This window comes from Lissotriton helveticus, chromosome 9 (genome assembly GCF_964261635.1).
Source record: "Lissotriton helveticus chromosome 9, aLisHel1.1, whole genome shotgun sequence".
Lineage (NCBI taxonomy): Eukaryota > Metazoa > Chordata > Amphibia > Caudata > Salamandridae > Lissotriton > Lissotriton helveticus.
The window spans coordinates 598,936,956-599,405,901 of NC_136070.1; the positions used below are offsets into that span (position 1 = coordinate 598,936,956).

Sequence of the window (468,946 nt, forward strand, 5' to 3'; positions counted from 1 at the left end):
AATCCTCCCAAAGTTGGCCAATTTCGAAGCCGATCCCGCAGCTGGTCCTGCCACAACCAGAGTTTCCACATCCGTCAGCCATGCAGCATCACATCGAAGAGCTCCACGCAGTCATACTCCAGCTCACTCTGATCCCTCTCAGCTCCCTCTGGGGTGCCTTTGGGTCCCAAGGAGCAGAGAGGCTTCCCACCTGGGCTACCGCTGGTGTGTTTATCCTCTATGCCAGCTGGGTCCTTAGAGTCTATCTTGCCTGTGGCTGTTTTTCTGACTCCGCTTCCGGTGTCAGACTCACTCTGGCCCAGGCACTTTAACGCTGACTTCACCACAGGATGAGCAGCCCCAATTGTTCTCTCTGATGCCGAATCATTGCCAGTCTGAGCTCGATCTCCATCATGTCTAAATCCGCTTGAGGCACTGCTTTCCCCATCTGAATAATCTTGAAGGTCGACAACATACCTGCTTTTACTTTTTGGGACTGATTCGGATAATGACTGTGACCCAGGTGATGAGTTCTCTCAACCCTACCAGGAACACAGCTGGTATGAGAATTTACAGGAGGCTAGTTGCCTCGATACCTCCCCAGAGACAGGCCTTTTTTTTCTTCTCCTAGACCAGCCATAGAGGAATCCGCTTTCTACGCCATGGCTATGCATAAGATGGCTGAAGTTCTTGACCTCCAGCTCCCCACCTTGGAGTTTAAAGCCAATGTCTTAATGGAAGTCCAGCAGGGGTAAACCTCCTCTGAGCTCCTTCTTTTTTAAAAAGCTATAGAGGGATGCCTTTTTGAGAGCTTGAACCAAACCTTATTCTGGCCATACAGTCAACCGACAAATTGCTAGGCGCCATCGCCCTTTTTATGGCTACCATGCTTTTCTTTTGAAAGGACTCTCCAGAAAGCCTAGTGGTGCAGGTTTCTACCACCTGCTCTAATCCCATATTTGAGAAGTAACAGCCTAGGCAATTAAACACAGTAAATTTCCACAAGATCAAAAGATATATAGCAATGGACTACAGCTGCTTGAAAAACACGGTTTTATTAGTTAATTAACACAAGTAAAAAAAGGGGGTTCATTATATAACATTAAAATAACAGTAAAAAAATCCCATAGGGTACAGTTGACAATCACAAATTAACAATTTATGGACATTAAAAATTATATAAGATGGGTGGCATGAAAATTCGATCTCTACGCGCGTTTCGGCGGCCAGCGCCTTCTTCCTGGAGCAGCCACACAATATTGAATGGTAATGTTAGCAGAAGGTTGTTTAAAAATAGATATTCAAATTCTTTCTTTTGGAATCCTTTCGATGTCGGTTATGATACAACTGATTATATATGTGTTTGAAGATCTAGGCCCGCCAGCCGGAACCCTTTAGCGTAGATAGGTGCTTTGTAAGGATCGATCCTTGATGATCTGGATTTAGGATCTATTGCCTTATATTCGTTTTTCTTAAGATGATGGGTTGAACTTGTTATTTCTAGATTTATCTTTTCCTTTTTGGTACAGTCATGAATCTTAAAACGATTGGTGCTTCTCTTTTCTATTTTCCGAAATGTAAACGGTTTCTTGGTCCTCTATGGTGCTGAGTTCAAGAGATTAAAAGATCTCCCTGCCTAGTAACGATCAGCAGGGCTCCCTATGTCCGGTGGCGGGCGGTACGTCTCGTCGGGTGATGAGCGCGGCAAGAAATGCCTTTTTGAGAGCTTGAACCAAACCTTATTCTGGCCATACAGTCAACCGACAAATTGCTAGGCGCCATCGCCCTTTTTATGGCTACCATGCTTTTCTTTTGAAAGGACTCTCCAGAAAGCCTAGTGGTGCAGGTTTCTGCCACCTGCTCTAATCCCAACACATTTCCCACTACTCTCCCTGATGGGGAATCTGTGCGAGTGGAAACATTTGACAAATTTGTCTTTTCTTCTACTAGCTCGGCCCTCTGCTCTGTCAATGGTATCTGTTAGTTGGGATGCCACTCACACCTTTTGGAATTCTTTGGTGCAAGTCCTCCCTGGTGTGCCCAACGACCTTCACCCTGTGGCATCTCAGGCAACTGAATATGGTTAGGATGCAGCTAAGTTCACAATTTGTTGTGACTGGGACACCAATTCCAATGGACAGCTCATAGGCACCAAAGTTTCCATTCAACTGCATTCGTAAATGCGATCGACTAAGTTCACCAGCGACGTTGAGTCCTCCCTGATGGACATGCCCTTTAATGGGACTCACCTGTTGGGGACAAAGCTGATTCCACTCCAAGTGTGTTAAGAAGAGCAGGTATACTGCTCGCTCTCCAGGCCTTTCCACCCCTCCTTACCAACCACAACAGTTCCGTTGCTCCTTTTGCAGCTTTGACCGGGATGATCCTTTCCCGGTCTGCCCAGCCCCGTCAGGGAACCTAGCAGTTTCAGAGTAGAGGCAGTGGCACCCACCGCCCCTGCAGCCAAGGCCAACGTGCCGCCCAGTCCACCTGCCAAACCCCTTTAGTGGTCCCTTGCAGGGACACAGCCATCTGTGGGAGGCAGAATTCACTGATTCTTAACAGGATGGCAAGCGATCTCAAATTTTTGGCTTGGTGTGGCAAATGCTAGTTTGAGCCCCTCCAAGCCAAGTTATCGGACATTCTGTTTGTTCTGTCTCATGCCCGGCAAAGCTTAGCATTTAGGCACAGTTATGGGTTAACTTTCAGCCTTCTTACGGTTTCCAAATCATCCCTCATTGTTTAATTCACCAGCTGTGATGAGATGTATTTTAAAGGGCTTCAAGAAATATTTCTCCCATCACCCTTTTTTATGCTGCAGTGGGACTATAATTTGGTCCTGACTTATCTGATGTGCGCTCAATCTGAGACTCTTCACAGCTGTCCTTTACTGCTCCTTAATATCAAGTCTGTGTCCTCATTACCATTACCTCGGTGAGTGACTAAGCCTTACACTTTTTGTCACTCCACCATACACTTCCTTCTTCCCAGACAAACTGGTTCTGCTGACTTGGGCATCCTTCCTGACAAAAGTTGAGAAGCAGTTTCACGTCAGTCAAACTATCACCCTTTTGACGTTCTACACTATGGTCAGCCATCCAAGAAAGATGCCTTCCTCCCTTGAACCCCAAGACAGCGCTGAGCTTCTATATCGATCGCACCACAGACCCAGTCGGATCAAAAAAAGGCAAGGACGTGCAGAAAAGAACCTTTTTTTGCTGGATAATACTCTGCATAGAGATCTGCTATGCATTGGTCAAAAAGCAGCCTTTAGGTCTCCATGCTCATTCTCCAGGGCCAAAGCTGCTACCACTGCGTTAGCATGCAGTGTTCCTATCATAAACATTTGCCAAGCGGCTATGTGGGCATACTTTCATTGGTTCGTGAAGCAATATTGCGTGCGTGGTCAGGTTTGCCTGGAAGGACATTTTGTCTGCATGCTCCTGCAGGACTTTCTGGTTTGAGTCCATTCACAGAAACTCCATCAAATAGGTATTGCTTTGGTATGTATTCAAACGGTGAGAAATCTGTGGCTACAAGTCTCTATCAGAAGAACAAGTAACTTCACTTCGGTAACGCTATTTCTAATAGAGTCTCTAGCCACAGGTTCATCGCCAAACCTCCCGTTCTCTGTTTAGATGCTAGCCATTAATAGGATCCCAACTCTAGTAATTGGCACACTGTCTACCAATTTGCTTATGGGACCCTTGCATCTGGGGGCACGGACCATCTCTAAAGTAGCTGATGTCAGTGCGCAGTAGTGGCACCTATATGGTCTATGCACTTCATTTTCATAGCAGAACAGTGCCAGTGCAGTGACATGCAGAGGTACTACTCAAAAGTTTCAATTTCCAGTCTGGTGGAACAGGAGATGTTGAGGCCATAATGAATTGTCAATTTGTCCACATCCTGACTATACTGTATAGCTCGCATGAGGACAGGAGGTAGGTCTTCCGTGACACCAGAGCATGGTTTTGACCAGGGTATCCGTGAGGGCCTCATTAAAGGGGTAGTGGTTTGCTCTGACTGGAGAACTTCAGTCAAGCAATAATTGGTTTTGAACTCTAAGGAAGGAAGCTGGCGGTTGAGAACTTTGGAATAGCCTGGAGTGGTGGTGTCAAGGCCACTGGTGTCTTCTAGGTCTTCATACTAGTTACCTTCATGGTAGGATTGGACAATTTCATCACCTGTGTCATAATTGTCAGAATCTGCCAAACAAGGAATGTAATGTGTGGGATCTTCCTTGTGGTGGTTGAAGGTCAAGCGGTGCAGGTTGTATTTTGACTCCAACCAAGAGCAGCCTTGGCCAATGTCAGAGTATACATTGGACACCACCAACATCGGCAATCCAGGAACCGGTGTGGGTTGTGAAGGTGGAGACTGTATGGCTGCTGTAAGTGGCTCAGTGACTGGCAAGGAGGGTTCAACTGGTGCAGAGGGTGAACCCGCCAGCAGTAACCCAGATGGAGGGCTTTGCAGCTCCATGGGGCCCAAAGGCACATCAGAGTAAGTCAAAAGGCCTACTGAAGAGTCCGAGAATGGCCATGCGGAACTCTTGGAACTGCCTCTGTCACAGACGACCACAGAAAGTGACATTTGGCTGACTCAGAGATCGAGAGGCATGGGACTGTCCATATGCCTCCTCAAGAGTTTGTGAGTGGCAGGAAGGGGCAAATGTTCATTTGGATTTTTTCTGCTACTTCTTCAACTTACCCGAAGATGTGGAGCATGAAGACCATCAACACCGGAATCGACTCCTAGATCGGAACTGAGACCGACCTTTGGACTTGGTTCTTTCACTAAGTAGGGTGTTGTCTTCCAAACATTGTAAGGTAGAGCTTCATCTTAGGTCCCATATGGCTTTTGAGTTCACTGACGCAAAGTCACTGCAGGCCATGGCTCGACCATAGGTACAACTGGTGAGGATCTGTCACAGACATTTGCTTCCGACAGTCCTTACTGTGATTGAAACCTGTAGTTTTGGGATGTGACATTTCCCTTACACACTGAAATAATTTTCTCAGACTTTTTCAAAGAAACAATAGGCAGCGCCGGATCTGTGTATGGTTGCACAGAAAGAAAGGTACAGACATCAGCATGTTTAAGTGGTGCCTATTTGAGCCGCATGTCAATTCTGAAGTACAACAGCGTTAACTCGGAGCCGCACTGAAGCACTTACTGATGCACAGATGTACTGCTCAAGAGTTTCCAGATCCGGTTTTATGCCTTGGTAATATTCTAATTACTGAATCATCCAGATAAATAAGCAAGCAAGTAAGCATCTTATTGGGTGTTTGGGGGTCCAAGACAATGTTATTTTAATGAAAACGGGTACCGTCCTACTGTGGTTTGAATATATTTGTGAGGGAAGAAGATGTTGGTGGTTCCAGGTTATCAGGCCCCTTTTACCTTCTCCTTACCCCGTCCGTTTCAGATATTGGTACATCCTAACTGTTTACACCTGCTTTATACCAAGACATGTCCCATCACTGCAAAACTCTAACCACTGCATTGCAAGCTAAATATAGGTTAATGTAAGAATAGTAATCTGTATATATATTTATAAAAAATAAATGACGCACTGGTGGGGTTTGGTGGGAGATAGAGTTTAGTTTATTCCATGTTTTATGTAAGAAATGGCAGGTTTATTGGTATAGTATAGGATTCTGTGCGTCTGCTTGAGTAATGAAGTCAATCTGATCACTTTTGGAAATCCCTGTTTTAGCAGGCACAAGAAGGAGAGCAAGGATAGTTTCTCAAACACGAAGTTTATCGCTTGCATTCCTATGGCTGGAGAGTGGAGAAACACTTAATGCATCGCAAAGTATATAACAGAAAGTTTGGTTGTCTAATCTATGAGAAGCGTTATTGCAGGTGGATGATATGAGTGTAGAATGCACTCAAACACATTATCTTGCACAAAAATATGAGCAGTTCTATTAGATAAATTTGCAATATGAATTAGCCTTGTGTGGGATATTCACAAACACTGTCCTGTGTTAGTATGGAAGAGAGAGAAGCTTACCAATGTAAAACACCTGCTGTGAGAGACACATATGAGATGCTCACAGAAGATAGGTAAAGTGAGATATGTAGAATTTGGCGTGTGGCAAAGCTCATATATTAGGTGTTAGTGATGAACACCATAAACATATTGTTTAAGTGTGAAGCTTACAAGTGATGGTCACAAATGAGCAGTGCGTGGAATTTGCTAAATAACAAAAACATTATATGGAGGGCTCACAAAAACTATAAAATGCTCAAAACTAGCAAATCTGCTTCGTGCTAGCATTATTCGAGCCAAGATATTAGGCATTTAATTGAAACAATGATTAAAGGCGTGGAGGCCTTGCTCAAGACTACGATGATGTATTTACAAGTGACATTTGGAGAGTTGTGTATTAACAGTGAAGTAATCTTTGGGTAATAGTTATTGCTACCAAGAAAAACAGTCAGATGGGCATGATAACTTGGATATGACTGTGATGCTCCAGAAGAGCCGGGGGTGTCTAACACCCATGATTCTGCCCCTGAGCATGTTCAGGAGGCGTTTGAAGACCCCTTACTTAAGAACTCTACTCCCCTAGGGAATAGTTCTAGTGACACAGAGGGAGAACCTAGAGGTAGGACCCCCTTTAGTCCTCCTGGGAGGATACAGAGGGTTCAGGGGAGGTCCAGGTCCTCCACAGTTGATTCAACCCCCTCTGCCACTTAAATAGGGACCTCCATCTCTAACAAGAGGGAGGATTCTTTAGAAAGGGAATACCACCTGCTAAACTTGAGAGAGCCAAGCTCAGAATCGAGAAGGAACAGTTGGCCATTGATAAGGAAACCCTAGAAGTCCAGAGGGCTAGGAAGAATGTCTGATTAGAATCCCATGGTGACAGCACTAGTGAACCTAAAGTTCAGGAACACTCCTTTGACACTAGGAATTTGAGCAGGAGGGTGATGCCCTCCATAAGTGGATTACTGCTTTAGAGAGGGACTGTAAAGTTCAGATGGGTCTTTAGGAACAGTGGGCAGCTATCCTGAACAAAGTTAGAGACACACTCTTTGAAGGAAGAAGATGCAGACAATTACAAAGTCTTGAAAAATACCTTAATAGATTAGGTTGGGTTAGCCACTGAGCAATACAGGTTTCAGTTAGGTACACACACTCAAGACTGGGTAGATTTGGAGATAGTTCTATTGAGGCTCTGGAAGGCTGACATCATGGAGGTAATGTGTATGATTATGAAGGACTGTACAATTTACTTGAAAGGAAGCACAAACTTAATCACTCAAAACAGCAACTGCACCAGTACCTGGTGGACTCAGATCTGACCTCTTCTCAAGAATTGGGAAAGAAGGCAGACAAGTGGGTCTGCACCAGGGTGAAACAAAAGTCTCATGGTGGTGGTGACCAGAAGAAGCAATATTCTTCTAAGCCTCAAGAGAAAGGTGGGGAGAAATCTAAAGAAAAGAGTCTTCTGAAGGTCCCCAGAAATCTTCCTCTGAGGATGGGTCCCAATCCTTTTCCTCCTCTAACAAGAAACCTTGGTGCAATTTGTATAAGGAAAACATCTATATGGAAAAGGTTGGCACTTCCTCCAAGTCTAGCACCAATACTGCTACTACTACTCCGAAACCTCCTAGTGCCCCTAGGCTGTTTTAGTCTGTGATGGTGGCACCGAGCCTGCCACCAAAATTGTAATCCCACTAACTTGGGCAAATACAGACACCAGTCTCTCTTACAGAGACACAGGTGACAGAGAAACTTGTGTATCCTGAGCAGATTCTACTTGGTCAGAATTACCAAGGGACCAATGCTTGCACTCTCAGAACAGATCATTCCATGGCAGTTGTCAATCTTAGCTGGGCAAGGGTAAAAGGCCTAAAGAGAATTGTGGTATCCTCAGACCTACCTGTTGATTGTCTGTTGGGCAATGATTTGGAAATGTCAGCTTGGTCTGAAGTGGAGTTCAGGACTCATGCAGAAATTATGGGAATTTCAGCCAGTGGCTCAGGCCAAGAAGTTATGCCCTGAGGGAGCTCTAAATCCTCAAAAAAAGAACCAGCCGTCTCCCTAGAGAAGGAGCAGAAAGGGTAGAGATTTATCCATCTCTTATTCCAATCCACTATATATTCCAGGACTAGATAACCATCTTCCTGCTCAAGCTTAAGATAACTTCGGAGAGTTTTATATTTCAAGTAGTGTGGTGGCTAGGAGTATGGAAATGTCTGATTGAAATGACATGGCTATGATTCAGGTTACTTCAGTATAATAGAAACATTATAGTTTAGAAATTTAGTTAGCATCTACACATGTATTTACACATGTATTTTTTTATTTGACGTTTACTTTTTATTTTGTTGTCCTTTATGCTTTTGTTAATTATAAGCTTAATATCGTTGTTTAGGGTGCTTACGTTAATTTGGTGCCTGGGGGTTCATACGGGGCGGACCGTCTTTATGTGCTGGTCATTTGAAATGGGCGGATTGCCTGTATAATTATGAGCAAGTCGAAGGGGTTCAGTACGTAGGTGATTAATAGCAGTTCTGGGCTATGGATTTGAATTGTGGTGTTAATTTTCCCTTGGTTGAGTTTTTCATCCCGTGTTTTACCATGCGGCCCAGCACGCGCAAGAAGGTAGCGGATGATAAGCGGTTTTGCTTTCGATTTAAAATAACACATGCGTGGATCGTGAGATGCGCACTGTTTTAAGTAGATTAGATTCCGGGAGAAGCGCCTGCAGGGTTATGGGCACATGTTACATTGGGACGGGTGTATTGCGCAGCGGTGAGCATCATACCTTGCATTCTTGAAGCCTCGCGCTGAAAAGTGACCGCAAAAGACTTTATGAATGGACTCCTCGACGGTGTTGTAGGCTTATTATTAACGCTGTGGCCATTTTGAATTGGGCAATGTGCGGATCTCAGCTTTAGTAATATGGCGGACATATTTTGGGCAGAAAGAATGTTTTTTTTCTTTCTGTCAACTACATCGCATTACTGAGTGAGGAGAAGGCGGGGTATGGTTCTATTTCAGGTTCCCTCAGGTAATGTTACAGAATTATGTTGGGTTTTGTGGTATTTGGGCTGCTTTCTGAGAAGGATTTGTTAAGGCAGTTTCTCAATAATAAAACAAATTAAATTCAGTATGGAAGGATATTTACCTGTTGAGCATAGTTTGGAGGACAAGGTAAAGAAAGGAGTGTGTGAATAAGGCTGTTTCTTCTTTGGTAAGACAGTCGAGTAAAAAATTGGATGCCTGTTCAGAGCAATTATAGAGAAGAAGATGAAAATAAAATGAGGAAGAACAGTTTTGGTCAGGTGAAGAAGTTGCTGGTAGGGTTTGTGATTCTAAATAATGTCGTACGGTGTCTCTAAAGGGAAAACATTTATAGTGACAAAGGGAAAATAACACTATTTGGGAAAGACGTTATGATCCTCAGGATAAGAAGAATGGGGCATTGGGAATACTTAAAGGCCTTAAAAAGGAGTCACAGGGCAGTTGCATGTGATGAGTCATAGGGAAGTGGGGACTTCTTGTTCATCATATATGGATGATACAGATGATGAGGTGGAAAGGAAAAAGTATAAGAAAGAGGTGGTAAACGATGAACAAAGTAAAAATGTGAAAGACCTGCTTGGAGAGTATATGTTTGATCCTCACTCAATTCAGCACCCTTTGTTCCCCCAGTGGGTACCTTCAGATCACGTGCAGAGTATGCGAGTTACTGGATTAGGTGTGAGATGCCTATGGAGGTGAGGAATACATTTCACTCAGGGTGTTCCAGGTCATCATTATATAAGAAGGTGGCAGTTGGACTCAAAATGTTGGCTTTCCTGAACAAGTCAGGACTTGACCCTAGAAGAGGTCTAGATTAAGGTTTGAAGGGCTGTCCAAACAGGTTGCTTCATGTTTTTGGGACCTTAATGAAAATATTCGACATGTGCGAGGAGGCTTATTTACAGGAGACAACTGTGTATGTGCAAGAGCTGCATCAGTAGGTGAAACAGGCTGTATGTTGGGAAATTCCAACTTCAGCCTTATGTGTGGAACAAAGGAAAAGTATCTCAATGAAGATAGACCCTAAGTTGGCAGAACTTGCGACACAGGAGTCAGGGCAAGAGGCCAATGGTTTACTCCTTGGGGAAGAGTTTGTGAAGAAGATGGTAAAATGCGTTAGAGCTTTTAACTCCATTCAAAAGGTTCAGAAGGATATGATGAAGGTTTGTGGTTGGGCCGGCAGAATGTGGCGTCGATTTCCCGACTGAGGATTGGGGATCATGTGAGCATCTTTTCCGTGAGGATATAGATCCTATGGATACCAGTCTCCAGGATTCTGCCCTCAGAGACAAAGGGGATGAGAGGACAACAAGGTGTGTTCGGTAAAACACCCTTAGTGTCCCCCAATAAAGCTGGCAGCAGACTCGCACATTATTTGAAGAGATGGAAAGAGATGGTGGCAGATCATTGGGCAGATCAGACAGCTCTAGCTGTTCGAATATTGGAGGAACTTGGATTTGTGGTGAACAGTTTTGTGTTTGGTGAGGAGGTTTGTCAGGGACAAAGCAAATTGCTGTGTGTTACTAAAGATGGAAAAGCTCGAGGAGCGATCTGGGTGGGACGATGGGATGAGAAGCAAGTCCTTCCTGGATTATAACAAACCCCTCACTCACCAACCTGGTTGGTGACATGCTTCATCATCGGGGTCCACCCTGAAAGCCGAATGCCGTCAGGGTGTGCTTCGACACCTGAATTACAGTGGAGCAGGTTATTGTGTGTGAAGGTGCAAAAAGAGAGTTAAAAAATGTCCTGGTATGACTATAGTGAATAAAGTTTATTTCTAGACTACTGGACAATATTAAAATGTGTGAGCGATACAGTTATAGTTTGTTATGACCATGTGTATCTATGTGTTGAAGGTCTACATGTTTCAACCCGCTAACGGAAGTTGCCGGGTTTTCTTCAGGACCAAGGAAAATGGGTGGTCAGAGTACACTAACGCTCTGCCAGTCCTAAATTCCTTTTGAACTACTGGCAAAGTATGCATTAGAACAGTCTCTCAAAAAAGTGGATGAGAGACAATAAAAACACCTGCGAAAGAAGAATGGAACAATAGTTACAAGCCTGTAACGTCGTGCAGTGCTATCTCTCATGTGTCTTTTTTACTGTGCCGAACCCATTCAGGTATCACAACGAGCTAGATGTGCACAAAGGTGAAACATATTACCAGTGGCGTTGGTGAGCTCGAATCATGCCGGCCCACCTGTCAGGTAGTGGGGTGCAGAGTGATCAATATAGTATTATTGCCTCGTACGTTCCACAGATAGTAGGTGCGTGACTCGACTATGTTCACTTATACACCTATTGGACATTATACGTGCATCTGTCTGGGAGTAGTGTGCACGGTGATAGGGATATCTTGATAGACTTGAGTCTATCACACTCAGCCTTAATAGGTGCGTGACTCAACCGGATCCATTTGCACACCTATCAATAAGTGGTGTGCACAGTGGTTGGTATATCGTTATACATATAGGTCTCATGCACTCTGTAGATTCATTTGTGCGTGACTCAATTGTGCTCACTTGCAGTATAGTGAGCGAATAACGACGTGAAAACAAATGTCCTTTTAAACATCACTAACAGACAGGATTCACAAACAAAAACACACAGGAAGAGACCTAAGGGTGGTCAAACTCACTCTTGTTATTAGGGTCTCTAGGCTTCACGGGGTGGGGTGGGAGTGGGCCTCTGGTAGGGTCATATTCTGTATTTTGAAAAAGGGGAAAGATCGTGAGATGCCCTTGCAGCGCCTTCGCGCTGAAAAATGACCCAAGAGAAAGCGTCATTCGTATTTCTTAGCAGTAAAGTACTTACAGTATGCCAGGAAAGAACGTAGCTGATTACCTACATGCCTCTCATGTAGCCGCCCCGCGTTGACACTGCGGGCGCCGGGGCTATTTCAAAAGAGGTACGGCATTTCCGGGTGGGCGGGGTCACGTTGCTGAGACAGGGCGTGAGCCATACTACGGAACGTGTCCGGGTCCAAGTACAGGGGTTGCTAAGCAACTAGTCAAACAGTTTTACCAAATTGCATAGGTTCGAATCCCGGGGCCGGAGGTAAAATCAGGGAACAAAGGACTTTGTTAGTTCCTTCAGGAGGCCTTAGGGAATTACAAAACTTAAATTGTTAAATGCAAATGAAAGGATATAAGGACTGGCTTAGTGCCTAAGGACAAGGAGACTGGGAAATTCTAGTCGAGTGAATGTTAGGCATAAGAACTCAGTAGGAGGCGACACTCATTATGTGTCTAGCACATAGAGGTGACGTGATTATTGGTTCTTAAATACAGAGGTCAATGGACTCCTATCCGGTGATCATAAGTGCATTAAGCACAGGAACTAAAATTGGCAGTTTTCAGAGGACAGTAGCCCATGGGATGTTATCGTTAAGCCCTACAACATGGGTGGACAGTCTGTAGACCCATCTTTGTTCCTTCTCGTACAATCGTTTTTGTACGTTGGGTCCTGATGTCACTTGTTCAATAATTGTGCATACCATATCATTAGGTGTATGGTTTTTTTCAATGAAATGATCGGTCAACTTGGTTGCATTTCTCTTGCACCTGATAGTGCTGCGATGCTCGCTGATTCGCTGTTTTATTTTCCTAGTGGTCATTCCGATATATTGTTTTCTGCAGATACATTCAATCAGGTAGACCACATTGCAGCTGTTACAGTTCGTGTGGGACATCTGTCTCCACACTTTTCCTGGTTCAAGATCTAGTGTCTTTGTGTTTCTTGTGAGGTGATAGACGCTACAGTTGCCGCAACGATAGTGTCCTGTTACTTTTGGCATACCCCATGCCTCTGAAATAGTCATATTGACATCAGCTTTTTTTGCTCTTGGTCTGGTGTTAACCAGGCTGTCTTTTAGGCTATGCTGTTTTTTGAACGAAAATAATGGTTTTTCCCAGTGCAGATTACCCGTGTTTAGGATTGACCAATGTTTATTAATGCTCCTTGTGACTTGATTTGAGACAGCATTGTATGTGGTGACGCAGGTCAAAGGTATGCTTTCCTCAGAAATGGGTTTCTTTTCCAGTAAGGCCTCTCTTGGTTGATTCCTGGCACACTTTTGACATTTATTGATGATCCTGGTGGGATATCCGCGAGTTACTAATTTGTTAGTAAGATCGGAAGTTTGTTCCTTGTAATCCGATAATTTGCTACAGTTGCGGCGTAGTCTTAAGAATTGCCCATACGGGAGGTTTTCCCTGAGTGGGCGAGGATGAAAACTCTCGAACCTTAGTAGATTATTCTTCGCAGTGGGTTTATAATGCGTTCGAGTTTCCAGATGATCATTTTCCTTGGTGATTACGACATCCAGGAATACTAGTTCCTGGCTATCAAAGCAGTGGGTGAACTTGAGATTTTGGTCACAGGTGTTTATCCAAGTGATAAATTCTTGGAGCTTCTCTGCAGGACCTTCCAATATTGCGAGGACGTCGTCAATATAGTGTCGCCAAAATTTTATATTTTCTGCAAATGGGTTTTGGGGGTCTAGGATGAATTTCCGTTCAAAGTTGTAAACGTATAGCCCTGCCACGCTGGGAGCAAAAACACTTCCCATGGAGGTGCCCCCCACTTGTAGGCAGAGGGCACCCTCGAACTCAAAGAAGTTCCGTTTCAATGCTAGTTTCGCACACTCCAGAATGAATACCCTGGGTGTACTGAATGACCAGGTGGTGTTATTCAATGTATCCTCCAGGACTGTTATTGTATCGTCCTGTGGTATACTTGTGTAAAGGCTTTCTATGTCAAAGCTCAATAGAAGTGTATTCTCATTAACAGTTATGTCCTGCAGTAGAATTAGCAGACTTTTTGTGTCCTGTAGGTAAGTCGATGTGTTCTGGACAATAGTCTGTAGAAAAAAGTCACAGAATCTAGACAGCGGCTCGAGTAAGGAACCAATGCCTGACATGATCGGACGTCCAGGTGGCGGTAATCTACCTTTATGCATCTTCGGCAGTATGTAGAAATATGGTATTCTATTGTCAGTAGTGCATAGGTAATCCGCTTCCTGTTTGGATATTCTCCCAGAAGCCTCTGCACTTTCAACCAGTTGCAAGATTTCTGATTTCAATTCATCTGTAGGGTCTACAGCCAGACTCTGATAATTCTTTGTGTCACTTAGCAGGCGTATGCACTCCTCCCGGTAGGTGTCAATGTCCATTACCACTAAGCCACCGCCTTTATCGGCGGGTTTGATGATGATATTTTCACATGTCCGCAAGTTCGATATTGCTGTGAGCTCAGCATTACTCATATTTCTGAACTGTGATGTGGCTTCCATCCTTTCAACATCGTTGTAAAATGCTTGTTCAAAAGTGATCAGCTCAACAGGGACAGTGTGGGTTGGCGGGGTAAATGAGGATTTAGTTCTCAGTCCACTCTCATTAGGTATTTCAGGTCCTTCTGAATTTCCTTGTTTTTCAAAAAAGGCCTTAAGTCTTAATTTTCGAAAAAAAAACGGCAAGTTCACAGTGCAGTTGGAATTTATCCAAACGTGCTGTGGGGACGAAACCTAAGCCTTTGTTAAGAACACTTTCTTCAATTTTTGACAAAGGTCTGGTTGAGAGGTTTGTTACTAGGGTCTCGTGTTGCTTGTCCCTGCTTTGCTCCTGGTTTGTCCGCTCACTGGGTCTTCCTCCTCCCAGTGTACTTGATTTTGTTGTCTTCTTCTTCCCTTTCCCCGCCTGCCCCTGGCTAAAAAAGGAGGCCGAAATGGATTTTGTTGATAAGGTGGTGGTTGGAAGTGCGGTTGGAAAGGTGGTTGCCATCCATACATTGGGAAGTGAGGTGGAGGTTGGTTGTAGTGGCCTTGAAACATGGCTGGATCGAATTGTGGCCATTGGTTTTGGGTTCTATAGCCGCCCCTGGATTTTTGTTTGGCACTGTTTGTACTTGATCCACTGCTATTATTGGATGAGTTGCTAGAAGCATCCGAGTCGGGTGTTGTCTTAGCTTGGCTCACAAAATCTGGATCAGAGTATGGGTAAGTCTTGACGAAGGAGAAACGTTTTAGATCTTTCTGAAACTTTGTCACCTTTTGCTGCGTCAAATTTTCTCTATACTCGTTTATTTCTTTATTAATTTCTTCAAGTTTTTTCTTGTACCATGTGATGCTTGTTTTTATATGAGTCTCCGTTTTTTGGATTTCAATTAGTATTGCTTCAGACAGTCTCAAGGCGGTCTTCAGGATCAGCATGATCCAGTCGTGTGTGCAGTGCCATGCAATTAACGCCCAGTCTTTCCTGAAGGTGGCATCATCAAGAAAAATGCGCGGTGCATTAGTGACCAAAAGCCCCTTAGGGGCCATGTTGTTCGTCACGTATTCCTTTAGGATAGTTCCGTGCAGTATAGTCCTTATTCTGTTCCTCTTCATTTCAGACAATTTATCCCAGTCACTTGTCTGTGAGATGGTCTGTGATATGTTTGCATCGGCGAAGCCAGAGATTTCGCCTAAGATGGCATCAATTTCCTCAGTGGAATATGTAAGGCCTTGGTTTTCTCCCATTGTGAAAAAAATGTGTGAATCAGTTATGTGGGTATAGTCAAGGATGACGAAGGACTGCTCTCGCAGCTGTGCGCTGCCAAGATACAAATAAACACAAAAGAGAGTAAGGGAGTCTGTTCACAGCAAGTGTGAACGGGGAGTACTCCTAGTCCCCAAAACTAACTATCAATAAACATAAGAGGAGTATCACCTGGAAAAGCTCGAGGAGCGATCTGGGTGGGACGATGGGATGAGAAGCAAGTCCTTCCTGGATTATAATATACCCCTCACTCACCAACCTGGTTGGTGACATGCTTCATCATCGGGGTCCACCCTGAAAGCCGAATGCCGTCAGGGTGTGCTTCGACACCTGAATTACAGTGGAGCAGGTTATTGTGTGTGAAGGTGCAAAAATAGAGTTAAAAATTGTCCTGGTATGACTATAGTGAATAAAGTTTATTTCTAGACTACTGGACAATATTAAAATGTGTGAGCGATACAGTTATAGTTTGTTATGACCATGTGTATCTATGTGTTGAAGGTCTACATGTTTCAACCCGCTAACGGAAGTTGCCGGGTTTTCTTCAGGACCAAGGAAAATGGGTGGTCAGAGTACACTAACGCTCTGCCAGTCCTAAATTCCTTTTGAACTACTGGCAAAGTATGCAGTAGAACAGTCTCTCAAAAAAGTGGGTGAGAGACAATAAAAAGACCTGCGAAAGAAGAATGGAACAATAGTTACAAGCCTGTAACGTCGTGCAGTGCTATCTCTCATGTGTCTTTTTTACTGTGCCGAACCCATTCAGATATCACAACGAGCTAGATGTGCACAAAGGTGAAACATATTACCAGTGGCGTTGGTGAGCTCGAATCATGCCGGCCCACCTGTCAGGTAGTGGGGTGCAGAGTGATCAATATAGTATTATTGCCTCGTACGTTCAACAGATAGTAGGTGCGTGACTCAACTATGTTCACTTATACACCCATTGGACATTATACGTGCATCTGTCTGGGAGTAGTGTGCACCGTGATAGGGATATCTTGATAGACTTGAGTCTATCACACTCAGCCTTAATAGGTGCGTGACTTAACCGGATCCATTTGCACACCTATCAATAAGTGGTGTGCACAGTGGTTGGTATATCGTTATACATATAGGTCTCATGCACTCTGTAGATTCATTTGTGCGTGACTCAATTGTGCTCACTTGCAGTATAGTGAGCGAATAACGACGTGAAAACAAATGTCCTTTTAAACATCACTAACAGACAGGACTCACAAACATAAAAACACACAGGAAGAGACCTAAGGGTGGTCAAACTCACTCTTGTTATTAGGGTCTCTAGGCTTCACGGGGTGGGGTGGGAGTGGGCCTCTGGTAGGGACATATTCTGTATTTTGAAAAAGGGAAAAGATCGTGAGATGCCCTTGCAGCGCCTTCGCGCTGAAAAATGACCCAAGAGAAAGCGTCATTCGTATTTCTTAGCAGTAAAGTACTTACAGTATGCCAGGAAAGAACGTAGCTGATTACCTACATGCCTCTCATGTAGCCGCCCCGCGTTGACACTGCGGGCGCCGGGGCTATTTCAAAAGAGGTACGGCATTTCCGGGTGGGCGGGGTCACGTTGCTGAGACAGGGCGTGAGCCATACTACGGAACGTGTCCGGGTCCAAGTACAGGGGTTGCTAAGCAACTAGTCAAACAGTTTTACCAAATTGCATAGGTTCGAATCCCGGGGCCGGAGGTAAAATCAGGGAACGAAGGACTTTGTTAGTTCCTTCAGGAGGCCTTAGGGAATTACAAAACTTAAATTGTTAAATGCAAATGAAAGGATATAAGGACTGGCTTAGTGCCTAAGGACAAGGAGACTGGGAAATTCTAGTCGAGTGAATGTTAGGCATAAGAACTCAGTAGGAGTCGACACTCATTATGTGTCTAGCACATAGAGGTGACGTGATTATTGGTTCTTAAATACAGAGGTCAATGGACTCCTATCCGGTGATCATAAGTGCATTAAGCACAGGAACTAAAATTGGCAGTTTTCAGAGGACTGTAGCCCATGGGATGTTATCGTTAAGCCCTACAACATGGGTGGACAGTCTGTAGACCCATCTTTGTTCCTTCTCGTACAATCGTTTTTGTACATTGGGTCCTGATGTCACTTGTTCAATAATTGTGCATACCATATCATTAGGTGTATGTTTTTTTTCAATGAAATGATCGGTCAACTTGGTTGCATTTCTCTTGCACCTGATAGTGCTGCGATGCTCGCTGATTCGCTGTTTTATTTTCCTAGTGGTCCTTCCGATATATTGTTTTCTGCAGATACATTCAATCAGGTAGACCACATTGCAGCTGTTACAGTTCGTGTGGGACATCTGTCTCCACACTTTTCCTGGTTCAAGATCTAGTGTCTTTGTGTTTCTTGTGAGGTGACAGACGCTACAGTTGCCGCAACGATAGTGTCCTGTTACTTTTGGCATACCCCATGCCTCTGAAATATTCATATTGACATCAGCTTTTTTTGCTCTTGGTCTGGTGTTTACCAGGCTGTCTTTTAGGCTATGCTGTTTTTTGAACGAAAATAATGGTTTCTCCCAGTGCAGATTACCCGTGTTTAGGATTGACCAATGTTTATTAATGCTCCTTGTGACTTGATTTGAGACAGCATTGTATGTGGTGACGCAGGTCAAAGGTATGCTTTCCTCAGAAATGGGTTTCTTTTCCAGTAGGGCCTCTCTTGGTTGATTCCTGGCACGCTTTTGACATTTATTGATGATCCTGGTGGGATATCCGCGAGTTACTAATTTGTTAGTAAGATCGGAAGCTTGTTCCTTGTATTCCGATAATTTGCTACAGTTGCGGCGTAGTCTTAAGAATTGCCCATACGGGAAGTTTTCCCTGAGTGGGCGAGGATGAAAACTCTCGAACCTTAGTAGATTATTCTTCGCAGTGGGTTTATAATGCGTTCGAGTTTCCAGATGATCATTTTCCTTGGTGATTACGACATCCAGGAATACTAGTTCCTGGCTATCAAAGCAGTGGGTGAACTTGAGATTTTGGTCACAGGTGTTTATCCAAGTGATAAATTCTTGGAGCTTCTCTGCAGGACCTTCCCATATTGCGAGGACGTCGTCAATATAGCGTCGCCAAAATTTTATATTTTCTGCAAATGGGTTTTGGGAGTCTAGGATGAATTTCCGTTCAAAGTTGTAAACGTATAGCCCTGCCACGCTGGGAGCAAAAACACTTCCCATGGAGGTGCCCCCCACTTGTAGGTAGAGGGCACCCTCGAACTCAAAGAAGTTCCGTTTCAATGCTAGTTTCGCACACTCCAGAATGAATACCCTGGGTGTACTGAATGACCAGGTGGTGCTATTCAATGTATCCTCCAGGACTGTTATTGTATCGTCCTGTGGTATACTTGTGTAAAGGCTTTCTATGTCAAAGCTCAATAGAAGTGTATTCTCATTAACAGTTATGTCCTGCAGTAGATTTAGCAGACTTTTTGTGTCCTGTAGGTAAGGCGATGTGTTCTGGACAATAGTCTTTAGAAAAAAGTCACAGAATCTAGACAGCGGCTCGAGTAAGGAACCAATGCCTGACACGATCGGACGTCCAGGTGGCGGTAATCTACCTTTATGCATCTTCGGCAGTATGTAGAAATATGGTATTCTATTGTCAGTGGTGCATAGGTAATCCGCTTCCTGTTTGGATATTCTCCCAGAAGCCTCTGCACTTTCAACCAGTTGCAAGATTTCTGATTTCAATTCATCTGTAGGGTCTACAGCCAGACTCTGATAATTCTTTGTGTCACTTAGCAGGCGTATGCACTCCTCCCGGTAGGTGTCAATGTCCATTACCACTAAGCCATCGCCTTTGTCGGCGGGTTTGATGATGATATTTTCACATGTCCGCAAGTTCGATATTGCTGTGAGCTCAGCATTACTCATATTTCTGAACTGTGATGTGGCTTCCATCCTTTCAACATCGTTGTAAATTGCTTGTTCAAAAGTGATCAGCTCAACAGGGACAGTGTGGGTTGGCGGGGTAAATGAGGATTTAGTTCTCAGTCCACTCTCATTAGGTATTTCAGGTCCTTCTGAATTTCCTTGCTTTTCAAAAAAGGCCTTAAGTCTTAATTTTCTAAAAAAAACGGCAAATTCCAACTGCACTGTGAACTTGCCGACACTTTTTAGCGTACCTTGCTGCCAGACGGAGGAGCGTTTTGCACAAGCTGCCCAGCGGACCTGCTTTCACCCCCACGACTCGCCGGACCCGCTTCGCGGGTCCCGCAGCGCGTCGTCGCTTGGCTAAGGACTGCCCAGAGGAGCTAAGGAGGAACGCGGGGGTAGGTAAGAGAACCAGCGGGGCTGCGAGCTAAGCAGGGGACTCCAGTGACCAGGAGCCCCTGCGCGCCCAACTAGCAACACCTGGGCTGCTCTCCCCGCTGGCCACGCCCCCCCGCCAACGGAGCCAAAAGCTGCTGCTGCCCCTGTGCTCGTGGGACACTTTTTAGCGTACCTTGCTGCCAGACGGAGGAGCGTTTTGCACAAGCTGCCCAGCGGACCTGCTTTCACCCCCACGACTCGCCGGACCCGCTTCGCGGGTCCCGCAGCGCGTCGTCGCTTGGCTAAGGACTGCCCAGAGGAGCTAAGGAGGAACGCGGGGGTAGGTAAGAGAACCAGCGGGGCTGCGAGCTAAGCAGGGGACTCCAGTGACCAGGAGCCCCTGCGCGCCCAACTAGCAACACCTGGGCTGCTCTCCCCGCTGGCCACGCCCCCCCCCGCCTATCACATAGCTGCAGCCTCTTAAGGAGTGCAGGATCACCGCTTCGCGGGAGCGAGCGGGAGAAGCCCGGGACAAGGGCGGGACCATCTTAGGCCATCAGGGGCCAGAAGAGGCCGGGCCGGGCCACATCTCTTGGCTCCGGAAAGTGGACACGAAACTAACGGGAAAATGGCTTCAGGTACCCGTTCTAGCAAGATTAAGAAACCTGCGGGAGACGTTGTCACAGGTACTATGGACCAATTTATAACCCGAGCAGTTACATTAGTAGAAAAGGAGATAACCCTAGCTGAACAAAGATTGTCATGGGATTCAGTGGGTACGCCCGACAAGCGTTCATCTTTAGGTGCTATTGCCCTGGCTCCTAGCCCCGTGCATGCTACTCCAACCTCATTGGTGATCATTGATTCCTCATTCATTGATGAGAGATTAAGTCGAATTAGGGCAAGTTTAGAAAGGGTGACCACTACCGCACCAAGCATAGTTCTTGACCCCACACTTCATATTTCATCTGCCACCACTGACCTCTCGCTGGGGGAACAATCTTTGGATTCCAACTCCGTAACCCTCATAGCCCCTAGTCCACCTAAATTGCCTAGCGAGGCTAGTGAGGCCCCAAACACACCATCTTTAGTTGTACACACTGTAGCTAGCACTCCCAGAGTAGTGGTTCAGCAAAATACACTTGTAGGGAAGGCAGTTTTAGGACCATTCCAACAAAAAAAGAGAAAGCGCCTTGCAAGCCCCAGCAGGGGGGGCTCCCAAAAACCACGCAGGAAAGCTATGAGGCACACCATGCCTAAAGGGGGTATCGGTACATATCAAGTCCCACAGCAAAAATCAATAACGAGCTTTATCAGAGCTTCCGCTGTGGAGGACACTCCTGGCCCGTTGGCCTCAATAGATACCAGCATTCTTCCTCAGGTTGAGCGCTTAATCAAGTCTGTGGTGCTGCCCCTTGTTGAAAAGATTGATAGTCTCACACGTAAACTAGCTACATTTGAACAGTCAATGCTGGACAACTTTTATGCTGTGAAATCCTTAGTTAAATTTCACGCCGAGGCCCAGGTTGAAGAAAATGGAGGGTTAACAAGTGGTGCTGTCTCTATAGCTCCCCCTGTTTCTAGGGCCCATCCAGAGTCTTTACCTTGTCAAAAGACGCCTATTCCAGTTACGGTTTCTCAACCCAAGCATTCTAAGAGTGGAACCTTACATGGACAACCAACTCTAAACCCTGTGCCTAGTTTGGCCCGTGCAAGGAACAAATCTAGCACCCAAGCCCCTAAGGCTCTTAAGGTCAACCCTGTTTCAAACACCAAGTCCTTAGTCCCAACTGCCACGGCAGCAGGAAATATATCGACCACAACAAAGGGTGATATAACACCATCCCCTCCCACTCCTGCTAATAAGGTTGTATCCAACCCTCCAGCAAAAATTGTAGTAAAATCCCCTGTTAAGGATAGGGCAAAAAGGCAAACCCCTAATGCTAGCCTCCCCCCTGGTTGTAAGCCCTATGTGGTGATTTTAACGGGGGTTCCTGAGCTTGAAGAAGGTTCTAGTGAGTTATATTCTGACCTTAAACATAAAACGCTCTCCTGGCTCAAAGCAAATAGACCCCTCCCAGGGCACATTGATGGTAGAATAGCTTTTGTCCGACGTGTGGGTTGGATTGGTAATAGACGTAAAAACCTAATGGGGGACTGCGTGCTGATTAATTTTAATGATCCTAGAGCAGCAGGCATGATTTGCAGTCAGCAGTCGCAGCATAATTTCTGCGACATCCAAACCAGGGATTTGGGGTACTTCTATCACCCCCCTCCCCTAATGGGGTATAAGAAATTCTCGCAAGATGGGGGTAGAGGTGGATGGCTCCCACATAACCCAACCCTGGATGCCAGAGCAAGGGCGTGGACACCCACCCAAGCAGCCCCATTCCAGGGTTGGGGTTGGTGACTTGGTGATATAGTAGCTTCTAACACCCCCCTGCTTAGGGTTAATACACCACACATAGCCGAGCGGGTAAACTTGTTTAATGTTCCTGTACCCCAACCCTCGCTTAACCCAATTGTGCCTTCCTTCTCAGGCGATTGGTCTGAGACTATTGAGTTAGCGGATGGAGCACAATCTCTGACTATACAGGGTAGGGTAGAAGGTTGTGTGGAATCTTTGCATCATTCAATCTTGAAAGTTATTAGCTGGAATGTGGCAGGCCTAAATAACAAATTGGATACCCCGGACTGGGTGGCGCTTATTGAGCCCCACTCAGTCTGTGCATTTCAAGAGACGTGGTGCGTGGAACCAAGGCACAGAGTGGGTTATGCCACTTTTTTTGTCCCGGCAGGCATCCCAGCATCGGGAAGAGGTCGCCCTTATGGAGGTCTCTTAATTTGGGTAAATATTTCCTTAGGATGGAGAGTATACCATCATCCCCAAAAATCCCCAGATTTGATGCGCTTGACTATAACATGCCCAGGGAAAGCCGAAAAACTGGAGATTATTAATATCTATACACGCGGGGCCTCTGGGAGAGCATTGTCACCAACTCTTTCTGCTTTAGAGATAACTCTAGGTGAGTGCAGTGGAGACTCGTTAATTATGGTCATGGGAGACTTCAATTGCACTTTTGAGCCTCTGTTGCCAGATGAATCTCTGGATTTGTATGATGAAGACTCAAGGAGAGGCGTCCCGTCATTAGACCTTCCAATAATAAATAGATGGACGCCCAGAATTATTCAGCTAAACTCCCTTACACTTGAGTATGGCCTGAGAGCAGCCAATGGGAGAACACGCTCAGACCTAGCAGGGGAACATACATACAATAGGGTTGGGCACTCATCCAGGATAGATTACATCCTTCTAAATTTCTCTTTTTGGGCCCACATGATGGACATGATAGTTTTACCCTCCCTGGACAGTGACCATAATGCACTTTCTCTATCTCTAACACACTGGTGGCGGGAGAGTCATTTGGTCAGTGGAGACCGTGATGCACCTGAGCCAATGCCTTTGGGAGGGGTGGTCCCCTCAAACTGCCTAAGACGACTAAAGTGGGATAAAGTGGCAATCGATGAAGAAAAACTTTCCTGCATTCGTGCTGTTGCCTCTGCGGCCTGTGCAATTTTGGAAAATGAGCCTGTCAGTCCAAACCATATTACAGCAATGTTTAGTGAGGTTTCGACGTCAATTGGGGGCCTATTTAAAGCTAAGATAAAAAGGGGAATTAATAACCCTGATAAGCGGCATGGGAATTTTGGCTGGTACTCAAAAGAGTGTCGTGCTAGAAAGAAAGCACTAATATTGGCTGTAAAAAGTGGAGATGCTACCCTAATAGCCACCGAACGTAAGAGTTACAAAGCAGAGCTAAAGTTGGCAAGGAGAGACTGGGAAGACGCATTTTGGCAGGAACTTCGTGTTGCCAGTGGTGGAAAAAATGCAAGAGGCTTTTGGGACCTAATACGCAAGAAAAACAGACCCCTAGACACTGTCATCACTTGTAACATAACTGAGGATCGATGGTATTTACATTTCTCAAAATTGTATACAGCTCCTGTAGCAGAGGTAATGGACTTCGCTCTACCTCAGATCTCTCGAGGTGATGGGAGTTTCGAGGAAAGCCTGTTTACTAGGAAAGAAACAGAAGGTGCAATAAAATCTCTTGTTCCGCGCAAAGCGGCTGGTCCCGATGGCCTTCCTGGTGACCTGCTTCGTATAGACTTGGGCAATTGGAGTATGTTAATTGCATCAGTTTTAAATGCTGCTATGGCGGGTGCACCCCTGCCCGCCTCATGGATGGCTGCGGAGGTGGTCCCTCTGCATAAGAAAGGCTCAAGAGAAGACCCAGCGAACTACAGGCCGATTAGCCTGATCGATTGTTCGCAGAAAGTAGCAGGCAAGGTCCTTTTAGCCAGAGTCCAGCAGTGGGCAGAGGAAAACAAGATTCTTTCAGATTTCCAGGCTGGGTTCCGAGCTGGCACGGGAACAATTGAACAAACATTAAGGCTACTTATGATTTATTGGAAGGTGGTCGTGATTGGGAAGGGTACCCTATATCTGGCCTTCATCGACCTCCGCACAGCCTTCGATTTGGTCCCTAGAAATAATTTATGGAAGGTTTTGTGTGACCTTGGCATGCCATCTTACCTGCTCCACCTGATTATGAGGTTCCACGAAAAAAACTATGCCCAAATTCGCTGGGGGCCGAATGGTGAAAAGACCTTAAGAATAGATGTGAACAGAGGTGTAAGACAGGGGTGCGTACTTGCACCAACACTCTTCTCGCTCTACGTGAATGGGGTGGTGGACTGTCTGACCAGGATACCAGCTGATGCACCCCGTCTGGCAGGTCGCTTAATTCCTACCCTGCTTTTTGCGGACGATACTTTACTTCTGTCAAAATCCCCGATGGGACTTCAGCAGCTTCTCTTTGGTTTTGATGCCTTTTGCAAGCAAAGAGGACTCTGTATTAACACAGACAAAACAAAGTATCTTATCCTGAATCCCCCGCAAAAACTTGGCCCCCCACCAACATTGGGGTCTGTTGCACTGGAAAGGACCAAGACGTTTGGTTACTTGGGTATCCGGCTGGTGGACTCGATGAAATGGGACCATCATTTGACCAAAATGTTGCTAAGTTTGAAAAGAGTAACTGGGGCTCTGTTGAAAGAGCAAAGAGCAGCCTCTACGAAACCCATAGCAGCAGTAATGGATATTTATTCGGCCAGAGGAGTAAGTGCCGCTCTTTATGGGGCGGAACTCTGGGGAACGTCAAACATGAAAGATCTTACTCGAGCTGAGAACACCTTCTTGAGAAGTTTGATGTCCCTCGGTCCCTCTGTCCCTATCCTGCCGTTGCAATTAGACATGGGCTGTCGGGCGATTGAGGACCAAGCCAAGTTACGCCCTTTGCTTCTGTGGACCCGCATCTGGAGAGTCCCTGAGCTGTCAAGTTATGCGGATGGCCTGCGTGAGATCATTAAATCCACTGGCTGGACAAAAATAAAATGGTTAAGGGACATCAAAGCATTACTTGCCAATCTGGGCCTAGAAGAAGCATGGCATCAACAGACGGCTCCGCCCAAACTAATGTTAAAACAACTCTATTGGAAATGGGTGGCAAATAAAAGAAACTCTTCTGTAACGATTTGTAAATCGTCTAGAAATTTTATGGAGTTTAAAGATGTCCCCCTCAGAGAACTGTATTTGGACATTATTTCAGCCCCATGGGAAAGATCCTTGTATTTCAAATTTAGAATAGGTCTTCTTCCCTTAATGGAACTCACAAGCCATTGGAAAATTCCCTACCAGACTGCCCCGTGGTGCCCTTTCTGCCCACAGCGTTATGAATCTGTCCCTCATTTTTTATTCGAGTGTCCTGTCTATAAAGTTCCACGGACGAAATGGCTAAAACCCATGTGCCTTACACTGGGAACAAGACATTGTAATATGGCACTAAGGATACTACTTTCAGACACTCGTTTATTTTATGCATGCGCCACCTCGAAGTATCTTGGGTGGGCATGGCGGATTCGGTCAAAAAGACTTAGACAAATAGTTTAATCATGTTTTTATTTGCTGATTTCTATCATGCAAGGAGTCTTTTTTATATGTCTTATTCTTATTGTTTAAAATGAATTTTAATTGTATGTACGCTTTTTAAGATATTTTTTATTTCGAAATAAAGCCTTTTTTGACTTGACTTGACTTGAATATATCGGAATGACCACTAGGAAAATAAAACAGCGAATCAGCGAGCATCGCAGCACTATCAGGTGCAAGAGAAATGCAACCAAGTTGACCGATCATTTCATTGAAAAAAACCATACACCTAATGATATGGTATGGACAATTATTGAACAAGTGACATCAGGACCCAACGTACAAAAACGATTGTACGAGAAGGAACAAAGATGGGTCTACAGACTGTCCACACATGTTGTAGGGCTTAACGATAACATCCCATGGGCTACAGTCCTCTGAAAACTGCCAATTTTAGTTCCTGTGCTTAATGCACTTATGATCACCGGATAGGAGTCCATTGACCTCTGTATTTAAGAACCAATAATCACGTCACCTCTATGTGCTAGACACATAATGAGTGTCGCCTCCTACTGAGTTCTTATGCCTAACATTCACTCGACTAGAATTTCCCAGTCTCCTTGTCCTTAGGCACTAAGCCAGTCCTTATATCCTTTCATTTGCATTTAACAATTTAAGTTTTGTAATTCCCTAAGGCCTCCTGAAGGAACTAACAAAGTCCTTCGTTCCCTGATTTTACCTCCGGCCCCGGGATTCGAACCTATGCAATTTGGTAAAACTGTTTGACTAGTTGCTTAGCAACCCCTGTACTTGGACCCGGACACGTTCCGTAGTATGGCTCACGCCCTGTCTCAGCAACGTGACCCCGCCCACCCGGAAATGCCGTACCTCTTTTGAAATAGCCCCAGCGCCCGCAGTGTCAACGCGGGGCGGCTACATGAGAGGCATGTAGGTAATCAGCTACGTTCTTTCCTGGCATACTGTAAGTACTTTACTGCTAAGAAATACGAATGACGCTTTCTCTTGGGTCATTTTTCAGCGCGAAGGCGCTGCAAGGGCATCTCACGATCTTTTCCCTTTTTCAAAATACAGAATATGTCCCTACCAGAGGCCCACTCCCACCCCACCCCGTGAAGCCTAGAGACCCTAATAACAAGAGTGAGTTTGACCACCCTTAGGTCTCTTCCTGTGTGTTTTTATGTTTGTGAGTCCTGTCTGTTAGTGATGTTTAAAAGGACATTTGTTTTCACGTCGTTATTCGCTCACTATACTGCAAGTGAGCACAATTGAGTCACGCACAAATGAATCTACAGAGTGCATGAGACCTATATGTATAACGATATACCAACCACTGTGCACACCACTTATTGATAGGTGTGCAAATGGATCCGGTTGAGTCACGCACCTATTAAGGCTGAGTGTGATAGACTCAAGTCTATCAAGATATCCCTATCACCGTGCACACTACTCCAAGACAGATGCACGTATAATGTCCAATAGGTGTATAAGTGAACATAGTCGAGTCACGCACCTACTATCTGTGGAACGTACGAGGCAATAATACTATATTGATCACTCTGCACCCCACTACCTGACAGGTGGGCCGGCATGATTCGAGCTCACCAACGCCACTGGTAATATGTTTCACCTTTGTGCACATCTAGCTCGTTGTGATATCTGAATGGGTTCGGCACAGTAAAAAAGACACATGAGAGATAGCACTGCACGACGTTACAGGCTTGTAACTATTGTTCCATTCTTCTTTCGCAGGTCTTTTTATTGTCTCTCACCCACTTTTTTGAGAGACTGTTCTACTGCATACTTTGCCAGTAGTTCAAAAGGAATTTTGGACTGGCAGAGCGTTAGTGTACTCTGACCACCCATTTTCCTTGGTCCTGAAGAAAACCCGGCAACTTCCGTTAGCGGGTTGAAACATGTAGACCTTCAACACATAGATACACATGGTCATAACAAACTATAACTGTATCGCTCACACATTTTAATATTGTCCAGTAGTCTAGAAATAAACTTTATTCACTATAGTCATACCAGGACAATTTTTAACTCTCTTTTTGCACCTTCACACACAATAACCTGCTCCACTGTAATTCAGGTGTCGAAGCACACCCTGACGGCATTCGGCTTTCAGGGTGGACCCCGATGATGAAGCATGTCACCAACCAGGTTGGTGAGTGAGGGGTTTATTATAATCCAGGAAGGACTTGCTTCTCATCCCATCGTCCCACCCAGATCGCTCCTCGAGCTTTTCCAGGTGATACTCCTCTTATGTTTATTGATAGTTAGTTTTGGGGACTAGGAGTACTCCCCGTTCACACTTGCTGTGAACAGACTCCCTTACTCTCTTTTGTGTTTATTTGTATCTTGGCAGCGCACAGCTGCGAGAGCAGTCCTTCGTCATCCTTGACTATACCCACATAACTGATTCACACATTTTTTTCACAATGGGAGAAAACCAAGGCCTTACATATTCCACTAAGGAAACTGATGCCATCTTAGGCGAAATCTCTGGCTTCGCCGATGCAAACATATCACAGACCATCTCACAGACAAGTGACTGGGATAAATTGTCTGAAATGAAGAGGAACAGAATAAGGACTATACTGCACGGAACTATCCTAAAGGAATACGTGACGAACAACATGGCCCCTAAGGGGCTTTTGGTCACTAATGCACCGCGCATTTTTCTTGATGATGCCACCTTCAGGAAAGACTGGGCATTAATTGCATGGCACTGCACACACGACTGGATCATGCTGATCCTGAAGACCGCCTTGAGACTGTCTGAAGCAATACTAATTGAAATCCAAAAAACGGAGACTCATATAAAAACAAGCATCACAGGGTACAAGAAAAAACTTGAAGAAATTAATAAAGAAATAAACGAGTATAGAGAAAATTTGACACAGCAAAAGGTGACAAAGTTTCAGAAATATCTAAAACGTTTCTCCTTCGTCAAGACTTACCCATACTCTGATCCAGATTTTGTGAGCCAAGCTAAGACAACACCCGACTCGGATGCTTCTAGCAACTCATCCAATAATAGCAGTGGATCAAGTACAAACAGTGCCAAACAAAAATCCAGGGGCGGCTATAGAACCCAAAACCAATGGCCACAATTCGATCCAGCCATGTTTCAAGGCCACTACAACCAACCGCCACCTCACTTCCCAATGTATGGATGGCAACCACCTTTCCAACCGCACTTCCAACCACCATCTTATCAACAAAATCCATTTCGGCCTACTTTTTTAGCCAGGGGCAGGCGGGGAAAGGGAAGAAGAAGACAACAAAATCAAGTACACTGGGAGGAGGAAGACCCAGTGAGCGGACAAACCAGGAGCAAAGCAGGGACAAGCAACACGAGACCCTAGTAACAAACTTCTCAACCAGACCTTTGTCAAAAATTGAAGAAAGTGTTCTTAACAAAGGCTTAGGTTTCGTCCCCACAGCACGTTTGGATAAATTCCAACTGCACTGTGAACGTGCCGTTTTTTTTTTAGAAAATTAAGACTTAAGGCCTTTTTTGAAAAACAAGGAAATTCAGAAGGACCTGAAATACCTAATGAGAGTGGACTGAGAACTAAATCCTCATTTACCCCGCCAACCCACACTGTCCCTGTTGAGCTGATCACTTTTGAACAAGCAATTTACAACGATGTTGAAAGGATGGAAGCCACATCACAGTTCAGAAATATGAGTAATGCTGAGCTCACAGCAATATCGAACTTGCGGACATGTGAAAATATCATCATCAAACCCGCCGACAAAGGCGGTGGCTTAGTGGTAATGGACATTGACACCTACCGGGAGGAGTGCATACGCCTGCTAAGTGACACAAAGAATGATCAGAGTCTGGCTGTAGACCCTACAGATGAATTGAAATCAGAAATCTTGCAACTGGTTGAAAGTGCAGAGGCTTCTGGGAGAATATCCAAACAGGAAGCGGATTACCTATGCACTACTGACAATAGAATACCATATTTCTACATACTGCCGAAGATGCATAAAGGTAGATTACCGCCACCTGGACGTCCGATCGTGTCAGGCATTGGTTCCTTACTCGAGCCGCTGTCTAGATTCTGTGACTTTTTTCTAAAGACTATTGTCCAGAACACATCGCCTTACCTACAGGACACAAAAAGTCTGCTAAATCTACTGCAGGACATAACTGTTAATGAGAATACACTTCTATTGAGCTTTGACATAGAAAGCCTTTACACAAGTATACCACAGGACGATACAATAACAGTCCTGGAGGATACATTGAATAACACCACCTGGTCATTCAGTCCACCCAGGGTATTCATTCTGGAGTGTGCGAAACTAGCATTGAAACGGAACTTCTTTGAGTTCGAGGGTGCCCTCTACCTACAAGTGGGGGGCACCTCCATGGGAAGTGTTTTTGCTCCCAGCGTGGCAGGGCTATACGTTTACAACTTTGAACGGAAATTCATCCTAGACCCCCAAAACCCATTTGCAGAAAATATAAAATTTTGGCGACGCTATATTGACGACGTCCTCGCAATATGGGAAGGTCCTGCAGAGAAGCTCCAAGAATTTATCACTTGGATAAACACCTGTGACCAAAATCTCAAGTTCACCCACTGCTTTGATAGCCAGGAACTAGTATTCCTGGATGTCGTAATCACCAAGGAAAATGATCATCTGGAAACTCGAACACATTATAAACCCACTGCGAAGAATAATCTACTAAGGTTCGAGAGTTTTCATCCTCGCCCACTCAGGGAAAACCTCCCGTATGGGCAATTCTTAAGACCACGCCGCAACTGTAGCAAATTATCGGAATACAAGGAACAAGCTTCCGATCTTACTAACAAATTAGTAACTCGCGGATATCCCACCAGGATCATCAATAAATGTCAAAAGCGTGCCAGGAATCAACCAAGAGAGGCCTTACTGGAAAAGAAACCCATTTCTGAGGAAAGCATACCTTTGACCTGCGTCACCACATACAATGCTGTCTCAAATCAAGTCACAAGGAGCATTAATAAACATTGGTCAATCCTAAACACGGGTAATCTGCACTGGGAAAAACCATTATTTTCGTTCAAAAAACAGCATAGCCTAAAAGACAGCCTGGTAAACACCAGACCAAGAGCAAAAAAAGCTGATGTCAATATGACTATTTCAGAGGCATGGGGTATGCCAAAAGTAACAGGACACTATTGTTGCGGCAACTGTAGCGTCTGTCACCTCACAAGAAACACAAAGACACTAGATCTTGAACCAGGAAAAGTGTGGAGACAGATGTCCCACACGAACTGTAACAGCTGCAATGTGGTCTACCTGATTGAATGTATCTGCAGAAAACAATATATCGGAATGACCACTAGGAAAATAAAACAGCGAATCAGCGAGCATCGCAGCACTATCAGGTGCAAGAGAAATGCAACCAAGTTGACCGATCATTTCATTGAAAAAAACCATACACCTAATGATATGGTATGGACAATTATTGAACAAGTGACATCAGGACCCAACATACAAAAACGATTGTACGAGAAGGAACAAAGATGGGTCTACAGACTGTCCACCCATGTTGTAGGGCTTAACGATAACATCCCATGGGCTACAGTCCTCTGAAAACTGCCAATTTTAGTTCCTGTGCTTAATGCACTTATGATCACCGGATAGGAGTCCATTGACCTCTGTATTTAAGAACCAATAATCACGTCACCTCTATGTGCTAGACGCATAATGAGTGTCGCCTCCTACTGAGTTCTTATGCCTAACATTCACTCGACTAGAATTTCCCAGTCTCCTTGTCCTTAGGCACTAAGCCAGTCCTTATATCCTTTCATTTGCATTTAACAATTTAAGTTTTGTAATTCCCTAAGGCCTCCTGAAGGAACTAACAAAGTCCTTCGTTCCCTGATTTTACCTCCGGCCCCGGGATTCGAACCTATGCAATTTGGTAAAACTGTTTGACTAGTTGCTTAGCAACCCCTGTACTTGGACCCGGACACGTTCCGTAGTATGGCTCACGCCCTGTCTCAGCAACGTGACCCCGCCCACCCGGAAATGCCGTACCTCTTTTGAAATAGCCCCGGCGCCCGCAGTGTCAACGCGGGGCGGCTACATGAGAGGCATGTAGGTAATCAGCTACGTTCTTTCCTGGCATACTGTAAGTACTTTACTGCTAAGAAATACGAATGACGCTTTCTCTTGGGTCATTTTTCAGCGCGAAGGCGCTGCAAGGGCATCTCACGATCTTTTCCCTTTTTCAAAATACAGAATATGTCCCTACCAGAGGCCCACTCCCACCCCACCCCGTGAAGCCTAGAGACCCTAATAACAAGAGTGAGTTTGACCACCCTTAGGTCTCTTCCTGTGTGTTTTTATGTTTGTGAGTCCTGTCTGTTAGTGATGTTTAAAAGGACATTTGTTTTCACGTCGTTATTCGCTCACTATACTGCAAGTGAGCACAATTGAGTCACGCACAAATGAATCTACAGAGTGCATGAGACCTATATGTATAACGATATACCAACCACTGTGCACACCACTTATTGATAGGTGTGCAAATGGATCCAGTTGAGTCACGCACCTATTAAGGCTGAGTGTGATAGACTCAAGTCTATCAAGATATCCCTATCACCGTGCACACTACTCCCAGACAGATGCACGTATAATGTCCAATAGGTGTATAAGTGAACATAGTCGAGTCACGCACCTACTATCTGTGGAACGTACGAGGCAATAATACTATATTGATCACTCTGCACCCCACTACCTGACAGGTGGGCCGGCATGATTCGAGCTCACCAACGCCACTGGTAATATGTTTCACCTTTGTGCACATCTAGCTCGTTGTGATATTTGAATGGGTTCGGCACAGTAAAAAAGACACATGAGAGATAGCACTGCACGACGTTACAGGCTTGTAACTATTGTTCCATTCTTCTTTCGCAGGTCTTTTTATTGTCTCTCACCCACTTTTTTGAGAGACTGTTCTACTGCATACTTTGCCAGTAGTTCAAAAGGAATTTAGGACTGGCAGAGCGTTAGTGTACTCTGACCACCCATTTTCCTTGGTCCTGAAGAAAACCCGGCAACTTCCGTTAGCGGGTTGAAACATGTAGACCTTCAACACATAGATACACATGGTCATAACAAACTATAACTGTATCGCTCACACATTTTAATATTGTCCAGTAGTCTAGAAATAAACTTTATTCACTATAGTCATACCAGGACAATTTTTAACTCTCTTTTTGCACCTTCACACACAATAACCTGCTCCACTGTAATTCAGGTGTCGAAGCACACCCTGACGGCATTCGGCTTTCAGGGTGGACCCCGATGATGAAGCATGTCACCAACCAGGTTGGTGAGTGAGGGGTTTATTATAATCCAGGAAGGACTTGCTTCTCATCCCATCGTCCCACCCAGATCGCTCCTCGAGCTTTTCCAGGTGATACTCCTCTTATGTTTATTGATAGTTAGTTTTGGGGACTAGGAGTACTCCCCGTTCACACTTGCTGTGAACAGACTCCCTTACTCTCTTTTGTGTTTATTTGTTACTAAAGATGGACAACGTGTCTGCATTTCTGACAACACAAACTGGGAATCCAACAAATTGCATTCCAATCTTGGCTCTCTAACTCATTCCTTCCTTGTACTAAAGGACGATTTTGCACAGGACGTTTTCCTGGATAGGATAGAATCCACAGCTGCTAGGATAATTATTGAGCAATTCCACTATGGAACACTGCTACTTGCCTCTTTTACTGCAAAATGGGTACGTGATCCTAAGGTGGTAGATTGGCAATGTAAAGAGACTAAAGAAACAGTTGAGCATGCCATATTTTTCTACCCAGGTTAAATGACCAACAGGAAGAAATGGATACTACAGATAAGCCATCATTTGGGTATTAGGGAGCACAGAGAGGAACTAGAGGGCCTCATTTATGAGAAGTGACGCATCACTGCGTGAAAGCAGCAATGCGTCACTTCTCAGTGCACCCTCCTTGCGATATATTGGATGCATCATATTTACAGTATGATGCATCATGTCGCAAGGAGTTATAGATAGGTCAGTATTTCTGACGTATCTGTAGGAGAAAAAGTAACCCATTGCTGGAGTGTGTCACAAAAGTGAATCAACTCCAGCAATGTGTCCTTTCACATGGAGCCAGTCCCATGTGAAAAGACCTGCACCAGTCTTACGCCTGCTGTGAGCCAGGCGTAAGATATTGACGCATTTGCACCCTAGAAGTGGCGCAGTGAAATCTTGTAGATTTCACTGCGTCACTTCTACGAGGCTTACTTGCGTCAAAATGCTTACCCTGCGTACAATATACCTGACGCAGGTATAATGTAGCGCAGGGATTTACAAAGGGATGCATCTGCTTAGATGCTTCACTTTGTAAATAGGGCGCAACAGGAGGCATGTGTTATGCCGCAGTGTCACAAAAAGTGACACAATGGAAGCGCAAATCTGTTGCAAGGCCTCATAAATAAGGCCCTAAGACTATTGAAAGCAGACACAAGGCATTTTAGTGTATTCGCAGTTTCTCGTTTTCTGATTTCCATGTAGAGAGTGAGGCAGAAATTGGCTATTCCTCTAGAAAAACAAGGTAGTGATGTATAGTTAACATTGCAACTTATACTTTACTAATGGGATTGTTTCTAATTGATCAATGAGGGAAGGTACAAAAGATAATTCTTATTGGACTGGCCTGAATTGCCCCTTTTTAGCCTACATTTTATATCTACTTTTAATGAAATGGAAATGTTAATAGATTAACTTGATGGACTTTTATCTATATATATTGATTGTGTGTGTTTTTTTTTATATGGATGTGATGTTTTATATGTACCTTTATGGGTATATAGCCAAAATGAAGATTTGAATGGAAAACTGTCCAGAGTAACCTTTCTGAAATACTCTCCCACTATCCAACAGTGCTCTTTAGTGGTTGCACAGTGACATCTGTACAGCTCCCTAATAAATAACAATTGTTGGCAAGCTTTGTCAAACCACTGCATTTGGGATACCTAAAGCTGCTTCCTTTGTGCTTGACCCACATTGTTAAAAAATCATCTGCATTTCTGATGATTCTTATAGGACTCCTTTATCTGAAAACAAAGCTTTGGGATAACCCTTTCATAAGAAAGCCAAAACACTATAGTTATCAAGTTGATGCATAAATCTAAACGCTCTCCACATAGATTACTGATCAATCAGAACAATGGTGAACCTGCATTCTTGCTGCAAGCTGTTAAAAAAAGTCATAAAATAAATTCCGAGTTTCTCTGAAGTCTAATTGGGAAAATCCATTGCAAACATGGGAGGAGTGCTACACTTAAATCCTTTCTCACAAATCCTACAGTCGGCACAATGAACATCTACATGCTCTGCATCTCCGTTCATACAAGGCCGCTAGCATTGCTCATGCAGTTTCCTTTTAAGAAGATGAGCAGGCTTTAAAAGTCTGGGTCGCTGAGGGTGTCGAACAAAATGAAAGCACCTAACCAGGGCTTCAAAAGTGAGGAATCCCAGAAGGTAGCGAAACAAAATAGTCAAGCTGTCCGGTGTGTGTCAAAGTCGACGAATGACTGATGCTTCAATGGAGAGGCTTGTTGTCTAGCGTAGAACATCTCTCAGCCAGCATGTCAGCACAGGACCAAAAAACAAATTACTTACCTTGGTAACAAACTTTCAGGTGGGTACTCTACCCTTCAGATTCCTCAACTTCTTAATATTCACCAGGTGTCAGACTGCATCCGGAAACTTTGAAATCAGTACACCTGTGCGTGAACAAGTGACATCGTACAGATCCACACCAAAGTCGTTGTGCTCCAAAAGTGAGAAGCGGAGCCACATATGTGTTATTCATGTGTGCAAGAAGAGATTGGAAAAAGCATAAGCAAGAATTTCACCTATCCCAGAGAAATCGACTCTGTACAAAGGAACTCGATTGGAGCCCTTCCTACCTATTTTTCTTAGGACGGGGACAGGTCGGCTACACCTATGGACTTTGGTACCTTTAGACAATGGTGTCTGAGATGGACAACACCAGCTTGATTCAAATCAGACTATCACACAAAACCCAGAGTGCACAGCACAGTTCTGATGTTGACAAAAACCAAAACAAAATGGCGCACCTCCATTGAGCTTGCATAATTGTCAAGCTCACTGGAGGAAAAACATCAAATAAGAGAGCAGGAAGTTAGGGGTCAGGCAGCACAGATTTTCTAAACTCTCCAGCTGATTTTCCTGAGTGATACAATGACTTCAAACGCTATGTCATCTTCAATTATTATCACATCAAAAAAGAATTGTGGTGACGTAGTCAAAATATTCTTGACTGGGGTATCCGGTTTAAGTAAGATTGTGGCAAGTAAAAATAAAAGCATTTGTATGAGAGTAGGTGGAATTGCCAGATTTATTGCACTAGAACTACTCCATAAACAGAATAGAAAAGAATATCTCAATACAGTCCCTTCAACTGTGAACTACATAGAAAAAAAACAATCTTCTTCTCCGGCACCGGACAACACACAAACACAGTACTTCCTTTATACCTGATATTTTTTTTACTCCATAATCACTTCATATAATGAATGTCAATATATCTGAGAAATGTTGATCATGTTCTCCTCCTACAAGTAGTAGTCAAGGTCTCATGTTTTTTAATTGATCTATTTTGAATTCAAATTTGGAGAATAAGCATTGTTATTCTAAAATCGTATATGCTACTTCAAAATGGTATTGTAGTATTTATTTAATAACACCCATCAAACATAAAGAAGCAATACACATACACAAAAGAGCAGTGTCTCCAGCAAATCATTGAATTTTATTGGCTAGATTTGAATCATTTTATTGTCAAACTGTTCACTTGAAGAATGTAAGTAGCTGGTTTCCCAGCATCTGCTACATTAAAATCTTTTATTATGGAAAAATATAATAATTTAATAATAGTAGTGATGTTTCTTATTGGAAATTATAATCACCCAGATTTAACTGGTGCTCTGGACTTCCTGCTTCTGTTCAGGTCTCACCTCTGTATCGCACTGTAAAAGTGATTTAATACCAGTATATTTATCGTGTAACTGTTGGGTGAGATTTTTAAGTTTCTCCTCTCTCTTCTGAATTTTTCTCACCAATTCCTTTATGGCTTCCAGTGTCTCCTGATCACGCTCCGCAAAGTCCTGAAAGATAAAAATTCAATATGTTAGAAAATTCTCAAATATATGCATCTATACATCCATGCAAAAACAGATGCAGTGTTAGCTGATGCTTTCAATGTCTGCATTATACAATGTGAGTCATTGGCTGAGGCCTTCAAGATACAAATGCTCAGATTAGATAAAGGAGGCAACAGGTACCACCAGGTTCTAATTACTGTCATTATGTAAGAAAGGTGGAAATGACTGGTGTGCTCTGCCAGCATCATCATTTTGCTAGGGGCATACATCATGCATATGTGGACAGCTCGTTCCCATCCAGCACTGGTGAGAAAACCTCTGCATACCTCACCTTATTGTTAGTGCTTCATTGGTGAGGTGCCTCCCAAGACCCTCTATGTATTGAGGATCTCACCTACCTCGCATGAACCAGCGCTGAGATTTTAAAAATGTATTCCATTGGAGTGTTGAATGGAAGAGACGCACTCATGAGTTGAACACGCCTGATGTCTCCTCGTGGGTGTTATTGTGTGGTGGACAGAAATACTGCCAGCCCTACCAGGATCAAGAAGTCTGATAGTTCTGTAGAGTCATCAAGTGGTGCAAGTTGGTTCATTAAGGATAGCCAAAGATGAGAACTGCAACTACAGGTATAGCATGAAAACTGTAAAATGTGAACTATCAATCATAGCACCGTCCTTTGATTCTTTGATGTAAACCTTCGTATGGTTTGTTGGGATGTTATAGATGTACGGGGATATTTTTGTCATCACAGTCAATGTTTTTCCTGTTCTTGCCTAAAATCCTCATTGGCTGTGTGTTGAAATTCCTTACTCTCAAACTATGTCAACGAAAATCCCAGTTTTGAACCCAAAAGAGACCAAAAGCCTTTGAGACAGTAACATATTTAAAATATATCATTAGTCTTGTAAGAAATTGGTTTATTAGTTGTGAAGGATGCGTGTCTGGCACAAGTAATAGGTCCACAATTGTCTTGTAACTGGGAACCAAGTACCCCATTGTAGCACTTGACTGTCTCAAGGTAGTGAAACAGAGCAGTCAACGGCCTACACAGGACGGGTTGTATGGGCTAGCAATCACAATTCACTAATATGCAATAACAACACTCAAATGCATTATTGTCCAGTCAGTGCTTTTTGATTTAAAACAAAAAAGTACTTTTATTACAGGCACACACACACTACTAAATATGAAGTGATTTACAAAAATGTAAATCAGGTAGATGAAAAAACCCTTGGTCAGCCACGGCCCGTGCAGGAAAGAGCAGTGGGCTGGGGTAGTGGGGGAGGGGATTTTGACAGACGACGAGGAGGGAAAATTATTTATCTAATTTCCCTCGTGGTCGTCTGTCGAATCCCCCAACCTGGCCCCACCGCTCTTACAAATGTGGATTATTATTATTATTACCTGCAAGGGCCACGGCTGCCCTTGGTGACACCCTCCTGTCACATTACACGCCTATGGCAGATGCCATTTACTGCTTTCATCACAAAGGTTTGTTCCATAAATATGACAATGTTTTTGATGGAGAGACAGCTAATTTGGTGGCAATAAAGAGTGGGATTATGCCCTGGTAGACTGTACAAAGTTCATAAAACTTTATGTTTTAAGTTTTGTATAAGCAATACCCAAACAATGACAGACTTACAGCATTATACACAACATAGCGAGCATCAACTGTAGAGCATACACTTTCCAGTTTCCATTATGCCTATCCTTTGCCTCACCTGTATTTTTTTTAACATATTTCTATGGCGGTGCTCCCTCTCACCGTCCCTTGTACAATGTAATACAGTCAGCCATTATAATTCTTTGACATTATTATGTTAATTTGTTAGCACGCTAAGATTCCAGCAGGCGAAGCGTAGACAGGATGAGCGAGCGCTAGAGTCGGCGCAGGCTTGGGAAACGATAGTGCAGGCCCTGCGCGACCATAACATTCATACTGACACAGACAGCATAGAGGGGGACGGCCTGGATCCCACTGACGCGACATAATAGCATAGCACGACGCCACCAAGGCAGACTCACGGCCTATTTATCATGTGATGAACATACACAAGTTGATCCACCGATGACGAGCGGGGTGATGGGTGGGGGATAGAGGAAGTGGAGTGATTTTGATCCTATAAAGCACCGGGACAATGAATAGCGATGACCACCACCATCTTCCTCTGGGGGGTAGGATAAGAGGAGGGAGGGAGGAGGATAGGTCTGAGACACTTGGATAAAAAGCAGATGGGACTTACTATATTGCCTGTGAGATACTATATGTATGGAGAGGAACACGCTACAAGAACTTGGCATACGCCGCCCGACCCCCGGGTTGTGGGCTGAATGGCCGTGTATAGAGGATATGTGGTTCCCACCCACACTAGATTGCGTAACGATGCAGGCGCCAACGTTGTACTTAATTTCACTTCCTGCAATAAAAATATATTTACCAAAAAAAAAAAAATTATATGTTAATTTGTTTAGCTTATGACTGTTGCCTTCCATGATCCATTATAGCCTTAAAGCCCGACATAGCGTGCTCTACAGGGCATTAAAGGCCCGCTCCAGCGTTAAAGGCCCAAGCCGAAGTCGAGGGCCTTTAACAAGGGAGCGGACCTTTAATGGCTGGTAGAGCCTGCTATGGAGGGCTGTAAGGCTATAAGAAAATTCCGCCCCTAGAGGCGTTTTTTGTTTTTTAGTCTAATGTATCTGTCACTGCGCAAAAAAAACCTAATCCCTTTTTTAAAAAAAAATTCTGTAATTTTTTATTGTGTATAAAAATATATATTTACATGGAGCATGGAATATACATGAGTGGAGGAAGAGGGAAGAGAAAGAGGAAAAAGAAAGAAAAAAGGCGCCGGGGGGGGGTTGGGGGTCCGTGGGACAAGATACCAACCAAACATCGAGAAGGGGGGCAGCAGGAAACAACGACAAGCAGGACTTGGAAACTGACATCCGAACTATTCGAACTATCGAAAAACCTAATCCCTTTATTGAAGAATATGAATGCCACCTTCATTAGGTTGCTCTTTGAATTTGCAAAACTGACATGGCAATGGCAGAACACTTGATTTTTTAGTTTATCTGGATATTTATTCCAAGAAGACGTACACCCTTTTAATTATAAAGACAATATGGAAAGAGCAGATGATATAGATCCATGTTTGCACAGGAATGAAACAAAAGGGTGATTTTAAATTGTGTAAATATTTGAACATAGGTTCTCTTTAGAAGTCTGCATTTTTGCATATTTTCTAATCTATGCAATGACACTGTGTTGCATTATACGTTACATGTTTTTTTATCCCAGTGTCCTTTTTTATGCAAGACTTTTTATGTTTATAAATTGGTATTCATCCGAAATTATTATTTATTGCTAATACTTGTTAAGTATAATGAGTTTTGTCTTACCGATGAGTGAGTTTTTTTTAAATGCGTTCATTACAGAATTTCCAGACACTCAACCACAAACATGGCAAAGGCAGACAAACTCATAAAGGGGATAGTAGAAGAAAACCAATAAAAAATTCGGCTTTGGGGTCATTTATCAAACAAATCTACCTCCAAATGAACATACTACGGACAGGTTACAGGCTGTTATTTATGCTTCAAGGAAACAATGGCCATTGGGCCATATTTTTAAAACTATCTAATTTACTTCTTGACATTAAAACAACGATGAACTAATCAGTTCAACAAAAAGTGACCATCTACACAAATTGCATAACGAACACGCATTTGCCACCAATCATTATTTTTGTCACATGCATAAGATACATAAAAGCATTTGAAAATATTTTGTAGTGCATTTCAGGAAAGAGTGCTCGTTGGTGCAAGTAAGTGTGATAATGTGCGTCACCTGTCTGGTTATAAACATCCCATAGCCATTGGGTGATAAATCTTCCAGTCGCACAATGCCTGAAAGACAGTGGAGAACGCAAAATAATGTCTCCCCCCTGCAGAATGCGAAGCGGGGCTCCTGAGTCTCCCATACCTCACAGCTGTTCAAATGCCCCACCCTGCAAGGATTGAGGGGCCAATGAAGAGGTGTCGGAGATTTTTTGCATGCATGACTAAGCATTTTAGTGCGGTGATGCAGACACCAGCACTAGAATGCGTTAGCCTAACACCTGATGCGTGGTACTTGGCAGGGCTGAGGGTTGGGGTGCCCTGAAGAGTCAGGGTCCCTCTGTGCGGCACGGGCTTGCATTGCGCCCCTGCTAAATGACTAGTTTGAACGTTAAAGTGGTATATATTTGATTGCGCATATTTTATGTGAACATGGGGCTTTAACAAAACTATTCAACTGTAAGCAAATACGTGAAATACGGGATGAGACCGTGGCCAGAACCAATTAATTTTTCTTATTGCCCCATTTCCTTTTTCATGTATTCATTTTATTTAATGTGCACAAAACAGCATTCCGCCTTACAGCCACACTCGCGCAATTTTGGAGATAGGACAACAACAGATGGCGCGAGATTTAAAGTGGTATGAAAAAACAATAAGTGCGATTAACACATTTTCAAATATGCAGTACCTTTCGGGTTGAGGTTTCCCGAGCCCATCCCTTCATAAGAAGATCTAAAACAAATTCAACAGAAACATACCAGTTATGCAACGATAATAATTGTTTTTAAAAATTGCATTTATGTCTCATTTTAAGTCAGAGAAGAACAAGTTACTTACCTTCGGTAACGATATATCTGTAAGAAACAGTAGTTAGTATTAGATTCCTTACCTTAGAATAGCCCCAGGCGTCAGTCTGGATCCGGAAACTTTTGCGTAGCAGTACCCCTGCGCGTCGGTAGGCGTCGTCTGCAGGCGTCTCCTGCGGCTCCGCGTCCGTCGTCGGCGTCCTGCGCCGTCGCTGGAGTATATAGACGCCGCCTCTGCGCGCTGACGTCAGTTCTTTGTACACAGCTTTTCCGCGCCAGAACACGCAGAGTCATGTGAGAACCAACACTGGTGCCATTTAAAACTAGGGCCCTGAAAGGGATGTCCTTAACCCTAGGTATCAGTTCGCAGAACGGGGAGGATGGGCGGGGCGGTAAGGAATCTAATACTAACTACTGTTTCTTACAGATATATCTTTACCGAAGGTAAGTAACTTGTTCATCTGAAAGAAACAGGTTAGTATTAGATTCCTTACCTTAGAATAGATACCCCAGCAATACCAACCCCGGTGGTGGGTCTGCGAACCAATACAGCTTACACCAGAAAGTCCTGGAGGACAGAACGGCCAAAGAAGCCATCCCTCCGGACTTGACTGTCCAGGCAGTAGTGCCTTGCAAACGTGTGCAGCGAGGCCCACGTAGCCGCCTGACAAATGTCCTGCAAGGGGACTCCCCGGCCCAGGGCAGTAGTAGCCGCCGTGGCCCGAGTGGAATGGGCCCTCAACCCAACAGGAGGCTCCTTCCGAGCCAAAGAGTAGCACGCTTTGATGCACAGGACGACCCACCGAGAGATGGTCCGTTTATGCACCGCCCGTCCCTTCTTCGCACCCACGTAGCCAACAAACAGTTGGTCATCCATCCGGAACTGGCGAGTGCGATCCATATAAAATGAAAGCGCACGTTTTGGGTCCAGACGATGGAGTCGCTCTCCATCCTTTGAAGGATGCGGAGGCGGGAAGAAGGAGGGTAAGGTGATGGACTGCCCGATGTGAAAAGCAGAGACTACTTTGGGCAGGAAAGAAGGTCTAGTTCTCAGAACCACCTTGTCTGGATGAATGGACATGAAAGGAGGTTTGACAGAAAGAGCCTGGAGCTCACTCACTCTCCTGGCAGAGGTGATGGCAACCAGGAAGGCCGTCTTTAAAGTCAGGAGACGGAGAGGACAGGAATGAAGTGGCTCAAAGGGAGCACACATCAAGAAGGTCAGAACCAGGTTCAAGTCCCACTGAGGCATCACAAACGGAACAGGTGGATACATGTGCGTGATGCCTTTCAAGAATCTCGTTACAATAGGGGACTTGAACAAAGAAGGTTGATCAGGCAGCCTTAGAAAGGCCGAAAGGGCAGAAAGGTAGCCCTTGATAGTACCCAGAGCAGAGCCCTGCTGGGCAAGAGAGAGAAGAAAGAGGAGAACCTCGGAGAGAGGGGCAGAAAGAGGGTCCACAGCCTTTGCTGTGCACCATGCCACAAATCTGTTCCACCGGCAGGCGTATACCGACTTAGTGGAGGGACGCCTGGCTGCCAGAATCACATCACAAACTTCAGGAGGCAAGTCAAATGGCCTCAACTGTCGCCGCTCAATCTCCACGCATGGAGGTGGAGACTGGACAGGTTCGGGTGGAGGACCGTCCCCTGCTGCTGCGACAGAAGGTCCTCCCGAAGGGGCAGGCGGATCGAGGGACCGACTGACATGCTGAGTAGCTCGGGATACCAGTACCTTCGAGCCCAGTCCGGAGCCACAAGGATAACTTGGGCCCGGTCGCGCCTGATCTTCTTCAGCACTCTGGGCAGAAGTGGTATAGGCGGAAAGGCGTACAATAGACCGCAACTCCACGCGTGCCGAAAGGCGTCGCCGTGCGAGTGCAGTCTTGGAAACTCCAACGCGCAGAACTGATGACAGTGCGCGTTCTCTTCTGTGGCGAATAGATCTAACCAAGGCTCTCCCCATTGCAGAAAGAGGCCTTTCGCCACGTCCGAGTTCAGACGCCATTCGTGATCCACCGAGCACCGACGGCTGAGTTCGTCCGCCCTGGCGTTCAGAGAACCTGCCAGGTGTTGAACCGTCCGTCACGCTCTGACGTTCCAGCCATTGCCAGAGACGCAGAGCCTCCTGGCAAAGGGTCCACGACCCCACTCCGCCCTGCTTGTTGCAGTACCACATGGCGGTGGTGTTGTCCGTGAACACCTGCACCACACTCCCGTTGACAAAGGGGAGGAATGCCTTCAGTGCTAGGCGGATCGCCCGCAGCTCCAACAGGTTTATATGGAGCCGGGACTCCGCCGGAGACCAGATGCCTCTGATCTCCGCCTCTCCCAAGTGGCCTCCCCAGCCCTGGAGGGACGCGTCCGTCACAACTACGTGCTCCGGTTGGGGAAGGGAGAGGGATCTGCCTCTGACCCAATCGCGGTCTGTAAGCCACCACTGCAGTTGTCTCGCAGTGCCCTCCGAGATCAAGACATGGTCGGACAAGTTGCCCTGATGCTGGGCCCACTGAAACTTCAGGTCCCACTGCAGAGCCCGCATCCGCCACCGGGCGTGATGCACCAGAAGGATGCAGGAAGCCATCAGCCCCAGCAGCCGCAGCGTCAACCTGACCGAAACCCGGGATAACGGCTGAAAGATGGGAATCAAAGCCTGTATATCCCGGACTCGCCGTTCCAGAGGATAAACCCGAAACTGCGCCGAGTCGAGAACCGCTCCGATGAAAAGGAGCTTTTGAGAGGGACACAGGTGTGATTTCGGCACATTGATGGAAAACCCCAGCTCGTGCAGGAGGTCTGCCGTCATCTGAAGGTGGTGGACGACTGTCTGGGGCGAGCCCGCCTTCAACAACCAGTCGTCCAGGTAGGGGAAGACTGAAACCCCCAACCGGCGCAGATGGGCTTCGACCACCGCCATCACCTTTGTGAACACCCGTGGGGCGCTGGTAAGGTCGAATGGGAGCACGATAAACTGAAAGTGCTCGTGGCCTACCATGAACCGCAAGTAACGCCGGTGGGCCGGCAGGACGGGGATGTGAAAATACGCATCCTGCAAGTCCAACGCTACCATCCAGTCTAGCGGGTCTAGAGCAGCCAAGACCTGAGCCAAAGTCAACATCTTGAACTTCTCCTTCCGGAGGAAGCCATTGACGTTCCGTAGATCCAAGATAGGACGTAGGCCCCCTTTGTCCTTCTTGGGTACCAGAAAGTAGTGGGAATAGCAACCACATCCTACTTCTGGCCCAGGAACGCGCTCGATGGCCCCCTTGGCCAAGAGGGCCGTAAGTTCCTCCTGCAGAAGTGTCAAGTGGTCCCCCGACACACGGTGGTTCTGCGGTGGCATGGCTGGAGGAGTGGTCTCGAAGGGGAGGGAGTAGCCCCTTCGGACGAGCTGCAGCACCCACCTGTCCGATGTTATTGTGCGCCAGTGGGAGAGGTGATGGCGAACCCTGCCGCCCACCGGCGTCACATGGGCCTGAAAGCATGGACTAGGAGGATTTAGAGGCGGATGCTGCGGGGGGAGGTGTGGTCTGACCTCGCCGCTGTCCCCGACCGCCACCACGGCGGTTCCCACGGCCGCCGCCGCGTTGAGAAGTCTGTTGCGGCGCGTGGCTGGCAGCACGTGTGGGACCGCCCCTTCCGTGGCCACGAAAGGAGCGAAACGAACCCGTTTGCTGGCGCTGGGTCGAGAGACCCAAGGACTTGGCCGTGACCCTGGAGTCCTTGAAGCGTTCCAGCGCGTGGTCCGCTTTGTCGCCAAACAGGCGACTGCCATCAAACGGCATGTCCATCAATGCAGTCTGGACATCTGCTGAGAAATTGGCGGATCTCAGCCAGGCGTGGCGACGAATCGCCACCGTCGTGGACATCGCCCTGCCCAGTGAGTCGGTCGTATCAAGACCACACCTTATGGAGTATCGTGCTGCGTCTCGGCCTTCAATCATAGCCTTGCCGAGCTTAGCCCGTACCTCCGGCGGGCATTCAGGCAGCAGTTCCGCGACCGTATCCCACAGAGAGTGGGTGTAGCGGCCCAAGAGGCACGCGGTGTTGCAAGACCGCAGTCCCAGACTCAGGGACGAAAATACCTTCTTACCATACTGGTCGTACCTCTTAGATTCCCGGTCGGGCGGGGCCGACGGGAATGCGGTCTGGGAAGTCGAGGCCTGGATCACCAGGCTCTCAGGGGTGGGATGGGTGGACAAGAACTTTGGGTCATCCGTACACGGACGGTGGCGTCTGGCCACGTTCCTATCAACAGGCGAACCTGAAGCGGGCCTGGACCACGTGCCCAAAAGAACGTCAGTTAAGGCCTCATTGAACGGCAGCAGTGGCTCCTGTGGGCATGACTGCGGTTTGAGTACCTCAGTGAGGATGTTAGTCCTCACGGCCGCGACGGGGAGCTCAAGGTGTAAGGCCTTGGCAGCCCTCATCAACACCACTGAATAAGCTGCCCCCTCCTCCGTAGCCACGGTAGGAGGCGAGACAAAGCCAGGGTTGGGGGAGTCATCCAGACCACTGGCGTCATCCAAGTCACCTGTCCAGTCCACATCGTACTGACACTCGCGGGTCAGAGGGTCCTCAGACCCCTCCCACTCCTCTCCGCAATCTACATCCTCACCATATTCGGAGTCAACAATGTAGACCGGCTCCCCGGGGTCAACAGGCCCCATCGGCATCGGACTCGGCGTCGGGCGATGCCGGTTCGACTCCGCGGCCGGAGTCGGAGAGGGAATGGGGGCGGCGCCGCCCGGAGCCGGCGCCGGAGACCCGGCGCCACGCGGGGGCGGCGCCGTGGGTTGCCCCGATGGAATCGGCGCCGGAGAGGCCGGTTGACCAGACGGCGTCGACCCTGAAGGTCCCTGCGGCGCCGGGGCCGGAGCCGTCGGCGACGTCGGGGCCGGAGCACCCGACGGCGTCGAGGCTGGAGCACCCGAACCGCTAGGGCCCCCGGACGGGACCACCGGGCCCGCAGGCGCCGTAGGCCCCGTCGGAGGAGACAGTGCCCTCATGGCCATGAGGAACGCCGCTATCTCCTCAGGTGACGCGCCCTGCCCAGGGACCGCAGGGTATGGAGCAGGCCGCGTCGGCGACTCACGCGGAGCCGCGGGGGTGGGGCCACCCGAACCCCCGGCCGCATTGCGCGAGTGTCGGGGGGAGTCGGGGGTACGATGACGACGCCCCGACTTCTTGTGCTTCCAACCTGAGGAACCAGAGGAATGGTGACGACTCCCGGAGCGCTCGTGACGGCTCCGCGATCGCTCCCTCGAATGCTCCCTAGACCTCCGTCCGGACCGGGACCGCTCTCGACGCGGGGCCGACACCCGGAGCTCGAGTAGCTTGCGGGACGGCTCTCCGTCACAATTTTTAAAACCGGGCATCCTACCGGCACCTTAAGAGTAACAGGAAAGATTCAAAAACTTTGGTCAAAGACCGGAGTACTGCTCTTCGGATCTGCGCTAACTGGCGCGGAAAAAAGAAGAACTGACGTCAGCGCGCGGAGGCGGCGTCTATATACTCCAGCGACGTCATCACGGCGCACGACGCCGACGACGGACGCGGAGCCGCAGGAGACGCCTGCAGACGACGCCTACCGACGCGCAGGGGTACTGCTACGCAAAAGTTTCCGGATCCAGACTGACGCCTGGGGATATTCTTAGGTAAGGAATCTAATACTAACCTGTTTCTTTCAGATTTGATTAAATATATACACAATTTGCAACATATTTCTCTGAAATAGGAAAGCCATCATGACATTATTCCAATAAAATAATTGTATATTTTTCTAAGTTGTCCAATACATTGATAAATTCCCCATTTTCAATTATTATGATCCTATGACGTCACTGGACAAGGAGGTGGCATTTGCATTTGTACTGGCAGTGGCGTTTTTTAAACTCTGACTGGGGCAATGAATCAAAGTCCACATGGACACTTATTGGCTAAAAACGTATTGAATATGGTGCAAACCATTCACAGATATCACAGCAGCGTCTCATGGGGGCTATGACGCGCTAAATAAATGCAAGTGCAAATAATTATGTTAGATAGGCTTAAAATATACACATGGAAAAACTAAACTGATGTTCTATCTCCGCTGAAATGAACAGAACTACTGTAGTAAACACTATATCGAGAAATCGATTTAACCTCAAAGGTAGAAAATGCCCAGGTAAGCATAAAAAAGAGAGGGTGCCACAAAGTTTCATCAAATTGCTAATATTTAACCATTCCCTTCATTAATATTTAAGGGTGTTTGAGGTTCCCAAAATAAATCTGTCAAAACCTTACTAATGAGAGACTGTGTGAGTCACAGTACTAAGTGCCTGATTTAGATCTTGGCGGACAGGTTACTCCGTCACAACGGTGGCGGATATCCTGTCCGCCAAAATATACATCCCATTATATCCTATGGGATTCATATTTCCGCATACCGGATAGCACATCCGCCGTGATCTGAATCAGGCCCTTAGTCTTAATCTGCCATGTAAGTAAGAAAGAAAGCCTTATACTTCAGTCTGGCAGCATAAGGAAGCCAATCACCTTGAGATATGTTCTTCATAACCACCCAAAGGGATTGGATCCGAAAGTTAAAAGAAGAAACACTTAGGCTGAAGAATTCTGCACCACAAATATCAAGAACGAAAGCCACAGAGACTAGACTTGCCCAATCAACCAATACAGAACCTAAAAGATAGATTGTATAGGAATATCAAGCTCTGCCCCTCATCCATTTGACCGTATTGGTATTGTTTCATAGTGGACAGCGCTATAAGTTAGTGATGTAAGCTATACCTACGATCCGCTCATCAGGAAACACCATATCTTTCTAAAATATTATTCTCTAGACCGAAGATAGGGACTAACATCACCAAGAAACTCTCAAATCAACCTTTGATGTTGGCAGCTCAGTCTGGGTCCCCCACAACACAGACATCATGCATGTCAAAAGTTAGGGTCAAGGAAACCCGGCGTCTGGCACACAAGAAGAGGAATCTCCTCATTACCAATGTGCTGAAAACTTCAAAAAGGGGACCCCAGGACACCTTGTGGAACAGAAATCCATCAAAGCTTATCAGCAGTGTTGGCAGAACTTAAAGTATGTCATGAGGATATTTCCTGCACGATTGGGAACTTACATCTGACCCCATTATAATAGGAAATGGCCACAGTAAACACCAACTTCTTGAGAAGAGGACCAAGTCTCATGAATATCAAATCAGATCCGAATCTACTTATATGATAAACATCAGACTTTAGTCCACAAGCATTTTGTCCGCATACCTTTACTCTGTGTATTTTACTCCTCAAGTCATTGCTCCAAAGCTACAATGAAAACAATAACTGGCTTTAAAATGTGAGTCTTGACTCCTCAAATATATCTTTTAAAATTGACTGATTCACCACATAGACTTAACTGAAGTAAATATAACTTGTGCACTTGTCATGCAGTGATGTCATTAATGATGTTATTAGTAATTTTATGAATGATATCATAGGACATGTCATGAGTGAAGTAGAATGTGAGGTCATAAAAGCAGTGCAAGGCGGGGGCACAAGTTATAGTTACTTTAGTTAACTATACCTGGTGAACGTACGTTTTTTTTGTTTAAAATTGTATTTTTAACTGACATTTTGACCTATCACGTCACTTTGACCTTTTTTTTAAGTGAATTTCTAAGGTTTTAAAAAAATGTAAAGGAGGTATTATCAAGCTTAACTATGACCTCAGTTTAACCTTTGTTTTTCTCAGTGACTATCTAGCGTTTTGAAGCGAGATTTTACTACCATACCAACTATCGCTCACGCAGTACATGACCTATCAGAGTGCGTCATTTGTCTTATTTTCCCTCAGTACTCAGTACTCGGTACTCCCTCTGTAGTACATTGCTGCTAGATACATTTTGTAGCTTAAAAAACGGGTAAATGAATTTTCACCAAATCACAAAAAAGAAAGCTTTCCTGGTAAAAATCTAGCTTTCAATCAAAAGTGGTGTAATTCCATTCAGCGGTTTGGGCTGTAGCAGTGTCTAAAGTTCCTATGGGAAAAACGTGTTTTGGGATCCCCTTTTACTGCTTGACGGATCACCCCAAAACCTTTAGGGAAGGAACTGATGAAGATGAACCTTTTTTGTGCAAAGTTTTAATATGGGTGAAATGATGCCAAAGTTATTAGCACAACAAAAAATAAATTTCCTATGGAAACTTATCCCTAACTATAACTACACAGTGGTAATGCCACTGTGCGATATATACATTGATATATTTAGATGTACATATATATTTTTGGGGGGCTACCACTCGAAATCCCCCTTTTATTAGTTTATTGGGGGGGTAACTCCCTGACACTATCAATTTTATTATTTTTTTTTTAAACCTTACCTTCCGTTACCTCTACTCAACCCTGAACCTCAACACATACTTTTCCTTTTACCTCTAACCACCCCATAACCCTAAAATCCCCCTTTACATTCCTTGACCTCTACCCACATTACCCTAAAATAATCTGTACCCAACACTCATTAACCCTAAAATCACCCTTACCGCCACTTCCTCTACCTGACCCTAAAACCTAAAATCACCCTTACCTCCCTTTACCTCTACCCACCAATTAACCCTAAAAAACACTTACCTGCGGAGCAAAGACTGAGGAGTAAAGGCATGCATTGGGTTACTTGTATTCCGGTTACGGCAGGACCTTTTCTGGCAGTTGACCCTGGACTGTTCCTATTGGAGCAGGGTCAAGACTGAATTTGATATTGCTCGGTCCAAACTGAGGTGGGATGGTGGGCAAAAGAACCAAGGGTTGGAATTCTACCCCGAGGGGATGCGTTTAGACATATTGCAAGCATTCCTCTCGTCACCTTTTGTGTGTTCCATACAGAGTATAGGCACATATAGAGTAAAGTCTGAGGAGTAAAGTCTAAGGAGTAAAGTCTAAGCAAACTAAAAACAATGGTGTAAAGATTACGTACCTAAATCATATCTATCAGAAACAAGAACAAACCCAACTGCCACACCACCAGGGACCCAAGACCACAGATGGACAAAATATCATGCACAAATTGTAATGGAATCAATGTATTAGAAAAATGGCCAGCCTGAGAAAAGCCTTATGCCTCAAGACTGCTCTCTTTGTTACCCATTCACAAGCTAAGTGAAATTGGGGACTATTCCTTTACAAACAGTACTTTTGGTAAGTTTCTAACCAATAAATACCATTGTAAAAACCACCAGAATTTTGTGCCATCTGCTCTTTCCTGGAGTTAGCTTATTACTTGAATCCCCTTTTAGGAGTGTCCTTTAAGGGCACGTTCCACCTGAAAGGGGCTGCCTTCCAAGGGACATAGGCAGAAGGAGCCAGAAAGAACTATCATCAAATGGTGGCCAGTATATCAACATAACAATCTGTTAATTACCCTATAAAAACCTTCTCATTTAATTGTTTTCCCTTTTCCTTTTCTTCTGACATATCATTGCCGTTTTTGTAAACAAAGAAAATTAATTGGTTGAATGCCAATACAATGTGAGTGAATCAGAGATAATAGGACACACTAACTTAACTATTGCATTAGAGCACTGATCTTTGCATAGCAGGGACAACTAAATGAAAGCACAGGATTCTGATATATTTATTATTCACAATGCAATTTAATAGAAAAATTATTTTATTTTGTATTTTAATATGTCAATGAACAAGATACAACTCACCATATAGCAATATCAAATGATTATCCATATCTACAGCGGCATCCCTCTGCTTTTCAGCTTGATGAATAGCTTTACGAATTTCATGTATTTTCTGTTCATTATTCTGTCAAGTAATTGAAACAATGAATGTGAGTAAGAGAGATGAATTCAAGGAGATTCGTTAATTCAAAAAGGATTCACTACTTCAAAAAAAAAATCATTATTTATTTGTAATTCTTAATTTCTGAGCTTGGAAATTCAGCTACCTTTCTCTTTCGTATTTGTGAATTCCATGTCCTGTGGATAAGATACCAGAATAAAATCTTTGACGCCAGTCCTAAACTGATATTGGAGCCTTGAGAAAGGAGTATATTCTTGGTACTGTATCCTCCAGATATTGTTCAAAGTTATCGTTGTACAGATAAATGTACCGCAGCAAAGAGTTGGGGAACCAATTAATTGACTAAAAAATGAGTTTTGCATGACCCCATATAAACTGTACTCTTGCACGTTCAAATAAGGTAATAGCAATACTCAGATAGATCAAACTTCTAAAATTCTAAAATCTCCAGGCCTCAGCCTACAAATAGGTCGATCTAGATAGTGGATGAAGAACAGTGGGCCAATAAATAACAGGGAATTAAAATGCATTGCATTTTATACGCAGAATCAGTTCTGAGAAAAAACGTTTAGTAGGCCACTTGGCTATGAACTATCAAAAATAATGGCTCTAAATGTCTATAATTGTTCTGATCACCTTCAACAGAAATAAAAAGTTAAAAAAGAAAGAAAGAAAGAGAAGACAATAGGAAAACACTCTGTTGAGGAAGCAATGGATAGATTCAAAGCAGCAAAAGATTTCAGAGTCTCAAAGCCACTAAAGTGATACCTGGGCCTCCGTAAACCTTTCCGCTCTGTGGAACAATGATCCCTGGTCAAAATTTATCCTTCAAGATCACTTTTGAAGAGTTATCTTTTTTCCTTTACTAAATGTCTTCTGGGGCTGGCATGTTTAAAATCTGTTTGATAACAACCTCAAATTGCTCCAAGTTCCAGCATATGCAAAGCTTGAAGAGGTGTATGATCCTTCCCCAACCTGGCCTCCAAACTGTGGAATGCATTGCCGCTCAGTTTGCTTTGCAGTCCCCCTTGGAATCGGTGTTTAGACTTAATTTCAGAACCCTACTCTTCGACACCTTTCTAATGGGTGTAAAGACAAATAGTTCCTTCCCATATGTTAGCTTCCCCCTACCACCGGGACACCTCCCAGGAGGTAGCTGTGCGCTCAACAAATGTCATGAATTTAATTGAACTGTTGCCTACGATTTAACAAACACGCCTTCTTTGGTGGCGAAGAAATGAAATGAAGAAAACATTAGGCTGTGAATTGTTTATCTTTCTGAAAATCACACTGTAACTGAGTAGGCATTCTGTCAGTAAATGTCATAATGTGGCTGATAGTGATGAAGGGTGTACACTTGTAAGTCAATTGCGGCTCACACTATGTTGAAAATCACTTCAGATCTCCTCTGAAAAGAGTGCCTCTCTCTCCACTTCCCTGAATGGCTCAGTGTTGCACCCTACTTAACTCTTGGGAATCTTCTCCGGCAACCTTTGTGGTCACTCAAGGAAAGCGCCATTGCCATACCAGGGTCTTAGGATCATTACGCTGATGACCTTGCAAGTGAAGTGCTCATCAATGGGGCATCTTTTGCCAGGAAGGTCTTCCTCGACGTTCAGGACTTCAATGTTGAGGCACGTCGCTCCAAGATCATTGATTTTGAGATCTTCACTCTCAATGTTAAAAGTCCTGTTGTCAAGGCATTCAACATATTTAGCGCTTTAAACAATATGCCTACAATTGAAGGAGGTTGCCTAGCCCCAGCTGTTCTGCCTGGCTCTTTTGCTGAGTGGCGCTCTGCCCCCCCGCATACCTGACTCAGTCCTCTGACCAAGACTTTATGGCTCTTGCGGATCTGAAACATTTTTTGTCTGCACCCCACCCGGGTTCCCTCTTTTCTGCCTCAATTGCCTCTCTTTGTTCGTGTCTCTTTTACTTTACTGTTCCTCTATTAGTGCCACTGTTGCCTATTAATGTCTCTCTTTTTGTGCTGCTCTCGCCACTCTCGCTCTCTTTTGTGTCTTTTTTGCTTTACTGACCCTCTTTTTGTGCCACTCTTGCTCTCTACTGTTTCTCTCTGTGCCCCTTAATGTCTCTCTTTATGTGCTTCCCTGTCTCTTTTGCTCGCTTTTGCTTTGTCACCCCTTGTGTGCCGGGCTCCACTTTTCTGCCCTCTTCAACCCATTCATGCACCTCATGAGCACTGCTAGACCCATCCACCACCCCAAGCCCTTCTTAATGACAGCTACAGCGCAGCTGCAAAGTAGATGTGCCGCTAGTGTGTCAAAGGTGCACCAAAGGAAAGCTAGTCTGCGCTCAACCATGCCTAGCTCCAAAACCCCCGGCCCACCAGCCACCCACGACAGACTCAGGCACTACTCTGCAGAAACCCTCCACGATCTCAACCATGGACGCCCAATCCTGTACTGCGGCAAGACCACCCTACCTGCTGCTTCTCTTGACCAACCCTAAAGACAGCTGCCAACTCTGACCACAGAACATACAACCACACAAACCTCTCCACCGCCTTGCGTAATGCACCTTTCACCCTCAACTGCTTGCTCCTCAAAACATGCTGCCTTGCCAAGACTGCCATAGATGTCTGGGATCTCCTGCATGACCACTTTCCAGACCTGCTAATACTCACTGAAACATGGCTCAACCCAGCATAGACATAGCAGTGGCCACCATTCCTTGGTACAAATTCACAGGACTGGACAGAACCAACAAACCCTGGAGGACTTACCATCATCTACAGCTAGGAAATCATCTGCTATGTCACCTCGGCTGACACCAGCAACTGGCTGGAATACATGGCTTTTAAAACCATCATCTTGCTTACCCTAACCTTAGGAGGAGATCTACTCCCCATCTCCCTGGGCCCAGATAAACGTCAGCTCCGCACTCGCAGATCTCATAAACCCTCTGGTCCTCACATCTAACTCCTTCACACTGTTCAGCAACATCAACTTCCACCAAGAGGACCAGACCGACACTAATTCCACCACCGTACTGGACGACCTCAGCCTCTAGGAACTCACCCAGCAGGTGAAAAACCCTACCCATGTGGCTGGACACCTCTTCCACCCCATCTTCACCAACTTCTCCAACATCACGGAAAACAAACCCCCCACTCCCACGTGGATGGACAACTCCCTCCTCTGCATGTACTGGCCCAACCATCCCAGAAACAACAACACACAGACACCACTAGAACAAAATCCCTAAGGACATTTGGATCTCCAATTTTGAACCTCCCGCCTCCCCATGAGGCCAACCTGAAAGAACCTGAACATGTGAATCACCTCCTGCACAGATTTCCTGGGTCCCCTGAAAACCTCCCCCACACCTCACGCCAAGCCAGATGCCAGCTGGTAGACTGAGAAGCTCTGACTCATGAAGCATCTCTACAAGCAGCTGGAGCAACAATGGCACTACTCCCACAATAACACAAAAACTCCTTCAAATCGGCCACCTGGATCTTTCACAAGCTCCTAGCATTCACAGAGCAGATTCACAACAGCTCCAAATGCACCAAAGAAATCTTCACCATAATGAAATAATTCACGTTCCCACTTGCCAGCTTCACAATCGTCACACCCTCCCAGGAACTCTGCAATCTATCCACCTACTTCTCAGAAACAAATTGAAAACTTCTACAACTTCACCTCCCAATTGGGTATCTCCACTCTCAATGTCCTCCACTTCAAAGACAGAAGCACCCTGAAAACCACCATGAGCTGCTGACCAGTCATCACCACCACATAAACTGCTAACATCATCCACTTAGGAGCCCCCTCAGACCTGCGCCCACACTACGTCTTTACCAAAGGTCTCTACCCCATCTGCACACCTCTCACACCGATGCTCAACCTATCTACCTTCACTGCCACCTACCTGGACTCCTGGAAACACACCACCATTCTACTACTCCTCAAAAAACCTTCGGCAGATCCCCTGACCATGGCCAAATATAGGTATATCTCCCTTCTCCAGACAATGTCCTGGAGAAGGTGATCAACCACCGCAATACAAACCACTGTCAAGAACCTTCACAATCTAGCTTCAGACAAAATCACAGCACCAAGCTGACCCTCATCATAGCCATTGGCACCATCACTCTCATCATGGACAAAGGTAACACAGCAGTCCTCACTCTACTAGACCTCTTTAAAGCATTCAACACCTTTTCCCAATCCATCCATATCCAACATCTCCACAAGGCTGGAATTTATGGCCCAGCACTACGATGGATCAGCACCTTCCTCTCTGGATGCACCCATTCGATCAGCCTAGTCCCTTACCTGTCCAACAGGTATCCATAATCCATAATCCAACCAATCAGATCTTTGGCATCCCCCAAGGCTCCTCCCTGAGCCCCACCCTACTAAACATCTACAAGGCACCCCCTTGCCAAAACAATCTGCTCCCACAGATTCAGCAATGTCCCCAACAATGATGGCGCACCGCTCTTTCTCTCCCTATCCGGAAACAGTCTCCTCCCCCAAACAAACTTTGTCAGTTGCATGTCTTCAGTAGCAGACTGGATAAGCACCTACTGCCTCAAACTCAACAGTTACAAAACCAGCAAAGACCCCTCTCACTCGTGCATGCGTGGAAACACCACATCAACATGAAATTATTTTCTGCTGCCCAATTCATTGCCACTGCATTGATGAGGCTTTTGTTTGGGGCATACAGTCGTCTCTTTGTTCGTGAGTACAATCCCCAAAACATTGACCATCTCGCAGCCATTTTGTGGCTTTGGTGTCCATTTTAATTGAGCCATTTAAACAGCAATCCACCTGTTCTGTCTATTCTAATATCCAGCATGGCTCCTGAGCGAATCAGAGAATATCAATTCAGTGAGACAGAATTACAAGTAGTTGCAGAGGAGATGGCCTATGAGGAAACATGGCTAATGGGGCATTTGGTATTCAAACCGCATAAAAATTATGGCAACACATCACTGATAAAGTCAGTGATGTATCTGCTTACTCTAGGAGCGGGGATGAATACAAAACATGCTTTAAAGATCTCAGTTAAGTTTATGATCTGCTTAACAAGCACAGATGGAACTGAACTCAAAAGAACTCCTTGAGATGAATGTGTGTACAGAATAATTAAAATTACCAGCAATGGGGGAATTGAAGGACCAGCAGAAGTTGAACATATGGAGGAACCTCAGGTGAGTGGAAAAAACACAATATCATATAGGGTATACACATCAATATAAAGCATAGTCCTAAAAGTCATACTGAACTGTAAATATTGATGTTTGCATGCTTTTCTTATAAAACAAAATATATGAATGTCTTACCAAAGAAATATAATATTCTGATATGAAGCCTATGGGACTGATCCTGGTTTGTGGTGTTTCATCCAGAGTGTCAACTCCGGGAGAAGTAACTCAATTCAGAAGTACAAATCTCTTTGGACATAGAACTCTCTGGTCCTCAAGCCTGATGAATGCAGGCCCAGAGACCCTGGGCCTGTCTCAAATGCTTCAGGGGCAGGGATTGTGGACAACATCACAATGTGCCCTACACTCAACCCCTGCAGTATCCTGGAGGGAAAACAATGCCTGCTCTGCACTCATGATCACCACTGAACCCACCCTCTCGCTCGACACGGGCCCTTATGCAGACACTTTCCAAACATTCAACATTGGCTAAAAATGTACGTGTTTTTCCCTAGAATTTTAAGCGTATGCACTGTAAATAACCCACTATTTATGGTACCTCACAGTTAATAAAGCAATCTACAAAAAAATTCACATAATATTTTTAGAGGTAAAAAACCGGTTGAGAATCAGAGACTCGGGCCTCCAGTATGAACCCCCCCCCCCCCCGCCCCCACACACACACTAAAAACAGCGACAATGATAATTGGGTTTTAAATATTTTTGTAATTTACATTTATTGAGATTGCCTTTGAGAAAATACTAAAGATGATTTTCATGATTTCTTTGAAGAACACACATCAGAGAAAGACACAGATCAGCCCTCTTCAAGTTATGCTCCACCCCCATCGACTACAAGCACCCAATAACAAAGTCTGTGACAGCGGCAGGTTTCACCAATGGAACAACAGCGCAGACACTGAAAATTCATCAAGCAACAACAACCTCATTTGCATCATCTATCACTGTGACCACGAGGAACAATCACACCAAGGCAGCATGTATGACGTTACAACGCATACATTTACAACGCATGCACTTACAACGCAGTTTTTACATCGCAACATCCGCTACAACGCATTCCATTACATCACATGACACTACATCTCATATTAAAAAACTACCTTTGGAACACATTCCATTACATCGCATGCTATCTTTACAACGAATACCATTACAACGCATACCGTTACATTGCATTTAAGGTAAGTATTGGATAGTATAGGGGTAAAAATTAATATTCAACTCCAGGGGGTGCAACAGTAGGGTAAGTGTTGGATATTATAGGGGTAAAAATTACTATTCTACCTCCAGGGGGTGCAACAGTAGGGTAAGCATTGGATAGTGTAGGGGTAAAAATTACTATTCTAACTCCAGGGGGAGCAACAGTAGGGTAAGCATTGAATAGTGTAGGGGTACTATGTGTTGTAATGGTATTCGTCATAGTGGTATGCGTTGTAATGCCTGCATTGTAGTGACATGCGATGTAGTGTCATCCGTTGTAATGGCATGCGTTGTAATGCCTGCGTTGTAGTGACATGCGTTGTAAGGGATGTTGCGATGTAATGGCTGTGTTGTAAGTGCAGTGCGATGTAATGAATGCGTTGTGAAGGTTGTTTCCCCCCAAGGCAGCATGCTTGAGGAATTGTGACCATTGAACAAACTCCTTCTGAGAGAAGTACAACTTCCCCACGCTCTTTTATCTCAGTACCTTTTTCAGCACCAGTTCCCCAAAGTGTGATATATATGCCTACGGCTGAGTGGGAAGCGGAAGGAGAATATGAGAGGCTGCGTGAGGCACATGAAGGGACAGAAATGAGAGTGGAGCCTGTCTGCCAAGCAAGACACTTAGGGCCCGATGTAGGTGGCCATTTACCGACCGGTAAATGGGTATTTGTTATGTAGGGGCCCTATTTTACCGACTCGGTAAAATTACCGAATCTGTAAATTAACCGAATCGGTAAAATACTGATTCGGTATTTTTACCGATTCGGTAATTTCCTGATGTAGGTGGGACTCTTCTGAGTCCCAAAGGCCTTACAGATTCGGTATTTTACCACCCAATCCAATTGGGTGGTAAAATACCGAATCCAGGTGTGCGTGCACATGTGTGCATGCACACCTATGCCATGTGACAGACAGACATGCCCTTAGGGCATGTCTGTGTGCCACGTGGCACACATGCCTGTATTTGGGGTGCTAGAGGGTGTCAAAGTGACACCCCCTGCACCATTGCTGAAATCGGTATTTACCGAATCGGTAAATACCGATTCGGTATTGCCCATTGATTCCTATGGGCTTCAAGGCCCATAGAAATTAATGGGCAATACCGAATCGGTAATTACCGATTCGGTAAATACCGATTTTTACATATTCGGTAATTCAATTACCGAATCTTCCTACATCTCCCTCCTTCATAATTACCGATTCATAAATACCGAATCGGTAAAATTCGGTATTTAAGAATCGGTAATTAAGATTTTCCTACATCTGGCCCCTAGGCTTTTACCTGCTGAAGTTCCACAACCAGTGACCACAAGCTCTGTTGTAGACATATTGGCCCAGATATCACTGAAAATTGCTGTCATGGAAGAAGCAAACTTTACAACACGATTCACCTGACTCCACAAATGCATTTACTGCAATGAGCAACAGGATGGAGACTCTGTGAGACAAGGAGTCAAATGATGAGCCTGCAGCAACAGCAAAACAGAGCAACTACACGTCATCATGTACAGTTGGGACGCAGCATAAAGTCAGCTCAAGGAGAAAGATTGTGGACCTTTCAGACAGACACAAGCACATTCTTGTACATCACATTTTCTGAAAAACAAATGTGGGCTATTTTCTCAATTCCCTTTGGCGGAAACAACAAACCCATTGGTACCGTTAGAATCCCCAACATGTGGGTAAAAAAAAGGATGCAAATTTGGCTTGGGGATCTAGTAAGGGGAAAAGTTATGAGGGCTTATGCACTAATTTCCCCAATATCAAAAACCCCTCAACTCTTCAAAGGGCTTCAGCAGCCAGTTACTTACAAAGCTTGTTTTAATGTCGATCTGGTTACACATTTAAAAATGAAGAACATGTTTGTGTTCATTGCAACTGCCGCCTCGATGGAGGTGGCAGAGCTGTTCTGATTTAATTAGACCTCTCTTCTGCCTTCGATACGGTGCCCCATGGGCTTCTCCTTGCCAGGCTGTCTGCTATTGGCATCACCGGAACTGCTCTGGATTGGCTGACGTCATTTCTTGATGACAGGACGCCACAAGTGTGGCTGCCACCGTATGCCTCTCCCCCTAGAAAACTCACAACTGGAGTCCCGCAGGGGTCTACACTTAGTCCCCTTCTTTTTAATGTTTATTTGACTCCGTTGATCTACCTGGCTGAACATTTGGGGGCTAAAATTATGGCCTACGCCGATGACACCCAACTTTTGTTCACCTGGCCGAGGGACAATTTGGACACATCGGCTGTTCAGCACTGCCTTTCATCTGTCTTTTGGTGGTTAGCGCTTGCCCAACTAAAGTGTAACGAAGATAAGTCCGAGGTCCTTTTCTATAGTTTTTTCCCCGATAACTTTAAAAATCTTTTGTGGCCTCCTGACATTCCCTGCCCCAAATCTATGGGAGGTCCTGCTAAGAACCTGGGGGTTTGGTTTGGAAATGATCTGAAGTTCGAAGATCATATTAAAAGACTTACTGGGGCCTGCTTTGGAACTCTGAAAGCTTTACGCAGATTTTTTCCTCTTCTGCCAAGAGAGGCCAAAGAGACTGTGGTGCACGCCCTCATTCTCTCCAGGCTGGATTATGCAAATGCCCTGTTCTGTGGCCTTCCTTCCTATCTGATCAAACGGCTCCAGGTGATTCAGAACGCGGCTGTAAGACTCCTGTTTAATCTGCCTAGGAGATCCAGCACTCGCCCTCACCTGCGCAGCCTACATTGGCTTCCGGTGGCACAGCGTATTACCTTTAAAGCTTTGGTCCTCTCCTTTCGAGCGATCCATCAGCTTGGACCACTTTACTTGAGAAAACGCTTCTCTCTTTATGTCCCCAATCGCTGCCTTCGATCAGCTAATCAATGCAGGATGGCTGTGCCCAGATTTAAGTTCACCAGGCTGGGAGGCCAGTCTATCTCGGTGATAGTTGCGAGAGTCTGGAATGCTCTCCCTCTCCACCTGCGGGCAGCCCAGACCATCTCATGCTTTAAGAAAGGTTTAAAAACTCACCTGTTTACTATTACTGATTAAATTATCCATTAGTCCCCCTTTCTGCTCACCGCACTTCATTCCACGCTCCGCGCCAGGATACTCGTGAGTAATAGAGCGCGTTATAAAACAATTAATAACATAACATAACATTAATAACATAACTGTGATCCTTGCAACTTTTTAGGAAAGACATATTTTGTTGTATGAATATTTTCGGGGATTCCACATATATGAATAAATAGTGTTTAGATAAAATCTGTTAAACAAATAATGGATAGATAGTGTAGTGTTCCCGTACCTTTTTAATCAAGGGGCTGATCTCATATTCAAATTACAGAGTGACTCTTCATCCCAGGAACACCTCTCCTGCTTAAGATTAAAAAACCCTCCCGGCCCGCCCCCTCCTCGACTCAGCCATCTTCTCCTACGGTACATCCTCCTCCTCACAAACAGCAGCGGCGGCGCACCAGATCATAAAGGAGGCACAATCGCCGAGGAGGGCTCTCGCAATCGCCTACCCTCAGGCCTACGCATTAGCAACCCACTGGATCTTCCCTGCCCCCAGGTGACGCGCACCCGTGCCAGCTCACTGGAACTGCTGGACCGGCAGTCAAACTTCGTCCGCCTCTTCCCGCCCTCTTGGATCGGACTCAGACCTCTCCAGAAGCCCTCGGATGCCAAGCTCGGTAGAGAGGGTTGGAACGGGACTTACGAGCTCCGACGGAGCCACTGCTGCCTTGGCCATGTCCAGGACTCCTAAACTTCTAACGCACTGATGACATTAGATTATACCTCGAAACAGAAGGGTCCACCCATGCCACTCATTACCCCGCTAAACGTTTTAGCTTAGCTACTGTTACTGTCTATTTGGAGTTGTTTTTCTTTTTGTTCCTTCCTTAGGGCGGCAGATGCTTCAGTTTCAGAAGTGTAGGGTGGGGGGAGTTGGGAAGGGTTGGGTAGGAGATGGAGCACCCGCTCCACAACCGGTTCAGCTAATAGTTCCACGTGAGCTACAGTTCTACGTTCTTACACAGCGTCTTATCAAAGTTCTACGAATCCACCAGCAACAGCTTCAACAACATCCAGCATGGGTCCCACCCCTGATCCGGCATGGCAACAATGCCCATTGGAGGGCACACACCTTCCTTTGTACACCCCCCCCTATGCTCCACACATGATCTAAATGGCTAACACCAACAGATTGCTACACGTTCTGTCTTGGAACGTGAATGGCATGCTAGATCGTATCAAGTGCACCACCGTTTTCAAATACGCCCAGCGCCATCTGTTTGATATGCTCTTACTCCAAGAGACTCATCTCCTAGGTAGCCAATGCCCCTTCCTAGCCCGATATGGCTTTGATAAGGTGTGGCATTCTGGCCTCAGTTGAGGCGCCCGAATGGGGTGGCCATAATAACTCGGAGAGGTCTACCCTTTACTCCCATACAGATCAGAACTGACTCCCAGGGACGGTACGTGACCGTCTCCGGAACTCTTGAGGGCCACACCATCAATTTTGCCTAAGTCTATGTCCCCCCCGCCACCTTTTCCCCTACCCTCACTCCCTCACTGAGATTATTTCAGCCTTACCACAGGGACAGGTCATCATTGCGGGTGACTTTAATGCAGTCTTACAACTGCGACTTGACTCGACTGGTTCCCATCCACGGCGCGACTGTCCCATGCCACCAAACTCTCGGACTGGACCAGAGCCCTCAGGCTCTGTGATGCCTGGCGGATCTGGAACCCCCGAGAAAAACAATTTACCCACACTTCTGTGGCCCACCACACTCACTCTCGCATCAACCTGTTTCTCCTTTGTGCACTTGATTGCCACCTCGTCTCTCATATCTCAATTCTCCCTCGTGGACTGTCAGATCACTCGCCCCTATCCTTACGCCTTGGGGAACCATGGACAGACGCGCGACCAATATGGCGATTAAATGCCTGGTTTCTTCAGGCGAGCAGTTCAGGGAGGCGCTTGGGTTGGAGCTCCAACAATACTTCCAGGTCAATCATGGGTCGGTCCCCTCCCCAGGCACGTTATGGGAGGCCGGCAATGCAACTCTCAGTGGGGTGGCTAGGGGATTGGTGCACTCGAAGCGGGCTGAGCAGACTGCCCGCTTGGCTCAGCTGGAAGCGCAAGCCTTGCGGCTGGAAATGGCTTCTGCGGATACATCTGATGTTCGCTCTTCTAGGCAGCTGGCTGCCCTCAGAGATGAAATCTGTCACATCTCTCTGGAGTCAGTCAAAATGTTGTGGCGCTCTTCCATAGCATGCGTCTATGGTTGGGGGGGATAAAAATGGAAAGCTGCTCCACAACTTGGTCTCCTACCCCAGAGCCCACAGAATCATATCTGAAGTTCAGGACTCTGCCTGTACCCTTCACCGCACATCATGAGCCATCACCCAAATGTTTGCTAATTACTATTCCCACCTTTACTCCGCTCAGGTCCCTGAAACCTCCCTGTCGGCTGTGCTGGAGAGAGCAGACGTCCATCTTCCCTGCCTTACCCAGGCGGAGTCAACAGAACTAGACCTTCCCCTTACCCCAGATAAGATACACAGCTCAATCTCATGACTGAACTCTGGGAAGACGCCAGGCCCGACGGTTTCCCACTGGAATATTATGCTGCCTTTAGAGACTCCTAAGTCCCTCATCTAACTGAGGATCCGATATGTGGCGAGAAGGGCTCCTTCCCCCGAAACTGACTTAGCCACCATTGTCGTCATCCTGAAGATCCAGCCACCCTCACCTTCCTGCATGGATTACCGCCCAATCTCCCTCATAAATACTGAAATAAACTTTTTGCAACAGCGTTGGCCCAGCGTCTTCGCCCCTTCCTCCACAAACTAATCCACCCGGACCAATACGGCTTTATGCCGTCGCGAGGTACTTGGCACTGCATACGGCGTCTGCACCTTGCTCTGGCCCACTGCCAACACCTGTCCCTGTACCTTGTACTATTGCTCCTGGACTTTGAAAAAGCCTTTGACACGGTCGATTGGTCTTACTTGGCGGAGGTTCTCCAACTGATGGACATTGGTCCCCTGTTCCTACGCGCCGTTCGCGTTCTTTACTCTAGTCCGCAGGCTAGGGTCCTTATCAACGGGGCCCTTCTCTGATGTGTTCCCGATCAGGAGAGGCACGCGTCAAGGGTGTCGGCTCTCACCCTTGCTATTGCACTGGCAATGGAACCTCTGGCCTGTCTCATCCGCTCTGATGTGGTGGTCCCAGGCTAGTGCTGGGACCCCCATCACGTGGATAACATCGCTCTGTATGAGGACAATGTCTTTCTTTTCATGGCCGATCCAGAGCATTCCGGCCCCCACTGCCTAGAGATACTTTGAGGTTTTGAGAGTGTTTCCGGACTCCTACTTAACCCCTCCAAATCCACCCTTGTCCCTCTCCACATATCGAGAGCCTGCTTCGAGTGGCAATCCACCATTCCCATCAAGAGACAGTCCTTTAAATATCTGGGGATTTGATAGCCTTCCTACCGGAGTTGGAATGGGCTCTGAATATCACCCCCCTGATCTCCAAAGCCAAAACTGATCTTAAATGCTGGCCGGCTCTGCCACTTAATCCCCTTGGCCGTAGTGCCCTTTTTAAAATGATGATTCTCCCCCGCTTCCTTTATATTCTCCAAAACATTACCCTTCACCTTCCGGGGAGTTGGTTTCGAGACTTCGACGGAGCCCATACCAGATTGCTATGGGGGCACGGGAGATCGCGCATTGCCCTGGCTCAATGCCGGATCCCGCCATTTGACTGCGGTACGGGAGTGACACATTTACACCTTTATTACCTTGCAACCAGACTCCTCGTAGTCCATGATTGGTATATGAGAGGCTGGTCTGACCCGGCTTATCGAACTGAGCTTCGGTACATGGACTTCCCACAGCTGCATGTCTATCTCTACGGCGCATGTATACCGCTAACACTCCCCTGATCACTAGATCAGTCCTGGTGGCTTGGCGATCCGCCCTCCAGCACACCCGCTGGGATAGAAAACGTACTCAACACACACCCCTTTGGCAGGGCACATGGCTCCGAGAGACGTTCTCCCTCATGGGCTTCCGGTCCTGGGACCACATTGGAATCTCTCTCCTCTGGGATATTTGGGTGGGTGACCACGTTCGGACCTTTGCTGAGCTACAAAAGCGCCACTCCCTCCACACCTCCCAATTCTATTGATACCTCCAACTCCGCCACAAACTCAAGGCACATATCTCCCCCGGTACATCGATACCCAAATTCAGCCCACTAAAGGTGCAGGTACTTATGGGAAACCTGGGGTGGGGAGGGGTACCAGGATATATTGTTCTCTAATTAACAACACCCCTACCAACCTGGACACACTCCGAGCCCGCTGGGCGGGATGGTTGGGCCCACTGGAGGAAGCGGATTGGCGTGACGCCCACATGGCCCCCAAAACCCTTACGACCTCCTCCAACATCCAACTTTACTACCTACACACAGCCTACCTCATCCCGGTGCGTCTACACAGGGCGCGATTGCGCCCCTCCCCTGACTGTGCCTGCTGTGGTCAAGCCCCTGCAGATTTCTTTCATATGGTGTGGACCTGCCCAGCTCTCGCCACGTTATGGTCCAGTATAGAGTCTGAGCTTACCCAGACCCTAGGCTGGCAGGTCCCCCACGACCCCATGCACCTGCTCCTTGGCGTCTTCGACAGCTTGGACGGCTCTAGAGCCGACAAGCTCTTTTTGGGCACAGCCCTCGCAGTTGCCAAACATGACATAGCGACGGAAATGGCAACGTGGGGTGGATTGTTGTGCCATCCAAGAAGCACCTCTGTCGAGGCCTGGGGATGTCCGTGGAAGTTCCAGAAGATATGGGGCAAGTGGTTGAATTTGCTGCCTTCTTAATATTCATGTTGCCCTCCAAATGTAAAAGTACATGTTGCCCTTTGTATGGCCATAAAAAGCTATTCTATCATTCCCTAGAGCCGAATTACGCTGTTTGTTGTACTTGGCTAATGTGTATTCATGCTGATATGCGCTGGTTTTTGTTCTGTTTCTCATATAAAATGCTAATAAAATTTGATTATCAAAAAAAAAAGATTAAAAAAACCTGAATTGGCCTTGAAAACAAAAGAAGGATGTCTACCAAGAACCCCATGCCTGAAGTAGCTTACTGTTTGATACAAGTAATGGCAGTCAGGGAAGTAGTTTCCACGAAACGAGGCCGAAATTCCTGGATCAACAGATTCCAAAGTCCATGCTTGAGGTACCAATGTACCTAAGTGCAATCCCATGGAGGGAGTTTAGACCCTGCAAGGTTGACCCAATGTGACATAGACCACCTATGTGCTAAACCCAGGGATACAAATTGAGTACATTTACCTTCTACTGACTTCTTACTGAGTCCTTCTTATGAAATCCTGAGGCAAGGTAGTAGCTATCTTTAGAGCAGCAGGTGCAGTAGTAGAGGGGCCATGGGACTTCAGGGGTCTGCTGCACCCCAATTATTCTAAATAAGTTTCAGAGCACCCTTTTATTGTGTGTTGTGTTTTGGGGGATTAGGAAACAAAATCAGGAGCAACAGGAAAACGGTCAAAAAAGAGTGATCTGATGGTACGTGAGTGCCATAAAATTCTGTGATTCAGTGACGCATGCCAACATATTTGTTTACTAGTGAATAATTATGAAAGTTACAAACTTTGCAATGTCATGAAGTTTGTCATATTCAAAGAGTTTCTCATCGGCAAAATACCTCAGCAAAAACATCCTGTAAATTTATCTAGCAAATTTCTTTTGGGGGGGGGGACTTTGGCAGCAAACAAATAACTCATTTTTATTAGTTTTGTTGTTATTACTGAGGTTTTACTTATTAAGTAGTCAATTCCTGGGGTATCTTCATACTGTATTTTCATTTTATAATGGCACGTGATACACAAAAAATTGTTTTAATGGAGACAGACTTTAAATTCTACAGGGCTTCTGCCTTCACTAAAGGGCCGATTACGATGTTGTTAGGAAAGGCTCTGGATGGGATTCAGTATTGCAGAATCCGATTCGGAATCCTTGTTGCCTACCGAATCGCACAGATTTCCCAACGACTGATTACTATGCCCAGAAACCGCTCAAGCAGACCGAATCGGTTATGAAAGGCATCCGGAAAGCCCGAGTCTCTCAGAGGCGATTCGTACAGCTTTATGGATATGGTTTCCAGACGAGCGATTACCATAACCGATTCGTACAGCTGTACCGATTCGGTTTGCCTGAGAGGAAACAGCTGCCGTAATCTGTCTTTGGGGGCCCATTGCGGGCCCCCCTTTAGACTGAAACGTACAAATGTAGCACGTGCGTGTACCCAAGGGACCCGTGTTCCCAACCATATCCAATGTGGCAGGCACCGTGGGGTGCCCACCACAGGTTTCCAAGTTTTCCGCAACCACCCCTTTTTTCAATGGGAGCCTGTGTTCTCGTTCGGAACACAGGCTCCCATTGAAGTCAATGCGAGTATGACCGAACGATGTTGGGAAGCATCATAATCGTTCGTTCGGACTCACAGGACCCGATTCGTTTGGAAACTATTCTGGAACCGATTTGTTCGGGACAGTTTCCTAACGACATCGTAATCGGGCCCTAAGTGTCAAATGAGATCCAATTAATAACAAGTATAAAGTAGGCCATCTGTTAAAATGTAGACTATGCAAAACAAGAATTAATTTTCTACTTACTAGTTTTAGTCTGCAGTTTTCCATGCTAACAAGCTCCAGTTTTCTGTTAGTCTCGTAGATATCCTTTTCTACCAATTTTACGTCCTCTTTGTGACTTTTTAGTTGCTGAACCACGGCTTCGCGATTTTGTTTCAGAGTACATCTGTGTTTTTCCTGTAAAAAAAAACCAAGCATTATCTTATTTACGTTCACAGAGATTGAAATCAGTCTTTTAATTAAAACATATTTAAATAAATATCTTCAGTTGTCTTTAATTTGAAAAGTAAATACATTTAGCATTGACAGCCTACTTTCCTAGAGTGCTGTAGCACTCCTGGCGTCAATACGATAATGTGCATCTTATTCCTGACAATATCTAGAGCTATCTGTGCGATCTTTAACGTCGAGGTCATTGAAAGAAACTTCAAACATAGGGGAGCTCATTTACGATGACAGGGAAAGGGCAGGAATGCGCCGTATTTAAGTAATTATGGTGCCCGTCTGTCCTTTCCCTTGCACCCTTTTGGCAGTCTATGGTGCAAGGGTGCCCGTGGTGCATACAGGATTGATTTGTGCAGGAAGGGGGACCTTCCTGCACTTAAACAATCCTGGGAGGCATATTTGTCTTTCTATGTGTGCTGCAGAATGCAGTACAGATAGAGAGAGGAAGAAATTAGGAGAACTAGGAATATTATTCCTCATTACGCCTCCCCTGGGAAGGTGTAAGATTTTAGCGCATTCCCAGGTTTACAAGTTCTTCTACATCTGGGATACCTAAACATTCATGGGAGATGTGTCGGAACACCCACGCCCCTCCCAAGAAATGCCTACCCAGGGCAGAGTAACGCAATTCTGCTATTTGCACTACGTTGCATTACTCCAGATTTTGAAGCCACTCAGACCTGTGCAAAGTGGCTTTGCGTGGCTTCAAAAATCGGAATTAGAGTTTTGTATCTTGCATGTAACACATTGCGTGGTACAAACGTGATGCAACCCTCTCATAAATAAGCACCAAAGCATCAGATAACAGGGAAAGGAAGACAAACTTTACCCAATCCAAATAAATACACTGTAGGAGCATGCTCTAAATTTGAGAGCAGTCGCATTCGAGGGTGTTCATTCACCAAAATGTAAGAAATTAATTAATCAATCACTTTCCTGGGCATTTATGTAACAACATTTCTGGAGTCAGTTAATAGCAGTCACTGTCACTTTCACAGGCCTTTATTACCAAAATGTCTGGAACATGGAAAGCTATATCATACAGTCTTGGACCACTGATGAAATTACAAGGTTGACACCCTTGTCCCTACTTTTGCCTTATTTGCTATTGAAGAGCTAGAAGAATGGGCGGGAAGTGACAACTGCAGAAAGTAAATTTCTCCTGGCCCCCTATTTACGATCTGTTCCTGACACTGCCATCAATGTTCTGAGACTAATGGCCAGTATGCAAAAGAGGAAGCCGACGATAGCATTCTGACCCTGATGACCCACAACTCATGTTCAGCACTTAATTTGTAAAACAGATAGGTGCCAGGGCTCCCGTCAGGAGGCTACCCCAGCTTGAACCACCAATTGCCCCTGCCAGTGCATCTAACCCCAGTATCAACACAGCTACTAACCATCACACTGCTGGAAGGGAGACAATTCAGACTGTTCGAGGCCCTACAAAGCTATAAGAATGGCTTGGGAGGTAAGTATCAGCTGTTTTAATTTCTATTTAATTAATACACAACTCTTGTTTTCCTCATCTTTATATTATAAAAACAGTGCCACCATGTGGCAGCTGTCATAAGTGCTGGTGGTGACAATTAAGTGCTGGTGCTGAGCACCGTAAACCACCGGCTCAAATTAAGCACTGCTCATGTTCCATGTAGAAGGAACTTCATGTGCCACAATTTCTCTAAGTAGAGATTGGTGGACAAACTGTGCCCTGTGTGCATTCCCTATTGTCACATTACAATTATAGGAACCACCCTTATTATTTTTCCTGTACATTGCAAGGTCTACAGCTGAATGAGGAAGAGGCTTTTTCAAATGTGCAAATGTAGCTAAGCGACTCTCACTATACAGCTTCACAGCGACATATGCCCATAACTCACAAGGGATGGCACCCTGTTAGTGTTAGGGCAGGGACTGAAACTGATGGCATGTCCCAGGCACTAGTGACATGCGTAGCCTGTCTCTGATCTATCTACGTTCATTCAGGGAGTGCCCCCAACACTGCTTTAAGACTCTGTCGCACTTCGACTCATTACAGGCATGAGGAGAGTCGCACACCCCTGAGTGGCAAGCTGCAACCAACACAAATGGAGACTTTGTTTCCCACAGAGATCCAGAGTTGCACCCTGAATACCTTGTCGAGGAGAAGAAAGGTATGGAAGAGGCTGCAGACGGGATCCATCAAAACACAGCACCCGGATCACCTTGTCAAGGAGAAGAAAGGTACCGAAGAGCCTACAGACCGGATCCATCAAAGCACACCTACACCACTGCCATCCACAGAATGGCTGACACACATGCGAGAAGACTCTCAGTCCTACAGACAGGACTGGAACTCTGAGTGGCCCAAGACGGGAGAAGATGCACAGTTCAATGAGCGCAAAGGAGTTCACAGAAGGTTTCAGTTAGGAGAACTGACAAAACGTGGCCTTACGCCACCTCGCACAAGGTGAAGAGAACACGTGTGATGCGTGGCAGGATGCCACGTCACAAGCAAGAATCGAGGAAGAGAAAGAAGTGAGTGACCAGACCTGTCACACTGAAACACCAGAAGGCCACAGCCAACCAAGAGCACTGATCACAGGGTGAACAGGATTTGTGCCACTATCTGAGAGTGTCCCTAAGGACACAAGCCAGCCACCGGGGTGCAGTAACGTCACTGGAGACAGCCCGGTGGGAGTACTGAATGTAAGCTGCCTGGTGGCACGAACCACGTTCCTGCACCGTAGTGGGGGCTACGACTCCCCAAGGGAAGGACCAGTGGCGGCTTGTATTATTTCTCTTTTTCACTTTATCACATTTTTAGAGTGACTGAAAATATAGGTCCTGACGAATGCCTGTTGGCAGAAACCTGTTGACCTTACGAACTAGGGTATATCTGTTGAATCCCTAAACTCTTGCTTTTTAATCATGTCACTGTCACCACCAAATAAACTTTCAGTGGACTCGGGTAGACATATTTTAACCAAACTCTATCACTCTATATACACTCTGCCCCTCATTCATCTGTACGCTAATGCTCATCTTCTGAGAAAACTCCTCTGGTCCTCCCCTTGGGGAGTCATAGCCCACACTACAGTGTGAGGAGGGAACCCATATGATGAAGCATGTCACCTAACGTGAGTGAGGGTTCTTGTCCTGAGGGAACTCTCCCCCCTCTTCTTCTACATAGTACTCACTCTTCATTCATTCATCTTTTCTTCTCTTTAACTAACACATAGCCAGACGTAGTTCTATGTGAATAGTACTCTCTTGCGGGATCAGTACCTTCTGACTTCCTTAGATCCCCCAAATAGATCCCAAATGCGTATATAACTACACCACAGTGCCATGGGCATCACCACTAAAGGAACATCTCACTGACAAAATAGAGACTCACCTCTGCAAACCATAAAGGCACCCAAGAAGGTGCTCCTGACACCATGAAAAAACAGAGACTATCTGCTGGCCAAGGGGCACCTGGTTCCTGTAGGTAAGCACCCTTACCATATGTCATCCACCCTGTGGTTTGCACAAACGACTCAGCCGTGGCTCAGTTGGAGGTCCTACAGCAGCCCTGATGCAGCCCACATGCAGCCCAGCACCATCCACACAGTTCAGTGGCAACCTAGCGAGAAGGGCCTCAAGGACATTCATGCACAAAGCAGTGGCGTAACAAAGGCCCCTGGGATGGGGCGGGGGTGACCTCCAGAGGCCCCCATAGCACAGTACAGCGGCGTGAGAGCTCCTGGGTGGGGTCGGATGGGGGGCCCTCCATGTACCTTGCAGTAAGGCCCACTCAAGTTTCGTTACGCCACTGGCACACAGCACAGCAAGAGCATGCCAGACTAATCCCTTCACATAGGCGACTGCCACCCAACTGACGTGAGGCAGAAGGATCCGGAATTCGTCAGAACAGTGTTCTTGTCCAAAAGTGTTCTAGTTAAATTATGGATATGTAATGAGATGACCAGTGTTCCCGGCTGCACCTGTCCACAGCTGTCCTGTGGACTGCCTTTCAAGACTGTGAGACTAATTGTTGTTTTAGTTGTTTTCATTCTTTCCCACAGGTTGGACTTGTTTTTGTTTTTAATAAAGTTTGGGAGGAATGAAGTATCTTGCTGGACACGTTCTAGTGTCTCGGCATGAACTCGTTTGCCAGCCACTTCTCGAGCGCAGCCTTTACACCCACCCCACACCCATCCATTACAAGCGTCATCTGTCAGGTGACCTTGCCAATAAAAGCACCCAAGTGCACATGCTTGTGGCCAGTTTTAATACCATATACTGTGGCTCTGTGCTCCTTATTTTTTAGCATAGGGATCTAAGGCCCAAAAACCTAAAACATCCACAGTCCCACACACCCACAACTCCTTCCCTGTCAATTTGTTCTCACTTTGCTGTGGCGCGGACCTACAAATGACAGCAGAAGCTTACACGGTCTCAATGACAAGCACACTGGGTCACACCATTCACACTGCTGGCATCTGGACAGTCGTAGGGGTGACTCCATGTCAAATACCTCAGCATATTCCGCAAGACCTTCAAATGGATCCCCCCGAATCCAGAAAGACCGTCACTCACGTACTCATAACCACCAGACTGGACTACAGGTACACCTGCAAGGCCCGAATCCACAAATCTCTGCTCCGCAAACTCCAGACAATCCAGAATGCCGCAGCCAGACTTGTTCTCAGCATCCCATGACAAGACCACATCACCCAGCACCTACGAGACCTCCACTGGCTCCCCGTCGAAAAGAGAGTGACTTTCAAGATGCTCACTCACATCTACAAATCCCTCCACAACACCGGACCCCAATACCTCAACAAAAGAATCTCCTTCTACTCCCCGAAGAGAAACCTGCGCTCCGCCGAACTTGCCCTGGCCAAAATCCCTTGCATGCGCATAGCTAGAACGGGAGGAAGAGCCGCCTCCTACATTGCGACCAAGACCTGGAACTAACTCCCTCTCAGCATCAGGCGAACACCCACACTATAAGCATTCAGTAAGAGCCTCAAGACCTAGCTCTTCTGCTGAATCGGAGCTGCCCAAATTCCCCCCTCCCCCAGTGCCTTGAAACCCTCACGGATGAGTAGTGCATTTTACAAATCCCCGATTGATTTAGATACCCAGACCCAAGCTTAGGCAAACACTATGAGGCTGCATTGCTTGCTTTTTAAATCCGTTTTTTGCAGCATATGTGCAGGAATTACTTGTTGCTAGAAAACTGCAGTAGGGTGTTAGATTTAAATCCATAAGAGGTAACAGTGCAGCAAAGGCAGTAGCATACCGCCTAAATCAGTAAGGTTGGCTAGTGTGCGTAACTTATGCATGTGAACTGGACAGTTAGTTTTGGCTGAATTAAAATGGACAACTTAAACAAACGGCACCACATGGAGCCAAGCATTTCACGCTCGCCAAATCAGAGAATGTTCTCTAGGAAAGAAGGTGCATTTGCTCCATCACCACACAAATATCTATGCAGCCCCTTGGTCTCTCTGTATCAAATTTGACAAAAAACACAATAGAGTGTACTGGCTTTTTAATCTAAAATGTTTGGGACACACTGGTGAAGTATCACAGATATAAGAATGGAAAAAGGACTTTTATATAGCACTAACATCTCACCACACAAGCGCAAATATTATCCCAGTAATATATAAACGTATTAAAACCAGTGTGTGTGTGCACAAGTTTGTGTGTGTGTATGTGGTGTGTGTGTGTGTGCTATACCAAATTCTGATAGATATTTGAAGTAGTCAAAATATTATTAATTTAAAATAGTATTCTGTTACCTTAACCTTTGAAAGCACTTCTAGTTCTGACTTCTTCCCCTTAATGGTGTCTTCCAATCCTTTCTTTCTATTCTTGAGAACTACAAAAAAATGCAATACAGTCAGAATACACTTACTTACTTTAAGATGAGTGGGGGAATGTATGAGTGAAAATGCACGCTACAGAGCAGAAAGAGAAATATAAATGCCTCTGGGAGTGTGTTTATTTGAAATCCTACTGTCCCGCTTCTCTGGAACCTAGTGGCGATAGCCTCTCTGTGTCTCCCCAGGTTTATAGTCAGGCCCATTGGAATTTTGGGATTTTAAGCATCATTTTGGATTTGCCGATTTTGCCACATAATCCATTAGCTCCGGTGTAATCTGCAGATTTACCCCCAAAAGTTATTTTGAGCTCAAACTGATCAAAAGTTTTTATAAACATGGCAACACACGTTCCTGTGCACTGGACGGCCCTTTGCAAAGATTGACTGGTTATCTTTCAGTTGCATTGCTGTATTTGGGTACTAACCTGATACCAATAGGTTTACTTTGCCCAAGCAGAGTTAGAGCCTTATAATGAGTTTGGTAGTCCGATGGACCACCAAACCCGCAGTGGTGATGCGGCTACCACCACATCGGTGGTCCGACCGCCCAATTACAAGTAGGGCGGTTGGACAGCCGTGGGACTGCTGCTGCCGCCAAGGAAACTTGATCCCTGGCGGTCTTGCTGTGGTCAGAAGCCCCTAATATGCTGGTGGTGTCGCTGTGGTACCGCCAACATATTAGGAGTTTCCTCACCGCCACAGTTACCATGGGGGTGAGCCTTTCATGAAAAGTGTGGTGGTGAGGAAACAAAGGGGGTCATACAGGCCCCCCTGTTGGCTTGTGCCAGGGGAAGCACACAGGGGGGAACATGGCGTGCACCCCCAGTTCCTGCAGGGCATGGACTTGACAGTCCGTTCTCTGCAGGAACATGCAAAGGCGTTCCCATTGGCGTGCCTTACTAAGGCTCACGTATGAGCCTTAGCACTTCACCGCCACGGGCCAGACGCCGCAGGACCACCTAGCCTAGATTACAGTTGGAATCCGGCAGGCGGTCTCAGTATGGCTTTGGCTGTGTGGCAGTGGGGTGCTGGCATGACGCCCGCTGCCACACTGCCAACGTAATACTATCACAAAATGTGCTGCACCACACTGCATTATTCGATGGTGAAGAACCAGACCTGAGTCTGGGGGTGGCTCAGGTGAATGCCGCATTGGGCACAAGACAGTTGCATCCAAATCTTGAACTTAAGCGACTGAACACGGTATATGCTTACACTGCCTTCACCAGCCCTTTATGTATTTATTTATGTACAGGCATTTATAAAGTGCTGCAATATCACCTAGTGGTCACTTTGTTTGTTGGAACAACATAGTCAATAGAGCTGGAACACCATAATTAGCAGAAGCTGAGTAATGATGTTTATACTTTAATTCGATTTAAAAAAGGGGGTTCTTCAGCCATTATTCTTCAGTCTCTATCCTTTTATGAAAGTTAGTTAAATGCACTGCCGCTCTTTCTTATCGACAATACCACAAGTTCAAAGGAAGGGTAAGTGTGGACAACAAAGCATCATCAATGGGGGGAACTCTATGGCCCAGATAAACCAACAGCCACCTATTTGTCCACCAAAGGCTATTTGGGTGGGTAACCAGGAATGGAGGGGGTTATCAATGTACCAGGAAATAATAAAATGGAGTTTAACTTATCAGATGTTACTCATACAGTTGTAACGTCCTGCAACACAAACAACATACAAGAGAGGAAAGGAAATATGCCTCCAAATATGAAACTCCCTGATATTTTTCAGAGGGGGGATAAAAGAAGTGGGTGATATGAGAGCAATTTAAAAACAACAAGAAAGGTAAATAACACCTCAATGGCAGCCCCTGAGGGTGAAGCACGACCCACTAACCCACAAAGGGAAGGAAAATATTTTTTTGTATCTCTAATTCATCCCTTGTCTTTGAGTTTTTCTCATCTACTTTTTTCTTTTCTACTTCTCTCTGAGCATACAAAGAAAACAGATATATATTTTTTGTCTATTTACACCTGATGGCGCTCGTCTACACTCTCATGTTGGAGAAGTGCACGAGTTGGGTAATTACAACAATTGGTATTAGACACCACCATGATTCATAATAATGGTTTATGATGATGTTTTGTCAGAATTACTCGACTACAACCTCCTGCGAGAGAGTTGCTCGAGGTGGGCCATATTTTAGAGTTTTGGTATTTTATTATTATTTTTTAAATTTCTAATCTTTAGTTATTGTTCTGGTATTCTTAAATTCAAAATCAGGGTCTTCACTAAATTTTCTAATCGGGCCGAACATTTATGTGTTGAGCTATAGCACATGAGTATAGTGCTAGGCGGGCAGGAGCGGTTTAGTAACTTTTCTATGTCTACTGAGCGAGTATAGGATTGACCCCACCCCTAAACTCCGCGTAGCAGTCTGACGGGGTTGGTGCAAACGAGCGTTTGACTGTAGCGGCTCCTTGAAAAACCGGTAACTAACAGCGCCTCCCTTTCATAAATTTTTCTGTACAAAAGACTCTAGCTTGGCCTCCCTGACGGGTCCTTTTCTCCCGCAGGATGAATCAAGTCAAGGGATGTCATCTCTGAAATTCACTACGGGAAGCAGCGTGGTGGCCAGCGCCATCACGCCGGTTGATGCAGTAATTGTCCAACCCATCCCTCGGTCGATTGTCAGACTGAGTGTTTTGAATAAGGATGTGATCTATACAAACATCCAGAGACACATTTAGAGGTATGTTATAATCCTCCTTGGCTATTATTAATTAGGCAAATTATTCGATCTGTTACTGACAAGGCCCTTATTATCTTTACAGTGGCGACATCACAATATACTTGTCACCTGCCTTGACTCTCGGTACCCATCCTTGTTGAGTCTTATGTAAGTTACAATTTATAATTAATCGGCTCCATAATCATGTCATATTATGTTGGTAGGGCCAGGTGACCGTTTACAGCTGGGTCTTTAACTTATCTTTATAGTATAAGTGACGCTGCCCAATCAAATCAGAATTCATGTCCCAGGTGTCAAGACCGTCATCGCCTTCTTTGGTTGTCGAAATTAGAAGACCTTCAGTGCCTTCCTTTGGGTCTAATGTAAGTGACCGGATGATTTACATACCATTTTCTTGGTCCTGTATTAAGAATGTTATGTCACCCAATGAGTCTCATTACTCTCTCTTTGTAACCCAGAATTTGTGTACTTAGATGACACCTTGTCCTGTTTGGATCACGGCAACTAGTAATTCCATACCATCATCACTTTTTTGACTATGTGTCAAAATCTGATGCAAGTTTATCCTTGAGGTACAATATTGTTTGAAATACTGGCTTAACTCTCCTCTGTTGTTGATATTGATTATTATTAAGTTTGACCATGACCATGGGCCTGGTTTTACTCATTCCCTTGATCTGGAGCCCCTTTTGGGCCCGGACGCCATGGTAACGGTAGTTTTTTGCATTTTATTAATATTAAATTAAACGACACTCATTAGGTCGCACGAATAAAACTAGTCTGACCTTCAGTTTTAATTTACAGATTCAACTGCCCCACCCTACTCCCTTCCTGCACTTGTCCTGATGAAGACCCCGTTAAAGGATCCAACGTAACCTACAGCTAGGGGTCGAAACGTCGGCGGCTCTTCCTTCTTTTTTAGACCTCCGGCACATGCCCTTGATTATTCTAAACAATGTATGTGGTCGTGGAAGGTCGTTAGCTTAACAGTTTTCAAAGAATGCCTTAACTGTTTAGGCTTTATTTGAGTTATTTTGATTTTTGATGTAATATTGTAATTCATTTACCTTGCTTTTGACTGTATTTATCCCTATTTCTGTGACTTTACCCCGCCCTGAGCACACCCCTCTCCCTTTTCTACCTAACTGGGGCTCATTATCAAATGTAAAAATGATTTTTCTTTCATAAGTGAAATCTGGTATTGTGAAATAAAGGACAATACCTTTCATAAATACTTTTGACTGATGCTTTTCGTTTGAGTTTAATTTGATTACAAACTGTATCAGTGTGTGTTGTACACAACACTGTCTCCTTGCGGGGACCCCCCCTTTTTCGTATACCACATAGCGCCCAGGTCCCCGCGACTGCATGGGTTCAACCCCCCTTTTTGTAACGTCTTCTGAGCAGGTGCTGACCTGCGAGGTTCCTTGCTTCTTAATTTATTTTAAGTAAACCATGGTGGAATCTGAGATACTGTCCTATACAGAGGAGTACATTAACCAGTTGACCAAGGATCTGTCTACTACCTTTCTGTCCACATCAGTACCCACGATTGATATCACTTTAAATGACAAAATATCTCGTTTAGAGAGATTAGAGAAAAAACTCATTAGAACACGACTACATGGGCATTTATTCACAAGATATCTTCAAGAAAATATAATCCCGGTGGGATTACAGATAAAAATTGAGCCAGCCATATTTGTAGACGTCCCCAAATTTAAAGAAGGGTTCAGCTACGTGGCGAACAATTGCTCCCGGCACTGGATGGTGCTGGGGGTTGAGACGGGCGCGGAACAAGTTGTCACGCTAAGTAAGGAGATTGCTGACCTAAAAGCCGAAATTCTGGGCGATAGTACACTTACAAAGGCAAAGGAAGCTCTTGATAATTTGGAAGTCTCAATCAAAGATTTTGATTTAACAGCACAGACTAAAAAATTAGAGAAATTAGCCAGAGATTTAAGAGTATTTGACAAGAAGACTGTTTATCCTTATTTGCAACCAGATTATTATAAGCAAGACACTCAAGGACGCTTTTCTAACCACGGCCGGGGTGGCTATAGAGGAAGGCGGAATTTTACAACCTTCTCTGACTCCTCTTACAGCTCGGGAAGCGACAGTGAAGTGGGTTCAAGCATTTCCTATAATTACCCTCCCCCAGATACAAACTACCAACAGTTCCCTCCGCAATTTCAACCTCATTTTTTAGATCAGGGTCGTGGACAATGGCGCACCCCACGAGGACGTGGCAACAATTGGGCGAGAGGTCAGGCGAGAGGACAACAATGGAATGGCAACAGGGGCAATCAGCAGAAACAGGTACAATTTCGTCCCGAGGTGCCTGGGGAGATCTCGACCAGGAGGAAAACATACCGGTGGTGAATTGTGCATCTACCTCTGGTTTAAATACATCTGGTACCAGCAAGCCTATCCCTAATCCTGTGATTAATATCTCTAAGTATGAACTACAGGATGAAGAGATTAAGGTTTTAAGTAAAGGTCTCTCCTATGTTCCAACTGCCTCAGCAAATAAATTTCTGCTTAAAACTGAATTATATCGTTTTTTCAGAAAAATTAGACTGAGGTATTATTTTCGCAACCAAACCACTAGGCAACAATGTTCCATCACCGGTCTGAGGGAACCTTCCATTTTTTTCCCGCCAACTTATGCCATGAGCCACAAGATCTTGGCCTTTGAAGAAATTGTGACCTCTTCGGTAGACCAAGTACTTGATCAAAAAAAGTTTGTTAGACCAAACCTTAGCAAGAATGAGAAAAAGGCACTCACTGATCTGAGCAATATTAAGGAGTTGGTCATCAAACCCGCCGACAAAGGCGTTGCCATTGTCGTGCAAGATCTTTCTAAATATAAGGAAGAAATTTATAGACAATTATCAGATGGTGTTAGTTACCAACTATTATCCAGCGACCCTTCAAGAGACTTGGCTCTTTTGATCTTGACTATCACACAAAAAGGTTTGGATGATGGTTACTTGACGGAGCAAGAATTCAAATTTTTAAATCAGAAATTCCCAAGATTGGCTACAATTTATACCTTGCCAAAGGTCCATAAAAACCTGGACAGTCCACCTGGGCATCCGATCGTGTCAGGTTGTGGGTCCATGTTAGAGCCACTTTGTAAATACATTGATTTTTTCCTAAAGCCCATCACTCTTAACACTCAGACTTATCTTCGTGATACTACACAAACTATTAACCTGATAGATGAGAGACCTTTTGACCCAGCAAAGTCCCTTTTGGTGACGTGCGACATTGTATCGCTTTACACCAGCATCCCTCAACAGGATGCTTTGGATGTGATGCGAGAAGCTTTAGAGAAAAGACCAGCCCCTGTCCAAGTCCCAACCGACTTTATAATTGAGTTGCTTAATATCGCCATGAAACAAAATTTCTTTATTTTTCAAGATGAATTCTATGTGCAGACCAAGGGAGTAGCGATGGGGGCCACCTTTGCCCCAAATCTAGCTATTATCTTTATGGACCATTACGAACAACAGCACATTTTTTCGCCAGATAATCCTTTTCAGACTCAACTGACCCTATGGGTCAGATATATTGACGACGTACTTTGTATCTGGGAGGGCAATAAACAACAATTGCAAGAATTTCATGACTGGCTCAATCTAAGAAATCCCCATATTCAATTCACTATGGAATCAAGTAATGAGACTATACCATTCTTAGATATTTCAATTTATGTTAATGGGGACCATTTACAGACTACATTGTTTAGAAAACCCACAGAGCGTAATTCCCTGCTGCAATATGAGAGCCATCACCCCAGGGGCCTCAAGGACAACTTGCCTGTGGGGCAATTTCTTAGAATTAGGCGTAATTGCTCCACCCGAGCGAATTACATCAAGGAATCAGAGATCCTAAATGACCGTCTCATCTCTCGGGGATATCCAGTCCGAATGGTGAAACGCGCGAGGAAACGGGCCTGGTATAACCCACGTGAGAGTCTGCTGAACCCTGAAACTAATAATCAGACAGAATTAGAACGTATGATCTGTGTCACTACCTTCTCTACACGAAGCAATGAGATAAAACAAATCATCAACAAGAATTGGCCCCTGGTGGCAGATGAGATTAAACAACCACTTCTCCCCCTTCATTCCTTCAAAAGGGCCAAAAATATTTGAGATACGGTTGTTCGCTCTTACCTGGAACCAGAGCGTCAACCAAGCATAACCACCTTATGGAACCTGCCGCCTGTGTTTGGACATTATAGATGCGGCACCTGTACTGCGTGTGACACCACCATTCAGACCAAGTCATTCGCCCATGGTGGACGGGTTTATACCCTAAAGCATCATACAAACTGTAACTCGACTAGTGTGATCTATATGATAAAATGTCCATGCAATCACATATATGTTGGGCAAACCCAACAGAAAATAAAATCTCGTATTTCTTCTCACTGTAGCAGACTACGTTGTAAAGTGCTAGGTGCCCCCCTGGTAGATCATTGGCAAAAGACAGGACATATGGTGTCTGACCTTAAATGGTTGGTCATTGAAAAAGTCTCCCTGGGGAGAAGAGGAGGTAATCTGCGGACAGCTCTTAACACACGTGAATCCAAATGGATGTCCCTTTTGCACACAATCAAAAATGGGCTCAATGAACATGATAGAAGCCTGGCCCAATTGGCAGCCCTGGGTTGAAGCACTTGAATATTGTCAATGGATCGTGTGTAGCCTTTCTGAGTATTCCCGTTTACATTCCCTGAGTATTGAATATACAGACCGAGATAGTATGTTACCCAAGTAACGTTAACTGGCTGTACTTTGCCCTTGAGTTTTTCTCATCTACTTTTTTCTTTTCTACTTCTCTCTGAGCATACAAAGAAAACAGATATATATTTTTTGTCTATTTACACCTGATGGCGCTCGTCTACACTCTCATGTTGGAGAAGTGCACGAGTTGGGTAATTACAACAATTGGTATTAGACACCACCATGATTCATAATAATGGTTTATGATGATGTTTTGTCAGAATTACTCGACTACAACCTCCTGCGAGAGAGTTGCTCGAGGTGGGCCATATTTTAGAGTTTTGTTATTTTATTATTATTTTTTAAATTTCTAATCTTTAGTTATTGTTCTGGTATTCTTAAATTTAAAATCAGGGTCTTCACTAAATTTTCTAATCGGGCCGAACATTTATGTGTTGAGCTATAGCACATGAGTATAGTGCTAGGCGGGCAGGAGCGGTTTAGTAACTTTTCTATGTCTACTGAGCGAGTATAGGATTGACCCCGCCCCTAAACTCCGCGTAGCAGTCTGACGGAGTTGGTGCAAACGAGCGTTTGACTGTAGCGGCTTCTTGAAAAACCGGTAACTAACAGCGCCTCCCTTTCATAAATTTTTCTGTACAAAAGACTCTAGCTTGGCCTCCCTGATGGGTCCTTTTCTCCCGCAGGATGAATCAAGTCAAGGGGTGTCATCTCTGAAATTCACTACGGGAAGCAGTGTGGTGGCCAGCGCCATCACGCCGGTTGATGCAGTAATTGTCCAACCCATCCCTCGGTCGATTGTCAGACTGAGTGTTTTGAATAAGGATGTGATCTATACAAACATCCAGAGACACATTTAGAGGTATGTTAAAATCCTCCTTGGCTAATATTAATTAGGCAAATTATTCGATCTGTTACTGACAAGGCCCTTATTATCTTTACAGTGGCGACATCACAATATACTTGTCACCTGCCTTGACTCTCGGTACCCATCCTTGTTGAGTCTTATGTAAGTTACAATTTATAATTAATCGGCTCCATAATCATGTCATATTATGTTGGTAGGGCCAGGTGACCGTTTACAGCTGGGTCTTTAACTTATCTTTATAGTAAAAGTGACGCTGCCCAATCAAATCAGAATTCATGTCCCAGGTGTCAAGACCGTCATCGCCTTCTTTGGTTGTCGAAATTAGAAGACCTTCAGTGCCTTCCTTTGGGTCTAATGTAAGTGACCGGATGATTTACATACCATTTTCTTGGTCCTGTATTAAGAATGTTATGTCACCCAATGAGTCTCATTACTCTCTCTTTGTAACCCAGAATTTGTGTACTTAGATGACACCTTGTCCTGTTTGGATCACGGCAACTAGTAATTCCATACCATCATCACTTTTTTGACTACGTGTCAAAATCTGATGCAAGTTTATCCTTGAGGTACAATATTGTTTGAAATACTGGCTTAACTCTCCTCTGTTGTTGATATTGATTATCATTAAGTTTGACCATGACCATGGGCCTGGTTTTACTCATTCCCTTGATCTGGAGCCCCTTTTGGGCCCGGACGCCATGGTAACGGTAGTTTTTTGCATTTTATTAATATTAAATTAAACGACACTCATTAGGTCGCACGAATAAAACTAGTCTGACCTTCAGTTTTAATTTACAGATTCAACTGCCCCACCCTACTCCCTTCCTGCACTTGTCCTGATGAAGACCCCGTTAAAGGATCCAATGTAACCTACAGCTAGGGGTCGAAACGTCGACGGCTCTTACTTCTTTTTTAGACCTCCGGCACATGCCCTTGATTATTCTAAACAATGTATGTGGTCGTGGAAGGTCGTTAGCTTAACAGTTTTCAAAGAATGCCTTAACTGTTTAGGCTTTATTTGAGTTATTTTGATTTTTGATGTAATATTGTAATTCATTTACCTTCCTTTTGACTGTATTTATCCCTATTTCTGTGACTTTACACCGCCCTGAGCACACCCCTCTCCCTTTTCTACCTAACTGGGGCTCATTATCAAATGTAAAAATGATTTTTCTTTCATAAGTGAAATCTGGTATTGTGAAATAAAGGACAATACCTTTCATAAATACTTTTGACTGATGCTTTTCGTTTGAGTTTAATTTGATTACAAACTGTATCAGTGTGTGTTGTACACAACACTGTCTCCTTGCGGGGACCCCCCCTTTTTCGTATACCCCTTGTCTTTGGGTAAGACTTCAGAAATCCATCTATGGAAACTATACGATAATTTGTCATTAAAATATCGGAGTGGGAAGTGGAGGAGAGATTAGAAGTGTATTTTAGATATATTTACATCTTTTAGGTGTCAGCCTAAAGGTTAGCTGAAAACACATAGAATATTAAAATGAATATTCCAGAGGTGAAGTGTGATAGCTTTCACGGTCACTGATTGGATCTCGTTCATGGAAAACCCCATGGAAGGTAGTCTGAATAAGACAATGTTGGACTTTTTTTTTTTTATCTTGAGTGTTTTTCTAAAGGAAATATGTAGTAATTTCAAGGAAATTATAGATTTTAAACTATAGTCAAAAAATTGAAGTTTCTGGAGTCAATGGAGGTCTGTATGGCTGCCACATTAATATCTTATCAGGCTTCAGCCTTGGCTAGACAAATACAAGCAAGGGTCAGGTAAGTATTTGTTTTACTAAGGAGTTGACAATAAAACATGTTATCTAGTGCTTTATACCTTACTTTTGCCGTTTTTAACAGCTGTGCACAACAGATGTGACTATTACCCAATTTAATCATATTAAATGTATCACTCTCGAAAGATGGTAGTTCTGGGAATTGGCCCAGTGACCTGTAGATCACAGCAGACATCAGCGATAAGTCCTCTCGCTATCAATGATGAAAGCAGTATCATTCTAGGAAATGTAACTGGATGTTCTGCAAAGCTTTAATTGCTCTGTGGTTCTCATGATGGTGATTGGCTACCTGAAGCGGTAAAAATTAAGGAGAAAATTCATTAAGCTTTTACGCAGCCCAACGCAGCAAGTCACCGTGCTGCATTGCGTGAAAGGTCAAGAATGCCCTAGGTTTAATATTATAAGACGCATTCCTGTCCTTTACTTGCGCTGGCGCACAGTATGCTGCCTAGCAACTAACGTGTTAAGTCTGAATGTGTGGCCTAGGCAGAAAGGCGCTGCACGCTTCATTAAATACATGGACACCAGTTCTGCTGCATAGGAATGACCACAAGCTCATACCATTTGGCTCATACGTGACTGGGTTGCCCCACAAAACTCCCCTCTCTCTGGGGACTATGTGGGATGCTCCACGTCCCCAACATAACATTCCTCCTTTACCCAAACTAAACAAAAACAAAATAAAACCAACTGGGGATGCTCTGTCTCGCACCCAAACAACATCATTATACACCCAACTTCCTACGAGTGACTTAGCCATCAGCACGCAAAGTAACTAGGAAAAACATGATCCAATACAGCATCATTGTTTGATATCAATGTTACATTTTACACCAACACAAAATCTTTCACCTTCTGGGAGGCCACGAGTATAGGATGCAGGTCATATATCTCAATCCCTTGCCAACTGAGACCACACACCGTTGCCTTCCACCACAACATGAGATGGAGGAAACACCAGACAAGGATCTGCAGCACTAGGACTTCTCCCACCACACCCTTGGGACTCATAAGAATCTTTCGGACTGTGGTGACGGTTGAGCTCCAGCTCTGATGGCAGACGAAATGAGGGAACATCACTATGCAGAAGTCCTACATCACCATCCTCTCCTACAAGTTCAACAGTGGGAGACGCGCAGTGAAGACTACCTGGGCCAAAGTCTGGCTGCCTGTACAGTTTGAAATGGGACACATTCTTCATGACGTTTTCGCCTTGTTTCCGGGCCGTGACCATTGTTCTTTTCACAGCACTCACTCTCCATTGCTTGATCTCAAATGACAACAGAAACTTACTTCCCGGATGTCAGTTCTTGACAAGCACCATGCCCCTGACTTGAAACGGCAGCAGCTTGGCTCATCTTCTCCTTGATATACTGTTGTTCTGCACATGACGCCACTGTAATGTTTCTGTAACTTTATTTTGGAGTGCAGAAGGTTCCCAACGTGAGGAATGGTGTATCCCACCATCAGATTCCTGGACAGAGCACTGGGGGACACTCTAGTTGTGACATGCGACTGAGACGATACTCACGAAGGAAGGTACACAGCGAGCATTCCATGGTCTGGCCGTTGGTGAGCGCTATTATCAGGACTATTTAAAGTTGGCATGAAGTGTTCTGCTTCCCCATTGGCTTGCGGGCATCAGGGAGTTATCTTCCAGTGGAGCATGCGTCGTGAGGTGAGATACTCAGCAAATTCTTGGCCCGAAAAAGGAGGACTGTTATCAGTCCTAAGTTCATTGAACAAACCATGAGTTGTCATTACCTTCTCCAGCTGAGGTATGGTCTGACCAGCAGTCATTGACTCCAGTATTTCAACCTTTCGGATACTTTGAAAAAGAATCTATTATTACTAAACTATGTTGTCCATCAGGTTGACTTTCAAAATCAGCACTCGCTCTGTACCAAGGAACAGAGGGAATAGATTCAGAAATGAGGTGCACTGGCGGCTCAGCCAGGCCAGCGACTTGACAAATAGAACACTGTTTCACAGTGTGTTCCACCCGGTCATCCAAACCAGGGAACCACACCTTACATCGGAGTCTGGACTTCATCTTCACTACTCCTTGATGGTCAGAGTGAGGAAGGTCGACCACCTGTTTTTGCAATGATGCTGGGATTACCAAGTAAGGACCTATTATTAGACAACCTTCCGAGGAAACAGCAAGTTCATGCCTGACATGATATAATGATGACAACATCAGACATGCGCCATCCGTACGTCAAGAGGCATTTTCGGTTGCCCAGTTTCCAGAGGCCACAGCTGAGATAGCTAACTGATGACAGTCATCTGTCTGGGTAGTGGTTACAATATCCTCCAGGGAGATGTGCAGAGGTCTTTACCGCTCTACTACCAGTTGCAAGTACCCCTCCACATCCTCAGCATCTGTTTCTTATATGACAGTGGTGGGCAGGGTATGCCTAGAGAGATAGTCTGCTGGATTTTGTGATCCTGGTCGGTATGCCACTGTGAAACTGTAGTCTTGTAAATGAAGGATCCACTACTCAATTCTAGAAGGTGGCTTTGATGAGGACCCGGTGAACAAAGGTATCAGTGGTTTATGGGTCGTGTGCACTACTAACAGATGGCCATAAAGATGAAAATGGCGACATCCCTAATGGACCGCAATGGCTTTTTTCTCAATGTGAGAATATCACTGCTCGGGATCTGTACGAGCGCGACTGGCGTAAGCCACAGGAGCCCATTCACCATTCTCCTGTTTTTGGGAGAGTACTGTCCCAGGCCAGAAGGACTAGCATCGACAGACAACTTGGACTCATGGTAAAGCTCAAAGTAGGCCAATGTGGTTTGTGCCGATAAAGCTTGTTTAGTCACTTAAAAAGTATCCTCCTGGGCAAGCCCCCATTCCCAGACTGCTTGTGTTATGGTCAGTTCTCAAAGTGGAGCTATCAGAGTGGTAAACTTTTGAATAAATCGGCCACAATACGTGACCATCCCCAAGAAAGTGCGGACTACTGTAACACTAGTCAGTGCTGGTGCTGATTGATTGTCTCAAACTTTTGCGGGATCCGGCATGACACTATTTAAAAAAAAACCAATATCTTGGAGAAAGGCACCCTTCTAATGGTGAAGAGTGAGATCATTGCCCTGCAATCGCTTGAACGTCGTCCTCAGCCTGTCAAGATGTTGTTCAATGGTCGGGGAATGCACCACAATATCATCCCTGATGAGCCAACATGCACCTGATGGTATCTTGAAAAACTTCAGCAGTGCTTGACACGCCGAAGCTCAGACGTTTATATCACCTGAGGCACACATGGGTGGAGGCCTTGCACCATCTCAATGATGTCTGCCTTTTCGAATTTTTGTAATTCCTCCTCCACCTTCGGGAGCAGATGGAAAGCCACCCGGCAATGTCGCAGAGCGACTAGCTGTATTTACTCATCAATGTGGAGGTAAATGAGACGGTTCTTTAGACACCCAATGCCATGGAATAGTGGTGAGAATTCAGCCACCAGATCATTCACGCTTCCTAAGTGTATGCTAAAGGCAAATGAGACTAACTGAAGTTGTTCCACCATCCAGCTGCTCAGCAACATCCCTGAACCATTTTTGGTGATGTACACCATAGCAGGCGTTGAACAGGAGTCATGCGCGATATCTGTCATAAAACCCCCACCAGTGGAAGTGGTGTTGATGGCCCATAGGCAAACATTTGTGTGGCTGTGGAATGCGGGACAGGCTGCATTGGGAGAGTTTTCAGGACGGAGTGAGCAGCCATCCCACGAATTCGCAGAACCAACACCGGAGGAAGATCCTTCTCCTACCTGGCAGCCAAAACATGGAACTCCCTCCCCGCGCACCTACGACTGACCCAGGACCATCTCACCTTCAGAAAACACCTCAAGACCTGGCTATTCGAGCAGTAGCAACACCCCCCCCTCCCTTCAGCGCCTTGAGACCCTCACGGGTGAGTAGCGCGCTCTATAAATGTATTGATTGATTGATTGATTGATTGAATAATGTTCATGGATGCTCCCGTGTCAATGAGGGCTGGGATTTGGTGGCCCGACAAGAGGACTGTGCACTTTGGGATGCGCCATCTGGGACATTCTCTATGCAGCATAGCATGTATGACATGTATTGCCCTTTCCACATCATCATCATACATGTCCTCTTCATCATCTTGGGTCGCAGGGGTTCGCATGACATTTACTGACTAAGGTTTTTGTGTGTTTGGTGGTGCAGAGGAACGGCATACTTTGTCAAAATTGTTTAGTTTGTTTCAGGCAGCATATTGTTTCCCCTGGGCAGGGCAGGACCCCTAATGAGGATAGGGACCCCACATGTGTAACACTCTGGTGCTCATAGCAGGCTTGGGACAGGTCTTTTTATTTTCAGCCCCCAAAGCTGCCACCGCGCTGACAAGCTCTGTCTTTACTTGTCACTGTAGAGCCTATTCCATGTGCATGGCGCACACCTTCAACAGTTCCTTCAATCGCCCCATCGTGAGCATAACCGCCATGGACATACCTAGGACCTGGAGAATATTTCCCCTCAGTTTGACGGCGATGTAGCCCTATATGAGCTGGGCACAAATCTCATTGTCTGCATCAGGCAATGTGCAGTAACTTGCAACTTCTTTTAGTCGAGCATAGAAAGTGTCCACTGACTCTTCAGGAAACTGGCCTGACGTAGGAGGAACCACTCATAGTCAGGATTTGCAAGCGGTTCAAAATATGTGGTGAAGGCTATATAAATAGTGAGCCATCCTCCACTACTGACTTTGCCAGTTTGTGAATTGTAGCGTTGCCTAAATGCAGGAGAATGGGGTGAGGTCTGTTGTTGTCTAAACCAACTGCAGCAAAATAGTTCTCAAGTCTCTCCACCTAGTCTTTCCAGCGTGCCGCCGGCGCAGACTGGGGTCTCTCCACAATAAAATGTTCAAGTGCTGGTATTGAAGCCATCACTGATTCCACAAGTAGCCAATGAACAAGGAGAAAACAGAAAGAGACCTCACCAGCCTGGTTAAACTGTGACAGCAAGGCGAAACACCCAAGTCAAAGAGATCGCACATTTAGTGGTGGGTGTGGTCCAGCGCACGGATACTAGGGGCCAACACGTTACGCCTCCTTCAAAGAAGATGGGTGGTGCAGCCAACTACAGGAAAATCTTCGCCCACCTCAAGGAGCAGGCAGCAGAGGGCTCACAACAGAGCAGGCAACATCCTGGGCATCACAGGGTCACATGCAGTGTGACAGTCATGACCAACAGAGTGCCGTGCATGCCCTTGAAAATGCAGCAGGTGGGGTACCATGAACGAAACAGCAGAAGAAATAGCCACCTCCGCTGACCCCTCAGCACGGAGTACTCTGTGAGCACCGTAGATGCTGGTACCAGGCTAACAGGAATGTAAAAACAACAGTTGATGGACAGAATGTAGAACAATGTCATTCATTCACCCCACTACAGAGATCTGGGCCTAAATCCATTGTTTTTTTGCTCACCACACCACCCCAGTTCAGACATGACCATATGCAAATCAGCCTTGACCCTGTGCCTCATGGGAACAGTCCAGCCCGAACTGCCAAGACATGTCTTCCCTGGACCGGAATCAAGCATCCTAGGACCGGTTTCTGGCTATCAGCCGTCATCAGTCAAGATAGCTTGACTCCAGTGGCATGGAGAGCACGGGACTCACCTCTGAGAATACCCGTCCCACTCGGGTGACAAATGCAAAAACAACAGTTGATGGAGAGAATGCAGAACAATGTCATACATTCACCCCAGTACAGAGATCTGGGCCTAAAGCCATCGTTTTTTTGCTCACCAAACCATCCCAGTTCAGACATGGCCATAGGCATGGTGTTTCCATGTGTGCTGCGTTGTGCAGCACACATGGAAACAGAAAAACGCCAATGATTGTTTATGTGCAGGAAGGTGTTGCTTCCTGCACGTAAACAACCATTCAAACAAATGACGTTTTACAACTTCTATGTGTGCTGCATTAAGCAGCTCACATAGAAGTTACAAAACGCCATTTAGAGATTGTTCATGTGCAGGAAGGGACATCTTTCTGCACATAAACAATCTTCCCCTGCAACGCAGACATCCTTGCACTATAGTGCAAGGGTGCCAGCGTTGGCGCTAGTCGGCTAAATTTAGCAGCAGCGCAGGGGGGAACGCAGGGCTGTACCATATTGTTGAAAAAATGGTGCAGCCCTGCTTTTCAGAAGGGGCGGACCATGGCGTTAAGCCAAGAAGGCTAGCACTGCGCTCTGTCACTTCTTTAGTAAATATGCCCTAAGTGTTTACTGGCCTTATCGCCCAGGGAGGAGACTGGTGGAATATCATCAGCGTTTTGCTGTCCGTTGTCGAAACGCCTCTTGTGGACCATATAAAAAATTTACAGTGGGCGGAGGGCCAGTCCATTTTTGACTATTGTGACTTTCTTGTCAGTTTCATTTGTTTGCTTCTTATTCAGTGACTTGTCCTCTTCTTCATCTTGTGTTTGTCCCTCCCACAGAGAACAGCTCTTGTGTCTTTCCTCCGCTCACTTTCAGGGTCTTACTGTTTAGTTTTTTCTTATAGCAGTCAATGAGAGCTTCCCTCATGTCACTTTTTTTTTTTGCTTTCTATTTTTCAATTCTTACCGTTTCAATCACCTCTGTTCACCCAGTCTACTCCCAGTTACTCTTCCGGTCCCATTTCCCCCCCCCCCACATACTCATCTTCTGCTGCCCACCACTTCCATAGCAGCCCTTTAAAAAATGTTTTCTTCAATTATTTCAAGCTCCTCGAAGATGCCATTTGCTGCCAGGCCATCCTTTAAAAAAAGCACATTTGCATGTTTTCCAAGTTACATCTTTTCAATACTGTTCCAAAGGGCATCTATCATCTTGAACTGGTAAATAAATAATAAACAAAATGGCAGCCGCTTCATGCCCAATGCGTGCGCATGCTTGGTGACTCGTGTGCGCGCATATGTCATCACTCTGGGCCACTACAGAGCCATGACGTGTACAAGCAAGAGTATGCCTCATCGGGCTCTTTGTCATTTTTTTTTACTGATGCCGCACAGCATCAGCAAAAAGTGTTGGCAAAGTCAACAAGCCTAAAAGGAATGACCTATAATTGACACTTTATCACCCAAGGAGATCTAATTAAATCTAAATTTCAGTAAAATCTATGCACAAGAGACATCAGTTCACCTTTAGATAGAATTGTATGTCATCATTTTGTACAAGCATACAGCCCAGCTGTAATCTTTTTATTTTAAAAAAATGTTGCAGAACAAGCTAGAAACTTTGATTTTTGGTATGCTTTTTTAAGTGACAATTTAAGGCGCTGCTTGATTGGCACGATAATACCTCTTTATTATTTATGGCCTGCTGATGAAGGCAATAAGAATATACAATTCCAAAGGTGTAAGTGTTTTCATTGTACCTAGCAAGTTCTCACCAAATTACTTTTTTCAGTGAATTTTCGGGAATCCTGAATAATTGATAAAAGTATCAAATTATTTAGCAGTAGGCATGACAGATAATACCCATCAAGCCCAGTTCAAGATGAATCATTTCGATAGAACTAGTGGAACAGACAACACGGTAACGCCAGCAAAGAACAGATTCAATATTAGGGATAGAAATAAATGAAGAAAGCAACCTTGCTTCTATTCCATATTAAGCAACAGGAATCTCACTAACAATATACACCTTTAACAGTAAATAAACGTTCATCCTCCCTTGTGCATTAAAAGACTGTCAAAGGCTAATTCCTGTAGACTTTGATTTTGCAGCCTGAAAGGCATTTTGTGGGACCCAAGACAAATTATTTGTGCTGGTTACACCTAAATATGTATATTATTTTACCACCTCCAATTTTCTCCATTAAAAAACTTCATCTAGGAGACTTAAACTCTCTGGTGCCCATTATCATGACTTTAGTTTTCCTGTCATTTACAGTGAAATAAAGTGAAAAAGAAGCTAAAATGGGTGATTGTTTCTGTAATCCAACAGGTCTAAGAGACAATAATACTAAACCATCCACATATAACAGGATAGAAACTTCCCTTGATCCAACCATAGGAGGATCAGTAACTCCTTCTTTAATATAGGGGGGAAATCAGACAAATATAAGTAAAAAATAACAAAGGAGTTAAAATGCATCCTGGTGTCAACTGGTATTTTACCTGAACATTCATTTCCTGTGCCCAGGAGGACTCTCAACCAATTTGCAGCATGAAGGGATATTGAAGGAGACAATAATTCGGAAGGTATACAGAATCTCTCAAGTTTATGCCAAAGAATGAAAAAATGAATGATCAACAGGATCGAAATCAACAATTGCCATGTAAACTTTAATTTTATGCAGCCTCACATACATTTTGCCAGTCATGTATAAGCACAAAATATTATTCATGGTAAAGCACCCTTTCTGAAAGCCTGACTGCTCAATAGGCAATGAGACCATGATTATAGATGATTTAAAAAACACTTGGCGATATTCTTCCCAGTCACATCTAACAGTGCGATGTGGTGATAGTTTATATGGAAGTTGCAATACACTTTTTTTTTATAAAGGGGAATGATGTTACTACCTAGCCAAGACTAGGACACTGTTTCTGTCTTTAGACAAAGATCAAACAACGGCTTCAGGATAACAGCCCATACAAAGGAGGCTGTCTTAAAGCAGGTGGGAATATTATCTGGTCCCAGAGCATGACTATTATCTAAGTAAGAAATAGCTTGGACAATTTCATCAAAAGAAAATCCAAACAAACCAGTGCTAGTTTTAGAATATCGAAGTCGCAAATCCGAGGTGTGGGAAGTAGAAGAAAAAGCCCAAAAATTAGAACTCAAATGATCTTCGTCTAATGGCGTAGGAATTTTCCTGTGATCTCTACTCAAACTTCTGGCTATTACCAGTCAGAATTTACGCATACCATGAGTAGAAACTACAGACTGAAGATCGAACCAAACCTCTGCAACTTTTGTTGATTTATTAGTTTTCCTTTCTAACTTACAGAGTTGAATAACTCTTGACCTCTGAGGGATATCCAGATGCCTAGGAGCCCTGATGTGAGTTTTTATTTTTGCTGCAAAGGTATCCCGTAGCAAGTACAAAAATGACATCCAAAGACAAGGAAAGCACCTTAAATACCTCGCTCAACCAAGGCAATAACACATCTTGTGACACATATTTCCAAACATATACATGGGCAGAATGAGATATTAATTCAAAACTATGGACCTTTGCGCCCCACCTTACAACCGGGTGAAGATCTAGTGTAACAATAAGCTGGTAGTGATCACTCCAAGAGTGGGAACAAATTTCGAAATTAGTAACACTAAAAGCCCAGCATTGAATACAAATATAATCAATAAGCGACCGGAACTAAACCTCTTTGTCAAAAGAAATTATCTATGCAAGAGGGATTAAACTGACGATTCATTTAAAAAAAAAAAAATCTTTATTGCAGTTGAGCATTGTTACAGTCATATAACATCAGTCTCTCCACTTAACAAATCATTTTGCAGTAAGTCTGACTGCACAGTTAGAAGCATATGTAATATTTCACTTTTTATAAAAATGTCCCTTCATATGCAACTCCCCCCCTCCCGGGTCCCTACAGCACTACACATTCTGCACATGATGTGATCCATAGGGCAAATCAAAACATTTTAAAACATCTGCGTATCGTACAGCACATAACGATCCACTCTCTGCATACTCTGCTGACGTGGTGACTCGCACATTAGCGCTTACTGCTGATTGATTCTCTGTATTACTTCCCCCTCCATGCCCCACATTTACAGGTTCAGAACAGATTAATCCCTTATTCACAGTGAGCAGGCCAGTGCCTTGAGGCATTAATCACGAAACGAGTCAGCACATAACTCAAAGTCTGTCATCATTGTATTCCACTCTAGCGAGATGTATATTTTCCTCAGGCCTCGTCTTTCCTCCCTCTGTATTTCAGTACCTTCCGCCTTACCCCATCGCATCACCTCCTTATGCCATTCGTCGAAAATCTGGAGGTCTCGACGACTTCCAGCGCATCATTATTAAGCGTTTCCCCATCAAAAGTGCCAGGTCAACAAAGCGGGTAGCTGCGCTCTTTTTCTTTTCTCTATGGCCTACCCCCAGCAGGCTGTACAGTGGTGATTCGTACGGTCTACCCGGGGCAATCGTCTCCAAGGTTTTGTGAATTGTTGCCCAGTAATAGCCGAGCCTCGGGCAAGTCCATAACATATGTAGCAGTCTGGCGTCTACCGCTGCGCACCTAGGGCGTGTTCGCTGCGCCAGGGAACATGGTATGTAATTTGTGTGGAGTGAGATATGCTCTGTGTATGATCATCAGTTGGATGAATTTGAATTTCGGGTTACGTGAGACCTTCTTCGGAAACCTAAGGATCCGCTCCCAGTCCTTATCCCCAATTACTTGACCAACATCAACCTCCCATCTGTCTCGTGTGGGCTGTAATGTGATCGCTCTACCAGTACGGATGCCGGTTGATAGCCATTTCGTTAGGTGGCTGCCCGTACCCATTAAATATTGCATTGTAAGAAGCGGGTTCACAGGTGGTTCCGTCCCATTTCGTGCCCATGTCGAAGCTATGTATTGCTTAATCTGCGCATGCAGCAGAAAGAATGTGTTCGGGGTATTATGTAGCCGTGTGAAATCCGCGTGGGACATGAGAGTGTTCTCCGCAAAGAAATCACCCACCTGTATAACACCCGCCTGCTGCCAAGTCCGGAGTTTCCATTCCGACAACACACCGCTGCCCAGGGGGAGTCCCAGTAGCGGTATTGTGGGGGCATAGGATGACGCAGCAGTGGTATATCGGACCGCCTTTTTCCAGCACCTGATAGCCAGCCGCAGGAGGTACGGCGCGTCTACCAGTACTTTAGCGTTTGGAAGTAGCAACCTGTGAATATCGCCCCTAGTTCTGTCGACCTCCGTCATGCCTAGTTCATGTAAGTTGCGCCCCGATAGCCAGTAGGCCAACCACTGGAGCTGGCAAGCATAACCGTACGCAATCATATCTGGTGCTCCCATGCCGCCCCTGTCCGTAGGTAGCTGCAATTTAGCCATACTGATGCGTCGTCTACCCGTGCCCCAGTACAATTCGGTGAGTAACGTGTTCATAGTCTTGTAAAAACTCATCGGTATTAAAAGGGGCAGATTTGTAAAGACGCAACCTAGGCAGCACCACCATTTTTGCGATTGCCACCTTCCCAGCTGTCGACAGTGGTAGCGTATTCCAAAACTGTATTTGCGTTTTGAGTGTAGTAATCGCCTTACCCAGGTTACCATCCAGCAAATCACGGGCGTTCCGGTACACCTGTATTCCCCAAATACTTAAAAGACGTTGTTGCCACTTGAAAGCTGTGGGGCTCAAACTCTACGTGCGTGTTGTCCGAAGGGGTGTTAAAACAGAAGCCATAAGATTTGGAGGCATTTATCCCTAACCCTGATACGTCACGGAAAGTATTAAAGATCATGGGAAGCGGAGCCATATCTGCTTACATGTCATTAATGTATAAAATGATGTCATCGGCGTAGGCCGATATGACATGAGGCACTGCATTCCTCCATATCCCTTTGGCACCCGCCAGCGCGCAGACTTTAATTAGTAAAGGCTCCAGAGCGAGTATAAATAACAGTGGTGAGAGTGGGCATCCCTGCCTCGTACCCTTCTTGATTTCAATTTGTTCCGAGATACATTTGTTAGTTCGAACTCTCGCAGTGGGTCGAAGATACAACAGCGTCACCCAGTCTATGTATTTCTGTGGAATACCAAATTTGCCCAGAATCGCTACCATGTAATCCCACCTCAGGGAGTCGAAGGCCTGCCTCAAGTCTAGAGAGATGCACCCTTCTCTGTTGTGTCCCGTGCCTTCCAGCCCCAGCCATTTGCTTAGTCTCCGAAGGTTCAGAGCCGTGCTCCAGCCAGGCACAAAGCCGCATTGATCAGAGTGTATCAGTGTAGGGATGTATTGGGATATGCGAGTCGCCAAAATCTTGCTAAGTATCTTGTAATCTGTATTCAGCAGCGATAGGGGTCTATAATTCTCAGGCTGTAATGCATTCCTGCCAGGTTTCAGAAGGGAGACTATTAGTGCCTGCAAAGTAGTGGGAGGCAGAGTGCGGGCGTCCATCGATATGTTATACAGTGTGTGTAAGTGCGGGGACAAAATATCAATGTATGTGAGGTAAAACTCGGCCGGTAGACCGTCCGTCCCAGGAGTCTTGTTTCGCGGCAGCGCCTTAATGGCTTGTCTAATTTCAGCCACAGTTATGTTATGCCCTAGAGCTTCCCGCTGCGCTGCCGTGAGTTCCGGAATGTTGACGTCCGTTAGGAACGACTCCAGTGCCACGGTCGTCAGTGGTGGATGCGGGCCATATAAACCTGTGTAATAGTCTTGAAATGCCTTGTTAATTTCTAGCTGTGTCTGTACTATCATCCCTGCTCCGTCCCTCACTTCCACTATTGGGGTAACCGGCGGACTATCTCGTACTATTCGAGCCAGTAATGGACCTGATCTGTCCGCCTGTGTATGTTGTCTGTGCGTGTATTCCTTGTAGTCTATTACGCGGAGTTCCTCCAGCAACTCTGCATGTTGTATATGTGCTTCTTGAAGCTGCGTGAGGCCGCCCTGCGCACCCGCAGCTTCATTTTCTAACATAGCCATGGGCACCCTCCACTTCCTTTAGCCTTCGTAATATTAAAGATTTAATGCCCACTTTTGTGCTCATTGCTACGCCACGTATGGTCACCTTAAAGGCGTCCCATTCAATTTGGCGGGACCCAGCTGTGTTAGCGTTTTCTTCAAAATATTTCGTAATGGCGTCCGACACTGCCGCCCTGAATACCTGATCCTCCAACAGTGTGGGGGATAATCTCCAGGTCGGTATCGGAGTAGGCAGTCTCCCCCATTTCAACACCAGTTCTACCGGGTTATGTTCCAACAAAGTTTTGCCCATATGCATAACTGAATCAATGGAACCTATCAATGTAGTAGAACAAAGGAATCGGTCTATCTTCGTGTGTAGCTTATGTGGTGGGGAGTAAAACGTGTATTCTTTGTGAGTTGCATATTTGGTACGCCATGCGTCCGCCAAATCCCACCCAACCGCCCAGCGTGATAGTGCTTCTGCCTGTTTCCTACTCTCTGTTGCATGTAAGGGAGGATGGGACCTATCTAGAGACAGGTCTAGTACCGCATTACAGTCTCCGCCCAAAACCCAAACGTGTTCTGACGATTCTGACAGTAGTCTGCTGATAGTATCGAATTATTTGGACTGCTCCGTGTTAGGAGCATAGAGGCTACCTAATACCACCAGTGAGCCATCCAGCAACCCCTTCACAAACACATAGCGCCCTTCTCTATCCACACGGTGGTCCAACGCCTTAAAGGGGACCGTGTGTTTTATCCAAATAGCCGCCCCCCTGGAGAACGCCGAATAATCAGTAGCATATAACTGTCCCTTCCACTTCTTAGCCATCTTAGAACCCTCTGCACTATTCAAATGGGTCTCTTGTAAGCATGCTATTTCAACATTGCGTCTGTGCATCTGGGCCAGTACCCTGTGCCTCTTGTGCACTGACCCTAAACCTCGTACGTTCCACGTGCAGAGTTTGTAGGTGTTAGTTGTTGACATGGTTATGTGCGCAACTATCGTGTGGTCCCGTCCTGTCCTGTATTCCATGTGGTGAAGTATAATGGGTATTGTGCGTGGTCATAGTGCTTAACTTCCCAACTTTGAGGTCCTGTCTTCCTAACTGACCAGAACCAAACCTCAGTACCCAACAGGGGTAAACATACAAAACCATTTTGCCTACGCTAGGGGGGGATGCGCTCCTGCCGCCCGACTCAGAGGTTGTTAACAAGAGTCTCAGTACATTGTGCCCTGTGAGCTACATGCGTCCCTTGCTGTGTAACCCCATTGCAAACATTCTTTCAGGCATGCATATACATTACCACCCCGCCGTTAGACCAGTCCATGTTTCAGAATTCGTTCGCCATCTGGGGCGTGATGCGCGGGAACAATTGCAAGCTAGTGTCTGAATCAGAGGCCAGCGTATGCGAGCTGGCCTTGCTGGCCGTTCCGGTTCTGGTCTGGGCATCATGAGCCGCCAAAGCGTCCATCATCAGCAGTGACGTTCCCTGGGTCTTCCTCTCACCCTTTCTTGCAGGAGCTCCGCCTGCGCCAGAGTCCTTGTCTGCTGCATCCTGCGAGTCCTGTCGTGGATCAGAAACGCTAGCCGCAGCATCTCCCGGCATATTGTCCAAAGGGTCTTGCGTTAATCCCGTCGAGAGTGCCACTTCGATCCATTCCGATGCCTCCTCCGGCGTGTCGAAGAAGTAGGTTTTGTGATTATGGATAACCTTCAGGTGCGCCGGAAAGAACAGGGCATATTTTAGATTGTGTTCTCTCAAAGTGCGTTTCACTCCCAGAAAGGAGGACCTGGCCTTCTGTACAGCAGGGATGAAGTCCGGGTAAATTGACACCGTTTTGTCTTCGTAGCGCAATGGGGCCTTCTCCCGTGCACTCTTGAGGATTGCATCTCTGTCTTTGTAATGGAGAATCCGGGCTATTAGCGGGCGTGGAGGCGCTCCCGGCTTCGGCGGACGCGGGGGCATTCTGTGGTGCGCGCTCCACACTAAACAGCGGGGTGATGTCCTCGGGTGCAACAATCATTTTAAGCCAGTCTTCTACAAACTGCGTCGGGTTGGTCCCTTCGCTGCGTTCCGGCACGCCAAGGAGGCGTACATTATTGCGGCGTGCTCGCCCCTCCGCATCGCCAACTATGTCCCGCAGCCCCTTTAGTTGTCGCTCAAGGGCCTCAATTTTCGTAGAGTGTTCCGTTGACTGCGGGATTAAGTCATCAAGAGCCAGCTTATGTTTTGTGACTTTTTCTGCCAACTTACTGTGATCGGCCTTCAAAAGGGACAGACCCGTACACATATTGTCCATTCGAGATTCCAGAGATTCCCTAGAAGCCCTAATTTCAGGATCAGGTCCAGTTTAGCTTCCTGTGAGTTCATACCTGTTGGCGGTATTACTTCATTGTTGGAGGACGCCAGGGGGTCCTCAGAGGCGGCACAGCGCAGCGTAGCATGCACCGCAGGGTCTAGGCGTCCGCCCTTGTTACGGACCATGTCGTGGCCTGTGTTGGGACCCGGGTAGGGCCCTCGTCGACACGCGTAGTCTTCTCTGCTCCACCGGCCGTCCGAAGGCTTCCGTCTCCCCCTGTATTATGAGCAGCCACTGAAGAACAGGAGGTAGAGTGCAGCAAACAGTTCAGCAGTCCTCCGCATGTGCTTAATATTGAGGCAGCACTCCCAAGGGCCCTCGACAGATCAACAACGGCCAGAAGGAGAAGTCACTGAGCAGGCCCGCGGGGCATCGCCGCTCCCCCCACTCCCAACGCTGTGCAGCCCCGGGCCTCAGAGGAACCCACCTCCGCGATCAGCGTGTCGCCCACAATATGGCGGCCGTGCGCTATCCAGCGCCAGACCACAGAGGAGAGGAGCACCCCTGCAGGTCTCAGGGCGCTTCAGCTGCACTGCACGGTAGGGGACAGGGTGCCGTCAGCACACCCCTCGCTAGGCCCGGGGACTCAATCAGTGGCCGCTATCAGTGGCGGGTACTCGACCTCTGGCTCCACTCCCCGACTGCGTCGCAACTCGCTGCGGCGAAAAAATACACGGGCAGACCTCCTCAGCCCCGGGTACAGTGGGCGGCGTGTGTCTCAGCGTCGGTACACCGCTCACGGTCCGCTCCGCCGTGAATGCGTTCAGCCGATCCCCTCCGGTTCCAGACGGTCGCCGGAAGTCGCCCACAGCCGGCCGGAAGTGCACCGTGCTCGACCAGGTCCGTCACTGTGTGCCGCGGTCTTCAATGTGTCTGCCGAGCCAGTAGGCCTCTCGCTACAGGATGCCTGCAGTCCGCAATCCTTGCAGCCGGAGCCCCAAAAGAAGTCCGCTTCGCATCCGGACCTTCTGCGCCTCACGGGGGTGAAATGCTGGGGTACTAGCAGCAGGATTCACAGGATAAATTAGCCAATTTACAGGGCTTGAGGATGGAGTCGAGCTAGCTCACATCCACCTCGGTCGGCCGGTAGCCACGGCCCAAACTGACGATTAATAACAGCCTGATTCAACTCAAAAGCCCATGATAATAAAGTGGATGAATGAGCACAACATTGCTTATTGGGAAAGCAAGGAAGAAGAGAGGCTCCAATAACCATCTAATTCTGGAAAAAAACATGATCCTATACTTAGATGCTGTTATTCTTGTATTAAAATCACCTAAACTAATAAAATAGATATTGGATACTTAGCTAATAAACTTAAAAGAGGATTGTTAAGCGTAGGCAGAAGTAGAGAAAAATTAGCAGTAGGGCCTAAATAAATACTACATTAGCTGTAGGGATTACGAAATCCCTTTTCGCCTGTCTTTTTGCGGCCGCATAAAGACAGGCGGAGGCTGGATTCGGGGGCCTGTTGCGGGCCCCCTCTGTGGGGGGTGCACTGGGATGGGTATCCCCTGCATTTCCATGCACCAAGTGGCAGGCACAGCGTGGTGCCTGCCATGTAGTGCAGGGAAATGTAGTGCAAGCACTTTTAACATTGAGTACCGTACTGCAGCCAGCAGCACCGTCCGCAATGTTAAAAGCCCAGGATGCCCCCAAGTATGGGGGGCCCACCCTAGTATGTGTGGTGGGACGCCACACGTCTAGAGGGTGGTCTCAGCACCGCAACGGTGGCGTAATGAGCCCCTTAGTTTCTTGAAAACAGATAATTAATGCATAATTTAAAAAGAGAATCAAAATTAGACAAGGACAAAAGAGCTTGAAATCCAGCCACATTCCAGCAACAAAGATTCTTTGAGGAGCTAGGGAGAAGATTACAAGAGAGAACATTCAGAAGCCAAGACCAATTGTTATCCTTCAAATCGTAATCAACAGCTTCCGACCCCATTTTCTCCTTATCTACACTAAGGCCATTTGAATTAGTAACAGTCAAGTTGGCTGCAAAATACTTTAACAGTGTGGGAGACATAGTTTGAGCAGTACAACTATATGCATGTAATGTGTGAGAATTAGAGAAAGTAGTGCATTGAGCAGTCCTACCAACCAAGCCAATCACTGGTAGAACATCAATGCCCATTTTTTTTAAAAGGGACTCATTATGTTTCAATATTAAGGATGCTGCAGAGTCGGAAAAACAGTGTACAACTGACTCATAGGCCTCTTGATCCCCATTAGCATAAGTCTTCAATTTCGGTTCATGCAAGACACTCGTGTAAGGGTGGAGGCAAGATGGCGGACGTATAGTTGCGGCCGTTAGCAGTAGGTCACAATGAGGAGGCGTTTGTAACCCCAGGGCAATGGATGTTTGCCGAGATTACAGCAACCTGTGGCCAGGACATTATGAGCCAAACTACTGAGGACAAATTATGTTTACCGTAATTGTGTGCTCCGGCTCAGGTTCAGGGAAATTCGTGCTCCGGGCTCTGGCGAAGGCTGCTGCGGAGCTCACTCTCTGCTGCCAGCGTTCTGCGAGCATCGGTGGGCGGGGTTTGCGAGCAAGACAGCAGAGCAGTGCGGAGTCCTGTGCGGAGACAAAGCACAGGAGCGGAGTCAGGAGCCACGATTTGGACGTGGGTGGCGGCAATATCCGGAACCCGACGCGCCTGTCATACCTGAGAAAGATTAGGGGAGGAGGCTGCTCACTGTGCTTAGGAGCTATGGCCCCCAAACCAGTAAACTCCAAAGCGGCAATATCTAAGAGGAAAGGTGGTGCAGAAGGGGGAACGGCAACACTGGCTGCGCCGGATGAAGGAGACCACTGGCACAAACTGCAATCACCCACCGCAAAGAAACATCAGCAGCTGGCAGTTAAGACACGTCAGGCAACTGCCACAATTGCAGAAATGTTCTCCAAAAACAGTAAGTTAAAAGGAGTAAGCGAGACCCCACTCCAGGCAGTGGAGGGGGCAGCGCAGGATATCAGAGGACAGGATGCATTACCCGTCAGTCTAATTGGCACAGAAGAAGGTACGGCTGCCCAGCAAGCATTAGATGAAGCCCCTTGTGGTGAGAGTGTGCAAGTGGCTGAATCCGCCACAGAGTCCGACATAAGTGGGCACTCTGCAGTGGGATAGGCCGTATTGGACCGAGGGACCCTGGGTAATATTGCAGGCACCTCTCCCAAGGCAGGCCAACATACCAGCAGTGCTCCCTCCCAGGTGGTGGCACCCCCGGATCCCCGCGATCTCAACCCACTATCTTTTGAATCTAACATTGAGGCCACCCCAGGTGGAGCATCGGGTGGTCTGGTGGAGAAAGTCCCAAGCGAGTGCTTTTTTTCGGTGTCTGAAAATGCAGAATGGTCAGACGAGGACGAGCACAGCTCCTACCTGGAAGGTAGTAATCAGGACTCAGGAAGCGATCCGGAGCAAGAACCTCCCACTACAGCGGTCAGGCGAGGGGCGACATCTAAGGGGCAAGAACATTATGAGCTAAGCTGGGATCATTCATCGACCATGCCACTACAAGGTAGTCCAAATACGGAGGCATCCCAGATGTCGCTCCTGGAACTAATTCACCAGGACATTTTTGCCCATCGCGAGGAGACTCGCCAAGACAGTAAGAAATCACAGGCCGCAGTGAGGAAGATGCAGGGGGTGGTGAGGAAACTGTCTAAAGCTTGTACGAATCTGGGGGATAGAGTCTCAAATTTGGAGGAGCGAGTCGTCTCAACGGAGGCCGAGACAGCAGCTGCCGTAACTAAAGTGGATGCCCACTGTGCACAAGTGGTGGACATCCAATGGAAACTCGAGGACATGGAAAATAGAATGAGGCGTAACAACCTTAGGGTCCTCGGGATTCCAGAAGGGGTCGAAGGGTCAGACATCAGAGTGTACACCATCAAATTATTTGAACAAGCTTTTCCGGAGCTCTCCAGCTGGATGGCCCTCCGAAATTCAGAGGGTACATCGCACCCCCTTCAAAGTTCAGAAAAACGCAAGGGAAGGGGACAAGCCTAAGGCCATTTTAATCTTCCTCGGCAACTTTGTACTGAGGCAATTAATCGCTGAGAAGGCAAGACCAGATGCGAGGAGGTCTAGTGATGGTGTCTCATTCTTCGTTCGGCCGGATTTCTGCCATGTGACGGTGGAAAGAAGATGGAGGTTGCGGCAGCTCATTAAACCATTTCAGGAAAAAAAACTACAGGTCTTTTTGATAAACCCTGCCCAGCTAAAGGTTATTAACGAAGGGAGGACCCATTACTTTGCCTCCGAGATAAAGGCAAAAGAATGCCTTGACTCTTTGTGTAACTAGGTTCTAGCCGAAAAGTGCATGAGTTGGGCTCTGTGTTTGTTAAGGGTAACTTTCAGGTGGCCGCACTCTCCTTTTATTTTTCCTGGTTCTCAGGTTGTGTACTGGACCTCACAGCGATTAGGTGTGTTTATTTTTCCTGGGGTGGGGTGTTAGGGTGAAATTATTTTGTAATCTTTATCTATTCCTCATTGTGACCACTGCTTTACATCACACGCACAGACAAGGTCTGAGCGCCTCGACTGAGAGAGTGCAGGGGGGGGGGCTGGGACAGGAGGGTTGGTGGGGGGGGGCAGAGGGTGGGGCAGGGGGTTGGGGGGACTGAGGGGGGTGTGGGGAGGGGCCACGGGGTGATGGGTGAAAAGGGAAAAAATGAGATATTTTGGTGTTGTGTTGAGATTGGTATCTACGAGTCCGGCTCTTTAAGTGACATTACTGAGTTGGCTGAAATATTGTTATTGAATATGTGGAGAAAAATAGAGCAGACAGTGGTAAGGATGGTCATGGTAAGGATGGTCAGCAACTAACTAATGCAGGGCATTAGAATTTGCACAGTCAACGTCAGTGGCCTGAATGACTGGAAGAAACGGCAAAAGCTGGATTATTTTGTTAAATATAATGGAATAGACATACTTTGTCTGCAAGAGACTCACCTCCCTTGGGCCAAACGGAATTTAATATACATTAAGGGCTTCGACCTGATAGCCTGCATCTCACAGACATCAACAACTAGGGGGGGTCGCGATTTTAGGTAGATCATGTCTTGGGGGGGGCGAAGCGGGTTAAATGTGATAACCAGGGAAGGTGGGTCATTGCGGAGTTATGCCTAGGGTATACAATCTGTTCAATCTACGGGCCAAACTGCGATGATCCTGATGTATTCGATTTTCTGGAAGAGGAGTTAGTTGATTGGCCAATCCCAATGATAGTTTGCGGGGATTTAAACATATCCACAGACTGGCATAAAGCGACTTAGTACTCAGGGCGAAAACCCAGGGTGTTCCGGGCTATATCCTCTTTAATGAGCTCACACGGGCTAAAAGATGTTTGGGGGGAAAAGGAGCCCCTGAATTCTGGGTTTACTTATTTTTCTCACCCCTCTCAAAAATATTCAAAATTAGACTACTTCTTTATTTCATCTCCTGAATTGAATAGAGTTAATATCAGGAAAATACCCAGAATAATCTCGGATCATAATCTGCTGATTTTAACCTGCGAAGTAATTAAAACTGAAAAACGGCACTCCAGATGGACCTTTGAAAGGAGGTTATTATCGGATCAAAGATTCGTAGAACATATTAAAAAATGGACAGAGGAGTTCTTTGACGCAAACAGGTATAGTACATCTAGGAATGGCGTCTGGGATGCGTTTAAGGCGGCTCTTAGGGGGGAAACCATCAGCTGCTCGGCGAGACTTAGGAAAGCGGATAGGGGAGAGCTAGATAGACTTTTGGGTGAACTAGCGAAAGCGGAAGAACTGCATATTTGTGATATAGGCAGGGGTGTAGACGGGACGGAGAGTCAAAGAGGCCTGGCAATTATCAAAGCGGAACTTCAAAAATTGGTTACGCAGAAGGCTGTAGGAGATTATCAGGCATCTAGGGCAAAGAGGTATGAGACGGGGGAACAGGCAGGCAGGGTACTGGCGCTCCGTATCAGACAGGACAGAACCAGGAATGTTATAGAGAGCATACAAGAGGATGGTAAGAACTATTCGGAGTCAAAGGAAATTTTAAGGGTCTTTAAAATTTTTCATCAAAAACTATACGATGAAGAGATCTGTCAAGAACAGCAAGTGTACGAGAATGGGGACAGGGGCCCAATGCTGGATGTACCATCTAGAGAGGAGCTGGAAAGGGACATAACTAGAAGTGAGATTCAGGCTGCCCTAAGGGATCTTGCTGCCGGAAAAGCAGCGGGTCCGGGCGGAATTCCCCTGGAGGTATATAAAAACATTGAATCTGAGACGGTCCCAATTTTACAAGATCTTTTCAATGGGATACTGTGTACAGGGGACATTCCCGATACTTGGAAAGAGACTAATATCATCATCTTTCACAAGAAGGGCAAACCTAAGGAGAACCCGGGCTCCTACCGCCCCATCTCGCTTATTAACGCGGATACCAAGCTATACTCGAAAATCTGGCCCAAAAGGTTGGGGAGGATCATTGGTGGTCTCGTCTCTCCCTGGCAGCATGGGTTGGTGCCGGGTCGAGGCACGACAGACCATATTCGACGAGCTATAACTTTTTTTGACGCCCATGCAGCGAGGGGGGGAGTGATGGCCATGATCCTCCTCGACGCGGAGAAAGCATTCGACCGCGTGGTCTGGGAGTACTTGTGGGGGATCCTTGAAGGTAGGGGTTTTGGCCCTACGACCATCAGGGCTCTTAGAGCAATGTATAAAGATCCGGTGGCAAGGGTGTCAGTAATGGGAGAGAGCTCGGATAAAATTGTTATCAAGAGAGGAACTCGCCAGGGATGCCCCTGCTCCCCGATCCTCGTCTCACTATATATAGACCCCCTGATCCAAAAAATCTTGGGATGCTCACAGATTAATCCTGTGTTGCTGAATGGGTTCACAAATAAACTGCTAGCATATGCTGACGATCTGGCGGTCTTCACCACCGATCCACAGCAGGCGATGGAGGTACTTGTAGAGCTGGCGAAGGATTTTGGAAGTATGTCTGGGTATCTTCTAAACGAGGGGAAAACGCAGATTATTTGCACCCAGAATATCCCTAAATCAGACAGTAGATACACAAATTCGGCAGTTTATTTGGGGGTAAGAATTAATGCCTCAGTGGACAAGATCCAATACCAAGACAGGGTCTGGGCTCACTGGCAATAAGGACAAGCCTCACAATTAATATCTACAAACCAACACGAGCACCAATATTGCCTAACTATTTCCACAATGGATCAAGACAATGATCTCTCGAATTACCGAAGCAAAACAGTAACTCTCAGGGATAGTATTTCTCCGGATTTAATCCAATACTTTTTTATTATTTTTGCATCAAAAGAGCCATATAAATGAGCAATTTTTCATGTTAAACGTACAAACTGTTTAAACTCCACATCACATAAAAATAGACAATTTCTTACAATCTACCAACTTTCATACAGACACTCATACACGACACAACATTAATATATAAACACACACAAAGTCTCTGGAACTATACAAAATTATTTACAATTTCCTGATATTTGAAAACATAGCATTGGAAAAAACAAATGAAAAATTCTGGTATTTTGGTAATCAAATGTGGTATTCCTAATGCTGGATAGGGGGGTCTACGCGTTTCGATAACCCCTTCGTATGGGGAAATCTCATCAGGACCGGGAGCCTGTAAATGAAGGACAAAACACAAATCAGCCTATGGAGAGCCATACCTCTGGCACTACAGTGAGAGGGGGAGGGGGACCTAATCCTACCTCTTAGGTGCTCGGTTTTCTTTAGGTGAAACTGTAATAAAAACGAAACCTCTTTTAAATTCTATTCACCAAGAGATTTGAACTTTTAAAGGTAACAGACTCATACGTGCAATACTCACATAGGTTAACCCATATTGCGGATTGGCAGGAAGGGTGGAGTTGGAAATCTGTGAAAATAGAGCGTGTTGTCAGAGCTTTGCGGGGTTTTATTTGCAGGCTCTTTCGTTATTTTACGAGGGACATTGTTGGTTGGGGTCCACTTACTTAATTAGGGCGAGTGTGGCAGCCGGACTTCGGTTCCGGGTCTGGTTAGCGTGTTTATGCTTGAAATCACTGAAAAGGAAGAGGGGTGGAGACTCGCGTCAGGTCTAGGTCCTCACCTAATGTTTGCTCCGTTTTTACATAATTGTGCTTGTATTTTACCTTTTGTAATTGCTCGCGCTGGATTAATCTGGAGTCCACACTATTCGGCAGCCGTCATTCTGTGCCGAAGCTCTCACCAACTAGTCGGTCTCGATCCTCTCGCGTCTATTGCTTTTGAAACACTTCCTGGTTGATGGAATTCTGGGGGTTGTGGTTTTAGTTGTCAATTGTCATGGCAACGAAATGCTTTACGTGGTGAAACGAAAGCGGGATAGCATTGAATCGGACTTTGTGCAGACGACCTCTAGGTCTGGCACGGAGGCGGCAGACAGTGCGTGGGGCAAGTGGTGTTTGCAGTATCACTATGAATAGCGTCTCAAGTATTTACAAGCGGTAGATCTCTGAGAATTCATTTAAACCGCTTGTTGCCGTATTAAACTTCACGATTAGCAGAGCTTCCTGGCGTGATAGTTTTTCTTCTATATCACCGCCTCTGGATTCCCTTTCAATCTTAGCAATCACGGTCCATTTTAAATCGTCTAGCGAGTGGCCGTGTTTTGTCCAATGATTTACCAATGGCGCCGTCGTCACAATCTTTTTAATCCGTGATTTATGTTGTGTGATGCGACACCTGACCTCCTGGCTCGTTTTTCCGATGTATAATTTTTCACATGGACATGTAATACCATATATTACATATCTCGACTTGCAATTTGTGAATTTGTCATGTCTCCAAAATTGCTGTTTGTGTTCAAAAAGATTCCCTTCTTCCGTGCTTGCGCAGCAAATGCACGAGCCGCATTTGTGATGGCCTAGAATTGGGGGCAGTCCTAACATTGTGCCAAGTGTTGGTGTTTTCTTTTTTATGGCTGCTCGGACCAAGTGATTGGCTATACTTTGGTCTTTCTTGAAGGCAAAAAGTGGTTTTTCTTTTAGTGCCTCATCAATGTTCTCTACCAGGTGCCAATTTTGCAGGATGGTTTTCTTAAACAGATTAGAGTTTTGACAAAATGTGGACACACAGACGATCCTGTTAAGGGTTGGTTTTTCTTTTTTAACTAGAAGCGTGTCACGTGGGATCCACCAGACTCTCTTCATTGTTCTTTTTAGTAGTTTTTTTGGGTACCCTCTTTGCGCTAGATTGTCTGTCAGGTTGTTAGCGTGAAAAATATATTCATCTTTAAAATGGCAGTTTCTTTTAATCTGGAGGTACTGGCCGAACGGGAGGTTCTCTCTTAAATTACGCGGATGATTGCTTTTGAAATGTAAGGCCTTATTTCTGTCTGTCGGTTTTTTGAACAGTGTGGTGACCAAACCTTCATCGGTGGGATACACCTCGACATCGAGAAACGGCATCTTTATTTTCGAGAAACTCATACTGAATTTTATTTCCTCTGTTCTAGAGTTGAGCCATTCGTGAAATTTCTTTAGGTCTTCCTCATTCCCTTTCCAAGTCAGGAAAATGTCGTCGATATATCGACTCCAGCTGGTAATTTGTTCTGAGAATGGGTTAGAATGGTACACAAATTTCTCTTCATATAATGACATAAAGAGTACGGCCATTTCGGGAGCGAATGGACAACCCATTGCTACTCCGCTCGTCTGGAAGAAGAACTCTCCATTGAAATTGAAGTAATTCTTCTTCAAAGCCAGTGACGCTAACTGCATTATAAATTCTGATGGAACTCTGGTGGGTCTAGGTCTTTGATCCAAGTAATGTTGGATGGCATCTAGGCCATCACTCTGGGGGATCTGTGTATACAGTGAACACACATCCATGGTCACTAGGATGTCTTTGTTCTGCTCAAAAGGAATTGTCTGGAGTTTATTAATAAAATCAGTAGTGTCCCGGAGGAATGATTTTACTTCGGTCATAAAAGGTTTCAAAAAGTAGTCGACATACTTTGATACTGATTCGAATAGTGACTCACAGCCGGAAATGATCGGTCTTCCGGGTGGGGCGTTTATGTCCTTATGGATTTTGGGTAGGACATAAAAAAGGGGTATTCGTGGACTATTACATTTCAGGTACTCAAACTCCTTCTTTCCAATGATTCCATCGGTAAGGCCTTTCTCCAGAATAGGGTTTAGTTGTTGTTGTAGTTCTGTAGTAGGGTCCTTCTGTACTTTTCTGTAGCACCTAGGGTTATTGAGCTGACTCATCACTTCTGTTATGTATTTGTCAGTGTCCCATACGACAATTGAGCCGCCTTTGTCCGCCTGTTTTATTATAACTGTCGTGTCCTTTTTTAGATTTTCTAAGGCGCCTCTTTCTGCTTGTGAGATGTTAAACTTGGTCCAGTTCCGTTTACCTTCCATTTTTGTTATAGCCGATAGGATGGTTTTTTCGAAGGTTAGGATTTCTTTTGCAACTTTATTTCCTGGTGGGCAAAATGATGACTTTTTTCTCAGTCCCGTCACTTCTATTGATGGATTAAACGTTGTTTGTGAAAAGAAGGATTTCAATTTGATTTTACGACAGAATTCCAGTGCCTCCATTTTAAGTTTCACAAAATTGGTAGGTCGTGTAGGAACAAAGGTGAGCCCTTTCTCCAAAATACTAATTTCTGCTGGAGTAAGAATTTTATTTGACAAATTGAAGACCGGAGACACTACCAATTCTTGTAGTTCTGCCTCCGAGTCGACATCTCCCATGGCTGATTGTACCGTGAGGTGTCTGAGAAGGAAATTCTTTTTATCTTTTTGAAACTGATTTTCCTATTAACCAAAAGGAAAATCAGTTTCAAAAAGATAAAAAGAATTTCAATCTGGAAAAAACTTATCCATACTTGCAAACGGATTTCTATTCCAGACCGGACTCAAGGAAATATCTAGGGGAATACCAAGGACGATCTAACAACAAATTCATTTCCTTCTCAGACACCTCATCTGCATCAAGCAGTAGTGAGGGTGAGAGTGACAGTCAAAGAAGAGGCGCTAATAAAAGAGGAGCACAACAGCCAGGCCCATCATCGGCACTTTTTTTAGGAAGAGGCCAACCACAAAACAGAGCCCGCCCACGCCTACGTAGTACGCGAGTAAAGACGGAGATGGAAGCAGCAGAAATGCAGATTGGATACTGAGAGAAACCCACGTGCTACAAGAATACCATTCCTGATACGAAGAGAAGTAATAGAGCGGACGAATTAAGAAGATAAAGAGGGAAAAGGGCAACCTACATATAATAATGAGTACTGAATAATGATACCGAGTTACAACTATTGAAGTCGAAGTGAACCTGATAAGCGTCAAAGCTAGACTGAACTGGTGGATAGATTTCATTAAGATAACTGATATTGGAACTGCCCTGAAGAAGTCTCTTGTCCAAGACGGACTAAAGACGAAACACGTGTAGGCTGGCTGTTGTTGGAATTTATTGAAGAAGAAATAAAGACAAAGACTGAAGAAAAGGAAAATACTATTTGTGGACTGAATTGATCTAAGAGTGCTCGGTGGTTTATTTGTGGTATTACATGTCCATGTGAAAAATTATACATCGGAAAAACGAGCCAGGAGGTCATGTGTCGCATCACACAACATAAATCATGGATTAAAAAGATTGTGACGACGGCGCCATTGGTAAATCATTGGACAAAACACGGCCACTCGCTAGACGATTTAAAATGGACCGTGATTGCTAAGATTGAAAGGGAATCCAGAGGCGGTGATATAGAAGAAAAACTATCACGCCAGGAAGCTCTGCTAATCGTGAAGTTTAATACGGCAACAAGCGGTTTAAATGAATTCTCAGAGATCTACCGCTTGTAAATACTTGAGACGCTATTCATAGTGATACTGCAAACACCACTTGCCCCACGCACTGTCTGCCGCCTCCGTGCCAGACCTAGAGGTCGTCTGCACAAAGTCCGATTCAATGCTATCCCGCTTTTGTTTCACCACGTAAAGCATTTCGTTGCCATGACAATTGACAACTAAAACCACAACCCCCAGAATTCCATCAACCAGGAAGTGTTTCAAAAGCAATAGACGCGAGAGGATCGAGACCGACTAGTTGGTGAGAGCTTCGGCACAGAATGACGGCTGCCGAATAGTGTGGACTCCAGATTAATCCAGCGCGAGCAATTACAAAAGGTAAAATACAAGCACAATTATGTAAAAACGGAGCAAACATTAGGTGAGGACCTAGACCTGACGCGAGTCTCCACCCCTCTTCCTTTTCAGTGATTTCAAGCATAAACACGCTAACCAGACCCGGAACCGAAGTCCGGCTGCCACACTCGCCCTAATTAAGTAAGTGGACCCCAACCAACAATGTCCCTCGTAAAATAACGAAAGAGCCTGCAAATAAAACCCCGCAAAGCTCTGACAACACGCTCTATTTTCACAGATTTCCAACTCCACCCTTCCTGCCAATCCGCAATATGGGTTAACCTATGTGAGTATTGCACGTATGAGTCTGTTACCTTTAAAAGTTCAAATCTCTTGGTGAATAGAATTTAAAAGAGGTTTCGTTTTTATTACAGTTTCACCTAAAGAAAACCGAGCACCTAAGAGGTAGGATTAGGTCCCCCTCCCCCTCTCACTGTAGTGCCAGAGGTATGGCTCTCCATAGGCTGATTTGTGTTTTGTCCTTCATTTACAGGCTCCCGGTCCTGATGAGATTTCCCCATACGAAGGGGTTATCGAAACGTGTAGACCCCCCTATCCAGCATTAGGAATACCACATTTGATTACCAAAATACCAGAATTTTTCATTTCTTTTTTCCAATGCTATGTTTTCAAATATCAGGAAATTGTAAATAATTTTGTATAGTTCCAGAGACTTTGTGTGTGTTTATATATTAATGTTGTGTCGTGTATGAGTGTCTGTATGAAAGTTGGTAGATTGTAAGAAATTGTCTATTTTTATGTGATGTGGAGTTTAAACAGTTTGTACGTTTAACATGAAAAATTGCTCATTTATATGGCTCTTTTGATGCAAAAATAATAAAAAAGTATTGGATTAAATCCGGAGAAATACTATCCCTGAGAGTTACTGTTTTGCTTCGGTAATTCGAGAGATCATTGTCTTGATCCATTGTGGAAATAGTTAGGCAATATTGGTGCTCGTGTTGGTTTGTAGATATCAGTGGACAAGATCATCACTGATAACTACTGCCCCCTCATGGGATCGATTGAAACAGAATTAAAAAGGCTGGATGTATTACATCTCTCTTTGGTAGGGAGGGTTAATGTCCTTAAAATGTCAATATTCCCCAAGGTCTTATACCTGTTTCGAGCCATCCCATTTTTGCTGGATGAAAAACTAACAAAAAATCTGGAATCAATTTTCAACAAGTTTATCTGGCAATATGGGAAGACCAGGCGCTCCATGAAGCTTATGTCGCTCCTGTTCGAAAGGGGGGGGTATGGCCCTACCAAATCTTCGTTTATACCATCTGTCCTGCCTTTTGGCTCACATGTCTATACTGTTTCAATCAGTCCCAAGCCCTCAAGAGGTTCGGGGAGATAGGCAGGATCCCCCATCCATTTTTGAGCTTTTACTAGGGAAGAAGGCTATTGGTTTACTAGTGAGTGAGGTAGATCGAAGATACTATAAGAAGGCCCGGTATAAGATTCTGGATGGGGTTTGGGGGACATGGAAAGCTATCCAAAAAATGCTGGAAATCCCTAAGATCAATGCTCATCATCTCCTCTGGAACTCAAGTGTGTTCCCCTTTCTGGGTACGGATAGGAACTGCCTGTTTTGGAAAGAACATGGAATAAGGACCTTAGGGGACATTATGGCTGGAGGGGAGGTACTTAGGTTTGAAGCGATTCAGCAAAAGTTTGGGATCCCCTCTAATCATTGGTTTCTCTATAGACAATTGGTTCAAACAGTGACGGCATTTAGGCCGAGGATCTCAATAATGAATCGTATCCCCCTAATGGATTATTTATGGAATGGGGGCAATAAAATCAAACTAGTTTATAACCATTTAATGGTGGGCATCCAGGACGATTTGGAAAAAACGGAATCTGCAATTGCGGTGAAGCTAGGCGATCCAGATGCGGATTTAGATCTAGCACTTGCACTAGATAAGAGACTTTTTCGATCTTCTAACCTACGGGCTCAGCACTACAAAACGCTGTTTAATTTGTATCATACTCCGGCGAAGCTGCATGCCTGGGGTCTGGTGGAGAACAATAAGTGCCCTAGATGCGATAAGGGCCCAGCTGACTTAATTCATATGTTCCATGGGTGTGACCAGCTGTCTTTGATATTAAGGGAAATTGGAAATTTCTTGGAGGGGCTGCTAGAATGTAGGATTGTTCTATCCCCTTCACTAATGCTATTAGGGGTAGATAAGAAACTGCAGTTAGGAAGTACTGCTGAAGCTTTGGTTTTTATATCTACTGCTGTACTTGGTATTCTTATTTCAGCAGGGTGGAAAGATTCCTCCTCCCCACCTTTCAAATGTGGATAGCAAGGCTGCTAGGTATGCATAATATCGAATCTTGCCTGTATGAGCTAAAAGGCAAAAAATATAGGGAATTAGGTCGAAATATCTGGGCACCACTTGCTAGGTGGAGAAGTCTGAATGGCTGAGCACGGCTTTTTTAATATGTATCTTGATTTGCACTGTTTATTGAACTACGGTCGGAATATTTAATAGCACAGTTTTAGATAACATATATTTATTTATTACTGAATTGTTATTAATCTGTACTATGAATTTCTTCTTAATGTTTAATTGGAATAAGGATGTAATGAATTTGTATTTACTTCTCTTATGTATGACATCAAATATCTCAATAAGAAAAAAAAAAGCATAAGTCTTCAATTCCACCAGCGTAATCACCTATTAAGAAATGAGCCTAAGATCATAAATGTTAGAAAATAATACTTAACATTGCTGGCCGATTCAAAGGGGAGTTAGTATCAGGAGAACAAAACAAATCACTAAACTTTAAAACACGGGTAGAATTCTCAAGAATTGGGTGTTGTTGTACAGGTAACCTTTTAACAGACCTGAAAGCTGACTTAGATCTGAGAAAAAATCCTAATAGCATTAGGATTGAGTAAATAACTTTTAGTTGAACAAACAACAGACACTCCTTGGCAACACTCAGTACTAACATTCCTCTTATTGTCACACTCTAAATTTGCAAGGTGAGAACACAATACATTATTTCAAAAAATATTACTAATTTCAGCTGGATTTCCTTTTGGGTTGGAATTGTGGGGAAGACGGAGGCCCCCATGGAAACAGAAATTTCCTCTGATTTTACTAGCTCAGGTGATTTAGCAAATCTAATTTGTCTCCACAATTTCTACTTAATTCTACAAACTTTACGTTGTGCATTCTTCCTCAGATCTTTAGCTATGACCAACTTGGAAAGGTTTTCAATTAAAACATCAGACAAACTAGAAACTTCCCGAGGAACATTCACTGTCAGTATTTATACAACATTTTATTTTTGTTGTCCCAAATAAGGCGGGTCTATCCACAGTATTTAGTTCACACACACCGTATGACTTTGGTGGACCACTCAGAGATGAGTAAACATTCAAAAGAAATTGTCCTGAAAGCTAGAGTCTTCGATCATGATGGTATCCAAGTCAGTATTCGTTGCTGATGTTTTTGTAAAGTATTTACCCACCGCGGAGGAACAAGTATCATCTGGGCAACGAGACCTTTCAAATCAAATCAAATAAGTCTTTATTTCGACAATTAGTCATAAAAGACAACACAATAAAAACAATAAAAGTCAACATTTCATACTTGTTACATCCAATATTCACAGTTTACAGGGAAAATTCATTAGTTAATCTATCCAATCGATACTATGTACAAGGTGTTCCAACACAACCATTTAAGAAAATAAATACTGTGTGAATATAAAATCCATTAAAATTTAGTATCATTTTTGCTTACCATGCTTTTTTCGGTTTTGGGGCCAGATTAAAATAGCGCAGACTACAGTAATTTCAATTTATCTCTGCGTATTGACCACATCCATTTTAGAAATTTTGCAAGTGCAATTACCATGCTATCAGTGCAATCTGTTTTGACAATTCTTAGTGCCGCAGTACCACTTTGGATGCCTTTCTGTATACAAATTGGTCTAATCCATTTATGTCACGGGGCTTTATATGCTGGACATATAAACAAAACATGAGCTAGACTTTCAGATTGGGCTATACAGAATGGACACAGTTGGTGATCTTTATTACCTGACCATTTGCTGGTAAATGTATTGATAGGAAGGGTTCCCACCCTATATTGATGGAAAAGTTTCCTATCATTTGGGATGGTAATGAGGTCCCAGTCTCGCTCGTAAGCAAGAGTGTGTTTTTGTTCCAGAAAGGCCCTAGTGAGAGATGGGTCAGTATATTTCTGAAACTCCCTCTGGGTTATGTACGCCCAGTACAACTCTTTTAAGGTCTTTTGAGAAGGGAAGATATTTTCTAAAGGATTTTCCCATAGTTCCATCATTCCTAATGTTTTAAGAAGTGACTTGACCTGTCTGAACCATAGTATTTTACCCCCCAAATCCATATTTCTGGTTTCCATAAGCGCTAAAGCATAATGGGAAAGTTCGGGTGTAACCCATAGCCTCCTCCAATATGCGATAGGTCTAAAGCTGGATATGTCCTGTATTTTCCGACATCCCAGATCCATGTACAAAGGTACCAGTGGTGTAGATTGCGGGAGCCTTGTTAGGCATCGCAAGAATTTGTTTTGTGCGTTAGTCAGGGCTGTGACGTCGGAAACCCCCCACAATTCAGCCCCATACAACATTGAGGCCCTAACTTTGGTGTCATATATTTTAAGGGCTGGGGCTATTGGTTGTGTGGCAGAGGATTTTAACTCTCTCAGTAGGACACCAGCCAACTGTGCATGTTTAGTGGTTAAATAAGTCATGTGTGGCTTCCACTCTAACCGAGACCCCAATGTAATACCCAAATAACTGAAACTATCTGTTTGTTCTAAAAGCTCGCCATTCATATAAACTGTGCCCCTTACTTTCTTGTGTCTGTGCATTACCATAAATTTTGTTTTCGACACATTAATGATTAGGCCATGATCATTACAGAACATCTCAAAGCAGCCAATTGCTTTCTGAAGCCCTTCTTGCGTTTTAGAGATTATGAGAGTGTCGTCTGCAAACATTAATAGGGGAACTGGAATACCATTTTGTTTGGGTGCATCTGTATGTACTTCCCTATAATATTCAATGACCCTGTTTATGTATAGCGTAAACAGTGTTGGTGCCTGACGCACCCTTGTCTGACTCCCCTTTCTGTTACAAATTTATCAGTAACCTGGCCCTGGTTTCCCCACCTAACCTGAGCATAGTTGTTTTCATGAAATTTGATCAGGAAGGCAAGGAGTTCATGTGGCATACCTTGCTCATGAAGCACACGCCACAGCCTAGTGCGTGGCACAAGATCAAAAGCCGATTTCAGATCGACAAAGGCTGCATAGAGAGTGCCCCCTCCAAGGATAACCCATTTCCAATATATAGCAGAAAATCTAAAAACTTGGTCCACTGTACTCGTATATGGGCGAAAGCCTGCCTGAAGCGTGGACATGACCCCTGAGTCGTCTATCCAGTTCTGAATTCTAAGGAGCACGAGCCTGGCCACCACCTTCTGAATACATGCAATTAGGCTAATTGGCCTATAATTCGCAGGATCAGCACGATCCCCTTTTTTAAAAATTGGAATTATTTAGGCTCCTCTCCAAACTTCTGGTAACGGCGAGCCCCTGGAGATGGCATTCGCCAGCAGCTCTATATACGGTACCCAGACCTCTTTACTATGAAGAAAAAGGTCTGCCGGAATCATGTCCGGACCCGGGGCTCTTCCTCTCGGTATTGTGTTCAGAGCTTGTTCAATATCTCTCCGGCTAAACACCAGCGCAGTAGTAGCTGTATAGTTTATAATAGGATCCAGACTTTCTACGCTTACCCCGTCGGGGCGTGCAAACTGTAATTTAAAGTGCGATACCCAGCGTTCAGGAGGGACAACATTTTCTGGCTGGGGCCTACCGTTCCCTTTGCCCCATCTCACTAGATTCCAGAAGCCTATCATATTTCTGGACTTGCTTGCCTCATATAATTCTTCCCAGTATTTGTTGTCCCAGGATTTTTTTGCTTCCTGCTGGGTCAATTTGTAATGACACCTAGCATCGCGTATTAAAAGCCTATCCATTGATCGCACTGCTAATACTAGAGATTTGTAGGCAGTTCTACAGCTTTTGCCATACCAGGAGTCTGGCTTCCTTCTACCTTTACGGAGTGGATCATTTCTTGCCTTAATAAAAGATTTACTGAGATTTAAAAAAAGGGTTGTGTGAATTGGTACCACCCTGGTCACATAATCATCAACGGTAGAACAGCCCTGTAACTCAGAGATTGCACCCGATACCAATGCATCCATTTCTGTGATGCAGTGGCGATTACCTAAACATTCAGCCCATTTTAGTCGCCTTGTGTCGTTAGCAAGAACGATATCGTTTGTTGAATCCCTGGCAGCTTCTCCCTTGCCCTTAAGAAGCTGAATCTCTAAACTAAGGGGATTATGGGTACTCTCAGTTCTTTTGATAACGTTCATGTCCCGGATAGCTGACCATAATTCCAAGTTAACTAGAATATAATCTATCCTACTTGAGCTGTTACCATTGTTAAATGTAGGACTTCCGTGCTTATCCTCATTTGTTCTTCCATTTGCTGCTCTAAGTCCACACTCAGGATTTAAGGTTTTGAGTTGGAGAGCTGCTTGGGTCCACCTCTTTATTGGGGGTATGTTTAGTTGGGGAATTTGCCAGCTATCGTCTTCTGCCTCTGTAAGATCGATATCAAATTGGTCCAGGGGCTCAAAGGAGCAATTAAAATCACCACATATCAATACATTTGCATTACCCCTAAGCGTTTTTACAAGGTGACCAAATTGGTCAACTGTCTCGGACGATTTTCCCCCCGGTTTCCCCCTTGCGTACACATTGAAGACTATTAGATCTCCAACCATGGGGGAGTTTAGTTTTACAATTAGAATATCCTTGGAGTTGGAGTCTAATTACACAGTTGTATACCTGTCATCCTGCTTAACCCAGGTGGTCAAGCCCCCCATTGGCCTTCCCCTTTTTGTATGGGTTGCTGGTAGCGAAAAAGTTAGGTAGCCCGGCCTATGCTGGGATTCCACTGCCCAGGTTTCCTGCATGATGATTACGATATATTTATCAATAAAATTTAACCAATCCCTGGAAACCATCTTATTCCTAAGACCAGCTACATTCCATGACACTAAAAACTGTCCAACCTGGTCTTTACTTAGTTCTCTTGGGGCCTGGTCATACTGTAGCTGCACATCCCTCATACAGATTGTAAGTCCGGGGGTGTCGTTGGGCTCAGCGGACCCATGACTCTGCAAACTATCATTGGGTCCTATAACATCTACTTCTGTTGTTCCTGTAGCCCTCCTAGTTAATTTGTGAGACACTAAACCATGATTAGTTATATCTTTCACTGTTCCCCCCCTGCTATCTGTCTGAGGGTATGTTCTAATCATGGCATGTGGTCCCACTGAAGCTTCTTCCATAGCCAGGAGTTTTTGGGCCTTTTGTGTGCTGGAAATTTTAGTAAGCGATGATTCCGCGTGAGTATCACCCTCAAAGTAGGGTGAAAATACACTACTGTGTTTTCCCCGATTATAATTGGCCACATTAATTCACCCCAGGGGCTGATGTAACACAAGGTGTGAAGTATTAGTCATGGAAAACCCATAATCTTTGACTACTGGGCTGTTAGTATGTGTTCAACCACCCATTCCCCATGTATACTGTAGTCTTCAGTCGCAATCATCCATGCCAGAAAATACATCAAATCTGTTTGCTGTCTCCAGGGGTGTAAAGGGTCTCAAGTGATCCATCCTCCTATTAGCATTTGTATTGAACCTAGGAGGTACAATATTCCACCCAAAGAGATCAGCAACGGGTACTGGGTATCGTGCATATAATTGGTGCCTAGTGTTATATGTAGTTGGAAAATAAGTATTGGAAGATAGTTGACCGCTAGCATAAGTTGGAGGGTACACTGGGGATCTAGGGTAAAAGTACGTCAAGGCACGGGGGATGATGCAGTTATTGCCATTGCCTGGGGGCCAATTTAATATAAAATTGACCGCACGCGGGTCTCTAAAATTAACTACAACTACATCTCCCTCAATGTGTTTACCTCTACCACCCAGCCACTGAAGTCGGCGAACATGTACTATTTCGCCATTGATGTTGTTTGCAATAGGTCTGTGTATACTGAGCCAATGCATAATTTTATTCTTTAGCTGGGCGAACCCTTCCCTCTTGTTTTCTGCCAGTTCAGGGACCCCTGTGAAAACAACCACAAAAGGCACGGCTTCCGGAGGAAGTTCTACTGGTGGACCCCGATTCATTGGAACCCCTGCATGCCTAGTGCCTCCCCCCTCCTATCGTGATTTCCCCATGTGCACCTTCTCCAATCCACTTGTGGGTTTACTAACAGCGATTGCAGCTAAGCTGTTTGTCTGCTTTGGGGGAGGCGACTTATGTTGGTTGGTATTTGTTATTTTGGGAGGTTTTGGTATGGCTATAGTCGGTTGGAATGAAACATTAGTGGCAGATGTTGTGGGTAATGTAGCCAAGGTTGGAAGTTGCACAGCCACATTCACCGGTGCCTTAATTTAGCCATCCTTGCTCCTTATTCCCAGCTCTATTTTTTTGAGTCGTTCCTCCACCCTGTTTAACCTCTCAATAATTGGTAGGGTATAAGACCTGATTAGTTGTTCAATACTATCTAGTGTAACAGTAGAATGTACTGGTTGCAACAAAAGTTCAACAGGACCTACAAGTGATACACTGGTATTGGCGTCCTTTTCGATTTGAGAAGAGATTAGGGGAACTATCACATTTGGCAATTTATCAGGTGCGACTGTTACAAGCTAGTCAGTAATGTTAGTAGGCCTAGAAGACTTACCGAAGTCAGAGTGACTGATCTTTGATTTTTGCCATTCCACCCCCTTACGTCTTCTTTTACAGGGTGGTGGACCATGGACCATGGATCATCAGTGCACATCCAGTCCAGCTGCAACGTTCGCGCGTTCGAGTGCGCAGATACCGGATACATCAAACTACACGGAAGATCTGACCGCCTCGGACACCTTAAATTTTATCCGAAGCCGAAATCCGGTTCACCAGCAACATTACGGCGAATTATATAGCCGCTGAAAATATCCTACAGCACTCCGAGTAATTAGGCTAATTTTTCATGCTACCTCCAGGCGCGACGCTTAAGAAATTCACCTGTCAAGCACGACTTATTTCCATGAGTGCTAACCAAACCGCACGTCCGTAACTCGACATATATTATCAACACGGATTTTTATCACTTTTACCACACGTTGTGAACATCGACCTGTGTCAGAACCAGATAAGACGCATCTATGTCCAGAGACATCACTCTGCAGATATAAACTGGTCTAAAGATTTATAAACTCTTGAGCATTGACCGAGCAAATCCCTGGTCTCTGTTAAATTGTCCTTGTGGCTCCTGAAGAAGGCGTTAAGTCGCCGAAACGCGCGTCGAGTACTGTATTACTGTGTGTTGGACACCCTTGATTGGTGTTCTTGTTTATAAATTGATATGGTCATTGTTTTTAATGTAACTTTTTACTGTGATATTTTTTTAGCATTCAGCTGTTTAATTTTAATCGTTATCGCACATTGTATGTGTTGTTCAATGAACTGTAATTGTGTTTCTATTAAAACATAGCGAGTTTTTATCACCCATATACCTTTTCAATTGTCCCTGATTTGGTTTCCCACTTGTTTAGTTTAATTGTAATTCCTTGACTGCCTAGGAATTTTTGCACACAGGTTGTTTACCCTGCCCTAGGAGTCTTATAGAGTATTACCCAGGGGGTCCTTGTTAATCACGACGGACCATGGACCTTGAGCAGCATTAGCTTCTTTGTCTTACTTCGAACAGAATTACCATGAATAGGAGTTGGAATGGTCATATTCTCAGCTATACTAGTTATGCTTGTAGGACTGGGGGGGGGGGAATGTGGCTCAAAGACTGTTTGGTGGAAACACAAGGTGTAAGTGTACAATCTCTGAGTAAAAGTGGCACACTCTCCAGGGATGTAAAATCATCATTACCACCAAGGCTACCTTCATTTAGGGAGTGGGCATGGAACATAAGATCTGACGGTGTCTTTCTCTTCATGCTTTCAACCGAACGACGGCGCTCTGCCCTTCGCTCTTCAAGTGTTATTTCCTTATCTAGATCAGTGACAACTTTTGTGAAATATCCATCAAGAGTGCCATTAAGTGACTCCCCTGGTTTTTCTGCAGTGGCTGTTTCAGGGCTCGGAACCATGATAGACATTTCACAGATAAATACAAATGCTAGGTACCTGACAATGAAAGGGGGTGAGCCCTGCCTGGCCTCACTCGGCCTCTGAGGGCCTAAGAGGGCCCGCCCTTTGCGCGGGCTTCGCCCGGCGTCCCGCGAGACGTTAGGCGAGCCGTTGAAATAGAGGGCATTGCAGGCAGGGGGCGTGGCTACCAGGGGGCGCGGCCGCGATGTTCCTGGCTGTGCAGGGACTCCTGGTCAACGGAGTCCGTGCTGCGCACCACCCCTGAGGCTGCTGCTTGCTCCCGGTCTCCCCAGAGTCCGCAGTCACAGCTTCCAAGTTCTGCCCTCTGACCTCGAGCACGAAGCTGCACCCGCGAAGCGGGTGCGGCGAGATGTAGCGCCAACTCCAGAGACCCACACAGGAAAACAATCAAGAGGGCCCAAGGTCAGTATCCTTGTTCCGTTGTATGGCAGTAAAGTGAGCGTCCCACAGGCTCACAGGGAATGCCGTTCTTTATGCACCTGGTCAGGCAGGGGGCATGGCTACCAGGGGGCGCGGCCGCGATGTTCCTGGCTGTGCAGGGACTCCTGGTCAACGGAGTCCGTGCTGCGCACCACCCCTGAGGCTGCTGCTTGCTCCCCATCTCCCCAGAGTCCGCAGTCACAGCTTCCAAGTTCTGCCCTCTGACCTCAAGCACGAAGCGGGTGCGGCGAGATGTAGCGCCAACTCTAGAGACCCACACAGGAAAACAATCAAGAGGGTCCAAGGTCAGTATCCTTGTTCCGTTGTATGGCAGTAAAGTGAGCGTCCCACAGGCTCACAGGGAATGCCGTTCTTTATGCACCTGGTCAGGCAGGGGGCGTGGCTACCAGGGGGCGTGGCCGCGATGTTCCTGGCTGTGCAGAGACTCCTGGTCAACGGAGTCCGTGCTGCGCACCACCCCTGAGGCTGCTGCTTGCTCCCCGTCTCCCCAGAGTCCGCAGTCACAACTTCCAAGTTCTGCCCTCTGACCTCGAGCACGAAGCGGCACCCGCGAAGCGGGTGCGGCGAGATGTAGCGCCAACTCCAGAGACCCACACAGGAAAACAATCAAGAGGGTCCAAGGTCAGTATCCTTGTTCCGTTGTATGGCAGTAAAGTGAGCGTCCCACAGGCTCACAGGGAATGCCGTTCTTTATGCATCTGGTCAGGCAGGGGGCGTGGCTACCAGGGGGCGCGGCCGCGATGTTCCTGGCTGTGCAGGGACTCCTGGTCAACGGAGTCCGTGCTGCGCACCACCCCTGAGGCTGCTGCTTGCTCCCCGTTCTCCCCAGAGTCCGCAGTCACAGCTTCCAAGTTCTGCCCTCTGACCTCGAGAATGAAGCGGCACCCGCGAAGCGGGTGCGGCGAGATGTAGCGCCAACTCCAGAGACCCACACAGGAAAACAATCAAGAGGGTCCAAGGTCAGTATCCTTGTTCCGTTGTATGGCAGTAAAGTGAGCGACCTTTCAATACTATACATGTGGACAATATAACTTTTTTCAATGAAGCAGGGCAGCCCACGGAGCCTTAATACTATCTGTCAATGCAGACCAGAATTGCTATACAATCTTTGTCTTTGACAAGCAGCTTAGAGGAAATGACACAGGTACAGTGACAAAGTTCCATGTCATGGTCATCATACAAGCTGCATACTGATTGCAGGGGGAAAAGAAGAGCATCTCAAGCAAGCCACACATGGTGACAGTGATTTGTGACATCAGGGTCTTGAACAGTTCCCTAAAACTCCTGGTGGCAAGTGTATGTGGGAATGTCTCCTCTCGAGCCAGGCTAAACAGCAGCGTGGTCTCAGTAGCACTGCACACTTCAGGTACACAAACAGCTAGATCTCAGACTGAAAAGGCGGTGTCAAAACATGCATGCCCATCTACCTCCTTCTTTTCTCCAGTACTTAGTAATACAATCTTCACAGTAGTCCTTTCAGTTTAGTTCAAATTTACAACAGGAGGTTAGACACTCTTCCTTTCCTGGTGCAATCCTTCTTTGGCAGTGTACATAGCATCTGCTGGAAATCAAGGTGATCAGATTTCCTGGATTAGAGTGCTTGCTTAAATCCTCATCAAGGGGCAGCATGGGGAGAAAACCACCTTCTAAGAATTAATATAGCAGTTGATCCCATCAGATTCAAGTGCATCTTACTTAAAGTTGAGTCCAGTTTTGAATATCCCATATTGTTCAGGTCCCATGGGGGTGGCAGACATTCCACATTATCACCATGGTTTAGGAGTTCAACTAAGACATGTGACATGTGAAGCGTGGAGAAGTGTGGCTCAATGGTTAGAGCGGCAGACCCTGATGCAGATATAGCCCGGGACCAGGGTTCAATTCCCCGCCTCGGCGGGTCTTGGGCTCACAAATTCCACGGACCTGATAATTCTCGCCTCGGTGCCTATTCCAATCATGGAGTCCCACTCTGCAACTCTGAGCAATAGCTTGCTTAATCTCCACAACGGCCCCCACAACGCTAAGGATGCCTGGCCTCCACCTTGGGGGTGCCCAGGAGTGGACACCTCACAGGGAAAGCCAGGATGGGTTCCACAGCGGTATTCGTACAAGCGCCTTGAGACCCTTGCGGGTGAGTAGTGCGCTATACAAGTATCAATTTACATTTACATTTACATTTACATCTTTCAGCCAATCAGGTAATTGTTGCTGGGTTTCAGTCTGCTTCTGCCACGCTGACCCAAAGGCGCGGGGATGTTCATTCACATATTTTGTTTGTTCAGATGCAAATATTCTGATTTTCTGAAATCAACATCAGTCTATCATCTACCTCATCTCTTCATCTTACTGAATTACATATCATTCTTACAATAAAATCCTTTCGTAAATTTTGATCATACATATAATAATTCATCTCTTTATTTTAAATAAAACAGAAACAACATGTGTCATATCTGTTAAATACATCACTGCAAGACACCATACCTCCATTTCTAGAAATGTTGCTTTGTTCCAAATATTTATGATAAACTTTCAATCAATGGTCATAATATAATAGTAAACAAACCTAGGCTTTTTCTATGCTCTGCATAGTGCATCCCAACATAATTAATTCAGTATTGATTTGCAATTTCTCCTGGATTAGTTCATTATACTTCTTAAAAACCTTAATCTAAAACTACTTAATAGTGGTATACAACACTGCTGTGATGGCCAATGTGCCAGAGTTCAATAATTTCAAGCATGTGTGAAAGTTTTCTTTCTTCTGCTTTACAGTCTGTTTTCACAGGACATTCAAACCCATTGCTGCTAAAATATTTAACTTCTTTCAACATGTTGGAAACATCTATTTATATTAGCTCAAATATTAAAAGAGAAAAATAAGAGAAAATATGTGGCTTAGTAGAAATTACGTCATGAGTCTTAAAATAAGAGGAGCATATATTTATACCTATCAGTATATATCTCAGGAAAATTGTCATTAGTAACTAGAGAAAATAATTAACTTCTGGGAGATTGTGGACAAATTGTAAATGTTTTGACTGCTACTAATGGGTCACCATCCATATGGTTTCCTAATCAGTGTATTTACAACAGTGAGCTTTCTTTAATGTGTAGTTCTATAAACCTATCTAGCAGATTTGGATAAACCCATGAATATGTAATTATTTATTACTTTATTCTCATGGAGGACAGTCCATCCCTCTTTCTTTCATGACTCAACCCGTTAACCAGGTTATAAGTAGTATTTTGTTAATTCCCAATGTAAAGCTCATTACTTTGCCCTATAGTAAAAAAAGAGACTTTAGCAAAACAATAACCAGAATTTTTTTGTGAAATATAATGTACACATCATTTAGCAAAGATATTGTGTCTGATTTTCTTTAGCTCTAAAATTTGCTATGATGTACCAGAGTTCACTTTTTCCTGAGAGGAACATGCATGCTGAATACCTGGGTAAGAATAGATACAACTAAAAGTTATAATATAACAACAAAATCAAATTGCCTGATTAAATAACAACTGCGTTCTCTTCTCTTGAATTTGTCAGCTACTGTCATAACTTAGTGAACAGGTGTCTGATCGGTGTTCATTCACATAATAGTAATAAATATTGTGTGTTTCAACATAGCGTATTTTTCTGAACAGCCATCTTTGGGGGGTAAGCTGTGTGTTTATTATTCTAAGTTGATTCTGGAAGCCATTTTTTGTGAGGACACAAAAACATTATTTTGCCCTATGTTTACAGCAAATAGAGCATTTTGTCACAGGCTATAATGCAGAATGTACTAATGATGATGAGTACTATATTACGGAGCTGAACATTTTGAAGCACTCCCAGTGTTATCATTGAGAAAGGACAACACCTTATCAGTAGAAGGACAAACAATACTGACCAAAGACACATCATCTATGGGAATGCCTGCCAATAAAATAGCATTCTGGAACATAGTAAAAACTTAAAACTACAAATTACTAGATGAATACAGCACAAAAGGGGCTTGGGTAGCACAAGGTTACTTCTCTCAACTACAAAAGTATACATTTATACAAACAGATCACACAAACAGTTTGAAACCTGAATGCAACTAACATGAGGGAGACAAGTTAAAATGGACTTTTACCTTCCGCAATGCTGTATTGTCAGTACTAACTTAACAGCTTGTTAGTAGGACCATGACTAATAAGATACACAAACGTGGCAAATAAAGAACTGAAATAATAGTTCCATCTCTATTCTTGTCTCTGCAACAGGTCCTGTTTATGTACCTTTTTAAATACACAGAGATCGCTGGCGCTGTTGTTCATTTGTTCAAATGACAAATTAATATGGATACAGAAGTTTGTGAATTACATACCGCCAACTTGCTGTTTTATATCTTCATATTTTCTGGTATGCTTATCATACTTATTTTGTGCTCCTTGTAGAATAGGAATCTTCATTTGCAACTCTTTCCCACCCTTATCCAGATTTTCCTTTAGACCTTTTGACTCATTCTAGAATGAAGACATAACAAATAATGCACTCTTACTGTAATCCATCTGTTTTAATAATTGTATTATAGATTCTGTATCATTGGCAACTGGCTACTCTGCTTAATACTTCTGATTCAAGTGAAAATTAGACGAGCTTTGAAAATCTAGCATTTGGAAACTCTGAAGGGGTTTGGAGCTCTAAGATGAAGTTCAGGTCACTGAAGGGGTGGATTCTCAACTTACGGTCTATGGCTATTTCAATGTAATTTTGCTGAATATGTATACTGTTGTTTTAGCATGGTCTACTTACTGAAAGTTCAGAGCATGATGTCATGCAATAATTGAAGCTTGTGACAATAGGAAAGATCCATTACTGGAGAAGCTTATAGTTCAGAAATTACTGAGGAAGAAAAAGAAGTGTATCCATTTCTCTAGCCTGATTTTATATGATATCCTTCATTTTCAATTTGTAAATCTAGAAAATGTGTTAATGTGTTAAAAACTATAATGAATGTCCATACATTTTTAGAAGTAAATTAAAAAGGTTTCTAAAATTTAGGAAATCTCAGAAGATATTCTGGAACTCTTACGTAATACCACTGGAAGCATTATCAGACTGGATAAAACAGTCTATAATAGAGAACTACAAAATAAAAGCAATAATTCTCCACTTTAAATGACATCACAAAGCAGCTTATGAACTAACATTGGGCCTATAAGTGCAGTTTTTTTCTAAACTTGAGATACTAGCACCAAAGTCATTCTTAGTTTGTGGCATTTTAAGTCAAAATCAAGCCACTTATTTCAGGAAATGTAAACTTTAAATGACAAATTTAGTTAAAAAAAACTACAGGATTTGAGTCAATAACATGTAACACTAATCCAGTGATTTGAAATAGGCGAAAGATGACACTTGCGATTATAAAACTGTTAAATAAATAATTAAATAAACTTTCATTAATACTATTGAGCAATCTCTTTAGGTGAGTTTCATGCATCTAACACTGATCATGACTAAAAGGACTGAATCTTGTCACTGTGTGAGGAAAATTCCCCAAAAAGCTGAAATAGAAACATGGCCGGTCTAGTAACTTTAGTTACTCAAAATGTAGGTATAGTGGTGATCTTTTGATTTTACAGGACCTGCAATATATTCCCTTAGCCTAACATCACAACCCGCAACAACTCATCAGTCAATAGACTGGCAGCTACCCTCATGGAATGAGAGAAACAACACAGTTCCAATACTGATATCACTAATGCATAAGACACACATAAAAAAAGTCACTGAAAACTCTAACACAGTATGGCCACTCAGGGATCTTTCACTAAACTGATATGCTCATTGTGTCACGAACTGGACAAAATTGGACTGCTGTCCCTCACCATGCAGACACACCCCTAGCTACCAACAGTGCTACAAGACTATACAAATGGCCAGAATATGCTATCATCATCAGAACTTGGAATTTAAATCAAGCAAGAGACTATAAGGCAAACAATGAATGCTGTACAAATGCAGATAAAGTAACAGGTTTCTACAATACACAATTTCAAACATGACAATAAGATTTCTAGGCTAAGACATTTATATCACCATCTGCTGTTCCTCAAGGGAATGTCTAATGTACATATTAACGTTTTAGTTGTTTTAGCGTTGTTTTTGTTTCTTTGTTTAACCCTTAGCTTACCTTAATATATTGCATTTTGTGTTTCTCTCACTTCTGTTTTCCACTGAAGCCATAGAAAAATGGTAATGAGTCCTAGGCAGAGCCCTACTGGAAACCAAAATCAACTCTGGCAAAAATGGTTAAACAGCTCCAAAGTGCAAGAGGCTCGATAAAAATTAGGCCATGCAGGTTTGGATAGGTGATGGCAGCCCTTCCTTATCTTAAGTGGGAAACAGTCTTTGCCACACGATCTTTACATCGCAGTGCCTTTACCATGAATTTGTTACCCCGCATTTGTTTAGCACATATAGGTCTTTACCACGCATGCCTTTACCATGCATTTAAGGTAAGTATGGGGGGTCGGGGAAGTCTCCCCCCAAAAAGAAAAAAAATACATTTCTATCTATCTATCTATCTATCTATCTATCTATCTATCTATCTATCTATCTATTTTTCAACTCCTAACAAACAAGTTACTTACCTTTGGTAACACTTTTTCTGGTGTATACAGTATCTGCCTGTGGACAACTATGAGAGATTTAATCAAAGAGGGTCGGTCTAATAAGCAAAGAAGGGCCGACAAGGCAGACAAGTAGCTTTGACCATTGCTACTGCATAACCTTGGTGTGCCAAGGAAAGAGAGAAACTGAGAATATCAGACAAATGAGCTTGTAAAGTATCAATTGATCTCTCTCCACACCATTTTACAAACTTGGCCAACCTAGCGGAGTAAACAGATTTGGTGGAGTGTCTTCTGGCCAATAAAATAACATAAACCACATCTGGCGGGAGAGAGAAAGAGCTCAGGTTTCCCCCTTCAATCACCAGGCATGAAGGTGAAGGCTCTGGAGGTAGGAGTATAGAACCTGCCCCTGCGACTGCGAGAGAAGGTCTGCCCTAAGAGGGAGATGGAGTGGAGGGTCTGATGAGAGGTAAAGGAGGTCTGTGTACCACACCCTTCTTGACCAGTCCAGAGTGATCAATATGACTTGGGCCCGGTCTTGGAAAATCCTCCTGTGAACTTGAGGAATCAAGGGTATGGGAGGAAACGTGTAAAGAAGCTGAGCCCCAGTCTAGCTGAAACGCACCCCCCACCGCTCCCCGCATCGGGTACTGGAGACTGCAGAACAACAGGCAGTGTTCGTTCTCCTGAGTGGCAAACAGGTCCCACCGAGGAAACCCCCACATCCTGAAAATATGATGGACCATCTCCGGATGATGACGCCACTCATGATTGGCGGAGTACTGCCGTATGAGACTGTCCATACGCAAATGCAACTCTCCGGCCAGACGATTTGTAATCACGCAAATCTGATCACCCCTGAGCCCAGGACCAGAGCCACAAAGCCTCTCTGCAGAGAAAATAGGACCCTACTCCTCCCTGTTTCTTTATGTACCACATCACAGTAGTGTAGTCCATCAGGACCTGAACTGAGACAAGAAAGCCTTCAGAGCTAAACGCATTGCCCGCAATTCTAGAAGATTGATGTGAAGCAATCTATCCTCCGCAGACCAAAGTCTCTTGACCTCCAGATCCCCCAGATGAGCTCCCCACCCTAGAGTGAAGGCATCCGTTATCACTGTGGACACAGGAGACGAAGGTTGAAATGGCTTCCCTTGAGAGAGGTTGTCCAAAACACTCCACCATAACAGATTTGCTGCAGTGTCCCTGGAGATTCTGACTACTTCCCTGAGATCCCCGTTGTGTTGAAACCACTGCCTGTGGAGGCACCACTGTAGTGCCCTCATGTGCCAGCGTGCATGGTTGACCCACAGAATGCAGGAAGCGAACAGACCAAGCAGGCATAAAACCTTCAAGACTGGAAGAGCTGCTCCATCTTGAAAAGTAGGAATCAAAGCCTGGATGTCTAGAATACTCTGAGGAGGCGGGAAAGCACGACACACAGTAGTGTCCAGTACTGCCCCCATGAACAAATTGCACTAATACGGCACTAGGTGAGATTTGGGTACATTTATCGAAAAACCCAAGTCAAACAACAGTCGCGTTGTTACCTGCAGGTGATGCAGCACTATCTCTGGTGACTTTGCCTTGAGCAGCCAGTCGTCCAGATAGGGGAAAACAGGAATCCCCAATCTTCTGAGATGTGCTGCTATCACCGCCATCACCTTTGTGAAGACCCGTGGAGTGGATGTAAGACCGAAAGGAAGGACCTCAAACTGGTAGTGTTGAGATCCCACAGTAAAACAGAGATAATTCCGATGTGACTTCAGGATGGGAATGTGAAAATACGCACCCTGTAAATCAATCAACACCATTCAGTCTTCCTGCTGCAGCGCCAGAAGAATCTGAGCTAGGGTCAACATCTTGAATTTCTCCTGTTTGAGGTAAAAATTCAAGATCCTGAGGTAAAGGATCGGTCTCAACCTCCCGTCCTTTTTGGGAATCAGGAAATACCGGGAGTAGCATCCCAGACTCCTTTAATGCTCTGGAAATATCTCTATCGCACCTTACTGTAGTAAAGACAGAACCTCTTGTTGCAGGAGCAACAGATGTTTCTCCGAGAACCAGCCCTGGTAAGGGGGGAAAAGGAGGGGGAAACTCCCAGAAAGGAAGGGCATATCCATTTTCTACGAATTCCAAAACACAGAGAACTGATGTAACAGATCCCCAATTTCATAGAAAATGAGACACCTGACCTCCCACGGGACCAACATGCTCTAAGATGGGGGATCTAGAGCTGCTTCCCTGCTGTACTAGTTGGGGAAACGGGAGACGAGGAGGTGACTCGTTGATGAGATGAGCCTTGCAGGAGACATTGAATCTGTACAACCTATACAAAGGATTCACCTGTTGCTGCTGCCAGGCCCGAAAGGAAGGGGGAGTCCCGCCAAACTAGCATTCAAAAGGCAATTCCAAAAGGGTGGCCAGCACATCTGAAGATAGACCAAACCCCCTTAACCAGGCGTGCTACCTGGTTGCCACTGAAGAACCCATCAGCCTAGCAACAGAGTTGGCTGTATCAAGACCAGATTGTATGACTTAATATGCCGCAGCTTCTGTGTCCGACAGAACCTGTGCAAAATGGCTCTGAACGTTCTCCGGAAGCTTGGGGATCACTTGCTTTGCAGAATCCATCAGAGCGTGAATGTAGTGATCCAGCAGACGCGTCGCATATTTGCATTTTATGGCCATACTAGCTTTTGAGCTGACTACTCCATCGTCTTAGATTCCCGATCTCCAGGCGTAGATGGGAAATAGCCTGTAGAATGCTTAGTAGAGAATGATGCCTAAACTACTAAGCTCTCAGGGGAAGGGTGTGCAGATAAAAAGCTGGATCCCCAGGTGCTACTTTGTACCTTCTTGTAACCAATCTGGACACAGCAGGGGCAGTCATAGGCTTCTGCCAAACCTCTAAAATGGGCTCTGTCAAAGCCTCATTAAAGAGAAGCAGACGTTGTGTAACAGATGAAGGAGAGTGAAGAACTTCCATCAGGATGTTAGACTTATGTTTCGTGGTAGGCAACTGCAAGTCCAGCAGATCAGCTGCTTTCCTTATAATGGAGTGGTAAGAAGAGACCTCCTGTGATAGAAGGCCTTTCGGAGAAAAGAGTTGCCACTACAGAGATGTATCCATCTGCAGTACCTCAAATTCTTGCATAGGATCAATGATCTCCCCTTCTTCAGCCTCTTCCTACTGCTCCTGGTATTATTCCTCATCCAGCTAGCCTCTGTGCCTTCCTTCTAGATCTCATCCTGGGTATCGGTGTTGGTGGTGCCAGTAAGTTCAAGACTAGCATCAATGGAGGACCACAGGGATAACCTAAGGCGCCAGGTGAGGCCGCTAGTCCGGAGCCAGAGGGCGCCGGAGAATACTCCACTCTTCCCTCGAGAGATTACACCGGCGTTGAGTATCTCGGCGTCAGGAGAGACCAACTTCCCGGGTTCATGGCATGGCATGAACAGAATGAATGGTGCCTGTGCAAAATGAGGTGGCAAGCCTCCAAGGTTGTATGACAGTGGTCCCATGGGGCCAACAGGAGCACCAGTAGGGTTAGCCGCCCAGGCAACATGCCGAATGTCGCATTCAAGAAATGCAAAGGATCCGTACCTGGAGCTGGAAAGGGTGGGTACGGACCCAGTACCGCCTGTTCAGGGACAGCTCGAGAAGGCTATAGGACAGGCACCAGTTGCGTCACCGGTGACACTGGATCCAAAGGTGGAGTGACCGGAGGCAAAGGGGTTGCTTCCTTGGGCGCTGGAGAACCTTTTGAAGTCAGAGAATGTGCCGGAGTCACCTGAAGTGAAGGGGAAGGTGATACTTCATCCTTTCTGTGATGTCAGAGTATGGGGGACCCTGACTTTGGTGACTTATCTTTAGACAAATGACATCTGGAACCATGACTTTGCTTCTTCTTGTGTTTTCTCGATGACTTTGAGGTGTAAGGAGTCGGCGACTTAGACCTCGATCTCGTCCTCTTCCAGCCCCTCTTCTGTTTGTTCGCCCTAGCCATGAACAACTTGGCCTCCCTCTCTTTGAAGGCCTCTGGATTCATGCATCGACACTTCGAACACCCCTCAATGTTGTGGTCCGACGAGAGGCACCAAAGACAATCTTCATGGGGTCAGTGATAGACATATGACACTTACATTCCCTACAAGGCTTGAAACTGGACTTCTTCTGAGCAGCTATGTCATTGCTACAATTTCAGGAAGAACCTGCAACACTGAAACTCTCAGAAATAGAGAGCATTAGAGAAAAGCGTTACGCATCGATGACGCAGAAAAAAGGGAACTTATGTCAGCACGGCGACAAAGTTTTCTTATGACTTCTATGACGTCGCGCAGGGTCACGAGCAGAGCCGTTCCATTCTGACATCCTCGTCGACGTGGAAGAGCTATGGAGAAAGGTTTTAGTGGAATGCTGCGCAAGGGGTAATTCAAAAGGTGAGGAATCCACAGGCAGATGTATCCATCAGAATGCATGAATATGACCAGAATTCTGAGAAAGCTGGCTCTGACTGTGCTGTATAAAACAATGAAATAAATAGAATCTATAACATTTTTAACTATATTATTGTAATAATTATTAGGATAATGTATACTCATAAAATAACGAATACCCTAATTGTATCTATTGTAGTGTGAACATAGCAATAGCATCAATATCGCTGCTATTACTAATATTATTTTTATAAGTATTACTACTTTCAATAAATTATTAGTAATCCAGATGGAAAAGCCTTTAAAAGCAAGTAACGCAGTTCTACAATGCAACATCTAAAAGATAAAAATTTTAAAAAACTATAGCAGAGTTCTGAAATATTGCTATAAATAGGAAGAGTTATAAGTCGTTATCCCAAAAACTTCATGTTCTCCTCTATGACTAATATACATTTCTTAATCACCTCCTTTGCTGCAAAGCAACTATCAAAAGCTAAATTGTCAGAGGGAAAGGCATGTAAAATCAGAAAAAATATGTGATACAAACAGGTACTCGAACAATATTAGTATAATATTGTAATGTTTAATCTGTAAAATGCAATAAAATTGTAATGCTTGAAACAACCCTTACAAATAGGAATTAAAATGGAAATAAGTCACCTCAAGCTTTTCAATGTCCTCAAGATAACATTCTTTTATGGTTTTGTTCTTGTTCTCTGCTTCAATTTGTTCTTTGGTGAGGCGTTTGATCTCTGAATCTCTTTGCATAATATCTTTCTTAAGACTTATGCCCTGATGAAAGAGGACAACAATATCAGCGTAAACACAAGCAGATGCAAAGATGTTTTTCACTACTAAAATTTTACATGTAGCACATTTGTAGCAGAGGGATTTCAGTATAAAAAAATCCACGTGTAAACATTTTTACTGTCACTTTTTACCAACTTTTCTTTTTTAAATGAAATGGAAAGGCGCTTTTCAAATCATTTTAGAGACAACTATATTGCATAGTATTTCCATCCTTTCAATGAGGTTTTGCCAACTTCAGCTAAGTAGCATCCTGTCATCTACCAAGCAAGGTTCTAAGAACTATATTGAGTGCATAAGAATGGTGGTGGTAAAATAGACACAGATAAGAATGCAAGGCATGAATTAATTCCCAGTCAATAGCAATCACTTACTGGTGCATCTGAAACACACTGCACACCATTTTGTCACATAGCATTACCAGGGGTCCGGGGAATTCCAATGGTGGGGAAATTACAGGGGTTGTCAGATTATGGGGAATAACAAGAAGTAATTGGTGTTTCCGTACTGAATCACACGTATTTCCCCAGTGTTTCATACTAGATTGCGTCTTCTTTCAGCAGCTAAAATCTCTGTGTGAAGCACAAACAACTTACAATACATCCATCGGAATAAGTGGTCCACTTATATTGAGAGTATACATCTTTAAAGGTTTTTTTAGATGTTATGGTCACTGAAGAAGGTATACACTTGTAATATGACTTTAATATTACGTTGTGGAAGGAATACATTCCACAATATGGCAATACATTTTAATTTACATAAGGACCTCATTACAATTTCAGTGCTACATTCTTATCCCTGTGCAAATGCTTGTTTGTGCAGGGGTCAGAATTACAAGTTGTATGATAATTATCAAATTCAGCTTTCACCCAAGAGATTGTGCCAGGTCAAATCAGGCAAAGGTTATGGCGAGAAAAGGCATGCTAAAAATGCAAGTCATGCGGAACTCAGTAAATTAAATACCGACTCCACATGTTATGCCACATTTGCAAACTGAAAAATTGGAACAACAGATATTCACCATTCATACCTCCGCCTCAGGATGGCCTAAATGAGGGCCTAAATGTTGACCTTACCATTTATTACATCTTTCATCTCTGCTCAAAGCCTATGCAGTTTATCTTTGCTACATTGGCAACAAAATGTGTCAGACTGTTCCCCCACTTGGCAATGTTTATACTGCAAGCATAACAATCTAACAGGAAGGTATGGAGACAAGTCTTACCAAATTTAATGGACTAAGGGGATGAAACAACATCCAGTAATTGTATGTGCAAGAAGAAAATTAATGGCAGGTTACGATTACATTTATAAGGAAAGAAAAAATACTCGGTGATATTCACAACCCCCCAAGAAGGCCTGCAAGGGAAATTCATAACATTGACAAATATAAACACTTTAAAGACAAATATAGGCCAATGTTCTCATGGATTTGTAATATGTCGCAGTGACCCTTACTGACTATGTTGATTGTTTTCAAACCAACAGTCCAGCAAGTAATAGGACCCCTTTTCTATAACTTGCGTTAAATGTAAACAGTGAAACCAATTCACCAAAACCAATTCACCAAATTTGCAGAGGTGGCAATTGTGACATCAAATGACTTTTGACTAAGTGACATCATGATCTTTGAAGCAACAATAACATAAAAACTATAATTGCTGAGGGTAATTAAAAAATCGACAATTACGTTACAGAAAAATCACTGTTAGTTACCCAAAAAATACATAAAAATCACATACCACGATACAGCCTTAAATGCCCAATCCATATAACCCGATACTGCACTATATTCTGAAGTACAGCCTCACAGCTTGGGTACAACTCATATGCCTAGGTATAACCTCATTTACTTCTCATCCCCTGGCACTCACATACATTAAAAGACATTTTCACTATTCTGCAAGAGCCTAGGGCAGACAGCACGGATGCCATATCTGGCCCCTTCAGCCGGCTATGAGAAGGATAACTATCTCTTGCCAGGGCCTCAACCTGTGATAGAAGATAGGAGATAGGAGATTTTGACGAGAAGCAGAACTGTGGTACATTGGTAGCCTCCCTGTGCGGCCAGGTATACATCTTTCTGCCACACTAAAACCAGCACTTTCAGTTGATGGGGTATTAAAGGAAAAGGAGTTATTTGTTTATCGAATGGATCCACAAGCACACTTAAGGGCTTCAGGGGGTTGTTGGTAAAGACCAGTGATGGGTCTGCAGATATTAAGCTTGGCTCTTCAAGAACCAAGTTTGCTTTATGTTCTTAGTTCTTTCCATCTGATCCTAGAATTCCAGAAGCAATATGGAAATACCAGGAGAAACAAAATATTCCACAGAGGTTGTAGTAGCAATCTCTGGTGGAACTTAAATGACGCTCTGGGCCTGATTACGAGTTTGGCGGAAGGACTGCCAGTCCGCCATGGCGGCGGTGAGGAACACGCCACCAATCCAGTGGCATTCCGACCTCCGCATTACAACATCACTGCGGGGCTGGCGGTGTGTCGGCCGCTCAGCCAGGGCGGTGGCATGCTGCAGCTCTCGGAGAGGGAATGAATCCAATGCCGGCCGCACTGTGCTTGGCAAACTGTGCGTGCACCGACAGTGCTGGCATAGGGGGGCACAACATGGGCCCCCGCCACAATCCACATGGGGTTATTTGCTCTGGGGCCATTTTGTGGCCCTTACCTTCATTTCTGCCGACCTTTTCATGGCAGTGTCCCGCCATTTAAAGCTCGGCGAAAAGGCAGGTCATAATTCCCAAGGCGCGCCTATGCCAGCCCTCCCGAGGATTGACTGCTGCTGTCCCCACTGCCGCCGCTGTGGGAGCTTGGATCTTGGCGGTTGGGGCAATCTGAAGGTGGTCTGGAGGACGTATCCATGCTTGCATTGTAATACGGCAGTTGGACCGCCAGGTATGCTGGCTGTCAGACTGCCAAAAAGCAACGGCTGCTCCTGAACCTCCAGGGTTGTAATCAGGCCCCCTGCGTGCAAAGCAGGCTTTGTGCCCACTTTGGGTCTTAGCATTCTTTTGGTAATACAAAGGGCTTTAAAGTGATTTCTGCAATAGTAATATTCCAGATGCCAATTTCTGGTGATGTATTTGTGTTTAAGGGAGTCATAATTTAAATCGGGCATACTTCCCTGAAATGAGGACCTGCTCCAGATGACTAACAGATTTGAAATCAGACTAACTCAATGGCGGGAATAAAACTTTATGGAAGAAGTACAGTGTTAGACACCCATAGAGCAGCTTAAGTACTGGGATCTACCATGGGTGTATGAACAAGTGGATTGAAAGACAGATCAGTAATACAGGATGAGAGCACTCAGATCAACACAAAACTCTACTGCCTAAATGTGGTAAGCAAGTGCCAGTGCCTGGGGGTGCACAAATGGAGACCCAGGTGTGGTTCAGTTGCACCAAAAAAAGTAGATTATACTGCCCTTGCACAATTTTGAACCAAACATATCTTCTTGGGTTTACACCAGGCACCAAATAGTATAAGGTGCTAATAACATTATAGATCCTAAAGGTTTGTGGCAAAATTGAAATTAAGTATGAAATGAAGACATTTTTACTTGAATAGATAGTCTTCAATATCTTGTATATATTATACTTATTTTAATATGACTTGCTTCACTTACTTCCTCAGTTAAATCAGCAGACCTTTTTTTACCAGCCTCCATTCTTTGAGTCATGTCATTCACATATCTATCTTCATCGTGCTTCCACAGCTCTGCTTGCTTTGTTACTTCATCGTGTTTAACTTGAAGTGTCATTCTAGTGAGAAACAAATTGTTATACTTTTTTTATTTTATTTTTTTATAAATCTTTATTAGGACATCAGACACAGATACAAATCACACAAAAAAGATAAAAGCATACAATAAACCACTATGCCTTAGGTCCTCTTTTTCATGATTATACCCCCGCCCCCCACCCCGGTGGATCCCCACAGGGTATCGAGGACAAATACCAACATATACCAGTCATTCAGACATTCAGACTGGGCATTATTATTCCTGATTCAACCAATTAGTAAAAGATCCCCAGATCTGTTCTCCCTCTTCTCCTATATACAGAAATTTCCCAGTTATACACACATAGAAATGTGCTAAACCATACATGTAGCGTTAGAGGGACCGGTTCCAGCCATACCATGGCTAAACAAAGCCGCAACACAGCCATTGCTATGAACAGCATCTTCCGCTCTGGTTCAGCCATATTTTGATCGGAAACACCTAACATAATAACTTGAGATGTCAATGATACCGTGTATCCCAGAACTTGCCCTAAGCGCTGTTCTATTTTGTTAGGTGGCAAACATATGTATACTGTCTGCAGCAAGTTCCCCACATCGAGAACAATTTGTCCCAGAGGTCCCCCCCCCATTTGTAAATTCGGGCAGGAGTTATATACAGATTGAACCAAGTCTTAAAACATTGTACCTGAAGATTTGCAGAAATACAGGCTGTTTGGCTATACATAAGAGAGTCTTCACATTCACCTTGTCCTGCTTGTAAAGCCACTTGCCACCTGTCAAAATGCTTAGTTAAATCATCGCTTCTTTTCTCATTTATTATTTTATATATAGACGATATAGTCGCTTGGCTCCCATTAATCAATTCAGCTAGCGGAATATGTATCCAGGTGTCAGTTCTTTTACAAAGAAAATCTCTAATCTGTAAAAATGTAAAGAATTGTTTATTCCCAATCCCATATTTCTGTTTTATAATCTTGAAGGTCATAATACTAGTATCAGAAATTAAATCCCCTATACAATTGACCCCTTGAACTGTCCACTCTTTGAAATAAGCATCACGGAAAATTTCTGCGAAAAGAATATTCCCTGCGAAAGGAGAATATATGTGAAACCATCCAATTTCAAACATTTTACGGACCGCCGTCCAGACTTTAAAGGCGCTAAGCAAGACCTTAAACCTCACCCTTTTAAAATACACAAAATCTATATGACGAAACAGAAGTCCCCTAGCCTCTACCCCATAAACTAAATGATATATCGAAGTATCCAGACAATACGAAATTCCTCCGTCCAATAAGTCCCCTATTTGTTTCAGTGTTATGGACCAGTAGTAGATTTGAAGGTTAGGTACTGTCCACCCTCCCCTGTCTCTGGGCAAAGTCATAAATTTAAGAGCCCTTCTTGGGCGTTTCCCAGCCCATAAAAACCATAAAACGATCCGATCTAACTTTTTAAACCAAGTTTGGTCTATCAACAAAGGAATAGCTCTAAAGCAATATATAATTTGAGAGAGGAATATCATTTTGATAATGTTACATCTGCCCATCAGCATCAGCTGCAAGTTATTCATTCGTCGGGCATCCACTTCTAATTTATGTATAAGGGGTTTTAAATTAATCTCCACTATTTCATCGGGTTTTGAACTAATTTCAATCCCTAAATATTTGGCCTTACCTACTGTGCAGGATCCACTAAAATAACTCTATCATTACAGGTTATTTGAGTTTTTCGTTCATTTAAATGGTAGCCTGAGATCTTGCCAAACTGCGATGTTAAAATTTTAATTTCTTGTAGAGCCACCTGCGGGGAACCAGTCAGAATCGCTAAATCGTCAGCGTAGTCTAAAATGTTTGTGTCCCCACCCTTAGCCTGCAAGGGTTGGATTATTGGATCATTCAATATCTTCTTAATTAAAGGATCAATATAGATGGCGAACAACAGGGGGGAACAAGGGCACCCCTGCCTTGTTCCTCACAGTATATTTATTGCTGCAGATTGGGCCCCCATCACCGATACTTGGGCCGTTGGTTGTTCATACATGCTCCGAATAGCTAGAATATATTTCTCCTCTAATCCATAATGTGGCCCATAAAAAAAGGCCAAGAGACCCTATCAAAAGGTTTTTCCGCATCTAGCAGAACTAAAGCCATAGGGTCTCCTGTAACCTTGGTGTAATCAAACAGTGTGATAGTTCAGCGTATGTGATCAATAGTTTCTCGCCCTGGTACAAAGCCGTGTTGTTGCGGAGAAACCATTTTTTTGATGACCCCTGCCAGTCGGTTATCAAGAATCTTTGAATAGATTTTGATATCACTATTAATCAACCTAATTGGCCTGTAAGAACCAGTATCTGTCACTATCTTTCCTTTCTTTAGAAATGTTACTATCCTAGCCATCCGCCAAGATTCGGGGGGCTTATCCCCACTCTGAACCACTCTGAACATCTCTAACATGATAGGAGCAAGCTGGAGTTGAAAAATCTTTTTAAATTCTCCAGGTAAAAAATCTGGCCCCACAGCCTTGCCGGATGGAAGAGAATCCATCCGGCAAGGCTGGAAGAGAATCAATAGCTAAAGATAACTCTTCTGAGTTAATCGAAGCATGGAGCATTTCATGATCGTCAGATGACAATGAGCATATCTCGATCTCACTAAGATACCTTTGTATTGCCACCTGTATCTCGTAGTTATCTCTAAGATCTTCAGAATACAGTTTTTGATAAAATTTCTTGAAAGCCAGTAAAATTGCCCCTTCCTCAGTGACCAACCCGACATCTGGGTCCATTATACTGTCTATCCGTGAAACAGACGTTTTTTCTCTAGTCCTTATTGCTAGCATGTGACCCGCTCTTTCGCTGTTTTCATACAGTTTAGATCGCCAGGCTAAATATTTGCTTGTGGATTTTGCTAAAGAAATTTCAGTTATGGCAGATTTTGCAATTATTTTCCTTGTTTGTGCTGTTTCAGCCTCCCCACCCCCAATATAACCCTAGCAAGATTAATCTCTGCATCTTCCAATACTCTATACAGCTCCTGTACTTTCTCCTTCTCCTTTTTCTGGCTCTCCCATCCATACTGAGTGGTCTCGCCCCTAATCCCCGCCTTAAGTGTGTCCCACACATTCTGTATATTTGTGCTACCAATATTTTCATTTAAAAACCTAGTTATCCACATTGCCATGCATTCAATACAGGCATTGTCTCTCATCAAACCCCGATTAAAAGTCCATCTATCTTATCTTTTTCCCCTAGACTGTATGTTGACCTCTAGTACTAATGGGTTGTGATCGGACATTACTCTGGGGTATCTAGTTATTCTAGCTCCCTGTATCAGGCTTTGAGAGATAAAGAAATAATCCAACCTAGAGTAAATTTTATGTGGTGCTGAGAAGTAGGTAAACCCAGGGTCATTTCTCCTAACAAAAGCCCACATATCAATCAAACCATGTAATTCTTTCATTTGAGCCAAAGACCTGAAAGCTTTAGGTTTTCGCCCAAAATACCCTATATCTGGGTGATTGGCCACTTCACTAGTTATATTGATGCTAAAATCACCGCATAATATGATCGGAGCTGGCCAACCAACCAGCTCTAGATTAAGCCAATTATAGAGTTCCGGGTCATCCAATACCGGACCATAGATAGAGCACAATATGAATACTTTATTATAGATATTACCATGTATAATGACCCACCTACCATACTCTTCGGCAGAAGAACGAACTATATTAACCAAACCCCGACGTGCCAATATCGCAACCCCTTTAGTTTTTGCTTCCAACTTTGTCCAAGAAATTAATAGAAATCCCTCAAATTCCAGGAGTTTATTACGACTGGCTTCGATATGCGAATATCTGCCTTCAAGAACCGGATATCTTCTCTCACCCTACACCGTTTTACTGGATTGTTTAGCCCACAAATATTGATAGAGGCTATCCTAATGCATGCCATTTTGTATAAACATGAATTCCTTACAAACCATAAAAGAAGAGACCCCTCCTGTCCAAACTGTCCTCTTACCCAAAAAATGCCCAGTTGTTAAATCAAGCCTCTCCTTTCCCTGCAATGGATCCACCAACCACACCTCAACCCCCCCCCCCAACCCCCACACCCTCCATTAAGGCAAAAAAGGTCCTCAGACCCTTGCGATGCCTCCCGTGTTCCTGAGTGTCGCCCTGTCACTCCCCGACCCCCCAAAAAAAAGAAAAACCAGAAGAGGAAAAAGGGAGAAGATATAAGAAACCTTTAGGAAAACAAAATCCAACCCTATTAGGATCACGAAAAACTTCCAATGAAGAACCCCACCGAAAAGACCCCCAGTCCATCATGTCCCACCTTCTCTTCCGACATTCTTAAAATCCAAACATCACTACAACGGGAGCCAAAAAAGAGAAACAACAAGCCCCCCAAACAGGCTACAAATAAGTCCAACATGGCATAAACAAAGCATATCCGGCTGTATCTATAAGCCAGCTGTTAGTTCCTTCAGATAACTTTCTGCTTGAATTTCAGAGGTAAACACCCGAATCCTCCCTTGGTGTATAACCTTCAGCCACGCAGGGTTCATCAAATATACCTCCCATCCAGTTTTTTGGAAGGGGCTGATCAGCTGGCGGAGCCGTCATCTCCTTTCCTCTGTTGCGTGGCAAAAATCAAGCCGTACAAAGAAAGTTTGACCCTCTACTGATTTTCTAGCGTCTGGCCGTGCTTTTTCAAATATGACCTGTCTCAGCAAAAAACGTACAAAAAACAATTAAAATCGCTCGGGGCTTAGAATCAGAACCTGGATTTTTTTTTATTATTAGGGGGAATCGGTGAACTCTCTGAATCTCGGTTTCCCAGCACCAGTGTGCTAGTTCTGGAAATGCAGATTTAAACAATCTCAGTACAAACCCTCTTACATCATGCCCCTCAGCTTTTTCTTCAATCCCTAATAGGCGTAGATTATTCCTGCGCTGCCTATTTTCGGAGTCTTCAAGCTTCCACATTATATCCGCCAGCCTTTCGTCATTTGCAGTTGTCTTTAGTTCGGCGTTTTTTAGCCCAGCCTCCAAGCCAACTATTCGCTCCTCAAGGGCAGTGGTTCTAGCGATGACCTCTCAACAAACTTTGGTATTTTTACGGATCGCCCCTTGAATCTTCTTGGTTGCCAGCTGTGCTCTTTTATGCTCTTGACGTGCTTCTATTTGCATAGTTTTAAACGTGCATATATCAGGCTGATTGAGGGAGGTATATTTGCTTTGTTATCGGGGGCCCCTTGATCGTCTTCCTGCGTTCCCGGCCCACCTGACCCTGCTAGACTAGTTGTGGAATAATCCCACTGAAGGTTGCCGCTAGCTTCAGAGCAGGTACTTTCACGTCGTCCTGGACTAACGGGGGGTTTCTTTCTGGATTTGCTATGACGATGAGTAGCCTTTTTTTAGAGTATCCACAGTAGTTGGGGGGCTCCCACTATCCTCCCCGGTCTTATCATCATCAGTGTTATCCATATCTGTCCATATTGGATTCCTCTGCAAGTGAGCAAAAGCTCTCTCCATCCTGGGTGTCTAACATCCCACTATCCGTACCCAGTGTGCCCCCGGCCAGAACCTGATAAGAAAGGACAGTATCAGGCTCCACCTCCGTTTCTTGTACTCGTTTTTCAATGTCTTCCTCGAGCTCTCTTACAACAATATTTGGAGAATTCACAATCTCAGAGTTCCTCACAGTTACAGCCATGTCAGTGATATCTGTCTCTGGGGTATTCATTTCATTGTTGCCAGTCTTGTTCCCTTTAATACCCTGAATTAGTTCGGACACATTGTTTGTATTGGCTACATTTGTTGCATTAGGAGGGGATTTTACCACCGGTTTTAAGCTGGTGGGCTTACCAACAAACATCCCAGGCACAGTCAGCCCTTTTCCTCGCCCTCTGCTATCAGTTGACTGCAGAGTGCTGCCCAGCAATCCATTTTTCCGGCCTGCAGTCTCGTTGCTCACTAAAAAGAGGGGTGAGTGCTGCTTCAGAGTACTTTGCCTTGCTCGCTGTGTTTTTCTTCAGGTTCGCCGCTGCCGCTTTCAAGCCGTACTTGTCCGCAGCTTTCTCGAATTTCTCCTCGCCGGGGGGCGGCTTACTCTCCACCTCCTTGCCCGACGGCATTTTCTTCGTTGCTCCTGCCACCACCGCCACCGCTGCTTTAGTGCTAGGAGCGGCTGGATTCACATTCGTCCGAGGCAGCATATCGAGTTTCAGCCTGAGATTCGAGTCCTGCACTGCTTTCCCCCGCAGACCACGCCCGCCAAATCCACAGGTGAGTGCGGCTTCGGAGATCGGTTAATGCGAGCTGTACTGCTCGGAGCCACGTTTTTCAGTTTTCCAGCTCTCCAAACATTTAAATCCACTTTTTTCCTTTCCCCTGATCCCCGGTTGATCTCAGTGATCTATTCGTAGCCCATCGTGGTGAGTTTTCCCGCAATTCATCTCCCGTATTCACTCCTAAGAAACGCAGCAGTCGGGGAGTGACACCCGCTCAGGTCACACAGCCGCCATCTTGCCTGTTATACTTTTTAATGTAATTTTTTTGTTAATAAGTGACCTTTGTGAAGTATACACATGCCTTTATTTATGTTTTAGATTTTTTCTTGGATTATTTTGACCAAATTCACATACTGAATGTTTCTATTCCTAATCAATTTCATGTTGGGCTGACCGTAAATAACAAACAATCTCAATGAAAAAATAGCACCGTTAGTAACAAACAACCTCAATGAAAAAATAGCAATTAGGAAATAAATCCTGAATTCATCACCCCATTTGTACGAGTCGAGTTTGGTGGTCTTGGAACGGGGTGCTGGTGTGGCGGCCCGCTCCAAAACTGGCAAACTCATAATCAGGCCCTTAATCTAAACATTATTAATTAATTATTAATTAGCATTTAAAACTATATATATACGTATTAAAAAATGAAAAAAATTAGATATAAAACTAAAAAAAAAGGAAAAAAATCTAATTACATAAATAAATTCAACTACCAAAAAGAAGCTAAAAAGTTAGTAATAGATTTAATTCCAATGAATACATAAAAATAGATTAAAATAACAAAAACCATAGCACAATCAAACTTTCACAAACACTTACCATAAAATAAATTAACATTTTACCAAATAATAAATTGTAAAAATATAAATAATTAATTTTCAATAATAAATTACAAATACATATCAATTATTATAAAATATACATATATTTATTCCCGCACGGGGGGCACCAGGGGGCCCTGTGTGGCCCCCTTACTTTCCTCACCACCACACTTTTTATAGCGGGCTCACCGCCATGAAAAGTGTGGAGGTCTGTATAGTCGAAATAAGCTTGGCGGTGCTGCTGCGGCACCGCCAGCATATTGCTGCCCCAGACCGCTACGTCTAAAACGAGGGATCATGGATCCCAAGATCGCCGCATTACGAGTGCAGCAGTCCTATGGCGGTGAGACTGCTGTACTCGTAATGCGGCGGTCAGACCGCCAGTGCATCAGTTCCCGCCACGCCACCGCGAGTTTGGCAGTTCAATGGATCGCTAAACTCATAATCAGGCCCTGAGTGTTTAATATGTTTTCTATATTAATATAGATATTTATATATGTAATGTGTGTGAAATTAAGTGCTTTCCCTAATGTTACTTTGACCAGAGTAGGAATAGTAAATCTAACCCCACTGAAGACCAACACGTCATTCCCTATGATTGCACTGACTGGAATAGGAGTAGTAAATCTAACTTGTCTGAAGTGCAACACTTTCCTTACTATTACGCTGTTTGGAGAGGGAACAGTAAATGTAACCGCTTCGAAGTCCAACACAGTCCCTGTTATTGCACAGTATCGAGTGGGAATAGTAAATGTAACCCCTCCGAAGTTTAACGCTTTAATAGGTGGCATGTCACTTCCCTGAGCACCTGCAGCAACAGTGCAAAGTTGTCATCAGCTCCACACCTGAAGGCATGAGGGAGATATCGGTTAACCCATACAGAGACGCCTACTGGTTGCCCATCACCAGCTATATGCCCCTGCACTAGTTGAGACAATGGCCATGGACTAGCATCCCACCAATGTGACTGGGAGGTTTACATAAAATATATCGTGCCCATCTGGGATTCCTGTGGCTCCTCCACTGATCATTGCAGCTCAGAAGGACAAAAGGTCTACAACAGTGTATCTTAAACACCTGAAAGACACTTCAAGAACAGTATGATATATGCACCGAAAGCATGCCATTGGGCACAAGTTGCAGTTGGCTATGTAGGTGAAATTACTATTGTGATTGTAAGCCTGCTTTCTCTGAATGCATCCTCCTTTCCATCACATTACAAGGCACAGACACATTAACACGGAACTGAACAGCTCAGTCCCTACAACTTTACACTCTCAGGCATTTCCCCATCATTAACAAGCAAAAAAACCTCTCAATCCCATAGATCAAAACAACCAATGCCTTAACCCGCTAGTCCACTTTCCTTGGATCTCATAAACTGATTTGGCAAATAAATATCCACCAACTCTAAAAAAATATTGAAACAAATGGCACATTCGTCAAACTTCAATGCAGGTATAGGCCAAAAAAACAGAACTGAAATCACACTGGTTAATGCGTGGGATGAGCTACTGAAAATTATAGATGTTGGGTCACTTAGCATGCCAATGCTACTTGACCTTTTGCCTACTTTTGAAACAATAGACCATTCCACCGTACCCCAAAGGTTACCTAAAGTGAATGATACCAGTACAAGGCTACCGGATAATTCATATCCTTCTTAGAAGGATGCTTTCAAAGCCTGAGGTAAGTCAATGCATCTTCATCAAACACAAGGTCAGATGTGGAGTACTTCAGGGATCACCACTATCCTCCCTTCAATCTATACACCAAAGCACTTATGGACCTGCTTTACTCTCACCACCTCCACTCGAAGTAAAGGCTACTCAAACAATTTTGAAATAACATAACTGTCTCGCCTGCATCAAAATATGGATTGGAGATAACAACCTAACACTTGATGGCTCAAAAACAGAAATTGTAGTGTAAATATCAGAATACTTGCTCAGAAACAATTACACTAGGTACCCACAGTCCATCTTCTTTAGAGAATGTGTACTTGTCAAAACAAAAGAGTGAAACCTAAGAGTGATTATAGCATGCTTATCCAAACCTGATTTCACATGAGGGTAAATTTCTCAAAGCTTCCATCCTCCAAAACAACTTGGTTCATCCCCATCTAATACCATCCCATAATAGTTGGAGCCCAAGTCAACTCAAGACTTGACCACAGTAAAGCATTGATATTCTAATTACCATCACACCAAATCCAAACGCTTTGGGAGACTTATCTTTGGCCATAAAAAGCATGAACCAGGGAAGCACATTCCAAATGCTGACAGTGGCTTCCAGTTAAAGAAAGAACCACAATCAAGATTCTCTGCTTTACTTAAATATGCCATTAAAAGTATTGTCCCTAAATGCTTGTGGGAGTAAATTAGCCTTATGTCAAAAATGCATCTTCTTCTCAGGAGGTAAATCCTCTTCTACTCATCTCCAAAACCACAAGCAAAAGACAGAGTGATTGATATTTCTCTGCGCCAGTCCCTTGCCTCGGGAACAACTTGCCCAAGCAAATAGGTCAGGCCCAATCACTGAAGAAGTTTAGATCATGACTCAAGACCCATCTAACCATTTTGCAAGTATGTCCTCTACTTCCCTTTCTACCTCCATGTATCACTATGCCATGCCTTTGTTGTTCGTATTGTATGCCTGCCATGTTAATATCTCACTAGCAACATATGCATCTACTGTTGCAGTGTTGTCCATCTTTGCCTCTATTCAATTTACTTCTTCAGAAAGCACATTACGAGCCACATTAACATAAAGGCCCCCATTTATGGGGATTTGGCGTACCACAGCACAGAAAGTCACCTTGCAGCACTGTCCTATGTCAAATTTAAAGGGCAGGAATACACCATATTTATCCAATATGGTGCATTCCTGTCCTTTCCCCCTGCACTGACGCCATTCCCGCAGACTGATGCCAATGCAGGCACAATTGCACCACGGTGCAAGTGTTCCTATGTTGTCAGCAAGATTGTTTTGTGCAGGAAGGGACACCTTACTACACTAAAACAATCCATAGAGGCGTTTTCCTGCTTCTATGTGTGCGGCATTCTGCAGCAGACATAGAAAGAGGAAAATAGAGGTGAAATAAAGATATTTATCCTCATTATGCCTGCCCTGGAGAGGGGTAAGACTTTGATGCATTCTCAAGTTTCCAAGTCCTTATACATCTGGGAATGTGTCCAAAACCATGGGAGTTGCATGGGAAAACCCACCACTACTCCCATGGAACGCCTCCCTTGCACAGAGTAAGGTGACACAGCAATTTGTGCTGCGTTGCCGTACTCAAGATTAATGAGGCCACTCAAAGCCACACAATGTGGCTTTGCATGGCTTCATAAATCTGACTCAGAGCCTTGCGTCACACATGTACCACTTTACGTGGTGCAAACGTGATGCGAGGTTCTCATAAATATGCCCCAAAGAGTGTAGTGGGATCATGCAAAGCACAAAGTATGCACCACAGAACATCTTAAAGTATCTGAACACATTGAATTAATAATTAATAGAAGTCTTACATCTTTACTACAAAAAGAATAAAACTTTTCAGGCATTTTGTTTATTGCCCAATAATAGTGTTCTGTCTGAACTTAGCCATTCTGCACTACACTGCCATCAAAGAGTAAGCCTTCAATGCTCTCAAGATTTAACGCTTTCCAAGAAGCCACAGTGCTCTCTGAAGGCCTGCAGGACAGGAAATAAGAAAGGTGCCATGTGCCACCCACTGCAGGAATGTAATAATATTTTGTAAAGCTAAGTTTTTTGAGAGAATCAAAATCCACTTCAAGACTGATGAGGGGATTCAAGCCGAAGCAGATCCACACGTGTTTATGAGTGACCACCAATCTCACTAAGAAATGCATAAGAATTCATGAGTCGGTTCCTGAGACATCTACCCGAACCCACTGCAGATTTAAGAAAACATTTTCCTTGGAGACTTTTTTTCGGCGCTGGTTAAGGGTGAGAGTAAACAAGCAGTCATTGAGACAGATCTGATTCCTAAGGAAACACGGAACTTCTGAGGACAAGAAGTTCTAGAGGACATAGGGAAACTTAACTGATAGAACAAAGAAACAAGCCCTTTCTTCAATACTATTGAACACAATAGCTTAATCCAATAGAGTTCTTGTGTTGGTAACCCTTTAAATTTTATGGCAAGACCGGAGGCTAATATTATGCAATCCTCTTTATTGCGCCACCCACAGCAGCATCTCCAAAGAACATAGAACACAATAAAAGTTCTTAGAACACTAACAATGAGCCAGAACCTCCATGACTCTTCCTTCTTTTTTGCTGCTGCCCATAAGATAAGTCGTGTTTTAAATTCTCTTAAACTTTTCAGTTTGTATGAGTCTTGAATGTTGTTGGAAAGAGATGGGGAGTGAATGTTTTCACAAGATAATGCTATTAATAGAAGTGAGATCGTTTTATTCTAAAATTCTAGTGAAGTTCTATTTTTCTAAGCTCAAGTTAAGTTATCCTATGATTTAAGTTTGGGCTGACTCGGTGAGGTTAATTTATTTCTGCGTGATGAGTTCGACAGAAAGTTAAAAAAAACGGGCTCTAAAGATTATTTCAGTCTGTGTTCTGTGCGAAGACCGTGATTAATAGGCTCATTAAAAAGTCATTAATGTCCGAATAGGGAAAGATTTATGTTTTGAAAGAACATAATGTGTGCTAATAGATTTATGAGGAACAGAGTTTGAGAAGGTAGTATGTTTTAGATTTCATTTTTTGGTTTACGATTTTACAGGTTAAGTTGGGTATTTATAAAAGGCTATGCATGTAAAGTTTTGTTTTTAAAGACTGGTCTAGTAAATAAGATTTCGTTTTGATGCTGTGTTAAAGGTCTAGATGATTGATTCAGCATTTTAAATTTGTAACTGAAGCCTACCGTTGTATAATTACGTAGGAGGATTCCATTCAGAGCAGCCTTGGCAGGAGCATTCTAGGTGTGTGCATGTTGTCGAACGCATGCGCAGAGGTCAACGTCGTCGTGCGTGCTTCGGTAATGACGTATGCGTTGAGTTTCTGTTTCTGACTGAAACTGACTAGAGGGTTTCAGGCGAGGAGAGTCGGAAGAGTCTGGAGTACTAGAAAGTTGTATTTATAGCAAAGAAATCGGTGATATTAGGAGCGTTTATATATATATATATATTTTTTTTTAAGTGTTTGCTGTTGAAATGAATAGTTTTAAAATGAAGAAAGCGCAGATTTAAAGGTCGGACATTATATTACGTTGAATACAAGTTTTTTATAATTAATTTATTGAGTTTTAGGTGTTAGAGTAGTCTGAATAGAGAGCTTGTAAATTAGAGTATTTCAGTATGTCAGAAGTTAATGCTTTGACACAAGCAAATTTAAGTATGGAGGAGAGAATTACTCTTATGTTAAATAAGTTTGCGAGTGATTTGGATTCAAGAATTGATAAAAAATTTGAAGAATTTAAGAAGGGTAGTGGTTTTAATACCCAGGAGGACCATTTTTGGTCAGCGGGTGAAGCTCCGGTGTTGGAGAGGAAAGGTGGAAAAGTGAATAGGAAGAGAAAGAACGTGGATTCAGAAGGTTTGAGATGTAAAAAAGCAAAAGCTGCATACCAAGACTCAGGTATTTTGCGGAAACGTGCAAAACAGGCAGGTGTTGAGGACACACATGGTGACCTAGAAAGAGGTCATGGTAGTAAAAGACATACTACCGTAATATGTGATGAGTCTTCGGGTAGTGCGGAAATAGAGTTAAGTTGTTCTTCAGATTTTGATTCAGATGTTGAAATGGTGGATACGGATAAGGATAAAAACATTGAGTCTAAAACAAAAGAGAGACATGAAGAGAATGCTGGGGTAATAGATCCTTTCGGGGAGTCTATGTTTGATCCTATGATGATAAAGCACCCGTTATCACCTGAATGGAGCCCGGCTCCACATGTTGCAGAGTATGTCCAGATGTGGCTCAGAAAACAGATACCAAAGGACGTGAGGTTGAGACTTCGTTCAGAGTGTCCTAGACCAAGTTTAGCGAATAAGATTGCTTTGACACCTGAGCTTGATGCAAAGATTATTGCTTTTGTAGCAAAAGGTGGTAGGGATCCCAAGAAGGGATTGGATAAAGGGTTGAAGATGTGTCAGGACAGATTGCTTGACCTAACAGGTCCTTTAACAAAAATATTCGATATGGCTGAGGAGGCCTATGTTGATAAGAAAGATCTGGACATAGAAGAACTAAGAGAGTGGATTCAGAGAGCGGTGTGTTTGTTGAGTAACGCGAACACCGAAATTTCAGTTGAAAGAAGGAAGAGCATTCTTTTAAAAATTGATCCAAAGTTGGTGGAATTGGCCAACAATGAGGGTGGATCCGATGCGAATGGAAGCTTTTTGGAGAAGCTTTTATTAAAGAGATGAGCGAATACGTGGGTGCTTTCAGTTCTTTGGAGAAATCTCAGAGAGATATTACGAAGGTTTTTGACCGTCTGGTTTTTGGAAGGGCCGGGAGAAGTCGAGGTCGATTTCCCGGCCGTGGTCAAGGAATCACAAGGGCCTTGTTTGCCAGAGGATTTAGAAATTACAACTATAATTGCCAACAACAGAATGGATATCAACCTGGAGGATTCTATCCTCAGAAGGAGAGAGGAAGTTCTAGGGGAAATAGAAGGCCGAGAAGGGCAGGTAAGACAAGACCCTTTTGTTACCCATGTAAGGTTGGGCGGCAGACTTGCCCAATTTTACAAGAATTGGTGCATATTAACAAGGGATCCTTGGGTGTTGCAGACGGTTGTGGGTTATCGAATAGACTTCATAGAAGAGCCGGTACAGTTTCACTGTCCACCAATGATAAAGTTCAGCTCGGAGCTGTCAGAGTTGGTAGAAAAAGAAGTAAAAGAGTTGTTAATGAAAGGAGCGATTGTAGAAGAATTCGAAACGTGTGCGGGGTTCATAAGCAACATTTTCTTAGTAGAAAAGAAAGGGAAAGGTATGAGACCGGTGATAAATTTGAAGAGTTTGAACGATTGGGTGGAGTACCATCATTTCAAGATGGAGGGTTTGCATATGTTGAGAGATGTACTTCAGTCAGGGGATTGGATGACTCGACTGGATTTGAAGGACGCATATCTAATAATTCCGATATGGTTAGAGCATCAGAAATTTCTGAGGTTCAGATGGGGAGGAAAGTTATGGAAGTTTGTTTGTCTCCCTTTTGGACTTTCGTCAGCCCCTTGGTGTTTTACAAAGATGCTTCGTCCTGTTGTTGCGTTCTTGAGAGAAAGGGGAATTCGTGTGATAATTTATTTAGACGACATTCTGATTATGGATCAGGAGAAGAGGAGAGTGGAAGTATACACAAAGTTGGCTGTGAATCTTTTGGAGAATCTAGGATTTATTGTAAACAGAGAAAAGTCATGTTTAATTCCAAGTCAGGAAACTCAGTTTTTAGGTTTCATGATAGACACTATTCGAGGTCAATTGAGGTTACCTTTAGACAAAATGAAGAAAATAAGGAAGGAAATTCGAAGGGTATTGGCTATGAATGTTATATCTTTGAGGATGTTGGCAAGGATTGTAGGTCTTTTATCTTCAAAGATACAAGCTATTTTTCCAGGACCTTTGAACTATTGTGCTCTTCAGAGATTGAAGGGCAGTCATTTAAGACATGGTATGAAATATTCTCAGGAAATTACTCTTTCTGGAGAGGCAAGATCAGAACTAAATTGGTGGCTAAAGAATATGGAGGCATGGAATGGGAAAGCAATTTTCGGAGTAAATCCAGAATTGATAATAGAGTCGGATGCAAGTTTAACTGGTTGGGGGCACGTTGTGGTGCGAATTCGACAGGAGGAATGTGGACTGTAGAGGAGAGTCAGATGCACATAAATTGTTTGGAACTGTTAGCAGGTACATTTGCAATCAAAAGTTTTACGAAAGACAAGGCCAAATGTTCAGTTTTGTTGAGGATGTACAATGTGTCAGTAGTGAGATATGTGAACAAATTGGGGGGTCCGAAATCCAGAGACCTAGCCGATCTGGCGAGAGTTTTTTGGGATTATTGTCTGGACCAGAACATTTCAGTTCAGGCAGAGTATTTGCCAGGTCAGAAAAATGTGCAAGCGGATTGGTATTCCAGAAATCAAACAGATTCCAGCGATTGGATGTTAGACAGGTCAGTGTTTTGGAGGTTAATGGAGTTCTGGGGTCCTTGCCATGTGGATCTATTTGCAAACAGATGGAACACTCAGTTGGAGAAGTTTTTCAGTTGGCGTCCGGATCCAGATTCGATTGGGATAGACGCTTTCAGGCAGGATTGCAGGGGTCTTCGACCGTATGCTTTTCCTCCATTTGTGTTGATAACCAGGGTAACTTTGATGGTTCGCAAGTGGAGGGAAACGGTGGTGTTAATAACTCCGAATTGGAAATCTCAAGTTTGGTATCCCATTCTCCTGGAGATGTTGTTAGATTGTCCAAACCTTCTAACATCTTTTCAGGGTATTCTGCAAGGAGCTTTAGGAGAGTTCCACCAGTTGGTAAATTCAGGTCAGCTGAGTCTGATGGCATGGAGAATTTCAGGAGAGTCTGGGAAATGCCAGGACTTTCGATTGAGGCTTCTCAACTTATTAGAGAATCCTGGGCTCAGGGAACTAGGAAGATGTATAGATTGGCATGGAAGAAATGGTTATGCTGGTGTGTGGAGAGGGATTACAATCCCATTTCAGTGGATGTAGTTTATGTGGTAAATTATTTGACATCTTTGTTTGCTTCAGGTTTAGCTTACAGTACTATTAATTTGCATAGATCAGCTATTGCAGCAGGTCATGAATTGATTAATGGTATTTCGGTGGGGCAGAGTCATCTGGTAAGAAGAATGATGAAGAGTGTGAGAGTTTTAAGACCCCCTGTGGAGAGGTATTCTTCAGTGTGGGATGTTTCAAAGGTTTTAGAGTACTTGGAAAGTTTGGAAAGTAACAGTGTTTTAGATTTGAGAGTTTTAAGTGGAAAATTGACCATGTTATTGTGCTTATTGTCTTTTAGAAGGGTGTCTGATGTAAGAGCATTGGATGTGGGAGCTAGGATTTTGAATCCAGAAGGTGTTTGTTTTTATCTCTGTAGGAGAACTAAGACAAATTCAGATAGCATCTTTTATCCTTATTTTGATGGTCATGAGCATTTGTGTGTTGTTCGTTGTTTAAAGGAATATGAGATTAGAACTTTAGGTATTCGTCCTGCAAATGAGTGTCAATTGTTGATTTCTTATAGGAAGCCTCATAAACCTGTTTCGAATCCAACTTTAGCAAGATGGGTGAAGGAGGTGATGAAGAAAGCAGGTGTGGATGTGAGTAGATTTGGTACACATTCTGTGAGGGGTGCTTCGGCTTCAAAAGCTTTTATGCTAGGTGGTGCTTTGCATGATATTTTAAGGTGTGCAGATTGGTCAAATGATTCTATTTTCAGGAAGTTCTATTTTAAGCCTGTGATTAATGCAAGTTCGTTGTTGGTAGAGGGGCTTTGAACTTGCATAATATTAGCCTCCGGTCTTGCCATAAAATGTAGAATTTCATCAACCCTGATGGACAGAAAATCTGGATTTTATTAAAGACACAGAGGCTAATATTATCCCTCCTCTCCCTACCCTTGTTGGTAACAATTGTTTGCTTCTTTTTCAGCTCGTGGACAGCAATGAAAAAGGAAGGAAGAGTTTATTCTATTACGGATTATTTGTTTACTGGTTTTAATATGGACTTTTAGAGACTTTAATGCAGCACAAAATGAAGGAAGAGTCATGGAGGTTCTGGCTCATTGTTAGTGTTCTAAGAACTTTTATTGTGTTCTATGTTCTTTGGAGATGCTGCTGTAGGTGGCGCAATAAAGAGGATTGCATAATATTAGCCTCCGTTTCTTTAATAAAATCCAGATTTTCTGTCCATCAGGGCTGATGAAAATCTACATTCTCCCACATGTTCCTTGTTTGACATACATTGTAGTAAATACTTTTTTAAAAATAAGATACCTTTAGTTTTCTTATCTTTTGAATTCACAATTCCATAAATAAATGCTTCTGGTGTCAAATGGCTAGGTTAGGCCCAAAAGCAACACAGTCATTTTACATGCACACGTTCTTTAAGTTGCATTCTTTTCTACACAATGACTTTTGAAACACATTTGCTTGTGCGACAGTGCAGGATAAGTTTCTCTGAAACCACACTGCTTACAAATTCCACTTCGTAAGTACACTATCGTGACTCCTTGAACATTTGGGACAAGGCCTGAAAACATATTTTGCAAATTTTGTTTGTTTGTTATTCGCTCATGAGGTGACATGGCCATCACAAGTGAATAAAGAATGTCAGCCTGGCTAAAGCTTCAACATAAAGCATGGATATTGTTATTATAGTCACATGCATTTCACAGTTCAAATCAGAGGAACACTCTGCTCTTATTGCGAGGTTGCTGTTGTCGGAGTCTCAGCCCAACTGATTTCTGTTTACTCTTTGCGAGGAAGGAGGTGTAACTTGTGACCAAAACAGGGACCTGCACACACTTACCTTCAGGTAATGGGGAGGTAGATCATCCAGTAGGGGATTCTTGTCAGAACACCTGCACTAGGCTAATAGGTTAGAGAGCAGATAGTAGGAGTACACTATACACTACTTATATGCCTACATTTATCAACTGCTTCAGCACAATGGTGGAATTGTTTGTTCTTTTCACTGTCCTCATTTTGTTTAATCACTTTCATTTGCTTCTGTCTATTAATCATTGCAGCGCATATATTCAATACAAGAATCACAATGGATCAATAAATATTCAAAACACCGCTTTGTGTACTTCTTGTGTAGTCACCTGAGTATGCACGAGTGACGGTACAAAAAGGTTCTAGATCTGTTACGATTCCATGGGGAGTCAGGGTTGTCTGTTCTGAGGTTGCCCAAACCATTACTTATATGACTAGGTATAGGGGTACGCAAGAGGGCACTGTGAGCTAGCAGGACTATCGGCCAACATATACCAAGGGCGTTCATGAAATTAGTCTGGCACCAACATTTATGTTGTCCGAACAAACTTAAGGTACCTACTGAGAAAGTGGCAACAGTATGAAACTGGCAATATTATATTACCTTTTCTGCCTTTCCAAGTTAAGACTTGACCGGCTTTCTTCGAGTTGAGCTCCGTATATATTAGTGGCAAGCCTAAGATATAAAAACAAATTAAATTTTTTTGCAAAATGTGGACACCAGAAGAAGAAAAAAATATATATTCTGAACCGAATATCTTAAGAACACATACTGGCTGCTTTCTTGAATCTTCTCAATTTCTTTTTCCATGTCTCTTATTTCTATCCTCATGTTTCCTAAGTGGTCAAGCTTTTCTTGTAGTGCAGATGACGATTTGTGCAACCTAACAAAAAAGGTAAATTCAGTGGGTGAAATTAAACCTGGATCTACTCTTATTCCAGACCACAATAATCAGAATACAGAACACAAACAAACATTTATGTAAAAAATGCTACATTAAAAATAATGGATAACATAAGAGTGATAATTTATTGTTATTAGTTAGTAAAAACCATAAACATACAAAATACAAGCAAGGTAAAAATAATCCTCCTTACATATTCACATTAGTTAACAAATCTAAATGATTAAAATCAATTAATCTCTGCGTCAACCTGAATAAACACTAGTAAATCATGCAGAGAGAAAATTGTATGGACGTCAAAGGCGCACTATACAGAGGAGCGTAGATTGTTAACCAGACTGTATCAACCTGGCAAGGAACAAGACAATCTTTCAATATTGGATAACATAATATTTTAGACTTGGCCAACACAGAGTACAACTGATTTGGTACATCTATTGCTCACAAAATAATGAATATGTTAAACAAACAAATATAGTTCAATTTGTCATAAAGAATAGTACAGTTGATTACATTTATTTTATTTTTATTTTGAAAGTTTTATAGAGCGCGAACAAGATCCTCACAGATATCAGAGCGCTTTACACACATATGGGATACAAAGACAAAGAATAATTAACAAGGCGTTTTGTGCAAAGAAGAGCAGACGGTTATCAACAGAGAACAATGCCACGGTGTCACGATTCGCTCTCTGTGCTCTTGTGCCCATCACCAGGGGGCCGAATTGTGGGGCGCTCCAGTGTTCTAATATGCTTCCTGACACTCCCCTGCATGCATATCTTGACTTCCAGGCATTTGGACACTATTTGGGAATTGACATCCATTCCTAATCCATGCCGGGTTTTGTGAAAGCCAGCCTGCTTAGACTTAAAGCCAGCCTCCTCATGCCTGAAACTCCATTACCCAGAATTCCCTGATCACTGCTTTGTCTCCACCCCTCCAGGCCAAGGATGGGTGGAGGAATTCAGCTCACCTGTGGCTGGCTGCTGCTAGCCTGCTCACACCAGCTGCATGTGATTACTGTGAGCTCTTTTAAGCCCCAGTACCCTTCAGGCAAAGGTTGGTCATTGTAGCTGTTTACCGGTGAGACCAATCCTTGGTTCCAGAGTTCCCTGAGTTTTAATGTTGCTTCATATTTAGTTTCATCCTTCTCTTCTGGCAAATTAGCCTAGATTTGTTTAGCATGTTCATTATTATGCAAGCAACCGTGTGTCAGGGACTGTCCGGGACTATGTGGGGAACACAGTCAGGGACTTGGACAAGGACTGGGAACTGGGTAGAAGACGTACACAGAAAGAAGGAGTACAGTGCTGCCCAGGATCATACAGAGAGTCAGAGGAGAAAAAGGGATCCAAAGGGGAAGCCTGTACAAGTGAACAAGATGGGTAAGACTCATAAAGAAAGGGCACTCACAAGGCAATTTAGCATTCAGACTAACTACACCCAGGACGGACGTGCAAGACATATATATAATACAACATTAACAATAAAGGGGGGTGTGGGGTAAAGCACTCAGGAGCTCCACACGGGAAGACTGCAGCTCAGTAAGTTTCTTACCCACAATTGCTGTTACAGATACTGACTGCAAATACCCACATGTAGGATATGGATACAAAGGCAGGGTCTGTGGAGCTTATACCTATGGTGATGTTATACATGTAACTCAAAGACAATACTCACAGTGAACAAGAAACACCACCTAGGTAGTCAGCTGTGCCCACGGATCCTGGCGATCAAACAGGAACGCGCAAGGCAGTAACAGGAAAGGGGTAGAACTAAACACAAGCACAATAGACAAGGAGCTAGCAAGGAGGAGTGCTTAACAGGAAAGGAAGGAAATGACCGGGCACACTTGGCAGAAAGCAGGTAACAAACATACAAGGTAACAGAAGTAAGACAGCAGAATAGAAAGACAGCAAACTAGAACTGGAACCAAGGAAATGGGAAGTAAGGCCGGGACTGGAAACGGATATACAGAAGGGGAGGCTACAAGGGTATACTAGAATAGTGCAGGTTAAGGAATCAAGAAAACAAAGAAGCATAGAAGGCAGTATTGGGTCAGGAACAAGAAGTGAGGTAAGGCTCAGGAGTCAAGGAAGCACTGCAGGCAGTGCTAGTTCAGGAACAGGGAAATTACTAGAGCTCAGGAGTCAAGGTAGCACTGCAGGCAGTACTGGTTCAAGGAAACAGGACAAAGTTACAGTTCAGGAAACAAGAAGTCAAGAGAGCACTGCAAGCAGTGCAAATCAGGAACAAGAAATAGCTAAGCCCAGGAACAAAGAATAACTATAGCTCAGGAACTCAGGAAACAAGGTAGCACTGCAGGTAGTGCTAATTCAGGTACGGGGAATAGCTATAGCTCAGGAACTCAGGATACAAGGTAGCACTGCAAGCAGTGCTAATTCAGGAGAAGGGAAACTGCTGCATTTCAGGTACAAGGAATACTAAGGCTATGGGGTCAGGGTAGCACTGCAGGCAGTGTTAATTCAGGAACAGGGAAAACCGCAGCAGGTCAGGAACAAGGCATAATTGAAGGCAACAAGTTGAACTAGCACTATAACAACTTGCTGTATTGCTACTGTGAAAAACAGTGTTGAATATGCCTACTAACCTCATTATAAATAGTACTTTGGTAAATTTTGCTTCAGAAGGAGCCAAAGATTGGTTGCTGCAGAATAATTTGAGAATTGTATCAGTTAAACTCTTTGAGCGCACTGTAGGACATTTTCTCCACCAAAGCAATAGCATGGTGGTTTCTCTCCTGGATTTAGCACGTTCTCCACTAACCAGAGGTTCTCCCTTGCCACACAACTACAAAGCTGGTGATAAGAGCGTGCTCGATGTTCAATGCCTTTTGTGTCTGTGCTCTTCAAGTTATAGACCATTATTTGCTTACATTTAGATTTGCCATTTCATCTAAGGGTTTTAATCTTTCAAGTCAACAGAAGTTCGAAGAGGTTCAACAAATCAACCAGGATCAGATCTTGGAGCTGGGGCATGGGGGTGGGTGCATTGAGGTATGGGGTATGACACTATAATTCTGCCATCTGCAGATTTAGTGCAATGATGGAAGAGAAGAGATGGATGAGTCATTATCTCTCAGGAAAGCTGGAACATTTGAGACAAATAGTGATGCACTGTCACGCGGCACGCCAAGAGAAGCTTGCACCTCAAAGTCTGTTGTGAGTTGGATACTTATGCAGTCAGTTCATTGTTTCACAAATAACAATCTCTCACAAAAGTGGTACAAGATATTGACCTCTCACCACTTTGAATCGACACTTGGTATTTGAAAGAGGAGAAAGCGTGGGTACAAGTCTGTTTAAAATGGAGTCTTATTTTGAAACCAGTGTGATTCCTCATCCTGTTCTATCATCATGGTCAAAGAAAAGCACTGTTGTAGCAGGGAAAATAATAGAGACAAGAGGTAAACCTTAGAACTATTAGGCTGAGTTTATCTAGGAGAGGCCCCCGGGGCCCAGATCCAAGGCTGATATTCAAGATATCCAGAAAACATAAAATTTAATATTTTGAATCAAAATGGTACTCATTTATATAGACACTAGCAGCCCGTCCCGACCTTGTCCGGGAGCAATCAGGCTTCCCCGACCCCCGCCCGCCCCGACATTGTGCAGCAGCCGGCCCCCCGCCCGCCCCGACATTGTCAAGCAGCCCGGGCCCCCGCCCGCCCCGTCCCCCGCCTGCCCAGACACCCGCCTGCCCCGACCCCCGCCTGCCCGGAGCCTTACCTCAGCCGCCGCTCCTCCCCTGCGCTCCTCATTTCACCGCACATTGTGCAGCAGCCCGGCCCCCCACCCGCCCCGACATTGTCAAGCAGCCCGGGGCCCTGCCCGCCCTGTCCCCTGCCTGCCCAGACACCCACCTGCCCCGACCCCCGCCTGCCCGGAGCCTTACCTCAGCCGCCGCTCCTCCCATGCGCTCCTCATTTCACCGCACATTGTGCAGCAGCCCGGCCCCCCGCCCGCCCCGACATTGTCAAGCAGCCCGTGGCCCTGCCCGCCCCATCCCCTGCCTGCCCCGACCCCCGCCTGCCCGGAGCCTTACCTCAGCCCCCGCACCTCCCCCGAGCTCCTCATTTCACCGCTCCGCCGCTCCTCGCCGCTTACCGCTCCTCCCGCCTGTCCGCCGGTCCTCACTGCCATTCCGCCGTTCATCCCTGCTCCTCCCGCGCGCCATGTCCGCCGCTCCTCCTCGCGTTCCTGGACGCCGCTCCTCCCCGCGCTCCTGACGTCAGCACGCAGGTCGCGGCCGGCGCTACTTCGAAGGGACTACTTTTTTTTTTAATGTTAACTTTTTTAAATAACGCATATTTTTATACTTTATATAGCCTATGTCCATCTGCACACCCTGACGATTACAATGATGTATCGGGTGTGTGGATTGGCGCTCTGGTTCCCGAGTTTACCCGCCTCAAAGGTGCAAAGTAGTATAGATTAGTTATCTGGAACTTATAGCATCGGTACGGCACTCCTGCCTGTACTTTAGGCACCACTATATTAAGCAAAACAAACTAAAAGTGATCACAATACATTTTATAAACAACATATATATTTTGTATCTCATCTTTAGACAAAATTTAAAAAAGAAAAGAGATAAATGACACAAAATCCAGACAAACTAGATACCAGTTCTTTCCAAACAAAACGTTCCCCCGTCATCAGGAATTTATATTCACTAGTAGTGTGTACGTATTAGCAATATTATTACGTGTGTGATCAATAGACAATTTCAGTCTGGAGAAATAACATATGCATATCAGAGGCAGGATGCCTCCATCACAATTGTGATATCACAAAAGCAAACATCATACCAGAGCAAGTGTTTATCACATGTTCAGAAAAATATGCTATCAGACAATTATACCCAGGTCCTGATTTAGTGCTGGGTGCTAATGAAAAATCCTCTGATCTAGAGATGAATTCAGAAACACAATGAGAACCGCCAGTGGAATTTGTTCCCCATATTATCCCAAAGATGCTGGAAATTCCACTAGGGTATTCTTGCTTGGATTGTTGTTTGTTCAGAAATCAGAGGATTTTCTGATACAATCCAACTCTAAACCAAATTTATGGATACTATTGCAAGACTCAGGGTTCCTATTATTTTTCACTGTCTATTATCAGCTGCTCAGCTGCCACTAAATATACTTTAAGACTGCAACTATGGGGAGCGTGGCCAAGATGGTGGAAGGAGAGGTGAGAACCCTTGCGAGAACACTCTAACATAGAGGTCCTCCACTGCCGGACTGGGGCGAGGACCACCTAGTGATGTGCCCTCCACAAAGTGAGCAACTCCAGTGCACCAACCAGCCCAAGCTGTCTCTGTGAGGAAGGAGACTCAGGCAGTGACCCCGCTCAGGGTGAGCTGTGGCAAAGCACCAGCATAGATAACAGTGCCTCTCCACCCAGCTGTCTGCGGCCCTCTCCCACAGTCATGCAAGAGGCACACACATGACCCAGAGGCTACACACTCAAAGCAGCGATGACGCTAGTACACAACTGAGCTGACAGCGCCTCCTGGTCCCCATCCAGCTTGCCCTGGTGAATCACTCAGCCCAGGAAAGTCCTACCCAGAGTTATACACGGGCTACAATGCTCTGAGAGCGCCAGTGTGGACACACACACACACCTCTTAGAGATGCAGCACCCTGCTGCAGACCTAGGCCCATCTCAAGAGCCCCAAGAGCCTCTCCAGCACCTGAACCGGGCCCAGGGCTTGCACGGACAGCACCCATGCCTTATCTGCCCTGCTACAACAGAGGGTAAGGCAACCTTGGGAGTACGGGGGTCTAGGAGATGGCAAAAGCACAAGGAAAGAAGAGCACAACCTAAAGAATATGCTAACCTGCACTGCAAGAACATTCGTTGAGGACGGGCAGCAGGCCCAACGAGGCCCCACTTCTGTGCTGTACAATGAAGATGAGCAGTACAAAAGGGGGTGGTGATGGACGGAGCATCTGAACCAATCAAACACTCACACCCAGTCAAAAGATCTGGGTTTAATCCATCACCGTTCTTTAGCCCACTCTGCCACCCCAGTTCAGTCTGACCCTGTGCCTCATGGGAACAGTCCAGCCCGAACTGCCAAGCCATGCAGTACCGCTTTGTTCGCCATAAGTTGGTAGGGTATGCTCAGACGTGAGTCCCTTGCTCACTTTGCCACTGGATTCAAGCAAGCCTGGCTGAAGACGGCTGAAATGCCAGAAACCGGTCCTAGGAAGCTTGATTCCGGTCCAGGGAAGGCATGGCTTGGCATCTAGTGTTGGGTTGGGATGTTTGCAAGTTGTTTTTCTTCAAAGAAGTGTTTACTAGTCACGCGGTAAGGTGATAGTGATAGTACGCATGGTCATCGACTCCATTGTTAGATTGTTTTCCCGCAAGAGGGTGAGAATGGAGTGAGTAAGTGTAGTATGGAGATGTCCATGTCTACCCGGGGAGGCAGTTGGGCGCATGTGAATCTTCAGCTCTACATGCCAAGAACAGATGCTTCCTGGGTAAATAACATTATCCGTTTGAGGCATGTGTGCTGTAGATACACAAGCTTTGCATAGACTATAAAGCAGTATACTCCCAAAGCAGTGGCTAACCTGTAGATGTTGCAGTTGTTTGGAACAGTGTTTAAAGTACTGTTTGGCCTATATTAGCCTGTTGTCTTGCTAATACATCTACACAATAGTGTTTGGTATATGTGTGTGGTGTTTCCCATGTAGCTGCTTTACATGTATCAGCTAGAGGGATGTTACCTAAAAAGGCCACAGAAGCCCCAATTTTGCGAGTGGTATGCGCTCTACGGGGTATAGTTAAAGTCCTTTTGGCTTTAGCATAGCATGTTTGAATGCATTTGACAATACATCTCGCAATACCAGATTTAGAGATAGGATTGCCTTTATGAGGTGGAGAAAATGCTACAAGCAGTTGTTTTGGGGAAGTCCTTTGTCCTATCTATGTAGTACAATAAAGCTCTTTTAACGTCAAGCATGTGAAGTGCGCGTTCTGCCAAGGAATCAGGTTGAGGAAAGAAAACTGGTAACTCAACCGATTGGTTTATATGAAAAGCAGAAACTACTTTGGGAAGTAATTTGGGGTTGGTACGGAGAACTATCCCGTCTTTGTGTAGCTGAAAGAAAGGTTCTTCTAGAGTTAATGCCTGTAGTTCACCAACTCTCCTCAGTGATGTGATAGCAATGAGGCAAGGTACTTTCCATGAGAGGAATTGTAAAGGCCATTTGTGTAATGGTTCAAAAGGTGGACCCATGAGCCTTGTGAGGACAATGTTGAGATTCCACACTGGAGCAGGAGGAACCTTGGTGGTATTACCCTTTTTAAACCTTCCATAAAGGCCTTGATTACTGGAACTCTGAATAGTGACAGATGTTGCCTATTTTGTATGTATGCAGCTACAGTTGCAAGGTGCAAACGAATGGATGTGTAAGCCAGTCCTTTTTGTTGTAAATGGAACAAATAACAAATAATGTTTTGTATAGAAGCATCTAAAGGATTGATTTTGCTGTTATTGCAATATACAGCAAATCTTTACCATTTTGCAGCATAGCAAGCTCTGGTCGTAGGCTTTCTTGCTTCTTTTAGAATATTCATACAGTCTTGTGGTAAATTTAACCCCTTCGGGGCTGATGACGAGCTGGGCTCGTCATGGCGCACACCAGTCGTGCGCGGATGACAAGGCCAGCTCGTCATGAGCCCCACCCTCGGGGGAAGCGCCGACCCCCGAGGGTCTCCGATCGCACTCGTTTTGCTGGGGGCGGCAGCGGAAGAGTTTCCGCTACCGCCCCCGCCCCTCCCCATGGGAATCCATGATGACGTCAGCGCGCACAGCGCGCGCTGACATCATCAGGGATTCCCAGCGCTCGGGAAGCCATTTGCTTCCTGCGCGTCTTTGAAAAAGGTAGGTTTTGGGACTCCGGCGGGGGTTTGGGGCCGCAAAGAGGCATCAGGGGAGAGGAAAGAGATTTTCCTCTCCCCTGATGTCTCTTTGCAGGGCATTTCTGCCTCACGATCGCGCACAGCGTCGCGATCGTGCGGCGGAAATGCCCCCACTAGCACCAGGGATTCAAATTTAGTTTATAGGAAGCGACCCCTTGGGCAAGGGTCGCTTCCAGGCGGGGAGTGATTATGTTTTTGTTTTTCTGCCCCCCCCTGGGGGCAAATCGGCCCGTTTTTTCGGCCATTTTGCCCCCAGGGGGGGGGGGGTAGAAATTCACCACTAGCACCAGCGTTGTTTTTTGGTGGCAATATGGCGGCCATGTTCAATGTTTACATTTTCCTGTCCTCCCTGGGGGCAAATCAGCCCCTTTTTTTGCCGTTTTGCCCCAGGGGAGGCAGAAAATGCCCACTAGCACCAGGGATTTTGTTTTTAGCTTTTAGGAAGCGACCCCTTGGGCAAGGGTCACTTCCAGGTGGCCTCACATGAACTTTTTCTTTTTCTGCCCCCCCTGGGGGCAAATCGGCCCGTTTTTCGGCCGTTTTGCCCCCAGGGGGGGCAGAAATTTTCCACTAGCACCAGGGATTTTTGTTGGGGCAATGTGTTTGTTTTGGGAAGCGACCCCTTGGGTAAGGGTCGCTTCCAGGTGGCCATTATTGTGTTTTTGTTTTTCTGTCCACCCTGGGGGCAAATCGGCCCGTTTTTTTTGCCGTTTTGCCCCCAGGGGGGGCAGAAAATGCCCACTAGCACCAGGGAATTTAAATTTAGTTTTTAGGAAGCGACCCCTTGGGCAAGGGTCGCTTCCTGGTGGCAAGTAATTATGTTTTTGAATTTCTGCCCCCCCTTGGGGCAAATCGGCCCTTTTTTTGATGTTTTGCCTCCTGTTTTTTGGCCCACTAGGCCCTAGGATTTGAGTTTTGTTCCAATGGTCGTTATAATTTTGGTTGTTTTTTACTGTCCACCTCCCTTGGTGCCAGTTGGTCTTTTTTTGTCCTTACTGCCTTGGCTGGCGGTGTGTGTGGAGTGGTGCTTGGCTGGCGGTGTGTGTGGAGTGGTGCTTGGCTGGTGGTGTGCGTGGAGTGGTACTTGGCTGTCTGTGCACGGAGTGGTGCTTGGCTGGCGGTGTGTGTAGAGTGGCGCTTGGCTTGCGGTGTGCGTGGAGTGGTGCTTGGCTGGCGGTGTGTGTGGAGTTGCGCTTGGCTGGATGGTGTGCCTGCAGTGGTACTTGGCTGTCTGTACACGGAGTGCTGCTTGGCTGGCGGTGTGTGTGGAGTGGCGCTTGGCTGGATGGTGTGCATGGAGTGGTACTTGGTTGTCTGTGCACGAAGTGGTGTTTGGCTGGTGGTGTGTGTGGAGTGGTGTTTGGCTGGCAGTGTGTGTGGAGTGGTAATTGGCTGGATGGTGTGCGTGGAGCGGTGCTTGGCTGGCGGCTAGTGGCGCTTGGCTTGCTGTGTGTGTGGAGTGGTGCTTGGCTGGCGGTGTGTGTGGAGTGGTACTTGGCTGTCGGTGTGCGCTGAGTGGTGTTTGGCTGGCGGTGTGCATGGTCTGGTGCTTGGATGGTGGTGTGGGTGGACTGGCGCTCGGCTGGCGGTGTGTGAGTAGTTACTTTCTGTTGGTCACTACACACACTGCTAGTTGAGTGACACTCTATGCAGTCCATCATTTTCTGTAGTTGCTGTGTCAGATATGTGGGCGTGTGAAAGTGATGGGCCCTTGAATGGCGCTGGCGGCTGGCGGTGTGAATGTTTTGTATGTGTCACACGTACGAAAGTTGTATAAATGTCCTTACTGCCCCTGTGTGATGGGGGTACTGGTAGGAGCAAAAGACCGACTGGCACCAAAGGGGTCAGGCAGTAAAAAAAAAAATAATAATTAACCACTATCTTGATGTTAAGCCTCATCTAATCCCAATTGGTCTAAGCCCTATTTGATGGCCCATCTGGGCGAATGTAAATTTTGGGGGCAAATTTGTGTGTTGTTTTTTTAATTGTTATATTGTTTGTGAAATGTGGTAGTAATTTTTTTTTCTTCTCTATTTTTGTCTTGTTCCAGTATTATGCTGTTTGGATGGTTGTGGGTCTGTTTGCAGCTTGTGTAGTTGCTTGGTTGCTTGTGCTTGGTAAGTGAATGTATTTTGTACTACTTTCCCTTGATGTTTGTCTTTTTGAAAAAGGTTGTACTTATAGCAGTTTGTGTGGCTCTGTGTTTTTTTTCTTTTCGTTTTCAGCATTAGTGTTTGATGTGCACTTTGTTTTCTAATCTGTCATTTCTTTTTTTCTTTCTAGCGGGATATCATTTCTTTTTGCTGTGTCTCAGCAGAGTAGGTGCTGGTGAGTGTAGCTATATTTGTTAAGAGTGAAATTGTTTTGGATTGTATTGTTTTTTTTGTGAAAGCCTTACCTTGTTTACTTCTTACTTTGCACAGTGTAGGTTGTTGTTCACTTGTGTGTGCAGTCTTCTTGCTTTATAAGGATAATGGCTAGTCGCAGGATTACTGCTCAGCAGGTTCTTGGTTTGCTTTTTGAGTCTTCCTCTGACCATGGTTCAGAGACTGAGTCCGATTCGGACCCAGAGGTAGGGGCAAAAGATTCAGGCAGTGAGTTTTCTCTTCGCATGGAATCATCATCATCGGATGATGAATCTTCTTCTAGTGCTGATGAAGGGCCTATGGTAGAGGAGGACATTGATGTGCAGGTAGTGGGCCAAGAGGCATCTGTGCTGCTGCCTAGGGCCGCAAGGTTTCCTTTCTTTTTACGTCGGCAAGAGGCATGTGGGCTGCAGCCTGCGCCCAAAAGGCTTCACATATCTGTGGTGCGCCAAGAGGCATCTGGTGCTGTTCGTCTTCCTGTTGGTGTAGTGCAGCAAGAGGCATCTGGGGCTGTTAGGCTTCCCATTGGTGTAGAGTGGCAAGAGGCATCTGGGCCTGCTTGGTTTCCCGGTGGTGTAGTGCAGCAAGAAGCATCTCAGGCTGCTAGGCTTCCCGTTGGTGTAGTGCAGGAAGAGCACTCTGGGGATGCTATGTCTTCTGTTGGTGTTGTGCAGCCAGAAGTATCTGTGGCTGTTAGGCTTCCCATTGGTGAACAGCAGCAAGAGGCTTCTGGGCTGCAGGCTGGGGTGGCTGCTCCCCCCGTTGATAGGGATGGCCTCTGGGTTCCCCCTGGCATGGTGCAGCCGGCATTGCCAGAGTTCACTGGTGTTCCTGGGTGTAGAGTGAATACTGAGAATTTTCAGCCAATACATTTTTTTCAGTTGTTTTTTGACGATGTGTTTTTGCAAGAGATTGTTGATCAAACTAATTTGTATGCAGAACAGTTTTTGAGGGACAACAGTGCCAGCCTTAAGCCCCATTCTAGAGCAACCCGGTGGACTCCCACAAATGTTGAAGAGATGAAGAAGTTTTTGGGGTTAACTTTTTTGATGGGCTTGCTGAGGAAGCCATCAATGACTTCATATTGGTCCACTAGTCTCTTGATGGCAACAGCTATATTTCCAGCAGTCATACGTCGTGATCGGTATATGCTTCTTCTTCGGATGATGCATTTTGTTGATAATGGTTTAGCGTTGCCACGCGATCACCCTGATTGTGACCGTTTGTTTAAAATTCGGCCTGTCCTTGATCACTTTGTTGATCGTTTTTCTGAGATTTTTGCCCCTGGTAAAGAAATTGCAGTGGATGAGTCTTTGCTATTGTTCAAGGGCCGCTTGGTTTTTAGGCAATACATTCCTAGTAAGAGGGCACGCTATGGAATCAAACTGTATATGCTGTGTGACAGTGAGACTGGATATGTCTACAATTTCAGGGTGTACACTGGTAAGGAGTCCAGCATTAACCCTCCTGGTTGTCCTTCTACTTTTGGAGTGACTGAGAAAATTGTGTGGGAACTAGGTAGAGGATTATTTAACAAAGGCCATCATTTATATGTAGATAACTTCTACACTGGTGTGCGGTTGTTCCAGGAGTTGGCCAAAGTGGGCACTGTTGCTTGTGGCACAATGCGCAGTAACCGTAAAGGTTTCCCAAAGGAACTTGTTTGCAAAAGGCTTGGGCGGGGACAGTCTACTGCATTGCGATGTGGGGAGCTTCTAGCTGTGAAGTTTTCAGACTAGAGAGATGTGTACATGCTGACTACTATCCACGATGAAAGTACTGTACCTGTGCCTGTTTTGAGTCAGGGTCCTGAAGTGCGCAAACCTGTGTGCGTTTTAGCTTACAATAAGTTCATGGGTGGTGTTGACAGAGTAGATCAGAGGTTGGAACCTTATGCTGCTCTTCGAAAGGCTTACGTTTGGTACAAGAAGTTGGCTATCCATCTGTTCCACTTGGCATCCTTTAATGCTTTTGTTGTGTACCAGAAGTCTTGTCCTGAGACGAAGATGCCTTTTGTTAAGTTTCAGGAGTCTATAATAGGCAGCCTTGTACTTGTGGAGCAGGCAAGTGTTCCTAGATTTGGAGTGGTGGAGGATTTGGCTAGATTGAAAGATCGCCACTTTCCTGAGTACATTCCTCCCACTACCGCAAGAGACTTTCCGACTAGAAGATGCAGAGTCTAGTGGCGAAGAGGCGTGCGGAAGGAGTATCGTATGTATTGTCCTGACTGTCCTTCTATGCCTGGATTGTGTCTGACAGCTTGTTTTAAATCGTACCACACACAAAAGAAGTTTTGGGAGTTTTAATGAGCTGTAAAGTGAATTGCCTGGTCTGCATTCTGTAAAGTTTTTTAGTTTGTTTCAAGGATTGGCATTAGTGCAAAGTGTTTAGTTTTAGAATTTGTGTTAGCTGATTTGTAGGTATTTCCATTTGTTTACTGTTATTTTGAAAAAAAGAATTCTAAATGTGTTTGTGGTGTGTGCAGGCTGGTGCTTGGCTGGCGGTGTGTGTGGAGTTGCGCTTTGCTGGATGTTGTGTGTGGAGTGGTACTTGGCTGTCTGTGCACGGAGTGGTGCTTGGCTGGCGGTGTGTGTGGAGTGGCGCTTGGCTGGTGGTGTGTGTGGAGTGGTACTTGGCTGTCTGTGCACGGAGTGGTGCTTGGCTGGCGGTGTGTGTGGAGTGGCGCTTGGCTGGTGGTGTGCATGGAGTGCTACTTTGCTGTCTGTGCATGGAGTGGTGCTTGGCTGGCGGTGTGTGTGGAGTGGCGCTTGGCTGGTGGTGTGCGTGGAGTGGTACTTGGCTGTCTGTGCACGGAGTGGTGCTTGGCTGGCGGTGTGTGTGGAGTGGCGCTTGGCTGGTGGTGTGTGTGGAGTGGTACTTGGCTGTCTGTTCACGGAGTTGTGCTTGGCTGGTGGTGTCCGTGGAGTGGTACTTGGCTGTCTGTGCACGGAGTGGTGTTTGGCTGGCGGTGTGTGTGGAGTGGCGCTTGGCTGGTGGTGTGTGGAGTGGTACTTGGCTGTCTGTACACGGAGTTGTGCTTGGCTGGTGGTGTGTGTGGAGTGGTACTTGGCTGTCTGTGCAAGGAGTGGTGCTTGGCTGGCGGTGTGTGTGGAGTGGCGCTTGGCTGGTGGTGTGTGTGGAGTGGTACTTGGCTGTCTGTGCACGGAGTGGTGCTTGGCTGGCGGTGTGTGTGGAGTGGCGCTTGGCTGGTGGTGTGCATGGAGTGCTACTTTGCTGTCTGTGCACGGAGTGGTGCTTGGCTGGCGGTGTGTGTGGAGTGGCGCTTGGCTGGTGGTGTGCGTGGAGTGGTACTTGGCTGTCTGTGCACGGAGTGGTGCTTGGCTGGCGGTGTGTGTAGAGTGGCGCTTGGCTGGTGGTGTGTGTGGAGTGGTACTTGGCTGTCTGTTCACGGAGTTGTGCTTGGCTGGTGGTGTCCGTGGAGTGGTACTTGGCTGTCTGTGCACGGAGTGGTGTTTGGCTGGCGGTGTGTGTGGAGTGGCGCTTGGCTGGTGGTGTGTGGAGTGGTACTTGGCTGTCTGTACACGGAGTTGTGCTTGGCTGGTGGTGTGTGTGGAGTGGTACTTGGCTGTCTGTGCAAGGAGTTGTGCTTGGCTGTCGGTGTGCGCTGAGTGGTGTTTGGCTAGCTGTGTGCATGGTCTGGTGCTTGGATTGTGGTGTGGGTGGACTGGCGCTCGGCTGGCGGTGTGTGAGTAGTTATTTTCTGTTGGTCACTACACACACTGCTAGTTGAGTGACACTCCACGCAGTCCATCATTTTGTGTAGTTGCAGTGTCAGAAATGTGGACGTGTGAAAGTGATGGGCCCTTGAATGGCGCTGTTTGCTGGTGTGAGTGTTGAAATGTGATGGGTCAGCGGCTGGCGGTGTGAATGTTTTGTATGTGTCACACGTACGAAAGGTGTATGAATGGCCTGTAAAGAGGTTGGTGCCTTGACATGGCTTTACAGCTCACGAGCTGTGAGTCAGTGGTTCAGTTAATCATACTTTCAATTATACGCAGTGTATTTCATTTTTTGTGAAATTACTTGCGAATACAATTGTATGTACTGAATCATCACTCACCCTCGTGCCGAATCCAACCAGTATGTGAGTGTGCTTGCGGATTAGATGGCTGTGTAGTAATATTTGTTTTTTTTCTCTTTCTGCAGTAGGGTGTACCTTGTCCCTTATTGTGATTGTTGTAATGTGTTGCTTTTCCTTCCAGATGGTGTCAGTGGTCTGGTTTGTATCAGGTGTGAAAGGTGCGTGAATGGCCTGTAAAACGGTTGGTGCCTTGTCGTGGCTTTACAGCTCACAAGTTGCGAGTCACTGGTTCGGTTTTTATGCATTTATTTATTGACAGAGCATTTCATTTTTTTGAAATATCATGTTAATAACATTTTATGTACTGAACCATCACTCGCCCTCGTGCCAAATCCAACCTGTATGTGTGTGTCTTTGAGGAATAGATAGCCGTGCTTGAATCTTTGACTTTTGAGTAACTCAGTTATGGTGTATATTATAGCTATAAATAACTTTCTAAATTTAGATATTATTATTAAATCATGGTTGTATATGGTCATGTCTTTCTGGTGAATTCTATTGTTGTTTTTTGTCCACAATCTCTTGCAAACTTGAAATTGTCTGTCACAATTTTCATGCGATATTGTCCCCTGAATCGCACATTCTCCAATTGAAAACTTAATTCATTCAAAACAATTTGGTTTTGCAAGGGGGTTCCCATGAGTTTTTGGCCCGGGGCTTGGCGGGCATCTTTGGAAACTACCAAACCCAAACAGTTCTGAAAATGAGACACCCGGGGGAGTCCAGGGAGGTATGGCATGCGTGGGTCCCCCAATGTTTTCCTAAACAGAAATCCCTTCAAACCTTAAATTTAGGTTGAAAAAAACACTTTTTCATACATTTTTGGGTGGGATCTCCCTGCCGGCACAAATGTACTACCACACAGCGTTCCCCTTGATCTCCCGAGTAAAATGATACCTCACTTGTGTGGGTGGGCCAAAGCCCTGTGACTAAGTTTGGGGTGCTTAATTTGTCAACCCTATATACTAGATTTTTTTAAAATTCATTTTTAGCCTGTTCTGCTTTGGGGCACCCACACAAGTGAGGTATCATTTTACTCTTGAGAACAAGGGGAACGCTGGGTGGTAGGACATTTTGCTGGCACGGAGTTCCCACACAAAAAAGATTGGAAAAGTGTTTTTTTTACCTAATGTTAAGGTTTGCAAGGAATTCTGGGTAGGAATACATTGGGGGACCCACGCATGCCATACCTCCCTGGACTCCCCGGGTGTCTAGTTTTCAGAACTGTTTGGGTTTGGTAGTTTCCAAAGATGGCCGCCGAGCCCCGGGCCAAAAACTCAGGTGCCCCCCCCCAAAAATCAAGGTAGTTTTGCTATAGGGTACGATTTGGATCTTTTCCTGTTGCAGCCACTATGCCTAACCACGCAAGTGAGGTACCAATTTTTATCGGGAGACCTTGGGGAACGCTGGGTGGGTGGAAATTTGTTGATCCACGCAGATTCCAGAACTTTCCACCACAGAAATGTGAGGAAAATGTGTTTTTTTTGTCAAATTCATAGCTTTGCAAGGGATTCTGGGTAACAAAACCTGGTGGTAGGCAGTCGAGTCACCCCATCCTGAATTTCCCTGGGTGTCTAGTTTTCAAACATGTATAGGGTCTCTAGGTTTCCCTAGGTGCTGGCAGAACTAGGGCTCAAAAACAAAAGGTAGTCTCTTTGTCCAAAAATGGCAAGATTTCACTGGGAAATTGAGGTGCTACCACGTTGCGTTTTGCGCTGTTTCATGTCGCAGCCACTATGCCTACCCACGCAAGTGAGGTACCATTTTTTGTGGGAGACCTGGGGGAACGCTGGGTGGGTGGAAATTTGTTGATCCACGCAGATTCCAGCACTTTCCACCACAGAAATGTGAGGAAAATGTGTTTTTTTGTCAAATTCGTAGCTTTGCAAGGGATTCTGGGTAACAAAACTTGGTGGTAGGCAGTCGAGTCACCCCATCCTGAATTCCCCTGGGTGTCTAGTTTTCAAAAATGTATAGGTTTGCTAGGTTTCCCTAGGTGCTGGCAGAGCTAGGGCTCAAAAACAAAAGGTAGTCTCTTTGTCCAAAAATGGCAAGATTTCACTGGGAAATTGAGGTGCGACCACGTTGCGTTTTGCGCTGTTTCATGTCGCAGCCACTATGCCTACCCACGCAAGTGAGGTACCATTTTTTTCGGGAGACCTTGGGAAACGCTGGGTGGGTGGAAATTTGTTGATCCACGCAGATTCCAGAACTTTCCATGTGGTTCTGAAATTCTGAATTCATGTAATCGTTCTGGACTCGAGAATAAAAACTTCGTCGAAACATGACGAATTTGGTATCAAAAGACCGAGAATGACGGGCACATCATGTACATATATTTTCAGCATGTTCGAGTGACGATTTCACCTTGAAATCGTCATTTTTGTTCTAAACCCTTGGCTCCCATTTATGTGTTGCCCTTTACATAGGCCTTAATCCAGCTGAATTCAATTCAGCAAGGACACATACTCCTTAATCGACTTTTCCATGACCTATGCAAGTTGGAACCATTGCCCCAGGCCGAACTCGTTAGGTCAGTTCCCCTCCCAGTGGCCGAGCAAGATAGCATCAAGGCTCAACAAGCCATAAAACCATTTCAGCGCGCACACCTGCCGTATCTTGCTCACATCTGTCTCTACTCTTTTGCTTCACTTACTTTATGATGGGGAGGTGCCTGTTTTATTGGGGGTCCACCGATATCTGATGAAATATTGGGCCTTGCCGGGTGATTTGTTATGGGCAGCACGACGTGAAATATGTACATGTCATCATGACTCTGCTTTTCTTTTGTAACCAGTAACTGAAAATGACTATTCTGTATAAAGAGAGAAGCCTGACTTTGTAAATTCGAGCAGTCTCCTGAGAATATACTTCCCCGTGTGTTGTATTCTAGGACACTTGTTACCTTGGTTGCAGCCAATAAAATCGATCCTTGACTTCACCTAGAAGACTCTGAGTTTCTGTGGTCTAAATCAGGAAGAACTCGAGGTCTCTGGGTGTACCCTGACACCGCTGGGTTACCGGTTCTGTGCCGGTTCTTAAAAACCCAGTACCTCAGCTGGCGCCCAACGTTTGGGGCGATTCCAGTGGTACCAGCCCAGCCAGAGGTTCGTGAGGAGCTTCGTGTGAAAATTCCAGAGGACGGCCAACCACCTCATCGACCCCTGCATGTCGACGTGGTCCGAAGGTCTTTGCTGCGAGGTTCCCCGCTTCCCAACGGCTACAGAGGACTGCTGCCCTGGCTATCGCCCTGATTTGGACCCTTGAAGTTTGGTAGAGCGAAACACTAAGATGAGTCTTCTGGTGACGTCATCGATATCTCAGTTAAGTATAAGTGGAGCGTCTCCCAGTCCTTAGTTGGTCTTAGTCTTGGGTATCCTTTGGGATAATTTGTTGGTACTTGCAAGCACCAAAACCGAAGGACTCGTGTATTCACGAGAAATATCGTAATCGATAATCCTTTGAAGTTTGGAACTAGACTAGAGAGCGAAGATGCCTAGTCTTAGACTTGGAAATTTGTTTTGTCTTGGTTATAATAATAGGGACTCCCGATTGGAGGACTCAGGTCCGGTTCCTCCGGTTGGAACTCCAACTTACGAGCTATATGTGAAACATGGCGTAGGCCCCATCACCTACAACGAAGTGTGGATTAAATACACCAGGAAAGATGGTGTTTTAAAATGGCCCCAATATGGTAGCTTTGATACCGAAATCCTAGATAACCTTGAAGTTAAACTCTTTAAAAAGAAAGCCCGGCCGGCGATGTTTGACTCTTTCCGCTTATGGCGTAAAGAAGCCAAACAAAAAGAAATCAAATTAGCTAAGAAAAATAAAAGAGAAGAGGGACTTTCAGTAATGCAAGCTGCTATGCAGTTTAAAGACAATGTAGAAGAGCAGATGAGTGAACAGTTGCACAGGCAACGTAAAATGGCAATGGACAAATGCTATCCAGTTTTGCCGTCTCTTCAGCAAGAGGCAGCAAAAGAGCGTGAAAAAGACCCATTAATGTCACATTTACTAAACTCGCCACCCCCCTATGCACAAAATGCCACGGCACCCCCGCAACCTTTAGTTGCGCAAACTACGCCTCCTGTTACTCCACAGCACCCACCAGCTGTTCTTCAGCTGGCTCCTACTCCTTCGGTGCAGCCTTCTCCAGGCTCACCAACCACCTCTGCTTTACCTGTGCTTTCTACGATTTCGCCTAATGTACCTTCTACTTCTTCTAATCCTCCCTCTACGATTTTGCCTAGTGCTCCTTCTATTTCCCCTGATGCCTCTTCTGCTATTATCTCTGCCCCTGCCTTATCTCACCCCGTTTTTCCACCCGTTCTTCCTTCAGTTTCACCTTCCAGTCGGCAGAAAATGGCCAGCACTGTTACTAACCTTCTTTTACCTCTTTTCGGGTCGCCCACTACGACCCCTAACATGGGACGAAGACAGTTGCGAAGTCGACTGCCTGACTATCAAGAGAGAGACTCACTGAATAGTTTAGCACGGAAATGGGTCATGGACACTGCAAAATATGATGTAGAGTCTGTCATGGAAGTCTTCCATCAATGGGAAGCACCGACACAAAGATATGTTTTCGAACAGATGTGTGTTTTTCTTTGTGAGGATTTGAAAGACAATGATCTGGAAAGCAACCCGCAAGAGTTGTGTCGTGTACGGTTTAAATTTGGAGAAGGCATGATTGTAGGTGCTGATGTAGAGAAAGCGGTTGAAATATTGTTATCATATCTGAGTAAGGGGAGCAGTTCTGGGTCACAATCTGAGCCTGGTACATCTAGTAGGAAAAAGGCGCGACAATACCCTATGAGAGAAGTTCCCCCACAATGGAGAGAGGGTGACACGACTGCTGTCCCACCTATTCTGCCACATTTTCAGCGTGTATGGGTACATGTCCCATGGAAGCGAGCTGAAGTTTTAGCACTCAAACAGACATTACCTGATCCGCTTAAAAATCCTGCAGGGTATTACAAAGAGTTGTCGCAAACTGCTGGGTCATGTATAATGAATTTAGCCGATATCGATATGCTATTTGGGAATGTTGTTCCACAGCCTTTATGGGGTAAAATTCGTCATATAGATCATGATCAGGAATTAGGTGACTCATGGGCTAATATTGCCGCTGCAGACGCCCGGCAAGTTGGTGGTGCTAAGCCTGAGCCTTTGATAGCAGAACTCCCTGGTAAAATAGTAGATTACATGAAAACGATAATGCCTGCAATACGTGTAAATTGGGATAAGTTGTCTGCATGCAAGCAAAAGAAAGAAGAAACTGTGTCAGATTTCTTCACCAGGTTCGAAGAAACATTTGTCGACCACAGCGGTCAAGATATGGCCACAGAAGGTGGTCAGAGATTGTTTGTCGATAAATTCGTGCACAATCTGCTTCCAGAATTGTGTAAAAAGTTAAAGGATTCAGAAAGTTCTTGGGCAGTCTCATCTTCAGCCCAGATACTGGCTACTGCACAATATTACGAAAATAGAGACAAGGATGAGAAAGATAGAGTAGAAAAGAAAACTAAAGAACTGAAAACAAAGGTTTTGCTACAGCAAGCCTATCCGCCACGTGGTGGTGGTAATCAGAATAATGGTAGCCAGAATCACTACCAGAATAATTTCCAGCAGCCTCAACAGTATCAGAGGAACTCGCAAAGAGTCGAGTACACTCAGCCACGTGTCTCTGTAGGCCCCAACCAGTGTTCATATTGCAAAGAAGAGGGTCATTTCAAGTATAGTTGTCCTATTTTATTACAGCGTGCAAATGGTGCTTCTGGTGTAAGAGGTCGTGGTGTTCAGCAAGCGCCTAGAGGTAGAGGACGTGGAAACGTCCCCCAGAACGCACGTCCCCTTCCACCACAAAATTCTATGAATAGGTTCGATCAACAGAACAATGCATCGAATAGGACAGCTCAATACTATGTTGATGACTACTATACAGGAGATGAGTATTTGGAGGGTAATCATTGCTAGGACAGCCATAGGCAAAGAGAGGGAGTTGTTTCAGTTCCAGTAGATCAGAGTGGACCATACGTTGAGGTGATTACATCAGGTGTGTCAGAACCTTTTCTGTTGGATACTGGTGCTACAAAGAGTTCTATTATGCAGCCAAACTCCCTGGCGCACCTTTGTCTGGCGAAATGAACGTTTCTGTAGGTTTTTCTGGCGCCCCAGTTAGAAATCCAATTTCTGACCCTTTGTCCCTTTCTGTTGGTCCTTGTGAATTAGAAGCACCCCTCATTCTGACAACAGGTTGTGGTGAAAACTTGCTAGGATTGGATTTATTAAAAAGATTGTATGCGACTTTGTACTGTTCTCCTTCAGGAGTACAACTTACTTTAGGTAAGAAAGTGGTTTCTCCCATGTATTTGTCGAGGGATAAAATTCCAGCAGAATTGTCGCTTCTTCCAGATATTCTTTGGGCTACTGGTCCTAATGATGTGGGCCTTTTAGAAATGAATAAAATATGGAAAAAAGCCGCTGCACTCCAAGGTAAACACTTTAAGCGAGGTATTGAAGGTCCTCAGTTATATAGGTGCACAGGAAGTCACCTTCTAGGCCCAAAAGGTGCATACAAATATCCAAACAAAACGAGCCTTACAGGGGGTAAGGACTAATCCTGGGCACTCTGGTGGGCACCTAGGTGCGTTGTTGTGATTAATAATGTTCCAAACTCAATTGTCATACATGAAGATTTAGAGTTTATTTGAACAAGTCTTTCTCCATAATGGTGATTAGATTTAGCAGTTCAATACTTCCATAGTCATATTGCCGTCATATGACATATAATATAGATTTCAAAATTTTTGTACAGCAGTGCAATCAAATACTCCCCGATGCATTTCGTGCACAGATGCACTTCTTCAGGGGGAATCTAGAAAGTAAAAGGAAATCTATGTAGGACGCTACTACAGGGGCCTTTTAGAAATACCACCATATGTTGTAACATTGAAAGCCAATGTTCAAATGCCACGAATTCCACAATATAAGATATCTAGTGAGGGTGAAAAAGCTTTGCTAGCGATCGTTTACGAATTGATTAAAAAGGATGTGATTGAAGAAACACGAGGCAATGTTTGCAATAGTCCTGTTCTGCCTGTTTTAAAAAGAACTGACCCTTCTCAGCCACCTGTGTACAGATTCGTGATTGACCTTAGAGAGGTGAATAAGATAGTTGTGCCACAATTCCCAGTTGTCCCCGACATTACCACATTGTTAACTATGATTCCAGCCTCTGCCTACTGGTTTTCGGTGATTGACCTGAAGAATGCTTTCTTCAGTATCCCGATTGCTGAGGAGAGCAGGGACATTTTTTCCTTCAGTTTAGGAGGTCGCAGCTTCCGCTTTAAACGCGCTCCTCAGGGCTACTGTGAAAGTCCATCAATATACAGTCAAGCTCTAAAAACACAGCTTGATACGATTGTTTTACCTAAAGGTGCTACTCTTGTACAGTATGTGGATGATTTGCTCATTGCTGCAGATACTGAGGAAATTTGTAAAAAGGCCACGTTGTCATTATTGCGTCATCTATGTGATTTACATCACAAGGTGTCACTTTCCAAACTGCAATATTGCCGACAAGAAGTGACCTACCTAGGTCACCTCTTATCGAAGGAGGGAAGGAAACTGACGCCAGAAAGAATTCAGGCAATAGCGAAATTGAGTGTGCCAAGAACACAGAGAGAAGTACGTGCTTTTCTGGGCATTACTTCGTACTGTAGACAGTGGATTCCAAATTTTTCGTTATTGGCCAAACCCTTGGTGGCATTAACGTGTAAAAGTACACCCAATCCCATTCCTTGGTCTGAAGAATGTCAGAAAAGTTTTCTCGAATTGCGCACAGCATTATGTTCGGCTCCTGTGTTAGGTACCCCCAACTACAGTAAGCCTTTCACATTGTATGTCCACGAGAAAGAGGGCTGTGCATTGTCTGTGTTGACTCAGTTATTTGGAGGTAGGCAGCGCCCATGCGCCTATTTTTCGTCGACTTTGGATCTGGTAGCTAAAGCATTGCCAAGTTGTTTAAGAGCCACAGCAGCAGCAGCTGTTTCTATTCGACAGTCTGCTGGACTAGTAATGAATAATACACTAACCGTCATGGTCCCACATGCAGTAGACACGTTGTTAAATAGAACTAAGACACAGCACTTAACTAGTGCTCGGTTGTCAAGCTACGAATTAACGCTGTTAGCAAGTCATGTGCACATAAAAAGGTGCAGTACCTTAAATCTAGCTACGTTGTTGCCAATTGCAGAGGAATCAGATGCTTCAGAACAGCACAATTGTTTTCTCAGAACAGAGGAAGAGATAAAAGGGAGAGTAGATTTATCTGACACTCCTCTTGCTGAATGTGATGGTACATTATGGGTGGATGGTTCATGCTTCAAGCTCCCAAGTGGTAACGTGACTGCAGCATACGCTGTCACGACTTTGCACACAGTTGTTGAAACTGCACGAGTGCCACATGGTTCAGCCCAAGCAGCAGAACTAATTGCACTCACGAGAGCATGTGTGTTGTCTAAAGGAATGAAAGTGACTGTCTACACTGATAGTCAGTATGCGTTCGGAGTGGCTCACAGTTTTGGACGATTGTGGAGAGAACGTGGGTTCCTGACTTCGCATGGAGCTAAGATTCAGCATGGTCAGTTGGTGAATGAGCTTCTTGAATCACTGACCTTGCCTCTGCAAATGGCGATTGTGAAATGTAGTGCTCACAAGAAGGTGACTGATGATATTGGTCGTGGAAATGCATTTGCTGATGAGGTCGCGAAAGAGACGGCAAAGAATGTAATGAGCCGAATGTATGTTGCAGGCCCTGAAAGATGGACTGGTGATGTTGGAATATGTGAGGACACGATAGAGAGTGTGAAGTCCATCCAAGCTGAGGCCTCAGAGAAAGAGTGGAGCACGTGGAGAGAGAGTACAGGTAGAATGGATGCAAATGGTTGTTAGATTGAATTGACAGAGCATCAGAGATGGTTGTTACCCGATGCATATGTGCTTGCAGTGGTTACAATGGCTCATGGAATGGCTCATATCAGCGTGAAAGGGATTTGCGAGTTGTTGGCCCCAGTGTGGAAGAATTCAGGGATTCCCAAGTGTGCAGAGAATGTTGTCAAGAATTGCATGGTATGTCTGAAGCACAACCCTGGTAGGGGAACCCCAACTCCAGCTGGTCATTTTGCGCCTCCTACGTATCCGTTCGAGGTTTTGCAGCTAGATTTCATACACATGGAGAGGTGCAACAACTTAAAATACGTGCTCGTTGTTGTTTGTGCTTTCTCAAGATGGGTAGAAGCCTATCCCCTAAAAGACAATACTGCCTTGTCCACAGCAAAAGCCCTTGTAAAAGAGTACTTCCCCAGGTTTGGAATGCCTAGAATGATCTGGAGTGATAACGGGAGTGAATTTGTGGGACGAGTGATGAAGAATGTATGCGAAGGGCTAGGCATTAGGCAAAAGTTTCACGCTGCAAATCACCCCCAATCAGCTGGATTAGTAGAATGTTACAATGGCACGCTTAAACTTAAATTGGCCAAAATCCAAGCGAGCACAGGTCTTAAATGGCCTGACGCTCTACCCTTAGCTCTCCTATCCACCAGAATGACTGTGAATTCGCGAGTGAAACTCAGCCCTTATGAGATTGTCTTTGGCCGGCCAGCCAACATATGGGGAGTGCCTAGACCCACTAAGTTCAGCGAGCTAGAACACCCTATTTTGCTTGATTACCTGTATGAATTGACGGCTAAATTGCGTGTTTTGCATCAACAGGTACATGACTCCCTGCCTCCGGCCTCTGATACTCCAGGACACCCCATAAACCCTGGATCCTGGGTGTTGATAAAGAATTTCCAAAGGACTAAAAATGACCAGCCCAGGTGGACAGGACCATACCTCGTCCTTCTCTCTACCAGATCGGCAGTTCGAGTGGAAGGGAAGAAGGCCTGGATCCACGGGGTCCACTGTAAAAGGGTACCCTTACCTCTGCCCTATGACCAGTGGGTCCAGGAGGGTGTAGCTGACCCAGAACCTGATGCCGTGCCAAATACCGTCCCTTTTAATGATTTGCATGTAAAAGGAACTGACTCTGAACAAGAAAACGAAAACATTTTGCACAAGGCTGTGCCACCATCCAAGCGAGTGAACATTACAGAGCCTGACCTTTTGTTCCCGGATCAGACAATACCTGGGAAGCGACGGTATAATTTGAGACCGAGAAAAACGAACTAATAAATTCATTTCTTTTGCAATCCGAGACTAAGATCCATGGACAAATAAAAAGATATTTCTTTTTCCCCCCAACTACTATTTTTGAAAGTGCAGTTCTCCCATCTAAGAAACTTGCTTATTTTTGTTTTTCGAACCGCCATCCGGGTTCCGCTGCTAGGGCCGCGGTTGATAAAAGTCTTTGGGGTGCAGCTGACGACGTTAGGTCGGTAGTTCTGGTTGGTCCAAGGGAGTTGCCCTAGACTGACGGAAGCATCCCTTAGCAGAGGCAACCTCCCACCGCGGGCAGCACTTTAGAGAGGATGGAGTTTCCCGATGTGGAGAGACCTGCCAAACAAATGAACTTTAAGCACAGACTGTGTAACACGATGACAAAGAAAAGTTTTATAATATTGTGTATTTTTATGCTATTCAGCGTAATGATCTGTTTGATAAGTTATGTTTTATTCTCTTTTCGTGTAACATTTGCACCCACTGCATCACCCGTACCTCCTCCTACTGTTTCCTCTCATTCTTTCCACCCTCTGCCTGACCATGAATCCAATAGGAGATTGGAGTTCGTTAATAACTCCTTTGTTCAGTTATTACACCAGCACCAACTTGTAATGAACACGACTAACTGTTGGGTGTGCGGTCTTATGCCTCACACAACGGATAAGGGTATCCCTTATCTGGTCCTGCCATTTAGTCACAATGGTTCTGTATGGGCATATAGGACAATGTTCATATATGCACACAAAATCTACCCCCTACGTTCTGTAACAGACAATCCTAGGAAAAGTGCTCTAGTCAAGGGTATAGTCGACATGATTAAGGAAGGTATTTCTTATGAGACTATCCCTAGAGATGAGACACTAGTCTACATGGGATGGAACATGACTGGATATGGAGCTACTCTGAGTGAGAAACAGCAAGCTAAGAGATCGTCCCCGATTTGGATTGTACCCCATCAGGGCCATCTGTGTCTGCAAGGTAATGGCACGAATCCCAGGGCTCAGTTAGGGAAGAGTGTCTGTACTGAAATGTATATGTTTGGATCTCAGACTTCCCCTGCGTTTTTAGCAGCTAAGGGTACCTATTTCATCTGCCATGATAGAGCCTATACATGGTTTCCCTGACTTTTCGGGCTCCTGTTTTGTTTCCTTCCTGTTGCCCCCCACCTACACAGCAGCGGCAGACTACCACAGGACAAGGATAGTTAGAGGTGTCTTGAGTGAAGAGGACACTGCAGGTCAAGAATTTGGTGACTTTGCAATAGGTTTTCTGCCGTTCTGGGGATCCATGGCTAACAGCAGGAACATAAGGCAATTGACAAGGGTAGTTGAGTCCACCATGATTGAAACTGCTGGTGCCCTTAGTAACTTGACTGCTGAGCTCCAGTCGGATCGACTGATGACCCTTCAGAACAGGGCCGCTTTAGATGTCATACTTGCAGACCGAGGTGGGGTATGCAGATTGATCCAATCTAGTTGCTGTATTTTCATCCCTGATAACGCTCCAACAGTGTACCAGGCCATCTCCAAACTGCATAAGATTTCCGAATCTATTCATGTGGATAAAGGAGATTGGTCGCTAATGGGATGGTTCTGGGAACTGATATACGCCTGGGGATGGAAAATTCTAATGGTCATTGGGATGGTCTTAGCCATTCTTTTCCTGTTCTGTCTATGCATACAGTGTGCTCCTGCAATATGTGGCCTCTGTGTTACATCATGTGTAAGGAAGCCTGTGTCAAGAGATGAACTAAGTACTAGAATGATGTTACAGCAACATCTCAATGACTTTAGAAATATAGATCTGGACTCAGACTAACTTGAGGATAGATTAATTGCCTATGTAAGGGCAAAAGGAGGGTTTGTGGTTCTGAAATTCTGAATTCATGTAATCGTTCTGGACTCGAGAATAAGAACTTCGTCGAAACATGACGAATTTGGTATCAAAAGACCGAGAATGACGGGCACATCATGTAAATATATTTTCAGCATGTTCGAGTGACGATTTCACCTCGAAATCGTCATTTTTGTTCTAAACCCTTGGCTCCCATTTATGTGTTGCCCTTTACATAGGCCTTAATCCAGCTGAATTCAATTCAGCAAGGACACATACTCCTTAATCGACTTTTCCATGACCTATGCAAGTTGGAACCATTGCCCCAGGCCGAACTCGTTAGGTCAGTTCCCCTCCCAGTGGCCGAGCAAGATAGCATCAAGGCTCAACAAGCCATAAAACCATTTCAGCGCGCACACCTGCCGTATCTTGCTCACATCTGTCTCTACTCTTTTGCTTCACTTACTTTATGATGGGGAGGTGCCTGTTTTATTGGGGGTCCACCGATATCTGATGAAATGTTGGGCCTTGCCGGGTGATTTGTTATGGGCAGCATGACGTGAAATATGTACATGTCATCATGACTCTGCTTTTCTTTTGTAACCAGTAACTGAAAATGACATACTACGAATTCGAAGAATGTTTGTCTGAAGCTGAATATTCTGTATAAAGAGAGAAGCCTGACTTTGTAAATTCGAGCAGTCTCCTGAGAATATACTTCCCCGTGTGTTGTATTCTAGGACACTTGTTACCTTGGTTGCAGCCAATAAAATCGATCCTTGACTTCACCTAGAAGACTCTGAGTTTCTGTGGTCTAAATCAGGAAGAACTCGAGGTCTCTGGGTGTACCCTGACACCGCTGGGTTACCGGTTCTGTGCCGGTTCTTAAAAACCCAGTACCTCAGCCACCACAGAAATGTGAGGAAAATGTGTTTTTTTCGTCAAATTCATAGCTTTGCAAGGGATTCTGGGTAACAAAACCTGGTGGTAGGCAGTCAAGTCACCCCATCTTGAATTCCCCTGGGTGTCTAGTTTTCAAAAATGTATAGGTTCGCTAGGTTTCCCTAGGTGCTGGCAGAACTAGGGCTCCAAAACAAAAGGTAGTCTCTTTGTCCAAAAATGGCAAGATTTCACTGGGAAATGGAGGTGCGACCACGTTGCGTTTTGCGCTGTTTCATGTCGCAGCCACTATGCCTACCCACGCAAGTGAGGTACCATTTTTTTCGGGAGACCTGGGGGAACGCTGGGTGGGTGGAAATTTGTTGATCCACGCAGATTCCAGAACTTTCCACCACGGAAATGTGAGGAAAATTAGTTTTTTTTGGCATATTCTTAGCTTTGCAAGGGATTCTGGGTAACAAAACCTGGTGGTAGGCAGTCGAGCCACCCCATGCTGAATTCCCCTGGGTGTCTAGTTTTCAAAAATGTATAGGTTTGCTAGGTTTCCCTTGGTGCTGGCAGAGCTAGGGCTCAAAAACAAAAGGTAGTCTCTTTGTCCAAAAATGGCAAGATTTCACTGGGAAATTGAGGTGCGACCACGTTGCGTTCTGCGCTGTTTCATGTCGCAGCCACTATGCCTACCCACGCAAGTGAGGTACCATTTTTTCGGGAGACCTGGGGGAACGCTGGGTGGGTGGAAATTTGTTGATCCACGCAGATTCCAGAACTTTCCACCACAGAAATGTGAGAACATTTTGTTTTTTTTGGCATATTCTTAGCTTTGCAAGGGATTCTGGGTAACAAAACCTGGTGGTAGGCAGTCAAGTCACCCCATCCTGAATTCCCCTGGGTGTCTAGTTTTCAAAAATGTATAGGTTTGCTATGTTTCCCTAGGTGCCGGCAGAGCTAGGGTGCAAAAACTACAGGTAGGCACTTTGCCATAAAAGGGTCAATTTTTAACTGCAAAATTGAGGTGTGACCATGTTGCATTTTGCGCCGTTTCCTGTCGCAGGCACAAGGCCGACCCACACAAGTGAGGTACCGTTTTTATCAGGAGACTTAGGGTAATTCAGATTTGTAAATCAACTGTTATTATCAATTGAGTTTTCATGCATTTCTCCCTTCCCAATGAAAGACATTGTGTAAAAAAAAAATCTTTTAAAAAAATGACCAATAATTCTCATGCTAGTATGAGTATTCCCAATTTTGAAAATGTGCAATTATATACTGTTTCTAGACTCTATAATTTGTACCCAATATCAGAAATACATAGGTGTCTTCCATACCGATTTTTCCACATATACATTTTCCAAGATTAAGTGCTCTATTCCCAGTAAATAAAAAAAAATCATTGCAAGTTGCTGCTCGGTTTTTGGATCTGGGTTCGTCGGGTTCTTGGAGAAACTACAAGTCCTATATATCCCCACAACCAGGAAGATCTAACAAATGTAATGGTACATTGCTTTCCAAGAGCTGTCAAAATTACAAGAAGTTATAGGTGAAAACGTTGAGACAAAAGGCTGTTTTTTTCCAACAAATGTTCAATTATTCCAATATTTAACTGTTAGTTTATATAAAGAAACCTTAATGGATTTAGACAAATGACCCCTTTTTGAATTCAGAATTTTGTCTACTTTTCATAGCTTTCCAGGATCCCTTATTGCTTTCATACTCATTTCTACCATTAACTGGAAGGTGGTGAAAAGCTCTAAAAATAGCAAAAATAGGCTATGTCCCAGAAAAATGCCAAAACTGTGTGAAAAATGTCGGTTCTCTGACAAAAGACTGTCATTCCCTAAAAGCTGAGAAAATGGAGATTTCAGCCCCACAAACCCTTTTTTGATACCATTTGCAGGGAAAAACCCAGAGGCTTTCATTTGCAGCCCATTTTTCCCATTTTTGTGAAAAAAACAAAACTTTCACTATATTTTGGTTAATTTCTGGGACCCCCCCAAGGGAATCCACAAACCCTGGGTACCTTTAGAATCCACATGATGTTGGAAGACAAGGACGCAAAATTGGCGTGGATACCTTATGTGGTCAAAAAGTTACAGGGGCCTAAGCGCGCACTAACCCAAATCGCCAAAAAAAGGCTTAGCACAGGAGGGGAAAAGGCCTAGCAGCGAAGGGGTTAAGTAACTAAACTCTATGACTTCAGGAGCCAGATCGCTAAATTCAGTTCTTTGGGATTTGGATGTCTGATTTCTCCATGGTTCTGTGTGAGGAGACTGGAATTACGGTGTCGTTTTTGATGTGGAACTAGTGACAGCTCCAATAAGGTGGTGCACCATGGCTGGCGATCGTATGTGGGAGCTACCAGAATTAGTGTGAAAGATATTTGCCTGAGCTTCCAAACCACCCATGGAATGAGAGGGAGAGGCGGAAAAGTGTAGGCAAATATCCCTGAACATTTTATCCATAGTCCAATGTCCTTTGATTGCGGGTGTGGGTACCTGGAGCCGAAGGTTGGGCATTTAGCGTTTTTGGCTGTGGCGAATAGGTCTTTTTGTGGGAATCCCCACTGTTGGAGTATGGAAGGAGAACTTGGGGGTGAAGTTCCCACTCATAAATTTGTTGCCTTCTCCAGCTGAGGAGATTGGCAATTTGATTGCTTACTTTTGGGAGATGTTCTGCCAGAAGATAAACCCTGTGATGGATCGCCCAATTCCAATTGGCTTGAGAGAGCCGTGACAGTTGGAGAGATTCTTACCACCCCCCCCGTTTTTGTACATAGTACATTGCTGTCATGTTGTCCTTTCGGACTAGGGCAGTTTTGGCTATGAGATGAGTTTGAAAAGCTATTAGTGCTAGGAAGACAGTTATGAGTTCTAGATGGTTGATGTGGAGAGTTTTCTGCTTGAAGCTCCATATGCCTTGTATTGTGTAATCTTTTAGGTGAGGCCCTAACCTGTTAGAGATGCGTCTGCTATGAGCACGATCTGTGGAACAGAGTCGATGAAAGGCTGCCCTGCTGATAAGTTGTGTGGGTTCCACCCCTGCAGAGAGCGATGTGTACAGCCGTCTATCAACACTAGATTGGTTAACAGACTCTGTGATTGATTCCACTGACGTGCTAAGCACTCTTGTAGGGGGTGCATTTGAAGCCATGTGTGGGGTACAATTGCTATGCAAGACGCCATCATTCCCAGAAGTTGCTCTCTGGCGGACAATGGTTGGTTGGGCTGAAACAGTTGAATGGCAGCCTTAATATTGTGTATTCTGGCTACATTGGGAGAGGCTAGAGCCTTGACGTGTCTAGAGTGGCTCCTAGATAAGACTGCATCTGTGAGGGGTGCAGGTGAAACATTTGTGCATTGATGGTGAAGTCCAGTAGATGAAGTAGATCTATTGTGATCTGTGTGTGCTGCAGACAGTTTTGGTGAGTGCTGGCTTTGATGAGCGAGTCATCTAGGTAGGAGAAGATGAGAATTTGTTGTCTTCTGAGATGAGCAGCGACTACTGCCAGACATTTGGCAAAAACTCTGGGCGCTGTAGTTACTCTGAAGGGAAGTACCTTGAACTGGTAGTGCTTGCCTGTTATCACCAATCTCAGGTATTTGCTATGAGCTGGATGAATTGGAACCTGAAAATATGCATCTTTCAAATCTAGACAAGATATAAAGTCTGCTGTTTGTAAAAATGGGAGTACTTGTTGCAGTGTCACCATGTAAAAATGCTCTGACAGTATGTAATGGTTTAGCTCTATCTGATCTAGTACAGGTCTTAAGGAACCATCCTTTTTGTGGATGAGAAAGTACAGAGAGTAAACCCCTGAGCACTGGTACTGTTTTAGAACTGGCTCTATTGCTCCTTTTAGTAAAGGGGACTGGACCTCTTGTTTTAACAAGTGTATGTGTTCTGGAGATAACTTGTGATAGCGAGGTGAAATGTTTGGGGGATTGCTGGTAAGCTCCAGGCAATTGCCATGTTGGATAATTCCAAGCACCCATCTGTCTGATGTTATACACTGCCAAATGGGGAGGAATTGCCGAAGTCTTCCTCCGACAGGTGTGGTTTAACTGGGGGAAGCGTGGGCAAGTCACTGTTTGTTGGGGGAAGGAGAGTTACGGGTGTGTTACCCTTACTCCTACCCTTGAGATTGTTGCCTCTATAACCTCCTCAGAAAAAACCTCTGGAAGGAGAGGTCTGGTTGTTAACTTTGAAAGCTGAGGTATTTTGATCTGGGGATATGGTTTTTGACCCTCCTCTGTAGAAGGAGCGCTGAAAGGAACCTCTGTTGTATACCGTCTCTAGTGCTCCCATAGATATAGCGACTTCAGTGTCCTTTTTCATCTTTTCTAACGCCTGGTCAACTTTAGGTCCAAATAGGTGTTCTTTATCAAATGGTGTTGTAAGGATGGATTGTTGGACCTCAGGTTTAAAATCTGAAATTCTTAACCAAGCATGTTTCCTGAGCAGGATCCTGGTGTTAATCTCTCTAGCTGCGGTGCCTCCGGCATCTAGAGCACAACAAATAGAGTAATTAGAAATGAGCTTACCCTCATTCACTAAGACCTGAGCTTTAGCCTTATGCTCATCTGGGAGATATTGGAGCAATTGTTCCTTTTCATCCCAGTGAGCTCAGTCATATCTAGCTAAAAGTCCTTGGGTATTCGCAATGCGCCATTGATTTGCTGCCTGAGCGGCTACACGCTTGCCAGAAGTGTCAGTTAGTTTGGACTCTTTGTCTGGCAGCGGAGCATCCCCCGATGTTTGAGAATTTTCTCTTTTATGATACGACTAGGGAATCTAATGGCACTTCCCTTTGATAAAAATGGGGTCTGTAGGAGAGGCCTTATATTTTTTTGTCCACTCTAGGTGTTAAGATGCAGGCTCTGACTGGATCTTGAAAAATCTCATCAGCATGTTGCATCACGCCCTTAAGCATTGGAAGTGATTGTGATGACCTGTGTGTAGTTGCCAATGTCTCAAACAAAAAATCTTCTTCTAGTGATTCTTTGTGGAGCTCCATCCATGGTAATTTACAGCCCTGGCAAGGAGTTCCTGGTGTGATGCATTGTCGTCTGGAGGAGATAGTTTGGCTGGGTAAAGGTCTGGATCTGTATCACCTGGGGTATCAAGTGTGTAATCTGTCCATGGGTCTGTTGGAATATTCATCCCCCCATCATCTGCATCATCATTGGTATGATGAGATTGAGGAGAATCTTGAGGTGTAAATTGCAAAGGATTCTGAGGTGGTGACGGAGGTGCTGGAGGTGGAGGGGATGGTATATGAAAGGGACTTGTAGCTACAGACTCTTTCTTCAAGGGGATTTTGTAAGTGTCCTCTTCTTGAAGCATGTGTTTTTGAGGTGGCTTTATGTGAATATGGCCAGTGTCAGGGTTAATATGCAACTACTTTTGCTTCGGATCGGGTGGAGTAGTAACCATTTTCGGATCCGAATGGGTCTTTTTGTGTTTCAGCGACCAAGTTTTCAGTACCGACGTAGGCTGGCCTTTCGGCACAGAAGATTTCGTCTCTGACGGCTGCTTGGTTTTCGGAGCAGAAGATTTCGTCCCAAGCCGGACTTGTGCTTGGAACCAGAGGCATTTGGCTCCAAGGAGGACTTTTGGCGACTCAGTGCCGAGCCGGAAGGCTTGAGTGGTAGTTTCGGTGCTGAGCCGGAAGACGGGGCGTCGGAAATGTCATCTCGGTGCCGACCTTGGCCAGGGGACAGAGGTGGTGCCAAAGCCTTGTGTTTTTTGGCAGTTTGTAGGGGCAAGGGTCTTCGGTACTCATGTCACCTTGTCCCTGCGGCAGTTCTACCACGTCGAGGTCTATCTCGAACTCAGAGTCTGAGTCTTGTTTGGAAAAGGCTTCCTCTTTCTCTGCCGCTGGTGCCTCGATATCTTCTTGGCCACAGTTTTCACCAAACATGTCCGGCCTGTCTTCGATGCTTTGACGCTGCATCTCACGACGTCGAGCCCGACGATCGCAAAGAGTCTTTTACGATCGGAACGATCTGCAAGCGTCGCAGTCTTCTTCCTTGTGCTCCAGAGACAAGCACAAATTGCACACCTTGTGTGAGTCAGTGCGCAGATACTTTGCGCGACACTGAGGACAGAATTTAAACGGAGTCTGATCCATCGATGGAGAGCTGACCGGGAGCGGTTAGACCTCGAAGGCCGTCCAGGAAGTTTTTCGATCGAAAGTTGAATCTGATGTAGAAACGATACGCAGAGAAGTGGGAAATGCGTACGGAAACAATACCGTCAAGGGTAGAGAGGTTTGTGCGTCGATGGGAACCTGAAGAACGGTTTCGAACAGGAGTGCAGCAATACACGTCCGAACCCGATGACGTAAAAAAAACAATGGAGTCAATGACCATGCACACTATCACCGAAATGAGGGGTTACCTTACCCCGTGACTATGAAAGACTTCTTCGAAGAAAAAAACTTGCAACACTAGATGGCAGGAGTATGCAAAGCATGTGCATCTACAGCACACATGCCATGAACACATTATTTCAAAATGTTAAAAGTGCAATTTATTGCTCTTAGAATGTAATTCTTCATCTTCTTCACAAGGAATAAATATCAAATGTTAATACTGTGTTCTTCAAAAGCTGGAGCTTTTGTTAATAGTTCCGAGTAACTTACCGCAGCATCGTTTCTTGCTTTTTTTCGATTTCTGCATCTTCTTCTTCTCGCACTGCTAGAAACTGTTTGTTTAGTTCTTTGCTTTCACTTGCGAGCTTCTCATTCAAAAAATCCGCTTTCTCTATGTTTACCTTCACCTAAACAGGAAAAACATTGTGTTTAATCTACTAATCTGTCACCATATAATTGTGCTTTGGGGGACGGGCATTAGCAGTCTTGGGAGCTACAGCATGCACTCAATGGGCCAGATTTAACAAGGCCGGTGTAGTGTTTTAAAAAGTGAAACAAACCGGTGCAAAGTCTTGAATTGGTATTTACTTTTCAGTGCAAATCTTGAGTTGGCCTAACAATTTGCCCTAAAGTGACATAAAGTAGCATTTTGCGCTACTTTGCTTTAAAGGGGCTGACCAACAAGTTATATACGAGTCTTTCCATGCAACCACCTATGAAATTTTATGCAAAGCCCTACTTACTAAAAAGGTAGGAAGGACTTACCGGCAAAATGTTATTTTCGCAAAGCTTTTCTAACTTTGCATGTGTGCTGTAATATGCAAGGGTGTGGGTGGCGTAAGGCAGCCTAAAGCACGCAGAGGTTCACAGCAGCACCACCATATCTTTGTAATTATAGTGCTGTGCTGTTGTCTTGCTTTCGCACAATACAATGCAGCAACTTTAGTGGCCCGGCTATGTTTGATCAGTTTATATTTACGATCACGGTTACAATGTAGTAGGCACGGCATGTAATTTATACAACAAAATGTGTTGATTCTTTTTGTAACATCTGCTAGCATCTTAGACAGACAAACAGTAAGCAATATAAGAATATTGAAAATATCACGATTGATAACTATATAGGCTGAGAGTGTCCAACTAGATGTGTTCAGCGGTGTCCAGATATCTCTAGGCCTAAAACGGGCTGGCATAAACATGCTGAAATTGTCAGATATAGTATTGCAATATATTAAGTCTTTAATCCAGTTGGCAATAGTAGGCACAGTGCCTCTTCCTCATAGCATTGCGGCTCATCATTTAGCCAGTATTAAGGCCATTGCTGTGTATGTGCATGTTGAGGCTAGAGTATCTTATACGAATCCAAGTAATGCAACACAAAAGGATAATGAACAGAATGTTGAACATTGTCAAACACTTCGCCCCAGTCACAGATCTGGGTTTAATCCATCGTTATTTTGCTTGCCACGCCATTCCAGTTTGACCCAGCCATATGCGAATCAGCCCTGACCCTGTTCCCCATGGCAACAGTCCAGCCCAAACTGCCAAGCCAGGTCCTCCCAGGACCAGAAAAGAAGCAAAGAAATCGCAAAATCTGCACTTTTGTAAAAATCCTGCAAGTTTTAAAAAAGTGGCCGCAAAATATATTAAAAATAAAAAACTGTTGTACACCCTACCCTCTCTTTGCCGGCTCTCTGCTGCTACTGAGCCAGTAAAGGGAGGGCAAGCAACAGGCCAGCAGGCAGCAGAGGTGTTAAATTCCTCTGTCACCTGCCTTTGAAATGCAGATCACCCTTCTGTGCGATTAGCTGTAGCCTGCCTCACACATTTGTGTGCCCCCCGTGGACTCTGCAGGCCCATGCTGCCCTGCACGCACAGTTTATCTGATGCCAAAAAGAGTAGGTTTCATATTGCAATCTTCTCTCTTTTGGCATCACACACCCTCAGGTTCCAGGCGCCGTGCTACTGGATACTCTGCAACATTACAAACTGTGATACAGCACAGTTTCCAGAAGTGACAGAGCACAGGCCTTCAGTATTTTTGTGACTGGCGCATTTTTGCCCACTGCAAAAATACAGCAAATTTTGAGGTTTTGGACCACAATGTTTGCTTTTTGGGGGTTTGGGTGGGGAAATTTGCCACCAAAGCTGCAAAATCCTGGGGGGTCTGCACAGTTTTGAGTGGAGTGGAGGAAGCATTGTAAAATTTCTTTCAAGCATCATCCATCTTCTTGCTTTCTCTGTCTGGAGGATCTGAGGTCTTTTTGCTGCGTCTTGCTTTTTCCAGACAGCTGATAAAATAACCAAATCTGGGTTCGGCTCAAGGTGCAAAGAGGCTGGATTTTATTTAGGGAGCTTGTATTTTTGAAATAGATAAATGGTTGCTGATTTAGCCATAGCCAGAGTGAGAAACATCTCACCCGAAGAAGAAGTGGTCTAGGCATTGCTCTGGATTAAAACAGCTCCATGATGATGGATATGGCAGTAGGCAGAGCCTCCAAGAGTATATTTAACTTCGATTATCCTTTTGCCAAGACTTCTTGGAAGGTAATAAAGCCAATCAGCAGTGACACTAAACGAAGATTCCATTATTGAAGTAGTAGTGTACGAGGAACTAGAATCGCAACCATCGAAAGATCTGCGAGGCCAAGGGGAAGAAGTCTTCTTCTGACAACACTTCCAGAGGAGGAGGGTGAGGCATCTCTTCTGGCCTGTGCTCTCTCTGAGCCCCTGACTAAGGCCTTTTTCTAATGGGAGGCATATCGAGGCCTGGAAACCATGTCCTTTGATGGAACTAGAGATGTAAGGTTGATTGGTCTCAAAGCTGTCTGAATAGAATCCTCTGCTGGAATTGTGCAGGAAAGGTAGCAGATAGCCCATAGGAGATGGTGAAAACTGCAACATTTTCTTGGGAGATATGTCCTCCACTGAAGAATGCCTGTTCATCTAGAATTATAACATCAATCTCCATGACGCTCTAAAGCTAAACGTCTCAAGGCAGATTACCTCAAACTCAATGAATGCTGCTTCGATGTGAGTTGAATGTGATGGAAGTATCTGGGTTACTATTTCAACACTGGTGATCTTCCCAAGGCTAAGTGGCAATGTGTTGCCATCCATGTCAATCCTTCATCTGACAGTGATCAGGTTGGGCTCACTCCTTTTGCTGACATCCAAATTTCAACCTAAAGTGGAGGCAGGCTTGTCAGGAGTGGCACAACCAGTGATGCCGCCTCTTTTCTCACTTCTCTCCTTGGATCTCCCTCATTGAGAGTCCTTTGGAGTCACTGGATCTTGTCCTTCACCAATATGTCTTCTAGTTTTCCTCCTAGTTTAATCCTCTTTCTGTCTTTGAGGGTACTCTCTGAAATTTTGGTACATAATTGAAAGCCCTCAGTAGAATAAGAGACTGGGAAAGCACCAAACAGATCTGACCAGGGCCAGAGAAGGCATTCTTCTTACCATTGGAAAAACACCTAACAAATAAGAAAAGCCTTCTGACTGAAAACTGTATTTGAAGCAGCCAAAGCTAGCTTGCATTTGCTCTGTAGCATCAAGAGAAGCACGAACCAGAAGAATTGCGAGAGAATAACTGCCCACAATGGGCTGTAATGTACCCCCTTATTTCCTAAAGTACCACTCTCAAGAGCCAGAAAGAAAACTGTCTCTGAGAGGCAACTTCCAGTACAAGGCATCATGGAATTAGAAGTTAATAAATTCTCTTAAAGGCAGAGGGTGCATAGTAAATCTTTTAATACTAAGCCTATCGGGTCTTCTTTTTTCTTTCGTTGCAGACCGGTTTAGGTAAAAATGTTGGTTAAGATAATGAAGTGTAGTCTTGTAAGGAGGTTATTTTGGAATATTTATAATTCTAGGAACAAATGAGGCCATTGATACCCTTTGGAAGGTGCTTTCTAACACTTGTTACACTGATTTTTACAAATGTTTTTGAATACAAGTGTATGTTTTAAGCGTTATGGGGTCCCCATACGCAGTGAGGTAATTATTCTAATGTGTATGACTAATAATAAAGATCCTACGAAGCAGAGTAAAGGAAACACAGAAATGAACTGCATTGTCACATTTTACCTCAGCCAGTTTATCTTTTAGAATTTCTGCTTGCTTGATACAATCATCTTCCATGCTGGTCAGCTGTGTTTCAAGATAACTCCTAAAAAATAAGAAATCAGATGGATTAAGCCTAACATTGTTTAGAGAACTGTTTGAACATTTTAAAGATATGAATTCAGAGGATATTCAACACACTTGAACAAAGATCAACTTATTGGACACTAACCAACCACTTAAAAAAAACACAACTCTAAATTTTTCAATTCCTTCGAAGGTTGATGCAATCAAGAAATTAGTTAAGCTGTTCCCTTCTTCAAAAGTGCTCTACAAACTGTAAATCACACCATAGGATGTAAGAAGTAGGTGGTAACAGAGTAGCGTGGCATTAAAGTTAGAGGATAAAGTTCAGATGCCTCCGGTCATTCGTTTACACTTTACAAATAATATAGGATGTAGCCTTACGGCTAGAGCGGTCGACTTCGAAGCTGGGGGACCAGATTCGAATCTTGGCAAAGACAGCTTAACATCCTGTGATTCTGGGCAAATCACTTAATCTCCCCGCGCCTAACAAAAATGAATGTGTCCATCTGTAACGAAATTGGTGCTCATGTAAAGCACTCTGATACCCGAAGTCTCGGGTCTAGTTTGTGCTATATAAAACTCCCAAAAAATCAAATCAGATGTACTAGATCTTTCAGTGGTCACAATCTCTCCACTTCACATAATCAGAAGGTCTATGATTGCTAAAAAAAAAATTTTGCATGTCCTAAACACATTTTAAGAGTGAGTAAAGTTTACCCACTCCTATATTGGGTTTAGAAATGGATACCAGATTACAATGATTATCCCAAACAACTGTTAAGTATCTGACAGAAGTCGGTGGTAACTCATTCGCAAAAGGGAAGGGGTCCGCTTGGATTCACTTCCTCTTTGGGAAGTCCACTTCAGGTGGAGTAGGTGGTGGCCCAAGGAACGATCGCCAACTCTCAATCGAGTTTCTCAAAACTGAAACTTTGCTTTTTTTAAAGCAGGCCTGTTCCCATTAAGTAATATGGCTGCTTAAAACGTTCTCAGTTTTGAAATGCATAGACTGTTGGCCTGCTGTAAACTGCAGTACAACAACCATTTCTGCAGCCAAGTGAAGAGAGTCACAATTTGCAACCTGCCTAATGAATGTTTTAGTACATAGGCCCTTAATACCTTGTATAGGCTAACAAAACGTTGTGTGTATATCTTTAATACTGTCATGTACTTTATCACATCCCAAACAATAAAAGTGTGAACATCTTTTAACACCAGGCTTAATCCATAAGTAATGAAAGGGTTTCCCAGCAATACAAATTATGAAGACATCCACTATGGGACATGGTGTCATTGTGGGTATTTCTAAAGTACATACCTTGCAAAAAGGGCAGCAGATCGCTGTACATTGCAATTGGATACCCAGCTAACAAGTGAGAATATAAGCACTTACAGTTGCTTTACCAATGAGAACTGAGAAGAGGGGAGGTAAGGCATACAGTGTAGAGTGCTAGGAAGATTGTAAATAAGTGGATTTTGTGTACTGTGTTTTCAACAAGACAGCAAATGGGGGAAAGATATGGCGGGGAATGGTACATTCCAAGTATCACATGGTTAAGGGAGTAAATTACACGGGTCTAGTCTCTCAAATAATATATTAATCACTACAATAACTTAGGGGCTGATTAGGATGGCGGTCTCCCTGCCATCCTAAGCAGCTTTTCCACTTGCCAGATTCTGATGGCGGGCGGTGTGCAGGCGGGCGGAAAGTCCTACCGCCATGCATCCAACGAGCTCCTTGAGCCCTCTGGTGCGGCGGAGGGCCTCCCAATCCCGAAAATGGTGGCAGTGCCTACCAGGCACTGCCGTAAGGGCTTAGGATGCTCCCTCCCTGCCAGCCTTTCCCTTTCGGTTCACCCACCATGAAAAGGCTAGCATGTATGGACATTGGAGCCCCATAGCGGGCCCCTCTTCCATCCTGGCCCTTTTCTTTGGGTGTTATGGGGTACCTATTGTGCCCCCCTACATATCCCTGTACAAAGTGACAGGCTCCGCATGGGGCACACACTTAGTACAGGGATATGTAAAACATCCCTTTTTAACATTGCGGCAGAAGCTGCAGCCAGAAGCACCCGCCACAATGTTGAAGGTGGGTGATGCGACCACCACATTGCGGGGTCACATCTTAATTCCTACTGTGGGACTGCCGCCTTGTTGGCGGGCGTACCCAAATACGAGACGATGGTGGACGGACTAAAGTCCGTCCGCCATCGTAATCAGCCCCTTAGCTCAGTATGATTTACAATTCTGGAAAGCTTCTCTCCTGAGTAAATCCAACTATCTACACAATTGAAACATATCGTTGAGGAATTTATAGTAAAAACGAATGAAATTGGCCATGTTAGTCCTGTCTTAAAGGGATTAAAGGTTTTGTATGGCATCAAACATATGATCATTTAATAACATGCGGCGAACGTTTCTCCTTAAATTGCAGGATAAAAAAAGGAAACAAACATGGAGGGGGGTCATGAATTGATGGCACACTAAATGAGGGTATTTCTAGGGGGGTGATAGTGTGCCTTCGCATATTCCAGATGTTCAAACAGTTGCCACAATTTCACATGTGCATTCGGGTCTTGCACTCCTATGGCCCAGGCTTTTGTGCACTGAAGGTTTGCATGGGTGGGTAGAGTTAAGGAGGTAGGGGGCTGGTAAGGGAACTTTGGGGAGTAGGGCAGTTGGTGGAAAATCACCCTCTCTAAAAGCCATGCCATGCTGGTATCCCGATTATAGTAGTGGAAACAGGCTAGAGACCACAACACAACATTCGTACAAAGTGCACATCGTCGACCAACCGGGCAATAAACAACAATATTAAGTCAACTCTGAATCCCAAAAGACAATATCCTCTGATGCTACAAATAATATATGATACATGAATCCTTGTCCTACCCTTTCGTAAACCTAGTCCACATAGGAAGGCAACCATAAATAAACCTTATGTGCTTTGAGGCCATACGAATGGCTGATGTGTGCTGTAAAAGAAAAAGGTAACATACATTGACATGATATCAACATGAGATTTATACACCAATGTGTGGATAAACACATTCTTTTACTTGAAAATATGTTTAGTGATCAGTTCAAAAAATGCCAATGGGTTTCCTAGCAATGATTTCCTTGACATATTGTTATCTTCTGGCTACGATATTAGTGAAGGAGGAGACTCTAGATCTGAATATGCAACTTCAACTGATGACCAAATCCATAGACAAGGGGAAATAAATGTGCATGTGTCCCAGAAAGTCAGAGTGCTACACAGAGGTGGTTAGTCTGCCTGCTAAATGCATTGTAAGCCTGGCCATCCCCCAGTGGAGCAGTCAGTTCAATTGCAAAGAGCAACACAGCTACCTCTGTTGATGGAAAATGATTGTAAGTTTAGATGGTCTTTGTTAGGGTGAAGAGAGGTCCCCTGCAATTCTCTGGTCAGATTGAGCTCCTGTATCGAGATCATCATAGAAAGTTTTAGCGTTTCTACCCCCACCTCAGCACAAACAATGATCATGTATGTGAGCTTGAGATAGATTTGTGACATGGATTGAGACCTGAGAAGGGCCTCTGTAGTCTGGAAGGGCACACCATGTGCACCCTCCTTTTACCGACGGCGACTCTTGGCTCGCTAGGCTGTGGAGGACTGACACTGCTATTAGCAATACTGCTTACAATGGCAAGGCATGCCTTTTGACATGACTGTGCCCTGCAAAGGTGGCTACTCGCCTCTTCTAACATTTTTGTAAATTGGTCTGCGATTTCCCAGGAACTGGGTTCCTTGCCGATGTATGTGGGACATGTATGTTATATTGTGTGCCCATTTCCAGGTGTCCAGAGAATGCTTGTATGGAGCATATGTGATACATGGTATGAGTTCAACATAGCAAGCTTTAGCTGTTTCACCCCCACCTCAGCATACACAACGATCATGTGTGTGCGCTAGAGGTAGGTTTGTGAGATCCAGAGTATGTCTCTGTGGTCTAAAGACTCACTAGACTGTAAAGGACTGACACTGGTGAAGGCGATACCATTTATAATGACAAGACATGCCTTCTTACACCGCTGGGCCTGGCAGAGTTGGCAACTCAGCTCTCCTACCATTTTTAAAATTGGTCTGCTAGTCCCCTGGAACCGGGCTCTTTGTCCTATACTTGTGGGACATACATGTTGTATGTGCGCGTCTGTCTGGGGGTATATAGGATGCATACATGGTGCCTATGTGATACATGTGGCCATAATCACTGAAATCCAATTTGTCTTGGCTACTCCTGAGGGTATTCGTCGCGCTTTAGAAATGCCAAAAATAAAATAAATAAAATAAATAAGTGGTTCCTAACATGGAGGGGTGGAGAGAGCCCTAGCAGCAGAAGTGGATTGCAGGGCTCTTCCAGTTGATTCAAAGGATTCATTTACAGTGGGTCAGATACTTTTGAGTGTGGAGGACAGAAGAGAGAATGCCCCTTTGAAGCTAGGGAGTTTCATCCTGGCCGCAGATGGGACACTATTCTCCCCCACAGGTTAACAGGTAGTAAAGTGGGACAGCTATATTGCTGTGTACACTTGTTTTTTGTGTCTCCTGCCAGGTGACTGGCAGCACACCCCTACCTTCGTGTGCGCACCTTGAAACAAAGACCCTTGCTGTATCAGCCTGTGTGGAATAAGGAAAAGGGCGGAACTACCCAGTGCAGGTCTCGCAGTTTACTGCTGAAATACACAACTATGGTTTGCAACTTTACTATAAAGATGGTGCGGAAACCTCCCACCAGTGTGCTAAGATTTCTATACACGAATCTGGCATCTCCACACTAGTGATGACTGAGAAATTCTTGTACTCTGGGGTTGGGGTATCCTGTCAATTCTCCCTGCCAGGTTCAGGACAATACCTAGGAAACTTTAACAACCGTTCCAGAAGGGGCTTCCTAGACCCTTCTTCGAGGGACAGAGCTGACTGCTCATGCAGGGCACAGGAGCTGCCTTTGCACAAAAATGCTCCCCAGAAGAAGAGGGTTGTGAAGGAGCCATGGTAGGATCAGTCAAAGATGCCTACTGCCATAGTAGTACGCAAACAAATGATGGACGGAATGCTGAATGAATCACACATTCACCCCAGTCAAAAGATCTGGCTTAAATCCATTTTTCTTTTGCTCACCATGCCACCCCGGTTTAGAGCCAGCCATATGCAAATCAGTCTTGACCCTGTGCCTCATGAGAACAGTCCAGACCGAACTGCCAAGCCAAGTCCTCCCTGGACCAGAAACAAGCATCCTGGGACCGGTTTCAGGGTATGTCACCCTTCATCAGCCAGGCTAGCTTGGCTACTCCCATAGTAGGGAAAGACATGCACTGCCCTGAGAGGGTGAGCGTAAGGTATTCTAAAGTAACCCATCAGGGTAAGCAGGACCATATTCCCCTGTTAACGGAGAATTATGTGGAACTCGTGGTGAACTGAGTTTGGTTTCAAAACTAAGTTCCAAAAAGTCACGTGTAGCAAAATATACTGGAACATTGTCCGCAATCCCAAAATAGAAGAAGCAAGGCTACCTAAGGAGAACCACATCAACTGATAAGATTGCAGCCAGATCTAAGCACCAAGTCACCAAGATTACAGGGGCTAGACTAGCTTGCTTTGGGTCGTAGGGTTTTCTGTTTGGGCCTGAGGAAAACCGCAAGACGCACCAAGCTGCGACTCCACTGCAACCTCCTCAACAGGTGCTAGCACTGTCTCCGTCACCCTGAACTGGTGCAAAGACATGGCTTGTGCACCGATCAGCAATTATTGGACAGGATCATTGCTTCTCTCATTTTTGTGGGCCATGCAGTGCACACCACATCGAGCAGTGAGCCTCATCATTGGAATGCAAGAGCGGCCTCTACTGCCAATAGACTAAGACCACAGAAAAGGTATTGTGCATGCCTGGGAAATCCATGGTGGGGAAGCTTGATCTCCACCAATTGGGGATGTGGGACTGGGGGGGGGTGGGGGACCTCATTAGAGAGAGATACCATGGTTCTCATTTCGTTATGCAATATTACTTTGAACCCTAAGTGACCAGTGTAGTAACAAGCTCCCAATCACTATCAATGTACCCTCGACAAAAACGTCTCAGAAAACAGATTGTAAAATTGTGAACTAAATACATGAAGCTTAATGGGAAACCAATCTTACTCATATATGAATGGACTCTTTGCTGTACATGACAACATTATTAAACAATATTGAATAAAAAAAGTGTGATCCATATGACAAAAGAGTAAAATATAAAGCAAGGAGAGTGGGCTTAAGGGCACCCTAACCTAGTTTAGTGTGATCATCAATAATTAACGGATGTATGATGTTACAACGCACACTTTTACAACGCATACCTTTACAACGCATTTTTTACAACACAACATCTATTACAACGCATTCCATTACAACGCATGCCATTACAACGAAATTTTAAAAACTACATTTACAACGCATTCCTTACAACGCATAATACCTTTACAACGCATACCATTACAACGCATTACATTACATTGCATGTTTGGTAAGTATTGGATAGTGTAGGGGTACAATTTACTATTCTAACTCCAGGGGGTGCAACATTAGGGTAAGTGTTGGATAGTGTAGGGGTAAAAATTACTATTCTAACTCCAGGGGGTGCAACAGTAGGGTAAGTGTTGGATAGTGTAGGGGTAAAAATTACTATTCTAACTCCAGGGGGTGCAACAGTAGGGTAAGTGTTGGATGGTAATGTTATGCGTTGTAATGGTATGCGTTGTAATGACTGAGTTGTAATGGGAGGCGTTGTAGTGGTGTGCGTTGTAGTGTCATGCGTTGTAATGGTTGCCTTGTAAATGCATGCGTTGTAATGGATGTTGCATTGTAAAAGTTTCGTTGTAATGGTAGTGCGTTGTAAAAGTTGCGTTGTAAAGGTTGTTTCCCATAATTAACTGTACAATTTAGCTGATCAGGTAGCTCAGTGAGAGTATTCTGATGACATGTGATGCGACCTGCACTCACAAGGTCAAACTTAGATGAGGCTGACTCAGACCTTCATCCTGCAAAGGTTGATAAAGAGTACCACTGAGTTTTAAAATGAGAATACCTGGCATTAATAGTGCCAAAAAACTGTGGTTGCAAGGCTATATGAATAACAAACTTTCACTCTGCTCTTAGCTACCGATATTACCAAAGCTTCTTTCTCCAGCACTCTGAAGAAACCCTAGACAAGCATATAGTGATGTATAATTCTATGACACTCAACATTTTCTTTTAGTGAAATTTGAGTTCATAAACCATGCATAGGTCCTTCTGGTTATGCTTCTTTTTTAGAAAGAAGCATTTTCATAAATGGTACAATTTCAAGCAATAAATCAAGAAATCATTATATTGTTCCTTACTTCTTATTGGTGAGTTCCACACTTTGCATTTTCCGTTGATCTAACTGTTTTGTCAGTAGTGTACTTGAGTTTTTCAATAGTAATATCTGGTGGCTGGTTTTAGAAACAACCTGGGGAAATATATTGTGATGGTTTTTAGTATCTTGTATTTTTGACCCAGGAAGAGAACTACAGTTGCAAATCGTTTATTTTATTAGGTGCTTTTAACGAATGTCTGCAAACTTACCTTTTGCCTTTGTTAACCTACCCAACCTGTTTCTGTTTCAATAAGGAGTATATTTTGGAACTGATTCATACTTCCAAATTTTTCAACGTTTAAAAAAAATGGATGCCATATCATCTTAGCTTAAAAACAGGATGAGCTAAATGACAAATGTTTTTTTGTATGTAGTTGTTTTAATTTATAAGTATGCATGATAACGGCTGGATTACTTACCAGTAATCTTCATTACTCCAAGTCTACCTCACCTGTTGCAGTACTTACTACTATGAGTAATGTGCAACAAAACAAAAAGGTTGCTATGCTATTTGCTTGCACATCAATATAAAACCGCCGGGAGTACTGGTCATAAATGTATACACATAGGCGATTACAAGTGTATATGATAAAGAAAAAAACCAGCATTCCATTTGGTGATGCTCACATGGTGGAGGCACCCAGACACCTAGGGTGAGAAGTAAGTACCATACTGTGTGGACAGTCCGGACAAATTGCTGAAAAAGCACCAAATCACACACTCTATTGACCAAATTAAATCCTTGCTAAAACAATGCATGTAGTCGATGTTCAGTTGAGTATTGTAATTGTATTGTAATTGCATTTATATAGCGCTTACTACCCCTGACGAGGTGTCGAAGCGCTTTTTCGGCGGGTAGCACGCTGCTCCAGGACCCACAGAGGATTAGTGTTGAATTAGTATAGTGAAACATGCACTTACATTTTAAGTGGTGGATAGGTTAATCAGTACAGTCTCTCCATTTAGTTTCCACACAATATGTCTCAGTGGGTGACATGAGCCATTATGTGTAAACAGCCAGTGAGCTCTCGCTCCTATTGTATAGTAATTTTTGTAGCTGCTGGTACTATTGCCACAGAGGAACCGGATTGACTTATCATGCTGGAGGCTTCCCCTCGGATGGACCCCGATTTTCCTACCTTGGGAAATCTCCTCCATGAACTTCCTGCTTTGTGCAGTTGTTGCTTTCTCCAGTGCTATTAAACTTGTGACTTGACCAACTAAAACATTGTCCGATTCAATATTGCCTGCCTACGCAGCAAACAGTTGTACAACGGTGCTGAAGGAAGCTTGGTGGAAGAAGCTTCCATACCCAGAAACGTGCCTGAATTTCTCGCTCTTGCCATCCGTTTGCTCTAGATAGTGGTCGGGTGTTAGGTGGAATGATGGAAGGAGCGCTGAAACTTTCAAACACTCACCCCCAGTCACTATTAGATCTGGGTTAAATCCATCATCGTTATTTAGCTCACTTTGCCACCCAGTTTAGACCCAGCCATATGCAAATCAGTCTTGACCCTGTTCATCATGGGAACAGTCCAGCCCGAACTGAGAAACAAGGTCTTCCCTGTACCAGAAACAAGCATCCTAGGACTGGTTTCGGGGTAACACCCCTCATCAGCCAGGCTAGCTTGAATCCAGTGGCAAAGTGAGCAAGGGACCCAGAGCTGAGCATTACCCTGCCAACTTAAGGCAAACAAAGCAAACACAATAAGATGATGGATGGAGAGCTGAAACTTTTCAGACACTCAACCCCAATCACTGGGGTGGCATGGTGAGCAAAAGAAAGATACATCTAACCCAGATCTCTTGACTGGGGGTGAATGCATGATTTATTCAGAATTCCATCCATCATTTTCTTTGTGTAGCACTTTTTGCCCTAGGTGGGATGGGTATGACCAGACATGGGTGCTTTGCTTACTGTGCCACTGGATTCAAGCTAGCCTGGCTGATGAGAGGCAATACCCCGAAACTGGTCCCAGGATTTTGGATTCCGGACGAGGGAGGACCTGGCTTGGCAGATTAGGCTGGACTGTTCCCATGAGGAATAGGGTCAAGACTGATTTGCACATGCCTGTGTCTAAACTGGGGTGGCATGGTGAGCAAAAGAACGATGGATTTAACCCAGACCTCTTGACTGGGGGTGAATGCATAATTTATTCAGCGGTACGTCCATCATTTGTTTGCGTAGCACAGTTTAGGCTTACAGTACCCACGTATTGGTTCCATCATTTAAAGTCTGACAGTTACCAATGTACAGCATTACTTCTTTAGCTTGGTTATCCTTACATGGTATAACCTCTCAGTCATGAAGTGAGGATCTATCACTTTTGCAATGTTTTTTGCTGTTTACTGATGCCAAAGAACAACGTACAAAACTCATGAGACCTCAAAGTATAATGAAATAGTGAAGGAAATGGCAAAATCTTAGTACTCTTTTTGTAGAAAGGAGAGACTAGTAATATATCTGAGGTCCAGAAACACAATAAGAATGGTTCACTTGGCAAGCTATCGAAGACTTTCAAAATGGTAAAATACCAGAACAAAAAAAAGTAACTTTTTTCTTCAGCATGGTATCATCTATAGAGGAAAATGCCAAAAAAGGGACCCTATATCCACACGAACATGGAAAGTTTGAAAACATATCTAAATTCATAACAGTCCAAGTAGAATTTAAACAAGTTATAGGTGGTTGAATAATCAGTCAAACTATGTATCACAGTTTACACGGGTTACATTTACAGTCTGATATACTTTTTGTCAATATATCTATATTTCCTGCAGTCTATTCTGTTAAAGAAACAGCATGATCTCATAACGTGGTAAAACAAATTATGTAATGAAAAGGTGTTAATAAGCTAGCAGTGACTAACCTCACACATCTCAGAAACTGTCAAAAAAGAATAAACATGGCCGGTGAAATGCTGGGATGAACATAATTCAGACATTCTATAGTAAATAAATAAGGTTTTCTAAACTGTCAAAGATAGTTGGTGTAACAGTTTCGTTGTCTGTGTATACACATGGTTGTTAAAGATCAGCAAGTAAAGAATCCTTGTGGGATGGGGGATATCCTGGAATAAAGCTGGTTCTCTCCGCTCCTGCCACTACCTCGCTGCCACCGTGCACACCCTCAACTCCCTATGCTGCTGCCTCACCGCAACACATGACCCGAGGGAGTATTCTCCTGTGCTTTAAGCATGTTGTCATGCACTTATCCACACCCAACACTAATCAAACCCGCACCAATAGCACCCAACACCCCACTCTCTCACACTTACACAGTCCTGCAACCACTCACACAACACTCCGCTGTCACATGCATGCTCCCCAACACCAGCTCACCCACCCAACACGCCACAGATATCTGGGACCTGCTGTATGACAATGCCCCGAACCTACTTTTCCTCACGGAAACCTGACTGAACCCCCATTGGCACCTGACATCGCCACAATGACTCCGTCCCCCTCCCCCAATATACAAGATGGCAAGGCAGGAAAAAACTTGCCAAAATAAACCCCATGCAAGGCCCACTATTCCCTTTTTATCACATAGGCCCTAAAATACCTATTGGGCAGTGTGCATTTTATTTAACAAGTTGAACATGTACTTTTACATGTTCTAGTACTGAAAAACTCACACATTTGTTTTTCACTACTGTGAGGCCTACCTTTTCCATTGGGATAATATTGGGTTGCCTAATTACATTTAATGAATTGGTAACTTTAGTTTGGGAGTAGATAGAAATATCATGTTTGGTGTCTAAGAATTTGTACTTTAAAATTCACTTTTATAGTAAAGTAGGATTTTAAGTCACAATTCTGAAAATGCCACTTTTAGAAAGTTGCCATTTTCTTGTTCTAACCATTTGATGATTAGAGCCTGTTTACTGAGTCACATGACTAGGTGTAGTTGACAGTTGACCTTTGTGTATTTTTCCCAGGCATTCGCACAATAGAGGGGCTGGGTGTTGGCAGGACGGGCCATTCAAGCAGGATGGGGGCAGAACTGTGCACAGCTCTGCTTGCACTTTAAAGAACCTGCCTCAGCTCACACACAAAGAACGTCATTGAGGGAACTATTGTCCCTCAAGATAGACTGGGACCAGGGTAGGGAGGCTGGAAATTCCGACACTTCTGTGGGGGGAAAACTCTGGAAGTTTCTTCCACTTAAATGCTGGTACCAGGTATAAAAATAGGATCCTCAGACCCACTCTTCACATTGGGACCAGGATTCTGAGAGGGCTGAAGTACACAGCAGGCCACAGGCAGCAGGACAGAGGACTTTCCTGCTGCACCAAGAGGACTGCCCTGCTGAGTGAGACCTGTTTTCCTGCTTCAACCCAAGACTTCCAGAGTGACTTGAAGGGCTAGTTGGGAGGTCTCCTGATCAGAACATCAGGGACAGAGAACGCTCCCACCCTCTTAATTCCGCACCTGGAGCCAGCCTGAGTGAGTCCTGACCCTCCAAATGGTGCCCTTCAAGTCCCCGACCATTGGTAGTGCTGCTAAAGGTCCCCATATAGTCCAAATCCAAAACTTAGCACTTCAAAAAAGTTCTGTCAAAAATTGTCGGAGACCAGGGCCTACCTGCATCGCCGGTCTGCCTTATTTTGCAGCAGCTCCAGCTACATTTGTCTCTGCAGCAACAATCCCTATTCAGCGACTCCTCACAGAAGAGGCATCTGGCCTCATGGAGCCCTCGTCGGCAACAGTCTGCAGCTTTGTCCTGCTGGAGATTTTTGACTTCCATATAAGAGATTAGGTCTGAATATAAAAATCTTCTCAGCAACTTCGTCTAATGGCTTACTGATGACGATGCTTCCTACTCAAACACCGCCGCCTGCCTTGCCTAGCTGAACTTTACCTTTTCAGAGTATTTTCTTTAAAAATTCTTTTAAGCCCAAAGGTAAGCGGACACTAGGTGTCTCCGAACCGCGCTCTATCGCAGTTGGCTATAACATTTGATGTTGCCCAGGTTTTGCATTACTAAATGTCCGCGGCTGGTGCTTTGATCTTTTAGGTGCTATTTTTCACTTTAAACTTTAAAAATTCATAACTTCGGTTCTACTGATTGATTTTTTGTTGTATTAAAAATAATTTATTAAAAGTTACTTTATTTTTCTAAATTGGTGTGGGATTTTTCTTAAGTTGTGTTTACACCTTATTACTGTTTATGTGCTGCATAAATACGTTACACATTGCCTCTAAGTTAAGCCTGACTGCTTTTGTGCCAATCTACAAGAGTATTAAGCATAGGTTAATTAAGATACTTTTTGTGGTCCACCATGACAAGCATTGGGGCTATTGCTTGAGAAGGGCTTACATCCACTAAACCAGCAACCCAATTTCTCACAGTCATCGGCCATAAGAACACCATCAGCTAGACCACCTCCACCGACACATCATCCGCCAATTTCAAACACCTGTCGCTCAAGCTGCAGGTCACAGCCAACTTCACCTTAAGTGGAACTCTCATCTAAAGACTGCACGGACCGCATACCAATTTCACCGTCACCATCTAGAACTTCGTCGCATCAATTGCACTCAACACTAGCGATTATAACCTACTTGGAGACCTGAACTTCCACCTGGAAGACCATCCCGACCCCAAGTAAAAAAACACTCAAAGACCGTGGAAGCCTATACTTCACCAAATGAGAAAGGGACCTACCCACGTCTCCAGACATCTCCAGGACCATATTTTCAGCAACATCTGAACCATACCAGTCTCATTGACAGACCATGCCCTCATCAAGTTCAGCATCCCTAACCCTGTCCAATGCACACGCACCAGACAAGCCGCCAAAACTGGAGCAGCATCACTGACAAAAAACTAGTACAGTGCTCCTAACAACCACTGGCTCAAACACAGCAAAAGCCTTCTCAAAGCCATCAAGAATTTCAACAACTGGATCACCTCCTTCTCCGACTCCCTCAGCAAACCGTTCAAAGCTCAGCAACTACAGACCGATCTCCCTGCTGCCATTCCCGGCCAAGGTGTTGGAGGAAATCATCACCAGATGCCTCACTGAATATCTAAATGACCACCACCGCCTCAGTCTGGTTTCAGACCCAACCACAGCACATTAACTACACTCTTAGCTGCCACGCAACAAATATCACCCTTTTGGAGTTAATAATAGAAAATCTACACTCAACTGGAGGGTATTTATTCTAGATTTAGGACCCAATATTTATATGAGACAACATTTCCGCATACAACACTGCCATATAACGCTAGCAAATGGCATCCAGTGTCACCAGAAGGCCCTTTCTTTTGCATGAACGCCACTTTGGCACAAGAATAAGAAACAATAGAAGCATTTAGCAACTGGATGCCTTCTGTAAGATGGCTGCCATGTGAAAGTGATGGCATGTTTGGCATCTCAGATGAGGAAATTTTCTCAATCAACTGCCTGTTGGCCGCCAGCTTACCTGCGGAGCTAAGGGTGGCAGAGACGTTTTAAGGCAGGGACAAAGTGGGCAATTGCCCAAGACCCCCACCTTCCATGGAGCGGCTGCCAAAACAAAGTTTACCTCTAGATCACTTCTGTGTATTTTCCATCTTCACCTTTAACATATAATAAAATTTTGTTAGGCAACACAGGCTTCAATTAGCAAAATATAGGTGATAAAATGCAAAGTTGTTCCAAACAGGACCCTCAAAATATTTCTTGCCCAGGCCTCAAAAATCCTTGAGGTGACACTGAAGTGTTAGCCTGAGCACAGAGGTTGCTTCAACACATATGCCTATAAAGTTCTTGTGGAAGCAATTAGATTAAGATCACAGGGTGATATCAAACAGGCTAGAGCAAATTAAAAAGCTGCACAGAGTAGAGCTAAGAGAGAGTGGGATGAGGAAAGATGGAAGGATATTTTACAGGCATGCGATGGGAGGAATATGACCCAATTTTGGCATTTAGTTAAGTGGGGTAACAGTCCGCAGTCACAGTTTCCGAGTAACCATGTGGTCCCAGAACTATGGGTGATGTATTTTGAAGCCCAGTTTAAGTCATCTCATAGAAGTGAGGAGATCGCCCAGCCTATTTTATAAAACGAACCATTGAATTTTACATGTAGAGAGGTGGAGTCTGTGCTTAAACTAGTTTCGAGTGGCAGGGCCCCGGGGCCCGATTGCAATCCATCAGACTTGTGTAGAAAAGATAAAGATCTATGGGTCCCATATATAAAATTATTAGCAAAGTAAGTGGGGCCCCGCTCCCGGAATCCTGGTTTGGGGCAGAGATCTTACCGATCTATAAGAAGAGGGATCGTTCTGAACCAGCGAATTACCGCCCCATCAGTCTTATTGACGCTGTTCAGAAGATTGTAGCCAGATTAGTGCTTGGGCGGATTCAGGGCTGGATGACCGAACCCAACATTTTAACCCCTCTACAGGCAGGATTTCGGTCACATACAGGCACTCTCGATTAGGCCTTTAGGTTCGTTTTAATATACTGGAAGGAGGTGGTTTTAGGTGGGGGTATGCTCTTTGTGGCTTTTGTGGACTTAAAATCCGCCTTCGATTTTGTTCCTCGGACGAAACTGTGGAAGGCATTACTGCTAATGGGGATGCCCCCATGTTTGGTTGCTATTTTGGTTAGATTTCATGAACGTACTTATGCGCAGGTTCATTCGGGCAAACCGGGTGAGACCACAGAAAGGTTTAGGGTCGCTAAAGGGGTACGACAGGGGTGTGTGCTGGCCCCTACCTTGTTTTATTTATTTATAAATGGGGTAGTACAGTACTTTGTAAATCACCCAACTGATGCGCCATGTTAGCTGGCATGAAAGTACCACTGCTCATGTTCGCGGACGGCACCCTGCTGATTTCTAAAACGAGACAGGGGCTGCAGGCGGCACTGTCTCGTTTCGAGGTGTTTTGCCGCGAACATGAGCTAGTGGTCAATGTAGGGAAGACAAAGTTTATGGTGCTCCATAAGACCAAGCCCATTAAAGCCAATGTATATATGGACGGGGCACCATTGGAGCAAACAGACATGTTTATCTACCTGGGTGTCACATTTAATGATAAACTAAGTTGGAAGCCCCAAGTCGAAATACTGGCTTTAAAGCATGCTCAGTTGGCCGGCTCCCTGATTAAGGAACATAGGTTGTCCCAAACTAAACCTATTGCACCGATTATAAAGATATATACAACTAAAATTAGGCCAGCCATCTTATATGGGGCTGAAATCTGGGGTTTTTGTAATCTATCACCACTTTCCATAGCTCAACAACAGTTTATGAGATCTATAGGTGGTCTACCACAAACGTCACCTTTATTACCCTTGCTCCTTGATTTGGGCTGTCACGCTTTTAAAGATGTAGCTCGTTATAGACCACTGGCATTTTGGATGCGCCTCTGTATTACCCCAGAAATCTCCTTGTATGCTAAGGCCTTACTGGAAGTGAGGAGGTTGAGTGGATCTTATAAGATCCTATGGCTGACATTAATTAAAACCACGCTGACTGAAATGGGGATGAGTAATCTATGGGAACATCCAGAGGCTGCGGATTTTCCATCAAAGAAGACCTATAACGCATCATATTGGGAGCTGGTTAAACTCAAGAAATTCTCCTCCCACATAAGTCATTCATTATCGAGGGACTTCTTAGACATCAAGGATGAAGCCATTTTGGAAAACTATTGGCATCCTATTTCAAAGCCTCATGACCGTAAGCTTTATCATCAGTTTAGAATTGGACGCTACCTCTACGAAGCTTCATATGCAAATGCCAGCCTACCAACAGCCAACGAGAAACTGGCTCAAGCCAGTATGTTTGCTTATGAACTCCAGATCGGCGAATGTTGGAAGGAGAATTTTAAAAACAGACACCTCCAACTTCATTGTAATTGGTGTGTCAAAGTTTTTGAGCTGGGCATGGGCGATACGCAACAAAAATGGGGAGGGGGGGGATAGCAGTTGTATAAAGATTAAATTGGGCCGAATTCAAGAAGGGGCTTGAGTTGGGTATTGTGGTACCAAGGTATGGCTTTTAAGTTGACTCGCCCTTTGGTAAAATTAATTGATGCAGAATTAAGTCTCTATGCTGGTTTATATATTTTATACTAAAAAAAAAAATCTGTTTTAATATGCTCATGTATATTTATTCGTATATGTTTTAATCTATGATGGTGTGGTATCAAGTTTTATATTTTTGATAATTGTGGTGTATTTTATGTGAATGATTTTTTATTTGCGTGTAACAAGAGGGAGAGAGAGGACTAGATAGCTAGTCCGAGTCCCCGAGGGTTTATATGTGATTAATCAAAGAGGACTAGCTTAAGTTGACCAAAGTGTTGCAGTACTCTAATTAGTTCTGTCACGGGCACCTTGTTGGTGTATTCATGAAGCCCTCACCCACCAACCTAGTTGGTGGCATGCTTCATCATCGGGCCCACCCAGTGACACCTAGTATGTCCTGGGTGTGCTACGACGCCTGATTACAGCGGAGCTGGTATATTGCTGAGAGTGCAGTGAGTGAGGTTGAGTGAGTTGGGGTTTAAAACGGCTTGGTGGTGGTCCCAGTACCCCCGGGCCATTATTACCAAAACCAAGAAAAGAGCCAGGAACCAAAATAGGGAGGCCCTTCTGGAAACTGTACCCAAGGACAAGAGTGACCAACCCATCACGTGTGTCACCACATTCAACACAGCCTCCAATGAGGTGGCGAAGCTCATACGCAGAAACTGGAAAATCCTAAACTCTGGACAACGACAATGGGAAACCCCTAGGTTTGCCTACAAAAGGTGCAACAACCTGAAAGACCAACTCGTGAGCACCCGCCCCAGACCCCTGACCAATAGAGAACCCAACACTATCCTGAATGCGTGGAGCCCCAAGCATAAACAACATATAACCAGAACTGCATGATGCCCTGCAGGCAGCATGTCTAAAAGTGCATTTGGCCGAACCTAAACTGCAAATGAGTCCTTGACAGATAGTTAACAAAAGAACTAGTAAAGCTGTGCTAAAAAATAAACAAAACATTGGTAAAGCAAATAGATCTCTGCTGTACAACATGACATAAAAAAAAATTGACAACACCAAAAATTAGAGCCAAAAACTAGAGTAGGGCGGGGCGATGGAGGAAGAGCAGATGCTGAACGGGATAAGAGGCGGGAAAACATGTCAAGCAGAAACACAGGAAGGGAAGGGTGACAGGGCAAGTAACACGGACAGGGCAACAACAAGGGGGAGGGAGGAGGTGGACCAAGCAAGCAATGACTGGCAGCAAGGAGGGAAGGGGGAGAAACAACATGGGAAGGGGGAAATGATCAAGGTACAAGGTGGAAGGAGGAAGAGTGACGGGGTAGGCAAAGATGGACAACAATGTGGAAGAGGAGGTTATAGGAGAAGCAACGATGTGGAGGGGGTTGGGGGAGGGAAACTTAGACAGCTTGCAAACGCATGCATTCTTAGTGAGTGCTGCAAGTAGAAGAAAAGAGGAGTAAAAGCGGGAAAGTGCAATCAGCAGAAGATCATTCACAAAGAAAGGGAGCTACACTTGGGCCATGCTCCAGGGTAAGGAGAAAACATCAAGAGAAAGTAAAGCCACAACGTGCTGACCAAAGAGAAGCCAGTAAATAAGAGCGATGATAAAGCCAAACAATGGTAAGCAATGAGCGGGCTGTAAGCCCCCTTTAAGCTAACATAATGTTTCTCAGGCAAGACCTAATGGGAAGCAAGAAAATGAGAGTGACAATACATGCACATGAACAGTAAGCAATGGGCGTGCTTTAAGCCCACTGCAGATTTTTGGTATTGTCCACAGGAGGTCTTATGCTAACAGATAGCTTAAAGTTAACTATTTTTCTGCTTTTTCGGAGTCTAATTTTTTTTTTCTGATGTCACTGGTTTACAAAAAGAACTGAAATTTTATATGAAAACATGCATGATATGGTATGGTATGGGATGCTATAGTATAGCCTGTCAATGTATATAATGGTATGACTAGGTTATGGCCTGTCATTGTAAAGTATGGTATGATATAGTATGGTGCGGTATGGTATGGCCTGTCATTGTACAGTATGGTATGGTATGTCATTATATGGTATGGAATGGACTGTCATGAACAGTACTGTATTTTATGGTATGGTATAGTACGGCATGTCATTGTGTAGTATGGTATGGTATGGTGCGGAATGGTATGGCTTGTCATTGTATAGTATGTTATGGCCTGTCATTGTATGGTTTGGTGTGGTACGGAATGGCCAGTAATTGTATAGTATGGTATGGCCTCTCATTGTACCTTGTTGTTATGGTGCACCAAAGGGTAAAAGAGAAAAGAGGAAAAGGAAACAAACACAGGAAATGAGTGGGGCAAAACCAGGAGGAAGAATATCTACAAATATGCTGCTTAATATTCCTCCGCCTGAGAAAAGCCACTTACGTCTCTGTAAATTAAAATGCGTATATTTTCGCAGGAATAAAGAATCACATCTTTGTTACGATGAACACATTAAGCTATGGAAGAAAGCACAATGGGAGTAGCTAAAGGAGCAAACAATTACTTTATAGTGTGTTTTTCTGCACGCTAGAATGTTCTGTCCAACCCGTAATCCTGCAATCAAAAATAAATTTGAAACAACCAGTGTTTTTTGCCTAAATCATTTTAATCAAGCCTAAGGCATCCTATAAATCAGGAAACCCAAACCACAAAAACACTTTGCTACAAAGTAAACAAGTGATTCCTTGAAAACGATAGCGTGAAGCAATTAATGTATTTTAAAATCATTAATACAAGTGGTATTAAAAAATCTGTGGCCAGATGGTGTCACAACATGTAACAGGACCTTTTTTGAAAGACTCAAATTGTATTTTACCAATTACTTTGTAAATGATGCTCCTTTACATTTGGCTTTGTAGCAAAAGCAATGTGCTGCCAAAATACACCCATATAAAATTGAGGAGACGCAACAAACCTTCAGCAGGAGGTTTATTACAATTTAGTTGCTATGCTACACCAAAGGGTATTTAAGGGGGTGAATAAAGGAAAAAAGAAACCGTCACAAACACGGGAAACGAGTGGGTGAAAGCAACAGCTTGGAGCAAAACAAGGAGGAAGGCAGTCTAAAAAACATACACCCTTCTGAACTGCTGGAAGTAGAAGAAAACAAGCATTTGCAATGCAATAGGTCTCGCATTAGGAAAGTTTGAGCTATTGGTATTGTAAATGACAGATTTTTTATTTATGTGTTGGTTTTGAAAATAGCAAAATGTATAGCTTTGTCATTTACAATGCCAATAGTTTTAACTTTCGCAAATGTGACACCTTTAGCATTTGTAATGCATTATGTTGTATTTACGTGACTTAGATGTATTGATATTACAAATAACAATGGCTTATAATTTTTTTAAGTAATTAATACTTAAATAAAAGTTATTGTAATTTATAATGGCAATAGCTTAAACTTTTGTAAATAACTTTTGCGAAGATTATATTGTGTATTTTATTGTGACAAATCCAAGAACAGAAGTGAAATATTAACATTTTTTGTGATATTTGTAATAAAGCTTGAAACATTGAGAGAACATATTTGAACCAGTTGTTGTTGAATGGTTGCACAGATTGATGCTGTGGTGGCGCTGAGTGATGTTGTGGTGGCGATGAGTGATGCTGTGGCGTTCAGTGATGCTGTGGTAGCGCATAGTGATGTTGTGGTGCCCCTGAGTGATGCTGTGGTGGTGCTGGGTGATGCTGTGGTGATGCGATAGATAGATAGAGTGAGTGCGATAGATAGAGTGAGGGCGATAGATAGAGTGAGGTAGGGCGATAAAGGAAGGGTAATAGATAGAGTGAGGGCGATCGATAGATAGAGTGAGGGCGATAGATAGAGTGAGGGAGATAGATAGATAGATAGAGTGAGGGCAATCGATAGATAGATAGATAGATAGATAGACAGATAGAGTGAGGGCGATAGACAGATAGAGTGAGGGCGCTAGATAGAGTGAGTGCGATAGATAGATAGATAGAGTGAGGGTGATAGATAGATAGATAGATAGATAGATAGATAGATAGATAGATAGATAGATAGATAGATAGATAGAGTGAGGGCGATAGATAGATAGAGTGAGGGTGATAGATAGATAGAGTGTGGGCGATACATAGAGAGATAGATAGATAGATAGATAGATAGATAGAGTGAGGGCGATAGATAGAGTGAGGGCAATAGATAGAGAGAGAGCGATAGATAGAGTGAGGGTGATAGATAGAGTGAGGGTGATAGATAGAGTGAGGGCGATAGATTGATAGATAGATAGATAGATAGATAGAGTGAGGGCGCTAGATAGATAGAGTGAGGGCGATAGATAGATAGATAGAGTGGGAGCGATAGATAGATAGAGTGAGGGCGATAGATAGATAGAGGGCGATAGATAGATAGATAGATAGATAGATAGATAGATAGATAGATAGATAGATAGAGTGAGGGCGATAAATAGTTTGAGGGCGATAGATAGAGTGAGGGTGATAGATGGCGTGATATGCTGCACCTGTTTTACAAAGTGAGAAAAATGTCCAGAGCACCATATGCACCTAGCGGTCACTGCATTGGGCACCATGTGCTCCAAGCGGTCACTGCATTGGGCACTGTATTCACCTAGCGGTCACTGCATTGGGCACTGTATGCACCTAGCAGTCACTGCATTGGGCACCGTATGCACCCAGCGGTCACTGCAATGGGCACCGTATGCACCCAACGGTCACTGCATTGGGCACCGTATGCACCCAGCGGTCACTGCATTGGGCACCATATGCACCCGGCGGTCACTGCATTGGGCACCATATGCACCCAGCGGTGACTGCATTGGGCACCGTATGCACCCAGCGGTCACTGCATTGGGCACCGTATGCACCCGGCGGTCAGTGCATTGGGTACCGTATGCACCTAGCGGTCAGTGCATTGGGCACCATATACACCCAGCGGTCAGTGCATTGTGCACCGTATGCACCCAGCGGTCAGTGCATTGGGCACCGTATCCACCCAGCGGTCACTGAATTGTGCACCGTATGCACCGAGCAGTCAGGGAATTGGACAATGTATGCACCCAGCGGTCACTGCATTGGGCACCGTATGCACACAGCAGTCACTGCATTGGGCACTGTATGCTTCTCACATGCCTAGCTAACAGCCACACCCTGGCAGCCGGGCACAGAGGCCAGTCCCTGGCACTCGGCAAGGGTTGCAAGACAGCACAACATGGAACAATATGCTGGGTTGTGGCCAAGCAATCCCCAAGTGTGCGTGGTGTGCCAACTCTGCAAGAGAAAACACTTGCTACTGGTTCACGCTGTGACATTCCAAACAGAGCCAGTCGCAGATATATGATTTTACACTACAATTTTCAATAATACGTTACTTGTTATTGTAAAATAAGATAGATTCTGCCAGTTTTGGCTGAAAGTGCGATAAACTTGGAAATAGCTATGAAACAAATAAAGACGTTAAAAGACCAGACCATTGCCTTTCTCCAGCTCCTCACCACCGCCAGACTAGCATAGCCAGTAGAAGCACTACAATATAGCCCATATTAACTTACGACCAAAACCCAAGGAAAGCGCCAAGAAGCCAAACACTGCGCTTTACAAATGCTAAAGTAACAAAACATAACACCGCAAGACTGCTTGTGAATTTGCAAAGAATGTAGGTCTATTCCTTGGAAGCACCAAGTTGAAGGTGGGCGCATGTCAGCAGTCTGTGCCTGGGCTGTCATAGCGCACTGAAGGCTATGTGGGGGTGGGAAGGAGGGCTTGAGAGCCGCCAGGGGCTGTGTGGGCTGAAGACGAGTTAAGTGCACTATAAAGTAAAACAAAGGTTTGTTCTGACCCTTCCCTTTGGTCAAATGGCATTTTTGGTACATAAGCATGTGCTTCATTGGCAAAAACTTATAAGAATTAAATTATTCTGAAAGGATGAGGGGAGAACATCCTCGCGCCTGCCCTCAGCTACAGTCACACTTTGATGCCGGGGTGAAGACTTCCATCAAGACAGAGGTACAAGAGGTTCTTGTTATAGGAAAACAAAGGTCGATTAATTTACAGAAGTTTAAGACTTGTAGGCCCCAGTTATGGAAGGCTGTGTTATTTCCATGACACGTGCAATACCTCCAGTTATGGTACACATCGAATAACGACAATGTGTGCAGTAAGAACCCCATTTCCCACAGTAACCCCAGTAAACATCGGCAGGCCAGGCCTTCGGAACTTTAGCAGGGAAGAACATAACCTGCAAATGTAAGCCCTACGGTTTTGGGTGTGGAAAGCACCGTACTATGCATGTTATGCCTCATTTTGGGTTACAAAAGTATTCGGCGCTATTTTTTGCACCTGATAAATTCATGTTTCTGTATCAAGGCGACACATATGGCGGCCGCCTCTGTGGCGACTGGAATCCGTCGATAGCAGCAGATAGCGGACAGAAGCGGGGCCTCGACATGCAAGCGAGCCCGCTAGAACTGCAAGGGCTCAATGCCTTGAAAGTGCGGGCATCTGGGCGCAGCTCTGAAGCGACAGTGACACAACAGCCCCAGGACATGCACGCGTGTGACACAGCCCGCGTGCCGTGGTGCCCGCAGAATACACAAGCACTCAGTGCCTCTAACACAACCGTTGATCTCACGGTCCGTGCAAGGCTGACTCACCCTTTCATCCTTCCGGGACCAGTAAAGCGATCACCATTAAAACTGGGAGACATAAACACCTGAACTTTGAAACGGCAGACTGATGCGCTAGGAAGTTATTACAGCGCTTCGTACCTGTTCTCCCACCCGGACCTCCATGCAACCCCCTCCCCGCACCCCGTGTTCCCACCACTAATAACATAGCCTTATTACCTGTCCCACCGCACTCAGCACTGCAGCCCCATGTCATCACACGCAACTCAGCCGGGAGTTGGTTGTGTGCGCACGCGCGCAAAAAAAAAAAAAAGCCGGAAGAGGCCGGTGTGAGCTGTGTCGCAGGGCTCCCATGCTTGGCGGAGAGCCCCGCGGTGGCGGCCAAATGGAGGAGAGCCCCAGTTTCCAAGAGGGGGCCAGGTGAATGAAGGAAGGCGGCCGAAGCCTCCAACGGCAGTGCGGGGCTCCCAGGAGTCCAGGGAAGCCCCGCAGGAGAAGTGCTGCCGTCACAGAGGGAGTCCCCCGGAGAGCAGCCTGGTAAGGTCAGAAGGGCTGGGGGGCTCCATAGGCACTGCCGATTGCCGGCAAGAAAGTAATTAACATGTACTATAGCCTAGCACGTCTTCGGAAGCGCGCCCACAGCTATTGCCTCTAGCAGAGCGACGGCGATGAGCAGCAGCTGTACACGTCATGCAAGCCCACCTGCAGAAGCGCGTACACCTGCTGGAATCGCCGAGGGCTCTGCGCATGCCCATCTCCTGTCCCACTTCCAGAGCAAGTCGATAACAATAGAGGCTTCGCTGGACAGCGGCGCTTCGCGCTGCTTACACCAGCTCGACCTAAAAATATGCCAGAGAACTTAGTCCGTGGTCTAAACAAAGGAGAAATACATGAACAGAAGGTGAAGCCAGCACTGGCTGGCCAAACAGGAGCTAGCAAATAAGAGTGACAAGGAAGCCAAGGAATGGTAAGCAATGGGAGGGCTCAAAGCTTCAGTGAAGCTATCACATTTTCTCACAAGCGACAGTGCAAGTGCTGTCTAAGGCAAGATCTAGAAAAATATATCTTGGAAAGATAGGAGCCACTTATTTCAAACTGAAATTTGAAAAACTGCAAAGCAGAAAGTAAAGGCAGCCTTTTTTGTTACAAGTCTGTTTGATTTTGAAACAACACCCCTAGGAGTGTCACAAAGACACAGCGTTAAGCCTACAACCTCTATCCGAGGCCGGCCGCGATGAAGGCGCAACAGATGTTGCTCAATGGAGGTAGGTAACACAGCGCCTTGCCAACAACCCCAAAGGGCCGGCCGCGTGGCTTAGGAGAAGCTGTTGAAGTCGCTCAGCGTTAAAAGAAAGGCAGCCTTTTTACTTACAAGCATTTTTGTCAGTGTAGACCGACTGGCTCAGCAAATGTTTTTTGCCTATGCTGTTCAGCAAACAAAACAAGCATTGGCAGAGCCAATACATTTTGCTTTGAATGGCCGAGCTGTTGACAATGCCAGAAAGTCAAAACACATGGGCATACATGTCTGGCAATCTTGGAATGGGTTTGCTGTTAAAGAAAACTCATTCCAAGAAGGAAGTTACAGCACATTATGAGACATTTTCACATGTGCGTTATGATGCATGCGCATGCCTGGATAATGGCCCTCACGTGCACATGCATCATTACGTGACTAGCAGTTTGTATGTTTTTATTAGTTTATCATAACAAGATGGCGTATCTCTATCTTGAAACAGTAAATGCAAAAAATTAAAATAACAATGTGTGTGAAACTGAATTTGGAGAAAACACCAGCCTCTACAAAACATACAAAATGAAAAAAAAAGACACAAGAAGGGCAGGGGCACGATAGACTGGGCAATGTTCATGGGGCTGTAAAATGCGACTCAGACAATAACGTGTTGCCGAACGTTTTAGCTATATGGTGAAGCACCAAAGGCGATTTGAGGGCAGGTGATTGGGGAGGAGGCAGCAGCACATCAGAGAAAGGGCAAGAAAACACATGCACTCACATGAACTCTACAGTGGCTCTTTGCATGATGACACAAGTATTTCACACATGCACACCCTTGGCTGTGTTATAAAACGAGGGCTTTTTTTGTTGCAAATCTTGTTTCACAAGTATTTACCAAATCATATTCCAATTATGTTTAGATTCTTAATATCATCAGTATTCATTTTCTATTCAATTAAATACCAATAAGGCAATTGGACTTACAAAAACCTCAAACACCTTGATCTAAATCCCTGTCATGCAGTCACAAGAAATCTAAACTTGGTGGCAACAACGAATATGCTACCACGTTTCTTTCCTGCTAAGAGTTTTGTTGTCCGCACATTTCAATTAAAAGGCCCCTCTTTTGAGATTCGTGGTTGCAGACGGCGTTAAAAAGTCACATTTTTGTACACTGCTGAGGAGAGAATGTGGCCTAACGGCTAGGGCGGACAACCTCGGAGCTGGGGAACCGGGTTCGAGCCTCGGAAGGGCCACTCAACATTCTGTGATTCTGGGCAAATCACTTAATCTCCCTGTGCCTAACAAAATGAATGCCTCTGTAAGTAACGTAACTGGTGCTCATGTAAATCTAGTTAGGCTATTTAAAACTCCCCCCCCCCCCCCCAAAAGAATTCTAGAAAATAAGTACTAAAAAATGCACATATTTTGTAGCTCTGAATCAAGAACCTGTTTCTGTTTATGAGTACCTATAAAGCCATAAATCTGCTCCAGGCATATCTATTTTGGTGGGCCAACTCAACTCACTGTGAAAACGAGGAGGGGGAACAAGTCAGGCATTTGCACGAATGCTTATATGTTTTACCCTAACCCTGATTATAAATATATTCTTTTGATCATAGAATTTATTTCCTAACATCTGAAAGAGTTCTAAGGGTATCCCTATTACCCTCGGCAGCGGGCTATAATTCTTTCTTAACGCTATGAAGCAAACATTAGCGCTATATATATTTTGTTTGCCAACGTTGAGGCGATATTTTCTCGCATGCATAAGGAGATCGCGCTATGTCGCCATCATATTCATTCTAAAGAGGTTTACTGTTATTATTATTGGTATTGCTATTATGACTATTACTAATACAATAAAGATATATTTATAAAGCATCTTGAACGTTATTACAGCTCTTTGAAGCAGAATGTATTCTCTGAGCTACTTTCTAAAAAAAGATTAACAAATATTATCACTGCTATTCACATTAAATTAATACTAATTTTATATATATATATATATATATATATATATATATATATATATATATATATATATATATATATATATATATATATATATATATATATATATATATATATATATATAATCAGAGCTTGGAAGTAAATTGGGCTGCCAGAACCGCCGCTGAGAGGCTCTGTCGATCAATGGAGGTTGCGGCTTATACAAAGCCAGGTATGCCCACCTACACGATGGACACCCACAGTAAACCTCTGTTTATATCCAGCGGCAGGCAAGAGGTGTTTTGGGCGTGGTGAGAGATGGATGGCAGGATTGACGTGGGTGTGAGCATCGTGGCATTAATAAATGTCATTGGATATTTTTTATAATGAAGTAGCGCAACCCACAATTAATCGCATGGAGGATCACGGCGCTCCACTACCAGTTCCTGGAAGAATATATATATATATATATTACCCACTGGCGGTCGCCAGTAGGTAGTTATAATTAGGACCTATTATCCATAGGAAAACTGCAACATTCTATTTGGAATAACTTTGGGGTTGATTGATGAATCTTATTGAAATTTTCCAAACTTTTTGCCACCTCAGTTCTGCTCCTTCTTTAAAAGTTTGGGGGTGATTGGTGAAGGGGGGGGCCGAGAAAAAAGGGGGGCCCCAAAATGTGTTTTCCCCATGCAATTTCCCATAGGATCTTTAGCCACGGCTACAGCCCGAACGGATGAACGGAATTACACCAAATTTGGCAGAGAGGTAGTCCTCAGTTCAGACTTGTGCCTTTCGCTTATCTGGTGTCAATCTGTTCAGTAGTTTCTTTGAAAATTACGGTTAAAGTCATTCATATATCTATGGGCGCGGAGGATCCGCAGATTGTGCGAGGATTGGCCTCGTAGGATAAGCGCATCGTCCCGATCACACGCTCAATTCTAATTGGCTGTCAAGTGGTTGTAAACATTCGAAACTAGATAGATAGTTGAAGTGGGTACGGGCACGTGTGGTCGACTCCATTTTATTACGTTGTTGTTGGTAAGAAGTAGAATAGTAACCATTATATCATATGCAGATATTTAATCATAAACGGTTTATGACTTCTGTTGTACAAAGGTAGGAGCATTGTATGTGAAATAATACACAGACGATTCTATCGTAAAGAGTTCATGAGTTGTGGTGGACTGACATAGGGGCGGTTTGTGTGGAGCCTGCGATGATGCGTGGTTCAGGCAGACCGCACTGGTAAAAATGTGTTTTGACTATTGTATTTTGCCTTAACAAGGGCACGTGGCGATTATTTACGGTGTACTGAGGTAGTGGTACGTCTGGTGTTTATCGTGTGCTCACCCTGAGATGATGCGTGGTCTGAACGGGCTGCACTGAAATCATTCACTGTTGCATACTGGAGTATTTGAACTTTGAGGGGGGAAAAAAAACCTAGCATCGATGGTTATCAATTGCTGTGAAAACTAGGTGTACTGATTGCTCCTCATAACAAATGACACAATTCCTCTTTACGCAGTGCATTGTAACTTTCACAAATTGGGGACATATGTCTGGTGGCGACGTTGAGGGTGATACCCCAGAGGTACTTGGTATTGCTGGTGGTGGAGGTACATTTTGGCGCAAACTTGTACATTGTTTGTTATCATAGTTCACATGATGCAGCTATTGAAGGTGCTTGCACATACTAGCAGTGCAAGAGCGCTATTTGTTTCTCTGCTTTAAATAAATCGAGGCTGAATTTAATGCTGTCTGTAGTGCTTATGCGGCACTGATATCAAGCGGTAAACTCTTTTGATCGCAGTGTACATTTGAAAACAGAACTCACTACAGTCAATGAGGAATGTTTTTTGTGGCATCCTTTAAGAAAATAATCTTTGCCTTACATAAATCAAGGATATCTTGAATGCTGTCCGTAGTGTAGATGGAAAGCTGAATGCAAGTTGTGAACCCTGTTGTACGCAGTGTAGATTGAAGGCAGTAGTCGACACAAAGATCGAAGCATGCTATTTTGTCACAGAATCTGAGGACACAGTACAATAGTGTCTGCCTTAAATAAAGCAAGGCTGGATTCAATTCTGTCTGTAGTGTTGATGAAAAGCAGAATTGAAGTTGAGAACCCTGTTGTACGCAGTGTAGATTGAAGGCAGTAGTCGACACAAAGATCGATGAATGCTATTTTGCACAGTTAACAAAATCTGAGGACACAGTACAATTGTCTCTGCCTTAAATAAAGCAAGGCTGGATTCAATGCTGTCCTTAGTGTTGATGCAAAGCTGAATTCAACTGGTATCAAGTTGTCAACTCTACTGACCGCAGAATAAATTGTAGGCACTTCTCAGCACAGATACTGAAGACAAATTTAGATCAAAAGTTGAATTCAAGTTATGAACCCTACTGTCCGCAGTGTCGATGGAAACCACTAGTCAATACAGAAATAAGACTGCGCTGCTGTGGTGCTGAGTTTGCAATCGACCTGTATCGAGGAGGCACGTGGTCATGGCGTCAGCCACGTGGCAGGGTGGGGACCTTCGCTGCGCCGCAGTCTCTTCCCTTTGCAGAAGTGAACCACGCCCAAGGCGTAGCCTAATTATTTATAGTCGTACGTTGACGTTGTTTACGTTGCACTAGCCCACTCCGCTTCTGTTTCAAAGGAGGGCGGTGAACACAGCTACATGACCGAAATATTCCCTAGTGTCTGAGATAATATGGTTGCGTCCACTATTCAGTACACTACACGTATCAATGGTATATGTACACACTGAAATGTTTTTGATTTCTATAGTGAATTGTGTATAGTATTTCACCGGTAGTCTTAGAGTTGTGTACATTATTGTTGATGTTCGAGTTTTTTCACGTATACATACTTGGTTGCCACATCTTTGTAGATTAAGCTAGTGTGCTGTTGAGGGGATATATTATTTTGGAAAGGTCCGTTGTCCTGTTTTGCGTTGCCTCTGAGGTAGTAGAGGGGAGGGGTCCGTGGGGATGGTTGTAGTGATAGTGGCACTGAGTATTGTGATTTTGTTGGGTGTCGGAAGTGTATAAGTGGCACTGAGTATTGTGATTTTGTTGGGTGTCGGAAGTGTATAATTACAATCTCTAAGGCATATTGCTCTTTAAACATGGGTGTGAGTTTGATGTAATTCACGTAGTACATATTAGACATTCTTACAGTAGTTAAATGCTGATGTTAATTTGTTAGTAGGAAGTGGAACTATTGCCTGATTTTTTTACGTAGCATTGCAGAGTTTGTTTGTGGTTGAAAATATGGGGAAGTGGTCAACATAATAAGTAGAAATTGTCATTTTAAAAACCTTTGAAATTCACTGAAAAAAACATAGGTTTCAAGCAGGTTATAGTTAGGAATTATCATTTAAAAAACCTTTGAAATTCACTGAAAAAACCATAGGTTTCAGGCAGGTTATAGTTAGGAATTAGCATTTAAAAAAACCTTAGAAATTCACTGAAAAAACCATAGGTTTTAGGAATGTTATAGTTAACTGGACATTTCACTCATACAAAACCATTGAAATTCCTCTGTTATAGTTGATTGTACTAACTGTAACTCTCGCGCCCGCAATCCACTGTTGATGATGTCGCATATTACATCATTCATGACATGGTCAGTGACAACACTGATGACATCTCAAATTACATCACTGATGACATCACTGATAACATCATCCATGTGACAATCAGATACACCTCCTCATACTCTACTATAATTTTTTATCACTCACTATAAAATATAGAGTACCATTCTGCCTGTTCTGAAAATATATGAAGCAAAAATAGCCTCAGCTACTCTGTACAGGGCCGAACTGTGGGGCTTCAGTAATCTTGTACATCTTACTAGGGCCCAAAATAAGTTATTCCGTGGGATCACGGGCCTACCGGCTTCAACCCCGTTGATTCCTCTCTTCTATGACCTGGGCTCCCAGCGTTTGGAGGACAAGGCTCGCTATAGACCGGTGGCATACTGGAGGAGATTGTGGGTAACTCCGGAACTCTCTCAGTATGCCGGGGCCTTCCTTGATGTTGTAAACGCTGATAGAGCACACCAAATCCATTGGTTTCAGGAGGTTTAAACTATTTATTTAGCCATGGGTCTGGTTAGCTTGTGGGAGGATCCTATGGGTAGTATTTTTCCACCTAGAAAAACCTTAAAAGATCTCTATTGGAGACTGCTCTTATCGAAGAGATTTGGTTCGACTATTGGTCCCTCATTGTCTGCAGACTTTTTGGAACTTAAACATCTTCCTGTCTATGAGGGTTATTGGGACTATATCACCGTACCGGAGGCAAGAAAGAGATACCACCAATTAAGGGTAGGTACCTTACCAACTAATTCCTTCGTCTCTAGTTGGCAAGAAGGATTAGCTCCCACCTGTCCTTTCTGCCCCTCCCAAAATGAGAACATTGGGCACATTTTCTTTATTTGTCCCGAATATAAAGTTCCCAGAAGGATCTGGCTGAAACCCCTTTGTGTCCAGCTCAATCTTCCAACAGGTTGTGAGGCGCTAAGGATCCTCAGAAGTGATACTAACCAGCTGGTGGTTATTGCTGTTGCTAAGTTTTCATATTGGGCATGGAGTTTACGTATGAAGAAAGTATGCCCAAGCTGATTATTTCAGATTCCCACTGTATATACAGTCTATTTAACGAATAGTATTAATTTATTTTCTTAACCTGTGTTAAGGATAATAGTCTGTCGCATAATCCTGGTATGTATAACATCAATTGAAATATGTACCAATTGTCTGTATGGCCTGACATGGGACTTCTTACCCCCTGATATTTTACTGTTTGTGTCTTTTATGATTATTTTGTATTGTATTGTATGTTAGATTTCTATAGCGCCTTATCACCCAGGGGTCTCTAAGCGCTTTGCAGAGAGTGAGCACCATACTAGAGGGGAGAGAGTTAGGCATTACCCCAGGCCTCCTGAAACAGCACAGTTTTTAGCTTTTTTCTGAAAGATAAGAGGTTTGTTTCTTTGCGCAGGCTCTCTGGCAGTTTGTTCCATGCACTGGGAATTGTATGGGAAAACGTGCGCCCTCCAAAGGAGGATAGCTTAAAACGCGGACAAATCAGTAGAGCAGCGTCTGCTGATCGTAAATTCCTGCTTGGGGGGTATGGAACTAAACGTTTCTTGATATATTTTGGGGCTTGTCCGTACAGTGCTTTATGCGTTATGCATAGGCCCTTGAATTTGGCCCGTTGTTTCACCGGCAGCCAATGGAGTTTATGGAGGAGGGGAGTAGCCTGAGTCCTTCTAGGTTTGTTGAAGATCAGTCTGGCGGCGTCGTTCATGACTATCTGCAGTCTGCTCGACAATTTTTGAGGGATATTGTCATACAGAACGTTGCCGTAATCCAGGCGTGCCAGGATCAGTGCTGATACTGCTCTTCTAAGCGTGTCTACCGTCAGGATAGGGGATAGTTTGCGCAATTGCCTCATTAGCCCCACACAAGTACCCACTACAGCTGAGACTTGGGCAGACATGGTGAGGTTTGCATCGATAATCAGGCCCAAGCTTTTTACTGCTTCAGCTGGTATTGGGGATGGCCCTAATTCGGTAGGCCAGAGGAGGTCGTTCCAGGGGCTCGATGCCGTAGTGATCGCCAACACCTCGGTCTTATCGGGATTTATTTTTAATGAGTTGGTCGTCATCCAGTTCACGGTGAATTTTAGAATGTTCTGCATTCTCTGGTATGCCATTGGACAGCTGTCGATTTGAATAATAATCTGCGTATCGTCGGCATAGTTGTATATACTGCAGTCCATCTGATTTAATGTTGAGATGAGAGGTTGCAGGTAGGCATTGAACAATAAAGGTGATAATGCCGAGCCCTGAGGGACTCCGCATGTGATACCTACTGCCTCCGATACCAGGTTAGCCAATTGCACTCTCTGGACCCGTGACTCCAGGAAGGATGTCAGCCAGGCATGGGCGGTGCCCTGAATACCAAGGTCCCACATCCGCGACAACAATAGGTCATGCTTGACCGTATCGAATGCCGCGGAGAGGTCTAGCAGAACCAGGGCACATGGGTTTTTCCTGTCCGCTTTAAGTCTCAGGTCGTCCAGCACGGAAAGCATGACCAATTCCGTGCTATGGTGGGCCCTGAAACCAGCCTGGTTGGGCTCTAGTATAGAGTTATTTTCTAGATGTTGAGAGAGAGTGGGCAATACGTGTTGTTCCAGGATTTTTGCTAGGAACGGTAACTGTGAAATGGGCCTGTAATTTTTCAGGATCTTGGTATCAGCCCCTGCCTTTTTCAGGAGGGGAATCAGACGAGCCTCCTTGAAGTTGGATGGAACCTGTCCAGTTATGAGCGAGCTATTCAGGAGTGATAGTATGTCGTCCTCTAGCCCTAACCATGCTTGTTTAAAGACCCTTGGGGGACACGGGTCCGCCGGTGAACCTGATTTAACTCGGCCCATCACTGTTCTAATAGTTTCCTTAGTGAGTAAGGGTATTGAGGTAAGGGTCTGGGTGACTGTTTGGGTCGTTTTGGTCGGAGTATCGGGACAGTCCAATCTGGGGGTCATCTTAATTTCGGACAGAAGATCAACAATCTTAGTTGTAAAGAAAGACTGAAATTTTTGGCAGTCTTCTTGTGAGAAGGAGGGGGGCTGTTCCTTCTTTTTCCTCAATTCAGACAGAACCGTAAAGATTTCTTTCTGGGGATTAGGAGAGGTTGCAATTCTGTCTTCATAAAATTCAGCTTTCCTAGCCCTAATAGCTTGTTTATATGTACTTAACTCTTTGGCATATAAGGTTTGACTGTCAGAATCATACCCCTTGCGCCAGGCTCTCTCTGACCGACGCAGAGAGCGTTTCAATTGCCTTAGTGCCTCATTGAACCATGGTGCACTTTTCTCCTTATCTCCAATTTTAACCCTTCGTGCAGGAGCCACCACCTCAGTGACACTTTCCAGTTTTCGTGATAGTTTGAGACTGGCTGTCTCAGTGTCATCCTCTGGTTGTCTATTAAGGTGAGGTGGTAGTCTCTCTAGAGTGGAGATAAGTGTGTCAGTGTTGATTGTGTTCCACCTTCTCACGACCTGCCACTCAGCGGTGTGCGGTGCGCTTTGTCCTGGAAATACTATTCTACCCTGCAGCAGGTGATGATCCGACCATATGCAGGGAGATATAGTAATGGGGCCTAACATCGGGACTGACGTCCAGATCAGGTCTAGAGTATGACCTTTCTCATGAGTAGGACCAGTCACCCTCTGGATTAGGTCTAACGAAGTCAATGCTTCATCTAGCTGTTTCGACATAGTGTCTTTGGGGGATTCTTCCCAATGGAGGTTGAAGTCTCCCATAATCATGAGACCCTCATACCTAGTTCGTAGGTCATGAACCAGACCCAGAAAAGGTTCCATGAAAGCTGGGGAAGTCCTTGGGGGGCGGTAAACGAGGAGTATCACCAAGCAGTTGGTGGTGGAGCAGAGCTTGACTCCCAGAATATCCGCACCTTCCAGACTTTCTGCACAGATGATCTCGGATTTAAAATATTTTTTATATAGAAGGGCGACTCCCCCCCCCTTTCTACCATCTTTCCTGTTGTGAATAGTGGCACTGAAGTTGGGGGGTAGTGCTGCTACCAAGTCGGGCATGGACGAGTCTTCTAACCAGGTTTCCGTAACCCCCAAGACATCTAAGTTGTCTTCTTGGAGCAGAGAGAACACTTCCAGATTATGTTTTTGGAGGGAACGTGTATTAAGTAGAGCAATGCTCTGTGAGGTTACTTTACCAAGTTCCCTCTTCAAATTAGTCTTGTTAGTAAGTGGCTTAGCTATATATTTCAGCAATCTTTCCTGTTTCAATGTATTCAATATGTGCGGGCATAAGAGACTGGAGTTAGTATTTAGTGCAAGTAAGGTTTCTCTGGAATACTGAGGACCTGGGCCAGGGATTATGGCCCCTGGACCCGGCCGGACGTGGACGGGCGTAGACGGGCCTGACTCTGGTGCGACTCCGGCGCGGGTCAGGCGCGTCCGCTGTGCGCGTTCGCTGCGCGAAGGCATGACCATCCCCTTTTATGTGCAACTAGAGCGCACTCGATCCTACCCCACACCCAAGATGGCCGCCGCTAATTTAATGCTCGGGACCGACTCCACAGCGTCAATACTCGGCTGGGAGTGGTCCTGGGCTGCTGTAAGGAGGGGGAGCAGGTAGTCGACTAATGCTTATCAAATCAAGCTATTTTGCTACCATTACTGTGCAATAAGTAAAAACGCCGATTTTGGCTGCAAATACAATTTAAAAAACGAGATTAAAAGTTACACAGTGCTAAATGTACAATCTCATGCAACAGCCTCCCGGCTTCCGCCTCAGGAGGTGCTCAACAATCAGGCAATCAATTGCTAGGTGTTCTGGGACCCCTTTTAAGCGCGACTAGAGCGCACTCGATCCTACCCCACACCCAAGATGGCCGCCGCTAATTTAATGCTCGGGACCGACTCCACAGCGTCAATACTCGGCTGGGAGTGGTCCTGGGCTGCTGTAAGGAGGGGGAGCAGGTAGTCGACTAATGCTTATCAAATCAAGCTATTTTGCTACCATTACTGTGCAATAAGTAAAAACGCCGATTTTGGCTGCAAATACACTTTAAAAAACGAGATTAAAAGTTACACAGTGCTAAATGTACAATCTCATGCAACAGCCTCCCGGCTTCCGCCTCAGGAGGTGCTCAACAATCAGGCAATCAATTGCTAGGTGTTCTGGGACCCCTTTTAAGCGCGACTAGAGCGCACTCGATCCTACCCCACACCCAAGATGGCCGCCGCTAATTTAATGCTCGGGACCGACTCCACAGCGTCAATACTCGGCTGGGAGTGGTCCTGGGCTGCTGTAAGGAGGGGGAGCAGGTAGTCGACTAATGCTTATCAAATCAAGCTATTTTGCTACCATTACTGTGCAATAAGTAAAAACGCCGATTTTGGCTGCAAATACACTTTAAAAAACGAGATTAAAAGTTACACAGTGCTAAATGTACAATCTCATGCAACAGCCTCCCGGCTTCCGCCTCAGGAGGTGCTCAACAATCAGGCAATCAATTGCTAGGTGTTCTGGGACCCCTTTTAAGCGCGACTAGAGCGCACTCGATCCTACCCCACACCCAAGATGGCCGCCGCTAATTTAATGCTCGGGACCGACTCCACAGCGTCAATACTCGGCTGGGAGTGGTCCTGGGCTGCTGTAAGGAGGGGGAGCAGGTAGTCGACTAATGCTTATCAAATCAAGCTATTTTGCTACCATTACTGTGCAATAAGTAAAAACGCCGATTTTGGCTGCAAATACACTTTAAAAAACGAGATTAAAAGTTACACAGTGCTAAATGTACAATCTCATGCAACAGCCTCCCGGCTTCCGCCTCAGGAGGTGCTCAACAATCAGGCAATCAATTGCTAGGTGTTCTGGGACCCCTTTTAAGCGCGACTAGAGCGCACTCGATCCTACCCCACACCCAAGATGGCCGCCGCTAATTTAATGCTCGGGACCGACTCCACAGCGTCAATACTCGGCTGGGAGTGGTCCTGGGCTGCTGTAAGGAGGGGGAGCAGGTAGTCGACTAATGCTTATCAAATCAAGCTATTTTGCTACCATTACTGTGCAATAAGTAAAAACGCCGATTTTGGCTGCAAATACACTTTAAAAAACGAGATTAAAAGTTACACAGTGCTAAATGTACAATCTCATGCAACAGCCTCCCGGCTTCCGCCTCAGGAGGTGCTCAACAATCAGGCATTTTATCGAAATAAAGACTTTTTGAATTTGAATACCATATTTGAGCCCATTAACACACTAATACAAGTATCTAAAATCCCCTTCAGTCATTCTTAGATGTACAAAAAAATGTAATCAATTATCTATAGATTCATTCATACATGCGATCAATGATCAATAGAACACCTTGAAATATACTTATACACCTATATTGAAATTACTCACCAGCACACATCTTATTTACAGATGCAGCCATTCTGCTCACTTATGCAAACAATGGATTATACTTATATTTACTGAGCTACACACTTATACAAACACCACTTTATTTAATGATATCGATAGTACCTCATACTTCTATACAGTCACTCATGCAATCACTGAGTCTTATGTATACTTATTTATATACAACATATGCCATATACACTGCCTTTTATTATTCTAGTTTTTTGGACATGTACCATTAAGAGATATATTTGCACATCAGGACATCCATATACATATTCACTCACCCAAATAAGTATTATAAAATGTAGTCTTAACATCATATATCTATTGAATCAACTATTAACACATCTTTGGGCAGTCACAAACACCCCACCGAACTACACACAGATTAACTCTACCATACAAATAATCAGTTAATTAACCAATAACTAATATAGATTTTCACGTAGCTAGTAACTAACTGGTGCAGCAGTTTACACAAAAATTGAGAAAGTAATACAGATACTCACACAGTTTAGTCACTATCCAATATATTTAGTGAGACACTATAAATTAGTCAAGTAAATAGTCAATCGCACTGCTACTAAATTGTCCTTCTATACACTTATGCATCCACTCATTCTTCAATGCAGATTGCAATATATATAATACATATTTAAATATGGATCCGAACCACATTAACTGGATGATGTCATCAGTGATGTCACTGACCATGTTATGAATGATGTAATATGTGACATCATCACCAGTGGATTGCGGGCGCAAGAGTTACAGTTAGTACAACTAACTATAACAGAGGAATTTCAATGGTTTTGTATGAGTGAAATGTCCAGTTAACTATAACATTCCTAAAACCTATGGGTTTTTCAGTGAATTTTCTAAGGTTTTTTAAATGCTAATTCCTAACTATAACCTGCCTGAAACCTATGGTTTTTTACAGTGAATATATATATATATATATATATATATATTCTTTTTTTCAATTATCACTCTGTGGTGCTTTCCGGCACCGAACGAGATACGGCCAAACTTCAAATGCCCTGATTCTGCTTGATTCAGAAATTCATTTATTTTTCAAGTTTTGAAAAGGTGCAACAGCGGTCAGACGCACTTCGGCCAACGCAGTGGCCTTGATCACATGAGCGCATGACGGGCTAGTGTAACAGATATAGCTGACCCACATACCACATGATAGTGAGTCAGCTGAAACAATGGACATGGAAAAAGTCCTATGAATGAATGAAGTTTGTGATCGGACCAAAGTGCACCGGTAAACCTAATTACCTTAATATAGAAACATTGCGAAATACATGAATAAATACAGGGAAATGATGAAATGATGAAAAACATGTTCTAGGGGCAGAATAAGTATTAACAAAACATACATTCTAATGAAAATTCATAGATGTTGAGTCTGAATACGACCTGCCATGCATAACATAACATATAGGGGCAGATGTATCAACATCCATGTTTGCGATTCTCAAATAGCGATTTTTTGAGAATCGCTATTTGAGAATTGCAAAATGCGATGTATGTAAAAAATCGCAATTTTTTAGCAATTTCTTAATATTCCTTAATTGCGATTAGCAAATTGCGAATCGCAATTAAGGAATATTTTCCCATTCATTTCTATGGGCCAGGAGCTCCATAGGAAGGAATGGGAAGTTATTCTCAATTTGCTAATCGCAAATTGAGAATAATTTCAAGGGTGCAAGGGGGTCTTAAGGACACCCTGCAGCACCCCTGAAAATTACATGTGTGCGCATATGGCGCACATACATGCATGTATGAGCGCCACATGGCAGCTTTACAGATGCCAAAAAGTGCATTTCTAAAAGAAATCGCAATTGACCACCAACTACAAGTTGGTGGTAATTTGCGATTTCTTAATGTGAAATCGCAAAACTTGATTGCTTTTTACATAGCATTTAAGGAATCGCTTTTTGCGATTCCTTAAATGCTTGCGCAAAATTAAGGAATCGCTAATTTTGCGATTCCTTAATTTGCGATGCGATTTTCTTCATACATCGCATTTGCCGATTTTTTGGCGCAAACGCTGCTTTTTTTGCGAATCGCAGCGTTTGCGACAAAAAAATGGATGATACATCTGCCCCTTAAAGTGCACAAATGCAGTTATAGATTATGTAAACATTAAGGACATGATAAGTGTGAGTAGGAATTTAAAAGCAGGTGATGTTTAAAAATTCTCATATTTCTCAGTAATGATGTTGAGTATAAAAGTGCACATTTTAAAGTACAAATACTGGTATGGAAATAAGATCGAATAAACTTCTTTTTAAGATAGAGACAGACAGACACACACACACACAAAAAATGGTATGGCTATAAAAGTTGAAATAATAGATATTCTTACACAATTAAATAGTAAGCACGTTATTGCTTGTAAAGTTTTGAAAGTTAATGTCAGGCCTTTGAAATTTAAACCAGAGACTGTAGAGCATGCACAGATCTCAGGAGTGACTGCCTAAAAGCACTGTCAAAGTGTTCAGTTCTGGATTTCTTATGCTAATTCAATCAAACAAATGTATTTTGTTTGCATGCATTGGCACATGAAATCGAGGTCCAATGAGAGTCCGTTTTGCTCTTTCTTTGGACCCTACCTGCCGCCACCACTGCCAGTATCCTCTCATTGCAAGTCACAGCTGGTTTCACGAAGATCGTCTGCACCATGGCCACGCCGCGGACGCCGCCATCATCTTGCTGCACCTTTCTGGACTACACTGCCCAGCAGCCCTTACGGCGGTAAAGCCGCAATAGCGCGAGAGTGCGCCTGGAGGCGCATTAAGCGGGGGAGGGCTCCCACCGCGCGGGCGCTGCCCCAGCCAAGGGCGGGCCCATCTGCACCAGTCGCCGCCAGGAGGAGGCAGGGCTGGGCCATCCCCCTTTCATCGGACTTCACACATCTTTTAAGGACCTGGTTAGTGGCATTATCTTCTGCATTGAATATTGAACTATATTTTAAGTGGTTAGGCTTGGCTATTCCTAGCATACGCGTGCAGGCACAAGTGGGGGACTAGTCTTGTATTATTTTATTCTGGATTTTGTTGTCTAGAGCAATTACATTGAACTTTTAAAATAATGGCCACTAAACTTAAATATACAGGGCAGAGCGGAGGGGGAGTTGTAGGCACATTGGACGCATTCTTAAACAGGGCTGAATCACTTCTCCAACATGAAATACAGCTCACGGAAAAAAGATTGTCTCTGGGGACTTATGTGGCACAGAAAAGATCATCCCTGGGGGCTATTAGTATGGCTAAATCCCCAGTGGTTGCCCCTCAATCCATGTCCCAGTTGAATACAGAGTCTACCCCATTGGCAATGGTTAGTGTGGTTGGTATGGACTCTACTTCTGTGCTAGGGACAGGTGATGAGGCACTACTGAGAACCACGGAATGTATCAACCCCCCTAGAACAAGCTCTGAAGGGGCCTCTGCGTGCTCTAACCACTTGCCGAATTCAGATCACCCTACCGCCCTAGTAACATTTCAAGCCCAAATCCACTCCCTTAGTACACCGCAGCCAGCCCAAGGCGAGATAGTTACCAGATCCAAAATATCCGGCAAAGATAGCGAAGGGGTGGCTAATGTATCTACAGTGGGATTGGACTCTAACCAGGAGGGAGGAACCACCAGCAAAATGTACTAGGGGTGGAGCAGTATTGAGGGGTAAAGCTAGAGATAAACTTAAAAACCGAAAAGGGAAGTCGTCCCCCAAATCTGATACCGGCTTGCCCTTAAATACTAATACTAAAACGAGCAAGCAGGGAGAACCTGGAGATAATCAGGCATAATGGAAGCGCATGGAGACTTTAATCACCACCCTCCTCACCCCCTTTTGGAACAAATTAGGGGCGATTGAAGATAAGTTAAACTCCCTCTCCACAAACGCTGAAGCGAGGGCCAGCACAGAGGTAGCTGGGCCTGTAAGGGGGGCATGGAATATGTGGCACTAGCAGGGGTGCGGAATAGTGGACACAGGGAGGATCAAAACAGGGACATTGCCCAAGGGGTGGTAAATAAACATAATGGAGATTTGCTTACAGCAAGACCACAAGTCCCTCATGTTTCATCAGGTCTAGGTGGGTCTTTCCCCCAAGAGAGCCCAGCACTTCAAGGGGTGGGTGGGCAGGCAACCGTGTCTAGTTTAGGTATTCAGAACTCGGATATGCCGGAGGGCCCATTTAGGACTTTAACTGCTCGTCCTGACCTTGTTAGAGGTGGTTCAAGTATTACAAATCATGTGATTGTCAAGCCAGAGGGAGACATTCTGGATCTCCAGCCTGCGGCTTGTCCCCTTGTTGTGGTCCTAGCCGGTGTCCCCCGGTTAAGTCTAATCAAATGGAACCTTGGAGCCAATTGAGAAATAAAACTGTTGATTGGCTAGCCAGGCATAAGCGTTTCAGGGTGGCCATGAGTAATAACATTTTGATGGTGCGTAGAGTTGCATGGGTGGGGCAGATGCAAAAGAACATTGGGGGGACTGTGTTGTTGTCCATTTCCGAAGCCCCGGAGATGCCACATGATTCTCAATGCCCATGATCAGTACCCGCTCTCTGCCACCTCTATTTGGGCCCTACCACTTGGTTACTTCTATAAGCCCCCATCAAGTATCCAGAAGGAGATAGCTTCCTATATCCCGGTTTCAAACAGGTTTGAGGCTTTGTCTGGCTTAGATGCCCAAGGCTTACTACCTGGTTCCAATTTATTTATAGAGGATTTACAAAACTCCGGCGAAATGGTAGTGGAAAACAGATCTCTCCTAATGACCAGCCCCACAATTTTTAACATTAAGCTAAGTACTGGTCCCCTTATGCAGATGTTGACTCAGGTACACCCCGAGGTAACAGAGGCTGTACTTACCACCCCAGTGGGGATCCACATTGAGCAAGTAGCTTACAATGTCATCTTGTGGAATATTGCAGGGCTAGCGGGGAAGTTCCAGGACCCAAGGTGGGTGCTGTTCATCAGGCAATTCCCCATGATCTGCCTACAAGAGACCTGGATGGTGGACAACATCTTATTTTTAGAGGGTTATAAAGCCTTCTTTATTCCGGCATTCCCATCTACTAGTGGCAGAGCGAAGGGTGGATTGGTCATTTATATAGCATTAGCCCTGAACTGTAGGATTAAGGCTCTTCCTCTTATTTATTCTGATCTCCTCGGTGTTACTTTAAAGCGTGGAAATGTGAGCCTATGCCAGATTAATTTTTATAATGCAGTGAACACCTTTGGGGCCTGTAAGATTGCCCAGCTGGGGAATTTTATTAGACAGCATTGCGGCCTTGTTGCCCATGGTCTTATGATAGCAGGTGATTTTAATGTGCACCCGTGTGGGGATCCTGTGACAACTACTTTGGGAGAAATGGGCTGTGCCAGGATGCGGGGACTGCACTTCGAGCACACGGCCCAGGGCGATGCACTTAATAACTTACTTGATGAATTTGATTTGATTTCTTCTATGTCTTTTGCAGCTGATTCTAGCACACAGTCTGTTCCATCATTTAAAGGACGCAATGGTGGGTCTTTTATAGATCACGTTTTGATCTCGGCTAGCTTCCAAACTATCCTCTTGGGATTTGCAATTCTAGAAAGTATTTTTAGTGCCCATAATCCCGTATGCGTAAATTTGGGTGGTGGTCTGCTGTTAACGCAGGCAAAGACGGTAACACCTGGTGCGCTGCGCCTCACGGATGAGAAACGTCGCCTTAAGTGGTCTCAGGTGAATCCGGATCTATTCTATGATAATGTACATGGACTATGTGCCCCAGAATTAACATCATGTGTGTCACCAGATTCCCTCCCCACGAATGTCCTTAAAGCTTTCGAGGGGATTGTTTCAAAGGTGGGGGCACTATTAACAGTCCCTATATCAAGCTCCTCGTTCAGGAATCCTAAATGGTTTGACCCAGCCTGCTCTAAAGCAGCAAGAGAGTTAAAGGTAGCGCTGAAAGCCAGGCCAAGACAGTACTTGCGGATCTGGCCCCTTCGACTTAATTATAAAAAGGCTTTAGCAAAACGCAAAGCCGAATTAAAGGATGCAACCTGGAGAGAGCTCCTAGACCCAAGTACATTCGGTAATAGCGCAAGATTCTGGGGATTAATCAACAGACCACTGTTTGAGAGGGAGGGGGTGGACGATATTGGCACCAACATCACTGAAGATGGGTGTCACACTTCGGTTCCATATTCAAGAGTACTATATTTCAGACATCCCTCAAAGCGGGTGGACAATACGAAACCCTGGTACCATTTACGTTTAGAGAGGTAGAGAAAGGCATCTCAGGGCTGACGTGCAATAAGGCACCAGGCCCGGACGGTATGCCTCCAGACCTTTTTAAATCAAGCCCATCTCTCTGGGCCCCGGTTGTTACAGCCGTGCTTAATGCAGCGGCAGTATCTGGATGCCCAGAGTCATGGGGCATCTCTACTATTGTCCCAGTATTCAAGAAGAGAGATCGCAATAGTACCACCTGTTATAGACCGATTTCCCTTATTGATTCCGTAGTTAAGGTTGTGGGTGGTGTAGTGCTGAACAGATTGACAGCCTGGGCAGACCGTAACAGGATTATTTCTGATATCCAATATGGATTTCGCCCAGGTCATTCCACCATAGCACAATGCCTTAACCTGTACATGATCCTTGGGAAGTACACCATTTCACGGCAGGGCACAATTTACATGGCGTTCATGGATCTTTCCTCCGCTTTTGACTGAGTCAACCGGGGGAAATTATGGCAGTGCATGAACGCCATTGGGTGGAGACCCCTTTGGTTAACTTCCTGAGGGTTCTGCTCAGGGATACAAAAGCAAACGTAAGATTTTCCCAGGTTCTCAGGGTTTCAAGGAACTTTAATGTTGAAAGGGGAGTAAGGCAGGGGTGCATTTTAGCCCCGTTTCTTTTTATTCTGTACATTAATGAATTGGATAAGACTTTGGTCGAAACTGGGGCCAGTTTCCCCAATGTTAGGCGTAGGAGTTTGCCCGTCCAGCTCTATGCGGACGACGCGGTCCTCTTGGCGAGAAATGCAAGAGGACTACAAACCCTACCAAAACCTTTCTGCGGTTTTATGGCTGATCGCGATCTAGCCATAAACAACACTAAATCTTATATAATGCAGGTCGGGCAGCGCCCTAAGAGGCAGTACCCTTTTATGGTGAAACATTAAAAAGTGCCCTTAGCGACAACCTTCTCCTACTTAGGCGTCCTTTTTGATGACCGTTTAAATTGGGGCGCCCTAGTCCAGAAAAAAAATGGGGAAATTACCAGAGCGAATGCTGCCATATTCAACTTTGTGGCAAAAATGGGTAAGCGCCCAGTTGCCTCAATGTTGAAGATATATCAGGCGAAAAGTACTGCAATTGGCAGCTATGGCAGCGAGCTATGGGGCTATGTAGCATCAGAAGGCATCCGGGTAGCAGAGAATAACTTTTTAAAACAGCTCCTGGGAGTACCGAAAGGAACCTTGAACTTAGTAGTACACGAAGAAACTGGGCTACCCTTTATTAATGATATTTTAGCTATGCGTCCCCTGCTTTACTGGCTCAAGTGCTGGTTAAATAAAGACTTAGATCTTAATCATCAGCTTTTACAAGAAGCTACAAGAAGCCCTGAGCCTGGACTGTATGCGTAACATCCCATGGTTAAAATACTTAAAAGGCTGTTTTTTGGAGCTGGGGCGTTTGGACCTTTTTTAAAACCTGATTCGATTACTGCCGCAGACGTGGACTTTGTAAAAAAGACCTTTATCCAACTCAAAAAATTGAACAGAGATGGGGTAGATTTGGCTAAACCCAGCGTCAACAAATTCGTGATGCTTAAAACCACCCCATTATTGGAGCCATACCTAATGTGGCCCATGTCGGCCCACGAGCGGTTTTTATTAACCAGGTTCCGGATGGATTATTTCCATTTTTTACTTGCCGTCCCGAAGGGTAGCCATAGAGACCAGGTGCTACCATCCTGTGGCTGCGACGGTACGTCTCCTCAGGATTTGGTGCACTTTATGTTTTTTTGTCGCCTCTATGATGCTCCCCGGAGGTTCTTTTTAAAGCCACTTTTAAAAAAGCTGAACTTTACTCAGGTCCGACCAGCTCTTTGCTTCTTGCAAATGTTAAAACCAGAATGCACTTTATTTGTGACTGGGTATCGGAAATCCGCACTGAAGATCAGAAATCAAATGGAGAAACATTAGATCCCTAAACTTGTGATTTTACTAGTCTCCCCTCTAGAATGTATATGTATTTTACGGGTGATTGTTTTATCCTACACTCGTTTATTTATTTTTATAGGTATGAATTTCCTATTCATTGTGATTGTGGATAATTTATATCTTTAAAAATAATGTTTTATCAAATTTTTAATGGATGTAATGTTGCTTTTATGGTTTTTCGGTTTGTAAAAACCGAATAAAGTATTTGAATTGAATTGAAATTGACTGTCATTGACATTTTTACCTTATCCTGTCCTTCTGAATCTCACATTTTCTCTAACCCTGACCATCAAGGGGCCAATTACGATGTCGGTCGGAAAGTCTCCAACCGCTAGTCGGCAGCTTTCCGACTGCAGTCAGAGGCTTTCTGACTGACACAGTTGGTGTGCGGTCCGATAGCCAAATTACGATGTCGGCGGTCGGAGCATGAACTGGTCGGTCATACCGACACGGTTCCGACCAGCTCTCGGAGTCTTCTGGCTGGTCGGAACCGCACCGTAATCGCCTATGGGCGGCGTTTCTGCTGTAGGGATTACGATGACGATTTCCCACAGGCTTTCCATGCTGGCCTTTCTGACCTTCGCGGCATACGGCTGGTGGCCGAGGGGATACTGTAGGAAACTGGCTCTAAATATACTACACCAAAATGAGGTATAGTGTGTATAGAATCCAGGTGACCCCAGAGGTAGACAGAGGTTAAAGTTAAAGTTAGATAGAACCGGACTCTCTATTTGTGGTAGAGTGGTCGAGCAGTAAGGCAGTATCAAAGGACATTGTTAAGCATTTGATGTACACACTCAGTCAGCAAATGAATTCACACACTCAAGAACTCTTTTGTATAAAAAATATACTGTTGTTTTATTTTTAGAACCAGGCAACACTGTCACAAGTAAGTATTTAATACTTTACAGTAATTACGCAGGTTTCTGGGGTGGCAGGTCCCTCACAATCCCATACACCTTCTTCTGGGTGTTTTTGATGGCTTAGATAGCTCCAGAGCCAACAAACGCTTTTTGGGCACGGCGGTGGCGGTGGCCAAGCGAGACATTGCGGCGGCCTGGGCCCAAGCCAAACCGCCTACTGTGAGAAAGTGGCAAGGGGGCGTGGATTGGTGCACGGCACAAGAGAGGTTCTTCATGTGCCGCGCACCAATCCACTACCCGTTAAATGTAGTTATTTCTATCTATATTTATCAATGGCTTTTGAACAAAATAGCAAGCTTAAACCATTGAAAAGTTACAGACCCCCAATTTCGGGTGGTAACCCATTCACAAAAGGAAAGAGGTCTCCTGGGAACCCCTTCCCATTTGTGAGTGTAAAAAAACAATATTTGTTTGGGAGTGGGCAGCGGTCCATGGGACCACTGCCAATTCTCAAACAAACAAAAAAGTAAACTTTTCATTTTAAACCCAGCCCTGTTTCTTTTAAGTTTACTTTGCTGAAAGGCAATCACAGACATTGTGGTCTGTTGATGCCAGCAGGCCGCCTTCCCTTTGATGGCCTCCAATAAAAGTGAGTAGCAAATTCCAACCTCCCTCATGAATATTAACGGGAAGCACCCAGTTCGATTTACCTCTGCTGCCCTACATTGGCAGAAGACCTGCTAACTTGAAATAAGGTTTACCTCATGAGAGGAGATGTGTGTTTTAAAGAGGATTGAGTCCAGAGTGTAGATGGGGCTTTGATCCCCTTAATACTTGGCCAACCATTGAGGAGGGTAGAGGCTGAAAAGAGGGGTTGGGGCTCAGAGCCCAGAACTGACTCAGCAGACCCTCACTTTCTCCCCCCAAAAACATATTACAAAAGCTTCTGAGGATGCTGCAGGCGTCCTGGGGAGATTGTAAAACCCCTGATTGAATTCAGCTCTGCAGAGTCTCCACAGAACGAGCGGGAAACCTTCATGCAAGAGTTTCCAGCTCACTGTGTTCACACTGTGAGCAATCAGTTCTGCACCAGGTGACTGTGTGACAGAAGTTGATATCATATGACACAGGGTGGTGCCCTAAAGTTCTGCAGCAGGCACTCATTAGACAATGCACACATAAAAAACACTCAGACTATCTCACAATGCACTCAATGGGCAGTTGTGGGCCGGAGCCGGATCAACAGGGCCCTCGCCCAGTGGAGCTTTGATGGAACTTTCAATGGACCTTTGAAAATGCCCCCTGGGTGAATACCAAAACGGTTTGTACTTACCTCGGTGCACGACCAACCTTGGTCGATGCCCGGTGGAGCTGTCATATGCAGCTATAGAGGAGTCTGGCCCTGGTTTCACCCCCTTGGCTGTCACCTACCAAGCCGGTCATCTAACATTGTTTTCCATGTTTCCCCGTTGTGTTTCCTCCCCCTCCTCCTCCCTCCATGATTCCTTGATTTAATTGATGTAACTATGTAACCTGTAACTCGCTGATCCAGTTATAAAGCGCTCTGATACCTCCGGGTCTAGCCATCGCTATATAAAACTTTTCAAATAAATAAATAAATGGCAAACAATAAGCAGTGGGTCCTGGCCCAGACAACAGGGAGTAGGCAAGGGCTGCTACTTTACTTGTAAAGTGAGCTACGGGCCAAAGTCTAAGAAGTGATCTGTGATCTGCGGACATAGTGCAGCAACCAGAGGTAGTGCAGCACATGATGTCTCAGCCTGTCTTACCTGTGCCCTGACCTCTGCTCGTCCCTGTGCAGGCAAGGGTAGCAAAAATTAAATACAATGCATTTTACATTTGGAATGCAATCAGTTCATTTGCATATTTACAGTCACCTGGTTTGCTGTGTCAGGACTCCTTTTGCAACTGAATTCCTTGCATTTCAACACTAAAATGTATGAATTTATTGTAGTGCCCTTGTTAGTGGATACCAGGCCGGGGGCACACCTGGAGCAGCAGATTAAGGGCCTTATTTAGAGCTTGGCGGACGGTATACTCCATCACAAATGTGGCAGATGTCTCTGCCACCGTACTGCAAGTGCATTATAGCCTGTGGCACTTGTAATACCACGGTCAGATTTTTACAGAATAGCCCTTTCGTCAAACTCTAAATAAGAGCATACATCAGTGAGAATGGGTACACCATTGGCACCCTCCATTACTTGAGTCGGCTAATGATAGGAAACATAATTTAAAAGCAGAGACTGATCTGTGAAAAATTAGAAAAATGGAGATTGCAGAGTTCTTTGTGCCTTTTGTCCTAAGCACACTGGGCCTCGTTTACAGTTTGGTAGAAGAGTACACGGCACCTTGACCACGAACCCCTGGGACCGCCTGCTTTATTTTGAATGAGGCAACCCATCAGTTTTCTATTTAGAGCAGATGGTCTGATGTCCTTTTTTTCTGTCTGTCGCCAGGTAAAAACGGATGGTCACAAACAAAAACAAATGACCGCCCACCTCCTGGGAGAAAACTCTCAGGATGTGGGGGCCATTAGTATATTGTTTCTTAGAAACACACTTCTGCTTTGGGAGTTTGTTTCTAAAAAAACAAAAAAGTTTGGTGAACTGCTGTTTAAAATACAGAGTTGCCGCAACAAACCTTTACAACCTTCTAGAGCTGCCATGGTGGCAGCTGGTGTAAATGCACAGAGGTCACCACTGGACTGGCAGAGAGCTCAGAATATGACGTCTTCTGTCGTCAGGGTGGAGTATGTAATGTCCTCCTCCACCCTGACGGTATGAGTAAAGACTGTCAAGGGCTAAAACACCTCATAATCAAATTAAATATAATGCACCAAATAAACAATGAAATTTTTTTTCTGATCAAAGGAATAAGATGACACATTGAGATAAGCTTTCGCCAGTTGACATTTGTGTGTGTCCCACAGGTGAGACGTTGGAATTTTAGCAAAGCCAACTCCAAATTTCATCCATAAAATGTTGATAAATTGAGTAGTGTAACACAGCAGTCCTTACCTGTTTTACATTGCTGACTTGTTCCTCCTTTTCAGAGAGCTTTTCTACTATCATTGCGTGGCATTCCTCTTTTTCTACGTTTCGTTTCTTCTTTACTTCTAACTTCGCGTTCATCTTTGCGATCTGCAAAAAAATAACATTCCTTTGAAGCCTGGGCCTTGTGAAAATGTTAAAGAGCATTCCACTATAGCACACTTTAGTTTCCTTCGATAATGAACAGGATATCATAGTTACATATACTATAATGATGGGAGCATTTACAAACGCCTCCTACTGACATGGGCAATGAAAGAAAGACTCATCAAAACTGTTGGGAAGCCTCAGAATATTCTTGTGAATCACAAAAACTAGTTTTTATTAGCTGAAAATATCAATCAGAAAGACACAGTGTTGTTGAATCGTTGTCCTTTATATTTACTTGTAGCCTTATAACTCGTACACCATGCCCATCAGGAGGACTGAGCGCTGTAGAAAACCAATAACACAGGCGTGCAACAAGTGAGAAAAGCGTAATTTAAGAAGGAAGTAGCCACATTTTTGGGTTATTGGTTGACTGGGGTGTGAGCCCTGGTCAAGCAGCAACCACATTTCTAGTCAGGGTAAGGCACAAGCAAACTCCAAATTAACCTGTGCTCAACCCCCTGGTAGCTTGTCACAGAGCAGACAGGTTTAACTTAGAGGCAATGTGTAAAGTATGTGTGCAACACTTCAAAAAGTAAAACAGTGAAAACACCAAACACAAAGTATCCCACACCAGGTTAGAATAATAAAGCAAAATGTAATAAATATAGCAAGACAAAAATGACAAAAATCTAATTAGTAGACCCAGAGCTCTGTTTTTTCAAAGAATTAACTGTAAAATAGCACATAAAAGCATGGAGTGGCAACCAGGGATTTCTGGTCACACTGGACCAGGTCTAAGTCCAATGTTCAAGCCGACCTTGAAAGAGTGCAGGACAGATACAGTCCCAGATTTGTCCAGCTAAAGGTTTACAATCTCAAGTTTTGTGCCAAGTATCCTGCTCGCATGGAAGAAGGTCTCCAGGAGGAAGAAGAGTGTCAATGGCGGTCGTCTCAGGCCGGAGGCACTAGAAGACCGGGTGTTCCACCAAGAGATCAAAGAGCAAATCACCACATACTTTACAGACAATGCAAACTCCACAGACTCCAGGTTGACTGAATGGGAGACCTTTAAGGCAGTGATTAGGGGGCTCTGCATGGCATTATCCATAGGGGTACGACATACACTACTGACTGACGTAGAACAGGCAGACCGAGCGCTGAGGGAGGTGGAAAGCAGATGCCCTTCCAATCCAGACCTCCGTCAAGAACTGCTCGAGGCAAAGGAGGAGGTGGCCGTACAGGAGGAGAGATTGAGGTGCTTTGGCTACTGGGCATACTTTGGCTACAGAACGCACGTGGAGTGAGACAAGGCGGGTACACTGCTGGCGTGGCTCGCTAACCCCACCCGCAGGGAGAACACAATCTTAGAACTGACAGGGCCGGAGGGGCGACATATATACCAGCAGGACGACATAAATGACAGTTTCCGCTGTTACAACGAGAGACTTTATAGGAGCGCTGGGCCCAACGGGGAGGGGGACATAGAGGAATACCTGGCAGACCACCCGATACAAGCCCTGACAGACGAAGACGCAGAACTCCTAGGAGCCAAAATCTCTGAACGTGAAATTCGGGTAGTTATTAAGGCACTGGCGAGAGGGAAAACACCAGGCACGGACGGGCTCCCCAAGGAGTTCTATGTGGCATACGCAGATGAACTGACCCCCAGGTTTGTCGAGATGTACGCAGAGGCAAAAGAGAAGGGCCACTTGCCGGGTACAACTCGGGAAGTGGTGGTAATAACGCTGTTGAAGCCGGACAATCACCTTTGGAGTGTGAAGCATACAGGCCATTGTCGATGCTCAACCTCGACTTTAAAATCCTAAGTAAAATACTGGCAACGCGCCTACTCCCCTACATGATATCTCTGGTGCATCAGGACCAGGCAGGCTTTATCCCTCACCGGACTACAACCCTAAATATCCATCGACTACTGTCCATTATCGAACTAGGGACGACGGCGGAGCAGAGAGGGGCAGTGTTCGCCATTGACATGGAAAAGGCATTTGATAGCCTTGAATGGGGGTCCTTGTATGCAGTACTAAACAAAATGGCATAGGGCTGGGATTTACACGCTGGGTGCAGCTACTATATACTGACCCGGTGGCGAGGGTCCGCACTAGACGCACAATTTCGGAACAGTATCAGGTGGAGAGGGGGACGCGCTAGGGTTGTCAACTCTCCCCACTACTGTTTGCCTTGGAAGTGGAGTCATTAGCCTGCATAGCGAGATCTGGAGGGGCGTATCGGGGAATTCCGGTGGGGGAACTACAGCACCAAATAGCGCTGTATGAGGATGACCTCCTTCTATTCTTACACGATGCAGAGGAAGATCTGCCGGGAGCAAAGGCTATGATGGAGCGCTTTGGCTCCTTGTCGGGGCTAGGAGTGAACTGGCTGAAGTCCAAACTATTCCCCTTGGTGAGGGATGGGAGGCCCCCCTGAACTTGGGGAACCTGAGGTGGGAACCACGCTGCTTCCGCTATTTGGGAGTCCACATATTCCACTCTATGGAGGATGTTAAGGAAGGCAATCTAGGGAGGGCGCTCCTCTCGCTTAAAGACACTATGGCTTTCTGGGGGAGACTTCCCATCTCGGTGATGGGTCGCATCTCTCTACTTAAAATGATGGCGCTTCCTCTAATGCTTTACTTCTTTGTAACACTCCCGATTTGGATATCAGTGGCCTGGCTCCGAGAGCTGGACTCCTGCTGGTCGGCCTTCATAATGGGGGCAGGACGCAGACGGGTAGCCCTTAATACGTTAAAGCAGCCCAGATTGGGGGGAGGCATGGCAATGCCTGACATGGAGGCCTACTACTTAGCAGGACAACTGCAGAGGTTCACACAGTGGGTGGCGAGAAGCAGGAAACTGGACAGGGACGTGCCTTCTTTCGCTCCGGACAGGACTGCTGTGTTCCGAACCCTGCTAAGGACGGTCAGGCCTCAACAGATCTGCAGCAATGAACATAGAGTGATAAACCATTGCCGGGGCAGATGCCTGCAGAAAACCAGAACAAGGCACCCATATTCTCCAGGAATGGCGCTGCCGCTGTTGGAAGCCCTTCCCCATGGAGGACAGTGGCGGGGCCTGGATGATTGGGTTGAAGCAGGAGTGACAAAGGTTGGGGATCTTTTCCGAGTCGGGGAGCTTCTCTCCTTTGAGGACGTCAGCGCTGACTGGGACATACCACAGGGGCATTTTCTACTATACAGGGCAGTCACAGGAGCGATGAGATGACATTGGGGAGCGGGGACGACAGAACCGCCGCAACACATCACATGCAAATACATAAGCTTGGCTGGTGGAACCATCAAGCTGTGGCTTGCCTCTATAGAGCCATAGGGCGAGACTCCATACAACCGTTGGACAGACTAAGACACAAATGGGGGGACGACATTGACAGGCCACTAGACGACAAGGACTGGGACAATATCTTAGAACGAACTGCCAAAGTATCTCGAAACGCCTGGTTTAGCCTAATAAGTTTTTATATATCCATCAAGCTTATCTAACTCCAGAACGTATTAACCGCTACTTTGATGGTGCAGACGCTCGATGCCCGAGGTGTCATGAGCAGAGGGCAACTTTTGTGCATGTGGTGTGGAGCTGTGCCTGCTTAACGCAGTACTGGCAGGAAGTGACACAGGTGACAGCGAGGGTGATGGAGAGGGTGGTCCCCGGCACACCTGCCCACGTACCGCTCCATTTGTTTCCACACACTGCCAAAACTAAAACCACAGCTAGGTTCCAGGACCTGGCATTTATCCTGGCGAAACGAGAAGTTACCAGCTGCTGGAAGAAACCAGAGGACCTCAACGTGCACAGATGGAAACAAGAGCTGGTGAAATGGGCGGGTTGTGAGGCCAGGGTCCTACTTAGGAATGCACAGCGTGGAGTGGGCAAGCCGGAACAAGCCCAGGCATGGGAGGGGCTGATGGCGGACTTAACAAGGGATGGCAGGGAATCGGAGGCTTTCACTCCAGGAATCTCTGACAAAATATAGATTACAAAAATATCGATATGCTATCTCTAACAAGGTAAGTACAAAAATATAGGAAAAAAATATCGATGTCAAAAATATCGTTATTAAAAAAATATCGTTTTTATTAAAAAAAATTAATATAAATAAAATAATACTTATAAATGTAATAAATATAGTTAAAAATATGTTATACTATTTAAAATTAATAAATAATACATACTTTTTTTAAATGTAATAATATAAATATATCACATAGTATATACTTCCTTGATACTAACTTTTAAAAATAATTTTAATAACATAAATAAATAAAAATATTATAAATTACAAATAAATGTATACATATATATACATAGAAATATTAATACAAATAAAAATTAATAAAAATGTAAAACAAATTAAAAAATGTAAGTAAATGTTGGATAGCGTAGGGGTAAAAATTACTATTCCCACTCTAGAGAGTGCAACAGTAGGGAAAGTGTTGGATAGCGTAGGGGTAAAAATTACTATTCCCACTCCAGAGAGTGCAACAGTAGGGAAAGTATTGGATAGCGTAGGGGTAAAAATTACTATTCTCACTCCAGAGACTGCAACAGTAGGGAAAGTGTTGGCTAGCGTAGGGGTAAAAATTACTATTCCAACTCCAGAGAGTGCAACAGTAGGGAAAGTGTTGGATAGCGTAGAGGTAAAAATTACTATTCCCAATCCAGAGAGTGCAACAGTAGGAAAAGTATTGGATAGCGTAGAAGGTAAAAATAACATACTTAAAAATAAATGAATAATTTAAAATAATAAAAAAATTAATTTTTAAATAAATATAAACTATTTACAAATACCAATACATAATTATTAAAAACATGATTAGCAATAAATAATTAAGTAAAAATAAATGAATAATAAATACCAATTAATAATAATAAATTACAAATTAATAATTAACACTAATATAATTAACAAAACAATGAATTAAAATAAATTATTACTTAATTACATTTAAATTACTTCCCACCCTATTCCCCTATAAACCCATAACCCGCTACAGAACATGATTATCAATTAATCAATTAATTAAAGTTAATTACCAATTAATAAAAATTAATTACCAATTAATTACAATTAATTTATAATTCCTAATAATTAATAATTAACTAATTTATTATAATTAAATTACTTCTCACCCTAGTCCCCTATAAACCCAGAACCCGCTACAGTACTAAAATACAAAATTTCCTTAAATTATTTAAATTACATAAATACAAATTAAATACATAATAATATACATAAAAATCATAACAAAATCGATATTAGTAACATCGATATTACTAACATCGATATTAGTAACATCGATATTAGTAACATAGATATTACTAACATCGATATTAAACATATTGGTATAACTTACCTTCTATATTATGTCCCTTCGATATTTAAACATTATTGTATGTCGATATTTAAAACTCGATATTTTGTCTGCCTATCCACCCCAGAGAGACCCCCACATCTAGAGAACCCACAGGGACCAGATTAGGACAGAACAACTCAGTAGAGTCAGAGGACTGGGAGGGTTCCACGGCATTGACACACACACAGGAGAGGAAGGGGGTTGAGATGGAAGATCCCGGCACAGCACCATTACCCACACCTCGAGCGCAAGAGAGTCTACTAACTGAGCTAAATAGTAGTCGAGGGGAGACAGCAGTGCAGGGAGGAAGGAGGAGGGGGAGGTTTAGTTATTGTTGGGGGAGAGGGGAGGGGGGAATTTCTTGTATATGTGCTGTACTGATATTAGATAGCAATGTGACTGTTATAACCAAACATTTGCGAATGGGACAAAATAAGGGTAACGACAAATGCAGTTGCTCAGTTGTGTTTCTTTTTTCTTTTCTATTGCACATTGACACCCTGGAAAGGGTTATGCTGTACAACATGTAAAAGGCAATAGAATTTGTTTACAAAAAAAGAGTGTCACTGGCGGTCAGTGGGGCGCAAAGAGCAGGCCAGGCTTCGCAAACAGGCTTGCTGGAGCTTCACAGTGGCCGTCCACGAGGGCGAATAGTGCTTGCTGTGGGAAGAGACAGGCTTGAGGCAGCTAGTACTGATTTTCAGTGCAAGCGGCGCGGTTCAGGTGCAAACGGGTCCATTTGTGGTTGAAAAGAATCCAAAAGTATGGATTTGGAGCCAGCTCAGCCACACCAAATATACATTGTGAGAGGCACTTCGTGTGAGTCAGGAACTCATTGAAGAAGGGTCCAGGAGCTGTGGGGAGCTGTTATGTCCCCGAGGCTCAGATCAGGAAGCCAGCAAACTAGCTCTTTGAGACACTCAGGAGTCCTGGATTCAAGATGGGTTGCAGGCCCAGTTGTACTTCCCCAGGCAAGAGAGCAGCAGGCAGCAGGTAAGCATAGCAAGGCAGAAGCTCCTTCAGAGTAACAGTCCAGCCTACAAGTGTGCTGAAGAGGTGGTGTCTGAGGTGCTTCTTTTATTCACTGGTGCCCTGGTTCTGGAAGGTGGGTGAAGCTTTGAAGTTCATGGAATTCCCTGTCTCCCCTGCCCTGGCTCCAAGCTGGCACGGTGTAGAGTTGGTAAGCCCTTTGTGTGGAGGCAGGACACAGTCAATTCAGGTGTAAGTGAGGCTGGACCCAAGGGTTCCCTCTCACCCCACCAGTGATGGCCCATCCAGTCACACCTAGGCTCCCATTGTGTGTGGCTGTCTAGGAGGAACACACAAAGCCCATCTGTTAACTAAACTCAGTCATGTGGCCAGAGACAGACAGCAGGCACGAAATGGCTAAAGCAAGAAAATGTCAACTTTTTCGCTGATCCTCTTATAAAGCACTCTGATACCTCCGGGTCTAGCCAGCGCTATATAAAACTTTTCAAATAAATAAATAAAAGTCAGTGTGAATTGGGGGGTTTGGCCCTTACTTACAACCCCTTGTGCCTTAGACAATTGTATAAACAAAACAAAATCAGGCGTTTGTGAGATTTAAACACATCTTTACTTATGCATGAGGTACATTTTACTCAATAATCATGACCTCAAATTTGTTGTAGTAATGAATGAACACAAAAGTTTTTAAACTTTCAGTTTTTGATTATCAACAAAGTCACGCAACGCATCACAGTCCCCTGCGAGGCTGCGCTGTGTTGCGTGACATGCAAACACAACAATGATGGACAGAATGTGGATCAATGTCACACATTCACCCCAGTCCAAAGATCTGGGCCCAAATCCATCGTTTTTCCACTCCACAGTGTTGCGTGACATGACGGGAGCAGCAGAGCACCATATTTTCATCAATATGGATATCTCCTCCCCTTTCCCATGCGCGGATTACAACTGCCGTGCGCCATGCACACACCTTAGCGCTGCAGCGCTAGGGTGTGTGCATGAATCCAGCATAAGTTTTGGAGAGCAAGGGTAGCCTTCCAGTACAAAATACTATGCTCGACATAAGGGAAAGATTTTCCAACTTTGTAGGCGTGCTGCACAGTGCAGCACGCATGCAAAGTCGGAAAAGGAAGGAGAAATGAAAGCATTTCTCCTTCCTTGCGCCTAGTTGAAAAGGGTGCAGTTTTCTCGCGCCAAACCCAATCTACTGTTTTAGTAAATTGAGTTAAGCGTGAGAAACCGTTAGTGGTTGCATGGGATCGCCCATGCTCCACCCTTGGTACACCCCCATGGCGCAAAGTAACGCGAAGCAGCGCAAAGCGCTGCTTCACATTACTTTTACGCTATTTCCAGCGCTAAACAAGTTTAGTGCTGGAAAGTAAATTACAAAAAAAGATTTTGTGTCGTTTTACGTCACTTTTGTGACGCAAACACAGCGCAAAAGTTTAGTAAATCTCCCCCTTGGTGTGATAAAAGAAAGGACAATCCACATTCAACTCGATGATATACAGTGAAAAATATTTGAAAAACATGTATGAAATATGGAAAAATAAGTCAAATATACATTGTGATAATGCAAACTTTTTACATGAACTAGGCTTAAAATTGCATCTTCACCAATTCAAGATTTTACAAGACTAGAGCATTAAATTAACAGAAAGTACTATTAGTACTGTAACGTATAAAGGGTCCAGCAGTATCTAATTTGTTTATTTATTTGAAAAGTTTTATATAACGCTAGCTAGACCCGGAGGTATCAGAGCGCTTTACAAGAGGATTAGCGAGTTACACGTTACATAGTTACATCAGTTAAATCAAAGAATCACCGAGGGAGGAGCAGGGGGAGGGAAGGAAACGCAACGGGGGGATGAGGAAAACAATGGCAGGTGACCGGCTGGGTAGGTGACAGCCGAGGGGGTGAAACCAGGGCCAGACTCCTCTATAGCTGCATATGACTGCTCCACCGGGCATCAGCCAGGGTTGCTGGTGCCCCAAGGTAAGTACAGTTTTGGTATCAGCCCAGGGGATATTGTCAAAAGTCCATCAAAAGTTCCATCAAAGTTCCACCGGGCATGGGCCCTGTTGATTAGGCTCCATGGTGTGTACAATGCTCAAGGTTTCAATCGGGGGGCATCGTCGTAGATCAAATTGGTAGCACCCATCCCGGAGTTACTGGGAGGCCTTAGACTTAGTGTAGGGTTGATTTGCACTCGAAAGCAATGCTTCCAGAGGGCAGGCCAGTACAGCCATCTTAAGGTCAGGCATTTGAGTGTGTAGGACCGGGGTTGTAGGGCACTCAGCTGTTGCCCCAAGCAATTCTCTTGGTATGAGCATCCTGGGACCGGTTTCCGAGCATCACCTCTCATTAGTCAGGCTAGCTTGGATCCAGTGGTGCAAAGCATGGGACCCACGTCTGGGCATATCCTTCCCACGCAGACTGGTCAGCAGAGGGTAAACAGCTTCTCAAAGCATCCTAGACCAAAGAAAACCCATATGAGAGTGAAAGATGCGAGTGGGTGTGTCTGTAAGAGAGTGTGTGCAAAGACCCTTAGAAAGAAAGAAATATCAACAGTTCATAGAATCAACATAATTTATTACAGAGATACGGAGTGAAAGAAGGGGTGGAAGATGGTTCAAGGAAAAAGAAAGTGGGACTGAGTCTTATAAAAAGGGAAAAAAGCAAGATGACAATTAGAGATCACAGAAAGAGATACTGTAAAATAAACCTGGAGGAGGGAAAAAGTGACAAAAAATAAATATGACTAGAAGACTGATCAGATGAAAGAAAAATAGTAAGACAGACCCACAGGAAGAGAGGATGAAAGAGTGTCTTGTTGAAAAAGAAATTTTAAATATAGCCCAGGAGATGGATCGAGTTTGAAATAGATTCTCAACATAAAAAGAGAAGGCAGAAGAGGAACCCACAGACTCATGGAAAGAAAGTGTAAATAAATGACCAAATAAAGGGAAAATAAAAGAGACTGACTGCAAAAGGGTAAAAGAAAGACTTGAAGAAAGGTAAAACAATGATTCACAGCAAGCAAAACGCAGTGCAAGGATGAAAGTTAAAGAAGTAGGGACATATACAAATTCAAAAGACCATTGATTTCGAAACCGCAAAAGTGTCTCTCAAAAGACAGATAGGTGGGACACACACACAGAAAAGGTAACTACATAGAGAAATGGTAAAAGAAAGACCATCAGAAAAAGAAAGAGTAACAGAGAGACTCCCAGAGAGAGACTCTCACAAAGAGCAATGGTAAAAATGAGAGCACCACAAAGAAAAAAGGTGGTAAAAGATAGCTACACAAATAAAAAGGGAACACATGGACCTGCAGAAAAAAAGATGTGCCATAACAAAGACCACAGAAAGAAAAAGGATGAACGAGATACCCTAAGAAAAGGAAAGGGTAAACTAGAGACCACAGAGGAAGACAGGGAAAAAGAGAGAACACTGGAAAATAAAAGAGTAAAAGAGACAAAGTAAATAAATAAAATCTCATGCTATGCATGCTTCTAACACCATTTCTCAAGCGTGGATTGTACAAATGAAGTATAAAATAGCAATTGGTATGATAATGTTGATATGGCTTTTGGCTACAGTTAAGTTTCATGTCCTGTTTTGTTTCTTGTTTTCTCTCTGCAGCAGTTTTGAAAAAGGTCCTAGGGCAGAGTGTAGTGAAATACATGTAGACAAAAAAAAGAAGCTTTCAAATGAAATTGTGATAAGGATTAAGAACCAAGGCAAATTATAATAAGTCTCTCTGTGTTGGAACTGTTGGGTCAAGGCACACTACAAGAAAGGGTTTTGTTAAATGAAATGTCTACAAGTTATAGTCTTATGATTAGAAATAACAAGAACAGAAACGGTAACAGGCATAATTTGATTTTATGAACAAAATCCAGACAACACGACTAGAATAGTTTGTCATGCATTCTTTTGGTAGACGATTGAACATGCTAATATGAAACAAAATGGGAATATAAAATACAATTTGAGAAAAAAAACATACAATGATCTAACCTTTGTGATGATTCATCCAGAATTGACACAATATTAAAGTAACTAGGAGGAAAGCCACTTTGATGGGGACCACTAGCACCTCCAATAAGTAATCTCTTATAACAACTTCATATAACGCTTCATGTGACTGCAATAGGCTTGGGTATGGATTTTCCAACCAGCAGTATAAAAAGAGACAACCTATTAACTTCTTCAACTGAGTTATATAAAACGAAAAGTAACTAGGAGCCCATGTGACCCTATACCTGTGAAACATTGTACTGTTTAGTGAATGTTATTCTTTCCAGAAAAGGTTTACTAAGTACAATGAGACAACAGGAACAATTCCAAATGTAAGGCCTAAAATTTGCAAAGCATGTATGTAATTCTTCTTTAGTTCTCATTTAGAAGCTGGTAGATGGCTGGCAATCACGATAAGGACAATTTTTAGCTTGCAGTATTAAATCAACAATAGTCATTACACCACAGTCTTACACTGTTAATGCCACTATATACCACCAGCTAAATGTTGCTGTTAGAAGGATGGGAAATAGCAGGCAGTAAACTCAAATACACCAGGTTATCACCAACTTTCCACAAAACCACTAAACACACCAGTAATTAATAATACCACTAGTTATCAGCATATTATGAATGTATTTTTTTGGGGGGGGGGCGTGGCTTCATCACAGCTGTGAGCTATTTTTCATCACATACCTACAATTTTGTCATCAGACTGCTGCTTTTAATCTCCACATGTAGCAGAATACTTTTGGAACACAACCACATTCATAGGTGACAGCTTAATGCCCTCTTTAAAGCTCCAGCAGTGCCTGCCATCGTATCTCCTCACATGCTTTGTGCTAATGGCATAACTGTTACAACCTGTTGGTTCGTTCCGCCCACCCCTGCTCCCTGACCCCTGTTGGGTTTGCCCGCTGTGAAGCTTGTTGTAGAATGTTGGGAATGTTCTCCAGTGAGGAGAGTGGATGGCCAATAAATGAGTTGTACTATATCCAGCTGCGTCCTGTTTCTTCAGTACTTCTCAACTTCCAACACTGGCGACGGAACTGTGCAGGGGGCAGTTGTGGTCATCTCCCCTTTGTGTGCTCTCTCCACACAGCAGCGTACAAGGTCCTTGAAGTAAGGGATTTGGCATTGAAAGAACGAGATTTATTGTACTGAGTTCGTTATGGAGCGGTGAATGAACTTGACTTTTTATGTGCTTACGGAGAGAGAAGTGAGCCGGAAGACATTGAAGTGGGTCTCTCGAGAAGCCGTTTTAGGTGTGGAGCGTGTGGAATTTCTGACGTATAAGCTTTCTCAAACCCCTTACCTTGATGTTGAAGACAGCTGGCGTGAGCAGATTGACAGCAGGCTGAGGAAGTTTTCTGGCTGCGACCGTTTCAGTTTGTTGGCGGTAGTCCACCTGCGTTGTCCATGTCCCATATGCAGTCTATCCTGTGGCGTCTGCTGAGAAAATCCCTGCTCCACTGAACAGTGCTTGGGCATAGCGGTGCTGCGGAAGCTGAATCAAGTGACTCGTATTCCCTGAGTCCGTTTTCGGATAAGCGTTATTGTGGAAACTTGTGTGCCTAAGGAGCTTTGTCCGGGTATAGCAACGCCTTGGAGCTTCCAGCCCGCCCACCCCTGTCAGGCGTCAGGAGGCCGCCTTCATCCGGGGTTTATCGGTGTCTTACAACGGCGCCTGCGTAGTTGTCAGTTTCCCTTCCAAGGAAGAAATTGTGTCAGGGTGCCCTGTTTCTGTCAGGGAAGCATTGCCGGCGCACCAGGTGCAAAGGGCCGGTTTTCCTCAAGTCGACCCTGGGTTAGCGTGAACTTCCGGGTGCCAGTTTCTGCCTGAGAACTCAGAGAAGAATTTCAACTGACGCGCTGTTCAAGCACAACGAGGATCTCCTCAGAAGCCAGTTTATTGTGAAGTTACGAGCAAGTGGACATTAGTAAGAGCTGCGCAGCGCAGGAAAATTTGTCTGACTGTGGGTGTTCGCCTCATTTTAAAATAAAACGCCTGGCTGAAGGTCTATAGCGGATTGACCCACACATAACTTTCCTATATCCTTTTATCCAGTGACTTACTGTTCATGTTTTGGTCATATCTATAAGGGGGCTGTGTGCATTTCCTAGGGTGTATTTAAATCTTTGGTGCTAGTGTATTGTGGTTAACTGTACTAGCCCACCATGGCAGCAGCAAGCATGAATCAACCCCCGCCTTTCCTAAATGACATAGGGGAACCCGAGATAAGCTGGAAGGAATGGGTGAAGCTTTTTGAGTCTTACCTTATAGCAATTGGGGGTCAGAGGTTCAACTCTATAAGGAAACAACATATACTACTCCACAATCTGGGTGTGCAAGGGCGTAAAGTATATGAAAATTTACCTGTACCAGAGCAGGATGCAAATGCAGTGGGGGAAGTGGATGTGTTTGTGCAGACCATGGAAAAATTAGAGAAACATTTTGGGGATAGAATCAATGTAGTCTTGGAGCGCCATAAATTCTTTAAAAGAAGTCAAGGGAAACAGGAGTCAGTACAGAATTATATTGCAGTTCTGTGGGGACTGACTCAACTATGTGAATTTGGGGATCTCACCGACTCCCTAATAAGAGATCAATTGGTGAGGTGTACCAATAATCCACGTATCCAGGAGAAGTTGTTGGCTAAGAATCCAGGGCTCAAGGAAGCTGTTGAAATAGCAAAGTCAGTGGAGCATACAGCAAGGTGTGTCAAAGAGATGAGGCCAGAAGGGGAGGTAGTGGCTACCATAAGTGATTCTGAGGAGAGATTAGATGTGTACAAAATGAAGTTTAAAGAAAATGCCAGTACCAAGGTAGAGCACAGAGAGAAGAGCCCTAAGTGTTACCGGTGTGGCAGTAACAACCATTTTGCTACCTATTTCCAATGCCCTGCCAGGTATGTCACTTGCAAGAAATGTAATAGAAGGGGGCATTTTGCCAGGGTGTGCCGCGATGGCGAGTTACACTCAAGAGAAAACGAAAGAGGTACTGAAAGGGGTGCTAATAGAGAAGTAAAATGTATTGAACAAAAAATGGAAAAGTTTATTTTGCAGGTAAAAGACATTGATGACACTGTGAATTCCATTTATCCTAAATGTGATGTATTAGTTAATGATGAACACATTGAAATGTTCGCTGATTCCTGTTCTCCTTTCACTTTGATTAATAAGGATGACTATGTTTCCATGGGGGAGAATAAGATTAGTGATTTAAAGAACCCTGATATTTATCCTTCAGGTTATAATAAGGGCAATATACCCCTGCTGAGAATGAAGGATGTGCAGATCCAATTCAAAGATAGGAAAACTTATGGGACAATATATGTAGTCAAGTATGATTCAAACCTTTTGGGATGGGTTCACCAAAAGGAGTTGGGAATCATATTGGACCCCAATAGTCCAGAACAAGTTTTGCTTACTGAAAATTTTCCGGGCAGTGAAACGATCTGTGATGAATTCTACCCACTTTTCAAAGAGGAGCTAAGATGCCTGCACAACTTCCAACATAGGATTAAGCTAAAGCTAAATGCCAAACCCGTGGTGCATGGCCTGCGCACTGTGCCCCTCAAACTGAAAGAGCCCCTAGAAAAGGAACTGCGCAAATTGTGTGACTTGGACATTATTCAACCAGTTGGCTGTTCTGAGTGGTTGGCCCCTATTGTTCAAGAGTATGTGTATCTGTCACAAAGCAGTCCACGGACAGGCGCCAGCCTATGTAAAAGAAAGGCTCAAGCTATACGAACCAAAGCGTGCCCTGCGATCGTCCGGATCTTTCCTGTTATCCTGTCCACGCTTCAAGTTAACAACTAAAGGAGGCAGATCTTTCTCAGTTCAGGCACCAACCATCTGGAACAAGTTACCGGAGGCGTTGCGCTTGGAACCTAACCTCCTTCACTTTAGAAAGTCCCTGAAAACCTTACTCTTCAGGGACGCTTTTCCATCCCAATAATCGGCTATAAGATCAGACACCCCCGTATTTTTTTATTCCATCTTTGTTGCTGTACTTGGTCAGTAGCGCTTTGAGACCTGTCGGTGAGTTGGCGCGATACAAAACACAGTTACAAATTACAAATTACAAATTACAAATTGTTCTTGCAGCCAAATCCAATGGGGAAGGAATCCGCCTCTGTGTGGATTTGCGCAGTTTACATGACTGTATCTGGGTGGAGAGACACCCTTTGCCAGTCATAAATGAGATGCTAAGCACCATGGGCCCTGCAAGATATTTCAGTGTAATAGATTTTTCCATGGCGTACCACCAGATTGAATTGCATCAAGGCCACTCACGGCGTTTATTACACCGTTTGGAGCTTTTATGTTTAAAAGAATGCCGTTTGGCCTTGCGTCAGCGGCAGCCATTTTCCAAAGAGTCATGCAGAAGATCCTCGAAGGAGTAGAACACACCATGTGTTTTCAAGATGACATTTTGGTTTATGGTAAAGACTCAGAAGAACACGATAATGTTCTAAGGCAGGTTTTCAGAAAACTCATGGATGCAGGACTTACTGTCAAAAAGGATAAGTGCAGGATTAAGGTGAAACAAGTCGAATATCTGGGCCATTCCATCACAGAACAAGGTTTCAGACCTAAAGGAAGTTTAATTCGTGCAGTGAAGGAGGCTCCGAGTCCACGTAACAAAGAAGAACTCAAATCCTTTTTGGGGCTCATGGAGTACATGTCTAAATATGTGGACAATTTTGCAACAAAGTGTGAGCCAATGAGAGAGATGCTAAAAAAAGACAAGGACTTTGTGTGGAGTGAGGAGCAAGAGGCTGTAGCTATCGCTCTAAAGGAGGATCTAATCAACTCCCCAGCGCTTGGTACGTTTGATCCAACCAAAAAAACCATGGTAGTGAAGAAAAGGTGATTGCCTATGCGTCCAGGAGCCTTTCTCCCCCGGAGAAAAACTACTCTGTAATTGAACGAGAAGCCCTGGCGTGTTTTTGGGCGGTCAGACATTTCAAGTTTTTTTTGTGGGGGTGAGGTTCACGATACGGACGGATCACAAGCCCCTCATATATGTATTTTCGGTGAAAGGCCTGGAAAATTGTACCCCACGGATCAGCAGGTGGATTCTGGGATTAGAACATTATAATTTCAAAGTCGAACATGTGCCAGGCAAAGAAAATACAATTGCAGATTTCCTCTCGAGATCACCGCTACCAGAGGAGGAAGAACCTGAGGAGGCTCTAGACAGCCCAATAATGATGATGAATTTTCCTGCCATCACAGAGAAAGAGTGGGAAGACAGTATGAGGAAAGACAAAGAACTCAAGGTGCTAATGGAGCAGGTCAAGGAAGGATGGCCCAACAAGAAAAGGGACGTGGATGCAGAGCTAGAAGAGTTCTGGGAAGTACGGAATGAATTGAGTGCCATCGGAGGGAAAGTGTACCGGAATAACAGAGTAATTCCGCCCAGAGAATTACGGAAAAGAGTCATAGACTTGGCGCACGAAGGCCATCTTGGGCGTAGTGCCACAAAAGCTAGAGTGAGAACGAATTTCTGGTTTCCCAAAATGGACAACATGACGGAGGAAGCTGTAAAGGAATGTGGAGCATGCGCCAAGAGTGACAAGTCTAAAACAATACACAAGTCTCCACTTTCTCCGGTAGGTGTTCCAACCAAGCCATGGAGGAAGTTGGCTTTAGACATCATTGGACCCATGCAAATGCTAGGTGTGCAAAAAAAGTTCATGTTGGTTCTGATTGACTACACCTCTCACTGGGTGAAGCAAAAATTTGTGCACAACATCAACACCAGAGCAGTAATCCAATTTCTGAAAGAGGTGTTTTGTGAAGAAGGTATACCCTCCACATTAGTTACCGACAATGGGGTACAATTCACCTCCGAGGAAATGCAGAGTTTTCTGGAGATTTCAGGCGTCAGACATGAGACCACAGCTCTCTACTGCCCCAAAGCTAATGGTATGGTGGAGAGAGCAAATAGGGTCATCAAGGAGAATATCCAGCTGGCCACTGTTAATGGGCAAGATGTTGAGAATTGTTTGAGAGAATGTCTGTGGGCTTACCACACGGCGCCCAATAAAATAACTGGGGTCTCTCCTTTTGTGTCTTTACGTGGCAGGGAGCCCAGTACCAAGTTTAACCCCTGTTGGTTAAATGGGGGCGATGTCAGGGATGTTGATTGGGAGGAGGCAGGAGAGAAGATGAAACAACATCAAACTAAGTACAAACAGTGGTACGATAAGAAACATGGTGCGAAGTTTCAAAGGTGGGAAGTGGGGGACATGGCGCAAGCCAGAAGGAACACCAAATTGGGAACTGACATCAGCAAATTCTACTCCCCCAGTAGGATTGTCAAAGTGTTACAAAATGTTGTACAATTTGAAAATGGTCAATGGTGGAGTTTTGACCACATTGTAAAAATGCAGTCATAACTTTTTCTTCGCAGGAACAATTTGTTGTCTCCTTCTGGGAGCACATCTAGGTGGGTGAACCTTTCCTTTTTGTACGCCCCATGGGTACTTATTATAAGGAAGGGAGATGTGTTACAACCTGTTGGTTCGTTCCGCCCACCCCTGCTCCCTGACCCCTGTTGGGTTTGCCCGCTGTGAAGCTTGTTGTAGAATGTTGGGAATGTTCTCCAGTGAGGAGAGTGGATGGCCAATAAATGAGCTGTACTATATCCAGCTGCGTCCTGTTTCTTCAGTACTTCTCAACTTCCAACAATAACCTTTTTCCCTAAATCCCTCATAAATCTCTCTGCTATTCTGTGTGCTGGGAAGTTTCATTTTCAACAATTTATCTCTATAAGTTTGCATTTCTATTTTCTGAAGCACTGCAATAGACTGCAGTTGGAAGTTTCATTTTCAACAATTTATCTATTCAAGTCGCATTTCTATTTTCTGAAGCATTGCAATAGACTGTGGTGTGAGACTGTTTAACCAAATTTTAACTGCAGCTCATCTGGAAATAATTCCCTTTATTTCATAATTTATATTTATGTATGGGGAAAACTAGGAATTAAAAATGACACACCTCTGGCATGGCACACTCTCCTAAAAACTATTTTCTTTACTGGAATACAATATGGAACATCAGAATATCTTATCTCAAGATTCTCATTCATCGACCTCCTGCGTCTCTGCAATTTCTTCTAAGCAACCCTCTAAAATGCCAACCACAGCTCCACTAACAGCAAACAAAAGGCCAGATAAAGATCCCCTATCACATTTTAAACCCATTTCCTCAGTCTATATTGAGCTCCTTTTAGATTTTATCTGAGCCATGAAACCCTATATGGGGGAAACTAATACAAAACGTCAGTGGCTGGACGACAAATGGTCCTTGATGGAAAATAGAGATGCGAACATAGAACATCAGATGCTTCCTATTCAAGATACTGCTCAAGATGTTACTCACCTCAAAGCGGAAGTGTCATAGCTTAAGAAAGTTACTGAAGATTAAGAAAATCGCAATAGGTGCAATAATCTTCACGTTTATAGTCTTGCGGAGGAAACAGAGGGTTCTCAACCTATTTCCTTTTTCCAAAATTTTCTCCCAAAAGTTTTGAACATGTCTGAATTCACTAAGCTTAACATACAACATGCCAATAGACTTGGTCATCGATGTGCCTCCTCATCACACGAACCTTGGGGTGTCAGAATATTTTTTCTGGAATATAAGGATCTTCTCACAGTTTTCAAAGCAGCAAAAACAAAAGGACATATTACTTGGTCAGAAAATCCAATATATTTTGTTCAAGATCTGGCTAAAGCTACAGCAGACAGATGGAAATAGATTTCTAGTTACGTTCCCTTGGAGCCAGATTCAAACTTTTCCATCCATGCTTCTTTAAAGTAACTTACAATAACAAATAATAACGTACGAAGATCCCTGCATGCTGCAGAAATGTATTGACAACTGTAAAATAGAAACAATGGACACTTCTAAATACCCCTTCACTTGAAGGCTCCATATAACTTTCTTTTTTATGTTTCACCTTGTTGTTGCTGTATTTTTTAATATCTAGGTTAACCTACTATTTAACTTCATATTTGTTTAGTCTTTCAAAGCTATATATTTGTATAAGATAATAATGTATATATTTTTCTTCACTTCTTAGGTACCCTCTTTTTGTGTAGTGTCCAGCAAATCCTCCTATTTTTATACCCAGATCTGTGGTTTCGATGTCTCCCCCTTCGGCTGACTTTAGAACCCGGTTGTTGTCATCTTTCCTTTTGTGGTTGCAGCACTTCCCATTTGTTTGTCCTGGTATTTGGTATGTCTTTTGTCTTATTTTGTTTCTGTCAACATCCTTATTTCTTTGATCCTTTTCATGTTTTCTTTTCTCTATCGGCATTTCCTTTTCTTTCCTTCTATTTTCATACTGTCTTCTAGGTTTTCTCGCTTCTATATTTCATATTCTTCATCTTGCTCCTTCTCTTTCAATGTGTTATTTTCTGTTATGTTTCTCTCTCTGCTAAGAAATGCATTGTTTCATTTTTTACTCTATTAAACAATTTATGTTATCGTTATTCTTCACTTATATAGTATGCTAATTTAACTGCAATTTTTTACTTATAACTTTACGCATTATTACTTGGAATGTAAAAGGGCTAGCTTCACCTATTAAACGACAAAGAGTTAGTACTCATTTAGCCAAATTAAATGCTGATATTGCTTTGTTACAGGGTATTCATGTTACTTAATTGGAGACCAAAAACCTTGCTAGACATTGGGTGGAATATGCAGTTGGAGTTGTAATTCTGTGTAGAAAATCCTTGGATGTTACCTTGCTATCACAAGAATCAGATAAAGAAGGCCAGTGGCTTGCCGTAAGATTACAAGTAAAATAATTACCAATATCTGTTTTTAATATTTATGAACCCACACATCCTGATAAAATATTTTGGCCCTCAATTACACACAAACTGATGTCCATTTCTGACGACTACTTCATTTTTGGTGGGGATTGTAATCTTGTAATGGATCCTTTTCTATATCCCTCCTCCAAGTCTTCTTTCGTCCCTTCTTACATGAACAAACAATTCAACCCAGCCATCAAACAAAGATCCCTTATTGATTCTGGAGAATTTGCAACCCCTTTTTACAAGGATATTCTTTTTTCTCGCCTGAACATTTCTCTCAAAATAGGATTGATCGCCTTTTTGTTTCGAAGCCCTTATCTCAACACATTTTACGAGTGAGATATGCATCATTTTAATTTCTGATAATGCACCTGTAATTCTAGATCTAGACCTCCTGCCCCCCAAAGTTAGACTTTGGTCCTTCAATACTTCTCTTTTATTGGATATCTCTTTCACACAATGTTTTGATACTTTTATAACATAATTTCTTTACTTTGCATGAATCTCCTGACTTATCATTTCCAAATATTTGTTATACATTCAAAGCTACTTCTAGAAATGTTATCTTTACTTATGTTTCCACCAAAAAGAGCATCAGATTTAAATAAACATAATAAATCCTTAGAACGGTCCTACTTCATACTTCATATCCAAAACTAAGACTTGTTTAGATAATTTAAATAAGGAAAAATTTGATGTCAATAAACTCTCCACAGAAGAGGCTAATTCTTATCTCCTTAAATCTAGTTCCAGATACGATGGTGGTCAAATTAAAGCAGGTAAACTCTTAGCAAATTATCTTAAAATTAAAAAATTAGCTAACTAAAATGGAAACTACTTTAAGAGAGGATTCCATGACTCTTTTAAGAGACAATGGTGTCCTCAATGAATTGACTAAATTCTATCAAAATCTTTATTCGTCTGAATTAGATATTCTACAATCTGATATTAACTCATATCTTTCTGCTATCTCTAAGGAATTCGATGTAACTTCTGATTTTTCTTCCCTTGATTCTTATATCACAACTTCTGATATTCGTACTGCCATTAACTCTATTAAAAAAGGTAAAGCTCCTGGGCCTGGTGGTTTTCCTATTGAATTCTACCTTCATTTCTCCAAACAGTTGATCTCTAAATTACATCGATTATTTACTTTCTTTACTTCTTCCAATTCTGCTACTGAGACATTTTAAGAAGTCATATTTGCCTTATACCAAACGATAATAATGATTATAAGTCATTCAAAAATTATAGACCTATTTCCTTAGTTAATTCTGATTATAAGAGTTTTGCCAAGATTCTGGCTTTACCCCTTGATCCTCTCCTTGCCAATTTAATTGGTCATGAACAAGCTGGTTTTGTTAAAGCTAGACAACTTTCTGATAATACCAGGCATTTCTTAGATGTTCTGAGTAAATCTAAAGCTTATAAATACTCTTTAGCAGCCATTTCCTCAGATGCTGAGAAAGCCTTTGATTGGATACACTTGACATTTTTATTCTCTTTACTTTCATAGCTTGGTTTTTTGGGAAAAGTTCGTAAACATATTCTCTCTTTATATTCTTCTCCATCCGCATTTATATTTGTCAATGGGCTAATTTCCTCTCCTTTTCTTTTACACAGAGGTGTATGAAAAGGATGACCCCTACCGCCATTTCTTTTTATTCTGACTCTTGAACCTTTTCTACCTAAAATTCGACAAAATAGTGCCATACAAGGATTCAAATATGAAGATAAACAAATTAAATTTTCAGTCTACACTAACGATATTCTTGTATATATGGCCTCTCCTGATTCGTCTCTACAAGCCTTCTTAAATGCAGTTTCCAATTTTGCCTCACTTTCATGTTATAAACTTTATTCTGACAAATGTAAAATCCTCCCACTTAACAAATGGTGTATCAAACATGATTTTCTCCCTTCAGGATTTTTTTGTAGCTCGACAAAAATAAATATTTGGGCCTCTGGTCTACTACTTCTATAAAATACACTATATAACTCAACACTACTACTTTACGGTCTATTTTATTTACCATACTTCACAATCGAATCAGCTATTTCTCTCCTGGAGGGGTAGGTTAGATTCTATTTAGATGATGTTAGTCCACATCCTTCTTTTCTATCTTTATGCAATTCTAATTGACTTTCCCAGTTCTAATTTAAAAAAAATTGGACAAAGATATACAAAGGCAAAAGCAGCAAGGATTTACTGAATTTCAGTCTTATCAAAAGCTTTCTTTTTAAAACAGTCGATACATTTTCAAGATGGCCCAACCACAATTCCATCTCCCTTATGGTCACAATTGGAGTTAACTTTTATTCAACCATTCTCCTTTGCAGAATTTATGTCCTGTACTCAACACCCTTCTTCCATGCCTCTTCCTATTCTCAAAAATGCTTGCAGAATATTACGTCCTTTTTATATTTCTTCTCTTTCACCTCTAGATCAATCCCTTCAATCCTTGATCTGAAATAATACATACATTAAACTTCATAATAAAACTATCTTTTGTAAAGTCTGGAGAAATAAAGGTCTATTATGGACTCATCAATTGATACATAACCACTCACCTATCTCTTTTTTGCAGGATCAATCCATCTTTCATTTCCCTCTTTCATATCAACACAAATTTCAGTCACTGACCTCTTCTAATTCTACCACATACCTTTCACTTTATTCACTACCCATTTCCCCTCTTCCTATTTCACCTATACCAACATTACTGCTAACTGCCCCTACTGCTTCTCATATGTATACCAACTTTACCTCCCCCAGTTGATAGACAAAAATCAACCCTAGAATTACAATTGGAAGCAGATCTTCACACCTCTTTCCTATTACCGTGTGGAACAAACTATGGCTTCAAATTCACAAGACATCACGTGCTGCCAGCACAACTCAAACACTCTTTTTTATTTATAACCACCTTCTAATCACTCCTGCTTCTTTTCACAAACTTGATAGCACCACTCCATCGTCTTGTTGGTCCTGTACGCATCAATTTCAGATAATAAACATATTTATTTGAATGTCCCACCAATTTTGGTTACAAGTATGGAAACAAATTAACTCTATTTTTCATACACATATATCATTTTCCTGTACTAATTTATTTTAGGTAGTCTTTCTGATGATTGGCATTGTTGTACTTTTAATATACAGATTGTAGACTTAATAATTGCAGTTGCATTTCAACAGATTACTAATAAGTGGAAGAATGCTCTACATATCTCTTTTCAAGCATGGTGGTATGAAGTTTGTTATAATCATAAACTAGATACAGCATATACTGTCCCAATGTCTCTAAATTTTAAACAAACGTCTCTCTGGTCTTCAGTAACCATTTTTATAGATACTTCCGTTTTAAAGACTTTTAACAATCAACCCTTAAATCATGAAGCATCTAAACCTCCTTGAATATATTATTGTTCTTATAAGAGCTTCCATTCTAATAGAAATATGTTTTGCTTTTTTGTTTCCCTGATAATGTGTACCCTTTAGTTTTTTGTAAATCCACTACTGTTTAAAATTATGCTAATTTCATTACATGAGAAGTGCTTTTAATTTTGCCCTATTTTCTTTTTTCCTCCCCCTTATCATGTTTTCTACATATAATTGCAAATATTTTCCTGTTCTATCTTATTATTATTCAAGCGTTTTCAGTATATTGTTATTATATAATATTGTGAACCTGCTTTTTGTTATTTCTCTTTTTCCTACTTAATAAACTTTACTTTTAAAACTTCAAAAATAAAAACACTACAGAATGTCATGATGTCACTTAGGCCCTCATTAGACACCTCTTTAACCTGCGTACATTTCTCCAGGTAAGAGCTGTAGAAATTTGTGGCAAAACCTGTGGGACTCCACTAATAAAGATTGAAACTATTTTAATAAATTTCAGAGGTGTGGAATTTAATAAAATATCTACTTGTCCATGGGGCAGGTTACTTCATAAATCTACTTGTCCTGTAACAAAATCCACTTGTCCCTTTGGTGCCATGCAGTGCGGCAACAAATTATGGCAGCAATCTCATTATATAATATCTCGGATATAGCCTCTCTGATTATGACAAGGTTCATACCATGGTAGTGTTCGAATACTTGCAATCCTCTTATGTTTCCACATTTCTGCAGATCTACATTCTGAGGCTAAAGGTAGTGGTAAGCAATGGTTCCAGGGTTAGAATGCCCTCTTGAGTCTGTGCAAACCTACTAACTTGCATGTTTTAAGGGTTTTAACAACTCTTCTCTAATCTTTTCCCATACTGAGAAATGTTGGAAATGTACTCCTGACAATGGCAGACGTAGACCTTCTTCCTGAGTTAGGAATAAAGTGGTTGGAGGGAAAGTGAACTTGCAAAGACTCAGATTTTCGCATGAGCAAATCCACACATGCATATTTGCTCATGCAGTTCACAAATATTTTCTAGGAGTACTATTTCTTGTACGACCGAAATTCTTGAAAATTCACGAAAGCCGCTTAGCTGCACTTAATGCAAGGACCTATACCATAGGTGCAGTTTTGATAATTTCTTTTATAATTTGGCCCCTAATTTGGTCTGGCGTCGACCATGACCTTTTGTGTTTATTAAAATTTTCGCTCTCTTTCTCTCTGTATTTGCTGGCTTCACTGTGAGTGACAGCATTCTGCTCTGTCACAAGGAGCATATCGGCACCCAAAGTAGTTTTGTTCAGTGCCGGTAACTACTGTGGTGGTGTGTGCTTTTTTAGACAACATTCTTTTGCTTTTACCAATGTTTGTTATAATAGTGAGGGCACAGCAGCTCCCACACCAATAAGGTTTTACAAAGAGCATGCCAAAACAATTCACACATTGACAAAACTAAAAAGCTGATCACCAATTTCAGACCTACTGGCTTTGCCGATGATTGTTTATTTTCGTTTCCCATAACCCTATTGAAACTGGTTACACTGATTTTCAATATGAATATTTTTGGGAAATAGTAGTGATGAAGCAAGTTTTCGCATATTACGCGACTTGCTCAAATCAAGAACCTCGAATAATTTATAATCCTGTAATACAACTCGTATGTTTTACTAATTTCCTTTATTTTGGATATGCATGTATCTTAGTGATGCTTGCCTATGTGTTTTACTAATACGAATAACCCTTGTCTTAATATGGCCGCCGCTTGGGAATTTTCTACTGCGCATGCGTTAGTCACACTCACGTGACGTGACGTAGTTGCAGTTCTGGTGGGAAAATGTGCGCCTGCGTATTCGCCTCTAAAATGGCTGTCGGAAAACTCACATGGTGAAGCTTGCGCAATTGCTCTCGTGTTATTGTCTGTTGCACTAACTATAATGCAATAGTATATTTTTCTGATTTGAGAAGTATAAAGTAGCTTTTCATGGTATATGGTGAATTCATTTATTTCTATGTTTTAATTTGTTTTCGCTTACTTTTCATGTACCGCGGTATTGAGGGTCTGAGGAGAGGCTCAAGACTCCATATTAAGAGGATAGTCTGCGCATGTCCAAACTCTAGCTGTGGCATTGACAAGATGCCAACTGAAGGTCCCTGCCAAGATGTGCCTGGGAAGATGCACCTTCACCCAGCCGGAGAAACAGAATTTGTACTGCATTCGCAACAATTGTATACTCTGCTATTGTATTCTGTAGAATAGGTCATGGGAACCCCAAATTCACTAGGCGGTTCCATAACATGCAAATACGAGCTTGTAGAAGTTTGTTCTGATTGGTGTGTTGACCTTTCCTACCTGGGGACCAATCGAAATTGGGGATTCTGACACTTTCAACATTTGGGGGGTGGTACACTGACCCGAAAACAGTATAACTAGCCTAGGTTTAGCTAGAGAATTTGTCCGACTTGTCTGAATAGCTGACCTGTCACTGACCCAATGCACTCCATAGGTGACTGAATACAGAGCGCTGCGGAGTACTCTGTCCGAATTTGACCATAGACTCTAAAGGTTTTACTAAACCTTAAGTGCTGGCGGAGCACTTTGCTGGGGAGTTCGCTAACCCAATCGGGGTTCTGACTGATAGCTGCAGAGAGGGTGGAGCGCAGGCGTTGCTTCCGAACTGCGGGTGCTGGTCGTGCCTTGGTGGTCCTGTCCTGATCCTAATCTGGTTTTCCTGTCCTGTCCTGGGGTGTCCAATCTGCACCTGCTGACCCATAGATGACTGTCCTTCTTTGGGGTATTTCCTGTCCTTGACTGATCCGTGGCCAGGGTTGGTCTTCACACCTTTCTAGGTAAATATAGTGCGAAAACTCTATACTGCACCTTCTATTTTTCTGTCTTTGCTTTAATAAAGACATTTCTTTGCATATGTAAATTTTCCATGCTTTCCGCAACCTATTATAAAAGTCCTACAGTATATTTTCCTTAGCATGTTCTTATGTTTCCCTACCTTTTAGAACACATTCTCTCCATACTGTTTATGAAACATAACTGGGGTATATAAATTTCTCCTGAAATCTGATTTTACGTAAAGTTGCTAGGACTATAGCGTGTTCCAATTTTTTCCCTCCTATAGATGTATAGAATTTCTAATCCTTACCTTGCAGTATTTTTCTCAAAACAGTAAAGTCTAGTTCGTGATCCAAATTTCTAAAATCCATTTAGTAGATCGCATTGTTACAACTTTCTTATAGACTCATAAATGGTTGCCCTGACACTGTTTCTCTATGGTTATGTTCTCTTCGTTATCTTGATTATTGATTGCCTTCTAACTGTAAACTTGATGATTTCCGAATCTGATTTCTAGATAAACTTTTAAACCTTCTCAGTTGTCTGTGATCATTTAATGCAGAAATTGAAATAAGTTGGGTTTTGTATTTTGCCTGCCTTTCTTTTACAGCTTGCTCCCTGATCCATTGTGGATCATAGGTACCCGTAACAGTGGATTGGTAAGTCGGGTACAATAGAAATAAGTAAGAAGGAACCAGGGTTGCTGGTAGTAGAGTTGTTAGGTCACCCGAATAATGTATATGATAAATTGGAAAATTATGGGCCTGGTACGTGTATGGTGAAAATTGTTGGCCGGGTGACCTGCGATCTCTATCAGTAATTTTCTGGGAGCAGAGGGATGGTTAGGGACTAGTTAAAGTTAGGTAGGTCTAGTTAAGCTAGATAGGTTGGATGCTGCTAACATTTTATGATAACATTTTATTGCTGCTACGAGGGTAAACAGTTTGTGTGAATTGATCACTCACGTGAAATGTTTGCTTTGAAAATTTATGAAATGTTTTAAATTGTTTTTCTTATTATTGTACTGATATATGTATTAATCCACTCGTTAGTAAAGTGTTTATATGTTTGCTTGGAATCCCCGGGGAATTGAATAGCGAGTGGTGAAGAGAATCCACTTCGCGTTGAGGTCACTGGTCTAAGGAAAGTTAGTGCAGGTTAGGCAGAACTGGAAGCACTAACTAGGGTTTTCTGAATGTATGTTTGAATAAATGATAGCGACAAGATCACTGGCAAAACTTCTATTGTGAGAAAAACCTAGTAAGGGTCACATCGGAAGGAGTAGCAGGTTCATCGGAGCTTGGGTGATAGCAAAGGGGTTCGCTGGTGAAACTTTAGACTTAGTATATATCCCGGAAAGAAGTGGATAAGTCAAAAGAATTAGCAGGTTCCCTAATGCTTGCGTGAAGGGTAGGCAGAAGAGATCTATCCGTAGTGAGTGAAAAGTAAATGGAAGTAGTTTACTTGCAGTGAAACAAATCTTTGCTGTCTAGACACTTGGGTACAGTGGCGAATGTGTATTCGTTTGTAAAATAACAAAGCACTTGCACTTTTAGAGAGAAATTAAGTTTCCGTTACCTTGTGAGGGAGGGAGTCAGTTGCGGAGCTGCTCTGACGTCACTCTGTGCCACGCTGGGATTGGTAGACGCAGCGAGTGTGTAGCGGAGCTCGAATTGTAAAGGAGGGGTGAGCGCCGAAGCGTGAGAACCTGTCTCGCGAAAGGCCGCGCACCCATTGGTCGAGATTATTTGAAACCGTGCACTTCATTGGTTGCACGAAAAATAAAAAACGCACTTGGATTGGAAGTAATTTGTAAACAGAGTCATTAGCAGAAATCGTATGTGGCACTCGTATAGACCGCATACTAGACCTGATCCACGATATTTAGGGCTTGAGAACGATCAGTGGAAAGGGCATAAAACCGACATTATGTACGGAAATAAGAGAAAACTATCCCTTGTAAATAAGGTGAAGAATTATTTCAAAAAGGACAAGCCGATTAAAAAGAGAGAAGGTGTTGTCATTCCGCCACCTAATACTCCCGCATCTTTCATGATGTTTGATAAAGGGTACCACTCGTGTGTACGGTTGGAAAACTGGGCGGAATACACCAAGGATGACGGAATTTTGGCTTTTCCGTTAGAGGGTACATTCAATGGCAGAATTCTATTTAATTTGAGAACCCGAATGAATGACTTACATCCCAGACCTAGATTAACGCAGTACGAAGCTTTAGAGGAATGGGAGATCGAAGCTTTTGAGAGAGACAAGCCCCGAATGGATAAAGGGTTAACAAAATTTTATCCAAAACTAAAACAAGAGACCCGTGATAAAAAGATGAAACAACGGAGACAGAATATGATTGTAGAAGGGCTATTTCCCATGATGCCAATGGGTGGTCCTCCTGCAGGAGAGAAGAGAACAGAAAAATGCAAACATTGGGTGCCCATGGGGGAGTCGGATGATGAATTATTAGATGACATGTTTATGAGAAGTCCGCCTCCTTATAATGAAGGACACCGACCCTCTAGTGAAGGGGATAATTCACGGAGACCTCCTCCCCAGGAAGAGGCCAGATCAGTAAGTGTAGGAGAGAGTCGTCAAATACCTCCGTATAATGAGGGTTTGGGACCTCTAGGTGCTAGAGATAGCTGTCAAAGAGCACCATTTTGTGGGGAGTCAAGATATTCGAGAGAAAGAGACTTCTGCTCTAGACCTCCCTACGAGGGTGAGGCAAGGCCTTCCACGTCAGGAATTCCGTTCTCAAGACCCCCGTCTGAGGAAGAACCAAGATCCCTAGGCACAGGAAGTCTGTTCCCAAAACCTAATTATGGTGAAGGACCAAGTGAGACACATCCCACTGCCCCGAGTTATGCCCCAACTTTGACCCTGCAGGTATTACATGATAATTCTTTAGACAGGATACTGGAGGACAGGGAACGAGAGGCTTTAGCTAAGCAGAGAGCCGAGATAATTCAGAAAATCTCCCAGTTAAATACAAGTCCTGAAGCCTTGACAATCCCGGTAACTATTGGACCAGTGGTTCCGCTGTATGTGGATAGACAGGGAAGTCCGAAGACTCCAGTTATTACTCCAGTTGTAGCACAGCCAAGACCAGAGCCCTTAATTGTGAATGACCAGACCAGTGAATGTGAGTCCGCGGTCTCACTAATGGACCTGCCCATTAGAGGTGCAGGGAAAAGGTTACGGAAGAGACACAATCCTTTTAACACGAGGGAGATTCAAATGGAATCGACTTCGGGTACCAAGAGTGTCACCCTGGTGACTCTTGAAGAAATTGAAAGGTGGAGTCGAGAGTTAGAAAAACAAACTCCTCAGTCGAAACCTTTAGATATTTTCAAGCTTAGAATGGAAATGGAAGAGCTAATGGCAGGAAATGTAGGGTTAGACAGATTAAATACCTATTCTGAAGAAGAGTTGTTGTTTATTGGCAAAAGTTTTACCCGAAACACCAGAGTGCTCCATGAAAAATTACCAGACACTGCAGCTAGTATGGGAATCGATATTTCAAAATCAAAGCCACTGCAGAAACCCTATAGAGCTGATTTTTCAGACAAAGATCTGGAAAATATGAATGTGTCAGGGAAAAAGGCGCAGGTTAAAGAATTATTGACAGTGTTGCAAAAATGGGGAGACGTAGAAAAGTGGACAGCCAGGTGGGCAAAGAAGAAAGATGAGGCCAGATTTAAACAAACGACTTCCAAGTTCGTTCTAAAGGAAGCTGACAAACCTGAGCAGTTATACCCTATGCGTGAAGTGCCAGGTGGAAAATACGTGCACGTTCCATGGTCCAGACAGGATATTGTGTCCTTTGCCAATGACTTTCCAAAATTACGAGAAAAGCCTGTGGACTGGTACAGGCAGGTGGAGAGGTTTGTAAAGGCGCAAAAGTGCTTGTGGAAAGACCTGGATGGGTTTTTCCACATTGTGGTTCCTGTGGATTTATGGACCGAATGCAAGGATGCCATTGATTGGCCCAACAAAGAGTATGATAGGGACCCTGTAACAGGTGCTCCCTCTGATGAGGTAATGCGAAAATATGACCAGGTCATGTTACATCTGAAAATGAAGGTGCCTGCAAAGGAAACTGATTGGACTAAAATAGATAGAACTACGCAGGAGAGGGATGAGTCTGTGCACTCCTTTTATGAGAGACTGTTACAGGTGTTCAAAACTTACAGTGGAATAGATAACATCGAGATGAAGGACATGACCCACTTCATTTACAGGTTTGTAAACGGTTTAAGACCCGAAATTTGCCAGTGGATCAAAGACAATAAGATTTGTTGGCAGTCTAAGAAAATGGATGAGGTCCTACGGTATGCAAAGTACTGTGAGGACGAGATGGCAGATAAGAAAAAGGCACTCAAGGAGAAGGTCATGTGGGCACAAGTGAAGCTAGCAGAACAACAGGAAAAGCAGTTGAATAAGATGAATAAGAATACCCAAAATCAAGGCTCTGGGGGTGGAGGGAAGCCCAAGGTAAAAATGAGCAGAGAAGAAGCTAAAAAGAAATTTCCCTGCCACCAGTGCGGAGAAATCGGGCACTGGAGAGACGAGTGTCCATATTTACAGCATGATAATACCCAAACCCCTGATTTAACTCCACAGACGCAGAATGAAAAACCAAGAAAGACTCAGCATCAGGTAAAGGCAAGTCAATTGCCCCGACCGCCAAAGCCAAATTATAAGGGAAAATCACCACAGGGTGATGACATAGAGATCTGGGGAGGCAATGAGAATAAAAATGCAGCAACTTCGCAGTTTTTGTTGAATGATAACTTTTTCTGTGACGACCAATACTGACGGGGCCTGAGAGGGGAGGACAAGGAGTGTGTTCTTGGCGCCTCCTTGCCGGTAGACCAGTCAGGGCCATACATTGAAGGAAAGGTTGATGGAAATGATGTCACCTTTCTATTGGACACTGGTGCTACCCGTTCTACTGTAAGAACAGCGGACGTTCCAAACCTGCCCCTCTCGGGAGAAGCAATCCAAGTAGTGGGTGTATCTAACAAATTGATTAGTACCCCAGTTACCGAGCCCATGGAGATCACAATAGGGAATTTCAAAGAAATGCATAGATTTGTAGTTTGTGATACCAGTCGAGTAAACTTACTGGGACGTGATTTGTTGTGCAAAATGAACTGCACCATCTTTTGCACACCAAAAGGCGTCGAAATTCAAACCCCAGACGAGGATGGCATCTACAAATTAATGTTAATTAGGCCAGACTCAGAAATTAAACAAATGACTATACAGGACTTACCTGAAGAACTCCAAAAGACAGTGAAACAAGAAGTATGGGAAAGGATGTAGGATTAATGGCAAATGTAGACCCCATACAAATAGCCATGAAAGAAAATGCAGTTTATCCTAATACCAAGCCATACAAAATGAGTGCAGAAGTGAGAGCAGGAGTTGCCATTGAAATAAAAAGACTGCTAGAAGCGAACATCATACAAGAAGTGATGAGTAGCCCATGTAACTCACCTATAATTGGAATTAAGAAACCTAGTGGCAAGTACAGGGTAGTGCAGGACCTGAGAAAGGTAAACAAAATAGTGGTTCCTTGTTGTCCTATTGTTCCAAACCCAGCAGTGATCCTATATCAGATTCCCTGGAATTCTGAGTGGTTTACCGTGATAGACCTATGTCATGCATTCTTTTCGATCCCATTGCATCCAGATAGCAAATTTATTTTCTCATTTGCTTTCGACAGTCACGTGTACGTTTGGAATCGGGTCCCCCAAGGGTACACCGAAAGTCCCTCTATTTTTAATCAGATTTTGAAAAAGTGCCTTGAATCTTTAGTGTTACCTGGAAATTCTGTCTTGGTGCAATATATAGACGACCTTTTAGTGGCATCTAAAAGTCATAGAGATTGTGTTGTTGACACCATTGCCTTACTGAATCACCTAGGTGAAAAAGGACATAAAGTGTCCCCTGACAAATTGCAGTTCTGTACAAAATCAGTGAAATATCTGGGGCACCAGATAGAAAAAGGCATCAGAAAAGTCACTTCTGAGAGAGTCAGAATAATTCGAAACATGCAGTTACCCCGTACTCAGAAAGAAATCAGAATGTTCCTTGGAGTGGTAGGTTACTGCAGGCAATGGATTGTGGGATTTGCAGTCCTGGCAAAACCTTTGATAAAAATGACAAAGAAAGGAGCAAAGGACCCAGTGGAATGGGATGATGAGGGCATGACAGCATTCACTAAATTACGAGAATGTCTGTGTACAGCACCTGCTTTAGGGATGCCTGACTATTCTAAAGAATTTGCCCTATTTTGTGACACACAAGATAATTGTACACTGTCAGTCCTAACTCAGGAGCATGGGTTGACTAGACGTCCAGTGGCCTATTTTTCTGCCACTTTGGATCCAGTGGCTGCTGGATTACCCGGATGTCTGAAAGCAGTAGCTGCAACTTGCACGAATCTAGAACAGAGTGAATCTATTGTCATGGGACATCCTGTAACTGTGTATGTTCCACATGCAGTTGTAATTTTACTGACCCTAACTAAGACCCAGTATCTCAACCCTAGTCGGCTGACTAAATACGAGAGGATTCTCGTGGGTGCTGCAAATGTGGTCATTACTCGGTGTAATATCCTGAACCCAGCTACCCTGCTCCCTGACTCAATGATTATGGAAGCCGAGGGAGAGGATGAACATGACTGCATAGATCTGACAGAATTCAGTACTAAACCACGCCCAGACATTAAAGAAGTACCTTTGCCTGTAGAAGATGAGGAGCTGTTCGTGGATGGCTCATGTATGAGACACGAACTTGTAGGCCTAAGCGCTGCTTATGCTGTAGTCACTCTAGACGCCATTAAAGAAGCTTCCTGTTTATATGGAGTAAAGTCTGCACAAGTAGCCAAATTGATTGCATTGATAAGAGCCTGTAAAATTGGGAAAAACAAAAGAATAACAGTATATACTGACAGTCAGTACTGTTACGGAGTTGTGCATGACTTCGGCCAATTGTGGCTAAGGAGGGAGTTTCTGACTTCTTCAGGTACTCCCATCAGAAATGGGAAAGTTGTACAAGATTTACTGGAAGCAATCCAATTACCAAAAGAATTGGCAGTGGTCAAATGCGCTGCTCATAAATCTGGCATTGACCATGTAACTTTGGGAAATAACTTTGCTGATGAATTGGCCAAACATTGTGCCAGAAATCGCATGTCTGTAAATATTAAACTGGGGGGACCTGGAAACAGCTGCCAACTTATGGTGTTTGAAGAGGTGCCTACCTGGGAAGAGTTGAGAGATTGGCAGCATGCGGTGCCAGAAAAAGAGAAAGAAAAATGGAAGAAACTTGGTTGTCGACCGAGAAGTGAGGATGGTGTCATTGTGGGCCCAAATGGTATGCCTGTGTTGCCTAGACATCTGCTTGCTTCTATGGCCAGACTGATACATGGAGATTCACACACTGGTAGGGACGCCATGGTTCTGGTTTTCCAACAAACATGGTACAATCCGAAGTTCAGGAAGGTAGCAGAGTCACTCTGCCAGAGGTGCTTAACATGTCAGGAGTTTAACGCTGGGAAAAGGACAGTAGTCGAATTGGGAAAAATTGGAAAATCAGGAGGTCCCTTTGTAAGAGTACAGATTGATTTCATCACCATGCCTCGCTGTGAGGGAATGAGATATGTCCTTGTCATTGTCTGCCTGTTTTCAAAGTGGGTGGAAGCCTACCCTGCTAAAAAGAGTGACGCCATAACTGTAGCTAAATTATTACTACGTGAATTAATACCTAGGTTCGGGGTTCCAGTCACAATTGAATCAGATAGAGGAAAACATTTTCAGAATGAGGTAATCGATCAGCTCTGTAAGGCATTTAAGATCTCACAAAAGCTGCACTGTGCATATCGTCCAGAGGCTTCTGGAGTGGTGGAGCAAATAAATGGCACTATAAAATCAAGGTTAGGAAAAATGTGTGACTTTACGGGCATGAACTGGATAAATGCTTTACCTCGTGTTCTGATGGGACTCAGTATTCCAGACCGAAAAACAGGCCTGAGCCCTCATGAGATCCTGATGGGAAGAGTGATGAGACAAGCATGGGTACCAGGACATAAACTGCTAAACATTTCTGATGATTTGGTACTTGAGTACTGCAAGCAACTGGGTGACCAAGTGCGTTCTATCTCTCGCCAGATTGGGGAAGACGCCGTCGCCAATCCAACAACTCCAGTCCACAAATTGGTTCCTGGCGACTGGGTTAGAATCAAGAAACATACTCGTTCGAGTTGCCTTGCACCGAGGTGGGGAAAACAACGCCAAATAATACTGGTGACCACGACAGCGGTGAAGTGTGCCGGCGTTCCAAAGTGGATCCATGCCAGCCATACACAGAAGGTGATTTCAGACAAGAAAACTGACGCTGAAGGTTGTCCAGCTGAGGGGTCTGCAGAAGTTGGTCCTGAAGTAGCTGATGACGAACAACCGAGCACCAGTCAAGATGATTGGATACCCATAATCGACCTGACTAATGACCCAATCCGAACAAGAAGTCAAACCTATGCAGACAGAGAGTGGGATAGAGAGGAAGAGATAGGCACAGGCGAAGATCCTCAGATTATTGAGATTCACGTCAAGTCTGAGGAGGAAGAAGGACAGACAGGGACAGAACAAGTGATCGACACACCTCCACAAACTCCTGAAATCGAAAAGGGATAGACCAGAATTAGTGAAAAGGTTCAAGCAGAAGAAAATCAAGGGATCGAAGTGCTTGAACAGGATCAGATAGAACTAGAAGAACGTGTTCAGGACACAGAAACAGAGACGCTCGAAAGTCAAAATCAGAATACACCTGAACAAGGCCAGCTTAGTAACCAGGCAGAAGAAATAGAAGAAAGACCTGGAACTAGTCAGACAGGAAGGGAAGAATCAGAAGTGCCACAAACAAATGAAAATAAAAGAGCATTAGAAGAAAGCCAAATCACAGTGCCAACTAAAAGACTCAAGAAGAAGAAACATATCGAACCAAGATATATTAAGAGACTGAGACTGAGAATAAAAACAGTAGAGGAAAAACTTGCAGAAAGAAGGAAAAGTCCTCGTATTGCAGAGCAAGTTGGAGAAAGTTCACAAAGAAAGAGTGACCGAACAAAAAGACTGAACGAAAAATACCAAGATCCTGAATGGACATATTTAGTGTTGGAGGAATTTGAAGATCTTGATATAACTGACGAAAGTGACGAAGAACAGACAGCTGATTATTCTGCCAAGGAAGACGAACTAACCTGAAGTTGTGCAGGGTAAGCTACCTGTGCAAAGTTACAAAGAGGGGTTGAGAAATCTTCTTCTGAACGAAAATGTCTGATTCAAATGTGAATGGAAGGCCTAGACGCAGTTGTTGCAAAACATGCTGCAGAGTATGTATATGTAGCATAGCAATAGTGTTAATAATTTGGATAGGACTAACAGTTTTCATTCCTTATATTGTGAGCAAAAATACTAATATTGACCCTACTCAGACTATGACCACTGATACTGAAGAACTGACAACACGAAGTGTAGAAAGACGTGAAAAAACACTCAGACAAACCAAACGAGACTTAGAAGCATCAGATGAGGAAGGACTACACTATCATGGAGTTAAAAACCAGACACAGTTAAATGTTTTCGCTAATCTTTTAGTGCACTATGTAGAAACTATGGAAATAGAAGACTGTTATGTCTGCATGAAGCTACCTACTTCTGTAGCTGAAGGCGTGACGTATCATCACCTACCTTTGACCTATGGAATTTCCTGTAGCATTTTAGCTAGTTTATTTTACAAAAGAGGACCGTTACAGTACTATTACTCTTACTCTGACGTGATATTTTCTGAACTTCCCATACGTGGAAATCTGAATCCTGTACATACTAAAAGTGACGTTACACGTTATATGGGAGAATACTTCCTGACTATAGGTACCATAGACTTAAATGAAGCACCCAGAGATAACTTGACCTGTTCATTACATGAACAAGAAAAAATGTTTTTAAACATGGCAGAGAAAAGAAGGGAGAGTTTCCCAAGAAAGGCAAATGATAAAAGGCAAAGAACTCCTAAATGGGCTGAAAACATGGAAAGCACCTCAAATGGTGGGAGTGGTCCTGCTTTGTTGCTGGATTTCGAAAGAAAAGGGAAACTCTGTCTTCACCGCGATAAGACTAGTTATTATAATAAAATTTTCATTGGTTCCAGTCAATGTGAGCACAATTACAAGGTAATTGGAGGTTGGGATTTCAAAAATGGGTCAGAACCTGTGTTTCCCGGATTTTATTATATATGTGGAAACAAGGCTTATTTCAAATTGCCGGATCACTGGTATGGAAGCTGCTACTTTGGCATTGTCTTCCCGAAAATATACCATGTGAAGGAAATTGCTGGAAGCAATGAAAACACTAATGGCTTAGTGCGTAGTAAAAGAGAAAGCGTAGGTGAAATAATGGGTAGTATTTTTAGTGCACTGATACCTGGAGTGGGAGTGGTTCTGAACACACACAGAATTTGCAAATTATCCACAATAGTGGATGTGTTGTCTACTGACACAGCTCATGGATTCCTGCTGGTCAATACCGAAATGGTTGCGATCAGATCAATGGTTTTGCAGAACAGACTTGCGCTGGACACTTTATTAGCAAAAGAGGGCGGAGTCTGCCGGATGTTGAAAGCGCAACATTGTTGCACTTACATACCGGACAAAAGTGTACAAATCAAAAAGTACGTAAAGAACATTACTAAATTGGAAAAGGAACTCAAACCACTAGAGGTTGATAGTGCCTGGAAGAGACTTACTGATGGTCTCTCCGCTGTAGGTCATTGGTTTGCTAATTTAGGTAAAAGTTTATTGTTCAAGGTACTGATGCCAATTGGAGTGATAGGTTTCATCATCTTTCTCATATTTGTCTATTGCAAATGCCGCAAACACACAAAGAAATACGCTGTGAATAAGAGAGGTGTGAAACGGAGCGTGGATGAACTTGAATTAGAAGACTTGAATAATCAGATTTACAAAAGGGTGAAAAATTCTCACCCTGATAAAGATGTGAAAGAGAAATTGAATAGGATGTTGGAAGAAATAGAAATGCACAAAGTGTGAGAAAAGTTGGCATCTGGTTCCAATAGTTGTGATGATAGTAAATATCATCAAAGAGGGGATTGATGAAGCAAGTTTTCGCATATTACGCGACTTGCTCAAATCAAGAACCTCGAATAATTTATAATCCTGTAATACAACTCGTATGTTTTACTAATTTCCTTTATTTTGGATATGCATGTATCTTAGTGATGCTTGCCTATGTGTTATACTAATACGAATAACCCTTGTCTTAATATGGCCGCCGCTTGGGAATTTTCTACTGCGCATGCGTTAGTCACACTCACGTGACGTGACGTAGTTGCAGTTCTGGTGGGAAAATGTGCGCCTGCGTATTCGCCTCTAAAATGGCTGTCTGAAAACTCACATGGTGAAGCATGCGCAATTGCTCTTGTGTTATTGTCTGTTGCACTAACTGTAATGCAATAGTATATTTTTCTGATTTGAGAAGTATAAAGTAGCTTTTCATGGTATATGGTGAATTCATTTATTTCTATGTTTTAATTTGTTTTCGCTTACTTTTCATGTACCGCGGTATTGAGGGTCTGATGCGAGGCTCAAGACTCCATATTAAGAGGATAGTCTGCGCATGTCCAAACTCTAGCTGTGGCATTGACAAGATGCCAACTCAAGGTCCCTGCCAAGATGTGCCTGGGAAGATGCACCTTCACCCAGCCGGAGAAACAGAATTTGTACTGCATTCGCAACAATTGTATACTCTGCTATTGTATTCTGTAGAATAGGTCATGGGAACCCCAAATTCACTAGGCGGTTCCATAACATGCAAATACGAGCTTGTAGAAGTTTGTTCTGATTGGTGTGTTGACCTTTCCTACCTGGGGACCAATCGAAATTGGGGATTCTGACACTTGAAACATTTGGGGGGTGGTACACTGACCCGAAAACAGTATAACTAGCCTAGGTTTAGCTAGAGAATTTGTCCGACTTGTCTGAATAGCTGACCTGTCACTGACCCAACGCACTCAATAGGTGACTGAATACAGAGCGCTGCGGAGCACTCTGTCCGAATTTGACCATAGACTCTAAAGGTTTTACTAAACCTTAAGTGCTGGCGGAGCACTTTGCTGGGGAGTTCGCTAACCCAATCGGGGTTCTGACTGATAGCTGCAGAGAGGGTGGAGCGCAGGTGTTGCTTCCGAACTGCGGGTGCTGGTCGTGCCTTGGTGGTCCTGTCCTGATCCTAATCTGGTTTTCCTGTCCTGTCCTGGGGTGTCCAATCTGCACCTGCTGTCCCATAGATGACTGTCCTTCTTTGGGGTATTTCCTGTCCTTGACTGATCCGTGGCCAGGGTTGGTCTGCACACCTTTCTAGGTAAATATAGTGTGAAAACTCTATACTGCACCTTCTATTTTTCTGTCTTTGCTTTAATAAAGACATTTCTTTGCATATGTAAATGTTCCATGCTTTCCGCAACCTATTATAAAAGTCCTACAGTATATTTTCCTTAGCATGTTCCTATGTTTCCCTACCTTTTAGAACACATTCTCTCCATACTGTTTATGAAACATAACTGGGGTATATAAATTTCTCCTGAAATCTGATTTTACGTAAAGTTGCTAGGACTATAGCGTGTTCCAATTTTTCCCCTCCTATAGATGTATAGAATTTCTAATCCTTACCTTGCAGTATTTTTCTCAAAACAGTAAAGTCTAGTTCGTGATCCAAATTTCTAAAATCCATTTAGTAGATCGCATTGTTATAACTTTCTTATAGACTCATAAATGGTTGCCCTGACACTGTTTCTCTGTGGTTATGTTCTCTTCGTTATCTTGATTATTGATTGCCTTCTAACTGTTAACTTGATGATTTCCGAATCTGATTTCTAGATAAACTTTTAAACCTTCTCAGTTGTCTGTGATCATTTAATGCAGAAATAGAAATAAGTTGGGTTTTGTATTTTGCCTGCCTTTCTTTTACAGCTAGCTCCCTGATCCATTGTGGATCATAGGTACCCGTAACAGTGGATTGGTAAGTCGGGTACAATAGAAATAAGTAAGAAGGAACCAGGGTTGCTGGTAGTAGAGTTGTTAGGTCACCCAATTAATGTATATGATAAATTGGAAAATTATGGGCCTGGTACGTGTATGGTGAAAATTGTTGGCCGGGTGACCTGCGATCTCTATCAGTAGCATGCATTAACACATGTTACTAAATGATGCTGCAAAGAAACGGTACCTGAAATTTTACAATAGTTTAGCAAAATGTTTTTTTTCCTGCTTTCATTTTTTATGAACCTTTTTATTTTGAAAGCAATGAATCCAATCTTGCTTTCATGCTTCTGCAAATATTTGCATCAAATCAGAGAGCATTCTGGGAGCATTATACATAGCCTCATACTGCTAAACTTTGAAAACGAGTGTACACATTTTTATGCTGGAACCACTGTCAGTAGTGCAATCGGAGCTTACAACATTTACTTAGAGCCTCACCCTAATAACAAAGGCTTTCAATTAACAAACCACAAATACAAGTTTGAACAGCATTAACATATGGACAAAAATGTAACTTTAACTGAAGACAGTGCCCTTCCCTGATCCAAAATGTGGTACTGAAAACTGTCAGCCAAAGGGTTTGTGCTGCAGGGGGTTGGGCCTACTTGTCCTAAGGACAAAATGCACATGAAAACTTGTAGCCCTTGACCCCAAACAATTTGTCCCGGGCGTTGGGCTAAAGGAATTCAACATCCCTGATAAATGTATATTTTGCCTTTATTACAGTCAATGCCTTAACAGTGGAAATTGCTCACTTTGCCACTGGATTCATGCAAGCCTGGCTGAAGACGGCTGTAATGCCAGAAACCGGTCCTAGGAAGCTTGTTTCCGGTCCAGGGAAGGCATGGCTTGGCAGTTCGGGCTGGACTGTTCCCATGAGGCACTGGGTCAGACTCATTTGCATATGGCCATGTCTGAACTGGGGTGGCAGAGTGGGCTAAAGAACGGTGATGGATTAAACCCAGATCTGTTGATTGGGTGTGAGTGTTTGATTGGTTCAGATGCTCCGTCCATCACCACCTACTTTTGTACCGCTTAACAGTGGAAAAGGCACCTATCATTTGGACAGGAATGAAGAAGGAATAAGTACCACTCACATTGTCCTTATATTTGTCATTCCTCCCTTTCTGAAATATGTTCTCTTAGAGTCCCATTTAAATTCACATGCATTCACGCATGCACCTATGAACGTACATGCTAATTAACAGGAGTGTGAAGGCATAAGCTTACAAACAGTACATAACACACACACCACAATCTCAATGATACATATTTCTCTACAACAGTATAGGTTATGCCTGATAAAATCATGCATTACAGATTAGTGTTAAGTGCTGTACCCCTTTACCTCTTTATTAAGTATCTCTATTTCTTTGGCGTGCTGCTTCTTTTCCAGAGCCAAGTCTTCTTCCAAGTCATGAAGGCACAATGCCAAGTCACTGACTGCCATTTTGGCATCTCTTGATTTGCTGTAGGTCTCATTCAAATCAATATTCTTATCAGCTTTATTTGCCATATGAACATTCAGTTGCTGCACAACTTCTTCGTGTCGTTCCCACATCTTTTTCACACGGTCGCTGGTAGACAAAAAACATAAACTTGTAGGAATTATTCATGAATATGGTTCTAAGAATAAGTACAATACTATGGAGATAGCAGCAAAAATAATTGGGAAAATCCATGAAAAGAAGTGGAAACGAAATGGGGTTAGTAGACCACAAAAACACATGATGGGCTATATGTGAGAATACTATTGACAGAAACATTGGTATATATATATATATATATATATATATATATATATATATATATATATATATATATATATATATATATATATATATATATATATATATATATGTCAAACACAATGCCCAAAAGCATTTGAGAAGGCACTCTAGTGCGCCCTCACCATTCGGCATTTCAATGCAGCGCACGTCAAAGCTCCAAAGTTTATAATTAGTGCCAATGCGTTTAAAGGCTCAGCGCCTCTTCTTTATGGGCAGCTCCTCAAACGTAACACTGAAGACTCACTTCTTGTTGTTTACAGCAATTTTATTTCCAACATGGCCCCCAGTGGGCATTGCTCAGTGCAAAATATTTTAATGCCTTATGGGAATTGTGGTCCCAATTGCAAGTACTGTATTTCTTTTAGTAAGTTAAAGTGCACGTTTGAAAAATAAAAGCATTTCTCTTGTCCTTTAGTAGGATTCGGTGCTTTGTGAGGAGCCATTTTCGCATCTGGGGCGCTGCTCTTTCCGGAGTCGATTTATTCGGCTCTAAAGCCTCTCTTCGTTCGAGATGGTGCCCTCTCCATGGAAGGACGGCCGTTCTCAAAATATTGTCAAACAAGATGCCCAAAATCATTTGAGAAGGAACTCGTGTGCACCCTCACCATTCGGCATTTCAATGCAGCGCACCTCAAAGCTCCAACTTTTATAATTAGTGTCAACACGTTTCTAGGCTCAGCGCCTCTTCTTTATGGGCAGCTCATGAAATGTAACACTGAAGACTCACTTTCTTGTTGTTTCCGGCAATTTTATTTCCAACATGGCCTCCAGTGGGCGTTGCTCAGTGCAAAATATGTTAATGCCTTATGGCACTAATCGTGAACTTTGGAGCTTTGAGGTGCGCTGCATTGAAATGACGAATGGTGAGGGCGCAGTCGAGTGCCTTCTCAAATGCTTTTGGGCATCTTGTTGGACAATATTTTAGGTTTAAACCTATAATAACTGATAAAACCCCACCAGAAGGGAAATAGCCCTCACCAGTGTAAACATATAAACACTGAAATAAAACCTGCACAACCACAAACTAAATGCCATTCAAAGAAAGGGAAAGGAGAGTTAAACAGTCATTTTTATTTCTTCCTTAAGGGTTCAATACAATGTAACTTTGTTATAAAAGGTAGCAGTAAGAAAGACTGTGCTAACATTATTCTGCTTGAGTTTTGTTGTTTAGGGATATCACTAAACTAATGTTTCTTATTCCTTTTTTCAGTTTTGTGGTCTTTGGTCTAAAGATACAGGGATTAGAAGCATATTTTAGGTGTTGTTTATTTATTTTATAAACTTTAGAGAATCAGGAAATATCAAAATCATATTTGAATTATTAGCTACATTTGAGTCTTTCACTGATAGGAATAATTTAGGTTTCATACGAATCTTTCCCAATATGTAACATTACATTTACCCACAGAGAGTGGGTAAATACCCATGATAGATCAGCCCCCTTTTCTAGTGCGTCAGTATTGATAGTAGGTGAATTGCCAAACACCACAGACTTTAAACATTCAATGCAAGTTATAGTGACAGGTATATGTGAAAAGAGTGCAGTCACAAAGCATCTGGGATACTGGTGAAAACATTACACCAGACGTTTGGAAAACATGGCAAGCAGTGTCACTTGGAAAGCTGCTGCAAAAAGTTCTTACCAAGTTCAACAAAGATTGGAGTGATTTTGTTTGTATTTGCAGTGATTCAACTACGTTTATGAAAAAGTTTGGTTTGACACTCAAAATCGATACCTGAGCTGAAGTGCTTCCCTGTAAGAGATTCTTGCCACTTGGTAGATGGTATGCTGAAAGCATCTTTGCAATCTTCAGAGTTAATGAAGAATACTATTGACTTTTTAGTCCATTCTGGTGCACTGTTTTGTTATGCACAGAAACTAAAACGCACATTTTGTGCTTTGTGTGGCATCAAAGAAAGAGTCATCCCAATTGTGTCACTTAGCTGGTGGTTCAGAGTCCTAGAGGCCATGAATGCTATATTATCCATGATGCAACCGTTTACAAAACTTCTGCTGAGTGATGATGCCAAAGGCAAGAAATGTGAGGTTCTTTGGTCACATATTGACAGTGATTTAAAAAAAAGTACACTCTACTGCATTCTTAGATTTTTACAGGAAAGCATGACTGCTGTAGTAGACATGATAAACAAAACTAGAGTCGGAAAACACCCTTGTCTATCAAGCGTTCGGCATAATTGGTGTAGATGTGAAGCATCTCCTTGAGAGTAGACTGGGTGACACTTTTAGTGACTTTGGCACTGCAACATATTCCATGTTAGTGTGCTTGCAACTTGGTAAGCATAGAAATGTTGAGGAGCAATTCAGGAACTTTTAATTTACAATGTATGAGAAATAGCAATTCACCAACCATGGCATTTGAAGTCAATGAAGCCTCACTGTGGTACTCTGTAAAAGTTATAGATCCTTTCCATAAAGGAACATTTTCTCAGGAGTTTCAAAAGTGCTGCCTCATTTTTGACCGCTTCAATAACTCTGAGAGCATATGCGCCCAGTTCAACGCATTTGTTGCAAAACCTGTCGCAGAGAACTATAATCTTCAGGGGCACCAGTATTGGCATGAATAGCTATGTCCGTGGTTAGACTATTTTGGTGTTGCCTGTCTCAAGTTCCATAAACACCGGAAAAACACTGTTTCTGTTGTTTATAATGGCACGAAAATGTGTAACCACTGATAACCACTGTTTTTTTAAGGTATTGAATTCACTTGAAAACACAGAAAAAAAACAACAGAATAGAATGTTGTAAAAATAGAAACTGAAAACAGTAAAGCATATATATATAGTCTATTCTCCATTTCCATGTATTGTAACGATCAGTGATTGGTAGAAGTGTGATTTAAACTAAGGAGGGTGTGAGCACTAGTTTACCAGCGAGCAAGGCGACCGGGATTGCCGAAACGCGTTTGGTAGAGGGCACAGCAAAGCACTGTATAAATGATTAAAAAATAAAATTACCAGCGGCTGCTGCTGATTTGAAGAGTCCGTCTCTCTCGTCTTCTTTGGCGTGGGGATTACTGCGCAGAGAGTGGAAACTGGATATATATACATATATATATATATATATATATATATTCATAACTGCACAGGAACCCTTTCGACAAACAGCCACTGGAAGTTTCTTTAAGCATGGTTTAATGGCAGCATGCTGGCAGCTTACACTGAACAGAAAGCACCTTCATTAAAATCCTACGCCAGACGCGTTTCAAGAGCCACACGCTCTCTTCTTCAGTGGCGTGCAGGTTATAACGTGGATTGAAGCGCCCGCTCTGGCTCACAGTTAATATTCTCCACCTGCCTCAGTGGGCGTGGCCGACAGCATGGCCTTCTGGATGGTGTAGTCAGAGCCTGTATTTCCCCAGTGGGAGTGCGATGACAGCCCGCCGCTGCAGCGGATCCTGATCAGGCCCCTGCTGGGTGTCTTTTCTAACAGGAGGGAAGATGGACTGGTGTCATTGCAGGGTGACACTCGTTCTCAGCACTATGGCAACAAAAAAGCAAGACAGTGAGACTGACTGTTTGGCGATTTCGATCCACTTGGAAAGATATACGGTTTTATATGTGAATATGAAGCACTCCCACTGGGGAAATACAGGCTCTGACTACACCATCCAGAAGGCCATGCTGTCGGCCACGCCCACTGAGGCAGGTGGAGAATATTAACTGTGAGCCAGAGCGGGCGCTTCAATCCACGTTATAACCTGCACGCCACTGAAGAAGAGAGCGTGTGGCTCTTGAAACGCGTCTGGCGTAGGATTTTAATGAAGTTGCTTTCTGTTCAGTGTAAGCTGCCAGCATGCTGCCATTAAACCGTGCTTAAAGAAACTTCCAGTGGCTGTTTGTCGAAAGGGTTCCTGTGCAGTTATGAATTTAAAAGCGGCTGTTTCCCGGTCGCGATGACAGCCCGCCGCTGCAGCGGATCCTGATCAGGCCCCTGCTGGGTGTCTTTTCTAACAGGAGGGAAGATGGACTGGTGTCATTGCAGGGTGACACTCGTTCTCAGCACTATGGCAACAAAAAAGCAAGACAGTGAGACTGACTGTTTGGCGATTTCGATCCACTTGGAAAGATATACGGTTTTATTTGTGAATATGAAGCACTCCCACTGGGGAAATACAGGCTCTGACTACACCATCCAGAAGGCCATGCTGTCGGCGACGCCCACTGAGGCAGGTGGAGAATATTAACTGTGAGCCAGAGCGGGCGCTTCAATCCACGTTATAACCTGCACGCCACTGAAGAAGAGAGCGTGTGGCTCTTGAAACGCGTCTGGCGTAGGATTTTAATGAAGTTGCTTTCTGTTCAGTGTAAGCTGCCAGCATGCTGCCATTAAACCGTGCTTAAAGAAACTTCCAGTGGCTGTTTGTCGAAAGGGTTCCTGTGCAGTTATGAATTTAAAAGCGGCTGTTTCCCGGTCGCGATGACAGCCCGCAGCTGCAGCGGATCCTGATCAGGCCCCTGCTGGGTGTCTTTTCTAACAGGAGGGAAGATGGACTGGTGTCATTGCAGGGTGACACTCGTTCTCAGCACTATGGCAACAAAAAAGCAAGACAGTGAGACTGACTGTTTGGCGATTTCGATCCACTTGGAAAGATATACGGTTTTATTTGTGAATATGAAGCACTCCCACTGGGGAAATACAGGCTCTGACTACACCATCCAGAAGGCCATGCTGTCGGCCACGCCCACTGAGGCAGGTGGAGAATATTAACTGTGAGCCAGAGCGGGCGCTTCAATCCACGTTATAACCTGCACGCCACTGAAGAAGAGAGCGTGTGGCTCTTGAAACGCGTCTGGTGTAGGATTTTAATGAAGTTGCTTTCTGTTCAGTGTAAGCTGCCAGCATGCTGCCATTAAACCGTGCTTAAAGAAACTTCCAGTGGCTGTTTGTCGAAAGGGTTCCTGTGCAGTTATGAATATATATATATATATATATTACCTACTGGCGGTCGCCAGTAGGTATATATAGTTAGGATTTTTTCTCTATGGGTTTTTTGAAAATTCTATGTCTAATAACTTTGGCGTTTGTGGACGGAATTGGCTGAAATTTTCAGGAAAATGGCACATTTTGTTTCTGAGCAGCCCTTGAAAATTTGGGGGGGGTTCGTCAAGGGGGGGCCGAGAAAAAAGGGGGGTCCCAAAACGTGTTTTTAACATTGAGTTTTAAATAGGGCGGTTGGCCTCACTTTTAGCCCGAACGGCTGAATGGATTTGCACGAAACTTGGCAAAATTGTAGGGACTGGTAGCCCGATGTGCCTTTTGTAGGTCTCAATATATGTGCTCCAGTGGATTTTGAGAAATTAACGTTTAAAAAAAGATATATATCTGTAACAGCGGACCGGGCAGCGCACTGGTTCGCGGACTTTTCGCGCAACGGAGCTTTGTGAAGCGAAGCTGATTGGTTCTCCGGCGTCTGTCAACATTCCAAACAGTCCGTAGCGGCCGCCATCTTGTCTCTCGGTAGGATCGAGAGACAAGAGGAGGCCGAAGCGAAGGGGCAAATGACCATAAGGGGGCATAGTACATTGTCGCTCACCCCCTAGGTTTGATGTGGAGGTTTTAAAAGGGCCCCGCGGGGCAAAAAAAAATAAAAATAATAATAATCGAACAGGTGAATGGATTTGCACGAAACTTGGCAAAATTGTAGGGACTGGTAGCCCGATGTGCCTTTGCTAGATCTCAATATATGTGCTCCAGTGGATTTTGAGAAATTAACGTTCAAAAAAAGGTATATATCTGTAACAGCGCACCGCTTCGCGTACTTTTCGCGTTACGGAGCTTTGCGAAGCGAAGCTGATTGGCTCTCCGGTGTCTGTAAACATTCCAAACAGTCCGTAGCGGCCGCCATCTTGTCTCTCGGTAGGATCGAACAGCTGAATGGATTTGCACGAAACTTGGCAAAATTGTAGGGACTGGTAGCCCGATGTGCCTTTGCTAGGTCTCAATATATGTGCTTCAGTGCATTTTGAGAAATTAACGTTCAGAAACAAGATATATATCTGTAACAGCGCTCCGCTTCGCGGAGATAAAATTATATGTGTATTACCTAGCTGTTGCTAACACCAGTTAGCGACGGCTAGTAGAAGATAGCGACCATCTTGGGCCCCACTTTGCATGTGAGTGATATTTATCACTAATGACATGCAAAGTGGGCATGCCAAGATGTTAGCGACTGGAAACAGTCGCTAACATCGCTATCTCCTATTATCAACTTTTGGAAATATTCGAGATAAGGGCGAATATCTCTAAAAGCTACCACCTGCCCTGAGCAGTTCTTAGCCATGTTATCCAATGGGAGGTGGATAACATGGCTAAGAGCATTAGCTCGGTAATGCATGAATATCGCTGAGTTTTCAGCGATATTAATGCATTGCGGTCGTTTTTTATCGTATTTCCGATAAACCTTGATAATAGCAAGGTTTATCTGCGATAATTTCTGACGGTAAAAAAATCGTTGCTAAGCATCGTTAGGGATAAATATCGCTTAACTTTGGTAATATGCCCCAACGTCTGTTAACGTTCGATTCGAAGGAAATCAGGAAGTGTTGAAAAACATTGTCTGCGCCATCTTGTCTTTTTTCAAATGCCACACTTTTGTCGTGCACGGCAGCCATTTTAGATGCCTTGACCAGACCCACTCTGTGCACGCTGTCGATCCTTAGCATGGCTCCCCACCCTCGCAAACATCTCCCCCAGGCAGTGGTCACCCCCGCTCTCTGTCTTATGCATGGGTAATAAACCTCCCCCATCTGCGCTGCTGTTCCCTGAGAATCACACCCTGTGCCCGCCCGACACCTCCCTTTCGCCCTATTCACTACCGCACCCTCTGACACTCCTTTTCCTCTGTGTCCGATTGTCCAGGCTGGTCCTAGGGTATCAGCTAGCCCTGCAGATGTAGTTTATGGCCACAGCTGTAAAGAATCACCCCTCTTCAAAGGAGTTATAGTAGATGAAGGCCCACACTCGATGAGATTCGTCACAGCAGAAGCGTTGCTATTATCTGAAAACCATCCTGTATTGTGATTGGGGAGGGGACCGAGCCTGAAGCGGAAGATTCCAGGGATGACTGTTTGTACATCAAAGTTTTTACAATTATGTGTCACATTAAAAATATATAGCACTCCGACAAAGTAGTAAGATTATAAAACTTTAATAATTTATAAATATATACAAGAAAACAAAAATAGTAATAACATATAAACATTTTTAGGGAAAAACAACGAAGTAGCGGTCGGCTGTGCGAATAGTCCCAACGCAGCACAACGTCCAGATTTCCGGCGTGGGGCGTCGCGGGGGGTGGGTCATCAGTAGCAAACTGTTGTGCGAATAGTTCCAAGGCAGCAGAACGCGTTGAAATCTAGATGACACGAAAGTGATGTCTAGTAAGTTGCCACCCAGCAAATAACGGCATGGGGCGTCGCGGGGGGTGGGTCATCAGTAGCAAACTGTTGCGCGAATAGTTCCAAGGCAGCAGAACGATGGCACCAAGGTGATGTCCAGTAAGTTGCCGCACTGGTTTTGGTATCCTACAATGCTGCTCCGAATAACGGCGTGGAGCGCCCCGGGGGAGGCGGCGTGAATGGGCCTCTCCAGGTGGAGTGTCATCTGTTGTAGTGGGGCGCCCCTTTACCGTTTCAGTTGCCATTCCGTCCGTTTTTGGTCCACTGTGTCAAAAGCCGCAATTCAGCTGAGTTGCGCCCACTCTTGCGGTGCAGCGATAGGCGGCTGTCACAGGACTCTCAAAATGGCGGCAGGCTGTTTCCTTTTTGGGCCTGGTCCACTGAAATGGCCCTGGGACACCTTGGAAATCGGACGCTTGTCTGCTAGGTCTTGGACCTCATTCTCGAAAGCGTCCCCTCCGCCTTGAGAATTCATCAAAAGTTTTGGGGGCTCCGACTCCTGCAGGCTTCTGGTGGGGAGCGGCTGCCATGATTGCTCGCGGAATGACCACGACTGAGCTACGAGATGGTGGTGCTTTCATGCTGACGCCAGCTTCAGTCTGAAACATCCAGAAACAAGGTGGGGCTTTCATCGTTTGGGGAAAAAAAAAAGTTTTCATCCTATGAAAAGTGTTGTTTTTAGGTCACATGATCAAGCCTTCCATCATTAGGAAACCAAAAGTAAAATGAACCAATGAAAAGTTTTATAAACAAGTCACATGACCTGTTATGCGGCATAGGGTGTAAAATTAGGAGAAAATACGTTGGCACGTGAGGCGGCGTCAGTAGCGGACCGATGTGCAAATAGGCCGAAGGCAACACAACGCGCCAAGATCTGGATGGCACCGAGGTGGTGTCCAGCAAGTTGCAGCACTGGTGTGGCCATCCTACAATGCTGAAAGTCGGCGTGGGGCGCCCCGTTGGCCTGTGAGTTTGCGTCAGTAGCGGACCGATGTGCGAATAGGCCGAAGGCAGCACAACGCGCCAAGATCCGGATGGCACCGAGGTGGTGTCTAGTAAGTTGTCGCACTGGTGTGGCCATCCAACAATGCTGAAAGTCGGCGTGGGGCGCCCCGTTGGCCTGTGAGTTTGCGTCAGTAGCGGACCGATGTGCGAATAGGCCGAAGGCAGCACAACGCGCCAAGATCCGGATGGCACCGAGGTGGTGTCTAGTAAGTTGCCGCACTGGTGTGGCCATCCTACAATGCTGAAAGTCGGCGTGGGGCGCCCCGTTGGCCTGTGAGATGGTGTCAGTAGCGGACTGATGTGTGAATGGGGCCAAAGGAAGCGCAATAATATTTTCTACTATATTTTCAGAGTAGAAGACACCACAAGGCGCTGAGATGCCAAGATCCGGATGGCACCGAGGTGATGTGTAAGTTGCGGACGGATGTGCGAATGGGGCCAAAGGCAGCTCAACAATATTTTCTGAAGAGAATACACCACAAGGCGCTGAGATGCCAAGATCCGGATGGCACCGAGGTGATGTCTAAGTTGCGGACCGATGTGCGAATGGGGCCAAAGGTAGCGTAACAAGATTTTCTGTATGGAAGATACCACTAGGCGTTGAGATGCCAAGATTCGGATGGCACCGAGGTGATGTCTAGGAAGTTGTGCCACTGGTGTGGCCATCGTACAATGGTAAAAGTCGGCGTGGGGCGCCCTATTGGCCTGTGAGATGGTGTCAGTAGCGGACTGATGTGCGAATGGGGCCAAAGGCAGCGCAACAATATTTTCTGACTGACACCACAAGGCGCTGAGATGCCAAGATCCGGATGGCATCGAGGTGATGTCTAAGTTGCGGACTGATGTGCGAATGGGGCCAAAGGCAGCGTAACAATATTTTCTGTATGGAAGATACCACTAGGCGTTGAGATGCCAAGATTCGGATGGCACCGAGGTGATGTCTAGCAAGTTGTTGTGGTCATCCTACAATGCTGAAACTCGGCGTGGGTCACCCCATTAGCCTGTGAGATGGCGTCAGTAGCGGACCGATGTGCGAATAGGCCGAAGGCAGCACAACGCGCCAAGATCCGGATGTCACCGTGGTGGTTTCATAGTTGAGAGGCACTTCATCTGCAGTGGGGCGCCGAGATCCGGATGGCACCGAGGTGATGTCTAGCAAGTTGCTGTACTTGTGTGGTCATCCTACAATGCTGAAACTCGGCGTGGGTCGCCCCATTAGCCTGTGAGATAGCTGTTCTTTGGATTTGGGCCTGGTCCACTAAAATGGCCCTGGGACACCTAAGAACTCGAACGCTCGATTTTTTTTCCCTTTCCTGTACATGCAAAAAAAGGTAAATGCCCGGTATGTTACACGCTTCATCTGCCACGATGAACTCTCCAGAGGAACCGAAAAAATATATAGTTGTGGTAACTATACCATGCATCGTCATATGGAGAGGTGGCACCAATTAATTATAGTGCTGCATAAAAGAGAGATTTGGAGGAGAACCCCTGACCTGCTAGTACATTCATCAAAGAAGTGGCACTGAGAGCTTCAGAGGCAAGGGAAACGGTCCCAAATATTTAGAAGAACTTTGGAAAGATTAAAATGACATGTTTAGATTGTGGTAAATTAATTTCATGTGGGCAGATGAGTGTTACTCTAATAAATACAGCATATGAACATCATCATAGTCGATGGTTGGTAGAGACATTTTGACTATATCCTGGACCTGCCCGTCCTCGCCCAAAATGGCGCCGGAATAAATGGGACTCGTAACTCCTTGTTGTGTACTGGTTGCAGAACCTTGAAATCACGAGATACGTATGCAGTTTTGAAGCACATGGCGGGCGGGGACGAGAATTGATTGAATATTTCGACATCCCTATTGATATTAAGTTCTGATGTGTTATTGATTACTGTACTGTTGAAAATTCGAATTAACGTCACCCATGGTACTTGCCCGCAAATGTATATCTAGATAATTTTATTGTAACTGGCCCTGTCGTATTTTAATTATAAAATGTACGTCCACCGATTCCGTAACTGTTAGACACCTTAGTTTTTGCAACCTAATGGGCCGCCCGTTACGTTCCTCTACAGTGTAAATGTCTATTCATCATATACGATTACAGTTTGCTCTGTGGCAGGCCCACGTGGTTATAGGCTCGTATTTGTATAATGAAATTTTCACAATAAAGGTTTTTAAAAGAAAACATGGTAGTAGTGTATACATTGGTAAAGTTTTTAATAATAGTCACTGTTTTAGAATCATTAAAAGGCAAGTGAAATAAAGCAGACCAATTACATGAAGGGTAAAAGGTATAATACGAAGGAACGCAGTAAAGATAAATGGTCAAGGGCTGTTGTGTTTTCTATTCCTGCAACATAAAGTGATCGATAAGAATCTCATATTCAGGCGTATCGGCGACTAAGACAGCAGGTCGACCCTGTTTTGCTCAACGGCTCCGTCATAGAACGAAGAAACGCTCTTTTTCTCGAAAAAAGAATATATTTTACTTGCAGGACAGTTGTAAAATTTCCGGGAAAGTACATTAGCCTGGAACATTATAACATATATTTAAGAGAAAATAATGTTCGGAAGTAATTAAAAGCGTAATTTTTAGGTGATATGACCAAGGCTTTCATCATTAGAATAAGAAAAGTAAAATGAACCAATGAAAAGTTTTATTAACAAGTCACATGACTTGTTATGCTTACGTTACGCGCTGCGCGCCCCGGATGACTTCCGGATGCGCTAACGCGGCGCGTCATATGACGCATTACGCGACAACGCAGGTCCAGAATATAGTCAAAATGTCTCCACCAACCAGCGGTCGAAACACAACCCCTTTCAGCAGGCTAAATAGTTCTGTTAAATGACAACAGAAAGGACAGGCAACAAGAACCATCAGTCAAAGAGGGGAGGGCTAGTTCTTCTCTACCGGGTTACATTGGGGCGCTACCGGAACTGATCGAATTGGTAGTCTACAGTGTTTCTGGATGTTTCAGACCGAAGCTGGGGTTAGCATGAGAGCAGCACCATTTCGTAGCTCCGTTGTGGCCATTCCGCAACCAATCATGGCAGCCGCTCTTTATCGTTATTTTGGGCGGGGTGGGTGGCGGAGCCGAGCTGTTTTGCAGCCATCATTGTGTGGAGTTCAGTTCATCTCACTAGTTTTGTATTTGTCATGAGGGGTTGTTCCTAATGTTTCTATTTTAGCGAGGTCAAAAAGAGATCCCATTAGTGGCCTACTGATTTTGCTCGATTCCTTTTCTTTTTTTTTACACGATTTTTCGTTATCTGCAAAGACTAAACAGAGTATTGCGACTCTGTGTTTGTTTGTAAATAGAGAATGAACCAAAGAGAACTAATTCTAAAACAGTAAATACTTGGATAACAATCAATCAAATGGAGAGAGAAGCAGGCACGACGGATTACAACGGGGGCAAAGGCCTGCGTTAACTACCTTTCACTATCTGCAAAGAGAGAGTACTCCTAATAGAAATGAGGGGGGGGGGGGCACCATTCAAAGCAGATCAGTGTGCATAAACACGAAAATGTTTTCACTTACCACGTACTTGACATTCGACAGCTTATGATATTTGCTATTAAAAAACCATTGAAATTCACTGAAAAAACCATAGGTTATAGACCATATATAGTTAGGAATTAGCATTTACAAAACCTTGAAAATTCACTGAAAAAACCATAGGTTATACACCATATATAGTTAGGAATTAGCATTTAAAAAACCTTATTTTACTCACACAAAACCATTGAAATTCCATATATAGTTAGTTGCACTAACTATATATCGCGCACCCGCAATCCACTGCTGATCATGTCACATATTACATCATTCATGACATGGTCAGTGACATCACTGATGACATCACTGATGACATCTCAAATGACATCACTGATGAGATCACTGATGACATCTCATTTGACATCAATGACCACATCACTGATGATATCATTCATGTGACAATACAATGCATCTCCTCACGTTTTAATATAACCTCTGTTTCACCCAGTGTTAAATACAGAGTATAATTTTTGAAACCATTGACACACCAATACTAGTTACTACATACGTACTCACTGATTCCTACGTCTACACACACATTCACTCATTCACCCATACAATCATTCATACATACAATCACTCATCTTTACAACACTATCATATGCACTCATACACCTATACAGACACTTACACTCTGCCACTCATCCATGGAGTTACTCACACACCTAGTCAGTCCTGTAAAGAATCAATCACACTTCCATTTTCTTGTCTATACAGTTAAACATAGAGCACCTTACATTTTCAAACATATACTAACACATACTTACTTTCTTATACAATCATTGATACAAGTACACATTGATCTGCACAGAGTCACACACCTCCCAGCCAGCCACACACACACTCAGTCTCCTATACAAATACTTGGACAATCAATCAATAACCCATATAGTTAATCATATAGCTACTGATCAACACATGCAGCAGTTTACAGAACAACAGACATAATGATGCACAAATTAAGACAGTTTACTCACTAACCCATGCACTCAGTGAGACACATTTAATCACTCACTCATACATTCAGTCATGCACCTACTAAATCCTTCGTCCAGACACTTATACATCTACTCATTCTTCAATATGTAAAACATATTTAAACTTTACAGAAACACACAGTCACTGGATGATGTCATCAGTGATCTCATCAGTGATGTCATTTGAGATGTCATCAGTGATGTCATCAGTGATGTCACTGACCATGTCATGAATGATGTAATATGTGACATGATCAGCAGTGGATTGCGGGTGCGCGATATATAGTTAGTGCAACTAACTATATATGGAATTTCAATGGTTTTGTGTGAGTAAAATAAGGTTTTTTAAATGCTAATTCCTAACTATATATGGTGTATAACCTATGGTTTTTTCAGTGAATATATATATATATATATATATATATATATATATTCACTGAAAAAACCATAGGTTATAGACCATATATAGTTAGGAATTAGCATTTACAAAACCTTGAAAATTCACTGAAAAAACCATAGGTTATAGACCATATATAGTTAGGAATTAGCATTTAGAAAACCTTATTTTACTCACACAAAACCATTGAAATTCCATATATAGTTAGTTGCACTAACTATATATCGTGCACCCGCAATCCACTGCTGACGATGTCACATATTACATCATTCATGACATGGTCAGTGACATCACTGATGACATCACTGATGACATCATCTAGTGTCTGTGTGTTTTTGTAAAGTTTAAATACGTTTTACATATTGAAGAATGACTGGATGTATGGAAGACTGAGTGTGTGTGTGGCTGGCTGGGAGGTGTGTGACTCTGTGCATATCAATGTGTACTTGTATCAGTGATTGTATAAGAGAGTAAGTATGTGTTAGTATATGTGTGAAAAGTATGGTGTTCTGTGTTTAACTATAGATGAGGAAATCGAAGTGTGATTGATTCTTCACAGGACTGACTAGGTGTATGAGTGCATATGATAGTGTTCTAATAATAACTGACTGTATGTATGAGTAATTGTATGGGTGAATGAGTGAATGTGTGTGTAGACGTACGAATCAGTGAGTGCGTATGTAGTAACTGGTATTGGTGTGTCATGATGTCATCAGTGATGTCATTTGAGATGTCATCAGTGATGTCATTTCAGATGTCATTAGTGATGTCATCAGTGATGTCACTGAAGTATGGTGTTCTGTGTTTAACTGTATAGATGAAGAAATGGAAGTGTGATTGATTCTTTACAGGACTGACTTGGTGTGTGAGTAACTCCATGGATGAGTGGCAGTGTGTGACTGTCTGCATAGGTGTATGAGTGCATATGATAGTGTTGTAATAATAAGTGACTGTATGTATGAGTTATTGTATGGGTGAATGAGTGAATGTGTGTGTAGACGTAGGAATCAGTGAGTGCGTATGTAATAACTGGTATTGGTGTGTCATGATGTCATCAGTGATGTCATTTGAGATGTCATCAGTGATGTCATCAGTGATGTCATTTGAGATGTCATCAGTGATGTCATCAGTGATGTCACTGACCATGTCATGAATGATGTAATATGTGACATCATCAGCAGTGGATTGCGGGTGCACGATATATAGTTAGTGCAACTAACTATATATGGAATTTCAATGGTTTTGTGTGAGTAAAATAAGGTTTTCTAAATGCTAATTCCTAACTATATATGGTCTATAACCTATGGTTTTTTCAGTGAATTTTCAAGGTTTTGTAAATGCTAATTCCTAACTATATATGGTCTATAACCTATGGTTTTTTCAGTAAATTTCATTGGTTTTTTAACAGCTAATATCTGTAGCTGTAAAATGTATTCTTCTTTAAATCCAAAAATATATTTTATATGTTTATGAATATTTTTTTTTTTAAATATTTTTTTTTCTTCGTTCCCGCTTCGCGAATCAGGAAGCTTCCCGTTAGCTGACCTTGATGCCGCGAAATAGACCGCGAGCCGGTAAACGTTTCTTTACCGCAAGTGCCGCGTTAGAAAACAACATCGTGACGCCTCCCGTCCGCATGACGTTTCACGTTGTCGCGTGATACGTCATATGACGTGCTACGTTAGCGAACTGGTACGCGAAGCGAGTCGCAAAGCGCAGGTTTCTGGAAGCAAACCGGGAGGCCCTGCAAAGCGCTTAACGTAAACACAGCAAGTCATGTGACTTGGTAATAACACTTTTCATTGGTTCATTTCACTTTTGGTTTCCTAATGATGTAAGACTAGGTCATATAATCTAAAATGAACACTTTTGATTGGTTGAGAACTCTTGTTTTTCCCAAATGATGAAAATCCCTCCTTCTTTCCTCACTCTGACTTTCATCATTGTGAGAGAAAGACCCTTTGTGATCACTGAGCAATGGCTTCTTTAGTAGCTTCAGCTGGTGCTTCCCCACCACCTCCACCACATCCAAGGAAGAGTGGACCACCTGCTCAAGTTATAATTCAGCAAGAAGAGGAAGAAGAGGAAGACGAGGAAGAGCAGGAAGAGAGGCAGTTTTTGCCTGAGGAACCCAGGACGTCTCACCGGAAAGAAAACTTCATTTGGCAATTTTTTAAAATTCCCAAAGGTCAGAAAAAAGTAAATGCAAGATACGTAACTTGCCTTATATGTCAAGATAGACTGTCCAGAGGAACCGAGAAAAAATACAGTTTCGGAAACTACACAATGCATCGCCATATGACTAGGTGGCATCCTAACAACTACAGTGCTGCACAGTTTCGGAACGACCTAGATAATCTCCCTATTATGGCCAGAAGATCTGTTGTACCGGAAGTAACGGGACCAGAGGGCAGGGAGATGGTGCCAAATATACAAATGAGATTTGGTGAAGTAAAACACATCTGCGTATTTTGCGATGGATTCATTTGCTACGGAGAAAGAAGCATCACTCTGATCAACAGAGCTATTGACTAGCATATGCAAGTTTGTACGAAACGCCCAAAATAATAAATACTTTTTTTTTGTTTTGTTGCTCCTGTTGAGCCCTTTACAATGAATCGTTTTCATTGCCCCCTCCAAGAAAAACCCCCAAAAATATAAAACTGTTCAGAAAAATTCAAAAAAAGTAAAAAAATGTTCTGAAAAATAATAAAAAAAATATAAAACAACAAAAACAATAAAAAAAAAGTTCTTTTCAGAACTACCTCCCCGTTATTAAAAAATTGGTACAATATTTGGAACTGTGCCAACCTCTATTTCTCTTAGTTCGCTTCCCAGTTCGCTCGCCGGTACGCGAACCGGAAGCGAACCAAAAACAGTAAGTATAAGGGAAGGAAACAGACACTTATGTTAAAAGAAAGACAGCTATAGGGGAGTAAACTAGAGATACTATTACCCGTAATCCACTGCTGATGATGTCACATATTACATCATTCATGACATGCTCAGTGACATCATCAGCAGAGGATTGCGGGTTTTTTGGCAACGTGCCTTATCCACGGTTTAATAACGCTGCCTTTTGCTTTATATAAGTTTTCAAATTGTATGAAATATATACCAATAGGTCGTTATGAACCTTTAGGTAGTGCTTTTCTTCATGAGGTCTGGTCGCTTCCATACACATACAGATGTTTCAAAGATGATCAAGAAGTTTATCTGAATGGAGAGGAATGCACTGAGACGCCAGATCATTCACTAATGTGTAGGCACATACAGTTACACGGTTCATGCAACAAACACCGACCAAATATGGCTTGCGTGTTGCAAGGCACGCCAGTTCCTGCTATCATCCCCACGTTCAAGTTGTTGGAAAATTGTAGTTATTTGATGCTCAATAATGAAGATTGTTCTGAGTTAATTAAAAGTATTCCTTTTATCGTAACAGTAAGTGAACGGGTTATTTGCTGCAGAAATGTTCTATTTTCTCCCACACATGAACATAGGGAGTTTTCAATCTGGCCACAAATACCAACCTTGGGAGAGATTTCAACGGCATGGCAAGAATAAGAGCTCTTTTGTCTCAGAGAGAGGTGGCCTTGAGTTCGGCCCGTGAAACTTTCGTGCTTCACATAGCGAACACCCGTACAGAGGTGCAGACCCTTTTCAATTCAGATTTGCCTTTCAATTTCAGCAAGATGGTTCGGACTATCTTTAACGCATCCTCCACAAAGGCCCTGGCGCACTTTTTTAAAGTTGTTACCAGTGGTCTCGTGACTTCATTTGAGAAAATCTTTGGAGTCATCCCTGCTTTCTTTCATTCTATTTTCTCCACTCTGCTTCGTGGATTGGCATTTTTACTTGCATTACCAGCGGACGCTCTTGTGCTTTTTTACATTTTTAAATATGGATGTCCCTCCTATGCAACCTCCCACCCTGCAGCTGCTGACACTGTTCCGCAATCGCATGCTAGAATATTATGGCACAATGCCGTTGGCGATATTAAGCACGGCATATGGATTATCTTTTCGATTCTCCTACTTCACCTGTGTCCAGCCTGTATTTCACTGCCTGACCTGTGATTTCGATTGGGCCATTGATTTGTGTCTCTGCGGACCGGTTTCTCCTGACGTCGACTTTAATCAGCTGATGACTCCTATCATTACTCACGAGTTGGTTTGTCCTGGCGAAAGGATTATGGCTGTGGCATTGATGCATGGACTAATTGGTCCCTGGAATTTATTGGCGGCAGCACAGTCTTTCTTGGAACAGAGCTTTCTTGAAAACCCACCGAGCTGTCCTCTGATGGTGATAGAGGATCCGGTGCTGGGAGAGCACGTATGTTCTTTTCCGCTTTTAAATTGGATGGCTGAACTGTTTTCGGATGAAGACGGTGACTTCCTATTGGAGGCTGTTGCAGCTTATTTTGCATACACAGTTATGTCATAGACCTTTTTCATGTTTGATATGCTGAGTAGTAGCATTTCATTGACAATTCATTGACTTATTTGTCAAGTTTTTATTATTTACCTTGCCTATTGGCTTAAGACTCGATAAAGTACTTGGCTGTTTTATTTTTCTTTAGCATTAAATTTTCCTAGTTTTTAATGCTTTACCTTGCGGACCGTCCACATATAAACTTGCAATCTGCTCTCATGAGATGGCACTTCTATTATCTTATTCAGTTCGTTTCCGGATCATGGGGAGGTGTCATCTAGGTCCTGGATATCTTTACACCGTGTTAAGTTAGCATGGGCTCATTACCGGTTTAAACGCCATTTTTCCTTTTTTGCAACTTCTGCACACGACACTTAGTTGTTGCTTTAGCTTTCCACCTAGTAGTTCATCGTGGTTTACATGAGAATAATATGTTATTGCTCTACTATCTGCTTTGCTTGTTAAACTATATCTGTACAGCGAGTGCTAAAGTTTCAAGAACAACACGATACAGAATTGTTATGAGGTCTGATCTCCACGACTTCATACTCATAACATAAGTGCAACTTCTGCCAATTCTGGGCATGAGGCGGGTTTTATATTGCTTTGCCGAACACACATACACAACAGTTGATGCGGTTCACATGAAGAGAGAGCTGGTGTATGCTGATGTGATTCCTTCAAATCTAAGACACTAAAGTATGGGCACGCCCTAAACCAACACAAAGAGACCTTCTTAGCAAATAATATAATATGTGTATTAGGGAGGGTGAGATATAAGCAGCCGCGGGCCGTGGAGGGAGTTACGGTGAGGCAGGGAGGCGGGGAGGGGGAGAAGCAGGGTGGAGCCCTCTCTACCCTGCCCCTCCCCCTCCCCGCCTCCCTGCCCCACCGTAACTCCCTCCACGGCCCGCGGCTGCTTATAAGTGTTGCTAACTCTTATTCATTTACAGCATGTTAACATACTGTCACCATTCGCTTTTTATGTACTAGTAACTATGCTGGTAATTTTGCTACTGATAATATGTGTACTTGTATTCTCCACCCTGCTTCTCCCCCTCCCCGCCTCCCTGCCTCACCGTAACTCCCTCCACGGCCCGCGGCTGCTTATAAGTGTTGCTAACTCTTATTCATTTACAGCATGTTAACATACTATCACCATTCGCTTTTTATGTACTAGTAACTATGCTGGTAATTTTGCTACTGATAATATGTGTACTTGTATTATCTAAGATACTACGCCTGAGAAGACGGCATTAGTAAATAAACATTTCAAATACACATGTGTTCTTCTTAACTCCATGTTCTGGTTTCTAAGAAATATATAACGACCGAGTGTTCATGAGTTCCACGTATCCCGAGGTACTATAAGTTCATATTCTGGATTGTCTAAACATTGAGAGTTTGTTATATCCAATGTGACACTGTACCTAGCTTGCTAAGGAGTTTTTGATTACTAACGTGAGTTTTGGGACACCCTAATTCGCCGAGGTTCCAATCCTCTGTCCACAGTTCTGTGTGAGAACAGAAACCCTGCGACAGGGGCACCCCCGACCCTTGCTGGAGCTTCATCACACTTGCGATACAACTCCAGCAATGCGCCACCTTTACGGCACAGATACATCACGCATCTGTGCTGTTTTTGCCCCATGATGCGCCGCATTGTAAATGCAGCACACCATAGGTGACGGAACAGCGGCACAGAATGACTAACACATCCCTGGTGATGCGCCAGTCATCATAAATGTATCCCTATGCTTCTTATCTTGTTAGAGATGAACCGCCATATGTATCATCAAAGTTTTTTGCATTTCCTAAATAGCGAACTTTAAGGAATAAATAGCGATTCTTTACCATTCCTAGTTTGCGATTAGCTATTTGCTAATTACAAATTACCCATTCATTTCCTTCATTTCCATAGGGCGGTTGGACTCACTTTTAGCTCGAACGGCTGAATGGATTTCCATGAAACTTGGCAAAATTGTAGGGACTGGTAGCCCGATGTGCCTTTGCTATGTCTCAAGATATATGCTCCAGTGGTTTTTACGAAAATTAACTTTGAAAAATATATATTGGGCTACATTGGCCTATATATATGTTGGAGCCCAAATGTAGCCCAATGTAGCCCAATGAAGCCCAATGTAGCCCAATGTAGCCCAAAGATGGCCGCCAGACACACAAAAAAACAAATGTAGCCCAAATATCAGCCAGATGTAGCCCAACTATAGCCCAGTGACAGAATGACCAATCAGCTTCGCAAACCTCCGTTACGCGAAGCGGAGCGCTGTTACAGATATATATCTTTTTTTGAACGTTAATTTCTCAAAATCCACTGGAGCACATATATTGAGTCCTAGCAAAGGCACATCGGGCTACCAGTCCCTAATATTTTGCCAAGTTTCGTGCAAATCCATTCAGCCGTTCGATTATTATTATTATTATTTTTTTTGCCCCGCGGGGCCCTTTTAAAACCTCCACATCAAACCTAGGGAGTCAGCGAGGATCTACTATGCCCCCTTATGGTTATTTCCCCCTTTGTTTTGGCCTCCTCTTGTCTCTCGATCCTACCGAGAGACAAGATGGCGGCCGCTACGGACTTTTTGGAATGTTGACAGACGCCAGAGAACCAATCAGCTTCGCTTCACAAAGCTCCGTTGCGCGAAAAGTACGCGTCCTGGGACGCTGCCCGGTCCGCTGTTACAGATATATATCTTTTTTTAAACGTTAATTTCTCAAAATCCACTGGAGCACATATATTGAGACCTACAAAAGGCACATCGGGCTACCAGTCCCTACAATTTTGCCAAGTTTCGTGCAAATCCATTCAGCCGTTCGGGCTAAAAGTGAGGCCAACCGCCCTATGGAAAACTCAATGTTAAAAACACGTTTTGGGACCCCCCTTTTTTCTCGGCCCCCCCTTGACGAACCCCCCCCAAATTTTCAAGGGCTGCTCAGAAACAAAATGTGCCATTTTCCTGAAAATTTCAGCCAATTCCGTCCACAAACGCCAAAGTTATTAGACATAGAATTTTCAAAAATCCCATAGAGAAAAAATCCTAACTATATATACCTACTGGCGACCGCCAGTAGGTAATATATATATATATATATATATATATATATATATATATATATATTCATTCAATGAAAAAAAGCATAGGTTTCAGGGGCGTTATAGTTTGTTGGACATTTCACTCGTACAAAACCATAGAAAATCCCCCGTTATAGTTAGTTGAGCTAACTATAACTTGCGAGCCCGCAATGCACTGCTGATGACGTCACATATTACATCACTCATAACATAGTCAGTGACATCACTCATGACATCACTGATAACATCTCAAATGACATCACTGATGACATCATCCAGTGAATGTGTGTTTTTCTGAAAATTAAATATGTTTTATATATGTATATCTCAGGGGCAATGGAAGAATAAATGGGTATATAAGTGTCTAAATGGATGATACTTTTTTTGTAAAATTGATTGTATAACTGACCGATTAAGTGTATCTTAGTGAATACATGGGTTAGTGAGTAGTGTTTAAATATGTAAATATCCGTATCAATCTCTCACTTTGTGTAAAAGTGGCTGCATGGGTTGGGGAGTACCTACATGAGTGTCAATATGGATTATTAGTTGTTTTTTTGAGTATCAGTATGAGTGTCTGAGTGCCTGTATGGTTCGGTGGGGGGTATTACTTAGTGCATAGATGCATGAATGAGTGACTCACTGTATGTATGTGTTGAAGACAGCATGTGTGCAGGCCTGTATGGATGAGTGTGTGTATGGGTGTGTTAGTGAGTGAATGACTGTCTCAATAGTGTCTTTATGAGTAACTACATATGTTTTAAACTAGTATCTGTGAGTATTGGTGTAGATCAGTGAGTATATGTGAGAGCGAAAGACTGGAAGACTGGAAGAGTTCCTGTATAAATAAGTATGTGTTTCTATAAGTGATTGTTTAAGAGAGTAAGTATGTGTAAGTTTCTGTAGAAGTAAGTGTGGTGGTGTGTGTATAACTGTATATGAAAGTAAATGGATGTTTGATACTTTGTTTCATGTGTGACTATGTGTGTGAGTAACTCTATGGATGAGTGGCGGTGTGTAACAGGATGTATAGGTGTATGAGTACATATGATGAGTGAGTACATGTATGAGTGACTGTATAGGACTGTTGGTGAATTAGAGGATGTGTGTGTAGATCTTGGAATTACTGAATAGGTGTATTGTGACTGATATTGGTATGTCAATTGTTTTGAAAATGTTAGTTTCTATTTTTGAGTGTGTGTATCAAAGGTTACATTAGGGTGAGAGGAGGTCTGCCACTCTATCACAAGGATGATGTCATCAGTGATGTCATCAATGAAGTAATTTGAGATGTCATCAGTGATGTCATGAGTGATGTCACTGACCATGTCATGAGTGATGTAATATGTGACGTCTTCCGCAGTGCATTGCGGGCCCGCAAGTTATAGTTAGCTGAATTAACTATAACGGGGGAATTTCTATGGTTTTGTACAAGTGAAATGTCCAACTAACTATAACGCCCCTGAAACCTATGTTTTTTTCAGTGAATTTCTAAGGTTTTTTAAATGCTAATTTCTAACTATAATGTGCCTGAAACCTATGTTTTTTTCAGTGAATTTCAAAGGTTTTTTAAATGCTAATTTCGAACTATAACGTGCCTGAAACTTATGGTTTTTTAAGTGAATTTCTAAGGTTTTTTAAATGCTAGTTTCTAACTATGCCTAACTATGTCTATGTCTAACACGGGGAGCTGACATGCAGCTCCCCTTGTGGAAAAGCAATCTGGTTTGGCAGATTTCCTGCTCTTTCTTCCAAAACCCAAACCAAGTTTGCTATGACAGGCTCCTGCCCTGCCATAGCAACTTGCAGTGTCCCGGGGGTGGCGGTCCCCAGGGCCATCACTGGCTCCAGGAGGGGGGCCGCCGGTCCCCCTCTCGTTACATGTAGAGCCCCGGGGAGGTGGTGGTCCCCGGGGCTGGGGGTCTGCACGGACCCCCAAATTAGCGGTCCCGGTGTGTGTGGGGGGCTTGAGCCCCCCACACAGGTTTTTTTTGTTTAAAGCCCCGGGGGTGGCGGTCCCCAGGGAAACTGGTTGGTTTGAAGTGTTGACAGCCAATTAGAATACAGCTCGTGATCGGCAGGCTCTGTGCCTCTATATATCGAAACTTTTATTTTTTGATTTTCTCAGCAACTACTAAACGGATTTGCACCATTTCAAAGGTTTTTTAAATGCTAATTTCTAACTATAACGTGCCTGAAACCTATGGTTTTTCACTGAATTTCAAAAGTTTTTTAAATGCTAATTTCGAACTATAACATGCTTGAACCTATGGTGTTTTAAGTGTATTTCTACGGTTTTTGAAATGCTAGTTTCTAACTAGCCTACAGAGGTAAGACGTGAAGAAAGAAGAAAAAATGCAGAGAAAAAAGCAAACGAAATGCAGAAAGAAGCAACAGAAGTCCTCAAAGACAAAGAAAAGTGCAGGAAGAAGCAAGACGTGCAGAAAGAACAAACAGAGCAGCAGAAAGAGGCCTTGTTGCAAAATCATCCTGTGCCCTCACCTTTTTTAGATCGGCACTGGTGGTAACTGACTCTGACTAACCAGGCCTAGATCCAGTGCTATGCTAAAAGACACTTAGAACACAGTGAACACACCTACATACACTACAGAACACTATGTGTTGGGGTACCCCTGTGATTAGCATGACATCCTCTGTAAGGCCCTAGTACATATTAGGGCAGGGGGATTAAAACTACCTCTAAGTCAGAGGTGCAGAAAGGCCCTGTCCCCTCCCTTCACCACTGTGCAAACGCGCCTCATGGTGCTTTTTAAGTAGGGGGATTAAGTCCCCTTGAATCCTGAGGGTCCCTGGGATCCAACTAGCCCACCAGGTACCTCCAGTAAGCGCAACAGAGCTGCGTTGCAGAGAGGTGTAAAAAGGTGCATGGCCAGGACCACCTCTCTGCAACGCAGGCCTCTGGAAGTTACAGGAGGTACCTGGTCGGCTAGTTGGCCCCCAGGGTCCCTCAGAACTGAAGGGGCAATAATTCCCCAACTTAAAACGCGCCACAGGGCGTGTTTGGACACATGTTACCTCAGGCTCCACCCCCTCCCTTTACCACTGTGCAAACGCGCCCCGTGGCACGGTGTAAGTTGGGGGATTTGGTCCCTTTGAATCCTGAGGGTCCCTGGGGTCCAAATAACCCACCAGGTACGTCCAGTGAGCGCCACAGAGCTGCATTGCAGAGAGGTGTAAAAAGGGGAGTGGCCTGGACCACCTCTGCAACGCAGGCCTCTGGCGCTTTTTGGAGGTACCTGTTGGGCTAGTTGGACCACCAGGGGCCCTCAGGATTGAAAGGGAATTAATTCCTCAACTTAAAACGCGCCACAGGACGTGTTTGCACACATATCACCTGAGATCCCGCCTTTTCCCTTCACCACTGTGCAAACGCGCCCCATAGGACATTTAAGTTGGGGGATTAAGTCCCCTTGAATCCTGAGGTTCCCTGGAGTCCAACTAGCCCACCAGGTACCTCCAGTAAGGGCCACAGGGCTGCATTGCAGAGCAGTGTAAAAAGGGGCGTGGCCTGGACCACCTCTCTGCAACGCAGGCCTCTGGCGCTTTTTGGAGGTGCCTGATGGGCTAGTTGGCCCTCAGGGGCCCTCAGGATTGAAGGGGAATTAATTCCCCAACTTAAAACGCGTCACAGGGCGTTTGCATACATATCATCTCAGGTCCCGCCCCCTCCCTTCACCACTGTGCAAACGCACCCCGTGGCACATTTTAAGTTGGGGGATTAAGTCCCCTTAAATCCTGAGGGTCCCTGGGGTCCAACTAGCCCACCAGGTACCTCAGTAAGCACCACTGAGCTGCGTTGCAGAGAGGTGTAAAAAGGGGCACGGCATCTGAACACCTCTCCACAATGCAGCTCCCTGGCGCCTACTGGAGGAACCTGGTGGGCTAGTTGGCCCCCAGGGACTCCCAGTTTTCAAGGGGAATTACTTCTCCATCTTACAATGCACCAGGGGGCGAGTTTGCAGAGTGCTGCTGGGAGGGGGCGGTGCCTCCGGCACGAACCCGAGATTTTTTTATTTATCTTTTTTTGGAAGGGTGGCTGTGTGGCCCCCCCTTCTTTTTATTTTTTTGGGGCCCTGGGGATCCCATTCCCCAGGGCCTTCCCCCCATTTAAAATATATATATTAGCGGGAAGGGGCCCGCGTTGGCCCCCCTCCCATGGCCGATTCCGGGCCCCGTGGACCCCATCCCTTGGGGCATGGCCAATGTTTGTAAAAATTATCATGGAGGGGGGCTGCGTGGCCCCCCTCCTCAGGCCATTTATGGCCCTGGGGACCCCATCCCCGGCCGGCCTTTCCGTGATTTGTTTTTTATTATTATTGGGGATGGGGGTCGCGTGGCCCCCGTCCCTGGCCACTTCTGGCCCCAGGGACCCCATCCCCCGGGGCCTGGCCACCTCGTTGGGGACCATGGGAGAATCCCCAATTCCCCCGCGATCCCTGCCGGCTCCCTGCGTCCGGCGGGAGCCAGCATTGCTTTTCCACACGGGGAGCTGCTGACATGCAGCTCCCCTTGTGGAAAAGCAATCTTGTTTGGATTTTGGAAGAGAGAGCAGATTTCCTGCTCTCTCTTTCAAAACCCAAACCAAGTTTGCTATGACAGGGTGGGAGCAGCACGGCTCCTGCCCTGCCATAGCAAATTGCAGTGTCCCGGGGGTGGCGGTCCCCAGGGCCATCACTGGCTCCAGGAGTGGGGCCGCCGGTCCCCCTCTCATTACATGCAGAGCGCCGAGGAGGTGGTGGTCCCGGGTCTGGGGGTCTGCCACGGACCCCCAAATTAGCATATTAGTGCCTCGGAGAGGTGGCGGTGTTTTGTGTTTTTTTTTTAAGGCCCGGAGGTGGCGGTCCCCAGGGCAGTGGGGGGCCGTGTGCCCCACACAAGTGAAACCATTAAAGCTCCAGGTGTGGCGGTCCCCGGGGCTTGGTGGGTCTTTGAGACCTCCCACACATTATAAAATTAGCCCTGGGGATGGCGGTCCCAGGGTCTTGGGGAGGCAGCGTGCCCCCCCAACAATGTAATCAAGCCTCGTGGAGGTGGCAGTTCCCGGGGCCATGTGGGGGGAATTGAGGCCCCCCACACCTTTTTTTTCACTGCCCCCGGGACCTGGCCCACCCGGGTGCTAAATATTAAGGAAGCGCGGGAGTCTGCGCTTCGTTTTTTAATTTTCTCGGCCTGATATGCGGATTTTGACTATTTTAAAAAAAACTGCTTTTTTTGGCCCTAGGGGTTCTTCTGAGAACCCCTGAGCAGGCCTATGGGGTCAGGGTGTTTCTACTCTGCCCCCTTTTATTATTTTGCGCGTTTCTTTTTCTATTTTCTTGTGCCTCGGTTCTACCGAGGCACAAGATGGCTGCCAACACTCCTGGTTTGAAGTGTTGACAGCCAATTAGAATACAGCTCGTGATCGGCAGGGTGCGTGGATCCTCCATGCCTCTATATATCAAAACTTTAATTTTTTTATTTTCTCAGCAACTACTAAACGGATTTACACCATTTAAGAAAAAGAGTTCTTTTTGAGACAAGGGCTACCTTTATGCCAAATTTGGTGTAATCCCTTTAAGCAGTTTGAGCTGTAGCCGTGTCTAAACTTTCCTATGGGAAATGCATTTTTCGACCTTTATTTTTTGAATTTCTCAGGAACTACTGACGTGATTTACACCATTTAACAAAAAGAGTTCTTTCTGAAACAAGGGCTAACTTTTTGCCAAATTTGGTGCAATTCCATTCAGCAGTTCGGGCTGGAGCCGTGTCAAAAGTTTCTCCAGTAGGTAATATATATATATATATTTTATTTTTTTCAACAAAGTTCCCAAGGCAATGAGAGAGAACACGACAATGCTCTACCATCCGGCAATTAAAATTCAGCTTGCTTCCTGCTCCAACTTAATCACATGTGCCAACGTATTTCACGGTCTTACGCCGCTTCTTCCTGGGCTGCTGAAATCACACAAAGAGGCACGCATTCCTTTCATTTCCGTTTGATTTATTAACATGCTGGCCCCCAATGGGCATGCGCTGTCAGGTATTCTCTTATAATGCATGATGGGACATAGAGTTCCCGAATACGAGCAACAGTCCCCTTTCAGTAAGTTCAATGTGCGTTTCAATTTATGAGCAATTTATCAACCTGTAGTAGGCGTCGGGGCATTGATACAAACTTAATTAGCATATCGAGCACTGTGCTTACATCATCTCGATGAGTTCAATTTCAAAGCCTCAGTCAGCTGGCTGCAATTTCTTTCCAACTGACGATGGTTCTCTCTCCACGGCAGGGATGCCGTGCAATAAGTTTTCCAACAAAGTTCCCAAAGCAATGAGAGAGAACACGACAATGCTCTACCATCCGGCAATTAAAATGCAGCTTGCTTCCTGCTCCAACTTAATCACATGTGCCAACGCGTTTCACGGTCTTATGCCGCTTCTTCCTGGGCTGCTGAAATCACACAAAGAGGCACGCATTCCTTTCATTTCCGTTTGATTTATTAACATGCTGGCCCCCAATGGGCATGAGCTGTCAGGTATTCTCTTATAATGCATGATGGGACATAGAGTTCCCGAATGCGAGCAACAGTCCCCTTTCAGTAAGTTCAATGTGCGTTTCAATTTATGAACAATTTATCAACCTGTAGCAGGCGTCGGGGCATTGATGCAAACTTGATTAGCATATCGAGCACTGTGCTTACATGATCTCAATGAGTTCGATTTCAAAGCCTCAGTCAGCTGGCTGCAATTTCTTTCCAAATGACGATGGTTCTCTCTCCACGACAGGGATGCCGTGCAATAAGTTTTCCAACAAAGTTCCCAAAGCAATGAGAGAGAACACGACAATGCTCTACCATCCGGCAATTAAAATGCAGCTTGCTTCCTGCTCCAACTTAATCACATGTGCCAACGCATTTCACGGTCTTACGCCGCTTCTTCCTGGGCTGCTGAAATCACACAAAAAGGCACGCATTCCTTTCATTTCCGTTTAGATTTATTAACATGCTGGCCCAAATGGGCATGCGCTGTTAGGTATTCTCTTATAAGGCATGATGGGACATAGAGTTCCCGAATGCGAGCAACAGTCCCCTTTCAGTAAGTTCGCCATGGAGAGAGAACCATCGTCAGTTGGAAAAAAAATGCAGCCAGCTGACTGAGGCTTTAAATCAAAATCATTGAGATCATGTAAGCACAGTGCTCGATATGCTAATCAAGTTTGCATCAATGCCCCGACGCCTACTACAGGTTAATAAATTGCTCATAAATTGAAACGCACCTTGAACTTACTGAAAGTAGTATACTTGTAAAGCGCACAGCTGCCCCAGTATACTACTTTCAGTAAGTTCAAGGGGACTATTGCTCACATTCGGGAACTCTATGTCCCATCATGCATTATAAGAGAATACCTGACAGCGCATGCCCATTGGGGGCCAGCATGTTAATAAATCAAACGGAAATGAACGCCTACTATAGGTTGATAAATTGCTCATACATTGAAACGCACATTGAACTTACTGAAAGGGGACTGTTGCTCGCATTCGGGAACTCTATGTCCCATAAAGCATTATAAGAGAATACCTGACCGCGCATGCCCATTGGGGGCCAGCATGTTAATAAATCTAAACGGAAATGAAAGGAATGCGTGCCTCTTTGTGTGATTTCAGCAGCCCAGGAAGCAAGCTGCATAAGACCGTGAAACGCTTTGGCACATGTGGTTAAATTGGAGCAGGAAGCAAGCTGCATTTTAATTGCCGGATGGTAGAGCATTGTCCTGTTCTCTCTCATTGCTTTGGGAACTTTGTTGGAATATATAATATATATATATTTATTACCTACTGGCGGTCGCCAGTAAGTATATATAGTTAGGATTTTTTCTCTATGGGATTTTTGAAAATTCTATGTCTAATAACTTTGGCGTTTGTGGACGGAATTGGCTGAAATTGTCAGGAAAATGGAACATTTTGTTTCTGAGCAGCCCCTGAAAATTTGGGGGGGTTTCGTCAAGTGGGGGCCGAGAAAAAAGGGGGGTCCCAAAACGTGTTTTTAACATTGAGTTTTCCATAGGGCGGTTGGCCTCACTTTTAGCCCGAACGGCTGAGTGGATTTGCACGAAACTTGGCAAAATTGTAGGGACTGGTAGCCCGATGTGCCTTTGCTAGGTCTCAATATATGTGCTCCAGTGGATTTTGAGAAATTAACGTTCAAAAAAAGATATATATCTGTAACAGCGGACCGGGCAGCGGTCCAGTTCGCGTACTTTTCGCGTTACGGAGCTTTGTGAAGCGAAGCTGATTGGTTTTCCGGCGTCTGTAAACATTCCAAACAGTCCGTAGCGGCCGCCATCTTGTCTCTCGGTAGGATCGAGAGACAAGAGGAGGCCAAAGCGAAGGGGAAAATGACCATAAGGGGGCATAGTAGATCCTCCCTGACCCCCTAGGTTTGATGTGGAGGTTTTAAAAGGGCCCCGCGGGGCAAAAAATAAATAAATAATAATAATCGAACGGCTGAATGGATTTGCACGAAACTTGGCAAAATTGTAGGGACTGGTAGCCCGATGTGCCTTTGCTAGGTCTCAATATATGTGCTCCAGTGGATTTTGAGAAATTAACGTTCAAAAAAAGATATATATCTGTAACAGCGCTCCGGGCAGCGCTCCACTTCGCGTACTTTTCGCGTTACGGAGCTTTGTGAAGCGAAGCTGATTGGTTCTCCGGCGTCTGTAAACATTCCAAACAGTCCGTAGCGGCCGCCATGTTGTCTCTCGGTAGGATCGAGAGACAAGAGGAGGCCAAAGCGAAGGGGCAAATGACCATAAGGGGGCATAGTAGATCCTCCCTGACCCCATAGGTTTGATGTGGAGGCTTTAAAAGGGCTCCGCGGGGCAAAAAAAAAAAAAAACGTTTTTTTGGTGGGGTGCGCCCGGTTAGCGTAACGGGAAGCGGACTGGGGAGCGTACTACAAGGAATGAAGAATGATTAACTTTTAACTTATTGTATGTTTATAGACTTTTTATAAACTTTTTTTTCTGCTGAGTGACGTCTCGGCCTATCTTCACGGGATGCAGTCCCTACCATCTCGGCGTTTAAGCCCAGGGGGACCGGTAGTGTGGGAGAGATAACGGGGCATATTATCAAGGGGGTTTATCTCCGCTTTTTTGGCTTTAAAAGCCAAGAAAGCGGAGATAAAACTATCTCCGTATTACCTAGCTGTCGCTAACACCAGTTAGCGACCGCTAGTAGGAGATAGCGACCATCTTGGGCCCCACTTTGCATGTCAGTGATATTTATCACTAATGACATGCAAAGTGGGCATGCCAAGATGTTAGCGACTGGAAACAGTCGCTAACATCGCTATCTCCTATTACCAACTTTTGGAGATATTCGCGCTAAGCGCGAATATCTCCAAAAAGTAACACCTGCCCTGAGCAGTTCTTAGCCATGTTATCCAATGGGAGGTGGATAACATGGCTAAGAGCATTAGCTCGGTAATGCATGAATATCGCTGACTTTTCAGCGATATTAATGCATTGCGGCCGTTTTTTATCGCATATGCGATAAACCTTGAAGGTTTATCTGCGATAATTTCTGACGATGCTTAGCGGTAAAAAATGTGTTGCTAAGCATCGTTAGGGATAAATATCGCTTAACTTTGGTAATATGCCCCAACGTCTGTTAACGTTCGATTCGAAGGAAATCAGGAAGTGTTGAAAAACATTGTCTGCGCCATCTTGCCTTTTTTCAAATGCCACACTTTTGTCGTGCACGGCAGCCATTTTAGATGACTTGACCAGACCCACTCTCTGCACGCTGTCGATCCTTAGCATGGCTCCCCACCCTCGCAAGCATCTCCCCCAGGCACTGGTCACCCCCGCTCTCTGTCTTATGCATGGGCAATAAACCTCCCCCCATCTGCGCTGCTCTTCCCTGAGAATCACACCCTGTGCCCGCCCGACACCTCCCTTTCGCCCTATTCACTACCGCACCCTCTGACACTCCTCTTCCTCTTCCTCTGTGTCCGATTGTCCAGGCCGGTCCCAGGCTATCAGCTAGCCTTGCAGATGTAGTTTATGGCCCCAGCTGTAAAGAATCACCCCTCTTCAAAGGAGTTATAGTAGATCAAGGCCCACACCCGATGAGATCCGTCACACCACACGCGTTCCTACTATCTGAAAACCATCCTGTATTGTGATTGGGGAGGGGACCGAGCCTGAAGCGGAAGATTCCAGGGATGACTCTTTGTACATCAAAGTTTTTACAATTATGTGTCACATTAAAAATATATAGCACTCCAACAAAGTAGTAGGATTATAAAACTTTAATAACTTATAAATATATACAACAAAACAAAAACAGTAAAAACATTTAAACATTTTTAGGGAAAAAGAAGGAACAATGGTCAGTAGCGGTCGGTTGTGCGAATAGTCCCAAGGCAGTACAACGTCCAGATTTCTGGACGGCACCCAGGTGATGTTGCCTGGGTGCCGCACTGATTTGGGTATCCGGCGTGGGGCGTCCCGGGGGGTGGGTCGTCAGTAGCGGTCTGTTGTGCGAATAGTTCCAAGGCAGCAGAACGCGCTGAAATGTGGATGGCACCAAGGTGATGTCCAGTAAGTTGCCGCCCTCCGAATAACGGCGTGGGGCGCCCCGGGGGGGGGGGGGAGGCGGCGTGAACGGGCCTCCCCAGGTGGAGCCTCGTCTGCTGTAGTGGGGCGCCCCTTTACCGTTTCAGTTGCCATTCCGTCCGCTTTTGGTCCACTGTGTCAAAATCCGCAATTCAGCTGAGTTGCGCCCACTCTTGCGGTGCAGCGATAGGCGGCTGTCACAGGACTCTCAAAATGGCGGCAGGCTCTTTCCTTTTTGGGCCTGGTCCACTGAAATGGCCCTGGGACACCTTGGAAATCGGACGCTTGTCTGCTAGGTCTTGGACCCCATTCTCGAAAGCGTCCCCTCCGCCTTGAGGATTCTACAAAAGTCTTGGGGGCCCCCGACTCCTGCAGGCTTCCGGTGGGGAGCGGCTGCCATGATTGCTCGCGGAATGACCACGACGGAGCCACGAGATGGTGGTGCTTTCATGCTGACGCCAGCTTCAGTCTGAAACATCCAGAAACAAGGTGGGGCTTTCATCGTTTGGGAAAAAAAAAAGTTTTCATCCAATGAAAAGTGTTATTTTTAGGTCATATGATCAAGCCTTCCATCATTAGGAAACCAAAAGTAAAATGAACCAATGAAAAGTTTTATAAACAAGTCACATGACCTGTTATGCGGCATAGAGTATAAAAAGCGTAGAAAATCCGTTGGCACGTGAGGCGGCGTCAGTAGCGGACCGATGTGCGAATAGGCCGAAGGCAGCACAACGCGCCAAGATCCGGATGGCACCGAGGTGGTGTCCAGCAAGTTGTCGCACTGGTGTGGCCATCCTACAATGCTGAAAGTCGGCGTGGGGCGCCCCGTTGGCCTGTGAGATGGCGGCAGTAGCGGACCGATGTGCGAATGGGGCCAAAGGCAGCGCAACAATATTTTCTGAATAGAAGACACCACAAGGCGCTGAGATGCCAAGATCCGGATGGCACCGAGGTGGTGTCTAGCAAGTTGACGCACTGGTGTGGCCATCCTACAATGCTGAAAGTCGGCGTGGGGCGCCCCGTTGGCCTGTGAGATGGCGGCAGTAGCGGACTGATGTGCGAATGGGGCCAAAGGCAGCGCAACAATATTTTCTGAATAGAAGACACCACAAGGCGCTGAGATGCCAAGATCCGGATGGCACCGAGGTGGTGTCTAGCAAGTTGCCGCACTGGTGTGGCCATCCTACAATGCTGAAAGTCGGCGTGGGGCGCCCCGTTGGCCTGTGAGATGGCGTCAGTAGCGGACCGATGTGCGAATGGAGCCAAAGGCAGCGCAACAATATTTTCGGAATAGAAGACACCACAAGGCGCTGAGATTCGGTTAGCACCGAGGTGGTGTCTAGCAAGCTATGCAGCTGAGTTGCGTGCGCACTTGCGGCGAATAGGTCGAAGGCAGCACAACAATGTTTTCTGAATAGAAGACACCACAAGGCGCTGAGATTCGGTAGGCACCGAGGTGGTGTCTAGCAAGTTGCCGTACTGGTGTGGCCATCCTACAATCCTGCTCCGAATAACGGCGTGGGGTGCCCAAAGGGGGGAGGGGGGGGGAGGCGGCGTGAACGGGCCTTCCTAGGTGGAGGCTCGTCTGCTGTAGTGGGGCGCCCCTTTACCGTTGCAGTTGCCATTCAGCTGAGTTTCGGCCGCTCTTGATGCTACAGCGACAGGCGGCTGCAACAGGACTCTCAAAATGGCGGCCTGTTCTTTGGATTTGGGCCTGGTCCACTAAAATGGCCCTGGGACACCTTAGAACTCGGACGCTCGAATTTTTTTTCCTTTCCTCTACATGCAAAAAAAGGTAAATGCCCGGTACGTTACACGCTTCATCTGCCACGATGTACTCTCCAGAGGAACCGAAAAAAAATATAGTTATGGTAACTATACCATGCATCGTCATATGGAGAGGTGGCACCGATTAATTATAGTGCTGCATAAAAGAGAGATTTGGAGGAGAACCCCCGACCTGCCAGTACATTCATCAAAGAAGTGGCACTGGCAGCATCAGAGGCAAGGGAAACGGTCCCAAATATTTAGAAGAACTTTGGAAAGATTAAAATGACATGTTTAGATTGTGGCAAATTAATTTCATGTGGACAGATGAGTGTTACTCTAATAAATACAGCATATGAACATCATCATAGTCGATGGTTGGTAGAGACATTTTGACTATATCCTGGACCTGCCCGTCCTCGCCCAAAATGGCGCCGGAATAAATGGGACTCGTAACTCCTTGTTGTGTACTGGTTGCACAACCTTGATATCACGAGATACGTATGCAGTTTTGAAGCACATGGCGGGCGGGGACGAGAATAGATTGAATATTTCGATATCCCTATTGATATTAAGTTCTGATGTGTTATTGATTACTGTACTATTGAAAGTTCGAATTAACGTCACCCATGGTACTTGCCCGCAAATGTATATCTAGATAATTTTATTGTAACTGGCCCTGTCGTATTTTAATTATAAAATGTACGTCCACCGATTCCGCAACTGTTAGACACTTTAGTTCTTGCAACCTAATGGCCCGCCCGTTACGTTCCTCTACAGTGTAAATGTCTACTCATCATATACGATTATAGTTTGCTCCGTGGCCGGCCCACGTGGTTATAGGCCCGTATTTGTATAATGACATTTTCACAATAAAGGTTTTTAAAAGAAAACATGGTAGTAGTATATACATTGGTAAAGTTTTTAATAATAGTCACTGTTTTAGAATCAGTAAAAGGCAAGTGAAATAAAGCAGACCAATTACATGAAGGGTAAAAGGTATAATACGCAGGAACGCAGTAAAGATAAATGGTCAAGGGCTGTTGTGTTTTCTACTCCTGCAACATAAAGTGATCGATAAGAATCTCATATTCAGGCGTATCGGCGACTAAGACAGCAGGCCGACCCTCTTTTGCTCAACGGCTCCGTCATGGGACGAAGAAACGCCCTTTTTCTCGAAAAAGGAATATATTTTACTTGCAGGACAGTTATAAATTTTCGGCGAAAGTACATTAGCCTGGAACATTATAACATATATTTAAGAAAAAATAATGTTCGAAAGTAATAAAAAGCGTAATTTTTAGGTCATATGACCAAGCCTTTCATCATTAGAATAAGAAAAGTAAAATGAACCAATGAAAAGTTTTATTAACAAGTCACATGACCTGTTATGCTTACGTTACGCGCTGCGCGTCGCGCCCCGGATCACTTCCGGAGACGCATTACGCGACAACGCAGGTCCAGAATATAGTCAAAATGTCTCCACCAACCAGCGGTCGGAACACAACCCCTTTCAGCAGGCTAAATAGTTCTGTTAAATGACAACAGAAGGGACAGGCAACAAGAACCATCAGTTAAAGAGGGGAGGGCTAGTTCTTCTCTACCGGGTCACGTTGGGGCGCTACCGGAACTGATCGAATTGGTAGTCTACAGTGTTTCTGGATGTTTCAGACTGAAGCTGGCGTTAGCATGAGAGCACCACCATTTCGTAGCTCCGTCGTGGCCATTCCACGAGCAATAATGCTAGCCGCTCCCCACCAGAAGCCTGCGGGAGTCGGGGGCCCCCAAGACTTTTGTAGAATCTTCAAGGCTGAGGGGACGCTTTCGAGAATGGAGCCCAATCTCTAGCAGACAAGCGTCCGAGTTCCAAGGTGTCGCAGGGCAATTTTAGTGGACCACGCCCAAATCTGAAGAGCCAGCCGCCATTTTGAGAGTACTGTGGCAGCCGGCTATCGCTGCACCGCAAGAGCGGGAGCAACTCAACTACATGGTGAGCGAGACGCTGTAGTCGAAAGAGCGGGCGGTAAACAGCTGAATAGCGGAAGAGGCACAGTGTAGCAAAAGCGGGCGGAATGGCAACTGAAATGGTAAAGGGGCGCCCCACTACAGCGTGTCTTTAGGTGAAACGGATTGTGGGACAAGGTCAAGAATGGAAGAGTTACCAAAAGGCAAAAAGTTCCGCTTGATCCCGGGAGCCGGCCACCTATGTCGGGGGCGATCTCAGGCCACACCAGGAGAACACGACTTGGGGAGGGAGCCGGAGCCAAGCGCCCCCTCCGAGTCCGCGCCGTCACACCGTCCCTCGGGGCCTCCGTCAAGCGGTTCAGGGTGGCACCGCATTACATTGTTCACAAATGCAGTCACGTCCTCAAACAGCCCCCACTTTACTTTGAGAATAGTGAAGCTGAAGCAAGTGCAAATAGGCTTCAGACAGTGTTACAAGCACTCCTCAAAACTTTGAACCATCAGAGTGCATGAGTTTCATGCTCGATCGATTGAGCTAGCCGGATCGGGCAACAAAAAGTATAAAATAGTTATGTAAATAGTTGTTTAATAAAATGTTTTACCCTGTTACTTTGCTGGTGTGTTGTATATATTTGTAATATTTGCATAGAGTTTATCGTTATTTTGGGCGGGGTGGGTGGCGGAGCCGAGCTGTATTGCAGCCATCATGGTGTGGAGTTCAGTTCATCTCAATAGTTTCGTGTTTGTCATGAGGGGTTGTTCCTAATGTTTCTATTTTAGCGAGGTCAAAAAGAGATCCCATTAGTGGCCTACTGATTTTGCTCGATTCCTTTTGTTTTTTTACACGATTTTTCGCTATCTGCAAAGACTAAACAGAGTATTGCGACTCTGTGCTTGTTTGTAAATAGAGAATGAACCAAAGAGAACCAATTCTAAAACAGTAAATGCTTGGATAACAATCAATCAAATGGAGAGAGAAGCAGGCACGACGGATTACAACGGGGGCAAAGGCCTGCGTTAACTACCCTTCACTATCTGCAAAGAGAGAGTACTCCTAATAGAAATGAGGGGGAGGGGGGGCAGCATTCAAAGCAGATCAGTGTGCATAAACACGGAAATGTTTTTACTTACCACGTACTTGACATTCGACAGCTTATGATATTTGCTATTAAAAAACCATTGAAATTCACTGAAAAAACCATAGGTTAGAGACCATATATAGTTAGGAATTAGCATTTAAAAAACCTTGAAAATTCACTGAAAAAACCATAGGTTATAGACCATATATAGTTAGGGATTAGCATTTAAAAAACCTTATTTTACTCACACAAAACCATTGAAATTCCATATATAGTTAGTTGCACTAACTATATATCGCGCACCCGCAATCCACTGCTGATGATGTCACATATTACATCATTCATGACATGGTCAGTGACATCACTGATGACATCACTGATGACATCTCAAATGACATCACTGATGACATCACTGATGACATCTCAAATGACATCACTGATAACATCTCAAATGACATCACTGATGACATCTCAAATGACATCACTGATGACATCACTGATGACATCTCATTTGACATCAATGACCACATCACTGATGATATCATTCATGTGACAATACAATGCATCTCCTCACACTTTAATATAACCTCTGTTACACCCAGTGTTAAATACAGAGTATAATTTTTGAAACCATTGACACACCAATACTAGTTACTACATACGCACTCAGTGATTCCTATGTTTACACACACATTTACTCATTTACCCATACAATCATTCATACATACAATCACTCATCTTTACAACACTATCATATGCACTCATACACCTATACAGACTCTCACACTCTGTCACTCATCCATGGAGTTACTCACACACCTAGTCAGTCCTGTAAATAATCAATCACACTTCCATTTTCTAATCTATACAGTTAAACATAGAGCACCTTACATTTTGAAACATATACTAACACATACTTACTCTCTTATACAATCATTGATACAAGTACACATTGATCTGCACAGAGTCACACACCTCCCAGCCAGCCACACACACACTCAGTCTCCCATACAAATACTTGGGCAATCAATCAATAACCCATATAGTTACTCATATAGCTACTGACCAACACATGCAGCAGTTTACAGAACAACAGACATAATGATGCACAAATTAAGACAGTTTAGTCACTAACCCATGCACTCAGTGAGACACATTTAATCACTCACTCATACAGTCAGTCACGCACCTACTAAATCCTTCATCCAGACACTTCTACATCTACTCATTCTTCAATATGTAAAACATATTTAAACTTTACAGAAACACACAGTCACTGGATGATGTCATCAGTGATGTCATTTGAGATGTCATCAGTGATGTCATCAGTGATGTCACTGACCATGTCATGAATGATGTAATATGTGACATCATCAGCAGTGGATTGCGGGTGCGCGATATATAGTTAGTGCAACTAACTATATATGGAATTTCAATGGTTTTGTGTGAGTAAAATAAGGTTTTTTAAATGCTAATCCCTAACTATATATGGTCTATAACCTATGTTTTTTTCAGTGAATATATATATATATATATATATATATATATATATATATTCCAGCACCCTTGGTTCCTTCTTCCCGGGTTCTGCAGCGCTCTGTCGGTGCGATCTCCTGCGGCTGAACCACGCCGCTTTATATTCAAACGCTTCTCCTCCTCCTCGAAAGGAAAAAATGGGCCGCACTCCCGAAGTGAAGTATATATATATATATTTATTCATATATATATATATATATATATATATATATATATATATATATATATATATATATTTCCACCAAGTACGGGTCCTTCCAGGATCAGTCCCGTAGTCGGGTGGTGCATCTTCCGGCAGGAGCCCCAAGCCGGTTAATCCAATTATCCAAAAGTGAAGGTGAAGGGTCCCTTCCTTTCCTCACCTTCACTTTTGGACACAACTCGGGTTCCCTACCCTTTTCTTCGGCAAGAGAATATCTGCACTTCCTCTAAGATAAGAGACAACAATTTTGTAACATAGGAGCACTTTAGTTTTTTAAGTACAACAAAGGTTTTGTGAATGACTCAATTTTTTAGTTTCTATTGAACTCAGGATGAGGTCTCCCTTACAGCCACTTGGCTTACAATTTTTCTTCCCCTCTTACGTTTTTTTCTTGTTTTTTAACAAGCACAAACGGGCACTAGTCCGCTAGAATAGTAGATCGCATGATCTACTTCATGTTGCTATCTTTTAGGTCAGAAGATCCCTGCAGAAAATAATGCATAGTTTTTTGGTTCCTGTAATTGAAATCACGCAACTTCACTGTACATAGTGCACATTCTAACAGCAAATCTCCACATGGAGATGAAAGGCAGTTTGGGGTAAGACTACTCGCTATTTGACTCGCGTGTAGAGCACAATCAGGCACTAGTCCGCTGGAATATAGATCTTATGATCTATTTTATGCTGCCATATGTCATGGCAGTAGATCACTGCAGAAAATAAGACACAGTTTTTTTCTTCTTTCAATTGGAATCTTGCAACTTTATTGTACACAGCGCATATGCTGAGAACGAGTGTCCACATTGAGATGAAAGGCAGGTTGAGTCATTAATGCTTGGTATCTGTCTTGCTAGTACAAATAAGCAAAGCTTACATGCAGCACATGCAGATTAAGCAATGTCATAGTTATGTTTAGCGCAGAAACTTGGGGGACCCTGACAAAATGTAAACACTTGTACGATGCAAATAGAACTTTGCAAACATATGGAAATGTTACAAAACTGTACCGTTCTAAGATGGCGGCTGTTAATGACATCAGATTTGGGAGGCGAAACAAAGACCTCATCTATGTTTGTTTATTTATTTAAGCACGGACGTTTTTGCTGTATGACTTGTGTGATCAAGACACTCTTAGTGTCGAAACGCGTAGCGGTTTACAGTAATACATTTTGGTGGCAAACAACTTCTGAGTGTGCATCGTGACTCAGTGAATTTGGATATATATATATATATATATATATATATATATATATATATATATATATATATATATATATATATATATATATATATATATATATATATATAGGGATGTTACAGGTGTACAGTTAGAAATTAGCATTTAAAAAAAACTCAGAAATTCACTGAAAAAAACACCATTTTCAGGGACTTTATAGTTAGTTGGACATTTCACTCGTATAAAACCAGAGAAATTTGGGTGTTATAGTTAGTTGAGCTAACCATAACTCGCGGGCCCGCTAGGCACTGCTGATGACGTCACATATTACATCATTCGTGACATGGTCAGTGACCACTGATGACATCTCAAATTAAGAAAGAGGGAAGAAGGGTGGAGAAAGAGGCAAGAGTAGTACAGAAAGAAGCAACAGACATGCAGCAAGGGGAAGAGGGGTGGAGAAAGAGGGAAGAAGGATGTAAAAAGAAGCAAGAGATGTACAGCAAGAAGCAACAGACATTGAGAAAGGGGGAAGAGGGGTGTAGAAAGAGGGAACAAGGGTGCAGAAAGAGGGAAGAAGGGTGCAGAAAGAGGCAAGAGGGGTTCAGAAAGCGGCAAGAAAGGTGCAGAAAGAGGGAAGAAGGGTGCAGAAAGAGGCAAGAGGGATGCAGAAGAGGGGTATGAAAGAGGCACTAAGTAATGACAACTACGCGACCACCAGTGCGCCCTCCATGTACCATTGCGGGGACATCGGGAATATCATGACGTCATCGTGAATATTGGTGGAAATATATAAAAAAATATATATTTGTACACACTCGCAGGTCACTGTCACAGACTCATGTACACACTCACAAACTCACTAAGAAACTTATACACCCATTCACATACCCGCTCACACTTATATATCCAGTCACATACCCAGTTAGATATTCATGCACCCACTCAGATACCATTCAGGTACTCATGCACCCATTTAGAGATTCACTTTGAGAGTGACGCACCTATATACAGACCCACTGAGAGACTTGCACACCTACTTAGAGACCCACTCATAGACTTATGCGCAATCTCATAACCACTTAGAGTCTCTTAAATCGACTCACAGACTCACCCGGGCACTCTTGCACCCACTCACAAGCCCACTTAGATTCTCATACACTGACTTACAGACTCACTTGGAGAGTTGCACACCAATTTACAGACCCACTCAGAGACTCATCCCCCATTTACAGACCCACTAACATATGTACTCACATACCCATTGAGACACTCATACACTCACTGACAGACCCAGTGATACACTCATACACCCAGTCACAAGCCCATAGTCACTCACACACTCAGTGACAGACCCTCTTAGAGACTAATGCACTCAATCACTCACTCATACACTCAGAGACTTACACATTCACTCACAGACTCACTCAGATATGCACGCACCCAGTCACTCACCCAATTATAGACTCGTGCATCAACTCATAGACCCATCCAGACACTCGCCCTGCCAGTCAGAAACCCACTCATACACTCATGCATACACCCATTCACTCACCCACTGAGAGACTTATACTCTCACTCACATGAAACCCATTGAGACTCACATACACCCACTCACAGTCCCACACAGACACTCACACACCCATACAGTCACTCACACACCCACTCAGAGACTGCACCCAGTAACTCATAGACTCAGACTCACGCACCCACTCACAGTCTCACTCAGAAACCAATGCACCCACTCACAGAACCATTCAGACACTCATACTCCCATAGACCCACTGAGAGACTCATGCACTCACTCACAGACCCACTCAGACAGTAATTGCACCCAGTCACTCACCCTCTCAGACACCCACTGAGACACTCATTTATCGACTCACAGATTCAGACAATCATATACTTACCTTCAAATGCACTACTCACAGTTCGACTGAGAAACTATAGCAACCAATCACCGCTCTATTGAGAAACTGATGCACCCAGTCATAGATGCACTGAGTTTGTTATAGAACCATTGATAGATTGATGCACCGTCTCACAGATCTACTCAAATTCATATATAGTGAATGAGAGACTTACTGATACTTCGATGCATTTCAGTCACAGATTCCACTGAAAGAGTTATACACTGTGTTATAGAGATACTAGCAGCCCGTCCCGATGATGTCCGGGTATGAAATAGAATGTGTGTAATGTGTGTTTTTGGCAAGGGCAATTTATTTTAAAATCTCGCGGTAGACACATTTTTTGTTTTATTAGAATAGGGACGGAGAAGGGCCAGCTGCAGCCCTGGTTGATGTTAGCAGGTGCGTGTAATGTCGTTGAACGAGAGAGTTATCAGCCGCGGGTAAATCCGTTTAATGAGAGAGTTCAGTGACAGCGAGCAGGAGAGGCTGCAGTAATTGTCCCCGCAGACACGCTCATTTGCGTGTTCCCCCGCTTGAGGCCCAGATGCAGGCCTGTTTGATGTTAGCAGGCGCGTGTTCCCCCGCTTGAGGCCCAGCTGCAGCCCTGGTTGATGTTATCAGGCGCGTGTAATTAGTGTACTGATCCGTCGCCTGAGCCTAGCTAGAGCCCTGGTTGATGGTAGCAGGCGCATCTAATTTCGTTGAATGAGAGAGTTCAGTAACAGCGCGCAGGAGAGGCTGCAGTAATGTTACTTACCAGGCCTCCAGCTGAACGCGTTTGTCATGCCCCCAGCACACGGCCACAGCAGACGATCTTCTGATTAATGTACGACCCACATGGCATGAAGGGTGGAACGTAGCACACGCCCCCAGCGTTTCTCATGCCCCCAGCGTGCTCCTTGATGTGGCGCAATTGCGTTCACATTGCATGAAGGCCGGACACACGCCCCCAGCGTTACTCACGCCCCCAGCGTGTCACGCCCCCAGCGTGCCCCTTGATGCTGCGCAGCAACGTAATTGGCGCTTGTATGTACGACTCACATGGCATGAAGGGCAGACACACGCCCCCAGCGTTTGTCACGCCCCCAGCACACGCCCACAGCCTACAGCCCACGATGTGATGGCCGTACCACATGCCCCCAGCGTTAGTCAAGCCCCCAGCCCACGGCCACAGCACAACGCAGACACGCCCACAAGGGACTACTTTGCTGGCACGGTTCTTTTACCTTTTAAATGTATATGGTGTCCTATGTATTGTATGTCTTGGACTGTATGATTGTGATGAACACCACTGTTTCTTGAAAAGTTAATAAAAACAATTAAAAAAAAATGTATATGGTGGCCGTCTGCATAGCCTATGTCCGTCTGCTGCAACTGCCCTTTCCAGCGCTGTATTGGGTGTTGTGATTGGTGCTGTGGTTACTGAGATTACCCGCCTCAAAGGTTTGGGCTCTCTCTTTATAATATTAGTATGGATTAAGGGAGTTTTACATGCTATTATAGAGTTATTTAGATAGTAATGCCTTTAGTGTATTGCTTATAATTCATTTTGCAGTTATAAATTTTCAATGTGGCGGGGGGCGTGGCTAAGCGCGCAACGGGAATGGCCGCCTTGGGGTAGAGCTCCGCTCTGAGCTCCCCTTCCCGGCGAAATTATCCGAGGAATTGCCGAACACAGCCGGCCGATAACCACCGGCGCAGCAGTGGGACGCCACAACTAAGCGCCCCACCAATTTTGGGGGCTCGCGGTGCACCCGAGCCGCACCGAGGATCCCACGGTGAACCAGCCGCGCAAGTCGCCTCTGACCTCGGCGCGCGCCCAGGACAGACCGAGGCTTCGGCGGGCGCGACAGGCCCGAACCTGCGGCCTGCTCACAACACCAGCGCACCGCACTGGAGTGCGAGGACAATATCCGTGACCCTGCCTGGCCCAGCTGGGGGATCCGTTCCCTGCGCGCTGCCTGCCTTGACGACTGCCCGGCTGAGTGGCGGCGGGCAGCCGCGTGACAACGACAGGGACGCCGCGGGCCGGAGGCGGGAAGAAAGGAGACGATCCACAGTGCGCGGGAACCTGTAACTGCCCATCAAGACGGCCCGAGGCCTTACCCCAGGGCCGGGAAAATTGCAACGCTGGCGCTGCGCGGCAACCAGAGGTGAGCGAGGGAGGACTGGACAACAGGAGCTGCCAGGACCGACGGCGCGGTCAGTGAGCAGGCTCGGGCACATCCACCCGGAGACAGACCACCCACCCACCGGTGGAAAGCGGTAAAGACACACAGGCGCCCGTCACTGAGAGGGGGTCGGGCAGACCGGGAGAAAGCACAGGGGACACGCAGCGCCCCCAACACTAACTGTACCACGTGGACGGCGCAGAGGCCTACACGACCCGCCACCACACCCGAAATACCCCCTGGGGAGCAAACTCTGACTCAGTGCCACACGCGAACGAGGACACAGCGGCCTAGCTGCCGCCAAGCGTCACGGGCCGCCAGCATGAAGTTAGAGGAACAAGCAACTACCCACCTACAGGCCACGAGCGCAAAGAGACTGACCAAAGCCCCGAAGTGCGGCGGAACCGCGCTCTAATCGGCCCTCTGGGGGTGGATCGCGCTGCTGAAGCGAAGGCAGCGCCACGGTACTAATGTCTAATGGGCCTAGAACCCAAACTGGGACCGGCGGCACGAACTCAAAGGGCAAGATGGACAAGCCCGGGAAGAGCGGCGACCCGGACCACACAACGGCGAAGCTGGACACCATGCTGGCAGCAATGGAAAGATTGGAAGAATCCATTCAGCTAACTCGCACCTCCCTAGCTACCAAAATCGATAGCGTGGTCATAGACCTGACGTACCTGAGAGCAGACCATAAAAAATTGGCGGAGCGCACCACGACCCTGGAAAGCGACGTACAGATACTTCAACCTCAAGCCAGCCAATCGCACAAACAAATACAGGATCTGTTGAACAGGGTGGAATTTTTGGAAGACAGAGCCGAGGATGCTGAAGGTAGGGCACGAAGGAACAACGTGTGCCTAGTCGGGGTCCCGGAGAAATGGGAAGGGAGGAGCCCGGAGGAGCACATGGAACGGTGGCTAAAGGACATACTACCGGAGGGATCGCTCTCGCCACACTTCATGATAGAACGTGCACACAGAGTCCCCACCAGACCTCTAACGACAGGCTCCAACCCGAGGCCCATGCTGCTCCGTATACTGAACTATAGAGACAGGGACTCCATCCTGCGCGAAACTCGCAAGCTTCAAGAGGTACGGATTGAAAACGCGTCAGTGATGTTCTTTCCGGACTACACTGTACAGGTACAGAGACAGAGACACTCCTTCCAAGCTGTGAAAAAGCGACTGAGGCAGTTAGGCCTGCAATACTCTCTGCTGTTTCCTGCGAAATTGAGAGTGGTGGCTGGTGAGCGAACCCACTTCTTCACTGACCCAACAGACGTGGAAACATGGCTAGACAGCGGCATAGACACAGAACCCAGTGCAGCTACAGGTCCTACACCTCGGCGACAATCCGGTGGCAGCAGGAGAAGACGCAGACCCCGCCAAAGATCACAGACCGGCGTGCGGGGAGCGACAAGGATTCCCCCCCAGCAGATACCGCGCAGCAGGAGAAGCAGGAGAAGCAGGACGCCCTCCGCCTAGTGATGGAACTCAGCAGGTCCCCAGCACAGAGCGACGTGGCGAGCAACGGCGTGCAGGACCCCCCCAGCGACGATGAAGCCATCTATGGCATAACGGACTCCCAAGCATCGGAAGACAGACCCCAAACGGCGGACTACATAAACGGACTGCACCATAAGATTAGTTCTCTCTGAGACACTTGCCAAGGGATGCCACAGCAGACTAGATGAAGTGAGCCGACAGGGCCACGTCGCTGCGAATCCAGGGGGCGCACATAACAGCGTATAACTCCCCTGACCATGGACGTCAGACACGGGGCAGGCACATGCCCGACGCCTCTTCAGTGGACACGAGACTCAGGAGCGACCCTGGGTGCCCGCACTTGGCCGGCGCACAGACCCGGAGACAATTCGCCTGGCAGCAGACCGATTAGGACACGTAAAGTATAGTGTTTCATACATGTACAATTGGGGTTCCCTGTATGCAAGGGTGGTTTAGACTGACGCTTTCCTCCCGGGAAGGCAGAGGGCCTTCATGCAATGACTCTGTCGATTTGAAACCACTGTTAAAGTGCGCATAGCACAACAGCCCCCTTAGATTTAGACTTTGTTGCTCTCTTAGAGAGTATGGACAGGAGCACGTTTCGCATCCGACCTTTTGGTATTTTGTGTGTTCATAATGTTCAATGGCTTGTTGTTCCGTTAGCCAGGTTTCTTTCCCCCCCTCCGGTCTCATTGAAGTGGTGTGAAGTCATTGATATCTACTTGATTGCAGGGAACCTTTGCTCGATGGCAGTTGTGGGGTTCGCGAGGAGATGGTGGGAGGCCTGGGAGGAGGGTACTGTTAAAGAACTGTGATGTCTGTTATTAAGATATGTACGTGGAATGTGAGGGGCATACATACACCATCCCGACGCTACCAGATCTACTCATACCTCAAGCGTCACCACCTACAAATCGCCCTCCTACAAGAGACACACCTTAGCGTCGCTGAAACCTCCACACTACGCCGCAGATGGCGCGGGCAACTATATGCCACGGGCTACTCGTCTTATGCTAAGGGGACGCTGGTGTGGGTCAGGCCGGGCACTCCATGGACAACATTAGACACGTATATAGATCCCGGGGGGAGGTACGTCGTGGTCCACGGCAGGCTGGATCGGAACCCACTGGTACTAGCCTCAGTGTACGCGCCCAACACAGGATTGACGGACTTCCTTGCTCAGTTGTCAAACACATTGGCCCCCTAGCATGGTATCCCTTGGGTGTTGGGTGGGGACTACAACAGCACATTAGATTTAGCCCTGGACAGATCCCACCCTCCGCCACCCAACTCACAGGCACAGATTGCTATGAACACACTCCAGGCGTGGTCCACACAATGAGACTTGCATGATGCGTGGCGCAACCGCAACCCACACACCAGAGTCTACTCGTACTATTCAGGGGCGCACGCCCTACATGTGCGCCTTGACAGGTACATGGTAACCAGTGAGCTCCTACCAAATGTCACGGACACCTGCTATATGGGCCGCACACACTCTGATCACAACCCACACCTAATGGATCTGACATGGGAGCACCCACGGCCCCCGATACCCACCTGGAGGTTGCAGCCTGACCTACTACTAGACGGCCCATTTCGAAGCTCCATAAGCACACAAACGGCACAATATTTTGAGGACAACACTGGCACGGCGTCGACACCGCAGATTGAATGGGACGGATTCAAAGTTGTCCTCAGGGGACAATGTCTTGGCACCCAGGCCCACTCCCGAAGGCAATTAGAAGCAGACCTCAGACGCCTAGGGTCAGACTTGCTGCAAGTGGAACAGGGAGCGGCTACAGGCACAGACACTAGATTATTGGAGGCACGGGCGGAACATGACAGACTGATTGATAGGTTGAAGCATGTTAATTACGCAGCCCACTCAGCCCGCACACACCACACTGGGGATAAACCTGGCAAATTGTTAGTTTGGCTGATACAGCGCGAAGAGTGAACATCACCCGTGACGGCGATACATCCAACCACCGGCCCAATGGTATATACCCAGGCGAAAATTCACGAGGCCTTTGTGGCACACTACAGTGCGCTATATGAGTCCCGTCTACAGACCCCACAACCAAACATCGCTGCTTACCTAGACGAGATCACACTACCTGCCCTGGCGGATAACCAACGGGACGACCTTGGGTCGCCGATAACGCCGGAAGAGCTACGTGAAGCCATCTTCGCCCTCTCAAATGGTAAAGCCCCCGGCCCAGATGGGCTACCGGCGGAATACTATAAAGCCTGCTCCGATATCCTGATCCCGAAGCTCCTCAGGGTATACTCAGCGGCACTAGAAGACTCGACCTTGTCCCAGTCGATGAACGAGACGACGCTGGTGTCTCTTCTTAAACCTGGTCGAGATGGCATGCTCCTAGGATCGTATAGACCTCTAGCGCTGTTAAACACAGATTACAAGATCCTGGCGTCGACCCTAGCCCGACGACTGGCAGCCCTGGTGCCCGCCTTGGTACACAGTGACCAGAACGGCTTTGTGCCCACCAGATGCACCTCCCAGAACATACGGAGGCTGTTCCGAGTACAGGAATACGCAGTGCAGGGATGGCCGAGATCAGGTTGCTTAGTTTTAGACCTCGAGAAGGCGTTCGACTCGGTCGAATGGCCCTATTTGTTGTCAGTATTACGCAAATTCGACCTAGGAGACGAATATATTGAACTGGTCGGATTGCTGTACAGACACCCCGTGGTGCGAGTCCGCACAGGTAAGCTGATGTCCAACGCCATTAGGGTCCGACGTGGCACCAGACAAGGCTGTCCGCTGTCCCTGCTGCTCTTCTCGTTGGCAATAGAACCCCTCGCTGAGATACTACGCAGCAGAGGCGCACACTGGGGTATCCCACTGGCAGACGGCACACACGTTGTCTCGCTATACGCGGACGACCTACTCCTGTATATCAGGGACCTCACCCAATTACCACCGGACCTGTCAGAAATCTTTCGGTCCTTCGAGACCATGTCGGGCCTCAAAGTGAACTGGGCCAAATCAGGGGCGTACTCGTTCGCTCCCGACACTCCGGATCCCGAAATTAGAATCAATGGCGAACCACTGCCGTGGCACCACACCACTTTCAGGTACCTGGGAATATACATATACAGAACACCCCCGGATATCCTGGATGGCAACCTGATGCGCGCCATCGCGTCCATAAGATCCCAGATTGCCTTTTGGAAAACTCTCCCACTTAATGTACCGAGCAGAGTGACGTTGACGAAAATGATCGTTCTGGCCAGACTCTTATATTACTTCGCCAACATCCCAGTATACGTCCAGGTCCGCACTTTCAAAGAACTGGAAACCATGATCAGAGATCTGATATGGAACGCTGGGAGACCCAGAGTGGCACTGAAAAAAGTATATACACCAATTGGAGACGGCGGCCTCGCAGTACCAAACCTAGAGCTTTACTATCTGGCTGCACAACTGCAGTGGGTAGCTGCCTGGCTTGCTGGAAAACACCTAGAGGACACAGCCACGGCAGCGGACGCACTGTCCCACTCACAGATACATTCCCTATTCCACCCCCTAGCACGCACGAGGAAAACATCACAACTACATGTAGATGTAGCCGTAAAGTGCTACGCCAGAAGTTTGAGACTCACGCACAACACTAAACCATACGCCCCAGCGCTCCCGCTCCTAGGCACCCCTAAGACCACAGCCGTTGTCACGGAAGCAGCACTGGAACATTGGACACGCACGGGAGTGGACACCATGGCGGACCTTTACGCCGATGGCACCCTGATACCTTTCGCGACACTGGCTAACGACACGGGACTCCCAGCGGGACAGTTCTTACAGCACGCCTCCATAGTTATGGCGTACACGCAACAGTGGGGAACTATCACTGAGGAACTACCCACACGTCAATTGATACAATACCTACACGTCATAGGGGACGGTACACATGTGGTACATTGGCTGACTCAAGCACTGCTGTCGCACACACAACACACTTTGCAACCTCTGCGTGACAAATGGGCGGTTGACAATGGGCGGTTGACAGGAGGAGGGACTGGACGGATAAGGAGTGGACGATGGTGCTAGCGGGCCCCAAGAACATCCCCCGCAACGCACGCTTCAAACTGATCCAGTTTTATATATGCACCGAGCGTACCTCACACCTGACAAAATTAACCAGTACTTCCTGGGCGCCGCAGCTAGCTGCCCAAGATGCGTACTGGAGGGAGCAGACCTGCTACATATGCTGTGGCAATGCCCACGGATCCAAGCATACAGGCGGTCAGTGCTATCGATACTAGAGCGATGCACTGCCATGCTGATGCCGCACACGTGGGAGGCATGCCTGCTAGGCCTATACAAGCGGACCAAACACAATAAAGTCCCCTCTCGTTTCTGGGACCTTGGCCTTCTCATGGCCAAAAGGCTGATCACCAAACACTGGAAACGAGCAGTCCCACCCCTGACGGAACATTGGCGCACCTCTCTGGACACCTGGGCGAGGGCAGAAAGCGTCACCCTCCATCACGAGGAAACAGCGGGACTGAGACAATTCCCAATCGCGACATTATGGGATGAGACGCTCAACTCCTTCCATAGAGAATGCCAAACACTGTGGGACACCTCGAATAACTCCTCTCCTAGAGGTGACCGGGAGGCAACGGATGGAGCAGAAGCTATGGGCCATAACCCTAACACCCCCGACAGGGGAGTACGCGAACCCCCAGACATTACCATCAATGCAACTGTCGACGGCACCCCACTCTGACTGACATGACGCCCCCCCCACATTCTGCCCACGCTATACACCTCCCGCCAACAACACACCGCCCTCCCGCCAACAACACACCGCCCTCCCGCACTAGACAAATATCCATAGACGCTATTCAATGTCACCTGCGAGCCCCCAATGCATCGACGCACTCCCATCACCACACGCGCACCACACCTCCAAGTTAGATGATCATGACCCCCCCTTTTCCCTTTCATTGTTTTCCTCTTTATTATAATGTCATTACCTTCACTGTGCCAACGCGGATGGGACGATTGTACTGAGTTTTTGTTATGAAACATAAAGTGATATGCTACAATATTGTGCGATACGCCTCGCAACCATGGCATACGACCTTGAGATGTAGAAATGTGTAAGATGTACTATTCACATTTTCTTTCCTCCTGTGAACTCAATAAAAGATATATTTAAACACAAAAAAAAATACGTTTTCAATGTGGTGGTGGCTAAAATTCACTTAAAAACAAAGGTTACATGAATGTTATAGTTAGGAATTTGCATTTAAAAAAACTTAGAAATTTACCCAAAAAACAAATGTAACAGGGACATTACAGTTAGGAAAAAAACATAGAAATTCACTGCAAAAACCAAGGACATTAGATATAGAGGTATATGCTGTATGAGAGTTATATGGTGGTATGACTGGGTGCATCAGAGATTTTGTGTATGATGTCATCAGTGATGTTATCAATGATGTCATTTGAGATGTCACAAGTGATGTCATTGACGATGTCATGAGTGATGTAATATGTGAGGTCATAAGCAGTGCCATGCGGGGCGTGAGTTACAGTTAGCCCACCTAACTATAACTGCTGAATTTCTCTGGTTTTGTACAAGTGAGATGTCAGCCTAACTGTAATGTCCCTGTAACCTTTGTTTTTTTTCAGTGAACTTCTAAGGTTTTTTAATGCCATTTCCTAACTATTATGTCCCTGTAACCTTTGTTTATTTTAGTGAATACATATATATAGTGTTCTAAAGATCGTTTCAAAATATCATTCCATTGGGCGACATTTAAGACAATATGCTGACATTGATACTATGATTCCATATCCACAGGACGCCCACTTATATGTTGGGGTGGGAAAATAACAGAATTCAGAGCCCATGTGCTTCTGTGTATCATAAGCGCAGAAAACCACATGCAGGGGCATATTTATGTAGCTTTCACGCAGTGCAAGGCAGTAAGCCACCTTGCTGCGCTGAGTGAAAGGGCAGGAATGTGCTGTATTTAACATAATATGATACATTCTTGTCCCTTCCTTGCACTAACACCCTTTTGGCTGTCTAGCACCAACGTAGGCACCCTTGGAGGCATCCATGGTGCAAAGGTGCCTGCGTAGCAGCCAGGATTGTTTTTGCGCATGAAGGGTCACCCTTCTGCAAACAAACAATCCTCTAAGACTTTTTCCTCTTTCTATGTGTGCTGCATGAAAGAGGCACACATGAGGAGAAATAAACATATTTCTCCTTGTTATTTGCATTCCCAGGTTTACTAGTGTTGGTAAATCTGGTAATGCACCAAATTCCATGGGTCGATGCATAGGAACACCCATGCTCCACCCCTGGAAAGCCTCCCCGGGGCAGACTAATGCAACACAGCGATTTATGCTGTGTTACTCTGGATTTTTCAAACCATGCAGGGCCATGCAAGGTGGCTTGATAAATCAGACTTAGGTTTTGCATTGAACTTGCAGTCCCTTGTGTGCCGCAAGGGCGAAGCACAACCTTCATAAATATGCCCCTTAACTTCCACAGTGGGCTATTGCCAGATGTCCACTATGCCAGTGGACATCTAGCAATGTTACAGCATCATGGATGTCCTATGACACAGTTATAATATTTAACGTAGAATATGTAGCAGCCTTTAGGTCAGGCTTATCTTATGCAGCCGAAATTCCTGTACCACACCACCAATCTCTGATTCACTTTTCACCACAATATTAGAACTCCCTAATTCAAGCAAATTTCACACTTCCGACAACAAGCTAATGCCTTACTTTTACTTCTACAGTCTTTTTATTATTATTTATCAGGTTTAAGCCATAAATCCTTTCTAGGTTCATAAATATAGACTAATTTCCTAATGGAATGCTGTAAGCAGTTTATATATCTGCCACAATCTCTAGATAGCTAACAAAAATATCTAAAACTTTTTATCTCAAAACAGACTGTCTGGCTCAATCTGATTTTCAGAAAATTACGCCTTGAATCTAGGGTTCTAAGGGCCACATGTACAAACATTAGTAATACCAATTTCTTAATTCTGATTCTCTCAGAATCACAATTAGGAAATCGGTATTCCTACTGTATGAAACTCTTTGAGTTTCATTAGCGAATTCTAGTGGGTTGCAGGTAGGAGGTAGGTTGCAATTTGCGAACCATTAGGAATCGCAGCCATCACAGGCCTGGTGGCCTGCTGAGGTCAGCAGACCACCATGTCAGTGATCACTTTTTAATAAAGCAATCTTTTTTTGTTTTTTAAATACAGCCTGTTTTCCTCAAAGGAAACAGTATGCATTTAAAAATAAAAAATAAAACTTAGCAGGTTCATTTTTTAAAAGTAGGCAGAAGTCTGCGTGCTCTTTAAAAATATGTTTTAACATTCTCAAAGAGGAAGGAGTCCCTAAGGAACCCATTCCCCTTTGTGAATGGGTTACCACCAGTTTTAAACTGGTGGTAAAGTATTACTGTTTTGCAACCAGAAGAACAAGTTACTTACCTTCGGTAACGCTTTTTCTGGTAGATACAATATCTGCCTGTGGATTCCTCACTTTGTGAATATCCCCTTGCGTCAGCAACATTCGGAAATTCTTTTCGTAGCCTCGCGCCGACGTGGAATTGGACGTCATAGAGACACGACATCGCTCGCGACTCCGCTGACGTCACCCACGCCTATAATAGGCCCACGCCGGCGTGATGACATCAGTTCCGCCCTTTTTTCCGTGCCTTCGAGGCACACGGACGGACCAATGACAGTAGACATATACACAGTATACGCAGTACAAATCTCAAGGTAACACACACAGTGTGAATCAAATGCAATAAAACATTTGAAATAAACAACTCCTTGACAATAAAATAAACACATTACATAAACTCTGGTATAGAAGATTGGACAACGGGGAGGCGGGTGGGTCAGTGAGGAATCCACAGGCAGATATTGTATCTACCAGAAAAAGCGTTACCGAAAGTAAGTAACTTGTTCTTCGGATAGATACATCTGCCGTGTGGATTCCTCACCTTGTGAATAGAGTCCCACAGCAGTCCCCACTCCCGGAGGAGGGTGTCCACTCTTCTAAACCAGGAAATCCTGGAGGACAGAGCGTGCAAAGTGACCGTCCCTCCTCACCTCGGAATCCAAGCAGTAATGCTTCGCGAAAGTGTGGAGGGAAGACCAAGTCGCCGCTCTACAAATATCCTCTACAGGAACACCTCTAGCCAATGCAGTGGTTGAAGACTTAGCTCTTGTAGAATGAGCTCTTATACCCTCTGGTGGTTCCTTACCGGCCAAAGAGTAGCAGATCTTTATACAAAGGACAATCCATCTTGATAAGGTTCTTTTATGGACCGCTCTTCCTTTCTTGCAGCCAGCAAACCCAATGAAGAGCTGGTCATCCAAACGAAAGTCTTTAGATCTGTCCACGTAAAAGGACACCGCCCTTTTGGGGTCCAGACGGTGCAACCTCTCCTCATCCTTAGAAGGGTGTGGGGGAGGATAAAAGGTAGGGAGGGTAATGGATTGACCAAGGTGGAAAGGAGTAACCACCTTTGGAAGAAAAGCAGCCCTGGTCCTAAGAACCATTCGATCAGCATGAATGGTCAAGAAAGGGGGCTTGGAACTAAGAGCTTGAAGCTCACTTACCCTCCTTGCCGAGGTTATTGCAACGAGGAAGACTGTCTTAAGAGTCAAAAGCCTCAAAGGACATTTGTGAAGAGGCTCAAAAGGAGCACCCATCAAAAAGGTCAAGACAAGATTTAAGTCCCACTGAGGCACAATAAAAGGAGTAGGAGGGAACTTATTTGTGAGGCCCTTCAAAAACCTTAAAACTACAGGAGACTTAAAAAGAGATGGCTGGTCAGGCAAGCAGAGAAATGCCGACAGCGCTGAAAGATAGCCCTTAACTGTGGCAACAGCAAGCCCTTGCTGCGCCAGAGAGAGGGCAAGCTTGAGAACTTCAGACAAATGGGCTCTCAAAGGGTCAATAGATTTATCCGCACACCACGTGACAAATTTTGACCATCTATAGGAATAGATGGACTTAGTGGAGTCACGCCTGGCTGACAAGATGACATCCACAACGTCAGGCGGGAGGGAAAAGGAATTCAGGTTGCCCCGTTCAATCTCCAGGCATGAAGGTGTAATGTCTATAGGTGGGGTGTAGAACCTGCCCCTCCATCTGAGAGAGGAGGTCTGCCCGAGAGGGAGACGGAGCGGCGGGTGAGAGAGGTGGAGAAGATCTGTATACCACACCCTTCTTGGCCAGTCCGGGGCGACCAATATGACTTGGGCCCGGTCTTGGCGAATCTTCCTCAGAACCCGAGGAATCAAAGGTATGGGAGGAAACGCGTAAAGGAGTTGATTTCCCCAACTCAACTGAAATGCGTCCCCCAAGGCTCCTTGCATCGGATACTGGAGACTGCAGAAAAACAGGCAGTGAGCATTCTCGCGAGTGGCGAACAGGTCCACCCGAGGAGTCCCCCACATCTGAAAGATGTCGTGAACCACCTCCGGGTGAAGCCTCCACTCGTGGTCGGCAGAGAACTGCCGACTGAGACTGTCTGCACGAACGTTCAGAACTCCGGCCAGATGATTCGCCATCAGACAAATCTGATGGTCCAGGACCAGAGACGCAGAGCCTCTCTGCAGAGACACTGCGACCCCACTCCTCCCTGTTTGTTGATGTACCACATCGCGGTCGTGTTGTCCATCAGGACCTGGACCGAACGACCGCGAAGGGAAGGGAGGAAGGCCTTGAGCGCCAAACGTATCGCCCGCAATTCTAGAAGGTTTATTTGAAGCAACCTTTCCTCTGGAGACCAAAGACCCTTGATCTCCAGATCCCCCAGATGAGCACCCCACCCTAGAGTGGATGCATCCGTTATCACTGTGGCCACCGGATGAGGCAACTGAAAAGGCTTCCCCTGAGACAGGATGCCTTCCACGCCCCACCAAGACAGATCCGCCGCAGCTTCTCTGGAGATCCTCACTGACTCCCTGAGATCTCCGTTGTGCTGATACCACTGCCTGCGGAGGCACCACTGGAGCGCCCTCATGTGCCAGCGTGCATGGTTGTCCAACAGAATGCATGAAGCCATCAGACCGAGCAGGCGAAGGACCTTCAGGACTGGAACGACCGCCCCATTGTAAAATAAAGGAATTATTTCCTGTATGTCGCGAATCCTTTGAGGAGGAGGGAATGCACGACATACATACAGCACCTATGAACAGGTTGCGCTGGGAAGGCACCAGGTGAGATTTGGGCACATTTATAAAAAAAAACAACCTGTACAACAACTGGGTTGTCTCTTGCAGATGATGGAGCACTCTCTCTGACGACTCTGCTTTGATCAGCCAGTTGTCCAAATAAGGGAACAAAGGAATCCCCGACCTTCTGAGATGTGCCGCCACCACTGCCATCACCTTGGTGAAGACTCGAGGCGCAGTAGTAAGCCCAAACGGAAGGACGGCAAACTGATAGTGCTGCGATCCCACCGTAAAACGGAGATACTTCCTGTGCGACTTCAGGATGGGGATGTAAAAGTACGCATCCTGCAAGTCGAGCGACACCATCCAGTCTTCTTCCAGCAGTGCCTGAAGAACCTGAGCAAGGGTGAACATCTCGAATTTCTCTTGCTTCAGATAAAAATTCAAGATCCTGAGATCCAGGATTGGACGAAGTCTGCCATCCTTTTTGGGAATCAGGAAATACCGGGAGTAGCATCCCTGACCCCTTTCCTGCTCTGGGACCACCTCTATCGCACCCTTTCTTAAAAGAGTCTGCACTTCTTCCTGCAGAAGTTACAGATGCTCCTCGGTGCAAAAACTTTGGCAAGGCGGGTAATTGGGAGGGAATTCCCGAAAGGGAAGGGCATACCCATTCTCTACAAGATTGAGAACCCAAAGATCTGATGTAACCGATTCCCAATCTTGTAGAAAATGGGTAAGTCGACCCCCCCACAGGACCCACATGATCCTGAATGGCGGATCTAGGACTGCTTTTCTGAGGCAGGGGGATTAGAGGAAGTGGAAGAGGAAGAGGCCTGATGTCCACGAGGACGCGATCTTTGCTTTCCTCTGTACGACCTGTACATGTAATTTTGCTGCTGCTGCTGCTTTTGTTGTTGTTGCTGTTGACCTTGTCGGTAATTCCGAAAGGAAGAGCGACCAAAACCCCTGAAACTCTTGTTGGTTGAAGAGCTCCTTATTTGAAGACCCAAAGATTTAGCAGTTGCTCTACTATCTTTAAATCTCTCAAGAGCTGTATCAGCCTTCTTCCCAAAGAGTCCAGACCCATCAAAAGGAAGATCCAATAAGGTCGCCTGAACATCCGCTGAAAAGTCTGAGGATTTCAACCAAGCAGCTCTTCTAGTGGCGACAGCAGTACCCATGATACGTGCCACAGAGTCTGCAGAGTCCAGACCACTTTGTATAACTTGGCGAGCTGCTGCTTGCGCATCTGAGATCACTTCCTCAAATTCTTTTCTGCTGGCATCAGGAACTTTAGGAGTTAGAACACGCAAAGAATCCATATGGGCATGTACATATCTCCCCATCAGACAAGTGGCATTAGTTGACTTCAAAGCCATGCTTGCAGAGGAGAAGGTCTTTTTAGCCACCTGATCTTGTTTCTTTGTCTCCTTTTCATAAGGAACCTGGGGAAAGGCACTTACATTCTTTTTAGAGCAAGCAGCTTGAATGACTAAGCTCTCTGGTAAAGGATGAGAAGTCAAAAAAGCAGGGGCCTCAGGTGCTACCCTGTATCTCCTTGCCACACTCTTGGAAACCGCAGGATTTGACAGTGGCTTCTTCCACACTTCCAAAATTGGCTCTGTCAAGGCGTCATTAAATGGAAGTAACGGTTCTATTACAGAACTAGGAGAATGTAAAACCTCAGTCAGAAGATTGGTCTTAAACTCCACTGTAGGTAAAGTTAATTTAAGAAGATCTGCCGCCTTCCTCATAACCATATGGTAAGGTTGGACATCCTTAGAAGGTGCATCAGAGCTTGAAGGTAATTCCCACTCTGGGGAGAAATCAAGACTACTAGCATCAGCTAGCTCATCAAAACTATCGTCATCCCATTCACCTTCTTCTATATCAGGATGAGATTCTATATATCTTCTTTCCTCCAAAAGGCGTTGTACTTCCCTTCTGGATCTCTCCTTCAGACGTCTTGCAGCCGGATCCACCAACGGCTCCGACGGAGTCGGGATCGACGTCGGTATCGAATCGGAAGGTTTAGTCGGATGTTCTCGAGGTCGCTCTGGAGCGGGTGACGTCGGAATCGGCGTCGACGGCCTCGGTGGAGCCGGAAATTGCCAAGGCGGCGTCGGGGCTGGCATAAAAGGTGCAGGAGGATAGGAGTGAGGGACTCCTAGATTGAAAGCCAGCGGACCCATGGGACCAGAAGGTGCACCAGAGGGGTATCATGCCCTTGAAAAGACACCATAGATAGCATTAAGAAATGCAGATGGATCTTGTCCTGGAGTTGGAAATGGAGGTTGGAAACCCTCAGGCTGGTCTTGTGGAGGAATCGGATTCGGCTCTTCGGTAGGCGCGGAATCCACATCCACTTGAACCTCTTCTTCGTCACAGGCCGAGGACGGCGCCGGAGACGATTCAGAGCCGGAGTCGTCGGTGATTGAACACGCGACTCCGAAGGTGAGGCCTCACCTTCCGGTTCAGAGACATCCAGAGTAACCACCTTAGAACGTACCTTCTTCGGTGACTTCGATCTCGAATCAGACTCCTTACCGGAACGACGTCGGGATTCATGTCTCCTTTTCTTATGTTTCTTCTTCGACTTCGAAGTATGATCCAAAGCCGACCTCGAAGACGACTCCTCTCGAGATCTAGACCTCGACTTTGACCTCGATCTTTCTCTTCGAGAACGAGACCTCGATGTTCTTCCTTTACCAGCTTTTAATTTTGCCACCAGGAGTTTGGCCTCTCTTTCCCTCAAAGCTTTCGGGTTCATCTTTCGACAAGAGGAACAACTATCGACGTCGTGGTCGGAGCTCAAGCACCAGATGCAGTCATTGTGCGGGTCGGTAATTGACATCATTTTGCCGCATTCTCTGCAGGGCTTGAAGCCGGTCTTCTTTGTTGACATTCTCGAAGAGACAGGATACAAAGAAGCAGAAAATAGAAACAAAAAAGGCAACAAAGTACCAGTTGGCTACAGAGATTCCCGATAACCGTTAGCGTCGATGACGCGGAAAAAAGGGAACTGATGTCATCACGCCGGCGTGGGCCTATTATAGGCGTGGGTGACGTCAGCAGAGTCGCGAGCGATGTCGTGTCTCTATGACGTCCAATTCCACGTCGGCGCGAGGCTACGAAAAGAATTTCCGAATGAGGCTGACGCAAGGGGTCTGTTCACAAGGTGAGGAATCCACACGGCAGATGTATCTATCAGAATTTGCCCGCAAAACATTAAAACATACCATTCTGATTTGGTATTTGGAAGGGACGCTCCTTCCAAATGCCAAATAGGTATTTGGTAGCAAGTGCAAATTGTGATTCGGTACAAGTTACCGAATCATAATTTGCCTTTTGTACATTGTAAAAACCTATTTTACAGTCGCAAACGGCCTGATTCTACAAATCGGGCCCATTGCGACCGCAAAAAAGCTTTGAACATCAGGCCCTAAGTTCTTTTAAGTACTTTTTCCATCATGAGGAGATGAAATAAAACTATTGCACATTATACAAAACAATGAGTAGATATACAATAGCAAAATATAAGAATTAATTCAATCACACTAAAATATGTAAACAATTGAAAAAGAAAAATACAACTAATAAAAATAAGACAATTAAAGCAAAAATCAACTGACAAAGGTAGATGAATGCAAGCTGAATAAAAATGTAATAAGCTGTGCGATTACTAGACCAGTTCTGTGACACCTATGTGACTTGAGAACAGCTTGGCAACTCTTGTGATAAGTGTTTCCTATCGCTTCTGGATTAAGGGGAGCCAGATACCCCTGCAAGCTCACTGACTTGCCATGTAGGTAGAGCAGTCAAGGCTTACTCTTTGGGGGTGGTGTGTGGTAGGATCACAGGTGCAGTTATTAATCAAATACATTTAGATAGTTAGGTGTCTAGTCAGTATTATATCTTTTTTTTAAATATATGACTTTTATTCTTCCGAAGATTAGCAACAGATAAACTTTTTTTAAACATACAGCATTTATGTGTTATCAAAACAGTGTAGCACAAGCACTAGTAGCACTCTCCAGGTTTTCTTATGTACATAAAGTGAGACAGCAGTTAGAGCATAAGAAATAGGAGGAGCCGAAGCAGTGTCTAATATGTGTGACACGAAAAGGTCTTTCATCACAATTTCAGCAGAATCTTAGTGAGTTCATTATGAGTCCATTAGTGTCTTTCAACTAGGCATCACACAGGAGGGGGGTGCATGCAAGCATGGAGAGGAAGACACTCAGGGCCCAATTTAAAAAGGGCCTCCACACTTGTGGACGAGGCCCAGCAGTCGTGGTGGGAGGCCGCATTCATGGAGGGACCTCTGAACTGCAGTTTCTCATTGTGGGGGTCAAGCCACAAGTGACGACCCCCCGCGAGCACTGCGGGCCACCGCCATGAGTGCAGAGGCCCTTTGTGAATCGGGCCCCATGTGTGGTTGAGATCAAAGCTCTGGATGCCACAAAGGAGTTTATTGCATAAACAGAAGGGACCATACTTGTACAGCACAAGAGCAGGGAAAGCCCCTGTACAAGAAGTAGAAGGGCACAACTGGCAGGCTGCCTTGGTTTCTTGTAATTTTTAAATACTTACCTGTCGGCAAGATGGAATATTGACTGCTGACTTCTCGTAGGGAAGGGAAGGAGAAGTCAAGAACAGCTCTTCTCTCGCAATGGATGATTCTGTTTTTGTGTTGTGCAGTGGTAACAGGTCTCTGATCTTTGCAACTTTTTGCCATTAGAAACCTTCCCAGTTAACCAGTCACAGCTGGGTCTGTAGTCTGGTTTGAGAAAGGTAAATAGTCAACATACAAGGCATGCTACTCAAATCTTCTCTTAAGCATTACAAAAAGATGGCTCTTATCCCTGCCAAGGAGTATGTTTTCTACTCTTTTAGTGAAACCAGCCAAGTTTTCTGACTTTGATCCAGTAATTTCTTTTGAGTTGGTGTATGGAGCTCCATGCAGTAGAAAGGGGACTGTGAATATGTGGCTTACAGGTCACCTTATATACAAAACAATAGTGACAATTAGGTCCAAGCCAACTGTCTATTTAAAGATATTGGAAAAGGTTTGGAGTTGACAAGCCATCATAACTTCCATCTTGCTGTTTTGCTCCTCTCCAAGGACACCATTTTCCATAAATGTGAACCACCACTCTAATCTTCCCATATTGTCCACATGATATGTGTATTATGCCCAGGCAGCCTCTAGTGAATCGAGGTGCTGATGCCGGGCTCCTGCTCTTTGGGCAGAGAATGGAGGGCATGGCAGACAGTCCATCTATTTTGTGAAGGCATTTTGCAGATGCCATTATCTAGATTATGGTCCTTTGTTCCTGTGTCCATATCGCCAAGCCACAGCTGACCTCCTAGATTGATCAAGGAATTGTGAACACATTCCCACACCATTTAATGGGAAGTGATTGCAAACCAGAAAGGGAGAAAGAGAGATTAAGAGAGAGGAGGGTGAGATAACAGGAAAGAGAGAAAGAGAGAGCAAGAGACAGAGACATGTATCACATCCTGAAAAGGAGTGTCTGCTCAATATCGTATTACTTCTTATCCGAGGAAGCTTGCATCTGCATACATTCATGGGGATCCCCCAAACTGGAGTACCCCACCCTTACGTATCTAAGCACTACACATACACTAATTATTTGGTGGGCAGAGCTTTCAGTGAAAAACCATTGATGCTGTTATTAAAGGCCCAACAGATTTTCTCAAACGGTCCCCAAAGTTTGTCAAACCTAGACCACAAGGATATTCAAAAGGCACTAAAACAAGTATCAAGGCTTCTAGGGATTGGCTTTCTTTCAAAGGGTAACTAGTGAGAGCTTTGCATCACATTACCCAAAAATGGAGGTCTCAGACATAGTATGACTCCAAAATTTGGGGATTGGGTAGCTCAAGATTTTTTATGGCACTGGGCATTTCCTTCCAAACTATAGACAGTTTAGGGTTCCGCCATCATTGTAGAGCATAACCTTGGATCCCACAGCTCTTCCAACACTCCAGGTCAACATGAAGGTCCATGCAGTGTAGTTTAGCAGGAGTATAATATACATTGTCGGAGGGTTTAGAGTGTACCTCTTTATTATTTGTTGTCTCTAGTACTTTTAGATATATCCACCCACAAAAGTTACATTTTTCATCACCTGTTTCACTTCCTATGTTGCGTATGTGCCCATTTGGGAGAGGACCCAGATAACATTCCTACTGCATTTATGTGTGACATTTTATCCTTTGTTCTCGGTCAGTTCACTGACACAATATCGATGTAATAAATATCGATGTAAAAAATATTGAGTAAAAAATATAGACAACAAAATATCGACTCCTTTACTTAAACAGGTAAATGCAAAAATATTGACCAAAAATATTGATTTAAAATATATAGATGTATAAAGTATAAAATAAAACTATACATATATTAAATATTATATTTGATTTTTAAAAATGAAATAAATTTATTATATACATTTTAATAACATGTAATAAATACACTTAATAAAAAAAGATAAACACAAACAATTATTTATAGATATATATTTACTTTAAAACAATTAATAAACTATTATTTTTAATTGATGTTAAAAGTTTAAATTTATATATATATATATAAAATTAAAATATATATCAATGATTGAAAATATACAAAAAATCTATAATAAATTACAACATTAAACTATAAAAAATATTTAAACTTAAATTTCACAATACAGTTAGTGCAACAATAGGGGCAGTGTTGGATATCCGAGGGGTAAAAATAACTATTCCCACTCCAGTGAGTGCAGTAGGGAAAGTGTTGGATAGAGGAGGGGCAAAAAATACTATTCCCGCTCCAAAGAGTGCAACAGTAGGAAATGTGGTGGATAGCGGAAGAGTAAAAATAACTATTCCCACTCCAAAGAGTGCGACAGTAGGGAAAGTGTTGGATAGCGGAGGGGTAAACATGACTATTTCCACTCCACTGAGTGCAACAGTAGGATAAGTGTTGGATAGCGGAGGGTTACATTTACTATTCCCACTCCGGTGAGTGCAACAGTAGGGTAAGTGTTGGATAGCGGAGGGGTAAAATGTACTATTCCCACTCCAGTGAGTGCGCAACAGTAGGGAAAGTGTTTGATAACGGAGGGGTAACATTTTCTGATCCCTCTCCAGTGAGTGAAACAGTAGGGAAAGTGTTGGATAGCGTAGGGGTAAAAATTAGTAGTCCCACTCCAAAGAGTGCAACAGTAAGGAAAGTTTTGGTTAGCGGAGAGGCAAAAAAAAATACTATTCACACTCCAACATTAAAAAAATATATATATTCAATTTATTTTAAAAAACATATAAATACGTTTTTTTCTGTAAATCAAATATATTAAATATATAAAAACAAAACATATTAGAATAATTACATATCAAAAATACCTACAAATATTATATAAAATAAAATATAAATACATTAAAAGAAATCTTTTAAACTAGATAATATTTACAAACAATGCGGACGTGGAGGATTACCTGGCGGAGATTCGGTTTCCGCAATTAGAGGACGAGGACGCTAAGCCCCTGGGTGCCGTGATTACGCTGGCTGAGGTTCGGGGAGCAATTAAGACGATGGCGAGGAAAAAAACTTCTGGGGTGGATGGCTTCCCGGTAGAGTTCTATGCTGAATACGTTGATACCTTGGCACCCCGGTTGGTGGTTGTCTACAATGAAGCGCTACAACAAGGCTGCCTACCCAGTTCTATGCGGGAGGCTCTAGTGGTGCCCCTGCTGAAGCCAGGGAGAGACAGTGCGGATGTGACATCATACAGGCCGCTGTCTATGTTGACGGTGGATTATAAAATCTTGAGCCGCATCCTGGCCACCAGACTACTACCATATATGACGACATTGATTCACGAAGACCAAGCTGGTTTTATCCCCACACGGAACACTTCGGTAAATGTCCGCCGCTTGGTGCGGGTCCTGGGGAGTGAACTAGAACCGGATGAATGGCCAGCAGTGCTGTCTATTGATGTGGAAAAAGCATTCGATAGCCTGGAGTGGGCTTACTTGGACAAAGTGCTAGAGAGGTTTGGCATGGGAACCGGGTTCCGGCGCTGGACGAGCGTGTTGTACTCCTCGGCCACCGCCAGGGTGCGACTGGGCTCAGTGATTTCACCTGCATACCCGGTACAACGGGATACACGACAGGGGTGTTCCTTATCGCCTCTGTTGTTCGCGCTGGCGATCGAACCCTTGGCGATTCGCGCTAGGACGGGGGCAGTCTATAGGGGGATCGTCAGTCGAGGTGAGCGCCACTATATCTCGCTGTATGCGGACGATCTCTTGCTGTTCCTGGAGAACACGGAGGGGGCGTTGGAGACAGCGGTGGCAATGCTTGATACCTTTGGTGCTCTGTCAGGTCTCGGAGTAAATTGGCGTAAGACTTGTGTATTCCCGCTGAGGGCGGGTACACCCCAGCCGCCGCTACCTTTGGATGTGGTTTGGGAAGGTTCTTGCTTTACCTACTTGGGAGTGAGGATCTACCATAGAGCTGAAGACTTATTGGAGGGCAACATTGGACGCTGCATTAGAGCCCCGAGGGGTTCGATCGCGTTTTGGGCCACACTCCCGTTATCGGTGGTTGGTAGAGTGGCGCTACTCAAGATGGTGGCCTTGCCGCGCCTCCTGTATTATTTCAGGAGGTTGCCGCTGTGGATCCCGCCTCGGTTCTTTAAGGATCTACGGACCCTTACTATCGAGTTCCTATGGGGCAGCGGAAGGAGAAGGGTGGCGTTGGACACACTGCGTCGGCCAAAATCGGAAGGAGGAATGGCGGTGCCGGATTTCGAATTATATTACTTGGCGGCACAGCTGCAGATCCTTATGCAACACGTAGCCAGGGAGTTTAGGGGCCCTGAACTGCACCGGGGGACAGCGATACAGAGACATGTATTGTCCTATATTGTACTGCAACAACACCTTGATGTGGGTGGCCTGATGCTTGAGGAAAAAGTGTTGCGGCTGTGCTGGAATAGGAGTCAAAAACGGGCAGGAGTGATCCACCCGTATGCCCCGGAAATACCTCTGGGCATGCTGACGGCATTACCGCATGGGGGGACTGGTCCCCCCTTCAGGAATGGGAAGAGTTGGGGCTCCACATGGTGGGCGACCTCTACGCCGATGGTGAGTTACTCCCCTTCCGCGCGGTACAGGACCTATTTGGAATCCCGGCTGGGAGTTTTCTGTTATATATGGCCGTAACAGCGGCCATAAAGAAACATTGGAAGGTGGGGCAATCAGAGCCTATGACCACGATGGCGTGCCAATATGTGGTGATGTCGGCAGGGACGATCAAAGCGATTACGTTTTTGCATTCTCGAATGCTTCTTGAGAGTCTGACGCCTCTTGCGACGTTGAAACTCAAATGGGAGGACAGTGTGGGGAATCCTATCCCAGATGCAACCTGGGGTCAAATCCTGTGGAGGGCATGGAAAGGATGCAGAAATGCCCGTTTCCAACAAGTACATTTCTTTGTGCTGCATAGGGCCTACTTAACGCCAGGCAAGATACAACGGCATTTCCATGCGCAGGGGGCGGCTTGCCCTAGGTGCTTCTTCCCAGGGGCTGAGCTGGACCACATGATGTGGGATTGCCCGAAGCTGGGCTTGTATTGGAAGGAAGTGGGAGCGGTATTGCAGGGAGTGACGGAAAGACAGATGACTTTCGATAAGGCAGCCTGTCTACTGCTTTGGTTCCCACACACAAAGAAAACGAAGATCACCAGTAAATTCATGGACCTGGGACTTATTTTGGCCCAGAGAGAGATCACCTGGCACTGGAAATCGCCGGAAGGTCCGTCCAGTAAGCGCTGGGCGGCGGAATTGGGTAAATGGGCTAGAAGCGAAAGTATGGTCCGGCTTAGACAGGCGACCCGCATAGCTGATGAAAAGGGGTTGGAGGCGGCACGGGCGTGGGAGGGTCTAGTACTTGCACTGCATGAATACCTCACACAGGAGCGAGGCCAGGTAGACTGAGACTACTAGATGATCACGGGGAATGCACAGTTGTATGAGTGTTGTTCCCTCAACACCTGAGTTAAGAGATTTTATCCTGACTTCGGCTCACACCAGCGAAACACTAGGGGGGTAGAGGGGGGGGGGCGAATGGCCTCCGCCGAGTGAGTGACGATGATTGTTGAAAGTAGATGGAGAGGTGGTGGCGAGATATAGGGCTCGTTGGGTAAGCCCCTTTAAATGAGGCAAAGGACTTTGGACCGATTCACTACTCTTTATTGCAGCTGGGAGGGATATGTTACTGGTTGGGGTTGGGGTTGGGGTCGGGTAGGTAACGAAAAGCAGAGCTTTACGCACGCCTAACTGTACTGATGTCAAGTGCATATTGAAGCTGTTGTCCTCTCGCCTGGGTTCTGTACGGATTCTTAGATGTCGCCGCCCTGCCTCCGGGATGTGGGCTGATTGGCTGTGTGTTCTATTGTTCAGGATTGAGAACCAGCGAAAGGCCGGTACAGGTGGAATTGTCACCATGATTGTACACTTCCAATTCTGCAATAAAAATTGTTTTCATAATACTTACAATCAAAAACAATAATTAATACATAAATGTATTTTTTTTATTTCCTACCCTAACACCAAAACCAACACACTTCAACATTTTAAATTAAATGTACTTTCATAATTAATAATAAATTAAACAAATATAATTAATAAAAAATAAAACATTAACTACACACACTTTAACACTATAATGTCCACAACACACACCTAAATTAAACTATAAAACATTAAAAGATAATTAAAACTTATTTTTAAATTAAAACTATTAACAACTAATTATAAAGTAATCAAAATGTATTTCATACCCACCCTTTACCCCTTTAAGAGTAAAAACAACACCCCCAAAAAGAATTACCCAAAATAAATATTAAAAAATTAACAACTATATATTAATTAATAAAACACAAATTAATTCCCATCCATCACACCTACAAACACCACAACGCACACCTAAAATGAATTACACAATAGCCATAATACATTTTCTATTAATTTAATTAATATCAATTAACAAATGTTATTAATAAACAAAAAATCTAAAAATAAACTACATAACACCCTTTACCCCTATAAACCCCACAATACACCTAAAAATATTTACATAATTACCATCATTAATTACCAATTATTTCATTATAATTAATTAACAACTATTAATTTATCAATTAAAAATAAATTACTTTACACCTATGAACAGCAAACCACACACCGACAATTAATTACACAATTACCATCATTAATTACCAATTGATTAATTAAAATTAATTTACAAAGAGTTATTAATTTATCAAATAAAAAAAAATTACTTCCCACCCTTTACACCTCTAAACATCAAAACACACTACTAAAATTAATGACAATTACCATAATTAATTACAATTTAAATATTTATGATTAATTAACAGCAAATTAATTAATAAATTACTTTACACATTTAACAGTATAACATATCAATAAAACAAATATTAATAAATGAAAAAATAGTCAATTAATTTAATATAATTAAATTACTTCCCACCCTATTCCCCTATAAACCCAGAACCCGCTACGGAACTAAAAATGCAAAATTCAAATAGAAAAATAATAATAACTACTAAAAATGAAACACATATATAATAATGCAAAACATTCTTATAAAAAAACATACATCACATACATTTGGAACAGATACCATGATACATAACATTAATTGAAAAATCTATATTTTTAACAACATATTTTTGAAAACCGTATTAAACACTCCGATATTTTTTAAAACGATATTACTTACCTTAAATTGATATTCTTGACCACCATATTCTTGCTGTCGATATTTCTGAACCACAATATTTCTGGCTCGATATTGGTGCAACTCGCTATTTTAAACTCGATATTCTGTCTGCACACCTTCTCGGTCCACCAGACAAAAACTATTCAAATTGACATTTAAATTTGGGGATGCCTCACCAATATCTCAATTGCTTGTAGTGGGGTCTCTCCCTCTCCACAAGGCCAAAATCTTACCTTTATTAAAGGAATCTCTTGATCGACCCCTTAACAAACACAAGGGAGGCTGTTCTGCAAGCTACTCTCCTCCAGTATTTGACGGGCCAGAGCCTGATCACCGTATCAAGTTCATCAAAGCATTGAATTATTTATTTAGATCTTGATACTAATGAGGATTATCGGCACTGGATTATAGATTCTTTAACATTATGAAAATCGTTCTTATGGTATTGTGGATATTAAGTGTTATGTTAACTGTTTAGTAATGTATGTTCTTTCAGATACTCTAGAGTTCAATCTGCTCTTTATATGTTCTATATGGGAAGACCTGATCCTAATTAGAGATGAAGGCTGATCAGAATGCACCAAGCAGGATGAATTCAAAATTTGGGTTTTCTTCAATCACGAGCAAAGACGCTATTCTCATTCACCTGTTTGCATCCCAGTACATTACACAGGGACTGAACTAGTACCATGACATCACGTGATATGTAGATTTCTTTTGCAAATTTGCTAGGATTGTAAGTTTGAAAAGTGTGTTAATATGGAGCTACTAAGCCTGTGACATAAAGAAAGTTAAGCCTACATCTCACATCGAAGTCCATAACATAACATCTCTTTTCCATCACCTTTAAGATTAGAAAATGTGCATGATTATTTGCTGACTATTAGAATTTAATATGCCATGTTTACATGCATCTCACAAAGAAGCGTGGCATGACTCAGTTTTAATTTTTTTTATTTTGGGGAGTTTTATATAGCACGAACTAAACCTGATAAATCGGATATCAGAGCACTTTACATAACACCAGTTTCGTTACACATAGACACATTCCTTTTTCTTAAGCACGGGGAGATTAGGGGCCATGTGCATGAAGCAAATTTGCAATCGCAAATGCTGAAATTCGCAGAGTTTCAGCGTTTGCGATCGCAAATTAGCAGTGTGCAATGGAGCACACAAAACCCCCCTCGCAAAATAAGGAATCGCAAATTTTGCAATTGTATTTAAGGAATCGCACATTGCGATTCCTTAAATGCAATGTAAGAAGCACAAAAGAAAGTGCAATTTGGCCTTAAGGAATTACAAATTACCATCAACTTCAAGTTGGTGGTAAATTGCGATTTCACTTAAAAATGCACTAATTTGCATTTTTTAAAGTGCCATGTGGTGCACATACATACCCTTAGGGCATGTAGAGTGTCACATGTGCACACATGCACATTTCAGGGATGCAACAGGGCGTCCTTTTGACACCCTGGCATCCTTGAAATTGCATTCTCAATTTGCGATTCTCTAATTGCTAATCGCAAATTGAGATACATGCTTCCCATTCATTCCGATATGGGCCTAGCCCATAGGAATGAATTGGAAGGTATTCCTTATTAGCGTATCTCAATTTGCGATTCGCAATTAAGGAATATGTGGAATTCACAAAATGATTAGCAAATCCCACAAACATTGCATTTTGCAATTCTCAAATTGCGATTCGCTGAAAATAACAATTTGAGAATCGCAAAACAACATTATGATACATATGGCCCTAAGTGATAGGCCAAGAATCACAGGATGTTGAGCGTCGTAGCCGTGACTCGAACCTGGTTTCCTAGCTTCGACGTCGACCGCTCTAGCGTAATGCTACAGTTCCTGACCAAGCCATGCTGGCTATAGACTTGCCTGTAGAATCAACTCCAGCATCCCCTTGAAATGCTGCCGATGTCAGAGGTCAAGAACCACAAGGCTGTGAATTCTTGTGCATGTGAAGAATGAGACTAACAGGATGACTGTATGAATCAGACCTAGAAGTGCTCTCTGCAACAGCATCCATTCCCAAGCAGGGTTACACATCATCACTTTTGGAAATCTATACTATGCATATAAGTGACATGTTCTAAGGGCCCAGTGTATGAAGTGCTTTTGTAGTTGCAAATCACAGGGTTAGGAACTGGAAAAGTACTAGTCACAAAGTCTGAAATGTATTCAGCCTGCAAAAGGCCTTTGGCAACCCATTCCCACCGCAAATACGTGGAGACTTGAAAGGGGCCATTTGTTCTACCAATGGTTTGCGACCGCAACTGCAAAGCACTAAGGGCTCGATTCTGATCTGGGTCGGAAAGCTCTCCGACCGAGCCGGAACCGGAGTGTTTTCCGACCAAGCCGGACTCCTGCAGTCCGACAGAGCGAGTACAATGTGGCCGCATGCTGCCCGACTCGGTTCAGTCGGACTCCCATAGAAGTCAATGGGAGCTGGTCGTACGATGCGTACATGGGTACCCTACAGTGGGTACACGTCGGTGCCATACGCACCGTATATGCCTGTATTGGGGAGACCCTTGGGTCTCCCCCTGTGTCTGAGTTGTAAAGCTGCAGGTGACAGGGGGTCCCAGGTGGATCCCCCAAGGTAACGTCCCGGACGTTTTGCTTGCCGGAAACTTCGCTTTGAACAGGCTGTCCGAAGCGTGCATTGTACTGTCTCGGTCGTAAATCGCATCCATTGCACGGCACGGTTTGCTTACGGACGAGACGTACGGAGCGGTTCGGACCCGGGAACGATTCGGTCGGTGAATTTTGCATTGCTCGCATCGTACTTGCTCGCTCGTACAGCTGTACTAGTCGGGCGGAAAACACGCGTACGGCTGGAACTTTTTCCGGCTGGATTACGTTCCGTGCCCTTCTGAGCGAGATCGGAATCAGGCCCTAAAAGCTTACTGATACCTGACTTAGGGTAGTAACAGAGGGTGACTGCAGGTTCATCTCAATATCATGTCTTACTTTTTCTTGAACGCTGAAGTCACCCCCAGCTTCATTCCCGAGACCACACGGATTCACTCGTGTTAGCGACCGCGATTAACCCAGGTCCTGCTCACCCACACAAGCTGACTGATTTCTCCAACTGAGACTTCCTTCTCCCTGACGCTCCGGTATAACCACTACCTAAGATTCTTCGAAAAGCTTTAACTGATTGCCCTTTAAATCGATGACGTCCTACCTCCCGGCACTCCGGTTTACCAGTACTCCAAGCACCTCCAATTCAGACAACCTTGTCCTGAAGACGGTCCCTAATTACTGAGGACCGAAACGTCGTCGACTCCACAGCGCAATTGCAGGCCCATCCTTCAATGTGGCCCATTTTAAATTGTGATTTGAGTTGTAAAAGTCACTCCAACTGTTTCACTCATTGAGCCACTCACTGTATAATATTTTCACTTGTTCACTTTGCGCCGTCCACGCTGTCCACTCTGTCACTTGCGTCGCCACTGATCACTTGTACATTCTTGAGCACCAAGTGCATATTTGGTTGTCATATGATTTTTTCCAACAGTGCTGCCATAACTGTATGAATAGGACTCCACCCTTGAATCCTTTTTGAAATACAAAGAAAAATTTCTACTTACATGTCTACAAAACAAGTGTCTCCTTTGTTCTTGCTCATGTAATGCTTCGTGCATACAAAAGTAATTGCCTTATGAATATTACCTGTTGGGATATTGCATTTTCTCCTTACTTTTTTTAACAGCACCCCTATCTCTCAAAGGAATAGGAAATGCTTTAAAAGAAAAATGTATCCGTAAGAAAAGTCAACCCAGGGATGGAGGTCAGCTGTCCTTCTAAGGCCTCCATTAATGTGCTTGCAAGCATTTGCAGTGGATTAGAAAATATCCGCTACCTCAGCCATATTAAAATGGCATGAGATTTTGCAATCTTCTGCCAATGCCCATTTTGTGATATGACTGATCAGTACATCAACTGCAGCACAAAATGAAGCCCATTTCACAAACCAGTCAGTGTGCCTAAAACACTGACTGGTTTGGGACCATGGCTTAGTATTTAGGGCCCTAAATTCCTTGCAGGGTTTATTGTTACCCACATATATACAGAGGAAGGCTAAAATTGTCGATACAGTCCTTTACTTGAATACTGACCCTATAATTTCAGAACCCAACTGGTGTGAACAGTAAGTACAGTACATTGAGCGCTTACTAAACGCTTCACAGTGTAAGGAGTTGGTAGGTGGGAATGTGTCTTTTCTAGAAGATCAAGCTACTACATTGGTGACTTCCTCAGAGCCGAGTGGTCACTCCTTATTGAAGGTTGGAACTTCTCTTTCTGCGTCATGGGCCAATAAAGGATGCCTTACCAGGGTCGGACTGGGATGGAAAATAGGCCTGGGCACTGAAATAAGGGGCCCATTACGATTGCGGGCAGATAACCACTGCCGGGCGGATGGAGGCTACTGCCGGCCCGGCGGTGGGATCCGTCCGCCAAATGTCCCTTGTTCTCCCCCGCCATATTAGTATGGTGGGGGCATCGCGGCGGAAGGAAAGACTGTACGCCGCTCGACTTGGTCGACAGGCGGAAAAGGACCTCAATATGGTGGCCATTGGCATCCGCAGAAATTTTTCCAGTGGGGGGCAAACCTGGCAAATGAAGGGGCGTGGCTAATGTTAATCAATAGGGGCGGGGCTAAAATGGCAGACAATCAGGATCGGGTAATACTCAGGCCAAGCTGAGGCATACGGCCCCAGTGATGACGCACTTCGTGTAGAGCACCCGGCGATACAATTTCAGACTCCGCTGTTCCGTATGGACATAACCTGACGAATAAACGCTTTGACTCAGCGAGATTTTTCTCAACACCAGGTCTTCGAATCATTATAAAGACGGAAGATTTGTTTACACCGGACATTGCTCCCACATACAGGATAATTAAGAAATCGTGTTTGGTCCTGAGGAGAACCCCTACACTAAGGGGGTTCGAAACGCGTCGACCTTGATGGTCCAGTGTCATAGAAAAGATTGTAAATAAGACAAAATATAATACGTTCAGTCTTGATTAAGTTGCTGTGGTGATTTATGCTTTCAATAATATAGGGCTGATGTAGCATATAATTGTACCTAATTCTGACACGGACCTATACCTCAGTGGTATTTATTTTTTGTTGTTTTTGTACATAAATTTTTTTTGATCATTAATGTTTTTGGAATATAACTGGAATGCGTGAGGAGAGAAAGTCCAAGTGTGGTTGTGTAATTTCTATTTTGTGTGTTGTATATATTTGTATAAAGTTTGTATGTAATTGTATATTTTGTATATATCTATGATATGCACAAAAAAGTTTTGGTTTTGAAAATATGAAAAACGTCTGAGAAAATATTCAAATAAATTTGAAACAAATGTGTTCATAGACTGTCATGTTTAATTCATAACAGATCTTTTGGTTAGTATAGAAGAAAACAGCCCAGTACTGGCACTTGTATTGTTAGCTTAGTACAGTTTTGGCTCAGCCTTGCTGGTTAGGAGTCTAGACCCTGTTTCGTTTTTTCCAAGCTGAGAAAAACAAGCATTGGCATAGCCAATAGGTCTCGCCTTTGGGACCTTGCAAGTATTTAGTTATGCAGCAGTCCCAAAGGGGAGACCTATTGGCTATGCCAATGCTTGTTGTTAAATCTGAGAAACACAAGGGGAGCCAGGCCCAAAGGGACAAGTGGAGAGGCTGGGCCTTAATATGAATAAACACAGCAAAAATTGCCCCGCCACCTACATTTGCATCCACATTTATGGAAAGTTGAACACGCTAACTGTCATTGTCAACTGGGTATTTTTAGTTATACCAAAATATTTCAATGGATTAAGCCAAGTTTGTCGAAAACAGGACATTATAAACAGACAAAGACATATTTACATTGTAAATTTCAACCAAAGTCGTTATGCTTTTCTGTACACAAATGTATTACAAACTGAATGACATCATAACGCACAGAATCAAAAACAATCTGACACAGACAAGAAAATTGGACATTTACAACATTAAATGATAAACTGGATTCTTATAAATGGAAAAAGTGAGTAAAGCATAAGAAAGTTTGAAAAAAGAGGGGAAAATTAGAAAAGGAGCAAAAATGAATTTGAGAATCTTTGACAACAAGCAAATGCTGGTGTGAAGAAATAAATCATGAATAATCCTCTCTAATTGGCCGACGCGTTTCGAATCCAGGTGGTTGTTCCCCAAATTCACATCAGGGCACAATTAGTCTGTCTGTGGGGGATAAAAAGGGAGAGAGGCTACTTTTAATCTTTATGACAAAAGACTGTGCTCCCTAGTGTGTGACACTCAGAAAAAGACCTACCATCACACAATAGAAACGAATTCAGAGGAAATCTATGGGTGCAGGCTCGGAGTACTCGTAGAGCAGTCCAGGGACAGGGGCCACCTAAAAAACACGGATGACCATTATCACAATGCCATCATATTTCTGCGCTAATGCATGGTCATGAAAAAATGAAGAAGAAGAGCATACCGTCAGCTGATTCTTTACGTGAAGCTGGCGGCTGCCGTTATGTGAAAGTGAATTTCTTTGGTGTGCTTCAATTGAATTGTGGCTGGTAACGCTGTGTGAAGAAAAACGAGCAATGGCATAAGGGGGCTGTGTCCGTCCAGCCCAGTCCATGCCTGCGGCGTTCTGCAAAAGCCCGGGATCATGCTGATTCACTAATTGGCAAAAACTATTGATGTGTGGGTCAAGGGTAGTTTGTCTGAAGTCGCCAGACTTTGATTCAATAGTGCTTTGGCGCCACGTGATTGCTTCAGCTCTGTCTCAATTTCTTCTTTCATAAACATCACATACAGGGCGCCACCCGGGCAATTTCACCCGAAACTACAACTCCCATAAGGCAAAGCCCACAATTGAGGGCTTATCACTATGGCAACACACCCAGCGTCCATCTTTGGACTTTTGCAGAACGCCGCAGGCATGGACTGGGCTGGACGGAGGTAAGCGGTGCACTTGTGCATTCTTTTCGGCCTTTGCCAGACCCCCGGTTTGACGCTCACACCTAATTAATCCTTTCCGCGGTAGCCGAGCACTTTTTGGATTCACACACCGATATTAAACAAAAGAAAATACGATACTTCCACGCACCGACTCTGGTTAAATGAAGGTACGTTACCTTGCAATGCTTTTTCAAGCTCATAATGGCCATTAACAGACAGCCCCCTTATGCCATTGCTCGGTTTTCTTCACACAGCGTTACCGGCCACAATTCAATTGAAGCCCACCAAAGAAATTAACTTTCACATAACGGCAGCCGCCAGCTTCACGTAAAAAATCAGCTGACGGTATGCTCTTCTTCTTCATTTTTTCATGACCATGCATTAGCGCAGAAATATGATGGCATTGTGATAATGGTCATCCGTGTTTTTTTAGGTGGCCCCTGTCCCTGGACTGCTCTACGAGTACTCCGAGCCTGCACCCATAGATTTCCTCTGAATTCGTTTCTATTGTGTGATGGTAGGTCTTTTTCTGAGTGTCACACACTAGGGAGCACAGTCTTTTGTCATAAAGATTAAAAGTAGCCTCTCTCCCTTTTTATCCCCCACAGACAGACTAATTGTGCCCTGATGAGAATCCGGGGAACAACCACCTGGATTCGAAACGCGTCGGCCAATTAGAGAGGATTATTCATGATTTATTTCTTCACACCAGCATTTGCTGGTTGTCAAAGATTCTCAAATTCATTTTTGCTCCTTTTCTGATTTTCCCCTCTTTTTTCAAACTTTCTTATGCTTTACTCACTTTTTTCATTTATAAGAATCCAGTTTATCATTTAATGTTGTAAATGTCCAATTTTCTTGTCTGTGTCAGATTGTTTTTGATTCTGTGCGTTATGATGTCATTCAGTTTGTAATACATTTGTGTACAGAAAAGCATAACGACTTTGGTTGAAATTTACAATGTAAATATGTCTTTGTCTGTTTATAATGTCCTGTTTTCGACAAACGTGGCTTAATCCATTGAAATATTTTCGTATAAATAAAAATACCCAGTTGACAACGACAGTTAGCGTGTTCAACTTTCCATAAATGTGGATGCAAATGTAGGTGGCGGGGCAATTTTTGCTGTGTTTATTGTTGTTAAATCTGGGCATGTTGAGAGGCTAGGGCACTGGGTCTCGATGTTGGGTTGGGAGCACAGCAATGACCTACTCAATTTGAATGCGTAGGAAATACAACCGGAGGCGTGAAATGAAAGGTTCACTACCAGGAATAACAGGAAGGTAGAAAGTTAGGGTGGTTAGAATGGTAAGGAGGGGTAGAGGCAGGCATGGTGGTGAGGGGAGAAACAGATGCATGCTAGGAGAGCGCTTAGAGGGAGGGAGGCGAAATGGGAATAGGCACTGAAAGGTGGGTCGGATAAAGACCGTAGTGAGGCAAACAGAAGGGTTGCGAGGGGTGAAGGGAAGACAAAGAAGTGAGGTGTGGAAGAAAAATATTCAGGTGCAGAGATAGGTCAATCACAGATGGAGAGGGGAGAATAACGCAGCCGTTGAATGAGAGAGGGCCAGGTAGAGAGGGAGAGGTGTGTCACAGACAGGTAGAGACAGCTGAGGAAGAGGGAATAATAAAGACTGAGGTAGACAGGTGAGGTAGAGGGGTGCGTTGATATAAAGGAAGTGCAGAGATGTGTCAGAGAGCTGTTACTGAAGAGGAAAAGAAGTAGAGGTATTGAGAAAAGAGTAAGGTACTAAAAGAAGTAAGGGGGTGAACAGAGGTAGAACGAGTGAAAGGGGAGAGAACACGTAGAAGATGAATGTCAGGGTAAAGTGAGCGATCAGGCAGTGAGTGTGAGGAGTGGGATACAGAGGGATATGTGGCATTGAGCGCAAGGTGTGGTGTACAGAGGAATATGTGGCAGTGAGAGCGAAGTGTGGGCTACAGAAGGATATGTGGCAGTGAGAGCGAGGTGTGGGCTACAGAGGGATATGTGGCAGTGAGCGCGAGATGTGGGGTACAGAGGGATATGTTATGGCAGTGAGTGCAAGGTGTGGGGTACAGAGGGATATGTTATGGCAGTGAGCGCAACGTGTGGGGTACTGAGGGATATGTTGTGGCACTGAGTGCGAGGTGTGGGGTACAGAGGGATATCTTGTGGCAGTGAGCGCAAGTAGTGGGGTACAGAGGGATATGTTGTGGCAGTGAGCGCAGCATGTGAGGCACAAAGGGATATATTGTGGCAGTGAGCGCAAGGTGTGGGGGTACAAAGGGATATGTTATGGCAGTGAGCGCAAGGTGTGGGGTACAGAGGGATATGTTGTGGCAGTGAGCATTAGGTGTGGGGTACAGAGGGATATCTTGTGGCAGTGAGCGCGAGGTGTGGGGTACAGAGGGATATATTGTGGCAGTGAGCGCGAGGTATGGGGTACAGAGGGATATCTTTTGGCAGTGAGTGCGAGGTGTGGGGTACAGAGGGATATCTTGTGGGAGTGAGCGTGAGGTATGGGGTACAGAGGGATATCTTGTGGCAGTGAGTGCAAGGTGTGGGGTACAGAGGGATATAAGGCAGTGAGTGCAAAGTGTAGGGTACAGAGGGATATAAGGCAGTGAGCGCAAGGTGTGGGGTACAGAGGGATATAAGGCAGTGAGCGCGAGGTGTGGGGTACAGAGGGATATAAGGCAGTGAGCACGGGGAGTGGGTTACAGGGGGATATGAGGCAGTGAAACACAGGGTCGGGACGTCCTGCCAGACATGACAGGGTGCATACTGGTAGATAGATATGTTATTGACATGAGTATGTGTATGTTTTAGTGGGATCTGAAATCCGGGCTATGCTGCAACCTCAATTTTTGACTTGGGAGGACAATTTTTATTTATAAAGTTTTATATAGCGCGAACAAGAACCCGAAGGTTATCAGAGCGCTTTACAAAAGGGTGGAAGGAAGGTCAAAAACCCAATATCTACATCAAGTAAGAATACACAACATGAATATTCGCATGATTCACAGACAAATGACACAAAGGAAAGTTACACAAAAAAAATTCAAGCTTTTGCGCTAGATATCCTGGGAGAGCCTCAAGAAGTGCGAACACTTTCCTTCTAAAACCATACAAGTATAATATGGGTCTGGTAGCTTAGTTGACTAATGTGTCCACTGTGGGGGCCTAAGTTTGACCTCAAGGCCACAGGTTCAAACCCTGGTGGGTCCACTCAGCCTATCATCCTTCTGAGATCCATAAAATTAGTACCATTGAGTTGGATAACAATAAACATCTGTTATTCAGCGCCAAGATACCCTTCTGGGTGAAGGTGCGCTTTACAAATACATGTTATGTTATAAATAGGATTCGCTGCCCATCTGGAGGGAACAGGTGTTATATGGCTACCAATTTAGTTTAGTCCCCTAACACCTCACAACTGGACTACCTCTGTACCAGTAGGCAGCTCTATCTAAGTAAACCTCTGCTTCTTTCGTCTACCTCTTTCCCCTGTCTTGTTTCAACTGCCTGGTCTCATCCCAGGCTCAAAACTTTACAGCGTGGTTGGCCCAATGGCTGCAGTCAGTAACTGAAAGCATAACAGAAACAAGAAGACATTGCACTGAACTTGCATAGAAAATTATAACTAACAGCTGATTACAACGATATTTTCGATGCCCTTCTTTCACACCGCATCCTCCATCACACTGCCAGGCAGTTCAACCAAAGTGAAGAGAAGAGTGACACCAAAACGCTTTTTATAATGTACTTTGGCCCCTCAAAAGGGTGCACTATATAAATGCTACAGTACAATACTGTATGCTGATTAGGCTCATGTTAATTCGCCAGTCAGATACGGCAGCCAATATGTCAAGAGAAAGGAACATGATTCGACGACGGGTGTTTTGCTGAGCAGATTTAGATCAAGCCTCGTCAATAGCAAAGAGCAATGGATTTAATTCTGTAGTCTCCCCCACTTACAAGCCACATTTTACATGGCCTGCTCCTCCTCCTTGCATTTGCTGCAACAGGTAGGTCAGCGGTATACAACGGTAACCACGCATTTTTTACAACGCTGTACCGTTACCACGCTACTTTTACCACGCAAGTCGATACAACGACTTGCGCTGGGGGGCGCTCCAGGATAGTAAATATATTAATTTACTATCCAACTCCTTTCCCTAGAGTCCACGGGGACTGGAGTTGGAATAGTAAATAAAAAAATTTACTATCCAGCGCCCCTCCACGCAAGTCGTTGTAACGACTTGCGTGGTAAAAGTAGCGTTGTAACGGTACGCGTTGTAAAAGTACGCCTGGTACCGTCATATATCCGGGTCAGCTTATGAAGTAATCATACCATTCATGACAGTAGACAGTACAATCATGCTAAAGCTCAGGTGTCCACTTAACCAAATAACTTATTCAAAGCTTGCTGAAAAAGGATGAGAAATAGCATTCAAAGTCAACTTCTAAATGATTTATAGTATGGTTGAGCTCAACCATATTACTGAGCCATAATGCATCGATTCCCCCCAGAACTTCATTCAGAAGACCTCTTGCTCTCAGGCTACACAGTGTTAAAAGGAGGTCTCGGTGTCCAGACCTAACCACTCGTGCTTGTGGCGCGCAGCTCAAACCGGCCACTGTCATTCTGTTTGTGATAATCAGCCACAGACAGAATGACAATAGGCAGGAGGGGCTGCGAGGAGGAGTGCGAGGCGCCCTATCAGGGAGTTTAGGCCTCTGGCAGGGAACAGATCACTCCCTGCAGGGCCCGGAATTATGGATAAAAGGCGTCTGTAAAAGCATGGGCAGGCGCAGGAGGGGCGCAGGAGGGGGGGCAAGCGACCCTCCTTTCCCCCCCCTGCGGACGCCCATGATGGTGGCAGTGCCTTGCAGTCACCGCCTTCCATATTAGGATGTGCCATTTGCAAAGCCTTTCCATGGCGGAGACTCCGCCATGGAAAGGCATGCTGTGTTCCCTTTGGGGGCCCGTTGCGGGCCCGCACGGGGGTTGCACTTGGGGGGGACCCCCCAACATTGGCATGAATAAGGTGGCAGGCACCGCACGGTGCCTGTCATGTTGTGCATGCACAACATGCATTTTGGACCTTGTGGCGGGTGCTGCTTGAAGCACCGCCCGCCACAATGTTCAATATGCTAGATGCGACTGCCAGGGTGGTGGTTGCATCCTAATGGGCACAGCGGGACCGCTGCACCTCTGGCGGTCGGTCCCGTATACCATATAAGTCCACCGCCATTGTAATGATGCCCTAAATATGGACCATTAGTGAATTAGATAGCTAAAAAAGTGGTCCATGTTTGCAAATTATGGCAGTTTTGAACCTGTAAAGTCACTCTGTATAAGTGTTTTGCAAGGTATGGAAGACAGTATGGACTTGAGATTGTGGCAGGCAATGTTTGTTTTGATATCAGGGAAATCAACAGTTAAAACTGACACAGCAGACCATTCAACAGGCCCACAAACTGGCTCACACACTGACGCTGACCTTATTGCTCTGTAGGCCAGCCTGACCCTGGAACTTACCAAAGTGAACTGCATTGGGTCGAATTCATGTCAACATTTTGATCGAAATGTAGTGGTCAGATATTGTGATGGTGCTTCATTTACCTTTGCTCCTTTCTTTTTGCAAAGGCTGTACCGCAGGAGCAAGCCAACCACACTTGGGTTTTTTCCCACTAACCATAGTCAAGAAATAGGTGAAACGATCATGCGACACTTTAAAACTGGTTTTTGATTAACAAAAGCAAATGACTGAATAAAAAAGTTTGAACTCAAAACCCTATATATACAACGAAAACCTGTCCATACCAAAGAGAAGAATTTAGTTCTTCCAAACTTAGCTGATTCTGGTTTGTACATTCAATCTCCTGCGTTAGATCTCTCAATTCACTCTGCAACTCATCTATTTGAGAAGCATTGGAGTCACGTGCCCAGGAAACTGCATCTGCAACAATAACAAACCAGTAAGGGATGTAAAATCACCAGGTGATAATATGCTTTGTTCACAAGGTGAAAACAGTTTTGAAAAACATACTCTGGCCCAGTACGACACAAAGTTATGCAAACTGGGGCATGCTATTTACTATACAGAACAGCGCTTCCCAAACTGTGGGTCACAACCCACTGGTGGTTCATTAGCCGAATTTTTATGGGCCGGGAAAGTCTGAGCAATAGATAAAGTTGCCTTTAAATTTTGTGTTTATCTTTTCACATTTGCAGGTGCTTCAAAGACAGAGTTCAAATGTCAGGCTATGTCTTATGACAAATTGCTGCTTATTCTTCACCCATGGCATTGATGTTTACTTTTCTTCCTCTGACTGCAAGTTGAGGGGAGTTTTTAAAAGTGAATTATGTGACAATCTTGCAGGAGTGAAGGGAGTGTGAAAGGAAAGGCTGTATAGTGTGTTTTTGCAACACACAAAATTTGTAGATGAAATGTATGCATTCAGCAGTTAAGAAAGCAAAACTGAAGCACTTTTTTGTAATTCTGAAGTGTGCTGGAAAAACATCTTGGTAAAAATTGCTTGTAAAAACTATTTCTACTCATGGGTTCCCAGAGATTATTGATGGAACTTTCGATGGACCTTTGAGGATGTCCCCTGGGTGGATACCAAATTCCTCCCTCCGTGATTCTTTGACTTAATTGATGTAACTATGTAACCTGTAACTCGCTGATCCTCTTGTAAATCCCTCTGATACCTCCGGGTCTAGCCAGTGCTATATAAAACTTTTCAAATAAATAAATACATATGTTTTATCAAGGATAAATAGCATCATAACAGTTAATTATCTCTTTTATACTTTGCACCGTGTCGGATATATGTCACGTGAAGCAACTTCTGCATGTAATATCCTACCTGGTCAACGCACCTCTTCAGAAAGTTTCTTAGCTAATGCCATGGGCAGAAGCTTTCCCTTTCTCTCTCTAAACCATTATAATTGTCTGTGACCTGGGGCCAACATCCTTGAACTAGAGGTGCCAACAAAAATAAAAGCCGATTTGGATGGCAGAGGGGTCGTGCGAGAGGACGCTGCCCCAGAATTGGTGCTCTCAAATAATAGAAGGCGTTTGAGGTGGGAGAAGCTAGCCTCCAACCCTGAGAAGGTCCGTGAAATCTACCTCCAGCTCATACAGACCTTCGAAAAGGTATGTATGATAATGGAGCTATCTACCTCTCAGGGCACAAACAAGGAGCTCTGGATCACCCATGAGAACCTAGTTGAGTCTGTGGCTGAAGTCCTTTTCACCACAGGAAAGAGGCGGCACTACGACCGCCCCAGCTGGTATAATCAGGCTTGCCGGAAGGCTAAATCAGATCTTCGGGCTCTAATTAAAAACGGAGCAGATAGGTCTGATATCCAGGAAAGCAGAAGGACTTACAAGCGCCTGACTTCCAATGCTAAAAGTGAATGGGAACATGAAAAATGGGAAAATCTTGCCACAACTCTAGCTACTAGGGACGCTCGTAAATTTTGGCGCTTGGTTAACACAGGGTCCGAAGAGCTAGTTTCTGCAATAGAACCGAATATCTCTGCCAAGACATGGCAGGCCCATTTTCAGTCCCTTTATAAGCTACCTGATGATACCATCAATGACACTTCTCTCAATATTAATGTAACAGCGGAGGGGGATCCTTTCACAGAGTTGGAAGTTCGAGCTGCCATTGCAGGGCTGGCACCAGGCAAGGCGCCCGGTTTGGACGGTTTGCCGGGCGACCTATTCAAACAAGAGCCTGATGTTTGGGCTCCTTACCTGGCCCTGATATTTAATGAGGTTCTAGGGGGCATGGAGGTTCCTAGTACTTGGCTGGGCGCAGAGATTGTTCCCATATTTAAGAAGGGATCACCTCTGCTCCCAGCCAATTACAGGCTTATCAGCCTCATAGATGTATCACAGAAATTATTCGGTAGGCTTATACTAGATCGCCTTCAAAACTGGATAGATGAATTTACCATTCTTAGCCCTTATCAGGCGGGATTTAGAAGAGGGGTCTCTACTATGGACCAGATATTCCGCCTGAATCTCCTCTATTGGAAGACTGCGGTTATCGAGGGCGGTAGCTTGTACACGGTATTCGTGGACTTGCGAGCCTCTTTCGATATTGTACCTAGAAATAGACTATGGACTGTACTGAAGGAGCTGGGTATCCCGGCTGAGATCCTGACCATCCTGTCAAGATTACATCATGGAAACTTCGCACGCGTCAGGTGTGGTAGAAATGGGGCTCTCTCAGATAGGTTCCCCGTTAACAGGTGGGTGAGACAGGGTTGCGTGCTTGCACCGACCCTGTTTTGCCTCTTTGTCAACGGGGTAATTGCGCACCTGACCGGGATCAGCGACATCGATGCCCCGAAGTTAAACGGCAGCAGGGTGCCTGCTATTATGTTTGCAGATGAAACCTTGCTGCTGTCCAAATCCCCAATGGGAATCCAATGAGTCCTGAATGGGTTCTCAGCCTTCTGTGTAGAGCGGGGACTTGAGATTAATGCGTTAAAAACTAAATTCATGATTCTCAACCCCCCTTCCTCAACACGCCCTAACCCCTCTATAGGTCTAGAGGGTTTTTACATTTGAATACTTGGGCTTAACCATCAATCAGGACATGACGTGGGACATACACCGGACCAGGGCTAATATGAAACTGGCCCAATTAACAGGGGGTATTTCTAGGATGGCAAATAAATCGACTTATAAACCTTTCGGTGCCGCCCTAGAAATTTACAAAATGCAGGCTAGAGGTGCAGTCTTATATGGAGGGGAATTATGGGGGCATATTCCTGCCCAAAACCTCCAGATCACGGAAAATAATTTTATTAGGCAATTGGCGGCGTTACCCGCAAGCACTCCGCTTCTTCCCTTGAGACTCGATCTGGGTCTAAGACCTATATCGGAGGAACTGGGTCTAAGACCAGTTATCTTTTGGCGACGCATTTGGAGCACGCCTGAACTTATAGATTACAGGAACGAGCTCCGAGAGATTCTTTGCTCGCCTAAATCAAGAAAAATACTATGGCTAAGGTACATCAAGCAAACATGCGAGATATTAGGTAGACCCGATTTATGGTTAGATCCAGCTAACACGTGTACTAGGATCCCACGCAAACTCTTAGTGAAGGACTTCCATGAGTTGAACTTAACACTAACAATGGGAAAAATAAGAGAGGGGTCCCTGGCAGATTCGTTTATTAAACTAAAAGACTCGTGTTCACTAGAATGTGTGCTAGATGACATTTCACCTGTCTTCACCAGAAAACCTTTCATGCAATGGCGCTACAGCACACTCCCCATAAGGTCCTTTACTATCCATTGGGCCCAGTCTATATCTAGTGAGCAGTGTCCGTCGTGCCCACATCATCGGGAAGACGATCTGCATATTTTATTTTTATGCAAGGCGTACCAAAGACCTAGGAAGTATTGGCTTGTCCCTCTTCTTAAAAATCTGGGCTTTAAACTACATCTCCCTGCCTATAGGATTTTAAAAACTGACCTCTCACCTCCAATTGTATTTGCGGTAGCGAAATGTTTGACTGCGATGTGGCACATCCGTACCCGCTCTTTGAAACAAGAGCAAGCTATGGGATAAATGAACTGTTTTAATGAATTACAATTATAACGTACAGTCTATGATTTTATTACTCTCTTTTAACGACTTTTTAATGATCTTGGGTGTATATTACCTGCTTGTTTTAATTGAATATCTGTTTGTATATCTTTTATGATCTAAAATTTGATCGAAATAAAGATTGAAACTGAAAAAATAAAAAAAGACCCTTCCAATCGGAATTTCTTTTCCCCACATGCCCTCCAGCTGCACATTTTCGGGGTATTCATTTAAATAGATTTCTTAGTCTTTGCTTTGTTTGAAACCTCCTGTAGAAGCAGATTTGAACGTCCCAGCTCTTCTTTCAAAGCCACTTGGATATTAAGGAGGAGTGGCCTCCTCAGAAAATGCTCGAGCTCTTTCTAAATATTGATCCTTAAGGGTTTCCATATTAGCTAATTTATTAACCCTTTAGGTCTAGAAGATTTGCTAATCTTCCTGCTTGTCTCTTCCATAATATCAAATTCGCTCATGCTCTAGAACAGCAGTTTGCACCCTTTTGACTTCTGTTGACCACCAATGAATCACTACTAGAAGCTGAGGACCCTTAATAATTTCTATGATTTGTACCTAAACACAATACACACAAATAAAGAAAGGATACATTGAACAAATAGACAAATTACACCATATTTAATTCACAAACAAAAAAATAAAAGAATTATAATTTTAATTTTAACTGGAAGATTGGAGCTTGTCGGAGTATACCAGTGATTTACTTGAAGCCACCAGTCCTCTATGCTAGTTTCTGTTGAATGTACACGTGCTGCGCCCACAAATCAAGATACCAGCTTCCTTTGTAGCATCGAACTTCAAATTCCTAAACACTTACAGAGCGTTTTAAAATGTACAGTTTTACATTTTGCTTTTTATGTATAAATACGTAATGAATCTGCGACATTTTTTAACTTCTAAACAATTGCAGACCCCCCCCGCTGAGTAGGGTTGCAGCCTCCCAAGTATCCGTGGACCACAGGTTGAGAATTGCTGGTCTAAAACTGGGGTTGTGTGAATGTGATCATATGGAGCTGAAGGCACCACTTCGCCCAGGGGTATGCACCAGGGCAATGATGCATGCACATAACCACAATTCGTGGGTGGGCACATTGATAGTGCACCACGCAGTAAGTGTGGGGCACATTTTGAGCACCAAAAAGATCACACTTTGGGGGTCATACGGAGGGACCACAACATCATACTGATGCCCCTCCAAGGAGGTCAGGGGTGCAGCCCGAGTCCAAGTCTTCCCCTTCAATGTATGAACTTCATAGCCTCTTCCAAACACAGTCTGCAGTTGCCTCTGCAGAGACACTGACAATGCTGGAAGGGGTGTGCTAAGTATCTGCTTAGGTGAACCATGAAATATGCCCCTTAAGGGGTGCCTGAAGTTTGGGACTGTGCCCACCATGTGTGAGCCTTCCAATCCCCCTCTCAACGTTGGGGAGGTGCAATCAGTGGGTGTACTGCCAATTCATGCCTCTACTGCATAAACGTCTGTGCTTGCACAAGGTACATTACGCATGTCAACTACAGCATGCACAGGAGACTGTACTTTATTGTGTTGTCAATATGGCACTCAGCCTTTGTCTTTGAGTGTCATACGCAATTTCCAAGTGAAAATGCTCAAAGCAAGTCTGTGTGACAATCCCTGTGATCTTTTGGCTCAAAGTTCCATCTACCCAGTCCAAGGACAAAATTCATTAAAAGCATATGCTGTCAACCAGTAGTTACTTCCATATCCCTAGCATGATGCAGTATCACTCCTTTAGTTGTGGACTATTACCTGCTATTTCCTTAGCAACATTTCCTGGTAGATGAAGAAGTTTAAATCGTAATTTGCTATTTTCTATACTTTCCTCTTCCAGCAGTTCACGAGTGGCTCTTCTTACATATTCCTGAAAACAGAAAGGGTTAAGAGGAGTTAAACCTAATGAGTATTCAGGATACATCTGCCCCCACCCCTCATTACTCATGTGCTATGTAGCACAAGGGATGTTTCCCAGATCCACTGAGGGTCTTGAAAATTAGAACCATACACACAACTTGGCCACAATAGCTTTGGCAGGGAGAGGAGAGGTATGTGCAGTGCAGGAACATGCATGTGGCAGGAAAGCAATAATCTACATACTTAGCAGTGTAATCATGATAACCCACTATTTTTGGCTAAACATCCTTTACGTGAGCCCCCAGCCATGGGAGCCTTAACCTTCCAAGTACATATCATTCATGGCACATGCTATGGAGGAAATGAGGGATTTCAATCATGGCAGACTGAATAGCTATCAGGGATAGACACAGCTGGCAGCCTACCAAACATGTGTGCAGGTAAACACACTTTACCCAATGAGTATACCATCAGCAGCCACTGAGTATTAGTGATGTCTTGGCTTGGATACGGGGATGGTATTCAACCATCCTGAAAGGAGCATCATTCTAAGCTGACCCCATGTCCGGAGCTGAGTCCTGTACTGGTAGCAGATTCATGTCTACAACCTGCCAGGGAACTCAGGTTAAGGCTGTCCCATGGAGGAAACATTTTGGGCTTTTCAGAAACTGAAGAAATCCGAAGCAGGACAGTGCACATTGAAAAAACTTTTTGGGGACCAGTAAAGAAATTTACTAACCAATAGGCAGTTTGTAAAGTGTTTAATCATAGTGAGCTGCAATCAGACTTTCTTCATGCAACTTGCGACTCGCTTCAATTGGAGGCAATCACAATATGGTCCCTGTCTGTAGTGGATGATAAATAAAGCAAGCTTTTTTCAAAATACAGCCTTTTTTCCTTACAGAAAATGGGCTGTATTTAAAAAATAAAACCTTTTTTTTTCAAAGAGATGACAGTGAGCAGAGTCCAGGAAGTGGTAAGGAGACAGACTAGTGCTGTCTCTTCCCAAGACAAACCCCCACATGCATCAACCTATTTAGGAAGTGCAAACGGTGCGAATTGGTAAATTCGGCCGTTTGCACTTCCTAAATACGTTTTTGGGATGCATCAAACAAAGTGTCAAAATTCGCTATTTTTTGCATTTCTTAAAAATGCAAATGCAATTAAGGAATCGCATTTGTGCGATTCCTTAAATGTAATGCATCATTTTAAAAAAAAATTGCGAATTTTGAAATAGGAAGTGCAAATTAACACGAGGTTGACCCTCGTGTTAATTTGCGAAACATTTTTAAAAAGCAAAAAAGTGCATTTTTTAAACTTGCATGTTACAGACACACATGTCCTTAGGACATGTGTGTGTGAAACATGCACTTTAAAATACATTTCAGGGGTGCAGGGGGGGGGTCCTTTGGACCCCCCTCTGCACCCTTGCAATGCATCAACAAATTGCGAGTGCAAAAAAAAACAAATGCAAAACGGCATTGATTCCTAAAGGAATCAATGTAATGCCATTCCTTAATTGCGATTCGCAATTAAGGAATCGCAATTTCCGAAAATTAAGAAATCCTAAAAACTTTTAGGATTTCTTGATGCATAGGATTTTGCATTTCCTAAATAGCGATTCCTTAATTTTCGCTATTTAGGAAATGCAAAATCCTAGATTGATGCATGTGGCCGAAAAAGTTGTTTAAAAAACGATTTTCACTTTCTGTGTTTACTGTCTATGCCTGTGGTCGTTACAGGTAAAAATTGTAGTTTTAGCCTGCCTGTAATTGCATATTTTATCACCTGTGTTGTGCTTTAAATTTGTGGTTTTCCCTGCCCATGATTGCCTCCATTTAGTGTGTTGAATTGTGGGATTTGCAGTCCAACCTCTGTAGTTTGTCCCTCTCATTCCTTGGTGAAAAATCTGTTTTCCCTCCAAATTTCTCCTTTGCTCTGTGCTTAGACCTGTGTGCTAAAACAGTGTACCCCCAGCCAACATTTTGTGTTCACAAGTCAGTGAGGCCAGCAAACCTTGTCTGAGGTCGCTAGGACCTTATATGGTCTGCCCGTGGTTGGGACTTGTGTACACTGACTGGTGGTTGTATCTGGAGTTTCTATTGGGTTAGGGTTAATGTCCTCATTGGTTGGGTATTTGAGGGTTCTGATTGGTTTCTCGGTCTGTGATTCAATCATTGTAGGGTTGGGACTAGGGCTAGGGTTAGGATATCTATTGGAAGTAGGGACTAGGGCTTTCTATGTTATTGGTTGTTGGGAATAGGGTGGGACTAGGGCTAGGGTTAGACCTTTAATTGGAAGTAGCATGAAACTCTTAATTAGTAGCATGAAACATATACATCAGCACCCCTTTTCACTACACCTCAAAAGCAAAACATATCACACACACCAGCACAACAAGATCTTCAGAGCGCAACACCTCGTAATACTTACCATCACAAAATACATACATATACCCACCTTTCAAAGCACACAAAGAAACAAACTCCAATGCCAAGCTTTCATTCTTCCACCACTCCTAACACAGATACAGTAATACAGCACCTCTCTTCTAACCGCCTCTCATCCATTGGACAATTTAGAACATTACGACATGACCCACATGCTGCACCATCTCCCCATACTCATACACCTTCCGCCTTAAACACACGCAAGAAATATAAGCAACATGCCACACCTCACAACTTTGCTTCCCCAAGTCTACCTCAAAACAATGTTACACCAAAAAAGCAACACAGCACTCCAACTCACTCTCAAACACCATCTCCAACACATACACTTGCAGACCCATCAAAATGTCTTCTTAGCATGCTGGATGAGGAAGACGATACAGAACAGCTACAAGATTGCTATCCTAATACAGCTAATACCAGCACTAAAAACACACCTGCTACACACCCACACAATACTGATCACTCTTCTACAAAACAAAGTCCCACTATCATCAAAGGCCACTCTCTACACTGTCTACTAATAAATGCTTGATCCCTACCTAAAAACAAGGACCACATCTACGACCTTCTCACCGATGCAAAACCAGACATACTATTCATAACCGAATCATGGTTGGGAGAGGATATGGCTCCAGTCCTGCATGAAGCCATTCCTCTAGGCTATCAAATAATCACCCAAAATCGTATAGCCAAAATAGGAGGTGGTCTAGCTGTTGTATTCAGGCAAACAATACATATCACAAAAGTTGACAACATCTCCATAAAGAATTGTGAGGCTCCTCTAACAAGATGCAATCCTACACCATCTTCCACCTGTAACTTCCTGCTCCTTTAGATACCTCCACCTAGCAAGGCAACATTCCCAGACGCACTTCTAGACACAGTTTCAAACCTGATAACAATACACTCCAACCTATGCGTTCTGGGTGATCTTAACATTTGGTTTGATAAAACCAATATGCCCATCCAAAAACAATAATCACAGGCCTAGACGCATTAAAACCTGCATCAGATTGTCCCCAATCCGACACACACCGCTGGAAATATCCTAGATGTCATTTTTGCTAATACTGAACTAGTTACCTTTCAAACTATAACTCCAGTCACATGGTCACACCACCACTTGCTTGCTTTCCAACATAAAACAACACTAAGCGACTCACCTAAAACTACCTTACATCCATCCACCTTTCGGCAGTGGAACAAACTCAATTTGGAACACTTGGAAACACAACTAACATCCAGTATAAATCTGGAAACCATAAATTCTGTTCAGAATCTATATGAGTGGCTACAGGAAGCTTTTGACATCCTGATACCACTCAAAAACACACAACAGAACAAAAGAAAAAAAGCGCCTTGGAGAAACATAGAAATAAAAGACATAAAACAACAAATTAGAAAGCTGCAACGTACCTGGCTCAAAACAAACGCCAAACAAGACAAACTTCACCTACAAAAAATAAACAGATTTTATAAGTCGGCTATCAAAAAAGCTAAGAAAAGGTACTATTCAGACAGAATTCAAAACGCTAAATGTGCAAATAAAGAATTCTATAAAATACTCAATAAATTTTTAAAACCAAATTGCCTAAAAGGAACTCATCCTGTTACTCAAGATTTCACAGACAAACTGGCAAATCATTACACAGACAAAGCAGACATGTAGGACTCGTACTTAAAACAGAAACAAAGCGCCAGCACTAACCCTTGTACAAAACAACTATCCAAGAATGCTTTAATCAAGCCTTTCAGTTCTTTCCAACACATCTCACACGAGGAATTTATGGACCTGGTCAAAGCAAGCAGGCCTGCCGGCAGCCCTTCTGACCCCTGTCCGCCACAAACTTTCAAGACAATTCTTTTAACAACCTCTGCTGCCATTCCAGTAAGAAGAATCATCAACGATTCCTTAACTACTGGAATATTTCCAGAAGAACTCAAAAGTCATACATACGTCCTTTACTGAAGAAAACAAACTTGGACCCCCTGAACCCTGACAACTACAGACCCATTACAAATGGACCTTTCCTGGGCAAACTGATAGAAAGAGCAGCGTTCGCCCAGATGTCACAATTCATTGAAGAGAATGACATACTTTTAGATTTCCAAACAGGATTACGTCCGTGAAGAGGCACTGAATCTGCCCTCCTTGCCACCTGGGATGACCTAAAGAATACAGTTGACTGCAACGGGGTTGCTGCGCTACTCCTCTTGGACCTCTCAGCTGCCTTTGACACGGTTGACCATGACACTCTGAAATAAAAACGTTATGAAGCCGGCATAGAGGGAACTGCTCTAGACTGGCTTTCATCCTACCTTGGAAACAGAACTAATGTCATCCACACCCCACCTTTCTCGGCCAAACCGTACTCCACAAAAGCAGGGGTCCCTCAAGGTTCTATCATCTCGCCCATGCTTTTCAACATCTACATGAAGTCTTTACCAGTACTGATCAATACATTTCACCTCAGGTGCTACAACTATGTGGATGACACGCAAATACTCCTTCAACTGGAATGCCCCAAAGACATTGGAAAATCACCAATTTTCAGCTGTCTCAGAGCTGTGGATCAGTGGATGACTTGGAGCCATCTCAAATTGAATGCTTCAAAAACTGAAATACTCACGTGTGGAGATTGGAAAAACAACCCGCTTGTGCATGGCCTGATGAACTGGGATCACTGCCTAAAGTATCGAAGGAAGTAAGAAACCTCTGAATGACCATGGGCTCCAAGCTGTCGATGAATGTCCAAGTGGATAAACTAGCAAGATCAAGCTTTGCTAAAACAAAAACGCTGCGACGAATTTTCCCTCATTTGGGATTTCCACACAAGGTCCAAGCTACCATCTCCCTTGTTCTATCCAAACTCGATTACGCCAATAGCCTCTACCACGGATCACCTTTAACGACCATGAAAAGACTACAACGGATTCAGAACTTGGCTGCCAGACTACTCTTGCATATCAAACCACAAGACCACATCTCCCCTGCCTTGAAAGCCCTGCATTGGTTACCGGTTGCCAGAAGATCCACGTTCAAGCTGCTTTGTATTACCCACAAAGCAATACATGGAATAGGACCACTCTTCATCAGGAATAAAATCACCAAACACATTCAACAAAGGTACCTCCACTCTAAAGGAGCATCTCGCCTCAAAAACCCACCATACAAGAAAAAAAACATGGGTGGCACATCCTTCTCTGTTCAAGCAGCCAAACTATGGAACTCTTTACCCCCCAACATAAGATCCACCGACAACCACCTTATCTTCAGAAAACTACTCAAGATTTGGCTCTTCCTCACATAAGCACCATACGGAAACAGAAATTTACAGCATATCCCTCTGTATATAAGCATTTGTTTTCACTATAGATATGTACCTATCTTTGTGTATTACTTTATAAAACATGTAAACTAATTGTGTTGTTAAGAGAAAAAAAAATAATAATAATAATATTCATCATTAAATAAAAATCATCTTTGGTCTACATGTACATATTTCCATTGTGCATCTATGTACCTTCCATGTACTTCGATCTGTGTGTCTGTTACTTTTCTCCTGAAAAAACATGTCCAATGCACTACCCTATTTCTCAACCTGTGCCTCTATCAATATATTTAATCTAAATATACTTACTTCCTTTATGTATCTATATACTTTCAATGTACTTATGGATCTATATATTTATCACTTTCTTCTAATTTAGCATTTCCAATGCACTAGCCTATTTCTCAGCCTATACTTCGCTCAATATATCTTCTAGCCCAACCTTCTGACTCATCTCAAACTTCTTTCTACTACTCCTTCCAATGCACTACCCTATCTCTCATCCTATACATCTATCAATATATCCTCTACATCCACTCTCTCATTTATCCCAAACCCCATATCACTACTATGATCGCCAAAATAACCCTTTCTGGACTCTCTCCTGCTCTACCCCTCCTTGCATCATCTGAAAGCTCTTTTTACTACACCAATCCCCTAAAATCAAACCTTTCTAAACTCCCCCTCTGACTCCTTCCCTCCAAAACTCATTTTTACTCATCCAAAAGCCTTTCCTACTGCTAAGACCTAAAACATTTAAAAAAAATAAAAAAAAAATCCTTCACTCTTTTATCCCTCCACTATCCTTTTCAATCAAAATTAACAGACTAACATGTTCACTTCTCAAATTCCATATTCCATATTCAACTATACTAATATACTGCCCAAATAACTGAATAACATATCTACTACTCAAATTACTTCATATACTATACTAATTTTCAACACTAATCCTCTATGGGTTCCGGAGTGGGGTGCTACTCGCCAGAAAAGCGCTTCAACACCCATCAGGGGTAACAAGTGCTACATGAATGCAAATCTTTCTTCCCCTTTTATCCCTCCGCTATCCTTCTCACTCCAAGTAACAGACTAATTTCCACCACTGAAATTACCTCATATTTCACCATATTAATTCACCACTAATCCTTTATAGGCTTCCGGAATAGCGTGCGTCAACAAGCGATAAATAAATACAAACCTTTGTCCTCCTCTATCCTTCTGCTAACATTCCAAATCCAAATAACTGACTAACCTATCCACCACTTAAAATGTACTTGCATGTTTCACTATACTAATTCAACACTAATCCTCTATGGGTCCCGGAGTAGCGTGCTACCCGCCGAAAAAGCGCTTTGCGCCTCGTCAGGGGTAGTAAGCGCTATATAAATTCAATTACAATACAATACAATACAAAGGGGTCCCAAGGGCACCACTTCATTTTTGTGAATGAGTTACCATCTCTTTTTTATGTCCTTGTACTTTTACAATGTTTTGCATAGGATTTCAGTCGTAAAATATTGATACATGGTATAACGATTTGGCATTTGGAAAGGATGCCTACAACACACCCCTTCCAGATACCAAATCAGTATCCATTCCAAACCAACCACATTTTAGGAGTCATAAAAACATTTCCGACCCCTAAAATGGGATGAGTATTTCTGGAAAAGCATTTTTACAGGCACAAATGCAAAATCAGAACATTTGCAACTATAAAAATGCTTAGTACAGCTGGCCCTATGTTCCTTTTAAATGGCATCTGACATGCCTTCATAGTTCCCTGCCAGTAATGTTAAAGCATACATCTACAACTTGAATAATTCTAAGCAAATTCTCCGAATTCACATTCCCAGACTTCACATTTTGCATCCCGGTTAACTTTAGTGATACTAACCTAATAATATTGTTGCCAGATGCATCCGAAACGTAATACATTGGGGTCGATTATGATGTCATTTGGAAACTCTTCTGACCAAATCGGTTCCTGAGGCTTTCCAAACTAATCAGGTTCTGTGAGTACGACCGACTGATTACAATGCTTTCGGACAACGTTTGGTCGGACTCACATTGACTTCAATGGGAGTCTATGTTCCGAACCAGAACACAGGCACCCATTGACAAAAGGGGTGGTTAGGGAAAACCTTGCACCCTGTGGCGGGCACTCCATGGTGCCAGCCACACGTGCATGCATGCAAAGGGAGAACCCAAGGCTATCCCCATGGGCTCGATTCAGAGGGCCCAGGGTGAAGGGGGGCCTGCTACTGGCCCCCAAAGTCAGATTCAGACAGCCAATCTGTGTCGGAACAAACGATTTGGATGGCTGTCCGAATCTGACATCATAATCGCGCGGCTGGAAACGAGGTCCGTAGACCGCTACGATTTAGCACCAAATGCCTTTTGGAACTGAGTCGGAAAGTCCGAATGCTTTCCAGCCATTATAATCAGATGTTCGGAAAAGTGTCAAAGTCGGTCGGAAAGGCGAGTTCCGAATTTGATTCCGACGAATCGAAGGCCGTTCGGAGCCTTTCCGAATGACATCGTAATCGACCCCAATGTCAACACTCACTTTACACTTCCACTTAGCTAAACCTTCGAAACATATGGACAAGACCATAGATGACTCACAGTGCTATTAGACCACAGAAAAGGATAACACTGCACTAAATAAATGTCACTACCATGACATCAATTACAATAGAAAAAAATATGGTTCTTCTGCAGTATGACAAAATAGAAAGCCTTGCCTGCGCATTATTGGCACACACCGATTAATAAAACACATGTCAGTTTGCGTGTTTGGAACAATCCTTACATTCCAGAAATATACCTAGGATTTGAAGACATGTCTTAGCCTTTTGGGATTCCATCCCATAACATTTATAGATACCAAGGAAAATATTCAGAATCTTGAAATCCATGTCAATACAGAAGATCCTACCACAGAGCGAGCATTAGTGGTAAGTTAAGAAATGTACAGGCCTGAAAAATAAAATTGAGTTTTAACTGTGCAAATTAGCTCTATAGTTTTCTTTATTGCACTGGTTCTCTTATGGCAAATCAGAAAATTCTAACAGGAGGCACTCTGCTTCTGGGATAAATTGCTCCCTACAGCATTATGGCTTATCACCATGCTGAGGAACAAGTAATACCAATAGCTGGACTATGACTCCAATTCTATTTGTCACAGGGAGAGCAATTCAATTTTGTATCTTTTAAAGCCTATTCTATTGTACAAAAAGAAGGCTCGCCAAATGTAAAGGTTGTGAAAGTCATCCTTAGCTAGTAACCTGGATATCTGATCTTTTGGTTGATGGGAAAGATTAAGAAAGCATTTTTAAAGCAGTGTCTATTGTATATGGCGTTCCAGCAAGTCTTTATGAATGACAAATATTTAGTTCCCATTATCAAAAAAAGGGTTAAAAAATAAATCACACATAGGGAGTGTAGTCCCCGAGAAAGTCACACAAGTTCCCTATTTGGAGAATTCTATAAGCAAACACCCTACACACAACAAGAAGGGCAGAGACAGCAGTTACTGGCATGCTACGATGTGTAAGTAAACAGGACTATGATGGAATTATGAGAACCTGGACACAGGTTTTCACGCAAAAGCATTAGAAATCCTTGCATAAAGTGTGTCTAACACTGAAATGTGAAGCTAAGCTCCATACTTCATGGCAGTACCCAGCAAAAAAAATGGAAAAAAGTGCAGCCTCTTGAACAGACCAGATCTTTTTGGCCTGTTAGAAGCAGAGTCTAGTTTTGGACCAACTGGGATAAGACTGAAAAAAACAGCAATTGGGTCAATGGGTTAGTCACGGTCACACAAAAGTTGTCTGGCCAAAGCTCAGCCTAAGCAATGCATAAATTAGCTCTATAGTTTTCTTTATTGCACTGTTTCTCTTTTGGCAAATCAGAAAATTCTAACAGGACGCATTCTGCTTCTGGAATAAATTGCTCCCTACAGCATTATGGCTTATCACCATGCTGAGGAACAAGTAATACCAATTGCTGGACTATGACTCCAATTCTATTTGTCACTGGGAGAACAATCCAATTTTGTATCTTTTAAATCCTATTCCATAGTAAAAAAAAAAGGCTCACCAAATGTAAAAGTTGTGAAAGTCATCCTTAGCTAGTAACCTGGATATCTGATCTTTTGGTTGATGGGAAAGATTAAGAAAGCATTTTCAGGTTGGCTGAGAAGAGGACCTAGGTAACACGTCAAAGTAAGTGGTGTTATAACCAGCAATGCAGAGTCACAACCAGAGAAGTGGGCAATTCAGAGCCAGTGGGGAATCTGCCGATCTGCCAAGACACTGGGGTTCCAGCACACACCCACCCAGTGTCAGACCGCTTGTTCTACTTTGCTTACTTTGAGAAGATTGGCGATTTGCTAGTTAATAGGTTAAGAAATTTCCTCCATGAAAATGGCAGGTGCCCTTTAAATAGAAATAAAGGTTGAGGGGGCCACCATGACATTCTTTTTTGCTTTTCAGGTTTGTTTCTGAAAACAAAACCAACAATGATGCCCTGCACAGAGGTTTGTTGTGTATTTTCCATGTCCAGATCTTCCTTACCTTGCATGATGGAGCTGGACAGGTAAAATCTTCATCTGATGGACAGCCCTAATTGAGCAGACCTCCCGATGCACCAAAGGCGCATTCCTATGGATGACCAGCGTAAAATCATTGGTTTCCACACCTTTCAAAGGAGCGGATGAACCCCGTGTTTGGCGGGGCAGGAGCCCTTCTTATTTGTGGCGGTGCTCCCACTCTTCCAAACCCTTAAAGATGCCCTCATTCTTCATTGTCCTTTCAACACCTGATTATTACTGACATCACCTTTGACTGGAACAATACATTTTATTACAGACTACTCAAAAAGATATTTAATCGGTTTCATAAAATGCATGGTTTAAGTTACCAGTTGCTTAATAGCTTCAACCGTCTCCGTCAGATGCTGCATGGCTTCCTTCCCATATTCCATTTCTGCGTTTTTCAGCTGCTTCTCTGAAGAAAATGCAAAAAGAGGCACGTCTAGATCCAGTATAAATCAAAGTCACATTTAGGTGGAGGCATTGGCTGCTTTGCAGTGGCAACTAGAAAAAATAAATTTAGTACATTTGCAAACAGTTACAGTGTTTGCAATTTTTATTTTACATTACCATGCCCCTTCGGAGAAGATTTTAGGGTTTTTAATTCGAGAAACATATATTTACTGACTTACACAAGTGTGCAGACATGAAGACATTTTGTGTAAAAATAGGAAAGGATTTATTAGTTTGCAAGTGCTCTTTAACAATCATTGGATAATAAATAAATACCACTATTGCTTAGTTTAGATTGACCCGAATGCTATTTCTTCCACTAATGTGTACTTCCTTTTTCTACATTTCACTTTTGCTGCTCTTCCTCATTACTGCTTTCTCCCCTTTTCACTGTTTTTCTATACTTTTCTTCTTCAATGTTATATCTTTCTCTCTCTGATTCTGTGTTAGAGCTGATCCAATTGCCAAACAATATCCCCCTGGCCTTGTACTGAAACTTTATATAATAGACATTTTTTATGACATTTGGAAGTGTTTTGTTGACGGATTATTAGTTATCTGAATTGAGAAATAAATAAATACCACTAATGTCTAATATTTATTCTTCCTCATGCTTGTTTCATCCGCCAACGTGCACTTCTTTTCTCTAAATGTCACTCTTGCTGGCTACACTGCTTTCTCCCTTTTTCCCTGTTTTGCTAAATTTATCTTCCTCCTCTTCTTGCATGTTCTATCTTTCTCTCTCTGGCAATGTGTTAGAGGGGATCCAATTGCCAAGCAATGTCCACATGGCCTCCATAAAACATGGGCTCTTTCTGATTGTCTAAGGTAGCTTAAGTTTCTGAATCAAGTTGCATAATCACAATTTCAGTTACTCAGAGAGAAAACAATGGGCATTCACTTCTTTTCTACTAGTCACTTGGTGTTAGGGCAAAATATCGGATTAGATATATCAAGTTGCAGAAAAATCGGGAAAAAATATTGTTGTAAAACATAACGATTTTTTGGGTAAGTAATATAATTGTTAAGAATATTGTTTATATTGTTCTCAATAATAAAGTTGTAAACAATATAGGTTTTTAATTATCTTTATATATGCCAATTGTATGTGTTATTGTTTGCATAATTATTAACAATATTTTTAAATATAGTTAAGGATTTTAAGTTATTTATAAGTGTGTTATTGAATTGCTAATAGTAAATTAAATTGTGTAGTAATTATTTTTTAATATCAATCAATCAATCAAAAGCTTTATTCGGTATATAAAAAATATAACCATAAAAGCATTCTACATGATTCATACAATATTCATAACACGTATTTTAAAAAAAGTGGGAATTTCACAGTCAGAAAACTCCTAATAAACAATGCCAATACAAGATAACACATGGTTTTCACAAAGTACCACTAATACATGAGGATTCATGGTAAGCGATATTTACATATGCATGTTCTCACAAATTAAAATGTTTGAAAAGAGATATATCAACGACCATTCAAAAGTATAATAAGACAGTAATAATAACTCGATATCTCGCTTTCGTCAAGGCAATATATGTGCATCCAATGATTTACAAGCTATGCGGTTTCTTAATTTAATGCTTCTAAAAATGAAAGTTCTTTTCTGCGTTTAATTGCCATATAAATAAAAGAATTAACCGCATTGCAAGTTGATGCATTCTCTAATTTGCAAATGTCATAAAAGGCAGTTTTATAAAAATACAATTTATTTGAGATAAATATAGGTCGCAAATTAAATTTTCTAATGTCCCTATAAAAATTACAAGAAAGCAAAAAATAAAGTGTGGTCTGAGGGGATTTACCATCACATGGGCACTTAGGTAATTTGGGGCTCCACTTGCCCATCCTGGGGAATGCAATCTGAAAATGAAGAGCATTCAATCTTAATCTAGTTAAATAAAATCTATGTTGTAGGTTTCTAATAAAAATAAGGTACGGCTGAATGCCTGTTAAAAGTGGACCATCACAATAAGATCTAACCCATGGTTTTTCATTCAAGACAACAGTTCTGGCGAGTTCCTTGGATTTAAGCAGCCTCCTTTTTAACTCTAGTTTGCTAAACGACTGGATACTTTCCAAGTCTTTAAGATTTGTTACCACATTGCACTCCATCAAAAGTTTATGGATGTAATGTAGCCAAGGTATTTTCATGCCCTGATCTAGTTCAAGGCAATCCTGAATTATATCTTTTGTGAAGCGCGTCTCTACTTTGGACCAAATTCGATGCCATAGTGTGAGTGCTGCCACGCTAATCAAGTCATTACGGTAGGGTACAGAGGTTTCCATATGAATTATGTGTGTAGCCGCTGAGCTAGGGACGGATAGAACCCATTTTAAAAATGTATTTTCGAGGGTTTGCAGTGACGAAACATCAGCCCTACCCCATACGGCTGCACCGTAACAAACCCCAGTAATACATTTGTTCCCATACAGTTTAAAAATTTCGCGAACAGGTTTCTTTTAAAAAAAAAAATAATAATTTCTACATTCGTTTATTGGTTTTCATAATTAAACACAGTGTACAAATAGAACATCCAATATAAATAAATTTCTACGCATTATTTTGCCCAACCTTATATAATTGGTAAATTTGTAATTATTCCCGAGTTAGTTCCATGCTCATGTCACCTGTAAACAAATTAAACAAAAAAAAAAAAAAACAGAACAATTTCCTCCCTCCCCCTGTGAACGCTTATATATGTAAGGGTACCGTGTATTTTCCATAACACTCCCTTGTACATGGTATATTCATCATAATTTCAGACCAGTTCAACTAAAGCACAATACATATGTTCACTGTCATCACATCTTGGACATTTCCTATAGTTAAGCAGACGGTATTGGTAATCAGCTCCCTATTACCCTTATGTCAAAATTATACCTCAGGCAGCTCAAGAGTTATAAACTCCTCCAATATCATATTCCATTCCAATGGGATCAGCTTTTTCGTAAACCTCTGCATTCCTCCCTCTTAATCTCGGCACTTTCAGCCTTCCCCCATCTCACCATCTCTGGATGCCAGTCCCTTATCTGCGGTGCTGTTTTAGCTTTCCATCTTTTAGTTATCGGTCGCTTCGCCTGGATCAATGCCATATTAACAAACCGGATTGTAGGGTTTCCACTTTTGTGTTTTAATCCCAGCCCTAGAAGAGTGTGCTCCATCACCGCCCCTCTGTTCCCCAGATTCACCTCGCCCAGTAGCCTATGTACTTCAGCCCAATAAGTGTGCAGCCATGGGCAGGACCACAACATATGTGACTACCATTTCCCATCATGTATTTTAAGTGTACCGCGTCTGGGGTTCATTACCAGTAGGAGCCCAATGTGTCCTAATATAACGGGAAACGTCGTTTACAACCCGGTGTTTACACCGCACGACCTTTTCCCCGCAGCTATTACAACGCAAGTCGTTACTACGACTTGCGCTGGATAGCGCTGTGGGATAAGGAATGTTTTAATTTTATAGTCCAACACCTTCCCTACTGTTACGGGGACTGGTGTTGGAATATAAAATAAAAAAATTCCTAAATCCGCGCCCTCCAACGCAAGTCGTTGTAACGACTTGCGTTGTAAAACCTGCGATGTCAAGTACCGCGATCAAAAAGATTGCGTTGTACTGACATACATCCTAATATAACGTGTGATATTTGCGTGTAACATAAACAATGTATTCGGCACACCTCTTTCGTCTACAAAGGTGTCATGATTCATTAGTGTTTTATCTGCAAACAGCATGCCTATGGTATCCACACCTTCCACCGACCATGTAGATATATGCCTCAGTTATACTGTACCTGTTGGTGTGCCTATGCCCAACAGTGGAATATTGGGAGCATATGGAATTTGTGCCTTTGTATACTGCAGCGCCCTTTTCCAATAAAGAAGTGCTACTCTTAACAGCGGGGATAGAGAAGATGTAGCCTTGCTATGTGGTAACAGGAATCCATGAAGCGCCCCCTTGTTCCATTCAGTACTTGCCATTTCTATTTCCTGAAGATTGCCCCCCCCCCCTCCAGCCAGTATGTCAGCCAAGGCAGCTGTTCCGCGTAGCAGTATGCCCTAAAATCTGGGGCTCCCATCCCACCGTGTTTAGTGGACCGTTGCAGCTTAGACAATCCTATTCTACATCTCCCTGCATCCCATATCAATTCTATTAACAATGTGTCTAATAGGTTGAACACAGACATTGGTATCACAAGTGGGAGATTGTTAAACAAATAAAGTAGTCGTGGTCGCATCACCATTTTGGAAATGGCGACCCTTCCCACCAGCGATAGCGGGAGTGAAGTCCAAAACTTGATTTGTGGCCTAAGTGATGTTATTGCCCGGGTTATATTACCATCTAACATATCCACTGGTTCCCTATACACGTTTACGCCTAGATATTTAAAAAAGTTAGTGGCTAGTGCAAAGGACCATCGGCCAAATTGCAGTGTGTCTTCCATTTCCCTTTCTGCGAATGAGATTGCATAGAATTTGGTTTCATTTATGGATAGTCCTGACAGTATTTGGAAATTTTCGAATATCTCTGAAAGAGGCGTGTGGTCCCCACGAAGGTGTAATAAATATAAAATAATATCGTCTGCATAAACTGTAATGACCTACTTCTCTGTATGTTTTGGTGCTTCTGTCAGTCACCGGGTCATTACTTACTACATCCTTTCTCAGGTTCCAGAAAGACACCACATTACACAATACTTACCCAAGAAAAGAATAAACACTGACAACATATAAGACCATTGCCGAGGAGCTCGCAAATAATAAGTCACAACACCTCCCCATCCGAGAGGGTACACAACGCATGCTCCTCCTAGCAATGTATTGGATAGAATTTAGACATCCCTGATGGGAGGCAATTTCCCTTCCGTATTAACAATTACCCATTAGAGGGGAATCGCCCATCCCTCTGTAAGTACTTGGAAAAAAGGGTCCCAACCTTCCCTCACAAGGAATACAAACAAATGATATGCTCTAGGGCTTCTTTATTACATGATAATAGGATGACAAAAGAAAGAAATAACTAAACATCATAGTAAACATTAGTAGCAATCACCAGCACATACATATACATAGAACCTGAAAATAAAAGACTAGGGGCCAGATGTAGGTGAGGGACATTTACAGACTCATAAATACCGAATTTTATGAATCGGTAAATATGAAGGTGGGAGATGTAGGTATTTTTTAAATTTGATTTACCGAATCGGTAACATTCGGTATTTACCGATTCGGTAAATACCGAATCGGTATTTCCTATTGATTCCTATGGGCTGTGAAGCCCATAGGAATCAATGGGAAATACCGATTCGGTATTTAGCGAATCTGTAAATACCGAATGTTGCAAGGGTGCAGGGGGTGTCACTTTGACACCCTCTAGCACCCGAAGTAAAGGCATGTGTGACATGTGGCACACATACATGCCCTTAGGGCATGTCTGTGTGCCACATTGATATATGAACAACCTAACAAACCTATGGGTCTCTCATCTGAAAATCTAATCAGGAACACATATTATTACACCTCAGCAACACATTGGTATGCTGATGGAAAATCAGAAAGTAGGATTCTGGCTCAAGGCGTCATGCAGAAGATGGTTAACCCTGTATTAGCATTGTATAACTATGTTTTTGGATTCCACCCAGCATGTTTCAACAGCCCTTCCAACAACACTTTCAGGGCTACCCTCAATATCCCAACCAGCCGCTTTTTCGGTTTGGCCCCCGACGATCACGAGGAAAAAGAAGACCTGCACAAGCACAAGCCCAAGGCCAAGCACAAGCACAGGTACACTGGGAAGAGTCAGAGGGACCTCATGCCGGTACGAGGAGCCAGAAGAGGAGAGGAGCACAAGAGTAGACACCACATCTGAACCAAGCTTAGTGGTGAATCTGAGCAATCGGATTCTCACGGAGACAGAAGAGCATGTCCTGAATAAAGGCCTTGGTTTCGTCTTCACGGAAGAGGGAGACCCTTTTTTGCTACAAACAGAATTGGCTCAATTTTTCCGGAAATTGAAATTACATTACTTCTTTATGAATAAAGACACGGATAACTCCAATCAAGAAAAGCGAGCGAACACAGGCTTAAGGATAAAATCCACTTTCTGTCCTCCCATCCACTCGACTCCTCCTAAAGTATTAACATTCGAGCAGGCTGTCAAGGACGACATAGAACAAATGTGGTCGAACAACACCAAATGTTTCAAAAATCTATCAGGACAAGAGAGACAAGCTCTTCGAACTTTGACACTAGATCGAACTATTATCATCAAGCCTGCTGATAAAGGAGGTTCCATCGTAATACAGGATGTTGAAAAATACAGGTTCGAATGTTTGAAACAACTCAACAACAGAATCGCATACCAAGTGCTAACCTCAGATCCGACGGCCAGACTGACCAGCGAGATCAAATCACTAGTAGAGGAGGCTTTGTCAGAGGGTTGGATAACCCCCCTTGAAGCACAATTCCTTCAAGCACAAGCACCAGTTACGCCTTACTTTTACACCTTACCCAAGGTGCACAAGCCACAGCGACCACCACCAGGGAGGTCAATCATCTCAGGCCAGGGATCCCTCCTTGAGCCACTCTCTGCTTTTGTTGATCACTTCCTACGACCAATAGTGCACACCATGCCCAGTTATCTAAAGGACACAGCCGATGTCCTGAGGAGAATTCCTGATATAGACTTTAACCTGGAAACAGATCTCCTGGTGTCTTTGGATGTCGAATCTCTATATACATCCATCCCCCAGGATGAGACTCTAGATACCATCAGATCCATCCTGGGGGAGACTGATATCGACTCCATTACCCCTGTTCCCTTCATAATTGCCTTAGCTACTATGGCAATGAAGGAAAACTATTTTCAATTTGAAGAGACCTTATATCTACAGACTACAGGAACTAGCATGGGAAGCATTTTTGCTCCGTCATTGGCTAATCTGTATGTCCACAAATTTGAAGAACAGACCGTGCTGGCAATAACGAATCCTTTTCTCACATCAATATTAGAGTGGAAACGCTATATTGATAACGTTTTATTGATCTGGAGAGGCAGCACGGAGACAGTACATGAATTTCATAAATGGCTGAATGCACAAAATGAGTTTTTGCGATTCACGATTGAAATCAGCAAAGAGAGAATTGCTTTCCTGGATCTTTCCATCTACTCCACAGGAACTGGATTAGAAAGCGAACTCTACCGCAAGCCGATGGCGAGGAACTCTCTTCTTCTATATGAAAGTCAACACCCCAAGTCTCTGCGAGAGAATTTACCCATAGGCCAATTCTTGCGCCTTAGACGTAACTGTTCCACGACAGAGACTTTTAACACTTATGCTAAGGCTCTATCTCGCCAATTGATGCAGAGACACTACCCCAAGAAGTTGGTAAAGCGGTCATGGAAGCGAGCGGCGAATAATAATCGCGAGGCGCTACTCGAAGTATCCAACAAAGAACCCTCTCAGGATCGATTGACCCTGGTCAGTACCTTTAACACCAAGTCCCACAGTGTGCAGAAAATCATAAGACGACATTGGCGGATACTCAATAGTGGTAAAGAGAAGATTGAGTACCCCCTCTTTGCGTTCAAGAGAGCAAGCAGCTTGAGAGACTGCCTAGTACACACTCGTCCACGAGAACCAGCAAAGAGACAGTTAGGTACCCTTTGGGACCTACCAGCGATCACAGGTCATCATCCATGTGGCACTTGCTCGATGTGCGCCCTCACTTGCAGCAATACAAGTATTGACATCGGCACCGCGAGACCATGGGAACTGCGGCAATTCACCAATTGCAATAGTGAGAACCTAATCTACCAAATCAAATGTCCCTGTAACGAAAAATACATTGGGATGACAACCAGGAAAGTGAGGATACGTATGCTAGAGCACAAAAGCACTTTTCGATGCAAGAAGAATGTTTCTAAACTGACACGTCATTTTTTGACAAAGAACCATGGAGAAACAGACTTCACATGGACCGTACTTGAAAAACCCTTCATACCATCATATGTCACAGATGTGGCGAATTTTCTTTTTAAGAAGGAACAGAAATGGGTTTTTAAACTATGTACAGACACACGGGGCTGAACGATGAAATACCCTGGCTTAGCCTGAGGTGAAATAAGGATTTAGACCTACTCCTAAGCATTAGGAGACCTTATTTTATGTTTTGCCCGTTTAACATAATCAGTTTTGTTTACACACTTTTCACTAACCTCTGGTAGTTGATACCTGGTGCTCTGAGTAGGGAATGTACTGTATCCCGATAGACAAACCCCCCAGGTCACATAGGTTTATACACATATGATTTTTCTGTGACTCTCTGAGTTATAGCATACAGTCTTTCTCGGTGGCCCTCATTGTCCTCACTTTCTCGACGTTGAACACGTAATGAGGCACATATCAACAGCGTGGATATGGGGTTAGTATGAGAGGTTTACAATTAATGATTGCTGTATTTTCATACACAAATGTCTAACTAACGTGACACCCGAGGTGCAGAAACTTGTCCATATCCCGGGTGGAAAGGGTTTGGGAACTACTGGGCTGGACGCAATCACGTCATCTGGTAGTTCTTTTTGATACAGAACTACACGGAAGAACGCAGTGACGTCACCATATGAGTTCGGCTAAGTCTCGCGATACCACGAGTCTTTTTACTATCAGGTACAGACCCGGGTACTACCTTTTACTTCCTGGTAGTGTAAGTTTCGCGAACATATAAGTCACTCCATTTCATTGACTAGAGAACACCGAAACTAACAACAACGGCCAACCAAACTACAAGGTATGACGCTATGACGTCATTTTGTAGTCCCATGTAATCCCGCGAGACCTCGCCACCGAGGATTACCGGAGTACAATTACTAACCTTTGTATAGTTTACACATATAAGATAACCCAAATACTGAGACAATTTGGAATCGATCTGAGAGACAACTTTGAGACATGTACTGAACCGAAATACAACTATGAGATCAACCGCCTAAAGATCACTCACGATTGGTGGTTGAGTCACTCTATCGACCAGTGAAATAGAACGTCTCTGCCAGGCTCCCTGCCTCCCCCTGTCTCAGCTACGGCCAGAGGCAACGCCGGACAGGTAAATGTAAATGTAAATGTAGTTGAGCTTATATAGCGCACAGCTACCCGCAGTGGGTTTCCCGGCGCTTGCTTAGGGAACCCTTCCTGGTATTCCCCTGTGAGATAGCAGGGTATCCACAAGGTGAAAGTAAGGCATCCCGCTGCGAGGGGCCGTTGTGGAGATTAAGCAAGCTATTGCCCAGAGTCGCAGAGTGTGAACCCGTGAGTCGAGGAGGCACCAGGGCGGGAATTATCGAGTCCGTGGAATTTTTAGCCCAAGACCCTGCCGAGGCGGGGAATTGAACCCTGGTCCAGGACCGATCTCAGCTTCCGGGTCTGCTGCCTCTAACCCCTGAGCCACACTTCTCCACTAGTAAGGTAAGGAGCCACTACAGGCCTCCAATATACCTCGTAGACTTTGGCAGTAGACTTAGTTTATGGAATAAACAGCAAGAGACACATAGGTTTTTCTATGTGTAAACTGGAGGTCTAATAAGGATCTCTCTGACAGACTAAGAAATCAGGTTTTGACATAGAGAGTAGCAATAGATGTAGGAGGGGGGTGATGTCCTAGAGAGTAGGATCCCTGTAACATGGATTTTACTTGAAAAGCTAAGAACATTCACTGACACATGAAGGAGTGGGTTAAAGATAGGAAGAGTAAGTCCTGTAACCCACCTTAGTTTCCAGTGTACTTTTGCTTTTCAGAGCGGGGTCTCACTACGCCTGAGCCAGGTCCAGGACGAGGTGAGGTCTCTTCCCCAGACACACTGGGTGAGTGGTTATATGTACTAAATTTAGACATATAATTAAGGCATTCTGGTTAAGGAATGGTCCCTTACCAAGAGGTGTTTTTCCCTGTGTTCGTTGTGTTTATTTTCACTTCCTCCTCCACAGATTCAACTGAGGTACCGGGTGCTGGAGAAGTGAAGTCACAGTTTATGGAGACTCATATCCTTTACTGTTAAATAGATCTTAGTAAAATATATATTTTTTTGGAATCAAGTTTATCACTAACACTAATTTTGCAGTCGCATTGTTATTAGAACAGAGGCCCTGAAGAAAGCCTAGGGTCCCTTTTCCCGCTAAGGCTGAAACATGTTGGCCCCTATGCAGATATTTGTTAAACTGCAGTAGTAATGTTTTGCGCTGTTCTTTGTTTTAAATTAGGAAGAGTTCTTGGCTGCATAAAATTATAATGAGATTCTCTATCCTATTTTAATTTTCACACACTTTTCATTTTTGCACTGCACCAACCCGTCAGATCAGATTCATATGGTTGTCCAAATGTTGGCACACGTAAACTATGAGTCTGTGGAGGGTACTATAGCTGTCTCGGTGATCTAGAGACACAGACCCAGGACGGAGGACCACATGATAATATTGATCACACACGATGTTGATGGGAATCCAAAAACATAGTTATACAATGCTAACACAGGGTTAACCATCTTCTGCATGACGCCTTGAGTCAGAATCCTACTTTCTGATTTTCCATCAGCATACCAATGTGTTGCTGAGGTGTAATAATATGTGTTCCTGATTAGATTTTCAGATGAGAGACCCATAGGTTTGTTAGGTTGTTCATATATCAGTACGGGGGATACAACCTATGCTTGGTCTTTAAATGTCCCTCAGGCCCTCCCAAATCTAGTGTGGTATATATGTGTGTGACATTGCACAGGGTGTATGCACAGATGTGCATGCACACCTGGATTCGGTATTTTACCACACAATAGGATTGTGTGGTAAAATACCGACTCTTAAGGGCGTGTGACACTCTCAGGAGTGTCACCTACATTTGGATTTACCGAATCGGTAAAATTACCGATTCGGTATTTTACAGAATTGGTAAATTTACTGAATCGGTAAATTTACCGATTCTGTAAAATAATGGCCCCTACATGCCAATTCTTAAATACCAGTCGGTAACGGCCGGAATCGGCCGTTACCGACCGGTATTTTGGCTCCTACATCTGGCCCATAGTTAGATACCATAAGTACGCCTGGAACACCTCACCATAATCTTAGGCTTCTTGACATCTGAAGAAGGGTCTGTTTCTCTTTCCCTCTCTGGTTGGGTCCAGACTCTCTGTTGCACAAACACGTCTGCACGTCTGCACCGTGATGTATCATCAGACCGCCAAACCACCAGACCAGCATCTCAGCATCTCACCCTCTCTCAGACCCCTTTTCTCTAATATAGAACTCTATCCTCTATCGAAGCTTCTGGAAGAACCCGCCTACCTTTCTCACAAGATTCCTGTACCTTTCCACACCAGGCACCCAACAGCAGCTTGCCAATCGTTTTGTTATGATGCCAATGCAAAGAAGGCACATTCCTCTTGATAAGAACTGGTCTGCTCTCGTTCACTGCTGGTGAACAACACATGTAATCTCAATATAACCTCTCACCTACAGAGGCTCAGAAGATGGCTGCAGTTTAGAATATGGAGTTGCTCAAGCATAGTCCTCTACTACTTGGAAAGCAGAATGATATTAGACCACCTCAAAGCCAATAGGCTAAAGTCATAATTCACCTAACTCAAATAATACTATGCACTTAATCCCTCAGTATCCACTATGGAGCACATGTGTGCACCATCACCAACAACTCTGCACCTCAACATCCCATACCTTCTATTCTTTGGCAAGATTATTCTAATGCAAGACCATCCTACATTAAGGCTAAAGTAACATAGCACACTAAAGTCAGTTCACAATGGTGGTGATCGAGGGTCATCACAGAGCATCAGACCACTAAAGTGGCTCATTCACTACATTGCACCCCTTGACCCTTGAACATCACTATTCACATATATCAAAAATAAAATCACTGAACGAAAGGCACAGCTATGACTGTATCTTTTAACTGCAAAATTGGCATTATAGCAAAGTAACTAGCAACTGAACATTGTGACTGAAAAACAAAACCATCATTGGGTCACTGTATCTGTAAACTGTAAAAGCGGCATCAATGCACAATAACCAGAAACTAAATAAAACCTAACTGAAGATCTGATTGTCATTGAACCCTTGCATGTCTCATGTAAAGGCAAAACCTTAAAAGCTAAATTTTCAGAGTGAAAGACTGTAGGCCATATCTGAAAGAGTACCTACAAGTGAAAAACTGCATTTCATAATCAAAAACACAACTGTTAAAAAAGCATACTGCATTACCTAAAACAATAACTCAGGTGAAATATCTAAAAATAATTCAGCTTGTGTCATTTGAACCTCTAATCATGAAACTGAGAATTCTACTGCCAAGGCAGCCAACTGTAGCACAGAAAATATCTACTCCAGTGGAGGCAAAGTGTCTCTATTGGAAAAAAGTGTCCTTTTCTGTGAAAAAAGGAAAACAATAAACACCACTGTCTCTTGTCAGGGTGCACAAGCAGGTCACCTGTGCGAAAGACACACAGCTCTCGTGCTTTGAAAGTCAGCCTCCCTTGAAGGGGACAGTTCCATTGTAGCACACTCTGCTGATCCCTTCTTCGCTTAGAAAGAAGCAGTCCATCTGTGTAGATGACAGCCCTCTGGCATCCAACTTCCTCAGTATCCCCTGGGCAAGGAAGAACCCCATCTGATCTTGTTCTCCATAGATCATCAGCTCCTGTCTGCCATCAGCCCCAGGACATCACCACCGTCCAGTATGGCTCCAGGCTTGGGGGAGGGGGGTTGGGGGGAGGAAGGGGCCCACTCACACAAAAATAACAAGCGAAAATAACAAAAAGGAAAGGGAAGGGGAGGGCCACACGCACCCCGTCATGATCTGGCAACCTGAAACGATAAACACGTATCATTCACCTTACAAAAAACTTCAATTCAAAAGCAGACACATTTTCTTTTCACCTCTCAAGAGGTCTTTAAATTTATAAAGCTCTCCTCTAAATCCAGGGAATAGTTTAAGAATACTACCTGCATTATATTCTCTAAGTTTATTTGGGCAAAATTTAATTTTTTCTTGCACAGCCAGAAGGGCTGGAGTAGCCTGCTTCACTCCTTTCACACTCCTAGCTAACAGACCCCCTCCCTTCTGAGATGTCCGCGTCCCAGGGCTGGCTCAGTTTCAACCATAACAGAGACTGCTCTCTGCCTCGCAACCCCTCCCTTCGAGGAGCTCACATTCCAAGAGCGAAGCACCTGCCCATTTCTGTCTGCCTTGCCTACCTCCTCATAGGGAGGGGGCACCTTTACAAGCCTCCTTACGCTTCTAATTGAGGGAAGCTTTCTAACCAGAGGAGTGGAATTACCCCTCCCTTACACAGATCCTCCGTGGACGAAAATTGGATGGTCGCCAAAAATAACAAGCAGAGACGGCTCTGCTTCTGTACTCGCTCTGGGGGCCCTCCCTTTACAAAAATGCTATGAGCCATTCTGAGTTATCTCTTCAAGGTTAAAAAACAAGTTCCCAGCCCTTCACAACCCAAAAGCTGTGGAATTTTCCATTCTTAAATGGAACAGCATGATGTTAAAAAAAAACAACCTTCTTTCGTCTAAGACAAAAAACAGACTCAACCTCTTTTGACCTCCATCAAAACCCTGCGTTCTATTTCTAAAGGCTCTGCTCTTCTGGTTAGCTAATTCAGGCAAATTTAAGCTATCATGTATAAAACATTGGCAACCTTAAAAAGTCACATACAAAATCTCATGGTACTTCTGTAACAATATCTGGGGTAGCATCACTCAATGAAGGTCTATATTTGTTTAATTTGTAACCATCAACTGTCATGTGCAAAGAATTATCACATTTGTGCACCAGCTACACACAATCATTTTAAACATTAGTTGTTGGGGTCACCAACCCTGCTTCTGTGAAATCCTACCAAACTGCTTTTCTGTCTATATGGGCCGTTTTACCACTAGTGCGACCTCCCATAAGCAAATCACATTTTCTCTCACGCTGTTCTGTCCAGTATCTTTTAGGGTGCACAAGCACATAGTCATGGGCATTTGACTTCTTTCTACCCTGCTAAAAGTGGCACATTGCTTTTGGGTAAAATCACAAAATAAATTTTTAAACCTTTGAATTAACCGGGCATACACACTCTGCTGTCGTACACTTTCAAAATCATATGAGTACATTTCTCTTTTAAAGCACAGTTTATCATGCACTGTTGGGTCTGATTTATTTCCGCAACCGGTAATCGTTAATTCTAAATCACGGGTCTGCTTATCTTTCTGCACATTCCTCTCTGACTGAAAACCCTCTTCGGAAGAATTAATTAAAACAGCCTGTGCAATTGGCAACCTGACTAGATTTTCTGTAACATGTTTTACCTCTGAATCATACACATTTAATCCTGTTTGCAAATGTATATCCTCACACAATTGTGGATGCATATTAAACAACACATTAAAAATAACCCCACTATCCCTGTCTGAAATGTCATCCCACCTTTCTGGGTTATATTCTGAGATGTTACATTCAAGTTGCAGCTCAGCACATTTTAAATGCATTTCTTTTTACTGAACACTGTAAAGGGATCCCGCCCTCTCTGCCTAACGTAAAAACGCTATTCACAAGCCCTTTATACAAAACACATTTAAACACACAGCAATTCTCATTCAACGCAACACAATTAGTTCACTCATGAGCCAGAACACCATATGGGCTACCCCCATACAAATAAATCAACTGATATCTGAGAGTCTGCTTTCAATTTCTAAAAAAAACAATATTTTCCCCTTTTAAATCAACGTTCATATCCTGCAACCGACTACGCCAAATTGTAATGACCTACTTCTCTGTATGTTTTGGTGCTTCTGTCAGTCACCGGGTCATTACTTACCACATCCTTTCTCAGGTTCCAGAAAGACACCACATTACACAATACTTACCCAAGAAAGGAATAAACACTGACAACATATAAGACCATTGCCGAGGAGCTCGCAAATAACAAGTCACAACACCTCCCCATCCGAGAGGGTACACAATGCATGCTCCTCCTAGCAATGTATTGGATAGAATTTAGACATCCCTGATGGGAGGCAATTTCCCTTCCGTATCAACAATTACCCATTAGAGGGGAATCGCCCATCCCTCTGTAAGTACATGGTAAACAAGCATTTACAATGCAATGGTCTCGGCATTATTAAAGGTAGAGCTATTGGCATTGCTCATGACATCATTTTTATTTTAAAATCATAAATAAATGGCATTGTCATTTACATTGCCAATAGCTCAATCGTTTCCATATGCGAGACCTATTGCATTAGCACCCACACACAGGGGGCAGGAGAGCAAGCACAACGAACAAGGGGGCAGGGTAGCAAGCACTGCGAAGGGTTAGGGGAGCAGGCACAGCGAGGGGGCAGTGGCAGGAGAGCAAGCCCAAGCAACGAGGGGCAGGAGAGCAAGTACAAGCAACCAGGGGGCAGGGGCAGGAGAGCAAGCACAAGCAACCAGGGGGCAGGGGCAGGAGAGCAAGCACAAGCAACCAGGGGGCAGGAGAGCAAGCACAGCCAGGGGGCAGAAGAGCAAGCACAACCAGGGGGCAGGAGAGCAAGCACAACCAGGGGGCAGGAGAGCAAGCACAGCCGGGTGTTTGGGGGTCCGGGGCTCTTCCGGCACATCTCCTGAGATGGAGAGACCCCAACAAATGCGACCATGCCACAGTTGGTGAGATGGCGGGGCAGGTATACGCTGACAGGGTTCAGTTTTCATCACTGAGAATGAATCCAAAACTCACCCAGCTCTATAACCTAAACCATGTGTAAAGCACATACCAGTTGTTTAATTGGCACTTTAAGTATGCATCATTAATCGACTAATTTCCTAAATCGGAAAAGGGTGATACACTGAGTCAGCCAGGCTGTGTTTTTCACGTTACACGCAGTTCTAGGCAGCAAGGACCCAACCCACTGAGCTATCTTTGCCCCAGTGCAGGCAGCTGAGATCCAGTGTAACTTAGAGCGCTCGAAGGCCGAGGGGTCTTTGTCAAGTCCATTGAGTTATACCCTTGCCTCTCTCCCAACCTGTTTTAATTTTACCATGTAACCATTAACCTGCTATCCCCGGGGACTGACAGCAAGACAAACCGCGCATGCGCAAGATCGGTCTGCGGGTCGCTCATTTAATAGCCAATTAAGAGAGCTGGGGTTTCTCCATTCTAATACTCCGTGTCACGCTCAACCATCTTTCCTAAACTTTTGACCCAATTTACAGTCTTTTTTGGCACACAAGTGGAACACACGTGCAATAAAAGCTTTTTTGCAAGCATTAATTCCACCTCGTTGCTCACAGAATGAGCACTGGTGGAATATTATGTATTTAAGGTGCGGTAACTTGTATGGCGGAGGAAATGCAGGGCTCGCATGTTTAGCGTTAAAAGTAGGATCAAGGGCTGTTTGGTGGGGCACCCTGCATAAGTAAATGAAAAACCCTGCTTTTGCCAGAAACATTTCCGAAGCAGGGTGAACATGCTTACACTTTGTAGTTTCTAGATATTTACTTGCCTCGTGCATAAAGTCCCCAACCCTGGAAACACACAGATTTGCTCCTGTACTTTTCCATTAATCACCCCCATATTTAATGGGGGCAGGGACGCGGGTTCTCAGAAAAGAAATATATCACCATGGCGAAAAAAATAAGAATTTACCAGTATTCATTACCATTTTTTGGGGCAGTATTATGTAGTACGAACTCGACCCGAATGTATTGGAGCGCTTTGCATGTGCACCAGTTACATTACACCAGACACAATCATTTTTGGGTGATTTGCCAAGAATCACAGGATGTTGAGCAGACGCCGAGACTCCTGGTTCCCCAGCTCCAGAGTCGGCAGTTATTAATGAATGACAAGCTGTTCCCCAAAACCTGCTGCACTGGGCCAACTGTTGTATAGGCCTGCTCCCTCACTGTCTGCTTATTCACAGGTAGTGACCAGGAGCCAGTAAACCCAGGGGACTCACTGCTTCTCCATTTTACCAGTTGGTCAAATTTCCTCACCCCACCCAGTAATTAGCTGCAGAAAGATAAAACTCGAATACTGTAGGTACCCAGTGCAATCTGATCACAGCTTTCAATGTGAAAACGGCTGGACCGGTCTTTCATCCTCTCGATGTCGATAAAAGGAGAACAAACGTGACGTCAAGAACGATACCGAAAGTGTTAAAGTGCAACTCTAAACGGAGGTGTGAACTGCACAAGGACCCGGTGATAGCCTTCACAAATGCAGCCCAAGTCCTGCTATAAGCAGTGGAGGGTTCTTGGGACGGGACAGTCTGACCACTCGGACATTATTTGTTTTTCTGCTTGTTTAAGATGCCCAGAAGCCGTTTTTCGTCAGCAGGGGATGGTGGCTCATCAAAGGCAGCAGCTGTACCATCAGGGTTTTGGAGGGCAACCCGGCCCAGGGGGTGGGTCATTTGGCTCCTCGAAGTCAGCAGACTAATTACTGCACACTTCAAAGAAACGACTAGCAGTCCCTCCCTGTTTCCCCCCCAAAAAAGCGATTTGGGTAATCTCAGCCGGCAGCCGAGCTCAGATACAACCACTTTTACTAACAGTGGATGAAAAAAAACATGCAGAACCGTTTTTTTTCTGCAGAATGTAAAGGGTCCCCAATAGAAGAAAAGAAACAAACTTATTTTTTTAAGTCCTGCCACTTTACCTAGGGAACCGCGAAATGACATAGAATTTGCCCCGCTCTTCCACGTCTAGCTCTGGCTATAAATAACGGCAACACGTTTTTGAATTGTGCAGTGTCCTTTGTGCTCTCTTGCTGCCCACGCCGGAAACACAGTGCGCCACGCACTATAAACACAACCTTCTCATCAATGTGCAGGATTCCTAAGGATGGGGAAGGCACAAAGCCCGCCTCACCCAGGAGCCGAGTAAAAATACAGACCCTTGAAAGCTTCACTAGTAAAATATAAACATGCAACGATTTTGCACGATCCTGGTGAGAACGCTGCCTGTACAAAAATATAAACGGGAACGCACAAACTACTGAAGGCACATTTAACCAAACTGTTTGTGATTATACCCTCAGCTCCAGAGACTTCAGCAAGCTAACAAAGGCTGGTGGGTATATTTATTTTAGCAAGTCGTCCTAGTGCATTCATGTTATCAACGCATTAAGTGGTCAAAGGGAAAAAGCACTGGTGGTGGGGACAAGGTAGGAGAAATGTTGCATCCTCTGCCATCCTGCACTCACATGGCAACATCGGAGAGACTTTGAGGGACTGGGACCTCTGCGAGAGGGAGGGTTTAACGCCCACCACTAGAAAAGGGAAGGGGTTTAAAAAAAGAGAGAAAAACGCCCCCGAATCGCATCAAGGCGGGCCCTGAACTGAGTGACGCTCCTCTCCTCCAATGGCTGGCCAGCATTTACGAGGCCAGCCAATGGAGAAGAGGGGCGTGTTCAGGCCCCCATACTACACACATAAAATTTCGGCTCCGCCCACTGCTTACGCAGTGCAACGGTAGCCTCAACCTAAAAAGGGCCCCAACCTTCCCTCACAAGGAATACAAAGAAATGATATGCTCTAGGGTTTCTTTATTACATGATAATAGGATGACAAAAGAAAGAAATAACTAAACATCATAGTAAACATTAGTAGCAATCACCAAAAACATACATATACATAGAACCTGAAAATAAAAGACATAGTTAGATACCATAAGTACACCTGGAACACCTCACCATAATCTTAGGCATCTTGTCATCTGAAGAAGGGTCCGTCTCTCTTTCCCTCTCTGGTTGGGTCCAGACTCTCTGTTGCACAAACACGACTGCACGTCTGCACCGTGATGTATCATCAGACCGCCAAACCACCATACCAGCATCTCAGCATCTCACCCTCTCTCGGACCCCCTTTCTCTAATATAGAACTCTATCCTCTATCGAAGCTTCTGGAAGAACCCACCTACCTTTCTCACAAGATTCCTGTACCTTTCCACACCAGGCACCCAACAGCAGCTGGCCAAGCGTTTTGTTATGATGCCAATGCGAAGAAGGCACATTCCTCTTGATAAGAACTGGTCTGCTCTCGTTCACTGCTGGTAAACAACACATGTAGGGCCAGATGTAGGTAATTTTAATTTACCACCTCTTAAATACCGATTCATACCGAATCGGTATTTAAGAGGTGGTAAAATAGAGGGGGGGAGATGTAGGTATTTCAGGTTCGGTAAATACCGAATCGTTAAGATTCGGTATTTACCGATTCTGTAAATACAGATTCGGTATTGCCCATTGATTCCTATGGGCCTTGCAGCCCATAGGAATCAATGGGCAATACCGATTCTGTAATTACAGAATCGGTAAATACCGATTTTACCAAGGGTGCAGGGGGTGTCACTTTGACACCCTCTGGCACCCTAAAAATAGGCATGTGCGCCATGTGGCACACAGACATTCCCTAAGGGCATGTCTGTGTGTCACATGGCACAGGTGTGCATGCACACATGTGCATGCACACCTGGATTCAGTATTTTACCACCCAATTGGATTGGGTGGTAAAATACCGATTCTTAAAGCCCTGTGGCACTCTGACATGTGCCAGCTACATCTGCATTTACAGAATCGGTATTTTACCAAGTCTGTATTTACCGATGCGGTAATTTTACCGAATCGGTAAATACAGAATCGGTAAAATACCGAATCTGTAAATGCATGCCCTACATCTCAAAATCCAATTACCGGTCGATAACGGCCGAATTCGGCCGTTACCGACCGGTAATTTGCCACATACATCTGGCCCGTAATCTCAATATAACCTCCCACCTACAGAGGCTCAGAAGATGGCTGCAGTTTAGAATATCGAGTTGCTCAAGCATAGGCCTCTACTACTTGGAAAGCAGAATGATATTAGACCACCTCAAAGCCAATAGGCTAAAGTCATAATTCACCTAACTCAAATAACACTATGCACTTAATCCCTCAGTATCCACTATGGAGCACATGTGTGCACCATCACCAACAACTCTGCACCTCGACATCCCATACCTTCTATTCTTTGGCAAGATTATTCTAATGCAAGACCATCCTACATTAAGGCTAAAGTAACATAGCACACTAAAGTCAGTTCACAATGGTGGTAATCGAGGGTCATCACAGAGCATCAGACCACTAAAGTGGCTCATTCACTACAATAAGCTGATACTATGTGTGTGTCAGTGCCCACATGAATACCCTGTTGGTCTGCCAAAAGGCGAAGCCTGGCAAGTCCGTCTTCGATACACGGCGCCGGGAAACTAAGAGAGGGAGAACCTTACTGACTAGGTGAAACCGCCTCGTGGACTCAAAGGCGCACCCGGCCGACAACGAACAATTTTCTCCTCCCGGTTTTCACTCTACTCGTGAATAATCGAGATCCGATACAGCCCTAATCTATAACTTTTGGGATTCCGAAATATAGGATTCCACTCAACGCTCCGACCGGGGTCATTTACCCAAACGTATTTTCACGTGTAACAATTGCCTAGAGGACACTAAAACAGAGTCTACACACTGACCGGCCTTCTCCCCTACTTTCCTTCTTGCAAAACGATATACGATCAACCATCCGGAACAATTATATCCAATCCTTACTGTTACCTATTCCAGCCCTGAAGATTCGCAGTTTGTTCCCTGCGATGAAACACGTGTTGGCTTGTGAAATGGAACAATAAACAGAAGTGACTACTCCAAGAACAGACTGTTTATCCACCAATGTTTCTTTGTTCATATGTATTCATTCTCGGAGTTCTACCAAATGTTTAGATTTGTCCTATTAATCTCCACCATTGTACCATACTAACTTACATCAGTACCATCAAATTATCTATTGTGTATAGTGCAGGGGCATTGTTGTTCTTACCTGGCAAGTAAGGGTTCGATTGCTAATATAAAAATCAAAGGCGAGAGCGGACATCTCTGCCTCGTACTGCGTTCCACCGCATATTGCTATGAGATGTATTTCCCCGTGCGAGCTCTAGCAGTAGGGCTGGTATACAAAAGGGCAATCCAATTGGTATAGGTGTCCGGTATTCCAAATTTAGGTATGGTACGTAGCATATAACTCCACATCAGAGAGTCAAAAGCTTGAAGTAAGTCTAAAAAAATACAACCCTGGTCATTCTTGTGTAACTCTGATCTCGCCATGATGTGGTGCAGTCTACGGATACTGTGAGCCATGCTCCTGCCAGGCACAAAACCGTTTTGGTCCACATGTATCAATTTAGGTATGTGGTGCTGTATTCTGTTGGCTAATAATTTACTCAGAATTTTGTAATCAGTATTTAACGATAGAGGTCTATATCCGGAGATGTCTCTACCATCCCTGCCTGGTTTGGGCAATGGCACTACCAGTGCATGGAGCGTGGTTTGGGGCAATATGCAGGCGTCCAACGACGCCTGATACATTTTCAGCAGATGTTGGACCAATAACGACATATACGTTGCATAAAACTCCACCGGTAGCCCATGTGACCCCGGTGTTTTATTTCTGGTCAAAGCCTTCATAGCTGTTCTGATCTCTGATGCCATGTTTGGGCTTTCAAGTTACTTTCTATGGGTTCTATGATTTGTGGAAAAGTAAGTCCCTCAAAAAAGGAGTCAAACTCGTTCTGTTGGGGTTCCGGGGGGGAAGCATACAGAGTCTCATATTACTCCTTGAATGCCAAATTGATTTCTAATTGTGTGTTAACTGTTATACCATTTTGCGTAGTAACTTCAATTATCGGGGACATCTGTGGGGAGTCACATATAATCCTAGCTAACAAGGGACCTTCTTTGTCTGCCTCAACATGTTGTTTCTGCGTGTATAAAGAATAGTCTAGCACGCTGAGCTCCTCCAGAAGTTCTGCGTGGTTTATGCGTGCTTCTTGTAGCTCTTCTTTCCTGGGATCACTTAATACTGCTTGCCGTTCTAACTCTCCTAATTTGTCCTCTACTACTTTTAGAGTTTCAATAACGGAATTGCGAGCCCCACCCGTGTGCTTATGGCCACCCCCCGCAACACCGTCTTAAAAGCATCCCATTCTACTTGGCGTGTGCTAGCGTTGGAAGCATTTTCTGCAAAATAACTACTTATAGCCATGGAAAGGGCATCTCTAAACACAGAGTCCTCTAAAAGTGAAGGGTGTAACCTCCATGTTGGAATGGGTGTTGGTATCTTCCCCCAGTTCATAGTAACCTCTAGCGGATTGTGGTCGGAGTATGTTTTCCCTAGGTAAGTGGAGTCCATGATATTAGGAACTAAGGGATATGAACAAAATATCCGACCAATATACGTGTATGTAACCCATAAGATGGTGAGTAGAAGGGGTACTCACTATCTGCTGGGTGTTTTGCCCTCCATACATCACTTACTCCCCACCTTTCTGCCCAAACCCAAAGAGCCTCTGCCTGTTTCTTGCTATCCATGTTGTGTAGAGGTGGGTGAGATCTGTCCATTACTATATCTAGTACTGCATTAAAATCCCCACCTAGTATCCAAGGATAGGCATCCCACCCCACAAGTGCAGTAGATAACATGTCCGGAAATGTATCCTGCTCAGAATTGGGGGTGTATATACTTCCTACAACTACATGCTTCCCATCTAATCTTCCCAACAAAAGTACATATCTACCATTGACATCTACTTGCTTCTCTAAAAGCTTAAATGGGGTGCCATTCCTTATCCAAATTGCTGCTCCCCTAGCAAATGCCGAGTAGGATGTGTGGAACAGCTGCCCCCTCACTTTTTTGGGAGTTTCATTGCATCTGCCTCTGTAAGATGTGATTCTTGCAGTAACGCCACTTGTACTTTCCTTCTGTTAAGCTGTGCTAGGATTCTATGTCGTTTGTGTACTGAACCTAGCTCTCTCACATTCCAAGACGTGAATATATATGTATTAGGTTGCGTCATCTTGTCTTCTAACAAGCGTCATGACGTAACACACCACCCCTATCTGTGTATGAGTTTGATGTAGTGTCTTAATAAGTTTCACGTGAAAAGCCCCGAATATAACTCCCAATACTAGGCTCCCCCACAAAACATTAGAGGACCAAACATGCATCAACAGTAAAACAACAATACCTTTACATAGGGAATAAAACAGTACAGTTGCCACTGGGGGGGGGGGGGGGGGGGTAACCGCCATCTGCAGCACTTCCAACTATATATGTACTACAATTACACTTGTGTATCTCCATGACCTGTCCCCATTATATCAGGAATGTAGTGAGGGGGGACTCTCTGTTATACTGACACTCTAAATAAGTCTGTGCATACTCATCTGCTGAATCAGGACCTCATCAGCAGCAGATCATATTCTTCTAGTTCAAAAGTCATTCGCAGTCTGTGCAGTCACCACTGGAAATTGTATAAGACTACTTTCAGAGTCTGATTGTGCTTCAGGTTTTTTGGAGGAGTCCACTACGCCCAGTCCAGAAGACATGTCTTGAGATTTGCTTTGTCCCCATCGGATCAAAATTATACACCTAGCCTCTCAAAAAGATTGAGTCGGACTTGGTCTAGGTTGTCGGCGGAAGACTGGGAAGCGGCCCTAAGGAGATCTCCCCCAGTTCCCTGTGAGGACCCCATCCAGGCCAATGAAGACTTTAATAGGTGGCTTGAATCCTCATTGGACTCCATCCTTCCCAAGAAAGTAGTCTGTCATAGGACCGGCCCCAATAAAAAACCCTGGTACTCGGGGGATTTAAAAGAACTTAAACAAAGATGCAAACGAGCGGAGAGGAAATGGAGGAAAGATTACTCCATTCCAGCTAAAGAACAATATAGGGTTCTGATCAGAACATATAAAACCAGTTGATAATTGTGCAATCAGCGTACTTCCAGGATAAAATCTCGGAAGCAGCCAACAGGCCAAGGGAAATATTTAAAATATTTCAAGAATTGGTCACTCCTACTCCGGCCACTAGAGCATCGACTGATCCCCTGAAACGCTGTGAGGACCTAGCAGCCTTCTTTATCTCTAAGGTTGATGACATCTATTCTGGCTTTGGATCTATAGACCAGTATGCCAGCATCGAGGAGACTAAGTGGACACCGGAGGAGGTGAGTCTGGACACCCAGAATCGGCTTGAGACTTTCCCCCTGCTGGATCTGGCCACTGTCGAACGCCTCCTCATAAACCTTAAGTCAGGCTCACCTTTGGATGTGGCCCCACCGTCCGCTCTTAAAAAGGTACTGGGGACGGTATGTCCGGCCATAATGCATGTTATCAATACCTCTTTAGAGACGGGAGTAGTGCCTCCCACCTGGAAGCTGGCCAAAGTCAAGGCTCTTTTGAAAAAACCTTGCCATGACCCCGAAGATCTAGCAAACTACAGGCCTATCTCCTTACTACCAGGACTTAGCAAGATAGCCAAAAAACATGTGAACCATGTTTTATCATCTTTCATAGAGACCACAGGAGCTCTCCACCCCTCCCAGACGGGATTCAGAGCCAGGCAGGGGACAGAGACCACGCTGGTGTCGGTGGTGGAGGCGACCAGGAGCATCGTTGATGCCGGAGGCTGCGCTGCGGTGGTCCTGCTGGACCTCAGCGCAGCATTCGATACGGTTAACCACCCCCTCCTACTCCATCGGCTCTGCCTTGCCGGGGTCTCTGGACTGGCCCTTCGATGGCTCAGTTCCTTTTTGTCTGAGAGATTCTTCTCAGTTTTTGAAGAGGAGGTGTCATCAAACCAACTTCAATTGTATCACGGCGTTCCCCAGGGATCTTCACTCAGCCCTACCATGTTTAACATCTACATGAGACCATTGGCTGAAGTGGTGCTTCCCTGGGGTATTCAGCTTGTCACCTACGCTGATGATACACAGTTGGTTGTCTCTCTGACTAGGGATGATGCCATAGATCAGGGGATTAGTAATTTAACCCCTTGCCTCGTCAAGGTGATGGAGTGGATGAATGCCTCCTTTTTAAAACTTAATGGGTCAAAAACAGATATTATGCTGTTGGGCCATAAAGCCCCTCTTAAGCTTGACCCTTGGTGGCCTAATTGTCTTGGTCCTCCTCCCCCGCCCAAGACCCACATAAAGAGCCTGGAGGTATGGCTGGACTCTTCTTTGGGCTATCAAGTCCAGGCAAAGAAGGTGGCAGCGACCTGTTATGGACTGATTAAGATCCTTAGGAAGGTCCTGAGCCTCCTTCCCTTTCAGGCAAGACGGATTCTGGTCCAGTCGTTGATCCTTTCACGGCTGGACTATGCAATTGTGGTTTATTTTGGGGCCCCAGCAGGCACCATACAAACCCTGCAATCAGTTCAGAACTGTGCAGCGCGGCTGCTGATGAATGTTCCAAGACGCAGCTCTGCTAAGGCTGCACTGCGGCTTCTCCATTGGCTGCCGATTCAGGAGAGAATCACGTTTAAAATTATGTGTATGGCACACAAGTCCATCTGGAATGAAGGTCCCACTATCCTTCACCCTTTGTTTCGTCGTCATCAATCCTGTAGAGTATTAAGATCTAACCAGCTCAATCTGTAAGTGGAGTCCATGATATTAGGAACTAAGGGATATGAACAAAATATCCGACCAATATACGTGTATGTAACCCATAAGATGGTGAGTAGAAGGGGTACTCACTATCTGCTGGGTGTTTTGCCCTCCATACATCACTTACTCCCCAACTTTCTGCCCAAACCCAAAGAGCCTCTGCCTGCTTCTTGCTATCCATGTTGTGTAGAGGTGGGTGAGATCTGTCCATTACTATATCTAGTACTGCATTAAAATCCCCACCTAGTATCCAAGGATAGGCATCCCACCCCACAAGTGCAGTAGATAACATGTCCGGAAATGTATCCTGCTCAGAATTGGGGGTGTATATACTTCCTACAACTACATGCTTCCCATCTAATCTTCCCAACAAAAGTACATATCTACCATTGACATCTACTTGCTTCTCTAAAAGCTTAAATGGGGTGCCATTCCTTATCCAAATTGCTGCTCCCCTAGCAAATGCCGAGTAGGATGTGTGGAACAGCTGCCCCCTCACTTTTTTGGGAGTTTCATTGCATCTGCCTCCGTAAGATGTGATTCTTGCAGTAACGCCACTTGTACTTTCCTTCTGTTAAGCTGTGCTAGGATTCTATGTCGTTTGTGTACTGAACCTAGCTCTCTCACATTCCAAGACGTGAATATATATGTATTAGGTTGCGTCATCTTGTCTTCTAACAAGCGTCATGACGTAACACACCACCCCTATCTGTGTATGAGTTTGATGTAGTGTCTTAATAAGTTTCACGTGAAAAGCCCCAAATATAACTCCCAATACTAGACTCCCCCACAAAACATTAGAGGACAAAACATGCATCAACAGTAAAACAACAATACCTTTACATAGGGAATAAAACAGTACAGTTGCCACTGGGGGGGGTAACCGCCATCTGCAGCACTTCCAACTATATATGTACTACACTTGTGTATCTCCATGACCTGTCCCCATTATATCAGGAATGTAGTGAGGGGGGACTCTCTGTTATACTGACACTCTAAATAAGTCTGTGCATACTCATCTGCTGAATCAGGACCTCATCAGCAGCAGATCATATTCTTCTAGTTCAAAAGTCATTCGCAGTCTGTGCAGTCACCACTGGAAATTGTATAAGACTACTTTCAGAGTCTGATTGTGCTTCAGGTTTTTTGGAGGAGTCCACTACGCCCAGTCCAGAAGACATGTCTTGAGATTTGCTTTGTCCCCATCGGATCAAAATTATACACCTAGCCTCTCAAAAAGATTGAGTCGGACTTGGTCTAGGTTGTCGGCGGAAGACTGGGAAGCGGCCCTAAGGAGATATCCCCCAGTTCCCTGTGAGGACCCCATCCAGGCCAATGAAGACTTTAATAGGTGGCTTGAATCCTCATTGGACTCCATCCTTCCCAAGAAAGTAGTCTGTCATAGGACCGGCCCCAATAAAAAACCCTGGTACTCGGGGGATTTAAAAGAACTTAAACAAAGATGCAAACGAGCGGAGAGGAAATGGAGGAAAGATTACTCCATTCCAGCTAAAGAAGAATATAGGGTTCTGATCAGAACATATAAAAACCAGTTGATAATTGCGCAATCAGCGTACTTCCAGGATAAAATCTCGGAAGCAGCCAACAGGCCAAGGGAAATATTTAAAATATTTCAAGAATTGGTCACTCCTACTCCGGCCACTAGAGCATCAACTGATCCCCTGAAATGCTGTGAGGACCTAGCAGCCTTCTTTATCTCTAAGGTTGATGACATCTATTCTGGCTTTGGATCTATAGACCAGTATGCCAGCATCGAGGAGACTAAGTGGACACCGGAGGAGGTGAGTCTGGACACCCAAAATCGCCTTGAGACTTTCCCCCTGCTGGATCTGGCCACTGTTGAACGCCTCCTCATAAACCTTAAGTCAGGCTCACCTTTGGATGTGGCCCCACCGTCCGCTCTTAAAAAGGTACTGGGGACGGTATGTCCGGCCATAATGCATGTTATCAATACCTCTTTAGAGACGGGAGTAGTGCCTCCCACCTGGAAGCTGGCCAAAGTCAAGGCTCTTTTGAAAAAACCTTGCCCTGACCCCGAAGATCTAGCAAACTACAGGCCTATCTCCTTACTACCAGGACTTAGCAAGATAGCCGAAAAACATGTGAACCATGTTTTATCATCTTTCATAGAGACCACAGGAGCTCTCCACCCCTCCCAGACGGGATTCAGAGCCAGGCAGGGGACAGAGACCACGCTGGTGTCGGTGGTGGAGGCGACCAGGAGCATCGTTGATGCCGGAGGCTGCGCGGCGGTGGTCCTGCTGGACCTCAGCGCAGCATTCGATACGGTTAACCCCCCCTCCTTCTCCATCGGCTCCGCCTTGCCGGGGTCTCTGGACTGGCCCTTCGATGGCTCAGTTCCTTTTTGTCTGAGAGATTCTTCTCAGTTTTTGAAGAGGAGGTGTCATCAAACCAACTTCAATTGTATCACGGCGTTCCCCAGGGATCTTCACTCAGCCCTACCATGTTTAACATCTACATGAGACCATTGGCTGAAGTGGTGCTTCCCTGGGGTATTCAGCTTGTCACCTACGCTGATGATACACAGTTGGTTGTCTCTCTGACTAGGGATGATGCCATAGATCAGGGGATTAGTAATTTAACCCCTTGCCTCGTCAAGGTGATGGAGTGGATGAATGCCTCCTTTTTAAAACTTAATGGGTCAAAAACAGATATTATGCTGTTGGGCCATAAAGCCCCTCTTAAGCTTCACCCTTGGTGGCCTAATTGTCTTGGTCCTCCTCCCCCGCCCAAGACCCACATAAAGAGCCTGGAGGTATGGCTGGACTCTTCTTTGGGCTTTCAAGTCCAGGCAAAGAAGGTGGCAGCGACCTGTTATGGACTGATTAAGATCCTCAGGAAGGTCCTGAGCCTCCTTCCCTTTCAGGCAAGACGGATTCTGGTCCAGTCGTTGATCCTTTCACGGCTGGACTATGCAAATGTGGTTTATTTTGGGGCCCCAGCAGGCACCATACAAACCCTGCAATCAGTTCAGAACTGTGCAGCGCGGCTGCTGATGAATGTTCCAAGACGCAGCTCTGCTAAGGCTGCACTGCGGCTTCTCCATTGGCTGCCGATTCAGGAGAGAATCACGTTTAAAATTATGTGTATGGCACACAAGTCCATCTGGAATGAAGGTCCCACTATCCTTCACCCTTTGTTTCGTCGTCATCAATCCTGCAGAGTATTAAGATCTAACCAGCTCGGGGGGAGGAGCCAAGATGGCGACGGAGACGGACATGTAATCGCCCGGCTCCCCGAGCCTGTTTTGCTGCTAATCTATCCTGCTTACTATCCGGCGACATAGTAGCCGCAAAAGGACGAGCGAGGCGCGCTGTGGCCGGTGGCGTCTCTCCGGTGCCCCTACCTGCCCGTTTTTTGGTGATAAAGACGGGTTTTCTGGCCGATCGATGCCGAGCCCTGGACCGGTGCCCCGGGTTGATGCGCCCAGCTGGAGACGACCGGAACTCCACGTATCCCGCCTGCGGGTGATGTGCCTGCGCCCCCCCGCTACGACTGCCTGTTAGGTGCCCGCACTGCTCCCTCCTGTGGAAGGACTCTTCGTCCGGCTGTGAGTTCGTAATGCCTTTCCCCTCATACCGATGTTAAGGTGGGCGGCGTTGTTTTGAATTCGCTGAGGTGGAAGTGGCCGCTGTGCTTTGCCATTGCTACACACCGGGACGTGTTGCTAGACGGGACCTACAGGATCCAGTGCACGCTACTGGGGGAGAGCTCCGACGTTCATCTGCGATTACACCCCGGCTGCCTATCGTGTGTCCCACCCGTATGTGCGGGGACCCTAGGTTGGTGCACAATATGGCGGTCGTCTCCTCTGTGGTACGGATGGATTCAGTCTCTGCCCCTGGAGATCTCGCCCTCCATGATCTTGAGTTCAGATCGGATCCCTTTGTTGTTCCTCACACTGCCGATTCACTAGATCGGCCACATTCCATCACCCGTGCCTCCATCCTTGCAGCCCTGGTCGAGCTGAGGTCGGACTGGCACGATCGCTTCTGTGCGCTCGTTGGGAGGCAGGATGCAGCCGCTCTCGGGCAGGAGAGTGCCTTGCCAGCTGACCCCCCTTGTGTTATCGACCGAGCCTCTCCTGCCACCGGCATGGGAACATTGTTGCAGCGCAACTATCGACTTGTGGAACATCCTGAGACTGTGCCCTTTGTGAGCCTGCCGCCAGCCCATGTCGTGAACGCTACTTTGTTTCCCTGCCTGCCTCAGCTTTTCCTGTTGGACAATGGACACTTGTCCGCGCTCGTGGCTCGACTGGGGATACCACTCTCTTTCTACGTTGCCCAGACTGGGGATGCTCTGGGTTTCAGTTGCTGTTTTGTACTGCTTTGGGTGGACTCGGGTGTGACATTATTCTGGATTGCCATGGTTTGTGACTGTGTGTGTGTGATCCGCGCAGGGGGACCTTCTCCGTGTAGAGGGCGGCCATCTTGTCCCTTTGTTCTGTCTGGGGCGGAGCGTCATCCGGGGCCATTTTTGGATGGGCGTTTGAAATCTGGTCAGGGTTAGGCTTGACCTTCTTCTGTGTTGACGGTGTTTAAGGGGCGGGTGGGGGCCCGAGTCGGGACGCCTCCTCGAAGTGTGCTGCAGCGATTTCTGATGTCTCTCCCTTCTTTCTATATTTATGGACGCTCTATTCGTTATTGTGGGGAGTGACAAGGTTTTATGGCCGGGGAGTTCGGGTGATTTAGAATAGGCCCTCCTCCAATATTAGGGATTTCTTTTTCTTTTTCTTTCTTTTCTCCTTCTGTATTTCGGGTTCTTGTGGGCGACAGACACATTGTCGGGGGGGGGGGTAGGCCGTAGCCTCCGCTTTGATGTAGGGAGGGGGGGAGGGGGGTTTACTTTTATATAGTTCGTTTCTATGGGCCTTCTATTTTCTGCGCTTTTCTTTACCTGTTTCCGTCCTGGGTCCGAAGATAGGGTTAGTAGGAGTAGGTGGCGCTATGCGTGGCGGGTGTTGGCCAGTCTCTGCTCCTGTTGTTTTGCTTTGATCCGCCATGTTGTTTTAGATGTCGCTTATATGGGTGATTTTGTACTATGCTGTTGCCTGCTCCTGATGTGCAGTTATGACACGGACTCAGTACTCCTTGATCTCTATTCTTCTCTGTTTACGTTTTATATTTAAAAAAAAATTTTTTAAACTTAACCTTCACTGCTCCTGTTGTCCTGGTGGCACCTATTCTTTCCGCGGAATTACTCCATGTATTGGTACTGTTTATCCTGGTGCCGCTGGCAAACTGTATTGTTTGTTTTTATACTGACAGCATTGTGGCCGGCCTGACGGTTGTGGGCCCGTATTTGTACACTTTTCATGCGCAATAAAGGTTTTAAAAAAAAAAAAAAAAAAAGATCTAACCAGCTCAATCTGCTTGTAGTATCTAGGGTGAAGCGAGCCCGAAAGGGAGGTCGTCAACTCTCCTTTCTGGCTGCCAAATGCTGGAACAAATTACCAGATAACATCAGGCATGTAGGTGACCATCTTGCTTTCAGGAAGCAACTGAAGACACTTTTATTCAACTGAGGGTCTAGTGTAGCACCCTGGTCTAATAGCGCTGGGATGCCTAAGGGTAGCCATGCGCTCTATAAGAACGTACTCATTCATTCATTCATAATAGTTCCGCTGCAGTGTGCAACGCATCCTGTTTACTAGCCACTATCTGCTCCAATGTGGGGCTACTGCCTTGCTTTCGTCCTGTAGTTCTGAGCTTGGCTGACTTTGCTTTGTTTGTTGAGCACAGGGGCGATCGACTGCGGTGGCTATCCTGTGACTCATTCTTTGTGGATTTCGGTGTTAGTGTGATCTCTGCCCACTCTATTGCTTCTTAAGGATTATCAAAGAATAGGGATTTCTGCTTGTAAATGATCTTCAGACGGACTGGGAACAGCATCGCATATTTCAAGTTGTGAGTTTGCAGCTTCTTCTTGACTACGGAACGTATTGCCTGCTTTTTGAACTGCGAACGTAAAATCCGGATATATTGAAATACTTTTATTCTCGAAATGTAGTGGCGCCCGTACCCCGGCTGCTCTCAGTAACATGTCCCTATCTTTATGATTTAAAAGTCTCGCAATGATTGGTCTCGGCAAGGCCCCTGGTGGCGGCGGCTTTGAGGGCACTCTATGCGCTCTCTCCACACTGTACATCATGGTTAATCCATCAGTGACGACATGCTCTTTTATCCATTGCTCAATAAACAGGGTTGGATTATTCCCTTCGCTTTTCTCCGGAATACCCAGAATACGCACGTTGTTGCGGCGGGACCACCCCTCCGCATCATCTACCCTGTCCTGCAGACCTTTTAATTGGTGTTGTAATTGTTCCACTTGTGTGGACGTGGCAGTCTGTTGGGGGACCAGAACGTCCAATAGTATTTTCTGTTCTTACACTTTCTCAGCTAGCTTTGTGTGTTCTGCTTTTAAAAGGGTAAAATTTGTTGTTAGTGCACTTTCCTGCGTTTCTATAGCTGTGCATGACTCTCTGATCTCCTTGAGAATCAGATCCTTTTTGTCTTGCTGTTGTTCCCGTGCAGTTCTAGCGGTCTCATCCTGCCGCAGATCGTGATCTTGGCCAGTGTGCCTGGGCACTTCAGTCTCCTCCGTATTGGGGGGCTCTTGCTGCTTGGCTTTAGGTCTCCCCTTTTATTAATTTCGAGGCAGAACTGTCCGTGAGGTTTACACTGCCCCCTGTGCGTGAGGACCACCACTGTGTGCTCCTCCAGTCCGTGTTTAGCTGCAAGTGCTAGGGTGGGGGCCCCTCTCTCCCCCACTCTTCAATTTTCCAGATCGTGTCCTGTTAGAACATATAATAGTGATATTCGTAGTGCGACACTGACAATGCAATTCCCTGCAATGATCTATATTAATGTCAATATGCCACCATATGTTTTGGTTCTTTCCTGTCGCCTCCTATTAGCGTTAAACAATCTATTTTATTATTGTCTGCAGCTTCGAGCATTATCTTACCAGCAGATTCACACCACCATTGTTTTCCCTTAGGTTACCAGCTGTCTCCGTGCTCCGCCCGATCACTCAGGCACTTCGCTTCGCACCCTGTCTCTGACGGCCTCCTCTGTCCCAGCTGCTCAGTGTCCAGTAGCCTAAAGGTGAGTGCAATATCCCCAGGGTGCCAGCCGCCACTTCCAGCAAGGGCAACGCAGATCACTGTCAAGGTGCGCACTTATCAATATCAGCAATAGGTAGAGCCTTGCTTGTGGTTGCTCTGCGAACCACACTTATAAATAGGTCCCCACTATTGAAAGTTATGCGTAAATACAAAGTTGTTCCGGAGCTCACCAGTACCTCCGCGGCAGACCTGCAGCCTGTACGAGGGCCAGAGCTCCCGGGAGTGCTGCCGCCATTTTGATCACCAGCCCAACTTCTGACTTCGACACTCTCCGTATACCTCCCTGCGGGGCAGTATGGGGCAGGGGTCGTTGGCGTAGCTCCCCTGCTGAGTACTGCTCCTCACTTTTAGGCGTTCGGCAGGATTCCGTTGTTGCTGTCTCCGATGTGGCCACTCCGACCGTCATAGCCAAGCAGTCTGCAACATGTCCTTTCTGTGCCAATGTGCCGATTAAATCCAGCCTCCGCGACCTGTTCAGCAATCTCCCAGTGTTCAGGTGCAAATTTGAGCCCACAACAGGTGTCGGGCCCCCCTCAGTGCAATATATTTGTCTCACAAACTGGGGTTTAGTCCGGAGCTCTGCTTTCACGCGTCCGCCATATCTGGCGGTTAGTCACGCCCCCTTCGTGAACAGGTTTACTGCCGATTTTATTTGAAAATCTAAAAATGGCCTCACTAGATCTCAGGAACTTCAATTTGCATGTGTTAACATGTAAACTCCAAGACCTACTGCTGGTATAAAGTAACCCCAAATATGTGAATGATGTTGTCCTTTCAATTGGCACTTCACCAATGTGGTGAGTTCTAGACTTGCTTTTACTACCGCAAAACATGACCAGGGTTTTACCCATGTTTATTTTTAAATCTTTTCAGGTCATAAAGTTGGTAAAGTTGTCTATCAATAATTGTAGACTGTTTGCAGTTCTGGAAATTAGAACTGCATCGTCTGCATTAGGAAGAAGGGGTTTCACATTTCCCGACCAAGGGGGGATCGGATGGTAAACTCTGTAAAAAAGAATCGATGCCATTGATGTACAATGAAAATAAAAGTGGTGCGAGGACATCCTGGTCTTATCCCTTGTGCAACTTTAAAGAAGTGCATTCCCCATGTTGACGATAGCATATCTTTGAGGATAAGTGGGCATAAGCAATGTCGCCAAGCAATGGGGGATGACTATGGTCTCCTATGCTGACGACACACAGCTGGCGGTCGCCTTGAGTGGGGACCCCGACCTTGATGCCCCCAGATTTCGGGATGGACTTCTGTCAGTAGCTAGTTGGATGAATTCCAACTGTCTCCAGCTCAACGCTAAAAAAACAGAGGTCCTGATAGTGGGTAAGCGCACGGATCTTTGGGGTGACATGTGGTGGCCGTCTGAGCTGGGCGTAACTCCTATTCCAGTCTCAGAGGTCAAAAACTTGGGTGTGTGGCTAGATCCTGCCCTCAGTTTCTGCGGCCACACAAAGAGAGTGGCAGCCACCTGTTTCGGCATCCTACGAGGGTTGAGACCTATCCTGAGGTTCTTTGATGCCTCAACTAGGCAGCTGATTATACAAGCATCCATTCTATCTAGGCTTGATTATGCCGGTTCATTACTGTTGGGGGCTAACCAGGCTGAAATCACCCGGATGCAACGTATCCAGAATGCTGCAGCTAGAGCCCTGGTGGGGCTACCAAGGTTCTGTTCTGCCGAGAGTACCATCTGCTCTCTACACTGGCTGCCTATGGCACAAAGGATCCACTTTAAGACCCTGTGCCTTTCTTTTAAGATCCTCAAGCTGGCCTCTCCCCAGATTCTTGACAATTTTTTGAGGCCTTATGTGCCCTCACGCTCCCTGAGATCTCTGGGCCAAAATCTGGTCGTGGTCCCACGGTTTAGATTATGCAGAGCGGGAGGTCGTTATTTCCGGGTATTGGCTGCAAAACTGTGGAACTCTCTCCCGTTTCACATCCGTGAAATTGATGAGTTGCTGAAATTCAGGAGGGCCATTAAAACACATTTGTTCCCCCATAGTTCTTAGGTCCCTGTATTGTGCGTTTCTACTCTAGTATGCCTGTGTTGTGTTTGGGTACTCTTTCAGAAGCGCCGGGACGCCCCTTGGCTGGGGCAGCTGTGCGCTATAAAAGTGTTATTAACATAACATAACATAACATAAATCTGAGATAAAAAACCAACAATATCTTGCGGAGCGCCCATCTCTTCTAGTGTTTGCCATAATTTAGTGTGGTATACTAGGTCGAACGCACTAGAGAGGTCTACAAAACAGAGATGTAATGAGCCTTTTTTGGCAACTGTGTATTTCCAAATAAGCAGTTTGAGGTTAACGCATTGCTCAACCGTTCCAATACCCCTTCTGAAACCATACTGGGCACCGGACAGAACATTGTTTCCTTCAACCCAGTGTTCCAGTCTAGCTAACAGTATTCTGCCCATGATTTTAGATGTGGAGTCAAGAAGGGATATTGGTCAGTAACATTTTGCGCTCCCTCTGTCTCCTGGTGCCAGGTAACACTCCTTCAATTGTTGCATTTAAAAATGTAATTAAAATAGGGGACAAAAATCTATATTATACTTAAAAACGTCAATAGGGACCCCATCCGGCCCTGCGGCCTTACCACACGTGCTGTTTTTAAGGGCTATGTTTATCTCTTCAGTAGTAATTGATTCTATATTAAAATTATTCAATAAAATAATTTTACCTGGATCATCCCTTAAAAGGGGTACTTTTGAGGGGTTGGAAATATTTTCAAAATGAGTCAGCCATTCCTCAGGTGTCACGAAAGTGTCAACCTTAACGGATGTATTATCTTTAAATAGAGTTTGATCTATAGTTTTCCAGAATAGAGTGCTAGTCTTAGTCTCAGCAGCCTGAATTAAGCTATCCCAGACTGCTTCCCTAATTTCTGTCTTCCTTAACTTTAATGCTTGTAAAAAACATTTTCTTAGGATACAAATGCCTTCCCTGTTCCTGGGCTTTGCCTTTAGTGTGGCTTTTAGTTCTCTGTTTAATTTAGAGCACTGCTGGTTAAACCATCTCGGGCAGTGGTCTCTGTGTATTTTATTTCTAAGTTTTAGATCTTTAGAGATTCCAGTAGATATATTTTGAAAAGCAAATGCAGTATCCAAGTTACTAGATGATTTATCCAAACAGGTTTTAATATCACAGTTATTCTTTTGGGTTATATTTTCCATAAAGACGGCCGGGTTGACTCCTGACCACTTAATGGATATCCTGTTTTCACCTTTGGTTTTAATATCTCCTTCATGGACACGTGCCTTATCTTTTTGATATAATCTGAAATGCAAGAATAACAGGAGCAGATGATGGGCGCTGTACAAACTGGGCTGTATAAAACATTCTACGACTAAGTTCATATAATTCCTAGATATCAGGAAGTGGTCAATATGTGAAGATGACCTTGCCCCCTTGTATGAGTGAATGAGCTGTATGCCATCATGAGCACCCAAAGCCACGTTTTCCAGATTATGTTTAAAAATGACTGAATTGATGGCTTCATCATAAGAATTGTGAGGAAAATGCAGAAGGTGCTCTCCAAAAACGTCTTCATACCCACAAAGTCCACCAATGGGGTGCTTACATAATTCGCTATTAAAGTCTCCGGCCCAAATTAGTACAAAGTCACCCTCCAAACCCTTCAAAATTTATCCAGCTCCTCATCCATTGCCAAGACAACCCCATGTCTGGTATTATCAAAAATGTTGTTATAGAAATTGATCATGTCTATGTTCTGCTTTCCTTTGACACAGAATAATAGGAACTGGAAAAATTGCGAGTTAGTATAGGTTTTCTTCAAGATCAGGGGGGAAGACACCGCACATAGGACAGCTAGACCTCCTTTCGCTCATCCTGCTTTGGACGTACTTGCCTCAGTAGAAATTGTCTTAAAACCATTGATATAAAAATCTTCTGTGAGCCAAGTTTCCTGCATAAGGATTAAGGTACAATTTTCCAAGCTCTCTAACCATGCAGTGTCAAATAACTTGTTTTTAACACCTGCAATATTCCATGACATAAGTCGCAGGGATCCAACCAAGAAAGAGCTGGTTGAATCCCGGCCATCCTTACCTATACCAGGGATTACGTAATTATGATTGAGGAAAGGTGCTGCTTCTGGCGTAACCACTGCCCCACTAATAGGGGAAATTGTGCCGTTGCCATCATTCTCTAAATCTGCTTCCAAAATTACTGCTTGTTTCACATTTACACTAAGTCAATCAACCTCACTACATCTACTAAGGGGGTCAAACCTGTTTGTCAAGAAAGGTGTTGTGTGTGTGAGTAAGCTATGATGAATACCTCCAACTGGGTGGTGAGTGTCAAAACAAGTGCTATAAAAGTAGCCCAAAGGGACTGCAGTGATGACATCATTAGAACGATCAAACCGCCAGTAATGTTTCACTGATACTTCTTTAAGTAGAAGGCCCACCACTTCAGGGTGGTGAAAGTTCACAACAATACATTCCCCATTGCAACATTTCTCCATATTGCCCACCCAACTTACTCTTCTTCACATAATAATCTCCTGGGATAGGAGGCGAATACTGCATTGTGTGTTGATAAAGAACCAATTTATGACTCTATTTTTTAACGATCCCCATGATTCAATAGAGTTATCAGGCAATTTGGGAACGTTTTTCAAGACAATAACATAAGGGGTTGCCTGGGGAGGTTGGCTCAGGGAAAAGTAATTTAATCCGTTTGGCCCTAAGGAACGCTCAGATGCTTGTGAGGGTTTTTTTGGTAAGGTAGCAAGTTTACTAGTGGCTACAGGGGGTGCCCTGGTTTGACCCTTTTTTTGTATGTCCAGTGTTTGAGGCATTTTATTAATTTCTGGAACAGGTGCCTGGATGTGAACTGTGGATATGTTATTTTCGGAGTAACTCAAAAGTCTGGGCTTGCAACTTGTTTTGTGAAATGTGTAAGGCTGCAGCCCTTTTACCAGGTCCATTAATTGTTTTATATCTGTTTGGACTTGTTTTATTTCTGACGTCACGCGCATTTCGATTGTGTCTATTTTTCCATTTAGTTTTTTGTCAAGACCAAGCGAATTGCATGATACATCTTCATTTTCAGGGCCCTTCCCCCTCCCCCTTAATGATTTGCGCTTGTTAGATTTAGTTTTCTGCTTGCTGGTTTGGGGGGTCGTTTCGCTGTTACTGCTTGCTGTTTCTGTTTTTTGGCAGGAGGGGATCCGAGCTCCAATATGTTGGATGCTCTTGAAATCTCAAACGAAGTAGCTATTGCAGAGGGGCCTAGGTTTATAGGGTGGTGATGTTTTTTTTACTATTATTGATACTGATGCCATTGTCAAGCCCGGCCGAGCTGGCAATAACTGCGTTATCAAGACCCTGGTCGCTTCCACCAGCACTGGCGATGTCATGATCCTCTAGGGCCAATTTCGCCTCCCTTTGGACAACATTTAAGGATGTCTTTGTTGCTGTCAACTGTTCCTCTACCTGAACGATCTTGTTACTTATGAGGCCCATTGCACTTTTCAGATAATTAGAAATTGATGCTGTTTTGTATGGTTGCTTCCTCTTGTCTGTGGCCAATTTTCTCTTGCGCATGGTTGTAAAAAAGCACACTTGCGTCTCCCCATGGAGCACAAATTATTTGGGGGGGCAAAGTGAAAATAACTAACCTTCGATTGCAGAACCAAGGGATGTAGCCCAGCCCAGCCTCAAACAGTCGCCGACGGGTGCAGACGGGCCCGCCCTTGGCCCGGCTTTCGCCCGCGCTCGTCCGGAGCTGCGGGAGCCCTGGCCTCCTTTTCTGCACCTCCTGGCTCGTGTGCTGATGATTGCGGCGTGATGCCACGCAGGCTGCCGGGAAATGAAGTCCCTCTTCCCTCGTCCCGCAAACACCAGGTAGAACAGAGAAAACGATTCTCCGGCAGGCAAACAAGATTGTGGTGAGATTTTTAGAGCATCCCGTGCTGCGGGAGCCCTGGCCTCCTTTTCTGCGCCTACTGGCGCGTGTGCCGACGATTGCGGTGTGCACACCACTCAGGCTGCCGGGAAGTGAAGTCCCTCTTCCCTCGTCCCGCAAACACCGGGTAGAACAGAGAAAACGGTCCTGCGGCAGGTAAACAAGATTGTGGTGAGATTTTAAGTTATATTAGGAGAGGGCTGCTTGGTTTGTAGGGGTTTAGGGTGGGAAGTTAATTACGTAATACTTAATTAATAATTTATTATTAATTATTACATTTATTATTAATTATGTGAATGGTGTAATATTTGTATGTTTAAATTCTATATTAGGTGTGGGCTGCTGGGTTTGTAGGGGTATAGGGTGGGAAGTTAATTAAGTAATAATTAATGAATTATTAACTTATTTAATTGATTGTTAATTATGTATATTATGTAATAATTGTTTTTTTAAAGTAATATATTAGGTGGGGGCTGGGTTTATAGGGGTAAAGGGTGGGAAGTTAATTGTTAATAATGAATTAAATAATTAATAATTATGGTACATTTATTTATTTTAGTTATATTTTAAGAGTGGACTGCTAGGTTTGTAGGGGTATAGTATGGTAAGTTACGTAATAAATAAATGACTTTTTAAAATTATAATTATTAGTTTACTAATCATGTTAATTGTTTTTAGGTCTCGCCTGAGCCAGCGCATGCGCTGCTATGCGAGACATTTAGTAAGTGGGTTTTCAAAGTGCTACAACGGGCTTTTGCTGGCCTCAAGCTAGCGGTTACGCGTGCTGCAGCCATCTGCCTTTGTCATGGCTCATTAAGCCTTCCAGCACTTGAATCATGCTCCTCCACCCCATTGCTGTCTGCTCTCACTACCCACTCCCTTCTCCCTTCCCTCCTCGTCAGCTTCATGGCAGCGCGTGAATCATGCTCCTCCACCCCCTTGCTCTCTGCTATCACTACCCCCCTCCCTTCTCCCCCTCCCTTCTCGTTAGCTTCATGGCAGACTTTACTGTAAAAAAATAAAATGAAACCATGTACTATTTCCCCAAAGACAGCCTCGGCCACAAGTTAAACTATTTATTAAATTGCATCTTGAATCATGCTCCTCCACCCCCTTGCTCGCTATCACATTCACTCGCCCAAGCGCGCGCGCCTCGCTTCAGTGCCCCTCCCCACCACAGAGCGCATCTCGCAGCATGTTTTTCCTTCAGCGCGAGGCGCGCGTCTTTCTTGTCATCCTGACCCCTCCGCCCTTCGGGGCATCCGCTTCCCCTTAAGCATTGCATAATGTAACCATCCAAATTGCCCCTGCCCTTGCCCTCCCCTGCCATTGCTCCAAAAAGTGGTAATTCGAAAACAAAATGAGCAGAACATCCTGCCAATAGTAGTTTGGACATCTTCCTGAGCTATAACAGGGAAAGAAGGCTGTTCGGCAGAGACCTCTGTTTGTTTACAAAGATCCCTGTGGTACGTTGCTGGAATGTAATGCCGGAATTCTAAAGTGCACTGCAGCGGGTGCGGTTGAATAAGCTCTGCACGCCACGCTCCAGGTGGCCTGTTCGCTTCACTGTGATGCTCGAGATCAAGAAGGGCTTTGCATACCCGGAACACGGCACACGTATGAATATGGGCCGCGTGCGCCCGGGGTATTTTTAGATTGATGGTAAGATTGCTCCCATTGTTTGGCCAGCAGAGATTATGACAAGCTTATTAAACTTGCCTTACAAAGACAGTTACACAGACCCGGGCACTGCTGCAAATGTTTTGATTACCAGGCGCACAACAAATACACTGCACGCCGTTGCTGAGCTAGACTTCAGGGGGAAAGGAAGGGGCAGAAGCCGGCGTGAGACGCCGTGGTTTGCGGGGGTTTATATTTTTGGAGTGTCCACTGGAATGGAGCAAGTATTCATCAGTGTGAGAGTTCAGGGGATGGCTCTAAAAATATAGGTTGCATGCACTTCATCAGGCCCCCTCCTGGCGGTTCACAGCTCACTCTGCACTACCCACTCGGCCTCCGTGATTGGCGCAAGCTCCTCTGCTTTACTACCACGCCTTTTCCACTTCTCAGTTCATGAAAGGCAAACAAGCACACAAGAAACAGTTCCTCATCTAGATCAGCAAGGCACTCATCTGCAAATGTAATATTTTGGATACCATTAATTAGCTACCAGCATCTATCACAAACCAGCATTTCACAAGTTGACTGGTTTGCTGCAACAAACGAGAGCATTTGTTTAACCCGTCTCAGACTCTATTTAAGGCACATTTTTCAGGAAACACCATGACAATCACATTATGCTTTACAAAATAAATGTGATCTCCTAGCGTTTGCATCCGTGATACATTGGTAGCGCGCACACACACATAAAACATTTCGACGGATGGGATTGGGCCCAAGGTTCCATGCTCTGATGCCTTAGTTGGAGTCAGAGGTAGCAAGGGTGCAATAGAGCCTAAAGCAAGCAAGAGCAAAAAGGGCCCGACTCTAAGGCTAGTAGCAAAAGAGCCATAAACTTGGTAAAGTGGGCCCATGTGTTACTGCACCGGCTGCACTATTGATAGCTGTGCCCTGAGAGGTTACCCCACAATTGTGGTTATGGATCGGAACCTATTTATGAGGACTGCTATGTACAAGTTCCTAGCAAACTACTGGATGTCTACAATGGAGTGCGCGGGTGGACAGTATGTCATTGAGGTCAGGAGGAACATCTCACTGGGGATCTCCTAGGGTATTAAATATGCAAAAGAAACATTCTCAATTGTTGGATTTTAGTTTGTAATATTTAAATGATCACATCTGGAATTAAATATTCATTCATAAGCTAACAGTGTTATGAATTAATTGGGTAGATTTTGTACCGCTTGTTAAAAGCGCAATTTTCTAGAAATATAACTCAAAGCTAGCAAAATATATTTTGTGAGGCGAAGCTTGTAGAAACCGTGGTACAAACTTAATTATCAGAAGGCAGTCGCTATGATTCGTAGCCTGTCTCTTATATGCATTGTTTTTATAGGGTACTGCATTAGTCTGACTGCTTTTATAACTAACATCATACTGCCATGGTTAATAGTTTCAGATCTTCTCACAAAAAGGATCCGGGGAATTATAGAAGCATGACCAGAAATCTTGCATGGTGAAGTAAAATGGCAGATGCAACTTGCCAGACAGTGTTGGAGAAGTGGTGACGTGAACAATATTTTTCTTGTTGCCCAAATCAATGGACACATTTTATCCAGCTCAGGAAGAGGAAAGGCCAGGAGAACTGCTGCACTTCAGTCACTCTGCGACACCACATTATCACTCAGGGGCAACACTGCATCACCCAACAACACACAGGATCACTCAGCACAACCACAGCATCACTCCGCAACACTACAGCATCATTGAGGGACCCAATCATATCACTCAGCGCCACCACAGCATCAGTCTGCACAAAAAGAGCGTCACTCAGCACCACCACAGCCTCACTCAGCACCACCACAGCATCACTCAGGGCCAGCACAGCATTGCTCTGCACCACCACAGCATCAGTCAGCACCACAACAGCGTCACTCAGCACCACCACAGCGTCACTCAGCACCACCACAGCATCAATCAGGGCCAGCACAGCATTGCTCTGCACCACCACAGCATCACACAGGAACACCACAGCATCACTCAGTACCACCACAGCATCACTCAAGAACACCACAGCATCACTCAGTACCACCACACCATCACTAAATGCTACAACAGCATCCCTCTGCAGCGCCACAGCATCCTATTAGCATCACCACAGCATCTGGAAGCACCAGCACAGCATCACTCAGGACCACCACAGCATCACTCAGGACCACCACAGCATCACTCAGGGTCAGCACAGCATCACTAAGGGCCAGCACAGCATCACTAAGGGCCAGCACAGCATCACTCAGGGCCAGCACAGCATCACTCAGCACCACTACAACATCACTCAGCACCACAACAGCATCACTCAGGAACACCATAGCATCTCTCAGTACCACCACAGCATCACTATATGCTACCACAGCATCACTCTCAGCGCCACAGCATCAATCAGCATCACCACAGCATCAGTCAGCACCACCACAGCATCACACAGGACCACCACAGAATCACTGAAGGCCTGAACAGCATCACTAAACGCCACCACAGCATAACTCAGGACCAACACAGCATCACTCAACAACACCACAACATCACTCAGTGCTTCTTGCACTTTTTAATTACAACTTCTCAGCATGCTGCACAGCAGCCTCAGTCCCCCTTCTGGACAGCTTAAAAACATTGGCAAAGTCAATAGCTCTACCCAAACACTTATAAGGCCCCCAATGCATAGCCGATAGATCTCGCCTTTAGGACATTATAAGTGTTTAGTTATCCAGCACAATATCCTTGATTTAACAACATCAAGTGTTGCATAGCTAAACACTTATAAGGTCCCAAAAGCGAGACCTATTGGCTATGCCAATGCTTGTTTAATATAGATAGTGAGGTAGGTAGTTATAAATAGGACTTAGTTTCCATAGGAAGAGCGTTTTTTCATTTGCCAATAACTTTGGCGTCGTTTGACGAATCTTCACGAAATGTTCAAAACTAATTTGGTTCTCAATTCAGCTGCTGTCTTGAAAGTATTGGGGTGATCTGTCAAGCAGAGGCCGAGAAAAAGAGGGGGCCCCAGAACGCGATTTCCCCATGCTAATTTCCGTAGGAACTTTAGACAGCTGCAGCCCAAACTGCTGATCGGAATTATACCAAATTTGTCAGGAAGATGTTGGATCAGGGAAGTGCCTTTTTATGATTTGGTGTTAATCCGTTCAGTAGTTGTGGAGTAATTTAAAGAAATCTTCAGTTGTAAGGGATGCAGAGGATCTGCGACCCCTTCCGATATCGTGTTGAGTTCTGATTGGCTACCAACACTTCAAACAAGGAAGTGTTGGCAGCCATATTGGGACTCGGCTTGAGGTGAGCCCCAGTAAAAGCATATTAAAAAAAAAGAAAAGGGGGTAGGCTAGAAACACTTTGCCCCCTAGATTCTTTGGGGGGAGGGGTCCCACAGCAACCCCGCAGGGCCCAAAAAAGCATTTCTTTAAAACAAATTGGCAGGATCTGCGTATCCCGCCGAACTCTACTATTAAAAAACGATGTGCGGGCTCCCACACTTCCTTAATTATCAGCCCCCCGGGTGGGGAAGGGTCCAGGGGCATATGCATAGAAAAAGGAGAGACACATGGGGGCCCCTCCAGGGGCTTATTAATGCTCCGGGGACCACCACCTTTCCGGGGCATTTTTAAAAAAAATGAATACGAAGGAGGCTCGTAAGGCCAACCCCGCTGCCCTGGGACCCCCACCTCCCACAGGCTTATTTTTACATGGGGGGCCTCTTGGACCACCTGCAGCCCCAGGGGAAGCCACCTCCCCGGAGTTTCAATTACAAAAAATATGGGGGGCATGCGAACCTCCCTGCAGTCCCAGGACCGCCACCTCCCAGTGGCTTTTGTAAAATTGAATGCAGGGGGGACGCAGGCCCCCTCCCTCATTGAAAAATGGCCTAGATCCAGGGGATGGGGTTCCCAGGCTGAAAACAGCCCAGGGAATGGGGGCCACACAACCCACCCTTCCCTAATATTTCTTTGTAAACAAAAGTTTAAAAAAGGCACTGGCAAGTCGCCCCACCCCCTCTCACCGTTCAAAACAAGCCCTCCTGCTACCTCCAGCGGACTGCTAAGAGTATTTCAGAGGCCATGCCCTCTTTCTCCACCACTCTACAAACGCGCCCGGGAAAAAAAAGCAGGGACCAACGCAAAAAGGACTATGATTCCTCTGACTCAGATGATAACACCAAGCTAAAGTGGGACTATGAGGAAATCGCTCTCACAGTACTCTCTAACCACGAATCACCCTTGGAAGGAAACCAGACTATAACGGGAAGCACCAAAAAAACCTGCTTCACGAATACAGCAAAGAACCTGCTTTAACTGATATCTTACAGTCTATTAAGAGTTTCCAAGCTGAATCTAAAGCTGATAGTCGGAGATATCGCCTAGCTGCAAAGAACCTACAGGGGGCAGTCAGGAAAGTAGGAAAGACCTGTGCAGAAATCGCTGACCGCATGACTTCAGTTGAAGTAAGAACCGAGCAACTCGAAGAGGATGTCACTAAGCTTAAAAAACAAAATGATGAACATGAGGGAGCTGTTAAGGATTTGAAGTGGAAGATAGAGGAACAAGAAAACCGGCAGAGACGCAACAATCAGAGATTCCTGCCTGTCCCTGAGGGAGCTGAAAAGGATGAGCCTAGGAAGTTTATGATTTCAATCCTTAAAGGTACTTTTCCAGAGCCGCAGGATTGGGACTAGAATAAAGAAGTTCAAAGAGCCCACCGGTTTCCGTTGTTCCCTAATAAGCGGACCCAGGCATCGCAGCAACATCCCCAGGCCATGCTGGTATTCTTTGGAAACTTTTTGCTCCGGCAAGCACTCTTTGATCTGGCTAGACCCAATAACAAATGATCATTTGAAGGTATAGTGTTCTTCACCCGACCAGATTTTGTGCACGCCACGGTCGAGCGCAGGTGGAGACTGAGGCAGCTTTTTGACCTTTTTCAGAAACTAGGGGCCACAGTATACCTACAGAACCCAGCCAGACTCAAAGTTATTTTTCAAGGGGCTACACGTAGCTTCATCTCTGCAATTCAGGCCAAAAAATATTTAGAGGAAATCGCTGGCCATAAACAATGATCGCTTGGGTAATAATGAGAGGTGGTTCAACATAGACGCACCCATTCGGAATTCAAACACTTCTGCACCCACATTGTATTTTGCTGCTTTTTGACACTGAGTCTTCTCTCACCCTACTATGTGAACTAAGAGACAGTTTGTACTATGAAGGTGATTAGATGTGGAGTGGGGAGTTCCCTTTAGTTTGAAATGCCTTTTAAATATTTTACACACAAGCAGGCTTGCTCATAGCCATCACTATTGTAAAACTCTCTACATGGCTCAACTCACACGGGGGCTTAGCGGGCTCACGGGGATTGGTTGACGGACGTCAAACCCCTGGCACTGTAGCCAGGTAACCTCCAAGATTGGTGGTGGGTGGGGGGGCGGCTGTGGGGGGAGCGGGTGTGGCAGACAGGTCATCAATACCAATAGAAGGCAGGAACAAGTGTTCGAGGAGCACAGAAGGACAGTGGGAAAATGACATGGGTAAGCTCTGTAAACTAGATACTCGTTTTGATGTCTCCCGGACATCTACTTTAAAAATATGGTGGGGCTAAAAGTGTTATCCCTAAATATCTGTGGTTAGAACGATATTAAAAAAAGGCAAATGGTTGCAATAGGTTTACGAAATTGGGGGGCGAATATTGTATGCCTCCAAGAAATGCACATAGAGGGATCTCAAAGCCATCTGTTAAATACATTAGGGTACAGGTTGGTGTGCGCCACTTCACAAGGGGCTCAAGTACAGGGGGCTGACATTTTTGCTAAAGGCAGCAGGTATGTTTTTAACCACTCTAAAACCGATAAGTTTGGCCAATGGGCTATTACTGAATGCCAATATCAAAAGGGCCAAAAACTGACTCTGTGCGCTATATATGGGAGCAATTCGGATGACCCAGCCGTTTTTGATGAAATCTCCAACGAGCTCTCACACTGGCCTCTCCCAGTAATGGTCTGTGGGGATTTCAACATCAACCTCCCGGCAGATTGGTCTCTGAAAGATGACTGGCTGTACAAGGGCCATAAACCGAAGGTATTTAGGTCCCTAAAAAATATGTGCCTCGAATATGGTCCTCTGCAACAGCGTCAATCCCAGAGGAGAACGCGGTTATTTATGAGGAATATATTCCTCTTTACAACATATGACAAAAATTCTGTCTCCCTTAAAAAAAAATCCTAAACAAAACCTTATTGTCCTTAAACAATGAAACACAGTACCTACATTTCATAGAGAAACATTATATATGCACTTGAACCTAGTAATAGAACAGTCAGTTCAAGAGCCAATGTATATGATCTTACTTGGGATCCCTCTTAATACCCAAGAGTACTGCAGATTGCGATGAAAGTAAAAAGGAAAGTTCCGATTTCGGAACTCCATTTCCCAGGTTTGGAACTCCCTTTCCCAACATTCCGTGGGAATAACATGGATGCAGCATAATGACGTAATAGTCAGGAGCGTGACAGCACTTTAGAAATGGACCCCCGCCGCCAAACCAGTCACTCAGCGGCAGTCAGAGCGGAAAACTCTGAGATAATCAGTAAGTAACAGTATGCTTGTATGATGGCGGGACAAAGTGGTTGTTTGTTTGATACACCGCCAGTCCCTCGTGTGGTGGTGAGAAGCCCACCAACCACCGGAAAAATGTGCTCTACACCTCTCGAAAAATCAGTAAAAGCAAATATTCACCCACATTTTTTTTTTTTTAAACCAAAGCTCGAATACTAAGGGTAAATGAGAGTGGGGAGTGGCACCACTATGTTGGCATCAGAGAACATACAGCTCCAACACTATGCATGGGAGCGGGTGAGGACACGGTCTTAAGAATGTCACAGCTGCACGATTAAGAGATACAATAGGGGGCTGAATACGACTGGATCAACAACTGGTAGATTGGAGGGGGTACGCCGCTATTAATTGATAATCCACAAAGGCGATAACAAACTGTTGTAATTCAGCAGCGATTAGGTTAAGCATTGGCAGAAGACATCCTGAATTAAGAGATTATCTTGTCCGTTTTATGGAATCCATTTTGTATTGCTGGCAGCCATCTTGTCTGCCTTGTGCTCGCCATGTGCTCTGTCCTACCTTCCTGTCAACTGCTCTTGAAATCTGCCCAGAGACGATATATATTTAGCCTTTCCTGTACTGCACATGCTCAGTTGAGGTTGCAGCTGTTGTCAATTTATATCTGTCAGGATGTGTTTACTACAAACTGGACACTGTTAGCTCCTCCTACTTGTCGACCCTGCATTTTTTTAATTAAAACCAGAACTCTGTGCTTGTACCGCCTTCTTTTGAGCCCCTGTGTGGGTATAAAAGGACCATGCTCCTTCCATTCAGTGTGCTACTTCATACATTACCCAAGGGTGCTGTGTGAATATAGTACCACCTCTTGAGGTTAATAAACTCTGTTTTTTCTATTCCAGTTTCTGTGCCAACTTCTTCCTATTGGTCTGAGGACTCTGTGCAAAGAAGGGAGAACCCCTAGCACTGGTAGGCCTTGCTGAGGCCCACCACATCAAATTGGCGCATCCAACGTGGGGCTCATCGGCGACTCGGATGCCCGAAGGACTGGTCGCGACGAAGGATTGGAATCTCGCTTTGGACGTGATCACTGCCGGAGGAGACCCGAGTCTTGGCATCCACGGCGTTGTTCCTTTCTTTCTGATTTGACCATCCAGGTGGCGCCGGTCCTCGACTGAGATCTCTTCTGTTGATTCGCCGTGCAGTGACCATTTGGTCGATTTGAGAACTTGGCAGTTGGAACCTGGACACCATTTGATTGGTAAGAGCTGTTCTGCGGAACTTGCTGTTGGACGCCTTTGATTGGTAAGGTAGTTTAGTAACACTTACTGCAGCTTTGTCTGTAAGATTTGTTTGATAATTATATATGCATTGCAATTCATATAGGCAGGTAATGAGGATAATTTTCTCTATTTGAATAGATTTGAACGGCACATCGTACTAAAGGTACCTTAAGTGCTACTTGGATATAATACTGCATATTCTGCACTATTTTTGGCATGCCTGTTTTTAGCACTCTTCGTAGGTTGTGTTGCTTTTGTAGCGGTACCAGTTTTAGACTTGATGAATCACAACCGCCTCCCCCCCGGAGGGGACGCCTAATAGGGACATGTATATTAAGTATGGTATTTCTTCCATAATGTACAGCACTTTATGGAATAAATATACTTGTAAAGATCCTGATTTGTGTTGGCCTGTGCACGGGTCATTTGATTTGCGAAAGATTCAGTATGTGGAGCAACGAATGTTTAAGCGAAAGGCTAGGCAAGACATGTTTGACTGTGTGCGAATGTGGGAGAAAGAAGTGCGTGAGCGAATGAAGCGTGAGCAAGTCTTGATTGAAAAAGAACAAAGAAACACAATACATGCAAAAGCATTGGAAATGAAAAACAAAGAAATTAAAGAGAGAGAAGATAGGGAGCACCACTTACAGGTAACTGGCCAATACGCTGTTGGGCAACCCCTTTATCCTATCCTTAATAAACCTCAAGATGATTTTTTGTTATTAGATCGTTCGCCACCTACCTATATTTTCCCTTCCGCTCCTCATGATTCAGATGAGGACTCTTCTTCAGACCAGGACAAAGCTAGAGAAACTTGCTCAATGTTATCTGCTGAACGTGCATCTCAGGTTAGATCTGCTGCGCGTAAAGCCGTTCGTAGTACTGCCACTGCTTCTGAACTTTTAGATAGCATAAAAGGTTGGCAGGAAAGGGAGCAAAAATATTTTACCGATATATTTGCCGCAGAGGTTATTGAACGGTTTAGAAAATATTCGGTACAAATGGAGCCCGATGATGTAGCAGCTGATTGTAAAAAACTACGTGAAGGTCTTTTTGTCTTCTCCCAGGTGGCTGACACAATCAGACGCTTGGTTAAACTGCGTGTTGAAGCAACCCATTTGCAAGAGGAGAAAAAGGCAGCAGGCGCAGCTGCACAAACATCCCACGTCAGCCTGGCATGAACTTCTACTCCTGAAACAGATAAGAATGTTGTAATTCATGTGAAACCCATGCGGGAAGCCACGCCTTTATATGTTGCTCCTAAGGAAACGAATACAAATGATGATTAGACTTCTGTAGATGCTAAAGGGTATTTTATTTATAATTGGGTTTACACTCCTTGGAATAGAGCAGATGTCATGGCCCTTAAAAATCCATTGCCTGATCCGCGAAAAAATCCAGCAGCCTTTTATGAGGAAGTTGAGGGTGCCATTAGCTCTTGTACTATGACTTTGCCAGATATTGATTTGTTTTTCGGATTAATATTACCCCCTGATATGTGGAGAACTGTGCGTAAAGTTTATGATCGTGCAACTTTTGGGGCTTTATGGACAGACTTAGAACAAATGGATGTAGAACGGGAGCCTGCACAGAAACCGTGTAAATTAATATTAGATCTCCCTGCTGCTATATTAGTTAAATTAAAGACGATCATTCCCCCTAAAAAGATAGATTGGACTGTGTTAGCGTCGTGTAAGCAGAAGGCAGATGAATCAGTTTCAGATATCTTTACACGCTTTGAGGAGGCATTCCACGATTTTAGTGGCCAGTCATTGACAGATGACACGGGTAGGCATCTGTTTGTAGATAAATACGTCGCAAACCTTTTGCCAGGAATAGCTAGTCGCCTAAAGGCCAGTGAGAGTTCATGGACTACCTCTTCTCCAGTTTATCTTTTAACCATGGCTCAGTATTATGAGCGACAAGAACTAGAAGCTAAAAATAATGAGGATAAAAAGTCTAGAGTTAAAAACAAAGGTTATGTTGTCTCAAGCTTATGGCCCGCCTTCTAGAGGTAATGATAGAGGTGGACGTGGATCTTATGGTTCGTCCTTCCCTTCCTATACTCGTTCGAATTTGTCTGTTGACCAGTGTGCGTACTGCAAGAAATTTGGACATTGGATTTCTGATTGTCCAGTGCTGTGTGCTCAGCAGTGTCCACGTGGTCGGGGATAGATGAGAAGTCGTTCAGGATATTCAGGGCCTAGAGGAAGCACGAATGATCATGCTAGGTTTGATGCTAATACACGCGGGCAGGATGGGTTTAACACTTTTGATAGACGGAACCAATACCAAATGTCCGACTATGTGCCGTCTGATTTTCAAGATTCTGCTTATGCATAGGATTGCCTAGGATGGGGTAAGGAATCAGTTGAAGTTCCAGTAGATCAGAAGGGTCCCTATGTTACAGCACATGTTTTGGGTTCTACTGATCAGTTTCTTGTTGATACAGGAGCTACTCGTAGCGCCTTGACTAAACAATTGGTTCCAAGGGCTCCCCTGTCTGGCTTAACCATTACATCGATAGGTTTCGATGGAACACCTTCCCTTAGCCCATTATCACAACCACTTGCATTCCATGTTGATAAGTTCACTGCTTCATGTCCGTTTTTGCTTTCTCCAAACACACCAGACAATATTATGGGTCTTGACATGCTCAAATATTTCAGGGCCACGATACGATGTTCTCCGGAATGAGTACAGGTTATTTTGAATGACAACTACCCTGTGAATGAGAGATCTTGTATTGTTAAAGAGGACATTGCATTAGCTTCACTCCCTAGTACTTTGTGGGCTACTTCAGACACGGATGTAGGGCAAATGGTTATTCCACCAGTACATATTAGTGTCAAGGCGGGTCCTTCATTGCCGAGACTGCCTCAGTATAAAATTTCTAAAGAAGGAGAAGCAGCACTTACACGCATTGTTCATGACTTAATTAAAGTGGGGGTTGTGGAAGAAGTTTCTTACAATGTTTGCAATAGTCCGATTCTTCCCATTTTGAAAAAAGATACTGACACTAGGATTTACAGATTTATCATTGACTTGAGAGAAGTAAACAAGATTGTAGTACCACAGTACCCTGTGGTTTCTGACATAACGACACTACTTACTTTGGTTCCTCCAACAGCAACTACATTCTCTGTTATAGACTTGAAGAACGCTTTCTTTTCGATCCCTATTCATCCTGAAAGCCGATATTTGTTCGGTTTCACTTTGAATAACCGATCGTATAGATTTTGTAGAGTTCCTCAAGGCTATACTGAGAGTCCTAGTATTTACAGTCAAGCATTTAAGAGACAACTTGATTCCTTTACTTCGTCTAAAGGAGTGGCTCTCATACAATATGTCGATGACATCTTTTTGGCAGCTGATACGCCTGAGCAGTGTGAGAAATGTACTTTGTCTTTACTTTCTTTCCTTGCTACAGACAACCATAAAGTGTCACGGAAGAAATTGCAAATTTGTAGACGGAAGGTGACCTATTTAGGATACCTTCTGTCTAAGGAGGGCCGTGCACTGACACCAGATCGCATTCAAGCAATTTTAGACACACCAGTACCTTCCACACAGAAAGATGTCCGTGCATTCATTGGTTTGACTTCGTTTTGTAGGCAATGGATATTAGGGTTTTCACACATTGTTAAACCCCTGCTAGCGCTTTTGACTAAAAACACTCCGATTCCCCTTCCATGGACAGATGAATGACAAAATGCTTTTCGTCAGTTAAGACAAGCTCTTTGCTCTGCACCAGTGTTAGGCACACCAGATTACACGAAAGTTTTTACATTCTATGTACATGAGAAAGATGGATGTGCATTGTCAGTTTTAGTACAGACACACAGGGACAAACAGCGTCCTTGCGCATACTTTTCTGCAGTTCTTGATCCTGTTGCTCGTGCATTGCCTGGGTGCTTCTGTTCAGTTGCAGCAACAGCTGTGCCCATACGTCAGAGTGAAGGGATAGTTTTGTCACACAAACTGTTGGTGCTAGTACCCCATGCAGTAGATGTCCTTTTGAATCAGACTAAGACACAACACTTAACTAGTGCTCGCTTGACAGGGTGTGAATTGACACTGTTAGCACCTCATATTAACTTGAAAAGGTGTGTGACACTGAACCCAGCCACTTTGTTGCCATATCCTGCGACTCAGTCCCAGTCAAAGGAACCTCACGATTGTATATTCCTTACTGAGGAACAGACAAAGGGTCGCATTGATTTACAAGATACGCCCCTTCCAGATGTAGATGGGGAACTGTGGGTTGATGGGTCCTGTCTTAAGTTACCAGATGGCACGACTTCAGCTGCTTATGCAATTACCACGCTTGAGACAGTAGTGGAAACAGCACGCATACCTCAAAAGTCGGCTCACGTAGCTGAAATAATAGCTTTGACACAAGCGTGTGAACTTAGCACTGACTTGTATGTGAACATCTACACGGATAGCCGCTATGCTTTTGGAGTGGTCCATGATTTTGGCCTACTCTGGAAGGAAAGAGGCTTTCTTACATCCCACGGGATGCAGATAATGCACAGAGAATTAGTACATAATCTCTTGACTGCACTTACATACCCAAAGAAAGTTGCTATTATGAAGTGTAGTGCACACAAGAAAATCATTGATAAAATAGGACAAGGCAATGCCTTTGCAGATCGCGTAGCTCGTGAAACTGCGATGCAGCGAAGCACTACATCCATGTACGTAGTGAAATCACAAGCTGAGCGTTGGCATAATGCTAGAGAGGAAGTATTGGATATACAGAGATCTGCCTCTGTGGAAGAACTTGAGCAATGGTCTAAAGAAGGAATGTTAGACGATGAGGGCTGTTGGCTTAACAAAGAAATGAATAAGTGGAAATTGCCAGCAGCCTATTTACAACCTATGGTTCAAATGGCACATTGGCTGGCACATGTTGGAGCTCTAGCAATAACTAAATTGCTTACACAAGTTTGGGAGCATCCTGAAATTGCCAGCACAGCTAAAAGAGTAGTAGAGTCCTGTTTGATCTGTTGGCAGTATAATCCTGGAAAAGGGACACAAACTCCTACAGGAGTGTTTGCTACACCGACTGCACCTTTTGAAGTTTTATAGATGGATTACATCCAACTTGAACGCTGTAACAACCTAAAGTATGTCCTAGTAGTGGTATGTGCCTTCAGTAAATGGATAGAGGCATACCCTACGAAGGATAATACAGCGCTCACTACAGCCAAGGTGCTATTAAAGGAGTTTTTCCCTAGATTTGGTGTTTGTAAACTTTTGTGGAGTGACAACGGACCTCATTTTATTGGGCAAGTTGTTGAGCATGTCTTGAAAGGATTAGGGATCAAACAGAAGTTCCATGCAGTCTTCCACCCACAATCAGCAGGATTAGTGGAGAGGTACAATGCTACTCTGAAACTAAAGTTAGTGAAAATTCTGGCTTCCACATCCTTAAAGTGGCCAGATGCGTTACCTCTGGCATTGCTGTCCATAAGATCGGTGCCACACTCACGATCTGGGCTCACACCTTAAGAGGTGGTATTTGGAAGACCAATGAATATTTGGGGAGTTCCTAAGCCACGCCCCATACATGATGTACCTTGTGTTCTGATTAATGATTATTTGGCACGGTTAACCGACAGTTTGATCTCTGTTCATCAACAGGTTCGAGAAGCTCTTCCTGACAGATCCGAAGGTGAGGCCCATGATCTCCGACCTGGCGACCACGTGATGGTCAAGGCCTTCGACAGATCCAGCAGCTTGGAGCCGAGGTGGCGAGGACCCGAGCAAGTGCTTCTGGCCACGAGGACAGCAGTTCGAGTGAGGAACCGGAAGAACTGGGTCCACAGCACACACTGCAAACGTGTGTCGCCTACCTTGGTGGAGCCTGCTGCCTTGACCGACCATCGAGAGATTCTGGAGACGGAGAAAGGCCTAAGCCATCCCACCTGACGAATCTGCGGAAATCTTCCCGGACCACACGATTCATGGAGCATCGCGATAACACTTGAGACCGAGGAAAGAATCTGCAATTTTGAAAAAGACTGGTTGAGCTACCGCCCTGGGTTAGCGGAAACGGAATGCCGATATGACAAGGGGGTGGGGGGAATCAGCCCTGCCTAGTGTAGTGACACCCGTCTCGATCTTCCGTGAAGAAATCAGCGGCTGCCCAAAGGGATAAGAGCTCCAACGATTGTTTCAACGAATTTGCAGAAAGATCAAATTATCACTGTTGCTAAAAATGCTTAACAAGCGAATCATTTGTGCCGTAGGGCTTGTTGTTGCTCTGGTGGTTATGGCGATAATCATCTGGTTTGTTGAGAAAGTGGCTCCTGCTCAACAGCTTTTTGTTGCTACTATGCCAGTGCCAGTGGAGCACCACTACTTTACTCTTCCCTACCATGAGCAGAAGCATCGACAATCCTACCTAAATAACAGTTTCATCCAGATGTTGCATCATACACACAATGCCACAAATATCACCAATTGTTGGGTGTGTGGGATGATACCTGCACATCAAAAGAAAGGAGGAACACCTTTTATTCCTCTGCCATTCTCCCATAATGGTTCATGTCAAGCTTGGTATGCGCTTCTGTTTGCAGCTGGAAGACGTACAGTAGGCAGGCTTCTTTTTCGCCTTAATAAAGTATGCTACCAAGATAACAATGGTTATCCCCAAGCCAAAGGAACTAAATGAGAATGGGAAGAGTATCAACCGGACAATATTTCAACACCATATGTTTTAACAAATATAAGAACTTTTGCAAACAATGAACACTTTGTGATTTCTGTTACTAAAGCTAAAGCAGATCTATGTATAAGCAGTATTGGGCAAATTCCAGTGGGGGAAAGCAAATGTACTGTAATTTTGATTATTGAAGGTGTAAATAACAGTAGTTTTATAGCCTCACATAATACCTACTTTGTCTGTGGTAGCCATGGATATTATCAATTACCTGCTGAGTGGTCAGGTGTGTGCTATGTGTCCTTTCTATTGCCCCCTGTGTTTCTAGCACCTGCATCATATCACCGGGACCTTAAATTGTTCAATGATATCTCTAGAAATAGATACAAAAGGACAATAAGTACTGACGAAGTAGACCAAACGGACACCACTCTGCAACAATATGTTGATTTTAATTTAGGTTTGTTCTTCTTCGTGGGTGCTGCATTAAACAGTAGGAAAATAAGACGATTGACTAGAGTTGTGGAAGCTGTTACCAATCAGACAGCTATGGCACTTGGGAACATTACAGAGGAGCTGCAAGTTGCAAGAATTGTAGCTCTCCAGAACCGAATGGTGCATGATGTGATTCTAGCTGATCGAGGTGGTGCATGCTGCATCATTGGCAGCAGCTGCTGCGTCTTCATCCTGGATCACTCACCTTCAGTCTATGACGCAATATCAAAACTGCATAAAATTGCTGCAGAAATTCATCCAGAGACTGGTACTTGGACTCTTGCTGGATGGTTTTGGACTCTTGTTTCTGCTTGGGGCTGGAAGCTACTGACTAGCCTATGTGTAATGATTACGATACTTTTTACATGCTGTGCTTGTATCCAATGGGGTCCAATGCTTTGCTCCATTTGCATCTCTGCTTGTATACCTGCCAAAAGGAATGTTGCAGAAATAAAGGCCCAACAAATGTTGAACAAAGAAGTGGCCGAAATAATGTTAATAGATGTACAGGATACATATCTAGATTACCCCAGATAAACGAATGTCTTCAGCCAATGCTGAAATGGTCGTCTGTTGTAATTCAGCAGCGATTAGGTTAAGCATTGGCAGAAGACATCCTGAATTTAGAGATTATCTTGTCCGTTTTATGGAATCCATTTTGTATTGCTGGCAGCCATCTTGTCTGCCATGAGATCGCCATGTGCTCTGTCCTACCTTCCTGTCAACTGCTCTTGAAATCTGCCCAGAGACGAGATATATTTAGCCTTTCCTGTACTGCACATGCTCAGTTGAGCTTGCAGCTGTTGTCAATTTATATCTGTCAGGATGTGTTTACTAGAAACTGGACACTGTTAGCTCCTCCTACTTGTCGACCCTGCATTTTTTGTATGACCTTATATGTACCTAAAACCAGCACTCCGTGCTTTGACCACCTTCTGTTGAGCCACTGTGTGAGTATAAAAGGACCATGCTCCTTCCATTCAGTGTGCTACTTCATACATTACCGAAGGGTGCTGTGTGAATATAGTACAACCTCTTGAGGTTAATAAACTCTGTTTTTTCTATTCCAGTTTCTGTGCCAACTTCTTCCTATTGGTCTGAGGACTCTGTGCAAAGAAGGGAGAACCCCTAGCACTGATAGGCCTTGCTGAGGCCCACCACATCAAAACGTCCTCCAACAAATACATCTAAGGAGGCATAAAGTATAGGGACTTAAAAAGTAAAGTACCATGCATGTATACTCTCTTACAGGCCAACCGCCACACATTTATATGCCTGTTCTCTCCCTTCAAGTGTGTGACTAAAAGACGCACGGACCACATGACCTTTGAAAAATAAAACCAGAGGGTAAGCACAAGTCAGGCTGAATATGATTGACAAAGTATGTAGGTGGTTGAAAGAAAAAACTCACAGCATAGATGAACCACCCCACAAAGTTATATATCTGGACCTAGAATATATCACACCATAGAAAAAAGACCACTGATTTTAATAGAAATGAACCGCAACCCACATGAACATATATCTTACGTACACCATGGGAGCACCATATCCACTGTTTTTAATATAGAGAAATTTACAAGGTAGATTGTTGTCAGGTTGATAATCACAGATAAAAGATACATATAAAACACAAGGTAATTGTCCAACATAAAGAATGTTTGAGATGCATGAAAATAGTCAGGATGGATGAGAGAAGTAAAAGTCGCCTCTCTGTTTCTCTCCTTTCACAGAAAATCCTCTGAAGAAAAAATCAAGACAGGTGAGAGCATTAGGCCTCACGAGTGTGCATGGTGTGTGTGCACAAGCAGAAGCAGGGATACACAAAATGTAGCCCTGACAAAGGCCTCAGACCCGATTAGGTTCTCAGAGAGTGCGAAACATGTTGGCATAGAAACAGGGGTACAATTGAATGATTGTAGTCAAGAAAACCTAGTAAACTCACATTTTTATTTATACCCCAAGTACCCTCCGAATAAAGCATAGCCTTTGGGTATATCTTGAGGTATTTTTAAATATCACTCATCTGGAGCCCTGCTTGTCCAGTTCTGCTTTATCTAGGAACTCCCATTACATCTATGGTTAAGTCCGCTCGGGTAGTATCATCTCACCCGGGTGTGGATAGGCGCCAATGATGAAGCATGTCATGATAAGTGAGTGAGGTGTCTACTCCAATATCTTTGGATATCCCCAACTTTAAGGACTGAGCAGAGGTAAAATATAACATCCTATCCTAACAAGAAGCCTGGAGTTGCTTGGTAGAAATTTTAGGGCATCAGTTACTTGTGTGTGTAAGCATCGATACTGGGAGAGTGCAACTGATTCAACTTTCTCTCGCTCTCCGTAGTGAAAAATAACCCCCATAATGCACCTGGACAGTCACTGGCACGTCCGAAGCGTGCACCTCACTCCGCCGCAAAAACATGCAGACTAGGACAGCGCGCGGACTCAAAAACCCATGCCGGCGTATAGCCAATCCCCCAAGCTGCAGTCTAAATCACCGGAGCACTCAGACCGAATAGCAGAGATATACCGGTGACTACTCCCCCTATTCCTCACTGCCCTGGCAGGGACAGAATCTACCCAACAGGGGAGAGGAACTGACCGGCTCAAACACACCGATCAAACGTGCAGTACTGCCAAGTCCGCTAGAGCAGGACTCTGCAGTCACAGTGTGCTAGACATGCAATAAAACCAAGGCAAATGCAGAGCAGCCCTAAAGTCCACTAGAGCAGGACACAGGGAGCACATCTGTAGAGGTCGCCCCAGTATACATTGCATACCAAGACCTCCCAGAGAACATGGAGTCCGCTACAGAAGGATCACAATCCCCACTCACCTTAAACAGGAAACAGCACTAAGAGTACTGCAGAAATAAAAAAACAGGTAGTGGTTACGGTGTGGTATCCTTTTATAGGATTGGTGGAGGATGATGGGGGCCATATTGGAGGGATAGGTGAGGCTAGTAAGCTAACTGATTTTTACTTGGAGTTTCTGTGGGAGCATAATGCGCATGTGTGATTACTGTGGCGAGCAAGTCGGACGAGTAGGTAATGAAGGGTGATCTGCGAGAGTGGTGAGTGCATGGTGTGAGGAGTTAGTGCAGAGCGAGTGGTATGTCCCTGTGAATTCTGTCAGAGTATTGTCCCTGTGTGTAGGTAGGATGAACAGAGTGCCAGAATGAATACAGGCTGAGAGGTTTTTCCATCTGAGTGCAGGGTGAGAGGAGGAAGTGAGGGTGAGTGGTGTGACTCCAGGGTGATTGCTGAGCTTGTTTGCGTGGTGGGAGTGCTGTGCCCATGTGAGTGAAGGGTGAGCTGTGTGAGTGAAAGGAGTGCTTAGGTTAGTGCACAGTGAGAGTAGAGTGAGAATGGGTGAATGATGGGTGAAAGATGTGACATATGAGTTTGGGTGAAAGTGTAGAGTGGAAGGAATGAATGAATGGTGAGTGATGTTGCAGAGTGAGCTGTGAGAGTGGCAGGTGAGTTAAATGTCACATGAGTGTAGGGTGAATAGTGTGCTCATGTAAGTGCAGGGTTAAAAGCATGAGTGCATGGTGAGTGGTGTAAGTGCAGTGTCATCTTTGGGAATGCAGGGTGAATGGTGTGCTCTTGTGACCGCAGGGCAACTGGTGGGAGAGTGGCGTGAGTTCATTTCAAAGGACATGAGTGCAGTGTGATCGCTGTGAGTGCAGGGTAAGCGGTGTGCTCATGTGAGCGCAGGGTAATTAGAGGATGAACAGTTTGAGTGCAGGGTAACAGGGTGAATGCAGTGTGATCGCTGTGAGTGTAGGGTGAGTGGTGAAAGTGACAAGTGAGTGGAGTATCATGGGCATGCAGGGTGAGAGGTGTGCTCGTGTGAGTGCAGGGTAGGAGAAGGGTGAATGGCGTGAGTGCATGGTGAGAAGTGTGATCGCCGAGAGTACAGAGTACAAGGTGAGTGTGAAAGTGAAGGGTGAGCAGTGAGAATGAGGAGTGAGTTGTAGTAGGGTTTAAAATTGATCTAAACTATTACTATTGTGGCATCAATCAGGGATGGAGGGTGGAGGAAATAAATAATGGGCTAATCCGGAGGAGGAACCTAACGCGCGCCTAAGATGGCCGCGTAGGTGAGCAGCTCCGCCGGGACGAAACCCTCGCCCCCATATCCTGACTCACTCCTGAGACGCAGTGACGATAAATGGTCAGCGGAGATCACGCGCACCCCCCTGAAGCAACTCCGGTCCCGCTGTGAGGTCGGGGACCAGAGTAGAGTGCGTAGATGTTTAGGCCCCTGTGGAGTGCTAAGCCCGGGGCTCGAGTGGGAGACGCGGCCGGTGGCAAGTTGAATAATAACCGCGGCCGAAACCGGAAGTGCCGGCCGGAATGGAGGATCGCTGAATTTGGCCCAGGAGTGGAGAGGCGGATCCACATACACCATGCAGAGACCCTCCCCCGCCCCTCCCCCCCGGTGGCGCTCCCCGCTGGAAACACCGCGTGAGGCTGCCGGGCGTTTTCTTCATACCGGTGACGTGGTTGATTTGACGGGGCGCTAGAGCTCTTTGAAGGGACGTGTGTGCGGGAGACTTGGCTCCGGCTCCACGCAGGGACTAGAGCGGAAGCAGCGGACTAGGAGACTCGGCACCTGGAGGGGAGAGAGTTGGGAGGCTTCTGGGGACGATGTTCATTTGTCGCGGTGACGTAAAACGGTCAGCGGAGATCCCGCGCACCTCCCCCTGAAGCAACTCCGGTCCCGCTGTGAGGTCGGGGACCGAAGCGAAGTGCGTATACTTCTGAGACCCTGTGGCGTGCTAAGCCCGGGGCTCGAGTGGGAGGCGCGGCTGGTGGCAAATAGATTAGCAGCCATGTCCGAAACCGGAAGTGCCAACCGGATCGAAGGAGTGCTGAATTTGGCCCAGAAGCGGAGAGGCAGACCCGCATACACTCTGCTGAGACACCCCCCCGGTTGCGCCCACCTCTGTGGCCACCGTGTGAGGCTGACGGGCGTTTTCGTCACACCGGTGAGACGCTGCTGATTTTACCGGGACGGGGGCATGAGAGAGCTCTTTAAAGGATCATGTGTGCGGCAGGTTTGGGTCCGATTCCACAGCGGGAACGAGAGCAGGAGCGATGGACTGATGGACGCGGCCCCCGGAGAGGAGGGAGCTAGGAGGCCTCTGGGGATGCTGCTCTGCCGCTGAGAATACGACAACAGGATACAACCCCGGTCGGCCGCAGAAAGCCCAAGAGGCGAGGGTGACTGCCCTACTGGAAGAGGCCCTCGGGAAGTGTGTGCACTCTACTGCCTCGATTGCAGGAAAGAAGCTTGGCCGTCCTGCCACGCTCCTGTCCCCCCCCCCTCCCTGGTAGCCGACATGAACGAAGGGAGGATCGACGAGGACACTGTGGAGACCTGGGCTCCCTGGCCTGCCGGTGTTGCTAACGACTGGTACCTGGAGGCGGCACGTGAAATACGAGAAGTGTGGCCTGAAGGCCGGTCCAACGCCCGGGGGGAACAGAAGGCACTGAGGCTGCGGGAGGCGGTGGGGCAGTGTTGGTGTGTGTCTCTGACGTTTTGCTAACTGTTGAGAGTTCTAACAGGAGCTCAAGGATGGCATCCAAACCTGACTCCGAGAAGTCCCAGTCTCGGTCCTCTAGGGGAACTCGATTTGTCCAGTCTAATAAATTGGACCGATACACGACGTCCAGGGGATCCCCACAAGACTTTAAGAAGGCGCAGGATTCAGGGAAGGAACTGACTGGCCCTCTGATAGAACCTACGCTTTTCCATGTTATGGCAGTGATAGATGGGGTGAGAACATCTCTGGGACAGAAAATGGAGTCGCTTGATCATAAGTTGGATACAGTAACTATTGAAGTAAATCTTATCCGTGCGGATCTCACCAAAACTAGCGAGAAGGTTAAGTCCTTAGATACTAAAACAGGGAGCTTAACAGATGATGTGGCATTACTACAGAAGGAGGTACGGGAGCTCAAGAGGGCCGGGGAACTCACGTGCCGGAAGCTCGACGACTATGAAGGGAGGGCCCGAAGAAACAACGTCAGGATTGTTGGTGTTACCGAAAAGGCTGAAGGCCCGGCCCCGGATTTATTTGTTGAAGATCTAGTCCTTACCCACCTTCAACCCAAAGGACTGAGTAATTTCTTTACTGTCAAAAGGGCGCATAGAGTCCCAGGTGGCAGGACGAGGCCTGGGGCTCCTCCACGTCCGCTGATTACGAGAATACTTAATTTCAGGGATCGAGACGCTATCCTGCAGGCCTTCGGGTCTGGAGGCCCTCTGAAATTTGAGAACTCTAACCTTTCCTTTTTCCCTGATTTTACGCAAGCGGTGCAAAGGCAGCGCCTGGGGTTCCTAGGGATCAAGAGAAGGCTTAGAGACAAGGGTTTGAAGTATGCCATGATGTTCCCGGCCCGACTGCGGATTGAGCTTTATGGGAAAACGAGGTTTTTTGATAATCCTGACATTGCCTCGGACTGGTTGGATGCGCAGCCTGAGCCGGAGACTGAGAGACGCGGAACTGTAGAGGTTGAAGATGAGTTAGAGCAGGAATAGAGGGTGCCGCTTTTGGAAAAGAACGAGGGGGTGTTCAGCAAGCGCGTTTCTCCATAATGACATGGGCATCGCTATTTACATGGGGTTGGGAGCTAGGGGTGTGGGGGGGATCCTTAAGAGCTGTCTTCCTCCTCATTTCTATCTTTAGTTAGTCGGAATATTAGAGTGTGGGGCGAAGCCAGGAGCAGGGGTGCAGGGTGGGGGGAGGAGGGCTGGGAATGTTTTTTCTTTATGTGTTGTTGCATTTGTTGGTGTGTGATTGTGGGGTCTTTTGTTATTATTTTTTGAACTCAGGTGATACCATTGTTGTGCTTTGCCTGTTGCATGGGTCCGGTGACGCAGAATAGCCGAGAGTCGGGGAGGAGAGTGTAGAGCTGGAATGTGAATGGCTTGGGTGACATGATAAAGAGGGGGATGGTCAGTCAACTTGTCAGGCGACATTCCCCAGATGTGATTTTATTGCAAGAGAAACACTTAGTCGGGAATAGTTGCATGGCCCTTCACAAGGGAGGGTATAAATTTGTGGTACACGCTGGATTTACTACCGGCTCTAGAGGTGTCAGTATCCTGGTTAAGAACGTGTTTCCCCTGTTGGTGCAGGCCACGTGGATTGACCAAAGGGGCAGGTATGCCGGTGTTTCGGGACAGTTCGGGGGCCGGACGATTACCTTTCTATCTATTTATGTACCGCCTGGCCTTCAGACTGAGACCTTTTGGGATTTGAGTACTATATTTCTTACGCTGCCCCTTGGAGGTCTAGTCTTAGGTGGTGACTTCAACTCAGTAATTGATGGGGAGGTCGATCGAAGTCCACCCGGGCGCTCAGACAGACACAGAAATGGCTCTCAGAGTTTCTTGACACGCTGGGGCTGGTGGACAGTAGGCGTGTACTTAATCCAACGTCGACGCACTACACCCATGTCTCGGCTGCTCACGGCAGCCTGTCTAGGCTGGACTACTTGCTGCTTCCTGCGGCGATGGCGTCCATGATCCAGGAAGTGCGATATCTCGGTCGGGGAATTTCTGACCACTCCCCGTTATGGCTTTCCCTCGCTCTTGCAATACCGACAGTGGGTAGAGTGGTTCCCACTGGCGCCTGGCAGTTAAAAGACCCTGCTATTAAGAAGGAGATTCTCCGGATGTCAGACCGTTATTTTTATGGAGAACACGGGGTCGGTAGATTCTGCGCAGTCCCTCTGGGAAGCATACAAAACGGTTGCTAGAGGTGAAGTACTGTCTTTGGTGTCAGGGAAGAAGAGGGCAGGCCATGCAGAAGTGGCACAGAAAGAGGCGGAAGTTATACTTATGGAGGGTAAGGTGGCTAGGTCACACACACAGTCGGGCCTCCATTTGTTGCAACTCCGGGAGGAGTATAAAAATCTTGTCAGTAATAGACCGGTGGCTCAGCACACTGCCGTCCAGAGCCGTATCTACGAACACGGCGACAAAGCAGATAAACTGATCGCCTGGCTCGAACACGGGGAACGTGCGTCTAGGTTGGTACCTGAACTGGAAGGGCCAGAGTCACGCATGATCACAGAGCCGCAGGCTGTGGCAGATGAGTTCTCCGACTACTACCGGAATGTTTATAGGGCCTGTGGTGACTTCACGGAAATGGATAATACCGAAATGATTAAGGATATAGTCATGCCACGTCTGTGGGAGGAAGATAGTAGATATCTTGATTTTGCATTGTCAGACGAGGAAGTAGCCCAAGCAATTAGGCAGATACGGTCCGGTAAAGCGACGGGCCCCAAAGGGATACATATTGAGTTGTATAAGTTGAACGCTAATAAACTTGCCCCCCACATCCGTGCCATGTTCGTGGAAAGCAAAGAGAAGGGGAAACTCCCCTATGATCAGCGGGTGGCCAATATAGTGGTCATACACAAAGCAGGCAAGCCTCCGACACAATGTTCCTCCTATAGGTTCCATTAATGCGGAACCCAAGATACTTGCGAAACTCCTTGCCACTAGGTTGATCAAAGTGATTACAACCCTGATCAGTCCGAGTTTATGCCGCGCTGTAGTACGGCGCTAAATTTGCGAAGGCTACACTGAGTCCTCGGAGGCTCCTCAAAAATCCACGAGCCAACGGTGCTGGTATCCCTTGATGCCACAATGGCCTTTGATAGGGTGGAGTGGAGGTATCTGTTTGCAGTGTTGGCTAAGCTGGGCTTCGGAGATGAATTTATCGGTTGGGTACGCTTGCTGTATGCAAACCCCCTGGCTAGAGTGGTCGTCAACAACTGTAAGTCAAGTGACTTTCCTTTAGGGAGGGGCACCAGACAGGGGTGCCCACTGTCTCCACTGCTCTCCGCACTCGCTATGGAGCCATTGGCAGCCTGGGTTAGATGGGATAGATCGATACAGGGTTTGCAGTGGACGCCTGATTGGGAAGACAAGATCTCCCTGTATGCGGACAACCTTCTGCTTTATCTCACTAACCACAAGGACTCCTTCCGCAACTTCCTCAATGTGCTTGCAGATATTCTGGGTTAGCCATTAATTGGGCAAAACGGTACTCTTTGTGTTGGTGGGAGACCCACTGGTGATCCCCGCGACGTGCCCTATTCATATCGAGATGGCAGGGTTCAAATATCTTGGTATATTTATCACGCTAGATCCGAAGTTGCGGTATGATAATAATCTGGCTTCTCCACTGAGTAGATGCAGGAAAGATGTGGAGCGCTGGAAGGCTCTTCCACTCTCCCTGCTCGGGAGGGCCATCCTCTTTAAGATGATGGCTTTGCCTCGGTTCTTGTATGCCTTGCAAAACTCGATGGACCCAGTGCCGGCCGCATACTTCAGAGAGATAGAGGCTCTTCAGGGATGGCTCCTCTGGGAAGGTGTTAGAAATGGGATTCCTGGCTGGCTGAGGTTGGCACCAAAGCCAGGCAGAAACCACCACTCTAATCAGGGCAAGGGAACTACTCCTCAGAATGACACCTGCTCACCTCTTTAGGTAGTGTGGTGCGAGCAGACAAGGCTAAACTTCGGGGCGCATTTATGACCTTTCACAGTAAAACACACTGATTCCACCCACAAATGGACACCAGGCTGTGGTTGTGTAAAAATACAGTTCCTTTATATAAAAAAAATATATATATCTCTAGGCAGGCAGATAGCACAAGACGTTATAATGTGTTACTTTACTTTTGGGCCACCAGATCTCAGATGTGGGCAACAGTTCTCTTTACTTAATCAAGTAGGGTCTTTACTTCTTAGTTAGGGTGTCCTGCACTCATGGACACTCTTTTTCAGGCGTTGGTACCCAGTCTTGGGGAAGGTGCGCTTCGTAGCGCTCTCGTGCGTTGAAAAAACGGAAGAAAACCCCGGGCCCTACCAATGCTCACGCATTTCGCGTGAGCAGGCGGACGCGGATTCCCACGGTGGGGGCTGAGCTGAGGAGCAGCAAGGAGGCGATGAGAGAGGCCTCTGGGAAACCCAGGGCCTGCCTTCTCCAGCGGTGGGGGCTCTTGGCTGCAGTGAGGAGCAGGCGGGCCAAGCGTACAGGGAAGGTAATGCGCTCCGAATACAAAGGCTTTGATTCCCAAATGCGCTTCCGATTGACAATGCGCTTCAGCTCAAAGGCGCTTCAGATAAGATTAAAATAGCAAGCGCACACTTCACTGTAGACGGGGAAAAAAGAACGTTGCGGGCCCCGAGCCCGTGGTGTGCACAATAGATATACCTTTGGAACGTGGGTCAAGGATCCAGTCGTCCCTTCTTAGCGCAGACGTACTTCTGGCGTTAGTCGTCCCTCGGGCAGGGGGACGGCTCGTAGGAGTCTGGTGCGCCTGGGGGCACTAGTGTTACTTCGGACCTTGCAGGCAGCGGGTGTGTACGCACAGGCAGGCGCGGCCCACGACCTCAGTACCGACTGTACTGGGGTCTCCCAAAGGGGGCGGCGCGGCCTGTAAAGTCTCAAAGGGGGTTGAGCAGGGCAGCAGGGCACGTTCCTACGTGCGAGCGACTGTCCCAGCGGCGATCACCGCCTTGGAGGAATTCCAGTGAGAGGGGCGAGCGAGCGCTTCAGCGCGCTCCTAATGGCAGGCAGGGGCAGAGGAGCAGGCAGCCTGACCCGGGGGCAGAGAGTGACTCCAACGGAGCGAGGCTCTCACGGGTAAAGGGCAGGCGAGCTCCCGAGTGCCACAGCCCTAGGAGGGGGCGATGGGGCGCAGTCTCAGCTCCAGCAAGAGGCACACACAGCTCGCAGTACAAGGAGAGCGAAGGCACAAGGAACCCACTGGTCCTGGGGTTTCGTTCAGGGGGCAAGCTCAGTCAAGCCCTTGGAGAAAGTCTCAGCACAATTCTGCAAAGTCCTTTGTAGGTCTTCTCCTCTCCTTCCTCAGCAAGGCAAACAGCAGGCCAGTCCATCCAGTTTCTTCTTAGTCCTTCTAGTTGGGCAGAGGTTTGTTGTGGGAAACAGGATCTAGTTTGTTAGGAGCAGGGCTCCTACTTTTAAACAGCTTTTCTTTTGTTCTGACAGGCCAGGGGGCCCTCTGCATAAGTTCTTTCAGTCCTAGAGCACAGTGTTGGGTAAACTTGGGTCTCTCCTTTCAGGGAGCAGGGATGGCACATCAGACGCTCCACAGGAGGCGGAGCCAGCATTGTGTGGACAGGGGCAGCCAGGAGTACTTTGTTGACAGGCTTCCCCCTTCCTGGGCCAGGTGTCGGGCTGAGTCATCAGTCGCTCCCCAGGAGGTGGAGCCAGCATTGTGGTGGCAGAGCACAGCCCTATTCAAAGTCCAGGGGCACTCCCGCCACCCACCGAGGTGTAATCCTTGCAGTCACCACCTGTCATCGCCCAGCCCTGTCACTCACAAAACCCAGACAGCAGATACACATCCTAGCAGAGGCGGGCTGAAATGGTTAGGCAAGTAAATGTAGCTTTATAAAAGTAGCATTTGCAAACACAGAATATTAAAATAAACTTTACTAAAAGAAGTATTTTATTATTCTGAGTTTAGGCATACTAAACTTTATTTTCTACCATGTTCCCTGAGCCTGCTGGGATTATAGGGTGTAATAATTCCAGCAGCCCATCTTGGCCTAAGAGAACAGGTAGCCTTACAATAGTGAAAACGAAATTGGCTGTAATTCACTATTAGGACATGCCACACACACATCAGGGCTTGTCCTACCTTATACTTACAATGCACCCTGCCCTTGGGCCTACCATAGGGGTGACTAATGTTAGAAGGCGAACGTTACCGAGCTCCAGAGTCAGGCCTCTGGGGGAGGAGGGCTATACATTTGTGGTCACATACACAGCAACAGCAACACACTACACAAGGACACCACACTAGGAGGGTATAGATATGTGGGTACTTTATTTACAAAGTTATATTCAGGACAGGTAGGTTGCAAAACGAGGATCGGGGGTTAGCTTCTTGGGGGGATGGACGGTTTCGCTTGTGAAGGGGTAAGTAGGAGTCCAAGGGGGGTCTCTTGCGATACTCACAGGTTCGCTGGCACAGTCTCTAGTCTCTCTTTCAATCTCGTGGCAGGGAGGGTGCTCACGGGGGGTAAGCCCCGGCGGGAGACTCCATGCCTAAGGCTCTCAATCCTCGAGCTGCGTGTGTGTGGGTCTCTCCCCGGGGACGAGGGTCCCGGTCTGGGCACACAATCTGGCTGCGGCGGGTACCCTGGAGCGTGATGTCCCTCAAGCGCTCCCGGGTATGGCACAATTGAGGCGATGGCCACGAGGCGCACCACAGGCGTACTCCTCGCACCCTGGAGCGCGATGTCCCTCGAGCGCTCCCAGGGATAGTACACTTGAGGCGGCAAAAGCAGCTTGTGGCAGGCGTACTCTTTGCACCCTGGAGCGCCGGGGGCTATTAGGGTGCCACCGGACCCTCCGTCCTCTCTGTAAGCCCCCTCAATACTTTGCGTGTCCTTTGGGGCAGGACTGTCCGCTGTGTACCTCAAGAGGTGTACTCTGCTGTTCTCTCGTACGAGGCGTACTCCGCCGGCCTCCCAGTATGAGACGTACACCTGTGGCGTCCTTACACCCGCGTAGGCTGGAGGGCTGTGCTGTCCGCGGCGTAACTTGCTAGGCGTACTCCACCGGTCTCTCGTACGAGGCGTACTCTGCCAGCCTCCCAGTACGAGACGTACACCTGGTCTTCATCGTACCACGCGGACTCCGCGGGCCTCCCTGCACGGTGAGCGCACTGCTGCTCCTCCGTGCGAGGCTTACTCTGTGGTCTCCTCGTGCGAGGGGCGCACCACGGCTGCTCTGGGTAAGGCGTAATCTGCGCCCGCTAGCGGATGGTGCGAGGCGCACGCCCCTTGCTGGTACGGCGCCTCGAGGGGGGCTCGACCCGCGACCACGTCTGCTGGGCTCCCGGAGTCACTGTGTCGGTAAATATCTCCCTCTTCCGCGACGAGCCGCGAACCAGTCTGCAGGGCTCTCGGGGGAGGGGGCTTGAGCTGGACAGTCCGGTAGTCTTCCTTTTCCCGGCCGGGCCGCGACTAGGTCTGCAGGGCTCTCGGCAGTCAGGGTTCCTCCGTCTCTCCTCGTTCCACGATCCAACTGCCGTTGCACCCCCACTCCAGCTGTTATATCCTTTTGTCCACCCTGGCTCCGTTTCCGCCCCCTCCAGATGGCCTCTTGGGGTCCGGGGTTGGGCTGTTGGCCATTTGGTGACCTCCCTTTGAAGTCCAGAGGTGGGAGGGGTTCTCCGCTGCCCGGCAGGGATCGGGCCGGCATGGCGGGGGGGTTGCCATCGAAACTCCTCCGCCCCCATCGTGTTAGTCCAGGGTTCGCTCTCCCACAGCTGGCCCGGGGGGTGAGGGGCTCTGGTTTCCCTGGCGTGGGCTCCTGAAAGGGCAGGGCGCTGGCTGGCCTGACTCAGTATTAATGACCTGAGGTCCTAGGCTTCCTGCTCTCGGGGAGCAGGGTGGGGGCTATGCTGGGGGGCTTACTGCTATTCAGGGACTAGGGACAGGATTATGCTGGTGGTGGGGTCTGCCTAGGGGTAGGAAGGGCCACGCTGGCGAGGGCGGATCTAACAACTAACATGAAGCGAAGGGAAAGTTTAGAGGCTGGCAAGTGTGTGCCCAGCCAGCATGACAGTACCAGACTGCACGCAGGTTCTGCAATGGCAGACCTAGACACATTTTAAAAGGCTGCTTCTGTGGGTGGCGCAACCAGCGCTGCAGGCCCACTAGCAGTATTGGCATTTACAAGCCCTGGCACTCCTGGTGCACTTTACTGGGGACTGACAGTAAATCCAATGAGCCAATCAGGGAAATCAATTACAGGTACACTTTACATTGAGAGCATATGCACTTTAGCACTAGTCAGCAGTGGTAAAGTGCCCAGAGTCATTAAACCAACAAAAACAGGTCAGAGAGAATATTGGAGGAAGGCAAAAAGTTCAGGGATGACCCTGCCAAGAGGGCCAAGTCCAACAGAAGGTGGGGCCTGAATCGCCTTCAATAAACTGACCCTTCCGTGGTATGATGGCTGGATTGGACTTCCAGATTTGCGGAAGTACTATTGGGCCTCACAGCTAGCCGCAGTGAACCATATTGTTTACGGACTCCCCGGAGATCCGGGATATGCTATGGACCGGGGTCAGGCCCCTGGCAGGATGTTTGATTGAGCTTTGTACGCTAAGCCCGGGAAGTTTCCCTTGACTGGCCCGACCGCGCACGCGATACAGGTGTGGCACAGAGCCAACAGGTTTCTTGGGTGGGAGGGCAGATTGACACATTGCCACCCCCCTCTTAAATTCCGAAAGGTTGGGCAGTTTGTGGAGGAATAAGGGATTCGATAGATGGGATCTTATCGGGATCACCCAGATTAAGGATGTGTGGGGGAAAGACTCAGTACTCACGTTTGAATCCCTTGCAAAGCAGTATAGTTTACACCAAAACTAGTACTTTCGTTATCTGCAGGTTAGACATACCCTTACCACACATGTTCCCAAGGACACGGGGCTTCCGGGGGCATCTCCTCTTGAGGCCCGCTTGTTGAATGGTCATATTCCCGAGAAAACCATCTCGTTGATCTATAGTTAACAACTCAGGGGACCCATTGGCGCGGCTTAGGGCTCAGTGGAGTGTAGATGGGTTAGAACTTGACGATGAGGATTGGACGGAGGCGGTGTTGTCCCCTAAGGTAGTTGCTATCCAGATGCGGCTCCGCTTGGTACAGTTAAAGATACTGCATAGATCCTACATAACGGGGCCTCGTCTGGTGCGAATGGGGAGAGCTGAGAGTGCAGTTTGTAGAAGAGGTTGTGGTGAAGTTGGTACATTGATACATATCCTTTGGCATTGTGATGCGATCCAGATGTATTGGACAAAAGTCCACGAGGAGTTGAGAGACGTTCTGGGTGAGGAGATGCGACCGGAGGCCCAGAGATGTCTGCTGAATGTGTGGGAGCCAACGGACTTGAGTGCATACCAGAAACAATGGGTGACTCTGGCCTATATGGTGGCCTAACGTAATATCACTCAACTCTGGGGGGCCAGTCAGCCGCCCGAATTAATAAATGGGCGGAAGATCTTGATTGGTGCATGTTCCGGGAGAGATCGGTGTATGTGGCCAGGGGCTGCCCGCAGAAGTGGGGGAAGGTTTGGGGAGTGTGGAATAGCCACTGAGGAGAAATTTGTGAGCCACCCGCGACGAGATTAGACTTGGGAGCACAGGAATCCCCTTGACCCTATTACTGATCGTTGCTATTTGATCCTGTATTGTGTCGATTTGAATCCATGCTTTGAAACCAAATGCATTCACCTGCGAGTTGATTTCTTTTTGTAATGTCTTTTTTTTTTTTACTATAAAAAGAAATTAAAAAAAAATTTATGGGCTAATCCTACAACAAACTTTTTGTCTCCTGATTAGGGTTACCAGCTGATCGGATTTCTACCAGCACCACTGGTATTTTGATGTCCCAACCAGTATAAAAATAAGCAATATCACCTAAACCCAGGTTTTTTTCTAGCACTTATCTGTGCATACTTCAAACAGCAAATATAAATAGAAAGCACTTTTAAATGTGTTCTAGGGCTGCATTAATGATCCATCACTAATAATTAAGGAAACAAAGACAGAAAATGTTACTAATGAATACATACCATTTATTTACAACTCTATTTAGTGATAACGCGAAGCCTTTGCACACTCTTTAAACAACAAACGGTGGTGTTTTTCTTTTGGAAAAGTGGCATCCCTACTAGTGAGATGCCTTTTCACTAAAAGCATTTTCCCAAAGTGGCAGTAAAAATAAAATACAAATGTAAGGAATAGGCAGAGAGGGGGCCCAAGAGATACCAGAACGAGTGGGGGGGGGGGGGGGGCAACTTCTTCATAACCAGATCACAAAGGCATGTAAATGGTCTTTTAAAGACCTGTCTGTAAAAACCTCGGGTGTGACTGAGATGAGACTCCAGACACTGCCCAGCCGATGCTGCAGCAGCCGGGCTGAGAGACAGTGCGGCGCGCTTGTCCTGCAGAGCAGAGTGCGAAGCTCAAAGAGTGAATGACCGCGATAAAAAGAGTGACGTTGGAGAGTTAGAGTGAGAGAATACCGCACTTATAAATGGAGAACGTGTGTGTGCCTGGCCGTGGCATGGTTGCCGTTTTGTTAGTCCTCGTACTGTGCAGTTAGGCTCTAAGGATCTACTCGACTATGTGGAATTATGTTGCCATTGCAAAAATAAACACTCATCCTCACGTATTTCTCTTGTTTCCGCTTCTTCTTGCCGAAAATATTTATCGTTCCACTGTAGGTCAAGGCACGAATTAAAAAAACTAAATTGAAGTGGCAGCCGGTGCCTGATCTAGCCATGGCCGCCGTTCAGACACACTCTTGCCTAAAATGATGACATGTTTGCTGGTGTATGAACTCCATGTGACAACTTTTAGAGTCACCAGGACCAAGCTTCCGTCACTCACCGATAGCAGACAGGTGCTCCAAAGCCGCGGACACAGCTGGGGACTCTGGCAATGAACTCAAGGCGAGCGCTTTCATGATTGCGGCCATCCTCGCTTCGGTTTGTACTAGTATACTAACTCCCTCCGCCGACGCTTTGTGTTAGAGAGTGAACTGTTGTCATAGAAACCTGACGCGATCCTCGTCAATTTGACGTAAACAATCATGTTGTCCATTCGAGAGAACACTAGTTTCACTAAACCCTAAGCAACCTGACTGACTGACTTGAAACGCCTAAAAAACTAGCAATTTAAAATAGAAACACCTTGCGGATGAAGAGATTCGGCATAACGAAATAACTGTACGGTTAAGAGTGTAAAAAAAGATATAACTTTATATGTAATTGGCAGTATGTTGGAACAAGCATTTACAATGCAATGGTTTTGCCTTTGTTAAAGTTAGAGCTATTGGCATTGCTCTTGACATTATTTTTATTTATGTTTTTTTTAACATAAATAAATGGCATTGTCATTTACAATGCCACTAGCTTTATCTATCGCAAATGACACACAAACACACACAGAGCCCCCCCACACACACCCCCACACAGAGCCCCTCACACACAGCCACTTAGAGCCCCCCACACACACAGAGCCCCCCACACACACAGCTACACAGAGCCCCCCACACACACAGCCACACAAAGCTTCCTACACACACAGCCACACAGAGCCCTCCACACACACCCACACAGCACAAGCAGGCAACAGGGGGACACGGAGGCACAAGCAGGCAACAGGGGCACACAGAGGCACAAGCAGGCAACAGGGGCACACAGAGGCACAAGCAGGCAACAGGGGCACGAAAACGGAGGCACAAGCAGACATGGGTCTCACCGAGCCTCTGCATACTAACTCACAGTTTGAGTTCAAACCCTCACACATTTTCTCAACCTAGCTGTAGAGAACAAAGCTCAAGTGTTAGTAATTGTTTTCCAGTTCATGGACAGGACACTCACTGATCTGCCACTGTGCTCCCTGGCTTCCGATCTGCTAAAACCCACAGCTTTTATAGATGGTGGTAGTGGGAGGAAAGGAATGAGTTCACTGTCTCACATATCCAGGCCAGAGTACAAAGTGTGATCAGACTCTCTCACATTTCCAAGGTTGTGCTTGGGAAAGAATAGGTAACGAGAAACTAGTGTGAGAATTGTACACATCGTAGGGACAATATGGGACCTAAGCTTATTATTACTGTGTAAGAAAACCAGCATTAATCATTCAAACAAACGTGGATTCTAGCCAGGCATAGTACAAATAGTATTGATTATCTAAACTTGTGTTAATGATATAATTATAAACAACTGCGTATGTTAATAATGTATGTCACAGTCAATCGTAAACATCATACCTGATTTACGGTTACTGAATGATGTAGATCAGGGTTCTAACAAAGTCGGTCCTGGAGGGCCGGATCCATGCCAGATTTTTAAGATAACTACATTTTTTCTGAATGGGGATATGCAAAAAAATCTGCCATTGATCTGGGCCTCCAGGACCGACTTTGGAGAACGCTAGTGTAGATGAATCTTCCTGGGACCTTGTCTAGGCACTCAACAGGTGTTCCTGGTCAATCATGACCCTGGGCACTAAGTACAGGTTTAACTACCCGACTCTGCCCTAGAGCACTACATTTGGTCTGTCCCCTCTCTGCCACCTGTCAGGCAACCTCCCACTCGCAGCTCTGATCTCGCGGCATGGGAGCACTTTACACCGAACATAAAAGGGGATGGCACAGTTAACACGGACCCGGCGGTCAGAAACAGAGCGAACCACAGAACTGATCATTAAAAACAAGATTGCGGAGAGAGGGAACAAAAGAGGAGGGCAGAACACCCGGAGTGTTGCGGGCAGTGAGAGTCTGAGTAAAGTGTTTGGAGAGGAGAAAGTGTGGTAGCAGCAGAGGGAGGGAACGTGAGTGACAGAACAGGGAGGCACGAAAGGAGAGAGTAGAGAACGGGTGAACAGAGGGGATGAGGGAAAAGGAATGCAGGAGGAGCTAAGGGGGGGGGGGAATACATCTGCAAAGGCCTAAAGAGGGGCAGGAAGGGGTGGAGTGCGAGAGAGAAAGGAGCGACTGGGGATCAGGACATTTGAAGCTGCAGTGAATAAGAGGTGGGAGGGTAAGTGGGTGACAGTAGAAGCGAGAGCTGCAGGTGGGTAGAGTAGGGAGGTAAGGGAGAAGGTGGGAGATGCAGAAGAGTATGAGGGCGTGAGAGGAGTGAGTGGGACCAGAAGTGGGGGTGATGGGAGGATAGAGTAGAGAGATAATGAAGGAAGGGAGGGCAACAGAACAAGGGGTGGTGAATGCAGAAGAAGGAAGTGGGGCGGGGGAAAGAGGGGAAGGCATGGAACAATGGTACAGCAGCGGAAGGAGTAAAGGGGAAAAGAAGAGGGAAACGCTGGAGTACAGATCGATGGGTCAGGAAGAAAAAGAAAAGCGGAGGAGCTACAAGCATGGACATAATATGCAATAAAGATAATGTGCCTATGTCCCGCTCCAACAGGCGTAGCATGCACGTATTTCTTTTATTTTTACTGTTTTTTATAGTTAAAAAAAAAACTCTTCTCCCCTCGCCGGCTCCTGTGTTGTTACCAAGCTGGTGGCTAAATTGTGCAACCAGGGAAGGAGGGAGGGAAGAGGACTAATCGGGGTAATAAACAATATCAAACCAGCTTCCGCACTTGGAAGTCAGACCTGCTATCTGCATAGGCTAGAGAGATTTGCACACAACATTTACAGAGAAAATAAGGGCACTTTCTGAGACATGAAATAATTGGAAAACTCACAGAACGTAAACAAGCACAGGCAGTGCCACAGGCTTGACACCAGCAGCACTTGAGTACTGGCCGAAGCAATAAAAGAAAAGCCTGCTGCAGCGCAAAACAATGAAAAGGATTACTTTCGGTACACAATGGAAGAATGAGATAAATAAATAAATGTATGACAAATCTGACTAATAGTCTGGAGCTAGTGGATGGATACCTGGAATACATCCAACCCTCACTAACACAGGTGGATGCACATACGGGCTTAGAGGCCCGAACGAATGCCTGGCCTGTGTTGCTGACTTTTGCACTGCATAATGGCAACGGGATAACAATGAGAGTTTTTTTAACGGAGACCAGCAGACCCCCGAGGCCCGGCTCGTGTCTGCACGTACATGCCGGTGCAGGGAACTCCCCGGACAGGGCTCCACCTCTCAGGCCTCCAGAGCAGCAGCCGGGAGCCCGGCCGGAGACGAGGAAGGCGGGGAGGACATGACGAGTGAAGGTAGGAGACAGGGGGAGAGAGGTTGGGGCAGGAAGGCAGGGGAAGAGAGGAGGGGAAAAAAAAACCAAAAAAACAAATCGACTCACCTGCACCTTGCGACGGCGGCACTTCTCCGGTCTCCCTCTTCGGCATGGGAGACCGGCAACGTCGAAAATCTCTCTGGCACTTCTCCGGTCTCCCTCTTCGGCATGGGAGACCGGCAACGTCGACGGCGGCGGTTCCCTCCAGGCCACGGGAGCCCCGCGGGCGCCGCCATACTGCTTGCCGTCTTCCTTCTTCCCCCGGGCTGCGGGGGGCGGGCACTTCCGGCCGGCCGCGCTAGGATTGGCCGGCCGGCCAGTCACGGGGCGGGAAACGGGGGAGAAGAGACGCAGTAGTGCCGGCAATGCCGGACCAGACTCGGGGGCGTTCCCGGCGTCGCGTGACGTCGGCAAAAGGCAAAGAATGTCAGGAACGCCCCCGTGTCTGGTCCGGCATTGACGGACAGGCCCCTCGTCCAATGGCAAGGCTCCGTTTACGGAGCCAGCCAATCAATGACGAGGGCCGACCCAAAGCACCCTACAGTTCTCAACAGGATTTCGCCTGCGCGAAAAAGCTGCGCAGAGCGCAGCTTTCGCTAGGCAAAACCTAAAAAGGACACTTCGCCACGATGTACCTTATCTGCCCCGATTTTAATCAAGAAAAAATCGTTGAAAAAGGTGTTTAATTTTCAAATGTAAACCAGTAATTTAAGTGTTTTGCCATAAACTACAAAAAGGCCAAATGAAGTCCGGTGTAGCAAAAAGTCGGGCAAGATATCTGAATTAACTAACGCCCCGGCCTGCACCCTCCTCATTCGTGGAATATAGACCTGATTTTCAGAGCTCGCGGATTGGTTGGAAACATATGACAGTCACACATTTGTGAAATCAGATTACTCATGACTGTAAAAAACAAGCATTTACAATGCAACGGTTTCGCCTATGCAAAAGTTTGAGCTATTGACATTGTAAACCATAAGTGACCTATTGTGACATAATTCACCATACGTGACCTATTGTGACATCATCTAGTTGTTTTTGCCTGTTGACTGCAACCTAGATTTTTTTAACAGAGGTTTCAAAAATAACAATAGCTGGTGGAAGAAGCTCCAAGTAGACCAAAAATCATGCTCTGACATTTACTGTGACACCGTCACAAGGTGTCATAGAGTGTGGGGTGTTACTTCCGCTAACCCTCCATCTTGGGAATAATACAACACAGCAACACACTATCTGGAAAGATAGATTCGGCTCAGACTCGGTAAAAATGATTTCAGACACAATCGTAGTACAAAAACCATATCTATGTTTGTTCGTAACTTACTCAACTCAGAATGTACTTATCATCTTAAAGTCAACATTTTATATTTTTTCTGCCATTTTATTTCAACCAATATGATAAGGTGCAAAAAACAAAACCGTTAAAGAAAGTCTGCCTGTGTTTGATACATTGCAGGGATACATTTTTAAGCAGGGAAAGATAGAGACGCGAAACGTGTATTTACCGAGTTGTAAACATGTGCAGAGGCTTCCTCTTTATCTGACGCTCCCGCACAAATAAAGCTGTCACAGATACTCTACTTGTGACAAGACGGAGTCACGAGCCGCCGGGATCTGATAATGCCGGCCTCTGCAGACATCCTGAGAGCTCGTGACAGGGGCCGCCCCGGGGGCTCGCTAACATCTGGGCTCCGTGTCAGACGGGGGCTGGGCCCTGTTACACAGCATTGCTTCCGTTAGAGGACCTGTTCTCGGAGTGCATCGCACACATGGAAGTGCAAGCAGCCAGTGGGCGTGGCTCCTGCTTGGAGTGCACATGTATGTGCTTCCACGCGAAGGCCCCTGCCAGGAGTGCAGAGCACGCATGTATGTGCTAGCAGCCAGTAGCTCCTGCTTGGAGTGCACATGTATGTGGTCCCAGGAGAGGGATCCTTCTCGGAATGCAACGCACACATGTATGTGCCTCCAGGCATGGGCTCCCGTCCGGAGGGCAGTGCACACATGTATATGCCTCCAGGCATGGGCTCCCGTCCGGAGGGCAGTGCACACATGTATGTGCCTCCAGGCATGAGCTCAGGTCCGGAGGGAAGTGCACAGGGGCCTGCATGCAAGAGCTCCTTTTGGCAATGCAGTGCACACGTGCATGCTGCCCTGGCTGAGGTCTGGTGCTTGTAGTGCCCACGCATGTACCAAGGGGATCTGCCAGTACGATGTGTACGCGCCTCCAGTCAAGGTCTCGTGTCATATGTTTAGCACCGCACATGGACTCCTGCTGCTAGTGGAGATCACACATGTTATGCACCTACAACCAGGGGCCTGCTGGGAGTGCTGCTCACATATGTATGTCCCTGCTGCCTGACTTTTCATGCGCCTGTCTGCGTGAGACAGGAAGTTTAAATTTAAAGGCGCGAGAGAGGAAGTTTGCAAAGTAGAACAAAACACGCTTTTCTCTCAGCCTGGCTCACTCCAGGCGTCCGCATGTATGCTGCGGCGGGGGTGCAGAGGGGCAGGTGGTTAACTCAAAGGGAAATAACGCGCTGGTGAGGGAGGGGCAATGTGTGCCACCAACCCTGTATTCGGCGCGCCGATCCAGCAGGGCGGCTATTAAAGGGGCGGAGACGAAAGTAGTACAGCTAAACGGTATGGGGTGGGGGGGTTCATTCATGCTGCTCTGGGGTGAGGGGGTAATTCTTCAAGGTAGCACTGATGCGGTATATCTTTCCAAACGACCATTGCATGGCATGCATACAACATATACTTAGCAAATGCGACTAGTGGTCAGTGTTTCATTAACTGACTGAGATTGTGTGCTGTGGGCAGGTAAGTACCTATTGTGGACTTGTGTCTGAAGGTGCTGGGTCTCCGGTCTGGCGGAAGAGAACTCTACGAGGGAACTAGGTATCCGAGGGAGCACCTGGAGTGCTTGATTAGTCAACCCATACTCAGTCACTCCTTACTCACAGATGGGTGCCAGCTGGCGCACGTTCTGGCGAGAAGAAACACGGCTTGTTTGTTGTTGGTCGGGTGGAACACCATAATTAAACTAAACTAACCACTATAAGAAAAAGTGCTGATTCTGTGCGTTTATCCGTTACCAGGGGTAAGCTCTGCAACTCCGGTATATGTCTGTCTGTAAGGAAGGAGGTGAACGCTTCTATAAGGCAGGTATTTTTACAGTGCTTAATTTGTAAAATATGAAGTCCAGGTGCTCAAATGTTTTTGGGGGGCCCACCCACTTCCCCGGGCTCCACCCCCTTCCTCCACTGCTCCACCTCCTTACCCTATGGGCCTTACCCACATCCTCAAATGGCACTGCTGAAAGTCAAATGTAACACCCTATCTGAATTTCAGCAAGGGAGCCTTCCTCCAAGTAATGTTTTGATAGGAATTAAATAACGTAAGATGCTATCACTGGTCAGTACAATGCCAAACAAATACTAACAGTTGGGATGTTTTGCTCTTCCTTGCCACATCACTACCTCCGACTCCTGACCCAATCCTCAGGTCATTCCCGCCCTCTGATTCTCTACCCACCCTTCCCCCACTTTTTTCCCCACTTTGACTACTGGTTAGGCCTTAGTGTGAAACATATTTAATGTGCCATTAGAATACCTGTTTTAACGCCAGGTTTTCTGGCAACCATAGGCTGTTACCTCAAGTGGGATTTAGGAATCGGAGCTGGAGAGGGTGACATTCGACAGGTCAATTAAATGCAGGTGTCAGTGTTGCGTCGCCGTGGCACAGAGAGGTTGCAAACCTGTCCTACCTCACTTCTACTACCAACCATACCGAACATGCACACAGATCTACAGGGAGTATATCTTGCATCTGTCCTGGGTGGCAGTTTGTTCAAAGGAGCCCGTTGGGGTTATGGGAGCTCTAGAAAGAGCAGAAGATACTGCAGCCTGTATGGGAGAAGTACCAAACACAGCTTTTGAAAGGCATGAAATGCGAAGGACATTCTTACTTTAAAAATACGGAGGCCTGTTGGTTTAGTTCATTTTAGTTTTGGATAAGTTTGCTTCCTTTTCTTCAAACCAGAAGCCATGGGTCTTGTGTGGCTCCAAGGCTTGGAAGAGTTCTTAAAAAATCACACAGCACATACAGTACTCTCAAAGTGGCTACTGCATATGTATTCCAGTTATGTACATGTAGTTGCGTCGAATAGCCCAGAGAGCCAGTCACAATGAATACTAAAAACCACACAGCACATACAATATTCTCGAAGTGTTGAAATAAAGTAATTGAATGTAAAATTTGTCATTTAAATGTTTTTGGGTTTGATTTGTGCAAATAAGGAAGCAAAAGTCACGAAATGTCAATGTTATTAGTGGTTTGATAAATATAGATGTTGAGATTACAGAAAAGTTATTGCTTGCTATATTATCTTACTTCTGACAGATTCGTGCAAGTGCACATATCACACAAGTGCTTCAAAGCATTGTAAAGCCGACATTTCCCAAAATAAATGTACAAATAAAGTATTTCATGGCTACAATAATCCCCAGCCCTCACTCAGCCCCACGGCCCATAATTCCACTATCCCTCAAAGCAAGCTCTCACTTCATTCCATTCTCGGTACCTGCTAAAAACCTCTGAGGACTTTGGAACTTCCTATCTGCATCAGGACACAAGGCCTGCTTGGAAATAGAATATAGAGCTGAATTTCTGTCAGACTCCTGGGCATTTTAGTTTCCAAAGTCTTGAATTAGAATTCAAACACGACGACAAGGTTATAAAGTATTGACATTTAATGCTACAAAAGCTACTAAAGGATCGAACGAGATGCCTGACTGACCTCAAGGCCCTCTCTCACATCAACCTGATCGCGCTGCACTAGTCATAAATCAACCCAGTAGCAGAGACTAAAAAAACGCCTTGGCACATCATATAACACTTTCAAATTTCAGTTTTACCACTACATAAAAATAATTATAGAACAACAGCTTTGCAACTTAACGTGCATATAAATCACCTTAATTACAGTGGTGCCTTGTGTCGGTGAAGTCCCAACGGGTGCTGCCAAACCGTGTCACATACAGAGTTTGGTGCAAGTGGCCCATGTAAGTCTGCAGGTACATCACCAGCTCCTGCCCCTAGGCAACGGGACCCCAGGCATGACTCGACGAATGATCCTGAGGGCTGTTGTTCTCCTGAGCTCCAGGTGCACCGTGAGAGCTGCGCAGTCATGATTGCCGCCAGCTACTAACTTAACATAGGAGCTGCGCAGAGTGCGCACACTCATGTTGGCTGTCTCACTTAACATAGGAGCTGCGCAGAGTGCGCACACTCATGTTGGCTGTCTCAGTGGCTTTTGAAGACACTTAGCAGACACAAAATGACCCCTGCAGCCGTGCCCCATACATACACACGATAGGGCAGCAGCATGTACGTTGAGGACAGCCAAACTATGGCGGGCGGCAGCAATTCCAGCCTCCAGAGAGCCCCTAAGTCCGCGTTAGCTTTGCTTCATTTTCACTTTCATTTCCAGTTTTGAAAAATGTTACGCACACGCACGCTACCGCGGCTGCCTCATCCCCTACCCTACAGAACCAAATCCAGCCCAAACAGTGGCGCGCCCACTTCTAACACTGAACTGACAGAAAATAGTGGCATGCATTTATTATCGGCTGATGGCTCGGCAGCACCAGCACTCTTCACCGGGGCTCAGGAGACAGTTTGCAAAGTCCATTCTACTTACTGTGACACTTAATATGTAGTGGAGTCGTTGATGTGAGGTGGGAGTGAGACTGAGATGTAGACCCGGCCCTGAGAATTAAGTGCCGGTGCTAAGCACCGGCACAAATTAAGCACTGTATTTTTAGCTCTAGAATCGCTGTGCAGGCTGTGGGAGGGTGGAGGCCGGAGACTGAGGGCGCGCTGGATCGGCCGCGGCCCGCCATGCGGAGATAGATCGCTGCACCCGCGGCGGAGGTGACACAGGCGACGGCGCATTATAGCCGCGGGGGGAGACCACTGGTGTCCGAAGAGGCCCCGCACAACTGCAGCTTTTTGCCGGCGCGGCCGGGCACCGGAGGTCGCACGATAGAGTTGCGCAAGTCACCCAGAGCCTCCGGAGGCGGCAACTTCAAAAGCTGCCCCCCACGTCAAGGACATTGTGACCGGTCATCAGGGGTGAAGCGGCCTGACGCAACGCGGCAACCGGGACGTCGAGTGAAGGCTGCTCCCGGGCTCTGAAGGGCCGATGCAGGACTGAGGTAGACGCGACTGACGGGGAAAAGTTAAGCAGCCACCACCGTGCATCGACAAACCGCAGTCGGACGGTGCACCGAGGTCGGGGACATAAGAAGGACCACCAGTGTGCGTAGTACTCCGGTGCGGCTGGGGCCCATTGAGTCAGCTGAACTGACCCGGGATGCAGTGGATGTAAGCGACCGGCGTAAGATAATTACTGCCAAGTCCGGTGAAAACGTGCAGCACTCGAGCACAGACACCGAAGGGCTAACAACTCTAAGGGTGCTCATCCGTAACAGTCCACCAGCAGGAGTCGGAGGAAATAGACCGTGAGGGCCATCAAACCCACCATCTGGTTACAACACCGGTGCAGACGCGGTGAAGTGCGCGGCGGAAATCAGACTCGCTGCCCTCGAGCGGACCACACCTGACGGCACCGAGTGATAGGCCTGCTAGAGGAGCTACTCCGGCGCAGAGATGAGTGGGAGAGGGCCTAGAAAACAGTGGGTGTACAAAATAACTCTATAAACCACAAGATGGCAAGAAGACAGGCAGCAGAATAAACAAACAAGTCAGGTCCCGGGCCGGCAGCCAATCACAGCGCGGCCCGGGAAATGACGTCACCGGGGTGTCCCGGGCCGGCAGCCAATCGCAGCGCGGCCCGGGACAAAGGGGCGGGCTTAAAAAAAGCACCAGAAACGCCCCCGAATCGCGTTTTCGTGAGAAAGCGCGATTGACAGCCTCTGCCTCCCAATGGCTAGCCTCCATTTATGGAGCTAGCCAATTGGAAACAGAGGCTGTCCTAACCTCACTATTGAAAACAATAGATTTCGATCTGGGAGGGGCTTCGCCCCTCGCCAGGTTTCGAAACCTAAAAATGGTGAGTCAAGCACGCGTTCTTAAAGAGTTCTCTTTGCTCCTCCTGCCAGCGTAACTCTTGCCAAGATGCTGATAAATAGCATTTCCTGAGGTTGCAGACTGTTCTAACATAAAATCTTGTGCCCTCTTTAAAAAGTCCATGAGATCAGAAGTCAGACCGCATAATGGTCTTTTGCAGTACAAAAGTCCGAGCAAATGTATGAGGCAACAACGAGGGCATAATATTCCCTGGGGAGAAAGTGAGAACCTCCCTCAAAAGTCGCAACAGGTCTAAACAGGAGCTAGTCAAAACATTACAAACAACACGCCTAAAGAAACAAGCATTTGCAATGCAATAGGTCTCGCATTAGGAAAGTTTGAGCTATTGGTATTGTAAATGACACATTTTTTTATTTATGCGTTGGTTTTGAAAATAGCGAAATTAATAGCTTCCCCCAGATGCATTAAGCATCCATTTTGCGATTCCTTATTAGCGAAAAATAAGGAATCGCTAATAAGGAATAGGAAAATGCAATGCAAGAAGAACTCGCTCAAAAAATAGCGATTTCTTAAAATTCCTTAATTGCGACTCGCAAATTGTGAGTCGCAATTAAGGAATACCTCCCCATTCATTCCTATGGGCCTAGAGGCCCATAGCAATGAATGGGAAGACATTCTCAATTTGCGAATCGCAATTAGCGAATCACAAATTGAGAATGCAATTTCAAGGGTGCAGGGTTGTCCAAAGGACACCCTGTTGCATCCCTGAAATTGATCTGTGCACATGTTGCGCACATGTGTGCACAACATGAAACTTTGAAAAATGCACAAAAGTGCATTTTTCAAAGTTTCTGCAAATTACCATGAAGTTGAACTTCATGGTAATTTGCTACTCCCATTAGCGAAATCGCAATTTTTTTTTAACTTTGATGCATTGCATTTAAGGAATCTCAATTTGAGATTCCTTAAATGCAAGTAATCGCAATTTAGCAAATTCTTAATTTGCAATTTTTGCATTAGGGATGATGCATCCCAAATGCAAAAATACAGGTCGCAAAGGGGCAGACTCTGAGAATCTGCCCCTTTGCGAGCGGATTTTACCTTGATGCATCTGGGCCTTCGTCATTTACAATGCCAATAGTTATAACTTTTGCAAATGTGAGACCTATAGCATTTGTAATGCAATATGTGTTGTATTTACGTGACTTAAGTTCTTTTAAATAATTAATACTTAAATAAAGTTATTGTAATTTATAATGGCAATAGCTTAAACTTTTGTAAATAACTTTTGTGAAGATTATGTTCAGTGTATTTTATTGTGATGAAAATCCAAGAACAGAAGTGAAATATTAACATCTTTTTGTGACATTTGTAATAAAGCTTGAAACATTGAGAGAACATATTTGAACCAGTTGTTGTTGAATGGTTGCACAGATTGATGCTGTGGTGGCGCTGAGTTATGTTGTGGTGGCGACAAGTGATGCAGTGGCATTCAGTTATGCTGTGGTAGCGCATAGTGATGCTGTGGTGCCCCTGAGTGATGCTGTGGTGGTGCTGAGTGATGCTGTGGTGATGCGATAGATAGATAGAGTGAGTGTGATAGATAGATAGAGTGAGGGCGATAGATAGATAGAGTGAGGGCGATAGATAGAGTGAGGGTGATAGAAAGATAGAGTGATGGCGATAGATAGAGTGAGTGCGATAGATAGATAGAGTGATGGCGATAGATAGAGTGAGTGCGATAGATAGACATATAGAGTGAGGGCAATAGATAGACAGATAGATAGAGTGAGGGCAATAGATAGAGTGAGGGTGATAGATAGATAGACAGATAGATAGAGTAAGGGCGTAAGATAGATAGATAGATAGATAGATTGAGGGCGTTAGATAGATAGATAGAGTGAGGGCGATAGATAGATACATAGAGTGAGGGCGATAGATAGAGTGATGGCGATAGATAGACAGATAGAGTGAGGGCAATAGATAGATAGATAGAGTGAGGGCAATAGATAGAGTCAGGGCAATAGATAGAGTGAGGGCGATAGAGTGAGAGCGATAGATAGATTGAGTGAGGGCGATAGATAGAGTGAGGGTGATAGATAGATAGAGTGAGGGCGATAGACAGAGTGAGGGCTATAGACAGATAGAGTGAGGGCGATAGATAGAAAGCTAGAGTGGGGGCGATAGATAGATAGATAGCTAGAGTGATAGATAGATAGATAGATAGATAGATAGATAGATAGATAGCTAGAGTGGGGGCGATAGATAGATAGCTAGAGTGGGGGCGATAGATAGAGTGGGGGTGATAGATAGAGGGCGATAGACAGATAGAGTGAGGGCGATAGACAGATAGAGTGAGGGTGATAGACAGATAGAGTGAGGGTGATAGACAGATAGAGTGAGGGCGATAGACAGATAGAGTGAGGGCGATAGATAGAGTGAGGGCGATAGATAGAGTGAGGGCGATACATAGAGTGAGGGTGATAGATAGATAGAGTGAGGGCGATAGACAGATAGAGTGAGGGCGATAGAGTGAGGGCGATAGATAGATAGAGTGAGGGCGATAGATAGAGTGAGGGCGATAGATAGATAGAGTGAGGGCGATCGATAGATAGAGTGAGGGTGATAGACAGATAGAGTGAGGGCGATAGACAGATAGAGTGAGGGCGATAGAGTGAGGGCAATAGATAGAGTGAGGGCAATCGATAGAGTGAGGGCGATAGATAGATAGAGTGAGGGCGATAGATAGAGTAATTATGTGGCGTGTAATTATGTGGCACTGAGTGGTATTTGGAGTGTATGTTGCGTTGAGCGCAGTGTAAATATGTAGCATATAATTATGTGTCACTGAGCATATCATACATATTAGCCGTATTTTTTTAATGTTTTAATTTGTTTTGGTCATAAGTGTACTGTGAAACACCGGGTGAAATTAAGCCCCTGTATGGAGAGCGCGGCGTGTTGCACAACTGCCCTACAGCATACCGCAAATACCTTCTGTTGAAACAACTGCGAGAGGGAAGTTTCAGGTTTTCTTTGAGTTGGTTTTTGTGCTCAGGACAACATCTTCATTACTGCTGTTGTAAAACATGGCACACGGACTCTGCGCTTACTACATCACCCTGGACAATATAACGTGTCATCTCATAAAAGCAGGCAAAACACTACGCAGCAAGAAGCCAGTGCTTAACATCACACGAGGAATGCAGCTATTAAGCCCCTGTATGGAGAGTGTGGCGCGCTGCTTAAATCCCCTACAGAATATCATACATATTAGCCTTATTTTTTTGTGTTTTAATTTGTTTTGGTCATAAGCGTACTGTGAAACACAGGGTGAAATTAAGCCCCTGTATGGAGAGCGCGGCATGTTGCACAACTGCCCTACAGCATACCGTGAATACCTTCTGTTGAAACAACTGCAAGAGGGAAGTTTCGGGTTTTCTTCGAGTTGTTTTTTGTGCGCGTGTGAACACATATGCACGTGAATATGAATGCTATGTATTACATCAGGACAACATCTTAATTACTGCTGTTGTAAAACATGGCACACGGGCTCTGCTGTGTATTATTATTTAATAAACTTGGACAAAAGCAATGACGAACAAGCATTGGAAAGGGCATTAGATCTGCTCTCCACAAAAAAAAAGAAGCAGCACTAAAAGCGCGAGCCCTAAAAAAGTGGTGCCGCGCGCGCGCGGCTTTCCTGCCATATGTTTTGAATTAATTGAAAGCATATGTCAGGAAATGCGCGTAATAGACACCAATAGGCCAGGGGCGGAGCTATGCGCCCGCCTTTGGCCTATTGGTGTCTACCTTACAAAACAGCAAGCAGTGAAAGGCCAATAGCAGGCCACAAAAAGAATATCACACGCACAAGCGTGAGGAATGTGCAGGCCTATTTTTAAGAGGGCTCTCTTACGAGGCCTAAAAAGATGGGGAACCCTCTATAATTTAGGTGTGGAGGAACAGGGTAAATTACAGAATTAACAACACAAAATAAACCCCCATAGCTTATATTCTTCTACATTACATCCTATTTACACAGTACATGGCCCAACTCACAATTACTCTTCAAAAAATGTTTTTATTTTACGATTTCAATTCATACGTGAATGGTAAATTACAAAGATTTAACTTAATTATAATATAGTATATATTCATTCAGAAAGTTATACACATTTTTAAAAACAAAAAAGCACTGTGATAAATAATTCAAATATGACAATGATAGACCTCAGATTTCCACGTCATGCATTCTAACAAACACAGTATCAGACTCCTACATCTAAATTCCATAAAACAATATGACCCCGGATTGTGCACATCCTACTGTCATAGTGTCTATAATATATTACATCTATTATTTCAGCACTTTTGGCTGGCTTTCAGTGAGTTTAAAAGAGTAGTCGACACACGTTTCGGTGGCCACTTCATATTGACTGCCACCTTCCTCAGGACAAAACTTCTACTTTGGTTAATCCAACAATAGAGCTGATGGGGGGAATTTACTGGTTCTTGCTAAAGCACCAACTTCAGAATCATATAGGGGACATGCTGATACTCATTCTTCCTCTCTTCAAGTTGAGGGTTTTTTCTTTTTCAATATGGTTTCACACATGGTCAGTTACCCGATTTGCCAAATATAATGTGGAGTTAGGGTTGGTATCCCTTCTCCCTCATCCAGCATGCCCACTAAACCCCATAGCACTCCAGAGAGTGGCCATCTAAAGAAGGAGTCTGCCCCAATGTAGGAGAAATATAATGGGTTCCTGATCAATACCAGATCTCTAATTAAAAGCAAAACAGAGTTTGCCAAATTCACATTGGCACACGACCTGGTCTGGGTGTTTGGGACTGAAACCTGGGCAACTGACTTGTCCGGCCTGACTTGGTGGATGCCATTCCCGGGGTTTACGGTCCTTAGGCATGACAGGACTGCCATACCGGGGGGAGGTCTAGCAATCGTACACAAGACAAAGTATCGTTGCCTCATGGGGCCTATAAAGGGCACGAACCCGTATGAGGCACTGCACTTTTCAATAAAACTACATTCAACAAAATCTTTTGCTGGTGTTCTAGTGTATAGATGCCCAGGACCTAGGTCCGGCTTTACGATAGAACTAACTTGCCCCTCTTAAGGAAGCCAAGAAGTAAAGTAAGCTGCCAACAGCTCCGTGGTTCCCTGAGCGGCTCAGACAACTTAGACAGTCCTGCTTGCGACAAGAATGAGCCTGGCAGAAAAACTATGAGATCCTGGAAAAAGAATCATATCAAGTCCTTATTAGGGATTACAAGGTAGCAATTAGAAAAGAAAAATTGAACTTTTGCACTAATAAAATCAACTCTGAAAATTCCACGAGAGAACTAGTTAATGTGGTAAATCTGCTATCTACTCCCAAAGATTCCACCAACTTAGAGGTGTCCCAAGATTTCTGTAATAAATTAGCAAACTATTTTAAAACAAAATTGCTTACCATCTATAAGGAATTTGACACCTCTACTGTTGAGATACAAAACCTCTCACAAATAGACTTACACTCCGAGTCTAGTGCGTCAGAGATCAGAGAAGAACAGAGGGGCCTACATCTGCTCTATCATTCTTTACTCTTATGACAGCAGAACAAATAGAGTGTCACCTCCTTAGTATAAAGTCAGGGTCCAACTTTGACTCGTGCCCTCCTAAAATAATACATTTAGTAGCTAGCACTATTGCTCCTCCCCTGACAACAATCATAAATAGAGTGATCTGTACAGGATGCTACCCACGTCTGAGGAAAGAGGCTGCAGTCAGGGCATTATTATAAAAGCCTAATCTAGATCCCAATGATCTAAAAAAAAACTAGTGTCCCATCTCCTTACATGCTAAGATTCTGGAAAAACTGTGTCCGTCAACCAATTCAAGTTGGATTTGTTCGCCCTGCAATGTGGGGTCTCAGAGATCTTTCCTGAGCTCAAGTCCTGCCTGTGATTTACTACCTAGTCACCTATCAGTACTTTGAATCTTTTTACGACTTATACTTGTAAACCATGACTTACCAATCCTTGTCACCTTTGCTATAAGTCCTAGGGATGGAATAAGGAGTTAGAATAAAAAGGCCCATAATACAAGCTAGTAACAAAGTAAAAAAAGACACATTAGAATACAACAACAAATGAATGCACTGTATACCACCTATCTCTCTAACCCCATTACTTTATTTTAACTTTTGCATTAATGGTTAAGCAGAACGAACAAGCTTAGTACAAGCAGCAGCATAAAGATTAGCATGTGAGGTTTGAAGGGGCCATTTCTGGCACTAGTGCGCAGAAGCAAGAAGTTCCCACCAAAAGCAGAGATACGTCACACCATGTAGATGTGGCGGACACATGCGCAGTAAAGTTCCCACGTTTTCGGAGGGCATTTTAAGACACTCGAGTTAATGTTAGTAAAAGCACATATACAAGCTTCCCCAACGTTCTAAATATGTCGTGTAATGCAAATATTAAAGGAAGAAACATGTTGATTAATAAGTTAAAGTTTCGAGAGTGTTGAATCCAAGCACGTTTCTGTATGTGTGAAACCTTGCTCCATCAATCCCCTCTTTGCTGATATTTTATATCATCACAAATTAAGGAACCCGATGCCAACTTCAACATTCTCCCAGTTCAATTTCTTCAATTACTTTGGGAGTTCTTTTTCCACTCTCATTCTGGAAAACTTTTATTCTCTTATATATGTCCCCTTTTAGTTCTTCCATTTGAATTTCCTCTAATTTTCTTTTCTTCTTTTTCTCATTTACTGTATATCTTTTCTATTTCTGCACCATTTGAACCAAATCATTATCACTAAAATTATTAGTGAAATCCAATTACCAACAGAAGAGAGGCCATCAGTTAGTCTCTTCCATGCACTATCAACCTCCAGTGGTTTTAGTTCATCTTCCAAATGAGTAATATTTCTTACATACCTTCCAATTTCAACACTTTTATCAGGTATGTAAGTGCAACAATGTTGCGCTTTCAACATACTACAAACTCCGCCCTCTTTTGCTAATAATATATCAAGAGGCAGTCGATTTTGTAAAACCATTGATCTGATCGCAACCAATTCGGTATTGATCAATAATAATCCTCCAGCAGTGTCAGTCGATAAGCGATACACCACTGTAGACAATTTACAGATGCTTTGAGTATTCAGAACCACTCCCACTGAAGGCATCAATGCACTAAATATATCACCTACAATTTCTCCAAAACTAGCTCTTTTATATCGTGTTAGTTCATTTTCTTGTTCATTACATCCAGTGATTTTTTTTACATGATAGACCTTTGGGAATACTATTCCGAAATAGCAACTCCCATACCAATGATCAGGCAGCTTAAAATAAACTTTGTTCCCACATATATAATAGACTCCAGGAAATACTGGATCAGTTCTCCCTTTTAGTCCCCATCCTCCTATTATGAGGAAATTGTGTTCTCATTCACTGGAACGGATGAATATATTGTTATACTCAGTTTTCTTTCTATGGAGACAGATTTTCCCCTTTTTCTCAAAGTCCAAAGACATAGCAGCATGAGGTTTGCCAGTTGCCATAAATTCCTCCCTTTCAGCCCATTTGGGTATCTGGGGTTTCGTTTCTGTGGCTTTTCTATAGAAATCCTGTCTCCTTTTCTCTACTAAATTTAAAAATATCTTTTCTTCTTCGTGTAAATTACATGTTAAATTGTCTTTGTGTGCATTAGCTATATCTATTTATTTCATTGTTATGAAAAATTCTCCAAAGAACTGTGCATCTTTAGCACTTAGGACAGGATTCATTTTTCTAAGTATAGGAATTTCAGGGAAAATGACATCTATGTTAGAATAGAAATACTGT

General features: G+C 44.6%; 2 protein-coding genes across 4 annotated transcripts; one reads left to right on the forward strand and one right to left on the reverse strand.

Annotated features, from left to right (window-relative positions):
* Positions 1 to 36,677: 36,677 nt before the first annotated feature.
* Positions 36,678 to 450,835, reverse strand: CCDC175 (coiled-coil domain containing 175). Its single transcript, XM_078660614.1, has 19 exons — positions 450,705 to 450,835; positions 378,741 to 378,826; positions 367,928 to 368,039; positions 362,351 to 362,486; positions 282,243 to 282,471; positions 242,154 to 242,276; positions 201,202 to 201,311; positions 193,762 to 193,843; positions 189,943 to 190,079; positions 155,782 to 155,892; positions 155,613 to 155,684; positions 137,264 to 137,399; positions 133,472 to 133,603; positions 126,121 to 126,259; positions 73,593 to 73,672; positions 67,615 to 67,767; positions 51,416 to 51,518; positions 41,590 to 41,633; positions 36,678 to 37,055 (listed from the first exon to the last, which is right to left on the reverse strand). The coding sequence occupies exons 1-19, from the start codon at positions 450,790 to 450,792 to the stop codon at positions 36,864 to 36,866; spliced, it is 2,265 nt and encodes a 754-aa protein (XP_078516740.1). The 5' UTR covers positions 450,793 to 450,835; the 3' UTR covers positions 36,678 to 36,863.
* LOC144781653 (uncharacterized) lies at positions 149,839 to 154,377 on the forward strand. Of its 3 annotated transcripts, XM_078660616.1 has the most exons (3): positions 149,839 to 151,173; positions 153,754 to 153,829; positions 154,161 to 154,377. In XM_078660616.1, the coding sequence occupies exon 1, from the start codon at positions 149,839 to 149,841 to the stop codon at positions 150,907 to 150,909; it is 1,071 nt and encodes a 356-aa protein (XP_078516742.1). In that variant the 3' UTR covers positions 150,910 to 151,173; positions 153,754 to 153,829; positions 154,161 to 154,377. The 3 variants fall into 3 exon arrangements, with proteins under 3 accessions (XP_078516742.1, XP_078516741.1, XP_078516743.1); XM_078660615.1 differs by having other exon boundaries at positions 153,754 to 154,377; XM_078660617.1 differs by lacking the exon at positions 153,754 to 153,829.
* Positions 450,836 to 468,946: the final 18,111 nt, after the last annotated feature.

Bases quoted from the DNA above. Each gene is read 5' to 3' on its own strand.
- LOC144781653 (XM_078660615.1), top strand. From the start codon at position 149,839: ATGTCAGAAGTTAATGCTTTGACACAAGCAAATTTAAGTATGGAGGAG.
- CCDC175 (XM_078660614.1), bottom strand. From the start codon at position 450,792: ATGGCCGCAATCATGAAAGCGCTCGCCTTGAGTTCATTGCCAGAGTCC. The intron at 137,400-155,612 runs GTAATATAATAT...GTTTCTCACTAG, and splicing joins AACTTGGAAAGGCAGAAAAG to AATGACACTTCAAGTTAAAC. The intron at 51,519-67,614 runs GTAAGTAGAAAA...ATTACTTGACAG, and splicing joins AAAACTGCAGACTAAAACTA to AATAATGAACAGAAAATACA.